The sequence below is a fragment of the Episyrphus balteatus genome, chromosome 1 (assembly GCF_945859705.1).
Source record: "Episyrphus balteatus chromosome 1, idEpiBalt1.1, whole genome shotgun sequence".
Lineage (NCBI taxonomy): Eukaryota > Metazoa > Arthropoda > Insecta > Diptera > Syrphidae > Episyrphus > Episyrphus balteatus.
Window position 1 is genome coordinate 26,388,785 of NC_079134.1, and position 576,716 is coordinate 26,965,500.

At 30.0% G+C, this 576,716-nt stretch overlaps 20 protein-coding genes, 3 long non-coding RNA genes and 1 other non-coding gene across 29 annotated transcripts; 10 read left to right on the forward strand and 14 right to left on the reverse strand.

Moving 5' to 3' along the window:
• Window positions 1–42,244: 42,244 nt before the first annotated feature.
• LOC129907570 (cingulin) lies at window positions 42,245–60,654 on the reverse strand. The gene is made up of 5 exons (XM_055983849.1): window positions 59,427–60,654; window positions 53,272–53,489; window positions 48,721–48,865; window positions 47,668–48,561; window positions 42,245–44,802 (listed from the first exon to the last, which is right to left on the reverse strand). The coding sequence occupies exons 1-5, from the start codon at window positions 60,261–60,263 to the stop codon at window positions 42,745–42,747; spliced, it is 4,152 nt and encodes a 1,383-aa protein (XP_055839824.1). The 5' UTR covers window positions 60,264–60,654; the 3' UTR covers window positions 42,245–42,744.
• Window positions 60,655–74,105: 13,451 nt separating this feature from the next.
• LOC129907575 (uncharacterized) lies at window positions 74,106–82,819 on the reverse strand. The gene is made up of 3 exons (XM_055983856.1): window positions 81,970–82,819; window positions 74,733–75,216; window positions 74,106–74,673 (listed from the first exon to the last, which is right to left on the reverse strand). Exons 1-3 carry the CDS (start codon window positions 82,699–82,701, stop codon window positions 74,135–74,137), a joined length of 1,755 nt encoding a protein of 584 aa, XP_055839831.1. The 5' UTR covers window positions 82,702–82,819; the 3' UTR covers window positions 74,106–74,134.
• Window positions 82,820–83,342: 523 nt separating this feature from the next.
• LOC129907582 (uncharacterized) lies at window positions 83,343–84,837 on the forward strand. 2 transcript variants are annotated; one of them, XR_008771086.1, is made up of 5 exons: window positions 83,343–83,502; window positions 83,661–84,036; window positions 84,092–84,199; window positions 84,261–84,468; window positions 84,521–84,837. It is a non-coding gene; the product is annotated as an uncharacterized LOC129907582 (long non-coding RNA). The 2 variants fall into 2 exon arrangements; XR_008771087.1 differs by lacking the exon at window positions 83,343–83,502 and having other exon boundaries at window positions 83,609–84,036.
• Window positions 84,838–86,029: 1,192 nt separating this feature from the next.
• LOC129907583 (uncharacterized) lies at window positions 86,030–87,101 on the reverse strand. Its single transcript, XR_008771088.1, has 4 exons — window positions 86,929–87,101; window positions 86,625–86,865; window positions 86,406–86,557; window positions 86,030–86,341 (listed from the first exon to the last, which is right to left on the reverse strand). It is a non-coding gene; the product is annotated as an uncharacterized LOC129907583 (long non-coding RNA).
• A 2,320-nt stretch (window positions 87,102–89,421) lies between these two features.
• On the forward strand, window positions 89,422–108,468 carry LOC129909668 (DNA-dependent protein kinase catalytic subunit-like). Its single transcript, XM_055986774.1, has 9 exons — window positions 89,422–89,604; window positions 89,672–89,853; window positions 89,912–90,217; window positions 93,156–93,965; window positions 95,552–98,616; window positions 99,279–101,113; window positions 101,177–103,966; window positions 105,647–108,110; window positions 108,171–108,468. The coding sequence occupies exons 1-9, from the start codon at window positions 89,475–89,477 to the stop codon at window positions 108,349–108,351; spliced, it is 11,763 nt and encodes a 3,920-aa protein (XP_055842749.1). The 5' UTR covers window positions 89,422–89,474; the 3' UTR covers window positions 108,352–108,468.
• A 1,612-nt stretch (window positions 108,469–110,080) lies between these two features.
• LOC129907571 (DNA-directed RNA polymerase I subunit RPA2) lies at window positions 110,081–115,449 on the reverse strand. Its single transcript, XM_055983850.1, has 5 exons — window positions 115,283–115,449; window positions 113,717–115,213; window positions 113,195–113,652; window positions 111,111–111,518; window positions 110,081–111,049 (listed from the first exon to the last, which is right to left on the reverse strand). Exons 1-5 carry the CDS (start codon window positions 115,349–115,351, stop codon window positions 110,119–110,121), a joined length of 3,363 nt encoding a protein of 1,120 aa, XP_055839825.1. The 5' UTR covers window positions 115,352–115,449; the 3' UTR covers window positions 110,081–110,118.
• A 2,890-nt stretch (window positions 115,450–118,339) lies between these two features.
• LOC129907573 (AP-2 complex subunit alpha) lies at window positions 118,340–141,937 on the reverse strand. Of its 2 annotated transcripts, none has more exons than XM_055983851.1 (11): window positions 141,641–141,937; window positions 136,377–136,559; window positions 123,848–124,059; window positions 123,589–123,782; window positions 122,860–123,523; window positions 122,606–122,793; window positions 121,922–122,542; window positions 121,557–121,851; window positions 121,194–121,477; window positions 120,918–121,128; window positions 118,340–119,549 (listed from the first exon to the last, which is right to left on the reverse strand). In XM_055983851.1, the coding sequence occupies exons 2-11, from the start codon at window positions 136,438–136,440 to the stop codon at window positions 119,472–119,474; spliced, it is 2,811 nt and encodes a 936-aa protein (XP_055839826.1). In that variant the 5' UTR covers window positions 136,441–136,559; window positions 141,641–141,937; the 3' UTR covers window positions 118,340–119,471. The 2 variants fall into 2 exon arrangements, with proteins under 2 accessions (XP_055839826.1, XP_055839827.1); XM_055983852.1 differs by having other exon boundaries at window positions 120,924–121,128; window positions 141,641–141,936.
• On the forward strand, window positions 137,098–141,433 carry LOC129907584 (uncharacterized). The gene is made up of 2 exons (XR_008771089.1): window positions 137,098–137,389; window positions 141,276–141,433. It is a non-coding gene; the product is annotated as an uncharacterized LOC129907584 (long non-coding RNA).
• Window positions 141,938–144,964: 3,027 nt separating the features above from the next.
• LOC129907579 (ribonuclease H2 subunit A) lies at window positions 144,965–146,098 on the forward strand. The gene has a single exon (XM_055983860.1). The coding sequence runs from the start codon at window positions 145,085–145,087 to the stop codon at window positions 146,042–146,044; it is 960 nt and encodes a 319-aa protein (XP_055839835.1). The 5' UTR covers window positions 144,965–145,084; the 3' UTR covers window positions 146,045–146,098.
• A 3,593-nt stretch (window positions 146,099–149,691) lies between these two features.
• On the reverse strand, window positions 149,692–155,112 carry LOC129907576 (F-box-like/WD repeat-containing protein TBL1XR1). Its single transcript, XM_055983857.1, has 4 exons — window positions 154,917–155,112; window positions 154,011–154,846; window positions 150,423–150,767; window positions 149,692–150,361 (listed from the first exon to the last, which is right to left on the reverse strand). The coding sequence occupies exons 1-4, from the start codon at window positions 154,972–154,974 to the stop codon at window positions 149,861–149,863; spliced, it is 1,740 nt and encodes a 579-aa protein (XP_055839832.1). The 5' UTR covers window positions 154,975–155,112; the 3' UTR covers window positions 149,692–149,860.
• A 6,015-nt stretch (window positions 155,113–161,127) lies between these two features.
• Window positions 161,128–161,838, forward strand: LOC129907581 (60S acidic ribosomal protein P1). Its single transcript, XM_055983862.1, has 2 exons — window positions 161,128–161,298; window positions 161,464–161,838. Exons 1-2 carry the CDS (start codon window positions 161,227–161,229, stop codon window positions 161,728–161,730), a joined length of 339 nt encoding a protein of 112 aa, XP_055839837.1. The 5' UTR covers window positions 161,128–161,226; the 3' UTR covers window positions 161,731–161,838.
• Window positions 161,839–161,849: 11 nt separating this feature from the next.
• Window positions 161,850–162,401, reverse strand: LOC129907580 (uncharacterized). The gene has a single exon (XM_055983861.1). It carries the CDS (start codon window positions 162,278–162,280, stop codon window positions 161,873–161,875), a length of 408 nt encoding a protein of 135 aa, XP_055839836.1. The 5' UTR covers window positions 162,281–162,401; the 3' UTR covers window positions 161,850–161,872.
• A 2,616-nt stretch (window positions 162,402–165,017) lies between these two features.
• On the forward strand, window positions 165,018–348,019 carry LOC129907574 (putative uncharacterized protein DDB_G0286901). 3 transcript variants are annotated; one of them, XM_055983855.1, is made up of 7 exons: window positions 166,022–166,132; window positions 250,757–251,957; window positions 335,517–336,484; window positions 342,653–343,447; window positions 346,761–346,973; window positions 347,044–347,408; window positions 347,473–348,019. In XM_055983855.1, the coding sequence occupies exons 3-7, from the start codon at window positions 335,557–335,559 to the stop codon at window positions 347,509–347,511; spliced, it is 2,340 nt and encodes a 779-aa protein (XP_055839830.1). In that variant the 5' UTR covers window positions 166,022–166,132; window positions 250,757–251,957; window positions 335,517–335,556; the 3' UTR covers window positions 347,512–348,019. The 3 variants fall into 3 exon arrangements, with proteins under 3 accessions (XP_055839828.1, XP_055839829.1, XP_055839830.1); XM_055983853.1 differs by lacking the exon at window positions 250,757–251,957 and having other exon boundaries at window positions 165,018–166,132; XM_055983854.1 differs by lacking the exon at window positions 250,757–251,957 and having other exon boundaries at window positions 165,018–166,132; window positions 346,761–346,964.
• Window positions 241,905–241,976, reverse strand: Trnad-guc (transfer RNA aspartic acid (anticodon GUC)). The gene has a single exon. It is a non-coding gene; the product is annotated as a tRNA-Asp (tRNA).
• An 8,649-nt stretch (window positions 348,020–356,668) lies between the features above and the next one.
• LOC129907585 (cytoplasmic protein NCK1) lies at window positions 356,669–419,949 on the reverse strand. Of its 2 annotated transcripts, none has more exons than XM_055983864.1 (6): window positions 419,407–419,949; window positions 367,927–368,577; window positions 367,262–367,466; window positions 360,602–360,947; window positions 357,807–358,232; window positions 356,669–357,737 (listed from the first exon to the last, which is right to left on the reverse strand). In XM_055983864.1, exons 2-6 carry the CDS (start codon window positions 368,357–368,359, stop codon window positions 357,528–357,530), a joined length of 1,620 nt encoding a protein of 539 aa, XP_055839839.1. In that variant the 5' UTR covers window positions 368,360–368,577; window positions 419,407–419,949; the 3' UTR covers window positions 356,669–357,527. The 2 variants fall into 2 exon arrangements, with proteins under 2 accessions (XP_055839839.1, XP_055839838.1); XM_055983863.1 differs by having other exon boundaries at window positions 367,927–368,749.
• Window positions 419,950–425,461: 5,512 nt separating this feature from the next.
• Window positions 425,462–427,102, forward strand: LOC129907587 (RCC1-like G exchanging factor-like protein). Its single transcript, XM_055983865.1, has 2 exons — window positions 425,462–425,720; window positions 425,784–427,102. Exons 1-2 carry the CDS (start codon window positions 425,582–425,584, stop codon window positions 427,049–427,051), a joined length of 1,407 nt encoding a protein of 468 aa, XP_055839840.1. The 5' UTR covers window positions 425,462–425,581; the 3' UTR covers window positions 427,052–427,102.
• A 1,549-nt stretch (window positions 427,103–428,651) lies between these two features.
• On the reverse strand, window positions 428,652–429,715 carry LOC129907589 (uncharacterized). Its single transcript, XM_055983867.1, has one exon. The coding sequence runs from the start codon at window positions 429,599–429,601 to the stop codon at window positions 428,786–428,788; it is 816 nt and encodes a 271-aa protein (XP_055839842.1). The 5' UTR covers window positions 429,602–429,715; the 3' UTR covers window positions 428,652–428,785.
• A 1,312-nt stretch (window positions 429,716–431,027) lies between these two features.
• On the reverse strand, window positions 431,028–444,683 carry LOC129907588 (integral membrane protein 2B). The gene is made up of 3 exons (XM_055983866.1): window positions 444,397–444,683; window positions 432,550–433,255; window positions 431,028–431,159 (listed from the first exon to the last, which is right to left on the reverse strand). Exons 1-3 carry the CDS (start codon window positions 444,505–444,507, stop codon window positions 431,029–431,031), a joined length of 948 nt encoding a protein of 315 aa, XP_055839841.1. The 5' UTR covers window positions 444,508–444,683; the 3' UTR covers window position 431,028.
• Window positions 444,684–449,764: 5,081 nt separating this feature from the next.
• LOC129907590 (post-GPI attachment to proteins factor 2-like) lies at window positions 449,765–451,359 on the forward strand. The gene is made up of 2 exons (XM_055983868.1): window positions 449,765–450,671; window positions 450,749–451,359. Exons 1-2 carry the CDS (start codon window positions 450,041–450,043, stop codon window positions 450,883–450,885), a joined length of 768 nt encoding a protein of 255 aa, XP_055839843.1. The 5' UTR covers window positions 449,765–450,040; the 3' UTR covers window positions 450,886–451,359.
• Window positions 451,360–455,509: 4,150 nt separating this feature from the next.
• Window positions 455,510–456,617, reverse strand: LOC129907591 (peroxisome assembly protein 12). Its single transcript, XM_055983869.1, has one exon. It carries the CDS (start codon window positions 456,518–456,520, stop codon window positions 455,648–455,650), a length of 873 nt encoding a protein of 290 aa, XP_055839844.1. The 5' UTR covers window positions 456,521–456,617; the 3' UTR covers window positions 455,510–455,647.
• A 3,209-nt stretch (window positions 456,618–459,826) lies between these two features.
• On the reverse strand, window positions 459,827–460,934 carry LOC129907592 (post-GPI attachment to proteins factor 2-like). Its single transcript, XM_055983870.1, has 2 exons — window positions 460,130–460,934; window positions 459,827–460,049 (listed from the first exon to the last, which is right to left on the reverse strand). Exons 1-2 carry the CDS (start codon window positions 460,758–460,760, stop codon window positions 459,904–459,906), a joined length of 777 nt encoding a protein of 258 aa, XP_055839845.1. The 5' UTR covers window positions 460,761–460,934; the 3' UTR covers window positions 459,827–459,903.
• Window positions 460,935–462,232: 1,298 nt separating this feature from the next.
• LOC129907593 (uncharacterized) lies at window positions 462,233–468,485 on the forward strand. Its single transcript, XM_055983871.1, has 7 exons — window positions 462,233–462,602; window positions 462,656–462,844; window positions 465,436–465,588; window positions 465,644–466,481; window positions 466,550–466,689; window positions 467,878–467,980; window positions 468,053–468,485. Exons 1-7 carry the CDS (start codon window positions 462,372–462,374, stop codon window positions 468,433–468,435), a joined length of 2,037 nt encoding a protein of 678 aa, XP_055839846.1. The 5' UTR covers window positions 462,233–462,371; the 3' UTR covers window positions 468,436–468,485.
• LOC129907594 (probable ATP-dependent RNA helicase DDX28) lies at window positions 468,464–470,285 on the reverse strand. The gene is made up of 2 exons (XM_055983872.1): window positions 469,284–470,285; window positions 468,464–469,226 (listed from the first exon to the last, which is right to left on the reverse strand). The coding sequence occupies exons 1-2, from the start codon at window positions 470,103–470,105 to the stop codon at window positions 468,507–468,509; spliced, it is 1,542 nt and encodes a 513-aa protein (XP_055839847.1). The 5' UTR covers window positions 470,106–470,285; the 3' UTR covers window positions 468,464–468,506.
• A 43,897-nt stretch (window positions 470,286–514,182) lies between these two features.
• Window positions 514,183–519,423, forward strand: LOC129909765 (uncharacterized). The gene has a single exon (XM_055986867.1). It carries the CDS (start codon window positions 514,183–514,185, stop codon window positions 519,421–519,423), a length of 5,241 nt encoding a protein of 1,746 aa, XP_055842842.1.
• The last annotated feature ends 57,293 nt before the right edge of the window (window positions 519,424–576,716 follow it).

Sequence of the window (576,716 nt, forward strand, 5' to 3'; positions counted from 1 at the left end):
TTGTTGATATTTTATTATCATTTTTTCATATCAATTTCTCATTTCAAATGATTAAAAAATATTAAATAAAAAATTCTTAATGTGTTATAATTTAAAGGCGCTTTGTGTTTTTTCGAAGTAAAATGTATGATTTACAGAGAAAATTTGATCGGCAATAAGATTTTACTTCACATAGTTTGGGAGAAAATAACAAAACAATTATATCACCTATAATAGAGAAAATAATATTACCACTATTTTGTAAGGAATATTCACCTTCAGTAATGTTTTGAAAAAAGAAAGAAAATACTTAAAATAATTAAAATAATAAAAAAGAAAAAGAAAGAAATAGGTTTCATTATAATAAACTAAAACGTAAAATCTAGTCAACATTGATATTTTAATTGTCAAAGTGAAATTTTCACTATCCACTTAAACTTAAAAAAATGTCAAAATGATATTTTAATTGTCAAAGTGAAATTTTCACTATCCCATCTGAAATTAAAAAATGTCAAAATGATATGATAAAATATCAAAATTGATATTTTAATTGTTGGACGACTTTTGTCACTGAAAAATGTTAATTTGATAGCTGTTATTATCAAATTTTTTTTTCGGTGTACAATTAATTTTTATATTTCATTTTTTCTCTCAATAAATGCCTTTTTATGCCTTTTTGGGAGTTTTATTTTGCCTTTTTTTTAAGTTTTTAGGTCCACAAGATCCTATCCCTGATCATTACACGGTGTTACAAAAATGAGGTTTTAAAATATACGCGGGCGGAGACCTATCAGGTTTTGTAGAGCTAGTCGCACTGAATACGAAACGGTATTTGAAAATCCCCTAACACCCCCAAAATCTGGAGTTACGGGCAAAAAACGGTTTTTTGGACCTTCACCCATTGAAAAAATTCTAGCTTCGACAATTTTTTACCCATTTTCGATTTTTTTACAGTTTCTGATAAAAGATAAATATACCTTTTTAACAATGTATAAAACATGTAACTCGGTTAAACCACTTAGAATTTATAAGATGTCAAAGTTCAAAAATTCAATTTTTTTTGTCATTTGCCCAACTTCGGCATCAATTTAAAGTATATGTTTTCAAGACAACATGCTATTTAAAAAATATATTCTAAAACTATATCTATTTCCCAATTGATCGAGGTATTTTTTATGAAAATCACTTCAAAATTGGCTTAGAAAAAAAAATTTTTCGATTTCAACCCAGATACAGAAATTGGAACTTTTAGGTATAGAACAAAAATGTTGTTTCGGCACGTAGTAGGATAAGTTGGGCGCCAGGATTTGATGAAGGGTTTTTGTAGAGGAGCTCAATACAAACATTTTTTTTCTTTAAGAGGGGGGTCTATCTCCCCCGTTTAGGTGGGAGGGGCATTTTTCTAAAAAAAAATTATCAAAATAAAAAAAAATTATTAAAAAACAACGGCAACACTTACAGTAATAAATGATACCATTTCCAAAAGGCAAAATTGTGCATTTGATTCTAATTTTTAAATCAATATAATATTCCCAATAGTTTTTGAAATAAGAGATTTCAAAGTTAAAAATAGGGGAAAATATTTTTTTTAAAACTCATTTTATACTATTTTTGTCCAGACTGTGAATTTTAGTTAATAAATTACTTAAACAGAAAACTGCCTCAATTAATTCCTTATCGAACCGTGAAAACTATATGTTTCTATGTCTTCTAGTTTTTGAGAAAATTGAAAAATTATTTTATCAGATTTTTCTTTTTTCAAAATATTTTTTGTTTTTATTTGTTTTTATTTTTCAATTTTCTCAAAAACTAGAAGACATAGAAACATATAGTTTTCACGGTTCGATAAGGAATCAATTGAGGCAGTTTTCTGTTTAAGTAATTTATTTACTAAAATTCACAGTCTGGACAAAAATAATATAAAATGAGTTTAAAAAAAAAAAATTTTCCCCTATTTTTAACTTTGAAATCTCTTATTTCAAAAACTATTGGGAATATTATATTGATTTAAAAATTAGAATCAAATGCACAATTTTGCCTTTTGGAAATGGTATCATTTATTACTGTAAGTGTTGCCGTTGTTTTTTAATAATTTTTTTTTATTTTGATAATTTTTTTTTAGAAAAATGCCCCTCCCACCTAAACAGAGGGAGATAGACCCCCCTTCCAAAGAAAAAAAATGTTTGTATTGAGCTCCTCTACAAAAAACCTTCATCAAATCCTGGCGCACAACTTATCCTACTACGTGCCGAAACAACATTTTTGTTCTATACCTAAAAGTTCCAATTTCTGTATCTGGGTTGAAATCGAAAAATTTTTTTTTCTAAGCCAATTTTGAAGTGATTTTCATAAAAAATACCTCGATCAATTGGGAAATAGATATAGTTTTAGAATATATTTTTTAAATAGCATGTTGTCTTGAAAACATATACTTTAAATTGATGCCGAAGTTGGGCAAATGACAAAAAAAATTGAATTTTTGAACTTTGACATCTTATAAATTCTAAGTGGTTTAACCGAGTTACATGTTTTATACATTGTTAAAAAGGTATATTTATCTTTTATCAGAAACTGTAAAAAAATCGAAAATGGGTAAAAAATTGTCGAAGCTAGAATTTTTTCAATGGGTGAAGGTCCAAAAAACCGTTTTTTGCCCGTAACTCCAGATTTTGGGGGTGTTAGGGGATTTTCAAATACCGTTTCGTATTCAGTGCGACTAGCTCTACAAAACCTGATAGGTCTCCGCCCGCGTATATTTTGAGTGTTACACCGTGTTATTAACGGTACTTGCCATAGAACCGTTTTTTATTTAAATCCGATTTGCTCCGAAACTGCTTATTAGATTTCAACGAAACTTTTTGTAAAAAAGCATTTATATAATTTTAATATAAACAAAAAATAAAATTTCAAAAAAATAATTTTTGGATTTTTAAAAAAAAATTTGAATTTTTTTTTTTTTGAAAAATCAAATTTTCGAAAACGGGACATTGAATTTTTTTGAAATTTTGTTTTAAGATGTTGATTAGAGATTTCTACAAAATGGCATACCAATTTTATTTTAAAACCTTTTTTCCAAAAAATAAATTTATAAAAAATAAGTTTTTTTAAAAAACGGCTCTAACGATTTTGAAATTTTTTTTTTCTAAAAATGCATCTTAATATATCAATCAAAACTGCATACTTGTTTTGGAGAGCAATTTGATTTCAGATTTTGTTTTACTTTTTTTTTAAAAGAATATTATGTTTTTTTTTTTATTTTATTTTTTTATTTTGTGCCTGTCATTTCCCAAATTTATATATGAAAAGTCTTAAAAATTTAAGCTACTTGAACTCTAAGAGCAAGTTCGTGCGACCCAGTCGTGCATTTTCTTTTTTTTTTAAGTTTTATAATATTAATCGCCAATATTCTGCGCCAACTTCTTGGATTACGAGTACTTCTTTCACAATCCAAATATTTTGAATTCCAGAAGCGCAAAGAACTTTCATTGATTTAAGACAAAATTGTTTTAAACGAATTCCCTTTACCAACATAAAAGAATAACAGCGATAATAAGCACTTCTATATAGTTTCAATTAAAACCTCTTGTTGTTATAAAATTCCATTGAATTCCAATCGAATACCGAAAATAAAATTGAATGTCTTTCACTCTTATACATGAAACCATTAGATATCTAATCATCAACTTTTTTAAACAAATTCACAGGAATTCTGCAGCATCACATTGCAACACTAAGGCAGTCGTTTATAATTGATTTTTCTACTGAATTGCAATTAAGTTCGTGAAGCTGTAATGTCACCTACAAAAATAAAAGGTTTTTTACCGATAAAATCAGACAAATAAAAGAAATTATCATATAATAAACCGTCGATATAGTACAATACCCAAGTCTTTAACAATCACAAAGCCATTAAGGGCTAATTAATATCTATCTTCATTTTACTTTACCACTAAATTTCGACCCTAAATGTAAATACCAAGGTTTTTAAACTTTTTATCTACACATACCTCATATGTTTTATATCTCGACTTATAGAATTTTGACACAATGAACCGTAAAGCAAAAACCACTAGGTACGCCAAAGGAATGTTCTGAATTCTTGCAAAAGTTCCAAAGTGTTTTATTTTCCGTCGTTTGTGGTTTTTTTTTTTTTTTTTGTTAAGACAAAAGCGTCCAGAAGCAAATTATGGCTTTCAACTCTTATAGAACATTTCAAACCCAAATAAACATCTAAATCCACTCCACCGGGGTATGAAAATTCTCCAGAATTTTGTGTTTCGTTTGTACATTTTTTGTGGACACCGCCACCTGCCATGGTCACTATATACATAATACATTTTTGGACAAACACACACACACAAATGAGTTCATTCATATAAGTATAAAACTTTTTGGACAAATTTTGGTTGTGTTGAAGAAGACCGCACTTTGTCGGATGTTAATATTCGTATGTTAGGTAGGTACCCTCGTACATATACGAATGGAGCGTGCGGTCGCATAATTTAAAGGACTGCTGGAGCAATGAAATGCCATTTAATTTCATCCTGCATGATATTCATTAAATTCTGTTCTATATACGATTAGGATAGGAGAGTGTACCTGCACTGGCGTAATGAGAAAGTGGCTATATTATATGTTTGTGTATAGTGTTTGCGAAGCTATTTAGTGCCACAATGATCAACCAACTGGAAATGCAAGGACACACCGCATATTTTCGGTTGAAGAAACCACTTGACATGGTTTTCCATTTTATATACATACATTATACAACAATTATACCAAGCTTTATAGTGTTGCTATGTTGATATTCTTGTTGGCAAAAACTTTATATACTCTATCTAAAACTAAAATTCCTAAAATGTATATAAAGCTAGGGATAGCCAATTAATTAATTTAAATTTTCTGGCGGAGCGGAATATTGCATTTTGATAGTGATGCAATATTTTCATTGCAAGCCTCCAAATGAAATATTAAATTTTAATTATTTTGAAATTTATGCTTGGGTGTCGAAAAAGGTTTCGGTAATTTGGATCAGTGGAGAATACCAGACGATTCAAAGAGTCGACAATGATACTTCAAAAAGAAGGTCAAAATACCTACTTAAAAATAAAAATTGGTAGTACCAAAACTGTTTCAAGAGATAATGATCTATAAAAGAAAGAAAGATAATTGAATTTCCAATCAGAAAAGTCAATTGAAATTTTTTGTACGGCTAGTCGTCCTCGAGATATTGAGAGACTTGAGATTTTCAAAATGGCGGGAGCGATTTAACTGAAATTAATACTGCGATATACTAATTTTGCTGACGTCATAACTTTTTCAAATTTTTCCCTCCTAGAGATAAAGAGATATTAAAGTATGCCATTCAATTTAATTTCTTTTTTTGAGATGAATTTTTAGAAAAAAATCCTAATAGCTAGTTAGAAATGTTTTTTTTTTATATATTTTTTGGGAGCGGGTCATAATTCTGCTTGTAAAAATTCTGTACCACAAAATTCTGTGGGGTCAAAATACTGTAATACCATAATTCTGTACGTCATTATACTGTAAATACAAAATTCTGTACGTCAAAATACTGTATGAACAAAATACTGACATGCAAAATTCTGTTTTGTAAAATTCTGTACGGCAAAATACTGTGTATCAAAATTCTGTAAAAATGCTGTAAAAAAATATCGTTCTGATAATGTAAAAAAGTGCGCGCGCACTTTTTTACGTTATCAAAACGATATTTTTTTACAGCATTTTTACAGAATTTTGATTTACAGAATTTTGATGTACAGAATTTTGAAATACAGTATTTTGACCAACCAGAATTTTGCTATACAGAATTTTGTTCCTACAGCATTTTGTACATACAGAATTTTGACATACAGTATTTTGGCATACAGTATTTTGAATACAGAATTTTGCAACATACAGAATTTCGAACCCAACCCATTTTTTTTAAGTAAATAATTTTGTTGAAAAAAAAATTAAATTAAATTGGTATGTCGATTTGTTCCAATCTACTAATCAACATCTAGACCCAAACTTCAAAAAAACTTCGATGTAAAATTAAAAAAAAAAAAGGATCCTGTAGAGATTCCAAAGTTTGATTCTATTAAAATTTTATGATTTATACAGGGTGTCCCAAAAGTTAACGTCGAAACGAAAACGGTAGATAGGGTAGGTGGTGACAGTTATCAGAAAAATAATAAAAAAAATCGCAGCCATATATTTTGGGAGTTATGGGCATTTGAAAAAAAGTTGAAAGTTTTTTTTACACTACGGCTCATTGAATTAGAGTCATGTAAAATTTTTTAGTACTAAGTTGGGTAAAAAAGTAATATTTTCTTTAAAACTGATGCAGCTGAGTTAAAATTTTTGAATGCATTTGATAGAAGGGTTATTCAAGGTTCCGTAACAAAAGAAAAAAATGAGAAAAATTATGATTTGTAGTCACGGCACATGAAAAACCGTCACAGGGTGACCATTTTTTCGACTTTTTTTCAAATGCCCATAACTCCCAAAATATATGGCTGCGATTTTTTTTATTATTTTTCTGATAACTGTCACCACCTACCCTATCTACCGTTTTCGTTTCAACGTTAACTTTTGGGACACCCTGTATTTACAACCATTCTTTTGTAGAAAAAATGTCTTTGAAATTGAATGAGTCATTCGGGAGAAAATTAAATTAACACAAAGAGGTTGTCTGTAAAGCCGGTTTACGGACTATGATTTTAGGTGATAACGTCGTAAGAAAACAGGTTGTGTGCTTTTAAAATGAGTCAATTGAAGCGTTTATTTATATCAAACAATCATAATTTACAAGAAAAAGCTAAAAAAAAATTACCTTTTTTTTTTCTCATTATATTAATTTTTTTATTTTAAAAGCTTACGAAAAAAATTATACCATTAAAAAGCCAAATATTTCTTCTAAATAATAAAACCATTTTTAAATTTTTACAATGCACAAAAAGTATTAAAATAGTTTATTAAAAACAATCATTTCTTATGAAAAAAGTGAAAAAATCATTTCCATCACCCAAAAATTCATTTTCTTTGAAACAACCTATAATAAATTTTATACCACCTGAAAGCTTATTGCTTCAGCTCTAAATATACAGGGTGTCCCACAGTCACCGCCCCAAATGAAAACCATAGATTCCTGAGGTCATTTTAAGTCGAAAAACTTAAGAGGCAATTTTCTCGTTTTCGTCCCGTTTTCGAGTTACCACGGTTTTTATGATTTTTGCTCTCTTGTCCTTTAACTGGCCTTATCTTTGCCAAACTACGTTTGATTTGAAAGATTTTTTTTACAACCAATCAGGAATTCATTACAGTTTAAGTTTGTCTCAAAACTTTTTTTTCTGCGGATAACCGTTTCTCCGCCATTTTGCATCAAACACAATTTTCTTCGTTTTTTAAGTTGTTGTTTACACTTTCATATCAATTAAGTAAAAAAAACACGTTAATAAGTATTAATTTTTTGTGCTTTTTATTAAAGCCCAGTTTATTTCCATAAAAAAAAATAAGTTTCATTTCATAAAAAAGGCTACTGAAAGTAATTAAAAAAAAATGAAAAAACTGAGTGAATAAAAAAAAATTATTTTTAAATAAAAAATTTATTTAAATGAATTAAAAACTTTTTCTGAGCTATTGTGGTTAAGAAAAGAACAAATAGACAAAGCTCAGAAAAAGTTTTAATTCATTTAAATTATTTTTTTATTTAAAAATAATTTTTTTTTATTCACTCAGTTTGTTTATTTTTTTTTTTTATTACTTTCAGTAGCCTTTTTTATGAAATAAAACTTATTTTTTTTATGGAAATAAACTGGGCTTTAATAAAAAGCACAAAAAAGTAATACTTATAAACGTGTTTTTTTTACTTAATTGATATGAAAGTGTAAACAACAACTTAAAAAACGAAGAAAATTGTGTTTGATGCAAAATGGCGGAGAAACGGTTATCCGCAGAAAAAAAAGTTTTGAGACAAACTTAAACTGTAATGAATTCCTGATTGGTTGTAAAAAAAATCTTTCAAATCAAACGTAGTTTGGCAAAGATAAGGCCAGTTAAAGGACAAGAGAGCAAAAATCATAAAAACCGTGGTAACTCGAAAACGGGACGAAAACGAGAAAATTGCCTCTTAAGTTTTTCGACTTAAAATGACCTCAGGAATCTATGGTTTTCATTTGGGGCGGTGACTGTGGGACACCCTGTATATATCGATCATGTCTATTAGGCATCTTCACTTCAAATAGAGCTAGAATTTTTTGAGCTCGATCAATTTTCATCAAAAAAAGCAAAAAAAAACACATAATTTTATGTTCTCATGCTATTGAATCAATTTTTTTTTAAACAACCTAAAAAAAATTGTATATCATGTAAAAGCTTATAATTTCACCTTTCATAAGAAGTTTCAATCTTATTTCTGCGATGCCTGGAAAAAAAGTTAGAATTTTTGAAAGCTAACCATGTCGAAATTCGGTACGGTACTTCCCACACTGGTCGCTGTTCATGATCAACAGATCTGCACAGGTGTTTTGGGGCATTTCGAAAGTTTTTTAATTTAACATTTTGTAGCTTGTAGTGAATGAACAGTTATGTGTGATATACCAAATGAAAGGTAACATCATCAGGATGCTCAATAAAGTTAAATCAAGTTTGTATTTGCTTTAGATCAAAAGATAGAACCTGTTGAATAATAAAACTTTATTTTACCGTTATCTCAAAATTGTGACTACGAAATTGATTGAAATTTTGCACAGATAAAGTCGTGTTTATTGTATAATATAATATAAATTTCATTTATTAATCTGTTGAAGAAAAAGATAAAAATAAAAAAACCGTTAAAAAAGGGCAAAAAACTTGGGACAAAAAAACTTGTTTTTCCAGTTATTCGGTCAAAAACCATTTTGTAATACCAATTTTATGCACATGTATGCGCACAGTCATAGACTACATGTTCTATAAGCTTGAGATTTTTTGAATGCTACAAAAAATTAAAAAAAAAAAAAAAAACTCACCTAAAAGTACCCCAAAATAAGTAGGTGTTTTTCAAAAATTCATATTTCAAAACGCAGAGACTTAAAAAAAAATCCGTATCAGATCCCAAATTTTTTTTATTATCTTTCGAATGACGTTTTTCAAATTGTCAAAAAAAAAATTCCCCTACCTATAATCACTACTTTGCCAAAGGTCTGCCTCATGTTTTAGTTTTAGAAAACCATTAATGGCTTGGTTTCGAAATTTTTTAGAAGTTTTTCAATACCATTGTTAATCTTGCAATAAATTTATCTATTGATTACAAAAAACTCAACTCTTTACATTGTCGCGTTTAGAAAATAGCCAGTTTTTTAAATTTTGTTTTATCCCTATTTACCCTATTAAAAGATAGAATTTTTTAAAATCCTTCAAATGTATTTAACTTTAGATTATTATCTTTTAAATAAGCTATAGAAGATTGTTGTATCTCTAATAGTTTATTTTTAATTTTGAATTGAAATTTTTGCCGCACTGCTTAAAATTTCAAGTGGAACGTTAGAAAACGGCGTCACTTTTTCGTGGTGGCTGCCATGGTTCATCGATTTATAAGACGTTATCAAGTCAAAAAAAAAACTCTAATCAAATGATAAACCTTATTTAGAAACTAATATTTGAATTTTTTTTTTTTATATCGTTGGAGTCATTTTTGTAAAATTGATATATTACACTGGTTAACAAAATTAAACTTTTTTTTTGTTGCCGAAACAAAACTATACTTTTCTTGAGGTTTTCGGTGTGCTGAAGTCGAATCCGAAGTCAAAAAAAATTAATCAGAAACAAATATATTTAAATATTACCGTTAGAACATGCAGTACTTCGGACCTTATTCTTTTATATAAGGAAAATTGTTTGAGCATATTTAGTAACGGTTTTTAAAAGAACAATTTTCCACCTTTTTAAATCTGTTTAAATCTTTCTGATTTTTTTTTTACTGCCCGAGATATCCTCAGTTGTTTAGTATTTTTATAAACTTTATAACGTCATTATCTCCTTTATGATGTGTGAAGCCAAACCCACTTACTTCATTTTATGATATCTCGGGCAATACAAAAGATATTGAAAAGATTTAAACAGGTATCGAAAGATGGAAAACAGTTCTTATAGAAACCGTTATTAAATAAACGATTTTCCTTATACAAAAGAATAAGGTCCGAAGAACTGAAAAAAAAAAACATTTTTTTGCATTTTCTAACGGTAATATCTCAAAAACGGGAGCTGATTAATTGTTTCTGACTTCGGATTCGAGTTCAGCACACCGAAAACCTTTGGAAAAGTGTATTTTTGTTTCGGCAACAAAACCTTTGTAAACCAGTGTTATAGGCGTTATTTTTGGTCCAAAAAGTTTATTTCAAAAACTGTTCCTGAGTCTCAGAAAAACACTACATATGTATCTGGTCACCCTAAGTATGTATCTGGTTTGAAGTGAATCAATCCATCCGTTAAATTAATAACATACAGTCGGACTTGCGAGACTCATTTCTGTATAGCATATTCTTTATCATTGCAATATCATGTTGCATAACATGCATAACTTGATATACAGGATGTCCCAAAAGTAATGTTCCAAATGAAATATGCTAAAAGACAAACTTAAGGGCTTTCAGAATAACTTGTTCACACCAATTCTTTATGGTTCTCAATTAAATGCTGTTTTTGTGATAACCTTTTAAAAAACTTTAAACTATAGGATTTTGCCTCCCCTGACAAAAATTGATTTCTACTTTTTTATATTTCTTTTACATTGATAAATTCTTGGGAAAAATGAGTTTATTAAAACATTTTTTTAATTTCGTACGCCATTTTGATACAAATTAACAATTAATTAATTAATAACTTTTACTTTAGAACAGCACCCAGAAAAAATTATCGAATGGTTGTACACGTGTTTATTTTTTTCCCTGTTAATGTAGTTTAAAAAAAAAAAAAATTCAAGCTTAAAAGTAGAACTTAGAACGAAAGATATTGATTTTGGATGAACAAGTAACCAAATTCTGGTCTTTTAGCCTATTTTATTTGTACCATTACTTTTGAGACACCCTGTACACTGGACAGTGTGCAGTACCAATGTATCAAGAAAAAAGTGTATCTCCGAAGCGATTCGGATCCAATGATGAAGTGAACTGAAAGGGTAGTAAATTAATATTTTTAAAAAGTCTTATAGTCTGTTACTTTCGGGAAGGAATTCTACAATGTGTGCAGGAATTATTATAAATCAAATGAACAAGACATATTCTTGTAGGAAATAAAAATAAATTGCTGTACAAAAAATCCTCTACCTGCCTACTCTACATTTTTAAATAATCTTAGCCATTTGAAAGATATTCGAGGTCAAGTTTGAAAAATTTATAAAACATTTAAATTTTTCATTATTGTCAAATGAGCCAAGAGAAATATTATTAAACGTTCTACAAAAATGGTACAAAGTATTAAATCGTTTGTTTTAACCGTTTGGAAGATTAAAGTACCCAAATACTAATGCATACTGATTTTACTCAGTCATAAAAAAAACTATCGTTAGAAAAAAAAAACAAATTTTTAATGTTTTTTTGAAACTTTTGACCTCGATTTGAAGTATTGAAGTTTTTGAGATACCAAGCAATCCATTTTTCTGTGTCTATTAATCGATTATTTTCTTGACCCAGTCTAAATAACAATGTTTTGTTTTTGTCTATTTTAATTACTTTCTCTTTTTAATGTTAAATTTCTAGATAAGGTATATAATAACAACATTTAGGTCAAATCAAGCATAAGAAAGGTAATCATTTTCTCCATATTTCTGCTTTAACCTACATTCAAACAATTAAAAGATTTATAAAGGCCCCCAATTAATGTTTTATAAATCAATTACATCACAACTATTTCCTTGTCCTTTAGACTTAAATAACTTATAACAGTTGAATAAAATGAGAATATTGTGTGTAAATTGAAGAAAGTAATTTAATTTTAATTTTTTTATTTTATCCTTTACTTTCCATCATCATCAACTCTTGTTTAAATATCATAAAATTGTTTCTTTTTAGAAATATAACTTATTTAATTATAAAACTATATAACTTTGTCTATCCTTTATAAAAAGGTAAATAAAGTTCAGTATAAAATGAATGCAAAATATGAAATCCCAGAATAAACTTTTCATAAATAATATAATTCCAATTAAGATTCATTCTTTGTTCAAAGGACATCATCATAAATAAATTGTCTCTCATCATCATCACAATTGGAATGGCAATTATGCAGTTCTTGAAATTCCATTTTTCAATTAAATGCATATTTTACACAAATTAAATGATTTTCTTGTTGTGTTTTATGATTCAAAATTGAAAAATTTATTAAATTGTTTTGTGGGAAGGATATACCTATTATATTTGTGTGATTGAAGAATTTTTAAAAATAAAAACAGTTATTTCTTGAAAATCGAATAAATACCATCAACAATTTTAATTAATTAGTTTGTGGTTAAAATTCCTTAAAAAAAAAAAAAAAAAACTTTTCTATATGCAACAACCACAAGGATCTTCAACTCGTTCATCCAAGTAAATTTTAAAATACATCACAAGATACTTCTCAAAACATCCTTACACACATAAGGACCTAGGAATTTAATCAGGAAATAGCAGTGAACACTACAAAAAAAAAAAAAAAAAAACAACCAAAATCCTTCATCTTCTCATCTTTAACATCTGTACTCCATGTCTAATTGCTCATTAGTAACACTTCACTGAAAATCTTAATTTCTGTGCCACTTCATCTAATTGCGGCATACTTACGACTACGATTATACTCATCATAAATCTTACCCGCAGCAGTAAAATGCACTAATTGCTTTTGATGGAAAAACTTCATAAACTCATATAAACAAATTCAGCCTCAGAGAGAGAGAGAGACTCCTATAGCATTCCTATAGCATGCTTCATAACATAATAATAATCTTTCATTGTCAGAGTGAGAGAGGAGGATGAACTCTGACTCTGGATATTATTAAATATGACGAAAACCGACAACCGACAACATTTTTAATGCCAAGTACCATCAATATGGATCTCAATTTACTGATATTGCAACCAATAACCATCATATCATTTAAATGAATGACTTTCTGCCCTCGAAGCCCGAAATCGATTGCTTTATTGCCATTGCCATTGAACCGGGGATATATAGAAAAAAGATGAAAAAAAAAAAACAACATTGCGCTTATTTGATTTTATATTTTTTTTTTGCCTTCGATGCCTATAAAAATCAGAGGATTACACATCCTCCTCTGGAATTTCTGGTCAATCTATGTGTAAGTATTTTTCGAGTATATAGGACAGACAGAGAGAGAGAGTTGGTGGATATGTTGAACGTAACAAGGATTTTATGTAATATCCATTGAACTCAGAGGAACGAACCTCAGCTCACACAATTTAGCCAGGGTTAGAGAGGATCTGTTTTCTATATTTTTTTTGTCCTGTCTTCCTGTCGATTTTTTTTTTTTTTATTCTGTCCATTGTATAAGCTGTCGATAAAATCGTGTATATTGGTACATCGTTTTTTTTTTTATATATATTTTTCTTACCCCCGAGTGTTTAATCAACATTTTCGATATGAATAAACACAATTCCATTGTTCTCTGGCTATATAATAGAACAGAAGAACCATCTATGATTTTATTTCATAGATATGGTGTCGCTTCTAAGCGTGATTTTAATGAAAAAGACTAAATCGATGTGTTTTTTTTTTTTTTTTTTTTAAGCAAACAGCAAAAAAAAAACAAAAAAAACTATGATTTTTCAGAGTTAGTTTGTGTGTGTATCTTGAAAGTATGAGAATTTAAACCTTGCCTTTTGGGGGCCAATTGGTTATTCTATTTAGAAAATATGAAAGAAAATTCAACAAATTGGATACAGATTAGGAAAGTAAATAGGTTATTGCGTTACATGACGGCCTTAAGCTTGGATATTTTTTTTTTATCTTCAAAATAAGATCAATAAGTGTATTCGATTTTTAAATTACATATTTTTATATCTTTTGAGTTAAGCTTGATGAAGCGTGTAGAAAAAAGTAATTCTCCAAATTTGATATTTTTACTAGAAATATATATTTTACACTGGTCTGCAAGGAAATCCTTCTTTTAATAAAACTATACTTTTCTAAAGGATTTTTGTATGCTAATTCCGAAGTCAGAATTGGCCTAGCACTTAGCGTTGGAAAATCTCAAAAACCCATTTTTTTTGCTATTTTCGAAGAAATATCTTGGCATAATGTAATCTTTTTTAATTAAAATTGTCAGGGTTTATGAAAGAACTTATTTTTTTCTTTCAAATTCAGTTTCAATCTTCTCAATATCTCTTTTCTTCTCCAAGATATCTCAATTTAAATAAGTTTATTAGGTTTGGCATATCTTACCATAAAGAAACTGATCTCTTAAAATTCATATATCTTTCTCTGGATTTTAGTGTGCTTATTTTGAATCCGAACTCAAAAAATTTCGGTCGGCTCTGGTTTTTGAGATATAGTAGTTTTTTTTTATATTTGATTTTGGAGATCCTTTAATGCGAATACCTCAAAATATTAACGTGATACAATTTTTTTGACTTCGGATTCTAACTCAGCACATCAAAAACTATAAGAAAAGTATACTTTTGTTTCTAGGAGAAACAAATCTGATGCTTGATAAGGCAGTTTATCGAATGGTTTATTACAATTTCTAAATAGAAAAATAGCAGAGATCAGAAATAAATCTCAACCTTTTGAAAAGTTCCTTAATAACTCTTATTTGTCGCCATTTTCAATAAAGGTCATAAAATAAACTTTATTTTTAAAAAAGAAAAATTTCGGTCAAGGTCTGAGAGAAACCTTTATTTTGTATTTTTTTATGTTTCGGTCAACCAGTGAGATTTATCGCTGAGAGAAAAAAATAAATCTCATTTGCAAATGTATCAATTCCTAGAGACATGGGAGTGGTGCCATATGAAAGCTTATATTCTCAGCTACCCGATAGTGGTATAATCCGGTTTCTCGATTTTTTTTTCAAAAATTCCGAGAAAATCGCGTGTAAAAGTTGGGGTAAAATTTTTTTTCGAAAAATCCCCGAATCTTTGAACGCTCCTGGAAGCTAAACCGCTTGAGAGCAATTTTTGGGAGTGATGTCAAATGATAGCTTGTGTCATGGGCCTACGCTTTGCACATTGTCAGATTTTAAAAAAATCATCTTCCATGTTAAACCGCCACATCATGCCTATTTTTCAGAATCGGCTTAACTTTTTTTTACCTTAAAGTTCTCCCGGTTTGAGAACGCGTGCACCTACAGGAATGAGAGTTGTACCCAAATGTAGGTTAGAGTTCCCGCTATCTTTTGGCATCAAAAAAAATTTTCCGAGATATAGCCGCTTGAAGTTGGGCGGGCGAAAACGCTTCTGGAAGCTGAACGCTTTGACTTAGATATTAGAACATCGGTCTTCTGAAATATTCGAAATTGCATTGGTTGCGCTTGCCGTCCCAGCGACTCAAATCACAGTGGAAAACACATTTGCGTCTTTAGATTTTACTTTAAACGAAAAGAGATATAATCTTGGGTCTAAAAAACTTTGAGAGTCTATTTAGTTCATACATTATTTAATACATGAACTTAGAAAAACCATCCTTTTCATACTTATTTTTGCAATATAAAGACATTCTTGACATATTCGACATTTTATTTTGAATTGACCATTTTTTATTTATTTTCAGCGAAAACGGTTGTAAAAATCTCAACCATTGAGAGATATTTAAAAGAATAAAAAATAAATCTCAACCGATAACCTTTATTTTTGATATTTTAAAATAAATCTTAACTGAAACTGACTGTTATTTCTGGTCTCTGAAAAATAGTACATATATAAAATTACAAAATACGTAAAAATTTTGTTTAATGTACATATTTTATTATAGTTTTCTTCACATATTTGACTTTTTCAATATAATGGGCGTTGATATTTTACATTTTCCTTAATTAAGGTGTTTTAGTATCTTAAAATGTGTTTAAACTTTTCTTAATAAATGCAAATTTACTTTTATATGACAGATCATGTTATGAGAAATAAGTTCCCAAATATGAAAAATAGTTTTATTTTTGTACAAGGTTAACCGAATCTAAAAGGGTCATTTTCTACAACCTACTCATATTTTTAAAAAATCATTTTAAAAAAAATGGTACGTGCTAGAATTTTTTTAAAACCAGATCTAGATTCAGAAAAGTCAAATCTTTCATAATTTCAAAAAGTTATTTGAAGGGGAAAAAAAAAATTAAATTTTGCAGACCAGTGTTATTTGACTGATTTAATTTCATTTTCCTGATTTTTTCTAAATTCTAATAAAAAATAATTAGTTAGATAATATAGTTACAATATTATTAGTAGGACCATGGTTAATGCATTGGACTGTCATGCCAGAGGTTTCGGTAAAAAAAAAAAATCTTTAAGCTCTACCATGAAATTTTAGAATCTAAAAGCTGTTATTAAAGATGAAGGTTGACAGGATGTTTTTTTTTTTCTATCAAACTGAGTGTATATTGGAGTCTTCGACTGTACATTAGGGTGGACCAAAAAATTCATTTTTTCATTATTTTAATTTGCTCTACCGATAACTTGTTTTCTCGACACAAAATAATGCTACCCTAATTTTTTCAGAATTATTTTCTCAGACCAACTCGAGATCGTACTTATGGTTCCACGAAATTTTATTTTGAAAACTATCCATATTTTTTTGTTGTGATGTTGTTGTTGCAGCGCCTTATAATATTGAATATTGGATATGTTTTTTGATGGTGGCAAAAATATCGAAAACAGCCCAAAAAATTATAATCTGATAAAAAAGAATTTTTTTTATTTTTCAATTTTCTCAAAAACTAGGAAGCATTCAAACATATGGACCTCAGTATTTGATAAGGAATCAATTGTGACACTTTATTTTATCAGCCATTTTTTGTATTGCAATCCACAATCTGGACAAAAATAGTATTTAATGTGTTTTTTTTAAATTTTTTTCCCAATTTTTTTACTTTTAAATCGATTATTTCAAAAACAATTGATTGAAATAACTACATTTCAAAATTAGAATAAAGTGTACAGTTCTAGCTTTTGAAAAACTGTAAGTTTTGCCATTGTTTTTTAATATTTTTTTTTATTATTTAAAGTAATTTTTTAGAAAATTGTCATTCCCGCCTAAACGGAGCCAGATAGACCACCCCTCCCATAGTAAAAAATGATCGTATTTAACTCCTCTACAAAATACCGTTATCAAATCTCGGCGCCCAAGATATAGTACCCTCTCCCATTTTTCCTTCACTTGTTTTGGTACGATCTTTTTTAAAAATTATTGTTCTTTTATCAATTTAAGAACAATTGAGCAATATAAAAGCACGGTTTTTATAGTAAATTTGATGAGGAGTACGATAAAAATAATTTAAACCGTTATAAAAAACAGTAAAACATAGTTTTAAGGCTTTTTTCCCAGCATTTATCAGTAATTTCGACTTCTAACGCCTGGGAATCAGTCAAAAAAATTTTTTTTTGAAAAAAGAAAAATTGAAGTAAGTAGATCTATTGAAACTCAATACTTTTTACTCAAACAGCTTTTTGATTAAAAAATTATCTAAGCTATAAAAAAAAATAAAAACTAAAAGAGCGAAAAATTCTGAAAAAATTAGGGTAGCATTATTTTGTGTCGAGAAAACAAGTTATCGGTAGAGCAAATTAAGATAATGAAAAAATGATTTTTTTGGTCCACCCTACTGTACATTGAATTAAACTCTATCTCGAAAAAAAATATCCTAATCAGGTCATTCAAGTTGTAAATCCAACGATTTGCCGGTAACTGTGGCGGACCCTAGGGGGGGGCATTGGGGGGTCGAAACTACCTAAATCAATTTTAGCCTTGCAGGTACGAGCAAAAGAGAGGGGCTTTGTGGGCTACTACAACCCTAGTAGAATTGAACCTACGTTTAATCATGAAAAGACTAAAAAGTAAAAAATAAAATATATACATAGTTTAAAAAAACTAATAATACGCTTTTATAACTCACTAAAAACTAAACAATAATATAATTAACTTATTGAAAATGGTAAGATCAAGAAGCGTAGAGCGCATTTTTGTTGCCTTTTCTTTTAAAAAGATTGACCAAAGCGCTCGATGCTTTTTGATGTCAAAAAATTGCAGTTTTATAGGAGTCCCTATCCAACAAAAATATACAAAAAATTAATAAGAATTCACCTTTTGAATAACAAAATTCTCCATTAGCTGGGCTACTTGAAGGTTGCAAAAAATTATTCAATTTCGACAAAATCCCACAGAAATCCTACTTACTGAAAATGTATTAACACAACGATACATCGTTTTTATACTAACTAGTAGTAAAATGTATTATAATTTTTCATAAAAATGAAAACTTCATAAGATTTTGCCAATAAAACAAATCAATACAATTTGGGTCACTGTGGTGTATGAGTGACGTTTTTTTATATGGATTATAGTATATTATGTATTATTGGTTGTTAAAAACTTGAACTCGAGATTTCAGTTAATTGAAAAAAATACGAAATTACGATGAAAAGTAATCTCAGCATCAGTGTATTTTTTTGTTTGTATTTAAATTTGCTTAAATAAAATCAGTTAATTTCTGTAAGTATGAAAGTTTCAAGGAATTAAGTTAACCCATTAAGAACTAAAACCTTGATTGAAATTTCAAGTCAAAGGATAAAGTTTTTAATTTCTGTTACTTTTATTTTCAATAAAATGTAACTTAAAAACTTGACCATCATAAAAAATAAAAAAAAAAAAAACAGAAGTTAAACCAGATTTATAACCAAACATTGGCCATCGAAGAATCCTTGACCAAAACAAACCCAAATCAAACAACCGACCATCTGACTTCACTTTAAAATGCCAAATCCTTAACAACCAATTGAAAATTCCCTCAATGATATTAAGTGGCCGACGTTTCCTTTTTTTTTTTTTAATACTTTTATATGTATATATTGTATGTATGTATAAAAAGGCTAATTTAGCAAGAGTAAAGAGTAAATTGTTCAAAGGTTTCATTTGGCTGAACGCTCTTCTGCATCCTTAAAGACTAATTCAACTTTGTACACCTCAAGTACACAAAACTTGAATGTAGGTCAGTTGAATGTTGAAATTCAATGGTTTGGTTACTCTTGTAGAGCTTGTAAGCGTTGTCGTTCGTTGTCGTTCTCTGTGATTGTGGTTGTTGTTGTTGTTTTTTGTCATTGTCCTTAAACTTAATCTACTTCATGTAATAAAAAAAAGTCTATACTTTTTCTTCTTCTTCTTTCGTTTCTATTTAAAGGTTTGTTGTAAAGGACATCACCCACACTTAACCCATATGCCAATAATAATAAAAAAGTAAAAATAAAAAATAAAGTAACAAAACAAAAAGAAAGAAAGAAAAAAAAAAACAAAGTTGGAATTGCCTATAAAAGTTTTCCCATTTAAACTTGACCGAGTTGCATGAAATTGGTTCTCTTCAATGTAGGTTTTCTTTCGTTCTCGGCAGCCAGGATCTTGGGTTAAACTCAACATCTCGTGATGTGAAACAATATTATTCCAAAAGCACTTATCTTGATGGTTGCAATTTGAGTGACACAAAACACAATGAAGGGGAAATTGCAATTGAGTATACTGGAACACTCAGAGCGAGCTCCATCCACTAAGACATTTGGTGATTTTACTTGCATTAAAGTGTGTCCTTAATATCGCATAGTTAAACTCGAGTATGTTTGTATGTGTGTGTGTGTGGATGTGGGTGAATAGCATATATTGCATATATGTGGAAGCTTAGAGACAGGACATGAATGCTATTATGCAGTGCATGAAGTCATTTGCAGATGACTACAAATAAAATTGAATTGAATACTACCCCTTGGGGGACTACACCGACCGGATCCTTTGTTGTGTTAGGAAATGTGTTAATGGTTCAATATGTTAACTTTGCGTTTCATATTATAAAATGGGGGAGATGCCTTGGTTATTTAACTGGGAGAATAAAGATGTCATTTGTTTTTGAATTGAATGTTATGGAAGAGGATATTATGATGATGAGACATTGTTTTTATTTTTATTATCATGCATAAGAAGGATAGACGATTTAGTTAAATTAAATTGTCGTAATACTTTTTTCAAAATAAAGTAGATGACTTGCTTATTTTTTCCTCATGCTCTCTTCACTGATTGAAAAGCCACCATAAAACTACGTAAAATCAATTAACACCACATTGATTTAACTATTATTTGGAATGATTTTGCGTTGAAGGTGAACATTTTAAAATCAACGTTGAAAAAAAGGTTAATTTTTGATGGTTTCGTATCTTAAAGTCACATATGTAAATCAAAGTAGTTCATCTTTGAAACAACGATGTTTCAACTTCAATTTATTTTTTCCCTCAGTGTTGAACTGCATTAAATGACCTATTCGATATGAAGGTTATATATGAATTCGGAAGAATTGTAAGCATTTACTTGAATGAATTCAGTATTAACTTAAAATAGGTAGGAATTTGCTACCAAGTCAAAATTTTTTTCACCGACTTTAAAGAAGGAGGAGGTATTGAATTCGTCTGTTTTTTTTTTTTTTTTTTTTGCGTTTGTTACCTCATAACTTTAAACTGTGTGAACCAATTTTGAAAAATTGAAAAATTGGTGGCTGCAATGTGGTCCCATTTCAATTTCGTTGAGTTTTAGCCATGGGAAATATTAGAAAAACCATAAAACCCTGTTTTGAACAATGAAAGTCGGTTTTGTTTTTTGATAAAAATGATTTTATTATTAATGCATACGAAACGAAGTAAATTCTGAAAATCGGAGATATTGCTTAAATTTAAGTTTTAACTTTTTTGTTTAATATCATCAGTAAATACTTGTGTTTTATGCATTGCAATCATCAACATAATTGAATCATTTATTTGCAAAACATGATAAGTCCACTTTTTTTCAAAATTCGTTTTTTTGACTAAATTTGTACTCCAGGGACAACCACGTCTGTCTTTAAAATATGAAGTATCTACTCCATCTATATCCGATTTTACAGCTCCGCGAAATATTTTTTTAGTATCGAAAACAGAATAAGTCCCGGACTTATTATCTTTTGAAAATAAACAACAGCTTCTTTATGTGTAAATGCTATATTAGGCTACTGGCTGAAAATCTTAAGTTTAAAGCTACTTTAAAGTTAAATAAGCAGTCCGGACATTGTATTTTATTCTCAAATACAATTGTTTGATAGATTGGAGCTAAAAGCAAAATTGCATATCCATTTAAAAACTAATTTCACATCCGTTTATTTTCAAAGTATGATAAGTCCAAAAGCGTTTTTATTTTTTATCTTTTGAGCTATCGATCCAAAAATTAAAAACGAAACGGTTTTTTTGTAGCTAGGCAAGAGTTCTATAGAATATATTTTTTATAAATTTTTCTACTCATATTAAAAGAAAATAGAACGTTTTTTTCTTCTCCTGAAAAATTTAAAATCATGGACTTATCATGTTTTGCAAATAAATGATTCAATTAAAATCCAGTTACAAAGGCTATTATCTTGTTATGTTATGAAAATCGGTTTAGAATTGACTGAGGACATATTAAATTTTTGTTTTGTACCCAAATCTTCGAATTTCCGCATAATTTAAAACTGTTCAATTGTTTTTTAGTCAATTATCAGCCGATTTTCATAAAAAAGTACTTTTTTGAATTTAATGAACATAAAGTTCAAGGAAAAAAGGAAATTTAGTACCGCGAGGGTCAGAAAAATAAATTCAAGTGTTTTTAAGATTGGAATCGACGCAGGAATTGACACTATGTAGCAGAATGAAAATTTCTTAAATTCCACCTGTTGGCTTTTTTTATACAGCATTTAAATTTTTAAACTAAATAGTAGCACAAATACATATCTCAGATTATTTTTGACTGCTAATTCAAATGAACTAAACTGAATTGGGCCCTTATTAGCGGTACGTGTGAAACTTTGTTCTTCTGTGTCGATTAAGATTTCCTTTTTAATGGCATAGCTAATTTCAAAAAAAAATAAAATGCACGACTATGTCGCACGAACTTGCTCTTAGAGTTAAAGTTGCTTAAATTTGTAAGACTTTTTATATAGAAATTTGGAAAAAAAACAAAATTCGTTTTTGAAAAAAAAATAAAATAAAATCTGAAATTAAATTGCCCTCCAAAACAAGTATGCAGTTTTGATTGATATATTAACATGCATTTTTAAAAAAAAAAATTTTCAAAATCGTTAGAGCCGTTTTTTAAAAAACTAATTTTTTATAAATATTTTTTTGGAAAAAAAGTTTTAAAATAAAATTAGTATGCCATTTGGTAGAAATCACTAATCAACATCTAAAAACAAAATTTCAAAAAAGTTCAATGTCCCGTTTTCGAAAATTTGATTTTTCAAAAAAAAATTTTCAAATTTTTTTTAAAAATCCAAAAATTATTTTTTTTTAAATTTTATTTTTGGCTTATATTTAAATTATATAAATGCTTCTTCACAAAAAGTTTCGTTGAAATCGAATAAGCAGTTTCGGAGATAATCGGATTTGAAAAAAACGGTTCTATGGCAGGTACCGTTAATAATGATTTTCAAAAAAAAATTTTCTATTGAAAGATAGACTTTAGCTTAAAACTAACATTTGAATTTTTTAAACAAAATCGTTAGAGCCGTTTTCGAGATATTTCAATTTTACTAAAATCGGTATATGACAAGTACCGTTATTTTTGGTCCAAAAAAATTAATTCCAAAAACCCCTCTGGAGAGTCGCCAAATAACGCTACATACCAAGTTTGACATTAATCGGTCCATCCGTTTAGGCTGTAGCTCCTTATACAGACAGACTGACAGAATGACAGACTGACAGACTGACAGACTGACAGACTGACAGACTGACAGACTGACAGACTGACAGACTGACAGACTGACAGACTGACAGACTGACAGACTGACAGACTGACAGACTGACAGACTGACAGACTGACAGACTGACAGACTGACAGACTGACAGACTGACAGACTGACAGACTGACAGACTGACAGACTGACAGACTGACAGACTGACAGACTGACAGACTGACAGACTGACAGACTGACAGACTGACAGACTGACAGACTGACAGACTGACAGACTGACAGACTGACAGACTGAAAGACTGACAGACTGACAGACTGACAGACTGACAGACTGACAGACTGACAGACTGACAGACTGACAGACTGACAGACTGACAGACTGACAGACTGACAGACTGACAGACTGACAGACTGACAGACTGACAGACTGACAGACTGACAGACTGACAGACTGACAGACTGACAGACTGACAGACTGACAGACTGACAGACTGACAGACTGACAGACTGACAGACTGACAGACTGACAGACTGACAGACTGATAGACTGACAGACTGACAGACTGACAGACTGACAGACTGACAGACTGACAGACTGACAGACTGACAGACTGACAGACTGACAGACTGACAGACTGACAGACTGACAGACTGACAGACTGACAGACTGACAGACTGACAGACTGACAGACTGACAGACCGACAGACTGACAGACTGACAGACTGACAGACTGACAGACTGACAGACTGACAGACTGACAGACTGACAGACTGACAGACTGACAGACTGACAGACTGACAGACTGACAGACTGACAGACTGACAGACTGACAGACTGACAGACTGACAGACTGACAGACTGACAGACTGACAGACTGACAGACTGACAGACTGACAGACTGACAGACTGACAGACTGACAGACTGACAGACTGACAGACTGACAGACTGACAGACTGACAGACTGACAGACTGACAGACTGACAGACTGACAGACTGACAGACTGACAGACTGACAGACTGACAGACTGACAGACTGACAGACTGACAGACTGACAGACTGACAGACTGACAGACTGACAGACTGACAGACTGACAGACTGACAGACTGACAGACTGACAGACTGACAGACTGACAGACTGACAGACTGACAGACTGACAGACTGACAGACTGACAGACTGACAGACTGACAGACTGACAGACTGACAGACTGACAGACTGACAGACTGACAGACTGACAGACTGACAGACTGACAGACTGACAGACTGACAGACTGACAGACTGACAGACTGACAGACTGACAGACTGACAGACTGACAGACTGACAGACTGACAGACTGACAGACTGACAGACTGACAGACTGACAGACAGACAGACGGACTTCCGGGACCCACTTTTTTGGCATTGTCTACCATCGTAATGTCATTTAAAAATGTTATCACAACTTTTTTTTTTTTGTACGAATGCATAACTTGATATATAGTACCTATATCGCAAGTAAAAATTAATACAAAATGTAATTTATAACAAAAAAAACTTCTTCAAAAAATTCTTTGAAATTCAATTAGAATTGGTGCCAAAACAATTAAAAAAAAATCATGTGTGTAATTAAAACGTGGTAGAAGTGAAACCCTAAAAACACATTTTTCTTGAAAAAAAAAATTGAAAAAATCTATTTCTTTTTTCTTTCATCACCTTTAAATGCTTTTTTTTTTATATGACAAACCTATAATAAATAACACTGGTCTGCAAAATTTATCTTTTTTTTTTCTCCTTCAAATCATTTTTTGAAATTATGAAAGATTTGACTTTCCTGAATCTAAATCTAATTTCAGAAAAATTCTAGCATGTACAATTTTTTTTAAACGATTTTTTAAAAATATGAGTAGATTGTAGAAAATAACCCTTTTAGATTCGGTTGACCTTGTACAAAAATAAAACTATTACACTGGTTAACAAAATTAAATTTTTGTTTTGTTGCCGAAACAAAAATATACTTTTCTGAAGGTTTTCGGTGTGCTGCGCTCGAATCCGAAGTAAAAAAAAATTGATCAGCTCTCGTTTTTGAAATATTACCGTTACAGTATGCAGTACTTCGGACATTATTCTTTTATATAAGGAAAATTGTTTGAGCATATTTAGTAACGGTTTTTATAAGAACTATTTATCACCTTTTTAAATCTGTTTAAATCTTTCCGATATCTTTTTTACTGCCCGAGATATCCTCAGTTGTTTGGTATTTTTATAAATTTTATAACGTCGTTATCTCCTTTATGATATATGAAGAAAAACCCACTTACTTAATTTAAAGATATCTCGGACAATACAAAAGATATTGAAAAGATTTAAACAGGTATCGAAAGATGGAAAACAGTTCTTATAGAAACCGTTACTAAATATTCTCAAACAATTTTCCTTATACAAAAGAATAAGGTGCGAAGAAATAAAAAAAAACGTTTGTTTGCATTTTCTAACGGTAATATCTCAAAAACGGGAGCTGATTAGTTGTTTCTGACTTCGGATTCGAGTTCAACACACTGAAAACCTTCAGAAAAGTATATTTTTGTTTCGACAACAAAACCCTTGTTAACCAGTGTTATTCATATTAAGCTCTTATTTGTAGGACTTATTTCTTATAACATGATCTGTCATATATGACACCAAATTTGCATTTATTAAGAAAAGTTTAAACACATTTTCAGATATTAATTGACAAAAACAGCAAAAATATCAAAATCCTGTAGTTTTTAGTAAATCCCACATGAAAAAAAAAACACTTTAATTAAGGAAAATGTAAAATATCAACGCCCATTATATTTAAAAAGTCAAATATGTAAAGAAACCCATAATAAAATACATTAAACAAAATTTGTATGTGTTTTGTAATTTTATATACATACTATTTTTCTATACTATAAATAGAAAGAAAGGTAGGCCTAAAAACTCCTGGTACAAGCAAATGCAAAACCACCAGCATTCAGTTGGCCTTAGAAATGGAACAATACAAAACCGGGAGGCTTGCCGCCGATTTCTGAGGTCAACCCGGCGAACCCCATAGGCGGATCACTAGTGTGAAGCAGTTACGTGGGATAGTTATGATCCCCTCGACATCGAGATCATAACAGCGCCGAGAAAAAGGAAGAAGAAGAAGACTATTTTTCTATTTAGAAATTCTTATATGTAATAAACCATTCGATAAACTGCCTTGTCAAGCTTTAGATTTGTTTCTCCTAGAAACTAAAGTATACTTTTCTTATAGTTTTTGATGTGCTGAGTTATAATCCGAAGTCAAAAAAATTCTATCACGTCATAATTTTGAGATATCCACATTAAAAGATCACAAAATCAAGTTTTTTTTTTTAAATCTCAAAAAAAAACTACTATGTCTCAAAAACCAGAGCCGACCGAAATTTTTTGAGTTCGGGTTCAAAATCAGCACACTAAAATCCATTAGAAAAGTATACTTTTGTTCTAGGAAGAAAGATATATGAATTTTAATAGATCAGTTTCTTTATGGTAAGATACGCCAAACCTACTAAACTTATACTTAAGTGGAGATATCTCGGAGAAGAAAAGAGATATTGAGAAGATTGAAACTGAATTTGAAAGAAAAAAATAAGTTCTTTTATAAACCCGAACAAATTTAATTGAAAAAGATTACATTACCTATGCCAAAATATTTCTTCGAAAACAGCAAAAAAAATGGGTTTTTGAGATTTTCTAACGGGAATATCTTAAAAAAACGTCTGACTTCGGAATCAGCATACAAAAATCCTTTAGAAAAGTTTAGTTTTATTAAAAGGAGGATTTCCTTGCAGACAGCAGACCAGTGTAATTTATAAACATTATCCCCTCAATCAAATTGTAAGTTCGTTGTGCCTTTATAGTCCAGTATACACCTTCGTTACGGCGGCGTAGTAATGAATGTGAAAAAAGTTTTTTCGCATATATCTCGCGATCTGTTGCTCGAAGGTCAATAGAGGTCTATAGAAAAATTGTTTGTCATAAAATTATCTACAAATATTGCCATATGCATTTTTCTGTAACACATGAATTTTTCCGCAGATAAAACCTAAAATTACTGTACTGTAAGTACATTATTTACCTACTTTCTTAATTCAGTTCTATAGAATCTTTTCCTACTTTTTAAAATTATGGATTCTAAATTCTAATTTAAACCATTAGACCTTTGATGTTTCAAATTTGATTTTAAATTATTTCTCTGAAAACCTCAATTCAATACCCCACATCCATAAACAAACAAAACCAAAAACCGTGTAATCGTATTTAACCTAAATAAAATCATTTTATCGATATCCTTTTATAACGCTTAAAATATTTCCCAGTTTAAAGTCTGCCCTAATATTGAAGATGTTTTTTTTTTGCTTTTTTTTATAAAAAAAAACATCTCTTTCCCAGAAATAAAAGCCAGATGCAATGTTTGATATTCCCGGAGTTTATGTTTACCTATAATCGAGATATAGTCCTCTTTTGCTTCGATGTTATGAGTTTAAAGCATGTTTCCTTTATTGTAGGAGAAAAGGATACATTTTCATTAGGCTTCCTACATGACACTATATATACCTTATATCTTTATATGTATGAACCTTTAGCAGAGTGCATGCGTTGCTTTTGGTTCATGTAGCAGGAAGCAACCATGTCGCCCTAATGATGTTTCCATACCCTACACCAAGGAGCAGGAGCATATAGGAAAATCTAGTTAAAGGACGTTGTCAACCATTTCACAAGCACGGTGTGAACCATTTTGTGTTATCGAAGATTCGAGAGATTATATGAGTGCAAGTATTGGTTTGATATTTTATATGCAAGAGTGCCAGTGCAATGTGTGCGTTAAAGGATTTTATTAGTGCGGCCTTTGCAGGAATTATTTTTTAAAAAATAGGTACAACAATGTTAAAGTCTAAGTAGTTATGAAAAACTGTTTACTGAAACTTTGGCTTATAAAAGCTTTCGTATATTTAAATCGACATCAAGTAGACACGTGTGAAAATTTTTCACTCACATCACTTCAGTATATTAACGAGGTTAATTTTATTTTTTACTTGCGATATAGGTTATGCATTCGTACAAAAAAAAAAGTTGATATTTTTCCATAACATTACGATAGAGAATGCCAAAAAAGTGGGTCCCGGAAGTCCGTCTGCTGTCTGTCTGCCTGTATAAGCTACAGCCTAAACGGATGGACCGATTAATGTCAAACTTGGTATGTAGCGTTATTTGGCGACTCTCCAGAGGGAATTAAGTTTTTTGGACCAAAAATAACGGTACTTGTCATATACCGATTTTAGTAAAATTGAAATATCTCGAAAACGGCTCCAACGATTTTGTTTAAAAAATTCAAATGTTAGTTTTAAGCTAAGGTCTATCTTCAAATGAAATTTTTTTTTTAGAAATCATTATTAACGGTACTTGCCATAGAACCGTTTTTTTTTTTTCAAATCCGATTATCTCCGAAATTGCTTATTCGATTTAAACGAAACTTTTTGTGAGGAAGCATTTATACAATTTAAATATAAACCAAAAAATTATTTTTGGATTTTTAAAAAAATTTTGAAAATTTTTTTTTGAAAAATCAAATTTTCGAAAACTGGACATTGAATTTTTTTGAAATTTTGTTTTAAGATGTTGATTAGTGATTTCTACAAAATGGCATACCAATTTTATTTTAAAACATTTTTTCCAAAAAATTATTTATAAAAAATTAGTTTTTTAAAAAACGGCTCTAACGGTTTTGAAATTTTTTTTTCTAAAAATGCATCTTAATATATCAATCAAAACTGCATACTTGTTTTGGAGGGCAATTTGATTTCGGATTTTATTTTATTGTTTTAAAAAACGAATTTTATTTTTTTTTCCAAATTTCTAATAAAAAAGTCTTAAAAATTTAAGCAACTTTAACTCTAAGAGCAAGTTCGTGCGACCCAGTCGTGCATTTTATTTTTTATTATTTTCATGCAGCATAAGCATAATTTATTTCGAGCTTAAAATATGAAAATACGAACATGTATATGAATGTCTGTATGTGTGTGTAAATTTAAATGTGAAATTAAAAAAAATATCTTTAACTTTGATAAATTCATTATGACGCGAGTTGAGTAAATATTATTTTCTGTATTTTAAATAGTCCTGGCAAGAGTATTTTAAGCAGCAATAATATTGATGGATGTTAATTATTCATACAAAAGTGATGTCAAGTGTATCAAAAGATTTTTTTTATTTTTGCTTGTTGTTTTTAACATCGATTTGTATTTATTCTTTGTTTGCATTTTTTTCGTTGGTACAACAAATAAATACACATTCAATCATGCATAAAGTAGATATATTGCATTTCCCATTAAATACTACATATTTCAGTAATTTCGAATATCTCCAATATATACACAGATTTTTATGAAGCTTAATGCGTTGATAGCATCCCAATAACATATCTACTCTTCAACATATTAAAACTAGGAATGCCTTGAATATTGATTTTATGACATTATGAAATGGTAAAATTTTCTTGATGATGTCCTTTTGGATGGCATTATTATGGCTTAAACCATTGGAATATATGTTCTTCACCTATACGAAATATCTATCACAAAAATGCAGTGTTTTAAAGCAGAAAAAAAAAACACAAAAAAGGGCTAATATTGTTAATTTAGAAGTTTAATGTCAAAAACCTTATGATACTTTTATTGGTAACAAAAAAACCATGAAATGATGCAAGAAGTGCAAGAAAATGCTTTACCAACTCACTGTTGAAAATAAGAGTGATAAAATGTAACAAAAGCTAAAGTCCGAAAAAAAATAAAAAAAAAAAAAAGAGTGTGTGTACACATGTACACGCGACTGAAGTTATACTTCTCATTCAATATATGTAAATGAATTTCATTTGATATTTTTAATTTCTATTATGAAGTAATTAATCTACACTTAGTTTTTTTACATTTTTATCAAGTGAACAATAAATTAATTCTTTCATCCTCCTTGCATCCATGTAGTTTTCAATTTATTCTGTGAAATTTACTCATGTTGTGCGGTTCAGAACGTACGGTATATGGTTAACGAAAGTAAATGAATTGCACATAAAATGTGCGATATGATAATTTTATGAGAATTGTGTGTGCTTCAGCACTAGTAGTAGCAATATGGAACTTGCAGGGTTGCTACAAAGCTCAAAAGTTAGCTGAGCTCAGCTCACAGCTCAGCTCAAATTTTGAGATAGCTCACTTTTGAGCTATGTACCATAGCTCAGCTCATTTGAGCTGAGCTGAAAGTGAGCTGAGCTGATGGTTGAGCTGATGGTTGAGCTGAGCTGTTGGGTGAGCTGAGCTGTAGGTGAGCTGAGCTGTCGGTGAGCTGAGCTGTTGGGTGAGCTAAGGTAAAGTGAGCTGAGCTGTGATGGGTGAGGGGATACATTGATTTTTATTTGGAAAGTATAATGAAATATGAAGATATTTTAAACTTTTATAAAACACCATAGCTTAAGATGTTTGGTTCTAGTTATTAATGGAATTATTTTTACACATGGATATTTTTATAAATAAAACAGATAATTTTTCGTGATCTTTTTTCTTGGTTTTTTTAATAGTAAATATATTTCTATTTTTTTAGTAAAATATTTCTTTTTTTATCATAAAAAAAAAATCCGGTACAATCCGGTCTTTCGACTTTTTTAAAAATTCCGAGAAAATCGCGTTTGAAAGTTGGGGTAAATTTTTTTTTTCGAAAAATCCCCGAATCTTTAAACGCTCCTGGAAGCTAAACCGCTTGAGAGCAATTTTTAGGAGTGATGCCAAATGATAGCTTGTGTCATGGGCCTACGCTTTGCACATTATCAGATTTTTAAAAAATCGCCTTCCATGTTAAACCACCACATCATGCCCTTTTTTACAGAATCGTGCCTATTTTTCTTTACTTTTAAGTTCTCCCGGTTTGAGAACGCGTGGACCTACAGGGATGGGAGTTGTACCCAAATGTTGGTTAGAGTCCCCGCTTCCTTTTGGCATTAAAAATTTTATTTTCATTTTCTTCAAAATTCCGCGATATAGGCGTTCGAACGCTTTGATCTAGAGACAGGGGAGTGGTGCCATATGAAAGCTTATATTCTCAGTTACCCGATAGGGGTATAATCCGCTTTTTCGATTTATTTCAAAATTCCGAGAAAATCGCCTTTGAATGTTGGGGTAAAATTTTTTTTCGAAAAATTCCCGAATCTTTGAACGCTCCTAGAAGCTAAACCGCTTGAGAGCAATTTTTGGGAGTGATGCCAAATGATAGCTTGTGTCATGGGCCTACGCTTTGCACATTATCAGATTTTTAAAAAATCGCCTTCCATGTTAAACCGCCACATCATGCCTTTTTATCAGAATCGTGCCTAATTTTTTTTTACTTTTAAGTTCTCCCGGTTTGAGAACGCGTGGACCTACAGGAATGAGAGTTGTACCCAAATGTAGGTTAGAGTCACCGCTACCTTTTGGCATCAAAATTTTGTTTTTTTCATTTTCTTCAAAATTCCTAGATATAGGCGTTGGAAGTTGGGGGCGCTCACTTTCAGCTCAGCTCACTTTTAGCTCAGCTCATTTGAGCTGGTACCTAGCTCAAAAGTGAGCTAGCTCAAATTTGAGCTGAGCTGTGAGCTGAGCTGAAATGTGAGCTTTTTGCAACCCTGGCAACTTGAGTAGGTAAATATTATTATTGATGACTAGCAAAAGAATAAAGTCTTTGAATTTTTCAAATCGGTTCATTAATGCCTGAGAAATGACCAATTATTTATAACCCTCTCTCTCTCTCTTTTTGTCTTTTATTATAACAATTGATCATATCTCAGGTATAACGTTTAAGCTGAGTAATGGAATAGTTTTTTTTTTTAAATTAACTCGTAAAATATGAGTCATATAGAAAAATTTATTAACATAAAAGTTATAGAAAATAAAATTTTTTACAAGTTTTACCCATATCATTTTTGTCAAAAATCAAAAATGGCCGAGTTATTCACTAAAACTTGTTTTTCCTGAAATCCAAGATGGCGTCTTTGGCTCAAGTTAGATTTTCCCGAAAAACTGGTTTTAAGTCGTCCGTCTTATAAAAAAAATTCACGATACAATTTTTACAATTGAGGTTTTAATCAAAACCAACATTACGATGATGGAGAATTCCAAAAAAGTGGGTCTCACAATTCCGTCCGTGCGTCTGTGCGGTTGTGCGTCCATCTGTACACATTTCCACAGCCTAAACGGGTGGACGGATTTTCTTCAAAGGTTGGTTTTTTTTTTGTTTTTTATATTTCGCTTAGAAAGTGTACCTCCCATACAAATTTTTCAATTCAAACCAAATAACTCGAAAACGGCTGAAACACTGAGCCAAAAAACAACGTAAAATCAATCTAAACCACTTTGAATCAATGGAAAATCACTACATTTTTAGCCTAAAGTGGAAAATGATTGAATCAAAGTAGCACACTTTAAATCAAAGTTGTTCACACATTAAATCAAAGTTGTTCATACATTAAATCAAAGTTGTTCACACATTAAAAAAATAAAAAAAGTAAAACTGGCAACCGCTGGGGATCGAACCTGCTATACCTGGGTTGACAAGCTTGTGCTTTACCACTGTGCCATCTCACTTATAAAAATTGATGTGACAAACTGTAAGTTAAGCATAGGACGACTTTTTAGAAAATTAATGAATATATTTTTCACCATTGATTCAATGTAGAACGGTTTAAAAATTACTATGCGTTTTTTCTCTGGGTGAACGATTTTGATTAAACTTTGCCGACGTAATATTCAAAGCAATTACAATAAAACTGCATTTTTAGTTTATCTCAAAAAAGTCAAAAAAGTGTACCTACCTCAATTTTACAAATTGTACCAAATTACTCGAAAACGGCTCTAACGATTTTGATTAAAATTTTCTGACGTAATATTCAAAGCAATTGCAATAAAACTGCATTTTTTTTTTTTTTTTTTCAAAATGTCGGCTCTTCCCCAACATCAACAAAATTTCTTTAAATTTATATAGAGGCAGCTCTTAAAATCTACAAGTAAAGTAAAATAAAAGTGTTTTAAACTGCAAGAGCAAGTACGTGCGACCCCAGTCGTGCATTTTATTGCCATTTGAAATGTTTGGCCATAGTTAGCTCATTCAAAATCTGATCCAAAAGCTTTTTCCTGGAGAAAACACGTCAGCCTACAAATAAATTTAGTGGAAAGTCTACAAATTTGTACCAAACCAAAGCAAAGAAAAACTGCATTTTTTTGTATAACTATAAAATCTACAGTTTTCCAAGACATTAAAAAAAAGCGACAAGTGATGTAAGTGTTTTTTAGCATTTAAGTAGGGTTGCCGTGCACTTGTCTGCATTTGCGAGGTGGCACCCGACATTTTTTAGATAAAAGGGAGTATTATCTAAAATATGATGTATAGTTTAGCTTTCTAGTGCATAAAAAGTTATACTGTTTTGTTTAAAGAAGATTTTTGTCAGTGTTGTTTTCAGTTGAATGGGGTTGCCATATTTGTAGGGTTACGTTCTTTATATTATTTTATTATTTTTTTTCTACTATTTTGACTTTCGTTTGGCATTTCAAAAATTCTTTTGTCCTGCCAAACAACAAAGATATGAATTTATTAATTATGTGACAATTTTTCCTTTAAAATATGGTTGCCACATGGAAGTTCCCATTTTAGAAGTGGCAACAATATTTTTTTTATTTTCAGTGTCAACTTATTTTTCATTTGACACTAATTTTAACCTCTAACCTTATGAACTAAGTAACTCGACGGTCGCCTCTCCGACTATTACAAATTTGTTTATAATGAATTACCCCACATATAAACAGAATCTCGAAAACAGCCAAAATGTTGTTTTTTATCATTTTATAACGGTAATATATCAAAAACGAAGGCAAATAAAATTTTTCTGACTTCAGATTCGAGCTCAGCACATCAAAAATCTCTATAAATGTATGGCAAAAAAAAGTTCAATTTTGTTGACCAGTGTTATCATTTTTAAAATTACGAAATGACTCCCCTGGCAATTTTTTTCAAATTTGAAATATGTGTGTATTGGCCTTATGGTTCCTTGAAAAGGTGTAACAAGGCCAAGTGTTAAAACTTGTAGTTGTGTAGAGATCCGCACAGTTGTGCCTTTGATCATTTTTTGCTTGCTGTCAACTTTTTTTTTACTCAAAATGGTATTATTTAATTGATAAGAAAAAGTGCTCAGACTTAGATCAAGGTAAACTGTTCATATTATTTAAAAAAAAAATCAAAAATTTTGAAAGCAAAACCGTAAAAAAAAATAATTTTAATATGATTGATACATAATATAAAAGGTGAAATAAGCTTTCAGATGATATAAAATTTATCATAGGTTTTCGTTTAAAAGATATATTTAATGGTGTTAGAAGAGAAAAAAAATTGATGTTTTTGCTTTTTTTGATGAAAAGTGATTGGGTTCAAAAAATTTTAGCTCTTTTTGTGGATGTTGTATTGACATGGTGGATATAAGCATTTTGAGCTGAAAGAATAAGCTTTCAGATGATATAAAATTTACTATAGGTTGTCATATAAAAAACATGGATTTAAAGGTGATAGAATAAAAAAAAAAGGGTAAATTTTTTTCGATTTTTTTTTTTTTTTTTTTGTAAGAAAAATGATTTTTTAAAGTTTCACTTCTACCACGTGTAAATTGCAGACATGATTTTTTTTTTCAAATTAAGAAACAATTTTGAGAATTTTTCTTCCTCGTCCAAACAACAACGGCAGTTGGTTTTGTGTGGTATATCCAGCTTTTCCGCATATTCTCCTATCGGCCAATGTTCAGTGCACACAGCAACAATCCTCCCTATATGTCTTTTATTGGTCTGGATTGAGAATCATTTGTTCTGGATTTAACTAATTTTTTTTTTCGACTTCTGAGGGTATTTCCCGATGTTTATACCTACCATTCTTCTCCCTAACGACAGTGAAAATAAAAACATTTCAATCTTTTTATTTGAGTAAAACTTGACCTACATTCACCTGATACAACACAACCTCTTAGGCTATTACTATGATCGAAACCATAAAACATCCATAAGTTCATGTATAAAATATTGATTCTTTAAAAAAAAAAATGGTATATAGTAACCTTTTAGGAGCAAATAACTTCGTTTAGCTGGCAGTCATGTTCCACAAAATTTACACCTACATTTTAATGCCTCCATAAAATTTAATCTTACTATATAGCTTGCAGGGCTACAAAATACCTAGAAAAGAAAGGACTTTTCATGGCATCAGTTTCAGGCATCATGTTAAAAATAAAAAAAAGTCAATCCTTTCCTTTTACTATCGCGCGAACAAGGATTTTGTGTGGGTAGCTTGTACCTGGTGCTTGTATATGCATTTCCTGCCTGCAATTCAGAACTGAATAAAATTTACAAAAAAAAAAAAAAATTGAAAAAATAAAAATAAAATCCTTATTTGGAACAGTCACACTATATTGAATCGCAAATAATCATGCTGTTTCGTGTTTACCACTCAATGATTGTGCAGTTTCCATGAAAATTGCATCTGGCTGCGGCAAAAATATGGAAATGGGAAAATCCAGATGTCATCTGGATCTGCTTTGCTATGGTTTTGCTATCGTTTGGGTGAATGTATGCGTTTTCGAAATCTCCTTCAAGCTATTTAAAATGCAATGTTCATCCGGTCTTCAAGTGAATTCACAAGTGCCGATGCGATGTCGATTGTCGAGTTTTGTAGGTCTGTATTATAGTCTCTCAATTCCAACAACCAACCAACACACAGAAGAGACGAGAACAAAATGAAAAAGCTGAATTTTGCTAAAGCATATCACTTTCAGTTGACCGCACTTTTTCATAGTCATCATCGTTTTCTTTTCTTTTTTTTTTTAGATTTTTTTTTTTTTTATTATTTTATGTTTTTGTGTTGAAAAGGATTGAGATGGATTTTTCATGAGAAAATATTGATAGCATCTCGAGGGTTCTTTAGAAAGAGATTTGTACCAGAAAAGATCGCTATCGATTGAAGAAGATTTAGTTCAAAAGGAAACAAATACCATGGCTAGATTTTGATAGATACAAACATATACCAAGCATTATTTTTATATTACAATTGAATGGTTTTTGATTTTATTAAGTTATGGTTTTTGTGTTGAGATTTTTTGAAATAACGACAATTGATTTGTATTTAGTTTTAATATAGGTTCCTTAAAACGGGGTCACTCTGATAGGGAATCGCACCTATTATTCAAGATAATTTGAGAAAAAAAAAATAATAAGTTGTGACGTCAGCTAAATTTGAATACAGTATTGAAAAGGGGTTTATCTTGAGTACAAATGTCATTTTGCGTATTGTTTGGTATTGCGCGCCATTTTGAAAAACGCATTAGTCAAAAATATCTCGAAAGATATCCCCTCAAGTTTTTCTGTCCGACCAGTCGTTCTCGAGATATTGAAACTAATGCGTTTTTTCAAAATGGCGGACGCCCCACAAAACCAAACAATACGCGAACTGAGATTTGTACTCAGGATAAGCCAGTTTTCAATACTTCATTCAAATTTAGCTGACGTCACAACTTTTTTCGGATCCCCTGATGCATTTGAGTCCTCAACCTCATTGACTGAACTATATACCAAACCCGACTTTTGTACTAACAGAGTAAAAAATTCCTTGAATTGAATTGAATCGAAGAAATTGTATTTTTGTTTTGAAAAACTATTTTTTTTGCAAAATGGTAAATGAATTTTTATGAGACTTTATTTTTATGCGTAGATTAATATTGCCTTTTTCTTAGGGTACCAAATTCTTTTTTGAAACATTATTAATTTTTTCATATATAAAAAACCATTTTTTTTTTAAACGGCTGTAACTATTTTCAAAAAACAAGAATTCAAAAAATTCTTTGTTAAACAAGACATTATACAATGGTATACTTTGTTTCGAGGTCAAAACAAACTACAAAGATTTTTTTTTTTATATTTTTTGTTTGACAAGTTTTAATTAAATTTCTTATAAAATTAAATTTAAAATACTCTTTCATAATATTTTCAAAAAGCTTTAATATTTTAAGCAATTTTCATAGCAAGTTTGTGCAACCCAGTCTTGCACTTTTTACTTGCTTTGTAGGGCAAGTATTGGTTTCGTGTAGAAAAAAAAATTTGAGGTTTTAATCAAAACCAACATTACGATAATGGAGAAGATCAAAAAAGTGGTTTTCGTCATGCCGTCCGTCGGTCTGTGCGTCTGTGCGTCCATCTGTACATCGAGCTGGGGCCTAAACGGATGGATGGATTTGCTTGAAACTTGGTACAGATGACTTTTACGTAATTCCCTAGGTCCGTTTTTTTTATTTTTTTAATATCTAAGTTTTAACGCATATCTCCCATATAACGTTTTCTCGAAAACGGCTCTAACGATTTTGATTAAATTTAGTGTACGTAATACTCTTACTGATTCTAACAAAACTGCTTTTTTAGTTTTTCTCAAAAAATGCGGAGAACGGAAATATGGCGTTGCCGTTTTTCAAAAATTGACATATTTTTAAAGTTCATAAATTTCATCAAAGCATAAGTCAATATTATTCGAAATTTATAGACATAATTTTGAACTGGCGAATGTAAAAAAAAAATTAAAAAGAAGTTTTTGAAAAAAATTTTTTAAAAGGTTTTTGAAAAAAATAAATTTAAATGTAATTTTTTTAACTTTAATTTTTTTTTTGTATTTTTTCTCGACACTAAACAAAATCTTAAATTTCCAATAGATATTTAAGATAACGATACTTTGAACTACAAGAGCAAGTACGTGCGACCCAGTCGTGCATTTTATTTGTATTTCTTTTTATCACATTTCAAAGAAAAAAGAGGTTGTCTGTAGAGCCGGTTTACGGACGATGATTTTACGTGATAACGTCGTAAAAAAACAGGTTGTGTGCTTTTAAAATGAGCCATTTGAAGGGTTTATTTATTTCAAACAATCATAATTTACAAGAAAAAGCTAAAAAAATACCTTTTTTCTTTTCTCATAATATTAATTTTTTTTATTTTAAAAGCTCACAAAATAAATTATACCATTAAAAAGCCAAATATTTCTTCTAAATAATAAATTCATTTTTAAATGTTTACAATGAGCAAAAAGTATTAAAATAATTTATTTAAAACAATCATTTTCATCAAAAAAAAGCTAAGAAAACATGTAAATTTATCTGCTCACACTAATAAATCCATTTTTTTAACAATCTAAAAAATGTTTACACCATCTGAGAGCTTATTGTCTTATAGCTAAAAATATATGTGCCCATGATTATGAAAGTGGACTAAGTCACTTTTTGCATTGTTTGAAGAAAAACTTACATAATAATTTTCTTATAACGATTTAATTATATTTCTTTTATGAAATCACTAGAGGAGCAATAAAGAAGTTTATTTACTGCAATTTAGCTTTCAAATAAACTTTACCCCTTGAATAATAATTTATTTTTAGGATAGATTTGATGCCATTTTTAGGAGTGACTTAGTCCACTTTCATAATTAAAGGCACATATATATAGATCAAGTCTATGAGACATCTACAAAAAGAGCTAGAATTTTTTTTAACTCGATGGAATTTCATCAAAAAAAGCAAAAAAACATTTATTTTTATGTTCTCATGCTATTAAATTAATTTTTTCCCTAACAACCTATAAAAAATTGTATACTATGTGAAAGCTTATTGTTTCACCTTTTAAATGACGTATCAATCTCATTTCAAAGATGGCTACAAGCGAAGTTAGAATTTTTTAAAGTCAACCATGTGGAATTTCCAGACTGAGATTACGGTACTTCCCACACTGGTGGCTGTTCATGGCGCAACAGATCTCCACGGTGCGGGGAACTAAGTCCACGGGAACTAAGTCCACTGAGGTAGTTAGTTCCCACTCAGTGGGTACCAAAACCCCTTTAGTAAAGTGGAGTAAGTTCCCATGCTAGGTGGGAATCTCATTCCGGAAAAAAACGTGTAGTTTTCGTTCCCTTTGAATGTTAACTTAATTCCCATTTCACCAAGATGAAGTTAAATAAGAAGAAATAGAGTCGCTAGTTTTTAATTTGACTTTTTATCGAATCTTGAAAATCAGCAGTTCATTTTTAAATTCAGTTTTCAAGAAACTGAAAAGAGTGTAACACCCACGGAACTAGCCCCGTGGATGTTAGTTCCATTTAATTTGGAATTAACATCCACGGGACAAGGCACAGTTAAGTTAAAAAAGTGTTGTTATTGGAGCCTTCCTGGCAACTTTACATACCCTAAGCGGAGCAACGAAGTTACCCGAGGGGGACAGAGGACCCTAAAAGGGATTTAAAATACTGAGAACCCGTGAAGCGAGCCAGGCAAGGTTTCGGTAAGTTAAAAAGATGCCGACATTGGCGACTTTAAATATCCTAAGTGGACCACTCACGCAAGTTCGTTCCTCTGCTTAGGTAATGTTAGATCGCCAGGCAGACGCAAATGGTTGTATGTTAGTGAAGTGTTATAATTTGGCAAACGGGAAGCGGAAAAACATTTGCTAACATGAGAATCTATTTGATTTGTACAACCCAAACGCGAAGCGGAAAAAAAATTTTCGCCCGAATTTTTATTTTCACACCTCAAAATTGATTCTCCCCTGGGCAAAAATTTTTTTCCGCTTCGCGTTTGGGTTGCACAAATCAAATAGATTCTCATGTTAGCAAATGTTTTTCCGCTTCACCCTGTTATCAACTCAAAAAGAATACATACCTATCAAAAATATTTTCGAAAAGACTTTCACCTTCCATGATCTTATTTTGTCACGATGCAATTTCGACTAACCATTAAGTTTGCAAACTTCTTTTTTGTTTTTCAATATCTTGTAATTGTATTTTGCATTGGACTAGGTACTAACAAAAAAAAATAAATCAAGACCGGTTCTACTATTTCGGTTCTACTATTTCATCAGTAGTGGTCATACTAACTTGTCTCTTTAGGTACATACCTACTTATACGCAAAAATTAAAAAAAAAGTGGGAAATGAGTCCCGAAATGGTTTTTTTTTTTTTGGGGCTTATGTCTCAGTAGTGAGGGACATATCTAATTCCCGAATTGGATTCTAGTAAAGTGGACCATAAATTCCAAAAAAAATCGGAACTTATGCCCCTGCGCGTTTTTTTTTTTACTAAAAAGTACTTTTACGAAAAATCACGCTTATTTGATTACTTTCGTTATTCGTTATTAAATCGTTGTTGAAAATAAATTCTCTTTTAATTTTTTTGAGTGTGTACTAGGTTCCCATTAGAGAATGGAATTCAATCCCACCTTGAATGGGAATGAAAACCACTTTACTAAAGTGTATTTCGTTCCCACTAAATGAGAACGAAGTCCCTCAGTGGACTTAGTTCCCGTGGACTTAGTTCCCTGCACCGATCTCCACTGGTGGTATGATGTTTTTCGCAAGTTTATTGATTTAACATTGTGTGGCTTGTAGTTAGTCTAGCGTTATGTGTGATATACCAATTGAAAGGTAATTGTATCAGGATGCTCATAAATGTTTAATCAAATTTCTATCTGCTCTTGGTAAAAAGTTATAACCAGTTGAATTCTTAAATTTTATTTTACCTTTTATCTCAAAATTGTGTTCACGAAAATGATTGAAATTTCGCACACATATAGTCGTAGTCATGGTCTATCATTACTGCATATATAATGTTCCTCTATCTATTAAAGAAAAAAATGTAAAAATAAAAAACGATGAAAATCGGTTAAAAACGGCCAAAAACCCCGTTTTTTTAAAACTTATTTTTCTCCGTATTCAGTCAAAACTCTTTTAACGATTCCCACAATTTTTGCACTTGTATGCGCATTTATCAGCCCTACATGTCCCATATAACTTGAGATTTTTTGAACGCTCCAAAAAAAAGCTAATAATCAAAAACTACCCAAAAATACCCCTAAAAAAGTAGGTATTTTTCAAAAATTCATATTTCGAAACGCAGAGTGTTGGAAAAAAATCCGTTTGAGGCCCCTAATTTTTTTTTTTCCTTCATCTTTCACCTGGCACCTTTAGAATTGTCAAAAAAAAATTACCCCTACCCATAATCAACATTTTGTCATACCCACAACACCTGATCAACGTTCAAACAAAACGTTATAGCTCAGTTCCAGATTTTTTTAGAATTTTTTATTAAATTCAGTTATCCTTAAATCAGTCTCCTCTATCTATAACAAAAAAAATCAACTCTCTGCGACCACGCGTTTAGATTTTAGCCCAAATTTCATCTTTCCGTTTTACCCCTGTTTACCCTATTAAATGACGGAATTTTTAAAAATCCTTCATTTGGATTAGGCTTTAGATTATTATCTTTCAAATAAGCTTTGGGAGATTTTTGTATCTCTAATAGTTTATTTTTAATTTTGAATTTAAATTTTTTGCCGCACTGCGAAAGTGCGAGAGTGTAACGCTAGAAAATGGCGTCACTTTTTTGTGGTGGCTGCCATGGTTCATCGATTTATAAGACGTTATCACGTCAAAAAAAGATACACATAATTTAAATATGTTTTATTAAACAGAAATTTGTTTGTAATGATTATTTTTTTTTTTTTAATTAATAAATATCTTTTCTTTTTTTTAATTTTGTAGGTCAAAGTCAACAAGATCTTTTGTTTACACAAAAGGTTGTTACCCTTAAAAATACTTTAAATAAAAATATTTTATACCTTTAAAAAATATGAACGATTTTAGGATATTTATTATTTTAAAAACAATAAATTCAGAATTTCAGTTTGATCCATTTTTTTTTTCAATTTTTTTTTTTTTTAATTTTACTTAATTTTTTTAACACTTTAAAAAAAATTTATTTATAATGTTTTCACTTTGTGTTTTTACACTACAAGCTTTTTAAACATAAAAACAAAATATATAATTATTTTTTGTATTTTCTCAAGTAAATATAATATAATAAGTGCATCCACTGTTTTGTATTAAACCTGCTCTTGTAATTAACTTTTCTGAAATTTCTCACTTAGTTTATGAGTTTATTTTGTAAAATATTCTTTTCACACTAATCTTACAAAACCCAATCAATATTTCATCGCCTTTAGCTACCTTAACCATTAAATTTATATTTTTTTATTATTATTAAATCGCAATTTTATTTTAATTAAGAAGCAAGAAAAATGCACATTTAATCAAAAAGAAAAAAAAAACACCAACAATCCGCAATAAAATAAAGTTTTTCCAGACGAACAAAATCGGTTGATTGGGTTTCCTTTGATTTTCTTTTTCATTTTTTCTAAAAATAAAAAAAAATACGAAAGTGAAGAAAAACACGAAGTATAGAAGAAAAAAATCATTACAAAATCCTCTCATTTTCTCAGGAAAACCAACTCCAGCAGCCAGCAGACTCATCTATACCTTTTTCTCCAATCCATTGCTTCTTACTACTCTTCAAAGAACATTAAATTACCGAAGCAACTAAAATCCAAAATAAAAAATAAAAAAACACGTAAAAAGATTGAAAGAAAACAACACTACAAACAATATACTACAAAGGGATGCGAATCAATTTTAGAAAAAAAAGGAGCCGCTTTGTAATGACTATTGCGAAAAGGAGTAAAAAACACGTAAACTTGGGCAGCCAGGTAAACAAAAAAATTGAATAAGAAAAAAAAACTAACTTTTCTAAATGAACACACTTTATTGAAACAAAATGAAGTAGCATTCCTTAATCCTATGAAGAAAATAAAGTTCGATTAAATGTTTTTCTTTGTTTGTTTGTTTTTTTTTTTTTTTATAAAATATAACAGAGTCATTCCTGAAAGAAGTTTAATTAAAATAGAAGAGTATTTTTTTTTTTTTAGTTTTTTGTCTCATTGGATGAATCCTTAGCCTCACTTTCACTGGGGAAGGGTAAATTCTTCAAACGCCTAACCATTTCCTCAAGGCTCTCGGAAGCTGTATCAGTTTTTGTTACTGCAACTCGCTTTCTTCCTGTTGAAGCACACAGTTTTGAAGTTGGCTGAGATTTTGGTGTTTGGTCAATATCCTTTTGGGAGCTTGAAACTTTCGGAACTGCACCTTGAGACTCAGCTATCTGACTTGGAGTTTGTGTTATCACAACTCTTTCGGTAATTTCTTCCGAAACAATGCTGGTACAAGCTACATTTTTAAGAGTAGGTGGTATCGAGGGCCCAGCTAAGTCTTCAGGGTTTTCAACCTTGTCATGTTCCAGAGAAGCTCTAATGTTCTTATTCTTTTCCCGCTCACTGATTCTATCGATCATCTGTGATCCACGATCTGAAGCTTTTGAAAGTTTGGCCAACAATTGTTGACCTTCTTCTTCGAGAATTCTTAATCGTTCCTCCCTGTTGGTTGACATTTTAGCAACATTCTCAAGGCGGGTTTCAATTTTGTCAGCAGCAGTTGTCTCACGCTCTTCACTGCCATATTTTTCATGAAGAGCATCAAGTTTTGTATTAAAAGTAGTACCACGTTCAGAGTTTTTGGATAGTTTTGATAGAAGAAGCTTACTTTCTTCTTCCAGTCTTTTTAAACGTTCAGCACGTCTAGCTGTGTAATCTTGTTCGGTTTCAGTAAGTAATTTGGAATCATTTCTTTGACTAGTGCAAGGTTCATCGGTTTCTGTTGAAACTTGATCTTCTTCTGTTAGAAGTAATGAAGCAGCTTCTTCACCTTCTGCAGACAAAACTTCTTCTGGAAGAGCAACTTCTTCCGTGTTACTTTCAAAGCTTCCCTCTCGACTTAAAGCTCTCCTTGAATGAATCCTCTCAATAGACGAACGAAGAGAATTTCCCTTATCTGAAGTTCTCTTAATTCTAGTCATTAATTGACGACTTTCTTCTTCTAAACGTTCTAATCTTTCTGATCTCTTTCTTGTGTATTCTTCTTCGCGGGCTGTCAAACGAGCATGCCCACTCTTGTTATTTGCGATTTCGGGAGCAGAACTTGCTCTCTTCATGCGCTCTTTTGCCTGATTGTCCATAAATTCATCCATTGTTATTGGATATTGTGTTGGAGCAATTTCATCTTGGAAACAACAAAGTTGAACTTCTAGTCGTTCACGATTATCAGAGGTTTCAATGACAGCAGCTATAAGAGATTTGCATTGTTCTTCAAGTCGATGAATTCGAGTAGTTCTGTCGCTCTCTTCACCGTCTGGAGTCTCGTCGATATCTTCGTTCTCTTCAGTTAAGAGTCCACGTTTTTTGCTTCGTGATGTTCTAGGGCCTTTCTTGGGTATAGCTCCATTACTACCTGAGGCAGATGATGAAGTCGATGATGATGATGGTTCATCATCAAATAAAAGCAAACTATCATCTTTAGGCCAGGTTACAGCTGGTGGTGCACTATTCCATCTTAACTCTTCATTGCTATAGAATTCTGACCTTTCCGGGGAAGTACTTTGCATACGTTGAATAGTTTTCTTAATTTCAAATACATCAGCCCAGTTTTTAACAAGGGAACCTTCCTTCTTCACAACATTATCATCTTCATCTGACCCAGGGCCATCACTATAACCACTCTCTGCTGAATTATGAGCATCTTCTAGTTTTCTCTTAGCAAATTCTCTTCTCAAATCATCACATTGTAATTGACTTTCATCGTTCTTTGCACGTGCTGCAGCCCATTTTCGTCGACAATATTCTAATTCGTCTTTTAATTCACTAAGAAGACGTCTCTTTTGTTGCAATTGATAGCGAAGAATTTGTTCTTGAGTATGGAGTTGACGATGTTGACGTTGCATTTTCCCAACTAAATGCCAAGTCTTTTGTAGTTCCAAACTGACAGCACTCAATCTTTTTTCTTGTTCGTTTAAGCGGAAATCTAAATGACAGTTGAGAGTTCTTAGTCGATTTGTTTCCTTAACCAGAGATTTCTTCTCAAGGATGAGGTCCTATAAAAAAAAAAAAGAATTATATAAATGTTAAGTTGTTTTTGGGGGAATCATGAAAAGTGTACATTTTGGAACTTTCTTAATGAGCCTAGAATTTTCAGAAAAATTTCGGTCCAATGGAAATGTGTTCAACCTCTAAGATTTCAAGAAAGTATGACTCTTCTTCTTATTCAGCACCTAATCTTTAAGAATGTATGCAATTGGATGGATTTTTGTTGCTGAATATCTGCCTTACGTTAAATTTAAATAAAACTGTCTTTTTAGTTCTAGAATCTCATATAAAAGTACTACTTCTTCTGATTCAGCACCAATCTATTAAGAAGTAGATCAATATGTCATTCAACAAGGGCTATTCAGCTGAATTTTGAGAAAAAAAAATTAAACAATTTTTTTAGTATTTTAGTACCTATTTGGTATTCAGCTTTTAATTAGAATATCCAAATGGGAAGTATTCATCTTAAATTCTTACTCAGCGCATCACATAAACTGTTATATCTAAGAACAAATTATTTAAAGATACAAGTTGTTATATTTCGCATTCAACTCAATAACAAGAATCAAAATTTTTTTCAAACTGAGGAGCATTCAGCTAGACCTTATAAAATGTTCCTTCTGTTCTTGGTCTCTCAGAACAGATTATTCAGATGGAATTCAATTTATCTTCATTGGAAGATATATTCAATTTGTATTGCTTCTTTACTAAATATTCTTTTATTCAGCACACCCAAAGAAGGGACAAATCTGATTCAGTTGAATTTGAGTAGTGAGCCAAAAGTTATAATCAGACGGAAATAGTTTTTCATCTTATTCAGCACTCAAGTTTTAAGAATGGAATTAGGAATTCCTCCCCATTTGCAGGAATCTTAAGCTGGATCTCTTTAAATCTTTACAAATAGTTATTCTTCTTATTCTGTGCCCAGTAACATACAAAATTTTGTTCAATGGCCAGATATTTTAAAAAGAATGACAAGTTTTTTTTTCTTATTCAGCAACTAGATCTTTAACTGTGTTAAAATAACAAAATTTTCATTTAGGTACATCTATTGAAGACCGTTGTAGATTTGTTTGCTAAATTTAATCTGATGGCTCAGTAAAACTAAAGCAAGATTTGAGAGTATTCAGACAATATTTTAAATAATTCAGCTCGAGAATTCTTACAACAAAAAAATTTAGAACTCAACCAATTTGAGACTATTCAGCTGGATATTCCAATAACAAACTGTTAATGTGGATATTTAGAGAAAAAAAAAAGTAGTTTTTTTTACTCAATTACGCCCTTAAAGCTATTATCCAATAATAGCGAATTTTCAGATGGAATTTGTTTTTATCTTATTCGGCACCAGTCATAATTTACTGGCGATTATTCAGCTGAATATTTAAAAGAAATAGAGGCAAAACTGTTATTCAAGCAGAACGAGACATTTGAGGCACTAAAACAAAATAGACCTAGAATTGTCAGAACGAAATGGTGTATTCAGCACCTAATCGATAGATGGAACGAGTTTCTTTTCAATTGGAAAGAATTTTTTAAGATAAGCTTTGCGAGGGAAAAGCAGTAGTTTTTCTTCTTTCTCAACGCCCAACCCCAAATGAAAGCAAGAGATTTTTCAGCTGAAACTTGTTTCATAAGATGTTACCATCTCGTAATTGTGCTGAATAAGTATTTTAACAGGATATAAACGGGATATCTAAGAAAAGAAAAAAGTAGGCTTTTTTTCTAATTCAGTGCACTGCACATCCTTTAAGAAAAAAAAAAGATTGAAAAAAATATTCAGCTAAATCTTTTGATAACAGACTTTTCAGCTAGATCTTTAAAGCAGAAATTATTCTTATTATTCAATATTTAAATAAACGTTATATTGAATTTAAGGTTAATAATTGAAGATTTTAAATTTTCGAGAAACAAAAAATATTATCTAATACAATACTAGGTACTCAATAGACAAAGTTCTTAGCCAATAACTGCTGAATCTTTTAAGAATACAGACGCCAGTTAGAGGATTTGGAAATAATTTTTTTTTTCTTATTCAGCAGCTCTTAGAAAAAACTAACCTTTAATCGAGTACTTTTCGTTGTACCTTTTTCGTTGTAAATTACAACTTGATTGCTGTATATGTTTTTAACTTTAAATGTGAAAGTTTCCTTAGATACATATATAATACCTATGTATATTTTTAAAAGATGAAGTGTTTTCTTTTTCAGCACTGAAAACTTTAAAAAGTTATGAGTTCTCATCTTGTTGAATATCATACAGCAAATCATTCTTGTTTTATAAGATGTTATAGGTAGTATCCCTGCTGAATATGTGTTAAACAGTATTTTTGATGATACCAGGAGTTATAGAGTATTCAAAAAAATCTTGCTGTCTCATTAAACTTATAAGTTTCGTTGCTGAATATGTATTTTACCTTAAATGGGTAATTTTTCATACATGGTTTGGTCCCAGTACCAAATCTTAACAACCTTTAAAAGTCTACTCCTCAGTTAAATTAAAGCCCTAGCTGCCATTTTGATGACTTTTTTTAACCATTGTCATGTGCTGAATATAATTTCCCAATTATAACAAACCTTTAATTAGCTTTAATAATCTTCTTATAACTCACACCACTTCCATGCACCAAATTTAATTGAAAACTTTAAATTCTCCCTAGGCAATGCAATGATGTCTAACGCAAAAAACTACTCCAACTAAGTGTTTTCGCAATAAAAACCCCCCAACTATAAATCACCTATACTACCATCATCAACCTCCATAATAAACCCTATCCTCTACGTTAACTGTATATATAAGTATAGTTTCCGTAAAATAGATTATAAAATATTTCATTTTGTATGGAATGCATAATATATAAAATATGTACCCACCTTAAGCTTTATATAAGTTTTGCTAACACTCAATTCAGCCTTTGGTCCATTAGGGGTTTGCACCGATTTAAAGCAGTCCTCGCTTTGGCCGTTCTCTTTGAATTGAACTCTCTCGATTTTATGATGACTTAGGAGCTCCATCAACACTTTCCAAACTTTTGGTAGGTTGCCGATGATTTCTTCTGCGGATGCAACTTTTGCTATAACTCTCGGCTGATTGTGGTCGAGATTTCCTCCTCCTTCTTCTTGTTGCTTCTGGTGATGCTCCTGTTGTTGTTGTTGTTGTTGTTTTTGTTGGAATCGCTGTTGCACGTTCTCATGTAAGGATTCATCGTTGTTGGTGGTCGCGGTGGTGTTGTTTGTGGCTTCATGACCGCCTCTGGCCGTTTGTTCAACATTTCCTTTAGAGGAAATGTTGGCTTCAGTAGTTGGCATCCCGCAGACAGTAGTTGGCGCTAAGGATAACGATGGAACAGCGGATGCTGATGAGGGATGTGGTGCTTGAACGGAAGCTGCTTCTGATGCTGATGCTGTGGCGGTAAGGCCACTACAATATTTTGTTATATCACGACGAGAGTTCTCCTCGTGGTCTTCTTTTTCTTCATCATTATGGTTGGTTTGGCCTGTAGCAGAAGCTGAAGCAGCAGCAGCAGCAGCATCATGAGAAGCATTGAAAGAGGAGGATGATTGGATTTCAGAGGGTTTTACGTTGTTGGCCACAGACGCTTGCTGCACAAGTTCAAACAGTAGCTTTGGCAGGGTGGCACCATCGAAATTCGCCTCCTTTGTGGCCATATCGTTGAGTAGGGTTCGATTCTCCTCTAGCATTGTTGTGAGTCGATCGATATCTAGATTATTTGTTCCATTAAAACCCATTAGCATTTGGCTAAAGAGCTGCAAAAACATGCGAGAAACCAAAAAAAGAGAGAAAGAGATGGAGAGATGGTTGAAAATTTATTTTCTTTTATTTGGACGTACAACGAGTATTATTTCAGCCCGCGGTTATTTACTGTTTTAAAGCTTTTGCAGAATGAATTTCGACTTTATATTTACCTTATTAACTGCGCCCATTTCTTCCTTGAGGGTTTTGTTTTCAAATCTATGCTCATTGCATTGTTCTCTTGAGGCCCGTAATTCTTCGGCAGCATTTTCTAGTTCCGTTTCAAGTCCAGCACAACGTTCTTCGGCATGTTTAGTTCTGGAAAATTGAATAAAAGATTTTTCGATATGATTACTTTTCTGGGGAAGTATGAGGAAGTGTGTATATACAAATTTTGTGTTTCAAGAGCACACACACTCTGGTTAAACCAAGAATCAACAGAGGAAATTATTTAATAGATTCCGACAAGAGGCCTTTGGGAGGTTTCAATTTTTCGGTTAGTAAAAATGAGTCTAGAGATACTTTTTTGTTTTGTGAGTTATGTAAATAAAGCTATTGTAATTGTTTACGACCCGCAAAATGTTACAAGTTCATATCGTTTTTTACATTAAACCATACAATTATGTTAATAAAATTAAATATACATCTGAGTTTCCTGAATTTGATTAATAAATTTCATAAAAACGCCCAGTGGAAGCAGCAGCACCTCGATGAAAAAGCGTTTTAATATTCTACTTGATTCAAATTCAAGCGGAGGATTTGGTAAAATAATGATACAATCAGTCAATATTTTTTTTTGATCCAAAAAATAGTAAAAATGATAGATTTTCCAATTCCTAGCATCATTTTGAACGAAAAATGTTTGAATTTGGAGAACTATATTTTGTATTAAGTGGGCCTGCTAGGCGGGAATTTCTTGAACTACTCTTAAAAAGTTTCAAACACGCCAATGAAGACAACCCCAAAAATTCAATAATAGGCATTTTTGAAAAGCAGATACATTGAAAAAGTAGGCATGGCAGTGGTCGGTTTCTGAAAAAAACTTCTTCTTAAGTATTTAACTCTCCTTTTAAAACAAACCAATAATTCCATCACATTCAAAAATGTTTTTTTTTTTAGAAACAAATCTAGGTATTACAAATGAGGCCGTGGCAGGAGGGTGCATTTTGTACTTTTTTTCGAAAAAGAAATGCTTGCTCTAAAGAAAAAACTTGAAAAATTGCCCCAGCTGTTTTCGAGTTTATAGAGCACAGACAAAATATGGTTATACAAAAATATTAAAATTAAATTATTATTAAAATTCGGTGAATTGGGGGTAAAAGTGTCAAAAATACCTTCTGACCATTTTTATTCTTCTTATTTCTGTAATTTGGCGCTATTAAGATCTCGTTGTCGAGGGGATCATTACTCTCCCACGTAACTGCTTCATTTTCTGAACTTTTTTTAATAATAGCTGCCAAATATACAAAAAAGAATCTTTAAAATAGGTCGAGCTGTTTCAAAGGAGTATACGACCACAATCACCGTGACAAGAAGTCTGTGGAATACATCAAATGCGAAATTTTGTATACCTTAGATTAATCTAACAAAAGTGATCGATTTTATATTTTTACTTGCTTGGTTTCGAGTCGAAAAAAATAAAATGGACGACTGGGTAGCACGAACTTGCTCTTAGGGTTAAAGTTGCTAAAATTTTAAGGGTTTTGAAATAGAAATTTAGAAAATTAAAAACAAAAATGAAGAAAATAGTTTTTCAAGGTAAAAAAAAAAACAACATCTGAAATCAAATCTATCTCCAAAATAAGTATGCAATTTCTTTTATTAAGATGTATTTTTAGAAAAAAACATTTCAAAATCGTTAGAGCCGTTTTTCAAAAAACTAATTTTTTAAAATAATTTAAAAAAAAAAAAAAATTTAAAAATAAAATTGGTAGGCCATTGTCAAGAAATTACTCAGCAATATACATATAAAACTAAGATTTCAAAAAAAAATTCAATGTTCCATTTTCGATAATAGCTGCGTTCCTTTGGAAATATTTATCTACTTTTTAGTACTTAAAACTACTTTGATCTACTTTGCTATACTGAAAAAGTAGTTCAAAGGAGCTTTAAGTACTAAAAAGTAGATAAATATTTCCAAAGGAACGCAGCTAATTTGATTTTCAAAAAAAATTTTTTTTAATTTTTTTAAAAAATCCAAAAATTATTTTTTTCAAAATTTTATTTCTGATTAATATTAAAATTATATAAATGCTCGAATTTTCTAAAACGGGACATTGATTGTTTTTGAAATTTTGGTTTTAGGTGTTTATTAATAAAATTGGCAAAAAATGGCATACCAAACTTTTTTTTTCAAAAAATTATTTATATGTACCTATGTAAAAAATTATTTTTTTTTAAACAGGGTCTAACGATTTTGAAACTTTTTTTTATCTAAAAATGCATCTCTATAAAAGAAATTAAACTGCATACTCTTTTTTGAGCTCAATTTGATTTAAGATGTTTTTTTTTTTTTCATTTGAATAACGAATATTATGTTGTTTTTTTTTTAATTTAATGTATATATTTTATTTACCTACAATTACCAAATTTGTATTAACAATATTTAAGTAATTTAAATTCTAAGAACAATAATAGTACGTGCGTAACAGTCGTGCATTTTATTTTATTTTTTTAAGATGCTCGTCAGTGATACCAGTCCAAAATTTGTCAAAATCGGTCAACTCATCGATTCATCGAATCATGTCAGAATTCATTCCCAATGGGAAATGTGCAAGAATTTCGATCAGGATTTCATCAGTTCGTATTTATAAGTTAACACTTATGAAAACTCTTTAGTTTAGTTGGTTAAATTGGCTCTATTGGCCAAAAGTCTTTTCGATCGGGTACACTTGAGAATAATACGTATATGAATTGTGTTCCATGGTATATTTCAATTGTAACGGGTGTGACACAGTTACTTAATTTTTTGTTCCCTATTTATAGCTTTAACACATAACGTATTTAGTTGTTAATATATTTTTTTTAATTAAGTCACAATATCTTGAGATTGGTTGTAACGCAGAAGACGTTAGAAAAACTAATCAATCTATTTCGGTGGTTTTTATTACCCATATTGTAGATTTTTTAATATTAAAGGCCTTGGATTTCGTATTTAATATGAAATAAGATTTTATTACGTTTGCAAGAAGCATGCATATGTATTTCAAGAAAAATTTTTATAAAGAGGAGTGTTTTTATAAGAATTCAAAATTGTAACGGGTGTGACATTTTTTTTTTTGTAACGAATGTGACTGTATGAAAAACATATTTATACAATAATATGCAAAAATGTAAATATTAAAGACTTTCACCATCATTTAAGATTTCTGTTTAATTATTTTACTTCTGGAAGTCTAGGATCTGGTGTGCTTTAATGCATTTTCTTATAACTTTGAAGACCTGGTGCATTTCGGACTTTTTTATTTGTAACGAACCAAAAAAATTTAACAAAGTATAAAAAGTGACCTTGTCAATATGACATTCTAAAATGTTCACCAGCTCTTCACTGTAAGATCCTGAGAGTTTGAGAATAATTTTGAAATATTGCATTTATGCAAAATTGTAACTAAGCTATTTTTCTTCCTCGGTACTACCTTCATATAATTTTAAGATTTTATATTTTAATGTCTGTTAAATTAACTAACTTCATTAATTTGAAATCAAATTATACTAAAAACTTTTGTTTTTGAGGGCATACAATAATTTTACAATGCGCATTGTACAAATCAACAACAACAACAAAAGGAATAAATTATGGTTTCCAACTGTTTGTATTCTTTATTATTATGAATGTCAAGTGCAATTAAAGTCTCAAGTAATTTAAAATGAAAATTAATCCAACATCTCAAAAAATCTTTCAAACCATGTTTTTATTTGTCTGCAAAAATATACAAAACAATGCTCTTTTAATTGGTTAATTGAAATTTCAATATTAAACAATACAAGAATGCATTTCATTATAAATGCTCTTGTCACTTGTAAAAATTCTCATTTAATTTTCAAAAACGACAAGAAATCTTTTGTCTTGCAATTTCTCTTCCGTCAATTGCGAAGTCAAAGTACTACCTCACTTGTTATTTTTAAAGCACATGACTCAGATGTAAGATAAATTCTCTCATAAGGAAAACAGACTTACAGTGTGACAGATTTGTATTAAAATTCTAAGAAGAATTTTTGTAGAAAATTTTATAAATAAATAAAAATAAAAGCTCACAAGTACAAAAAGTATACAACAAAATTCAAAGAAATTCATTTAATGTACGAGGAAATTGACGAAGACTGGCAAATTTATTAGAAACAACATCACAACACAAAGATGTCACGAGATGTCTATTGATTTTGTTGTGATTTTAAATTTTTTTTTTTTCTCATTAAATTGACCTTTCAAATGTGCGAGTTGAATTTTTCATATCCAGATTGTGGATTAATTTATTGTACAGTGAGTCACCTTGTCTTTGGTACATTTGGTCAAAAAAATCATTAAATCTAAATATTTAAATTGTATGTCCTAATGTCAAAGAATTGATATTTTCTATCAACTGCAAGCAATTGCAGAAAAGTGCACACCATTTTCGACAAACTCTTTTGTTAACTTAAAGTTTTGAAATTTGTTTCATTGACTAACTGTATTTTAAAAATAAAATTTTTAATTCTTCTTTAATATAAATTTATTTTATACTTACTTTCCTTTCTCAACATCAAGTTCATCCTTCTTTATTGCTATCTGGCGTTCAAGATTTTCTCTCTCAGCAGCTGCAACTCGTGCCCTTTCTTCGTATAATTGACGTAATGTCCTCATATTGGCTAGCTGTCTATCGTATTCTTGGCGTAAATTGTCTGACATTATTTTAAGTTCACGTTCAGCTAATGAATCTTCAATTTCACTAAGTTTGTCTTTTAGCTGCCGGAAATTAATGCAAAGATAAAAACAAAAATAATTATGATACAAAATTTGGATTTCAAATATTTTGAAAATTTGAAAAATATTAAATAAAATTGGCAAAATTTCAAAATTTTGTTATGGTTTTCTTTTTTGGTGTTGAATGCATTTTTAATAATTAGGTCAAAATTATTATGACATCGAGGCCTATGAACTATGTATATTTTTATCATATATGATTAATGGTTGATGAGGAATAATAATGATATTCATTTGGACATTAGACCACTTGTATCAGAAAATGTGCCAAAAATTTCACGATGTTATGATTAATCAAAAAAAAAAAATTGCAATAAAACTTGTCAAATTCCAAAAATTTCTCATCTCATTCTAAGTCCCAAAATACAAATCATACCTTATTATATACGGAAAAAATCTTGCCCTTAGAATGTGTCAAAATAATAATTTTGAAAACATCAACCTTTTAATTTTTCTTTCACACACACCCGGTATATGGAGTACCTTTTGACCAATATGTTGTGTCTAAACAGTTTGCCAAAATAGTTACAAAATAAAAAGTTAATACTGAGAAAAGAAAATGGTTTCTTTTGAGCAATTCATTTCTTTATTGTTGCAAAGCTCTCGAAAGATGTTTTGTTTTTATTTCTTTCTAAATATATTTTATTTTGTTGCTGAATAATCCCAAAAAAAAAATAAAATCAACAAATAGGTATACTATGGTGTTCGAACTTCAAGCCATTCAACATTAATTTGTGATTAGGTATCGTACTTTTATCATCCGCAATTTCCGGATACTTAGGCATTTTTTCGACAACAAAACGCTTTCCCAACCCCTTACTTATCTATTTGAACGCAACCAATGCCTAGCAGCTTTTTTTGTCGGATGTCTTATGTTGAAGGAACTTAGTTCAATGGCAAATTTCCAATAATTTTTAACTGTCACTTACACCAAAAATCTATGGCAAGCTCTCGGTATCTATAATAACAATGGTCTGCAAGCTTTAAAAATGGATTTTCGCGTACTACTTCCGAATCCGAGGCAATTTTATTTCTATGATAAGTTTTTTGAGATAGGTACATTTTTGCGTTGTAACAAATAAGAAAATGGAGTACTTAGATAAAACCAAACTATGTATGCAGCAGTAAATTATGTAAAATTTGGAACAAATTAGGAGAAATTGAATTGAGATTTTAAAAAAAAATTCTCATCGATTTGACATTTTTTATAAAAAATAATAGATAAAAGTCAACTTTAAACCGTTTTTACTAAAAATAAAACAAATAAAGTAATTCTCTTTTTAAATATTGGAATGTTCAAATGACATATTGCAAATAGCATGTTACAAGTGGTATATTGCATTCGACATGTGGCATGCTGCATGTGGCAAGGGGTAAGTGACATGTGGCACTGGGAGTTTTTGCAAGTGTAGAATTTGTTATAAGATTCTCTTCATGCGATAATAGCTCATATTGTCCTTGTACACAAGATAGGCATTAGGTAAATGGTCACCTGTTAACCTTTAATCAATCAAAATCACTGATGGAAACCGAAAGAAGTTTTACTACTTTAATAAACATAAAAAACAAAATTTTAGAATAACCTCTTCCATCTATAATTAAAAAAAAAAGATCTATTATAAAAAAAGATAATTAAATTATGCCATTTAATTTTCTTACACCTTATGTAACTCACTTCATAAGTATGAAACCTAGTTTGTTAGTTAAATATTTCGGTTGAAAACACCGATAGAATTTTTAGAAAACAAAAAATTAATTAATGATTTAAGTTTAAAAAAAATTATTTTTTGTACATTTCTAAAAAAATGTCAAATAATTTTGAAAAAAAAAATTGCTAGGTATGCCATTAAAAAAAAAATAATTAATTGACTCATAAAAACAAGTAAATCAATAAATTGCATCTACCCGTTTTCAAAACACCAACATTAATTTTTTTTTTTAATCCAAAAATATTTTTTGAATAAATTCTATCTTTTTATTTTAAGGTTCCTTATATACAATTTTTTGTTAAAATCTGTTAAATCGTTTTCGAGGAAGTCAGAAATTTAATAGACTCAAAAATTTCAATCAAAATCGTAAGTGCGTTTTTTTTTTAGATAATGAAGGTTTGTTTTTATTTTGATTTTTTGATTTGTTTACTTTAGTACGGAATTATTAAAATAGGCATTTAAAAAAAAAGTTTGATTTAGGGATAAGAACCAATGACAAAAAAAGTCTATAAAAAAAAGTTGGGTGGAAGGGTGTTTTTTCCAGTACAAGAGGTAGGGGGTGAAGGTCAAAAATATACTGAAAAAAAATTGTTTGTAGAATATCATCATATGACACATGTTTTTAAGGTATTTTTTGATGCTGAATCTAATGACATGAAAATAAAGTCAATACGATTGCTCTAAAAAAAGTTATTGCCGATTAAAAACAAGGGTAGTTTTGTTTGGTATAAGAATTAAGAATCCATAAAGTGTACAAAAATTTCTTCAGTTAAAGGGTGTTTTTTTTTTAAAGATATAATGAAATTCGGAATTAGTACCCCAAAAACTGGGAAAAAATTGTTACACCAATGAAAATTGGTACAAATGTTTGATTTATAACAGAAACAAAGAATCTAAGTAGTGTATAAAAATATTTTAGGTGAAAGGGTGTTTTTTTGGGGGAAATAAGGGAAATCCGCGATAAGTCCGATAAAATCAATGGTATAAAAGTTACCCTTACGAAATTTATTGAAAATGTTGTCTTTCCCATGAGAATTACGAATAAAGTAAAACTATATTTTTTTTTTTTGTGTGAAAAAGTGTTTTTTTTTAGGTGTAGAGAAAATATGGGTATATTTGAAAAAGTGTGCAATAGGTACTAGAGTAATATTAATGGTACGCTATTGAAATTCAGCAATTATGTTGCTTTGAATATAAGAAACAAGAATCTAAAGTGTCTATAAAAATATCATGGTGAAAAGGGTGTTTTTTTTTTTTTTAGTGAAAACCAAAAATGATGGGTCACCCTAATGAAATTTGGTGAAAACATTGAATTTGGGATAGAAAGCAAGAATAAAGAGTTTTCATAAAAAAATTTAGGTGAAAGGGTGTTTTTTCGAAGAGACAGTAAAATCTGTAATTGGTCCCAAAAAGCCAATGACTCATTTTATTTTTGGTTTTGAAAACAAATTAAACGTTTATACTTAAGTTCTTAGACGTTCTACACGAATCATTGGCTTTTTGGGACCAATTACAGATTTTACTGTCTCTTCGAAAAAACACCCTTTCACCTAAATTTTTTTTATGAAAACTCTTTGTTCTTGCTGTCTATCCCAAATTCAATTTTTATAGACACTTTAGATTCTTGTTTATTATTATATTTTACCTGTTAAAGTCAAAAAACAAGCACCCTTGTTTTTAATTTTTTTATAGACTTTTTTGTCCTTGGTTCTCATCCCAAAAACAAACTTTTTGCCCTGAGTGTAACAATGTTTTTTTTATTTCTTGATTTTATGTACCTACTATTTTACCTGTACTATACAGGGTGTCCCAAAAGTTAACGTCGAAACGAAAACGGTAGATAGGGTAGGTGGTGACAGTTATTAGAAAAATAATAAAAAAAATCGCAGCTATATATTTTGGGAGTTATGGGCTTTTGAAAAAAGTCGAAAAAATGGTCACCCTGTGACGGTTTTTCATGTGCCGTGACTACAAATCTTAATTTTTCTCATTTTACGGAACCTTGAATAACCCTGCTATCAAATGCATTCGAAAATTTTAACTCAGCTGTATCAGTTTTAAAGAAAATATTACTTTTTTACCCAACTTAGTACTAACAAATTTTACATGACTCTAATTCAATGAGCCGTAGTGTAAAAAAAAATGCAATACGATGTTTCGGCAAGTTGCCTTAAAAGTTGGTGTGTTTAATTCTCTTTTCAAAATGGTATAACATTGTTGAAAATATTCCATAAATAACCGAGATAAAATTTATTTTCTTAAAAAATCCGACTTTTTTATTATTTATTTTTTCCATATTATTTAAGTTTTGTACCCTTTCAGAACCTTTCAGAATACAAAAACTTAAATAATATGGACAAATTACCTAATAAATAAGTCGTATTTCTTAAGAAAATAAATTTTATCTCGGTTATTTATGGAATATTCTTAACAATGTTATAGTATTTTAAAAAGAGAATTGAACACACCAACTTTTAAGGTAACTTGCCAAAACATCGTAGTGCATTTTTTTTACACTACGGCTCATTGAATTAGAGTCATGTAAAATTTTTTAGTACTTAGTTGGTCAAAAAAGTATTATTTTCTTTAAAACTGATGCAGCTGAGTTAAAATTTTTGAATGCATTTGGTAGCAGGGTTATTCAACAAAAGAAAAAAATGAGCAAAGTTAAGATTTGTAGTCACGGCACATGAAAAACCGTCAGTGAGACCATTTTTTCGACTTTTTTTCAAATGCCCATAACTCACAAAATATATGGGTGCGATTTTTTTAAATTATTTTTCTGATAACTGTCACCACCTACCCTATCTACCGTTTTCTTTTCAACGTTAACTTTTGGGACACCCTGTAAAGTTTTATTTAATTTCAACTTGTTCAAATTAAAAATTAAAATTAATGATCATCCTCACTTCAATAAAAATCATTCATAAATCAAAACAAAAACTATTTTTCCTTTTACTATCCTCAGACAAATTTCTAAATGTATAGGTTGGAAATCAATATCATTTTACTCAGTTTACCCGGTTGAGCGTATTTTTATAAAAAAAAAACAAAAAAAAGTTAATTATATTGTTTAAAAATCTTCACTAGATTTAATAAAAATGAAATAAAAACGCTTTCGATTTAGAAATTTAAGTAAAATTCTTTTTAGATTCGTCAATAAATACTACTATAACAGTGTCTTATCGGATAATGAAGTTTCAGTTTAAAAAATTAATTGATAGCTATTTTAAGTTTAGGTAATTTTTTTCTAAGCTTATTCATGGCTTCTCAGAATTTTGTATAATGCACAAATTTTAAATGGGCTCTTCACATTATTATTATCAACACCGCAATCTATAGCAAATCGGCCCGAAATATGTACTTTTAATTTTTAAAATTAGCTTGGTTTTTATTAGTGTTCCACCAAACCATTTTCACAATATCCACAGTCAATATTCATTGATTAATGTGAAAAAAAAAAATCATGAAGTTCCTTCGAGTTTGATTTATTTGAGTACAAAATTTTCAACCAAAATGCAGAAATAATGTTTTCATTGTATTAAAATGTACTTAAAAATGTGTACACAATAATGTTTTTCTATTAGGTAAATGGTTTCTAATAAACAATCAATTAATGACGGTTTATAAAAGAACCACACTTCATAAGCAACAAAGCAATTTTTCTTTAAAAACCAGCAAGTCAGTAAATTTTTTTTTTTAAATTGCCATAACTATGTTTATTTTGCGTAGAAAATATCTTAACAAAGAAAATCGAAAAATTTCTTTGTTCAAAAGACAAATAAGGAAATAATACGTGTCGGTAAAAACATAAAAAAATTCGTAATTTATATTGCGTTTCATCTATACCAAAATTGTCAACAAACTTAATTCACATACATATTTTCACTGTCGCACTACGTCAAAGCTGTTTTACTAAATTTCAGAAAAAGAAAGCACACAACAAAAAAAGAGTGCATTCGAAAATATTGCAGACCTTCAAAATGAATTTTCTGCGCAAAACTAGACCGAAAGTGACACATACAAAAAGAAAATGGGCTACTATAAGTTCATTTGCTTCAATAAACTATTTGGTTCAAGATCATACAGTGGCAACCCTGATACTAAATCATTGAAATTTGTTCAAAAAGAGAGAATATGCTACTGAACTTGACACTATGTGATATGAAGGTGTATGAATGACATACAATTCACATTATTTTCGGCTCACCTGAATAACTTGTTCCTCTTTCATTGCAATCATTTGCTTGCAACACGTCACAACTTCCTTCAACGAAACTACCTGCTTCCTAGTCACTCCCAACTCCGTTTGCAATGACAAATTCTCTGCATTTGCCATTTGAAGAGCTAATTGTGCTTCGGCAAGTTGCACCTTAGGATTTGTACTTTCCGAAACAACTTCATCGTCTGATATTTTCTGAGCATATTGAGCATATGCACGATCACTTTCTTCCATTTCTTTCTTCTTAACCTCTTCCGAAGTGGTGACAGTTGGTTGAACTTCTTCGGTAGTAGTTCCTTCTGCACTTCGGGAACGCCTCTCTTCAGCCAATTGTCTGCGCAACGATTGAAGCTCCTCTCGGAGATCATTAACCGCTGTCTGTCTAGCCATTCGTTTTGTTTGTAATTCTTCTTTGAATTCTTCCAACGATTGTTCTTTTCGAACATTCGCATCGATTTCCTGTTCGATTTCGTCACTTTTTTTCATTACCACTAAATTTTCACTTGCAGCACTACCACTTTCACTTGGAAAGTCACTGGAGGATTCTTCCATTGTTGAAGGAGGAGGAGATTTACTCCTTCTTTGAGACATTTTTCTTTGTTCACTAGGTTTGGATACAATTTGACTATTGTCATGGATAACGGAACTTGTACTAGCACCACTACTATCTACTTCATTACTAACTACATTAAGGAGTAAATTTTGATTTTCTATTTCCCACCACCAAGGATCTTCACTAGAATCCTGGCTCAATTCCTGTTGACTGTTTTCACTGGTATTAGGCTCTCCTTCGTCCATGGGGAGTGACGACTCAGAACTGCCCATGCTCTTCGAACCTCACTGGGATTTTATATAAACTCACGCACAGCAAAGCACCAGAAAACAGAGATGCGATGTGACGCAGAATTTCTTGAACAAAAAAAAAAAAATATGAAAAACCGCAGAAACCAAACTGCGACTTTAATGCGCTCGTTGTTCTTCTCAAGAACTCTTAAGAATTGAATCTCGCGAAACAAAGAAGTTAAAGGTTGTAGTGTGATGAATTTACACACTGTATATTCGAGTGTATGTGTGGGATTTTTATCGATGTGTGGGTAAAAATATTCGCACAATGGTTCTTAAGTTAAAAAATAAAAAATTTCTTTTTTCCGTCTTACATGTTAACAAAAGTTAACTTTAAAGATATTGTATCTCTTTTTTTGGTGTTTAAATTTTGCACTTTTTGGAATTTTTATATAAAAATTTTGATTTTATATAAAAGAGAGAAAATGTTGTAATTTTTTTTTTTTTTTTTTTTGCTTTTTTGCTTTTTTGAAAATAAATTTCCTATAAAACACGGAAAGGAAAACTTTTAATCAAAAAATTTAGTGCAACTAGTCGGAAAACTCGTGAAAAACTGATCTATTTTTAAAAATGTTCTCTTGCCTTTGGGTTAAATTTTGTTGGCAGTTTTTTGCTTTTCTTCGAGAAGAAAAAATATCTTTTTTTTTTCATTTCATTCTTTTTTTGTTGTTGTTCATTTCTGTGTTCTATGCGCACGTAGTTCATAGGTAAAATTGTGCTTTAAAAAAATATATACTTAAATCCGAATAGACGAGGAGTATTTTTATATCTTTTTGTAGAGATAAATCGGTTTTTTTTTAGGAACAAAATTTCTCAGCACAAGAGAGAGAGAAAGAGAGTGAGTAAATCTCCTCTCCTCCCCAGTCCCCACACTCAACACAAGCACTTTTTAAAATTTTAAATTTTTATACACAAATATGCGCTGCACTTGGATTGCAAGTTTAAGATCGAATGAATTTATTATTATTTCAATGCAGTTTAATACCTCTACTCGTTATATTCGTACTTGAGAGAAGGCCTTTTGGTTCGTTCGACGACTTATTACTTGTTTTGACCGTTTTTGTAAAAAAAGTTGACATCTGTTTGTGGTAGATGGCATATTTCCGTGATTACTTGCTGATTTGCTGATTCAGTTACAAAGCTTAAAGCTAGGTGTGCTATATAATAATGCCACTGACCATATAGTCTTGTACACCTTGATTGGATGAAATCATGAGAAATAATAAAATTAATTGTGATGCATTTGTGATTGTTTTATAATCATATAGTTTGCAATAAAAGTTATGAGGATAGATTTAGATGTTAGATAATTGTTTGGGATTTGGTTTAATTGTTTTTTTTTTTTACTGAGAGGGTGTATTTTTATTGCGTTTTTGTTTTTTTAATTAAATGAAGTCATTTTCAATGTGAAAATATGATTTAAATGGGTAAATGTTGTAATTGAAGTTATTAATTTTCAAGATTTGTTTTTTACTAATGTAAAGAAAAACAGAAAAAACAAATAATTAAAACCAAAACTGCATAAACTTTAACTATTAAAATAGTTTATTGTGACTTTTTAAAAAGTCAGATGTAGGGAGGACTATGGGATCATAGTCGATTTATTTAGAATCGTTTTGTATACAGAGTGTCCCAAAAGTAATGGTTCAAAAAAAAAAATGCTGATAGGTCAAAATAAGGGCTCGCGGAATTTGGTAGCTTGCTCTCCATGTTCATAGTTGATTTTTGTTTTTTTTACAATTTTTTCACTGAAACATTAGTTAATAATTTGGAAAAATTAATAATTAATAACACTGGTTACCAAAATTAAACTTTTTTTTGTTGCCGAAACAAAAATATACTTTTCTGAAGGTTTTCGGTGTGCTGAACTCGAATCCGAAGTCAAAAAAAAATTAATCAGCTCCCGTTTTTGAAATATTATCGTTAGAAAATGCAGTATTTCGGGCCTTATTCTTTTATATAAGGAAAATTGTTTGAGCATATTTAGTAACGGTTTTTATAAGGACTAGTTTCCACCTTTTTAAATCTGTTAAATCTTTCCAATATCATTTTTACTGCCCGAGTTATCCTCAGTTGTTTGGCATATTTTATAAATTTTACAACGTCATTATCTCCTTTATGATATATGAAGCCAAACACACTTACTTCATTTTAAGATATCTCAGGCAATACAAACGATACTGAAAAGATTTAAACAGGTATCGAAAGATGAAAAACTTCTTATAGAAACTGTTACTAAATATGTTCTAACAATTTTCCTTATACACGGTTAAAAATTCTGGATTATTTTTTAATACAGATTAAAGCAATTTTCAATACAAAAAATATTACATTTTAATACTTCCAAAATATTAAAATTATTTTTAATCTTTTTTGTATTAGATTTTAATATTTAAGTACTAAATTTATTTTTTGTAATACAAAAATTATTAGAAAATAACCTCCGTGGGTTAAATTCTAATCTTGTATTGAATTTTAATACCACTGTATTAGATTTTAATATTTTTGTATTAGATTTTAATATAATTGTAAAAATGTAATACAAATTTATTAAAATTTTTTTTGTTTTAATTTATAAAATATCATTTGAAAAAATTATAAATTAAAAATAAACAAATTTTCTTCGTGTTTCTTCGCGGAAAATGGTGAATAATTTTTAAAAAATTAGTGGTGTGCTTGGTTTTTTGGTTTTTGTGCGTTTTTCGTCGGTAATTAAAATAATTACGGTAGCTGACATTGGTCGCCAAATTGATTTTTTCCATGTTTTGACAATTTGGCGACCAATGTCATTTCGGAATATATTACCTTTTTATGTGTAAACTGTGGACGCTAGCAGCCATTAAAAAAAAATCCATTGTTTGAGACACCTTTTCTAAAAAAAAAATTAAATCAAAAACTGTGAATTTGTACTAATTGGAAGGCGCTTTGTGATTTTTCGAAGCAAAATGCAAACATTGCAGATGAATTTTGATCGGCAGTAAGATTTTACATGCCACAGTTTGTGAAACAGATAAAATAATATCACCTTTAATATATTATTTATGATATTTATTTTCAGTAATGAATTTATGAAAAGAATACATATATTATTAATTTTAAATACATTTGGTATTGAATTGAAATATTTTTGTATTGACTTTTAATAAAATTCTTATTAGAAATTAATATAAAAAGATTAAATTTTAATACGCAATACTTAAAATTTAATACATTTTGTGTTAAATTCTAATATAAATTGTATTATGTTTTAATACAGCTATATTAAATTTTAATACATTTTGTATTAACTAAAAAATTTAATATTTGTCATGTATTAAATTTTAATACATTTCTGGTGTAGACCTACATATATGTAACCCAAAAAATATTAAAAAATACTCCAGAATTTTTAACCGTGTACAAAAGAATAAGGTCCGAAGAACTAAAAAAAAACGGTTTTTTTGCATTTTCTAACGGTAATATATTAGTTGTTTCTGACTTCGGATTCGAGTTCAGCACACCGAAAACCTTCAGAAAAGTATACAGAAGCCTTGTAAACCAGTGTAATAATAATTGATTATAATAATAATATGTCTTACTTTAATTTGGAGCAACACCCTGAAAAAAATTGTATGGTTTAACACTGGTTTTCCTTGAAAATAGAGACTTTTATTTCAAAAGAATCAAAAGAACACCAGCTTTAATTCTTTTTAAATAAAAGTCTCTATTTTTGTACCACACAACTTCAAACTTGTACTTGCACTCACACATATGCTTCTAAAAATAGTTATGTGTAACTATATAAAATAGTTACTTTTAACCATTTTGCTGTGGCATGTGACTATTATAATATTTATTTCTAACTATAAACATAATAGTTAAAAATAACTATTTTAATAGTTACGTAATTACTACGGAATAGCCAATTTTAACTATTTTAAAAGTTGTTTTGAACTATTTTGTTTTAGCATGTGTCGAATATGATTGTGATTTTTAACTATTTTGTAATTATTTTCTGTTCAAAAATTGTTTTTCGAAAAATTTCATTGAACTTTATAACTTTATGACTATGCAAATATTAACAAATAACATTTTTTTCTGGGTGCGTTAGTTTTTTAAACAAACAAAATGTAAATGTTCACATTATTTGTAAGAAATTTTTCATCATTTCTGAAATAATTTTGCGTTGCAAACGAATTACTTATGTAGTTGTAGGTATTTAGAAAAATGTTGTAATATTTAAGAAGACAAAAATAGTCACTTAAACGCGTTACCAAAGGTATATCACTCAGTTTCTCGAAAAAGTGGGCACGAAATGTGATCAAATTATGCAGGCTTTTTTACATTTTCCAATAGAAAATCACTATTTACAAACGGCAACTCTTGATGCAAGTTGCAAGAAAAGATTCTTTATTATATACCATTATGGCTAGAAATTTAATTCATGGCGTATAAGTAATCTAAAAGCATTTTTATATCATAAGCTTGCCAACTATAGAAAAATTCCACATGAACGTGATGGAAAAACAAGCCCACAGAAAACAATATAAATCTCTAATAGTGACGATGACGATATCCCCTCGTGATTTCTAAAATAAATTAACATTTTAAGCAAGCTTCATTAAACAATATTCGATTTTAAAATTAATTTAAAGAAAATGCATCAATTCTTTACTTTTGCAACCACAAATCGCAGGTAACATGAGCTACTAAATTGATGTAACGTGAGTTACCTAAATAGTGTCAAATTTTTCCTCGAAATATTGAACAAATATTTGGTACTGTCACTAATTTTAAAAGCTTGTAATTTTGTATGTATGGAATCTTCAAAAATTTAGGTTATCAATTTTACAGAAAAATTTCATACTGTGGGGCTCTTAAAACTCGTGTCTGATTTATGAAACGTGAGTTACCCACAGAGTTTTAATTTTTCTTATATAACGAGTATAAAAGTAAAAGGAATGCTTCATTCGTGTACAGTATTTTCGTTTCAATTTATATTGAAATTGATAAAAAAATATTTATTTATGTATTGGAAAATTTTTCTGAATGTAACGTAAGTTACCATGGAATTGCCCAAACGACCGCTGTTGATTTTTTTATTCGCCAAAAAATGCCTTTGGGAATAAATTTCAAACTTATAAATTCAAAGTTTTTTTTTTTAACTCATTTACATTTTTATAATCTCATTTACAGATCAATTTATTATAAAGTAAGTTTTGTTTAACGGCAACTTTTGGAAACTCTCTTAATTAGTTCTTGGAATTACCAATTTCTATCGTATACCAATTTTGGAAAATTTAAATTTTCCCAAAAACGGTTCATACAATTTGGATAAATACATACATTATGTACATATATTAATACGCACTTTTTTAAATGGAGCATATAATCGAACTTTTTCCCAAATCACCAATTTCAAAGGATTTTTACAACAGCTTTTAGGTAGTCTTGTTAAAAATAAAAAAAAATGCGTTTTTCAGTGGCTTCCCGAATTGTGTTTTCCTATTTTCAAATAAAAAAAATCTCAGAATCAGTTCAGAAAAAAAAACCCTCACTCTACTCAATATACATAGAGCATAGAAATTATATTTAAATATAAATTTAATTTTTATTTATCTTCTATCAATTTTTTAAGCCTAGATTTTAACCAGTCACTGTGGCGTATGCGTGATATTTTTTTTTCAATTTAAGCTTTAACATTACGAAATTGTGATCCTGTACTTTGATGAAACTAATAGATGAGATCTATTTTTGCAAAACATTTATTAAGTTTTAAACAATTGAACAATAAGGGATTTCTTTAATTGGTATTTCTTGTTCCACTCTTCCCATCATGTGTTCACTGTTGACAGAAAAATAAATTGTTCACAGAAATAGAAAAATTAATGATTGCGCTTGAACTACTTTTGTTATATTATTTTACTCAATCTTTTTCTTTTGGAAATAAAAACTCATGTATGGTTTTTGAAATGTGCTTCCCCATTTGTCCTTAAAAATTAACACAAAGAAAAGATCATCAACTTGGATCAGTGAACTTCAGAAAAAACTTGACGATGTAAAAGCTGTGTGAATGGCCGAGTTATTTAGAAAGATTCATTTTCCACTTTATTGTTTTTTTTTTTATATTTTTTCAGCTGAAACAGCCCATCTGCCAGGATAGCACAATGCACGAACCCAGCTGATGGTGCTTTCAACGCATAAACACAAAGACTTTGTATAGTCATAGAGGAACAGTACGGCGGCGGCGGATGTGCGCTTTGGCCCTTTCATGTGTATGACAACATTTTTTAGTTTATCTTTAAAATTGATGACTAAAATAGATCCACAAATTTCATTTATAGATTCAAAAAATAAACAAAAAAAAATAAAATTTTAAAAACTGCTCACGATAATTTTTTGTTTTATTTCAAACGGCCTAGACCAAAGCAGACACAAAATAAAAGAAACATAATGTTTACTCGCCGTATCGTGTCGATGAATTTTAAACAAAATTTGCGTGTGCCAGTTTTTTTTTCTTGTGGACTTTTAGTTCTATAGACTTTTTTTTAGTCAAAAATACTCTCTTATTCATGACTATGGCTATTTCACAAGAATCGGTTCATTTTGTGGCATCAGGTGCATATTGTATTTAATATTTTATTAAAAATAAACAAATGATGTTATGTTTTGTTTTCGTGGGAAAAGTTTGGTTTTATTTATTATTTTTTGCTGTTAAGTGATATTTTTACTGATTGAGTCAACTCCAAAAAGGTGGTTTTTCAATTTTATTAAATTTGGCTCGTATAAAAAATGTATGGTTAAATAATATTCAAAAACAATAAAATAATAAACAGAATGAATTTTAAGTTAATGCTTGTAAACGCTGTACATACTTTAATAGTTTTTGTAATGTCGAAATTTTGTTCCAAAAAAGGAATGCCTCTGTGGTTTGCATATTGGACACATAAAATTCATTTTTTAGCGTTGCCATTTTGCCTATTTTTCTTTTGATGTATGGCCAAAGAGATCATTTCACTAATTAATATTTTTATTAGGTCACTAGGGCGTATACGTAACATTTAATTTATAATTATCTTGAAAATCTTACTCATTAAGACAGATTTGTTTTATAACAAAGTAGAGATTTGCAATGAGTTTTAATTTTAATACAGGCTATAATGAATAATAAACTGGTAAGCTTAAATAAAAGAAAAAGTTTTGATTCAAATATCTTTATTGGTTTTTACCATTAAAACTCTTAATCTAAACAAACCAATAACCTGAACTGATGCAGAAATAGAGCTGGCAGCTACTGGGAGGTCCATGTTTAGCGATTACAAACATTTAAGGCTGCCAACTTGCATCAAAACCGATTTTTAAAGAAAAAGTGCATTAACAGTGTGGATTAACAGTATGGAACCAAAAAAATGTTTGGCGTTCTAATACTTCATCATTCCCTGAAACGAAAACATGGATTTGTTTCCGTCCTCTCTCCTCTTAAGCAGTAACTCTACACAGAGAAAACATAACGCAAGGGATAAATTTACTTCTAGTATATTAAGGCCGTGTGTGAATTGCGTTAAATAGTTAACCCCGTGTAAAATTTTTGACACTATTGAGGTTAATAAAAAAAATTTCAGCTGTATGGATTATTGTTTAAAATTTTGTCTGCCTTTTTTCCTCCATGATACTCCTTTTTAATAAAAATAAAACAAAACAAAACCATCTGCAAAAAAAAATTTAACCCAAATTTAACCAGGTCCCAGAGCCCAATAATTTTTTAACAGCTGAAAATTTTGTATTCATCTCAATAGTGTCAAAAATTTTACACGGTGTTAACTATTTAAGCAATTCACACACGGCCTTAATCATAAATTAATGTTATAAATATGTATAATGTAGGTACCAGAAATAAAGTTAAATATACGAGAAGTAAGTAAAGTGTTATTTTTTCTCTGTGTACAGAGCGTCAAACAAAGAATTCAAAATTTTAAGGTGAATATTTTTTGTTCCATCACCTTTTCCATAATATTGAAAAAAATCGATTTGAAAATTTGAGGAGACTTATTAAGGACAACAAAATGCAAAAAAAAAAAAAAACTTGTATAAAATTTTTGTAAAGAACCTCTGAATTCGCGTCTTATTTGACTGTATTATATAAGTCAGATTTCGATTGTATAGTTAAAAAAATCATTCAATTAATTTAATACAACTAAATTGTCATACAAACTTCTGGCGTTTTTCCTAGGAAAAAAGGGCAACATTTTCTAGAATATGTTTTAAAAAATTCCTGCCTTTTTTTCTAGAAATAATATTCATGTTTTTGAAAAATTACCAGAAAAGTTTTTTTAAGATTTTATTAACATATTTTAATGTAGTATTTTTTTATATTTTGGTAATTTTTGTATAGGTATTGTAACGGCCGGAAATTGCGCCTCATTCCACAGTTCAAAATTTTAGCGATTAGACAAAATCTTGTTAAAAACTTTCATATTGGAGACTTTAAGACAGCAGAGTGCACATCCTAAAGATCTCAAAACTAGACAGAGATACGACTATTTGAAAATCGATATACATTTTGTATTTTTACTGTATCCTTTAATTTTTTTTTTTTTTTTTTTTTTGTTTTTACGTTACCACATACAAGTTTTTCATTAAAAAGTGGAATCCCAATTTGTTTCCTTTTCAGTATCAATTTTCTTTTAAACCTTTTACCTTATGAACAAAGCAAGTTCCTGACTTTTTGTATTGTTTGGCCCGACTCAGCAGCTACTTCGTATCTCCTTTCGAATAATCTTTCCAATTTTTTAAGCCTAATTTTTACCAAAATTTCTGATTGGTAGAACTTTAAAAAATTGTACCTGCCACAAAAAAATCTAAATAGACTCTTATCTTGTTTTTCGTTAATCTCCTACTCTGTGTGAGAAGTCAGTCTCTAGTTTTATATGGTACACTAGGGCGTATGCGTAACATAAAAACCGAGAATTTCCTATAAATGAAAATAAAAATGAAAGTAAAGTAAAAACTGGAATTTTAATTACTGTTAGAAAAAAAACCGAACAACTTTTTACAAGTGTTTAGTTCTTTGTTATCCCAGTATCTATGCTTTTCCAGTCAGTTTTTCAACAAACAAAAATCCTAATATCCTAATATTCAAATTGGATACCAAAATCACCCAGTTTCAAAAACGAATGTGAGTGTGAAAAAAATACAAAAACAACCTTGGATGAATTTTCATTTACCTTAAACATTTCGTCTCTACCTGTACCATACGCTTCATTAAACATTCTACCTGCCTAAAGCGACACAAGTTCTAACCCTTACCCTATGTCAAGATTGACACACTCTAACAGGTGTGAATGTATTAACTTTCAACCCCAGTTGAAACTCTCTATCCACATTTCTTATATTAAAGATGTTTCTTTCATCACTTCACCTCATCTCATATTTCAATCATTTCTTCAACTTTCAAGTTCAAAACTTTTCTTAACCTAGTTCAACCAGCTGTAGCTGACTCTGAGATAGGTATACTTAATTCACCGCATTGCTTTTAATATTTCACCCCAAACAAAACAACTCTATCAAATCCATACAACACTGTGTGAGCTGAGCTAGAAGATACTAAATCAGGCAAATTACGCCCCTGCTTGCGGCATAAGTGCATTTTCGTGTCCTGTTTTTTCTGTTCTTTTTCGTTTTTTTTTTTTTTTTGTAATTTTGTTTTGTATATCTTAACAAAGCTATCCGTAAAGGTTGGTAGGTACCCAAAGCACTTTTGCCGAAAATAAATTACTCCAAGCTACATAAATTATTCAGCACATTGTGGCTAAGTAACAAATAAGGCTTCAAAAGAGTCCTTACAGCCAACTGCAACACTATTGTGTTATAAGTTTTGCACTTTCATTGCACTGCACACAGCTCTAAGAAAAAGGCAATCCTAGTTCACTAGAAAGTTTATTAAAAAAAAATGAACAATCTACAGGGTATTAGAAAGAAAATGTACCCAAATAAAATGTTGCTTCTAAGAAGCTTTACAAATGCTATTTTTGCTTCTGTAAAGCTTTTTAGAAGCAAAGTTTTTTTTTCATCGAAAATTATGAAGAAAAAACTATCAAATTCGAAAAAATGAGCTGAGAAGTTTCTGGTATTGTTGTTTTATTTAAAAAAGGGCTCCAAGTCCTGAAGAATACAAAAAATGGTTTAAGCCTTTATCTGAGGAAATATGTACCTACTTCAAATTAATGAATTTTTTCATTCTTAAATAGTTTTAAGAATTTCAAGAAAAAAACTTTACCTAGCGACTCATTTCTAATGTTTTTTACTTTAAAAAAACACCCTGTAAATGTTCACCTGTTCCTTAACTAACAAAGATATACAAATACACACACCGACACAACACCACCCATCTGAGATAGGACATTTATACATAAATCATCGCGAACGAGAAAGTATTGTTTGCCAAGTTAGTTAGACTTAGATGTTTTAGCACTTATTCGGTTGCTCTTTTAGTCGTTTTGTGTGAGCGCGAAAAGTTGCTCCTCCAGAATTTCATATAAAGAGTTGAGTATTTGCTCTTACTGTGTGCAAGCAAGATGTTGCAAACAAACGTACCTATACGAACACTAGGTACGATACGAGTAAAGAAAGAGCGGAACAAAGTTTTGGGCCAATGCAATGGATGGTGGTGGTCTGAAATTATTTTCTATTATAAAATACAGGATGGGTTTTCAGAAGTCAGTGTAAGTACACATTAGAGTTGTTGGCAAAGTGTGACGTGGCAGACTAATAAGGATCAAATACTTTGTAAAGTTTACAAATCTAGGTTATACCTCTCTTCTCAACAAAAAGACAAAAAAAAAAAAAAAAAAAAAAGAAATAAACTTTGCATTGTTCTGAAAATCGTGTGAAGATAAAATTGTAAAGTCTCTGAGTCACGACTTACAAATAAGTTCGAACAATTAAATGAGGTGTGTGCGATTGATAAAATGTAATTCAAACAGTCGAGTCTGGGTGCATCCCATTTAGACAACTTATACAATGCGATTGTATAAGTTAATTTTGTAAAAAGGAAGAGACTTTATTGTCAAAGTTAATGGTATTGAAAAACAAGATTTACGTTATTCATTCAGTCAGTATTGGATTAGGTTCACTTTTAAAATGATTAAAGGGTTTAAAGATTCTTTATTTCGTCATTAGGTTTTCTTTGTGAGTTATAGTTTTGACGGTTGGGTGTTGTTGGAATTGGGTTTTTAGTATGAATACAATAATAATGCACTCAAGGCGTTAAAGTAGGTACCCTTTCAATAATGAACACATTACGGGCGCGCCCGGGCGTTAAGAAAATAGAGAGGGTTTCAGTATATCCTACCAGTTACCAGTATACCTACAATAGTTTTGTAGTTTTGAGTTTTAAATTGAGGAAAAAAAAGAGGGGGATAACACGTTCCACATCCTCTGTATTTGAAAATTGAACTCGAAGTTAATTTGAATTGAAAAAGTAACGTATCAACGTGTGATATGGAACGTTACTATGGTGTTTTAGTTCATAACCTAAAATTTTATTACTCGACAATTTGTTGTTTCTATAAGAAACTCAGATGGGTGCATCTCTGCTCCTGCGCCTGCGCCCATCTATTTAACGAGCTAGGTCTTAAACGAATTGGTACAGATGATTTTTATGTGATTTCTACGACGCCTTTTTTTCAAATATGTATGCATTGTATTGCAATTTTCTTGAAAACGGTTTTAACGTTTTTGATTAAATTTTGTGTGCGTAATAGTCTTGGAGCCCCCGAACACGACAGGTTTTCTATGGGCCGATAGTTTAGTAGAAATCTTGGTCAGTATGAACGGTAAAATAGCGACCAGTAAATGAGTTTGTTTTACTACTTGATTGCCTGCAAATTTAATAAACTTAATAATCGGCAAACTACTAAATCAGAATAGAGCTTTATGAGTGTGTGCACACTACCTCTACTATTAGTCGGCATTAGGGCTGTTAAAGTAACTAAAAAATGAGTACCCGCATGTATACGTTACTTTTCGCATGTTTGGCACATTAAGTAAGTTAAGTGCATTTGCTATGATAAGTGCAATTTTTTTTTTTGTTTGAAAAACAAAACCAATTTTTTAAGTCTAGGCTACATTTTATGGCCATAAACATTAAAATTTGTTGTTATAAGAGTTTGAAGGTAGTTATATCGATTTTTTTCGTGATTTTTTTTTTAATCAAACGTGAAAACTTTTTTGAATTGTTTCCTAATTTTTCGGCAAAGCTTTGATAATTTTACGTTTATATTATTATAACAGAAATCTTATTACAATTCTTTAAAGACTTTTATTTGAAAAGTAGATCGTGCAGATCTCGGAATATTAACACTTCAATACAACCATGTCGAACAATTTTTCATTTATTTTTTCTATTGAGACTCGACATACTTTTTCTTATTCGGCCTTATCGCGAATTCCATATGTATCGAAAATTTTCTACTATTCCCGAAAAAATAATCACAAAATCCGGTCGTAGTGACGATGAAATTTTTCATTACGAACGGATTCCGTGATTGTTTTTTCTGAAATCGCTGCAGCTATTTATTCACTTTAATTTCGTATCAAAAACATAAATCTGAAACAACTGCTTCATATTTAGGAATAAGCAGATTAATACTCAAAAAGTTGTCTATTTGCTCAGTGTGCGCATAAACAGCTTAGACCGACTAAATCATCGGACCATAGAAAGTCTCGGACACTCAAAATGCTAGCTGCAAAACTTCAATTTTTCGCAAAAATGTCGGTAACGGAAATATGGTGTTGGGACATTTTTGCGAAAACTGACATATTTTTTAGTTAATCTAATAAATTTCATCAACGGGTAAACTAATTTTCTTTAAAATGTATGCACAGATATTTTTTATAATTTAAAAGAATAATTATGTAATCAAATTTTGAAATTTTCGTGCTACCCAATCGTGTATAATTTTTTTTATTTAAAATGAAAATTTTTCTAGCGCCTCAAGACGGTGAAACAACCTATTTTGGATTAGGGCCTCAACCAACTAGCTTCTCTAGCCAGCCCTATCCTTAGACAGCTGCTTTTAGTTTCGCAAACGCCATGTTAATTGAGTATTTGGAAAATTTGTTCTACTGACCTTTTTTTTAAATAATTTCCCTATAGAGTTAGGTCGAGTTTGGGTTATGTTTTATTTCTAGATACTTTTTACGAAAACAGATAATGTATTTTTGAACTTGCTAATAATATTTTAATAGTATTGTTGCACTTAAAAAAAAGTTAATCTTGAGTTAAAAACTTAATAAAAAAAACGAAATAGATTCTTATTGTTGATGGTATAAGCTTTTGTTTATTAATTCTTTTATCTATTGGCACGGCACCAAAACCACCATTTTCTGAGTTAGGGATAAAGAGAAGGCCCCGATTTTTGTATGGGCCACCATTGATGTCTCTTTTCTGCATTTAGGATTGAAATCTCAGTCGTTTTGAAGGAAATCACAGCCAGACGGTCACCTAACGGCTAAAAGTTTATAACTAGGGGCAAAATGTAAAACGATTTAGTAAAATTTTAAAGCCGTTTTAGTTAATTTTTAAATTTAAAAACCAATTGCTTTTTAACTTAGTAACTTACTAATATGGCTTAAGCATTTTATTAAATCGGTTAGAATGTTGCGCCTTAAGCCGGAATCCTAAGATTCATTATTCATTATTGATTTTAATATATTCATATTTGATTTCCTCCAGTCTTAAGAAATTCTTTTAAAGCCAAAACTAGAAATTTCCAATCTATTCCGTAAAGAAAAAATTACAGAATTACAGAATATAAATATATTTATGTAATAAAAAACTATCAATGAATTTTTTAAAGAATTATGACTTTTTTTTAATCTATATCAAGATCTATAACTTCCTCCACTGGTGGAGGGTTTATTTCTCGAACTTCAATTGATGATCCCTTCTGAGCGACTTGTGGTGTTTTTGTATGAACAACAACTGTTTCAGCAACTTGTTTCGTATCAATTACAATTAATTCAGGCATTTGTAAATTAGATAATGCACAACAACACCTCACTGTATACTCCGAATATGCTTCTCCATTCAAATTAACTGCCTGTGGATTGAATAGAATCCGAAAATTATCTCTTAATATATCAAGAACTTTGTCTTCTGAATTCTTGGCGAATTGTTTAATTTGTTGTATTTGTTCGTCGTCTTTTTGTTTATCATCAAACATTTCCTTTACCGATAGGAAAATATGATTTTCAGTGATTTTATCAAAAAATCCAGAATTTTGAATGATATCTTCATCAGAAACACTACTTCCAAATCCTTGAGATACAAAGATTATTTCACCAGCTGGTGTAAAAGCAATCAAGTATTTTATTTTGTGTTTCAATAATGTAACTTCTGTTTTTGCTGAACCTGAAAAGAATAAAAATAAATAAAATATAATTAAACTAAAAATGGGCAGAGAAACTTACTTAAATTTTTAATGATTATTTCTAAGAAATGTATTAAAATGATACATTTTTCACCCATAATTTCCTTAAAACAATTCGGAGTGCTAGCTAATAATGCTTCATCATCTGGCCATTTAACAAGAGGTCCAATTTTTACATTCATTGTCAATAGATTTTCACGATACAATCTTGACAATAATACTGCTGACTCTCCGAACACGTAGGATAAATACGATATTGGAAGATCCAATCGTAGTTTCATTAAAGTTACAACAAAAGAATCGAATTTTGTTAGTTTTGTTTTGGTTTGTGAATTCAAGTCCTCTTTAACAACGTCAAACAATCTTTGCAAAACTGCAAAATTTGGTAATCCAGTTAAATTTTTAACTTTTACGTCATCAGTTTTAAGGCCTTCAAAGGAAATATCATGCAAACGAAGTTTAATTTTGAGTCTATTTATATCAAGAGTAAAGGTTCTAACTTGTAGTTCGTAGTTGTTGCATGTCTGAAAAAAAAATTAAATGAAATTAAATTTAAGTCAAATAATTAATACATAATGTACTTGCAAAATACATGATACAGTTGAAAAAATAAAAATGCAAGTAAAGGAGCATAAGTTATGGAACAAAAATTTGCTTTGTATCCACATTTTTGGTGTGGATGTACTGACTTTGTTGTTTTTTCGTCTTTGAAAGAAAAATACAGAATTCTAACGTCAACACCAGAGGCACCATCTTTCAAAAGTCCGTCCCGCTGCTTGGATATGTCGATAATATTGACATAAAGGCGCTTTTTTGCGCATCGAAGCGGAAGCGGCCAAAATTCGTTTAATGGTCAATGAGGGCAACACCATGTTTATGCTGTCCTCAAAAAAAGGCACTCGATGTATAAACGTAACCATAGACAAACATAACTTCGAGAAAGTTAACAACTTCATCTACTTAGGCTCCGGCCTGTTAAGTTTTCGACAACAACCCAGAGAATTTTTGCAATAGAGGAAGACCAAGACCATTTAACGGACTTCATACTTAAAAAGCGTACTCGAAACGGAGTCGATCGTAATTCTTTGCCCACTTTTTTGCAAATCCGAACTATGAGTTCGCTTTGTTTACTATAAGTCTAATATGTTCGGTTAATTCTTAGTTTAAATCGAATTGGACTCGACAGATCTTGTGCTGCAATATACAATAATTGAGAGAAAGTAATTGTTTGACTACGTCGAAAGAAATACCGTTTTTTCAACACAAAAACTTTCATCATTAGCTTGTAGAAAGATGCGGTCATGATAAGTTTGTAGGGCTTAAAAAATCTTCATATCACCGGCAAATATGAGAACTTTAGTTGAACTTATGCTTGAAGCGACATCATTTATAGAAAGTATAGCTTCCCTGAGTCAGAAAGACAGTTTCTGAATTTAACTAGATAGAATATTAATTCACTGGAGGTATAATTCACTCTTGGCTATAAAAATGGCGGAAAACCAAAAGCCTTTAGCTTGAAAGAAATAACTCTATGACAATTTTCAATTTTGTTTTTATTGAACTTCTATGACTTGATGGATCAAAAGAGAGTTTTATTTCGAGAATTATATTGTTTAAGACATATAGCTCAGCTAAAAAAGTTCAACTTAATCCATTTAATTAATATAATATGATACAGTAAGGCGCTCGTACTTATACTTAAAGAATCAAGTTCCTTAGTGGGAAAACTATTTCAAAATAATAAAGAAAAAATTCCCCAAATTTTGTAGATTTTTATTTTGACACTAGATGGCGCCGCAACAGAGTAAAAGTGTTTTCTTCTTTTTTTTTTAGATAAAGGATTAAATTAAAAATGTTTCATGAGATTCTTTTCCACGTTAAACACCGTTTTCTAAAAGGTATAAACCATTTTTCTAGGACCAGGGCCCCTGTTCTGTAACTTTTATGGCTGGCGATAAAATGTTTCAATGACTTTAAAATCTATTTTATCTCACCAAAATAAAAGAAATTTGATTCAAAATCTTAATTTCTTAGCTTATAAATTCTGAATTTGAAAGAAATTTTGCTTTATGCAATAAAAGAGACAAAAAAAAACGTTTATCGCCAGTGATAAAGTTACAGAACAGGGGCCCAGGGGTTTAGTTGGACATGCATGTTTTTTTATATGAAATAGCATGAAAATAAAACCCAAAAAAAAGCAAGCATGTCCTGACTAAACAAAATATTTTTTAAAATTTATTTTAAGTCTTTTTTCAAAAATTGCCCCTCCCGCCTAAACGGGGGGAGATGGACCCCCTGACATGGTGAAAAATGATTGCATTGAACTCGTATACAAAAATATATCAAATCTCGGCGCGAAAGTTATCGTACATGTGCTCATAGCAGATTTCCACTCACCTGACAAGGACTTGTACTGGCCAGAACTGCCTGTAATTGCACATTCCTTCGTAAAATCGTTTAGACAAACATTATATGAATTTCGACTTTACAGAACAAAGTTTAATTTAATACAGGTTTACTATACACCTTTTGGTAAGTCTGACAGTGGTAGGTACTTGTGCTCATTGAAAAAGTCTGGCCATTTTTTTTAACTTCTCAATGAGTAAATTCAATTGTATAAAAATTTCAACCTTACATGAAGGACTTTTTTTTTAATTTTTTTTTTTAACACTTTCAAGGTTATACAGACAATATGTTATTCGGATGGTTCACTTGCTCTTGGACTACAAAGCCAGTCGTTGGGCTGGAAACTCTATAATGAACACAATAACAATTTCAGAGGGAAATACATAGATTAACAGTGCTAGCAGCATTAAAATGATGAACTGAGAAAAACCAACTAAGCATTCCACTGTGTCCCCCTCTTTAATAAAAAGAACCGAACTGAACCAACCAATTTTACTTTGAATGTACAAGCAGCTCAAACAGTGTAAGATTTTTAAACCAACACAGCGACAGAAACATTACATCAACTAACGACTTTACAGTGAAACTAAAAATTTCGTCGTTGAACAAAGTTTTAGTAAGAATTTAGACACGAGTTACCTAACAGAATGAAACAGACACCAGAAATAGCAGTCAACCTTTATTTTCAATCGGTTTCTCTCTGAGAGTTACCACATTACTTTAAATAGTTTCGGTTAAGGTTTGAGATTTAATTTTAAAAATCAAAAATAAAGGTTATCGGTTGAGATTTATTTTTTAAATATCTCTCAATGGTTGAGATTTTTACAAAAAAATAAATGGAAAAGGTCAACCTTTAACCGTTTTCGCTGAAAATAAATCAATAATGGTCAATTCAAAGGCAAATCTCGAATATGTCAAGAATTTCTTTATATTGCAAAAATTAATATGAAAAGGATGTTTTTTATAAGTTTATGTATTAAATAATGTATGAACTAAATTGATGCCTTTTGGCAACAAAAAAATTAAAAACATTTTTTTGATGCCAAAAGGAAACGGGGACTCTAACCTACATTTGGGTACCACTCCCGTCCCTGTAGGTACACGAGTTCTCAAACCGGGAGAACTTGAAGGTAAAAAGAAAGTTAATAGCCCAGGGAAATTAGTAATTTAAATCGCATTTTTCGCGGGACAAAATTTTTTTCATGGAATGTGTTCGGGTGGTTGTCCTTATCATAAAAGTCAATTTGTTGGGAAAATTGGAGGTTGGGAACAGCCGCCATCTTGGAAAAGAGATTGGTAGCGTTTTTATTGAATAGCTCCATTGTTATTCATTTTAACAGAAAATGACAAAGGTAGGACTTATTAACAATAAAATTATCTAAACAATGATATACAAAACAATTCCGTGAGTTGATTAAATAAAATTTTATAGTTGGTCAAAGTGCGGGTTTGTATCGCAAGGTTGGGACAAAATGACATTTTTTCATATATCTGACGAACTTTTGATTTGTTTGGATAATTCTTCAAGAATGAATTATAGTACTTATAATTACCTATAAAATGAGCCCACAATTGTTATTGTAACCATCGTATTGTAGAAGTAATCTAACTCCGAAACTCTCCATGTACTAGTCAAAAGTGAGAAAAAAGCTAGTTTTTTGCTAGTAGGCCGAGAAAATTTTGGGAGTAGAGGTATAACCAAAATATAAGTACGCAGTTTTGCTGCCATACTCGTGTTAATGTCGATTTCAAAGGTCTGACAACTCTAATTTTGGGCTTTATACGGTTTTTGGGGGGTTAAATAACGTAAGTTTTCCAGCTAACGTGAATGGGCTAAATTTATACTATTTGAAATTATAAATATAAAAGCTGATGCTCTATTATTTTTCCTAAATCTGGACACCTTAATCTCGGCTATGGGGTTAATAGAACTCACGATATAAGCTTTTTTAACTAACCATATCAGGCTTTTCAATTCAAATAAACAAACAAAAATCGAAACAAAAAAGCCTCTAAAACATAATCGTATAAACGGCTTATATCTTGAGTTCTATTGGTCACATCCTCAAGATTGGGGTGTCTAGATTTAGGAAAAATAATAGGGAATCAGCTTGTATATTTATAATTTCAAATAGTATAAATTTAGCCCATTCACGTTAACTGGAAAACTTACGTTATTTAACCCCCCAAAACCCGTATAAAGCCCAAAATTAGAGTTGTCAGACCTTTGAAATCGACATTAACACGAGTATGGCAGCAAAACTGCGTACTTATATTTTGGTTATACCTCTACTCCCAAAATTTTCTCGGCCTACTAGCAAAAAACTAGCTTTTTTCTCACTTTTGACTAGTACATGGAGAGTTTCGGAGTTAGATTACTTCTACAATACGATGGTGACAATAACGATTGTGGGCTCATTTTATAGGTAATTATAAGTACTATAATTCATTCTTGAAGAATTATCCAAACAAATCAAAAGTTCGTCAGATATATGAAAAAATGTCATTTTGTCCCAACCTTGCGATACAAACCCGCACTTTGACCAACTATAAAATTTTATTTAATCAACTCACGGAATTGTTTTGTATATCATTGTTTAGATAATTTTATTGTTAATAAGTCCTACCTTTGTCATTTTCTGTTAAAATGAATAACAATGGAGCTATTCAATAAAAACGCTACCAATCTCTTTTCCAAGATGGCGGCTGTTCCCAACCTCCAATTTTCCCAACAAATTGACTTTTATGATAAGGACAACCACCCGAACACATTCCATGAAAAAAATTTTGTCCCGCGAAAAATGCGATTTCATGCCCATATTTTGACTAATTGCCCTGAGCTATAAGGCCGATTCGGAAAAAATAGGCATGATGTGGCGGTTTAACATGGAAGATGATATTTTAAAAATCTGACAATCTGCAAAGCGTAGGCTTATAACACAAGCTATCATTTGGCATCACTACCAAAAATTGCTCTCAAGCGGTTTAGCTTCCAGTAGCCTTCAAAGATTCGGGGATTTTTTGAAAAAAAATTTTAACCCAACTTTCAAAAGCGATTTTCTCGGAATTTTGAAAAAAAAAATCCAAAAACCCGATTATACCACTATCGGGTAGCTGAGTTATTGGAAAAATAAATTTATGATAAATATCTCAAAACCTTGATAGTAATGGATAGTCAATGTAATAAATGGATTTTTGAACTTAATTTCCGTTTGCGTCTTCTGATTTGGACTTACAAAAAGCAATATATTTCGGAGATATATATATTTTTGAACTTAATTGAAAATTAGTTTTTTAGACTTTATAGCGAGAATAATGATGTGTGTAGCTCAAAAACTAGACGTGATAGAATAAATCTGTAAACAGTTTTGAATTCAGCACACAAAAGTCAGTTAAAATCACCTAACAAAGTTCTTGCTCCCGACTTTTTTTGTTTTTTTTTTTTGCCGATCAGTGTAATTTTAGCTTTGAATTTTTCCATGGTTTAAATTGTTTTATTTTTATAAAATTTTATGTTTAGTAATTGCACATATTTCAACTTTAACTTTGCATGAAAAAATATACATAACTAAATTCAAAAAGATGTTACAGAGCACCTTAGTAAGGAATTTCCTTGCAAAATCATGTTATCACAATGGACCAATAAGTGTTCTAAGTGTGTCAGTCGTTTTCCTGACAGCCATTTCTACATATCCTAACCTACATAAATGTATGGAAAATGCATATAAAGTTGAAGTTTTAGAAGAGATTACAAAAAAAGTTGAACAAAAAAGGCAAGGTCACGTTGTGATATTTGAAGAGAAACATTATGAGGCAACGTCTTCATGAATCAGAAGTTCATACTGGAGTGCTGGCTATTAGTGAAGACCCAAAAACATACCATAAGGTAGTCAGGTCGTGTGATCGTGAACAGTCCAAGCTAGGTATTGACGAAGTTTTACTATCAAAAGTAATCAAAAGTGGCATTTGGTTGAGAAAAACAATTGATAAAGAGATACCTAATTGATAATAGATGAATTTCAAAAATAAAACAGAATCTAAAAGCTTCAAATAGTTAGTACAAAGTTTATCTCAGGAATTTGGAAATTCAGATCTATCAGTGTGATACGCATGAAATTTATTCAGTTTGAAGTGAAGAAAGATTTCTTGAATGGTGTTTTAGAAGAAGATGTCAACATGAGTCAACCAATTGGATAGAATGATGGCAGTAAGAGTGTGCAACTTACTAAGCAACACGTTGTTGGAATAAAAAGTCACGTCGTTCATAATTAAATTTGTGTTCAAGGCATGCAAATAAGACAATTGAACAAAAAGAAGCTATATAGTCTGAAATTCAACTACAAAAAGAGTTTGAATAAATTCATCGAGTTTTAATTATTCAAATCAAATCGTTCAAAGATATTATTATTATTATTATTTATTATAACTTTACAATAAATGTACAGTATAATGTATATACATAGCCTTTAGCTGCCGAGACTTGAGGCTGGAGATAAAATGAATATGTTGATAAAAAATTGGCAAAATAATCCGTGAGGGCGGTCAAAGATAACATTCGTCTATTCATCTGTATTCATCTGCATCAACAAAGATTTTCAAGATAAATACCGAAAGGCTTCAATATGTCCAATAGCAATGCTTGGAAGACAATACACAAAATCTTAGTGATTTTGAAATGGAAGGAGCTGTGAAGCAATCTAAAATTTGATATGGTATTTAATTTAATTTGTTTCGCAGTTGGAAATATGAGTCTGCAAAGTCGTTATTTTGAACGAGGATGTTGTCTACTATCATGGTTAAACGAAGTCTGCTTAAGTTCCAATAAAGCCCTTCCTAATCAATACAAATAAATAAATCTAATAAATACTTACATTTTTGTATTTCTCTTCATCCTCTTTTTCTTTTAATCTTAACCGATAAATGATATCTTCTTTATTTAACAATTCCAATTTGAGTTTTTCCAATGAAACTTCATTTTGTATCGAATTTCGATTATGAAGATAAGTTACTCGATTTATGCCACCCACAAAGGAACCACCTTTAATTGGACTCGGTGGTGTTCCCGCTTTCGATGGGTTTAAAATCATTGTATGAACTTTAGCCTGTTGAGCTTGATTTCGAGCTGTATTCAACGAACGAACTTCTGGCATACTTGTAACTGGAACATATTCCATATTTGGTTCATCATAATCATTACAATTGCCATCAAAACTTTCTGAATCACTAATTTCTAATGATTCGTCGGCATACAAATTAACAGGTTGAACTTTAACTTTTTCCTTTCGTTTGAGTTTCCTGACTTCTTGAACGCAAATTGTATTTTCTCCATTTCCCAATAATTGAGAAGGTACCCAATCGGGATCGGTTTCTTGTGTTAATTTAGCTGGAAAGCCTTTAACAAAATGTCGATAACAAACAGTTTGTCGATTGAGTACTTTTGTATTTGGTTTTGTTATGCGAAGTGCTTTTACCCAAGCATCTCGTCGTTTTTTGGAAAGTTCGCGTAATTTGATTGAGGTGTAATAAGTCGATGGGAATGAAAAACTACGACATTTTGAACTAGTTGTTGTTTTGTTGGGACAATCAACTACACAGCAAACCATAATTTCTTTTGTTTATTTATTTATTTGAATTTTTGTAGAAAAAAAAAAGCGCAAATTGGAAAAAATTTTAACTTCCTTTTTTTGTTTATTTTGATTTTTGGAGATGCATAAAAAAATAACAAAATTTTGTGTTGACAGCTTTTGTCAAAAATCCATGCTTACATTTGAAACGGAATGGAATTGAAATAGACTAAATAAAGGTGCAAACACAAATAAAATTGTTTTTCTTTTGTTCGTATTTGATTCGCTTTTTTGTCGCAGAAAGAACTTTATTTTTTCAAACCCCCAAAATGATCAAATGAAGATTTTTGTTCACTGTTGTGGGAAATTAGATTTTGGTCAATGTTGTTAGTTTTTGTTTTCATTGTAAGTCGTCGTTGGTGTGGGAAATCACTGACTTTTTTTTTTTTTTTTTGTATGAAAAATTAAATCCAAAACTTGAACGTTGATGTTAGTGCCTGGTTACACAGTGTTGTGCCCAATCAAGTTCCAATTCACATTTTCTAGGAACACACGTCAAAAAGAAGAAAATCCTCACCCCTCTTGCCTACAAACTGACTGGTTAGGCGATTGAAAAATCACCGTGTAGCCCGGCACTTAGTGCGTGGCTACACGGTGATTTTTCAATCGCCTAAGGGCCAGTTGTACAAACGTGGTTCATCCTCGGATCAACGTTTGAACTCGGTTCAACTCATTTGCAGTGTTGTACAATCGAGGTTCAGGTCTTAACCCACTGCTGAACCAAGATCAAAAGTTACCCACCGATATTGGTGGGTTAGCAGTGGTTCAGCCATGGATCAGGTGATTATTAGTGGAAAAAATATTGCTTTCTCACTTTAATCTGAATTTTCTGACAGTTCAGATAATAGGTGGTGGAAATTAATATGGTTTTCCAAATTGATTGGGGTGTTTTTTTTTTATTTACTTCAAGAATTTTTGTTTATTTCTTTTTGTTTCAGAACAAGGATTAATTTTGTGAAACAAAATCCAAAATTACTAAATTATAGAGAAAACAAAAACCTCTGAATATATTTGTTATAATTAAGAACAATGTGCCTGTCGATAAAATTGCTGATGATAATACAAAATTGTTGCAGCAATGTTTTCTTTATTTTGGATAAAGTTTGTTGAAGAGGCCAAAACTTAAATTTTCAAACAATCAAGACATTTACTTCATCTTTTTTCATCAAACAATCTTCTTGAAAATATTCATCTCTAATCCCGATCTTGTTGGCAACATGATACTTAAAATACATATGTTCATTCAGAGGACGAAGACGAGCGTTTCCAATATAAATAATTCGGTCTCCTGACTTATCTTTGGAAGCAGAGAAGGTAATAATTGTCTTCAAATCATCCCCTCATGTAATTAATTTTATATTTTTGTTAGATGGATTGAATTTAAAATTGCACAAAAGCATAAATTCTTTGGCTTGTTGAATGTTGTGTGACATCTTAACCCACCTGGCGTTTGGTTTTTTATTTTCTTTGGACATCTGTAAGTAAAAATTATTCCAAATAGTCTATAAACATTCACATTTAAAAAAGATTTTTTTTAGAACTGCAGTAGAAGACGTTCGATCTTAATCAGTCTACCATTGGGAAATATTGATATGACTAGTCTTGATATTCCAAGAAAAGCTTATATGGGAGCATTAAAACAGGATCCTCTCACCGAAGAATTGTCCCTACAACATCCAATGCGATTGACTTTGCAGCTGGATATTTCATTGTCTACCAATCAAGCTGAAGCTTTACAAAATTTTGGTAAGTAACTCGCATAATAAAAAGTTTAGATTTAATTTTTTCTGTTTCACAGGTTCAGATTAATTGCTACTGATATCCCCGTAACTGTTCAGGCGGTACTTATTGCAATCTTCCCATAGGCATATGAAAAACTAGCTCACGCAATCAATACGAACGTCACAGAAATTGTAATGATGGTCTTAGAGAATTTGCTGCCAAATTTGTACCAGAAATGTCCGATGCTTTGTTGTTTTTTGGCATCATCTTCTGGGACTTAAGTTTCTGATTCATAAAATTAAATCAAAGTGCTTTTATTCACAGTACCTGGAGTTTGGTATTAATGAATAAATAAAAACAAAATAATGAAAACACAAAGTTGAAAAACATATTGTTTTTTTTTTATATACATGTGTACATATGTAATATTCATCCAGGGCTGCACATACACATATTCTGAAATTTTGAAAAAAAAGCGAAGGATTCTTTGCCAAGGGGCAGCAATCGCAATTCGATGGTGGTGTAAGTTAAGCAAATATGATTACTCATTGATTACTTTAAAATTATTTTATTTTGTTTTCAAATCTTTACCATTTCCAATATTTTTTAAAATATAAACTAAATACATATTTGACTTTGATAATGAGTTCTTAAAGCTATTACACGTTTGTTGTTAAAGTCAACAGCTTCAATTCCAGAAAATCTAAAATAATCGACAGCGTTTTCTTGTGTTGATATGCATTCATCCATGAAAGACACTTTATTAGGACCTGGGTTAAAGAAGACAAACGAAAGAAATTCGCCACTGGTTTAAAGGTTGCTGTTTTGCCATCTGGTCGATCTTGTTTTCTTTGTGTGACAAATCCGATGACGATTGGTTCTAGATGCATTTCATTTGCCCGGGAGATGCCCTACATAATCAAACAACTTGGCCTTAATTAAATTGTTGTTTTATTTAAATAAAGATTAAAGTTACCTATAAAAAGTGATTGCAAAATGGATTTAAGTTTCGGTTTTCTCAGTGAGGCTCTCAATATCATCGCTTTTTTGGTAATTTGCTAAATTACCTCATTTGGGGTGTAGTGAAAACACGCTATAAATTAAATAAAAGTGAAATGTTCGGATAGGAATGTTGTTCCTCAACATACCTATTTTGAAAACCATCTGGCTTACCAAACATTATCGTGTTTGAGGTATTCACTTTATATGAATAAGAGCATTCACTTATTTAGTGACTAAGTAGTCAACTCGTTAAGCCTTAACTAAATTGGCCAGCTTTTGCAAAAGTAAAAATATTTTGTTTCCCGCTATTGTATTTATAAAAAATTACACAATTCTCCATAATATCTTTTCTTTATATTTAAACAACGAAGAACCATTTGCTGAAACGAAACTTTAATATTTTAGTAGGTAGAACATAAAATCTTATTTTTTACTTTTTCCTCTGCGTAAACTGTCACAAAAGGTTTCATGTAGAACATAAATCCTTAAGTTTCGTTTTAGCAAACGGCTCTTAATTACTTTATACTTTGTCCGACAAAACAAAACACAAAACATTTGGAAAAAATTTTTTTTATTTATCACTGGAAAGTACAAAATTCTCATTAAAAAGTATTCAGGTCATATACATATATAAAATATTTGTTACTGTGTGTTAAGCATGGTTATATTCGAGAAAATATGAATTTCGGATAAATCGAAATACAAAAGATAAAACTTAGATTAAAAGTTTCATTTACCTTCTTTTTCTTAAATCTAACCGAGCATCAAGTTTTGTTGTTATAAAAATTATTAATTTAACTTATGGGTATTTGGTAGAAGAATCATGATGTGGTCTAAGTAAAGGCTGTTCATCTGGTATAAAACGAACGACGAAATTCATCAACGATCTTGGTGACTAAGTAACGAAAAGTTAAAATAATTATACAAACTTAAAAAAAAACAAATTTCTCTATACATACGTTATGGAAATATCCAATAAAAGTATTTTCTTGCAACGGACGCAATAATAGTTCGAGAAACCTCAGCCAAAGAGCATGCAAACCGACTTGCTTCATTTGAATATCACGAGTTGGCACAGCTTCGTATCGTAACATCATTCCAATCGAGAATCCTTAAATAATATTAAATCATATTCTTTAATTTAAACAATTAAGGTAAATTGCTGGATAAACATTTACCTTATTGCTGCCATCAGACCACTTTTCAAAGTTCTCCTTGATGGCAACCATATCTTGACAAAATCTTTCTGTTCCAACTCTAAGGCAGAATACATCAGAGCATGGCATATATTCTGGATGAATGTAACGCTGTTCCCAATCTTTTTGGTTTGTAAATAATGTATAAAAGTCAGACAGCTTGTTGTGTCAACAGGTGTGGGCACTGTGATGATTCCTGAGTCTTATCATGATTTTCACCCAACTAAAGAAAAATATGGTAACCCATTTAATACCAAATCTTAATTGAAAGAACATAGTTATTTACCTGTGTCTTGTAGATACAATATGCTTCTTTTTCATTAGCCAACGCTGATCGGAAATCACCCATGCAACTTGGGGTTTTGCATTCAGATGATATGTGATTCTCAGCAACATGAATTGATTTTGCTCCATAATATTTAAGGTTTAGAGATAGAGCATGTTCGATGAAGCGAAAGGATAGTTTATGTTCCCCAACTGCATGCAAGATTAAACTTGTGTTGCTCTATTAATAAAAAAAAAAAGTGCGATTTCTGGATGATCTTCTCCACAAATCAAAAGAAGCAAATAATCTTGCTTTGTAAAGCAACTTCAGTAATGTGCTGATTTGTCCATTTGCAAAGCAATAAAGAGTCAAGTGTGTCTAAAAACGAAAATATGAATTTTAAAAATATTTTCAAAAGAAAAAAGAACAAAACTTACGTATACTAAAATAGTGGATGGATGATCAATGCCATTAACTCGTTCGCTCATGATCACCGATCTTTGTTGAATGGCCAATACTTCTTGTGAATCTCCTAAGATGTAACTCTATCCAGCCAACATCCTTAGGCATTGTCCATTTTTGAAGTGTATTGCTCCAAAGACAACAAATTTTCAACAAATTTAATGCCTTTAAATAATCCATTTATGCTTCTTGATAAATGCAGGAATTTGCCCACCCAGTTTCCAGTTTTGGTATTTTTTGTTTATGGACGAAAATAATGACAATCGACAGTGACACTAGGTATATATATAGTAAAATTTTCTTGTACATAAACCTGAACTGGGGTTCAGCTGACTCTCACTTGATCCACAACTGTACAACCCACTCAAAGTTGAACCTGGTTCAAGAGTTAACTCGAGTTCAGCTGATCCGTGGGTTAACTCTCAATTTGTACAACTGGCCCTAAGCAGTGAGTTTGTAGGCAAGAGGGATGAGGAGTGAAGGGGGAAGATGCTCACGAAGGGAACTGAATTTTCGGAGGGCAGTACAAGCCTAAGTACGCAGCTGAAGCGAAACGAAAAATTTTGAAGTCTCCAAAGTCGTTAACATGTTCGCTTAACGAAAAAATACCATCGGGTATTATAGTAAAGTAAAATAATAAAAATACAAATTAAAAAAAATTTAAGAAAAAAATTATAAAAGGGGTATTCACGATCTGGTGCAACAAGCCTAGTAAAAATGTAAAATTTTATTTTTTTACAATAGATCGTGAACGCCCCTCTTCTTATCTATAGTAAATATTGAAGCATGAATGAAATCCATGATGTTTTTTTTTCCTCCACCGTTGCTTCTTCTTTTTTTCAACTTTTTATAATTTAATTCTTTGTTTTGTTCGGGTTAATTAATTTTAACTAATTATAATTAGTTTAATTTAGTTTCTTTTGATGTAAAATAATTATTTTACATCAAAAGAAACTAAATTACGGGACATGAGTAACGACAACCCTTATAAACAGAATAAAAAAGATAAACTGTTTATCATGGGCGACGCGACGGTGAGCTGCCATCTGTCAAAAATAATTTTACTCCATTGTATTTTTATTTTGCAATAGGGTTAGGGTATTGCAAAAGTGCAAGACCATTGTAAAATTTCAATCCATATATTATTTTGTTGTTGTAGTGTTGTAAGATTTTACACTTTTGCACTTTTGCAATGATACTAGACCAGTTGCATCGGATCGTGAATACCCCTAAAATAAGTTTGCAAAAACAAAACAAATTTAATTTAGTTCAATGCAGTTTTATTGCAATTGCTTTGAATATTACGTCTCCAAAGTTTAATCAATTTACAGTCCTATTTTGGCAAACCTCACAAGTTATGAGGACCTCACAAGGTGAGCTGAATTTGATTATGCGAGGTTTTCGCGTCACAAAAACTTTCGAATTTGTGATCTGCTCTGAAGGAGGTCACAACTCACAAGTTGGATTTTTGCTAGTAAGAAGTTTGTGAGAAATAAATCCTCACAAAATCGAGCTATGATCGCCTTGTGAGGTTTTTGTGACTTGTGAGGTTTGCCAGAATAGGGCTGTTAACTTGAAAAAATTGTATCTGAGGTTCACTTTCTGAGCGAGATAAAAAAAAACAAAAACAACTTTCAGAAATCTATAAAAATCATCTTTACCAAATTTGAAGAAAATCCGTCCACCTGTTTAGGCTGTGGAAATGTGAACAGATGGACGCACAGACTGACGGACGGATTGCTTAAACCACTTTTCGGACTTCTCCATCATCGTAATGTTGGTTTTGATTAAAACCTACCTCAAATTTTTTTTCGACACGAAACTAATACTACACCATAGAGCAATTGAAAATGCAAAAAAAGTATTTAAAAAGTAGTTCCTGGGAGTAGATCATATAATATTGCCACCCCTACTCACCACTACCACATTCTGTTCTCAGCTTTATACATCTCATCCACATTCATCTTTTCAAAAAGCATCTCGATGACATATTTACCCGGCAACTTGTTGACATTTCTTGTATTATTTTTGTTGATGCAAAAAATTTTGTGATGAAATTACTTTTTAAAAAATTCACTTTTAAATAATTAATAAACAAAAAAATCATGTCAACAAAATCATTACAATTGGAAAGAATTAAAGAGCTTTTAAATTCACAAAATCCACTTGCAGCAAAAGAATACATCGATGATATTGTTAATTTTTTTGATGCTCCATTAACTAAAGTTGAACTTGGTAAAAACTAATCAAATAATTAAGTTGTTTTTGCATATAAATATATTTATTTAAAATACTTATTTAGATTTGGCTTTGGAAAAACTATTCAGCACCAAGTTCGGTACAATTTTCTTTCTGAAAAATTCCCTCAAAGCCAACAAACTCTTTCACGAAAGCAACGTAAACATTTTTACACTTTGGTACAATTTGCTAACAAAAAATGTTACGAATGCAAATTTTGTTCCCTATTCGAACAACATTATTCAGGTAAGGTCAATGTTTCAAAACTCAATCTTATTTTCATAAACTTGCAACAAAATTTTAGTGTTGCATTCAATTCATTGCCTCGAGCATTGCGCCATCAGCAAAAGAGCGCGAAAGAGCCACCATGGTTCTGCAGGTTCTTTTCGAAAATAAGTTAGTTGATGACGATCTGGCAACTGAGGTTCTAGAACGATCTCTCAATATCTTTAATCTTAAAAAACCTCCGGAAATGTTTGCCCAACAAGTTTTCAAACTCCTTGGTATTATAGCTCGATACTATCCGGCAAGTGTTTCGGATGAACAAGCACAACGCATAAAAATTGAGTGTTTTAAAACGCTGGACGCTAACATGGTTAGCCAAGATGTTGTAAGTTAAACAGTTTATGTCTTTAGTGGAGTGCCGTAAAGCATAAAATTTGTAAAATCTAGGAATCCAGGGAAAGTCAATGAATCTGTATAACGAGTGTTGTATTCTGCATTACTATAAACTCAAATAACAAAGTTGATTATTTTGGAGTTATATATTTGGGAACTATGTTTTTATGGAAATAAATAGGAAAGGTGTAAAAAATATGCTAACTTAATCAAAAAATCCAAGAATAGCATAAAAAGGGTTTACTACTTTGGTACTTTTTGGTCTTTGTTTTAATTTTTTTAATTTGTTAAAAATATTAATTTACAAAAAAGTCTAAACCATTGCAACAAAATTCGTAAAAATAGGAATTTTGCCATATTTCGACAAATCTCAAAACGGATTTGCGACCCAAAATCCTTACCCAATTTGAACAATTTTTTTTCCTACTTAATATTTAGCTAATATAAGAGTTGTCCTAAACTATTAAGCTATTTAAACTTTTTTCAAGCTTTAGAGCCGATGCGCGGGCTGAAGATATTAACTGATTTTGATTATTTTGTTAACCCCTTCTTAGTCTCCACCATTCGCAACTTTTCCGCGCTAATACGATTTAAAATTCGAAAAAAAAAAACCAAAAACGACAAACTAATTTTTTTATAATTATAATAATTTTTTGGAACAAAATTTTAAAATAAAATTGGTATGCCATTTTGTAAAATGAAAATTTCAAAAAAATTAAATTTTCGGTTTTCGAAAATTTGATTTTTCAATTTCAAGTTTTTTTTTTTTTTAATCCAAAAATAATATTAATATGTATTTTCAAAATTTTATTTTTGGCTTATAAATAAATCGTCGCTTTCAAGACAAAGTGGCATAAGTCGGAATTTGCTATTTTTCAGGAGAGAAATTTAAAGTTTTTTGAATCATTAAAAAATGATTTTCGTTGTCAATAAAAAACAAAACTTAAAAGTTTTATAAACTGAAAAATTGCATTTTTTTGCTATGAGATAGTATACTAAGTTTTATAGAAAACGCAATATTAAAAAAAAAATAGTTTGAAGCTATGCCGTTTGTCGAAAAAATAGAACATTTTTCGAAATTGTTTTTTTCTGACTCTATGGAAAAAGTGCCGTTATTAATAGACAAAACTAAAAATATTATATTATTTTAAGTCAATTTTATTTATTTAATAACGAAAAAGGTACAAAAAATACGATTTTTCTACCATATACGAAAAACATAAACAAAAACTAATTTAAATTCATCTTTTTAACTCAGTTATAGAACCGGACTTACGAACAGTATAATGCGACAAGAAAGCCAAAATGATGAAAAAATCTTACCGGGTTGCTCTTTTTTTATGTGACATTTTCTTAGTTGTGTCGTTTTCTTCTAAAACACAAAACCATTACACAGAAAAATTGAGTTTTTTTTATCAGTTCTGTGCTATAAACTCAAAATTGACAAATTTCGACTTATGCAACTTTGCCTTGAAAGTGACGAAAAGTTTTTTTTTACAAAAAGTTTCGTTGAAATCAAATAAGTAGTTTCGAAGAAAATCGAATAAAAAAAAAAACTGTTCTATGGTAGGTACCGTTAATAATGATTTTCAAAAAAAGTTTTTTTTCATTAAAAGATAGACCCTGTCATAAAACTTACATTTGAATTTTGTTAACAAAATCGTTGGAGCTGTTTTTGAGAAATTCCAACTTTACTAAAATCGGTATATGACAAGTACCGTTATTTTTGGTCCAAAAATATCAATTCCAAAAACCCCTCTGGAAAGTCTCATAAAAATACTACATACATAGTGTGATTTTAATCGGTCTATCCGTTTAGGATGTAGCTCCTTATACAGACAGACGGACTTTCGGGACCCACTTTTGGCATTCTCTATCATCGCAATGTCATATCTGATTGTTATCTCAATTTTTTTTTAGTACGAACGCATAACTTGAAATATAGTACTTATATACTTATATATATACTTATAGTACCGCTCTCGATTACAACAATTTTTAACCACAATTTACTGAAAAATTAGTACCGCTGAGTCATTCCATATGAAAACGTCCAATCGGAATTGTTGTCTCATTTTAAATTTTGCCCAAACTTTGGACTGTAAGGAAGTAAATCTATGGTGATTTAATTTTAGGTTGTGTCGCTTCCCCGCTACTTGCGTTCGAACTTTTGAAAAATGTCATTTATATTTTATTATCTTTTTATTTGAAACAACATTTTAAAGCTTATAAATAATAGATTTTGAGTAAATATTAAAAAATCATGTATTATTTATCCCTGAATTAGAAACAATTTTTGAAAACCTGATAATTTTACTAATTTTTTGTGGTTTTTTACTGACTCCAAAACTGGCTATAACTACCAAATATTAAATTAAAATATTGTTTAATAAAATAAACTTTAAATTTATGCGATGGATTTAATCCTTATGCAAAAGTTTTAAGCTCAAGGTATTGAGTTCTTGAAAAACACCCATTTTTATGCTATGATTTCTCACGGTTTGAATAAACAAAAAATATGTAATTGCATTTAGTTCTTATCTTTTCAACTATTAGTGCTGAGAATCAAAGTTGTATTGTTCGCATATATTCGTTTGTTAAAAAAAAAAACACGAAAAACGCTTAGAAAGGCAAAATAAACTCCTATTAAATGATATGATTTACTATGTTAGACTTCAGATAGAAACAAGAAATTCACATCCAACTTAGTACTAATCCTTAACTATAAACTAATAATTATTCATAAAAATTATTAAAATTTAGGAGCGGTCAAAGAAATTTGTTTTAAAATTTTTCTATATACTATTAAAAACACATTTCCAAAGTTTATATAAAGATTCATTGACTTTCTCTTGATTCCGAGGTATAAATATTACGGCACTCCACTACTTTAGGAATCTCAGTTTTCAAAGTCTCTTTTTTTTTCTTAGATCCGCTATAGAGCCCTCACCGGTGCCATGGAATGCCTTAATGACTACCTTTACAATTTTGCCCCATCACCAGAGTCTGAACCTGAAACATGTGATCGAATTTACATGTCCACTAAAACTCTATCCATTCTTCCAGATGACATAGCCCAAAAAACTGCATTTCGTGCTGGCTTAGACATCTTTACCCATCACTCGACACTATTTTCCAAACAGATTTACCGTGACTTTAAGTTTTGGCATGAATGCCTTGGAAAATGGCTAGGATCTGGTATTTATGATGAACGTCGACGTGGAGTCTATGGATCTTATGCATTTCATAAAATTATTGCGGAAGAGCTTAAGACAGACGGAGTCAATTGCAAAAATACATTAGAATTCGTGTTGAATGAATTTCGTAAAACTTTGGAGTCACCCGACTCAAAGCCCGCAGAAACTCGAATTGCTATTCGTGGATTTGGTTCAATGTCGTTGCTGTGTAAACAATACCTGCCGACAATGTTGGAAGATATGATATCATTGGTTGTGCAGAAATGTGATTTAATACTTATGGCTGATGATACAGCAATGAGAGATTTATTGGATCACTTTCCTGATTATATTCATGCTCTATCAACTGTTATTAAAGAAATTCAAAATCCACAAATTTCGGATATTTTGGCGGAGAATTTGAAAAATATTATGATTCGATTGATACGTGATTTTCATTATTTGCCACAACTTTATTGTGGTAATGTTGCGAATTCGATTTGTAATGCATTTAATGCATTGTATTTGGCAGATGTGACGCTACTGGAGAGATTGCTAAATAAGGTAAGTTAGTTTTCAATATTTTTATATCCACTCAAAAATCGTTCCACAATAGAAATACTTTTCAATTAACATTTTAAGAAATTAAAAATGCTCAAAGACCAGATTATGGTCCTTCAGAATTTATTAGTTATTGATCCAGTTGTTGCTTATTGTTTATTTGTTCTCGTTGACGAACGAGCCATTTGTAATTAGATTTTGCATTTAAATGTTCTTAAAATATATGGCATTTTCTTTACTCCTTTGAGTTATAGAAAACTAAAAGAGATAATTATTTTTGAATTTACCTTTGACAGGTCACTAGAAAACGTTTTGGAATTTTTCCAAATTCTGTAAGATTCTTCTTTTCTGAGCAACCTCTTTTACGACGAAGTTTCGCGTTTTATACCTGGCTTTATTAGATTAAATCCTTCTAATGGATATTTTCTCTCTGAAAAATATCAAGAAAATGCATGAACTTTTCTGCAGAAAATATTCTGAGTACATCGATGTCGTGAAGTATGATTTATAAAAAAAAGTACTATAACTGGACCTCATTGTTTTTGCCTTGCCTTGCTGTTTCAATTATTACACTGATTTACAAGGGTTTTGTTTCCAAAACAAAAATATACTTTTCTGAAGGTTTTTGGTGTGCTGAACTCGAATCAGACAGAACTTATCAGCTCCCGTTTTTTAAATATTACCGTTAGAAAATGGAAAATGACATAAAATAAATGATAAAATAATGACGTTATAAAATGTCAATGGTACATATAATATGCCAAACAACTGAGGATATGTCAGGCAGTAAAAAAGATATTGGAAAGATTTAAACAGGTCTTGAAAGGTAGAAAATAGTCCTTTTAGAAACCGTTACTAAAAATGCTCAAACATTTTTCCTTATATAAAAGAATAAGGTCCGAAGTATTGCATTTTCTAACAACAATATTTCAAAAAAAAGAGCTGGTTACATAAAAAAAAAAATTTAATTTTGTTAACCAGTGTTATTTAAATACCAATTTGCAGTTTAAGAAGGAGGTCACTGTGGTGTATGTGTAACTTTTTTTTTATTGAATAATCGTAACGACTGATGCAAATTATTCTATTCTTAAGCAACTAATCCGAGTTGAACTTTGATGTACATCTTCTTTTCAAATGATGAATCGGTCATGCCATGTTATACATATAGCACCATAGAAGAGTTGTAACTGTAATATTGGATTTTAATTTCTGACTTTTGCTGCCTTAAGCCTTTGGATGTATATGGAGCATATTTGTATGCAATTTTTAAACCTGGTAAATTCTGACCTTCCATGAAAATAAAAAAATAACATAGAATTTTCAACATTGTCAGTTTGAGAATATTTACGTTATTTTATTTATAGGTCACTTATTATCTTCAAAATTATTTTAATTCTTTTAAATTTGGCCAACCTTAGTTCTTACAATCCATTTCTTACTTCAAAGTACTATGAAGCAAATCTTATCAAAATCAAAAAGATGAATTTTAATCAGATGAATGCTTTGCGTCGTCCCTTCTCATAAGTCTTTTTTTTTTTGTTTTTTGTTTACATTTTTAAACAATTACATATTTTCTTTTTTTTATATAGGTTATTTTCGAAGGCGTTGTTTGGACATGCTCACATAAACACACATTCGACGCAAATGCCGATTGGTCTGAAAACATCGATTGGAAGGATAACATAACTTACAAATCTTTCAGTATTCTTTGGGAAGCTATCTTAGATGAATCATCTGCATCTCGATCGTATGACAAATCAATAATTGTCGATCGAATTTTCGATCATTTAATGTTAACCCTTTTCAAAATTCTTGAAAAACTTGATCTTCGAACGAAAAAACGTGTCTACATAGATGAAGATGGTAAAGATCAAGAACTTCATTTTTGCGATCCAAATTTTGATCTTTCCCCCATCAAACCTAAAGATTTTCATATATTCATAAATCTTGTCGACTTTTATAGAGATCTTTGGCCAAAATTCCAACGACAATACACATTGAATTGGATTGAAAAATTTTGTGAAAGAATGGTCAAATTTGCCTTACGTTATCCTCTCATTAGTGGATTTTTGAAACTTTTAGAAGTTGGTCTCAAATCAGCTGATCAACTGAGAGTTTTTGCTGATAATTTAACACCAAGCTTGGAAGTAACTCTTGCACATGCCTTCAAGATAATGATTATAAAATGCCAAAGAGTATCAGGAGAACTACAAATTGCAACAATTGAACTTGTTCTTCAATATCCTGTAAAATTTTATCGAAAATCTTTACTCGATATGATTCCAGTTTTCGAAACAGCATTTAATTTGGGCAAGTCTATGGCTTGGTTGGCTAATCTGGCAATTACTTGTTTAGAAAAAATTTCCAAATTCAATGACAGTGAGGATTTGAAAACGCTCTATGAGAAAGTTCTACCTTTATTGGATTCTTATCTGCAAGGCCAAAGCAACATTGAGTATTTAAGCATTAGAGAAGGTCGTGGTGGAAATAAAATACGTAAAACAGGAAAATCAAATAAAACCCATATCGAGTTTTATGACATTCAGGCAAAAATTGTATCACTTTTGGGTACGTTACATCCCGAAGCTGCTGCTGTACTCGTAAATAATTCAGCGAAAAATGAAAATCTTGTCAAATGGGATTCGCAAAAGTGTGTCCATTTAAATTTAAAACTTCCCGATATGAGTCTGACGATTCAGTTAGATGCTTTGGTTCCTCGTATCTGTCATCTTGCATTGACCTCTACCGATCGGCAGACGAAAATTGCTGCATGTGAGCTGGTTCATGCTTTAGTCTTGTATCTAATCGGAGCCCGAGGTCATCGGGGTCAAATATGGAAAGAACTTTGCAGTAAGGTCTTGGAACTAGGATGTGACGGTGATGCAACAGTGCAACAAATATTCGAACCATTGCTCATGCAAGTGATGCATTTTATGTCAAAATACGAAAACCTTGATAGAGGCGTCGAAGAAATAATGGATGCATTGATGGATGGGATTTCAAGTAAATCCAACTTTGGTTTGCGTGATTTATCAGCTTCTTGTTTGCGAGAATTCGTTGAATGGAGTATTAAACAAACCACACCACAGCAACTGGCAGCATCTCCCGTAAGCATTGAAATCATTCTAGGACGATTGAAGATGTACAGCTTCGATTCGGATGCTAGTAAAAGAGTTGGTGCCGCTCTAGCATTTAATAACCTCTACCGTCGACTGAGAGAAGAAGAGTCCATATGCGATATATTCTTTGTGGAGCTTTTGCATACGTTTTGTGTGAATTTTAAACTTAGCGAGGAACTTACCACAATGCCACCAAATGATGATACAAACCCAGATTTAGAAATGATCTCAGATTCCTTGGATCATATTTTGAGAGTACTTTCAGAACGAAGTTATTTGTTCGAAAAAGAATCGAGCAAACGTAGAGTTCCGAGTGCTCTTAAGTCAGGCACTCTCAGGGACATTTTGAAGTTTCTCATTTTTGAAGCTGGTTCCAAAAAAATATTCTATCGTCGCAAATGTATAAAACTTGCACATTCCTTGGCTCCAAGAATCACAGGATTAGGCAGTGTTTGGGATTTCTTTCAAACCGATTCGTTTAGTGATGATAACCTGCGAACAATTTGTGAAGGATCGGTGGATGTTTTTGGTATCAGAGCTCGACCTGATATAAGTTTTTTGGAACTCCTAAGAAATGAGAACCCAGTAAAAAGTCTATACAATTGGTTGGAATATTTATTGGGATCACTCGAATGTTACATTTGGCTTCTCAGAGAAAAAGCAATCTACAAAGGCAAACATTTCTTTCGAGGAACTAATATTTTATGCGCAATTGAATGCTTCTTGGATAAAATCTTATGGAAACCAATTACTGATATAATTGAAAATCCATCGTCCTCTAACATTACGGAAATATCAAATAACATGGATGTTTTGAAGTGCCTTATAGTGATACATATTGTTGATTTCCTAATTGAATTTCTGCAATCCGAGTGTGCTTTAGAAGAAGGGGATGCTTTTTGGACCCCAAAAATAAATCAACTTCTACAGGATTTGGTTCTACAGCTTATCTATGAACCTAAAAGTCTCCATTTAGATTTTCGTTTAGAAAAAATATTCTCACAACTCGATAATCGAGTGCAAAAATTCTGTAAGCAAATTCAAACAAATTGTCCCAATACGCAACTGTTCAGTCAAATCAATCAGGAAATGTTTGTCACTCTTGTTCGCCAGTTGGACAGTCTTTCACAAGAAATGAGTAATATGTTCAAAATTGGTGGTGCCTTTGCTACAAAACCATCTTATGTAAGTGGAATTTTGCACATTCTGAAGATAACAAATTTTGAAGAAATGGATTCTAGTAATTTGCAAACTCTTATTGGAATTTGTGATCGAATTATGAAACTACTATTTGATGGGATAAAGCGTTCAAGTTTTGGCAAAGAGGTTGCTGTTACGTTAACAGAAAATATTAAATCTTTTGCAAATAGTTTGATGCGTATTGCTTTTGGGGTGAAAGACTATTCCCAGGATATTGTTGAATTTTTACTAAATGATGTGGAATTGTATACAGCAAATCTGGATTCAAAAATTAAACACGGGCAATTGTACTTTGAACTGTATGAAAAAGTTATTTATCATGAAGTTGCTTTGGGGTAAGTTTTAAACTATCTTTGAAATACTTAATATCTTTATAAAGTTCTGTTACTACTAAAAAAAAATAGACTCCATTTAAAATTATTATTTTCGATAGTACTTTAGGCCTGCTCAAAAACTTTGTTGTTTCCACATACTTATCTGGTAAAAAATAAACCAATGTAAAAACTCGTAAGTAAACCGCTCCAATCCGCTTTCCGTTTTTTTTCTTTCAGGTGATTCTTTTTTTCAACTTGAATGAAAAATGAAGTAGTTCAGAATGATAAACCGTTGAACGACAAAAAAAAAAGTTAAAAAAATTATTGGTCTTGAGATTCGAACTCTAAACCTCTGGTGCAAAAGACAAATTGTTCAAAGGGTTAACATCCTGAACTGCTGACTCTTGAGTTGAGTTCATATGACTTAGCCTTTGATGGCGATCTATATTACACTGCTAACAGGTTAAGGCGGTACGGCAACTTGAGTCACGCTTTTTCGTGTTCACGCTTTTTTAATTTTTAAAAACTTTAATTGAATTGAGCGAGCCTAAACGTTAACAACTTCTATTTAAAATCTACTAAAGTGGTGGTTAAAACTTCATAAAGGTTCTATTTTCAAAACATTCTACTTTTTTTTTATTCTATAAAAAATACGACTAAAACTAAACTCTATTAACTTTCAGTTTCTTTGAAAAGTGTTTCGGTCTTTTCCCAACCATTAATGATGATCAACAATCTTACCTTCTGAGAATACTAACAGGAATTCTCGAATATAAAAGCAAATCCACTCGAAGCACTAGCACATCGTTTAGAAATATAATTGATACATGCATTCAAAATTTGCAAATTCTTATTGAAAATTATGCTCAGAAACAAGAAGAATTTTATTTTATTGAATTCTTGAGAGTCCTTGCATCGATTGCAAGTAATGATCCAATGGATATAAATGAACAAGTTCCAGCTTTGGGTCAATTCATAATTACAAAACTATCTTCAACACAATTGAATTTGGAGAAAAAATGCAAAATAATAACAATTCTTCCTCTCATGGTGGGTGTTAATGATTTTGAAAAAGCAGACTTAATGGCTGCATTGGAACATCTTCAGTGTCAACATTTTCCATTACGATCAACTGAGTTTGCTAAAAACAGCTTACAGGAGACAAGTCTTAAATTTGCCTTTGTAACACTTCTCAATGCTTTGGTGGGTTCAAAATCATATGTTTTATTGGAATTCCTCTTTAAATGTACTGCCTCAGATGAGACTCATTTAATGGAAGACATAATCCGAAAAGAACTTAAATCATTTACAATATGTTTGAGTGATGATCAGCAAGTCGAGGTATTAAAACGAACTCTTACGACTGTCCTCAACGAATCCTATGAGCCAACAATTCGAACAACTATCTATCGACGGTTTTTATTAAATATATTCATAAACTGCTCTGAAGAAGCACTTCTAGTCTTCTTTAAGGAGAAAATTAAACTTATAAATATGCTTGTCGAATCAAATTATAGAGTCGGCACGTCTGGAAGAGCCGTTGAACAGGCATTGGCTAATCGTATCATCGGTTATGGTCTAATAGAACATTTCTTCGGAACCGTTCGGAAAGAACTTTATTGGAGTGTTACATGTCCAATTGCAATTGAATTGCTAGGCAAACAACCAAACTCAGGTGGAGAACTTGTTGGAACTTTCACAAAAAAGGCCTTCTATGTAAGAACTGAAGTATTTTCAACTGAAAACAAAGAAGTTCTTGAACTCTTCCGGCAATACCAGTCTTCAGCGTATTGTGCTCTATGTTCCTTAGTCAGCAACACTCAGACAGAATTAAAATTCTATTCAAAATTTTTATTTGAAGAAAATTCAAGAAAAAATGAACTTATTTGGGCTAGACTAGTTGACTGTTCATCAAACAAACACTATGCCTTTTCTGGTCAAGAAATGGAAGAATATGCAAAAATTAAAAAACGTTTTGTTTCCATACGTAAACTTGATGTTAGACCTTCGGTCAAATTAAATCAAATCACCTCATCGAGACGTCTACAAACACAAAATATTATGGAATCAAGTTTAAGTCAAGATGTTAGAGGAATCGATATGACTTCCTATTCAGTTCGACCATATGCTGAAGCTTTGAAGCGACAGGAATTCAGATCTGCTGAAATTCAATCGGTTCGATTGGAAAATCATGATGTCAATAAACATGAAGTCATGGCCATGCTATGTGGTGTCATTAAATTTATGTATTCAAATAATATTACACCTGTAATAGCAGATACAAGTATTAAGCGATCTTATCCTTGGGTTCAAGCAATTGCAAATAGCATTGGAAGTTGTGAGAGTCACAAGAATATTCGAGTATTTCTTGCACAAGTTGTTGATAATTGTAATGAAGTTTTTCAACAATTTGCTCATGTGCTTTTTAAACCGATTCTAAGGATGCTTGTGGATGAGTGTGCTGGAAGTACATTGAATTTTTTCATCACCGATATGATTGCTATGCTTGTCACTTGGTGTAAGTTGATTTTTTTGTTACGTATACGCCCGAGTGTTTGATACATTTCTTTTCTACTTTTAGCCTCTAAAAACTTGCATCAACCTCATGCCGCTGATGAAGTCTCCCTCGTCCAAGAACTTCTCAAGTTTGTTATGAAAAATGCTTGGAGTGAAACTCGGGAAATTCTAAAGTTCAACTTGGAAATTGTACAAACCATGTTGTCTGTGTGGAAAGATGTCATTACTGTGCCAACTAATCTCCTTCTCGACATGATTACTCGAACTCAACGAAATGATTCGGATGCCAATGAATGTGGAATTGTTTTCTTGGGAATGATTCTATCAAATGATCTTGTTCCATGGACAGATTTTAACAAAGTTCTCTACATTAATGCAATTTTAACAAATATTGATAATCTTAAACCAAATGTCTATCAACCAGCTGCATATTCCTTAGGAGCTGCACTTGGTGCTTTATCAAAGTCCAACGATCAAGATAGTGCAGATAATCTTTTTAAAGAAATTCAAAATCGTTTGCATTCACTAAATAATAAAAAAGATCGAAAATGTGAAAAACGTTTTACCGATATTCTCTACAATATACATAAAACAAGTCCTCATATTGTTGATCGATTGCGAGAAGTGATATGCTTTAAAATACCTACAGCAATTGGAACAACTAAACGGAGCTATCTTGAAATGATTTTATCTAGAATTGAATCATTCGAAGAAGATGATGTTTATAATACGATTATAGGAATTGGAATCAAGGATCTACTAAAACAACCTGACTTTCAGCTACTTGCCTTACATATTCTTAATCGGGTACTACCGATGATTAAAAACCATGATATAACAGTGCTCTTTGAACTTGTTGAGGATTCATTGCAGTTGCAACGTATTGATTGTCGAGATATTGGCTACGAAATTTGTATATATGCTGCTCAAAATTTCAGCACTGACCTTCGGAAAAAGGCAATAAAGTTAATTCTTAGAGGACTGAGTGATCCAGAAGTCGATATTCAAAAACGAATCTATCAATTTTGGTCGAAGGAAGCTCAAATCTCTTCAAATCTAACCGAACGTATTCTGTTTCTTCTACAGAACTATGCTCTCGATGGAGAAAGAAATTTCCTTGGTCTTTGTACTCAACTTATCCTTGATCCAGCAATTGAATGTCCCGAATCGAAAAAGCAGATATTTCAATTCGAAGATGATCGAGACTCGAAATTACATGAATATCACATCAGCACAAAACTAAGAAGTCGTGCTACTTACACTCTTCCACCAATGTTTGCAGAGTCTACACAAGCTCGGCCAAGTCTATTCAAAGCTACACAATTATGCAGTTTGGTTAGGAATACAAATGCCGAGTATGTTTTCGAACCAACTCAAGACCCAATCGTTGTGACTCAACCAAATGAGAAATTCACACTTCAGAGTCAAAATTCAATGCCATTTCAAATAGGAACTCAAGTCCTGAATCGAAGATCACAACTTGTGGGAGTGAAGAATCTGAGAGAAGATTCGGCAAGTGCACTTCGACGACGTAGGTTCCTCAAAGATAAAGACAAAGAACAAAGAGATAAAGTTTTGAGAGTGGTTAGTGTGAGACAGAAGAATGTTGAAGCGACAAATCGCAAAGCGATTGAGAATGATGTGGGTTTGTATCGTCGATATCGATTTGGTGAATATCCAGATTTACTTATCAACAATCTTGCATTTCTGCTTCCCCTCCAAGCACTGGCAAGAAGGGATATTCAAGTTGCGCAACAATTATTTGTAGCAAGTTTGACTGGGATACTTGAAGCAAGGGAATGTAATTCAGCTGAATTTCTCCAAAAAATCGATGAAATCTTTAAACAAATTTTAATTGATTCCACCACTTGTGATTCGACAATCTTTTCTGCGTTGCTAGAAGTTAGTTTAGTTAAACCGGGAGCCTTTAATCTACCACCAGATCAGGTGGCTAGAGTTGCAAAAGAATCGAAAAATTTAACCCTTGGAGCGTTGTATTTGGAAAATCGTCTAATTTCCGATTGGGAACATGAAATCGCAGAGACTTTGGAACCTGCTCATTGGTTACAATTGGCAGATATTTATAGTTCTCTCAAAGAATACGAAGTGGTTTCGTCAATATTTGCTGATAAACTTCGTACAGATCCAAGATTAGCAACTGCAATTGAACTGAGAGCAAACGGTCGATCAGATGAGGCACAAACATTACTTGTTGAGGTTATTGGTAGGAATGTTCATATGGAGCACTATTATGCCTATAATTGTTACTATGAATGTTCAATCGAATTGAGCGATTGGTCACATGTAACTGAAGCTATTAACAATGAAATCGATGATCTAGAAGAACTCTGGACAGATAAATATAATTTGAATTTTCTCTTACCTAAATTGATGCATGCAAAAATTCAATTACTCCTTGAAGGTGATGCAGAGAGTAAAGCATTTTTGCGTACCATTTCTCAGTGGATGTCGATATCACAGAAAGCAAATCATATGAAAAATGAATTCTGTGAAGAACTTATGATGTTGTCGATTGTTACTAAAGATTATCGTCAATGTCGGGTGCTGTATGAGAATTATTTGAAAAAGTTTCTGCGAGAATGGAGTATTACCGGATCGTTCTGCACTAAAACAAAGTTGGATAGTTTACTTGGTGCACAAAGAGTGGCAGAGATTGATTTGTATGCTCAAAAATTTTTAAATGGTTTTGATGAATACTGCAGTGACGAAGTATGTAAAAGATGGAATTCATGCAATATTGACCCAACTGAATCTTTACGTATGTGGAATACAATAGTGGGATATAGAAAGTATATTGCAGCACTGGCTTCGAAGACAATGCAGGATGAACAGAGTAAGTATATTAATTTAAATGAATGAATTCGTTAAAGGGATGTAGTGTGTAGTACTTAGCTTGCAGTTAACTATGCGGAAACTTAGTAGTATTATTCTTATTAAAGCAGAACGAGATAACTTCTTCCACAATTTTTCATACCCCCTTGGCTTGACGTTAAACAACTTATGAGCTGAAGTTTTGATCATCGCGTGTTTATTTGCTTAACAAGTCCCAACTGTTATAAGCATTAAATTCGTAAGTACTTGATCCCTGACCTTGCAACTAACAGTTCGCTCAATCTTTTTCGCCAGATGTTTTGCCGCTTCTCATAAATCGTATTAAGAACTTCTTCGAACACCCAAATAGAGTTTTCATCTCCATGAAAAAGCACCCATATTTCTACAACCTACAACAGAATTAGGTTGATGATTGTTTTATGAAGAGCTTCGTTGTTTCTTCGACAGAGGGATAAGTTCATTTATTCTTTGTCTGGTTTGCCTTTTTGAAATGTTCCCAACCTAACCTATTTTAGGTCTTTGAATAATAGATTCAAAAGATTTTTGCCCGGTTTTTCTAAAATGATATTCGTTGGATATACGATTTGGCTAGCAAACCCTTGTTTCTTAATTGTGTTACTTTCTAAGTACTGCATAGTTATAAGTTATAACATTACGGATTCCACTATTGTCCGGTTCAATCTAGCTTAGTCTTTGATCTCAGTCCAAAAATTGGAGAACATCCCGGACGTAGCCCTTGCCTTGACAATACAGCTGTTGATTTGCATACCGTCTGATTTTGCATACCGTAAAGACAATACTCTCAAGATATTGGACAATTTGTGTTGAGAAATATTTATTTTAGATTATGACTATTGACTTATGACTTATTGGTTTTAAGCTCCACGATTTCTGCACCTCTGATGTCATTTGATGGATATCCATGATCTTAAGAGAGATGTTTCAGATTAGATATCAGAGTCAATTGAATTTCTCCGTTTCCTGTCAAGGCTGTTCGTAGTATAACGTTTATAACCATTACAAAATTGCTGACTCTACATTGAACTTAAAATTCATCTTTTATGCAAAACGTTGGGAAACTGTTCGCTGATCCAGGCTGTTTCTTTGAGTGGTTTGAGTGATTCGCTCAAATTCACTGGCGCTACTTGTAACAGTTCTTGGGGAACGCCGCCGTCAAGTCCTCCTACCCTAGTTTTCTTCTGTTCTACAGTGTTTTGATCGGGGTGCAGATGATATCTTCTCTACTAGGATGCGGTACGAAATCAGGAATTGTTATTTCGGTGAACCGTTTTTGTCTTCATGCTAAAGTAGATTCCAGCTCGGTGCTCTCCCCTCCTTGGCAGCTGTTATCCGAGCTGTCGATTCTTGCCCACATGGCATATTTTTACTGTCAGCACCTGATATGAAAGCATTTTTTCAAAGCACTCCAATTCAAGCAATCTTAAGGTAGTTGCCTTAGCATTAGCATTTAAATCTCCCAAGAATATGTAAACGTCGTTCTTTGAATGTTTTATATTGCACTTTCAAAAAAGCTGTCACCTTGGCCCCTGGTTACAAAAAGAGAAGAGTGGTTTTATTTGTATTATATCTACCTTGGAGAGGTGTGTTTAAGACGGAGATTAGCAGAACCGGTTTTACCTTTGTTTTCCTTGTTTTTTAATTTGTTTTTAACTCGTTTTAGTTGAAGGACCACAAAGAGATTTAAATAGATCAGTTTACCATATGCAAACCAACCTCTTCAATGCCGCCGATCATCAGAAAAACTTTGCTCTAGCACAGAGAGTTTTTGATCGCCTGATGCCTCGACGATCAGAACCAATCGAATTGATAACTCATGAGCTAAGTAGGATAAAAAATATTTTCCTACAAACACATCGAACACCAGATTGTGTCGGTTATATTGAAACTTCTTGGAAAGCAATAACAAATGTCTTAAACAAGCCTCTTATTTCAAACTATCCTGATAAACATATTGAAGCTTTAGATTTGAATACAAAAATTGCAATTCAAACCATCGAAAAGCTCGAAAAAGGTAGATTCAATGAAACGGAAGTTATAACCTTGAAACGAATAACAAATAATAAATCAAATGATCTTAAATTTGATTTTATTGAACTTGCTATGGAATCACTTAAGACTAAAGTAGGCGTAGCTAATACCTCTCCAACAATCGATTCAAAAATTCTAGCTGATAGCAATTATAGCTTGGCACAATTTTCTTATGATATCTTGAACAAAATCGACTCAAGTAAAAAACCGGAGTTTGAGGAGATATTCCTAGAATCTGTGTTAGAAGCTATGAAATATGGTTCCAAAGAAGCCTGCCAACTATTTCCATGTGTCCTTCAGCTATCATCAATTGAAAGTGGTGTACTTCGGGATCGTTTTGGAGAGTGCTCGGCTGATGTTCCTGTGTGGACTTATTTAGTCTGGATCCCGCAGATCTTATCACGATTTCAACTGAATGAACCCTGCTACTTAGATCATATTGTACTGAAAATTGCTGATAAACATCCTGAAGCATTGCGTTTTCCATTTTCAACTTGGTATAAGCAAGCCAAGATCAATTTCAGTTTATCAAGACTTGAAGGAGGACATTACAATGATCGCAGTGTCATTCGTCAGATTATGAACAGCCTTCAGCATGACCTTTGTGATAAATTTTTGAAAAGCTTTAGATACCTTGCTGTCCCTGAAGCCTTTCTCCTGTCTGAACTCGAAAGCTTTGATAGAGATATTCGATCTATATCAAACATAAGCGATACCCAGTTTTCAAAAATCACTGAAAACCTCCTAAAGGATGTATATTGCGAAGAAGAAGGCCTCCAAGGAGTTGCATATCGAAGATTGTTAAAATACAAATCCGAACTTGAAAGTATTAAAAATATGTCAGTAAGTTGTGATGAGAGTCGCATTCGAAAGAAGTTGAATGATATAGTTCGAGTTTTGCGAAAGCAACTTAGATCACTCGAAACCACTCTTCGTTTGGAAACAATTTGTCCCTGGTTGGCTAACTATCAATGGTGTGGCGAAGAAGAATGCACAACACTGCCCGGACAAGAGAGTAACCTAGAAGTATTGGAAAGTGTAAAGATTGTAAGATTTGGTGGTAAAGTTCAAGCTCTTGTCTCAAAGAGTTATCCATTGCGAATATCAATTCATGGTAGCAATGGACACATTTATGATTTTCTTGTTAAACATGGAGAAGATCTAAAACAAGATCAACGAATTCAACAGATTCTCAAATTAATGTCACAGAAGTTGATTGAAGATCAAAAATGTCAGTCCTACAATTTGTTTATTCGAACTTATCAGGTGATTCCGATCGATAGAAATTGTGGAATACTAAGTTGGGTTAAGGACACAGTCTCATTGAATGATTTCGTTATAAATTGCTTCGAAAAACGATGCAGTCAAAGTCGAAATATCATTGAAGGATTAATGGAAAGCTATTTGGAATTTATTGGAAAATCTCAACTCCCATCATATGCTGCTACTATGATGTATGGAATATATGGATTGGCCGCAAGTAAATACACCAGGGAAGACTTGATTAAGAATCTAAGATCTCTGGAAAATATTGTAGATTATGATATAGTTAAGAAAGCTTTAATGGATTTAGCTTTAACTCCAGGAAGTTTCTTTGCATTACGGAATAATTTTGCTACTTCAATGTCTGCCATGAATATAGCCCACTGGATTTTGGGAATTGGTGATCGGCATTTGAAAAATACTCTAATTGGTATTAAAGATGGTTCTATGACAGGAATTGATTTTGGGCTAACTTTTGGTTCTGGTACACGTGATCAAAAGGTGCCAGAGTTGGTGCCTTTCAGATTGACTTCACATCTTGTGAATTCTATGGCCCCAATGGGCACATCTGGATTAATTTTTAAATGCATGGTTCATTCATTGAGAGTTTTTCGAAGTGTAGATCGTTTATTAATGGCTTATATGGAAGTATTTATACGTGAACCATCTGTCAATTGGTTGGATATAGCAATGAAGAAAATCAACGAAGACGATGATTCGGTTTTGAGTGAATGGGAGCCAAAAGACCGCATTGATATTGCCAGATGTAAATTACAAGGTTATAATCCAATGTATCTTTTTGAAAGAGAACTTAATGCTGGAGTTGTAGCTACGTAAGTTTAAAATTTGTTTTTCATTATTGGCTAATATTTATAATTGTGTTTTAATTCTAGAAATGTCGAGTACCTTGAAGGATACATGAAGATTTTGCGAGGTCATAGTCAATTTAATATACGTTCAAGACTACCCAAAGATAAATTGTCAGTTGAAGACCAAGTTAAATGTTTAATTGATCAAGCTACTGATCCAGCTGTGTTAGGAATATCCTATGTGGGATTTTCGCCTTGGATTTAAAGGATTATTTTATTGTTTCGTTTGTTTATATATTTTATATTATCTTGTTTATTTTTATATCAAGAGTAATTTTTAATTCGCTTGTTCGTAAAATGTAAAAAAAAAAAAAAAACAAATCTATAAAAATAAAAACTTACACATAACAAAAATGAGTAAAAATCTGTCGTTAAAGAACATAGACTATTTTGAAAGTTTTCATTCAAAATAGTTTCTAAAAAATGGAACAGCCAAATACTTCTTGTTTGTAAACCAACAAAATTTTTATTTAAGAAAATGTTGCCCTAAATGTCGGCTCTTCCCCAACATCAAAAAAATGTCTTTTAAATTTATAAAGAGACAGCTCTCAAAATCTAAAAGTAAACTAACATAAAAGTGTTTTGCAACAGCGAGGGTAAGTACTTGCGACCCAGTCGTGCATTTTAATTTTCAAATTCTTCTTCGAAACTCAGAATTGCCGCACAGTTGCTCAATTTTATAAAAGTCGTTGCAATAATTATATTTACTGGGTTAAGGATTATTGGAAGCTTCAAAAGCAGAAGAAAATTTTAAAATCGGTCGAAGTACTCAGCTGATACAGGTAGTCAAACTCTCCTTATTTTTAGAATTGAATCATTTATTTGCAAAACATGATAAGTCCACTTTTTTTCAAAATTCGTTTTTTTGACTAAATTTGTACTCCAGGGATAACCACGTCTGTCTTTAAAATATGAAGTATCTACTCCATCTATATCCGATTTTACAGCTACGCGAAATATTTTTTTAGCATTAAAAACAGAATAAGTCCCGGACTTATCATCTTTTGAAAATAAACAACAGCTTCTTTTTGTGTAAATGGTTTATTAGATTAATGGCTGAAAATCTTAAGTTAAAAGCTACTTTAAAGTTAAATAAGCAATCTGGACATTGTATTTTATTCTCAAATACAATTGTTTGATAGACTGGGACTAAAAGCAAAATTGCATATCCATTTAAAAACTAATTTCACATCCGTTTATTTTCAAAGTATGATAAGTCCAAAAGCGTTTTTATTTTTTATCTTTTGAGCTATCGCTTCAAAAATTAAAAACGAAACGGTATTTTGTAGTTAGGCAAGAGTTCTACAGAATATATTTTTTATAAATTTTTCTACGCACATCAAAAGAAAATAGAACGTTTTTTTCTTCTCCTGAAAAATTTAAAATCATGGACTTATCATGTTTTGCAAATAAATGATTCAATTAAAGAATGCATTTTTTGTATGAAAATTATCAGCTTTTTTTTGTATGATAGATCAGGTAGTTTTTCTGATTTGTAACTGAGGATCCCATCAAATATGATGACGCACACGCATAAGCCATTTTTGTGGATCTGAGACATATAAAAGAAAAACACCGCATACTAAGACGGCCCTTACAGAAACAGCGTCAATACCCTGGTAAGGCCATTTCCCTTGCCCAAAAACCATGTTGAGATAACAGTCAATTCTGCTATAGTCAATCTTCAAGATATGAGTCACAGCCAGACGAATATTGAAAAGCAGTCTTTCTTCATTTCATTTTTTCCGACTAAAGACGCTTTGATTTGTAAAGAGCAGTTTTCCACCTCTTTCAAAGTGCAGCAGGAGTAAAGACAAAGAATATGAATATAAGCCTGGCACTCCTAGAATACTAATAACCATTTATTGGAAATTTTAACTGTGAAGTATAAATCTCCAAAAGCATAAAGAAAACTTATTGGTTATTTTTTTTTTTTTAATAATAATAAAAACATTTCTATTTACACTTCTTCTTAAATATGCGTCAATTTAAATCTAGCATTAATATTAACCGAAGTCAATTCACTCACTAAATATTTATACGAAAATGGTAATTCTATATTACCAACGCCTTTGCCATCTCCACAAAGTCTACACGTTTCCGGCGAAACTTCCAATCCATTCTCTGCTTTCTTTGAAACCCTTTTCATTGGTGCCAAAATACTACCACATTTGTCACATACCAAAGCATTTGATTTATCAGAATTATGAAATAGACGATCTTGTAACAAAAATGCACATCCATGTGATATCAAAGCATCACGTTCCATCTCACCAAAACGAACACCACCACCACGTTTTCGACCCTTAATTGGTTGCTGTGTAACTGCATCCACTGCACCAGTTGAACGAACTTGCCACTTATCAAACACCATGTGACGCAAACGTTGATAATGTACAACTCCAAAGAAAATATCGGCAGTAATTTCACGTCCATCAATGCCACTGTACAAACGTTCTGTACCATAATAATTGTAACCACCCATTTCTAACAATTTACCAAAGTAATCGATAGCTGTGTGCTTTTCTGTGAATCTAAATGGTGTCGCATCATGTACAAGTCCATGCAAGGCTGCACTTTTTCCAGCCATTGTTTCGACCATCATAGCAATTGTCATACGAGATGGGAAACCATGAGGATTAAATACAATATCCGGAATAAGACCAGTCTCTGAAAAGGGTAAATCTTCAGCGGGGTATTTTTGTGAGCAGATACCCTTTTGTCCGGCACGAGAGGCAAATTTGTCACCGATATTTGGTGGACGTGGAACTCGAATTGTTATGCAAATCGTTCGCGGGGCATTTGTTTTGAAATTACCACAAAACCGAACACTATCGATGACACAGTCTTCTTTTTCATCATTGTAACCGATTTTGTATTTGAATTCTTCCGTGTCAAAGAAACTGTAAATATGAAAACATTTCTTTATTAAGTTGATTTTACTATGAATAAGAAAGAACTTACGAATATAAAATATCTTCATGGGTTAATTTTGTACCAGCTTGAGGTAATCCATCATTATCTAGATATGAGGCTAAAGTCTCATTATTTGGATCTCGAGCAAAGTAAGAGGTACCCTTTAGTTCGATAAATTTGGATTTAATAATACTTCCATATGCAAAGCCTCTTTCATGAGCGGACTTGTTTATTATCATGGCATCTTCCATGTCATAGCCAGTGTATGAGATTACAGCTACAATAGCGTTGGTTCCCATTGCAAAGTCATCCAATCCAATGTTATCGTGATGAACTGGTCGGAAAAGAGGTGTTCCTGGAGTTTGGAGACGATACAACTTATTGGCTGCCTGTTTGGGCCAGTTGAGACATGGAGTTCCCATAGTTTGTTTACCCATCTGACATTGATACATGTTTCTGCAAAGTACAAATTCAGGTAAGCAAATAAAACAAATTGATCATACAGAAGGTAGAAATGGAGGTAGGAATAAATGGCAAAGACAAGCTACCTTGCTCGATTAACAGAATTTTCGCGGATTGCGCCGTTTTGATTTCAGTACTCGTGTTAACCTTTGGATTCTTTAACATTAATTTACAGAAGTTAAGTTTCAAAAAAGAATTTAGAGAATTATTGGCAAGACTAGGACAATGAATCCTTAAAAAGAACATGTAAGAAAATGCAAAACATCGTCCTGGAGAAATTTCTGTTACAAAATCGAACTCTTCAAAAGACTAGATTAAGAAAAATTCTCTCAATAAACCCTTTAATGCCCAGTGCCTTGAAAACAAATAGTGGAGTCTGGACCAACTACTGTGAAGAATCACTCAATCTACTAGATTGGTGTTTACTTTCTAGGTAGCTCAAATATTAAAGTTAAGACTAAACCAAAAGTCAACAAACTATCTCGAGAGAAGCCTTTCAACGCGTTCTAACAATATAAATACGATGAAGCAAATGACATATGAGGGGGGAAAAGGTTATTTTTCTCAAAAGCGCCTCCAACGATTTGATTAAAAAATAAAATCCATCTGAAATGAAATTAAGCTCCAAAACACTTTGAAAGTTGATGCGCTCTATTAAGTTTTTAAGAACAAAACATTTTTCAAAATCATGAAAGCTGTTTTTTAACAAAAACTAATTTTTTATAAACAAATAATTTTTTAGAAAAAAGTTTTAAAATTAAATTGGTATGCCATTTTGTAGAAATCACTAATCAACATCCAAAACCAAAATTTCAAAAAAAATCAATATCCCGTTTTCGAAAATTTTAAAAAATTCCAATTTTTTTAAAAAAATTCAAAATTTTATTTCTGATTTGTATTAAAATTATGTAAATGCTTTTGTATAAAAAAAATTCGTTGAGATTGAAATAGTAGTTTGTTAGAAAATCAGATTTGAAAATAACGGTTTTATTAATGATTTTCGAAAAAAATTTTGTTCATGAGAAACAAACATTTGAATTGAAAAATTGTTGGAACTGTTTTCGAGGAAATTAAATTTTTCAAAAAACGTTACCTATGTAAATGATGGGTACCAAAAAAAATTAATTCCAAAAATCCCTCTGGAGAGTCTATAAACAGAGCTAAATACCAAGTTTGATGTCAATCGGTCCGTCCGTTTAGGATGTAGCTCCTTATACATACATACAGACTGACAGACAGACTGACTTCCGGGACCCACTTTTTTGCATTCTCTATTTGTACGAAGGCATAACTTAATATATAGTAAAATTGTACTGTTGAAAATAAAATCCAACTTTAAAAATAAAAAAAGGCACACCAACGGAATGCCTCAGCCTAGTCCAGACTATTATTAGAGCCCTTAGAAAATACATTTCAATAAATTGGCCAAAGTCTTAGAAAACCCATTTGAAAAACATTCTGAAATTCATTGTGAGTTCAGGATAATAATTCAAGATAAATATTTCAACTAATCGCCTACAATTTTCAAACTCTTCTTCTTCTTCACTAGAATCCTGAAAAGCCCAAAAGATCCTTTCAGATAAGATTTTCCCTTATCACAACACAATTTAAATACTTTTTAAAAACTGTGAGTGCTATGTGAGAATGGATATAATCTAATTTATAATTACCTAGGTGATTGATTTAAATCAGGCATTGGAATCAAATTAGCCAAATTACTCATAAAATCAGTTTTTGCCAATTCCAAATGTGTTGTTACTCCCGGATATGATTCCTTTTCATCTACAGCAATTTCCATATAAACCTGCTCCAACGAACCAATATATTCAACTTTTCCCAATGCCAAATTCTTAACAGGCCTCATCATTCGTGCTGGTCCAGCAAATAAAAACAATCCTGGAAATTGTCCTTTGTTTTTGGGTGGGATATAAGCAATTTCCAACATCTCTGGTAGTGTACCATCGATTTTTAAATATCTCAGCTTATCTACGATTTTTGTTGCATCAACTTGACGAATGTTTCCGAGGCATTTGCCTTCAAGAAAAACAACCAAAAGTTTTGCAGATGCATCAAAACAAGGTGATTCTAATGGTAGCATTCCAAGATCAACCAGAATCTTGGGAATTACCTGAAAATAAAAACAATTGAGTTAATTAAAATATAATCTTAGAATCGACTATCAAAGTATTTACATCGACTTTATCTTTTGGTGGTGTCGTTGATATCTTACACATAATAGTCAAATGATTAAGTAAACCACATGGAGTTCCATCCGGTGTATGCACCGGGCAAATAAATCCCCACGCATCGGGCAACAACTGACGAGCTTCAGTTGTTCTCATCGTTGTAAAATACGAACCACGATGTACAGCTCGAAAATGAGACATATAACGCATTCGATTGATATTCTCTGCCATTATAGCCAAACCGTTGTTTTGCATCAAACCCATTCCACTGCGCGATGACGCATTTCCAGTCGCTAAAAACGATTCCATTCCCCTTTGGACATTGACTTGTCGAAAAGATGCCGTAAGAATTTGTGCTGTTATTAAACTACCAGAATTTTCTAGTCTTTTTTCAATGTTTCTCTTAACATAAAGCATCCAAGTAGTAAGACGCTCTGTTAGAACTTTTTGATACAAATGTCCCGACAGCAAGACTTCTTGCATCATAACAGAATCAACATTTTCAACCTTGAAATTACCCTGAACACATTGAAATAACTTTTGTACCATAAATACAAGAATATTGAATTTATCTTCAAAGCTATCCAAATGTATGAGAACACGTTGACTGAGAATAAAGTCAGTGATCTCTGAAGCTCGTGTCCATTCGGGTAATTCCCAAAATTTGCTTCGGAAAATCTCCCCAAGATAATCTTTACATTCGATATGCGAATGAATTCCTTCAGAGTGTACTTCTCTAAGCATTGTTTGTATACATGATTTGTAGTATTGATCATTTTCATAACCACGAATGAGACGAGTGTAGATCTCTTCGTCAGTATAGTCTACCAAAGCTTTCAAGATCAAACAAACTGGCACATATGACATTGCTTTATTTTGGGAGAACATAAACTTAGCTGTTCCATTGTTAAGGAAATGCAGAACATTGACATAGGCTATTTCATCGCAACGAACTGTTCGGATATAAGCTCCAATATCAGAGAAGCCTTGACCACGATCCTTCCATGTGGAACGTTTAACAACAATTGGATAGTTTCTTCGCGACATCATTAACATACGAATGATTTTCTCATTTCCTTTGACTACAAAATAACCACCAAATTCGGAATCATGTTCGCCATGTTCAACCATTTCTTTGGGACTTAAATTCCCTAAATTACAAGCTTTTGACTTGAGCATTATTGGAAGATGTCCTAAATCGACATCAATGGCAGAATTGTCACCGCCATTTATAGAATAACCCATTTTAGCAGTGCAAGCAGCCGAATAGGTATCATGTCTTTGACGTGATTCGGTTGGATAAATCTTACGATCTTTCACATCGATATAATCGAATGGAACTCTTGGTTTGGATATGATTAAATCTTCTAACCAATAGCATAGTTTTTCACCGGCTTTTGATTTTAAGTGGACTGGTACCATGTGCTTGATGACGTTCTTTAGGCCAAATGTTAGCATTTCATTGAATGAATCAAGATGTGGAGCAGCTAGATTTTCCAAGTGCTGTAACAGAGGAGTGAGATTTGTTTTTTTTTCTCTTTGATTTGATTAGGTTTGATGGATGTTTGTTACCTCATTTAATTTAGGTGGATATTGTTTAAATTCCGGTCGGGAATTTGTTAAAGTTGGATAATCTTTCATTGTTATTGTTTAAATTAGAAAAATAAAATGAGAAACAGAAATTCACGACTTTACTAGTTTAAAAAGTCGAAAAAAATGACAAGCACGTGTGTTTATGTCGGTGAACTGTGATGCGTTCTTTTATTCGACAATGTTAACTATTGTTACAAAGTGTAACATCGTGACGTCACAACATCGTTCCTAAATCCATTGTTGAAGTGTCAAATAGTTACATTTTGTTACTTTTTCCAACTCAGCTCCTGGACTTGAGTTTCAATGTTAATCTGTCAAACACAACTAAATGGGGAAGAGAGGGGATGATGTGAGAAGAGAATTTCTTGTTTGTTTTCATATTTGAAATTATTTAATGCATATTTTTGTTTCAATTTGCTTAGAATTCAATTAAAAAGAATTATTTCAGTACCAAATTAATTCTTTCATAAAATTAATCTCCAAAAAATTTCATTTGACAGATCAACAAAATGTAACATTAAGTCGTTCCTAAATCAAAGTTGACATTTTGTAACAAAATCTAACAAAAACAAATACAACGATTTTTTTGACATAACAACAATAGTTAACATTGTTCAATAAAAGAACGGACCACTGTCAGTTGTCAATGAGGTGCGATTGTTTTTATTTTCAAGTGGATGAAATTGCATTGCTCTAAGCTCTATTCACAATAGATGTTTTTTTTTTTCAAGAGTGATAAAGAATTTGAACTAAAATAACGGTATTGTTTATAAAGGGTGCCCCACAATCAGCACCACATATGAAAACCATGGGTTTTTGAGTTAAATCCAAGTGAAGTAATTTTCACATTTTCACTTAGTTCTTGAGTTATAACGATTTTTGTATATTTTTTTTTCAGGGTTGTTTTCGTTAAATAGCTCTATTTTTTCCTAACTGACTTTATTTTAACAAAATAACGATTCAAACTTGACTCACAAACTCGCTGGAATCAGAGAAAATTTCATTACAATCTCGACTTTTAACAAGTCGATTTTTGCCGTGCGGCGAAGCTTTTCGAATCGTGTGAACGTAAGCCGCAGTTGACTAAAGTGACAATCCGCATAGAAAAATCCTACTTCAGTTAAGCCTTGCGACATATCGTGCGGCTAAGATCGACTCGTAAAAAGTCGGCATAACGCTAGATCTGATAAGCTAAAATAAAACTTAACATGCGTGGTTTAAGCATGGTAACTTTCACCTTGCATTTAATGGAAGAGAGTTTTCGTTTTTATGAAATTACGTAGGAGAGGTAAGCGGGAGTGTTCAACATAGATTTCGAGGATAAAAGCTCTCTCACATTAAACCACCATTTTGGAAAAAGATGTGTGAACAGTTTTTCATCGATATCTTGGAAACATCTTTTTTTCCTATTAAATAAAAAATAAAATAGTTAATCCCTACATAAAAATAAATGAACATTTCCGAGAACAAAATTTTACAGGGCCATATCTTTTGGTCTTAAACTTTTATTGAAAATAACATGCAATAGATTTGAAAGATAGTTTCATCGGCAACATACCTGTCTATTCAGTTTTCAAATTTCTTCTTTCTTGAGCCTCTGCACTGAAACACTGCCAAAAACGTTTATGAAAAATTGATTTTACAAAAAAAAATTGAAACTCTTTTGAAAAATCGAAAAGAATTAAAACACATAAAAAATATTCAACAAATAGTTGTGTTTTAAGGCTTTGGGAAGACCTTCAGTATTCGGCCCTATCGAGGAAACAGTGTCCGTTTTGTCAGCGGACTTTTGGAGAAAATTTTGTTTGTATAGATTACCAACTCCCGAAATGATGGGAAGACAAAATCTCCGAACGACAAGTCGTTAATGATAACGGGGGCTATCTTGAATAAAATGTTCCCTTTGAATTGTTCCTTCGTTCCAAACATTAACATGGATACGAAAGTAATCATTAAAGTTTCCCTCAAAATTTATTGGTATCGGCAATTAAACTAAATTCTCCTGGGGGTCTATTACATAATACGAAACGAGCGGCAAGTAAACGATTTTGCTAGGATTCTAGGATTCTCGAAAAACAATTTGTATTAAATTTTTCATTAAACACCCATTCCGTGATTGTTTTTTCGGGAATTGTAGCAAATTCCCCATACATGGAATTCGTGAGTAAACGATAGTTACGACAAAAAAACGATTATGTAAAACTAGAAAGTCGTTTGGCCAAAGTAACGGCAGACGCAACAATATTATTACACCTAAACGAAAGTCAAACGATAGGCAAATAGGAGTCGTAAAGATTAATGAGAATCGTTCAAATAAAACGATAATCTTATTAAATAATCGCGTTTGAACGATAACGAAGAACTTTCAACGAAGATCGTTTTACAAAATAGGGCCTCTGGAGATTCACAAAAGATCCCAATATGGTGGAAAGGGCTCAATATATGTAAACAAACTTATTTTGACGACATCAAGTTGTCGATGAGTATCGCAGGGGTAGTGCTTTAAGTACACTCCAGTTCAGTTAATAAGGTCTACTTAAATTTGTTTTAGGTACAATCCGGGTCGGTCTGTTATGTCAAATTCCTTTTAAAAAAAATCGAATTAAAATCGATCTCAATGCGTTTTACGTGTCGTTAATATTGGGCCGAGCATACTTTACTGAACGAAAAATCGATTTCAGGTCGAATTTATTTTTGAAAGGAATTCGACATTAAATATGCTGAAAATTCTTTATTCGAAAGAAAACACTTCATCAACAGATTATTCAATAATGTTTCCCTTTATTTCAATTAAATTGTATTTATAATCGCTTTCAAGTTAATTTTTTTTGTTTTCTTTTCTTTTTTATTCTCATATTTTATTTATATAATTACATCTTCTGTCTATAATACACTCTGGAAAAGTGCAATTGATTTACCAAATCTTTTATATGCTTTCAAGCATATACCTACTTTCATTTTAATAAGTTTCACCATAATGTGGTTTGTATGTGTATATAGTGTAGTCACGTTTTAAAATTCTAAAATTAATATTGATTATTTGTTTGTTTTTTTTTTATTAATAAACTTTGTAATTACAATATGTATATTTTTCTTATGTTATATTAATAACCTTTTTTTTGTATAAGATTTATGTCTTATTTTGTGTTGTTGTTGGTTGGTTGTTGAGAAGAAATGTCCATAAATTTGTAATACTATTCAATAAAATGTCATTTTTTTTCCTTTCAATAAGTATAATATTTATGAGAATACGTAGAACTTTCGACACGTATTATTAATAAATAATTATATTATTTTTTTTTTATTTTTCTCTCAAAATATATATATATTTTTATAACATAGTTAACGCATGATTTTCGTTTTTTTTTTTTAATTTTCTTTGAAAAATTCATAATAAAAAGAAACAACTTAAAGTTTGCTTAAAATAGTAACGTTTAACGAGTTTTATTTTTATTTTTTTAATTTTTTTTTCTAAATAACTCTATTGCAGTGAATAATACAGTAGAATGTAATAATAGCGAAATAATACATTAATAGTGTAATATTAAAAATGTTTTTTTATCAATATGAAATTTTGTTTAACAAGAATGAGACTTTTTTTATTACTTTATATATATATTTTTTTTATATTAATTTATAATATAGTATATTATCAATAAAACATAACATTTTTTTTTTTTGCTACAACGTTTATTACTAAATATATTTATATATATGGTAATTATATTATATATCTATTTGTTTCATATTTTTTTTTTTATAATTTCATCAGTTTATACTTCTTTCTATTATTTTATATACCATACCTCGTTTTTTTCTTTTTTTTTATATAGTAAATTGTATTATCTAGAATAATCATAATAATTCCTATGCAAAGTTTATTGTTACAATGTAACAGATTAATGTTTACTTTTTCTTTTAAAAAATAAAATGGAATTTTGTTTTGTTTTTTAGAGTGACCATGGATCAGAGGAAAATATGGCTTGAAGAAGTGCTGTATAATAAGAGAGAAGTGTGTAGGGGGAAAGATGTTTTCCTTAGCATTTTTGCTGTGTTCGAGAGAATTGTATTATGTTGGTTTTTTTTTTTTGCTTTTTTTTCATTTCAATTATAATTGTATTATGAAACTTTTTAGTTTAAATTTTGATCTAAATTCAACAGAAAATTCTTAAAATTGGTCAGCGAGAAGATCGCAGATTTCGCGGGTAACGGTGTCCTTGCTGGCTCGGATGGTTAATCGGAACATCTGAAAGAAAAATCATTTTTTTATAAATAACAGCTTATTGTAAAGAAATTTAAGAATTCAATACAAATTAAGAGTAGCAATACAGAATTTAGGAGGATGATTATTCTTTTGGATTTGAATTTTCTATTGACAGATTGTTATTTGGGTGTGAAAGAAGTAGGGATCAACTTGGCGACAACCTTTTCTACACAGAAAATAAGTTTATTTACGGCTTAAATTTTGATTCCATGAAGTACAAAAGTTGGCTTCAGACATGAACAAAATAGAATGGAAGCGTGTTGACTTTTTCTAAGGTCAATCTGGCGGAAAGAGTTGCTCTAAGATGTTTTTTTTTTTTTCAAAGTTTGGGTCGCGACTCACTGGAGGTCGCCAAGAACTCCTTAGGGGGTCGCGGTCACAAGACAAAGATTCATACAACAAATGTGTGTATGTGCAAAAATAAAATATATAAAATATAAAATTTCTCGGTGCGACATTATGTACATATGGGCTTTTTTTAAAAAATATTGAAATCTTGAATTAATCTTTGATACTTTTTTAAATGATTAAATTGTTATCCTGTTTCTTTTCTCTTTTTGATGTCCAATATTGGAAAAAATGTGATTTCAAATAGATTTGAAGTGGAGGAGGGTACTATCAACTTAATGTTAAAAAATCAAAAGCAATAATAAAATTAATGGTGAATTAATGGTCGCGAAAAAGTTTGAAAAACACTGCTCTTAAGTTATGTTTTTGATACCTAATGAAAGGGAATAAAAAACTTATTCTTTCTCCATCTGAAACTGGCACTGAAACTTCTATTCGAGGTATTGTAAAACTTTTTGACCAACACATTTTGGAGGATGCAATAAGAGCAAGACGTATAGAAAGACGGTGTCTGAGGGAAAAACGTCATACGTTAAGAAGTATGTTGAGAAAAAATCTAAATAAATTGATAACACGCCGTTCTCAATATCTAGAGATCAAAAACCTTGGAGCTTAAGAAATGCACTTCTTGAAGGTTAGTCCAACGAGTTTATTCAAGAACAAATTTGATAAGTGCATAGTATATTCACGTAATAGATATTTGAGGATATTTAAAATTGGTTGGCTAATATGCACTTACAAACTAATAAAACATTGAATACCAATAATGTGAGTGTACATGTTTTGAGTACAGACAAAAATGATTCAAATAAGGTCGAAAAATTATTAAAATTATTAAAATAGATGAAGTGCAACAATGTTTTTCTAATACGCAAAATACAGTTAAAAAAAAAAACAATAATTTGAGTGTATATTAGTGGCAGTTGAATAAAATATAAAATTCTAATTGTTAAAAGCATTTTTGATATATTAAAATAATTTATTAAATAAAACACAACTCACACTAACCTGCGCTTGTTTATTCGGTTCGAGTCGTAATAAACATCCAACCTGTTGTGTTTGTGTATGAATAATGCCCGCACAAACCATATTATCAGGATTTGGATCCACACTAGTTAGTAATTGCATACCAAAGCCCATCAGTTTATTTCTAGCTCCTTGCAAATCTAAAGGAATTTGTGCCTTAAAGACTTTTTGTGCCCTCTGTTGTTCTCTATTAAATTTAAAGTAAACAAAATGTAATTAATATGAATATACACCAAGATATTGTAAAATTACCCTCCTAAATTTTTCCATCGAGCAAAGAAAGATTCTGCATTCATTTCTGTTGGTTCAAAGAATTTATTTACAGTCAAGGGCAATTGAACACTGAATTTTTGTTGTACACCATTGTAACGGAATGTCACTTCGATGGTAGGCGCATCGCAATAGTCTTCTATGCATTCGGCTGTTAAAAGTTGTTGAATCTGTGCACCAGCTTCGAGAGTTGGTTCGACGGGCTTCATTTGAACGTTAAGCTTGAGCGCATTCTCCGCCGACCATTGCAACACAGGTGTAAAGTTCTATAAAAAAAAAAAAAAACAAAAACAATAGTAAATTATAATCGTGTTCAATTTCTTGAAGTATGAGAGGGCAACTTACGGTTAATGGAATTTGAGTCTTATTGCCATAGAACAAACCAAGGCGACCAAGATTCTGTCGGAACTCACTCTTGACACCAATCTGTATCAAGTCGTTCTCATAGAGGACACCATTGTTCTTGAAAAGGAACTTCTTAGAATTGTAAATCGCTGTACTGTTTGTTGTTGCATTTGATCCATAGATATCGCCTAATACATCAATGAGGGTGCCACCAGTTGAGTTGTTATTGGTTGTTGCTGATGGTGGTGTACTTAATCCAAGGAGGTCTGCATTTGCATTTGTGTTATTGGTCACCCTGTGTGCAAAATATACAAAAAACAATAAATTATCTCTTTTGTTTTAAAATCTTAATCATATATGCATACTTATGATTAACATGTACATTGTTAAGAGTTGCTGGTGCTGGGCTCTTTGATTCTCGAATTTCATTCTCCGGCACACGACCTGGTTTCTTCTTTTTGAGCACATTCAGAATTGAACTTTCCCGTTCGGGGAATGATGGCATCTCTTCGAGTACAGTGGCCAGAACATCGGTGGACGCAACAATACTCAACTGAAGGTATTCACTAGCTCGTTGCTGCAACTCAGCATCAGCCGAACGCAAATTACTATGCTGACGGAATACCTCTTGTATGTTAGTACGAATCTCAGGGAATAGATTTATAAACTTAATATATGTGGAGAGGAGTAGAGCTCGAGTCATTGGCGAACATAAATGATATTTTGAGTGAAGAAGTTTAAACTGAACTAAGGGCGCTGAACGTGAATCACCAGCAATTAAATTGCCAAATTCACCTAATATATAACCACCAACTTTGACCATGTTTTCGTGACATGCTGGTGCTTGTAGAGCTTCGAACACCGTTTTGGCAGCATATCCCTGTACTTCTTCACGATTGATAACAATCTGAATTACACGATACCAAACTTCTTCGGATACATAATCACCAGCTATGCGAATGAGATTTAGAATCACATCAACGTACCTGCAGCAAATAAAGATGGGAATGGGATTAGATTAAGTAAAAGAGGGTAAACCTTAAACATACCATGTGTAATCTGTGGCATACTTTTCGGCTAAAATAGCCACCTTGAGCACCATTTCTTCACGAATAGAATAATCAGCAGTTTCCAAATAGTTGAGCATTTCTTGGACAATTTCTTCTGCATTGGTACGATCACACATAGCATAAAGCAAATCAACAGCCTGTTGACGAACTGAGACATCCTTTTCCATCTACAAAAACAACACAAAAAAAACCATTACATTCTATTGTGGACTTAACATCTTCTTTGAAACCACCTTCATTGATAAAATAACAACTTCCTGATGCTTCTTAACCTCTTCGTGTGAAAACTCTGATGTTGCTAGATGACACATTGATTCCAATGCTAAATATCGTAAATTTGTTTCGCGATTGCTCAAAAACTGTCCCAACTGGTTGCAAGCCCGAACCAATAGATTTGGTTCACTATCGCTATGTATGATCAAATTGATTGCCTCGAAGAGAACAGCATTTTTAGCATTGGAATGTTGTACCTTCTTGCTCTTTGGTGGTTCTTGGGCCTTATTCAAGATTGTTTCGAGGGTTTCACTTAGACGTGCACGAACTCCGGGCTCTTCAGTCACTGGATTATAATTTTGCAATAAGCGCAAAAGCTTTACTGACAACCATGGAGCTGGTACAAAATAATAAGTGTAATCTTGGAGATCAGTGTAGCTTGCAGTGACAATGCGTGATAGACGTGAAACGGCCAAATTAACACATCCCTTATATTCGTCGGGATTTCGCTTGACAAGTGCATCGATCAACGATGTTGCCGCTGTCACAACGCCCATATGTTGATCGTTAAGTAAATGAATGATTCGTGAAGTCCATTCACCGCCGGGAATGATATCGGGACTTGATCTGAACAGACGCAATAAGCAAAGAGCTGCTGATTGCTTCACAACATCCATTGTATCTCTACAAAGTAAAGGAAGAAAGATTATTAAGAAAATAATAAACAAATTATGATATTTGAAACTCACCCTGATACCAAAAGTTTTGGAATTTCATTTGAAAACGATTCAGCCATATCTCGACTGCCAATATTGGCGATGCATTGTAATGCCAGATTAACGTGAACTGGATTTCTAGATTGTAAATCGTTTTTAATGGATTGAATGATCAAACGAATAAGATCGCTATTTGTATTGACGAGAACAGAAATAAACAGATATCCCTGTAAATAGAAAAAGTGTTTATAATTTCAATTGAGACGGAAGAGAAGTTAGATGTTTAACTTACAATCTGTTTTTCTGAGTATTTATTCGACGACAACAAATTAACGGCTTCCATGTGCCCAAAATCGATGTCATGACCAAGTAGGAAAATAAATAGCAACTTGCAGACATACTTCTTTTTCTGATAACCATCGAGGGTTTTGTCGCCTTTGAATTTGCTTCTTATGTTAGCGAGTTCCTTGTTTATTCGCTTTACTTCGGCTTCTTTGCTTTTACCTGAAAAAAAGGCAAAACACATTTTTTTATTTAGTTTTAGTTTTTTTTTTAATAAATTCTATCTTTATATTCTCTGAAAGTTTTTGATATTAATAGCCTCGGATATAAAATTGCGATAACAATGTAGCTTCCGGACGTCTATAAAAACACAGAGATAACAAGGTTGTAATCATGAAGTGATTAAACGTGTAAAAAATAAACTTTTCTTATCCCACTCCATTAAAAAATAGGAACAAATATTATTTAAGCTTGCAAACAATATTTTTTACCTAGCAAGTAAAATAGTTTTATTGATAAGAGAGTTAAATATGAAAGAACAAAACAAATTTCTTTGAAAATTCTACAGTTTTGTAAATGTGTAAAATTAAAATAATGTATTTTCGAAGAAATTGATGGTAAATATGCTTTCTACGGAGGAAACTCTATCATCAAATATTACGCGACAAATGACAATGAGTTACATAATTAAAAAAGAACAGAAAATTAAGAAGAAATAAAATGCACGATTGGTTTGCTCGAACTTTCCCTTAGAGTTCAAGTTGCTAAAATCTTTAAAACTTTTATATAGAAATTTAGAAAATATATATAATAAAATGCACGGTCGTACGTACTTTTATTTTAAAGCTATGAACAAAAATTAGGGAAAATTATAATTTAATTTAGGGTCAATTTTTCAATAGTCAGATAAACCTCAGATAGAGCTTATTCCTAGGAATAAATGTTTTTTTTTTATATTGTTATTTATTAATCTGATAGTCTAACTGACGATTTAAAAATCAGGGCTAAATAAAGGAATTTCACCATAATGTAAAAAAAAACCATTTTAAATGACTTTGATCACAAAACAAATAATGTTTTCAAAAAATTGATTTTTCAAAAAAAAAAATATATTTTTTAAAAATCCTTAAATGTGTTATTGAAAATTGCCTAAAATTTTAATATTACAATTTCTTAAACGCTATTGTATAAAAATTTTCGTTGAAATCGGGCTTAGTCATATACGAGATATAAAGAAGACAAAAAAAAAGCGTTCTATCGCAGATACCATTAATATATGCAGGTTCAAAAAATATTTTTTTTTTATTTAAAAAGTTGAATCTTATTTGCAACATTACACACAAAAATTTTAATCAAAATCGTTAGAGCCATTTTTGAACGGCAGGTTATACGGTTATACGGCAGGTACCGTAAGTTTTAGTAAAAAAAAAATCGATTTCCCCTCTAGGGAATCACCAAAAACTGTTACCTATCAAGTTTTAAGAAAATAGCTTTACTAGTTTAGACTACCTATAGCTCCAGGTTCATACAGACGGACAGACAGACAGAATTGTCGGACCCATTTTTTGGCTTTCTCCATCATGGTAATGTCATGTCTGATTGTTATGTCGAGTTCGATTTTTTTTTCGAAACCTAAACTTTCCCTATAGTACTTCTTATGTATGTATATCGCAATATATGTATGTATGTACATACATACCATGGTATAAAAAGACAAGGTATGATCATTAGAGCCGCCATCTTACAAAATGGGGTAATAGTGTTTTGACGTTTGGCATTTGGCAAAGTCAAAAGCAACAACAATTTCCAAGACAAATTTGTTTACAACAACAATTTCAATGGGCTGGGCTGTCAAAACCTTAAGTAGCCATCTTTTTTTCTTTCATTTGACAGTTCTCGATACTGAGTTTTTTCTAATGATCATACCTTCTCTTCTTATACCATGCATACATACAAACATTAAAAATAATTTATTGAAAAAAAAAAAAATAAATAATTAAAATAAAATAAAATTGTTGTCATTTTTTAGAAATTAAATAAAACCATTGAATAATTATATATAGAAGTGACACCGATAGTTTCTAGCGCCACAGAATTTTATTATTTTCGGCAATCAGATGTACTAAAAAATGTCCAGAAAGAATGGGGCTTGTCCTAGAAAATTATATTTCCAAAATTTTGTTTTTAAAAAAGGAAATTTCACTAATACAAACATTAGAAAACAAATATCAAATAAAAATAAAACGTATCGACATGTCGACATCCTAAATTAGAAAAAAAAAATTAGGAAATTTTACTCACACATAAAACATAAAACAAATATCAAACAAAAATAAATCTTATCGACACATCGACATCCTATAAATGAAAAAAGAAAATATGGAAATTTTACTCACACATACAAAATTACACAAATATCAAACAAAAATATTGAAAAGTTATTTGACATTATAAATGTATCCATAGTAACTCGAAACTAAAAACAAAACATTTTTATTAACGACGAGAATTTGAACAAAATTAAATAATTATTGTTGTATATCCTAGGCACGTTATAGCTTATAGGGCATGAAAGTTACACTTATTTCAATAGTCCTATTAGCGTAGGTGACAAGGTGATTGCTCTTTACTTTTGCTCTTTGAGTTCGTATCCCCACAGAGATTGCTATTTTTTTATATTATATTTTTTTTGGCAATATTATATAATGCGTAACAACTAGCGCCTTTTTTTGCTGAATCGAAACTCCACCTAATAACTTTACTTCATGACAAATAAATTTGTGCCAAAGAAATCTGAATAAGAAGTTTTATTCACCAAAACTTATAATTAGTAAATTTTATTTTCTACGGGCCTTACCAATAATCAAATTTAAGGCTGACTTAAATATTTAACTGAATTATATATATTTCACCCTACCAATAAACAATTTAATACTCAGGTACAAGGCTAACGCTCGGCTAAATTTAATAGTTGAGTTTCATAACGAGTGCAGCTTTTAACCTGAGTTGTTTTTATACACTAGTCCAAAAAGTTAAAGGAACAAAGCAGAATTCGTGATAGCTCCAACAAGTACCTATTCAATTTGATTTCTTCTACTAAGAAAGATTTGTAGAAAAAAAATTTCAAAATCGTTGGAACCTTATAAATAAATTAAAACAAAAAAAAAATCAAAAATAAAATTGGTATGCAATTTCTTAGAAATCACTATTCAACATTCAAAACTAAAATGTCAAAAAAAATTAATTTCCGGTTTTCCAAAATTTGATTTTTCAAAAAAAAGTGTTCAATTTTTTTTATCCAAAAACTATTATTTTTCCAAATTGTCTTACTGTTTTATATTTAAACTATATAAATATTTAAACTATATAAAAGTTCTTTAAAATTGAATTGGCAGTTTGGCAGAAAATCAGATTTGAAAAAAACGGTTCTACGGTAGGTTAATAATAATTTTAAAAAATTTCCATGATTGCCCAAAAACTATTTTATAATTTTTTTAAACAAAATTACTGGCACCGTTTTCGAGATATGGCAGGTATCGTTATTTCTGGTAAAAAAAATTAGTTCTAAAAACCCCTTTGGAGAGTCTCCAAAAAATACTTCATACCAAGTTTGATGTTAATCGGTAGATCCGTTTAGCTATAGACAGACAGACTGACAGATGAACAAAAAAATCTACTATTAGTATTCTCCAATGGAACAGGGCTATAGTAATGCAATGTCTGATTGTTATCTCAACTTTTTTTTTGTGAAAATGCATAGCTTGACTATATAGTATCATGACAAAATAAAGAGCATGTAAAAGCTACATTCTTCTAGTTTTAGGATATTAGAACCAAATATTTTATTTCAAATGGTGAAATAGGAAAATCATTGGAACTATCCAAAACCACATTTTCATACATTTGCGATCAAAATAGACCTTTTTACAGTTTTTTTTTTTTTCAAATAAACTCAAATTCTTGTGAGTTTATTTCAACATTTTATTAATTATTATCGTTTAAATTTTAGATTAAAAAAAATTAAAAACAGAGAAAAGTATCCAAAAATGGTACGAAAAGATTTTTTTTCCAAAATTTAACATTTTGTAAAAACTGCAAATTTGAACAAAGCCGTAAATCCAAAGTTCTTGTTCGCATACATAAATCATTTTAAGCAAATAATCGAGATAGTTTCGTATTGTATTAAAATATTTGAAATATGCATTAAAATACTTTAAAATAATGTATAATATGGCCATATTGTATGAACTTGATCCTTACCTACTCTTGCATATGGGGTTTAAGAAAATAGTAATTATATGCTACAGTGCATGCAGACAACATTTAAATAATGTGAACTACACCTAGATATTATTACAAAAAGCACCCTAGTCAAAATTAAATAAACTCTCTATAGTTGAAGAAAAATCTTCTTGTCGTTAATAAAAACAGAAAAACAAAATCCTTTCAAATATACATAAGAATCAAACATTCAAAAATAAATGTTCAATTCAAAATATTACAAAAATTAAAAATAAATTCAATTTGAATATTACAGAAACAAAAATAAACAAACACACTTCTAACACAAAACAAAACTAATACAAATACACCAAATATAAATAATATAGTAGTTGTGGTTACTTAGTAACCAAAAGTCCTTTTAAGGAATTTTTCGGCCATCGAATACACAATCCTAAAACGATTGTGGCGCCACTCTTGTAACGATTGTAGCGCCACCCCTCAAACAAAGCGGATGTTTTTTCCGGTGTCACTTCTATATATAATTATTCAATGATAAAACTAAAATTTAAAAAAAAATCAATGTCCCATTTTCGAAAATTTGTTTTTTTTTTAATCCAAAAATTTTTTTTCAGATTTTTTTTTAACATAAATACATAAATGCTTTTCTATAAGAAAATTCTTTGAAATTTGAATAAGTAGTTTGGTAATGTAGGTACAAGTTACTACTACAAAAAAATGTTTGTTTACCAAATTGTACCATATTTGGAAAAAACATAAACTAAAACACTTATCTCGAAATAAAATGTTACGGGAACCCTGTTCAAATGCAAAAAAAATAATTCAACATTATTATTTCTTTTAAAATTCATTATATGTATTTAGTCGAGTAAAATTTTAAAATTTTCATCAAATTATAGGTCTTTTTTATCTAAAATAACCTTGTCTATTTGATGGTACTAGACCACTTGTGACAAGTTATAGACTTCAACTCTTACCTATAATAAAAATAATTTATGAATTATTTTTGGAGTTCTTTTTTTAAGCGGGAATTGTTTAAAAGAAAAAGAAAAAAAAAAACCTAACAAAGCAAAATATTGTCTCCTCTTCATAATACGACAAAATAAATTAAATTACAGAAATAGAACTAAATTGTTTAATTCGATAAATGCAAATCCAAACACAATAGGTGGCTCTCCTCTCTACACAAAGTAACTCATGTGGAATTATTGTTCAAATACGAATAAAGTGACAACTGTTGGTTAGTTTGAAGTGGCGCTCGACATGGTGTGGCCAATAAAAATAGAAAAATCCCTTAAAGAATGGGATTAAGATGATTTATATTTCAACATCGGATGTAACCATTATAGGCCGTTCATGATAAAATTACACTGTGTTGTCCTGTCGACTTAAGGAGACAAATTGACTGGGGTAGTATGAAATAATGTTGTTAAATTTACCAACATTTCTTTTGTCCTTATTCTTTAATTCATAATCTTATTTGAAATTCAGTTAAAATATTAAATTGAAACAAAAATGCTTTTATTTTTGAGTAAAATTCTTTTTTTGAGTGGAGTCTGAGTCGGAATCTTCCTATCGCTTCCGAAAACTGTTTATCTATCTGATCTATTGGAGGAACCTTTTAAAAGCTATATTTTTAGCCTGTAAATCTTTGACACTAATGAAATAAAAAATTGAAGGTAAAAACTAAACAAGATGTTGTTTTTTTTTATGATAAAAATTTGCAAAATAAAACAAGATTACAACAAAAGCTATTAGAGAAATCTTATACTCATAATTAAATGTGGGTTAAAGTGCGTGAAATTGAAACGCCCCCAACTAAGTGACTATATTTATAGAAATTGTACTAGCGTCTATGAAAAAATATCCCAACACCATTTATCAGATTAGCGATTAAATTCAATCAGAGGTTGCATCAGTAATCTGACCCAGGCGATAGTGACTAGAATACAAATAGCTTAATTGGTGGTTACAATTTTTTAGTTAGACGGCGGTATTATTTGTCTGAAAGAAAGTTAAATGAACTGATTTTTTTTTTCAAACTCACAGTTTCTGAACTTAGTTTTTTTTACTTCGGACTAACGTATTTAAGGCCAAGGATTCGTAAAAATCGAATATTAAACGATTTACAGATTTTGCGGTATTTGTTTTATGTTTTTACTTTGAAAATTAAATTTATGTTAAGATTATAGAAAATACGAAAAAGTTGAAATTTGTATCTGTCTTTCAGTCAATAGGTCAAATACAAATTCGGAAAAATGGAGTTTGCGATAAAAATAACACTTGACCTTATTACTTTATTTTGAGGTTAAAACAATCCTTAATACTTTTTTATATTTTTTTAAAATTAATATATATAAAATTAAATTAGAATTATTTTATTATTCTATAAAAAGTTTTAACGAAAAGAGTGAAAAAATTGACCCCTTGTAACTCAAGAGCGTAAAATTTTAAATTTATAATGTCATACGACTTGTTATAATAAAACACGTATATTTTTTTTAAATTCAATATCTTCATTATTTACCTACTTAGTTATTTCGAAATTTACGGAGTGAAAAAATAATATATTTTTGTATATAAATGCAAAAATTCAAACAAAACACTATCTAATATTTATTTTTAGGCACTTTCCTAAAATTCAAAAATTAAACCCTGTTAGTTTATCAAAAAAACTATTTTTCCGAACTTCGTAATTTTTACACTAATTTGATTATTTTCAAAAAAACCGAACATTCAACATTAACTGCCAATTAAAAACTATTGGTGCCATTTATTAGAAATATGGTATACTATTTCGATAAAGCAATATTAAAAAAAAAAATATATTGTTTGTCCATTGTATAGCTTTTGTGGGATCTTTGTTGGTATGTAACAGAAATGTCACATGGGGCTACAAGTGATTAAGTATTTTAAAAAAAAACATTACGGTTTTTTTTTATCAATTTTCAATATTTATCGATAACAGGTCGAATAGTAATTTAGATTTTTGTGTTCGATAAATTGTTTATGAAATAGGTAACACCATCTGAACATTTCTAAAGGTAGGTAAAGATTCGAGATGAAGAAGTTACTAAACTCTCACAAGCGATTATAGATGTTCTTTTACTATTTTTGGTTTAGACATTTAGGACATCCTGTATACAAAATAACAGTAGTTTGAATTTCTTGTTAAATTCAATTTTTCAATTCTTTTTTTGAGTAAAACCCTGAAAAATTTAAATTTGAAAATTTCAGGAAGACCCAAATAAAATATTGGGAAGAAAATATAAAAGAATACATCAAGAAAAACAGCCGTTCAAATGGGGCACAATTATCTTCCCAATTTTTGTTCGGTTTATTTAGAAAGTTTTTTTTTTGTTTATTTTAAATTGTAAAAATATGTAAACACATTAAAAAGTTCATAGTCTTAAAAGCCAACACTCTAATAGATGTAAAACCATACATTTTAAATTGTTACATTAAACTGAAAAAAGAAAAAAATTAGCACTCAATCTTGAGTCAACCAACAATAAAAACGAAAGTAAGAAAAAAAAACTAAAAGGATAGCCCATTTTAATTGTATTAACACCCTTTTTAGAGTAAAGCACTCAATGATTCTGATTATTCACACAACATAATTCTCTACAAAAAGCAACACGCACAAAGCCTTGTAAAGAGCAGTGTTTTTTGTTTTGCTTTTATGCTTCTAGCACATCATGACACTATTCTTCTGTAGATACATAGGTTAGGGAGGTATGTATACAGTTTATATCCTGTGCACCATGTAGATATTAATAGGTGAAGATTCTACATAATTGACACAGTAGCTTGTTTTGTTGTGTTGAAGTTTTTTTTTTGCATAACAGTGACGAGCAAAAGTGAGTATACAATTTTATATTCAGTCTATAAATGTTTATTCTTAATGATGTGGTTAACTCTCGGAGGATTTTTTTTTAAACTACATAGTTCTTTAATAATTTGTGAGATATGTATATTACTCATTCACAAATTTCCGATTGGATTCCAATCTGGTCTCTGAGCTTAGCTTTGTAGTCAGAAACGTACAACAATTGCAGACAATTTTGCATCTCCATGTTTTTGTATAAAAATTATCTTGTTTTCACACAATTGCGTTGATAAATGAATAAATAAATGATCATACGAAAAACAACCGTACATCATTAGGCCACATTTACCGAGTTTATATGTCTGGTTGACTAGACCCTTTTGAATTTATTTGTGAGGCTGATAACAAAACTACATATTCCTTTTCATCAGACTAGAAATGATTTATTTTAGTTTCGTCCGACCAAATGGCACTTTCCCAGTGTATTTAGTACATACTAATTGTTAAACAAGTCGTCAAGCCATACAAATGTGAATGAAACTTCCTGGAGAAAAAATTGGAGAGTTTTGCACCACTACGGGTAAAGTAGTTCACAATGTACGGGAATCTCTTTCACACAGAAAATAATTTTGATAAAAATGTAAAATTACAAATTATACAGCAACTTCTGCTCGACACTGTACTTAACATTAAATTTTTTTGAGGTTTTTATTTTTATTTAAGACAAACAAGATATAGACATGTGTGCCTTTTAAAAATTCAAAAAGCTATGCCAGGTACTTATTCTTCTGCTAAGTTCTTATAAAAAGTAAGCAACTAGGAATTTAATACAAACAAAAGTGATATCTGGTTTTGAGAATATGTATTTTAAATTTTCAAATATTCTTTTTTGAAATTTTATCAAAATGAACAAAAAAGGACACATTTGAAAACTAATATGTCTTTGTGATTCTTAAGAAGACGTTAATTCGAAAAATCTAGTGACTGCCTACAATTTTCAACATTCAATTTCCTGAGGGCACCCAAATGAATCAATCGAATTAATCAAATTAAGGCAGCAAAGCCATATTAAGTTAAGGGGGGAAAACCCTCTGGAATTTTTTTATTTTTGCATTATTAATTTTTTGCCTAAAAAAATCATTTATCAACCGAAGAAACTATTTTTGTGGTATTAGCCTTAAATGAAGCCTCAAAAGTCCCCAGATGGTCCTGAAACCCATGGGTTCCGAGCCTACCACAGTACAAAAATGAAAACTTTAAACGAATTTTTCTCGAAACACGTTTTTTTCGCGCCGTGCAACGTAACTCAAAAACTAATGAAGCTATCGACTTGAAATAAAATGCAAATTACTCGTTAACTCGTTGGTCATTGCATAAACCTAAAAGTTTAATATAATTTTCACAATAAATATTTTTTTTAACAATTTGTTTATAAAAAAAACATTGTGTTTTTTCGTTTTTTTGGTCTCTAATTTTTATTTTACACTTGTTTTTGCTAAATTTAGGTTCATGCAATGCGTATAAATATATTTTAATGGAAAAAGAATTCTCTTTTGATTATAAATAATTTACTGGACCTGGGCATTGCACGGCGCAAATGCGAGGCATCAACTTTAAACAGCTGTAGAGCCGCCATTTTGTTTTATTATTACTTCAAAAAAAAATTGTGTTAACACTTCATGATTTCAATAATATCATGTGTTTCTCCAAACTTTAATTAATGCTTTCAGTTTTCAAAAAAAAATCTTGAAAAACCCGTCGTCCAGAGGGATTTCCCCCCTTAATGAATAAAAAGAACGGTTTATGTAAATAAATATATTTTTATCTAGTGGTCATAAATACTGATACAAGCTAAATAATTTAAGTTAGCATTGAAAAATGTCTCCATTAAGTTGTAACTGCTCCTCAATTGATACTTCACTCTTTAAGATTATAGGAAATATACAACTTCTTATGTACGGGTCACTGTGACGTATGCGTAACATTTTTTTCGATAGAAAATTTAAATAGTTAATAGGTATGTTCGTTGTTTTCCCGCTCCAGGGCACTCTGAGTCATGTCAACCAATTGTCAAAAAAATCAGAGTTTCTCAGGTTTTATTTTACATCGAACACCACAGAGCTTTAGTTTCATCAGCTGATTTCTGTTTTGACATTTTTTCTTTATTTAGTTTCATATTTCATGAATTTCGTGAAAAATCTCATATTTACCACACAAATTTTGTATGCACAAACGACAAATCACTTTTCGCACTCCAAACAATGACAACAGCTGATTTGAGTTTGATAACTTTGAATTCCGCGCACTGACAAAATACCCAGAATTGTTCATGGTGCGTTCAGAGCGAACAGCGAGCACAGAGGAAATAACTCTGGTTGAAAAAGGAGCTACCTACAAAAAACGCTTGACGTCGAATTCGGAGCGACCCAGAGTGCCCTAGAGCTCACAACGAACAAACCTAATATGTACTGTACATCCTAAGTTATCAGTACATCATACCAACTGATCTTTTGGAATCAAACAAGCACAAACGCCCTCTATAAGTGTTGCGTTTTGTAATTTTTTATTCACACATCCAACATTTCGACCCTCAATTTCTTAATAGATTTATTGCATTCATTTGAACATTATGAAAACATTACTCCAATCGAATGCATCTCTGTTTATAAACTGGAAACAACTCCCTAAAAACTTTTGGGAAACCACTATTGACGATTGGAGTGCACAGTTTCGGCATCCAGAAATGTTTACAGAAACTTAAATCACCAATTTAATTCATAAATAAAATACTTTAGGAATGAATACTCAGTTGTCAGGAGAGCTATTCACAGTTTCGCATTAAGTCATACTTTAATTAAACGAATAATCAAACATCCCCCACTCATGTTTGGTTATTTTGCTTTATCAGAAAAAAGATTATGTCTTTTCTATATATTGAAAATCACGAAACCCAGGATCAATAAAAAAGGGTTTGGGAACGTTTTCATTATACGAATTCGGAATTGGTTCTTGAGGCTTCATTCCGCAATGAAAAAAATTAAGTATTGGACCGGTCTGTTAATTCTCTTCTTTTTGAGTTTCTAAAGGGAAAAGTTGCAGACAACCTTAAACAGTCCAAAATCAGCTGATATCAAACTGGATGCTCAAAACTACAATTAAATCATGTCTAAAAAGTATGTTTTGTTTTCTATTATGTAGTTCATTTTGATTGATCATTTTCTTGCATTTTTCACTAACTACAAAAGAAAGCACTACATTGCTAAATTCATTAGAAATGAATAGCATTTAATTTAATTTTAATTTCATTCGTTTTCACCACCAAAACTTGCGCAAGGTTTAACTCTATTAAGATCTGTCACTGTTCTGATCAAAAAGTGTTTCATTTAAAATTGTCATTTGTTCAAGAAAATTTTTCCCCATAAGAATTAATGGTAGCGTATTTACTTTAACTCTTTATATCTCCGAATTTACATTTTTCGACTTGTTCACTTCAGCTTTTAGCCTCCATTATGTATTTTTTTCCCCAATTTGAAATCAGATAATTTTGAGCATATTAACAAAATCAAATTTTGGATATGCTCTAAACTTTTTACCAGAACCAAAAAAATAAATTCTCTAAACATAAGACATTGCAACACTTTAATAAATCAATCTTTACAAAAACAAAATTTAATTATCTCATCAACGATCAACCTAACATTGCATTCGTTTTCTTCTAATCTCCTTTCTAAATATTTACTTTTTCGCACGTACATAAATAATTATATGCAAGCTAAATGCAAGTTGACATTAAAAAACAACAAATTAACACAAAATGATAAACATGTTTAAAAAAAAAATAAAATCCAGAAATAGACTTCATTGTTATATTCCCATTACTCAAGATTCAAGTTTCTATTCGATTCATTTTTTTAAATTTCGATTATACCAACAACATTAATAAATAATCAATGGACGAAAAAAATTAAGATACTAACAATGATTGACATGATTTCGATAAAAAAATTATGAAAACGATGAAAAACACCCCTAAATAAAAATGGTAATTAAAATGTCGATAAGTTATTTACAATTTAATCTACGTGGACGTCTGTATCGATGTTCATTGTCGCGTCGTGTTTGTGCTAGACTCATATACAAACAAGATGATTTTCCAAGACCCAACCATTCTTCCAATTAATAAATTCATAAGTTCATAACACAGTCTAGCAGCCACAAACAAATATAAAAAATAAAAACAGAAAACAGAAAACAGAAAACAAAATATAGGGAGAGGAAGTTTCTTTAATTTTCCCTCATGGAGGTACCTATTAAAATTGAGAAAGAAATGAAGTTTCTTTGACCCTGCCCCCATCCAATGGAGCAATCAAAAATATTGTACAATGACATTCACTCTTCTTGTTATCAATCAATTAGACATGAATATATTTTTAAATAGTTCATAAATATATTGTTATTGTATACTTACAATTTCGTATGTCCGATATGAAGACAGCGAGTCCTCGCATTCCATCACCTCTTACGGGCGCCATTGTAGATGATTTTTTTCCTCGTAGATTCACGTTTAGATTTTATTTTAAATATTTTACTTTTAACTTTAAATGTTTTTTTAAATACCTAACACAAGTGTATAGGTTCTATAAAAAAACACCTGCAAAAAAAAAAGGAAAAAGAATTTATGTTGAGAATTATTTATTGTTGTAGGCTTTAACAGATCGTTGAATTGACGAATGGACATTGGTTTGGATGAGAAAGTGTAATCCACAATATTGCTCAGTTCTCATCGGATTGGATACAGAAGATTTACAAGGAGTTTTTTCTATTTTTATGGATGTTAGTCCATAAATTAATGCATACTCTAGTCAAGTTATGTACAGCAGTTTACAACAAAGTTACTGCAATGCACACACAGTGCATAGCACTGCTGCACTGAGATTTGTCTTCGCTTTTTGTATTTTTTTAGCACAATCGGTGACTTTTTAACGACATGATGACCCGTAGCTATAAGATGAAGCATTCTCTATTCATTTGAAATGTACAAGTACGTATACAGATATAAAACCCATGATGTACAGCGACTCAAAAAAAGACAATTTAAATTGAGACTTTTTTTGTAGGCCACAAAAAAAAATCGTTGAATAAAAGGCGTTTACAACAAAATCTCATATCACCAGATGGTTGTGTGTGAATTGAAAATTTTTTTTTTATCCACATTCATTGAATTTTAGTTCGCATCATCTCTCGAAAGAAATGAAAAAAATAAAAAACACATATAGATGAATGACATAAAATAGTAAAACTCTATATAACCAACCACCAATACGACGAATAGGGATTACAACGGAGATGAGGAAAATAAAACCAATAAGCACCAAGTAGTAACTAGGAATTATTACGTAATAAAGTTGAGCATTAAAAGAAATGAGGCCGATAAGCTCTCAGGACTGTGTTATTCATAGTACAGAAGTCAGACATTGTATGGTAAGTGATAAAATGTTGGCAATGTTTTTATGAATAATTTTTAATGACTCTTAAAGTGTTAAAGATTTCGAATTGTAAAACAAAATAAAATAGCAGCTTAATTTAGTCTTTAAGAAATAAATTTAAAATGCCGTCTTCATGCTTAATAAACTATTGATTAACGATAAATGTGGAAAAGAGAAATGGTTCTCTTTATGGATGAAAGTTAAATACTAGTTTTTAAAATTTCTTATAAGAATGTTCCAATCAAAATTTCGATCACGCCAAGCATATACATACCTATAAAAATAACCAAGAGCACAACATTAAAGAAATAGCTAAAAAGCGATGAACTAAAATTAACCCATCTTTTTGCACCAGTGTCTCTTTCAAGCTAGTGTTTTGGCAAACACATGGATTTAAAACAAATAGAAAATTGTAACTTGATGCCTGGGTTCAAAAAAAATAAAAACAAGTAGTTTTCAGAGTGTATATTTCCTTTCGAATCTACATATAAGTAAGTCTGTCCTGAAAGATTTATATTTAATTTTAAAAAATTGGGTTTCTTTCCAGCAGCTTATGTTTTTAAAATATTTGGAGACGTGTTCATACTATTTTTAAAATAGTTTATTAAAATTTTAGCTTTAGAGTGGGTTCTGACTTGAAATCGAGAAGAGAATTTTCTTTTTCAGAAGCGTTCGTTCTGTCTTTTTTGTGCAAATAAATCACTTTCAGAAGACTTCTGGTGGTTTCCGGACGGTTCTGAACGTTCAGTCGAAAACGACATAAAAGAATAATCCTGAATGTCAAAAGTAATAGAACGTTTCAATACTAATTCCCCAATCATGAGCTTGAAGCGAAATGAGACACCAAAACCACTTTCTACTTTTTGCACACAACGTGCTCTTGACATTTAAATATCTGTAGAATGTGAAACATGAAAAACTTAAGCAATTGTTTTGTACGCGTGGCAGAATATGTCTTCAAAGCAATAACGGAAACAATATTCGGACTATAGTGCATCTCAGTACAAAATTCTTTTTGGGTAAGAATTTAAAATTCTTTACGAGCATAATTCCAAATGTAATCGTTAAGCTCTGTATAAATATGTAGGTACATGTTTAGAGCTCAATTACAGGATAAAGGATTTGTCTAAAATACAGTATGTATATGTGGTTCATTATGCATATCAAATATTATCACAAGAACAAGGCGACCTTCAATTTTTTGTCGAGTTTCGCATCACATCAAGGAGCGATGCACTTTTTGATTGGTTCTCAAGAATGGAGGCGACCTTCGATTTTCGACTTCACGGCAAAGATCGATTCTCTTTTTTATAACACTGATATTTTTGAAATAATTATTATTGATTCGTGACAGTCTATTGCTTTAACCAAGAGTTTCTACAGAAAAAGATACAAGTTATTTTGAATGAGATAGCGTAACGAAATTGTTTTGCGGTTTTTTTCTGGGTTCTTTTTTTAACCGAACCAAGAAGCCGGTTTTAGATAACCCGATTAACGATTTTTTTGTTCTTCAAAAAAGTTTGCAAAATTGTAAAAGGAATTACTGAACTTGTATTTAACAATTATGTCCTTTATTTCGTTAATTTAGAATATCGCAATATCATATTCATTATATAAGGTGGCGCTCATAGACCAGGATAGATATCGGCCTCAATCAACAAGCCTCTCTGGGCAGCTCGTTTCCAAGCTAGTGATCTTCAATGGCCCACATTAAGTTCGTTGAGGTTGTTCTGCACCCGTATTGCGATATCCCATTTTCGAACATATGGGTCACATTGTAGTTTTACAAAACAATATTTTCAAAAATCTTATTTTTAAGGATAACTTACGGTATAATAAAATTGAGCCCATAAGTGAAAAAGTACAAAAGTGAATCTATATTTTCAAACTTATTTTTTGATAGATTTTTCGACACGTTTCGATTTTGGTAAATAAAAAACTGCACATGTGAAAAATAAATTTAACGTTAGTAAAATAAAATACGAAGCAATTCGATTAAATATAAGTTTATTTATCTTTATTATTTGGTCTTAACCCGACCTCGTCAAAAACACAACTGACTCTTCTTCTCTCTATGTAGTATCAACATCTACCTCTTTTCTTTAGTGTTACCATACTGCTTGTTTAAATAAAATATATTTTTTTTTTTTTTGCCAAATGTATTCGATGTAGTTAGCTGGTTAAATACAATAGTGCAAGTGTAGCTGTAGCTTCTAGTACTGTCAAAATTTTACTGAGGTAAACCCTACAAAAGTTGGCGGCACCTGAGCAAATACACCATTGTATTCAGCCAGTAAGGCTAAAAATTTTTCTTTAAGAGTTTTTCAACTTCTTTTTTCAATTTACTTGTTTTCGGTTTTTGACAAAAGCCTTAAGAACGAAGCGGAAAAAACCCGGAACCGGCTTAAACTGATCGGTTTTCCCATCTCTAAATTCGATGGAGAAATTGAATTGAAACTGGTGGACAAAAAATAAAATGCTGCTTCAACCAATACCTTTTATGATTTCTGTTCTCTCTATCATAAAATTAATACCTTTAGGGTTTTTAAACCTCTGTTTTCTTTACTTTTAGAAAAGTTAACTTCAGATCTGATTCCGAATTACTTTCTATTTCTCTTCATTTCTACTAATTCACAATTGGTCAGACATAGTATATTGCTCTGTAAAATTATCATCTTGGTTAATAATTGCCTGAATATCTTATCCAACTTATAGCCTAATTTGTTTATACTTTTTTGTTGGTTCATTTGAATAAAACCACAGAATTTATTAAAAAGAATAGATAAGTTCAGAATTATCGTCTTCATCTTGAAAGTAATTCAAACCTGCCAACAATGCAATATGCAATTGTTTACTTTGATAGTATAGATACCTATATACTTTTTTTCAAAATACCAGAAAATATTCGTAGTAGGTACCTGGAAAGATTCTTAAATCGATTTAACTATCAGAACAAAAAATAAAAAAAACCATAAATCATATTCATCCTCGACATGCAGCACAATATTTTATATTTTCAGAATTATCATGTTGATAGGTATACTGTATACTAACGATACCTAATCCATGACCTTTGTCAAATCCACGCACATTCAAATTTCAAGTTGTTTTTTTTTTTCAAATGTGATAGGTCTTTGTATATGTACTTTTTTTCATGATACGTGTTTCTATTCGTCAGCCTTTTATTTGTTTTAGCTCCGGCTTATTCCAAAACGAACATTATTTGTTTGAGTCACTGTTTTTTTTTTTTTTTTGCTAAAATTAATAAAAAAAAAACTGAAATAACAACAACTTGACTTGCCGAGGAGAAGACCAAGACGACAACGACAAGTCGACAAATAGAAGTGATATAAAAATGCTTTTTATACTGATTTTTTTTCTTATTCTTATTTTTTTTTTTTTTTTTTTCTTTACTTGACCTTTTACTTTGTGGTTTTTTTTATTTCTTTTTATTTCTTTACAGATATTTATTTTTTTTTTGGCAAAACAAAGTAAAAGATGAGTTAATCAACCAAAACAATAAAAACAATATATTTTTTTGCTCAAAAGGAAAAAAATATATATAAAATCATCACCACCTCCCCTTTTTTTTTGATAATCTCAGGAAATGGTTCCCCTTTTTTTTTTTTTTGTTGGATTTATCGCAACTTTTTTTTTTATTAACAACACAACCACAAAATCCAAAACCATTTTTATTACTACATAACTCCCTTGATATTTAAGTTAAGTAAGAAAAAAAAGGAAAAAACTAATTGAAAGACCCCGAAAGTGCAGATTCATAAAATTCATAGAAAATAAGAAATTCCCTCTCATTCCGCCCCCACTTTTCTTTTTCTATAACATTTTTTAAGTCAGTTTTTTTTTCTTTTATTTTCTAATAGGAGTTGGTACTCTTCTCAGAGGAGCAATGATTTTTTGTCGTTTTTTTTTCTGTGTTTTCATGACGATGATGACTCCACAAATCCACAATCCAAATCCAATCCGATGTTGTGCAAACTTTAAATTGAAAAAAAAAGTATTCCAGTGTTTTTTTTTTCTTGGTAATAATAATTTATAATTTATTTGAAACACCACCGGCTTTTTTGCGACTATGCACGTCACTTAATAAAATATAATAAAAAAGAAAAAAAATTTATGTATAAATCATTTTTTGCTTTTGCTGGTTCGCCCCGTTAATTATTCAGAATTCAGATTCACACACTGCAGTGCGGAGAAAATCAATTTTTTTTTTATTTGTGTTACTCACTTGCGAGAGAGATTTAAAATTGCTTTTATATTACAATTTATATTTGTATTTGTAAAACTACACGGTTTACAAATTTTATTTGCAAATTAACGAAGTATTTTTAGTTTTAATTGATAACACTTTCTTGTTTTTTGGGGGAAGAAAATATTGAAGATAATTTTTTTTTATTGATTTTTATATAGCCACTGAAATATAATTTTTCTTTTTTTTTTTTTTGTTAAAATTCTTCTCTCGCGGCGAATGAAAAAATATAACCAACGACGACGACGAAATCGGACCAACTCGCCCAACTTTCGTTTTTGACACTCCTTTGCTAGCTAGTGTCACTTTTTTTGATGATTTTCTTATCTTTTTCTTTTGAGATGAATATATAGTAGTTGTTGTCTCTTTCTTTTATTTATCAGTTCTCTTTTTTTTTTTGTATGTCAAGGGGAGGATTTTGGCTGTGAAAAAGTTTTATATTTTGTTTGAATAGATGGACTTCAAAATTATAAAATGGTCAGTAAAATATATGTTTTAGATTTTAATGTTTATTGAGGTTGTGTTTTTTCAGTTTATTGAATAAACAAATTTTTAAATAAAAAAAAAATAAGGAAAAAGCCGAAGAAAGAGACAAATAATGTAATTCGCCCTACGATTTCGTTGTAGGTACATTTAAAATAAAAATTTTTTTGTTGGTGTAATGGTCGGTGCATAAACAAAAAATACCAAGACTGGAAACTCGGCGGTCAACTGACGTTTGCCTACAAGCTGCGAGATGTGGTGAATGTCGTGAACCTATCGTTGTGTTCGTGTCAAATGTGTGGTGAATGTCGTGAATCTATAAATGTGTGCGTGTTAACGTCATTTACCAACGTGGTGGCTTTCACATATATTCACAGACAGCACTGTACACAAAAGGGTTTCGGGGGGAAAGACGTACGAAAATTTCCAGTCTTGGTATTTTTTGTTTATGGGTCGGTGCACATTAGTTGAAAATAAGGATTTTGCATTGGTGATTTTTAAAATATGGAAATGAACCACTACAGGTGAACAAAAGAAGAGGAGTTTCTATGTGAAAAAGAGTATACCTACAAAATATTTTTAAAAGCAATTTTACAGGGGGGTCATTCCGTAATTTTGAAAACGATAATCGAATCGATGATAATCGTTTTACAGTTTGACAATCTTTAAAGCTATTTTAAGTCAATTCTGATTTAATATTTCCTAAATAGTTTATATAAATAAAAGTTTTCGTATCCTTAGAAGTCGTATTAGTCTAGGTGATTTATTAGTTGCCTCTTACCTCGGGTGTCTGAGGTTCGATTCCCGAAATTGAAATTGTTTTTATTTTTTTATTTTCTCAATAATCGTCAATAAATAAACGATAGCTAAATAGGTATCGTTTTTGGAGAATTTATTCGTTTTTGGATGCAATATTTGATTTTTTTTAAAGTGTTTAGGAATTTATTCCAATCACCGATTAAATTGCAAACTCCACTAACAAAAAAAAAATATTAGGTGTGTTTTTTATTACCACCGGTCTTAACTGGATAAAAAAACGCCTTGGGGTTTACCGAGAAAAATTGGCAGCACTGCATATTAAATGTTCCGAAATCAGCTGACACAAAAAAATATAGAGTTGTCATATTTTTCGCTTTTGGGTTTTCTTGTGTGTTTTTGAAAAAAAAAAGTTTAACTAATGGCGTTTTCGATTGGCAGTCCGGAAGCGTCCGGAATCATTCTGAAAAAATTTTATTCACACAAAACTGTCAGTTTTGTACGAATAAAACGCTTTCAGAATGATTCCGGACGCTTCCGGACTGCCAATCGAAAACGCCATAACTATTAAATAAATATTTAAAATAATAATTGTCATTCCAAACATCAGTTTTGATGTTTTTAAACAAATTCTAAACAATTTACGAACAAGTTAATTTGGTAGCACAGATTTAAATCTGTTGAAAAAGTTAAGCCCAGAGAATTCTCCGGGCTAAACAACTAAGCCCAAGGGGCTAAAGTGTTGTTGCATTTAACATGTGAATTGCTTAGCCCCGACTGCGTTTTTTTTGTCCAGTTAAGACCGGTGGTAATAAAAAACACCCCTATTAACTGTTTTAGTGCCTGGCTACACTAAGCGGTGGCTACACACTGTTGTGCCCAATCACGTTCCACTTTTACATTTTCTAGGAACAAATGTCAAAAAGAGGAAAAATTTAGCAATATGGAACTGTATACTGCTCTCAGAAAATTCAGTTCCCTTCGTGAGCATCTTCCCCCTTCACTCTTCATCCCTCTTGCCTACAAACTCATTGCTTAGGCGATTGAAAAATCACCGTGTAGCCAGGCACTTTCAAATGTCAATCAGCTGGCACGAAAAATGAATTTGAATCAAAAAAAAAAACAAATAAATACAATTTAAACAAAAAATAATTGTTCCATTGTAAATTTTCTTTTCGAAAACAAATTCTTTGAGTCATTTATAATCGATTGTGTTTCAAATCGAATTCAAACATCACAAAATATCTATTTGAAATTTTTTTCTGATTTATTTTCCTGATCGCTATAACCGCCCCTTATCAGGGCGGGTTTTGTCCCTACAAACAATTTCGTTCCTATAAAGCTTTACAGAAGCAACGATAGCACCTATAAAGCTTTATAGCAGTAAAATTGTTAGTCGGGGTTTCTGGTAAATCAACCATGATGATACATTTTTGCATGGCTATACTGTGATTTTTCAATCGATTGGGCTTTTAAGCCAGACGTCTGTTTCAAAAATGAAAACAAAAATTTAAAAAAAATTTTGACAGTTCAATTCTGAGCAAGATTTCAAGGCGCAATTTGATTTGATCGAATTTCGAATGTAAATGAAAGTTGTGAAGTTTTGGAAAATCAAAACCCAAACACGATCGAATTGGTTAAAAATACTTTATTTATGTTGTTTAACACGTCACAGCACGGAAAGCTATTAATTTTATTATTTTTATAAGAGAAATTTACTCGACCGCCTTTTTGCAATGAAAATCGCATTTATTTTGTTTTCCTCAGAATTGCTTCGATTTGATTGGTTGGTTTTGTCTTGTTCTTCTTGAATGAACTGTCAAATTAGAAAAGACAAAGACAGATTACTTAAAAGCCCAATTGAAAAATCAAGTGCGGTCGTTACACGTGTTGTCCCAATCACATTCCACGAATGCCATAATTCGACCCCAGTACTTGCAATTAGAAAAAAATCGAATGAAAATTGCAGGTACAGTTTGGAAAGTTGAAATATGTTTGCCATTAGTGTACATTTTTATTCGCCATCTACTTTCTTTTTTTATTTCCCCTTAACTTTGACAGTTCACTTTCGCAAATATAAACAAATCCAATGCAGCTAAAAGGTTATTGAATTGCATTTTGGCGGTAAACATTAAAAATTTAATTGAAATATTTTAGTTTTGTTTGTTAATTTCTTCTAAAACTATGGAAGATTTAAAAATAACTTCCCTCGCAACCTTAGGACCTTTTATAGCATCCAAAAACAATGCAAAAAATACAGTTTTTATATCAGATATTCCACAAATTTGCAAAGACGAACCATGCGTGTTGGGAGTTGATGAAGCTGGACGTGGTCCAGTTCTTGGACCAATGGTCTATGGAATCTCCTTTTGTCCCATTTCGAAAAAAGAAGCACTCGTCGAATTAGGCTGTGCTGATTCCAAACAATTGACTGAAGAAAAGCGCGATGTAATTTTTGATGATATGAATACCAAAGAATTTGCAAACTCCTGCATTGGCTGGGCAGTAGAAATAATATCACCCAATGTCATTAGCAATAGCATGTATCGGCGTGCCAAGTGTTCACTCAATGAAGTGTCCATGAATTCAGCCATCGGGCTAATTCATAAAGCAATCGATGCTGGTGTCAACATTGCTGAAGTCTATGTCGATACTGTTGGCCCGCCAGAAAAATATCAAGATAAATTAAAGAAAATATTCCCCGATTTCGAGATTACTGTAGCAAAAAAAGCTGATTCAACTTATCCCATAGTATCAGCAGCTAGTATATGTGCTAAAGTAACAAGAGATCATGCATTGAAAGTTTGGACTTTCCCCGAAGGTCTTAAGTTGACTTCAAAAGATTTTGGAAGTGGCTATCCGGGTGATCCAGTTACAAAGAAATTCCTTTCGGAAAATATTGATATTGTATTTGGATATCCTCGTTTAGTTAGATTCAGTTGGTCAACAGCTGAGAATGCATTGGAAGGAAATTCAATTAATGTTAAGTTTGACGACCCGGATAGTAATAAACCTACCAAATATGGTGGAGGTGGTGAACCGATTACGAAATTTTTCAAAGGTTCCACTAAGAATGGAGAAGTTAAGAGAGAACCATGTAGATTTTTTAAGGAACGATTTTTGGATGTTGTTACGGAATTTTAACTATGATGTTACTTATTATGTTTTTTGAATAAAGTTTTGTCTATGATATTGAAATTTGCATTTTTACTTTGTTTTTCTCTAAAATATTGATTCCCAAGGAAGTTTTGTTTAAATTTATTTCTTCGTCGTAAATTGTTTTATACAGAATTTATTTACTTATGTCGTTTTCGATTGGTTTCACTCAAGGATTCACTCATTCTGAAATCCAATAAAACAGTTTGAATCGTTTCCACTCAATTCTAAAAGTTTGTATCGGTGTTAGTGAATAATCAAATAAAAAAATTTAATTTTGTACGAGAAAATTTTGTTTGACATTTATTTTCTATGTATAAGTAATTTTGAGTCGATTCTGATTTGAAATCAAGAAGAGAATTTTACTTCTGAGAAGCGTTTAAGCTGTCATGTTTTTGTGAATAAAACGCTTTCAGAAGGCTTCTGAATGCTTCCGGACGCTTCCGGACGGCCAATCGAAAACGACATTAATATTAAGTCATCATATCTAAACTTCGTATTAAATAAAAATATTTGCCGCAGACGATGTTGCTGCAATGTTTTTCTACATTGGTCAACAAGGCTTTTGTTACAGAAACCAAAATAAATACCTTTTTATAGGTTTTTTGTGTGCTGATCTCGAATCCGAAGCTAGAAAAATTCTATCACATCCCGTTTTTGAGATATTCCTTTTAGAAAATCGAATATGCCACTTTTTGCCAGTTTTCGAGGTTATTTCTGGTTATTTTTTTTTAATTAAATTTGTAACGGTTTCTAAAATTACTAAATTGTATCTTTCTAGATCCGTTTAAATATTTTTTCTTCTTTGAAAAATATAAATATTAAAAGTTGAAATCAACGTGTTTGATATATCTCATGTTCATTTGCTTTTAATAGGAAATCTCGAAAATTTCTTTACCAATCGCTTTTAAATTTTGACACAACGTTTCATTTATACATCCTTGTAATTTCTTACATTGTTTTTAATAAGAAAAAAGTTAAATTTTTCTGACTAGTAAATTTTCAGTATATACATTATGTTGTCTGCCTATAATTGCCTTTTATAAAAACTTAACTCTTTCAACCTCAAGGGTGAAACTCTCGGCCCACATGTTGCAAAAAAACTAAATTTTGCATGACAACGCTTCTTTCGATAAGAAAATATTAATTCAAAACTTTTGGTGATGTCCCATGGTGTTCGGAAAACCAGAACTTAAGCTTTTTTAATACCCTTCTTTTAGATTTGAAAAAATCAGCCTTCCTATATTTCGTTCCACAAAATGCCTGTTTTTTCCTAACTTTCCTGTACAAATCCTGATTGAGCTACTTCCTAACATTAATTTCAAAACTTTGGGTTTCAGCAGGATGACAGGTGGTTGTACTTGTTATAGTTTCTATGAACTATTAACTTTCATATCCCATCAAAAGACGACTCTTCAAACTAAAATCATTTATGATTCTTTTTTGAAACATTATATTTGTTTTATTTTTAAAGTTGAAAAATGAATTGTTTTATAGTTGAACGTTTGTCTACCTTGGGCTATTGCATTTTTTTTTTCAATAATTGAAAAATCCTTTAACACTTGTGGTTTTGTTTATGCTCGGGTCTCAAAAGAATATATAGGTACATCACTTTTCCGTATACTACTCTGCAAATGTTCACTTAAAAGTCTAAAAAATGTGCGTCTAAATGGCGGTTAAAAATAAATTAAAACAAATAGATCTTATTAAAGTTTCTAAAACAGGCTGAAGCAACGCTTTGTCATCCAAAGATAGAAGATTTTTAAATACAATTTGACTTGATGGATAATATGGACAACCAGCTTTTTCCAGCTAATAAAATTACAATCAGTATGCAAATTGCTGAAGGCAACTTTACAAAACTTAAAAATTATAGTTTCAACATACTGGAAGAATATTACTGTGGGAGTTGTGTTTTTTTTAATTTCATTTTTAAAATAGTTGCAAAAATCCCAAGAAATTATTTTGCTTACGTTTATCTGTACTGGAATTAATTGCCCCATTTTATAAAAATTCACCTGCAGAATTTACTACACAACCTAAAAATTCCGAGGAACTTATATTTGTAAAAATTTGTCTGCAATAATTCTCATGTGAGTACTGGGCCCCTACTATTAAATTTGTGCTACTTTCGCATATGTTAGAAATTTATTTCAATTGTACATCCTACTCGAGCTGAATACCCAATGTCGAATTCCTTAAAAAAAATTATTTGAAATCAATTTTTTGTTTAGTGAATCATACTCGGCACAATGTTTACGACACGTAAATCGCATCAAGATCAATTTTAATTCTATTCTATTTTTACTTGCTCAATAGGGCAAGTATTGGTTTCGTGTCAAAAAAAATTTCGAGGTTTTAATCAAAACTAACATTACAATGATGGAGAAGTCCAAAAAAGTGGGTTTCGTCATGACGTCCGTCGGTCTGTGCGTCGGTGCGTCCATCTGTACAAGTAGCTACAGCCTAAACGGGTGAACGAATTTTCTTGAAATTTGGTATAGATGTTTTTTTCGTAATTTCCAAGGTTGTTTTTTTTTTTGTTTTTTAATATCTCGCTTAGAACGTATAGCTCCCATACAAAATTTTTGAGTTATTGCACTTTTCTCGAAAACGGCTCTAACAATTTTGATTACATTTAACACACATATTGCTGTACAATGTTCCAACAAAACTGCGTTTTTAGTTTTTCTCTAAAAATACGGATAATAGAAATATGGTATTTCCTTTTTTTTTAATCACTAATGTCGGCTCTTCCCTTAAATCTTTAATTAGTTATTGCAATTTTCTCGAAAACGGCTCTAACGATTTTGATTAATTTATGCATACGTAATATTTAAAGCAATTGCAATCAAACTGCATTTTTTGTTTTTCTCAAAAAAGTCAAATAACAAAAAAAAAATTTATTTAACAAATTTTAGTTTCCGTGTCGGCTCTTCCTCTACACATAAACCAAATTTCTTAAAAATATACACATATAGAGACAGCTCTTATAATCTACAAGTAGACTAACATAAAAGTGCTTTGAACTGCAAGAGCAAGACGTGCGACCCCAGTCGTGCATTTTATTTTTGAAAGGAACTCGACATAAAATTAATAACACGAATCTAAATCCTCCAAATAAAACCCAATAAAGGATTTGAAATGACTGGAGCTATTTAATTTTCTTTTTTTTTTTCAGAATTACAGAATTACAAGGACCCGACAAAAGTTCAAGAGTTTCTTTGTCATTACGAAACACATCTTATGTGAGCTAATCGGATAGTAGAAGGTCCTTCGCTTTTATACTAAATAATTAATAATTGTGTAGAATACAAGTTTTTATGACTTTGAAGTTTGCGAGCTCGTTGCGTCACAAAAAAATATATTTTTGCTTTATTTACTGGTTTTCCAGTGTCATATCAAACCTGCCATGAACCAAATCATTCAACCCGAATGATTCGTCGTCATTGTCATTGAAAATATACTACCTCGTCTATCAAACAAAATGTAACAAAACGTTACAATGCATGTTTGTTCAACTAGAAACAAATCTATTTAAAGACCGTTGACTTCTACACAAGCCACACCAAGTGACTACAAACAAACCATGTCTCATCTTACACCGATACAAAAAAATTAAAACAATCATCAAATAATCCGAATCTCTAAATAATTGTTCATATAATTATATACCTTTAAGCACTTTATATAGCTTTCACAAAAAAAAATTATGTTGATTTGTCAATTTCATGCAAAAAATAGACTCCTCTCCCGCTTTCTCTAATCCTATTGCAGTTATTCGCTGCTACTGCTTGTTGTATCTCAAAATCTCCTCAAATCAAGAACAAAGACACTGCCATCAGAAGCACTGGCACCAACTTTTGTGCCATTCGAATTCCAACAGACTTCAAATATTCCCCCAGTTCCTTTGTAACTGTGAACCAATTGTCCTGTTTGTGTGCTCCAAATGTGAACACACTTGTCAAAACTACCAGACGCCAGATGCTTTCCATCGGGACTGAAAGCAACTGAATAAACGGGTTCCGTGTGTTTGGTTAGAGTGTGAATGCATGCACCACGCTCTACATCCCACAAACGAACAGTCGAATCGAATGATGCCGAGGCAAGTATCAGATTTGTATTCGGGTTTTGAGTGCCCGGTCCAGTGGGTGACCATTTTATCGTATAGATTTCCTTGGAATGAGCCTGCAAGTCGTGCACGCATGTATCGTTTTTCATTGACCAAATTTTCAATGTCATGTCGTCAGAACATGATGCCAAAAGTTGACCCTGAGGATCCCATTTAATGGCATTCACTTCGTTCTAGAAGAAGAAAAAAATGTGTTAAATTAGAGAATCGATAGATTGGGACTGTTTGGCCTACCGTATGTCCCTGGAAGGACTTAATTGGCTTCTCAACTCCCAGCTTGCAAACGTGAATACGTTGATCAGTACTACAGGATGCAAATGACAAATTCGTTTGCCAATCAACATCCAAAGCGGGTGCATTGTGGAATGAAAATTGCTGAGTGCACTGGCCAGTTGCTGCGTCCCAGATGATTGTGGTTTTGTCGACACCCGCCGAAAGGATGTAGTTTCCTCGTTTGTTCCATTTTAAGGCAAATATTGGACCTTTATGTTGTCCCAGTGTTGAAGCTAGAACACCAGCTGTTGTCCAGATACGAGCATAACCATCATAGCTTCCAGTGGCCAACAGAGTTCCCTCACACTGCAAGGAAAACAAGAAAAGTTTTTCTTCATTATTATTTCATTTATTTCAAGAATAAAATTGATATTGACGAATTAAGATTAATATTTTTTAGAGCAGCGGAAAAGCTATAAAATGCTAATAGGCCTGAACTTTTTTTGGAACACGGATAATCTATAAGTTTTTCCACTTCTCTGGAAATTCACCACTATGTATATAAGCAAAAATTGAAGATGTGAATCAAGTAGTAGTTTATGATTGGAAAAATAGGCCTTAAGAATTTTGGTGAAATACAATCAGTACCGATCGAATGAGATTTCACAGATTTAATTGAATTTAAAATTTCAGAAGGCAAGTAAAAAATACTTTGACGAGTTTTTGAGCTGGAGTGGAGAGGAATCAGCGTAATTAGCATCACTTTATGACGCAAGGAACATTTATTTTTGCTTTTGTCTTCCATAACGCAAATTTGTCCTAGACTTTCCCAGAGTTCTTTAGAGCTCAGTGATGGATCAGTTTCTGAAGTAAGTAAAAACTTTTACAATTACGTATAGTTGAATTTTGTTTTTTACGCACATACATATGTATATTGCCCCAGTTTAAATGTAAATTCGTTTTGTGTTTATCTTGAAAAACAAAGTGTGATCAATAAGGTTAAAAATAAGTTTTAAAAAGCTAATATCAGGTTTTCATAGCTAAAATTTCAATTGGATCTATAGCTGAACGTTCTAATAAGATTATTTCCATTAACGCGAAATTGGAATGAGCAAAAAATAAAGTCATGAAGAAACTCAAAAGTAGGTATAATTCATTACCTAAAACTTTTCCTCTAGACCTGGTCAAAAACATATCAAGTAGAGACGGATTCAAGTTAGATTTGAAGCATGTTGGCCACACATTATTGACCACTGAAAGATGCTTTTTATCACATATTTGTTAAGAAATTTACATTGAAATCATCTCCTGCCAATTATAGTATTTAAGTTTGGATTGAGAATCAATAAAGTTTCTTGAAGTTCTAGCAGATTTCCCTCTTTAAAAATTTTATTTATAAAAATAATAGGTGCAGTTAGTATGATTTTGTTTGGAATAAGTTCTTTTTTGCCTACATCTTCATAGCCGATTGCTACATTCGCATGAAAAAATAAAATGAACGACTGTGTCGCACGTACTTGCTCTTGTAGTAGAGTTGGGCACTTTAGTTCATTTGAGTGATCGATCATTTTAGTTCAAATCACGCTACTGAACTAGTTCAGAACTAGTTCATTTTAGTTAAATTTATTTTAATCACTCCGGTTTTGTTAGAATTAAAAAACAAAATGTAAAATTGACGCATTCTACATAATAAAACAAATACAACCTTAAAATAACAGATATGTACAATGTACATATATTATTTTCTATAAAAATTATTAGTTTCGTTCATATACTTGTCGAGCTTTCTGGTTCCTGACGAAAGTCTAGAAGAAGTACGTTTTGCTTTCATTATATCGAAATCATAGTAATGCAAGGACCAAGATGATACTTTTTTTTTGTTCTTGCTCAGAAATAAGAAAAAGTGGTGCTTGAAGAAGAAACGCTGATACTGGCACAAGCGACCTTTTGTTTTACATCTAAATCTTGAGGTAGAGCAGAAGAACTGATTTCGCTCAACAGAGAACTGGATGCAATTTCATATGCACTTTGGTTTCTGCACCCCTTCTTTAAACGTCGTCGTAAAAGACAAGGAGACAAGGAAAAATTCCCTATACAGATGGGACTTCCTTTCACTTAAAAAATATATAAATAAAATGATAATGCAAGGTGAGCGCAAGCTGTTGCTGTTTAGTTTGTTGAAACAAATATTTTTCGCTATTCGCGACCTAAATTGAACTAAGTAAGTGAACTAAGTTCACTAGTTCACCAAGATGAACTAGTTTATTGAACTAGTTCGTTCGCGAACTACACAAGCCTATCTTGTAGTCTAAAGTATCGTTATCTTTAATATCTATAAATTTGAAGTTTAAGATTTTGTTAAGTTTTGAGTAAAAAAAAATCGAAAGTTAAAAAAATTTAATTTTTAATTTTCTTTTTTAAATATGTTCTTTAAAACTTTTTTTTTTAATTTTACACTTCAAAATGATAAAAAATACCTGTCTATTGTTTTTGGATAAAATTGGCTTATACTTGGATGCAATTATATGAACCTAAAAAATATGTAAACAAAGTGAAAAAAATAATGAAAATTATTTTTATTTTTAAGCGGAGTGATTGAATATAATTCAATTAAAAAGTTAATAACTTTTTATTATTAAAAAGTTAAAGTGACCTCAACTCCATATGCGTTTCGCCCAGGTATGACAGTGGGCTCATCAGTTAGATGCTGTCATACCCTTACTAAGACGCAAAATTTTGCGGCTTTTTGGAAATAAGTATATGTATTTTAAAATAACTTTTCGTTAAGCTGTCTTTTAAGTTTGAACGTCACAATTTAAAAAGATTTGGTGATTTTAAAAAAGCATAATGTAATTTTTTAAGTGAAAAATCGTGGATAAATAATAAATTCAAAGTTTGCTTAACTTGCCAAAAATTACCATTTGGTTATTTAAAAATCATATTACTGAAGTATCTTCAACTATTTTCTGTTTTAAATTGTTTAAAACATTATTTAAGAATAAAATAAATTCCGGGAGCCACAAGTCAAATTCTACAAATTTCAAAATATTTTTAAATTTTTTGTATTTTTCTGTAAAATGTTTGAAACTTTCCATTCACCTAGTTCCTATGGTCTTCGGACTATCTTCCCATTTTACAATTTTCACCAAAGAAACAGTTTTTAATGCACGAATATTCGTCAAAAGCATCAGCAATAATGAACAGCTTTTAAAATAATGAACATTTGTATGTTTTTGAATACAAAATAATTCATAATGAACATTTACTTAAAATATAAATGAAAAACTTTGATGCAGGCTACAGGTCAATTAGTATTGACCTGTAGCCTGCATCAAAGTTTTTCATATATATACTATTTGAAGAGGTCACTACAAAAATTCCTATAATTTACTTAAAATAATGAACAGTTCATTATTATAAAATCAACGGATGGTCACCGTACCTATAGAGCAAGTAATCATGAAAAATAAAAGCTTGTACGGGGCCTCCAATGACATGTTTTTGCATGGGTATGTGAACCTACATAATGTAACAAACCAAAAACTTTATATTATATCAAAGTATATCAATAAAATAACTTTTACTTCTATAAAACCACGCCAAACTTACATTCCAATCGAGTGAAGTGACATCCTTATTACTGGGAACTTCAGCTCCACCTTTTTGTATGCAATGTCGCAAGACTAATTGATTTGGAGTCGTCGGTGTGCCGGACATATCCCAGATCCTTGCAGTGCTATCTCCAGATCCACTAGCCAACAAATCTCGGCTTGGATTCCAAGCACAAATGAATACTTCGCTCTCATGACCACGCAAAACAGTCGCCTTGGAAGCTGGAATTTCAATACTCTGATCGACTTCCATCGACTCGGCAGTTCCTTGGGTTGTTTGTTGTTGTTGGGATTGCTGTTGTTGTTGCTGCTGTTGTTGTTGAGCTTGCTGCTGTTGTTGAGCTTGCTGTTGTTGTTGTTGTTGTTGCTGAGTCTGTTGTTGCTGCTGTTGTTGCTGGGCTGCTTGTTGTTGTTGGGTTGTTGTAGTTTGCGTCGTGACCGGAGTCGAAGAAGTCACTGTCGGTGTGGAGGTTGTAGCTGTGGTTGTTGTAGTCGCTGTCGCTTCTTGTTCGGCGCCATTCGCAGCTGCCGTTTCCGACGATGGAGTTGTTTCCATTTTAATCGTTGGTTCCACTTTGACTGGTTCATTTTTGACTTCAGGTTTGACTGGTGGTTTGGGTGTTTTTATTTCCGGCATAACAGCATCGATTAAACTGAGACCTTCGATGGGGCGGGAGACGTCACCGGAATCGCCGACACTCCATTCGATTTCTGTATACATTAGACCTTTTTGGAGGATTGTTAACAAGGCAGCTGGCGGTACGAGTGCTCCATTGATATTACTTTGGGAAATGTGTGATTCTACTCCGAATGTAAATGCTGAATGATGGAAGCCTGAGAAAAATTTATAATGCAGGTGAGTTTGTGGCACACAGAAAAAAAAAGTAGAGTGGACAAGATTTACCTGATTCTTGAAGATAGCGATAAACGAGGAAGTTTACTTCATCGCTGGAGAAACTCATATTGAATAAATTTTTTAACTATGGTTTGTAATTTGTTTTGAAATTTATTTTATTCACAATTTTATTATAAAAAAAGATGTTAAATAATTAATAAAATAAAAAGCTTTTTTCTTTGTACGTCTATTCGCTGTTTTTTAACCGGGGTGTCATTTTATGAAGTTTGTGTGGAGGTAGTAGATTTTTATTGAAGTGAATCGATACTAACTTCAGGTTAAATAAAAACAAAATTCTAGTACAAAAAACTATATTTGAGACTGCCATCTGCTGGTGAGACTTAAGAAGTAGTACACACTTCAACTTTTTTTGTTCGTTGCGATTTTTGAGAAATCCCCCAACACGCGACAATTTTTTTTTTCAAATAAAGGCTTGGCCACACCGGAGGGTATGCGGTAGCGGTACGGGTAGCGGTAACGATATTTGTATGAAAAAAGTTCCACATCTGAACGTTGATATGTCAGTTTGGAATTTTGTTCATACAAGTACCGTTACCTCTACCCGTACCGCTACCGCATACCCTCCGGTGTGGCCAAGCCTTAAAGGCTTGGCCACACCGAAGGGTATGCGGTAGCGGTACGGGTAGCGGTGACGATATTTGTATGAAAAAAATTCCACATCTGAACGTTGATATGTCAGTTTGAAATTTTGTTCATACAAGTACCGTTACCTCTACCCATACCGCTACCGCGTACCCTCCGGTGTGGCCAAGCCTTAAAGGCTTGACACACCGAAGGGGCGGCTACATGCGGTAGCGGTACGGGTAGTTGTACGAAAAATATTTCACACCTAAACGGTGTTGTTCCAGTTTGGAATTTTTTTCATACAATTACCCGTACCGCTATACCGCATGTATCCTTCGGTGTGGTCAAGCTTTAAAGGCTTGGCCACACCGGAGGGTACGCGGTAGCGGTACGGGTAGCGGCAACGATATTTGTATTAAAAAAATTCCACACCCGAACGTTGATGTGTCAGTTTGGAATTTTGTCCATACAAATACCCGTACCGTTACCTGTACCTCTACCGCGTACCCTCTGGTGTGGCCAAGCCTTAAAAAGGCTATTGGCGTTTGTTTGAGAAAGCATTAAATATTCGCAAATCCAAAATAACGCTCATTGAGTGGCGGACTGCCACCAAGTAGGTACGAAGTTCGATTCCTGGGTGTGGTAAAATAAATTATAAACTTTTAAAATTATTATCAATAGATATACTTAAAACTAATGGAATAATATATAAAATTCATGATTTAAGATAAAATAAAAAACAGTTAAAAAAGAATTCTTTTTTGTAGTTGTTTTTTTAATTTCGATAAGACATGTATTAAAGAGCTATACAAGCTCTTCCGAAGCTATCTGTCAAATCTCAAAGCTTCGGTAGAGCTTCGGTAAAGCTTCGTTTAAACTTCTTATAGAGGGTCAAACTTGTATAACGTTCTCCTTTTTCCATGCCCAACAACCTTACTAAAGTTTAAAAGAAGCTGAAATGTAGCTTTTGTAATACCTTAACCGAAGCTGAAATGTTAGTTGGGATTTGGGGTTCAGATTCGAAGCTGTGGAAATGTCGATTTTCAGATTTGGAATTTTTTCATATAAAAACGGTGATGCTGATGTTTTAGTCAGTCGTTAGCCGTTGTTGCGGTGTCGCTTTAATCCTAAAGAAAGCTCTAATTTAAACTTCATATATGATTAAATAACGAAACCAGAGTTTAACCATTGCTGAACCATGTATAATTTGGTAAAATTAGTGACTTAAAAACTTGAATTTAAGTAGAACAACATTTTTGTTAAACTGGACATTATAGAACGATTTCTCAAGATCAACGCTTTGTTTAATTTTATAAGTGTCATATGAACAAAGGTATGGTGCAGCATTCAGACGTGGTGCCTTATTCAAACGTGATGCAGCTTTCAATAGGTTCATCCAATCTATTTTTTGGTTTCTATAAAAAGAAGGTCTACCCTACTAACAATTTTGCTTCTATATAATGCTTTACAGAAGCAACAATTGCATCTCTGTAAAGCTTTATAGAGCCAAAATTGTTTGTCGGGTAGTCTTATACAAATCACCATGTCGCCCTATCGCAATGTCCCCATGTTGCTATGTCGCCATGTAGCTATGTCGCCATGTCGCCTTGATGCCATATCGACATGTAGCTATTTCGCCACTCAGCATTTCGCCTCGCACCTTGTCGCCTTGTCACTATCTCGCTTTATTTATTTTAATTATGGAATTTTTAATTATGGAAGAAAATTGATTTTAGAGCGAATCATAGCATCGTGGTTCAGTCTACCCAAGTAACAATTTAGCTTTCATAAGGGTCAATGCAAGCTATTTTTTGACTTGTTTAAGAAGAAGGACAAGTCTTATGCAAATCATTTTGGCGCACATTACCGAATTTCCCCAAAACCTTCCTCCGCAGGCAATCCACAAGCTAATAGCTTGTGACGAACAGCGTAAAACGACCTTATGCAGGCCTTTTTACAAAACAATGAAACATTTTAGGGAAGCTATAGCTTCGCTAAGGAAACTATCATTTGCATTGGATGTTATAATAAGGCCTTATAGAGGTTGTTATAAAGCCATAACTACATTGGCTCAAAAAGTGAAAAAGTACAAAAGTGAAAATTTTCAAACGCATTTTTGTATGGTTTTTCGGGCTAGAAAATTAAAATAAATGATGCAGAATGCTTATTTTTCCGCCCAAAAATCAATTTTTAAACTCTTTTTTACAAAAAAATCTCGCTAGCGAGAAAAAAAATGTTTTCACTTTTGTACTTTTTCAAAAAGTGGTGAATGTAGTTAAAGGCTTAACTACATTCAACTTCAAAAAGTACAAAAGTGAAAAAATGTTTTGTCTTTCACCAACACACTGCGAAATTCTATCTTTCATCTCAGAAAAACAAAAGTGAAAGTTAAAACGTTTTTAACTTTTACTTTTTCACTTTTTGAAAACACCAACACATACAAACCAACATCTTAAGAAAATGATTGCTAGATGGCGTTGTACAGAATAATTTTCAATGAACATGCCTTTTTTTGACAGATGATTTGTTGTAAACAAAAAAATATTTTTAACAAAAATTTATAAATTCGAAACAAACAAAATCTTTCAAAAGGTTTAAATTTCTGATTTGATGTACAAAAAATATCATTTCTCTAGCTTTGGAAGCTGTAGCCCAGCCACATAACTTAATACAATCGGTAGTTGATATAATACAATAAATGGAAACAAATGAATAAAACCCGAATCACATGTTTTTATTTTAAAATTTTTCTTTTGCCAAACAAATATACATAATTGCTTACTTCACTATAGTTTCTTTTTTTGTTTCATTGCTTTTCCACCGACTGAGGAGACGGTCTCCATGAAAAGATTTACTAGCTCCAAAAAGAAAATTCTCTCGGGCAGCGCAACACACCACCAATCACAATCTCATACACCAATGATAATCTATCCTTAAAGCTTATTATACTGGACCACTATCACCCAACAAAAGATGTTTATTCCGTTATTTATGTTTGAATGAATGGCGCAATAACAAAATCCAATTATAATTGGAAAGCACCATGTCGTGATGCTTCTCGGGAAAACGAGGACTCTTTGGTTTGGTTGTTGATTTCTTTCCCAGTGACGGCGATAAGCTATATGAAGAACGAAAATGAATGTATACAGTTTAATGTTGTAGTTTCTTTATGCATGTATGTTTAAAAGAAATTAGAAAATTAAAACAATAAAATCTTAAGAAATAAAACAATCAGTAGTACTCACATCTTGACCGCAAGACAAAAACAAATAACTGCACAATTTTTTTTTTCACTAATGACAGATAATCTTAAAGTTTTAAACACAATTTTGGTACTCATTTTCGTATGAAGATGTCGCTCGTAGTATGTGTGTATTTTTCACTTTTTCACTTTTTGAAATCAAAAAGTGAATGTAGTTAAGCCTTAAGGCTTAACTACATTCACTTTTTGATTTCAAAAAGTGAAAAAGTGAAAAATACACACATACTACTAGTTACATCTTCATACGAAAATGAGTATCAAAATTGTGTTTAAAACTTTAAGATTATCTGTCATTTGTAAAAAAAAAAAAAATTGTCCAATGTGCAGTTTGTTTTTGTCTTGCGGTCTTTCGAGTATTAACAATTTTTGTTTTATTTCTTAAGATTTTATTATTTTTATTTAATAATTTCTTTTATATATGTATGCATAAAGTAACTTCATCATTCAACTATGTGTATTCATTTCCGTAGTTCATCTAGCTCATCGCTGTCACTGGGATAGAAAACAACAACCAAACCAAAGAGTCTCCGCTTTTCCGAGAAGCATCACGAAATGGTGTTTTCCAACTTTAATTGGATTTTGTTTGCGCTATTCATGCAAACATAAATTTTGGAAATAAACACCATGATGGTGATAATGTGGTCCATTATGATAAGCTTTAAGGATAGATTATTATTGGAGTAGTGTTGCGGTGCCCGAGAGAATTTTCTAATTGGAGGTTAGCATCGAGCTTATACCATCTCCTCAGTCGTTGGAAAAGCAACAAATCAAAAAAGAAACAAAAGTGAAATAAGAAATTATTATGCATCCTTTTTTGGCCAAAGAACAATTTTAAATTAAAAACATGTGTTTTGGGTTTCATTTATTGTATTATACTGATTGTATCAAGTTATGTGGCATAGCTACAGCTTCCAAGGCTATTGAAATGATATATTTGTACATCAAATCACAAAGGAAAAACCTTTTGAAATTACAACAAACCTTTTGAAAGATTATGTTGGATTGGACTTTGTTTCGAATTTATAAATTTTTGTTGAAATTTTTTTTTGTCTACAACAAATCATCTGTCAAAAAAAGGCATGTTCATTGAAAATTATCCTTTGCAACGCCATCTAGCAATCATTTTTTTAAGTTGTTGGTTTACATGTGTTGGTGTTTTCAAAAAGTGAAAAAGTAAAAGTTAAAAATGTTTTAACTTTCACTTTTGTTTTTCTGAGATGAAAGATAGAATTTTGCAGTGTGTTGGTGAAGGACAAAACATTTTTTCACTTTTGTACTTTTTGAAGTTGAATGTAGTTAAGCCTTTAAGCCTTAAGATGTTGAATTTATGAATAAAAAAAAAAGATTTTAATGAATTTTTTTTTTCTTTTAATTTTTTTTCTATTTTGTTTTATCTTCTTTTTTGGCCATGTCAATATGCTTTTCCTGTCGTTCTGAAATGGGAAGAATTTTATTTTAATTGAAAAAGAACACTTTTTTTTTTAATTTCACAAATGGCCCCGCCAGGAATCGATCCCACGTACCTCTGCATACCAAGCCAGCACCTTACCAGTAGACCATACTCGAATATTAAAAATGAGTGGCAAAAAGGGAGCTAATTGAAACCTCACATAAAAATGCAATGTTTTTTTCTAAAGTTTTACAAACATTGCATATCTGCAGGATAAAAGCTTTGCATACCTATTGGTGAAAAACATTGCATACTTGAGAGATGAAAACATTGCATACTTACAAGAACCTCTTGGAACAGGTCTTATGAAAGACTTCTGTCACTTGAAAATAGAAGGCTTCTTTAGAACGGTTCAAACAGGTCTTATAAAGGTCTTCTTTAACTTCTATTTACAAGGCTTATTCTAAACACTTCCAGATAGCCTTAAGGAGACCTTCTTTTTTTCCAAAATGGATGATTTGCGTAAGTAAGCCTTAAACTAAACTTATACAAACTATAGCTTGCCGAATCGAAGAAAATGGACCTTATGCAAGTAAAATTGTTACTTGGGTAGGTTCCGGAATTTATGTGCTGATTAGCTGTGGTTCAACTATGGTACACGGAATTTGCTATTTTAAACATTTATGCACCTTGAACCAGTGCTAAACTTCAGCTTGACTAAGGATTTCAGAAGATACAAAATGCTGAATAACGGATTAAATATATTTTATACAAATGAGATAATTTCGCAAATTGGGTTAGTTCAAATTAAATTTTTTTTTGGTACTAGCGCTTCATTTGGTTTCAACCTTAATGATATCACAAAACATCACACCCAGATGTCGCTCAACATCCTTTTTTGGAAAACACATTTCAACCAAATCCAACTTCACTGCGCAACATTTGACGTTTCACCATTTCCTCCTTTCTTTTCGTTTTAGCATCTCGCGAAGTGTGCTTGTTCTCGAATTGAGCTAAGGCCAATTTTATTAAAATTTTTGGCAACTTGCACTAAAATAAAAACAACAAAAAACTAAACCAACATGTCCACCAAAGCTGAACTCGCTTGCGTCTACTCATCCCTCATCTTGGTCGATGATGATGTTGCCGTTACCGTAAGTTACAAAAGTCTTGTCATAAAATTTCTGGTCTAAGTTTTCTAATCTCGATATATCTAAATCAAAACTAGCAATCCGATTCAATTTCGATATTAAAGTAGATGTTTTAATATGTGGCATTCTGTTTCTAATAATATTTTTGTATTTGATTTTATTTAAAAGGCGGAAAAAATCAACACCATCTTGAAGGCCGCCAATGTTGACATTGAGCCATACTGGCCAGGTCTTTTCGCCAAGGCTTTGGAGGGAATCAACATCAAGGATTTGATCACCAACATCGGATCCGGAGTTGGAGCCGCCCCAGCTGCTGGTGGTGCTGCTGCCGATGCTGGTGCAGCTGCTGCCCCAGCTGAAGCCAAGAAGGAAGAGAAGAAGGAGGAAGAACCAGAGGAGTCTGACGACGACATGGGTTTCGGTCTTTTCGATTAAAAACTTCCACCACCCTCACCTCTGTGACGTTGACTTTTATGCTTTGTACACGTTTTAATGTACAAAAATGTGAAATAAACAAATTTTTACAGAAAAGATAAAAAAAAAATGAAACTGCGTTTTAGTTTTTTTGTTTATAAATTTATTTGGAAACAATTATTTCATTTAATACTGAAGATATTTCACGTAGAACTTTCCCGTTGATTTCTTTCAAGCCAATGCTGATGATGAGTTCGGTTGGACACTTGCCCAGATTCGATTTGTTTACCAAAAATTGGATAGCGCTGCGGGCTTCGTCGGTATCGGTGCCAAATGTATTGGTGATTGTTATTGGAACTGATGGATCATCGTAGTTTGGTGGTGGCACAGGAACAGAGCAATCACCTTGCTTTTGGTCGAACTGCACTGAGAAGATGTTGCACATTTTCTCGTACTGAGTTATGAGGAGAAACCATTTGTTGACGAATCGCTGCAGCACAAATTCAGTACGGATTCCGTTTATTTTGGCGCATAATTGAGCATCGAAACCTTTGGTAGTTGTTTTACACATTTTGTTGTTTGTTAATTAAGTTATTTTAGTATTTTTAGTTGGATTTTTGTTAATATTTTTATTTAAATTTTGTGAAATAAAAGATTTGTTTTATTTTTGCCGCAGTTTGATGATTTGACAGATTTTTTTGATTTTAAGAAATGTCAAAAAATGCTCGATAGAGATGTAAAATTCTTAAATATCGAGGTTATCGATTGATTTCTTGCCAATAAATTTTCGCAAAATTTTAATCCCAAGAATTTTCAGTTCAGAATTTTAATGAAGGGGTTAAGCCTGGTACGCTGCTCGAGCTAAATTTTAGCCGAGATAAAATTCCAATACAAGTTATCGATAATTTGTATGGGATCCATTTCAGATAAAATTTTTCGATAATTTGTATGGAAGCTAAAATTTAGCGCGAGCTGCGTACCAGGCTTTAATTGTATTAAAATCCAAAGGTGATATCAGAATAATTGACACGCCACCTAGCACTTGGCGCGGAACTCTCAAAGTGATAGATATTTTTTTGATTTGACGCTCACATATCATAAGAAAAAACAATAAAACATCAGGGGATATCTTTAAGACATCGCAAAATGGAAAAGTTTACCAAACACGTTTCTTTTTTAAAGCCTGGTACGCAGTTAAGCTTGGTACGCTGCTTGCGTTAAATTTTAGCCAAGATTAAATTCCCATACAAGTTATCGATAATTTGTATGGGATCCATTTTAGCTCAAATTTAGCTAAAATTTTTCGATAATTTGTAGGGGAATTTTATCTCGGCTAAAATTTAGCGCGAGCTGCGTACCAGGCTATACGATAATTTGTATGGGATTCATTTTAGCTCGGCTAAAATTTTTCGATAATTTGTAGGGGAATTTTATCTCTGCTAAAATTTAGCGCGAGCTGCGTACCAGGCTTTAAGCCTGGTACGCTGCTCGCGCTAAATTTTAGCGAAGATAAATTTCCCATACAAGTTATCGATAATTTGTATGGGATCCATTTTAGCTCAGCTAAAATTTTTCGATAATTTGTATGGGAGCTAAAATTTAGCGCGAGCAGCGTACCAGGCTTTAGAGCTAAATTTTAGCAGAGATAAAATTCCCATACAAGTTATCGATAATTTGTATGGGATTCATTTTAGCTCGGCTAAAATTTTTCGATAATTTGTATGGGAGCTAAAAATTAGCACGATCTGCACACTAGGCTTTTATCGATATTTTGTATGGGAGCTAAAATTAAAATGGGATCTGCGTATCTGATATAATTAATAATATTATTATTTTTTTTTTTTTACCGTAAATTGTTTTGATTTTTTTGTTAATATTTTCATTCTTCTAATTGTTATAAAACAGAAATAAACAAATTTCTTCTTGTTTGGAATTGAGCTGGTTATAATTTCTACATTTTTGTCGTTTTTTCACTCAATTTTATTTGGATTTGCAAAGGAGAACAAATAATATCACAATTTCATTCAGTTTTTGTATCATTTATCGATAGCTTCATACAAAATTTTTGTATTTTTCATACAATTTATCGATAACTATCAATCATTTGAATTCGTTAAACAAATTTAATCCTAATTAAATTTAGAATGAAAAACAAAACAAAAACTGTGATTTTCCGTCCATTTCAATTCCCTAGAATCTAAAAAATTAAAATTAAAAAAAAATAAATTGTTTCAAAAAGTAACACAGTTTAAAACAACACCTTAACTTTACGGCGAATTAATCAACCAATCTTCGCCCTCTCTTTTACTCCTCTCATTCGTTGCACTTTGCACAAAGAACAAAAAAAAAACAAATACCCCGTTTGTATGACCGATTTAAAGATCGAATTGAAACTGAATCGAAATTTCGATCCAGGTATATGGAAGTACCAGATCGAGGAATCGAATTGAAATAGAATCGAAAACACAATTTTTCTTTTAAATATATTTGCAGTAAAATAGAAAAATCTAACCAAAAACAAAGTGCAAGTAAAACTAGATATCATAATACATACATACAGTAAAATTTTCAAATAAGAAGACAATCACACACAATTTCCACCATAAATTATATCTCGAGTATTCAATTCGTTTGGTATATATGCATATTTTCGATTCGATTCAGCTCCCCCAGTCGGATCGGATCGACAAATCCGGATTCAATTCGATTCAGGTATATATAGACCTAAATCCTGATTCAATTCGGATTCAAATCGCCATACAAACGGGGTAAAAGAAAAGGGGGGTTCACATTGACCAACTTACCGGACAGACCGGTTGTCATTTGGCCTGATGGCCGAATTATATTTTTCGTTCACACTCTTCAGACAATTTTCGTCAAAACCCATTTTTCAGCTTATTTTTAATATATCTTTACCCTATTCTGCTCTCAAATAAGAGAGAATGGATTATCACTGTCTGCCGGACAGACATGTCGTTTAATTGACTAACATGTCGGTCCGACCACCAAAAAATCAAAATTTTTTGAAAACCATCCGGCAAACCGGACAGGCTGTCGGATGGGTGTTCACATTATCAAAACAGCATCAGATCAGACCAAATGGCGGCTGGTCTGTCCGGTAAGTTGGTCAATGTGAACCCCCCTAAACAACAAAAAAAAACAAGTAAATTTCAATTTTTTCCACTTGCTCCTTCACCTCATTTATCACATTCTTCATTTTGACATTTTCCTTCTCATAGCGAACTTTTCTTTTACACAAATTCTCTTTTACCTACATCTTCTTTGCCTCTAACATCAAGCAAAAAAATTTTTTCCACCAACAGTCGAGCGAAATACGGTGATTCCGAGAGACGTCAATTTTCTCCAAATTTCTCGGGACGTACTAAAAACAACAAAAAAAAATTTCACTTTTTATTATTTTTTTTTCATTATAAAATAAAATATATAAAATAATTTATTGTGAACGAAGAAGAAAAAAAAAAATAAATGATTATCAATTCTTCTCTTATAAAATCAATTCAATTTGTTTCATTCTCTTGCGTAGCCGAAAAAAAATATTAAAAAATTATTACAAAAAAAAGAAAAATCACGAAAAGAATTTCTTTTTAAATGATTCATTTTATGTTTGTGGTGTAGTTTTGCTTCGTCGTTTCGTTGTCCGTCGTCCTCTCTTCTTCTGCTCCCCTGAATCTTTGTCTCTCTTTTTTTTTTATTTGGCATTTTTGTGTTGTTGTTAAGAAAAAGGAAAAAAAAAGTTTCTTTTTTACCTACTTTTTCTCGTTATGCGTTTTTGGTTTCCACAAAATCAATTCTTTTGTTTAAAATAAGAAAAAAATACTCCTCTCAAAAAAGGAACTCTGTTTTGTGCTTGCTTACAAAAAGTGTCAAGTGTTTCCTGTCTGCTTCTTGTTTGGTGACAAGTTATAGTTTCCCCGAGCGAGTGGAATGCAATAGAAAGTCCAAGTACCTTTTTTTCCTAAACGACTTGCAAACATACCAAAAGCCAAACCAAAATCCAAACTAGTAAGTCTCTAAAAAGCTGAATTATAACCAAACTTACGCGAAAAAAGTACAGTGAGTTATAAAAAAGGGGAAAAATTGCACTCGAAAGAAAATACATCAAATTCCAACGCATTGCTGTTGCAACAACTGCAACAACACCATCCGTATCCGTAACGCAACAAAAACAACAACAAAAACTAAAAATTACGTCCACCATTAGCAACAACAACAAAATTAGCGACCAAACAACAATGGCTGTTGTCCGCAAGAAACAAGACGACAAGTATTTGAAGGTCCTGCGGGAGCTAGTGGCCAGCGGAAGCGGCGGCAATCGCCAATGCTTTGACTGTGGACAAAAAGGTCCAACTTACGTCAATATGACCATTGGATCGTTTGTCTGCACTCGCTGTTCCGGAGTACTGTAAGTTTACACACATTTCTTTCCACTTCATAGCCTTTTTTTTTTTACTCTCGATAAAGGTTGATCCTTTTTTTTTTTTTGTTATGTAAAAGTTTAAAGTCTCGAAGGATTCCTTCTTAATGTATTAAGGGAAAAGGGTTTTCTATTCTTTTTGTGTTTGTCTAAGGGAGAATGAGCCCTCTACTGCAGAGGTTGATAGTTAGAGGAAGAACACTTGTTGCTTATTTCAAATTCACAGGGAGGCCGAGGAGGCATGTAAATATTTTATCAGAAAAACTAAAAGAGGTATAGAGCGAGCACTTTTGTGTGTTTGTTTTATGTGTTGCATAGCTAGCTAAAGCGAACGACAAGCGCATTAGAAGAATCAGCTTGGAAATCGGAAGCCGAAGCTAGTACTACTACACTACCAACCACCAAGTAATGTAGTTTTTTTTATGATACTTGGTTTTGTACGCACGATAATTTTTGTTATCGCACATAAGGTGACACCATTAAAAATAAAACTACATTTGTTTTAGTTTTGTTTGAATAAGTTAAAGCGTAGTTGATAGTTTTTTGTTTTTTTTTCTTCATTTGTTATGTTGAAAAAGGCATAAAAAAAGCTGCTATCAGAGTTTGCTTGGGTTTAGGTGAGAGATTTTTTTTTATTGAGAATCGTGTTGAGGTCAAACATAATTATTTAAGATGGATTGAGTATCGCTGAAAGAAAATTGTCTTTTTTTAAATATTCACATCACTTACCTATCTATTTTTACTTGCTGTATAGGTACGGTGACCATAATTCTAGGAGTGAAACACGGGGCAGATAAAAAATTCGTTTGCATCGTTTTGAAAATATTGACTAAAAAGAATTATATTTTTTAAAATGACTTTTCATAATTATTCCCAATTTTGAGGTCTAGATTTCTCAAATGGATTTAATGGAACATTTTCGTTGAAATCATTTAAGTCGTTTACAAGGAAGTCAAAATAAAAAAAAAAAAAAAACGGTTTTGTAGTAAGTACTGTTAAAAATATGTAACTTCTTTATCAAAATCGTGACAGCTGATTTTTAACATTTTAATTTTATTTAAAACGATTTTGAAGTTGTGTAATCATTAATTCGACTTTAACATGCCATTAAAAGTTTTGAAAGGAGAATGGGCAATTTTGTATGGATCTTGGACGTTCCGCGGCCAAGAACGATTTTGTTATTTTTTGATGTAGTTAAGTCTTACATACATTGTGCAGAAGTTTTATCCTTCTAACGTTCTTCACAAACCGATAAAATGCATTTTTGCATTTAAAAGTTAATGCAAATTGTCTCAATGTTAAAAATTGAACGTGTATTTTAAGTGCAAGACATGATAATCTGTCATTTTCCCTGAGCCTGAAGACCTTTATCTTGGATATCCAACCAATAGAACCCAAAATATTGGCTTTTTAAAACATCAATTTCGAGTCTATTTTAAGACTTTTTTCTTAATTTTTTATTTGTTTTTTCCTTTTGAAAACTCAAAAACAAAATCTTTAAGTGGTTGGCTTAAAAAGCTTATATTTTAAGTTCAATTGGTGGGATATTCAAGATTGAGGTTTTAAATCATAGAAAAAATGACATAAAGTCATATTTCATAATTTAATTAAAATAGTAATTCAATTTGCCCTTCGCATATTGCTCGATGCATTAACAACACTAATATTGCAATATCTTCGATTCCAAATGCAATACAACGAAACGGCCATAGTAAAAATTATTCCTACGTTATAGTTCTTTCATTTGATACCAATTTCATTACTGGCCGCCAAACGTCCAATATGCCCATTCTCCTTTAGCTGGGTTCCTTACTTTTTCATATGTGGTTCATTATTCGAAAAAAAAAATTTTTTCTAGAGAAGCTTTTTAAGCTAATGGTTTTATCACGGTTTATCTTACAATGTAATTAAAAATTTGAATAAAAAAATCAGGGAATTCGCAAGTACGGGATAGTCACGGGACAAATTACAAAATACGAGACACTTATACATCCCGGGTTTCTTAAATAAAAACCCGGGACAAGCTGTAGAAATACGGGACAGTCTCGGGCAAACCGGGACGGATGGTCACCGTATGTATAGGGCAAGTATTAGTTTCGTATCGATACAAAAATTAAGGTTTTAATCAAAACCAACATTACGATGATGGAGAAGTCCGAAAAAGTGGGTCTCGCAATTCCTTCCGTCCATCTGTACACATTTCCACAGCCTAAACAAGTGGACGGATTCTGTTCAAATTTAGTAGGTACAGAATTCCGAAAGTTGTTTTTTTTTTTATATCTCACTTAGAAAGTATACCTCCCATACGAATTTTTCATGTTACACCAAATAACTTGAAAACGGCTCTAAAGATTTTGAATAAATTTTGCAGACGTAATATTCAAAGCGAATGCAATAAAACTGCACTTTTATTTTTCCAAAAAAAGTTAAATAAAAAATATTTTTCTTTTCATCAAATTTTTTTAAAATTTATATAAAGCCAGCTCATAAAATCTACAAAGTAAACTAACTTAAAGTGCTTTGAACTGCAATAGCAAGTAGGTACCTACCTACCTGCGATCCAGTCGTTCATTTTATTTAGTTTCAATTTGTGATAGCTAATAGCTAGGAGACTATCTGATCTTGATCAATTTTCTTCATTTTTTTTTAACTTTTAAAATACTATAGTATCGGAAAAAAAATGATATTTTTATAAGTTTCATTGCGTTTTAATCCTTTTGCAAACTTTTCACGAGCGGACGATAAACCGCACGGCAAAAGTTGCGTAGGAGCCTATAAAGGGCCCTTTCTCGTAAAAAAAAATTAAAAGAATTTCATATTAATAAAAAAAATAAAATGTAATCAAAAAGTGATATGTTAAAAACAAAAACATTTTTGCTTTTTGAGTTTTTTTTTTTTTTAGTTTGTGTATCTTTTGAGAGCGTTATTTCAGGCCTTCTCTAAAGAATTGATAGTTTCATGTTTTGGCCCAAAAAGTACCCAAACAGAACTATAAACAAATTGTCAAGGCTAGACTTGGGCGATATTGCAAAAATATCGATGATTTTTAAAACTCAAAAATCTTGACAAAAAATTTTGATATTTTCTAATTACACACCAAAACGAAAAAATAATGATTGAACTAGTAATTACATTGTATAAGGAATGTTTTGAGCTAAGAAATAAAAGTTGAAGTCCATATTTTAGTAAAAAAAACTAAAAGATAAAAATGCGCGTACAAACCAATGTGTTTTACAAAAAAGTCTTATTAAACTAGTATTTAGATTGGAAAAGCAAATTTTCTGATGAAAAACATGTTTACATATTCCATAGATTGAAGAACCATTATAATCATTCTCTTTCAGTGTTACCGTTATTTAATTTCGTAGTTCTAAGCTTAAGGCTACTTGAAAAATTGAGAAAACCCTCACAAATCCTACATTTTTTAAACTAAATATTAACTTTTATACTGATATTAAATTTTTTGTTGGTCGTACTACTCATAATGCAATAGCTCATGCAATAATTTTAAAATGTTGGTTATTGCAATAAAAAATAAAAAATAATTAATAGGTGGTTTCATGGTGAAACCACTAGGAAGCAAAGGGTTAAATAGCCTAGTTAAAATGAAAAAAAAAAAATAATTACAAAAACCTAAATGTTAATTTAAAACAAAGTAATTTTACGACTAAATTAATACCGACGTTACAAAAAATCATCAAAATCCTAGCTGTTCGAACCAGTTCCGGGACAATTTGCTTTAGTAACTCCACTTAATCCTTTCATGAAATTTCACTCCTCGACCTGGTTTTTTTAAAGTTTTAACAAGTAAGTCAGTACATACATATAATGACATAAACTTGTTTTTTTTCTATTTAAGCCTGGTACGCTGTTCGCGCTAAGTTTTAGCCGAGATAAAATTGCCGTACAAGTTATCGATAATTTGTATGGGATAGATTTTAGCTCGGCTAAAATTTTTCGATAATTTGTAGGGGAGCTAAAATTTAGCGCGAGCTGCATACCAGGCTTTATTAACCCTCTGTCGGCACACGGGTGCGAATTTGGCAGGACAAAAATAAAAAAATTACGATTTTTCAAAAAAGTGGTCACAAAAAAGTCTCTTTATAAGGGTGAAAATATTTTTTTTCGGAATTGTGAATACAATATTCAAATTCCTCGGAATATTCTACATCAATTTCAAACTTGATTGTTTATAATATATTATGACCGAAAAAAGTTCTAGCGAAATGAAAAAGTATAGACCAAATTCGCACCCGTGTGCCTATCACGTCACAAAAAAGAGGTGTGCCTACAGAGGGTTAAGGATCTTTTTAAAACTTTGAAAATAAAAATAAAATACAATCAACCCCCTCTAAGTCGAACTTTCACGGGACTCAAAAATGGTTTCGAGTTAGAGGGAAATTCGAGTTAGATGGATTTATTTAATATTTTTTCTTCAAAATTGTTCATTAAAAATGGTGAAAAAGTTCGACTTAGAGGAAAATTCGACTTAGAGGGAGTTCGACTTAGAGGGAGTCAACTGTAATTTGGGACACTTATAGAACCAAGTAGAAAATAGCTTAATTACGTTGATTTTATGTTATTGACGGTTACTTTCTATTGATTAAGCCTTGTTACATCATTGCGTTTCTGCAAAGTTCAATTAACTTTTAAAGTTCAACAGAATTTTAAGTAAAATATGTATCTACTTCAAAGCTACCTGTAAATAATCGGTATTTTGTATTGAAAAAAATTGTATTTGTATGTTTTTACATTCAATGCAGATATAATTCCGGAAATTGACCTGTAAGCATGTCTAACATTAAAATTTGTGCTGACATTATTTGAAATATGTAAGTATATTACATCACTGCGTTTCTGCAAAGAGTATTAAACGTTTTTATGAATTTCAAAGGAAATAAATTGTTGTATGACCTTGTACGTGTACAACATACTATGTAGTATTAAGCACGGAAACGTTTCTTTTCAGCGACAAAACTCACTAGAGGAAACATTCTTGAATAAAAGTTATATTTTATTTATTTTAATATAAAAAGTATTCTCACGGAGCATTTAAAATGAGAATCTTTTATATCATTTTTTTTATTTTCCATCATTACACATCCTTCGGAAGTAAAATGTAACTTGTTTTTATTCTTTCCTTATGGGAATCAATCTATCATAGAATTTAAGAGTGTTTTGTATTGGTTCTTACTTCGTATTTTAAATTTTTATGAGTTTAAGACAACAATTGATATTAATGTTTGCGAATATAGAACTAGGGTAGGATCTTCCATCTTCGTATTGGATTGTATATACAAAAATAGAAAAGATTACTACCTAATAAATGCAACTTCCACACCTACAACAAAAATAAATATAAAATAAAAAAACTACTTCACGCCTATATCAATAAACGATATCTACTTTTTTTTATATAGGTACTTATTTGTTTACCTGCCCCCTTTTAAATCTTAATCTATACAAAAAAAATCAAATAAATCAATTCCAAAGAATCAATCACGTGTCGCAACAACAACAACAACAACCACAACACCGTTTTCATCTGAAATTCACAAAAGATCACGTTTGTCAGCATTAATTTGAAAAAGTTACGTGATCTTTTATCAACTCAACTCAAAACAACACACGAGCCGCATTCAATATTCAACGACTTACTGCTAAATGGCCGTTGATAAACCTACCACACTACTGAACTACTCCTCAAAATGAAAAAAATACTAAACAAAAAAAACTAGGACAAAGTGCCCTAGTTAAAGTCCCAGCTGAACATATCAAGAGACACCTTCAAGTTAATTTTTAATGCTGACAAAAACTATATATACTCTCTGATGAGTTCGAGTTGTTGTGCTGACCTAGTTGCAGTCAGTCAAACAGAGAGAAATTGCTTCGGTCACTTTTGTGCAGGCCAGGTATCATTTTTCTGTATAGCCCCAAATAACGCAGTCTGATGGATTTGCATCTACTAGTACGATAAATATGCCTTTGGTACGCGTCGGATAAGATTTCTGAATTTCTTCAATGACCATGACTTTGAACTGACTCGACGACGCACTGAAGTGTGCCGATGGTTCTTTCATTTTTGCTTGGCTGCTGCCTACACTCACTCATAAATTAGTATGCAAAAACGTATCTTCAACTTTCAAAACGAAAAAAAGCAAAAAATCACCCAAAGCAAAAGCTCAACGATATGATGATTATGATGATGATGATGATGATGGGTGTTCTACTTTGAACAGCTCTATCTATGAGTAATGAAGGGAGAGAGTGTTGAAAGATTCATTAGATGGCCAAAGAAACAAAAGAAGTCTTTATGACGATCAATGACGTTTGGACGAAGACGTCGAAGTCGACGTCAAGAAGACATAGACACTGAAAATGTTTCTTTTTTTGTTTGTTTAAAAATTCAAAGAAAGAAAAAAATGATATATTCATGTAAACATCCCCGGGTTATTCCTATTTATTATTTGACTTTGCAGTGAAAGCAGTCGTATTGTGTAATCTGGAAATTTAACAAACAAATGTGTAACTCTTGACTCTCGACTCGACTCCCGATTCCGAGCAGGAAACAATGCTCTGGTTCAACTTCAACATTTAAAACAAACAAAACGGGTGATGCAGTACCAGGCCAGTGCTGATGGTGTTTTTACTAAAGAGTTTCTCTTTCTCTTTTTGGGTTTGTTTTTTTTTTTTTAATTTTTTTTAGGAAAACAAAAAAAAACTGATATTTGTTGGAGTGGAAATGTTATAAAGTTTTGTAATTATAAAGCATGCAATGAGGTGTTACTCACAAAAGTGGCTAAAGCTATTTCTTCTTCTCGTTTTGTATGTTCCATTTGCTTTTTTAATAATTTAATTGCTTTTATAAGGTTTTCATTTTATATGGGTGGTCTTTTTGAAGAGTATTACAAAGTAAAAGTTAGTTTTGATGAAAGTTAGAATTTTTAATGGGGCGCAGTTTATAACATTTCGATCAAATGAGTCTATAGGCTCAACTTAAAAATATTAAATAGAACCCTCTAAGAAAATTTAGTTAATTAAACAAATTTCAATTAATTTGACTTTAGAGGGTCCCATATTAGAGAATGACACATAGTCTATAACCAGAAGGTGAGCAATGCACTGCTAACGATGATGGAACATCTGTCATATTATGATCAATATTTTAGATACCTTCCTTATTAAAAGTCTACGGGCAGGTATGAGAAATCCTAAAGGGTTTCATGATCCATAACTAATAATCGTCTATGAGTATAAGAGGTCCGTGAAGCCAAAACTGCGACCTCAAAAATTTTGAACTAATTTAGTCTTATTCATTTGTCCACCTTTTTTCAAAAAAAAAATTAGAGGAAGTTCTTTTTTTTTTTACAGGAATTATAAAAAGGAAAAATCGTCTAAAGCGCTCAAATTTTGAGAGAGACGTATAAAATTAATTGCAAGATTGTTACATACAAAAAAGTTACGCATACACCATAGTGACTTCCTTAGTTACCTTTAATTAAATCAGTGAATGAATAGTTTGATGTTTTTTGACCATTCACTAACTATGAAAATTATGAATGTGGGGCTTTCACAAGACTGCATTAATTGTTTTCCTTTTCAGCTCGTAAAGAAATATCTTAAATTATAAATATTAAAAACATAAAAAATTGGCTTAGATCTCTATTTTGTATCTATGCAATTAAAAGTTATTCTTATTATTGTTATTATAACCTACGCCTTAAATTTAAGTGCTAAAATGTTCGTAAACAAATTTTTTTGAGGACTTTTGATTTTTTCAGTTCACATGTTTTTTTTTTTTTGAATAGGTATCTTTATTATATGAAATGTATAATATCAAAACGCGTATGGCTGCAAAACTGCGTACCTATATTTAAGCTATACCTCTACTCCCAAAAATTAGCAAAAAACTAGCTTTTTTCTCAATTTTGACTAGTACATGAGGAGTTTCGGAGTTAGATTACTTCTGCAATACGATGGTTACAATAATGATTGTGGGCTCATTTTATAGATAATTATAAGTACTATAATTCATTTTTAAAGAATTATCTAAACAAATCTAAAGTTCGTCAGATATATGAACAAATGTCATTTTGCCCCAACCTTGCGATACAAACCCGCACTTTGATAAAATTTTATTTAATCAACTTACGGAATTATTTTGTATATCATTTTTTAGATAACTTTATTCTAAATAAGTCTTACCTTTGTCATTTTTTGTTAAAATGAATAACAATGGATAACGATACCAATCTCTTTTCCAAAATGGCGGCTGCTCCCAACCTCCAATTATCCCAACAAATTGACTTTTATGATAAGGACAACCACCCGAACACGTTCCATGAAAAAAATGTTGTCCCTATTTTTATATGGTAAATTTGAAGAATTATAATATACTGAATTATATATCGTGGACACAAAGCCAAAACCACGAATCTGCAAAATTGTAGTTTTGAGAAAAACGGCTCCAAAGTTTTGGAAATTCATGCAAACTTATGGAAACTCATACAACGGATAGTTGATAGTTTTGGCCTGCTTAGCAACGCATAGAGGATTTGGGTTGACGCAGTGCATAGAGGGACCGATAACAATTTAAATGATGCATTAAAGTGAAAATGTCCTAAAATGCAGATTCGCGGTTTTGGCTCTGTGCCGACGATATCAGCACTGAAAATAATAAATTTCGTAAAATTACGAAAATCGTTTCATACACTACATTTTCGTTGGCCCAACGAAACTTTCGTTGGCTCAACGAAAATATGTAATTTTTCGTAATATGAAAACCTTCATCAATTAATGAAAACTTTTTCTCCCTTTTTAGTGTCAAAAAAATCAAATTTAATGAAAAGATTCATCAATTAACGAAAAATTTCATACTCATTTTAAAGAATAAAATAAGTTGAGTTGAAAATAAAAAATATTTGTGTATTGACCAGGGTGTCTCACGATAAGTCAAGATAAGCACGAAAGGCCAATTTATTAAAAAATTCAAAATATGTTTTTTTATGGTTACAAATTTTCAGCGGAGTTTCTGAATTTCAGGTTTTTTTTATTCCAAAATTAAATGAATAAAAAGAATGAAAAATTTCGTAGGTTAACGAAAAAATTCGTAACTCTACGAAAAGAATGCAAGTATAATCTACTAAAAAAATAATTAATACAACGAAAAGTTTTGTAAGCTAACGAATAATTTTTCGTAATTTAATTAAAATATTCATAAAATTTACGAAAAAAATCGTTAGCTAACGAAAGTTCCTTTCATAAATTAATCAAAAAATACGTTAACTAACGAAAAATATCACCGTGGTTAGTTAAGTTTTACTTTAATCGATGAAAAAAATCGTTAAGTGATGTAAAAATTCATTAAATCTCGATCAAAAATTTTTATGAAAAATTTCATTAAAATACTAAAGTTTTCGTTGATTGATGAAGTTCTTCATTAACGTATGAATGCCATTTCGTTGAGCCAGTTAAATTTTTCATCTGCTGAAAATTAATTAAATTTTCGTTGGCTCAACGAATTTTTTTCGTTGTATTTACGTAAGGATTTGGTTCAGTGAGAAAATGCATAAAACATCTGAAAATATAAATTATCATATACTATAAACTTCCGCTATTCTGAGAAATGCACCAGTCTATCTGTGACTTTACTCCCAGTAAGAAAAGAAAAAAATACAAAATATAATCAAACTGTTATACAATCGAACTAATTCATATAAAACAAAATCAATGATCATACTCTCCCTTCTCCATTATGACTGAATCTTTAATTAGAAAAATAATACTAAAAACGCAAATATGAATGCAGCTTTTTCATTAATAAATATTCTCTCTAAATTAATTTAGAAAATAAACAGAGTTATGTATTAAAAAAAAAAAAAAATAAAAACAAAAGTAAGTAAAATAACCTTAAAATGATATTTTTGTGCTTTTAAGTGTTTAAACAATATTTAATCTTTTTTAACTTGATTTGTTTGCTTCAAATAATTGTTTTCATATTCTATACAAACACAAATTTCCGGGGAATCTTTTTTTTTCAAAATAGATACCAACACACAAAAAAAAAATTCGTTTGAATTAAGCGCTAAACAAAAATTTCCATTTAAATAAGATTTTGTTATGACAACAAAAGAAGAGAGAACACACAAAGTTCAAGGTGAGAGCGCGTTTCTATAACAAATAACAAAAATTCATAGTGGGTAGGTTAGGTATAGTTCTTCTTAGATTTTTGGTATTTGGAATTCCCAAAAAAAAAATGTCACATCATATTAAAGATCAAATTGTGAAATAAAAGTAAATTTAATCTATGACTCAAGAAACAAGTTTTTTTTTTTTGTTTTGTCCAGATGATCAATTTATTTCGATTCGCAATGAAACAATAAAAAAACAATGAGAAATAGCTAAAAATAAATATTGAACTTAATAACCAGTAGTTCTTTTTTTTTTTTGTTATGTAGAAATAATGAAATAAAATTAAAACACTCCTCTTCGATTTTTGACCCAAATCCCAAAATCACTAAACAAAAAAAAAATATAATTAACTCGCAAAAATGTATGTCCATTAAAATTTCAGAGAATTTGCTCAAGGTCAAAGACAAAAAAAAAACAGAGAACGTATGGAAATTCATTTATGAAAACTGTTTCCAGCATCAATTAATTTGTGTATGTTTTTGTCATTTTTAATTATAAAACAATCGTTTTCAATTCATATTTTTAATTGAAATCGAACTGAGTTTTGATTAGATTGGATATGGATAAATTTATTAAATAAATTCCAATTATAAAATGAAATATAATTCATGACGAGTGACATGCACTTTTGTTTTGAATCTAATGACTTTATGACAACATTAATGTTTTATTTTTTAAGAATTATGGGTTTCTGCTTTAGATTCCACAGAAATTTGAATTTTTGAAATAAGTACTTTGAATTTTTCAGTACAAATTTTGTTTTTTGAATATCTCCTAAACGTAGGGTGGACAAACGAGAAAAATTCTTGTAGAAAATAGATTGTTCCACAAAAAAGGTCTTATTAACTTTTTTCATTAATCTAACCATTCTAAATATATTCGAGGTCAAAGTTAAAAAAATTATAAAAACATTTCTAACTTTTCAAAATTTTCTAATTCACATTATTTTCAAATTAGCAATATATATTCTTGTAGGGGCTTAAACGTTCTATTAAAAATTCCTTGGAATCAAATTGATTGCTTTTACTCAGCGAATTAGAAAATTTTGAAAAGTAAAAAATGTTTTTATAATTTTTTTTAAATTTGACCTCGAATATCTTTAGAATGGTTAGATTAACGAAAAAAGTTAATATGACCTTATTTGTGGAGCAATCTATTTCCTACAAGAATATGTCTTGCGCGTTTGATTATTATAATTTTTCAATTTGTTACAAAATTAAGAACAAAAAACGATTTATTAAAGATTTTCTCGATTTTTGGACCTCAAATATCTATTAAACGGTTAGATAAACGAAAAAAGTATACAAGACCTTTTTTGTAGAGCGTTCAATTTCCTACAAGAATATGTAAAAAATTAGCTAAAAAATTCTGACTTCACGGAGCTCTTGCTTTCCGACCGGCGAACTAAAGTTTAGTTAAGTTGTGAACGATATTTTTCAAAATCTCAAGCTCAAATAAAATACCATTAAAAGTTCGTTATATTGCTAAAAACGCAAAATTCTAAATCTTTTTTGCCAAATTGTAAAATTTAAGTGTCCTAAGTGCTTTACTTATCTTCAAAAAAACTTCTATACACAACAGTCCATTGACCGAAATCACATAAAATGAAAAAAAAAAAAAAAAAAACTGATCTTTATTATATTTGTGACAAGCTTGCAAAATAAATTTTGAAAAAAATAACCAGCCATGACACCGGTTGTGTGAATAGCTGGGCAGTCGTATTACCGCTGGCTGTTCCGTTGACCCGTAAAAACCACGACCGGCAAATGGCACAGTATATAGGTATTCTATGGCCGCGCCATTCAAGTGAATCATTTTATTGCGATGTGAATAATTCATTAGATAGTTGTTTATTTTTTTTTTATTTCATTTCCAATAAAAAACAAAAAAAAAAAACAAAAAAAATTGCCTCTGAAAAATTCCAGATTTTCAAGAATCTCGACCTTTTTTTTTTCCTCAGTTTTTTATTGTTGTTGTCTGTCCGTTTGTCTGCCTTTTTCACAGTGAGGTAGTGCTATTATTTGTATCTGTCTGAATGCGCAGAAATACCTCCAAGTATACGTCACTAGTTTTGGTTTTCTTGATCGAGCATTCGGCTTACTTACCGGCGACGACGAAGCGACGCGACGTTTATCTGATTTTTTTTTTATATTGCGTATTTTTTTTTTGTCTGATCGAAAACAAAAATTATAGATTTATATTTTTGCTGATTGTGTTTTTATATTTTTTTTTGTTGAATTTATTATTTGTTTTTGAAATCTTTGCAGGCAAAAAACCGTCAGAGTTGAGGTTTGTTTTTTTGCTTAATTCAGTGTGAATGAGTCATATCGTGAGTATCTTACTGTGCTCACGATCTTGAGGTTTTTTCTTTACCTATATTTTTCATCTGAATTTTTTTTAACATATATGCAGATAATCGGGTTTAAGTTTCCGATTTGGAAGCATTACTATAGCTCTTTTGATGTACAATAGTTGCATATCGTGCAGAGTAAAAAAAAAGAGTAAAAATAACTTTGCGCCCCCACACACAAAAACTATAAAACGCTTGTGTGTGTGGTTGTGGGTTTTTATGGATTCCTTGAGCAAACACACAATGCGCCTATTGGAATATATTTTCTTCCTATAAGCTTCTGGCCATCAGATTATACTTAAATCTTTTTTGTTGGATTTTTTTTTCTATCTATGTTCCATGCCATTCACTTTTGTTGTTGTTTTTATTACTAGACTACAGAAGGGATCACAAAAAAATAGTCGACCTCCATGAATATCGCATGCAACGAATACGACGGAGGAGGTGAATGACAGCAAAACGTGCAATTTTCCATTCTGTCTGTGTGAAATATGTCAATGGGTTTAGGAAATCTATTTTTTTTCCTGTATATAGGTATTTCGCTATTTTTGGGGAGGTAAAATTCAAATAAAACATTATTTTCAGTTACATTTCAATTTGAAGCTTGATGCAAAAAAAAAATAAATAAATAAAATGGAAATAGTAGTGTGGGAGTGGGAAGTCAGTTCATTTTTTGTATGAAAAACTATTCGAATTTTGTTACATGTCAGATAGTGAAATAAATATTCAAATTAGTGAAGGAAATTGTAATACACGAAGGATTAAAAGGTTATTGGTAAAATAAACTTTGACAGTTTTTGTTTTTAAAATTTTCAAAATAGATGAAGTGCAATGAAGCGCATTACCTATGTTGGAGTTGTCAATATAATGATTGAATGAAATGGACAGAGAAATAAATAAAACAATTTGTCAACATTTAATTAATTTTCATATCCTAAAAAGACTATATAAATTTTTTCTTCAATTTAATTAATAATATAAATTTATATTCATTTTAAACAAAATAAATGAGATAAAAGGCAAAAAAATTAAAGAGAAAAGCCCTATAATTTACTTAAGAGTTCTTATACTCCAGTCAAAGCGTCATTTGACCTTGCGCACAGTGGCACCGTCAGTTTTTATTTCATGGATCGATAGGGGTATATTTAAAAGGCTTAAACCCAATTTCTCACCACCTGATCATTCTTTTTAGCGGAGTTATTCACAAAAATGCATTTTTTTTTGGGATATTTTACTTCTAAGCTTATATCTTTGCTCCAGATTGTCGTAGACCAAAAAATAAACATACATTCTCTTCCTTATAATATTTTCTATCGTTGTATGTAATTTCATTGTATTTGAGTGAGTAAATACAAAATGGCAGCCATTTAAAGTCAAATTCTTGTTGTTAAAAAACACATTTTTGTCATTTTTTCCAAAAAAAGCTTTTATCATGATTGACATTTTTCTAACCTAATAAGTAGTATTAAGTCAAAGACGTTTTTTTGTTAAGCAAACTCTTGCCTTATTATTTTGTAAACGGTGCAAGTATTGGCTAACAAAATAGCCGAGAAATTAATATTTTAAAAAAGTTCCAAATGCCCAACGAAAAACATGAGACAAATCCTTTTATAACAAGAAACAATGAAAATAACCCCTATCACGGAAAACTATTATTTGACTTATAAACAAGGGAATTTTTTTTAAATTTTCTTACGGATGATGCTTTCTTAAAATTATAATAACTCGGCTCCCGTGGGTTGACTTTGTAAAATTTTATTAACATAGCAGCACCATGGCTACTTGATAAGTTTTAACTCAAAATATTGTAAATAGATTTGACAATATATCGTCGGCGTAAAGCAAAATTGTTCTAAATCCATCCACTTTTTACCGAAAATGAGTTAATGATGCAGTTTTACTAATTTGAGGGTGCTCTTTCCGAATTCGAAAACCATTTTTGTCAAATAAAATTTCATTCCGCAGATATTATAATTTAATGGGACAAAGAACAATAAAAACAGGGAAGTAGCCTTTTGAAAATGAGCCCGAGTATTCTTGATTGTTCTAAGTCCCATCATATTTTGTTCTAAGTCCTCTTTTTTATTTAAGGAAAAAACGTACTTGTATAGGAATTGTTCTATGTCCAATTTTGGGTTTTTAGTTTAGAAAAATATTTAAAAAAAAGTATGCACCTGCTAATGAGGTAAACTTGTATGGTTTATTCAAGAGAAAAGAACAAACTTTATAAAAAACATAACTTGAATGGCAAACGAGCTGAAATTGTCACTTTAAACCAATTTGAAACTTAAAAACTTAGAACAATTTTGCTTTACGGCGACGATACAAAAATCAGAACCATGATTTCCATTAACATTAAGAATAAAACATAAAACTTTGGGATCAAAGACGTCTCCACTGTTTCAAGTTTACAGGCTGCAACTCTCCACTCTTATGCAGCGAGCAAGCTCTGAACAAAATAGCCTGAGAAAAGATTATTCAACGACAAACAGCGAACCACGACTGACGTACCTATAAGACGTGAAACGACAGTGTTTTTTTCTATTTCTTTTTTCTAATTATTTTTGAAATATTATTTTATGTTTAAATTTTTTAAATTATAGTTCGAGTCTTTTCTATTGATTTCTTATCCCACCTAAATTTAATTTTCAATACCACAGTATTAATTTGACAAGCCTACATGTTGTTTGGTTAAATTTGTAATGTTAATTTAACATGATAATAGTCGGCTTAGAGTGTAAACCTGCTAACTCCACTTTTGGGCAAAATTGAGTTTAATATGCAGTTTAAAAGGTCTAAGGAAGGCGCATCGTCTGACATCAAAATTTTCGTTCAACTCCACTTATAAGTCAGCCAAATTGCGTGATGAGTAAAACAGCTAACTCCATTATTCCCAAAGAATTTCTGCTATATCCATCAAAACTTCTTAAATCAACAGCTATCTCATTAATAAATAAGAAATAAGAGTAACTATTCTCATAATATGTAAGAACAACTGCATTCTTGATTACATGGTTGACATTCAAATCACCTGAAGTTAACATGAGGCTGAGAGAGATGATGAAAAAACCCTAATGCAAAAAAGTCCGTCTGAATAAGAACCGCAGTATGTAGGTACCCAGTTCCATTCTGTATTTGACACTGATACTTGTTAAAATGAAGTACACATTATTATTTTATACTCTTCTTGGTTTCAATTAGCCCTATTTTGGGTTTTACATAGACCGGACAAATTTTGTTCTTTCCTCGAAGGGAATTAACGTTTTGCATTAATTTTTTTTAAAATTTTTTTTCCAAATTTTGATTTTGAAAATTAATTTGTCAAAAACTATTACAAAAAACAGCTTTTAACAAGAAAATAGACGAGGTTTTTGGATAACAAAAAACTGATTTGTAATATTTATTTTTCCAAATTAAGTCATTTTTTTTAGAAAATTTGCCGTCCTGTCTATATGGCTGGGAAATACCACCCCCCACTCCTCTATGAATATTTTCTTGGCACATTCCTCCTGAATTACCCTGTTTTTACAAGAAAATAAAAAAATCTATTGGTAAACAATTCATAACATTGTTTTTATTTTTGTAGGAAACCCTGCTAAATCCAATATTTTTTGCATTACTAACAGAAGAAAACCTGCTAACTCAAAAAAATACTAAAAAGATACGAAACTACTACTTTTTTTGAATCTGCTTTCGTATAGAAATGAAGAGCACTACTCAACACACAAAATGGCATTTTGGATTTTTCTTATAAATTGATAAAAACCATTTTAAGAATATTTCACATTAACTTATAATACTTACTAATATTAATTGCAAGTAAAAATGCATGCATTGTATAGACATATGTATATATATGGATAACCATGAAAAAACTTGTAAAAGTTTAGAAAAAAAAACTCAACATTGCGCAATAAAAACTAATAACATGATTAATGGTTAATCTTACAAGATTTGTTTCGTAGGTGTCTGTAGATACTTACTTTATTGTGTAAACTCCCACACATAAATCTTTCGTATACATTCAATCAATTTATGCATTTAAACTGTTCGATGGATTTGAAACTTGCTTAACTTTCAAAACATTTTTTATTTTATTTTAAACTTGGGCATTATAAAATGAAACCATCCCCAGAAACTAGTTTAATCGATTTGCAAAACGGAAAAAAGCCTAGTCTAGTCAAAATTATTATAACTTGTACCTATTTCCCCAACTTATATAAAATGCTCTATAGTTCAGTTTTAAAATCAAATTTCCTCATTCGTTACATGGCGGAAGCAAGATTTAACTCCCATTACACATCCGTCAAATAACTTACAAGTTTTTTTTTTCTCTATAAAATTACTACCTACATATAACAATTTGGTAACTGTAACAAGCATTACACATTGAAACTTCAAACTTTGAAGAAATAAATAATCTAAAAAAAAAATTAAACATTAAAATAAATTAAAGATAATAGGTAATGATGCGGGTCTATACAAGTTCAAAAACCTCACTTACTATAGCTTTCGTATCTATATCGCTACGTTCCCCGAAAATAAAAACAACCAAGACACACATTTTAACAGATACCAGTGTTAACCGGCATAGTCCATACACATTTTGTATATATGACCATTAACCGCTATATCAGAGAAATAATGAAGTCAATCGACTGCAACACTGTGTAATCAGAAAAATCCACTCATACTATTGCCTAGAGAGAGAGAGATAGGGAGAGAGAGAAGCTAGAGCATATTCAATTAATGAAATTGGGAGCAACAGACTGTGATCCCGTGGACGGGGACGCGACACCAAGAATCTCGTATGAAAAATGAGGTTAGAGGTGGTTCATTTGCATTCCGTTGTAAGTCGTATAAATACGAGATACGACGACGCGACGGACGGCGACGTTTTTATTCATATGAAAACACAGAATCGGCTTTGGCATCCAAAAGATATATACATTGTGAAGATATTTTCATTCAAGATGCTGCCCGGACAACAACCGACCCCCGGCCGGTCCCGACCGGATCCCGGAGAATAGAGTAGAAATAGCAACGTAAGGAAATGATCGTTCTCTCTAGATAAGTCGGACATTGTTTGTATTGTATATTGTAAAAGAAGACTTAGGAATTCCATCTCAGATGGAAGATGGAAGTACATAGTGTAAGTTTCCTTAGCGCATATTTCTACTGTGTACTCGCGTACATACACTCGTTATTTTATACTGCTAGTGAATGGTTAATCATGTTGAACGACGTCATGCTTCTGGAGAATGTCATTGCTATTCCCTTAGAACATTTGTTTTCATATACAAAACAGTCAGACAAACAAACAAACAGACGATGACAAAGTATTCGAATATATTTGAAGAAGAATGAAGAGAATAAGACGCGATGCACAATTATTGGAATGTCAAGCTCTGATGGTTGATTGATTTCTTCGATTTTCATTTCTGATGAGATATCTCTCTGGCTGCGAAATGGTTTGCGGAAGTTATTTTGTTTTGATGAATTTGTTTTTAGCTCTGAAGTATTGATTGTTGCATGATTGCGCGTTCAACAATCACGCATTCGACCTATCTCTCTCTCTTTCCTTTTCGCTTGATTCAAGTTTATAAGTTTATTGTCAACAATGTTTAACGTGGATATAATAAGTTTATATACGACAATGAGTTAAAATACTCTTGAAAATTAGATTGTGAGGTTTTTTTTTGTTATATTTCTTTAAAGTATCTTTAATTTGCAAACAGGGTCGCCATTTGGAGGAACAAATTTAAAAAAAAAAATGTGTGTCAGTGTCATGTTGTTTAAAAGGTTAGATCACTATGCGTTGAAATTTTAATTTAATTCACACTTAACGTAAATGGAAATCAGCGTGATGGGAACTGAAAGAATTTCATTATACGGCAGCTATTTCGTTTTCCATATATATATTTTTTTTTTAAGTACCGTGAATACAGGAAAACATGGTGTAATTTTCTACGGCGCAGTGGCCTATCTTCACAAAAGGATTTATGTATGAGTTATTATTAATTGTTTTTTCGACGTAATACAATTTTTTACAAATTTTTTGATGGATTTTATACTATTACTATTAACTATATACTTCTTAAGTCCGGAAGGCCGGGCTAATAAGCCCGTTATTGATTTCTAAGAGCGTACGTTAGACGCCATCGTGTACAATTTCAAGAAATTTCTGCTCAAGCCCCGACTTCTTTTCGTCTCTCGTGCTCCAGCATGAATTCCTCAGTCTTCTTACTCGGAAACACTTGTTAACCAAAAATATTTGTATAGACTCTTTTTATTCTTAATTCTGTTGAAAAGTGAAACACTCATTCCAAATTGTATCCCTATACCGTTATTTACAAGGATATGTCGTTGTTTTCCGTTTTTTAGGGACAAAAATACTAAAAAGATACGAAAAGGTACAAAATTTCAATTAATTTCATATTAAAAATTCGGGGATAACGGTAAAAAGATGTTCTTTTCCAACACACGTTATATCTTTTGATCTAGTGCACACACAAATTTGATTTAACTTTAATACGCATGCTGATAACATAACCTTTTATTTGATATATCACACATAACGTTACGTGTTCTACAAGTTACACAATCTTAAATTGAAAAAAAAATTAAAAATACCTCAAAACACCTGTGGAGATCTGTTGGCGATGACCAGCTACCAGTGTAAGAAGTACCGTAATCTCAGTCTGGAAATTCGACATGGTTGGCTTTAAAAAATTCTAACTTCTCTTGTAGACATCTTTGAAATAAGATTTATATATCATTATACAAGGTGAAACAATAAGCTTTCACATGGTATAAAATTTTGTATAGGTTGTCAAACAAAAAAATTGATTTAATAGCATGAGAACATAAAAATAAATGTTTTTTTTGCTTTTTGGATGAAATTTCATCGAGTTTAAAAAATTCTAGCTCTTTTTGTAGATGTCTCATAGACCTGATCGACATATATATTTTGAGCTAAGACAACAAGCTTTCAGATGATGTAAAATTTATATAGGTTGTCATATAAAAAACATGGATTTGAAGGTGATAGAATAAAAATAGGTAGATTTTTTCTATTTTATTTTTTTTTTTTTGCAAGAAAAATGATTTTTTAAGGTTTCACTTCAACCACGTGTGAATTGCACACATGATTTTTTTTTTTTTCAATTTTGTCCAGCTAGAATGACAAATTTTTACACTGTCCCTTTAACCGACACAACGTGTAAATTGTTAGTTCAATCCAAGAAAATATAAAAATACAGAAAAGTAGCAATATCTAGGTATTTACCAAATGGTAAAAAAATATCGCTTAAAAGTTGGATATTGCATTTCATCTGGGCTGTGCATGGAATTTCTAAAGAAAAAGATCTAAAGATGCTTCCCATCATCATTACATTTACAACACTCCATCGAGGCCATGCGCAACAGAATTATTAAATATGAAGAAGTTTCTTCTTCTTTTTTTTGTTATTGCTTAACGTCTATGAACATATTATACAGCTGCCAGTTGGACAAGCTTCAAATGCCGGTTTCTTATATTTTTCTTTGGTATTTCGTTATAGCTACCATTACCAGTAAGATGGTTTAACTAATTTCATAGCCACTTAGTATATGTGAGTATGAGAGGTGTTTTTTTTTATTTTTGTAGAATTATTTTATAGACGTGTAAATTATTATTAAGGACTTTTTGTTGTCTACTTCATTAAATCGATTTTCCAAAAGGAATTATTGATTTTCACATTGAATTCTTGACTTGTTATGTGAATAAAAAAAAAAAAGAAATCAAAGAACTTGGGATAAATTGTATGTCAGTTAACTTGTCTGCTTATTATTTCACAGTCTACGGTTGAGATTCATTTCTCAGTCCTATTTTGTTTCATGTATCATGTAGTACAGTGGGACGAAATGTTCTGCGATGGTAGAAGACCAAGGTTTTGAACAAGTTCAAAAAAATTGTTAGATCTGCATAGGTAAAGCATTTTTTTGTACGACCGACGACAACGATTACAACAACGACTACGTTGACAACGACGCCAGAAATTATGTTCTCCCAAAAAATACTACAATTTTCAATTAGTTTAATTTCTTATCTACAAGATTATTTAGGTAATTAATTTTTAAAACAAACAAGTCTATAAATCAAATGCAAATAAATGCATGTTATTATCACAGCAAAAAAATTCCTATATGCACATGCATGTAACCAAGGGCGGATCCAGGATTTTTTTCTGGGGGGGGCACAAGGGACGGATTGGCAAAAAAATCAGCAATAACAGTTAGAAATAAAGTGAAGTATCATACGACTGACTGACAAGCAGCGAATTTTAACGACGCACAGTGCGGTATTTTAGTCTAAAACCTGGCCAAACATATTTGGGCACATTTTCCACATCAAATAGGTACCAAATTACAAAAAAAATATTCGGAAGGAAAAATTTCATTTTCTTGGTACAGTAAAAGCCACTTAAGTGCTTACCCACTTACCTCCCGATTAGCCGGGAAAAAAAAAATATTAAAAATCATAAAATGCACGTATAAGCCTGTACTATAACTTTTCTTAAAGTTCGTTATTTATTTTATTTTTTGAGTCAAGTTGTTTCATTAAGGCCCATTTGCTGAAACGAAACTTAAATAGTTAAGTAAAACCTAAAGAGCTAAGTTTCACATAACGGTTTGCTCGAATTTAAAACTAACATAACTTAGCGGGAAGAAATTTTAGAACATAAGCAGTTAGTGTTCTACTTAAGTATTTTTATTAAATAAAAAAGAAAAGAATGCGGCTTAAGAAATGGATGTACATATGTAGTCAAAAATTACATCAATTATCAATTTAATAGAAATTTTTTCACTTTCATTAGCATTTACCATCTACAGATGGAAAAACTTTCAACACAAATTTTTGAAACACTGTTTACTTTTTGTTATCATAATTTTCATTCTTAGTTTTGTCAAACGCACACATTTAAAAATTAAGTTCTTTCAAATGAATATTTTTCAAAATTAAATTTAACATATATTTTTGGTCACTTTCACTGTTGAATCTTTTTTTTTCTGTAATAAAAAGACACACACTTTCTTAGCAACAAATTTGTTGCATTCTAACTGCTTAATTTTCTCAAAAACAATTTCTATCGATTTGACATTTGGATTTGAAGTTCTCAGCGATTTATATCATGAAAGAAAATCATTGCTGAGTTCCATATAAATATTTTTTAGCAACGTAGAATAAAATAAGAAGAACTTAAGAACTATGTTGGACCTATGTATTTAGGATTCAAATTTATGACCCGTATTAGGAAATGGGCCTAAATAGTTTTTGAGAAATTAAGTTTTAAAGATGAAATGTAGAAAAAAATGTTTTCGTTTTTTAATTGATTTTGTATAAAATTTTGCAATATTATGGACATATTTATACCATTTTTTAATGACCTCGTAGTTTTTAGTCAAATACTTGAGACTTCATTCTAATAAAAAATATTAAAGTTCCTAAGATTAAAAAAAAAAACTGAAACATAGGTAGGTACTTTTTTTCTGGGAAAAGTTTTGTTGTTTTTATTTGCAATACATTTTTTTATATCTCAAGAATATTGTGTTCAAATTGTAGGTCTATTGGAGCCAAATTGACCAAGTTATGAGTATTTTAATACTTCGCTTACGAACGTTTTAGTCCAGGGTTCAAAACTTTAAATCGTTCTCCCCACAACTAATGTTTTCAAGCCGGTGCCCTTTATAACTTCAAAACTACTGCACCGATTCTTTTGAAATTTGTGGCGGGTTGCGCTATTTTAAAAACACTAACGTAAGAAAAAAATAACGAAAAAAGTGCAAATTTTTTAAGTGTGTATTTCAACCGCTTCGTATGGAAAAATAGAGTTGCATATACAATTAAATTTTTTTTAGAATACAATTCATACCTTAATTGTCAATGTCCATATCAAAATTTTTCACCAAAATCACTTTGAAGTTAAAAAAAAAACACTTAGAAAATTCACTTTTTTTTAAATCGAAAAAAAATTCGTGTTTACCCAACAAATAGTGGGTTATTTATTTGTGAGGTGGATCAGCAAACAATAAAATTCGCATTTTCAGCCAGAAATAGACAAGAGTTTCACTTAAGTTCTTTCTGTTATTATTCATATATTTTAACAACTCTTATAATTTGATTTGCTTTAAGTATGAACCAGTTCTGGGGGGGGCACGTGCCCCCGTGCCCCCCCCCCCTGGATCCGCCGGTGCATGTAACTGCATAAGAATTATCTTCAAAACAAAAAAGCCGAACAAATCTAAAGACTTTTTGATCTCCTGGTTAAAAGTTTATTTGTTTTTTTAAGATAACCTCTAAAAATGTTACGAGAAATCGATTTTGTAATACATGTAATTCGATGTGTTGTTAAAGAATTTTATGACCATTTCCTACTAAATAATTAGTCCAGTGCATTATAATTTGACCCAGCAGTTTGTACCACCCCCAAATTTTTTTTGCTCATTTGATAGAGCATTGGCTGAATATCATTACCCTGATTTTTTGCACTCGCGAAATTCACCTTTCGGCCGCCATCTTGGATTTAAGTTTTTGTTGAATATCTCGATTTCTATTTATTCTAAATAAAAGTTGTGAATACCTACAAGAAACGTAGGATAGGAAATTAAATTTCGCGTCTTTTATGTTAAATACTCTTTTTCGATATTCTGAATATTAAAAAAGTAACAAGCCAAAAAAGTAAAAAAAAACCGAAAAAAATGACAATTTTAAAGTTTTGAGCACTTTTTATCAAAATTATGAAAAAACCTTCCGAGAAAGATTATTCAACTTAAAATTCTCTACAACTCCGCTATACAACTTTTTTTTGTATCGCTATAATTAATAAAGTTATTAATACTTTTTTGTTAAAAAATACCCCTTTTTTACGAAATGAAGACTCTTAAATATAAAAAAATTGCAGGTCCTGAATTTTCTCTTATAACACAAAGCTATAAAATACTCACTAATCATTTAAAATTCAAGATTTGGTAAAAAAAAATTTAAGAAAAAAGTAAAGATATAAAACACAAACAAAAAAGAGCATTTTTAACAAAAAAAAATTTTAAAAACTTTTGTATTTATAGCGATAGAAAAAAAATTTTATAGCAGAGTTGTAGAGAATTTTAAGGTGAATAATCTTACTTCGGAAGGTTTTTTAATAATTTTGATAAAAAGTGCTCAAAACTTTTTTTCGGTTTTTAAAAAATTTTTTTGGTTTGTAACTTTTTTAATATTCAGAATATCGAAAAAGTCTACTTAACATAAAAGACGCAAATTTTAATTTCCTACGTTTCTTGTATACACAACTTTTATGTTGGATAAATAAAAAACGAGATATTCAACAAAAACTTAAATCCAAGATGGCGGCCAAAAGGTGAATCAGGGTAATGATATTCATCCAATGCTCTACCGAATGAGCAAAAAAAATTTGGGGATGGTACAAACTGCTGGGTCGCCCATATATGAACATCATAAATGCACTGGACTAAATCGTTAAATATACATTTAATGATTTAAAGATTCAAATCGTGTCTTTTATTTTAAACAATACAGATTCATGTAGTGATATAGAAATTTGTTTAGTCTCATTGACACTATTATATTTTGTAAATTCTATTATTATTGTTTTAAGACTTAATATTTAAGATTATTTAATAGGTATGCTCTTATTAATTAATTGTGTTTTTCTCTCTTTACAGGTAAGTCTGAAATTGATTTAACTATTTTTTTCAAAAAGTAGTGAGTACACCAAATATTAATATTAAAAGAAGAACGATTATGTCAAAAAAAAAAATAACTGGCCTGGCCTATAAGCTGTATACAATTTAATGGATCTATAATAAACAGAATAACTGTTTAATTAGCAATTAAAAATTTAATCAAGATTTGTCTTATATTCTGCAATAAAAAAAAAATAAATATAATATTAATAAACTGTTTGCTTACAGTTTTAAAACTTAAATGTGTAAGAAATATTGTTGTCAAAAATATAGGTCAAAAAGTCATTTGTCAGTACCAAAGATAAACTAATGTATGATAAATTAATAAGATTTTTGAATAATTTTCACTAGTTTTAATTACTTTCAAATTTTTCTTGAAAATCGGTTATTAATTCACTAGCTTGGCGGAATAAGGTTAAATCACAAATTCAAATGTCATTACCATGGATGTTAGTACTTCGATGAACAAAAACCGAAACAACAAAAATTATCGGATCGATCGAATAATAAAAAAACTGAAAAAATTACAGATATAGACAAAATGAAATCCTGAAACCTAAACTGCCGTACTCAAAAATGATTTTAAGCAACTTATAGTAGGAAAATTATAATTTTTAGTTTACACAAACTAAACAGTATTTTGCTTCCTCCGCTCATTATTGATTTTTGTTTTTTACAATTCTTTCATTAAAACATTGAATAATAATAAGAAATAATTAATTAATCAAAATTTTTTTTTATTCCATACGCCATTTTGCTGCAAATTAAAATTAACAGTTCCTTATTTTATAAAAACTCAATTTCTTACTTTTATTTCAGAGCAACACCCTGAAAAAAAAAATTGTATAGTGTGACTCTGGTTCATTATTTTGAAAACTTACCGTGTTATTGCAGTTTTCAAAAATGTATAAAACTTTCCAAAGTTGAAGTTAGAACTAAAGATATTACAGTTTAAAAGCACCAAAACAGGGCTTTTCAGAGAAAAATAACAAAGAAAAATAAACACATTTTCGGGACTGTTGTTTGTTTATTTCTTTTTGAATAAAAGCCTCGATTTTTGTTTGTTATTTTGCTCTGAAAACCTCTGTTTTTTTTTTGCATTCAAACTGTAATATCTTTCGTTCTAATTTCAACTTTGGAAATTTTAATACATTTTTGAAAACTGTAATAACACGGCAAGTTTTCAAAATAATAAACCAGAGTCACACCATAAAAATTTTTTTCAGGCTGTTGCTCTGAAATAAAAGTAAGAAATTGAATTTTTATAAAACATGGAACTGTTAATTAATTTGCAGCAAAATAGCGGAGGCAGCAAAATACTGTTGCGAAGTCGGGATTTTTCGAAATTTCACAAAAACTGCAATAAATCGAAAACCGTAAGGATTTGGGATGAACAAGCTACCAAATTCTGAGAGCCCTCAAGTTGGCCTATCAGCATATTTCGTTTGATCCATTACTTTTGGGACACCCTGTATATTGTTCAAACTTCCCAAATGCGTATCTAATTTTTTTTTTATTTTTAGAGTTAGTAATAAATGCATTTTTCTATTCAAGAATACAGCGGAGTAAAAGCTTTGTGCTCATCTTCATTGACTATTTTGAGCCACTTGGAATTGAAAATGCGCTGTTTTTAGTTAACATATAAATGAGGAATTGTTTTAGGATGTCAAATATGCCTTTAACTCAATTTTGGATTTTTGGCTCATGCGCCCTTTTTGCTTAGTACGGCAGTATAACAGTTAGCAGTAAGAACGTAGTAGAAATAAATATAAAAAAAAAAAAACAAAAGAATAAGAAAAAAAATCGTATCGCAGTGTCAGTGATTGGAAATTTTCTAGTTTCGTTTTAAGATTTTGTTTTACCAAAGCTTGAAGTAACTACTCCCTGAACACTTGTAGTGTTCCCTCCTCTTGCGTTGATTTATTTTAGTTAAATGTCTCTATTCTTATCATTGATTTGAGTTTATTATTTATTTTCAAAATATGTTTGACGAACACTTAATCGTTTGCGTATTTTTTGTAAAAAAAAATTCATAAAGCTGTTTTTTTGTATTGATTCCAAAATTCCAATTTTAATAAAAAACCTACTTGAGTACACAAATTTTTTGTTTATGTTTTTCATCGTCTATTGTGAGTTTTTTTCTTTTCCTATCATTAACTTCCAAGTATTTTAATGCTCTATTTTTGCTATCTTATTTTTTTTTACAAAACAATTTCAAGAATTTTGACAAAGTTGTCTGTCCAGTGTCTAGCTAACGAGCAGCTTATCAACAAAAATTTAAGTAGCCATAGAAATTCATGAAGGCAGTTAATAAGTTGTCAATTGCAAACCTCATTATCGTTGTTTTTTATTTCGATAATTTGTTTGGCATATGTTTAACTTATCTTCATGAAAAGTTGCGCTATCTTTTAAGCTTCTTTGCTTTTTTATGATAAAAAAGTGTCAACAAAAATACAATACCGACTTGATACACCACTTAAGTTGTATAATCTATATTATTTATTATTTTATTATTGTCTACTCTTGCTTATTTTTATGGAAAATAGAAACTTCTTTTGAAATTTTAGTAAACGTTTCTTAAAAAGAGTGGCAACTATTTAAAATAAAACTTAAGCAGAATTTTCGTCCAGAAATGGCTAGGTATATGAATTTTGAGAGATCAAATTCATGAAAATTAAAATGTGGGCAATTTGTATTTAAATTTGTATGTAAAGCATACAGCAGGTTTCGAATAAACTTACGAACAGATCAATTGAAGCACGAAATAGCTATAAATTCCATTCCATGCGAAAATGTGATTTAAAAAAATATTCATATTCAAAAATAAAAGCCCTTAAAAGACAATTTTTTCCCGATACAAAAAAAAATCATCTGTGCAATACACACGTGGCAGAAGTGAAACCTTAAAAAATCATTTTGCTTGAATAAAATCGAATCCTTTAAATCCATTTTTTTATATGACAACCTATAATAAATTTTATATTATATGAAAGGCTATTATTTAAGCTTTAAATATTTTCTTCAATCATGTCTGTCCGGCACCTACAAAAAGTGCTAGAGCCTTTTGAAGCCAATCAATTTTCATCCAAAAAAGCAAGGAAATCATTTTTTTTCTTCCATCACCTTAAAGTCGATTATTTTATATGACAACCTATAATACATTTAATATCATCTGAAAGTTTATTGTTTAGGTTTTACTATGATGTTTCAATTATATTTGTACGGCATTTAGAAAAAAAGTTACAATTTTTTAAAGCCAACAATGTTGAAATTTCAATATGGCAACAGATCTCCATGGGTGTTTTGAGGTATTTTTCTAATATATCAAATGAAAGGTCAGCATAAGTATCAATTTTGTAGGTGCTGTAGATCATAAGATATAAGGTGTTTTGAAAAAGAACATCTTTTCACCGTTATCTCAGGATTGTGAATATGAAATGAATTGAAATTTTGTGCAAATATGGTCCTGTTTATTAGATACCTATCTGCAGTATAAATTTTATTCATATATCAATTAAAACAAAAAAGATACCTAATCAATAAATTTTTAATGTCGCTTTTTCGTTTCATCTTGTTTCAAATCACTACGATACTAAAGAAGTTTTCACTTAAAAAAAACTACACAAAACCTTTTTTGAACAGAAAAAAATATGATTTTCTTTAATACAAAAGCATTTATAAAGCATACAAAATTTATTTTTATACGAGTTTTTTTTTTTTTGAAAAATCAATTTTTTGAAATCCAGTTGAAAGTTGATCAACTTTAGATTTTGAACTGAGGATTTCAGGAAGAAGATATTGAATAAAACAAATTTTCAACTTGAGTTTCAACTGCCAATTTGAAGACAACTCTAAAGTTAGTTAGCTTTAGATTTTTGTTCAAGTTGAGAGCTAGTGAATAAAATCGCCCTTAGTCTTCGAATTTTTAAAGGCTTCTAACGATTTTGAAACTTTTTTCTCTAAAAATGCAAATTGCTTAATTTTTTTTAACTGTTATATTATCAAACTTTCATATAAAATGTTCTAAATTATAGTTAATTTCAACTTGAAGAGCAAATTCATGTGACTTAGTCTTACATTTTATTTCTGTTGCTTTCAAAGTCATTCTGTTTTTTGAATAAGATCAAAGATCATAATGTTAAGTATACAAAACCAATTGTTATTTAAAATCACAAAAATAATTGAAGAAATAAGTTAGTAACCCATCAACTATCAAATTAAGGGTGGATAACGTCGCAAGAAAACAGGTTGTTTGCTTTGAAAATGAGCCAATTGTAGCGTTTATTTATTTCAAACAATCATAATTTACAAGAAAAAGCTAACAAAAATTACCTTTTTTCTTTTCTCATTATATTAATTTTTTTTATATTAAAAGCTTACAAAAAAAAATTATACCATTAAAAATGCAAATATTTCTTCTAAATAATAAAACCATTTTTAAATTTTTACAATGCGCAAAAAGTATTAAAATAATTTATTAAAAACAATAATTTCTTATGAAAAAAGTGAAAAAATCAATCACCCAAAAATTAATTTTTTTGATACAACAACCTATAATAAATTTTATACCACCAGAAAGCTTATTGCTTCAGCTCAAAATAATAAATCGATCATGTCTATTAGGCATCTACAAAAAGAGCTAGAATTTTTTGAACTCGATCAAAAAAAAAATTCATCAAAAAAAGCAAAAAAAAAAACATATAATTTTATGTTCTCACGCTATTGAATCAATTTTTTTTAGACAACCTACAAAAAATTTTATATCATGTAAAAGCTTATAATTTCACCTTTCATATGACGTTTTAATCTTATTTCTGCGATGCCTAGAAAAAAAGTTAGAATTTTTTGAAGCCAACCATGTCGAAATTCCAAACTGAGATTACGGTACTTCCCACACTGGTGGCTGTTCATGATCAACAGATCTCCACAGGTGTTTTGAGGTATTTCGCAAGTTTTTTAATTTAACATTGTGTAGCTTTTAGCTTGTACAGTTATGTGTGATATACCAAATGAAAGGTATCAACATCAGGATGCTCAATAAAGTTAAATCAAATTTGTATATGCTTTAGATCAAAAGATAGAACCTGTTGAGTAATAAAACTTTATTTTACCGTTATCTCAAAATTGTAACTACAAAATTGATTGAAATTGCACAGATATAGTCCTGTCTATTATCTATCTACAATATCAATTTTATTTATTTACCTGTTGAAGAAAAAAAAGATAAAAATAAAAAACGGTTAAAAAAGGTCAAAAAACTTGGGACAAAAAAACTTGTTTTTCCCGTTATTCGATCAAAAACCATTTTGAAATACCAATTTTTTGCACATGTATGCGCACAGTCATATACTACATGTTCTATAAGCTTGAGATTTTTTGAATGCCACACAAAGTTTAAAAAATCAAAAACTCACCCAAAAATACCCCAAAATAAGTAGGTGTTTTTAAAAAAATCATATTTCAAAACGCAGAGACTTAAAAAAAAAATCCGTATTAGACCCCTAACTTAATAAAATAATAAAAAATTATCTTTCGAATGACGTTTTTCAAATTGTCAAAAAAAAATTCCTCTACCCATACCTAATCACTACTTTGTCAAAGGTCTACCTCATGTTTTAGTTTTAGAAAACCAGCTTGGTTTTGAAATTTTTTAGAATTTTTTCAATACTATGTCAGTCTTGCAATAAATTTATTTATTGATAAAAAAAAATTCAACTCTCTACATTGTCGCGTTTAGAAAATAGAAAATTTTTTGAAATTTTGTTTTACCCCTATTTACCCTATTAAAAGATAGAATTATTTAAAATCCTTCAAATGTATTTAACTTTAGGTTATTATCTTTCAAATAAGTTATAGAAGATTTTTGTGTCTCTAATAGTTTATTTTTAATTTTGAACGGGAGAAAATGGCGTCACTTTTTTGTGGTGGCTGCCATGGTTCATCGATTTATAAGACGTTATCACGTCAAAAAAAAAAAATTGCATATCCAATCGAACTCTCAGTGTGCTAGTTAAAACTTAGATAATAAAAAAACAAGATAATAGGGTCTCACTTATTTCAATCAATAGATTGTACCTAATGCTTTCTAGAAAGATTATTTTAATGCAGCGACACATGCAAAGTAATTTATATTTAGTAAGTATATATTTTTGGATATAATATACCTAATAAATAAGCAAGTGTTTAAATAGCAAATAATTATAAGTGAAGTATGCGATACAACAGATAATTATAGATGCTTTATTAATTTTAATTTTGTTCACGTAATTTTATCTATTATGTGAGTTCAATAGATGATCCACCTTTTGTATCATTAAACGTAGGAATTTTTCATCATGATGTCACTTTTTCTTATGAAAGGATTCTATTTTATATATTTTTGGGTAAAGCCAAACATTTATAGAAAATAAGGATTTACATGAAAAAAAAGGAGCAAGAAAGTGATATCGAAGTTCTTGTTAAGACAATATCGAATTTTCTACAAAAATTCTTTGTAAATTTTTCTTGCAAATTTAGAGTTAAACAAATTTAAAAATTTTAAATCATTGATTACGGTGGGGATCTAAAATCTAATGTTTTTTTTTAGGAAAAAATCTGAATTTCAAATAACTCGTTACTGAGAAAAAAAATAAAACATTTTTTTTTCAAAAAGAAAAAAATAGGCCACAACAAAACAAACCTACATAAAACCAATATCGGTCAAGTGCTATATGAATCCATAGCAAATTGTATGTATATGATGCATCACATTCACACCCCTGAAATTCTATTTCAAAGCAATTAAATTGCCTGATGGATGGAACCTTTCCATCATACATATATCCACCATAGCCTTCACACTACCTACTAGACTTTATAACAGAAATAAAAATGATTGCATTGGTGTTCGTGTTCATCTCCTTTTTATTATTTTTTTTATTTATTTTTTAATTGGAATATGTCTACCAGTTTTGTTTTTTTTTTTTATTGTTTGTGATGAATTTCATTTTCGGGTTTCATACAAATCATTCAACGCAAAAAAAAAATACATGTTATTTATTTGTTTTAATTCAACATACCTAAACAAAAACGACGCAATTAAATGACATGTTGTTTTGCATGACATTTAAGAGAGTAAGTGGAAACAAAATCAATGTATCAAGAGGGCCAGAATACAATTAAGATCGATAAATTAAATATTTTGTTTTTATTTAAAATTTGTAAACATTGTGCACAATTTAAATCACATTAAAATAATAAAAATGAAAAACAAATGGAACCAGTTCAAATTTGCAGAAAACCACATAACAAGTTTGATATACAAAATACGAGTATCATTTCTTGTTTAGCTGTCAAAAAAAATCCCCACAAATTTTGAGTTATTTTTTGACGTCAAACTTTTAGTTTTAATCAATTATATAACAAGATAAACATGTATGTTAATCATAGAAAATACTTGGTACTCTAGTTTTTTTTTTTTTTGGCAAGGATTTAACTTTGAGCAAATTCGAATAAAACTGTCGTCATTTCCATATTAAGTTGATAAAATTAAAAGTTCAGTAACACTACCAAAATTAGATTCTATTTTCGAGAACAAAATTCGTGAGAGAATTTTAAGTTTTTTTTAGATAAAGTACCTATGAATTAAGAGTAAAAGTTTAATAACAACTTTTAAGATCGAATTGACTATGTTAATTTTTTTCCGATTTTAAAAAATACTCATTTGAAAAACAAGTACTTTCGGAATATGAATAAGTTTAAAAGTCGCAATAACAGCTGCGTTCCTTTGGAAATATTTAACTACTTTTTAGTACTTAAAGCTGCTTTGAACTACTTTTTCAGTATAGCAAAGTAGTTTTAAGTACTAAAAAGTAGATAAATATTTCCAAAGGAACTTATCGCTTTTATCAAAAAAAAAAAAACATGCAATCTTTCTTGAAAAGAATACTTTTTGTCTATGAAGTTGTTTTGCATCAGCTATTCAATTCATTTAAAAAAATTAAAACAAAAAATATTTTTTGACTTTTTACGAATAAGTGATAGTAATGATACCTTAAAAGAATTAGTAAAAGTTTGTTTATGAATGATCTTTGTCCTTTGGTTGTTTTGCCTGCATCAATACACTTCGACTTAAAAAATTGGTAAGAAATTCTATGGAAAATAAAGTAGATTTGAAGGAAATATTCGGTCAACAAGTGCTGTTTAGATGACTAAATTGTTCAATGTTATTTTTCGTTGAATAAGTTTTTTTTTGAAGCAAAAGGCTAACAAAACATTTCGATAAGTATATACTCTGTCCAACAAAGACTGTTAATATAATTTAGATAGGACCTTTGCATCTCATATTGGTTAATGCAAACTGCATACCTATACGTCTATGATTATATAAAAGCTCATATAATGATAATAATACATTGATAATGATTGAAACAGTACCAGCGTTACCACTTTTACTAAAATATGGTATTTACAAATTTGGAGAACAAAGAAAAATGGATTTATAGAATTTCCCATTAAGCCTGTACTGACAATGTCTAATTCGTGTGTCCACCTTTTGTTCATGTTTTTCCACTCAAAAATTTCGTTTGTCCACCCTTCAAAATACAATTTTAGAGCAAGTACCTCGAGCTATAGCCTAAGCTAATAGATCGATTTTCTTCAAACTCGGTAGTTAATAGTCATATAACGGAAATAGAAAAGTTAATATTTTTCAAAAACGGAACGATTTTGATTAATATTTTTGTGTAGGGTAAAAGCGGGTGAGATGTCATACCTTTTTTGTTTTTGTCATATTTTACAAAGTAAACCACATTTCATATTTCTAACAATGCAAAAATGTTCTATATTCAATACCCAACGTATTATTTGGTTAACAGAATTTTATATTTTAAATTTATATTTTTTAATTAATATAGAAAAAAAGTTTAAAAAAACCATCTCCCCCTATATAGGGTGGGTGAGATGACGCATGAGTTTGTTTTAGGTTTCTATTGCCAAATTCATTGCACAAATGGTTGAACGATGTGAAGGAGTCAAGCAGCAATGCATGCCATATAATAGATTGCAACTAGTCGTCTTTTTTTATAAAATTTGAACTTGTCTGAATTACGAATTTTTCTCGAAACACGTTTTTTTTCGCGCCGTGCAACGTAACTCAAAAACTAATGAAGCTATCGACTTGAAATAAAGTGGAAATTACTCGTTAACTCATTGGTCATTGCATGAACCAAAAAGTTCAATATAATTTTCATAATAAATATTTTTTTTACAATTTGTTTATAAAAAAACATTGTGTTTTTTCGTTTTTTAGTCTCTAATTTTTATTTACACTTTTTTTTTTGCTAAATTTAGATTCATGCAGTGCGTATAAATATATTTTAATGGAACAAAATTTCTCTTTTGATTATAAATAATTTACTTGACCTGGTCAATGCACGGCGCAAACGCGAGGCATCAACTTTAAACGGCTGTAGAGCCGCCATTTTGTTTTTTTATTACTTCAAAAAAATTGAGTTAACACTTCATGATGTCAATAATATCATGTATTTTTCCAAATTTTAATTAATGCTTTCAGTTTTCCAAAAAAAATTCTTGAAAAACTCGTCATCCAGAGGAATTTCCCCCCTTAAAGAAAGCTAAAAATATTTTTCATACATTTTTAGAGCAATAAATGTAAAAGATATTTAAAGTGCGCCATCTCACCCGCTTTTTCCCTATAGTGTAAAAAATAAAAGCTTCCTTTGGAAATAAAAAAAAAATATTTTTTGCACCTTTATTAACGGTACCTGCCATAGAATGAATGAATTTCTCGTAAACAAAGAAACAGATTTCGATCAAAATTTTTATATAAAAACGTTAAAAATTAAAATTTTTTATATAATGATTGTTCATTATATAAAAAATTTTAATTTTTTTTCAAAAAACTAATTTTTGGTTTTTTTAAAAATATTTAAAAAAAAAAACGGCTCCAACGATTTTCAAATTTTTTTTTTTCTAAAAATTCCTTTCTATGCAAGAAATCAATTTGCATACTTGGTTTTGTGTAAAAGTTCCTTTAAATCGGCGTTTAATTAATTATAAAAACAGATTTTTTTTACACTAGGTACTTATGAAATTCCTTAAAAATAACAAAATTTAAATTTTTTTCTATTTTTACTTGCGATATAGGTACTATATGTATATCAAGTTATGCATTCGTACAAAAAAAAAAGTTGAGATAGCATTTTTCCATGACATTACGATGGTAGAAAATGCCAAAAAAGTGGGTCCCGGAAGTCCGTCTGTCTGTCCGTCTGTCAGTCTGTCTGTCTGTAAACGAAGCTAAAGCCTAAACGGATGGACCGATTGATGTCAAACTTGGTATGTAACATTATTTGGCGACTCTACAGAGGGGTTTTTGGAATTAATTTTTTTGGAGCAAAAATAATGGTACTTGTCATATACCGATTTTAGTAAAATTGAAATTTCTCAAAAACAGCTCCAACGATTTTGTTTAAAAAATTTAAATATAAGTTTAAAGACAAGGTCTATCTTTTAATAAAAACTTTTTTTTTGAAAATCATTATTAACGGTACCTGCCATACAACCGTTTTTTTCAAATCTGATTATCTCCGAAAGTGCTTATTCGATTTCAACGAAACTTTTTGTAAAGAAGCATTTATATGATTCAAGTATAAGCCAAAAATAAAATATCGAAAAAAATAATTTTTTGATTTTTAAAAATAATTTTTGGATTTTTAAAAAAATTTGAATTTTTTTTTTTTGAAAAATCAAATTTTCAAAAACCGGACATTGAATTTTTTTGAAATTTTGGTTTTAGATGTTGATTAATGATTTCTACAAAACAGCATACCAATTTTATTTTAAAACTTTTTTTCAAAAAAATTATTTATAAAAAATTAGTTTTTTTAAAAACGGCTCTAACGATTTTGAAAATTTTTTGTCTAAAAATGCATCTTAAAATATCAATCAAAACTGCATACTTGTTTTGAAGGGCAATCTGATTTCAGATTTTATTTTATTTTTTTAAAAAACGAATTTTATTTTTTTTTTTAACAAATTTCTATATAAAAAGTTTTAAAAATTTAAGCAACTTTAACTTTAAGAGCAAGTTCGTGCGACCCAGTCGTGCATTTTATTTTTCGGTAAAATCATAACATAAGAGTTACTTTTATCATAAAAGCAAGTACTTGCGACTCCAGTCGTGCATTTTATTTGTTATGGTGTATTGGTTAATACTTATTACTAGAACCTGGACGTGTTTTGCAACTTTGTGTTGTCTACCGTTTATATTGTTTCAGGATTGTTTTTGTTTTTTTTTTAAGTTTAAAACAAATGATTTGAAAATGCATTTTTGGACAAATACTTGACAAAATATCGTAGATACCATCATTTTAAAAATCACATCAGAAAAAAAAACTCTTGGGCACATATTGTGACTATTAATTCTCGTCAGATTAAAATCACTATCGGACACAAATTTCAAAAAAAAAAAAAAAAAAATACTCTTTTTAAGGGAAATTATTTTCGTTTTACAGGCAATTTAATTTCACTGATGGAATGAACAAAAAAAAAACTGTCTGGGCGTGAAGAGACTTTAATCCACATCAGCCATGGCTTATGTATATAAAAGGAACAAATGCGCTTATGATGGTCATCCACACCATATACGTACATATACCAGCAGCAACCTTGAATAAAATTGCATATAAAATCCATTTAATCGATTTTGTATTGCCCTACAAGAAGCATCCCTACATCATAGAGAGAATAAAAAAAAAATAAATAAACTTTACATTCACTATTTATTTTATTAGCCCTTAAGCGTTGCACACTAAAACCCAAACTTATATAGATCTTTCTCTCCAACATCCGTTCATCTGCCGGTTTTGGTTCGTCCATCCGACAAGAGAAACCTTCATCGTCATCGTCGTCGCTTAGTCGTGTAGTTCCAAACTAAGGGCACAGACTTGGTTTATTTTTATAATTTTTTCCATATTGCATAAAGCTCTAAATTTACTACCCCCCTTTTCGTGTCGGTCACCCTCCTTCCTTCTATATAGCAACCCTTACCATCATAAACGAACATTCAGTTGCTAAGTAGACGTAGCATAAAATCCATTTTTTTTTCGACCTACAACTAGTTCAACCTATAAGGAAGGTATGGTCGTCAGTCTATACAATAGATATACGACTATACTCTACTTAACGTCAAACCATTAAAAGGTTGCCCCCAAAGCCACCACCTTCTGCCATTGTAAGGCTTCTAATTGCCAACTAGCAGTTCACTATCCCAACCATAGAATGATAGGGATTCACTTCTATTGCTGCGAGTGCAGCAAGTAAAACTCTAGTCCGTCGGTCGTCGTCGGAAACAAGACTAACCGTAAACGTATTTTTGAAATTACTTAAAGGATCTCACGGGTCGTGTTTCTATAAGAGTTTTTTGTGTGTGTGTTTAGATGTGTTAGTTTGTAAATGGTATTATACCTCTCTATATCGAACAAAAGCAACAAGGATTCTAGCTAGGATATATTTTTATCGAAGCAAATTTTATGTTTCCTCTCTCGCACTCTCTTTTGATATGGGGCTCTGATGGGTTACCCCGTATTTAAGCCTTGTTAAGTGGTTGTGCTACCATAAAAAATAATTGTATTTTATACTCGAAACTCTCGTATATGTGAACCTAATAATTTTCGTGTGCAACACTTTGTGAGAGATAATGTAAGTTTCTTGTTGTTGTTTTTTTTTAAGTTGTTGATGTGGGTGTTTTAATATAATTGAACTATATGAGCAACACGAGTATCTCTATTTGAACAAGGATAACAACTTTTTTTATTACTTGGTTTGGATGTGCGACCTTTAAGTTGCTCACATTTGTCAATTATGTAGTTTTATATTTTATATAAATAGATACATATTGAATTAAATATTTAAATATAAGGATTTGAAAGACATTATTTTTTTAAATTATTATTTTCGAAGTAAGAATATTACAAATCCCAGAAAAAAAAATCGTTCCCCCTTTTCCTGTCCATCAGATAATTGTATTTTTATTCACGCGTCAGTTTTTAAATGTTTTCAATACACTGTCCAACACATAAAAATTTTCAAGACCGTTGTTTATCATTTCTTACTGGTGCTGATTCCGAAATCAACATTACTTTTTTTTCTAGCAGCTCTAGTTTTTAAATTATTCTACATGAAAAGGCATAGAAATACATACATAGGTACAATTTTTTGTTTTTTAATTTTTTTTTTTAATTTTTTTTTTTTTAATTTTTTTTTTTAATTTTTTTTTTTTTTAATTTTTTTTTTAATTTTTTTTTTTTAATTTTTTTTTTATTTTCGAATTACATTCGAAATAAATTTTTCCAGCAAAACTTTAAAAACGCTTGTTATAATAAAATCTAAAAAAAATAGTATGTGAAAAATGATAATATCTACAAAAATAGAGCTCCTAGAAAGCAACCAATGTGATTTGTAGGCTTAGTGAACCCAAATGCATTAGGTTCGATAAAAAGTGTTCTGAAAAATGTCAACAAACAGTTAAAACAACCATAACTTTAAAATTAGTACGAAATTACCCCCAAAATGTGGAAAAACAAAATATTTCAAAAAATAGAGCTCCAAGATATAAATGAATGTGATTTTTCGGTTGACTGACCCCAAATACATTTAGTTTAATATAAATTTTCTGGAAAATTTTAATAAACGCTCAAAATAAAGAAAACTTCAAAATTAGTATGAATATTCCTATTCCCCCAAATATGAAAAATTAAATATTTCAACTAGAGCTGCTAGTAAGAAACCAATATGATTTTTGAGCTTACTGAACCCAAATCTATAAAATTTGATATAAATCTTTCTGGAAAATTTTAAAAAGTTGAAAGTTGTTGGCCAGTGTAATTTTTTCAATATTTCTGCTATAAACATATAACTTTTGTAAGGGTCAAAATGTTTGACGAGCAACCTTCCAAAAACTTCTCTTGTCTATTTTATTCGCTAACGATGTATCAACGATTCTTAAAACATCAACCATCTTGCAGTTTCAACTACTCCACTTAGGCTACTTTGTGGAAAGAAAGGTTATTGAAAATCTATATTATGTAACTTTTCAATAACAACACTTACTGAAACAGTAGAGAAAGTTTTAATTTATATCATACGTTTTCGATTATTTACGATCTCAAATTGTCACGTCTTCCATTAGTCGACCTAAAAGTTTTCCCTGCGAAAAGTTTCATCATCCACGTAAACAACCTTAAAACTTAAATACGTAATCTAGATTTTCACTATTTCATGTAGATGTAAATGTAGGTGAAGAATTTTTAAATCTCTATTCATCTCGCTCGGATAGTTTTATAATAAATGTTTACATTAACTTTGATTTGGAAATGATATTCTTCAGAATTCAGTTAAATTTTTTAACACCATTATAGAATAAAAGGATCTAAATATTAATCAACAAAATTTTGAGACAAGTCTAGGATGTTTATAAAACGTCTTTTTTTTGGTAATGAAACGAAAAAAAGTAAAACATAAGCCGTGTTTTATTCCAACTTAGCTGAGTAAATTTTGTATACTGTAAATAGCAGTAAACGATTGCTTTTATTTTTTTTTAGTAGGTAATCCTTTGCTGTTGGAGGGTCTTTTGACCCTTCTGTAAGCCTAACAAATAAATACTTTTGTTCATACTTAGCAATGGTTTGTTGTTGTTTACCGTACAAAAATTTAATAAACTATGTACTGAGTTACTAATAAAACACGGCTATAAAAAATATAAAAAAGAAGGAATTATGAATTTTACAACGTCTTTATTAGGTCTTTATACATGTTTGGATAAAAAACACAATAAGCAAAACATATATTTATGTTTATTACTTGCCTTTTTTAAGAAACTATTGGTTTTGTGCAAATAAAAAGTTCTAGTTTAATCCAAACCAGCATTACGATTGAAGAAACTTAAAAAATTATTTTTCGTCATGTCTCGTATGTGCGCAATTGGCATACATTAAAATTTGTCATTGATGATGTTTTTTCGAATTCTGATTTTTTTTCTGCTTTTTAGTATTTCCAACGGAGAACTTCAGTATAGCGTTTTCTAGGTATTGCGATTTTTTCGAAAAAGGGTCTAACGATTTTGATACTACAAAGTGAGGGTCTATTTTTTGACGGAAATAGTATTTTTTTTTTCGGAAACCATAGAAGAGTTTGTCTTTATTTTTTTTACTTTATCTTAAAAAAAAGTACCAAATTTTGTATATGATTGAAAAAAAAAAATACTAAAGAGTTTAGTATGCGATTTTGTGTCAATTATTACATTCATCAATATCTTATTTTAAAATTTTTTTTTGTAACAAAATTTCATTTAAAATTTACATCAAAATTACCTAAAAGCTTTTCTACAGACACAAATATTTGAAATTGAACTATTCGTTTAAATGGCTTAAACGATTTTGATTTTATTGTCTTTTTAATTATTCACTAAAGATATCATTCTTTCCTTTGAAAGTTTAAGCAACTTTAGTTTAGTTCTAACAAATAATTTATGTTGCACATAAACTCTTTATCACTACTTTTTACGTTTCGATTCGGCAAACGGCTCGAAGTGGTGCATTTAATTTGATATTATAGGTATTTTGATTTTAAGTACTAGCTGTGTGTGATTTTTAAAGGATCTCAGTTTAATATAAAGAGAAACAAAACCGCACTTTTTTCAAATGCAACGTAACAGTTCAATAAAATTTAAATTTTTTTTTTTTAGACAAACTACTATCCTTATTTTCTACGAAAAACATTATATATCATTAAGAAAAAAGTTTTACCAGTTGTGTACTTAAAAAATTCATTGTACAGAGCAGAAAACACTTTGCAACGCAAATGTAATAATTTTGTGGCATTTCAAACATCCTATTGATGCTAAACTTAACTCAACTTAAGCTGGGGAAAACAAAAATTACATCTACAAAATTGATAATTTAATGAAAATATTGTCATTTCTTTATATAGTTTTGTATGATCTTGAAAATTTTCGTTTCATAAATGTTTTTTTTTTTACGATCATAAAATATTTTTTAAATGGGCTTGCAATTTACTTCACTTAAAAAACTTTGCGTAATTATTATCCAAAATATCATGAAACAATCTATAAAGTCTTAACCAAGTGAAATTGAATGAGGCTCCAAATCAATTGTTGGATGTGAATGAATAAACAACAAAATGAAAAAGAATGACAGCAACATAGATCTTCTTCCAAAATGCTATTGACCAAGATTTGATTCTTGCTCTAAAACAAAATCTTTTAAAGAATTTCAAAAATTAATTTTGAATTTAAAAAAAATTAGTGTTTTTTGTTACAAGAAAATAAATTGCATACTTAGTTTGGAAATCAAATTTTAGGTTTTTAATTTTATGTTAAAAAACTCATAAAATTAAATAAAAAACCTACAGCTACTCTCAGTTTTTGTACATTTACAAAAAATGTTACTAAAGAAACACAATTTCAGATCAAAGTTTAAATATAAAAATATAAAGCATAGGTATTTTTATAAAAGTTCTGCTATCAAGCGGAACTTTTGCTTCAGAATTTCATTAAAAAAATTCTCTGTTCAAGGTTTTTGGTGATTGAAAGAACAAAAAAAATCCTGTGTGCAATTCACACGTGGTTGAAGTGAAACCTTAAAAATAATTAAAAAAAAATCGAAAAAATATAACTTTTTTTTATTCCACCACTTTTTACTTGCGATATAGGTACTATATATCAAGTTATGCATTCGTAAAAAAAAAAAAGTTGAGATAACATTTTTCCATGACATTACGATGGTAGACAATGCCAAAAAAGTGGGTCCCGGAAGTCCGTCTGTCTGTCTGTCAGTCTGTCAGTCTGTCAGTCTGTCAGTCTGTCAGTCTGTCAGTCTGTCAGTCTGTCAGTCTGTCAGTCTGTCAGTCTGTCAGTCTGTCAGTCTGTCAGTCTGTCATTCTGTCAGTCTGTCAGTCTGTCAGTCTGTCAGTCTGTCAGTCTGTCAGTCTGTCAGTCTGTCTGTCAGTCTGTCTGTCTGTCTGTCTGTCTGTCTGTATAAGGAGCTACAGCCTAAACGGATGGACCGATTGATGTCAAACCTGGTATGCAGCGTTATTTGGCGACTCTCCAGAGGGGTTTTTGGAATTAATTTTTTTGGACCAAAAATAACGGTACTTGTCATATACCGATTTTAGTAAAATTGAAATATCTCAAAAACGGCTCTAACGATTTTGTTTAAAAAATTCGAATGTTAGTTTAAAGTTAAGGTCTATCTTCTAATGAAAAAATTTTTTTTGAAAATCATTATTAACGGTACCTGCCATAGAACCGTTTTTTCAAATCCGATTATCTCCAAAACTGCTTATTCGATTTCAACGAAACTTTTTGTGAAGAAGCATTTATATAATTTAAATATAAGCCAAAAATAAAATTTTGAAAAAAATAATTTTTGGATTTTTAAAAAAATTTTGAAAATTTTTTTTTGAAAAATCAAATTTTCGAAAACGGGACATTTAATTTTTTTGAAATTTTGTTTTTAGATGTTGATTAGTGATTTCTACAAAATGGCATACCAATTTTATTTTTAAACTTTTTTTCCAAAAAATTATTTATAAAAAATTAGTTTTTTAAAAAACGGCTCTAACGATTTTGAAAAATTTTTTTCTAAAAATGCATGTTAATATATCAATCAAAACTGCATACTTGTTTTGGAGGGCAATTTAATTTCAGATATTATTTTATTTAAAAAAAAAAAACGAATTTTATTTTTTTTTCCAAATTTTTATATAAAAATTCTTAAAAATTTAAGCAACTTTAACTCTAAGAGCAAGTTCGTGCGACCCCAGTCGTGCATTTTATTTTATATGACAACCTACAATAAATTTTATACCATCTGAAAGCTTATTGTTTCAGCTCAAAATATTTATATCGACCATGTCTATTAGGGTGGGTCAAAAAAATCGAAATTCTTTTTTTTGATTTGGTACTCCGAAAAATCGATTGCTAGACACCTCTAGAATATACACACCAAATATGAGCTCTTTATATTAATGGGAAGGTCCTCCGCTTTTCAATTTTCCATTTTTACATCAAGCTTCTACTAAAAAAAAATAATTTTTTTATTAATTGACTTTTTAGCAAATTTCTTTTCAGATTCTTGTAGGAAATTGAACGCTCTACAAAAAAGCCTCATACACTTTTTTCGTTTATCTAACCGTTGAATAGATATTTGAGGTAAAAAAATCGAGAAAATCTTTAAAAATTCGTTTTTTGGTCTTAATTTTGTAACAAACTGAAAAATTATAATCATCAAACGCGAAAGACATATTCTTGTTGGAAATTGACTGCTCCACAAAAAAGGTCTTGTTAACTTTTTTCATTAATCTAACCATTCTAAAGATATTCGAGGTCAAAGTTAAAAAAAATTATGAAAACATTTTATATTTTAAAAAATTTTCCAGTTCACTGAAAATTCATTATTTTCAATTTAGCAAGACGTATTCTTGAAGAAACTTAAACGTTCTACAAAAAATTCCTTGGCATCAAATTGATTGCTTTAACCGTTTAGAAGATATTCGTATCCAAATCGCAATGCATACGGGTCATAAGAAAACTATTAAAGTCAGTGAGCATTGGTTTAGATACAAATATCTTCTAAACGGTTAAAGCAATCAATTTGATTCCAAGGAATTTTTTGTAGAACGTTTAAGCCCCTACAAGAATACGTCTTACTAATTTGAAAATAATGAAGTTTCAGTGAATTGGAATTTTTTTTTAAATATAAAAAGTTTTTATATTTTTTTTTTAACTTTGACCTCTAATATCTTTAGAATGGTTAGATTAATGAAAAAAGTTAACAAGACCTTTTTTGTGGAGCAGTCGATTTCCAACAAGAATATGTCTTGCGCGTTTGATCATTATAATTTTTCAGTTTGTTACAAAATTAAGACCAAAAAACGAATTTTTAAAGATTTTCTCGATTTTTGTATCTCAAATATCTATTTAACGGTTAGATAAACGAAAAAAGTGTATAAGGCCTTTTTTGTAGAGCGTTCAATTTCCTACAAGAATCTGAAAAGAAATTTGCTAAAAAGTCAATTAATAAAAAAAATATTTTTTTTTAGTAGAAGCTTGATGTAAAAATGGAAAATTGAAAAGCGGAGGACCTTCCCATTAATATAAAGAGCTCATATTTGGTTTGTATATTCTAGAGGTGTCTAGCAATCGATTTTTCGGAGTACCAAATCAAAAAAAAGAATTTCGATTTTTTTGACCCACCCTAATGTCTATACAACATCTACAAAAAGAGCTAGAATTTTTGTAACTCAATTAGTTTTCATAAAAAAAGCAAAACAATCAAAGTCTTTTCTCTTCTAACGCCATTAAATCCATTTTTTAAAAGACAACCTATAATAAATTTCACCTTTTATATGACACTTCAATCATATTTCTACCATGCCCACAAAAAAAGTAAGAATTTTTTAAAGCCAACCATGTCTAAATTTCAAACTGAGATTATGGTACTTCCTCTACTGCTGGCTGGTCATCGGCAACAAATGTTCACAGGTGTTTTGAAGTATTTTTCAAGTTTTTCAATTAAAGATAATATAACTTGTAGAGCACGTACCGCTATGTGTGATATATTAAATGAAAATATTATCAGCATGCGTATTAAAGTTAAATAAATTTGTTATGTGCACTAGATCAAAAGATATAACGTGTTTACAAAAAGAACATCTTTTCACCATTATCTCAGAATTTTGAATATGAAATTAATTGAAATTTTGAACAATCATAATTTATTTAATAACCTATCTACTGTATACATTTCATTCATCTATCATCTTGTTTCAAATCACTACGATACTAAAGAAGTTTTCACTTCAAAAACGAAAAAAACTGCAACTCCATTGAAAAATTGATGCATTTACTACTGACGCCACACAACATCCGATAACAAAGCGCCAATATAAAACGAATTATCTTCAATGTTTTAATTTTTTTTTTTACAAAGAGAAACAACAACAAATAACTTCCAATAACAAATATTTTTTATATTTTCTACTATCAAGGCGTAAATATTTAAATAAATCACAACAATATACGCGCTCTTAACTCATTAGCATTCAGGAATAAGAAAAATTATATATAAACATAAATCATTTAAAATTTAATCGAAGCACATTGTACGATGCTGTATAGTTGGTTGGTTGGTTGGTTGGTGACTGCGTCTGATAAAGAAAATGCTCCTTAATTCATCAAGTACACAGTCATTATCATTTTCGTAAGGCGCCAAATGATAATTATTCTGTTTGTTTTTTGTTTCTGCCTCCTATTAAGTATCAATTGCAGGCAATTCAAAATAATGACAAATGTCAGACAGTGAGTTTTATGTCAAAAGGGTTAAGGTAATGCAAAAAAAAAAAAAAAATGATAAGAATTTTCCAAGATTGTTTCATATATTTTTACTAGATATTTATAAAAATGGGAACATAAGGAAGTTTCGTTTATATTTGTTTATTTTTTTTTTTTTTAATTAATTGTAATCGTGACATGCATAACAAAAAAATATAATAGTTCAATTTGAGAAGTAAGCAATCGCATATTCATAAATATAGATAAGATTTCCAACAAAACAGAGCCAAATGTTGTTCAATTGACTGGTACGTACCAATCACTACAAGCAATTAGCATTTTAGTCATTTGTTTAATCAATTAGCTGCGAATGTGAGCTTCCTTATGAGCGCGACAACAAACAAAGCAAACAAAACAATTTGTTTTATTTTTCTGGTCATAGATACAGAAATGCAAATATTAGTTTTATTTGAATATTTATCACACTCTGAATCATTTGATTGGTGTCACAATATGTTTACATTTTTTTTTTGTTCAGTAAAAAATCGTCACATAAAGTCGAGTAAATATATAAATTCTCAAGTATGTAATTTAATTTAATGTTCACTTTCAATAAAATAGCCCGAAAAAGGTTATGAAAGTTTGTGAAGTTGTAAAAATTAGGACTCAATCAATTGATTTGCTGTGTATATTTATCATTTTTTATTTAAAATGATCCATGTGTCGTTGGGTTTTGATAGGGAAAGGGAAAACATCAATCAAAACAGAAATTGACATCATAAAAATTCACCTTCAATCTTGGCAAACAGCGAAAGTATTTTCTTTTACACTGTTTGAGAAAGTTAATACAAAGAACTTGAATTGTTTATTCAAAATTCATTAATCCTTTTTTGTTGAAGCCGAAAGAAAAGAAAAACGGAAACAGTTATTCGTTTAGTATTCTGTTCACATAAAGTATTAAACTTGAAATAAAATGTATTCATAACAAATAGATAGACAACAATAGGCTAATCAGCTTTAAGGTACATTTTCATTATAAAGTACTAATTACACGGTGTAACACTCAAAATATACGCGGGCGGAGACCTATCAGGTTTTGTAGAGCTAGTCGCACTGAATACGAAACGGTATTTGAAAATCCCCTAACACCCCCAAAATCTGGAGTTACGGGCAAAAAACGGTTTTTTGGACCTTCACCCATTGAAAAAATTCTAGCTTCGACAATTTTTTACCCATTTTCGATTTTTTTACAGTTTCTGATAGAAGATAAATATACCTTTTCAACAATTCTTTGGGAGGGGGGTCTATCTCTCCCCGTTTAGGTGGGAGGGGCATTTTTCTAAAAAAAAATTATCAAAATAAAAAAAAAATATTAAAAAACAATGGCAACACTTGTAGTAATAAATGATTTCCGAAAGGAAAAATTGTACATTTGATTCATATTTTTAAATCAATATAATATAACCAATAGTTTTTGAAATAATCGATTTCAAAGTTAAAAATTGGCGAAAAATTTTTTTTTAAAACTCATTTTATACTATTTTTGTCCAGACTGTGAATTTTAGTAAAAAAATTACTCACACAGAAAACTGCCTCAATTGATTCCTTAAAGAACAGTGAAAACTATATGTTTCTATGTCTTCTAGTTTTTGAGAAAATTGAGAAAGTTTCTATCAGAAACTGTAAAAAAATCGAAAATGGGTAAAAAATTGCCGAAGCTAGAATTTTTTTGAATGGGTGAAGGTCCAAAAAACCGTTTTATGCCCGTAACTCCAGATTTTCGGGGTGTTAGGGGATTTTCAAATACCGTTTCGTATTCAGTGCGACTAGCTCTACAAAACCTGATAGGTCTCCGCCCGCGTATATTTTGAAACCTCATTTTTGTAACACCGTGTTATTATCTCCAAAACATTTCTTGTTTCTTATTTGCAGTATAACTCAAGAAAAGTTTTTTTTTTTTTGTAAATGATGTAAATTGTCGTTGAAATGTTATAACAAAAATACCGCATTTCCTTATAAATTCCAAACAATTTTCCTGCATCAGAATTTTGAATAAAAATTCACATGACCATGCCATAAGGATGTCCTGTCGTCCCTGTCACGTTCAATGTCATTTACCTATTACGAGTATCTTGCGGTAATGCACTCTCCCGAGGTTAAGCAATCTAAAGTTAAAACATTGAAAAGATTTGACCTTAAATTTGAAATCGTGTTTTTCTTTCCTTTCTTGCTTTTCAATAATTATGATAATTGTGCCCTAAACCTTGTCTGGCGCCTCAACATAATCACAAATAATCCTTTTTCATCGCAATCAACATCATTTGTCTTTAATTTTTGTAGGCCAAATTCCATCACAGAAAACTTTTGCCTATCCTTAAAGCAAAAAAAAAAAAAAAATTAAATGAACAGAATAAGAAAAGAAAATCAATATAGAAAAATCCTCGTCCTCGTATAAAACTCTCTGCCACCATAACTATGTATATCAGAAGAGAACTTTGTATAGTTATGGGTTACATCACACGGCTCATAGCATATTGTAACGCCGCAAGAAAACATATCCGCAAATGCTGTTTCTCCTTCGCTGCTGCTTGTCAGTGGGTTTATTTCTTCTAAGTGTCATCTCAGATAGATGAGAAAAAAATAAAAAAAACCTAGTATAAAACAAAACCAACAAATCACTTCCCCATCACTAGAACGAAGACAAAAAAAAAAATAAAATAAAAGATCCCTTAAAAAAGTTTTGTAAACTTATTACATATACAGCTCTAAGCTGAAAATTCTTAATTCAACTTGTTGGTCGCACTGTCTTGTTCATGAATTTAGAGTTTAAACAATTTATTTTTCGATATGATAAAATAAAAGAAGACAAAATTACCAACAATTTATAACTTAGGTACTCAATTTTTTGTGAGACTTATCGCTTCTGCTCAGTAAAGCGTTTAAAAATGTATATATAAAAATCAACAACTTTTGAAAAACAGGCGGAATACTTTCGAGATACTGATACTTTTAACAATTAAAAAATCCTTTTGCTTCAGCTAAAAGGACATAGTCTTACACCAAAAAAAATTTGATAATAAGTCGTCCAACAATTAAAATATCAATTTTGATATTGTATCATTTCATTTTGACATTTTTTAATTTTATAGGTGGATAATGAAAATTTCACTTTGACAAATAAAATATCATTTTGACATTTTTTTAAGTTCAAGCGGATAGTGAAAATTTAACTTTGACAATTAAAATATCAATGTTGACTAGATTTTACGTTTTAGTTTATTATAATTAAACCTATTTCTTTCTTTTTCTTTTTTATTATTTTTTTTATTTTAAGTACCTACCTCTTTTTCTTTCTTTTTTCAAAACATTACTGAAAGTGAATATTCTTTACAAAATAGTGGTGATATTATTTTTTCTATTATACATACAATGGTCGGAAAAAGTATTTTGACAAAATGTAAATTTTTCTAACAAGCACGTCAGAAACTGACAGACATATTAAGGATCCGATTTATAAAAAATTGTGCAAAACGGCGGAGCTTAACATTGAAATTAGTGCATCTTCTGTTGCAAGTCATAATTTCGGTGTGTCTGTTAAAAAATCTGTGGAGAACTGAATTTATCGTGGGAAACTAAAAATTACCAATTATGAAAACACAAAAATATAATTATACTATTAAAAATTTACCACAAATGGACAAAAAATGAAAAAAATAGACGTATTTTGAAGAATTCACTTTAAATCGCGGATGGACTCCAAAAAGTCTGGATTTGGAAATGCCATTCTTTCATCAAAAATTTTGTTAGCTAAAGTACCCTTTGCATTGAGCTCGAAGAAGACAATTTTGCCATATTTATGGGAAGATAATGCAGTATTCATCTCATAAAAGAAAAATCGAAAAAAAATTGAATTCTCAAAGGGATATGTTGATGTGCTTTTCTCTTCTGGTACAAACTTGACCAAATTTTTACGGAGCTTTAACAGTTCCTTTGCGTTTCTAGAATCATTGAGATAACATTTTGTGGGAATGTGGTCCATAAAACTTTGTTTTTGAATGAAAGAAGCATACCAATATGTTCCTTTGAGAATTCAATATTTTTTTTCGATTTTTCTTTTATGAGATAAATACTGCATTATCTTCGAGCTCAATGTAAAGGGTACTTTAGCTAACAAAGTTTTTGATGAAAGAATGTTAATTTGATATTTAAAAAATGTTAAATTGATATTGTTTTTTTTTTTCGGTGTAGGTACTATTGTTTTTTAAGGAAACTGTTTAAATAAAAAAAATATCCGATGTTCATATTGACGAGTTCTCTGTACACAAAATCGAAAATTTGATTGATTCCCTCGATGCATAGGCATATGTCCACAACCACAACACATAAATCCATAATGAATTATGCCCGTTTTCCACTCATTATTATTTATTAAAAAAATGTTTTAAATGGGACATAACTTCACACATTTTTTGTGAACTTGTGTCTTATTAAGTTGGGACATAAGTTCATAATCGAACTATGGAGTTATGTCCCATTCAAGTCAACATTATGAAATGTGTCTTCGTTGATTTCCTCAGTGCAACGAGTTTGAAAATTTGATGTCCGGGCATTTTTTAAATCAAACTAACATTTAACTAAAGTTTTTTTTTCGCATTTACCAATTGAAATAATAGACAAGCATCTAGGAATATACATGTTTCGGTTAGAAAAGTTTACCTTTATTTTTTATTGCATCTAATATATTCAAAAACAGCGTTCCCGGACATGTCCATAACTCAAAAACTCATATTCTGACTATTAAAACACATTAAAGTCAATTATATAAGTATTTCTTATCTTAACACCACTTACATATATTATATGATATTGCATAATATAGATTTATCATTCCACACCAATTTGTATGGATAAATATATTATATGTATGTTATAAGCTTGTTTTAGTTTCATTTTTTAATAGCGTACATCAATTACCTGTCATTCCGGGAACGCTTGTTTTCGGGTATATTTAGAGTAAAATTTATTTATTTTTTGATATTAGGCGTGTTTTTTCAACAACTCAGTACATATCTACTCATTTTTTTATTTTATTCGAAAAACAATAAAAACAAATACTTACTTTTATTATTGTTTTGCGAATAAATTGAAAAATGAGTAGCTACTGAGTATTAGAAAAAACACGCTTATTATGATCATAAATCGAGGAAACTACAATATAATCTCAAAAATATTTCGTTTTACTTTGTGACATACAAAATAAAAATAAATTAAGGTCAAAACGTCATTTCCGCAAACGCTCTAAAAATCTGAATAAATAATGTGGTTTTACACACATAATTCTGCATTTTGTTGGGTATTTTTAATCAATATCCTATCTTAGTATGGCTGTAATATACCTACACTTTTATCAAAAAAAAGCTACAAAAAAAAAAACAAAAGAAAAAATTACTTATGGCCTAAGTATTTCGGACGTGCATAAAGGGATTTTTTTTAGAAATTGGTCTCTGAACCAAGATATAAAGTTATATTTGATTTATTTAAGACCTACCATCTTAAGACCTACTATCTTAATTTGATAGTACTTCTAGACATCTAAAGTCGTTTTGAAGAGATCACCATCATTTCGAGAAACATTTTTCTAGTACCAACTAATTTTTGGGATTTGCGGTAAATTGAAAAATATACATTTTTGTGCTCTAAAATCTCAAACTCTCAACCATTCTTGTGTGTGTGTGCCTCTAAAAAAATAGTTTTGCTTTAGGTGATGTGGGTGATCATTTCAACCAAGACCTTTGGCGACATACATAATTCATAACAATAGTCATAGAGTAGTACACCACTTTAAATGCGGTTCAAAATGTTTGAGAACTTTGGACCTGTTCAAAAGATCGTTCTTTGAAATGTTTGAGAAAAAGTGTCAACAGAAAATTTAGTTCATTCTATCGTCACGCACAGACAAGATTGTCTCGTTTGAAAAAAATTTTTAAAGTAATTTTACATTTTTAACTCCTTATTTTGTGTAGAAAAGTACAGACCAGCAAAGTCTACTAAAAAATTGTATGAAGTTTAAAAATGTTATGATGTTTACTAACTATTGCAATCATACACTTATTGTTCGTAATGTTAATATCAAATGTCACACCCGTAACATTATTTCAAAGAATATTTTCGATAATTTCTCATTGTTTTGTATCTGATTATATTATATTATATAAATAAGCATTTGGAAAAATATTAACATACTTAAAATGCAACATTTTGTGCTGTATGCAAATTTGATTTTCTATTCAATTATGAGGTGATTTGTAAAGTGACGCCCGTAACGCATCTAAATTGAATACCTTTCTATCGAAACAGAATCGAGTTTATTTTTAATGAATTTATATACACACAATAAACTCCATGTATCCAATTTGAGTTCTATTGATATTGAACAATGACCGAATAATTAATAAAATTATAAATAAAAATGTCACACCCGTAACAACGAAAATCCCATTATTTGACTTCATAATCCCTAATATGTATTTTCTATATAAGTTCGAACTAAAATTTTTGTATGAATCAATAAATTGTCTTTAAATTCCTATAATAAAGCAAGTTGAAATTACTAGAACCATTCTTTGTCCCTTTTTTTCCTGTCACCATAACATTGTGTATGTATTTTATATACATACATATTCCTCGCCTATGGGCAGATCTATAAAAAGATATATTTTCTTCCTTGTTTTAGTTTTTTGTTTTTATTTATTTACATTTTGTTGGTATATTACATGGGAACAGGCCAAACAATTAGTCAGGATATAGGTTTATTTTCTTTTTTTTGCATTTTTGCTTCTTGGCAGTGACATCTCTCAAATCAACTAAATGAAAGAAGCCAAATTGCCCTAAAGAGACATGTCAAAGCTTTTATTTTCGTCGTCCACCCGCAAAATTCCATATCTCATTTATTGTTTTGTATTATTAAATGTATCTACTATAAATTTTCTTTTATAATTTATGATAGTTTTTCAAATATATTTTCATATTGCACAATTTAAACTTTGCCAAAATTATATATTGACTTGAAGAAAAGAAAGAAAAAAAAAAAAGTTATAATTGGAAATCTTAGTCATCACGAGTTTGGCATTGACTTTTAATGGAAATATCTTTTGTATATATGTATTAGACTGATTCAAAAAAAAATTTTTTTTTTTTTGTTCAAAGCATTGTTGAAAATATTGTTGGAAATGACGAAAAAAAAATACTGTAAAAGTTTCAGCCCTTAATGTAAACATTTAGTACCGCCGCATCGCAATTTTCTATTTCCCATACGATTTGTATGGGAAAGATTGTGTATTTGTGTTTAGAATTTTGTATCTTTTTAATGGTTCATCCAAAAGGCTTGACAAAATCATTTTCTTTTATAAAATTGTCCGCTCTACAAAAAAGCTCTTATTAATTTTTTTGTTTTACCCCCGCGTTTCGAAGTTATTCAACTTTAAAATATAAAAAGTAATTTTTTCTCATTTTTTTCCGATTTTTTGACGAAATTATTATTTTTTTCATAAAATTTGGCAAAACTTTCGAATATTTGTATTCTATGTTGTGTTTTGGTTTCACAGATCCTTTTATATAACTCACAAACCCCTAAAACTATCATATTAGATTACTTCAATAAATTCGAATTATTCATTTTTTCAACTAAAAATTATTTTAATTAATTTTTCGCGTCCGTTTTTTTTAAATTTCATAAATGCAATCTTGTAGAGCGTTCAATTTTATACAAGAAAATGATTAAATCTAGCCTTTTTGATGAACCATTAAAAAGATACAAAATTCTAAACACAAATACATAATCTTTCCCATACAAATCGTATGGGAAATAGAAAATTGCGATGCGGCGGTACTAAATGTTAACATTAAGGGCTGAAACTTTTACAGTATTTTTTTGTCGTCATTTCCAACAATATTTTCAACAATGCTTTGAACAAAAGAAAAAAAAAATTTTTTTGAATCAGTCTAATATGTATGATTTTTGACCTAACCTTTTTTGATTTTTTTTTGTTTTTCCTTAATTGATATATTGCCAAAGGAATTGTGTTTTGTTTTGTCTGACTTTTCATATCGTTTGTTGATTGCTTACTCTTGAGAATTATAATGAATTATTATTGTTTCAATTTGAATTGAGTTTGTGGAGTGTGGTGCACTTGGAATAATGACACCCAGGACATTTACACAAAAAGTGATGATGTGTTTTTTAAGTTCAAATTTATATTTATTACAAGACTCACAGACGGTATTTTTTTTATTCACACAATTTACGTAAATTGTTATCTTTTCTTCATCAAAAAAGTTCAAGTGTTGTAAGTTTAGGGCTGTCAGAATTTGTTTAACTTGTTTATTCCAATTCCTTACGGTTTTCGATTAAATTAATTTTCGCAGTTCTCGAGAGAAAGAAAGAAAATGGCTCAAAAAGACCAAAAACAGTAGATTTTGAAAGTCCATATTTTATCCAATAGCCGTATTCAATTTTTTGAAAGATAAAGTGTTTTTTTCCTCCGTTACATGTAGATAGACTTTTTAGTAAAAACATCAAAAATGTCATTTTTTAAATAGTTTTTCTTAAATTTTTTACAATATTTAAATTTAAAAATTTTTTAAAAGGAAATACATCGATAGGAAATTTAATTATCTACAAAAAATTACTTAATAAAAATTTTCAAATTCGGCTTCCTTTTTAAGTTACAGCCAAAAACACAAAAAGTAACAAAAAGAGTCGAAAATATTGACCGTTTCAAAAATTGTCATATAGTTTGTTGCTTATTTATTCAGCTTTTTTTGTACAGATTGATCGTTTATTACTCAAGATATAGCCTGAATACTAAGTATGCTGGGACAAAAATGATAAAAAAACTTTGAAAATATATATATATGAAAAGTATATTGGCATTTGGTGTCAAAAATTTTTTATATTTTTATAAACTAGTGTAATTTACTTTCCAGAACCAGGAAGACTACGCCCACTTTGGGTTAAAGGATCTTACGTTGAAAAAATAAATTGATTAAAACTAAGAAAACAAAAAATTATAGAAACGTACAAAAATAATTGTATTCGGATTTGTATTTCCAACTTAAAGTTAAAAAAAGAAAGTTCATCAGAATTACTAAAGACTAAAATTAGGTTTTCCCTTTTTTCATTCTTAAAGAAATACAAAACACAAATTAATTGAAACAAAGAAACTCACTAAACCGAAGAATCAAATATCTGAGTATTTTGTTTCACCCTTTTATGTGTTTTTGTTTTGTAAATTCATAATAACTATACTTATAAGATTTACTTTTGTAAGTAAACTTTTTCAATTCAATTTAAACAAAAAAAAAATCTCCCCCGAAAACAAAAGAACTACTTATTTTTACCATCACCACACCACATTGCCTTTTCAAATGAACCCTTTTTGGGGTATTTATTTTTTTTTTTGCTTCTTTTTTATTAAGAAAAAATAAGAAACCTTTGAATTCACTCAATGAACACCTGAAATCGTAGTCAATCGGTGTTGTATTTATATACAACAAAATTACAAAAAAAAACAGAAGAAAAATACAAACACTTCATGGTCACTTATTTTAATTAAAAGAAACCCCACAAAGGAATCAACTTTTACCTTTTTTTTTAAAGAAGAAAAGTCAAACAAAACAAAAAAATAAATATAAAACCTTTGAAGTTGAGGAAAGAATAAACAAAAAAAATATAACAAAATTAAGTCAGTTTTTCGCAAGTGAAGCGTATCTAGACAGAGATACATACATACAATACTCTCTACATGCCGTCATTTAAGTGATTTTTCTATATTTAATAAAGAAAGGCCAAGGAATTAAGAACATTTTTTTAAATATAAAAATAAAAAAATATAAAAATATAAAAATATAAAAAATATAAAAATATAAAAATATAAAAATATAAAAATATATAAAAATATAAAAATATGAAAATATAAAAATATAAAAATATAAAAATGTAAAAATATAAAAATATAAAAATATAAAAATATAAAAATATAAAAATATAAAAATATAAAAATATAAAAATATAAAAATATAAAAATATTAAAATATTAAAATATAAAAATATAAAAATACAAAAATATAAAAATATAAAAATATAAAAATATAAAAATATAGAAATATAGAAATATAAAAATATAAAAACATAAAAATATAAAAATATAAAAATATAAAAATATAAAAATATAAAAATATAAAAATATAAAAATATAAAAATATAAAAATATAAAAATATAAAAATATAAAAATATAAAAATATAAAAATATAAAAATATAAAAATATAAAAATATAAAAATATAAAAATATAAAAATATAAAAATATAAAAATATAAAAATATAAAAATAAAAAAAAATATAAAAATTTAGTATTACTTTGTTGTTTGAATGTATTGTGATTCTAAGCAAACATAAAGCTCTTAAAGGCAATAACTAAAAGCAATATTCGCTAGCCTCTTATATAAATCACCTTCCCACTTGATTACCAGGTATGGACTTTTAATAGTTCAACTAGCTTTGTTGGTAAAACCGGGGGTTCGAGAAGTGCTTCGAGTCTTCGGCACATAACGGAAATCAATAGAGTGAAAACTATAATACTTTGCTGTATTTTTTGTTGTATGCTACTCTCCAGTCTTGTATCCTTTTATGTTCGCCATCAAGGACTACCCCCCAATACCAACATTCAGACTAGAAACACAACAAAACACAACAAAACACCTAACCGACAAGGTTCATAAAATTCAACGTCCGTTTCGACCTCGGCCTGCCGTTATAGTAGTTCTATAGAAACAAGTACATACATATATACGAAAGAAAAAAAATATAAAAACAATAACACAAGGATTATGTGAGCACGAACTGTTGTTTCCTTTATATTTTTCCGACTCAGTATTTTTTTTTGTTTTTACTTAATTTTTTTTTTATTGAAAGGATATTGTCACCTGGAATTTGTTGTAGGTAGGTGTTTGTGTAGTATTCTTTTGTGAAAATTATGCTATAAAAAATGGAGAATTCACAAGTGTAACTGTATACATACAAGAAATTAAATAAGGTATTAATGTACCATAGAAATGTGTGTGTGTGATAGGATAGAGAAAGGGAAGTTGAAGAGAAAGAGAGTTCATTAATAAAGGACACAAATGCCAGCTGGTTGTCAATATAGTTCTTAATTAACAAATTTCGTGCGCACAAATTCACTGATTTCTAATTAAACTGTGTATAGTAACATACAAGGAGGGGGTGGCTGGGACCCCCTTCCAATACTTGTTCGTGTCTCATTATTGAAGCTTAGTTAGATACTTTCTTTATGAACAGGTGAAGACATTTTTTTTTTTGTCTTTATTCTGTGTTGTTTATGTAGGGTAAAGGTGTGCGTGGGTAGAATGTCAATTTGTTAGGTAATTTCTTATATGAAAATGTTTAAAAATAATTGAAGTGAAATGTATTCTTGTTTTCATAGAAAATTTTGTCTTGAAGTTTATTTTTTAATTAAAACACATAGAAGTCAAATAAAGGTATGTACATTTAAGTCAAAATTAGCCATTTTTTTAAACTGTAAGCAAAGCTAAGTAGGTATGTTCAGTTCGACTTAACTTTTTAAAGTTAATTTTTTTTTTAAATCCTTAGGACGAACAGTTGTTTTCATCCCCAGGCATTTTTGTGTTTCCAGCAACTTTGCATTAACGTTTAAATGCTTACTAGTCAAATTTGCACGTAACTAAGCTCAGCGCTCAGTCGCCTTAGTCAATCGGATAGACTATTACCAAAGCCGTTTTATGGGGCCAAATAATGAAATAATAATTACCAGAAAACGAGTGATGAGGAAGTTTAGAATTAACGGTGTTAGATTGCAAAAGATGAATGGAAGTGGGCGTTAGAAGGGAAAAAAAAGATGGGAGTGAAAAACGGTTTTTGTTATCGATTTTTGGCAAAAGTACCATTCTTATCGAAAGAATTGTATGTTAAAGAGGATACATAATTGTCAAAAACTATTTTTTTTTATCTTTTCAAAATGGTTTAGGTTTGAATAAAATTTTGTGAATTTGTTAATTTTGTTGTTGTTAAGAATGGTTGGGTTTAAATAAATAAGTCAAGAGTACCTAAGTCGAGAATAAGCTAGTATGTTGGTTTAATCAAAATATTAATTTTTCGATTTACATTTTTTTTTTAAGAAATAACCTAATTTTCAAAAAAAAAAAGTTGATGACATTTTTTTTGATAAATTTAGCTGTTGTCAAAAACGAAAAAAAAAAAACTTTAGAACTTTGTTTCTAAGGTACAATGGTCTTGCAAATACTTTATCAAATTACCTATAACCTTAAAATAATGTAGGGTAAGGTGGTACAAGAGTGCGCACTTTAGACAAAACACCAAATAAAACAATAACAAAATGAATTTAACTTCTTTTTTTAAATATGGTTTTTAGTTTATAATCACAAATATCTTTTATTTCTTTACTAAATTAACATTTTTACAACACAAAAACCTAATAATTTTCTTTTCTCATTCTTTTCAGGTAAGTTTCAATTTTTCTCATTTTTCTGCTTTAAAATTTAATGCATCAGAGTTTCTTGAAAAAGAAAAAAAACAAATTCAGTTGTTAAAAATGATTGCTCTACTGATTTGCAAGAATGTATAAATATGGGAATATTTATAAACTCCGTGATAATTAGCTAAATTGTACAAAGTAAAAAAAAAAAAAATTAATACCTAATATAGACAACCTGGAACATAATAATAATTATTTTGAATGACACAATATACACAACACAACGGAACCGGTTGGTTAGGTTTTTCCATGAATTTCCACTCATTTGAGTTAATTATGTCATTCACTTTAACATTTGAGTGAAAATTATACTGTGTGAAGGAAATTATTATTATAGGTAGTCAATATGTCATCCATTTAATTATTACTATCTACAATATAGTATATAAATACATTTTTATATACAAAAAAATGCCAATAAAAAAGTAATTTTTTCTGACACGATATATTAATTAAAAAAAGATTTATGATGATAAATGTTTAACATTTAAAAATTGTAAAGAACAAAGTAATAATTAAATCAAAGTGTAAAATATATTTATTGTTGATTTATCAGAAAAATATTAAGTTTATTTTTTTATTCTGTTTTTCCTTTTACTGAAAAAAAAGAAAAATTACAGTTTGTTTCTTTTAATATTTTTTTGTCAGACAAAGAACCCATAAACCGTTAATAAGTTCCTCTGGAAAAAAAAAGTTCTTATTAAAAATCGATTATTTTATCACGCTGAGTTCTGATGTGCGATGAAAGGAAAAATCCCACAATCGATTAATCTGTGTGAACAGTTAGGTACCTTACAATCTATCTACATGCATTATTCGTCTACCTATATCGATAGTTTTACATATATCTACATCAACATTATTTAAATCAATGTAAAACAAAACAAAAAAAAAAGAAAACAAAGAATTACAAAGTCAGATGATAATAGTTAAGACGATTAGACTTAATGATGACAATCTGACAAGCATCATCGACACAGGGCTTGACATTAAGACAAGAAAATAAAACAAAAACAAAAAAAAAAAAGGTCGCTTATTTTATGAGAACTCTAATATAATTTCTCATCTGGAATTTCCAACTGATGAAATAAGTAACTTCTAGCTTAATCGAGTTCTAAGGAGTGTTGAGTTATTATTTAAAAAAAAAGTAGGTAATGTTTGTATACGAGAATAATTATACAGTAGTCCCTCGATAATGTGAACTAATTAAAACAAGGCGTTTTCGGATTTTAGAGGGATTCACATTACTGGAACTTTTTCCAATTCTAACTAAACTGATTAAAACAATATTTATAAGCAATGAATGTAGCACAAAATATTTTTTTGAAGCTCAGTTTAAGAATTTATTAAAAAAAATTTCAAAGATAAATAAAAAATCAAAAAATAAAATTAATTACGAGTACACTCCATTTCATAACTTCAAAAAAAAAGTCATCGCATTCAATATTTCTTAAGATTTATCTAGACCAATAACAGTTGTCCATTATCCAGCATTATAAAAAAATTGCGTGCACGAACAAGAAAAAGAAATTCACATGACAGAGTCTAAAAATTTTCAAAATTCACATTATAGAGATGACAATGAAAATTTTTGGCGATTCACATTTTAGAGAAATTCGCATTATCGGTAATTCACATTATCGAGGGACTACTGTATATTGATGGCTGGCTGCATTCGGGTTAAATAAAATAACTTTTATATTGTAGGGTGTGTTGTGTGCAAATGTATCATGATGTTAATTTAGTTTTGTAAGACTGTAAGAGAGTTTGTTTTAAAAGATAAATAAAATAATTAAAATTTAATAAGTTACTTTTAATTGGTCGGCTTTTCATTCAAAATTATTTAAATATTAATGGAAAACGATCTCACAAATTAAAGGCTTTGTAGATGATAAAACACAAATATGAATTAGGTACACCTGTGAGAATATAAATTTAGTTTATAAACGAGGTAATAATAATTATTTAAATTGTCTTCAAACAAGTTAGTTCCAAAGCGCCCGTTATATGAAGCGATTTTGAAAAAATCTGAAGCTCTAACATGATAAAGCTCATTTCATAAATGCTCGATGTTTTTCGGAATTAACCGAAATATGTACGAATTCACTTTTAACAGAAATCGATTTTTTTTATTTTATACTTTATTTTATTTAATCGACTGCTTTGAGAAAATCTTTAAAAATTCGTTTTTTGTTCTTAATTTTGTAACGAATTGAAAAACTATAATAATCAAACGGGCAAGACATATTCTATTAGAAAACAGGTTGCTCAACATATTGCCTTTTAATTCATCCTTCTTAATAGTATATTTTCGAATTTTTATAATAACGACGATTAGTAGACCAGTGCCAATCCGGTTTTCAGAAGGCAAAAGTTGAACAAATTATTAGCAGCATAAGGGTGGTGGGAAAATTTAGGATAAATGGTATATGAAAGGGGAAAAATAAATTGCCCACAAAAAAATTGGCGGAAAGGGGGTGGGTGGGCGAAAAAGTGTGGTGGGTGTCAAAAATCATGGTTTTTTACGATTTCTGTCAAAACTAGACGTCCCATCGAAAAAAGTCAAATGCAAAAGTTGTAGGTAGTATAAATGTCTACAACTTTTTCTCAAACAATTTTTTTCTATAACCTCAAAAATATTGAAAAAAATGCAAAAATACGATTTTTTTATTTTTTATTTTTATCTTTTACAAAAATGTTTTAAATTTGACGAAACTTGATTAAAAACTACTTTGTTATGTTTTCTATCTATAAAAAATGTTTTTTGAGCAAAAAGTGAATTTTTGGATTTTTGACGAATTTAATTTGAAAAAATAGCCTATTTTTCAATCAAAAAAGTTACCGAAAAAATTTTTGATTTTTAAATAGTTTGGAATGAAATTATTTAGATTAAAACCTTTTATTTAAGATTGTGTGGAAAAACTATACTTCTGTTTTAGAAAATATTGAGAAAAATTGAAAAAGACAAAAAAACGATTTTTAAGATTGATTTTTCCGTAAATGACAGTAATATTGGCGAGAAATAATTTTCCATAGAAACTAAATTATACTTTTCTAATGGCTTTTGACCTTCTTAATTTGAATCTAGTATTAGAATAGCTCTAACGTGAAAAGTTTTTGAGATATTGAATTTTTAACGTCCAAAACACTATTTTTGTGATGTTTCTGAATGATAATATCTCAAAAACGTGATGTGATAGAATTTTTCTGACTTCGGATTCGAGCTCAGCGCACAAAAAAACATTAGAAAAATTAACTTTGATTTCTATAAAAAAACTTTTTGGCTAGTGAATTCGAACAAGGCATTCGATTTTGTCTGCTCTGTTCGAATTCACTAGTCAAAAAGTTTTTTTTATAGAAATCAAAGTATATTTTTCTAATGGTTTTTTGTGCGCTGAGCTCGAATCCAAAGTCAGAAAAATTCTATCACATCACGTTTTTGAGATATTATCATTCAGAAACATCACAAAAATAGTGTTTTGGACGTTAAAAATTCAATATCTCAAAAACTTTTCACGTTAGAGCTATTCTAATACTAGATTCAAATTAAGAAGGTCAAAAGCCATTAGAAAAGTATAATTTAGTTTCTATGGAAAATTATTTCTCGCCAATATTACTGTCATTTACGGAAAAATCAATCTTAAAAATCGTTTTTTTGTCTTTTTCAATTTTTCTCAATATTTTCTAAAACAGAAGTATAGTTTTTCCACACAATCTTAAATAAAAGGTTTTAATCTAAATAATTTCATTCCAAACTATTTAAAAATCAAAAATTTTTTCGGTAACTTTTTTGATTGAAAAATAGGCTATTTTTTCAAATTAAATTCGTCAAAAATCCAAAAATTCACTTTTTGCTCAAAAAACATTTTTTATAGATAGAAAACATAACAAAGTAGTTTTTAACCAAGTTTTGTCAAATTTAAAACATTTTTGTAAAATATAAAAATAAAAAATAAAAAAATCGTATTTTTGCATTTTTTTCAATATTTTTGAGGTTATAGAAAAAAATTGTTTGAGAAAAAGTTGTAGACATTTATACTACCTACAACTTTTGCATTTGACTTTTTTCGATGGGACGTCTAGTTTTGACAGAAATCGTAAAAAACCATGATTTTTGACACCCACCCCACTTTTTCGCCCACCCACCCCCTTTCCGCCAATTTTTTTGTGGGCAATTTATTTTTCCCCTTTCATATACCATTTATCCTTAATTTTCCCACCACCCTTATGCTGCTAATAATTTTTTTATTTTCAAAAATTACTGACACTGGTCTATAGAGTAAATGCAATGGAATCGTTTTTTATATTTTTGCTCTCAGCTTAAAGTTTAAGGTTAAAACAATTTAATGAGATCGAAATTATTTCAGCAAAAGTACTGCAACTTTGTATGGCATTTGTTTTTTTTTAAAGCCAAAAGTGCAGTATAAATATCGAACTTCCGGCCTATTTATTAGGAAATACAGAAGCTCTGCGACTTCTATGGTTATTTGTAAATTTATTCAACAGATATCATGAAAATAGGAATAACTTTCATATTTGTAAAATTTGGAACGACTTTTTATGAACATTATTTTTAAATAAATAAAAACCATACAAAATCTATTATGAAGAACATTTGGCCACCTACATAACTTTATAGTAACTTTTTAAGTTTTTCTTAAAAAAAAAATGTCACGCATACGCCACAGTGATCCTCATATTCTTTGATTTTTTACTTAAAAACTTTTCAACAGAAAGCTTAAACCAATTTTCAATGATATGTTGAGACCAAATTATTTCTTGTTCCTCCCATAGAAAGATTTTTTTGTATACTTATTTAATCCGATGATTTCGTGTAATTTTTTTTTATATAAGTAAAATACAAAAAAAAAACTTTTTGTGATATAAATTAAATTTTTGATTTGAAAACTCATGTTTTATTTTTGTGCTTTAATTAATTGAATACTTTTCAATGACATGAATAATTTTTTTTATTTTTGAAAAATTAAATACTTAAACAATACATTTTCAATATTATTAAATTTTTACCTAAAGGTGTAATGATAACTTTAAGTTCCCAAAATTATTTTTTATATTTTATTTAGTTAACAGAAATAACTGAACAAAAAAAAATTCTTGACTGGTTTTCATAAATGTATTATTATTCATTGCCTAATAAAGTTCTCACCATCTGATGGGTATTACATATACATAAAACCAAATTTGCATAGTATTTTTGATGATGCAAATGAAAATGCAATATTTATTTACTGTTGGAGTGTATGTTTGTGAGAAATGAGTTTTTGGGGACATATTACAATCATATATCAAAAAGTTTATTCGGAAAAGAGCAATTGAAATGCGATATGGTGGTTTCGGTTATTACACATATGAGTTGCAATAAAGTTGTGCAGTGAGTTTGGTAAATTAATAGGATAAGGGTGACAAATTTTTAATAAATTGTTCTCAGAATTATTTATTATTTAAGCTCAACACTCTCTTCAAACACTTTATCATTGAAGTGTTATTAAGAACGATTTTTCTACTCCAAGTGCCATTTTTCAGTGCTGAATTTAACTCTCATTATCTCAAGAATTCATAAAAGCTAAAAGCAAATATTTTTTTATACAATTTAATACGTTTTCTATATTTATTGTATCGAAGGTGAAAAGACTAATCTCCTCTACTTAAAAGATTCTTTGTGACGAAGGTAATGTTTTGTTTTCATTAAATTTAACCCTGAAGGCCCAATTTTAAATACAAAATTATTAAAAATTTAAATACACAATATTTATCAATTTTCAATATGAATTTATCTAACCCACTGTACACATAACCATTATAATCATAAATCCTTAAACCAACATTTTGTGACTATATGAATTTTACTCCGCAGGGTTTCCGCATAAGAGGATTACTCTTATTTTTGGTTGAAAATTATAAGTAAAACAACAAATTTGAATTTAATCTTCTGATATAGTAAAACCAAACAGCTATCTATGTTTGAATGTGTTCATTTCTATATCTATTTCGATGTTGTTTATGTGATGTGGGTAAAAAGCAAACATTACAAATGGGAATATAAATTTTTAATTAAAAGTTCAAACTTATATTATAGGATTTATTAACTCACAAAACAAAAATGCAAAGAAGAATATTATGGGTATTTTAAAATTACTCTAGGTTAGAGTTCATCAGTATTTGATGGGGATTTTAAAACATTTTTTGTGGTAGATTGAATTATTATTTATTAATTTTCGACCAGATCAGAAATGTACTGTGTAAATAAAGTTTTAAATTACATATTTAATTTTTTTTATGGAAATTCAAACTAGGAACAAGGTCCATATAAATATCTCTATGCTAAAAATGTTTGAAAAGCATGAATATTAAAAAAAAAGTGTAGTTTTGAGCTGTGTCACTTTGCAAATGATGAAAATAATAACGTTGAATGAATGCTAGGAATTTATAGTGTACAGTAGGGTGTCCGTTATTTCCCAAAGTGATGTTTTCGATAGAGACACCCCCTAGATCGAAAGCTTAGGGCCTAAATAAGGGGGATTTAGCAAAAATTCCCGTTAAAATTTTTTTTTATATTTTCGAGAAAAATAAATTTAAACCTATAAAAACGGCAAAAATTTCAAGTAAAAATTTAAAAAAATTAAAATTTTTGATTTATACACAGATTTTTGAATGCAATATTAAAGAAGAATTAAAAACCAATAAAACTGCATCAAAAATTGTGTGATAGCAGGTGTACTTTAAGAGTAATAAAATAAAACGTAAAAGCAAAAACTACGAAAACAGCTAATAGTTTCAAAAACCGAAATAAAATATAAAAAAAATTTTTAACGGGAAATTTTGAATGAGATCTTTTAAAGTAACTGTTTTCCAACCAGAATTATCAAACATTTAAAAAAAATATGATTTAACTCGAGAGAAAAAAATTTTATGTATGAGTTAAAAATTTCCCATACAAATTTGTATGGGGAAAGTATGACCCTAGAGGCACGGGTTAATGACCTCAAAAAAATTTTTTTTTGCTAAATTTCCCTTATTTAGGCCCTAAACTTTCGATCTAGGGGGTGTCTCCTCCGAAAACATCACTTTGGGAAATAACGGACACCCTAGTGTACAGTGTACAGTGTACACTAAGAGGAAAAAATATTTTAAATATTTAAAAATGTTTTTTCGATTGACTATTAAAATAGTCACACTATTTGTGTGAAATAGGCCACGGTGATCTTGAAGACGCGGCAGGTTTTACAAAAATGGGCCCCAAAAGTAATAGCTGTGTTTTTTTGGCATTGCTATCCGTATCCGCAGTTGGCGTTTACATGCATTACAAAAACAACACGCAGCTGCCGATAGGAATAGAAGCTAAACAAAGCTGCGGATAGAAATTTGATGAAGTGTTTAAATTTATATTTTCCTTTCTCTTGGTGCGTGCATATGAATTTTTGGTCAATGTTGATATTTGGGAAATCCTACTGCGGATAGCTTTGCCAAAAAAACACCCCTAATGATGTAGGATTTTTTTTTAGAAAATTGCCCCTCCCGCCAAAACGGGGGGAGATAGACCCCCCTCTCATAGTCAACAATGATTGTATTTAACCCCTGTACAAAATCTCATTAATAATTCTTTGTTCTTAAGTTATCGTACTTTCCTTTCAAATGTTTCTGTTTTACTTGAGTAAAACTAAAAATGCGAAAAAAAGATAGATTCAAATGGCCATACTTCGGTTAATTTTCAATGAAAAAGTTTAGTGAGCAAAGCATTTTGAAGGAAATTTAATTTTTATACTTTAGAGCAATGTTTATGTCCATCTCAACCCAAAAAAATATGCAACTAAAAAAGCAAAAAAAAAACTAAAAAAAAAACGAATTTTTTGATATTTTTTCATCATTGTTTCGGCTGTTTTGGTATGGAATTTTTTTTTAAATTTTAAAAAACATTATTCTAATAGGGAATTTAATTCTCTACGAAAAGTTTTAAATGCAATGTATCAAAATTTTGCTCGGCTTACGAGATATATTGAAAAAACCAAAAAAGGGGCTTTTGCACTCTTATCTTCAATTTCCACCCTCTCATTTAATAGCACTCCGCGGTTTTATCTTCTCTTATAACCCATTGAACGATTCCTGCAATAAAAACCCGTGAACGTCTTAGTTCCTTTCTGAATGACATAGTCAATAGCCTAGGAGGAAAAAAAAATTCTGGAGATGCGATACATTTTTCCTCCAATCTCAAAAACTAAAATACTAAATTAAACTTAAACAACATTATACCATCTAATAGATTGAATAAATACCCCTGATGAAGTAAGGAAGCACTTACGAAACGTTGGGAAAATAATGGGATAAATTTGTTTTTATTCGCATTTCCTTTATGTGGACCAAAACAGCCTAACAACAGTGGAATAATTACATTAAAAAATTGGTCAAATTTAACAAATAATAAAATACTTATAAACATGTGGTTTTTTGTTTTCGACTAGAAATTTATAAGACCATTGAATTACGAAAAAAATTGTACCCTTTATAAATTTTTTTTTTTCTAAAATTATGTTTTTGAAATTAAATTTCTCAGAAAATATTTGCTCAACCAACTTAAATTAAAGACTTAGATCAAGAACATTATTATAGCTTTCGAAAAACATATACAACATCAAAATGTCTTTTTTCGATGTTTTTTAACAATTTGTTCCCCATTCTAAGTCAAAATGCCCTCCCGTGTATACAAAAATGCTTATAACTCAAAAAAGGGATCAGGTACGAAGTTTACATATTTAGAATCCTGAAATCAGTCCAAACAATCCTGCATCATTACTTTTGGGGTCCATTTTTGTAAAACCTGCCACGTCTTCAAGATAATCCGTGAGGCCTAAGTGTCAAATATACTTGTTTTATACTTTAATATTTACCTGGTTTTTGTTTAGTTTTAGTACTTCGTCGATGAACAAAAAATTAAAAAAAAAAAAGAAAAAAGATTTTAAAAATAAATAAAAATATGAAGATATAAAAATATAAAAAAATAAAAATATAAAAAAATAAAAATATATTTTAAAATAAAAAATTAATAAAAAAAGGAAGATATAAAAATATAAAAAACAAAAATAAAAAAAAAAATATTAAAAAATTTACAAAAACTATGAAAATTGTTAAAAATAGAAAAAAATGAATGCAAACATAAAATTAGTAAAAAAATAAAAAAATGTAAAAAATATGAAAAATAATAAAAAATAATTTATTTTTCAATTAAAAAAAATGAACAAAAAAAGAATTAAAAGGAAGTAAAAAAAAAACAAAATAAAACCAAAACCAAAACCAAAAAACCTAAAACAAGAAAATACTATTAAAATTAAAATAAAGTAGAATAAAAAGAAATTACAATAATAAATACAAATTAATTATGCGTAAAAAATTACGCGCTGGAACTGTATGAGTCTCAATAAAATTAATTTTAATAAATACAAAAGAAAATATTAAAAAAATATTTAGGTAAATACATAATAATAAAACATTTTTTTTTATTCTTTTTTTTTATAAATTCGCGTTTTGAATTATATTTTAATAAGTTATAAAGAAACTTGATCTTTTATAAAAAGAAAAAAATAAATAGCTTTCTAAGAAACAAGTAGTTTTAGTTTTTTCTCTAAACTACAAAATTTTTTCGCTTTTGGTTCTCTGTTTTAGACTTAAAACTAATAACAGCACTGAATTTTGAAAATTTAATTAGTATCTACTTAATTACATAAAATTTTGAAAAAATTGTGTCCAAATTTTTGTTTGCAACTTTTTTTTTCAAAATTTTGACTTTGAAAATATGTAAGTTTATCAAAAACTGTTTCTTAAAACAGCAACAAAATAAAAAAAAGGTTATTGGCTTTACAAAAAGGTATAGCGCGTCATTGTTAATTTTTAATATTTTTTTTTTTTTCAAATTAAGTCAAGTTTTTAGAAAATTGGAGTGGAATAGAACCTCCCCCCCTCCCATACGACTTTTTTTCTAATCTTGACCCAACCTACACTCTTAGGTTTTTGGCATATTCACGCTGTATATTCTGACTGTTCTATTTTTTCTTCTACGACAAAAAAAAATCAAACTCATAAATCTCCGATCAATACTAACTTTTTTGAGTTTTTTTTTCCAAATTCCATCTAATCACTATTCAGTTATTTCCTACTTAGTAACCACCACCCATATAAACAGTTCCCACTAAAAGCAAATTAACGCAAAAAACAAAAACCTTTTGTGGGGCGGCATTCTCATCGTGTGATGCAATGGAATGCATTTCAAATCCATTCAAAATTCCGCCCTGCTCCCATGACAGGGTACACAGAACACTGCACAATTGCGTTGCGCGTTTATCGTAATTAGACGCTTTGTGTATTGATACATCTCTGTCCTTGGAATACTTTTTTGAAGAGTGAGTGGGGGGGGGGGGGGGGGGGTTGGTATTTTTACGTAAATGTCATTTAAAAGGAAAATCGCTTGAGTGCGTTTTTGGAATTTTTCGTGTTTGTTTTTTTTTTTTATAACTGACACGACTAGAATAGTTACTATCATAGTTGTTGGTGTGTGTAAAACAAAAAATAAAATCAATAATCCCAAAACTATGAACATGTACAAAATCGAAATTTATATAGTGTTCATATTTTTTTTTGTATGAATAAATTTCTGATTATAAATTTAATTATGTGAAAAGGCCAAGGCTTTGCGCAATTGAATTCCACACCACACAAAAGCGATTAACAGCATCACGAACTTGGCGCTCGCTGCACCCTTTCTATACAAATAAAAATATATAGTATATCTACATCTACAGCAACAACAAAGTGTCTCGTTCAAATATTCAAAGTGAGACACAAAGATTTTGCGCGCTCTAAAAATAACACCCATAATTATGGTGACCGTTTTTCTTTTTAATTTAAAAAAATAATAAATCTGTCGCAGTTTTTGAAATAATGCACAGAGAAAAATATGACCCGCTAAAAACTAACAGATTGCCATATTGTTTTACCGTCCATACATTTCATAAGGAAATCTTATTAAAATCAACGATTAATAAGGTTTTTTTAAGGAGATTTCTTATTATTTTTATAGAGAAAATCTTATTAAAATTTGACTGAAAAGTTGATTTTTTTTTGCAACTTAGCACTAAAACAAAAATCGCGATCAATATATTCATGGCAGGTTGGTTCAGGTGGTAAGGTGGGCGACTAATGATTTGAAGTCTCCAGTTCGATTCCCAGCCTGGTCATCGTTTTTTTTTAATTTTTTGTAGATTTTAAAACAATAAGGAAAACCCGATTGTTTTAATAAGGTTTCCTTCTTGGATGAAAACCATAGAGAAATCTTATTGTTTTTGTTCTATTTTATGTGGTCTATTTTTCTCTGTGTGTTCAGACAGTTTTTCAAAACAACGATTAAGAAATGTATGTCTTTCGGAAAAGAAAGGTTCTTCTGGAAAGATTAACATTAAACAACTTTTTGGTTAATGGGCTTAAAAGAATTTACCTATTGTAAAAAAACAAGTGGCCTTCGGATGCTGCCTTGCGGTACACCATGAAGTTTTAAACTAAAGGAGTGATTTAGGCTTCCAGGTTACTATCAAACTTTGCTCAAGAAAGCTTAAAAAGGCAATATCTGAGTATAAATTGAAAGTCAAATTGATTCATCAAAATTTGAGTCAATTTAAGTTGTGTCTTATCTCGAAGTGAATGAAGATGAATTTACTGGGATAAATTGTCCCATGTTGTAATGAGTGGATCTACGTTGACAACTAAATTTATTTCTCTGAACTCATCTCAACTCGAAGTAAAATTCAACGGACTCGGTACACCTTCCCTCGGAAAAAACGGAATTTTGAGAGGAGTGTTATACAAATTCGATTACCTTGTAGCCTACAATGTAGAAAAAATTCAGTTTGAGTTAGATGAAGTAACTTGTCGCGAGTAAAACTGAGTCTAACTGCTATGGATCAACTTAACATAACTCATCATGAAAGGACTTTTCCCAACTATCTCTACTTACAACTTAGGATTGATCTTAAATTTGAGTTATAAAATTTTGAGTTATAGGTAATATTAGAATTTATGTATTTCGCTTGCCAATACGTGAAAGTGTAGTTGAGTTGTCTGAATTGAATTTTCCTTTTTATTCGAATTGGTTTGACTTTTCCTTAGAGTAAATGTCAAGATTAAAATGATTTTTCCGGAATTGGGTTTAAATGAGTAGATCTGCTTTTGATTCGTATGAAAACCTCAAAAGTCTTATTTCTGGATATTCCTTTAAATGCACTGAATACCAAAAACTCATTGAAATGTATCCCTATTTCAATCGTAGTTTGTTTATCTGCAATCATTCTAAAAGTTAAGACAATATGTTTCTGCGTTTAAGAGCTATGCGATGGCTTGTACCAAAAGTCGATCTTTTGAGTCAGATATTTTCGGACTCACAAATTAAGGTGAATCTCGGTAGTTATTACATAATGTAAATGTCAAATAATAATATTTTCTTCCAAACGAAAAAACTATAAATAATTTTAAAAATCTAAAAAAAAAAAACGATGAAGAAGAAAATGGTAATAAATCATTCCATTGCATAAAAGTACCCATTTTAATTTTCTAATTAATTTTAATTTCAGAAAAAATTAAATTTTTGAATGAAAAAAAAAAGAATGATTGAGTATTTTTTGTTGACATTTTAGTGTTCATGTATTAGTGCTTCTGATTTTAAATCGAGAAGAAAATTTCTCTTCTGAGAAGCGTTCTAGCTGTCATTTTCATGCCAAAAAAAAACGGGTTCAAAAGGCTTCTGAATGCTTCCGAACGCTTCTGGACGTCCAATCGAAAACGACATAAGATTGAGATAATTTTTGGACAACTGAAAACTCTTACATATATCAGCAGAAGAAAGTTGTAGAAAAACAGATCCAATCGAAAACGACATAAGATTGAGATAATTTTTGGACAACTGAAAACTCTTACATATATCAGCAGAAGAAAGTTGTAGAAAAACAGATTTTGGCCTTGATACGTGTTGATTTATTGTTGTCGTACAAGATCCGGCCACATACCGACCTTCCATTTTAAGTGGCACGTTCAAATTTTCTAGAAGGCAATATATGAGGCGTTTAAAATAATAATGGAATAAGAGCGATCCCGCTCTTGAGGCAAAAAAAAATTGATTTAAAAAAGTGATTTAACTCTTTCAGTTTTCAAACCACCTTTTCAATTTTTTTTACATTTTTTTTCCATGCTATCTGGCGGATTCCTTTTTTGCATTTCCCGTTTGTATGCTTTTCAACTTAGTTCATGTTAATTTGTATTTTTTTCCCCGAATGCAGTACTAAAAGAGTAGCAGTTCCCACATTTTGCAGAAGGGAAAAACCTTCTTTGAAGTATTGCACAAAAACTACAGCTATTTTTATTTATTTCTTATATTGAAATTCATTTTTAAATTCTAAAATGTGTAAAAATAAAATAAAAAAATAACGATTTAAAAAAAAAACTATGTATTTGTATTTTTCTAATCAAATAACCATTAAAAATATAATTATAAACGAAAATTGTAAATTTTATCTTTCACTAAAAAGTGTGACTGAAAATGTTTAAATAGGAAAAAAAAAAAAAATTAAAAACGCTAACAATAACATTAATAAGTTTTTAGAAAAGTGCCTCATATGTATCTTAAGTTTTTTTCTTATTTATCTTTGGGGAAATTTATGAAAACTTTTCGGAACTTGAACCATAAAGTTAAGGCCATTTGCTGAAGCTTAACCTATATAGAGCATAAACTCTAATTCTCTACATTAGTAGAAAAAAAAAAAAAAAACACAAATGGTCACACCACACGACCAAAGATGCATTCAAACAGCATCATCATATAGCTTGAATTAAAATCTATTGCGCGTTTTATTTTTAAGTTAAAATAAAATAGAAAATTTATTTCAACTGCGATTTATTTTTGGCTTTATAACAAATCCGTCAACGATGCCGCAAAAACTATAAACTATCAACCACAACAACAACAACAACGACTATGAGGAGAGCTTTATTTGTTGTACTTTGAACAGACACTATATGCACACTCTGCCTGATAGTGCATACCTACGGTATATGCCTCCTCTGTTGTCTACTGCCTTGAACTCCTTTTGCTTTTGGGGTGAGACTAGAAATAAACATGGAGTAGGTACCGTTTGCAGTTATGTTGTGCTAATTTATATATTTTTTTGTTTTTGTTTCAATTCAAAGTTTCTTATAAGGCGCCAATGATATCAGGACCAAAGAGTGTCTGTCGTCTCTGGGTAAAGTCTGATGGTCGTCTCTTTAAAGCAAAGTGTAAAGAAAAAGGTATATTCTCCTTTGTTTTGCAAGTTGCAAATTGCAACCCTCTTCGCTCTAAAAGAGGAAGCAAAAATAAAAATACGAGGACAGACTTATGAGATTGTGGGGTGGTTCAGTTTTGATTATTTATCGCCATTAGTCGGGTGCGGAAGACAATATTTTGTTTAAACATTTTTCATTTTTTTTTCTATTTTTAAACAAAATCATAAATACCTCGTCGTAGTAAAGACTAGTACTACTTACTCATAAAGACGTGGAATTTTTAATTGCTTTTATTTTTTTTTTAAAGAGGGTGGGTGATTATAATATATCTCACAAGAAAATATGTATTTTTAGTTTGTTCTATGAGGTGTGAAATTTAATTGACCTTGATATTGTAAATATTTTTAAAAATTATTTTTATTCGTAAAAATATCTACCTACATTTATTTCAAGTGGAAAAATGTGTTTCATTCAATGAAAATGGGGGAACTTCTGTAAAATTTAAATTTGTTTACACACGCAGAAGGCAACAAACTTTTGAATAAAATAAGAAGTAATATACACAAAAATGAAAGAGGAATTTAAAAAAAATCAATAAAAACAAAACTGATTGATAATAATAATTATACTTAGATCTTCGAGGTCATTTGAGTAATGAACAAATTTTAAATTTGTGTTTTTTTTTTTTCAAGGATTGAAGCAGGTGTTTGTAAGTAGGTACCTATTAACATAAAAGTTACCTACGTATTTTTTTTTGATTCAGTTCGTTAAATTAACGTACACAACGCACTAACCATACATGCGTTTTTTTTACGTAGTTCAAGGCTTGATATTGAAAATATTAACCTAATAATTCACGCTGCAAAAAAAATTAAACCACATTTTTCGTTTATAAAGTAACTTCATGTAATATGAAGCAAAGGGATATTGTAGATCAGTGTTTGCCAACCTTTTTTGTGATATGCATGCCCCAACAGAATCTTTCAAAAACCTTTATGTCCCCCTAACATTATGTGTTGGAAAAATTTAACACCTGCAGAAATGATGTTACAAAAATAAGTAAATACAATACGTTTGAAAAAATATATAAACATTTGATTAATATGTTAAGTGAAATAACAGATCATAACATTGACATGAACGTCAGAACAGAAAAAAACCAAATATTTCACAGTTTTCACAAAAGCAAGCACCTTCAGATAATCTTCGTCCTGAAATGTTCAAAACAGGGGGTCATTGACGCTCCGTTGTTAAAACTTTTTTTTTTTTAATTAATGTTGTCACTAGTTAACTTTAAAATGACCCAGAGCGAAATTTGATCGATCGCCTTTTTGTTAATTATTGGCAAATCGCCTTAAAAAAAACATGGATGTATTAAAGATGTTCCCAAAATGATTGTTCCCAAAATGATTGCCGAAACAATTTTTTTTTACCTATACTAAAAATTTGTGATTTTTTTTTTTTAATTACTTTGGCAAACTCGGGCACACTGATAATATATAGGTTAGACCATGTTGTGTTGTGTTGCGCTATTTTAAAAACACTAATGTTAAAAAAAAAAAACAACGAAAAAAGTGAAAATTTTCCGTATTTTCAATTTCAATTCCGTATTTATTATTTCCGTATGTAAAAATAGAGTTGCATATACGATTATTTCTTTTTTTAGAATACCATAAATACCTTGATTGTCAATATTCATATCAAATTTTTTTTATCAAAATAGACAGAAATCTTTTAACGTAGGGTTCTTTCAATTCTTTGGTTTCATCAGTGTCTTTTTTGTTTTTGAGTCTTATCGATCATTATTGTCAATGTTTATAAAAATATTAACAAATTGATCCGCAAAACGAATATCTTCTAAACGGTTAAAGCAATCAATTTGATGCCATGCAATTTTTTGTAGAACGTTTAAGCCCCTACAATAATACATCTTGTTAATTTGAAAATAATGAAGTTTCAGTGAATTGGAAAATTTTTAAAAGTAAAAATTGTTTTTATAATTTTTTTTAACTTTGACCTCGAATATCTTTAGAATGGTTAGATTAATGAAAAAAGTTAACAACACCTTTTTTGTGGAGCAATCTGTTTCCTACAACAATATGTCATGCGCGTTTGATTATTATAATTTTTCAATTTATTACAAAATTAAGAACAAAAAACGAATTTTTAAAGATTTTCTCGATTTTTGGACCTCAAATATCTACTAAACGGTTAGATAATTGAAAAAAGTGTATAAGGTCTTTTTTGTAGAGCGTTCAATTTTCTACAAGAATATGTAAACAAATTTGCTGACAAATTAGCGTGAATTTCTCAATTCGAGTAAAAGATGGGAAAAAGTATCTAACACTATAAAAGTTTTAAAACTAGCATTATTTTAAAAACCTTAGATTAAACTGTATTGCCTGACCCTAATAAGTTATTTATTGTGTCTATTTACACTTTAATATTTGAAATTTTAAGTTATTGATTTTTTTTCAGGTATAATGTTTATTATGTTGTATAAATACGTTTTTCATTTAATGTCACACCCGTTAAAAAGAAATCTACTCATTTATTTTGTACCATTGAAAAATTAATACAAAGCAGAATTTTTTGTAAAAAAAATTCAGAAATTTGTTTTTTTTTTTTTTTCATTCAATGTTTCCAAATAATATCATCGCACTTATGAATCTTTCTTCTTGGTTCACAAAATATTTGTGAGTAAACACCACCACTTCCACCCTTTGCGTCACTTTTGCTCTAATTACCTAGGTACCTAAAGTAATTTTTCATTTCATTTAAGCTACCTCATATCTACCTCTCAACCTCACAAAGTCAACAAACATTCATCAAATTTTCAACTTCAGGTTTTTTTTTTTTTTATTTTTGTGAAACAAAAAAATCTACCAAACAATCCAAACTGGAAAAATCTGATAAGTTTGTTGAGCAAACTATGCGTACAATGTAGGCACCAGGGTTCGGACTTGAGTTTCAAAATTTCGAAGCAAATTTGAAAAAAAAGTGAAGTAGATCCCAAATTTCGGAAGTAGATTTCAAAATTAAACTTTCAAACCATTTATTTACAAAAAATTATTCTAAAAAAATTATTTTTCAACAAAATTATTTTTCTTTACTTTTTTTATTATAATCTTTTCCAAAAAACCTTTCTAATCTAGTGGTTGTAACGGTGCTTTGGGGTAAAACGGTTAATTCAGCATAATCTTACAAATTTTTGATCAGGAATTCTCCAAAATCAGTCAAAATTACTTTGATAAACTTTATTTATATCTCTAATTCGAAGAATAATTGACCTCCATTCATCATTTGAGATTTAAGTTGAGCTTTATTTCTCAATGCCTCGACCAGATTTAAAATTGAAGTTAAATCCCTTTCTCTAAATTTATTATTTGAAAAATATTTTTCAATCAAGAAATAGAAGTAGATCCTGAAAAAGAGAAGTAGGGAAGTAGATTTTATTTTTTTCCCAAAATCGAAGTAAATCTACTTCGATCGAAGTAAAGTCCGAACCCTGGTAGGCACCTATTCCTTTTGTATTCATGATCACTCTGTGTGTGACTGATCATAATAAAATACACCAAACAACAAACACACACACTCACTACAATTTCAAATTCTATTTCATTTTAAACAAAATAAAAACAACAACAAAAAACATGTTGATATTTTTATTTTTCTTCATTCACTTCACATTGAGTTTCTCCCGAAATATCAATAAGGTAATGTGAATTGATACGATCAAATTGTCATTTAGTAGGAGTAATAACTGACGGTTTTTACTTTTATTATAAGCCAAGTGATGATCATGGATTATGAATTTTTCTTGATTCTAAAATCGCCCACGGCGCTGATGGGGTTGCTCCTATCTAGTGTTAGTGGAATGACTGATGGTGACCAAAAAAAAATAATTAAATTTCAATTTTGAATTAAATTTTGTTCTTGAATGACGATTGAGTGCTTTGTAGTACTTTAATTTGTTGTTCTCTTAATTAAATATTTAACATTTTTGTTACTTTTATGTTCAATTAGATAGGAAATATTGGGCTTTTTCTTCCTTCTTATGATAATTAGAAAATGTTCGAACAAAATTCCTAAGAAATTAGAACTTCTTGATAATTTAAGTTTTTGTTAAATTTAATTTTATTAACAAAGAATTTTTTTTTCATTATTCCATTTAAATTTTGTTGACAGAAAAAAAAAAAAAAAATTATTTCATCGAATCTCCCCGACGGGGAATTGAACCCCGGTCTCCCGCGTGACAGGCGGGGATACTGACCACTATACTATCGAGGATGTTGAAATTATCTCTACATTATTAAATAAAAATTTACAAATTTTGTTTGAAAGAATTTTGTTTTCTATTGTTCTGTTCTGTAATCTAATGAATGAGATGAGAATAAATAATATAGATACACTGATTCTGATTGTGTTCACTATATTATTAATAAAGAAACTGCTTTTGTTTAAACAAATTTGCTGGGTGTTGTTTTATTTGAAAATTATTGCATTTAAAATTTTTTTAAATTTTTTTTTTGTGTTGGGGGTAATAAATGATTTTTTTTTTCATGCATTTGATCACCATTAAAAATTTTAAAAATATTTATTGCAAATAAAATATTTTATGTAGTTAACATTTAAATTAAAAAAAAAATTTGCATTTTTTATTTGCAATAACATTTTTTTAATGCAAAATATTTTTATTTGCAAACAATTTTCTTTTGATGGAATTTCTGTTATTTGTAATAAATATTTTTGAATTGGAACGCAAATGCATTAAAGAGATAAGTTGCTTTGTTTCCGTAATAGGGTAGAGTTGCCTATTTTCCGCCGTCTCCAGTTTCCGGCCACCTTTCCAAAAATTGTTATAACTAGGGATTTAATAGGGTTTATTCCAAAATTTTGCTCTTATACTATTCTCTTATTTGTTAGAACAGCATAAGAGTGAAAATTTGGAATAAACCTCTTCGAAATCACGATTTTATATAACGATTTTTCGAAAGGTGGCCGGAAACTAGAGACGGCCGAAAATAGGCAACTCTACCCTACCTACTTCCTCTTTTGGTAAAAGTTGATTAGAAGTTGATTAAGCTTTCAAAATAAAAATTCAAAAAAGAATATTTTTATTTAATTGTATATGATAAAGGTAAAGTAGTGCAAAAAATCAGTAAAAGAAAAAATTGTTACTCTCATGAAACTTGGTAAAAATCTTGTTTTAGAATAGAAATCAAGCATCAAAAGAGTATAAAAAAAACTTAAGTGAAAAGTGTTTTTTTTTTTTGCGGAAGACGGGAAAGTGAAAAATTGTTTCTGAAATGTAATGTTCAGGTACCTAACACATATTTTTAAGTTATTCTTTAACGCTGAATCGTGTACCTACCTGTCATAAAAAAAACGATTCTATGATAGTTAACAACATTGGTTAAAAAATGATATTTTTTTTGCCAAAGCCTACGGAATTTTTTTCATTTGGAATTTCAATTGTATATAAGAAATTTTTAGAATTTGGAATTCGAACTGACTTAATTTGCGAAATTATCAAATTTGGAATAAAAACATGCTATTAATAGAGATCTTTCTTTCCGAAAAGAAAGGGCAAGTGAAGTTTTTAACGATAATTTCTAGCCACTACACAAGGCAGTTTTCCTAGGGAACAATTATTTAGTAGCACGGGCTTAATTAATCAACCTCTGTATAACCGACTTGATGCAGAGAACATGGTGGTATTACTTTTTATTAAGTCTAATGCACGTCTTTTTAATTTCTCTCAGTAAACACTTATAATAAAAATGTTATTTATACATGTATCATTATTTTAATTCATTTATATTAATTTTTATATAAGATCCACATCTGCATCTGCAGATGTTAACTTTCAAAAATCCGCATCCGCAACATCTCAAGTAGGTACCTAACCTACCTTTGAATATCGGAAGTAAAAATGAAAATAGTCTCTTTTGTCTATGTGGACGACACATTATAATTTATTACAAATAATTTTTATTTGCTATTCACAAGTCAAATAACAAAAAAAAAGTAAAAAAATATACAAGTAAAAATGTTTTTATTATTATTTTTCAAAGCATTCAAAGGATAAAGTATATGTCAAATCAAGAATTTACGACCCTTTTCTATAATTTTCGTTTCGTTTGGCGTAAGCTAACATTTTAAGCAAAAATATGCCACCAAATTTGTTGTCATTAGCAAAATTTGTTTCTCATAATGAGTGACATTTTGCAAATTACTAAATATCATGCTTGGGTTTCAGGTTATGAGGTTGACAAAAACATAATACATGCATAGCTACATATTAAATTGATTTATTTGGAAAGAAAATTTATTTTCTCATTTTTTATTTTTTATGAAAAAAAGTTAATCGATTTCTGTGTGGGGCAGGTTCATGCCAAATAAAATTAAAGTTTTAAGAAAGCAAATATACCAAATTCAAAACATCATCATGAACTTTAAAAAAAAAGTCTCTTATTTTATATTCGCTATAGTGGTTTCCAGTAGAAATACCATCGTTAAAAATTTCAATAAAATTATACTAAAAATAAAAGTTTTTCAATAGAAAAAAATGTTCCACATACGCCACGGTGACCCATATTAATAATACATAGTTTGTTTCTTTAACAATCATTTTTATTTATTTTTTTTTTCAATTTTGATTTAAAAGATAATGATAATTAAGTTATAAAATAATTTTCTTTGATATTACTTCGGTTACTTCAATAATATGACTTCACCTCATATGTTTAATTTCAATGACAAAATTGTTGCAAAAGATTTAAACCAAAGTTATTACAATTTAAATATAATAAAATGCACGACTGGGTCGCACGAACTTGCTCTTAGAGTTAAAGTTGCTTAAATTTTTAAGACTTTTTATATAGAAATTTGGAAAAAAATTCGATTTTTAAAAAAATAAAATAAAATCTGAAATCAAATTGCCCTCCAAAACAAGTATGCAGTTTTGATTGATATATTAAGGTGCATTTTTAGAAAAAAAAAATTCAAAATCGTTAGAGCCGTTTTTTTAAATTCTAATTTTTTATAAATAATTTTTTGGAAAAAAAGTTTTAAGATAAAATTGGTATGCCATTTTGTAGAAATCACTAATCAACATCAAAAAACAAAATTTCAAAAAAATTCAATGTCCCGTTTTCGAAAATTTGATTTTTCAAAAAAAAAAAAAAAATGTTCAAATTTTTTTTAAAAATCCAAAAATTATTTTTTTGGAAGTTAAATCGAATAAGCAGTTTCGGAGATAATCGGATTTGAAAAAAAAACCCGGTTATAATAATTAATATGTAATAATTTTCAAAAAAAAAAATTTTTCATTAAAAGATATACCTTATCTTAAAAATAACACTTGAATTTTTTAGACAAAATCGTTGGAGCCGTTTTCGAGATATTTCAATTTTACTAAAATCGGTATATGACCGTTATTTTTGGTCCAAAAAATTTATTCCAAAAACCCCTCTGGAGAGTCGCCAAATAACGCTACATACCAAGTTTTACATTAATCGTTCCATCCGTTTAGGCTCTAGCCTACACAGACAGACAGACAGACAGACAGACAGACAGACAGACAGACAGACAGACAGGTAGACAGATAGACAGATAGACAGATATATGTATAGTACATATATCGCAAGTAAAAAAATTAAATGCGGCTTGTTAGTGGGAGCACAATTTTTCAACCCAAATACAAATTGGTTGACTCACTGTGAAATTCGTTTATATATTTTTATTATTTTCTCCAAAAAATTGTAAAAATTTAAGGTAAAGCACGTGATTTTAATGTACCCTGTATATTTCAGCAGGGTTCAGTAAACATCTTTAACTAAAGCTGCACCACTGACCTCCCATTTATCGTCTAGACATTGTACACTTAGGTGATAAAAAAAAACAATGAAATATCTACTCATAGTTCTATTTTTATTTTATTCCAATAATTTGAATGCAGACAAAAAAGTAAGAACAAAAAAAAAAATAATAAATTACCAATAACAAGCTTACAATAATAATAATAATGGACGAAAGGTTATTGTTCGACATTTTTATTTCCTCTTTATTTTTTTTTTTTTTGTTAAGGCGTAAAATCGTAATTTATGAAATATACCGTAATACCTTATTCAATTTGCAACTTTATTACTCCTTTGTTCGTTATATTGTTTTCATTTGTATCGAATTGTAAATTATTTTTATTGTTAAATTGATGGCTTTTGTTTATTTCAAAAAATAAAAAAAGAAATAAGTCAACATTGATGTGTACATGAGTTACACAAGCAACAGCAACTCAGGAACAACATCTGTGGAAATAAATTCGTCACACTTTGAGAATTCTAATTTCCGCATAGAATTTGCAATGCATATGAGAATAACAAGTGGTTTCTATTTTTATTTTATTTTTTTTTTTGATAATTTAGTTCCTATTTCATTTAAACGTTTTATCTTTATTTTTATCTTCCCGTTATTAGACCAAACAATTATATGGTTAACCTTTTTTTTCCGGTTCGAAACCAGATAAACCCAAAGGAAATCATTGTTGTTTAATTCACATCATCAAATTGTGCCCTAACCCATATTTAGTTCATAAAACATTTAACCAAAATCAGAGTTTAGCAATTTTCTGTGAGAAGAAGACATATATACAAAAGAATGATGAACCCTTGAAAGAACCCAAAATAATTCTTATCACATCATAAAAGCCTTTTAACATTAACATTCCCAAAGGTCTAATTTTGTAGGGATCATTTATTTAAACCCTTGAAGTTGTCGCCCCTACCAAATCTCAATCTAGACACGTATCTCGGAATCCTATCTTTATGCGAATCAAAATATTTGGCACCCTTTAAAGGATGTTTATGACTTCCTTTTTTTTTAACAGTGCGATAGCAAAAGACATTAAAAACAATAAAATGGTAATTCCCCACTCAATTCTCCAAGCCAAAAAGGCCGAAAATAATACTAAATAAAAAAATAAATAAAAAAACAACAACAACTCAATTTGTAATTACATAAGCTTGTTAGTTTTTGTAGACAGTAAATATGAATTAGTAGTAGTTGTAGGTTGGAGGTGGTGTTTGGTATGGGGATAGTTAAAAGGAACATAACTACCCACCTCATTTACCACCCCCGATTGACTGCCATAATAAAATAGACCAACAACAACAACAATAACAACAAAAAGCAGAAGCACGACGTCCATGAGTGTCTCTACTCCATCACAAATTGTTTTTGTTATGTGGGTTCTATGGATGTTTTTTTTTTTTGCGGGGTACTAAATCAGGATTTTTATTACCACCAACAACAACAACTTCTGTATACCACTTTATTCTTGGAGATATGTACTACATATAAGGTTTAAAGGCACTTACTTTGCAATGTGCGTAGGATGATCTCAATGACATGACGATGACGTGGGTACAAACAAATTAAAGCAAATATTTTATGGATTTAGGTTTTATTAGACCCGAAGAGGCAAGCAGGAGGCATTGAAATGTCCATAAAAGAATGACATAAGAACCCTAGATCCTATAGAAAGGGATAAAAATAGAATAATATGTTGCAATATTATGAGATAAGTTTTTTTTTCTCTTTTTTTTTAATATACTTATAATGTTAAGTGCGTTTTATTGGTAACCTATAAATAGCTTAAATAAGAATGCCAATCAAACACAGTGTTCAATTGGTATTTATTTTATCAACAACGACCTTATTGATGTAAATTAATTTTTTAACACAATAACGGCTTTATAAAAGAAGGTTCATAATTTTAACCTTAAATGTTTTAACCTTAATTTAAAAATCATTTTTTTAATGCATTTATTTTTCATTACATATTAAAAAAAAAAATATTTAATGCAAATGAAAACAAAATTTGCATTGACAAAAAAATATTTATTGCCACTGAAAAAAAATTTCATTGAAAATAAAATTTGTATTGCTATTGAAAAATATTTGCATTAAAAAAAAAAAAATAATTATTACAACTAAAAATATTTGGCATTAAAAAAATGTATGTAGAAAATAATGAACTGAAAAATATTTGCATTGAAAATAAAATTTTCAATGCAAATAAAAATATTTTGCATTAGGTTCAATGTTATAATTGACATAGCTAATATATTATTTATGATCAAATAGTCAAAATTGTAAGAAATTCGACAAATATTAAAAAAAAGAATATTGCACACATTTTGTACCTATTGATTTTTTTTTCAATTCATAAATTTTTTTATTTGCAATAAATTTTACAGTAACATTTTTTTTAATGCAAACAATTTGCAAATATATTTTTCAGTTGCAATAAATATTTTTTTTAATGAAAAATTTTTTTTTTGTTTGCAATAAATTTTTTTTTTGTAATAGGCGAAAAATATTGATTTGTACATAATACCATGAAGAGAATGTCGATTTTTAATACGTAGTATACTGTAAAAATTTTGTGGTAGTTCCTATGAAAATTTGGGTTACAACCGAGAATCTGCATTTTTTGACATTTTCACCTAAAGTCCATTTAACTTGTTATCGTTCTCTCTATTTACTGCGTCGACCTCAATCCTCCATCTGTTGCCTACCAGCCTAAACTGTTAATGTCCGTTGCACGAGTTTACATAAGTTTGCATGAATTTCCAAAACTTTGAAGCAGTTTTTCTCAAAACTACAATTTAGCAATTTCGTGATTTTGGATTTGTGCCCGATATGAGGCAACACCAAAATTGTATTTAAATTTAATACTTTAACAGCCTTATTCAATAGAATCCACTAAACGGGTGAATAGTTATGCAATGCATAAGGATTTATGTAGTCACTATTTAACTTTGCATAAATTCTTATTCATAAAAAAAATTATCGATTCATTATAGTTATATAATGAGTTTATTTAAAAAAAAATTACACAAAAGAGGAATTTTTTACATTTAGAACATCAAAAGCTTTTAGCTTATAATTTGTATTAACATATTGTATATATTGGAAATTTTGTCAGTAATTCATACCTTTAACTTCAAAAAAACACATAGCGCATTCAAATTAGTACAAATTCACAAAGAGGGTTACCAAATTTACTTTTTTTGGAACAAAATTTTTATTGAAAGTACTTTATCAGGTTACGGTAACCCTCAAATCATAAACAACAATTTTTTTTCTTTTTGAAAATGACTTGACGAAATTACTTTCTTTATACTTTTCCTGTAGCTCTGGTTTTTGAGATCTACTAAAGTATTGAACTGAACCGCACCAAAAAAACTTTTTCTAATAGAATTTGAAGCGTTTACTTATTTCAAACAATCATATTTTTTTTTTTTTTTTTTAGAGAAAAAGCTAAACAAAAATACCTTTTTTATTTTCTCATTATATTAATTTTTTTTATTTTAAAAGCTTACAAAAAAAATTATGCAATTTAAAAGCCAAGTATTTCGTCTTAAGAATAAAAACATTTTTAATTTTTACAATACGCAAAAAGTATAAAAATAATTTATTGAAAACAATCATTTTCATCAAAAAAAAACATTTATTTTTATGTTCCCATGCTATTAAATGAATTTTTTACCTAACAACCTATACCATGTGAAAGCTTATTATTTCACCTTTCATATGACGTATCAATCTCATTTCAAAGTTGCCTACAAGAGAAGTTAGAATTTTTTAAAGTCAACCATGTCGAATTTCCACTGGTGTTTTGAGGTTTTTCGCAAGTTTTTTGAATTAACATTGTGTAGCTTGTAGTTAGTCTATCGTTATGTGTGATATACCAAATGAAAGGTAATTGTATAAGGATGCTCATAAAAGTAATAAATAAAATTAAAATAATAAAATTTCTATCAGCTCTTGGTCAAAAGTTATAACCTGTTGAATTCTAAAATTTTATTTTACCGTTATCTAAAAATTGTGTCTACGAAAAAAAGATTGAAACTTCGCACACATATAGTCGTGGTCATGGTCTATCATTACTCCATATACTTTATTCCTGTATCTATTAAAGAAAAAAAGATAAAAATAAAAAACAATGAAAATCGGTTAAAAATGGTCAAAAAACGTGTTTTTTTAAAACTTGCTTCTTCCGTTATTCAGTCAAAACTCACTAAACGATTCCAATTTTTTGCACATGTATGCATAAAGCCAAAACCTACATTACCTTTAAGTTTTGCACGCTCCAAGAAAAAGCTAAAAATCAAAAACTACCCAAAAATACCCCTTAAAAACAAGGTGTTTTTCAAAAATTCATATTTCGAAACGCAAAGTCTTGGAAAAAAATCCGTAGTAGACCCCTGATTTTTTTTGCCCTCATCTTTCACCTGGCACCTTTAGAATTGTCAAAAATAATTTTCCATAAACAAAATCATCATTTTGTCATACCCACAACACCTGATCAACGTTCAAACAAAACGTTATAGAGGAGTTCCAGAATTTTTTAGAATTTTTTCTTAAATGCAGTTATTCTTAAATTAGTCTCATCTATCTATAGCAAAAAAAATCAACTCTCTACAACTTCGCGTTTAGATTTTAGCCCAAATTTCATCTTTCCGTTTTACCTTTGTTTACCCTATGAAATCAAGGAATTTTTAAAAACTCTTCTAATGTATTCAACTTAAGATTATTATTTTTCAAATAAGCTATAAAAGATTTTTGTATCTCTAATAGTCTATTTTTAATTTTTAATTGAAATTTTTGCCGCACTGCAAAACGTTAGAAAATGGCATCACTTTTTTTTATGGTGGCTGCCATGGTTCATCGATTTATAAGACGTTATCACGTCAAAAACTGATTTTTGAAATATTAAAACAAAAATAATAAAGTTACAACTTTCAAAAAACATGTAATATCTTGGCTCTAAAAAAAAAAAAACTCAGGTTCTATAATTATTGTAGATACACTAATTCGACTTTGATTGACTTTAAACTTGTAGAAAAGGTCAAAACTAATTTTGTTTTAAAATTTACAACCTCTTTCAAGTATTCCTTTTTTGTTCTAATTCCTCCTTATACTAATTTATTTTTATTTTATTTCATAAAATGTTTATATCAAATTTCTAACCACACGATTTTTTTTCGTTTTTCTCTTTTTAGGTAAGTTTCATTTCAACCATATATTTTACCTTAGAAACAGTAAGTACTATTATTATCTTGTGTTATTCAGAGCTTGGTTCAAAATTGCAAACCACAAATTCACATGAGCATAAAACATACGTGTCGTCGCAGTCTACATACGTTCTCTTAGTTAAAATATTACCCCATTATTTTTAAGGACTTGTCTCGTCTGCTCCTTAAAACAACACTTAATTATATCCTCGCAGGAAGTCGAAAGTTTTCTTATATGGTTTAATGGCTGTGCATAATATTTTCTGCACCAGAGTAGAAATTAGAAAGTACTTTTGCGTATATATTTAGTTATTTCGTATATAGCTCGTCATCATCCAACCTCTGCTCTTATAAAATACAGCCCCTTTTTTTTTACCGTATATAAATGCTAAAGCTGAAGCTTCATAATAATTAATTCCGGTTGTAGATTTTCTAAATCCGCCTCTAACATATACCTACTGGAGGTTTAGTGGTAGAAAATAATGATGGTTTCTGTGGTATGGTATATGGCGGGTGCCGCACCGCCCGATGCACATGCGGTAGACATCCGTCGTCTACTAAAAGTTTATCATATCAGGGGCGGTAAGTGTCACAGTCGCACGTCTATAATACTCGTAAGTCTTCATTAATTTGATATAGAAGCGTTGAAACTGCTTTGCTAGTAGCGCGTCTAACGTTAACCATCGCAACTCTACGTTTTTCTAACTGAAAATTGCATCTAAACTCTAAGATCACTGTTTTTTTGTGGGTAATTTTGAGTGAAAATCATTTTAACTTGGTTATAAACATTCGTCGTCGTCGTCTCGGTCTTGGTCGTTTGTGGTTTGAGACTCATTGTGCCCGTGATACTTAAAGTCTATCTTGAAGTTTCTCTAGAAAAAATCAAGTTGCAGTTTATTTTCATTTCTAAGTGCATTGTTTAGTTAGGTTTTTTGTTCGTATTTTTTTTTTTGCGTCATTTACGTGAAGTGTCAGCACCTATACACCAACCTACAAAAATAAAAAAAATAATTAAGTGGAAAACTATAGTTTCTTTTATTTCTAATAGCGAATGTGATACTTTTAAACGTAAATAAAACAAAAAAAAAGATACAATTGTAGCTTGTATTTACCACCTCGTCGTTATATGAGGTTAAGAGGATTAAATTTCTTTGTCATCCATCAAGCTTCAGAGAGAAACACTTTGTGGGTATGATTGTTTTAAGTTTTTAAATTTTTTGTGTGATGTCAAATGAAGGACATTTTTTTTTTTGTATTATGAAAAAGCTTTGCGAGTTATTGTTTGGACGACAACGACGATGAATAAATGAATTGTTCTTGTATAGTTTTGAAAAGTTGGAAGAAACAAGACCTCTTTTCGAAAAAAACATTTTTGAAAAGGAATGCGGAATTTTTGGTTCGTGGAGCGCAAAACATAAAAAAAAAAAAAAAAAGAACAAAACAATAATAGTTCTCTTTTAATTGTAAATTAACAAAAAAAATACCACACAAATTAATGTTGGGGGAGTTTCAATTGTATGTTTTGTTTTTGAATTGAAGGGGGCGTAGAGGTGTTTTATAAGCTTAGATGGTTTGAAATGTTGACGGTTTAGCCTTGGAATTACTACATACAGCTTTTGGTCAGTTAATTAGTAACGCGGTCTTTACACAAAATAGTTTATGTGAAATGTGAACAAAAGACTTAAAATATGTTGTTTTTCTTGTTATATAGAAGGACAAGGCATGGTTTTTGTTTCTTTAAAAAAATGAATGCTACTTAATTCGAAAAGAAGCTTAAGTTACTTTTTAATAAAATTGGATTCATTTGCTTTTCTGACCAAAAATATTAGGATTTCTAATACTGCAATAAAAAGTTGACAATAGCTATGTATTTTTGCCTTCAATATGTAAGGATGTTTTATTAATGAAAAATAAGATGATGCATTTAAATAAAAAAAAAAAAAAAATAAATAAATACGTTTCACGCTTAAAGGCTTGAACACACCGAAAAGTATGCAGTAACGGTTCGGGTAACGGAACGGGTACATGTATGAAAAAAATTCCACACCAGATTATTGATATTTCAGTTTGGAATTTTTTTCATAAAATTACCCGTACCGCTACCGCATATACCATGAAACTTAAAGTTTCATGAATATTGAAAAAAAATCTGTTTGGATTTTTGGTAACTGATACTTTAATTATAGCTTCTAGCAAAAGAAAACTCCAAAATCTTCAAACAAAATTGTTTATTAAATTATATTATTTTCGAGATGTAAAGAGGCTCAAAAGTACATGTAGCCAAAAACCGTATATTCACCGATGCGATCCTCAAATTTCAACTCAACAATGCAAATCATCAATGCGTAACATTTTTTTCAATGGGCAAACTTAAACAGTCCTAACAAAAATTTACCACCGCTGTCCAAAGTGTATAACAAATAGATTTTTTTTTATAAAAGTTTTAAAATGATCTTCATAACAAAAAATGTCATTCTAATGACGTCTTTCAAGAACAGAGATCAATTTTTTTTGGAAACGGATGAAATGAATTTTATTGAAACTTTGCTTTTATGTGTCGATTATTATTTCCTTTTTAATGGCATACAAAATAATTATATGAGAAATTTTTTAAAATTTTGTATGTATGTAGGTACGACAAAATATTTGATTTTAAAAGTGACTCTTATTGTAGGTATTTTTATTCAATTAAATTCACTATATTCTTTTATAAATTTTACTCAAATTTTTGTATTGTAATATTGCCACTTTTTTATATGAAAGATGCAAAAAGAATAAAATTTGTTTTAAAAGTAGGTACTTAAACATTTTAAATGGGCTCGAGTTCCTAAAACCAAGCATGAAAAGTGTGTTACTTGAAAAAAAAAAAAATTAAAAAAAATCAAAATCATTTAAAATTACGTGTTTTGTAATGTCATAGGCTTTTATTTCATTTTTAAATAAAGCTGTTTTAAGACACAAGTTTTGAAAAATTAGTTTTCAAGCTCAAAATTTTGAAAAAAATAAAAATAGAAACAAAAAAATTTAATTTCAAAATTTTATTTATTTTCAAAATTATTTGTAGTTTAGTACTAATTTTGATTCCAAAATTCAATGATCTTATTAGTTTTTAAACAAAAACTTAAATCCGTATGCAAAAATTCTTGTCGTTTTCGAGAAATTAAAAAGGAACCAAAACCATTTTTGTGGAAGAAAAATTGCTTTGATTTTTTAGTGGCTGGAATTGTTGGTAAAATAATTTGTGCAATATTAACACTTGCAGCCGTGACAAACGAAAAAGGCTTAATGAAACCCGTCGCATTTTCAAAATTTCTTTTTATTCAAATTTATAATTGATAAAATGTCAGAAGAATTTCAAATTCCGTCACGATAACGAAACAAATTCTGCAGAGAAAACCTCGATGAAGTGAAAACAACTAAGAAGTTCCTGTAACGGTTCGATTCAATTTTTTCTGAAGGACAAAAATTCGAGATTAAAAAGTTCTGCTTTTGTAGCTAAAGATCCCATTAAAGAAATCATATTTTGACCAGTTGAGAATGGAAATCTTTTGGTACCAATAATACAAAAACACTAAATACATAGATTGGCCCCTCTTTCGTTGTCTATCGACGTTACTTCCATATTTTTGCTGACAATAGTTTCTGAGAATACTGATTTATTTTCAATAACTCTCTTGATGTCCTTGATTGTATCAGATCTATATTTAAAAGCTTATAGTCTTTTCTAGAACTGTGGTGAAGTCTCCAAATTTTCGTTGATCTAATTTCGTATCCATTTTTTTTCGAATTCTGAATTCTTTCAGAAGATTTCCATTACAGTTATTACAGTGACTTCTCAAAGCGTGATGAAAACTTCGCAGAACTGATTTATTCCTATACTTAAAAATGTTTTAGTCCTTGAAATACAAAAAAAAAACTGAAAAAAAAAATAATTTTTCTATAAACATTTTTATTTGCAAAGTTAGTTTGGCTTAAAGTAATTTTTTTTAATAGTTTATTTTTTTTTTCGAAAAAACCACATAACTTTAAATTTCCATGCATAAGCCTACCTAATTTAATTAAAAAGTTTCTTGAAAAACTCCTCCAAGCATAACAAAACCATGAATTTCCATTTAAATGTGAGAAATAAAATTACCCCATAAACACATCATTGTTTCACTTCTAAGGCTGTCAAGAATGCAAAAAAGAACCTCCTTCATACACATGTATGTTACACATGTAACATACTTCCATTACTTTTTTTTTATGGTGAACCTTTTGTTCTATATATTCAAAGACGTTACCATTATAAGTCTGTGTCTGAAAACCAGAGAATATTATGCGTATAATAAGTAGGACTTTTGTCTTTTCAAAACCTCAAACCATGATGTGTGTTTTTTTTTATGTGACAGATGTATGTCACATACCATTTGACGCATTTAAAGCACAAATCTATGTCAAGTGGTGTGTACTCCTCCTATAAGAGAAGTATTATAGGAGTAGTATAGGGTACCTTTGTACTTAAATCAAATCTTTGTCTCCCCCAAAAAAAAAAAAAGTATACATGCCCTAACCTTATTCAAAACGATTCTATATTGTGTGTGGGATTGTTGTTTGTTATAGGTATCATGACATGACTTGACGTTGACTTTGCTTGAGTGTTTTCTTTGTTTGTTGCTAACAAAGATAGATGAAACCTACATAAAAAGAACGAATGACTTGTCGTCTTGTGGTACATTTTTGCTCCCATCCATCAGTCATATAGTTAAAAGACTCTCTCGTGTAGAACAGAATTTTTGGTGATAGATTTTTTTCAAGAGAAAAAATCTGTCTGTTTTTTTTTTTGGGCTTCAAAAAGGTGTATGGACTCAAATTATCACCCTACTCTTTCCCTCTCTGTCTCAATTTAGAAGATAAATTTATGTGACAATTTAAGTACACAAACTGCCATTTCCCAAAAAAAAAAAAATAAACATGACGTCGAAAAAATTGCTCGTTCATTTAATCCATCTAAATCCGTACTCTCGCACATGAGATATATCTATACGACGGTATGTCTCTCAACACCACAACCACAAATGGCCCAAAGTCACTGGGTCAAGTCTATAAATAGTCACAAAACTAAAGCAAACTATATTAACCAACCAACCAACCAACCGTTCCGTTTGTATCTTTTTTTTTTGTTTTTGTGTACAAACGAGAATACTATGTATCTTTATTATTAAATGTTCGGCCTTTCTCGCGAGACCGAGTATCTTCTATAATATGTTCTATAGCTGAGCTGTATATCTAGCTATTAGTGCTTGATGTCAGTTGCCGTTCTTAAAAGAAGATAAATTAATGATAGACCATGAGTGAACGTACAAAATACTAGCTTAGACAGAGGCACTATAAAATTAATCTTTTCAAATCATTACAATCATAACTTGTTTTCTGATGTTTAGAAGAAAAAACACAAAAAAAAAAAATTACTGGAAAGGAAAAGAGAAATTTTTTCTTCTTGGAATTTTTTTTTTTTTGGGGGGGAAGGTCTTATCAAAGTGATAGGTTTGGGCTTTCCCTGAATTAAATTGCACGATAAGCTTTTTCTATACAAACTCTAATGATGCATATACATATGTATAATTATAAATTTCTCGAACGATAAATTTTATTCATTTGCAGTAATAACTCATGTGGTTTGAGCAGGAGCGGATCTAGTCGAGTTGAGGTCTTAAGGCTTCTTTGGAAAAATAATGATACCTATTGATTTTTTCCAAAACTTTCTCAGATTGCTAACAAATTTCGACATCTAAGAAAACAAAAAATAACAAAAATTTCACAAAAAGTTTGAGCTTTTTAATTTTTTTTTTTGGCAAAACGAAATTATTTTTTATATTATAATTTTTTTTTTTTCAAAGTCTGAAATTCCATTGGAATTGAATAAGAATTTGAACTTAAGATTTTCGCAATTTTTTTGCAATTAACCATTATTTTGGAATTAAAATATTATTTCACATATTGTTGTCGATAAACAGTATATACATATAGTAGAGTAACTAAAGCAAATTATTAGGGAACCCTGCCGAACAGCTCTGATTTTGACGATTTTTTTTTTTCAAACGTAGGTAATTAAAAATACTTTAAAGTCTATAGATTAAAAATTGCCGGTGTTGCCGTATTGTTTTTTAAAATTAAAATTAATTTTTTTTTAACAAAACCATTTTTTGCTTAAATTTCATAAAACAAATGATAGCAAAAGATTCTCTAGGTAATTTAAGGAAAATATATAAAAGGCAGTAAGGGACAATCTTCCATCGTTTAAGCGATAAATGCAATTTTCTAACATTCTGACCTCAAACACAAAAAAAATATTTTGAAAACAACGCCAACACCTACAATATTTTAAAATACATTTTTAAAAAGCCAGAAGCTCATTCTTATCTCTTAAATTTAAATCCACTAAATTTAATCAAGACTTTTTGAAAAAATGGTCCTCAAACTAAGAATTAAAAAAAAAAATGTTATTAGAAAAATTTAAAATGACTTTTTTCCAAACTTTTTCTAATAAAATATGAATTTATTTAAAAAAAATGTTATCAGTTGAATTTCGAAGCAAAAAAGGTAAAATATATCACACTTTTGAAAAAAAAAAAATGAAAAATTACTTCAATTTCAATGTTTTTTTTTTTATTAAAACTGAATTTTTGCATTGAAATAATTAATTTTCTCAAAGACTGTGGTAAATAGGAACTTTAAATTTTTGCTATTTAACTTTCACCAGTAAGGGTTTTTAAATGAATAAAAAATAATTTTATGTTTAGATGTTGAACTTTAAAAAAAAAACAAGTTACATTTCTTTTCAAAACTTTTATTAAAAAAAGTTCTTCGAAAATGAAATACTTTTTATTTTTTTTCAAAAACCGTAAAACATATTGACATTTCCTTTTATAATTTAAAATCATAATAAATGCGGTCAAAAAAATTTGAAAATAAATGCATTTTATATTACGACCAAGTTTAAAAAACGACATGTTAAAATTTTTTCAATAATTTTTTTTTTTTTTCAAAAATCTGAGTTCAATTACCATTCTTTCAAAAGCCGTTCATTCAATTAACTTAATTTTAATTTTACATATATGACTAAGCTTCTAGCTTTTAAAAAATGTATATTTGAATATTGTAGGTGTTGCCGCTGTGTTCAAATATTTTTTTTTGTGTTTGAAGTCAATTAATAAGAAAATTGCATCTATCGCTTGAACTATGGAAGATTGTCCCTCACTCCCATATATTTTTTTTCCTTGAATTTCCTAGACAATCTTTTGGCATCAATTAATTTATGAAAAAAATTTGTTTTTGTTCACAAAAATCTTCAATTAAATTTAAAAAATCAAAACGGCAACACCGGCAATTTTTAATCTATAGACTTTAAAGTATTTTTAATTACCGACGTTTGAAAAAAAAGATCATCAAAATCTAAGCTGTTCGGCCGGGTTCCCTAATATTGCCAATTTTTGAGCTTTAGTTACTCCACTAATATAGTTGTTCAATAAACAGTATTTTTGCATATTTAAACGAAATTAAGGACACCACAGAATAATACGCCTCTAGAAAACAGGTTTTCATAACCAGAAAAAATGTCAAAGCTTTAACTATTTTGTTAAAAAAAATTGATGACTTTTTTTAAATAAAAAAAAAAAGAAAACTAAGCTATTCTATAAATTATTTGCTATATTTATACTCAGATTAAAAAAAAAATTTTTTTATGCATTGGTTTTCCATTAAAAATTAAAAAAAAATATTTATTTCAAATTAAAAAAATTTGTATTAAAAAAATATTTATTAAAACTGAAATAAACTTACAAAAAAAAAATATTAGCATTAAAATAAATATTTATTGCAAATAAAAAAAAATGCTTTAAAAAAAAAAATGTTATTACAACTTAAAAATATTTGAAAAATTCTTGCATTGATTTTTTTTTTTCAATGCAAAAAATTTTTTATTTGCGAAAATGTTTTTTAAAATGCAATATTATTTAAATGTGCATTGAATATTTTTTTTAATATACGTCGAATTTCTTACAATTTTGACTATTTGGCCATGCAAATATTTTTCAGTTGCGATAACATTTTTGTAATACCTAAATATTTTTTTTGTATGCAATTTTTTTCCAGTGGCAATAAATATTTGTTTTTAATTTCAAATGCATTGTTTTTGAAATTATATTTTTACTACGCTGCTTATTATCACCAACATCGTTATTTGTTAGTTTTTAATATTATTTTTTTTTTTTTTGAAAGTTGCACAAGCATCAATTTATTACCTTTGTTACATTCTAAAACAAATCATACAATCTTAGAACTTCTTGAAAAACTAATTTTTCATACCCTCACCAAAAAAAATGCTTATCCTCAAATTAAAGATATCTTCAAGACATGGATTCTTTATAATGTTTGAAGCCAAAAATGTGAAAACGCATTTTTTTTATTTAAAAGAGAAAAATGAGGTTATAATTTTTTAATTAAGTTATTGGTTTAACTTTTTTTGGCACTGTCACAATAGTCCAGTCAAATTAGAGAATCTCTTAGACAAAACTTGCATAGAGCTGAATATTAGTTTAGACGTTTGATCCATCATCAAAAAAATGTATTCCAAGAATTTCCAAAAATCATGTGCTAAATGTCGAAAGTACCGTTTTTATTTTATTAGACTCTCAATCGATGAATTTTTTAAAAAATTGTTTCAATATTTGTTACAACATCAGCGTTAGAAATTTTCCAAAGTTTAAACTGGGTCACTGTGGCGTATGTGGAATATTTTTAAACAAATATTTTGTTTGTTAGAAAAATTGTTATTAAAGTATGAAACCAACTTATCTTTGCGAATACTTTTCTATTCATTAATTATAAAGTTGTGAGATGAAATATTGCATAAGAAGTGCTTTTATTTAGGGATATTTCTTTATTTGAGGTACATTGTTTGAAAAATTTTTAGGTTTTGTGCCTTTTAGTTTCACCGGGTAATATTCTTTCCTATGCAAAAGTTAGCATAGTTAAAATATTTTCTAAAGCACTCAAACCTTAATGAACTTTTTTTTATTAAAACATATTTGCAAAATTCAATCCGATTATATGGAATTAATTTTTCTTTGTCAATTAAGAAAAAAAAAAATAAGTCTCAATTAGAAAGAACTCGCACAATCGGCCTCAAAGTATATGGTTAAAACTTTAATCCGTCACCGTTTCGACCGAGACTCATACATATTTCGAACGGATCTCCCTGGTTGAAAGTATCTTAAGCATTTATGTGCGAATATAGAAGCCATACAACAAAATGCAACAAAAAAGCCTACAAACAAACCAATCTAATCAAGCGTAGGTAGATAGAGATACCACCGATATACATTTATCGTTGGATGTGGTCTTTCTCGTTGTCGTCGTGCCTCGTGCTTAGTGCAAAAGTAAATAATTAATGACGTGATCACGAAGTTTTAGTTTTTTTTTTTTATTTCTTATTTTCTTGTTAACTTGTTTTGCTATTTGCAAAGAGTTTAATAATATTATATGCAGTTTTGTGCCTGTCGGCTTCTATAATCTTAAACTGTTAGTTACTATCTTTCTCTACACTAACTATCAAATGCTGGTTAAAATACAACTTTCTTTATTTAAAATATATTACATTCGCCAGCAGCCTCAGGAGGAGAGTTATGATTACGCTCTGTGTGTAAATGTGCATCAGTGAAAAAAAAACTTGCTAGAGCACCTTTCTTTATACAAAAGTTGGCATTATACACTTCTATGAGTGACTATGTTGATGATGATGATGGTGTATTGACTTCAAAATATGCAAATTAAAAATGTAACTGTAGATTGTTGGTGTTTTGTATTTTCAAACTTTTCATATTTATTGTCAAGAAAATAATTACTTTGAGTTGACTTGAGTTGAGATTGATATAGTTGAAGACTGTCAACTTTTGTCATGTTCATTGTCGGCTTAGGAGAAATGACTTAAGTATATTACTGTCAGCTATCAGATATTCTCTGATTCTCAAATGTGATTAGTTCAAAATTATTGCACTTTTCTCTGGTAAAAATGCATCCTTGATGATGAACTCATAGATATGCTGATGGAAAGTATTCTAAAAATTAGAAAGTATACAAAATATAATTCAGGATGGAGGTTTTTGTAAAATAGGGAAAAAGAATTAATAAAAATATTTTTTGAGAAAGAGTGATTTTTTCGGATTTATAACAGCTGACATAAATTACGTTAATTTTTTAACTTGGTAAAAACGTTTCGTTTGTTTTAATAAAATCACCGTTTAAAAAGAAAACAAAACACCGTTTCACTCGAGATAATTTTGTAGACTCTATAGATTCTTAGTTCTTATAACAAAAGTAAATTTTTTATCAAGTTAAAAAATAAATTAGTACCTTCTACATAAAATTTGACACAACTGAAACTAAAATTCAATGGAAATTGGTAAAAAAGTTTCTTTTACGACAGAAACTAAAAATCTAAGCTGTCTATGAAAATATTTAAGACTCAGGATATTTTTATAATGCATTTATTTTCCATTACTAATTAAACAAATATTTATTGCAAATAAAAAAAATTTGCATTAAAAAAAAATTTGCATCAAAAAAAAAAATTTATTCCATCTAAAAATATTTGCATTAAAAAAAATGTATTGCAAATAAAAAAATGTTTTTGCAACTGAAAAATATACGCATTGAAAATCAGGGTTGTAAAATAATAATTACAAAAAAAAGTGCAAAGAAAAAAAAAAAATTTGCATTAAAAAAAATTTTAATTGCAAGAGAAAAAAATATTCATGAAAAAAAATTATTGCAACTGAAAAGTATTTGAATTAAAAAAAATTTATTACAAATAAAAAAAATTAAAATTGAAGGCTTCAGCGGAAAAACTGCACATGTCCACTTTTTGTCAAAAATAAACTAATTTATTGAGCACTATCTGACGACATCCTTACTTTTATAAAACAAATTTAAGCCTTTCTGAAAAAATAAATAAATTGTGTAAATTGTAGTTGCATGGAGAACAAAATTTTTAAATGCGTTTTTCTCGAAATGAGTTGGAATGGACTTGTGCTGTTTTTCCCCTGGTACCTTCAATTATTTAAAAAAAAAACAAATGTTTTTGTGACTAAAAAATATTTGCATTGAAAATCAGGGTTTAAAAATATCAATTGAAAAAAAAAAAATGCATTTGAAATCAAAAAAAAAAAAATATTTATTGCAAATAAAAAATTTTGATTAAAGAAAAGTGTTATTGCAACTCAAAAATATTTGCATTGAAAGTAAAATTTTAATTGCAAATGAAAAAGTATTTAGCAAATAAAAATATTATTGCAAATAATCATATTTCTGCATTAAAAAAAAAATTCAATGCAAAATGTGTGATTTAAATATCTTTTTTTTATAATATTTTTCGAATTTCTTACAATTTCGAAGATTTGACCATACATTAGCCATTTCAACTATATGTACTGTTTAAGGTATGGTCAAATAGCCAAAATTGTAAGAAATGCGACGAATATTAAAAAAAAAAATATTTAATGCACAGATTTAGCATTGATTTTTTTTTCAATGCAGAAATTTTTTTTTAATGCAAAATTTTTTCAATGCAAATATTTGTCAGTTGCAGTAGCATTTTTGTTAATGCATTTTTTTTTCAATGCTAATATTTTCCAGTTGCAGCAAAATTTTTGTTTTAAATTAAAAAATTTAAACTTGTAATGCAATTTTTTTTTTCAGTTGATATTTTTACGACCCTGTTAAGGTTAACGGGTGCTTTTTTCGGAAATAAATACAATACATAGTGAGCCTGAACAAGTTTAAGGTTGACCTAAAATGACAACAAAAACTAAAGATGAGGCATTGTTCCTGAAGGCCTCAGCAATAATAATCCGTTTTTCCCAAAATCGGATTAGCTTCCTTTTTCGAGATACCTCCCGTAAACCTGTTTTTATCGAAAAAAATTCGTATCAACGCAAGGCTCGAGTACTCGATAACTTAGGCGCCGAGAATTGAAAACGGTTTTTAGTAGAGGTATTCAATACAATCATTTTTGGTTTTGGGAGGGAGGGTCTATGTCCCCCCTCTTAGGCGGGAGGGGCAGTTTTCTAAAAAATCAAACAAAAAATTATTAAAAAAAACAATGGCAACACTTACAGTTATGAATGATACCTTTTTTTAAAGCTAAAATTGAACACTTAATTAAAGTTTTTAGACCAAGGTATTTTAAACAGTTGTTTTCGAAATAATCGATTTCAAAGTCAAAAATTGTGAAAAAGAAGTTTAAAAAAATACATTGAATACTATTTTTGTCAAGACTTAGGGTTTCATTACGGGATAAATTGAGAAAATAAACTACCTCAATAATATCCTTATCAAATACTGAAAATCACATGTTTCTATGCCTTCTAGTTTTTGAGAAAATTGAAAAATAGGAAAACTACTTTCTTTATCTTATTTTTATTTTCTTGGCTATTTTGCTTTGCCAATATCAAAAATCAAAAATTAAAAAGTACTGTGCTTAATCTACTTCGATTCCATGAATTTGTTTTATTTCCATTTAAAAATGGATCTTAAAAATAAAATTTCTTAGTACCAGTGTGGTACCAGAACGCTCATTAGTGAGCCTGATAAAGAAAGTAGTTTTCCTATTTTTCAATTTTCTCACAAAACTAGAAGGCATAGAAACATGTGGTTTTCAGTATTTGATAAGGAATTTATTGAGGTAGTTTACTTTATCAATTTATCCCGTAATGAAACCCAAAGTCTTGACAAAAATAGTATTCAATGTATTTTTTTAAACTTCTTTTTCACAATTGTTGAATTTGAAATCGATTATTTCGAAAACAACTGTTTAAAATAACTTGGTTTAAAAACTATAGTTAAGTGTACAATTCTAGCTTTTGAAAAAGGTATCATTCATAACTGTTAGTGTTGCCATTGTTTTTTAATAATTTTTTATTTGATTTTTTAGAAAATTGCCCCTCCCGCCTAAAGGGGGGGACATAGACCCTCCCTCCCAAACCAAAAAATGATTGTATTGAATACCTCTACTAAAAACCGTTTTAAATTGTCGGCGCCTAAGTTATCGTACTCGAGCCTTGAGTTGATATGAATTTTTCTCGAAAAAAACACGTTTACGGGGGGTATCTCAAAAAAGGAAGCTAATCCGATTTTGGGAAAAACGGATTATTATTGCTGAGGCCTTCAGGAACAAAGCCTCATCTTTAGTTTTTGTCGTCATTTTAGGTCAACCTTAAACTTGTTCAGGCTCACTGTGAATATGCGAAAAGTCAGATAAAATCAGTATAAATAAAATGCACGACTGGGTCGCACGTACTTGCTCTTGTAGTTCACAGTATCTTTATCTTAAATATCTATTATAAATTTAAGATTTTGTTTAGTGTCGAGAAAAAAAAAAATCAAAAAAAAAAAATCGAAAGTTTAAAAATTAAATTCAAATTTTTTTTTTCAAAAATGTTTTTAAAAATATTTTTTTTTTATATTTTATACTTCAAAATGATGTCTGTAAATTTTTAATAAAATTGACTTATGGTGTGATGAAATTTATGAACTTAAAAAATATGTCAATTTTTGAAAAACGGCAACGCCATATTTGCGTTCTCCGGATTTTTTGAGAAAAACTAAAAACGCAGTTTTCTTAGAATCAATAAGTCTATTATTGATCAAAATCGTTAGAGCCGTTTTCGAGAAAGTTGCAATACCTCGAAAACGTTGTATGGGAGATATGCGTTAAAAAAGCGATATTAAAAAAATAAAAAAAACGGGTCTAGGAAATAGCGTAAAAAGCATCTGTACCAAGTTTCAAGCAAATCCATCCATCCGTTTAGGCCCTAGCTCGATGTACAGATGGACGCACAGACGCACAGACCGACGGACGGCATGCATGACGAAAACCACTTTTTTGATATTCTCCATCATCGTAATGTTGGTTTTGATTAAAACCTCAATTTTTTTTCCACACGAAACCAATACTTGCCCTATAGAGCAAGTAAAAAGGTTTAAAAGGTACCCATACGAAATTTATTAAAAATGTTGTCTTTGCCATGGGAATTTCAAATCAAAGAAGTACATACATATATCTTTTTAGTTATTTCAAAGGGTGTTTCAAAAAAAAAACTTTTACCGAAAGGCACAAAACCCGAATAAAAAGTATATTGACTTATGTTTCACTAAAAATGTTTCCTCAGTCGCTATAATCTGCCTCAGGAAAACCACACATAAAAAGCCAAAAAAATCCACCGAGGTCACTGATTTCTAATGGTGAAGAAATCGTCACATTTTGTGAATGTGAATACCAGTTCAAATTAACCAATGGCACAAAAGCATTATTTTTCTTCAACTAATTGCGAAAATTCTACATAATATATGTACTTCCTGTAAATGTATTAAAAAATGTGGTAATATCTTAACTAAAGATCAATATCTTTTCTAACAAAACAAAAGCCAAAGCCGGATGTCATGTTTTACAAAAAATAAAATAAAAAAAAAACTTCCATTTCTTATCGTAAACTTTACTTAAATTCTTCAAAATGACGAATACAACAGCAAGAAAATTAAAAAAAAAAAAAATCTCAGCATATCGTCAGCCATCCATATACGCAAAAGTCCATTATCTTATCCAAGGTGCATCAAATATTTTCCAATCGTTGAACATAATACTAAATATACATAAATATATCTATCTAGCTAAACTTTTCTGCATAGCAACTTAAGCCAAACCATCAACCAAACAAAATAAAAAAAAAACCGGCATAATGCAAGAAACCAACAAGCCGGTATAAAATAATAACTCACAAAACATCCATCAAACCATTCACCGAAGCAAGACCAAACTTCACGCTATATGCCACAAGCAAGAGTCAAATGGCAAGGCAACGCAAAAGCAAAAGCATTGTTGATAAAAATAAAAAAAAAAAAAAAATTCTATGAAAATAAAATTTGTTCATTATACATACATCTACCTACATTATATTTATTTATTTATATTCCACCAACACAATAAAAGGGTATGTTGGGGAGGGCAGAAGTAGGTTATTTTTTTTTTACAAACAAAATTATTCTAACAATAAACTGTATCTATTGTCAAAGAAAATTCTTCAACACACACAATAAAAGTCACTCGAGTGCATTCGACAAAGAACCAAAAGTACAGTGGAATAGAATATTTTATTAAGTTGGACATAAATTTAAATTAATACTTTAAGGTGGGAAACTTTCGATTTCATTCATGAGTCGAATAATTTTCAAAAATATACTAATTCGAGTGCAAAGCCTGCGAAATTATTGGCGGATTAAAAATTTAGAATTTATTTAAAAGAAACGTTAAAATAGCATAGTGAAAGGTCAAGAGCTATCCATGGATAACAGAGAGGTCCGAAAAACGCTTTTTTCGAATTTCGAATCGTAATAGCGCGAAAAGTTGGGAATGGTGTGAGGACTAAAAAAGGGTTTAAAAAATAGTCAAAATCAGTTTCGGTGCGCATCGGCTCTGAAGTATGAAAAAATTAAAAAAAAATGGTATTTTTACAAACAAAATTTTACCACCCTAACATATTTTTTTTTTTTAACATAATAGCTTTAGAAAACTCTTATATGAGCTAAATATTAAGTGGCGCATGTATTTCAAAATTTTTATCTTTTTTATAAACTATTTGTAAAATTATTATTTTTATCAAATAAGAATTAAAAATGAAGTTGACACAATCAGTGAAAGTCATGAAGTCGCTGAAGGTATAAAAATCTTTCCGTCAAGAACGCTTTGGCTATTTATTATTCTCTTTGCCGCACAGTGGTGCCTTGGTTGCTTTTTGGCTTTAAAAATCATTTTCATGGCCATTTCTTGATGAAATTAAAAAGTCATGAAATTTAGTACACTGAAGTATATAAAAATGATTTTTGAAGCCAAAACATATCGATTTTTTTTTTCAATTCAAATGTCAATTGTGTTCCACCTCAAGATATGAAAAATTATTTTTTGGGGATATTACAGATTTTAATTGTCCGACTACAAAATTTGTTTTTTGTATATTTCCACGGATGGTGGAGTTCAAGTTTCTTAGATTTCGTTCATGAAATGATAAAGTATGCATTTTATTTATTTAGAAGAATCTTCAGAAGAAACATTTTCAAAATCGTAAAAACTGACTTTTTTGAATTTTTATAAATATTTTTTTTTTTTAATTTTTATAAATATTTTTTTTAAATTTTTATAAATTTTTTTTTTTTTAATTTTGTAATAATAGAAATGTTTTTTTTTTTTTTTTATTTATACATATTAAAGTTAGATATAAATTTATTGTAGACAATTTTGTATCAAAATATTTTGAGCCATTTTTGAGTGGATATTTTTTATATAGGCTATTAAAAAAACCATTAACAGTTGTTTTTCTTAATAATTAAAGAAAAAACAACTGTCAAAATTCCATTATAGGCAGTTGGAAAGCTGTACAGAAAACCATGTTTTTTTATTAAAGGATTATACCTTCTTTGAGGTCAAAAAACACCAAAGGCAGGACAAAAACAAAAAGAATTTTGAGAAATTAATGATTTTACGAGTTCAAAATCGGTTTTTGAAGCTAGAAGCTCCTATATTTTTGCACGGCGGGCTTTCTACAATAACGCTTAGGGTGTCAAGTCCTTCCTAAGTAAGGAAAATTTAAGAATAAACAGGCTTGGTAATTTTGAATAACGCAAATAACGCAATTGGGGGATTCTTAGGCGAAAAGCTGCAGAAAACGTTAATCCAACTGGTGGAAAAGCTTAGTGCTAAGTGGCTGAATCATTATACAAGCACGGAATAGCAACTCATTTATGTATGTAAAAAGAGAGTTTCCGAAAGAATAAAAGCATTTTTGCAACAAAAGGAAAACATTACGAAATGTTGAAAAAAGGGGTGGTCTCCTCTATTGTCATCAATTTTTTTGACTTTACCTCTTTTAAAAAAAAATTTAATAATTGCATAATGTTTAACACACCCGTAATAATAAATTAACAGAAAAAAAAAAAAAATAAGTTATTTTTTAGCGTTCTAGTTTTAAAATTTTTACACAAGTCGGTATCGTTTGTTACAATATTAAAAAAAAAAATAACTTTTCTTATACTTCTTTTATGTTTCTAAACTTTCGTTGACAAATGGTTTAAATTTTGATCGATTAAAAAAAAATTGAAAATAAATGAACTTTATAAAAAGTAATTTTTTTGTTTACGAAAAAGTCGATTTTTCTTCATTTGGCAAACTTCTGAGTTAAAATGTATTATTAACTTTTAAATAAACTTTATTCCTTATCTTTTAACAATCTAACCGTTAAACTTTGTGAAAAAAAAAACGACTATGATATCGCTAAAGAAAAGTGAAGTTTTTGATTTTTTAGTGAAAAATTGGCAACCAAGTGCAATCAAAGCAAAATACCGATTTTACCGAAGCAATATTGTAGTTTTAACTAGAGCAAACCATCAATCTTACTTAAGCAACTAGTCAGTTTTACCAGCCCAATTTTTTTTATGTTAACTGAGAAAAGGGCAGTGTGAACTGAAAGTCATTAAATCAAAAAATCCTTTTTTAAATAATTTTTTGTATTGTATTTTGTCAAACACTGCCATACAAATTGTTCCACTGTACTCGATTATGACTTGCGTTGAGCTTCCTGTGTATACGCTGCTGTGCTTGGGTGACACTTGCTTTGATAGAACATAAGTCGTACTATCTGACTCCGAATGTCACATTTAGAAAGAGAATATCCATCTATTTATGGTTTTGGTTGTCGGTCGTCGTCAATGGATGCATCCAACAACAATATAGAAGATTTATTCTTATGCATGTGTAAGAGTACATTTTTTTTTCACTTTCATCGCATTCAAAAAAAATGTTTATGGAAATTTTCCACACCACTTGCACCAAAAATCTCAGTACCTACAATGCGGGGGTGATGCATGATATATGCTAGCTCAGGGCGGTTTCTCATCAGTACACATCTTCGCATCATGATGGCGATATGGGGGATGAATGATTCCGTGAAATTAAATTTAATATTTTTAGAGAGAGGTGGTGTGGATGGGGTTTTTTGAGTTCGGATGTAACCAGCACCTATATATAATTCTCTCCGACCCTTTGATAGCTCTGTATGGTTCCGTTACAAATTTAATTACTTTGACAAAGACGATGACTTTATAATATACAACAACGACGACTATATACAGTTTCAGAGTGAAAAATGAAAAAGGGGTCAGCGCCATTTGCTAATGCGGCAGAACAAAGTAGGCCGGACTACTCTGGTCTGGTCAGTTGTTGTTACTGTTCTTACAGGATGACGACGATAAAAACAGATATATACAAAGTCATGCATGTAGAATTAATTATGGCCGACTTTGTGGCACAAAAATGCCATAGGGTAAACCTCCTATAGAGTTTTACGTCCAGCCGCCAAACAACGCTCACGACGAACGACGCGAGGCACATCACACAGTGTGATATAATTATATCCATCACGATAGGTGACAATTGAATAAATTGAATGACGCCAATCCCCCCAAATGATTCTTAGAAAATAAGACTTTTTATAAATATAAATGATGATGATGATTATGATGAACAGACTAAAAGCTTCAATACCAATTAATTAGAAGAAGAAGAAAAATGCTACCATTCAGTTTCGAGAGATTAACAAATGAGAAAAAAAAATAATTGATGTCCCTGAAATGAAATCAAAAGAAAAGAAGTTCTAATTATCAAGAAGTTAAGCTCCACAATAATTGTTTAAGAAGAGGGAATTCTTGTTAAGAATGCACAGTTGATAGTAATCACAGTTAAACTTACAGTAATTGGTCCCTTAGTGATTACAAGAACAAAAAAAAAAAGAAGAAGAAATACGAAGAAATCTTTCTTCTTTAAAGAATTATATTGTATATCCTCTTAAAAGATATACTTTAATAATAAAATAGTAGAAATTAAAAAGAAATAGTTAGAAAATGATATAAAATGAAACTACAGAAGACTGTTAGTTTAGAGGTAATTTTGCTTGTAAAATGGCAAATATTATCAATTTACTTTCTAAGTAATTAATTAATGTACTCTTAATGTCCATTGGATTAAAGATTTTATACTCTATTTACTATAAAAGTTCAAAGAAGGTTTCTAAGATGCTTATTAAATTTTCAAGAACATGAGAGAACTTAAATGACGATGGATTCTAACAAAATATCTACTAAAAGACACTAAATGAAAATTGTCTTTGACAGTAATCGTGACCGGGATATTTCCATTGAAATGGAACTTTGATAGGGACTTTTGAATAAAATTTTCAACAAAGAAGCATTTCTTCATGTTTTCTTTAAAAAATCAACAAAAAATGTCAATTTTTGCAGGAAGTGTATTTTAACCAAAACGTGGTGTTACTTAATAGTTGAACATAAAACCGAGCCCTTCGGAATCCGAACTTGTGATCTGTGACACCTGACTTTCCTTATAATAAAATACCTACTGTATGAAGAAATGTATAGTTTCATAAAATGACCATGAATGGAATACCATTTTGTACCGAACAATAAAATTGGTTGACGATTTATTTTCTTTCCGAATTCCTTCACGATTATCAAAACATATCTGACGGTCCTCAAGAAAGTCTGTTTGGAGGCAGTAGGTAGTTTAAAAACCAAAATGTCAACTTGAGTAAACGTTGTCTTTCAAATTGCATAATTTGTTTTGAGGTCAAAACCTTTTTAAACAATATTTGCGCTATTAGAAGTTATTTTTTTTTTTAATATTTCGACGGTTAAGGTGAAAAACATAATTCCATTTTTAAACTCCTACGCCGAAAAAAAATTGATAATAACAGCTATTAAATTAACATTTTTAAGTGACAAAATTCGTCCAACAATAAAAATATAAATTTTTATATGATTATCGTATCAATTGATAAATAAATAATAAAGTATCAACAAAAAAATATTAATTCAAAAATGTGATATTTAAATATCATTCTTATAATACAAATATTGTTAAGATATTTTAATTATTATAAAAAACATTTTCCAGCATTTTTTGCTGATATTTAGAAAATGTTTGTTTGATATTTAAAAAAATTTAAATTGATATTGGTTTTTTTTCGATGATAAGTATTAAAAATAAAATATTTCTAAACATTTTAATCAATCCAAAACAATAGACTGATTAAAAAAAAAATATTTTTTTGTTTACCTATGGTTATGTCAAAAATATTGTTGGGAATGAAGAAAAAAAAAAATACTGTAAAAGCTACATTCCCTGATATTAATATTAAGTAAAAAATAATTTTTATTTGGAAAAATGAATAATTCGAATTTATTGAAAAATTCTTATTTAATAGTATTAGAAGTTTGACAGTTAAATAAAAGGATTTTTGAAACCAAAAAACAACAGAATTCGAAAAGTTTGCCAATTTTTTTTTGAAAAACCTTATAATTTCGTCAAAAAAACTGAAAGAAAAATGAAGAAAAAATTACATTTTATATTTTAAAGTTGAATAACTTCGAAACGGGGTGGTTTATCAAAAAAAATTAATAAGAGCTTTTTTGTAGAGCGTTCAGCCTTATTGATGAACCATTAAAAAGTTATAAAATTCCAAACTCAAAAACATAATCTCCCAGTAAATCATGTATGGGAAAAAGAAATATGCGATGCGGCAGTACTTAATATTAAGGGCAGTAACTTTTACTGTATTTTTTTTTCGTCATTTCCAACAATATTTTCGACATAGGTAACTATGAACAAAAAAAAAATTTTTTTTTGAATCAGTCTACAAAACAATATATTGTTATTTTTTAATCTCCAGATTTGAAAGCTTTTTGTATCAATTTTTGAAATAATTTGTACGTGGAGTTAACAGCTGCATTATATACCTATATTTTTATTAAAAAAAAACCGCTCTTACGATTTTCTAAATTTTTATTGTTATGCAATAAATTTATGGCATACTTATTTATTTTAGGGGTTAAAACCACTTAGAGATGGTAAACAAAATTCTTATAAAATTAAATTAAAAATATATTTGAAAAAATTGAAAGTTATTTCTATCCTTATTTCTTAATATTTCAAATCCTAAGTGGGCTTTGCTTAGGATTTGAAATTTTAAAAAAACTTATTTAGATTACTAAGCAATTTTTTTGATATGAGCAAAATTGTACGACCCAGCGGTGCTTATATTTTTTAGTAAAACATTTTAAAATACATAAAGTATCAAAACACTTACATTTATGTTGGACGCTAAACAAAAAATTCATAAAACATAGCCCTTAGGTGATTTTTCAAAGCTGATATGAAAATTATTTTTTTTTCTCATTTCAATTTTAATCTCGATTTAGGGCAAGTTTAGAATTCGTAAAAAATTGAACTCTAGATAACAATCAAACATGAAATTTTGTTTTTGTTTATGTTTATGATAATAGAGAATGCTAAAAAAGTGGGTCTCGATTCTGGGTGATTCTGTCTGTCTATCTCTGCAGCCCAAACTACTAAAAAGATTTGCGTCAAACTTGGTATTTAAGAGTTTAAGGCGATTCCCTAGAGGGAAAGTGAAATTTCTTTAGGACCAAAATTAACGGTACTTGCCATGTGCCCAAAATGGAAAAGTTTGTTTTTCTCAAAAACGCTTCTAACGATTTTGATTTAAAAAAGTCCTACTTTGAAATTAAAAAAAAAAAAATATTTTTGAACCTTTATTAACGGTGCGCCATGGAACCGTTTTCTTGACTTTGGACTTTCTCATAAACGACTTAACCGATTTCAACGAAAATTTTTGTATAAGGACCTTTTTTAATGTTAAAATTAAAAAAACATTGTTTTTGGATTTTTAAAAAAGTTTCAATTTTTTTTTAAATCAGGTTTTTGAAAACAGGTTTACCTATTTTTTTTTCTTTGAAATTTTGTTTTTATGTGTTCAATATTGATTTTTTAAAAAGAGCATACCAAAATTTTTTTTAAATTTTTAATAAGGTATTAAAAACTATTAAAAAAAAACGGTTCCTACAATTTTCAAAAGGAAAAAAATTATAAAAATTCTTTGCTATACAAGAAATTAAATGGCATAGGTATGGAGATTAAAACTATTTTCTAAAGTGTTTTCGTAATTTTAGACAATTTTTAATCTTATTTTACATTTCAAATTAAAATTTTTATTTTACTAATGCTATTAAAAACTTTAACATTCTAAGCAACTTTTACCATAAGAGCAAGTACGTGCGATTCAGTCGGTAAATTTTATTTTTATTTTAGTTTAGATTTAGATAGAAAAATCTATTTATTTAAAACTTAAAAAATTAGTTTTTATTTATTAATTTAACTTTTTTTCTTTTTGTTACAGGTAAGTTTATGATTTATTCTTCCATTAGTGAGTACACACCTAAAAATTTATATAAATATAAGAAGTTGCATTGGGCAGACAAAAAAACTTCATTTTTTTATTAAAAACAAGAAATTTATAACCACCACTTTATTCTTGAAAATATTTTATAATGTCTTTGACTATAAAACAAGAGCTTGTTTCAAAGAATGTTTCGCCTTTGTTTGACTAAAAAGTCAAAAAAGCTTGTTTATAAACATTAAAATGATTTCCGTTTTTTCTAGGTGGTAACTCAAATATTATTGAAAACAATTCCGTTAACATTTCCTCCATATTTTCAAAACTGTAAAAAAAATTATATAAAATTATTGAAAATAGTGAAATCAACCAATATTAATGGTCGAAAAATACAATACCTAAGTATTGACACGTTACGTTTACATCTCAAAAACTTAGGCTTAAAGACTAAAGCTCTAGACTTATTTTCTTTCCAACCAAGATAAAATTTAAAAATGACTTTTTGTAGAACTAAAAAGTCATAATTCTATTTCACAATATTCCTAGAAGTTAACACTAGAAAAATCAATTAACTAACCACACTTATTTAAAAAAAAAACTGCTGCGTATGTTACTCACCACCTCCTCTTCAATCTACTTTTATTTTCGTTTCGTTCAATGTAAATCGAAATTTAATTGACCTTCACACTCGAACTGGTTAACTTCCAAATTGAGTATATATTCACAAGTATCGCAAGAATACAAGAATCAAAATACAAGTGAAAGTATTGATTGACCTCTAAAACCAACAAAAAAAAAAAATACATATTTATTTTAAGCCGCAGCGCACAAAAAAACATGCGGCATTGAGGGTGAAAGTGAAATTTCGCCTATACTCCGCGGTTGCTATTGCCGCACCAACTTCAGCTTTATGCACCAAACTTTAATTGCAAGATAAATTTGGTACTTGAAATTCAAAAACAATAACGCGCTCTAACGATGCCATAAATATTGAAGCAAAAGTATATGTATATATACGGCAAACGGCAATACGGCTGCTTCGACGACGATACAACTTTGAAAGCAATTTCAAAACGGGTAAAGAAAAACCAACTTGAGTCATAAAATACAATATACACAAGTTGGTCGTTGGAGGCCAACACTGTTTCCACCGTCACCATCGCCGCCCGCCGTTGCCGTATAAATGACTCACTGTGTAATCGAAACCGCATGGAATCATAAAGTCTTCTCATCATCATCATCATTGTTGGCCGTGGCCATATTCAGGTTGTATTATACAAATACAAACCGCAAATAGAAGCAACAGTGAAATAAAATCTCTTGACAAACTATAAAACAGCAAAGAACAATTCAAAAATGCATTTGAATTGTTTTTCGCGCGCCACTCGCCGCCACCACACCGCCATCGTCGTCGTCGTCGTTGCTCACATAAAACACAAACTCTTCCTTTTTAGGTCAAGCACTTTGGATTTTTGTAGAGTTAGTTGTGTGACAAAGAAGATTGTAGGTACGACATGGTCTTTGTAAAGCGATTCAAAAACCAAAAACCGAAACGCCAAACACACCATTTTGACATTTAACAACAAACAAAAAAGGCACAAATTTGTGTTATAGAAGAAAAAGCCGGCTAAATGGGAAAGAGAAAAAGAGAGACCTCTTGTCATTAGCATATTCATGTACTTTTTTTTGTTGTTTGTTTATTATTTTCCACAAGGAATTGTTGTATATCTCGCGCGCACTTTAAGTTTTGTTGTATCTTGAATAATAAATGGAATTTTAAAAGATACTTTGGTTCTATTGTTTAGAAAAAAATAAAGAAACATTAAACGCGAATTGGTGTGGCGGCGCTTACACAACCCACAACAACAACTAAAACAACAAAAGAGAATAATTTTTACTGAAACAACGATATTATACACGAATCATTGAGGAAATATCAAAAGGTTATGTTGTGACATTCGTTGTTTTGTTGAAGTAGGAAAAGATTGTCAAAGCATAGAAATTAAATAGTACCTAATGGAGTAAAGTTTTTATGATATTAAGAGATATACAAACATGGTTTTATTTGCTGTTTAGAACTAATTTAATGGTGCACTGGGGTGTATGAGTAACATTTTTTTTTTCATATACGATTTACAGAAATTTTAGTACCTTGAAATTTTGAAAATTAAATTTTTAATTTCGAAAACGTTTTAGAAATAAAATAAACTCAATAAAACGTGATACTTAGAACCAGGATTTGAAAAGTTGTATGTAGGTATCCTTGAATTTGGAAATTCATATCTGAGAAGTTGTTACTTTAATGCAAAGTGCATTAGAAAAACAATTCAAAGAAATGGGTTTGGTACATGTCTTGGTGGCGTAATTTTATACTCTTAGTAGCTGCAAATTAAAGGAAGAAGGAATCATTGTAATTGAAGCCATGGCAAGGATCGAATAGTCAAGAATACAAACTAACATTTACATTTTGACTCTCTCCAATTAGTCTGTAAGAAAATGTAGAAATATAGCCAAGACTATTAGTTCCGTTCATTTACGTTGCGACGATTCGAATTTTCATTTTACTCTTTGGTATATCGAGGGACATTATTTTTTCCTTTGCGTAAGGTTACCACAGCATCTTTCATTAATCTAAATTTCAAAGTATTTAATGAACCATTGAGACTCTTTTTAACACTTGCCATTGTACTAATGTAATTGGCCGTCAAGACTAGAGGAAACTTTTATCTAGACTTAATTCAAACTTAATAATGATAAGTTGGGTTGAGTTCTCGAATAATTTAATCCTAGAATAAAAGATTTTTAATAAAAAAATTAAAAACTAGAAAAATTTGAATTATAAAATAAAATACTAAGAGCCAATTTTTCAATCTTCTAATAAACAGTCAGTTAACTGTTCGACGAATAAAGTTATTAGGCTCATAAACAATCAGATAAAAACATTGAATTTTTCAATCAACAATAATTTATTCTACAAAATAACAAAAAAAAAATTGTCAAATTCAAAAATATTTAAAATCAAACGTCATTTTTATTCATGATTGTTTTTTTTTTCTTGTGTTCCACTGTATTTTTTTTCAAAATTCTTTCAAAACAGCTTTGACAACTGACACAATATTTTTGTTGAGATTATTTCTTAGAATAATTTTTATTCGTCTCTGAAAGAAGCAGATAGTTTTATTTTTAGGAATAAGCTATATCTGCTTGTTGAAAAATTGATTTTTTCTCTATCCTTAGGAATAAGTACTAACTGACTGTTTAACTGACTATTGAAAAATTGGCCCTAAGTAAGATTTTTCATATTGCCTTGGCTTTGGTCTCATTAGATTAAACATGAGTTTTACCCTAATTTAAACAATAAGGATAGATAAACTAAAGAAAAATCAAAAGTTTTCAGAAAAAGTTATATTTTGAAAAAAAAAAAAACATTTCATACCATTTTTGGATATTTTTCGTTATTTTGAAAATTTTAAATTTTTCTTTAGTTAATCTAAAATTTTAACGATATTTATCAATATAATATTCCAAATAAACCCAAAAGAATTAAATGCATCATTTACAAAAAAAAAAAAAAAAAAAAATTAATAATAATGAAATAGCGCTAAATTGTCTAAAAATCCGTAAAAAAGTTTATTTTGGCAGATTTTCTAAATTCATCTGAAATATCAGAAAACATTTTTTTCTAAAATTCGATTTATTTTTTTGTATATTTGAATTGAATTTTCTGTTAGTGATTCGTTGTTGAGAAATTGATAGTTGAAGTTAAAAGTATGATTTTTAGTTCGATGACTAATATTGCAGCCTTGAAGTTTAATAAATCGTGTAGTAGTAAGTGAGTTTTGGTTATTGACCTTCGAAATAGACTTTCTAAAAATAATTATCATTTATCAGAAAAAGTTTGTCCTCTTTTTTAAGTAGGAAAATAAAAAAAAATAAAAATGTGATATTTCTAATGATTGTGCGCCATTTGAAAAAAAAAAAAAAATAAAAATATTACAGACTAAAATCAAGAAAAATGTAGCTTTTGCAGCTTTTTGCTTAATAATAATACGATAATTTTTCAGAGATACAGCCTATCGAATATTACTAAAATAATCACGAATTTTCTTTAATCCTTCAATTTTTTGAGCTAGTGTATTTTTTAACCGGTTACTTAGAACTTTGGAATGTAACTGACATGTCACAAATTCCTCGTAAAAATTGCTACAAGTGATTTAGGCTATTCATTAATACATCAATATTCTGTAAAAATGAGTGACCTACACTTTGCTGCTAAATTTGGAACGTTACCATTATAATATATATGGCCTTTGAAACAAACATTTCTGCACAAGAAATACTTTTCGTGTTTGACGATTTGAAAACCTTTCGCCATTAAGGCACTTCAAAGCGAGGTTATAACTCTAATTGCCTATTTTGTGAAATGTGAACACATAAAGTGTTCTTTAACTGAAAAAAAATCCGTGATGTAGTTCCTGTTCCTTTTGTCAACAATGCTTTTAGATATGTGACGTTTAATTTTTCAAGAATTGATTGGGCACTTTTTCTTACAGCCTGGTAAAACTATCAATTATAGTTTTTCTTCTCACCTTCTTCGTAGTTTACGACTTAAAATATCATTAAAGTCCAAAAAACCAAACCAAACTACCACAAAAACCATCTCAATAAATCACTGTTAAACTTTTAAAGTCTTAAATATTGATCGATTTTAAAACAACTCGCAATGGAACCAATTCATTCTCATTTGTATAAGTATGCCATTCACAGCTGCCTTCTGCATCATCATCATAATCTTGATTAATGATGATAATTACAATTGCCATGTTCGTTGTTGGGGTTAGAATACTATACCCCACTGCATAGCAACCGTATAACCATTAGAACCACCTTTATATTTGGCCTGATGTAAAATGCTCACTCTAACCACCAGAGTAATTAAAATCAAATGTAACCGAATGACTTTTGGGAATTATATTACACATTTATGCAAGAGCCTTTCACTAATTAGGATATTCATCGAATTCCCTGGAAATTATCCAATCCTCTACTACTCCCTTAACACCGACGATGATGGCGTCGACGAACGTCAATGCATCATTTTATATGGTTTTGGATGAAGTATTACTGTGAATGAAATTCTATGAGCGATGCGCGCGATGTTTTTGAAAACTGGCGCCATCATGTCCTCAATTTGCATCTCGCACTCCTTCATATCGTCCCCAAACCCCTTATTGCATTATTCGGGGTCAAAATCGAGCAAAAAAATATCAAAATTTCAACATTGGTGGCGGTTATGGGGGAAAATCTTATTCTCTCATTGCATTTCATTAATGAAATTGTGTTGACTGTGAAATATTGAAAAGTTGAAGAAGAAAAAAAAAATACACAGAAAAGAGGTGAGAAATATGGAAGAATACAGAAACAGATAGATGATATTCCCATAAGTCATGTTGAGAATGAAAAATGAATTATTAATTCCCCTGCGTTTTACCATTCGAAATCATTCCGAATCATTTCATTCTCTCATTTACTTTTTTCCGATATTTATGTGGAGATTGTGAAATCATAATTCATATGAAATTATAATGAAACAGCTATTTTTCTGCTTCGAAATTGCATTATAAATGTTATCGAAAAGCTTTATAGGAAGTTTACTTTCTTCTTACTTCTTCTATACTGCTTCCAGTTTATAAAAAGTTATTAAGTGAAATAATGTTTAATGACCTCGAACTAATGGTTTGGGTCAATGTCAGAACAAATAATGACTCTATGAATATTAAAAGTTCAACACTTTTTGTGTGTTGTTGCTGGTTTTTTTTTCGTCTTAATGATCGAAAAAGTTTAATCGTTTTTTTTAGAGAGAAAAAAAAGAGTTCTTGCAGCGTAATGAGATTTTTATTGATTGTGCTGGAGGATTTGTTTGATTTTTGAATGAAATGAGGTTTTTTCATTAAAGAAAAAAATATGCATGAGTTATACACAATAATACTGAAAATTGTTTACCTCAATATTCTTAAAGTTTAAATTAGGACTTAATACTCTTAAAAGACTGATTTTCCTAATCGGTTGCAACACTTGGTCTTGGATTTCAACCTGTTATAGTATTAATTAGTGATGGGAACTATAGAATGATTTGAACTATCAATAGTTAGTAACTCAATGATTTGAATTATCGACTAGTTCATTCATTCATTCGAATAAAAACTATCGAATAAAAAACTATTCGAATGAAAAAACTATCGTATAAGAATGCTATTTGAATGAAAAAATTATCGTATACAAAATCTATTCGAATGAAAAAAAACTATCGAATAAAAAAAACTATTCGAATGAAAAAACTATCCTATAAAAAATCTCTTCGAATGAAAAAACTATCGAATAAAAAAAAATATTCGAATGAAAAAACTATCGAATAAAATAAATATTCGAATAAAAAAACTATAAGAATGCTATTTGAATGAAAAAATTATCGTATACAAAATCTATTCGAATGAAAAAAACTATCGAATAAAAAAAACTATTCGAATGAAAAAACTATCGAATAAAAAAAAATATTCGAATGAAAAAACTATCGTATAAAAATGCTATTTGAATGAAAAAATTATCGTATACAAAATCTATTCGAATGAAAAAACTATCGAATAAAAAAACTATACGGATGAAAAAACTATCGAATAAAAAAAAATTTAATTGAAAAAACTATCGAATAAAAAAAAAATATTCGAATGAAAAAATTATCGTATAAGAATGCTATTTGAATGAAAAAATTATCGTATACAAAATCTATTCGAATGAAAAAACTATCGAATAAAAAAACTATTCGGATGAAAAAACTATCGAATAAAAAAAAAATTTAATTGAAAAAACTATCGAATAAAAAAAAAATTTAATTGAAAAAACTATCGAATAAAAAAAAAATATTCGAATGAAAAAACTATAGTATAAAAATGCTTTTTGAATGAAAAAATTATCGTATACAAAATCAATTCGAATGAAAAAAACTATGGAATATAAAAAATCTATTCGAATGAAAAAACTATCGTATAAAAAATCTATTCGAATTAAAAATACTATTTGAATGATAAGCCTATCGTATAAAAGATCTATTCGAATGAAAAAATATCGAATAAAAAAAACTATCCTATAAAAAATCTATTTGAATGAAAAACCTATCGAATAAAAAAAAATATTCGAATGAAAAAACTATCGAATCAACAAAAATATTCGAATGAAAAAACTATCGTATAAGAATGCTATTTGAATGAAAAAATTATCGTATACAAAATCTATTCGAATGAAAAAAACTATCGAATAAAAAAACTATTCGGATGAAAAAACTATCGAATAAAAAAAATATTCAATTGAAAAAACTATCGAATAAAAAAAAAATATTCGAATGAAAAAACTATCGTATAAAAATGCTATTTGAATGAAAAAATTATCGTATACAAAATCTATTCGAATGAAAAAACTATCGAATAAAAAAACTATTCGGATGAAAAAACTATCGAATAAAAAAAATATTTGAATGAAAAAACTATCGAATAAAAAAAATATTCGAATGAAAAAACTATCGTATAAAAATGCTATTTGAATGAAAAAATTATCGTATACAAAATCTATTCGAATGAAAAAACTATCGAATAAAAAAATTATTTGGATGAAAAAACTATCGAATAAAAAAAAATTTAATTGAAAAAACTATCGAATAAAAAAAAAAATATTCGAATGAAAAAACTATCGTATAAAAATGCTTTTTGAATGAAAAAATTATCGTATACAAAATCTATTCGAATGAAAAAACTATCGAATAAAAAAACTATTCGGATGAAAAAACTATCGAATAAAAAAAATATTTGAATGAAAAAACTATCGAATAAACAAAAATATTCGAATGAAAAAACTATCGAATAAAAAAAAAATATTCGAATGAAAAAACTATCGTATAAAAATGCTATTTGAATGAAAAAATTATCGTATACAAAATCTATTCGAATGAAAAAACTATTCGGATGAAAAAACTATCGAATAAAAAAAATATTTGAATGAAAAAACTATCGAATAAAAAAAATATTCGAATGAAAAAACTATCGTATAAAAATGCTATTTGAATGAAAAAATTATCGTATACAAAATCTATTCGAATGAAAAAACTATCGAATAAAAAAACTATTCGGATGAAAAAACTATCGAATAAAAAAAAAATTTAATTGAAAATTTAATTTATATTCGATAGTTTCCATCACTAGTAGTAATGCGAGAGTTGCGTTTCACAATCCACATGCTTCTATTCTGAGTAAAAGTTGTTTATTTCACGAATTTCAAGTTCTCTAATTTTGTCCTTGGGATCTCATTCTCAGAAATTAGAAATTTGAATGTAAGGTTAAAACTTTAATATGAATCAACCATGTCTCTCCTTAGTTTCGAAAATTAAGTAAATTCTCTGATGACACACGCCTCCATGCCACATAACTTTTCTACTTGCAAAAGTAAAAAATATAATAAAATTCTCAACTAAAAGCAAATATTTCAGTCACATTTTTTTTGCTTTTTTTTGCTGAAAGCTAAATTAAATTCAAAAAGTAAATAAAACCTCATTACCTCCAGTTCATATCAAATGTATAGGTATAAATGAATTTACCCAAACCCGCGCGTATACTGACTCTGGTATGCCTTCTGATGTGCATATATTTATATAAAATTCACACTGCTGAACACAGTTTGTTGTAGGTCACTGTCTAATTAGCACGCATTTGCAGATTACTATATAACACTAATTGGCCGCACATGTGTGTAATTTGCATATATTTGTAATTTCGAAATAATTGCTATCATTGCAGCCTTTCATCCTTTGACTTACAATTAAAAGCATTTGTGCAAAAAACCAAACATCGACCTTTTTTACCTTTTAAAAAAATTATGATAACCTCATGAAACAATGCAAAAGGTTTTTGAGGTAGGTTTCACAATATGTCGACTTATTTACCCTAATTCTAAATTCTGTCAGTGACGACGAAATAAAAAGTCCTTGACAGAAGGAAAAATAAAAAACTACACAACATTTCCTTCATTTCTTCCTTTCCTTCCTTCCTTTGCTCTTTTAAATAGCTTTGTAAATTACAGGTCATTTGACTTAAAAGTAGACTCTCTTTCTTTTTCTTCATCACAGAAAAATAAAACCCTCAAATAAATTAGCAAAGAAAAAAAAAAAAAATAAAAAGTGCGACGAAATATCATCTCACAGGGAAAAAAAAAAGTCTTCTATAATCGTTTTTCTTTATTTTTGTCAGCCGCTGAGCTGGCTGGAGGGAGCTCCTTGTGCGTTTATTTCGGATGAATTGCCACCGCAAGCTTTTATCCCAGAGAACAAGCACTTCATTATCCTCAAGTACGCTAAGAATTTTACGATTAATTCAGCAATTAGGGAAAATAAATTTTCTGCTAACAAAAAGAAAAAAAAAAAAATTAAGAGAAAGGAAAAAAAAAAAATTGTTTTTTGAAGAGATTTGATTTCGTTTGGTTTGGATAAGAAAGTGATTAATACGTGAAGGGAAAAATTAAATTTTGCTCCTCCAGTTTAGCTTCCGAGTACATTACCTATCTTTATAGGTATATCATCTCTCAACGCACGATTTCCATTAGGGGAATTAATTTTAGGTCCAGATATTTATTCGAATAAATTTGGCGTAACGATGTGATTAGGATTCAGCGCACACACCACCTGGGTACTGAAGTTTTTTTTTTTGTATTTTTGTTGGTAAAAAAAAGAAAAAAATCAAAATAAAATTAGTTTCCATAATCCTCCTTATTTATAACGATGGAAACATTTTTCAACTTTTCCTTTAGTAGATCCTATCGAAGAAAATTACGAACATCCGTTTTTTGATTCGTGTCCTAAAAATATTTTGTGTTTCTGGTAGTTTGTTGTCTGGTAAATTTTTTTTTCAAAAATCTTTAGGCGGACTTATTTTATTGAAGATGAGAACTATTTTTTTTTTTTAAAGCTTGTTTTCTTGATTGAAAAGTTTTGGGCGTATTTCTGAAATAACCGCTGGCATGGCTGGCAACCAGCTTGGGCTTTAGTCAAAAAGATATATGAATTTTGGCCAAGTTGTTATAGATTCCTTATGCAAAAATACATTCATGAAAGAAACAGTGACCTCTCAACGAAATTATACGTAAGATTTTTGAATGAAAATGACGGTTTAACAACTCTTTACCCAAGTGAACATGTTAAGATTGTCTGAAGGCCAGAAAAATTAAATATCGACAAATTTTTTTTCGCAGAAGGCCGACAGAAGACTCTGTTTTTTTTTTTTTTTAATGTTTTAAGGGGAAAAATGGCCTTTTTTTTAAGAAAGGACATAAATTCCCAATTTTAGATTAGTATAACAAAAAAACTTTGAAAAATATATAAAGCAAGTTGCAAATTATTTAAAGAAACTTTGGATATACCTCTGCAGTGTGCCCTGCCCAAATAGTAGAATAAACGGGACGCAGCATGTCTTCCCTGGGTATGGGGAGATTGCTAGACACCTCTAGAATATACATCACACTAAATATGAGCTCTTTATATTAATGGGAAGATCCTCCGCTTCGCAATTTTCCATTTTTACATTAAGCTTCTGTAAAAAAAAAATCATATTTTTATTAATTGATTTTTTAGCAAATTTTTTTTACATATTCTTGTAGGAAATTGAACGCTCTACAAAAAAGGTCTTAAATACTTTTTTCGTTTATCTAACCGTTTAATAGATATTTGAGGTCCAAAAATCGAGAAAATCTTTAAAAATTCGTTTTTTGTTCTTAATTTTGTTAAAAATTGAAAAATTATAATAATCAAAGGCGCAAGACATATTTTAGTAGAAAATCGATTGCTCCACAAGAAAAATTCTTGGTAATTTTTTTTTTAATCTAACCATTTGAAAGATATTCGAGTTCAAAGTTAAAGAAAATGAAAATTATAAAAACATTTTTTACTTTTAAAAATTTTCTAATTTACTGAAAATTCATTATTTTTAAATAAGCGAGATGTATTCTTATAGGGGCTTAAACGTTCTACAAAGAAGTTCTGGACATCAAATTGATTGCTTTAACCGTTTAGAAGATATAGGATATATTCTAGAGGTGTCTAGTAATCGATTTTTCGGAGGACCAATTCAAAAAAAAAAAAAAGAATTTCGTTTTTTTTACCCACTCTGGCAATATTATTGTTCATTAAAACATCATAGAATTAACTTTTAAAAGACCTTAAAACCTCATAACAAAAAGTCTCACATCAAAACCAAACTCTTCGAAAGATTTTCCATTCATATATTTCCAGCACAAATTGAACAAGAGGCTTCATTAAAAAGTTCTTACAATAATAACCTTACATTTCGTTAGGGATAAAGTTTACCTTAGCTTGCAGTAAAATGTGAGAAAAATTATCATAATTTTTTTGATTCCGGTACAGAGCTGATTTATCGTTTTGAAATTATGTACATATTTCCTCTCGCTACGTGCCAGATGGACTATTAAATAAATATTTGAAAAAATATTGCAAATAAAATAAACCCAAAAAATATTCATCTTGTATCAATTTCAATCACTTCTTTGGCACGAAATGTACCTACCTACCTAAAAAAAAAAATAAAAATTTACAACATATCCCTTTACCTTCATCAAAAACGAAAAAAAAAGTCGATTAAAAATTATTATTATCCTTCCAACGTTCGCATAAGTATTACCTCCTTAGCCGCACAATGCCCCCGTTTTTTTCCAATTTTTACCTGGTAAGTATTTTGTCTGAGATATATAAGTGCTCTTGTGGCATTATGCCAATAACTTGCCACTTGACCGGCAGTCAGTAGCCCATCTTCAGGCCTCCAGGCCCCTTCTTTTAAAGTCAAATCCCACTTAAAAAGGCGGGTGGTACTGGTTAGTGAAAAAAGAAACAAAAACAATTCAATCGATACAAACTGCTCTCCTCGAAAGTATCTCAAGGATGTTGATGACAACCTTCGAACTGTTTGGCCTGCCAAGCTTATACCATGTTATTCTTTGTAGGGTTAATAACATCTGTTCCCAATAAATGAAAAGTGCGGTATAAACCTTTTTTTTTAACTTTATTTCCCTTTCTTGTTTGAGAAAACGATATCCGATAAAAAAAAAAAAAAAAAAAAAGACAAAAACCATGAACTAACAGCTAGAAATCCTTCATTGACGTCATACTATGCTATAAGACTGCTCTCTCCATCGTCGTCGTCGTGGTCTCTAAAAGGTCAACTATTAAAAATGAAGATCGAAGAAACACTCAAGAAATGTTATTCCCCTCTCTCAGTCAGTCTATAGGTACTCAACGACGACGACGATGATGGTGTGGAATACGTGTTGGCTATAATTTCCGGTTGAGGGAATTTATTATCTGCATTCTTCTCTTCTTCGGTAGCCTCATGGCTGGATGGGTTAAAAAAAAAAAGACGTTCAAGTTCGTTCTATACTGCTGGACTGCATCTGATATGATGGTTGTCTGGTTGTCTGTTCGTCTGCCATATCGTTTCTTCGTCAGCTCAGCAGGACAACAAGCTACGACGACAACGGGAAGAGAGGTCGAATGAGTATGGTGGAACGGATGTAGTAAAGCAAGGAAGAGTCTACACTACCCTACACAAGAACAAAAAAAAAAAAAAGAAGAAAATAATTAACTCAAGTTGTGGAATTTTTCGTTTCGTGTTGTGTGTATTTATTTTTTGTTTTTTTGGCATGTGCGTCGATTTTCTGGACTAAAGAACATCTGAAACAAAAAATAGCAGTTGTTTGAAGTTCACCTGTCAATCATTAAATTTCCAGACTTCCACACAAAACTAAAGGAGAAATGATTTATCTCTCTCTCAAAAAAAACGATACTGAATGTAGGGCGGATTTAAGGGCGTTGTTTTGGGCAATTTCCGTAATTTAAATCATTTTTTAAAGAGCTTTTTTGGGCGAAATTCTGGTTTAAAATTTTTGCTTCTGACGATGATGGTGAAGATGATTGAATCAGATAGTTTCGTTTAAGTTTTTATGATTTGGTTTTAATTAGTCTGTACTTGAAGAATAAATCGTTGAACTTGGAAAGGTTTTAATATTTAATTAGTTGAATGTTGAAATATCTGCTGAAAGTGATATAAATGATAAAAACAGTTTTTTTTTGTACTTTGCTAGCGACTTTCAAGTATACTTTAAATTAGCAATAAAAGAATGCTTGAAAGTGCTCCAGCAATCGAAAACAACAAACTTAAATATTCGGAATTTAGCCTTCTTAACTGATGGCAAATGTGATACTTACCGGCAACCTCTGTTATTTATCCAGAACAACCTGACTCTGCTGGGGTCCTTTTTAATAACTTCTAATCTAAACTCAAATCAGGAGATAGAAAATATATTTCAATGTAAACACACAAAAAAAAACAGTTTTTGAAGTATATTTGAGGTTAAAAATGTCATAAATTTAAAAAAAACTACAATGTTAATTGTACTGAAAGATTAAAGTACAAGGAACCGCTGTTGAGTTTAAAATAAATCACGTCTTATCCACACATATTCTTCAAAAACTGTTTTTTTTTTTTGTCATGTGGGCCGGACTGTTAGGCCCCCTGTGCAAACAGCTTTAAGCCGTAACAACATTGGCTAGAAAAGTGAAAATTTTCAAACGCTTTTTTGTATAGTTTTCCGTACTGTTTTGCAGAAATTTTAAGCAACCGAGATCCAAATGAAATGCTAAAACCACGATTTTGCAGCTCGATTAGTTTCTACAAAATCAGGAATGCAAGCAATTCATCTCGGTCCAGGTTACTTCAAAATCGGCAAAAATTTTAAATTTTTGCATTTTTTTCGTAATTTGAAAGCTAACTTGTATTTATTAAACCTTAAGGTTAGAAACACACATGCGATTTCGGTCGTGCGATTTTTCAGTCGCAAATTAGATGACAACGATTTCAATGAATGTAGACACAATTTTCAAATTTTTAATCGCGGGAAGCATGTGTGTTCACAGGCATTCAAATCCTTGTGATCCATTTTTGCTACTGAATAATCGCACGTTCAAAATCGCATGTGTGTTTCTAGCCTAAATATTTCAAAAAGAGCTGAGCTACAAAATTGGACATGAGATTTTTGACATAAGATATAGAATATCCAAACAAAGATAGAAAAAAAAATTAGCCTATTAGCACTCATTCCAAGATTAACCAGGATGTTTTTTAGTGCATATCCCAAAATTTCCCCTTTTTTCAAAAAATACCAATTTTTCATAGATATGAATGTTTTTTTCATTGCGCATTTTTTTGATTCCTAATAATAATGGATATGAAAACCTTCATGCAAAATTTGGTTCCTCTACCATAACTTTTATAGGTTTTTCGGTAGTAAGTTTGCAACTGTTATAATAATATGGGTTGACAGATGAAAAACTGGTATAATTTTTTTCAGAGACGTCAGATTGTCTTGATTTTAGACATTTTTTTGGCATCAGCATTAAAAAATACCTCGAAGACATGTATCATATGTGTATAATAATACCATTGACTTTATTCGCGCTTTGACCTTGAAAATCGTGACTCGCGGACATTAGATTTTTCTAGACTTTTGAGGTATGTTATAGAATGCCAAAACAAAGACACACATGTACAAAAAATGGCCCTGTTATATGGATACAGCTGATACAGCGGTAGCTACGGCCCTGCTGAAAATCCATTAAATTGAATAATTTTCATATATTTTATACTTTAAGCTGAAAGTTTGATTCCTAATTAACATTTCTGATTAAAATAAAAAGGTGGTGATCCTTGTAACTTAACCTTTAAAACAGCGTTACATAATTTTGGAAGTAGATTTTGAGGTTACCCTACACGGAGAAAACAGACCACATAGAATTAAGCGGATCGCACCTTAATCTAAGAGGATTTCTGTATGGTTTTTTGCTAAGATGACTTTCACCTTAAATAAAGGTGACAAGTCACATTTATTTCTTGAATGCGCAAAAAAAAAAAAAAAACTGGCAACCACCGGGGATCGAACCTACAACTGTTAAGTTACTAGGCAAGTGTTTTTTTTTTTTTTCAAATCATTTTTATTTTTCATCATCTTAAAACTATCTTAAAGCTAGACAAAAATTCATAAAAACTAGCCTACTTTTCAATTACTTACAACTAACTTACTGGCCCTATACGGGCAGTCTAAGTTATACTTCATTTTTCTTAATACTAATGCCTTTCGGCCTTAAAACTAATTTAATGCAAATATTTATTTCATGGTTTTATTTTTTCCAAGAAATAATTTATAAAAAAACTTGGATTCTGATCATTTTTTTTATTTTAAAACTTACACTAGGTAAGTGTCTTACCACTGTGCTATCTCACTGTTGAAAATGAGTATGATAAACTGCAACCAAAGGTAAAGTGTGACTATAATTTTAAAATTTTTATTCTTGGTCGGTTTTTTTAAGATGAACATTCACATTAAAATAAGATTAAGTTCATATTAAATTTAACTGAGTTTAAGTTGAATCACCTTATTTTAAGCGGATATCACCATATTTTAAGGTGGTGAAATTTAATGTGCGCATCATCTTATTTTAAGGTGATACTTTTTTCTCCGTGTACTTTATAGGAAAATTATGCTCTTCTAATGAACTGTTTTAAACGCATGATTCACCATTCTTGAGATTAAGGATGAAACTATTTATCAAAATTTGTATTACAGCGAAAAATGTATTTTTAAACCTATTGAGTGAAAAAATGTTCGGACTGTTACGTTACGTCGCACATGTAATCTTAGGTCATGTCAGGAGTTTAATTAAGCAAGGAAAATGACTCAAATTGTTTTTTTTTGTTTTTTTTTTTTGTTTTACAATACTTAATAATAATATGGCCTTCTTGCGATAAGAGCTTCAAGAACTTTCAACAAAAAAGCAAATGTAGGGTTAGGTGGTATAAGAGTGCGCATTTTAGACAAAATACCAAATAAAACAATAACAAAAAGAATTTAACTACTTTTTTTATATATAGTTTTTGGTTTATAATCAAAGCAACGAAAAAAAACTTAAAACTGGTAACAAAAATGTATTAATTCAAAAGTTATAAACAAAATACCACATTAGGAAATTTGCGCACTCTTATACATCCTATTGTGTAAGAGTGCGCGGCTTAGTTTGTAAGAGTGCGCAGCTGCGCACAGGTGTAAGTTCCCACAAAAGTCGCAAATAAAGTTGCCTATCTTTAAATAAACAGAGTATTTTTCAACCCATCACTCCTTGCATGAGGAACAATCAATTTAGTCTTCGATTAATGGTTCCGAGAAAATTTCAATATTTCCTAGTTACTCTCATTCGCTTGTTTTTTGTAAAACTTTTATTTGGTTTCTTTTTGGTTGGAATTGCTTTTTCTAGCTGCTGTTTGCTGGTATATGGACAAATGCCAGTTATTTTGCAGCCTTGGATAGCATTTACTGCTCTTATAACCCGCGCACTCTTATACATCATCATGGTGCGCACTCTTACACGCTCAGACATGTAATCGAAGAATATATATATATTTCACAATGCACTTTATGACCAATCGTACGTGTTCCTTAAATGTTTCTTTTTGTCGACTTTTCAATGTCCCATACTTTGTTTATTGTTATTTTTTGTTGTTAAGCGGAAAATTTAATTTGTTTGGCAAGAAAAATTGGAAAAAAAGTGCTAAAAAACTTAAACTTAACTAGCACCTCTGTTTACAAACACATTTGCATGAAATTTTGACAGCAGATCAAACTCATTTAGATCTTTCCAAAATAATTCAGTCTTATATTCCCTTTCAAACCGTAGAAAATGGCCTTGCGCACTCTTATCAACCGCGCACTCTTATACCATCCTACCCTACCTACATACTTTAGGAACGAACAAAACTATTTTTTGTCGCTTTGATAAATGCTTGTATGTATTACTTTAAAAAAAGATTAGGTATTTTGAGTTGGAAATCGAAATCAAAAATACTTTATCACGATTTTTTATCGAGAAACTTTAAAAGAAAAATATCAACAACCGTGATTTTGGAAAAAAATCTAATGATTTTTTTATCAGGAGCATGTTAATTTTACTATCTTATAGAAAAATAAAATTATTTTCCTTCCAAGTTTGTTTAAACTCTCTTCAAAGTTCTATTCATCTATGAGATACAATACATAGTAGTAACATGAAATTTGTGAGTTTATTTTTTTACATTATTTTGAATAATTCGGTGTCCGAAAAATGCTTACAACTATCAAAATGATAAATACGTCTTTGAAAAGGTAAATGTTATCATTAAAGAGATAAATTTGATTGTTCAGATGTAAAATATCAGAAATTTTACGCAAACAAATGTTTCCGCGATATTTTTGTGCATACCTATATTACCTACCTATCTATATGAAAAAAGACTGTAGCGTTACAAAATATTTTCTGCAAATAATCATAAACCCGACAAATTTTAAATAAAACTTTTATCTTCGTGGTTTAGTTGTTCGCGTTTTAGTTCTGTCTCCAACAGAATCTTAAATCTTAAAGAACGCTATAATTTGTCATGCGTTATGTCTGACAATGTTCTGATTTCAAATTTAACTTACTAAAATGATACTTTTTTGTTTTTTTTTTTGTTTACAATATGCATTTTCTTTTTTAAATTGTAAATTAATTCTTTAAATATTTATTTATTTACTTATCATATTCTTATTAATTACTATTTATCTACTGACTGATTTATTTATTTATTTTTTAATCTATTTATTTAATCATTTATTTAATTATTTATTTATTTATTATTTATTTATTTATTTATTTATTTATTTATTTATTTATTTATTTATTTATTTACTTATTTATTTATTTATTTATTTATTTATTTATTTATTTATTTATTTATTTATTTATTTATTTATTTATTTATTTATTTATTTATTTATTTATTTATTTATTTATTTATTTATTTATTTATTTATTTATTTATTTATTAATATATTTATTTACATATTCATATTTTTGTTTTGTGTTTTTTCTTTAATTTATTTATTGATTTATTCTTTTGTTTTTTTGTTTTTCTATTTATTCGTTTGTTATCTATTATTTATTTATTTATTTATTCATGCGTTTGTTTATTTATTAATCTACGTTTAGTTATAACTCCTTTAAGACTGATAATCTTAGTTTATATACATGTAAAAGTTAATTTTGAAAACTCATTGTTGGTCTTGAAATTTAAGCCACCTCTTCTCCATCTTTAACAAATTTTCCTATCTTTAGTATCCATTTTTTTGTATTACTATTTTAATTATAACTTCTTTTGTAATTATTATTATTATTTTTTTCTCTTTAATGAAGGTTTTTACAAGTAGCTTTTCCTTCAAACATAATTAAATAAATCACTAACTTGTTCAAAAAAATAAACTTGGCAGCAGTTAGGTAGCTTATACAGGGTGTCCCAAAAGTAATGGATCAAACGAAGTATGCTGATAGGGGGTCTTAAGGGCTCTCAGAATTTGGTAACTTGTTCATCCCAAATCCTTACGGTTTTCGATTTAATGCATTTTTTGTGAAATTTCGAAAAATCCTGACTTTGCAACAGTATTTTGCTTCCACCGCTCATAATTGATTTTTGTTTTTTACAATTCTTTCACTAAAACATTGCCTAATAATAAGAAATAATTAATTAATCAAAATATTTTTTATTTCATACGCCATTTTGCTGCAAATTAATTAACAGTTCCATGTTTTATAAAAACTCGATTTCTTTCTTTTATTTCAGAGCAACACCCTGAAAAAAATTTGTATGGTGTGGTACTGGTTTATTATTTTGAAAACTTGCCGTGTTATTGCAGTTTTCAAAAATGTATAAAAGTTTCCAAAGTTGAAGTTAGAACTGAAGATATTACAATTTAAAAGCAACAAAACAGGGCTTTTCAGAGAAAAATAACAAAGAAAAATAAACACATTTTCTCGACTGTTGTTTGTTTATTTCTTTTTGAACAAAAGCCTCGATTTTTGTTTGTTATTTTGCTCTGAAAACGTCTGTTTTTTTGCATTCAAATTCTAATATCTTTCGTTCTAATTTCAACTTTGGAAATTTTTATACATTTTTGAAAACTGCAATATCACGGAAAGTTTTCAAAATAATAAACCAGTACCACACCATACAAATTTTTTTTAGGGTGTTGCTCTGAAATAAAAGAAAGAAATCGAGTTTTTATAAAACATGGAACTGTTAATTAATTTGCAGCAAAATGACGTATGAAATAAAAAATATTTTGATTAATTAACTATTTCTTATTATTAGGCAATGTTTTAGTGAAAGTATTGTAAAAAACAAAAATCAATTATGAGCGTTGGAAGCAAAATACTGTTGCAAAGTCGGGATTTTTCGAAATTTCACAAAAACTGCATTAAATCGAAAACCGTAAGGATTTGGGATGAACAAGTTACCAAATTCTGAGAGCCCTTAAGATCCCTTATCAGCATACTTCGTTTGATCCATTACTTTTGGGACACCCTGTATACCAATCTCTGTAAATTGTGCAATATAGTTTTAAGAAAAAATAATGTAAATTTTGCTACAATAAAACAATATATATATATATATATATTAAAATATTTTGTGAATACGATCTGATAGAAAATGTCTGTCTTCTGATTTAAATCCAGACCAAGATAATCTATCGAAAATTAGTAAATTTATTTCAAAAATAAATTTCTTTGTAGACCATTGTAGTAGAAACTAAGTTTTACTTCATCTTTAAAACCTGCTGATTACATTTAATTTCCATCTGTCTTCAATGTCTTCGATTATGGACTTATTTACGAGAATACCTACTGCTAGTAATACATTTCCTCCTTATTAGTACAAAAATAGCATTACTCAATGTATCACATTCATACAATTAATTAACAAAAAGGCCGTCATTACAAAATAATCCAACACATTAGACTTGCTAAGGAAACGGTCTTGTTTTTTTTTTCTTCTTTTTCAATTTATTTATACCTACTATTTTTTTGTTTTGGAGTTGTTTTTTTTTTTTTTGTCTCTCGTAATTTATATTTTTTTCCTGTGTTTTATTTTGCGTCTTCCTTAGACAAGGCGCCGTAGTAGACACTAATTTTGCACCACTCATGCCATATGACGATAACTGTGGATTAGTCAACGTTTTTATTATTGTTTTTTTTTTTTTTGCACTCGGAATAAGTTGAGTAACATGAGCGTCATATGGCGATGTCTCTGCTTTGCACAAAACAAAACAAAAATAAAAAACTAAACTAAAGAAACAAGAAAAGATACAAATCGTCGAAAATCTGTTTTAAGTTTCAGTAAGATGATGACTATTTACACTTATCTCTATCAAAACAATTTTTTTTGTTTATTTAATAAAATTCAATGAAAATTAAAATAAATATTTAATTTAATTCTTTGTTAAACAATCACAATAGTTATGATTATTTTTTTGTATTTATTTTATTTCATTGCAAAATTTATTTCTGGTCAAATATGAAAACCATTTCCGATCCCACATTTTTTTTTTTTCATTTTTCCTTGTTTCATTAACAGGATTTTCTAGTTGAAAAAAAAAAAAATAAATAAAATACAAAAATGGAAGAATGAATTTCAAATATTTCCTACGGAAGTGGTCCAGAAAAATGAAAACAAAAAGAAAAAAAATTCCTTTATTATTGTGTTTTATGTGGTTAACATTTTGAAGCGCTCTACCACGCTGTTGCGGGGGTAGAGCAAATGGAAAAAACAACATTAATTGAGTTTATTATATGAGAAAAACTCCGAGAAAGTAGCAAGTGAGGAATAAAGAGGCGTGATGGCGAGCTGGAAATGTGTATAGTTATGAGGTTTTTTGTCTGAAAACTATGAAAAAAGGATAATAAATGTGCTTTGTTAAAAATATTGTTGCATATTTATGAGAAACTCTGTATTTTATGGGAAAGCAAAAGCAAAAGCTAGCGAGAAACTTATGTCCAATAAGGGAAATGTTAACAAGAAATGTGTTTATGCGTGGTAAACACAATATTCTTGCACTTCCTTAATCAGGATTAAAATGATAATGAATGTTTTTTTTTTTTATTTTTATTTTTTCAAGATAATTTAAAATTTTAGCAAAGCTTTTAGCTTAAGAAGTCATTGTTTTAAGTTGTTGTGTTAATATTCTGTTCAAATTTAAAGATTTAGCTCTTTATATTTTGATAAAATATGAGTATTAAGAGATTATAGAAAAATTTAAAAGAAAAGGAAGTTATTTATTGAAATAATTTGCACAAACTTACTCTTATACTATGGTAAACCTGAAATGATTACAGAATTAATTAAATTAAATTTTATAAGAAGCAAGTTGAAATAACTTGAAATTAGTTTAAAAGTACCTACCTTTTAAAATTTTGCAAAAAAAAACATTTGAAATAATTTTGTTGTTTCTGTAGAAGAAAACTGTGTATTTGAATCCTGTAATTTTTTGCAAAGTAGCTTGTAGATTAACTAATATAAATGAATGGAACATTGTTCTATTTACCTATATATTTAAAAAAATCCAACAATGTCTTTTCCTTTATCTTTGTTTTTTAACTTTGTTGTTGATTCAATTTTCTTTTGAAATATTACCTTTGTTCGTTTATTATCTGTTCAACGTTTACTGCGGTCTTTCGACAGAATAAATAAACAAAGTTGCAATTGTCAAATTTGTGATATATTTATAATTTGAAAACTGATACTGCACAATGGTAGGGGCGGATCCAGGATTAACGACCCACAGTGCAGTATTTTGGTCTTAAACCTGGCCAAAAATATTTTGGCATATTTTCCACATCAAATTTAGAAATTTAGAAGAAAAAAAATGTCTACGTTTTTTAATTGATTTTGTATAAAATTTTGCAATATCATGGACATATTTATACCATTATTAGTAGTTTTTAGTCAAATACTAAAATCTTTATTCTAATAAATATTAAAGTTATAAAAGAATAATAAAAAAAAAAACTGAAACATACTTTTTCCCCGGGAAACCCAGTTTTTTTTTTTTTGCATTAAAATTTTTTTATATCTCAAGAATATTGTGTTCAAATTGTAGGTCTATTGGAGCCAAATGGACCAAGTTATGGGTATTTTAATACTTCGTTTACGAAAGTTTTAGTCCAGAGTTCATAACTTTAAATCGTTCTTCCCACAACTAATGTTTTCAAGGCCGGTGTCCTTCATAACTTCAAAACTAATGCACGGATTCTTTTGAAATTTGGAACACTATTTTTTTTTTACATATTTTTAAAGGTATCCCTGAAGAAATTTTCTCAATAACATAATATTTATAAAAATCTATAAGTAAGGGTCGCTTTTGAATAGTTTTTTTCAAGGGGTCTTTATTTTCGGGGTACAATTTTGGGCAGACTTTTGAAATGCAAGTTTGTTCTACATATCCAGCAGTTCAATAATATATAGGCAATGTTGTGGAGTGTTACGCTATTTTAAAAACACTAATGTTAAAAAAAAAAACAACGAAAAAAGTGCAAATTTTAAGTGTGAACTTCAACCCCTCCGTATGAAAAAATAGAGTTGCATATACATTTAATTTTTTTTTTAGAATACCATTCATACCTTGATTGTCGATGTCCATATCAAAATTTTTCACCAAAATCTCTTTGAAGTTAAAAAAAAAAACACCTAGAAAATTCACTTTTTTTTAAATCGAAAAAACATTCGTGTTTACCCATCAACAAATAGTCGTTTATTTATTTGTGAGGTGGAGCTTTTCATGGGAAAGGGATGCAACAAACAATATAATTCGCATTTTCAGCCAGAAATAGACAAGAGTTTCACTCAAGTTCTTTCTGTTATTATTCATATATTTTAACAACTCTTATAATTTGATTTGCTTTAAGTATGAACCCCCTGGATCCGCCGTTGCAATGGTGTGTAGTCACACCCACAATAACAAATTAATAATACTGGTATTTCTTACCATTTCAAATTTCATAACATTTTACATAATATTTTGACAATTAAATACCAGACATTTAAAAAGTCACTCCCTTAGTTTAGTTGATTATTTCCTTAACTAATTCAAACTAATTCAAAAAATTCTTGGAACATTTTCTTGAATTTTGTCTTGTATACAAGCATCTATCCACTACCAAACTCGATTAGTTGTGAGTCTCAAAATATAAGTTTTTTTTAGACAGTTTTAAAACGATGAATGATGATATATTTTAACATTAAAAATGAGAATTTTCGAAAGAACACTTTTTCGTTTGAATTACATTTTTATCCTATTTTACCTAAATAATGTTATTCATTATATCTAATAATCAAAAAAAAAACTTTAACTTAAAAATTTGTTTTTCTCTTTTTATTTTCAGGTAAGTTCCCAAGTCAATCTAGTTTTGAGTAAGAATTATAATTAAAAATAATATTTTCATAAATATTCAAAAAATCAATGAGTTGATAATTTTTTTTATCTTTTATGTTTGCTAATACCAACAATACACAATCTGTTTCAGCTATAAAGTTCAAAGGTAAGCGTAAGCTTTTCCATCTGTCCTACTCTACAGGTCTCTTCCGAGTGGATAGAGAACAGCATTTGTCCAGCCTATCCCTAAAAAAGGCGAATCTTCCTCACCCTCAAACTACCGACCGATCGCACTTACGTCCCTTCTTTCCAAGGTCATGGAAACGTTGATTAACTTTCAACTTAAGAAATATCTTGAGGAACGGAAGCTTCTTAATGACCGGCAGTACGGCTTTCGTAGCAACAGGTCCACTGGTGATCTGATAGTTTATCTCACTGAGCAGTGGAACAAATCTTTACATCGTTTTGGAGAAAGTAAGATTGTTGCACTTAATATTTCAAAGGCATTTGATAGAGTTTGGCATCAAGCTCTTCTTTCGAAAATGCGTGCTTTTGGCGTCGATGAATCTCTTCTTCGTTGGATTAGAAATTACCTTTCGAACCGTTCAATACAAGTCGTATTGGATGGATTCAAGTCTGAAACCCACAAAATAAATGCTGGTGTGCCACAGGGCTCCGTTCTGTCTCCGACTCTCTTTCTCATTTTTATAAATGATCTCCTGTCTGAAACTTCTAATCCACTCAACTGTTTTGCAGATGATAGTACCCTCAGTTTTTCATATTCGTTTCCTGATTCTCGCCCAAGTTCTTCGGAAGTGGATCTTGAACGGCTAAATATGATAAACTCATTAAATTCTGATCTTAATAGCATTGTCCAATGGGGAATAAGAAATCGCGTAGAATTTAATGCTTCCAAAACTCAATGCTGCTTACTATCATTAAAGCGGAACATGTCTCCCATGCCACTATCCATGAGTGGTACTTGCATCGAAGAAACCGAAAAGCTTTCCATCCTCGGTATGTGCATTACAAACCACCTCCTGTGGAATGAACACATATTTGACATCGCTAAATCCGCTGCGAAATGTTTAGGTTTCCTCCGAAGATGCAAGAAATTTTTCTCCCCGTCTGATCTAGCAATTATTTATAAGGCGTACATTTGTCCAAAGCTTGAATATAACTCCCACATCTGGGCAGGTGCTCCAATAACCTCGTTGAGTTTCTTGGATAGAATACAAAATAGAGCTATAAAAATGATAGGTGATAGATCAATAACTGATACAATTACGTCTCTCGAGCACCGTCGTAACGTCTCATGTCTCACGTTGTTCTATCGTTATTTTTATAAGCAGTGCTCCGATGAAAAAGCTAGTTGCATTCCTCCCCTGAAACAATTCATCCGTAATACTCGCGCTTCAAGGAATGCTCATCAGTTTACCCTAGAGTCCAACTTCGGACGTACCGTCAAATACAGAGATTCTTTCTTCAGCCGCACTACACGAATGTGGAACGCGTTACCCGCCTCTGTTTTCCCATCCCATTTCAAAACTCAGAACTTCAAAACTAATGTTCATCGGTATCTCCTTTCAAACCCCTCCCTATTTTCCTAATGCTCGCACTGTGTTCACCATATTAAGGGTACATTAATCCCTTTAGTGCGCGCTTATTATAAAAAAAAAAGGTGCAATTTTGGATGCAAAAATGATATCTCCTTTGAATGAGTTGAGATATTTTTTAAAATATTATTTTCTGTTTCCAACATTTGCAATTTACATAAAGAATCATTTACAAATTCAAGACTTATGCAGTGTTAAAGCGTTCGAGGCAAATAAGAAATACTAAGAATTTATTCTTTGACTTTTTCCGACATTAAACCATAATTATAAGGAATATCTTGAGATGAGTTCATTTTCATTTTATTTCGATTTGAAATTAGGTTTTTACGAAGAAATTATAATAGATCAAACACAAGATGAATCATCAATACAAATTACATAGTTCTTTGAGTGTTCAAAAGTGTTTATAAATAAACCCATAAGGGTTTGTCTTCTTCTTTAACAGATCTCATCAAAACTATTACGAAATTGTTTCTTCATGCAAATAGAATTCCAATGCAAATATAAATTTATATCCAGAGCACGAGAACGAAAACTGCATCACCATCAGGTAATTTTGTATAATTTATTATTCTCGCTTTGGGCGCTTTCTGTGCTGACTGGATTTTGAGTCTACACATCAAGAAACACATCGAAAAGGAATATTAATGTTGTTTCTGGTTATGTTGATGATGACGAAGTCGAAGTACACGACAACGACGACGCACGCCAACACATGAAACACCCAAAGACTTTGACTTCCCCTCACGATTCTGATGCAAGGAAACCTTTCTCAAAGCAAAGATTCAGTTCTAGAAGAAAAAGTTCAAACTTAAAACCCATAACTGAGTCGTATTAACTTACTTTAATAGTTGTTTAAAGGGTCTAGATTTTTTGCGTTAACCTACAACTTTTTGCCACTAAGTTTAAAAAAAAGCTCAAAAAATGCTAACATGCAAACAGACACATGCAAATCGACATGTTGACAAATAATAATCTAGTGAATTTAACCTTGTTTAAGTTAATTTTTGTACGAATCCAAAACTATCCTCCTCAAGTAAAAATTGAGTTTCCTTTTGAATGTGATCGAGTCGAAACACAAAACGTAATTACTATCAAATTGGACATCGAGTGGGTATTGAACATTTTGTTCTGGATAAATCAATGCCACAATGGAACAAAGACGCACTGATGATTAGGCGTTTTTGAATATATTTTTGCTTCGCAGTCTTAAGAAGTATCTACATATCAAATATATCTCTGAACAATTTAAACATCAAAGACAATTCGTTCTCAATTGAGATTTAAATTTGCAAGAAATTAGCTTTAAGTTTTGGAATTGCAATTTATTGCCGGTGAAATAAGGAGGACAGCAAAAAAAAAAACCAGTCGATGTATAAGTGGTGATTTTAATGACAGTCGATAAAGGTAAACAAAGGTTTTACTGCTGAATTGGTAGCCAAGATCTAGTGACCTTAACTCTCCGAAGTGTAAAAAAAAAACCATTGCACTGGGACAATTTTTAGAGGACCTCCAGAATTAGATAACAAAAAAATGGAGTCTCAATTACTTAAAAATAATGCGTTGTTATTGCACTTGATTTTCCATATGTACTAACTATTGAGACTACAAGGCTTGGAAATCTCAAACATATGTACAATTTAAAGATCTTTCCAAAAATACCAATTTCTAATTTTATAAATTTCGATAGCTTCATTAGGTTTTGAGTTACGTTGCACGACGAGGCAAAAAATTCGTTTCGAGAAAAAATGCGCTTAAATTGTTCGTTACCTAGTGCATTAGATTTGTAGTGCATGGGTTTGAAGACTATCTAGGAACTCTTGATGCTTCATATACCTAGCGCTAAAACCACTGAAAATAGTTTTTTAGATGATAAAGAATTTTTTTAAATGCAAAAAGTTCCAGAGGGATTTCCCTCCTTAACGCGGAAAAATAATGAAGATTAAATTTAGTTATTTTTTCTTAATGATTAATTTACCTATAGGTAGATAAGTATTTAGTTCATTTATGAGTTTAAGCTTTTTTAATAAAAGTTGCAAAAAAACTATTTTTTGACAAAACGAAACAACACAGATTCATCCTTAAAACTGAATTTCAATTGTTTTTATCGTTTTTTTTTTTCTCAAAAAACATAGACTTTTCTATAGCCTAACAAAACCAATCCTTAAAAATGAAGCATTAGCTTTTAAAGCCTGAACATGTCATAACTGGTTTAACTCAAGGTGAGGTCCAATCTATCTTCCTTTATCTCTTTATTTTAAGAGATCTTTTCCATTTCGAAGAAGCTTAATGACTCTACCTGACCTCGAGTTAGCTTGAAAGTAAGTTTCGCGTAGAAATCGATCCAGAACAATGTCTTGTCAGATTTAGCATCTGTTGTACTTTTCCTTCGATCTATCTCTTCAATACTTTCCATAGAGCTTAACAGCCAATCCCGAAAAAGTGCTTCAAATTTCTTATCTCCTTGTCCCGTTGTGTTTGGGCAGGAATTTTGTCTCCCATCCAAGCTTTCCGTTCGTATTCAATTAAAAATATGCCAGTTCTGTGAATAGGCTTGTGCTTTTTCGCCAATTCCGGTGCTGAAATTTGGATAGCTAAAAAAGTACTTCAATAGAATCGCTACTCGTAAATTTCATCATGAGCACGGCAAGAAAACATTACCTTCATGCTTCAATCCTATCTTGGGCATTTTAAGATCTTTGTCTCTGCTTTTCTTTTAAAAAGATGTTATTAGCCAGTTCTTTCTTTTTACCTTGGGAATGTCTTTTCTCATCTTTTTTTGTTTTTGTTTTAGCATAACCACCGGGGAACAGCTCAAGAATTCTTCAGTTCCTTTCACTGATTCCTCCCTTTGATGGGTTGAATATATAATTAAGTCTTCTTTCTTGCCTACTTTCAGTTTATCTCCATCTTTCCCTCTCAAAAAAAAACTCCCTCTTGAGGCTTATTAAGGTATTTACGACATTTGAAAGTGTTTGCGAAGAAATTCTTTAGTTTCATAGGTTCCAAGGCTATGCAATCTTATTGGCCTCCCTTTTACTTTATTGAAAGCCCTCTCGGGAAAGCACATTTCTTATGCCCTTTTAATTTTTCAAATAAGCCAAATTTTGCCTACCTATACTATAAAAAATCACAGCTCTACTTAAAACTCTGATAAAGCTATAACTTTCTTTCATAAAGTTTAAAATTATAGACAAATTATAATGCCAAAACTTTTACTTCTACTGAGACCACAAATCATAATCATCGTCCTCTCTCCTTTATTTCTATAGACCCTTAGGCTTATAGACCTGTTGTCATATAAAAGCCACCCTCGCTACGGATGACAATGTGCGCCCGCCATTAATTTCCAACTTTAACATCCATCCATTATCCAAAAATTTCAATGCATTTTCAATTAGTATAGGATTTCCTGCTCTCATTTGTATTTGGCACTCTCTTTTGCTATATGCGCACTGACCCGTTTCCAAATTCTTTTCGTGAACGTACATATTCTCCTTCAAGCAAAATAGCTCGTCCAAAAGTCGTTATCCTAACAAAAATATTTTCGTGTATATGCAGTTTTTGGGGATAAAGTTTACTCAATACTCAATGCCTTAAACCTACAAAAACCAACAACGGGCTTGTGAAAATAGCTTTTCGTGCTGCAAGCTGCCAACACCACACACTTAACACTCTACAGTCATGAATATTGTTTAGTATTATACAACAATAGAAAGGAATTGCACACTACTGTGATGGGGATGATGATTATAATAGCCTTGAGGAAGGAGTGAAGAAAGTTTTTAGAGTGAGGGTGGAGTAATTACTTTTCCCACAGCAGCGTAGCCCTTTCATCGGCTTCGCTCGATATCACCTAGATAAACTTTAAAAGTTTCTTGTTCTCTAAATATGGTGGTAATAAATCTGTAGCTAAAGTTTTCTCATATAATTCTTTTTGGCTGTCGTCGTCACAAAAAGGACTGTCATATATTTTAGTTTCAAAATATGTAAGAATGCATTAGTAATTTAAATTTTTGGTATTCGATTTGAGGCCGAAAATTACATTTACGAGCTTATAGAACTTAGGAGACTTAGGTCTTAGAATCAAATCATAGGATAAGGTTTAGAGATGTGCTAAAGAGCGGTTTTTAAAGAGCAGTGATAGCAATGAGCATCATATAAAAATAGCAGCTATTAATAGCTGCTATTTAATCACTCTTTAAATAGCAGTTATCTAGTAAGGTTAGGTTTTCGGAAGAAAAGATGATTTCTTGTTGTCAATTTTCGAGATGCACTCTATAGCCTATAAGGGTTGTGACTTTTTGATGGAAACCTTTATCATTTGAAGGCTTTGATAAATTTCAAAGAAACTTGATACTTATTCGTAATTGTTAAAAAAGTGATTTTGACTTTCATCGTCCAAAATATTAGGTGTAGCCCTCTTGGGCGGAAACGGGCTTGTTATCACTATTGTGACATGTGACCTTCAAATGTTTTTCTTATCCTCTGATAAAATTTCCGAACATCATTCCGGTAATATAATACCATCCATCTAATTCCTCGATCGCTCATTTTTCATTTTGCCTGTTTTTCGTTGTAGAAGATGTTGTTTCCCGTTCTCTTTCGTTTTCAACCAGCACCTTGTATAATGCGGTGCTATTTTGCCGCTCCACACTGTGGCCCTAATTGTCTTTTTTGGTTTCAAAAATCATAACTTTTCTAAGACTGAATATGTATTTTAGAGTGAAAAATAAAATACGGATCGTTTCAGAACTTTCTGTTAATTTATAACAAGTCTTAGTTAAATCGATGAAAATTTTTTATTCGATTTTCAAAAAATTCATCGAATTACAGTTTTTCAAAAACAGTTAATCAAAAAACAGTTCTTTGAATGATAATTTTTTGACTGAGATTTATTGGAATGACAATCTATCTGCGTAAAAATCATTGACAGGATTGTTTGTTCAAGAATTGTCATTCGAAGAATTTCTATTCGAAGAATTGTTTTCCAATATAATCATTTTGCGAAATTGCTATTTAAAATATTGTTTTTAAAAGTTTTTTTTTCGATTAATTGGTATTCGAAAAATTGTTTTTTTTTTTCAAAAAATTGAAGAATTGTCATTCGAAAAATTTTCATTAGAAAAATTGCTTCCTATTTGATGAATTGTTTTTAAATACAATAATTTTTCGAAGAAATGTCGTTCAAAGCATTGTTTTCCAAGAATTGTAATTCGAATAACTGCTTTCGATAAATTTTCCGGCGACCTTAAATATTTATGGTTTTTAAAGATACTTTTGTTCTAATAGCTCTGCTGTTTCCTTGGTTTACTCTCCAAATTTTACAGCATTCACTGAATCCCTGTAATTAAATCAAGTGTATTAGTTTTTAAATAAGGTCCATCTTTAAATGAAAAAAGTTTTTTTTTTTCAAAAATCCTTACTAACGGTACCTCCCATAGAACCGTTTTTTTAAATTCAAATTATCTTCCAAATTACTAGTTCAATTTTAACGAATTTTTGTATGCAAAAACATTAATATTGCCTAAATATAAATCAAAAACAAAGTTTTGAAAAAAAAAATAATTTCTGGATTTAAAAAAAAAATTATTTGAAAAATTAAATTTTCAAATTTTGGCTTTACGCGTTAGTTAAAAGTTTCTACAAAATGGCATACCAAATTTATTTTTAAGTTTTTTTTTTCAAAAATTCAAAAATTTATAAAAAATTACTTTTTTAAAAAAAGGCTCAAACGACTTTAAAATTTTTTTTTTCTAAAAATGCATCTTTATAAAAGAAATTAAACTGCATACTTTTTTTTGGAGCTTAATTTCAGTAAAAGAGTTGGTTATTATATTTGAAGATCGAATTTTAAATTTTTTTCTATAAATTTACTAAATTCGTATATAAAAAGTTTTTAGTGCTAGGAGCAAGTTCGTGCGACCCAGTCATGCATTTTATTTTCTAACCCACCGAAAAAAGATCTCGATAAGTGCTTTTTTTGTTTTTTTTTTTTTTTTCAGGAATTGATAGAAAACCTCCACGATTTCAGCTTCCCTCTCCACCCTTGATCTCATTTGATGGAGATCCATGATCCTGAGAGAGGGAAAAAACGAAAATGTTCAAATCACTCGAAGCTAATATTTTAATTTAATTTGTAATATCCTAATTTTTTAATAATAAAATATAAATATCTTATATAATCAAAAAATATTAAGTGAAACCCGTGCAGAAATTTTGTTTATTAACCTGTGTAATTTTTCTTTAATGATTAAGAACAACTTGAATAACTTTAATTGCATTTATTATTTGCTTAATATATTAGTACAATAAAATTGTTATAATTTTTTAACTACACAATAAACACTAATCAGTTGTTAAAATCATGTTTTTTTTAACGACTTAATAAAGTATCTAGGTATTATCTATCTGTTAAAGTACTTGAACTGTTATAAATAGTTTTTTATATTTTGTATTCTATACAACGTGAATTAAAACTAGTTTCTTTGTCCATAATTGTTTTTTCGTTTGATTATACTCACCACCATTTAGAAAATACAAAAATAAACAAACAGGTTTAGCAGTTAAAAAAAAGAATAAATTTTATTTTCACACTTTTAAATAAACAAAAAAAGTGTTATACAAAAATATAATAATCTAATTACGAGTATGATTGAGGTCCATGATACATTTCCTCCAATTTTATTCTCTCTCGATCATTATTCATCGAATCATCAATAAATTCAACAAAAGGAATATCAATCAATTGATAAGGTCTATTTTCTATTTTAGTATCAATTATCCATAATTTCATTGCAATAACATTAGCATTAAAAGATACATTTAGTATATTTCTATAAACATTTAATTGACGAACATAATTTTGTAATTTTGGATCTCTAAAACCAAATATTTCCCCATTATCCGTATCAAAAGTACTTATGCCGGCTCTTTTCCAACTAAAAATTACCACATTTTTATTAGCATCTTCAAAAATCGTATTAATTCTACCATAAATATTAAGAACTTCATCTCGAATATTCACTTCAGAACCGTAGAATTTAAGAGTTTTAAGATAATCATTAGTTTCTACAAATCTTTTGAATTCAGCTTTTTCATGTTGTAATAATGGATTATTGTTTATTATTTGACCACTGCGAAAATATTCAAATATCATTTGTTGCATTTCAAGAGTTAATTCACAAGCTTTTTGTTTAAGTTCTTCCCAAACTTTTCGTATTAGTTCTTTAGTTGTCTCATGATCGGTATATTCTGGTATATGAGCGTATCTAGGATCACCAATATAGCTTCTTCTTTGTACCATTAAATCGAGTTCTTCTTCAAAATCATTTGCATAAATTGGAAAACTATGATCAAGAAAATCAGAAACACTCATGTTTTTTTCTATTTTTAAGGAAATAAATTGTTTGACAGAATTTTAAGTCTTTTCTGATAGAAATGCTTTACACAACTGAATGTGTTGCATTTTATAAGGCTGTTTAAAAGCTTCAATTTTATAAAAAAGATTAATTTATAAACATGGTGGGTGAAATACACTTCGTTTCAACTGAATTGGGTCAGAAAAGAAAAATTGAAAAAATTGATCATGCTTTTAAAAGTTTGTTTTGTGCCTTTTCTGCCGTTTTTTATGAATTTAAGGCAGACAAAAGTTTATGGAGAACGAAAAACGTCACTTTCGTACACGGAGCCAAATTGACTTTGCTCTTAAATTAAGCGAAAATCCACTTGATTTAAGATGAAAAACTTTTTAATTTTATGATAATATGAAGATTTTCATCTTAATTTAGGTGGGTTTCAGCTTAATTAAAGACGAAAGCAAAACAGAAAAAAAAACAAAAAAACCGTGCAGAAATCCGCTTAATTTTACCTAAATTTAGGCGGATTTCTTCACGTTTTTATTCACCAAGATGACTTTCATCTTAAATTAACCGAAAATTCACTGAATTTAAGATGAAAACCTTCTTATTTTCATTTTAAATTAAATGGATTTCCGCTTAATTTGAGAGGAAAGTCATTTTGACAAAAAACCGTGTAGAAATGCGCTAAATTTAAGGTGATCTTTTTTCTCTGTGTACTAATAGATAGTATCTTTCTTAGTCCTTTATAACACGGGGAACTAATAAATAAAGCTATATTTCTTGCGAAAAAAAAAACAAAACGATTAATTAAAAAGTGTATGCCTATTCAGTTGATGAGTAGTGTGTAGAAAAAATTTCAATCTATTTGTGTTAGTATATTGCAAGTTTGTAAAATAATAAAAAAAAAAGACTCAGTTTTGCGTCTTATCTTTGAACTTGAGATTTATTTTTGGTTAAGAATATCCGCTGGGGGTTTCCCGCCTTTTTCGGTCTTTGTCTTCAGAGCATCTATATATATTTTTTTTTTTTGTTATTTTGTATAATGATAATTAATTATTTTGAGAGCTCTTCTCTGCTTGTTGTAGAATATCAATTGATCCAATACAATCATGTGCATCGTTTCACGTATAGAAAAATTGCAAAAGCACACAACTTAAACATTCAAGCATTCAAAAACCACTAAAGCAAAAAACTTGACATAGAGTGAAGTGCAATCAATTAAAAGTTATTATATTTTGTTTATTAGAAAGCTCAGTAGGTTTATTTTGGTTTGATTCGAATTATTCTTAAATTAATGATGGAAGTTATACAGGGTGTCCTGAAATAAGATATTGAATATTTAAAGAGTGATTTTTGGTTATAGGTATTCTAAAAAAAAAATTGTTTTACTGCAGGGTTGTAAAAAATTATTTTATCTTTATGAATTTGCTCTCCTTTACAAATTAAAAAAAAAAATATTACAAATCAAAAAACATCAAAAAAAATGTGTTGCATTGAAAAAAAAAAAAAAATCAATGCAAAATGTGTGCATTAAATAATTTTTTTTTAATACTCGTCGAATTTCTTACAATTTTGACTAGTTGACCATAAATATACTTTTCAACTATAATATTGAAGATAATATAAGGTCAAAAAGTCAAATTTGTAAGAAATTCGACGAGTATTAAGAAAAAACATTTAATGCACACATTTTGCATTGATTTTTTTTTTTTTTTTTCAATGCAACACATTTTTTTTATTACAATAAAAATTTATTTTAAATGTAAATTTTTTTTCATTTTGGAATAAATATTTTTTTAATGCAATTTTTTTAGTTGCAATATATTTTTTTTTTTTTTTGTCGATACAAATATTTTTTCAGATGGAATACATATTTTGAATGCAAACATATTTCAGTTACAATAAATATTTTTTTTTTCAATTCAAATTATTTTTTTTATTTGAAAAATATATGAACCTTCGACAATAAATATATGAACCTTCGAAATAAAAATAAAAATAAAAAGAAAGGTAGGCCTAAAAACTCCTGGTACAAGCAAATGCAAAAACACCAGCATTCAGTTGGCCTCAGAAACGGAACAATACAAAACCGGGAGGCTTGCCGCGGATTTCTGAGGTCAACCCGGCGAACCCCACAGGCGGATCACTAGTGTGAAGCAGTAACGTGGGAAGGTTATGATCCCCTCGACATCGAGATCATAACAACGCACATAGGGGTATTTGCAAATTTTACCCGGAAAAAATTATTTTTCCGGTTTATCTTCATCAACAAGGTAAAAGCTTGTATTTAGTACTGGAATAAAGTGTTTTAAGTGTTGATTTCAATGAAAACATTTTTCTTCCTAAACCACTTTTTTTCAAACAAAAAAGTGTCAAGAATGGATCCCAATGGTTTGTTATGGAGTTTATAAATGGAGTTCTATTAATGGTATCGCCAAGATAAAGGTCTTAAAATTTAGGAAAAATCATAAGAATTCAGGTTCTGTAATTCAAGAAGTTGAATCTTTAAAAAAAACTTAAAATATGGATGCTGAATACAAGGTAGCCATTTTTAAACACCTAAAACCTTTAAGAAGGGCAAAAGTGTCGAAGTTGCACTTAGTTGCACTTGTTTTTTACAGATTCAATTAGATAAGAGTTTAACCTTTAGAAAACATTCAATTTTAGCACACAATAATGTGAAATTGTATAACTTATCTCCTTACCAACACAGAAATTTACGTTTTTTACGATTAATTTGTATTAAGATTCAACATATCACTTTTTTATTTATAAAGTAATACAACATTAAGATACAACATCTAGTAGACAGTTTCGTATCTCCTTATCAATATTCCATAAAAACTTTTTTCTACATCCACTTCAAAAAAAAAAAGTACTTACTTAAGCACAGTCGCTAAATTACAAAAAAAAATTAATTTTATCTTTGGGCTGAAAACTTTGAACTCTAGACCGCTGCTGTTAATCACCTGAAGTGATAATCAATTTTAAAACTATAAGAAAATGCTAAGCAAAATATCTACTTTTAGTAGGATGTTGATTTTTCACGTTTGGATCAGTTTAAAATTTCGTGTTTTGTCCGCCTAAATTGACTAAATACCCCTATGTGCAACGCCGAGAAAAAGGAAGAAGAAGAAGATGAACCTTCGACAAAATAGCTCTCATAATTTTTTTAAGAAACCGATCGGAAAAATTAGTAAATTAATAAAAAAAAATAATTTTTAGTTGAAAAAAAAATTGCATTTATAGAAAAATTCTAGAAATAAAGTATTAAAAGTTTAACATTTAAACACCAGGATCTGTCAAACAAAAAAAAAAAAAAATAGAATTATTAAAAAATCGAATTTGCTAAAATTTGTTTTGAAAATAATTTCTTCAAAAATTTGAAAAAATGAGAAAAATTACATTTTATATTTTACAGTTAAATGATTTAAAAACGTGGCGGTTCAAAAAACACATTAATAAGAGCTTTTTTCAAGAGCATTCAATTTTATACAAGAAAATGATTTACTCTAGCCTTTTTGATGAACCATTAAAAATTTATAAGATTCTAAACTCAAAAATACAAACAAATGGGAACTTGAAATTTGCGATGCGGCAGTACTTAATATTAATATTAAGGGTTGTTACTTTTACAGGAAAAATAATCTCATTAATTGTAGCTAATTAAATGCTAATTTGTTGCGCTCCACCCAGTCATTTTTTATTTCAACTTAAAATTTCAGAAGTGCACTTCTCGTTCAATTTTTTAAATTTTTTCTTTTGGCATTAATTGTAGTTTTTGAATAGGTACATTGTTTTTGATACAAACCCCAATTTTGTTTAAAAAAGATAGCTCAAAAGTAACCTTTCAAAATCCAAAAAAATGCTAAATTCAAAATGTTTTTTTTGCAGAAATTTGAAATATCATAGACTTAAACGAAACTCAAAAACCTCAATTTTGTAGCTCGATTAATTTTCTTGTTATTCAATAATCCGCAAAAATAAGATAAAATTTTCAAAAAAGTTGAATTTTAAAATTTTTTTCATTTCTAGAAATTGTAGCTTTGCAAAACAAAATTTGTTGCACAAAAATTAAATTTTGTAGCTCTTCTCAGTCATTTTCTATTCCAATTTGAAGTTTAAAAAACACTAAAATTAATATAAATATATTACCATTTGGAAGAAAGAATAGATTTTATTTTCACAGTTTGATAAAATTTAGTTAGAAGAATGTGAAAAAAAAAAATTGTTACACAAAAAAAATATAATTATGTATGTATTATCATTGAACAGGATGATATTTATACTCCATTTTTACTTGTTGTGCCCTGTTTTAAATATTATCAACAGTAGGAATATCAATGAAACGGTAAGGTGTATTTGGTTGTTTAGTGTCAATTATAAATAACTTCATTCCAGAAACAACGTTTCCATTCGATTGAACTATTTCTCTATAAAGATTTAATTGGCGCACATAATTTTGTAACTTTGGATCTTTAAAATAAAATCTTTCCTCATCATCGGTGTCAAAGGTATCTATGCCTGATCGTTTCCAACTGAAAAGAACCCAGTTGTTATTTTTGTCTAAAAAGACAGTGTTAATTATTCCTGGTAAACCAGTAGATGAATGTTTGACATGAACTTCAGTGCCATACAATTCCAGAGTTTGGAAATATTTATGATAAGCTTCAACAAATCTTTGGAATTCAGATTTTTCATCCTGCAACAATGGATTGTCGTTTATAATTAGACCACTGTGAAAATATTCAAATATCATTTGTTGCATTTCAATTGTTAAATCGCGAGCTCCTTCTTTCATCTCATTCCAAATTTTTCGAATTAGATTTTTCACTTCCTCAGGATCGCCATCGGCTGGTATATGATCGTATTTAGGATCATTACAATAGCTCCTGCTTTCTACCATTGCTTCGAGTTCTTCTTCTAAGTCCTTTTCATAGCCTGGATAATTATTTTTAAGATATTCGGTAACATTCATATTTCTATATGAACAAAAAAACTGATTGCCCGAACTTTAACGTCTTTCACGATAGAACTGCTTTTCACAACTGATTGCGTTGCATTTCTTTAGACATTGAGGAATGCATTAATTCTATAAAATTTTATATTAAATTAAAGAAGTTCGGCCAACTGTGTACTTAAATTTATAAAAAAGGCAATATAGACTTATTATCTAAAAAAATAAACAAGACTTTAAAGCGTTTTATTGGCTTTTTTTATCAATTTAAAATTTTATATAATGTAAACAATTAAGATTAAATACACTTCCTGTTAGAAATTGCAGATATGTATAACAAGTAAAAAAAGCAACGATAAGTACCTACTGCATTTTATATTTGAGCTTTATATATGTCAAGAATGTATATTTTTTAATTTTTAGTCATTAACCTACTTCGACATTTAGAAATTAAGGGGTTATATCTAGTTGTAAGTGCGAAAAAACGTTCTTTTTTATGGATTTTTTGTGATTTTTTTTTAATTTTATAAACATAAAGAATACAACATGTACATATAGCAAATGTTATGTATTAAAAGAATTCGATGTGTATTTAAAAAAAATTATGGGTTGCGTTATTTTTGTAGTAGATCTCCTAGACGACCTCCAAAAAAAGGTGTCTGGCGATGAGCAAAATATCTCTAATCCAAATCACTTAAAATTAAAAAATCCAAAAGATTCATTTCCAGGATAGACGAATGCAGGGAATGAACGAAGGAATATGCAAAATTTTGATTTTTTGACGAAATGGGGGCTTTCCAAAGAAAAAAAAATCGTTTTTGTTCACGAAAACTTACACTTTAAAGTGCCTTAAAAAATCGAATTATTGTCAAAATGTATGTTTTTTTTTTTTCAAAATTACAACTAGGCATAACCCCGTAATATAAGTAGTGTAAAATGTTGTTTTCAAGTACCTACAAAAATATAAAAAATCAAACAACAAACAATTAAATATTTACTTTTACACACTTTCCGAAAGTCCAAAAAGAAAACCTTGGAAGTTAAGAGAGAAAAAATATACATATTTTCTGAATTTCTTATTTTTGTAGGTGTACAGTTCTCTTATTTCTGTATTTATTGAAATATGTCATTATTCATTTAAAGCTAAATTGAAAGTAGTTTATTTTGATTTTATATAAATGACATTAAAATATTTTTAGATTTCTACATTTGCTTATTACAAGCCAAGTGTATAAATTGTTCAGATAATACAGTAGACATGGGTACATATTTGTAAAATAAATCACTGGCCAAAAATGTTCAACTTTTTAAAATTTTCCAAAAGGATTTATATCTAATTTTATAGATTTAGGTTCAGTAAACTCAAAAATCATATTAGTTTCTCTCTAACAGCTCTAGTTTTTGAAATATTTAAATTTTCATATTTTTTATATTTAGAGGGTTAGTAAACCTAAAAATCAAATTTATTTATTTGTAGGAGCTCTATTTATTTTTTTTTTAATTTTTAAGTTTCCACACTTTGGGGGTACTTTCGTACTTATTTTAAAGTGATGCTTATTTTTACTGTTTGTTAACATCTTTCAGAAATTTTTTTCCGAATTTAATACATTTGGGTTCACTTAGCCTTAAAATCACACTGGTTGCTTTCTAGAAACTCTATTTTTTTAAGATATTTTAATTTTTCACATTTTGGGAGCAATTTGATACTATTTTCTTAGATTTTAATATTAGGTACAAGCGTTTTTAAAGTTTTGCTAGAAAATTTGATTTCGAATGTAATGTATTTCGGTTCAGTAAGTAAAATAAAAATACAAAAAAAAAATTTATAAAAAAAAAAATTACAACAAAATTTTTTTTTATGAATTTCTATGCCTTCTCATGTATGAATAGTTTTAAAACTAGAGCTACTAAAAAAAAAAAAAACTAATGTTGTTTTCGGAATCAGCACCCTAAATTTAGTAAGAAATGATAAACAACGGTCTGGCAAATTTGTGTGAATGTGAGAGCAAAAAATATTCACCTAATAATTTAAATTATTTTATGTCTCATATTTTACGCTCTTTTAGTTACTGCTTTAGAAGATAGATGGCGGCATGGTTCCCACCTTAGTTTAAACATTAAAACTGTAATCAAAACATCAAACATTAAATGCAATTATGTAGATTAGTTTTTTTACCCTTTTTTTAAATGAATTCAATTTTTGTTGGCCAGAGAGTGAAGATGTCTTGGACGCTCTAGGGAAGCAATTTATATTTTTATATATAAACCTTAGATTTCAAGGAACAAAAAATGTCTTGAAAACCTTATTTGACTGGACTTTTGTTGCAGTAAATCAATTTTACGTGAGAAAATTAATATATCAAAATGCAAACGCCAATCACATTTTTCATAGCGTTATGTATTTTTTTTTTGATACCATAATATACTGCGTACACTCATGACAGGAAACGAAGGAATTTAATGGAATTTAATCTAAAGCATGTATATTTCTTGGTCGATGTGTTTTTACTTTCTCACAGGATCATGGATTTTCATCAAATGACGTCAAGTGTGAAAAGGGAAGCAAAAATTATAAAACTGAAAATTAAAACGGGAAAAACAAAGACGATTAACATAGAATTCAATAAATCTTAAAATTTTTCTTATGCGAAATTTCTAATAAAAAAAAACCAATCATCAATAAAATTTAATTATAATTTTCTTATTTTATTTTAACGAACAAACTTTATTGGATTATTGCATCAGTATAGCAAAAGTAATGCAATTTCTATCCTTTATATTGAAATACTCATCTGCATAGTTTACGATGCACAAGTGCATTTAGTTTGAAATAGCTTTTTGCAATCTTTATAATGAATAAATCCTGAGATATAGATAAAGGACAATAGATTTTATACATCCCATAGTAACCCTTTTTTTTTCCTACAACCATTTTCTGCCACAAACTATTTTGTCCCTTTTACATTGTGGTTTACCACATTTTGTCTTCTGAATACAATAAAAAAAAAAAACAATAAAAAAATATATTCAGTCTTCAATTGTTATAAAAGAAGAAGAAGAAATAAATGTTACGACATACAGCCAACCATCTAGCAAAGAGAAGCTTATTTCTAATGAAGTTTTACTATCTTTTTGTTGATAGCTTCTTAAATTGTAATGTAACTTATATATTATATCTTTCTCCTTGTGTGGTCTTATTCACTTTCAATAAAAAAAAAGAACTAAAATCTTCGATGAAAACAAAAAAAAAAAAAAATAAGAAGAAAAATATAATCTTCTAAGAAACCGAAAGAAGAAGAAAAAATAACATGTCATCATCATCATCCTTTGAAAAAATACTTCCAGGATTGTAGAAGAAGCAAACAAAAAAAAAAAAAAAAATAAATCCCAAAGATACCCAACGCAGTCAGTAAACTCTTTGGAATTGAGTTTTTATCTTGTTAAAGTGGGTGAAACCGATACGCAATTTATGGGTGGCAATAAACTCCGGACATGGATAAGTAGGAAATATTACAAACAAAAAATAAAAAAAAGGCAAACTGAAACCACTGGATAGTGGTATGAAGGATTTTCCTTTGGGACAAATAGTGAGACGAAAAAGTGTTTTTTGAAAGCATGATTAACTTTTTTGGATATCATAACAAAGATATTTTTGAGAAAACGAAATAAATGTTAAGTTTTTGAAGATTAACTTTTCTTAGCGCATTGAAAAAAGATTTTAGTAAGCTTCGGTTTTGATTTTCAAAAAGGACCATAAAAAACATGGTTAATTTTTTGTATTAAAACCAGTCTGATTAAATTTGCGGTCTATGATTCCGAAGAAATTTTTCCATGAGCAATAAAATAAAAATAAATAAACTTGGTCCAATCTGGCTACCTTGAGGAACTCCTAGCAAAATCAATATTTTGCTGGATATACATGGTCTACTAACTACAACCTTTGTTTTTGGTTTTAAATATAATTTTATTTACTGGTACTCCAATCCGAAGCCCATCAGGCACAGAAAGAAGTTGTTTTACAATACCATGATTTCTATAAATTACACTAGATTCCTGAAGGATGTTTCTTTGGGATCAGTTACAGCATTGCGGTCTTGCATGAACTTAAAATTTAAACATAATAATATTTATTTTATTTGAAGGTAGGAACGAGTTTAAAAAAAAAAGTTACTCATACGCCCCAGTGGCTCTCTATGTTAAACAGCAAGTGTACTTGCTCTTTTTAAAGTTATTTGCTAATTTTAATTTAAAGTGCCTTCTTATATTTAAAACATAAGGTTTTCGTCAAGGTTATAACATAGCTATAGTCAAAAGTAAATACAAAATGCCAACTTTCGCCAAAAAAAAAAAACAGCGGTCTTGAAATTTTAAGAGAAACTATAATTGCATTTTTATTGCTTTTAATACAACTTGTAGAGAATTAAATCAAAATTTTTGGAGCCGTTGTCGAAAAAATTTCAATAGTTTTAAATTATAAGAGGTATCAGTTCTTGGCGAGATTTTTAAAATCTAAAAAAAAAATAATTTAATTGACAAAATATGCCGAAAAATAAAGTTTCAAGTACAAAATTATTTTTTAGAAATCTTCAAGTGACAGAATCTTAACTCAATTAAAGATATGTTTATCAGTTTTTGACAAATCCCTCCCTGTACAAAATCCGAACGAAAAAAGGGAATTACCTCGAAAGAATTTCAGAGACATACATTTCTCAACATTTGTAATCTTCTTTTTTAAAAAGAAATTCTACCTTTTCCGTTCTAGTGAAGGAGCAACTGTACAAAGGTTTAAAGGGTTAATCGTTGACCAGAGATGAAAGAAGATTTATATCATTGACCTGGAATGCAATGTGTAATCTTGATGAAAATATTTAGTAAGAGAAAAGACGATGACGTCGAAAAGAACAAGCTAAATAGCGGGTGGTACAAAGTACAAATTTCTTAAACATACCTTTTTTAAGCCTCTTTGGATTAATAACATTTTTTTTTTGCGAATGAATGAAATATGATGCTTATACTGACTGAAAGCTTGTGCCATATAATATTTTGGCAGAAAAAAAAGAAAGAAAGGATATTCTGCAGCTGCATATGGTTGGATTATATTATGGCTGACATGATGCAAAGTGGTTGTCTTTATTTATTTATCATCTCTTGTTAATAATTATTTTTTGGTTGACTTAAGGTTAGAGAGAAAGTTTTTGGATAATAAATTGAAGAAATAAAATTAATGGAATATGAATGACAACAAGATATGAAATGAAGACGGTAATGGAAAATTTAAATCAATTGTCATTAATTCATTGGCCTATATTGATTTTGGGGAAATGTTTTTTTTTGTGACTTTAGTAATAAATAATTTTTTGTAATGTAAAAGAACTTAAATAACTATCAATATTTCTTTAATAATTTTTTAATGCATTAATCATAAGAAAACAAATTAAGTAACTCGTTTTTTTTTTCTTTCTATTTTCAGGTAAGTTTCCAAGTCAATCATGTATTGAGTAAGAATAATAATATTTTACAAAATTTGGGGAAGATCAATACTAATTTTTAGAATTTAGAAGTCATGAAATTTACAAATTGCAAGAGGTAGCAACAAATCATCGACTTTAGTTGTTAATTTTTTTACCAACATTTGAGTACAAAAATTTAAAATGTTATCAAATGTATTAATTTCAAAAACAACACATACAAATTTAATCAACATTTTTAAAATATAAGAAAATTTGAATTAAAAACTAATTCCTTTGCACCTAAATTATAACTTTATCTGGGTAAAAAATTAAATTAATCACTCTTTTTTTTATTTTTTAGACCAAGAAAATTTAATTTTAACCAAACTGTATTAAAAACGAAAATGGAAGCCATTTTTAAAGAAGAAAAACTTTTTTTTTTGTGTTTGGATTTAGGGTTATAAAACTATTTTGGTTTAGAAAAATGCATTTAATTTTTTCGGATAAAATCTGAATTTGCACTATTTTAAAGGCGCTTTTGTTTTTTCGAAGTAAAATTTATGCATTTCACCAAAAAAATAAAAGAGATAATAATATCACCATTATTATATTTATGATGAGATATCACTTTCAGAAAGAAAGAAGAAGTAAGAATAAAAAAAACGCTCTTAAAATAATACAAAAGTAATGAACGAAATATAATTATAATAAACTTAAATTTAGGAAAACTTCATTGATTTTGAATAAAAAAAATTAAGTTTCAATAAATTTATTATAAGATTTTTTAAAGCTTAAAATATAATTTTTACGTATTGCTTTTTCGAAATAGTACAACATATTTCTAATAATGTTGAAAGTTTCTTTTTTTTTAAATAAGTAATTCAGAAAAAAAAAATATTTCCTGCATTAGATTTTAGGAAAGTGCTTAAAATTAAATATAAGATAGTTTTTTGTTTGAATTTTTGCATTCATATATGTACAAAAATAATTTATTTGAACTTTTTTTTTAAGTCCGTAAATCTCGAAATAACTAAGTTATTTCGATGTTTTAAGAAAACGCTTACTTCGGTATACCTTTACTTATGTTAATGTTAATAACTCCGTTAGTACTTATGATAAAAATTTCATTTACATCTTGATTTTTAGAAGAAATGCTATTCTTTGTACTTGCATTTAAAAAATGTAATTATCTTTTTTTATTGCTCAGATATTAATTTTTGAATGGAATTATTTTTTTCTTACCCATGATAATTTTTCCGATTTTCTTCGATAAATGTGTTATAAACGTAGTGTTTTATAAATTTATTCTTATGAAGAAAACAAGTTTGCCTGAAAACTTATAGATTTTATGATATTTAAGAAAACATGCACCAGGTAAAATCTCTAAAAAAATGTGTTTTTTTGCTTTCGTGAAAAATGGGTAAGAATTAAGAATTTATTTTTGTAGTTTAAGTTTATTTCTATATACAGGGTGGCTGATGAAAGCCGCTACCAAAAAAAACTTTAATAACTTTTTTTCTACTAAGTGAATCTGGTTAATTTTTTTTTTATTTTACAGATTGGTTTTTAGATTTAACAAAAATGCATAATAAAATATGGATAATGTTTTCGTAGAATTCCTACGAAAATTTTCCGATAAGCTCATATGCACGATTTTACCATTCCGTTAAAATCCCAAATCGCTTGCACTTACTGCATCCGACTTTTTCTTTTGAGTTTATTGTAAACAGGAAGGCCGCAAAGCAAAATCAACAAATTTGAATGAAAGAAAACAATCCAATCGAGAAATATTTGCATTTATTCCTGTCTCAAATCTTCAAAAAACAACTTTTTTTAAGGCACCCCACATGCATTAACGACCAGGGGAGGCATTTAAAATCCATTTATTTTTTAAACTAATAAAGCTATATTTAATAAAATTGAATGCGCTTTAACATGAATAAAAGAAAAATAAATTTCATACACTGAAAAAAAAGTTATTTGAATTTTTTAATGTAGCGATATTCATCAGCCACCCTGTACAACAATTATTTAAAGTGTGCTCCTTGATTTTGTGTGCTTGATAGAGCCCGTTTCTTTTGGATTTTATTGGGAATATTAATTTATTCTAAAAATTAAGACATTAATGAAGTTTTTATCATAAGTATTAACGGAGTTATTAACATTAACATCAGTAAAAACTTTGCAGATAGAGAATTAATGTAGAAAAATTTTTTTCTTACAATATACCCAAGTATCATCCCTTCTTATCTCATCCCGAGACACCCTGTAGAGCTTATATTATGAATACGTTTCATTTTAAAACTTAAAATTTAGCACGAAAATTATGACCAAGTGTCACCATCAAATCTGTAAAATTCTCTATGATTTACATGTTCTTCCACTAAAACTACTTAAATTCACTTCTTAACCACCTTCAAAGCCTTCTCTTTTTTATAACAAAATAAAAACAAACAAAAACTGACCCCCTTGAAAAGCGTATATAGTAATTAACACGCCCCATTTAAAATTTCACGCTAACATGCTTTTGAATTTGAAAGTCAATCTTCAACTGCAAAAAACTTCTTCATTCACTATAGAGAACCCTATACTCCCGTGCACTTCTAACAGCACGAGACAAGGTCGTTCATAGTTTTTTTTTCGTTTTTTATTTCTAAAGGAATTCACACAAAAGATACAAAAACAAAAAAAGCTATCTTCTCTCTCAAAAAGAAAAACCAACAAAAATAATAGAAAAGAAAGAAGACGAAGCAAAAAAAAAAAAAAACCATCAAACTATGCCAAGAACACAATGTCCATATCATAGTCGTTGTCGTTGTCGTCGTCATTGAATCTCAACTCAATTCTCAGGTAAAACACATACACTCTTATAATATTTTTGAAATGCATGAATGAAAGCCATCATCATCAAGTCTTCTCAGGTGCAGTGAAAAGCATCACCACACATAATACAGACTTATTCTTTTGTATTCGTTTGCTACAGCTTCAACTCGACCTGGCATTTTTAAAGACTTACGTTGCATTGGGCGTCGGTCGTCATCATCATCCTAGTTGTGTCGTTCCAAATGCGTCCGTCAAAACCAAAAGGGAAATAGGCATAAATACAGAGCCTTTCATTGAAGTTAGTGCATCCCAACCAAGACCGACAACAACTATATACAACTATGACTCTCCACCACGTTTTGTTATCATCTTTTTTTTTTTCCATGGAGGCTATAAATAGTGAATGTGCGCAATGGAAACGCTCCACATGGGAACTGTGTCAAGCTCAATCAGCATAAATTCTATCCCCAGTCTAGTTGCAAGTTGCAAACTATTGCTGCACTCTGTATAAAACCTAACCAACACCCAATTCAACCCAACAGCTCCAAACGTCCCTCGCGATTCAAAAATAAAGTTGCATATTTGAGAAACGTGTGCAGCAGCTCTACCAGCCTCTCTAGATGACTCTTTGGAGCACAAATAATCCTACACACATCAGCATCATCATCATGATGATGGAGGAGTAGGTATAGGTACTTTGAGTCGCACAAGCTTTATAGTCACTTTACTACCGGACTGTGAAGTTAAGTCGTTCCTGGTACACCTTGTAGGCAAAAAGAAAAAAAAAAACTAGAACTCACTTATCTTGCTTTTCCTTTACCTCCTTCTTTAAAACTGGGATACAACTACTTTTGGTCTTGCGTGTGCCTGGAAAATTGAATCTTTTCCGGTTCTTATTTGTGCTCCGTTAATTTAAAAAAAAAAAAAATAAAAGAAAAAAACCTTTTCAATTTTCTTTCTTTTTAATTTGAATAATTAAAAAAGCATTTTTGCCAAGTCAGCTGCCAGCTTTCTCACACCTGTCGTGTTGTCGTCGTCGTCGTCTACTGGACGACTTTTTACACAAACACCCTTTTTTCAACAGTTGTTGGCGCTGTTTTTGTTAGTGCGGTAATACGGAGGAAATGTCTAGAAGTTGTTCTTCGAGGAGTCCCAATTACTGGCCACTTTGGGAAATGGTGTTTTTATGCTAAGTGCCTCCGAAACATCCGAATAAGAAGAATGTACGAAAACAACGAAAACTTACATTTAATTTGCTCTGGGTTTCAAATTAAAAGTTTCCTCGCACTCTTTTGGTCCATCTGTTTTGGATTTTGAGTTAACCAGTCAACTTATACAGATACAGCTAACCCATACTACATTCCTATTAGAGAGCTGTATTGATATAGAAACTTAACGAAACAATTAACGACTTAGATTTTGTCTGTGGTAGACATTTTGTGTCTGGATATTAAAAATTCTTAATCACGAACAACAGTTAATTGGTCAAATTAATTGGCTTTTACTTTATTTGTGATTCTTTTCTTATTTTTAATTTGTAATTTTGGGTTTTCCAAAAGAGAGAGAAAGAGAAGAAATAAATATGCAAATTGTTTGGATTGTTTTTTGGATATCTTTGTGGAATTTTCATTTCTGATAAGTAGAGCGGAATAATAAGATTTTATATTTTTGTGAAAGAGAAAATTAAAAGGATTTTCTTTTTGATAATGTTTGTCTTTAAGAAAATTAAAAGTTACCGCACAATTTAGATCTTTAAGAGGAGATTTTTCAGCAGCATGATAACTCTGAGTTAAATTATGTGAAGCTAAACTAATTTATTTGAAATTAATAAACTCTTAAAAGTCACTATGTACAAAAAATAATTCTGAAAAGGAAAACATTTAATCGTAGATTTATTTTTTCATATAATGGTAGTTTCGGGAAAACCGAGGTTTAGCCATACCCGCCATCTTGGATTTAACGAAAAACAAGTTTACGTGAATAACACGGTCAATTTTAATATATTTAATAAAAATGATTGCGGCAAAACTTGTAAAAAAATGTATTTTCTACAACTTTTAATTTAATAATTTTTTCTGTATGATCCATATTTTCCGAGTTAGTTTGAAAATACTTTTCCCAAATTCTGCTTACATGTTCTTTCTTTGAGTATTGATTTTAAGTTATTTTCTTTGAGTATTGATTATTAGTGTTGAAAAAATCTAGCTGCGTACTTGTTTTTGCGAATTTCTGACATATGAGAAAAATTGAGTAAATATTATAACAGTTTTGTCTGAGATATGATGGCACCCAGAGCTTTCTCAGGTAAATTCAGTTGAACAAGCTTGAAAAAATATTTTTGTTTCGTTTCTTTTTTGGATAATGAACACTCTGCTAGCGAATATTTAAAGATGTTTGAAGTAGAAAATTTGAACCATTCACATTGCAAAAGATCAAGGAAAAAAAATAATTTTTTCATATAAAATATTTGTTTTTCTTAACAACTTCAACCGATTTGAGCGGGCCAAAGACGAACGATATTGTAATTTTTTTTACATTGTATCATTAAATCTCAGACCCTAATACAACTTTTGACCACTATTACATTTGAAAATTAGAGTACTTTTTTTCCATACAAAAGTGACACACCCTAATGTATATATTTATTATGCTCAAAATGATGGGAACATTTCAGACTACCCAAAGCATTCCTTTAAATTATACACTATTTTATTGGGGCGTAAATGGTGTTGAAAGTCAAATTTTCCCTCAGTCAGTAACGTTGATTCTTGGTCCAGTTTGCTTTTTGACAAAAGGTAAGGAACGTCTCATAGACATTAATTTTTTTGTGATGAATTTTCACTTATTGGAACGAACTTTTTGCACTTTTCATATGATCTGCTACCTGCATTCTTTTAAATTATATAAATTAGGCATTTTGATCTTTTAGTTTTTTTATGCAATTAATAAAACAAATTAATACATTTTAAAATTTGTTCCCGACGCGACGTTTCGGTGGTAACTTTCCAACTTCTTTAGGGGTTATTTTTTATTGGACTTATAACTAGAGATCAGAAATAAATCTCAACCTTTTGAAAGGGGCCTTAATAACCCTTATTTGTCGCCATTATTTTCAATAAAGGTCATAAAATAACCTTTATTTTAAAAAAACAAAAATTTCGGTCAAGATCTGAGAGAAACCTTTATTTTTTATTTTTTCATGTTTCGGTCAACCAGAGAGATTTATCGCTGAGAGAAAAAAAATAAATCTCATCTTCAAATGTATCAATTCCTAGAGACATAAGAGTGGTGCCATTTGAAAGCTTATATTCTCAGCTACCCGATATTGGTATAATCGGGTTTTTGGATTTTTTTCAAACTTTTTTTTCGAAAAATCCCCGAATCTTTGAACGCTCCTGGAAGCTAAACCGCTTGAGAGCAGTTTTTGGGAGTGATGCCAAATGATAGCTTGTGTCATGGGCCTACGCTTTGCACATTGTCAGATTTTTAAAAAATCATCTTCCATGTTAAACCGCCACATCATGGCTATTTTTTCAGAATCGAGCTTAACTTTTTTTGTTACCTTTAAGTTCTCCCGGTTTGAGAACGCGTGCACCTACAGGGATGGGAGTTGTACCCAGATGTAAGTTAAAGTCCCCGCTACCTTTTGGCATCAAAAATTTGTTTTTCATTTTTTTCAAAATTCTGAGTTTGAAGTTGGGCGGGCGAAAACGCTTCTGGAAGCTGAACGCTTTGACCTAGATATTAGAACATCGGTCTCCTGAAATATTCGAAATTGCATTCGTTGTGCTTGTCTTCCCAGCGACTCAAATCACAGTGGAAAACACATTTTTGTCTTTAGATTTTACTTTAAACGAAAAGAGATATAATCTTGGGTCTAAAGAACTTTGAGAGTCTATTTAGTTCATACATTATTTGATACATAAACTTAGAAAAAACATCCTTTTCATATTTATTTTTGCAATATAAAGACATTCTTGACATTTTCCTTTGAATTGACCATTTTTGATTTATTTTCAGCGAAAATGATTAAAGGTTGACCTTTTCCATTTATTTTTTTCAACCATTGAGAGATATTTAAAAAAAAAACAAAAAATAAATCTCAACCGATAACCTTTATTTTTGATTTTTAAAAATAAATCTCAAACCTTAACCGAAACTATTTAAAGTAATGCGGTAAATCTCAGAGAAAAACCGATTGAAAATGAAGGTTGACTGTTATTTCTGGTCTCTGCTGAAAAAAAGTTGTTTTTGGTGTTTTTTTTTAGTATTTGAGTTAAGTTTTCGAGTACTTGCTCATATCTATTGATATTGGTGACCTTGGCTTCAGGTCAAATGAAACAAATATCTTCTTTTTGTCACTTAGGAAGATATTTGTTTCATTTGACCTGAAGCCCGTTCACCAAAAACTTATGTACTTGCTCATATTTAAGAGATGGCTTCCTCCGACATTAGTTTAAAATAGGGTTGCCAAATAAAAGTTCCTATTTTAAAAATGGCAACCAAATTTTTTCATATTCTGTATCAACCTTATGAGTTAAGCAACTTGACCCTCTGTCGTTTCTTGGACTATTGAGACCTAAATAAAAATATTTCATTATATCTGCAATTAATATATTATTTATTTATTATTAATGTACCTATTTCTTTACTTAATTTGCGTTTTTAAAGACTAGTTCAAACAAGACAACTTAAGTGCACTTGTTGAACTTTCTAAAAGCAAAGATGGGCAACTTATAATTACTATGGTCACTTCCCCAAACTACCAAAAACTATACAACTTCCCAACCATGAATAAATTAATAACAAGAAGACTCTATTTGAGTACAATAATGAAAACCATTCAAAGACATTCATGCATAATTAAGTTTTTGCTTTAAATTATGTCTATGAAAAAAAAAAAAAACGAACTCATTTTATGAACTAAAAATGAAAAAATAAGGGGGATGAGATACATTATAGACTTGAAGGATAAAGTTTTCTGGTGAAAATTAAAAAAAAATAAAATTACGTTATAATAGTGTTCTACTACTACAATTTATGTATATTCTGGCTTAAATTTATTAGTTTCTTGTGTTATTTCACATTTTTAATTCAAGTGTGTTTTTATAGTAGAAACAAGAAGGGGAAACATTCATTCCAAGTAATCACAAAATCAACACTTTTCATAGAATTCCCCGAAAAGCTTTTGAAAAGACTGATTAAAACACTACATTTGCTTAGGTACGTAAACATAGTAGGTACTTAGTTTGAATTTAATTTAAAAAAAACAGCAATCTTTGAAGTACAACAGCTTTTGCTTGTTTTTCATTAAAAATACAAAAAAAAAATGGAAACTTATATGAAAAGACGTAAATTTAATCAACAAAAGTGTACGGAATACCTTCACCTTCAAAGCGAAAAAAAAGGATTTATGGTTGTTGAATAATTTAATTTGATACCTACTCGTTTTGTTTTTCTTCTTAAACTCAATTAAGTAATTAGAATAAGATTTTTAAGAATTTCAACTAAAAAAAAGTAATTTTGAAACTTTATTGGAACGAAAAAATGTCAAAACATGTTTAAATTATAAAAGGTTTGACTTGAAGAGTAATTTTTTTTGGTAAATTGAGTATTCTCCAGGGATGGCATTATTTTTTGAAGTGACCCGTGCTAAATATGTGCAAGAAATTTTTTTTTCAAAAAATCACTCTTTCGTGTTTTTCAATATAATCACTGAGTTTGTATAATCCTGTTGGATGACTCAATCAAAAAAGAACTTTCATTCAAGCCCTAAAGCTTATGTACTTAAAAATGACATAACGAAAATAGACACGATTCGGTGAAAATACAAACGGAACATGTAATAAATTTAATTTCATTGAAGGTAATGGAGGTTTTCAATGGCGGCACGTTCCATGTTATCGAAGAAATAAAAAAACAAAAAGGGTTTCCACTAACACAGAAGAAAAGTTAAAATCAACCAACAACGAGTTTATAGAGAACGAATATATAAAAATGCATTTCACGTTGTCGCGATAAGGGAAATTAAATTACCCTCTTGACGAAGAGCAAGCAACATTCGGTGAATATTCAATGGATTAAAAATAATGTCTGCTGGATTATTTTGTTGTACTGTTGTATAACGGTACTTTTTTTTTTTTAGTCTTTCTTTAACGGTGGTGGTAGTATATCGTTTGCTCGTTTGTATAAAGAAGCGATTCGATTTAAGAGTTCTTTGATCTTTTACTTGAATTTAAAATTTAAAAAAAAAACGGAAAGAAGATGCAAAAGGTGATTGTGGGCGAGGAATTGTTTCCTTTCACCCTTGACTTGTATACAATTTCTGTCAAACTATAAATATTTATTTAGCATACTCCTTGTGCATTCTGAATGAATCTGAATGGAATATGTGTGTGTTCGATTGGATCACGTACAATTCCATGAGAAGTTTATATTTTGCAGAATTTTGTTTTTTTTTTTTGTTTTTTTTTTTTTGAATTTGGCAAAGAAGTGAAGACTAAATTACGACATTATTTACGTGAAGGACACAATTGATCTTCTTTAACAAGAATACCTTGGAGATAATTCAAGATTTTTGGTGATTTTTTTTGAAGAGTTGTATCTCTATCAAAAAATGTCGTAATCAAGGCAAAATAAAAAGTTTCTAGTTTTTTAACTTTTTGGGGATAAATTGGCTCCTACGTTACGACAATAATTAATGATTTCGTCCATAAAATGGCTAATTTCGTTCGATGATTTGTCGGGTTTCACTGTTGATTTAACAGGTTCGCTGGTTGTCGCAGATTCCAGTTGATATGGCCGATTGGGGAGTGGATTTGCTGGATTCGTCGCTTGATTTGACGAACTCTTTCGTAAATGTACCCAGTTCGCCTATTGCATTTCCACATACTAGTAAGGCTAGGCGCACACATGCGATTTTAGTCGCGCGATTATTCAGTCGCAAAAATGGATCACAAGGATTTCAATGACTGTGAACACACATGCTTCCCGCGACTAAAAATTTGAAAATTGTGTCTACAGTCATTGAAATTCTTATCATCTAATTTGCGACTGAATAATCGCGCGATCGAAATCGCATGTGTGCGCCTAGCCTTAGTCTTTTGAACAGCTCTCTTCGTCCATTGATTTGCCTGTAGATGTGGCCTGTTCCGATGTTGATTTCCCGGATCTGTGTGTTGATTTTCCGGTTTCGCTGATAGTTCGCAAATTGATTTGAGAAATTCGTCTGTTAAGTTGCTGTAGGTTCGCCAGTGGATACGCAAGATTCGCCGAAGAATTCAAAACTAGAAAACTTTCAAAACTAACACGGCTGTTCTGATTTCCATTCGAATTCTATTTTCTCCCGTTTTCGAATTTTATCTGCTCCGAATTCCGTATTCGAAAAATTTTTGCAATCCGCAGGTGTTTCGAAAAACGAACGGATCTAAATTCCGACAAATGTTTGATGTTTTCAATTCTACCGGAAAACAATATTCTCCAACAAAAAAGTCGAATGGAAATCGGAACAACCGTTTTCAATCCGTACGGATTCAATTTTCGTTTCCGTTTTCAAATTCGAACGAATATTACAAGAGGCAAGTTTAGACAAGTTTTTTTTGGATGTAGTTTAAGATAATTAAAAATTAATTATAGAAATTACCTATAACTAAAGTTTTTCTCTAGTAACGTCCAGTAGAAACTAACACGTTCAACCATTGCATCTTCAAAGTAGGCAAATTGTTGCAAATAAAAACTTGTCAGTTTCTCGAGCTCCTGCTAATGCATGCCTTAATGTAGCACACACATTAGCTTATTAACACAAGACATTGAAAGTAAATTGCTGAACCAATTTATTACCGACATTTGCTGACTAGTTGCGCCAAAAAAATAAACAAAAGTTAGAAAGCCATTAGTAGACTTAAAGACACCGTATCAGTAGACTATATGCCAAGACTTAAATGCTTAATGAACAAAAACAAGCTCTGAATAGAAATATTTCGATATTTTAGGCCTTCGTTTACTGAGTTTGAAAATAAATACCTACTATCATCCTTTTCCTCAATTTTGATACCTACGTAAAATTGAGAAATTGGAAGCCATTTGAAATTGTTGTCAGCTTTCAAACTGCTATTTCTCTTACAAAATTCGCTATATTATCTACCGTAAAATTGAAAAACTAAAATGGGAAAAAGTGTTTAAAGCTTTGTTTTTCAACCTCCTTGTACAAACATTGCCCAAGCTGAAAAATACTGATTTCCAACCAACTTTATCTACCAAATTAAAACACTGGTTAACTGATGGACAAGACTTTAGCCTTGACCCCAAAGTTCAGTCCATTCTAGATATTCCTTCTCATCAAAGTTCAAACTCTTTTAAGAATTCATATCCAATAAAATTGGAACACTTTGACAATAAATTTTGATTGAAGATCTGTCACTAACCAAGAAAGTACATGTCTGTAAACTTCAATTACCAACATTCCCTGCAGAAATCATCAATTCATGACATAATGTTGTAACACACCTTTATAAGTTGTAATCTCTAAATCGATAGTTACCAATTTTTCTTTCGAAACCGTATTTAGGTAAAGTTTAGAACAAAACTTTATTTCCAACATCACATCGTAACATACTTTTTACCATCTGCTAATGTCTACACAAGTATACTTCACACAAAGTTCTTAATGCTTTTCGAATAACTATACGACTTGAGGGGAGAGATGATATAGAAAAGTTTATTAATCACACATCATCCATGAGTTAAAAGTTTTTTAGTTTTATAATTTTTAAACACATGAAGTGCCAGAAGCACTCATAATGTCAAAAGTGTCAAAACAAAGTTAGAAATGCATCCATGTGCACACAAAATACTCTGATGCGAATATCCTTATTTTCTATATATAAAATAGTAAATACAAAAGACATGTTCACGTATTTACAACATCTAAAGAGTGTACGTAAAACACCTTTAAAATTAACCAACTTATAGGAGAGAAGTTTTAGAAACAACAAAAAAATAAGAAAAAAAATACAACCAAAGTTCTTTTGAAATTCATGTCACTAACAACAGTATTAGGTATCAAAGGACTTTTTCTTCTTCTTCTTCTTCTGCTCATATACTTGTTGTCACCTGCCTTATTTCTCTAGACATTTTCTAACCTGTCACGAAATATATATCCTCTTGCAATATTTTCTTCCTTCACTTATACCGTATTATAAAGTCAGTGCTTGTAAATTCTCTTCAAATCCCTATACACAGATACAAAGGATATTCTTTTTTTTTATATGAAAACTTACACCTTTTTTTTTGTGTTTCGTAGGGATTATGCTACTGCAGTATATTTTCTAGGATTTTCTTTTTTTTTGTGATAAAGTTTTATTGTGACCTATTTTTTTAGATCTGTATCAAGTGGCTTTATCTTAACATAAATTTTGCGTTAGATATTCGTATCTAGGTGCATTACACTGGTGCGCATCAGTTAATCCAATCAGCATGAATCTTAATGAAAATGTAAATCAGGTAAAAATGAACCTTTAACACAGGGAAGTGAAAAGTAAATTCCAGTGACGTATTAGTTGATAGGGAGGTGTTTTAAGTAAAAAGGGCTCCTATTGTGCTTTTTTATTGAAAAATCGGAATCAAAGTAAGAGTTTTTTATTTGTTTTTCGTTTGTCTGTTACAAATCATCAGAAGTGGGATATTCCAAAACTATGTTGCAAAAGTAAGGTAAGTTTAGAGCAATAACTCATTTTAAAAACTTTCGACTTCGACAAGTATTAACTCGAAATAGGCCTTCGTTTTCAAAATTTACCACATTAGCCATTACGCCACAGAGTTTATAGAATTGTCTTAACTAAGTTCCTCAGTTTCTTCGTATTAGGAAATTCTTTCCAAAAAAAATTGCAAATAACTACGCTGTTTTAGAATTTGAAATGGAAAGCTTCGACTAAAAACTAGTTAAGAATCTATTCTACGCTTAATATCTTGTAAATTAAACGCAGCTTATATGACTAAATAATAAATTACGCCTATTGCTTTCTAAAATAAATTGCACGACTGGGTCGCACGAACTTGCTCTTTGAGTTCAAGTTGCTTAAATTTTTAAGACTTTTTATATAGAAATTTCGAAAAAAATAAAATTCGTTTTTTAAAAAAATTATATTAAAATCTGAAATTAAATTGCCCTCCAAAACAAGTATGCAGTTTTGATATTGGTATATTAACATGCATTTTTAGAAAAAAAATTTTCAAAATCGTTAGAGCCGTTTTTTAAAAAACTAATTTTTTATAAATAATTTTTTGGAAAAAAAGTTTTAAAATAAAATTGGTATGCCATTTTGTAGAAATCACTAATCAACACCTAAAACCTTAATTTCAAAAAAATTCAATGTCCCGTTTTCGAAAATTTGATTTTTCAAAATTTTTTTAAAAATCCAAAAATTATTTTTTTCAAAATTTTATTTTTGGCTTATATTTAAATTATATAAATGCTTCTTCACAAAAAGTTTCGTTGAAATCGAATAAGCCGTTTCGGAAACAATAAGATTTGAAAAAAACGGTTCTATGGCAGGTACCGTTAATAATAATTTTCAAAAAAAAAATTTTTCATCGGAAGATAGACCTTAGCTTAAGACTAACATTTGAATTTTTTAAACGAAATCGTTAGAGCCGTTTTCGAGATATTTCAATTTTACTAAAATCGGTATATGACAAGTACCGTTATTTTTGGTCCAAAAAAATTAATTGCAAAAACCCCTCTGGAGAGTCGCCAAATAACGCTACATACCAAGTTTGACATTAATCGGTCCATCCGTTTAGGCTGTAGCTCCTTATACAGACAGACAGACAGACTGACAGACAGACTGACTGACTGACAGACAGACAGACAGACAGACAGACAGACGGACTTCCGGGACCCACTTTTTTGGCATTGTCTACCATCGTAATGTCATGGAAAAATGTTATCTCAACTTTTTTTTTTTTACGAATGCATAACTTGATATATCGCAAGTAAAAAGGTCTGTGATCTGTGAAAAAGTCGCATAATTGGCAGATTTACTAAGTACGTAATGCTGCAAGCTGGATAGAGAAAGATTTTCATTTTGATTCAAGACACACCTTTCAGTGAAAATTGATCTTAGGCGATTCGGTAAAATTTTGTCCATAATAAGAAGAGAATTAGAGTGGTTCAATACTTTCATCTGTAACAGAAAGAGTTTCATGGTGGAAACGAAATTCGTTGACGAATGATCAATCTTGATGCCTTTCTCACTTTTTGTGAAAAAAGAGGTTGTCTGTAAAGCCGGTTTACGGGATAACATCGTCAGAAAATAGGTTGTGTGCTTTTGTTTAAAACAATCATAATTTAGAAGAAAAAGTTAAGAAAAATACTTTTTTTATTTTCTCATTAAATTATTTTTTCTATTTTAATAGCTTACAAAAAAAATTATGCATTTTAAAAGCCAAGTATTTTTTCTTAAGAATAAAACCATTTTTAAATTTTTACAATGCGCTGAAAGTATAAAAATAATTTATTGAAAACAATCATTTTCATCAAAAAAAGCAAAGAAAATATGAATTTTTATCTTCTCACGTCATTATTTACATTTTTTTCCCTAATAACCTATACAAAATTTTATACCATCTGAAAGCTTATTGTCTTAGCTCAAAATATATATATCGATCAGGTCTATGAGACATCTACAAAAAGAGCTAGAATTTTTTGAACTCGATCAAATTTCATTAAAAAAAACATGTATTTTTATGTTCTCTCGCTATGGAATCAATTTTTTTGTTTGACAACCTATACAAAATATATACCATGTGAAAGCTTATTATTTCACCTTTCATATGGCGTATCAATCTCATTTCAAAGATAAGTTAGAATTTTTTAAAGTCAACCATATCGAATTTCCAGACTGAGATTACGTTATACTTCCCACACTGGTGGCTGTTCGGGGGGCAACAGATCTCCATTGGTGTTTTGAGGGTTTTCGCAAGTTTCTTGATTTTACATTGTGTAGCTTGTAGTTAGTCTACCGTTATGTGTTATATACCAAATGAAAGGTAATTGTATCAGGATGCTCATAATAGTTTAATAAAATTTTTATCAGATCTTCATCAAAAGTTATAACCTGTTGAATTCTAAAATTTTATTTTACCTTTATCTCAAAATTGTGTTTACGAAAATGATTGAAACTTCGCACACATATAGTCGTAGTCATGGTCTATCATTACTCACTTTATTCCTGTATCTATTAAAGAAAAAAAGATAAAAATAAAAAACGATGAAAATTGGTTAAAAACGGTAAAAAAAAAACGTGTTTTTTAAAACTTGTTTCTTCCGTTATTCAGTCAAAACTCACTAAACGATTCCAAATTTTTGCACATGTATGCATAAGGCCAAAACCTAAGTTTAAGTTTGAAATTTTTTGAACGCTCCAAAAAAAAAAGCTAAAAATAAAAAATTACCCAAAAATACCCCTAAAAAAACAAGGTGTTTTTCAAAAATTCATATTTCGAAACGCAGAGTGTTGAAAAAAAATCCGTATCAGAAGCCTAATTTGTTTTCCTCATCTTTCACCTGGCATCTTTAGAATTGTCAAAAAAAAATTTCCTTTACCCAAAATCATCATTTTGTCTTAAATGCAGTTATTCTTAAATTAATCTCATCTATCTATAGCAAAATCAACTCTCTACAACTTCTCGTTTAGATCTTAGCCCAAATTTCAACTTTCCGTTTTACCCCTGTTTTGTGGTGGCACTTTTTTGTGGTGGCTGCCATGGTTCATCGATTTATAAGACGTTATCACGTCAAAAAAAATATGTAAACAGAATGGGTTCCACAACATATTACATAATATTTTACAATTTTTTTATTCGTGAAGTAAACAAAAAACAATGCGTTTCACAATATCGCACGATCCATAAGTTAGTTGCAAAACTCGTTCCACAAAATTTCACTGTAGAACGTAGAACGTGCTCATGTAAATAATTTCCATGAATATCTCGTTTATACTTGTCTTCTAGGTTTCGTTAATCCAAGAATATTCTACATTTCATATTTCCATTTTTGAACATGTTATTTAACGTTTTTGAAAGAATACTTACGTTCCACAATGTGTGAAGCGAAAAAAAAATGTATGGCATGTTTATAAAGAACTTGAAATTTTACATGCACAAAACGTAAATATAATAGAAGCTGTGGAATGCAATGCTAAAATGTCCACCCAAACGATTCTGTATGAAAAGTTTACAAATAATAGCTTTGTCCTTGTTTTTTAAAGAATTGTAAGCGAAAGTGTTACTAATTGCACTGCAAATTCTTAGTGTGAAATTGGAAAATGTACTTGCCAATGAAGCTACTTTTAGAAGGAGGGCATTTTTCGAATATTTCCAAAACTGACTCTGTTCTGTAACGTGAAACGAAATCGAAAATATACGACAAAAATTAAGAAACAATGTCTCTGTGAAATAATGGATAGTTAAACACATTCAACATTATCTAAAGACAATGGGTCATATGCATAAAAAATAGTAAATGCTTTTACTTGAAAAATTGTAAAGTATGAACGTTTTTTATCCACATTTTGTGTATATCAAACCTAGTTTATTACTTATTAATTTCATATTGCTAGTATTTTTTATGCATACGGGTAAATGTAACAATTTCTGAGCACTCGTCGATAGGAAAAAAGAAGTTCCTCAAATTTTAATCAGATTTAAAAGCTTTGAGATGTATCTAAAAATTCTTGGCGTAACATGGTTAGAAACGGATTTAATGCTACGTTACATATTGTTAAATCTGTTCATTTGTTAACACAAGAAACCTGATTTTTTGGCTTGAAAAATAAAAATAATCTTGAAAGGTTGTGAATTCCTATTTCTTTGCATTTATCTACTGAATTTTTGTTACTACACCACTGCACTGCCAGTAAAAGTTTCCTCTTTATTGTAAAACTCTTAAAAGAACAATAAAAAAAAAAAACAGTTTTACCTTACACATACCACCAACAATAAAACATAAAACAAAAGTAATCCGCTTTTAAGGAATTGCGCCACACGAAAGCAGTGTATACTTTAGAATACAACACAATTTTCTTTCAGCCAAACTCATTCACTCATTCATTCACCTGTTTTTGTAGATTTTCTCCCCCCACACAGATATACAATACAAAATACAAAAGAAATTCCAAGTAAAATGCAATTTAAATTCATTTCCATCACGTTATCTATCTGGCATATAGATTACAATATGCTTGCCAAGTTCTTCTATCTACCTTCACAGGGTGTTTTTTGTGTATAACATACTATTTATTTGAAGGAGAAATACAAAGCTCATGGCATATTAAGTAACTTAAGTGAAATAATTGTTATTTTGACTATTTTGTTTTCAAAATGTCTTTGATATTGAAATGGTTAATCAGATTTGAAAACAGGGTGTTTTATTCGTCGAATCTTATAAAGTTATGCCTTAAATGATTAAATTAATAAAGTAAAGAAAAACGAACAGTGTTAGAGTTCTATGTGGCTGTCATTGAGGCTGAGTAACATGATTGATTTGTCACACGTGTCACATGTCACTCGTGTAACATGTGTAAACACGTCATTAGTGTTGTAATTAAATTTCTAATTTGAATTCCGTTTCGAATCAATATTTGTCGAGGAAATATCAAATCGTAAATATCTTATAAAAATAAAAAGAAAAATGTTAACCATTTGGGAAAAAGTTGTCTGGATTTGGATGTCAAAAACCTGATACACCCTGTAAACCTTTACTGGATTTAGACATGAAAATTGGAATACCTTTTGAAAGAAGGAAAAAAAATGTTCCATATGGCTTTGCTCTTTGGCAATCCTACTGCAATTGTTTTTCAGTTATTTTGTTTTTAATGTGAGTTAAGTTAAATTAAGGGCCATAAAAAAAGAGGGAAAAACAAAAAAAAACACTAGGTTTGTAGTTTAAAAAAGTTTTGTAGTAAAATCGTTCATCCGTTGTTTTGCACGAGAGTGAAATTATTGCATTTAATGCAAATGAGGATTTTTTTTTGTTTTTTTAATATTTGGGGTAAATTCTACTCAAAACTTATTTATTATCCACAAGGTAAGGACTGTTTGCTTTTTTTTTATTACCTGTGGCAAAAAAAATCATAGAAAGTTTTGAATGTGGAGAAAAAAATAAAACAAAAAAACAATAAAAGTTTTATTTTCCTGTGAAATTTAAAATGTCAACTTTAATGTTCAATTTTTTTTTGCATTTTAATGCAAAATAAAAATAAAGACAACAAAATTCAGAGGTAGGTTATGCTAGATCACGATATGATTAACAAGCACACCACAAGCAAAGTGTTAGCTCAATTAGATGAAACGTGAGATTTGTTACGGCATAATTATATGTGTACTTCGTATAGTAGGAATAAGATTGTGTTTGTAGTCAAATTAAACAGACAATTATTCGCGAGTTGGAATGACATTTAAATTAGATAACAATACTGAATGACATTTTGGTATTATTACATAGCAAAAGGGCAATATGGCAAGTGATTTCGAGAAAACAATGCAAGACTTTCCTTTTTTCCATTTGCCTTTGACAGACTTTGAATGACTTTTGGATGTTCGATGACATCTGGCTGTTTTAACAATGACTCCTGAGTCATGACTCTTTTCGAAATTTAACGAATAAGAAAAACCTTCATCAGGCGCTGCATTTCGAAAAGCGCCATCACTGTGGACTGACGAAATAATTTTCTTAACGGTTTTTTTTTGTACTCAATTTTCAATTTTTAATTTTTGAATAAATCCTAGGAAACTGTTGTCTGAAAATAAATTGGCATTTAGTGAGTGAATCAAAATTTGAAAGAAGGTGTTACTCAAGATTTATAATTCTTTTCGAAACTCAGCGAGTTCGAAAGGATATTCGCGACAAAGAAAATTTTTTCGAACATGGAATTTTTTTTCTACATGATACGCAAAAATAGACATGGCTAATTTTCTGAGCTTCGAATCTACTCGATGAAGAAAGTTAATAAGCTTTCTCATTCGAACTTATACTATATTGAAAAAAAAGAAAAATACTTCACTGTTGTAGCACGATTATCAAAAGCCGATAAAGCAAAATTCGAACTTCAAACGTTTATGGAATGAATTTTACAACTTATACATTTCAGTTTTTATGTATGTCAAATTGCCGAAATTAAAAAAACTTTTGTTTGATCTGCTTAGGCGCAGTGAAGCTTGATTCGAACTGGTTTCGAAAATCTGTTTTCTTATACATATTTAAACTTCGAATTTATATTAAATGCATGTTTTAGTTTAACACTTAATTTTTTAAATTCGAAAATTCAGTTTCTATGTTCGAAACGCCAGCAGCAAAAGTTCGAGAAAAACATTGTTGTACCTTGACAGTGTGACAAAGAGCGTGAATCTCCCAACTGAAAAGTTTTTTCTGGCTCGAAAATGTATTCGAAAACCTTTAGAAATTTGGAAAACTAATTTTACCTTAAGAAATGCAATTCCGAAACTAGTTGAATTAAAGCACAAGGACTGAAAATAAATGCAACGAGTGCAAAAAAGAACACTTGAAATTGTTGTGATTAACATAATTCGAATTAAGAAAACCTAACGAATGTCATCCTAGTTAAACCGCAATGAAAGTAATTTCGAAACTTTTTCGAATAAAGACTGAAACTTATTTTGTATGGCCTTATAGTTGATGGAAATGAAATTTTGTACGTTATTCACAATATTTATTCAATTTTCCATCGAATTTTCGAAATCGAAATTTATATGCACTCAATACCAATATTTGAAAAACCTTAAAATGTTCCCCTTTTTATAATTTCAGACGAGGTCTAACACCACCACATCGTGTCAAATCCATATCGATGGCCACTTTCACTCCAGACGAAATTGAATTCCTTAAATCACATGGCAACGAGACATGCGCCAAAACTTGGTTAGGTTTGTGGGATCCCAAGCGAGCAGTGCACCAAGATCAGCGTGAATTGATGATAGACAAATACGAGCGTAAACGTTACTTCTTGGAGCCAGCTAGTCCGCTCAAGTCGCTGCCGAATGCAGCGAAATTGACACCATCTTCGAATAATAATAACTCCTCCTCCTCCTTGGCCACGCACAGTAACAATAATATTAATAATAATTTAAATAATAACAATACTGGTCTTAGCAGCAATGGAGGAGTAGGAAACATACAAGCTATGAACCAAAAAAATACCGCCCTGGATAATGGTTTCCAGAATATCTCCCTTACACCACCATCGTCACGATCTAATGGCAATGGCAATATTAATGGTTATGGTCCGTCGGCCATCAGTCGGCCAAATCATCAACAACAGCAGCAACCACAACAACAAAATGGTCATCATCACTATGACGCATTCTCGAACGGTTTAAATGGCTTGAGTAGTCTAACAAATGGCAATACGAAATTGAGCTTCAATGGTTCATCGTCAACTGCGAATTCGGAGACTAGCAGCTGTAATAGCAATGGATTTACACCCGAATCAGACTTTGTGGCTGATTTTAGTTCGGCGACTATATTCGATGCAACGTCAACTAATTCGGTGGGTTCATCGGGATCGGGAGGTTCTTCTTCGAATGGATATGCAAAGATTCAGTCAATTAATGCAGCGGCGCACATGATGAATGGCAATGCTGTTGGCCCACTTATGAATGGAAATGGCAAAGTGCAAAATGGTAATGGCGGTGGCGGTGGGGGATTTGCGACGCCAACAAATGGCAATTCGGAGAATTTTGCTGATTTCGATCATGCTCCGATCTTTAATGCAGCTGGTGAGTAATTTAGATGAGTAGGAGTTTGGTTTTGATTTTGCTTTAGATTTAGTTTTTTTTTTTATTATTTTTTTGTGTGGTCAGATTATTCTTTCTTCTAAATTTTATTTTGGAAAAATTAAGATGAGCAAAGATATAATTTCTACACGGGGGTTATTTATTATTCTGAGAAAAATTTGTTCCAAAAAATTGTTTTCACATTCACTTTCAAACACAAAGAGTAATTTACGTTGACTGATTGATTTAGTACCAAATTCAACTATCATTTATACGATTTGATTAAAATAAGTTCATATTTTTTATTGTCTCTTGTAAAGTGCTTCATTTTTGTTGATCTTTCCACTTCAAGAATTCACTTTTACACATTAGTTCAAATATATTTATTAAAGTGAGAGTTTTTCAGTTGGCTTATTTTATTTGTTTTTTTTTTAAACAAAAATAAAAATTTTGCTCGAAATTTACAAGTACATTTTTAAGTGGTTTTATCTTTGTGGTTAAATAATTGAATTAAGTGGCCACCTCAAAGTTATACCTAAGATAGCGATATTTCTCAAGTAGCAACTCAAATACAGTTAAAAAAAATGTTGGTTGTAAACAATTATCCTGCTCATATTAAGAACAGAGAATATGTTAACATGCTTGATGTTATTTTAAGCTTACAGTCTACTTATCTAGTCGTTAAATTCTGGTGATAATTATGTAAACAAATAAAATGCAAGACTAGATCGCACGTACTGGCTTTAGTGGTTCAAAGTATTTTTATCTTAATTATGTATTGGAAATTTAAGATTTTGTTAAGTTTCGAGGAAAAAAAATCGAAGGTTAAAAAGTTAAAATTTTCATATTTTTTTTCCAGAAAAATCTGTCTGTAAATTTTGAATAAAATTTGCTCATTCTGAAATTTTTTTACAACAATCTCGATAATTTAGGCTTGAAAATGTGATAGTTGAATTACAAATATTACAATTTTTTCGTTAAACATTTTGAATCCGAAGAGTTTTAAGACTTTCCAAACAAAAACGGTATGTTATTCGTTTGCTTTAGTTTAGCGTTTATCTTTCAATTAACCCCTCCTTTCTAAAAAAAAAATACACCGTGCTTCGGTTGAAAAGTTGGCCTAAAACATTTCTGTATTGTTTTCCGCTATTGGAGCTTAAAATGAACTTAAAATGAAAAATAAAAGCTTTTTTCATTTAAAACACTGGTAACTTTTGAATTAAAAGTCTTTCTAAATAGATAGTTGTTTCAAAAAATGTAAGAGTAACTTTCTAATCTAGTACATTTTTCTTTTGTATTTTGGAAGCAAACAAAATTTACCACTTTGATCGGAAGAATGTATTGAACTGGAAAAATGCAAGAAAAAGGTTTGAGAAATGATATTCCTAAAAATGTTGTTGAATATCGTCAACAATAAATTGACCTTGTCAATCAGTAGACCCTCAATTTTTTCAACAAAATGGTCATGACCCCGCTGTTGAAATCCATCCATGCGTTTAGGCCCTAGCTCGATGTACAGATGGACGGCATGACGAAAACAACTTTTTTGATCTTCTCCATCATCGTAACGTTGGTTTTGATTAAAACCTCTAGTTTTTTTTCTACACGAAACCAATTCTTGCCCTATAGAGCAAGTAAAAAATTTTCTCAATTTGTATTAAAAATTGATTAAAAAATTTGCCTTCTTTCATTTTCCTGTTCGATTTCAGTTTTCTGTTCTTCTGTAAGGCATATATTGAACGAATTAAAAAAATTAAGCTTTACATTCTAAGATATGTACAACTGCTTTTTTTTCATTAATGTCATCTGTATATTTAAAACTAAAATATTAAATTAATAGCATTCCAAATATATATAAACAATTTGCGAAACATAACAGTGTTTCCACGAGATTCCGTTCCGAAGTTCGATCAGTAAAAACCTAGCACACAACATTTAAAATAAATTAATATAGTATTAATACGACAAAAATAGTTGAAAAAACGTTGTGAATTGGAAAGAAGTTCCTTTTTTTATAATGAATTTTATTATCATTAAAAATGTTTATCGACCACTTTTTTCTTCTTCAGAATTACAAAAAAACAAGATTGGATTTTAATCGTTTTTTTTTTTTTTTGAAAAGTACATATTTGCTTAATTTTTAATAACTCTCTTAAAAACATGAATTTTATCTGGAGATTTTTCTTAAATTGATCACGCAAGAAGGAACTGTAAATTTCAAAGTTCAAAGTACCCTTACTCGGCCAATAGATTCAGAGAAAAGAAACTACTTATGCATGGAAAAGTTTTATACCAGTATTTTTGATTTTTATTTATTTTCAATTCGAAAAATCAAAACCTCCAAAATTTGAGGTTCGACTAAAAAACGGGTTTTTAGACCTTCATTAATTTCATTTCAAAGAGTCTACCTTTGTCAAATTTTCACCAATTTTAGACATTTTGAATATTTTGGAAAAGAGACATGTACTTAACAATGTAGGTACCTATTAAACGTGTGGTTTGGTTAAGCCAAGACTTTATAATCTTTCTAAACAATTTCTAAAATTCCATTTTTGTATTGAATCATATTCAACATCAATAAATATATGGTGCGTTAGTTCTCGTAAATGGCAAATGGAAGTTTTATGCAGAAAAGTCCAAATTTTGTACTAAAAAAATCAATTTTTTATTTTTACTAAATTGTTGAAAATTATGGGTTTAGGATTTGAAATATTTCTAATGTAGTATAGCTTTTAAACCAAGATTATATTTTTCCATTTTTTTGGGTAAGTTATAGAAATGTAAAAAAAGTGCACTGAGGCGTATGTGTAACCTTTTTGCACTTGAAATTTCTTTCAATAACAATTTTTCCTTCAATTACTATTTTAGAAAAAGTCAAAAATGAAAAAAATTTAGAAATAAAGAGTTTCAACATAAATTAAGAATTTTAGGCTCAATTTAGTCTCCCTCTTCATAGACAAAGTTAAGTATGACAGTCGTTTTCTTGGAAAAAAATTTAACCTAAGCTAACATTTCAAAAATGTGCATAATATTCATTATTTTATTCCATTTTGCTTGAAATGTTTCTATTGAAATTTATCAACTTTCCCCTTAAAAGAATGGATTATATTGTTTTAAAAGCTATTCGAACATATCCAATATCAAGACATAATTTCGTCCAGCTGTTGAAAAACTTTTCAAAAATTCACATAAACCTGTATAATCAAAAGCATTCATATTCCAAAGAGTTATCATTCGAATCGATATTTTCAACTGAACTGAAATGGTATGTGGTTACCGTATAAATCTTTTAATGTTAATAAAACGGTCAGTTATCGATTAAACTTTATCGAACTGGCATCAATTTATGAATGGATAAAAGTTTTCTTCGGGTTACCTCCTGATCTATTTGAGTTAGCTTTCATTTATCCTAACAAAAAAAAAAAAAAAATAAACTCTAACCCAATAAATGATTTCAAATGGAAAACTAAAGTACTTTTCAAACAAAACTACAATAAGAAGAGAAGATAAAGTTTTTAAAGAATTCAAAAGTTTCTTTTTTTTTTTGTTTAACAACTAAAAAATCATAATGTTGACAAGTAAAGAGTCGAGCTAAAGTACATTGTGTGTCTTTTAGCAACACCACCATCAACCGACAAAGTTCCATTTGCAAGAAAAAAAAATTAAAATAGAAGAAAAACTTCAATTCAAGAAAAAAAAACCTTTTAGATTTGATGGGAAAAACTTTTCTCCTTTTCTCACTGAGAGATAAAGAAAGAGCATGTGTTTTTAACAGATAAAGACAGATAAAGAGAGATTAAAAAGTGGAATATTCTTTTTTTTTATTATAAGTTGCATGTTGTTTTCAAATAAAAACAAACAAATAAAAAAAAATCCAAAATCCAAAAGTTCTTTTCACAACAAAAGAATTATCTTGGTTTTTAATTCCAATTCATTAATTTTTATTTTAACACATTCATTAAATAAAAATAAAAATTCAAAGTTATGGAAAAAAAAAGAAATGTCATTCTATTCAGACTGGTGCGGTATTGCAAATTATCATTTCATTTTTCCGTAATATTTTATTCAAAAACTTTCAATTCGTATGTTTGGGGGAGTTTGTTTTTTTTTTTTTTTTTGTGAAAGATTTTCCTTGTCGATTTAATGAAAATCAAATGCAAATCAAGTTTGGTTTTTTATGTTCAGTTTTTTTTTTTAATTCAAAAATGAACAATGAAAATCTGTTGGCATGCTAGAAAAGACAAAGTGACATTAAATTTTGCATACCTTAAAAAAATATATTTAAATCGTTTAAACAAAAAAAAAACTCACAAAAACCTATTTTTAAAAAATTGTTAATTAAAAATAGCAAAAAAAATTACTCGGACGAAGACCTATCACGTTTATAAAGCTTGTCCCACTGTCTACGAAATGGTTATTTAAAAATTTATCAACATCCCCAAAACTTGGATGCAGGCACAAAAAACCGTTTTTCCGATCATTAGGCATTGCAAAAATTCTAGGGTCGTCAATTTTGAACCGATTTTAGTTGTCTTGTACCTTTTTTTTATCTGTCAATTCTCAGCTTTTTCTCTTTTTCTCGTAAATGACTCAAGACTCAACCGATTTTCAAGAAATTATATATATAGAAGCCGTAATATAAGATTAAAAATTTTCGAAAAACCCATTTTATGGTTGTGTTTTTTTTTTTTTTTTTTTGAAAAATTTGTCAAAATTTTAGAAATGGGAAAATACAGAACTAAATGAGTTTATTGACCTTCCAAATGAAAAAGAGTGTTCTTTGAAGAAGAATGAAAAGTTAAATTTATTAACTTAAGTTTAATTTCGGAGCAAGGGAAGCATATTTTATTGACTGAATCTTAAAAATCTGCATCTTAAAATCAAGAGTTGATTTTAAAAGTACTTTGAAATCATTTCTAACTTTTCATTTCTCTCGAAAAAAAAACACCCTTTCATTTCAGATATTTGTATAAACTCTTTTATGTCGTGGTTATCATATTAACTGCAAAATTTTTACTGAAATTCACAAGTTTTAGAGAGAAAGCGACTGCCATACAGTTATTAAGGGCATTTCTAACTGTTTTGAAAAAATCTATGACGTCACGTTTTTGAGATATAACAAGTTCAAATTGAATTTTTATCTTCGAAACGTGACGTCATAGATTTTATTCGACTTCATATTTGAATTAAGAATATTAAAATCTTTTAGAAAAATATATTTTGGTTTACCGAAAAAATAAATTCTCATCAGTTTTATTTTCTATATCATGTTTTTTAATATTTACTTTAAAACATAGTTGGCAACCTTATAATTCCAAAATATTCAACATTTTTATGAAAAATAAATAGGAGAGATGTCAAAATTGTGTAATAAGATAGCGTAATAAGAGGTCTAAAAAGGGTTTTTTTATTACTAATAAGACACTTTTTGGACTTTTTTTCAAAATTTTTGATATTTTTTTTACCTAAATCTAAGATCTAAAATGTTTTTGACATGAACTAAGCCAAATTTCCAGCTTATGTCTTAAAAAAATAAAATCTATTTTATTCTAGCCGCCATTTTGAATAAAAAAAGTTGTCAGTTTTTTCGCATTTTTGATACTATTTTCATCAAGAAATGGCCGTGCAAATAAATTTTGACGCCAAAAAGCACCAAAGGCACCACCAACGTGCGGTGGCGGTGAGTGGGCGGAATTCCATTTTTCTCGATTTATATCAATTCCTTTAGAATTTAGATGATAGCCAAAAGTATTCAGAGCCAAAAGTATTCAGCTTGAAATTTTGAACATTTTATAGAATTCGACGCTATGCATTTAATGCTAATACTGATCTGTTCAAAAATTGCAGCAGGCTATTCTCATTGCATAATAATACTGTCGTTCGGTTTAATCTAACGATTGGTTTACATACTCAATTTATTCATCTTAGCTTAAACAGTCTCCTTTTATTTTTGATTCGAAAGACAGGTCTTGAAACCACCATAGAAATTGAACTTTGGCTACGAGGCAAGAATTTTCTTATACAATGAATATCCGTTTAAAATTCTTCATACCTGCGTTATAAGTCAATTTTTTGTTTTAGTTTGGTTTTTGTTTTTTGTAGTGCTTTTTTATCTCGTTCTAATTTTCTTTCAACTTCTCAAAATTCTGATTGTTTTCAATAATATTTCAGAATTCAATAGTAAAACAACAACTAATATTGCCAACAACCTACAACAACAACAACTTAAAACCAACAACAACCGCAACAACAATAATTATCTTTTTTTCGCACCAACACCTAATCAACAACAACAATTACTTCAGCAACAACAACAACAACAAAAACAAACAAATTTCTATTCAAATACAATGTTCGAAATAAGTAACGACTTCAATTCAATATCACTCTTTAGTGGCAATAGTTCCCAAGATAATGACGACCTCACTAGAAATAGTAGTTTAGGTAAAAATATTTTCAACAAATGTTCCAACAACACTAGTTCCATGGCCTATAATCCCTATAATACCAACAACAATAATGGAAATGCACCAAACAGCAGTCTCAGCAGTACCAGTTACACCTGTAATAACCCTTATAATGGCCAACAACAAAAATTCACCCCCCTGGCAATGGCAGCCCATGCAACGGCCATGGCTGTCCTTGGTCACAATAGCAGCAGTCTCAATAGCATCAACAGTCCTTTCGGTATTCAATCGAGTGAATGGGGAGAACCAGATACGTGGCAACAGCAGCAACATCAGGACTCGTCGATAACAGCATCTCAACAACAGCAGCAGCAGCAATGGCCAGGATTGTCAAGTGTCTCGAATAACAACGTTAACAATAACAATGCGACGATGTCGTCGTACAATCATCCCCTGGCGATAAGTGTTGTCGGTGGTGGTGGTGGTGGTGGTGTTGGTAGTGCCTCAATTGAGGCTGATTCCGATCCAAGCCATCAACGTTCGAATCGAAATAGTTGGAGTAAGTTTTTGTTGTCTCTCTGATGATGGTTTTTTTTGCTTGCTTGCCTGCCTGCCTTCCTTTCGTATATTTTTAGACCTACCTCTGGTGTTTTTCTACCCAAAATGATTCCTGAATTCTTTTGTTGTTTTTGTATTGAGTTTTGTGTTTGCATTTAATTTGCAAGTTTTTTTGCTGCATTTTGTGCGGGCATTTTAATTTGATTTCATTCCTATTTTGATGTTACGATAGTATTTGCCTGCCTTCATCTTTTGTGTTATGGAAATTTCTTTCACACAAAAGATTTGGCATTTTTTGTGTTTTGAGTTGCTTACTTTTGAAGTTATGTTAAAGTAATTTTGCATTTATTTTGTTTTTTTTTTTAATTTATTTTTTTTTTTGTTTTAAGCTTTTTTTGATGTTTTGTTTTAAAAGTCAATCGTTTTATGTTAAATGAATGAATATTGCTATAATTTTTTTTGAGTTTTAACTTTTTGAATGACAAACTTACAAGTTAATATTGAATAGCTTCGTTAAAATGTGAGAAGAAACGCTTCAGTTCTAATATTTCCAAAGTATTTTTGAAAACGTCATAATCATCCAAATCAACTTTCAAAAATCTTCCAAGAAAACTGAAGCATTCATTTGTCAATATTTGCATTAATATTTTTGGCAACCTAAGTTACATGAAGTCTTGCAAACTAAGGAATAGTTGTGAGACATAAAACACTAAGATTTTACTTTTAATCAGCTTGTCAAAAAATGTATTTAGGTCACCTCATTCGAACTTCAGCAATAAAATTCATCATCAAAAAATCTCTAAAAATTTCCAATCTGAAAAAAAAAACGTTAAAGTTTAGTATCAGAATGGATTTAGAATTCTTAATCTCGAAATAAGAAAAAACAGAAAAGTCTCAAAGAACAAAATTAATGTTCAAATTATTTAACTAATGCAGACATTTAAAAAAAAATATTTTTATGAAACCAACCAAAACCAACCGGGCTACTTTTAAAATTATCTTCTTAATGATAATATATAAAATTATACTTTGCGGTGTTTTTCAGAAAACATTATAGTTTAAGAATGAGGTCAAAATTATTTAAGAAACTCCTCCATTTTTTTAAGCAAATTCAAAAATAGTAAGTTTTGACTTTTTATACTTAAAAAAAAATATTTTTTTTTTTCAAAATAAAAATCTAAGAAAAAACCTAAATGTAATTTTGAAGAGAAATAGTCTACAATTTTGTTACAAACCACTTTTCGACACGGTAACATGCAAAAAAGCGTTATTTTTGACTTCTTACAATTAAAAAAAAAAGTATTTTCCAAGCAACTGCTTCTAGACTAAGATACATATATTGATAAATCGTTTTGTAACAATAAGTGAATAGGTTTTATTGTTTATTGTTTAATAGATATTTTTAACTTTTAACCTTAAAAAAACTTTTTTTTATTATTGAGATTTTTTGGGTCTTTTGGCAAGTCATTCTGATTATGAATCTGTACTAATTTAAGCTCTATGCAAATTTTGTCCAAGATATTCTCTATTTGGACTTAACACTACCTCTCAAAATTTAGTTAAGTTAACTGAATCCATACATGCAACGTTCTTTAATTCACATCCGGCCAAAAAACTAAATGACGTTGATTATTACATCATACAAAAATGTCCACAGTTTATTCAAATTAAGAATCTTACGGTCAATTTCTTGACAAAGTTTTAGCCCTTGAAACTCGGTTATAGGAAAAATTAGAATTCAATTTGTTTCTAATACGCCTTAACACTCGAATTTAGAACTTTGTTTGAGTTAAAACTTTGTTATTTTTAGACCCTCAATATATGGGGTTTGGCTTGTTAGAACTCGGTTTAACTATGATCTCATATCTTCATCCAATAAAAAATCTTATGTTTTGTATTTTATGTGTGTTTTTGTAAAAAAAAAAAAAAACTAAAAAAATAGCTAGAACTTGGTTTTCAGAAAACGAGGACTAAATTTCTTAAAACTCTTAGTTTTAGATCGAACTCTAAGGATGTGAAGGAATCCCCGGGTTCTAAATATTTTTTAAATTGAGATCTAAGGAAAAACCGAGAACTAAAAATAACAATTTCAAAATGATTTTAGAACTTTATCAAGAAGTTAGTCATTAGTTTATCAAAATGAAAAATGTTCGTTTATTACGGAAACGTGAAGGAATTCATCTATACACTTGACCAAAGTTCCTTCTTCTTAACCGCGATGCTCTACACATTAAATTGTCCATTTTATTCTCTTAATGGCTTCATAACACTAATATTGAACATATTTACGTGATATAATTTTTATAATTTTGCTTCCCCTTATGCTGAAGTACTTACCTTAAGTCACAGGTGTACGTTGAGCTGCGGAGGCCCCAAGGCAAAACAAGTGTTGTCTCTAAATCAAGTGAGATAGACAAAAGGCTTCTTGGAGGTCTAGTTTCTGAGATTTTTCCAGTCGACATCTTTTGACCAAAGTCCCGAATTTGGTTTTTAATTAAAGATATAAGTTCATAATCAACAGGTCTATGAATTCAGGTAAAAAAATTACAATTCTATTTTTTTAGGTTTTTCGAAAAAATCCAAAAAAAAATAAATTTTCAAAAATTTACTCCAAAGCCAAAGAGTGAGGCATCAAAAGAAAGGTCTCTTTAATATCTGTTCACAATTGAAAACCAAAATTTTCTTGGAGGTCTGGTTCTTCAGATATTTCCAACCAAACATTTATTTTTTCTGTATCTTTCTATATCTATCTCTTGACCAAAATCTCGAAATAAGTTTTGAATTAAAATATAACGTCATAATTATACGACTTTGCCTTTAGTAATGAGTTATAAATGGCTAATTCGCCACAAAAATTGAAACCCTTTTCAGTAAAATTAAGAAAGCTTTTGTTGCCTAATGTGTTCAGTGTACACTACAGGTTTTATAATAATAATAATAAAGAATGCCCATTTTAGGTACAAACTAGCATAATTAGGAGTTGTATCTCACAACAGAAAAAAACTCCTTCCGTTCCTCGTTCATTGGTACGGAAAACGTTGGATCACTGCGGTGTATACGTGTTATTTTTGTACTAAATATTTTTTTATTTTTTCTTTTTTTGAAGTTTGAACTAAAATATTTAATAGTTTTTTTTATTTTTGAGAAATAATGTTGTTTTGATAAATTTTACTTTTTTGTTTCTAGCACAAATGCAATAAGATATAATTTTTGCATTTTTTTATAAAGAGTATTTTTGGCTATTTAAATACTTTAATGCTTCTTAGAAAAATTTTATTTTAAAAAAGTGTGTAATGTTTTCATTTTTGTTCAAGGTCTTCCAATATCAAATTCAACAACAAGTAATTCCCTCTCCTCATCGAGTGCCACATTCAATTCAAGTTCATCATTAGCTGCATCTCCACCAGCGGATAGATATGCAGCCTTAAAGGATCTCGATGAACAACTGCGTGAGAGTAAAGCAGTAGCAGCTGCTGCAGCAGCAGCTGTAGCTACATCTGTTGTTGATTCTTTTGGAGGTACACAAAGTAAGAAGTTTTTTTTAAGTCTTTTTATAAATAGTATTTAATTTATCCTTTTTTGTGTGTGTTATTATAGACAACCCCAATGCCAATCCTTTCAAGACTGTTGTCAATTCACATCAAACACCACAAATTGCCAATCCCTTTCAAGCAAATCCATCACAACAAAATCAAGGAACGACGAATCTTTTCGGTGGTCTGCCACCACAAAATCAACAACAACAACAACATAATGGTCTTACAAATGGTTTTATTGGTGGAATTCCAGTTCAACAACAACAACAACAACAGGCTTTCTATAATTATGCAAATGGATTTGGAGTTGTACCACAAACAACAAATCTCTATTCAGCTGGTCCGAATGGTTGTGGTTTTGGTTTTGGAACTATGCAACAACCAATTTCAAATGGTGGTGGAGCAGCTTTTAATAATCCTTTTGCTGTAAGTAAATAAGTTACATTAAATAAAAAACTGTTTAAAAAAATATCCCCTTTTTTTATTTTAGGCAACTGGAACTCTTAATTCGAACAATCCATTTTTATGAAATACTATTCAAGGCAAATCATCACAAATATAAATACACTTAGTTTTTAACATTTTACTAAAATTGTAAAATGATTAATTATAAAAAAAAATTGACTAAAAATAATGAAAATGAAAATATAATAAGAATAACAATAAACTTAAACAAAAAAAAATGAAGAAAAACAGCTGCTGAATAGTGATTATAGGCTTGGTCCGAATAAACAGAACTTTTATTATCCAAAAAAAGGAAAAAAAAAAAAAAACAAACAAAAGCGTTTCGAACATAAAAATATTTACTTTTTCTGGCCTTCAGCTTAGAGTTATTTCGAAATAATTATATTGTTTTCGGTTTCAGAAAATATGTATGTACCATAACAATTTTTATTTTTTAATAAAAGAAATCGAAAAAACATAAACAAAAAACATTGTAAATCTAAAAAAACGTAAAACACAAAATCGTTTCAAATTGAAACATTCAATTAGATATTTAAAAAAAAAAATAATATCACCGTTTGCGACATTGAATAGAGGTTTTTTTAAAAGTTTTGTTATTTTACACTTTTTATATTAATCCCGACTTCTCTATACATATTTTGTTAAACATTAATATTAAATTTGTTACAATTTCTTTTTTTTTTTAATTAAATTCTAAAACCAAACATATTTTTTTTTCTAATTTAAAAACTTTAAACCTCTATTCATAAAAGCAACTCTTTTTTTAAATATAAATGACTCGTATTCGAATTAAAAAAAAAATTAATTACAACGTAAATTTAATAACATTCGTTCTTAACTAAAAAAAAAATAAAAACAAATAACAAAATTAAACGAAAACATAAAAAATTTCTCTGTAATTTTGTTTTGTATATTGTGATAGAGTAAATTAATTGTATTAAAAATTTTTATCTTGTTTCATGATTATATAATAAATAAATATAGCTTTTAAAACAAAATATAAAAAAAATAATATTTACAGAAAAATTAAATTAAATCGCAAAAAATAGAAATAAATTTTATATTACATTTAACAAAAAAAAAAACATAACAAAAATTGTATCAATATAATGAAAAAACAACAAAAAAAAGAAAAAAATTTGTAGGTTTACATTTTTTCATATAAAAAAAAAACAATATTTAGATATACATACATATTAAAAAAAATTATATATATATAAATATGATAAAATTATAAATATAAATTGTTATTAAATAAAAAACACACACACAGATTGTAGAAAAAATATTATTATGAGCGCATGATCGTTGATTGTTAAAAATGTCTAAATTATCTAAATATTATATTGATAAATACAATTTTATTATAAAAACAAAAAATCTTAACAAAAATAATAAAAAGATAAAGCAAAGGTATAATAGAATAGATAAAATTATATGTATTTTTAAATCGATCAAAAACCTAGCCCAATGAATTTTTTTAATTTTTAACTAAGCAAATAACCAGTCAATACGTCCTTTCTTACTTTCTTTGGCACTTCAAAAGCAGGATACAACTGCATTATTAAGATAATTTTTTTTAGCTAAGATAAGAAACTCAGAAAATATAGTTAGGTAAATTTAATTAGAAAATGTACATCAGTTTTTCAATTGATATTGAAGTCATTTGATTGAAATCTTGTTTTGTAGCGCTGCTTTTTTCTATTTGTCCGCCTTAAAAGATCGCCAACTCATGTATAAAGTTTTAATGACATTTTATTATTCACCCTTAAGGACAAGGTTTCACTTAAGAGTATTTCCAATAACTTTCTTTGAAGTCAATATATTTTTTTTTTTTCTTAAATAAATTTCCTTGGAGTATAACCTCAAAACTTTCTTGTAAATTACACAAGCCTATAAAATCTTGGTGCCGAGACTAAACTATACTTTTTTCCAAAGGTTTTCGGTGTGCTTAACTTGAATCCGAAGTCAGAATTCTACTACGTACCGTAAACATAAAAAATCGTTCCTGTCGTTTGAAGGAGTTACCAGACATGAGATTTTTTGTAATGTTTTTTTTTTCTATTTACTAGTTTTCTTTTCCAAAATCTTTCGGAGAGTAAACTTTTTTGTTGGATTGGGGCCGGTGATAAACGAACTTTGTAGACGTACATTCGTTAATCGCAACATAACCAATTTATGTAATTAAAGTAAATGGTTAGAGATCACGAAGTCCTCTTGCTGAAATAAATTTGTTGGAATCAAGCGCTTGTTAAAAGACTTTTCGTCCACACATTTCTAGTTCCTTCTTGGTTCCTAAACACATCCTATTTCTTATGGTCAGTTTGGAACCTATGCGAATTTATACATACTAATTTAAGTTTGGTACTCCTAAATATATTCATCTCAAACATAGCTCGCTACCGTATTTGAACTTGTTCTGAAAACGTTATTATAGATTTCTTTTTCATATCAATAATTAATAGCTATTTCTAAAGTATTCAGATTTGATATACATTTTGTTGTTATATAATGGATAAAAAATTATCTAGGAGTGTTTCTCTTGCTGCAAACATTGTAATGAAAAGTTTCCCAAGGAATTTATATATGAAGAAAAGAATTACCCTACCTTGCTGTAAAAAAATAAGTCGGTTTGGTACTCCAAATTTTTTACAATAATTGTAAATTTCTATTTGTTTTGCTACAATAAAGTTTCCCCAATTTTTTTTTTTAATAAAGAAAAACATAAGTAAAATACTGTGATGTCAAGAATTGTAACAATGTTAATTTTTTTATCCTAAACAAAATCCTGCGTTACCTGCTTCAAATAAACTGTTTCTATATTATATAACTGAGTTCAAATGTGAATGTTTGAAAAAAAAAAAGAAATGCCTACAATTCTTTTGATTTTGTTAAATAAAAAATTTAAATTTATGCTTGTGGCCTTATTACATAAACTTTTAAAACAAAACAAAAATATATATAAAAAAAACAAAAGACTTAACAAAGATTTATATAAAATATTAAGAATGTTTCATTCAATTATGTTTTCAAAAAAAAAAAGTCGATAAAAAATAGGTTTATGAATATATAATATATATTTATTTTGCTGCGATTAGTAAATATATTTTATGATTCAACAGAAAAAAAAATAATATTATTATATTTTTATATACGCATATAAAATAATTGTTATATCGGGCAAAGAAATCATACTTAGATACATACAATAGATAAATATCTATAAAGTAAAACATCAAAAAAATAAGTTTATTAATTATTTGATTTTGAGTTTTATATACATAAATAAATTTAAGTTTCACTGTACATAACTATTTAATCCAAAAGTTAATAATTTTATGTGTCAATGAACAAAGATTAAAGGGAAATAAAAATAATTTTAATTTTATTTTTTTTTATCATGAAAACAAAACAAAAAAATATACTAAATTTTATATTCTTTTATTATATTTATTCAATTTATTTTATTGTTTATATGAAGAAATCCTAACACATATAATTTTAGTTATTTTTTTTTATTTTATAATCTCATCTAAAAAAAAAGGACAACTAATGTTTAAATTTTTACTAACACAAGAAATTAAGGTACATTTTTCTAGCTCCTTTTTATACATAGAGAGTTTAAATTAAATATTTACTAAATTTTGTTAGTTAATTTTTTTATTCCCCCAAAAAAATATGAAGAAGGAAATAAAAATCACACAAAATGATGATGTATAAATTTAATCCACATTCAATACTAACTCGAAATGGATGTTTATATTAAAAAACAAAAAAAAAAAAACCTACATATTTTCTCGTAATTATAAAAAGGATATTGAAATAAATGACAAGAAAACAATTTTTTTATATTAGATAATCGTTGTGTTATTGCAAAGCTGGAAAGAAATTTATAAAAAGATGTAATGATAAACAAAAAAAAATATTCATTATTAAAAGTTTTAATAATAAAACTAATTATTTATAAAATAAGAGGAGATAACAACTGTTATAAATATAAATATTATATATAAAATAATAATTATTAATATTGTGAGTAAAAATCAAAAAAAGATAAAACAAATTACACATACATACATAAATATATATATATTATAGTTAATAATACAAAAACAATTAATTGAGTTATAATTATGTATGATAAAATATATTGTTCGAATGATAACTTCGTTTATTTAAAAATATATTTAAAAAATAAGAAGTATTAATACAAAGAGTTTGTTTTATTTCATTTTTGGAACTAAAAGGTTGAAAGAAATTATCAAACAAAAATTGTGCTTCATAAAACATGATTTAGGCTTCAAACATTGAATGAGTAAAATTAGTAACATCCAAACACCTTTTGGTGATTTCATAAACGTCTACCTAACTTAGGCCTGCGTTAGTCGTGTTCATAATCTCAGATTTGCGATCGTACTAACTTAGTCCATCTGCAATACCTGCTGTTCAAAAACGTGGGTGCAAAACTCACGATGAAATTAATTTGGCTCTTGATTCGATGTTTTTATTGGGCCATATTCATAGTCATATTTTAGGTCTTACAGTTTTTCTTAGAAGAGACAAAGTCAGAACTTATGAAAAAACTATGAATATGGTCGGTCCATTCAGCCCTATTCTGCTGTTCCCGTGAATCTCAGATCCGATTCACACATTCGGTTCACTTTAACTCTACCTTGCCATCCTGCTATCCATCGGGTAAACTGCATTATCATCCCTCAATTTGACGTCCAGGTGAACGTCAAATTAAAAAAAAAATGGCGACGAAGTAAATTGAAAGGAAAAAAAAATTTTTTGTTTGTGTTTATTTGCATAGAAAAAATAAAAGCAGCCGATTAAATGTTAAGAAATAATTAAAAATTTATGAAAAGTGGCATTTTGCTTAATTTCAACGATGGTGAATTTATTTTTACAAACAAAAGTGACAGATCCGCAACTTTTTTTAAGCGGATTGCAAATGTATGGAGCAAGTTCATTCACGTGATTAGTGGAATACTGAACAACATTACCGATATTACCGACGTGAGTTTGGATTCCCCCCGATGAATAGCAGAATGGTAATTGGTGAATATTTAGCGATTTTTCCCCCCGATGGATAGCAGAATAGGGCTGATTGTTAATAAACTTTAATATTGTAAAAAAAATGGGAAGCAAAAAAGTTAGATAATTACGGTCGGTGGTGCAAAAAATGATTCTTTTTTCAACTTTCGACACAAAATAGGATTTTAATGACACAGTAAATTTTGAAATCGTGTTTTTTGAGATAATGAGTTAAAATTAAATTTTTCGTATAAGGGTTGCTCAAAAAATGTTCTACAATTACTTTTGAAATTCAAATTTTTAGATACTTTTCACGGAACGTATTACTTTTTGTCGACAGAGTCGTACATAACAGTAAGGCAGCCGAGGCAGTGCAGTTTATATAAATAAATTATAACTCAGAGAAGATCTTATTTTTTAATTTATGAATAGAGCTTAAAGAGAATTTTCTTTTGATGTCTCAACCAGGGATGGGACTTTTTGAAAAAAATGTCGAAGTAGATTTGAACAAATAACGCAGTAGATTTTTATATTTGTATAAAATTTCATAAAAATTAACAAAAACTCAACATTTATTTCTTTTTAAGAAAATATAACAAAAAAAGAACAAAAGACAAATGTATGCATTGACTGCAATCAGAAATACGATCAAACAAAAATAATATGTTCATAACATTTTAACATGAGATTCACGTGAACCCGAAACATTTTTGTTCGCATAGAAATTAAAAATATATTGTAATTTTCCCCCGAATGGAATTTATATTTTCGGCAAAACTAGTTCCTTGTGCGTCACTAAAATTTTAGTTAGAAAAGACCTGTCGACCTCACTCATTACCTGAAAAAAAAGTTCAAACTACGGGGAGTTTTCTGAACGTGAACAACTTTCCGCACGGAACTTATAATAGTGTAAAAGTAAAATTGAAAAACTGAATTTTTTCGGGTGAAATCTTGTTCACATGAAAATCGCTGATTTATTTTAAAACAAAAAGTGCAGTAGATTTTATTTAAAGGCAGTAGATATGTTTCTTGAAAAAAAAATGCAGATCTACTGCAATTGCAGCAAAGTCCCATCCCTGGTCTCAACTGATGAATTTGGAGAAAGTTTTTTAAAATTAATTAATTAATCTGAGAAAAATAAATTTATATTTTACTTACTTAAATGCATATATGCTTGTTCACATATTTGTTTCGAAAATTTGGTCCGCAGATATCCGTCTCCATATGTAAGAAATAAGTATGTTTGATTGCAAATAACTCAGCAACAAGACCTCCAAGGAACTTTTGGTATTGAATTATGAATAGAGCTTGAGGATATCTTTCTCTTGATCAATCTTCATCTCACGATGAATTTGGAGGAAATTTTTTAAAATTGATTTTTTTTACAAGGTGTAGGGGTAGAGTACCCCCTAACCCTTGGATATTTTTCGAAAACTGAAAAAAAAAAAAATAAATTTGTATTTTTTTACCTAAATTGTGAGTTCATATCTGCAAGCCAAAACATATTTCGAGACTGGTTCGTCGATATCTGCCCCCTTAGAAAGAAAAAATGCAAAAAAAATCAGTTTTTTTTTATTTCTCATTCGATAAATTTGGAAGGAATTTTTTTTCTTCAAGAGGTACCTCTTGAATTTTTTCGAAAACGAAAATCCAATAAACCCACTTGTAACTTTTTTCGAGTAAATGATATAACGTGAAGTAATTAGTTTCAACATATGTAATTTCAAGAAAGAACTAACCTAACTTATCTATTAATCTTGTGCCCATGTAAAAAAAATATTGTACCACATAAGTTCGATATAAATAATATACTTAGAACTACAACACTTGCACCGGAAACGATATCCATACATACAAGTGTTTATTCTAACACTAACTTCAACCTAAGATATTTCAGAGAAAAAAAAAAAAGAGACAGCCCAAAGTTTTAAGCAGTTAGTTCATTATTAATAGTTTGAAATAATGTAGACTATATAATAGTAGCATAACTTCGAAAATATTTAAAAATCGGTTTATGAAATGGAAATATCTCAAAAATGTTACGTAATAGAATATTACTGACTGGCTCAAGTAAAAATACCATGTTGATCAGTATTAGTTGATAATTGTCTTGAAAAATGTAAAATTTGGTTCATATTTAAATATCACAAAGTATCTTCAAACTATTTGTAAATATAAAACGCATCCATAGAAGTAAGAGTTATATTAAGGTAAGAGAAAAAGTTAAGAAATATGAAAAAAATCAATATTTAGTTAAAAATGTTGTAATGCAGCGAAAACACACAATCTCATAGAACTGGCTATAATGCGCTTATGCGTGGTTCATGCATTAATAAACCCAAGGGTATACGTAAATTTCCCAGAATTAAACGAAAACAACAAGAATACAAGGGACTTGGCAGAAACATTTTAATATTCACTTAATAAAAAAGATTTGTGTTCACTATATTTTCGGAAACATGACAAAAGCAGTTCGTGCCCATTATACTTGGACTTTTAACCGTAATAGCTTTTCTCTAATGTAAATTACAAACAAGAGAGTTGAGATTTTAACGAAAATATTACTAAAAACGACGAAAATTGGACGATATTATCAGTATTTTGAAATAACCGAACTAATTAAGATCACTTTCATAAAAACTCAAAAACCAGATCCACGTTTTTAAAACATTTGCCAACACTGAATTCAGCACATATTTAGAATCTTAAGTTAATCGTGCACTAAAAAACTGCCGCTGGGGAACTTTGATGTAATTTGTTTTGTAGTGTTTATTAGTCTAAAGTTCACTTAGGGCAAATTTTGCACCGAAAAACTTGTCTCAAGAAATCTGTGAGAGTAAAATTTTTTTTTGAAATTTTACACGCGAAACTTAACCTAACTCTTATCCCAAATTCCTTTCGTTTTGGATATTTGGTAGGAATCCGAAATGATGAATTCATCCAAAAAATCACCCTTTACATCAAGCACTAAATGGACCATAAACAAATTTGAATTGCATTGAATACACCTCAGTTTAAGTTAGAAAACAACTATATGCCTCAATGGACCATATTCAACTCTCTTATGGTAAAATCTTCAAGTGTATAAAAATACAGTCAAATAAAATAAAACCACAAAAAATATATTCTTTCGTATTTTTACAAAAAATCTTTATTTATTGAATTATTAAATATTTCTAACTTATGATGTACATATTATTTTTTTTTTTCTTCTTTCTTACAAAAAGACTTTTTTTTGTATAATCATTATTTTAATTATATTTTTTTTATTATTATTTTGTTTTTTTTTCTTTAACTAAACTATAAATGATACAAAAAAAATTATTTTCTTTTTTGTTTTGTTTTTTTTTTTTAAAGTAAAAGAAGATTAGAAAAATTATTATAAACTATATCTTTTTACACAGAATTCAATAATAAATTTTTATAATATAATTAATATATTTATATTTATATATATACTAGTATGTATACTAAATTTATCTTTTTGTTGTTGTTTAATTTGTGAATGTAGAATTGGTTTTTTATATTTTTTTTTTTTTTTGTAAATGAATTAATGATGTTAAAATAATTCATTTACTTAAGAACTGATATATAAGAGATTTTTTTTTGTATTTTTAAATTAAATAAAATAGATTTCTTTTTTATTAATTTTTTTTTTCTTTAAGCACAAATAAAATTTGTTATTTATTATTCTTTTTGTCTCTCTTATTTTTGTATAGTAATAATAATAATAAATATTCTTATGAAAAAAAATATGAAACAAGTGAGTTTTTGTTTGTTTTTTTTTTTTTTAGTTTATAAGTCTATATATTTGTTTTTTGTATTTATTTTAATAGATATTATAATTTATATGCATATGTCTTAATATCATTTTTTCTTTTTTCTTCCATTTAAAACTTTCTTTTGCTTAATTTATCTGTAATAATTGTTCTTCGAGTTTTACTTTGTGTTTTTTTCTTCATTTTAAATAAAAATTTTTAATTGAAAATTAATAAAAAAAGCTTCGCATTTACAAAAGAATTTAAATTGTATGTATTTTATTTTTAAACAAAAGCAAGGAATTTAGTTTGTTTATCTTCTGAGTGCTTATTTATTTTTTTTTTGTTTCATTTAAGAATTTTCTTTTTCTTTATTATTATTATTTTCTATAATATATAATTCATATTTATATTTTTTTTATGAAATGATATTTATAATTTTTTGTTTTTGTTCCTAATTGAAATGTAAAGCAATTTGTATTAGCAAAAAATTTACAAAAATATTATTTACTTTGCATTAGAGTATAATGTGTTGTTTATGTGTTTTTTTTTTATTTCACTTCTTCCCGCTGTTCGATTTATTTTTACGAATAATTGTATATTATTTATATATGTATAAAAGATCACACTACGAATTAATGGGGAAAGGAAGGGGGCGATGAGAAATAAAATAAAATTTGTATTTCACTCTGATTTAAGGGGGGGAAGGATTCTTCTTCAAATTCATCACTACTACTCTCAATTTGTCGATGTTTTTTCTATGTTTTCTATGTTTTTTTTTTCTTTCTTAAAGAGATTACTTTCACGTTACATTTATACAGCACAGCGCTCTTCCACAACTTAAGTCTTAAATTTAAATGTTTGAGAATTAATATTTTGTTCACGAAATTAATTATTTTAATTAAAAATAAGTCCTTATACTAAAATATAAATTAAATTATTATTTTCTAAAATAAAATGTGTATGTTCTAGTATTTTCTGGTTTCTTGTTTTTTTTTTGTTGAGGATTGATGGCCATTTTTCGTGGTGACGACGACGACGATGATGAGTGGGTGATCTTTATACTTAGACAAAAAAAAAAGAAGGGAGGATAAAGATAGAGAGACGACAGAGAGAAATAGAGAGTTCGCGAGAATGAAATACGTTTTTTTTGTTTTCCTTACTTTTTTTTCTTGTTCATTGTTGTAATTTATAATTAGATATTATGTGGTAATTAGTTTGATGTGGATAATTTTTTTTTTATTTATTTTTTACTCGTTCATCTTTATCATTATTTTTTTTAAGTTTACGTTCCATTAGCTTTAGGCAATGGCCGTACTAGATAAAGTTTTTCTCCTTGCTTGTTTGTGTAGATGGGTGCTCTTTGGTAGTGATCGACTAATTGGTCTAGGGTGTGGAATTTACGCTGACCAATACAATACATGCCATTTTCAACATGCACACGAAAGTGTTTGTTACGGCCTGGCGCTTTAAGGGAAACCGAATAGTCACCCATCTGCAAACAAAAAAAAAAACATTCATTATCACATTATTATTCTCAAAAACAAATTATTATTGTACTTACATTAGTCTCGCTATCTCGTATAAGGAAATCGCCATCATGACCATGTTGATTTAATACAGTGTCACATTGACTGCGCGTTATAGCGCCATAGTACCAAGATTTACCAGCTAAATTGGGTCGTTCCATTGGTGGCATTGGCGGTGATGATTGTGGCGGCATATTATTAGGCATACCATCATTTCGTCGATCAATTGAATCACCGCCGCTACTACCGCCACCAGCACCATTATTACCACGATACGGCGTAGCTAAATAATCACTAAGCTCTTGTAAATAATTGCGTGGAACTAAACCAATTTGACCAGCATTGTTGCGTGCTTTATACCAATCGGGATCGGAAGACGGTCGATCGACAATTTCTAAACGATCGCCTTTTTCAAATGATAATTCTTGATCGTTATTTGATGTAAAACTATAGAGAGCAACCTGTAACAAAAAAAAAATTACCATTTAATAATTATGTTTTATGTTTATTTTTGTAATATTTGGTATTTCGAATAAAGAAATAAAGATTTATTGGGCTGTCTTTCAATTCGCTACAGATTTATTATATATTTTTGTTTTAATGCCTGAATAAAGTAAAATAACTACTTAGAATAAACGAGAAAGAGGGCGATTGATGGGACTTTAGCAGAAATCTTTGGGCGATCTAAAACCAGGCTCACCATTAAAAAGGAAAAGGTCTCTTTCACAGCTAATGGTGGAGAACGAAAGCTGAGTGCCTAAATTAGCTGAGTGCCTAAAACCAAAATTCAAGGTAAATTGGCAACACTTAAGTGAAGATTCTACATCCCTTCAATATGAAATATGGGAGAAGTTTTGAAGGAAATGAATACTTGGTAATATCGATTGTGGTCGATACAATTGAGCGCTGGTATTATTTAATTGATGATTTTCAATGGAGAATTGTCAACTAAACCACATTTAGTACCTACTACCTCATGGTGATGTATCCAGCAAGGAAAAAACTGTTGGAAAAAATACAAAAAGTGTGAAGCGGGAGCAACAAGGCTTTATAGAGCCAGTATGGAAGCAGTAAGCTTCGGTTATAGAACAATTTAAAATCGGGAGGCTTACCATCGGTTTCTAAGGTCAATCAAAGATGTCGAGATCGAGACAAAATAAAAGACAACAAAATTGAAATTAGTATAGAGCTGAAAGGAAAGGCTTCTAAAATTAAAGAAAAAAAAAAAAGGCACTGGCCTGAGTTCTTGAATTGAACGAAATGAAAAACAGACCTTTAAAAAAACTTGTCCACAATGCAATGCCTTAAAAACCAAAGTCAGTAAGGTTTAACAGGCATTATTATTACTTGTCATAACTATTACTTGGTAACTATAAACGAGAACACTTAAAATACTGCATTTTTTAAAGTAGGAACAAGTTTAAAAGTTTATCCTATTTTCGTGACCTTTTATTAATAAAAATTATGATCCTAAGTGGATCAAATTTTTTTTTTTTTTTCAAGTTTAAAAGTTTTCAAAGGCCACTGCACGACATTTTAACATTCGAGATCCTAAACTTGATTATTCTTTCAAGGAAGCAGAGCTGCAATAGAAAAACCTACAGCTCAAAATGGGAACGCATTAGGTCTATTTAATTCCTACATTCAAGACAAATTCTTCGCACTTATTAAAGTTAGATTTTGATTCGATAAGTGATACAATAACGGTGAAAAAGAGTAGACGAGAAAACTGTATTCCACTTTGAAGTAACCTTGAAGTGAATGATGAACTCTTTTACGCGGAAGAACCACCATGGTCAATTAGAAGTTGAGCAGTAAGTTTGTATTACTAATTAACTCTAACGAGTTACTAACTAATTCGTACAAAGTGATTCGACACAGGAAGAATTTTCTATTTGAAATTAACGGTAGCTTCAGTAATTTTAAGTTCTGTCGTACTATTATGTGAGTAAAGTAGCTGCTTGAATGTTGGCGGAATTCCAGTGTTTCAGCATATAAACCAGATTTATATGCGTAACTAAATATAGCTAATTACACACTGGGCTGGCTCGTTAACTTGTTGATTGAGTTCATTTTGAATCCCTGATCGTAAGCCCCACGAAATGTAATGTTGTAAAACAATATGGACCTAATTTACCATTTACGATTTAGTTGCGTAGGACATGTTGAGACGATAAACATCAATGTTCCAATTATGTAAGTATTCAAAATTACACTAATCGATGCGAACAAGCATTTCAGTTCAATTAGTCTTGTAAGGCTCAAACAAAAATTAGTCAAGTCAAAATAACGAATGATCGTCACCATTTGGAAGATTGATCAACAGGAAGTAAATTCTATTTTCAGTGTTGTTGTGTTGAGCCTTAAATACTGTGGTTTGACAAAAAAACCATTAGTTTAGGCTCAGAATTTCGAAAAAAAAATGCTAAACGATTAAAACCGGCCCTGTCCAATTTTTCGATCAAATAAGTTTTCATTATTTTAGGGTTGTCTGAAGCAACAAACAATTTCAAAAAAAAACTGAGGATAACTCAATCCAAAAACGGACTCTGTATCAACAATATACATTGAAGGAAAATGTATTCAAAACTTTCATTGAGCATTTTGATAGAAATTTGGCTTACACTATGTATTAATATACATTAAATGTACTCTAACTGCAGGAATCATGGTAGTAACTAGTAAATATTCGCAAATGAATTATGTTACTTTAAAAATACTCCTAGTAGTTCTAACAAGTGACTACGTTGAAAGAAATGCTATCTAGAAAAAATAAAAAAAAAATATGTATTCAAATAAAATAAATTAAATTGTAATCACTTTTTCTTACCACAATATCAAGAACATTCTCAGCCATCGCGTACGTATGTATTTCACCATCATTATCACAATCTTCGGTTGTATAATTACTGGGAAACCATCCAACTGCATTGCCACTCTGTCCTCGCCACCATCCATCGTTAGATTTTTCCAAAATCAAAATTCGTGTACCCTTTGTCAATGACAGTTCGTCAGCCTGTTGCGCTTGATAATTGTATTTAACAATTGCCGTGCCAATAGCCTCTGATGGATCGGGTGGTAGTCTTCTTGACATTGTTGGACTTTCGATTTGTCGTGAGGGCGAACAATTAGGAAGAGTTTTTGAGCCGGAACCTTTTTTCACTTTTTTCTTTATGCTGTAAACAACAATAAGTTGGATAGATTTAGTATTATGTTAAATCATTTGGAAATTATTGTAAAAATGTAAAACAAAGCATAAACAGTAATAAAATTGATGAGGGTTTTATGGGCTATAATTTTTAAACAATTGATATAGTATGCATATTAGTATTTAAATAACGACTAATGAGTATGATGAGCAAGCTCGTTGTTTATTTTAAAGATTTTTTACAGCGATTATTAAATACAAATTTGATTGTGATGAATGAACTTGACTGATAGCACAAAAAATGTTGATGAATGGGGAAAATACATTTAACATGATTGTATGAACTATGTTATGATAAGCTAAAAAATAAATAAAATTTGTTTTTCAGCAAGCTACAAAACAAATTATCTTAAAAGTAATAAATGTTTTCATTTTCTTTCAAAATAGATATATTCAGCCTTATTGCGATTTACAACTATCAATCGATAGTTGATAAAAATTAAATTTTAATACCTTATTACTTAATTAAAAAAGAGTTTTGAAAGCAGAGAAAGGTCCTAGCCGTTATTAAAGAAATCTAATTACAAAATTCCATGAAAAAGTTGACCAGTTTTCCTATAATTTTGGTTTAAAAACCCCAAATTTCAGTATTTATCAACAATTGATTGATAGTACAATACGGGTGATTGTTATTTTTTTATTTTCAATTTAAACTAATTAAATGTTTAGTTCGGTCATAGACCTTTTGGAATGATACCAAATTCATTTAAATATTTCTTTTGAATGCCAGTGACTATTAAATTGGTATTAATCGTCTAACTTAAAAAATGGATTATGTTAATGACAAAATTAATCATAATTTAGCGGTTGTAACGTTATAAGCTATGTCAATAAAATACAATGGAATAAATATTTTTCTATTGTTATGATAATATTATTTAATTATATTTTGCTAAGCATTCGACACTTAAAAAAATATCAAACTTTGTTAAACCAAGCACAAAGATTTTTATTTTCTAAAATATAGTTCACTCAAGTTAAGTTCAACTGTTAAATTAAATCTTCACTAATAAAGTGAAGATTTAATTTGCTTCCTGACAGTTCGATGCTATCAGTAGTCTTATCAACAAATGTACTTAAGGTAAGTTCATTGCAAAGGCTAACATATTGCAAAAGCACTTTCACTTGAGAAATGCAGTGTTGTTACAACTGTATTGACTTAATTAGATAAGAAAATATTATTTCAACTTATTATTTTCATTATGGCGAATGCAAATAACTTATTGACCAATTCATAATTTAAGTTAATTAGTATGTATTGGAAATGTAAAATTATTTTCATGTCTTTGTGAGGAAGGAATCAGGATGGTAATTTCTAGGGTAGCAAATTAGCTAAAACGCATCATTTGCAGAACAAATAAAGCCAAATCAAAGAGTAGGTAATAAGATATTGTTTCAAAATTTTCTTAGGGAAACAATATTCTTCTGGAGACTTGGACCTCATGGGTTACTTGGAGTTTCATAAACAATAATAATAATAATAATCGCAATAACGATAATCGAAAACTTGATCGTTTTTGATTTGCTCTCCGTAACTCAATCCTATCGTCTCGTTTGTCATCATGAAATTGCATACTTTAGGGTGCTTATTGAAGAACTTTTGGTTTAGAAAAATAAAATTACCAAAAAGAAAATATGTTTTATATTGGCAGATGGAGGTGTAAAAGAATTTATAATTATAAATATAAAATTGCAATTTTTTTTATTCATCTTTAATCGTTCATAGAGTATTTTTATTGTAGATTTTATTTTATTTGTGGTTATTAACATGAACAGTTTCTATAAATTTGAAAAAAAAGATTAATTTTGTTTACAAATTTACTCAGGACGGTATCGTCCAATGTTCGTCTAAGCACAATCGTTTTCTTGATGATAATCGAGTTACGGAAAGCAAAAAAACGATATCGTTTACGATGGAAGTGATTATTGAAGTTGCGGAAATCAAACCATATCATCGAAACGATATCGTTTTTCGATAATCGAGTTACGGAATGCTCCCAGGTAATATTTCTACATCGTAAATCATAGTTTTTGTATTAATTTTCTTCTAAATACATATCAATAGTCTCAAAGATTCTGTAAGTGTGAAAGAGATGTAGTTATTTTTCTCTTTCCCACTTTTTGATTTTAAGCGCATTTGCTAGATATAGTAACCTGGGCACTAATGTACCCAGGTTACTGGGCAGTGGGCAGTCCCTGTGTAACCCATCCACCAAAATTACTGATTATTGTGAAGTTTTCTTTCCTTCTAAAATAATTAGAATAATTCGTATTTTGGTTTGTAGGTTCACAATTTTTTTAAAATATTTTAGGACGATAACAAAAACCTGAAATTTAGTGTTAGGTACCATGGAATAGTTAGAAAAAGAAGTTCGTGGAAATGTTACTTCTACAAATTTCAATCGAGCAACGCCGCATTGATATAAATTTTAAGCAAAAATGTTTTTTATATTCAAATGAGTCGCAGTGTAAGGTAAACTTATGTCGAATTCCTTTTAACAAAAAAAAAAAAAAAATCGAATAAAAATCGATCTCAATGCGTTTTACGTGTTGTCAACAATGTTTCGAGCAATTCGACATAAAATAGCATAACAGTTGTTTATACCGATAAAAAATGTCTACTTTTTGTAAAAAATGGGTTTAATTGGAATCGGTAGAAATTTAATTAAAATCAGCAGCTTCTGCGAAGTCTACTTTACAGATTCGCATATAATTATTTTTATATTCAACTCTTAGAATGAAAAATTCGTTCTCAATCGGAGACTAGCAAACACAGTCACTGGAATCATATTCTCCTTATTTATCCGAATGTGAATGAACACAGGTCGTCTTTTCGTGAGACTTCGAAGTCCGGTCAGTACAAATTTTTCATATACTCCAACAAAATCTTTGTAGGAATTACTTATGTATAATGAAAATGAGTTGCGATAAATGATTTGGAACATTTTAAAACTATTGAACAAAAAGGGTTTCAAAATCAGTTTGGCTTTGATTATCGTGTTTAAAAAAAATCGCTTTGACTTATCAACTGAAGATTGCTTAAATTATGTAAGCTTTTGAGTAATGAACAGCATTGAGAAGTCGAAAGAGATTAAATACTGAATGGAATCGACTGTGCTGATAATTGACAGTTATAAAGCACAAATCGACACTTTTGTTCGATTACAAATTGACAATCGCTTTGCCCACTAACACCTATTTATTAAGATGTTCATTTCATATGTATTTCAGCAGTTTCCTTGAATTCAAGTGATTATTGTGGAAAAAAGTCAAAATCAATAAAAAAGTGTACAAATAATTGCGCCGTTGAGTCGAAAATATTTTTCTAAAATCATAATTTTGCTATCGTATGGACTAGGGTGGCTTAAACATCGATAGTCGGACGTTTCGATAGTATCGATGTTTTCAAAAAAAACTATCGATACTATCGATAGTATCGATAGTTTTTTTTTTAATAAAATTCACCTTATCAAAACCACAAAAAAAAAAAAACAAACAAAAAATGATATTTTAACTTCAAAAACGTTTATGAATATTCCTTGCTAGATGCTTACATTTCCTAATTGTCTAAATACCCAGATGGATTCAATAAATCATAGTCCCAGTAAAAAAGAGACTTATAGCCCTATTCTGGAAAACCTCACAAGTTATGAGGACCTCACAAGGTCAGGTGAACTTGATTTTGTGAAGTTTTCGAGTCACAAAAACTTTCGAATTTGTGATCTGCTCTGAAGGAGGTCACAACTCATAAGTTGGATTTTTGCTTGTTAGGCCCATTTGCTGAAACGAAACTTAAATATTTAAGTGAATCGTAAAGCCCTAAGTTCTACATTGCGATTTGCACGAACTTCAAACTAGGTCATAAATTCCTCTAAGTTAAACATAACTTAGGGGGAAGAAATAGTAGATCATAAGTAGTTTACGTTCTACTTAAGCATATTTATTTGAGAAAAAAGAGAGAATATAGCTCAAAAAATGATGCGTTGGTACCAAAATGGACAAAAATTAAGTATAGCAATATGAGTTGACTTACTTTTATAAATCCTAACCATCTGCAAACGCAAAAAATTCTCTGAAAATTTTTTTGAGAGAATGTTCAATCTTTTGTTGTTTTTTTTTCAACACTTATTTTGACACACACATACGTTCACAAAACACAAACACATTCACTAAAATTATTCCATTTATTAATTAAAACGCAAGTTTTACTGGGCTTTCACTATTTTTAATTTTTTCCATTAATTTAAAGGCGTTCTTAACAATTTGTATTGCTACAATTTCTCAAAAACAAATAAAAACTAACTGACGTTTATATCGATTTGACAAATTAATTTGAAGTTCTCAGGGATTTCTCGCATGAAAGTCAATCAGTGCTAGGTTGAACATAAAATTTTTTTAGAAACTTAGAATAAACTAAGTAAAACATAAGAGCTATGTTCGGCCTAGCTAAGATCAAAATTTACGACTAGTTTCAGCAAATGGGCCTTAGAAGTTTGTGAGTTATGATCACCTTGTGAGGTTTTTGTGACTTGTGAGGTTTGCCAGAATAGGGCTGTTATTTTCGGTATTTTTTCATTTAAGCCTGTGCCCATGTTCTGTAACTTTTATCACTGGCGATAAAATATTTGAATGGCTTTAAAATCCATTTAATCTCATCAAAATGAAAGAAATTTTGTTCCAGATCATAATTTCTTAATTCATACATTCTGAATTTGAAAGAAATTTTGCTTTATTTATGGAAGAAAATGGATTTTAGAGACATTGAAAAACGTTTATCGCCAGTGATAAAGTTACAGAACAGGGGCCCTGGTACGCTGCTGATGCGAAACGAAAAATTTTCAAGTCTTCAAAGTCGACAACGAAAATGCTAACGAAAAAATATCATCGTGTATTCTGTCAAAGTCAAAATAAAAAAATTCAAAATTTATTTAAAATCAAGAAAAATCAACAGAAAATAATTTTTAAAGCAAGAAATAAATGAATTAAAGGTGAAAAACCGTCAACATTGTTTTGGACCCAACAAAAATGCACAGGAAAGTAACAAGTTAATGGCAAATGAGCGAAAACTCTCCAATTTTTCGCTTGAGCTGGGAACTGAAAAACGTAAAGCAAAACGAAATTTTTAGTTCAAGATTTCGTTAACGAAATTTTTTTATGGAAAATTTTGTTTCGCATCAGCAGTGTACTAGGCTTCAACGAAGAAAGAACACGACTCATTTTTATTTCATATGTATAAAAACAAAACTAAAACTTAAAATATGTAAGTCAAAGCTATTTATTCATATTTTATAATAAAAAAAAAACTAAAAAAAAAATAAAAATAGGCACTGCTATTTATTCTTCATATAACAAAAATTATAAAAATAAATTATTCAAATAACAAAAATACTTATGTAGTTTCAAAACAACACAAAATAAATATTAAAGATAAGTATCAAAAACAACATACTAAAATTCACAGCTATACATGTTTTACAATTTTTTTTAACAAAAATAGACGTTTACATCGGGTTTTCATTCGAAGATTTTTGTGACGATTTAGTGTTGTTTACTTGTGACGATTTTTGTTTTGCATTTTGATTAATTTTTGGTAGTGAGTTTTATAAATATACAAGTGTGAGTTTGAATGTCATTTGAAATTAAACAAAGGTGAAGGTGTACGAAGAAAAACAATCGATAGTTTTTTGACACTATCGATTTACGCGATAGTTTTTCACTATCGATACTATCGATAGACTATCGATGTTTAAGCAACCCTAGTATGGACCTTGAAAAGCTTTATTCGTCTAACATATTTTCTTGAGAATTTTCAAGAGCTTGAAATTATTCGAATATTGTTTATACTTAACCAGATAAACCTAAATCTTATGACAAAGTATTTCATTTTGATTGTGTTTTCTCTTAAAATAAATGATTATTTATATAGCTTTTAAAGAAGTCACCTTAACGTGACCACTTCTTTTAAGATAAAGGAAAGGGTAAACTTGCAAATTAGGGTATATGTCTATTTAGAAAAGGGTCTACCTACGTAACTTATTCTAATATGTATAGGGTGGATCTAAGTGTGTTAACATAACCAAAAAATAAATAAAATCATAATAAAGCAAGCAACTGAAAATTTAAATAAACTAAAATGAAAAAAATAATACACACAAAAATTAAATGAAATCGGATCAATATTATCTACAAGGTCTACATTAAAATTAAATAGTTTGTTTTTTGATTAAGATATATACAATATGATGTTTAATATGAATTTTTGTTTAACTCATTTTTACTCACCTATCAAATAGCGATGGTTTTTCCTTTTTCACATAATTACTAGGGACATAGCCAGATTGATTTCTATTATTTTGCACCCGCCACCAATGTTTGGAATCATCCAATAGCAGGTAGCGTTCATTTTTCCTTAAGTCTAATTCTTGTGCTCCTTGAGCTCCATAATCGTATTTGGCTACTACGTAGCAAACGTCTTCCTGTGATTTTCCTGCGAATTGAAAAAAAAAACCGGGTCATTTTTGATTTGAACTTATTTTTGTATATTTCATTTTTTGAGCTTTTTTGTTTGTCATAAGTTTACGCTAAGCAAATAATCCACATTACGAGTATCAAAAAACAACAAAAATCCACATACGATCCACATCACATCAAATATTGTGGATTGTATATATGAATTGTGCTTGTGACCAGAAAAACCATGGAATTCTTCGAGCTTAATTACTGCCTCATGTGAATTGAAATGTTTAACGTTTTAACCAATGACAAAACAAAGCTTTTAGTTAGATGAGGTGGGATGCATGCAAGGATGACATGTTGGACCCAATTTGTTTTGTTTTCCTCATTTCTATTGGGACTACGTATGAGGGTTTTTTTGATTTTTGCATATTTTTTGTGTAGGTACATGTGAATGTGTTATGGAATTGATTGGAAGAAGAATGAAGAATTACCGTGTTTCATGTTGCCCGCCATCGATTGTGAACCACAGCCGAGGTTGCCACCACCAATGCAATCGCCTCCGTTCGAATTCGAATTTGTATTGCTGCTGAATGTGACACTTTTGTGCGTGCTACAATTGGACGCGGACGATAAGTTACGATGGTGATGCTGTTGCTGGTGATGGTGTGGTGCCGGAGAGCCGGGTGGCGGTGGCACTGGATAGTTTTGTTGCTGATACGCTGAGGGCTGATATTGTGTAGATGCTGGTGTAGATGCTTGAGAGTGCTGCTGTTGCTGATGCCATGAACCAGTTACACCAGCACCGCCACTTGGCAAATAGTGATTGCGATTTGTTAGCGCTGCTGGAACGTTTGAATTCGTTATTGCTGCTGTTGAGGAGGAATCGGGGATATTGCGTGCAAATCGTTGGGGATGCTCCAACATTCCAGCTATAGAAAAAGTTGGGGTTAGATTTTTTTTTGCTTTTTCTACTTTGGTGGTTGTTGCTTTTTTTTTGTATATGAAAAGCAGCTTCCGCCCTCTTGGAAAAGTACACTGTACTTTTTTTTTAGTTTTGTGGAATTTATTTTTTTCTCTTATTTTTTCAATCCTTTATTGTTGTTGTTGTAAAATCCCTATTGGATAGCATTCATGGCCGATTGCTGCGAGACAAGAGTAAATAATTGTTATGTTGATTAAAACTTTGCCTCTGGATTTGATGTGCTTAGGTTTCAATAAAAGTGGTCGACGACGATGATGCAGATGCAAATGATGATGATGATGATGATGTTGATGATGTGAAGACTTGCATATACAATCCATGGAAAATCATTTCTAAAAGAGAATTCAAGAGAGGAGAAAAGAAAAAACAAAAATTCAAAAATAAAATAAAAGCCAAATAAAATAAAGCACAACATCGAGATAGCGCAATTGTTTCGCAACAAAAACCAAAAAAAAAAAAAAGAAAACTTAAATTGTTTAGAATAAAGCCTTGTTTTTTTTATTTTCAAGGAAAATAAAACAAAAGTTTATATTGTTGTGAGCCTGACTCTTTTTATGGAAGTTTTTTTTTATTTTTTTTTGCAATGTTGCTGTTGTATTTAAAGTAAAATGTATGTTTATATATGTTTAATTCATAAAATTAAGAGAAAAAAAAATAGAAATGTTGTTTTACTTTTTTTTTTGTAATGTATTCACTTGGCGCAAAATTATGTCAAGAGGGCAAGAGAAAATTGTATTTTTTTTATTTTTTTTGGTTAGTGTTTTTGTAGGGTAGAATTTTTATAGTTTTTGCATCTCAAGTGCTGTTGAAAGTTCTTTAATATTGAAATTTAGTATAAAATGAGATAATGGTTGATGACTCTTTAAGTTTAACATAGTTTTTGAAAGACCTAGGGGAAAATTGATTTGGAAAATTTCATTCATTTACACACACACAATGTCACTCTTAATATTCCGAGAAAAAAAGTTCAGACATGAAATACAATGCAATTATAAACTAATTAAAAATCAATTCAACAGTTTATAACTAGTTTGCAGCCGAATCGCAACATCCTTATAAAGTTTTTTGCTACTTCTGTTCTTTAAATCTTTAAAGAAATCCTTAAAAACGCGCATTTTCAAGCACATAGTGGCCTAACCCCTTAATATGTTTCGATTAAAAAAACAAATTAAATTGAAACAAATTTGTTCTCAAATGAAAAACGGAAAAAATATTCCGTTCAATTACTTTCTAAATTACTTTAGTAAATTTTTAGTAAATTCTGCTCCAAGTTAAATTTATAGAAACTTCCATTTATTGCCGGTATGCAATAAAATAGAAACATAAAGGATTGCTTTTACAAAAACATTAATGTCACTTTGATTTTTTATAAGCAAATTAATCACAAGAAAATTATTAGAAATTAAAGCATTCAAGTCTTTCTGTGTGAATTTTCTTTCTTACAGGTAAAATGTTGAACGAGCTGTTATGACACTCATTTAAAAGATCAGAAAATGATCATACAAAAATCAATTAGGCAGTTAATTTCTTTAAGTTTTTCTATAGAAAAATAAATATTACGCATACGCCATAGTGTCCGAAAATTCTTTAGGTTTTTTCATTTAAATGACTTCAAACACCTAAAATCGCTTTAAAAAAAAAACTCATCATATTTTAAAAAAACCCTTTTGAATTTTAATTTTTATAACACTATCCCAAAAAAAAATAAAGAAACACAAAAAAAAATTGTGATTTGTGATTTTTGATAAGCCGTATCTCAGTGATAAATGATCGTATAATGATAAAATAAATAAATGTGAAAGGTACATTCTTTTTTTTTAATTTTCATATTTCAGTTAGTAATCGCGCAATCATTAAAAATATCCCAAAACCAAAATTTTCAAAAGTGATCTATTTTTATTTTCCTTCACAAGTGAATGGGAAAATTGTCCATTTAGTCGAAATCGCACTTTGTGGCATTTAGTTTATTTAACTTGAAAACCCATTCCATATTCTGACGATAACTAATTTAGTTATTTTTTTTTTTTCTTCAGAATTATGTATGATATTATTTCAATTTTCTTAAGACTACAAAACTAAACGCAAAACCCTTAATAAATCCTTTTTTAAAACAAAAGAAAATATACCTATGTAGCTTCACGTATAGCTTTGTCAACACCTTAAGTATAAATTTTATCTTTAATTTCCAGACTCATGTGTTGCATTTTATAGGAGCCTCCTGCACCAACATAAATACCACGAAACAAAATATAGTTTTAAGGAATTCAATGGTTCACCAACTTTATACACCAAATTATTTTATATGAAGAAATCCACTACAAACTGTATGTTGGTTTTTGAAATAACTTAGAGACTAATTGTGCAAACTTTAATTAGCTTCTCTTGAATGTGTGTATGCGAGTGCTTTTTAGTTTTCATTTTCAGCTCATTTAATTTGCTCTTTCATCTGTGTTGTATAAACTTTTCAAAAACTTAAAAACTATCACAAACACACATCAAAAACACTTCTTCTGCAGAACCCAACTCATATTTTCCTATGAAAATAAACAAAACAAAAAAAAAAAATGTAATTCAACAACTTTAGTTAAAAAATTTTCAAGTGACTTTGCAGTTTCTCCTAAAAAGAAGGATTCCATCCACAAAGTTGTGCTTTCAAAAGTTTCTCTCATAATTTTCTTCAACATTATTTAATTATACAAAGATGCAAAGATAACACAAATGAAGAAGAAAACGTCAACGACGACTAAGTAAGTTCTTCCATCGAATGTCATGTCATATTCATTAGGTATTTTAAATGAAATTCAAAAATATTCCTGCTGACTGTCACCAAATACCCGAGTTGAGGGTTTGGGGAATCCCTTTGGCGCCTGGTAAGCTTAGATTTTTCCCAAACCATCACAAACAGACCAAAAAGTGAAGAAGGAGTAGAAAAAAAAATCAATTTTCCTTCTTCGGATTTCAGTTTTTCCATACACATTTGCATCCATCCATGCATGTTACTGTAAAGCAGAGGAGCGAGTGAAAATGTATTTAAAATTCTTGGCTCGGTTGCAAGAATTTTCCAACGTTTTCAATACACCCTGAGATCCATCCAAAGTGTTATTCTATGGGTTTTTATTTTTCTGTCTTCTTTATATTTTTTGTTTGTTCCCGAGTCTTCTCTTGGAGTTCAGTGTCAAAAAGATTAGTATGGCTATGTAAGATAATGCCAAGTAGCGCCAGCGAAGCATGCAACCTCTGGATGATGGTGGTGGAGTAAAGTGGGAGGTAAATATGGTGTGTGGATTCCAAGTTCTTTAATTTTAGAAATTCCACCACACACTTTCTCTCTCTTGAGTCTTGTGCATTTTGTCGATTTACTATCGGTTCTCTGGCATTTGGCAGCTATAAAGCTAGAAAAACATGACACCAAACCGAATAGACCCCCTCCTTCGTTTTTGTTTTTCTTTCATGCTTGTATAGTTTCAATGTTTCAAGCATTGTTTTTTTTTTTTTTATTTTTTTTTAAAGAAAAAATGAGTGATTGATGAGTGGACACACCGGTGAAACTATCTTTTGATGTGACATTTCAATTTATTGCGTTAATAACAAACGGCTCAGTGATTTTATGATTTAGAAATTTAAGAAATAAAGAGAAAAAAATATTAGGTATGATAATTATTTTATAAAATTGTTTAGGTATCTAATAATATTTTGTCTGACATGGGATTCAAATAAGACAAGCAAGACGGAAGAAACATTAATATTTTAAAAGGGTGTGAAAAACTAGAAAAAGGTTAGGTCACGGTCATAACAAATTAAGTTCCTTACATGCCTTACGTGACTGAACCTATTTTTTTGCTTTAAAATTATGACATTTGGTTTGTTAAATGAGACAAAAAGGTAAGATCGCTTAAACAAGGTACCAGTCAGCGTTACAGCTAAGCGCTATTTGGGTCTAAGCGACGACTTTTTATAAAAAGCGACCTTTTCAGCATTTCATAAAAGCGACTTTTTTTCTACTCCAAAAAAGAAGTTGTATGAACTCTGAGCTCAAACACTTCAATGGAATTTGGAACAATTACTCAGTTAACTTGTATTCATAAAATTGTTGAGAAAAAGAAAAATAAGAATATAATGTTAATGTCATTTTAAAAATCGTTCAGCAACATTATTAAGTTGAATAACGTTTGTGGCAGAAACCGAAAACTTCCAAATGGAGTTAATTGTGAAATTATTTCTAACTTTTACTATTTTTTAAGAAAGCAAAATACAGCGTATTTAAGAAAATAAGTTAAACACGGTATGGGTAACTTCTAACTTCGCTTTCATTTTTGGAAACACTATTAGGTACATATAAGTGACCGCACAAGTTGTGAATATTTTAAACTAGCATTTGAATAAAACTGTTTTGATTCTTGTTTATTTTCGTTTGTCTTTAAAAATCCTGGCATTTATACTTTAAGTGGGTAGTTTACTGGCATGTTTGACTAGCCGTGTTTTAAAGACAATCGCTAACGTAGGTTTAAAAGCATTTTATACTGTTGGAAACTACAAACGACTGTTTCATTTAATATTAGTAATTGTTTGTTGTTGAAGGTTAAATAAATTATAAGTAAATTTGTCAGAAAAAATTTACTCTGCACCCCCATAATAAAGTATAATACTTTTGTTTATTGCTAGCAATCGATTGTTGTTATTGACCTGTAGCAGTTGTAAACACTTGACACAAAATAACTTTGCTTTAAATTACTTTGAATTAACTTAGCAACATTTTGTTTTTTTCTATGGGCACGTTCAGGAAATATTAGGGACTAGATATTTAGACAACGTCATTTTCTGAATGGAAATTTGAGTAAATTGACTAAATTAGTTTGGATATAATGTTATTGTCAAATTTCGAAATTTAATTAAGACCGCATGGGGCAACACCGAATTTAACTTTACTTTATTAAATTAATAATATTAATTGTAACCGATAATGCACTTTTAACTCGTTTTTCACACACAAAAATTCAATTTTGCTAAAGAAATTCTGTAATTACAAACAATCAGCTGTCATGTTGCCAAAAAAAACTTTTCTAAATTTTTAGGTAAAATTTTTTAATATTTTGAAAATTTACTATTCAAAATTCTAAACTCAAATAAAAAACATTTTTTTTTAAATAAATAAAATATAATTTTAAATTGAAAATGATTTGTTTGGCTATTATTTATTATCATTGTGTGTTGTTATTTAACTATACAACCTCATACCCCATCAAAATTTTAATAAAAAAAAATTCACATTTATGTACTTATAAATGCGGCTTATGTTAAAGAAAAAAATATTTTGAGTTAATAATAGCTGTGTTTTATTTTTCTCGTGATCCGGATCAGATCATTTATTTATTTGCGAAACAATAGCAAAACAAAATCCTGCTTTTGTTGTAAGGCTAATAAAAAAACAATGATCTGATCCGGATCACGAGGAAAATAAAACACAGCTAATAATAATATTAACTCGTGTTCTTGGGGGTCTTTATAAATTCGAAAAATGAAGACCTTTTTAAGTTTCTAAACTTATTATTTGTTGTTGTTGGTAAAAACCTTGTTTCAAGAGAAAAGACAGTTGAGCGACTTTTTTTAATTTTTCTGATTTCCGAAATTTTGAAAGCGACTATTTTAGCGACCTTTCAAAAATTTTTAACGGTGACTCTGGTACCAGTTAAACTTTGAATTCGTTTCAATTTAACATTGTATGTCCTTTTTTTATACTAAGCCCCAACACAAAAAACTTGTTAGTTTTTGTATCACATAGTTCAGAAATGTGTCAAAGCTAAAGAAACACTACACTATTTATTTATTTATTTTTTTTTTGACTGAAAACTTCTATTTTGTTTACTTTTTCGCTTTGTAAAAACTCTGTTTTATTTAATTCAAATTGTAATATCATTCTTTTTAAGTCCAACTTTGAAAACTTTTATACTCTAATGAAAAGTAAAAAAAAAAAAAAAAAAACTAATCGGAATCTAAAATTAGATCTGTTTCTGAAAGCATATGGGAATGCACAATATTTTTTTTCTTTTCATTTTTTCTGATAAATGCCGCTTTAATAACTAAGTGTTTTTTTATTCCCCATTGCAAAGTCACTCCTCAATAATAAAATTGTACACAAGTTTCTATTTTCATCTTGTGGGACCTTCTATAGAATAATCCCACTCTCATTAAAACACCCAGCTAAACTTTGTTAAGAGTTTATAATTGTATTTTTTCCTAGAAGATATTATACGTATTTATTTATTTTTATTATTTTTTATTTTTTTGTTAGAAAGTGATGAGTTAAACTAATTCTTAGAATTGACATTTATTTGACAAAAGCTAGAACACATAAATGATGATGGACTTGACATTTATGTTTTTTTATTTAGCATTTAAACTTGTTCAACCTGCTTTTAAAAATAAAATAAAGTAGCATGATACACATATTGCAAATAATTTCCGAGTTATTTTGTTTTTAATTTTTAAGGTCAATAACCTCAGAAATTTCATTTGTGTTGGGCAATATATTATACTCATCTAAACAATGCAGTAATTAAATTTGGTTTGTTTAGGTTGTGTTGTTGGTTGTGTTTGTCAAAGTTGCTTATTTTAATAACAATTTTTAGTTTTTAAGATTTTACGGGACTATTTGAAAAAAAAAAGAAAAATGATTTTCTTTAGATAAAAATTTCGAGAAAACATAACTAAAATATGACTTTTTCTCAAAAAAAAATATTTAAAAGACAAACAAAAACTAATCAAAACCTTAAACGACATTTTATCGTCACGGGTGGGACACTTGTACAATTAATTTATGGTTTCGCTTTCAAACTGGAATCTATATCAAATAGTAGAAATCGTTAATTAAAGAAGCTCAGTAAAGAAAAATATGATGTCAAATTCAATTATTTTTCCAAGTAGACGGGTTTTTTTTACAATCACGGGTGGGACAAAAAAAATTATTTTCACAAAATCATTGCTTATTTATTTGAAATTGGAAATCCTTGATGTTTCTAACACAAATCATTCGAAGCCTCTATAACAAGAACGTCATTAATGCCACGGGTCGGACAACATTTGAATATAACTTAAAATTTGTATTAAAAAAATGTTTTTTTTTTTTGCGCAATTTTTATTGATTTGGGATTTAAACATAACTCACAATTTAGGTATGTAGTAACTTTTCATAGCGTTAAAAAAATTCTATAAAAAGTAATTTATGGCTATGTAAAATTTAAACCATTTCAAAAGCATAATATTGAATTAGGCAATATTTCCCATTAAATTTAAACAAAGTCTAAAACTCAAATGAAGTTTACAAATAAATCAAAATATTGCATTTTCATGTCAAGGAAAAGTGAAAATTTCACTTAAAAAAAAATTTTTCTCATGTAGTAACATTATTGGCAAAGAAAAATAAAAGAAAAGCTTAAATTTTTTCTCTCCGCATATAAAGACCGGAAAACTTGAAAGAAATGCTAATGTTAACGTATATTATATAATGCCAATGAAAAATTTACCTCCCAGTCTTTGTATAGAGATACTCTGTTTTAGAGATAGATACATCGTCTCAAGGCGAACAAATTATCACAAACTTTAAATATTTTACCAGCCATTAGAGTCATAAATTATTTCTCAAAGCATCTATTGTGCGTTTGTGAGAAGAGACCTCATTTTCTTTATAACTCTTCTGGTTGGGTGTAATTTTTTTTTTTTTTATTATTTCAAACATTTTATAGCATTTTCATGTTTTTCAAGGAAATGAATGGCACTTTTTCATTTATTCAACCGCACATAAATTGCTCCTCCCCCCTCCCCTGCTCAACATACTTTTGGTCTTTTTTTTTCATCATTTCTGGCACTGGCACTGGCATCATACAAAAAATATATGTATGAATGTATATAATATACTCGTACTTTTCCATGCGTTGGAGTTGCTCTCGTTTGCCACTTAAAAAAGAAGAAAAATAAAATTAAAAAAAAAAACTGAATCAGGTCACCATATGTCATTAGGGTTTTTGCCATCTTTAAAGCAACTATGCTAGTCATTCGACCTCCTCAATGCTATATATGCGAATGTTTATACACACCACACTTACACAGTGGGGTTCACTTGGTTATTTATTTTAGATTTTTTTTTTTTCATTTCTTCTACGAAAACCGCAAAATCTAATAAAACTCAGTTACATATTTTCTTAGAAAAACCAATGTTTAAAATCGATATTGAAATTAAGTATTGAAAATATAAACAAACAAAAATTGTATTTTTAAAATTCAGTAGGTGTATTCATGCAACGGTATAAACTCTGGGGAAACCTGGTAAAATGGTAAATATTGTAAACAAACAGGTCTAACCCATATACAATTTTGACAGATTTACCACTTAGACAGGTTTACTACCGTTTCATGAATAACCCTAGTATTTCTTTAATACAATTTATCTATTTTTTTTAGCTGAACAGTTATTTTCAATAAAGTAAGTGAACAGCACCAAAAACTAACAACTTTCTATAATGGATGCATTCATTTGAAACGTCACTCACTAGATTTGACATTGCAAGGAATATTTTCGGCGAAATGTATTAGCTAGGTGTTTTCTTCTTTTTTTTTTTCTTTCAAAAAATAAATTCGTTCAAATTCAACGAAATAGCATATAATGACAGTAAAGTTCACAAACAGAACTAAAAAAAAAAAAAATCATGCGTGCAATTCACACGTGGTAGAAGTGAAACCTTAAAAAATCATTTTTCTTGCAAAAAAAAAAAAAAATAGAAAAAATCTACCTATTTTTATTCAATCACCTTCAAATCCATGTTTTTTATATGACAGCCTATATAAATTTTAATTAATTTCTCCTTTTGTGACCTATAGCCCACGGAAAAAGTAATATGTATATATAAATTTTATATTATCTTATTGTCTAAGCTCAAAATATATATATCGATCAGGACTATGAGACATCTACAAAAAGAGCTAGAATTTTTTGAACTCGATAAATTTCCATAAAAAAAAAAGCGAAAAAACACGTATTTTTACCTTCTCACGCTATTAAATGCATTTTTTACCTAACAACCTATAAAAATTTGTACACCATCTGAAAGCTTATTGTCTTAGCTCAAAATATATATACCGATCAAGTCTATGAGACATCTACAAAGAGAGGTAGAATTTTTTAAACTAGATGAAATTTCATCAAAAAAGCAAAAAAACATTTATTTTTATGTTCTCATGCTATTATAAATCAATTTTTTTGTTTGACAACCTATACAAAATTTTATACCATGTGAAAGTTTATTGTTTCACCTTGTATAATGATGCCTAAATCTTATTTCAAAGATGTCTACAAGAGAAGTTAGAATTTTTTAAAGTCAACCATGTCGAATTTCCAGACTGAGATCGCCAACAGATCTCCACAGGTGTTTTGAGGTATTTTTAAATTTAAGATTGTGTAACTTGTAGAGCACGTAACGTTATGTGTGATATATCAAATAGAAGGTTATGTTATCAGCATGCGTATTAAAGTTAAATCAAATTTGTATGTGCACTAGATCAAAAGATATAACGTGTGTTGGAAAAGAACATCTTTTTACCGTTATCTCCGAATTTTGAATATGAAATTAATTGAAATTTTGTACAATTATAATTTATTTAATTATACCTATTTACAGTACAAAATTCATTCATCTATCTATTAAAACAAAAAACTTATAACAAGTTGAAATCGTGTCGCGTTTTCGTTTCATCTTGTTTCAAATCACTACGATACTAAAGAAGTTTTCATTCAAAAATCTTCCTTATTAATCATTTACCTTAAGTTGTTAAACAAAATAAAATGCACGACTGGGTCGCACGAACTTGCTCTTGGAGTTAAAATTGCTTAAATTTTTAAGACTTTTTATATAGAAATTTGGAAAAAAAAAAATTCGTTTAAAAAAAAAATAAAATAAAATCTGAAATTGAATTGCCCTCCAAAACAAGTATGCATATATTAACGTGTATTTTTAGAAAAAAAATTTTCAAAATCGTTAGAGCCGTTTTTTAAAAAAACAATTTTTTATAAATAATTTTTTGGAAAAAAAGTTTGAAAATAATATTGGTATGCCATTTTGTAGAAATCAGTAATCAACATCTAAAAACAAAATTTCAAAAAAATTCAATGTCCCGTTTTCGAAAATTTGATTTTTCAAAAAAAATTTTTTTTTAAAAATCCAAAAATTATTTTTTTCAAAATTTTATTTTTGGCTTATACTTAAATTATATAAATGCTTCTTCACAAAAAGTTTCGTTGAAATCGAATAAGCAGTTTCTGAAATAATCGGTTCTATGGCAGGTACCGTTAATAATGATTTTCCAAAAAAAATTTTTTCATTAGAAGATAGACCTTAGCTTAAAACTAACATTTGAATTTTTTAAACAAAATCGTTGGAGCCGTTTTCGAGATATTTCAATTTTACTAAAATCGGTATATGACAAGTACCGTTATTATTGGTCCAAAAAAATTAATTCCAAAAACCCCTCTAGAGAGTCGCCAAATAACGCTACATACCAAGTTTGACATCAATCGGTCCATCCGTTTAGGCTGTAGTTCCTTATACAGACAGACAGACAGACTGACAGACTGACAGACTGACAGACTGACAGACTGACAGACTGACAGACTGACAGACTGACAGACTGACAGACTGACAGACTGACAGACTGACAGACTGACAGACTGACAGACTGACAGACTGACAGACTGACAGACTGACAGACAGACAGACAGACGGACTTCCGGGACCCACTTTTTTGGCATTGTCTACCATCGTAATGTCATGGAAAAATGTTATCTCAACTTTTTTTTTTGTACGAATGCATAACTTGATATATAGTACCTATATCGCAAGTAAAAAGTAAACAAACAGTACAAAAAAAGTCTGTACACAATAATTTAGATCAATTTATATATTTACATTTAAGCTGTCAAACAAAATCATCTCCAATTAAGGTGGAAACAAATTAAATTGCGCGATTTCGTGCTGAAAACTTTGGGCGATGAACACACTTCACAGATTTATTTTATTGCGTAATTTGCATTGCAATAAAATTCAATTACTGGATTTTTTTTGTCTTCTTTTTTTTCAAAAGTGCATCTAACCATGTGAACCGCGCTGTATGTACTCGATACATGTACGAGTTGGTATGCGTTTTTTTTTTTTTTTGTATTTATTTTCTTTCTTTCTTTTGATATGAAACGGCTGACCCAGTAAATAAACTCAGGGGTGGGTGAACCTTTAAGCTAAAACTTATAAAAACTTAACATGTCCACCAAGGCGTATAATTAAAAAAAAAAAAAAGACAAAAATGTATGAGTACTGATGATGATGATGAAAAAGGGGAGAGGTACATTTATATACAAATTTTCACAAATTGCATCCTGCGGGCGAAATGAAAATAAAAATGGGAGAGATTTGCTTTTCCTCTTTTTAATTGGCAGGGGCAAACATAACCAACCAATAAAAAAAAACTTCTCCTCTCGGGTCGGGTGGTAGACCTAAATATAAAATATAATTATCCCATTCTATGGGGAGTCGGGGCAAAACGGTGGCAATGGCGGTGATGGTGCGGTGCAGCATCATTTTTGATGTGATGACAAAATTCTACCTCGGGGCAAACGGGCGGGCGTTCGCCTCGCCTGCTGAGTAGCGCCTGCCACCGCCGTGTTTTGCTCGTGTGTAATTACCCCTTAATCCTGTTGAGATTACCTCCACTCATGTCGGCGAAATTGTCATCAAAAACCATGCAGACGACCGAAGCAAGGCGAACGAAATGTGTATTGGGGCATATAAAACAAAAAAACTTTGTTGACATTTGCCATGACGATGTGACGACGACACGATGACAAACTGAAGAAAAAGAGTCATAATCAAACAAAATTAAATAAACGAACAGGGAAAGCTATGAGTGATGCTGTCCCCCGGTTTGAGTGATGGACGAAGTGTGGAGTTGGTGGGGAGGTGTCAAGGTGGAGAAGATTTTATTTAAAAAGTTGTAGATTTCAGCTTTCAGATGCATCTGTAGCAAGATTTTTGGGAGAAAATCGTCGTTTAGTTTCGGTTAGATATATTTTTTGTGTAGGTATGTTCGACTTTTTAGATGGACAGACAGAAATAGAAAATGCGAGTGGGTGCTTGATCACTTCAAAAAGAAATTAAATTTTTGTGGAGCATTAGATTTATGTTGTTTTTTTTTTTTCTTTCTTGTTGTTGTTGTTGTTGAGGGTACCTAAAATTTTGATTGCTTGTAGATTGAATCGTTCATTTGCTTCGGTTGAATTGGAACTAATCTGTATAAAGAGACGAGATGTCAATTGCAAGATTTGATATGATTGCATGATGCAAAAAAGCCACAAAATATATTTATGGAAAGTGCTGAACTGTAAAAACTTTAAATGGGGGACATGCTATTGAAGCATTTTACGAGTATGTACTATTTTTGTTATTAGAAAAAGGAAAACATAAAATGTTAACGATGCATAATTTTGTATACACTTTCGGAATTTTCACCCAGATTTATGTAGAAATAAATCATTAAAATTTGCTGATTACGGAATGCAAAATTTCTAAAGAACATAAAAGACTTCGATTCAAACAAATTTTATACTTTTCAATGTTTGAACCGTCTTTTACATTACACTGGTCAACAAAATTTAACTTTTTTTTTGCCACAAGAACCAAAATATACTTTTCTAGTATTTTTTGGTTTGCTGAATCCGAATCTGAAGTGAGAAAAATTTGATTGGCCTTCGTTTTTGAATTATTACCGTTAGAAAAAGTCAAAAAACCTAATTTTGGCTGTTTTCGAGGTTCTATTTTTATGTGGGGTAATTCATTATAAACAAATTTGTAACGGTTGTTATAAATTTTAAAATTTTCCCGATATCTCTTTTATTGCTCGAGATATCTTATTTTATTGCTCGAGATGTCTTAAGTTTCATTTAATAAGTCAAAGAGAAACTAAACTTAATCTAAAGTTTAAGTCACTGGTCACAGAATTTTTGCCACACGAAAACCAAAATATACTTTTCTGAAGGTTTTTGATTTGCTGAACTCAAATCCGCAATCGGAAAAATTCTATTAGCCTCCGTTCTTGAAATATAACCGTTATAAAAAAAAACCCTTTTTTGCATTTTATAACGGTAATATTTTAAGAACGAAGGCTAATAAAATTTTTCTGATTGTGGATTCGAGTTCAGCAACCCAAAAACCTTCAGAAAAGTATATTTTGGTTCTTGTGGCAAAAAAAGTTTAATTTGGTTGGTTGGTGTTGTTTCTGATTCAAAGACCACTATTTAAATTTTAAATATCCCGGGCAATAAAAGAGATATCGGAAAGATTTAAACATTTTTTGAAAGAATAAAACTAGCTCTTATAGGCACCGTTACAAATTTATTCACAATTAATTACTCTACATAAAAACATAACCTCGAAAACAGCCAAAATTACGTTTTTTGACATTTTCTAACGGTAATATTTCAAAAACGAAGGCCAATCAAATTTTTCTGACTTCAGATTCGGATTCAGCACCCTAAAAACTACTAGAAAAGTATATTTTGGTTCTTGTGGCAAAAACCTTGTCGACCAGTGTTATTTAATCTTGAAGGCTTTTTTAAACACATTTTTTTGAAATGACTCACAAAAAAAAAAAATGTGCACTTTAAGAAAGCACATTTTGTGTATATTTAGTTGCATTCTTAAATACATGAATTAAAACATCCTTACTCAACAATCATTATGTATTTTGAGTTAATTAATAGATGAAATCATAAAAATTGAATATAATATTAAGTTCTTTTTAGTTAAGTTGGATTTGGTCAATATAACAAATGGTGTAAAAAAAAAAAATATGAAATTACGAAAATTAGTGTATTTTCATTTTTGTAACATTTTACACAAGAAATTTAGTTTTCCAATAATAACGTCTTATAAATCGATGAACACCGGCTGCACGCACAAAAAAGTGTCTTGTTTTGCCCGAGCCTGAGCTTGCAAACGAGCGAGGAACAAGCGATAGATAGGATCGATAGACCCAAGCTTTGGCTTGTGGGTCACAAGAAGAGTGGAAGAGAGATAAATGTGTCACAAGTTGTGACACATTTATCTCTCTTCCACTCCATCGGCCGATGTGTCCGAGTGGAAGAGAGACAGCGTTAAAGTTATCACATAAAATTATCGTCCGTAAACCGACTTTACAGGCAACTTTTTTTCACTGATAATTTCAAGAAGTAACATATCACAAATCGTGTAAAAATAACATTTATGAAAGCTGTTTACAGTTTAGAAGATAGAAATAATTGCTTGCAACTAAAGTTACAAAACTGCGAGAATGAGTTTTTTTTACCAAGTAAGGGAATTTTGGTCTAGCTTTTGTTTTGACAATTTTGGAATTCTTAGTTTAAAAGTGGCGTAAGAAAAGTATTATGTAAGTTATGCCCGGTTAGAAATAAAAGTTACAAAATTAATCTAAGATTTGATTTTTTTCACTTCGACACAGACAAATAGATTTTTGTTTAAAGCTATGATTACACGGTCAACGAAATCGGTCAACGCGTTGACTCTCTGACGTCAAGAAAAAATCCATATTCTCTCTGCCATCTCACCGTAAACGTTCACAATGTCAATGCTTCAAAAACATTGACTATCACACGATTGACACTATTGCGTCAATATTGTCCTAAATTACGTTGACGCGCAGGTGTGTCAACGTGACGTTTACTTAGCAGTGTCAAAACTATGTTGATCACACTGTTTGACACAAAGCAAAAATTTAAATTTTCCAAAAATATTTTGAAAAAAAAAGCGGAGAAAATGAGATTTGAAAAAAGTTCTCATAGAAAAATTAAACAAAAATTAGTTTGACATGGTTGCATTGAAATGTAAAAATTTCGAGATATACGCAATGCACTTTTAAGATGAAAGTCTTAAATGATTGCTGATAAGATTGTTGAACGAATATAAATGTAAAATTACCAAAGTTTTGTCGAAAAATTAGAAAAAAAAATTAAAAAAGTTTCGACATTTAATTTAAAAAAAATCGAATAAAAATCAATATGGCCACCTTCAAACGCTTATAGCATAGGAACGCCGCACAGTGGGAAAAAAGTGGAAAAAACTCATTGGTGTGATAGCTGGATTTTTTTATATGTTGGAAGTTTTTCTTACAGTAATTATGTTGTAGAATCAGGATGTGAAAGCATTTCTTTCAAAAAAAATTTCTAGATTTAGAAATTTGTATTCAAAGTTGAAAAATTATGATAACTGATGTAAAAACGAGTATTTTTTAAATGGTATAAAATCAGTTAAATTTTGACTTTTCAAAAAATTTTTTTTTGTAAATATATTAAAAATAAACAGTTTAACAATATCAGTTACAAGTTTAGCAGAAAAAAAATTTTTCGATTTTTCATTTTAAGAATACTTATAATTTTCCGGAATTTTGAGTTCAAAAATTGTTTTAACTACTTCCTCTGTTTGCCTCTGTGGGCGGACTCATATCATATGATAGTGTTGAATATCAGCAACATTTGGCACCAAAAATCTCATCCTAGTTCGTCCTAATAAACTTTTTAGAGCAATTTGAAGCTAAGCAAATGTGAAAAACGTATTTTCTAAAAAAGCAGATTATAATAAAAAATGGAAAGATTTTTTTAAAAATCATATGTTTTAATATGTATTTTGATCCGATGAATTCAAATCTGACGTTAGTTTGAAAATACCTACATATTAAAAAAAAATCGAAAAATACATAAAAAATGGACCGTTTTCAACGTTTTGTGCAATTTATTTAAAATTTTCTGGGGTTTACGAATATTAGATTCACAGCCGTTTGCTGAATCGAAACCTAAGCATTTATGTTCTAAATAAACTCTTATGTGGTAGTTTACGCAGAGGAAAAAGTAGAGAATAGGAGCTTATGTTCAACTTAAATTATTTAAGTTTCGTTTCAGCAAATGGCCCTCAGAGCACAAAAAAACTAAAATAAAGATATGACTAAAATTAAAACCTACAAATTGTTTCTTAAATTTCTTCCTAAGTCTTAAACAATAATTAAGCTTGCAAGAAAATCTTATTTTGGTTCCCTTGCTTTTAATAATCTTGCCTGAAAATTTCATTAAAATCGGTTCAGTGGTTAAGGTTTTATTGAGTTTTTTCCAGTTCCCCATACAACGTGAATAACGGTTTCTATTAGAACTATTTTTCTTCTTTCAAGACCTGTTTAAATCTTTTCGATATCTTTTTTATTTCCCGAGATATCTTAAAATGTAGTAAGTGGGTTCGGCTTCATATATTTATAAAGGAGATAATGACGGTATAATTTATATGGTAGATATACCATGCCAAACAACTCAAGATATCTCAGGCAGTAAAAAAGATATCGAAAAGATTTAAACAGGTCTTGAAAGAAGGAAATGAGTTATTATATAAACCGTTACTAAATATGTTGAGACAATTTTACTTATATAAAAGAATAAGGTCCGAAATAGTCATGAAAAAACTTTTTTTGCATTTTCTAACGGTAATATTTCAAAAACAGGAGCTGATTAATTTTTTATGACTTCGGATTCGATTTCAAAACATTCAAAACCTTCAGAAAAGTATATTTTGGTTACTGCAAGTCACGTTTTCTTCGTTACATTTCATACAAAAGTACTAGTTTTCGACTTTTTTCACTTTAGTGGGCGGGGCAGTGGGCGGAAATTACTGGTGTTGATTTATCTTCTTATTTCCTATTATTCCTGAAAATTTCATCAAAAACGGTATAGTAGTTTAGATTTTACGGAGTTTTTTCCACTCTCCCATACAAGGTTCCCCACTGTGCGCCGCACCCAATGTTAATGGTTATGGTCTTAAAATGTAGTTTGGAATATACAAATGGTTTTTGGTTTTTTGCAAAAAAAAAAAATTTTTGCATCCAACATGGATGCAATGACCATACCGAAAAGTTTTTTTTTGTAAAAAAAATAACAAAAAGGTGAAATGAGAACCGCCCACCCTCCAAAACGGTACTCCATTCAAAAAATCGCCCTACATAATATTTTCCCCATCCAACTTTCATCACATTTATATACAAAAAACAATGTCAATCTGAAACGATGACACGCTATTAAATTCTGCCGCGTCAACGCTGGGACAGGGTCATTGCGATGACACCCAGTCCTAAAACCCTGTCAACACGTCCCAATGGCAATGACAGAAAGATTACACGGTCATCGAAAATAGTCAATGCGTTGACCCAAAAATGTGTGTCAACGCGAGTGTCATCGTACCCGTCAATGCAATGACAGCAGTTTTCGTTGACGATCACACGACGTGACACTCTTGGGACAGATTGTGACGTCATTTTTACGTCAGAGAGTCAGCGTTGACCCATTTCGTTGACCGTGTAATCATAGGTTAACTCCTCCTTACAACATTTAATAAATAAATCAATTTGTTTTCTTGTTTTTCTACCAAATGAGTTTCCGCTTTTTAAGACGACCTTTGAAATTAGACCTTTTTTAATAAAAAAAAAAAAAAAAAAAAACATTTTCTAATACATATTTCGATTTTATAACACAGTTTTTAAATAATTTTTGTATAAATTTCAAATGTTTTTGTATTAATTGAATGCAAAAAAAAATATGTATAAGAATTTTGAATTAAAAACTTATTCCTGAGAACCGAAATTATAACTTATTTTTGGTGAGAATTTAAATTTAATATTCGTCCTCCTTTTTTTGAAGTGAAAAATATTTAATTTAAACCAAACTGTATTAAACACGTAAAATTTCTGGTGTAAAGTTTCAGGGTTACCGTTACCTTGAAAAGTACAATTAAAAGTATTTTGTTCTTAGAAAATGAATTTACCATATTTACCCTTTTTCTGATAAAATTTTAAAATAAAACATCTCAATTTGTACTAATTTGAAAGCGCTTTCTACTTTTTTTATGTAACCCAAATTTCGTAAAAACTACCCCAAAATATTTAACAGTGTAGTTATGAACATCCTTGAGGCCAAAAGTACTATTTTTGCATATTATGGACTAACTTACTTTTCCTGAACACAACGTAGCTTATGAATCTGTTAAGTATAAGAAGTATTTTCACACTAGTAATGTCAATTTAATCTGTCTATGCAGCTAGACGACTAGCTTACGATATTTAAGTGGGTATGTCAAACTATCCTCAAAATGACACCTACTGATATGTTTCTATGTTAAAAGTGACTGTCATGACGTTTATAAATCCAACCCTTAAAAATATTAACTATACGACCATGTTTTTTGTTTTTTTTTTTTTTTTTTTTCAAGGAAGTAATGTCGTAGACATTTTAAGCTAATCAAATCCAATGCTATTTTACATCTTTTCTTGTCATAATATGAGCAAAAAAACACGTTAAAACAATAACTACAAAACTGCCAATCTTTTTTGTATTATGTCTTGCTAATAGCCAGCCATGCGACAACTTCTAGAAAAGAAAACTGTTTTTCAATGTCAATGTACACTTCACAAGTTTATAATCGTTTCTAAGAGGATTGCCATCCAGCCAGAAGAAGAAGAAGAAAAAGAAGACTCTCAATGTAAGAAAAATCAAAAACTGTGTACATGTTTAGAGTACACATGTTACATGAGCTCTTTAATATAAGTGGAAAAGCCTTCCACTTGCCCGTTATAACGACAGACAAGTAGTTAGACAATTAAAAAAAAAAAAAAAGAGCAAAAAAAAAAAAACTGTCAATGCCATTGACTCAATGAGTTTTTCCTTTCAATTCAAAACCCGAGCACACAACACAAAAGTGGTTGCAAAATAAATTCTTGAAAAAAAAAAAAAAAAAAACACCCAACATATAGGTAATTACAGCCTCACACGTCACATTACAACGTTTTATAAAAATAGTTTCCCCTGAGTGTGCTTTTGCAAGTTACCTTACGATTCCCTTCCCGTCCACAATTAGAGACTTTCGATCGATCATAAGAGTTGTAGCCTAGCTAAATAAAAATGAATGAATGAAAAATATATAACTTTCACTTGGCATGAAAACCGTGAGTTTTGCACATAGCGTGCCATCAAACTACGCTAATTACCACACTTTGATGGTTGTTATCATTAAAACGTCGATAAAATTTAAAAAAAAAACCGTCAACACGAAGTAAGAGTAATGACGGTGTAAAAGAGTCTTCTTCGTTTTTTTTTTTGCAAAAACATCCATAAACCAGCTGAATATAGATACTTTCTTATCTCTTTTTTTTTGCGTTTTCATTGAGGTACTATTAACCGAAAACAATTAAAAATTAATCGCTATGACATATTTTATATGCGTTAATTATTGCCTGATGACAGCGCACCATATGGAGACGGGGAGCGATTTAATTTTAAATTTCCCGTCAAGGCCGTATACATTTATGATTAGGTTTGACAGTTTGTTTACTTTTAAGCGTTATTTTTTGCCTTGTAGCTTAATTAACTTCCCAAATGCAGTTTGTTGGGGTATACACTGGACCCAAATAACCTAAAAGTTGAACTAATTCTCAATTAGATTTTTTGGTTGGAATCTCAAGAAAATGACCTACTGTGTGATAGTCCAACACAACATCCATTTACTCAAGAAGTACTTAATTGAGTTACTAGGAATTCACAAAGTGGATAAGCTATTAAGCGATTAATTTTGTAAACACTTGTTGAAAGCTATAATTTGATATTTATTGACGTGTTATTTGACAGGTGGTTAGTTATAAAGTTGCCACTTGAAGTATTTAAAAAAAATACTTCTTCCTGTTGTTTTTTTTTTTTTTTTTCATTTTTGATAGACAAATTGGACCACTGTATCTCACTGCACCCCAACATCATTTTTATAGCAGTCAATGAAATCAACACTCGGTGTGGAAAATAGAAAACGATCGATTGTTTATGTTAATTTTTTCAAAAATTTATTTTAAGAAATGACAAAAAAAAAAAAGAAAACATAATAAATCGATATGATTTCAAAAACAAAAAGAGAAAAGTGCTTCTACCAATATCTATTAATATTTTTCCCACATGAAACATATAAAAAAAAAATTATTTGAAAAATACGTGAGATAATCGTTGTGGATTGATCAATATGTATAAAAACGAGAATAACACACCAAATATGTTGTACAGATTTATTATTATGACTACAAGGTGTTATGGATATTATTACGTGTTAGTTCACAACTTCACAACAGAATGTAAACAAATTCACTTTGGAAGGAAATGTCTAGTGCAGAACAAATTAAGTGTTGGAGTGTTGTTTTGTTTTATTCCGATTTTTGATTGTTGGAAAAAAAGTATGTACTTTTATAGAAAAATGACACTTTAAAGATCTAGAATGCGAACATATTGAATAATGTATTAACTGAAGATGGTTTCATGGAGAGATAAATACAATATTAAAGACTGTGTTATTAGCCAATAAGTTTGTCAAATTCGTTTTGCTGTCAACTAAGAATCAAAATCTCATATATGCCAACCAGGGAAAGGATTTTGATGACCTACAAAATTCAAAAAAAGCAACAAAAAAAAAATCAAATAAAAAGCAAAAAGAGGCATTTACTAAACAAAAGAAAAACCCGCTTTTTAAAGTTTTCAGGAAACAGCCTTCTGCGGTTGTGTCTAAGAAGCGTTTTAAATGAGCTTAAAAACTTCTCTAACTGAGCAGAAACCTAATTTAATTTAAAATTGTCGATGTTATTCACTTCAATGTTTTCGGGAAGTCTGGAGTTGTTGTCGCCATTACCTAATTACAGAATTTATTTGTTCAACTATTTTTAGTCTGTGATTAAAGTTGAAAACAGTAGTGAATTTTCAATAATTCATTTTCGTTGATATTCTTTAAAAAGGCCAATACTTGACCAATCGGTGTCCTTTTAAAAAAAATAAAAGTGAATATGTACAATTACAAAAAAAAACTTTGAAAAAAAAAGGCAAAAAAAGCCAAATTAATAAAAGACAAAGTTAGGAAAAGCCGTTGCCTCATGATAACATTCTATCTGTTCTGTTACTTTTGTTTTATCCGAAGAAAATATGTACTAGATTTTTTTAATTGTTGGCAGTTCAACGCTTGTATACCTTTGAGTTTGAGTAAAAACCAAGGTTAATAAGTTTTCCAAAAGTTTTTGGTTTCAATTAATTTTTAGCTTTTCTTAGCTTAAGGCTGCGCAACGCAAACATAAATCCATTGCAATGGAATTTTTTTCAAAAATTAGAAATATATTAAATTTTAAAGATTAGCTTGATTTAGGGCCAATTTTTCAATACTCAGATAAACCTCAGTTAGAGCTTATTCATAGGAATAAAAGTTTTTTTATATTGACATTTGGCAGTTTTTATTCTTCTGATAGTCTAACTGACGATTGAAAAATCAGGGCTTAAAAGAATAATTTTACTATACCTACATATTTAAATTGAAAAAAATGCAAGGAAAAAAACTTGAAACAATATTTAAAAAAAAAAATGCGTATACGCCACAGTGAACATAAGAATTATTTTTTTTTCTTTCAGTCCAAGGTTTATTAACGGGCTTCAACTTTTGTCAAAGAAATAGTTTTAAGCAAAAATTTATATTCTATAAATGTTTAAAAAAAAATTGCTGAAATACAAAAAAAAAAAAAAAAAAATTAAATTTTAGAATTTTGTTGTCATTAAAAAAATTATTTGAGCAATATTAATAAATTAATACACATATTAGTGGAGTAACTAAAGCTCAAAAATTGGCAATATTAGGGAACCCGGCCGAACAGCTTAGATTTTGATGATCTTTTTTTTCAAACGTCAGTAATTAAAAATACTTTAAAGTCTATAGATTAAAAATTGCCGGTGTTGCCGTTTTGATTTTTTAAATTTAATTGAAGATTTTTGTGAACAAAAACAAATTTTTTTCAAAATTTTTTTTTAAATTTCATAAATTAATTGATGCCAAAAGATTGTCTAGGAAATTCAAGGAAAAAAAATATATGGGAGTGAGAGACAATCTTCCATAGTTCAAGCGATAGATGCAATTTTCTTATTAATTGACTTCAAACACAAAAAAAAATATTTGAACACAACGGCAACACCTACAATATTCAAATATACATTTTTTTTAAATCTAGAATCTTAATCATATATGTTAAAATTAAAATTAAGTTAATTGAATGAACGGCTTTTGCAAGAATGGTAATTGAACCCAGATTTTTGAAAAAAAAAATTATTGAAAAAATTTTAACATATCATTTTTTAAACTTGGTCGTAATATAAAATGCATTTATTTTCAAATTTTTTTGGCCGCATTTATTATGATTTCAAATTATAAAAGGAAATGTCAATATGTATTACGGTTTATGAAAAAAATTAAAAAGTATTTCATTTTCGAAGAACTTTAATAAAAGTTTTGAAAAAAAATGTAACTTATTTTTTTTTTAAAGTTCAACATCTAAACATAAAATTATTTTTTATTCATTTAATAACCCTTACTGTTGAAAGTTAAATAGAAAAAATTTAAAGTTCCTATTTACCACAGTCTTTGAGAAAATTAATTATTTCAAAATTCAGTTTTAATAAAAAAAAAAACCATTGAAATTGAAGTAATTTTTCATTTTTTTTTTTTTTTTAAGTCTGATATATTTTACCTTTTTTGCTTCGAAATTCAACTGATAATATTTATGGCCAAAAATTTTTTTAAATAAATTCATATTTTATTAGAAAAAGTTTGGAAAAATGTCATTTAAAATTTTTCTAATAACATTTTTTTTTTATTTCTGAGTTTGAGGACCATTTTTTCAAAAAGTCTTGATCAAATTTAGTGGATTTAAATTTAAGAGATAAGAATGAACTTCTGGCTTTTTAAAAATGTATTTTAAAATATTGTAGGTGTTGCCGTTGTTTTCAAAATATTTTTTTTGTGTTTGAGGTCAGAATGTTAGAAAATTGCATTTATCGCTTAAACGATGGAAGATTGTCCCTTACTGCCTTTTATATATTTTCCTTAAATTACCTAGAGAATCTTTTGCTATCATTTGTTTTATGAAATTTAAGCAAAAAAAATGGTTTTGTTAAAAAAAATTTAATTTTAATTTTAAAAAACAATACGGCCACACCGGCAATTTTTAATCTATAGACTTTAAAGTATTTTTAATTACCTACGTTTGAAAAAAAAAAAAAATCGTCAAAATCAGAGCTGTTCGGCCGGGTTCCCTAATAATTTGATTTATAGTTACTCTACTAATAAAGAGAATTCGAATGGAATAATCACAAATATAAAATTTCAATCTTCTTAGGACTGAATTATTAAAATTCATGGCCTACTTATTTAAAATTTTTACTTTTCTGCAATTACTTTCATGATTAAATTGTCTTAAAGTTTTGATACAAAATGCAAAACTATACATTTTTTTCTTCAATGCCCCATGGAAAGATAAATTCAATTGTCATTTAAATAAATTATACAACATCTGAGCACATCTACATATTTATATCAAGTACCACTACTTTTGTTATCACGTATTTATAAACACAAAACTTTTGCTTCTACTTCATTTCTTCTTTATTTCCTTAATCAAACACACAAACGACAACCAATTTGAAATGTGTCATAATTCTTCGATAGTTTTCTCTAAGGGGGTTTCATTTTATCTATAGGGAAAAAAATATATACATAATTTAAACCAAACATTTCCATCTGTGTTTCCAGTGAGACAAAGACCCCAAAAGACGTCATTCATTTTCCTCCTCATTTTCAATAGAATAGAAGAGTTTTTCTAGGTCATCTATCAGAAATGTGATATTTTGTAACACTGGCAGATTATAATATAAAAACTATAAACACAAATGATGTCTGCAGCAGCCACAGCAGCATAGTTTTCTCTCTTCACTGTCATGGGACAAGAGTAAACCTTCTGGACATTTAATAGAATGTATATTTATATATCAAGGAAGGATGTGTCTTTGGACAGTATATTGTTTTAATTTGAAGTACATTAAGTTAAAGTTTACTTTTTAGAGTGCTTAATATTGTTTTGCAGTAGTAGCACTTTGGAAGAGGAAAGATACATCACAATTTATAGTAATAGAATAGTGTATTTTGTAGTAGTTTTCTGAGTTAATGTGATAGAAATGAAGGGAACTAAACACGAAATACTCGTAAAAGAGGAATTTAAAAGCTCTAGAGATGATATGGGGTGGAACAACATCACTTGACAAGTCCCGTCATCGTCGTAGTCGGCATGATGATGAGAGTCGCTGGATAAGCAGACAAAAATATGCTTACTAGTTTATTTTCTTGTTGTTGTTGTTGGTTTAGGTTTAGGAACTGAAAATGATTATGCGAAAATAGACCGATTTTGTGTGTACAAGAGGCGGAACAATTTTTTATCTTTACTTCACATATGTATGCGAGGGACACATTTTATAGAGCATAGAGTAGTGGATCGAAGTTTTAATGTTTGTTGGAGCAATTTAAATCTTGATTTTGGTGGCATAAATATTTGTTTTTGAGGGAAAGTTAGTTAAGTTTTCAGAGAAGTCATAAGCTACAACTCATCATTACCTTAATTTTGATAAACCCTGTCGACTGACTCTGTAGAGAAAGAACGTTTTTTCAAATCCGGTATTTCCGCTATTTTTTTTTTGCAGATTAATTGTTTGTTTTTTTCACAAGTTTTTGACCTCTAATTTAAATAAATTTCCGAATACCTAAATTTTGGTAATGTTAAACCTAAAAAACCAGAGAGCTTTTTTCGATGGCTTAAAAAAAATGTGTTAAAAATAACTTAATCTTGGTTAAAATCTACTTAGTTCTCGTTGCTAAAATCAACGTACTCGGTTAAAAATTTTGGTGTAGACTGTACGAAAATTTGGGTTACAACACCAAAAATTTATTTAAATTAATATATACTTTGAATGTAATTACATTTTTATGCCTAATACATACAAAATTTATTGAAATAAATTATTTTTTTTTTTTTTTGTATTAAAATTCAAGGAAGTTTTCTTGTATTTAAAGTTTCAGTTTATTATAATACTATTTCTTTCTTTTTTTTACTATTTTTTATTAATTTAAGTATTTTCGTTCTTACTTTTTTAAAATGAAAAAAAAAAAAAAAAAATTTCTGAAAGTTGTTAGGTACTCATCATACATGTAATAAGGCAGCCGGGCTAGATGGAATCCCAGCTGAATTTTATAAAAACTCATCCCCGTCTTTCCTAAATCTTCTTCTTGATTTTTTTAATAAGCTTCTTGAAAAAGAAGAAATACCTCAGTCATTTTTGATGTCACAAATTTGTCCAATTTTTAAAAAAGGAGATCCAAGCTCACCAGCAAACTATAGGGGCATTTCGATTCTTCCTTGTTTGAGAAAAATATTTACTCAAATTCTATACTGCAGGCTTATGAAGTGGGTAGAAGAAAACAAATTGCTAAGCACTTTCCAAGCTGGTTTTCGCTCTGGTCTTTCAACTGTGGATCAAATCTTCGCACTCTCCAATATAGCAAAACGTTTCATCGATAACAAACAAAAACTTTATGTCTTTTTCATTGATTTTAGGGCAGCATTTGATACTATCAACCGGAATTCACTTATTTATAAATTATCAAATTTAGGTATATCGACGAAATTTTTAAGACTCTATAAACTTCTCCTCACTAATACTTGCGCTACTGTGTCAAACGGGAGCTCCATATCCAGCTTCTTTAACACTGATTGCGGTGTGCCCCAAGGTTGCCCCTTAAGCCCGATTATGTTCGCCCTTTTCATTGACGATATCTCCCGTGATCTTCCTGGGGGTGTTAGGTTCGGAAGTCTACTTATTAAGGTACTACTTTATGCGGATGACCTTGTTGTTTTGTCGGATAACCCCACCACATTACAATTACAAATTAATAGACTTAAAAACTTTTGTGATAAATGGGACCTGAATATAAACACCTCAAAATCAAAAATTATGATTTTTGAAAGCACCCGTCGAAGGAGAAACCCGCTAGAAGCATGGTCATTGGATCGTGAACCTATAGAGGTGGTTAACCAATTTAAGTATTTAGGTGTCCTTTTTTGTAGCAATCTAGATTTCCGGCCCCATGTTAAGGAAAAATGCTTATCGGCAAAAACTGCAATAAATCTTATATGGAACAAAATCTTCTGCAATAAGTACATAGGCATCTCAGCAAAATTTAGAGTTTTTGAAGCTACTATAAACTCATGCTTATGCTATGCCAGTCAAGTTTTTGGTTACCAAGATCTCGATGAGGTAGTGCAACGCTTCTTTTTTAAACGAATATTCAAACTTCTAAATTATACACCAACTTACGCTATACATGTGGAATCAGGTATCCCTCCGATTTTTCTCAAAATCTTAAATTTAATGCCGATAAAGGTCAAATGAAAATCTTCATAAGCAAATGATGGATTTCGCATTCCGAAGGAATTTATCGCCGTTTAGAGAATAGTATGAAATAGCAAATGCACACGGATTTAATCTAAACCTTAGTACAACTACTCTTGCTAATTGGTTTTATGAATGTATTGCATTGGTTGATGATTCATTGTATCTCAATTTCTTGAATAGGGCTCGAACCTCTCCAAGCAGATTGGTCTATAAGCAACTTAATCACACACTAATAGTAATCTTTCTGCAAATCAAATAGGTACTTTGTTTAAAGCAAGAACTGATATGCTAAATCTGAATTACAAACCTCACAGAAATGATAATCCCAGGTGTAACCTCTGCAATCGAAATGAAATCGAAGATGTCAACCACTTCTTAGCCGTTTGTCCAATTCTACAAGAACTTCGAAGACTTTATTTTTCCAAAAGCTTTCTCAATCACCAGGAAGCGAAACAAATTTTAAACGGAGAGTAGGGTTGGAAGGACCTTTACAATTGAATCATTTATTTGCAAAACATGATAAGTCCATGATTTTAAATTTTTCAGGAGAAGAAAAAAACGTTCTATTTTCTTTTGATATGCGTAGAAAAATTTATAAAAATTATATTCTGTAGAACTCTTGCCTAGCTACAAAATACCGTTTCGTTTTTAATTTTTGGAGCGATAGCTCAAAAGATAAAAAATAAAAACGCTTTTGGACTTATCATACTTTGAAAATAAACGGATGTGAAATTAGTTTTTAAATGGATATGGAATTTTGCTTTTGGCCCCAGTCTATCAAACAATTGTATTTGAGAATAAAATACAATGTCCGGACTGCTTATTTAACTTTAAAGTAGCTTTAAACTTAAGATTTTCAGCCATTAATCTAATATACCATTTACTCAAAAAGAAGCTGTTGTTTATTTTCAAAAGATGATAAGTCCGGGACTTATTCTGTTTTTGATACTAAAAAAATATTTCGCGTAGCTGTAAAATCGGATATAGATGGAGTAGATACTTCATATTTTAAAGACAGACGTGGTTATCCCTGGAGTACAAATTTAGTCAAAAAAACGAATTTTGAAAAAAAGTGGACTTATCATGTTTTGCAAATAAATGATTCAATTTTATTGATCATGCCTTAGATTACCGAAACAGTTTTTTAGAGTAAATTTAAATTTTTAAATATATGTATATTTATGTATCTTTATTTAAGATGTAACGAGGAAATGTATATTATAAACTTGGATATTATGCTTATTTAAATTCAATCTATTTATTCAATTGTCTACATAATCTATTTATAAATTTAGTATATCTAATCTTAAACTTTCTTTTTTTATTCTCGATAAATGTCAATTTTCAGGCAGACGGCAAATATATTTTTTGCTATGCTAATGTTCTTATATAATTTTTCAAATGTATTTCGAGTTTTGATCAAATAAAGAATTTGTAATAATAATAATAATAATAATAAATACGTGTAATAATGGTGATAGTATTATCTTTTTTATTTTTATTTTTTTCACAAACTATTTGAAGTGAAATCTTATTGCCGATTAAATTTTGTCAGTAATTCATGCATTTTACTTCGATAAAACACAAAGCGCCTTCAAAAAAGTGCAAATTCAGTTTTTTATTTTCTATCGTTTTATATAAGCTGCGTTCCTTTGGAAATATTTATCTACTTTTTAGTACTTAAAGCTGCTTTGAACTACTTTTTCAGTATAGCAAAAGTAGTTCAAAGTAATTTTAAGTACTAAAAAGTAGATAAATATTTCCAAAGGAACGCAGCTTAGTTTCTTTTTTTTTTTATTGGCTTCCATTTTCGTTAACATTTGATTAAAATTTGATTTTCTTGTACTTATTGAAAAAAAAAGAAGACGAGTATTTAATTTTTATTCTTAACCAGATAAAGTTATAATTTAGGTGCAAAGGAATTAGTTTTAAGTTAAAATTTATCTAATACATATGTATTTCAATACTTATGATTACATTTTGATGTTTTGTATTTGAAACTAACACATATGTATTAATTTTTTGTATTTGAAATAAATAAAATAAATTTGAAAACTTTATAATAAAATCGCAATATTAAAAACTAATAATTTTTGTTTTGAAAAAGGTCTAATTTCAAAGGTTGTATTTAACACTACGACAGACGTGTAGTTGCCTCGATTAAATTTAATTAAATTAATTATTTAAAACTTCCATTTAAGAAGGTTAATTTAACCGATCAACTTGTTATATTGATCGAAAAGCTCGGTATAAATTTGAGGTTTAAGTAACAATTTTGAATAACCGAATCGACTCGTGTAATTTTAGCCGGGTTAGTTTGCAGGTGCTATATTAGCAAACGTCCTCTGTTAATTTTACACGAATTTAACGTAATTTTTAACCGATCATATTTCTCCGTGTAGTTTTTAAAGTCCGATAAATGTTCCATATCCCTTTACAAAGATACTGAATTTCTAGAAGTTTCACTGAAGTAACTTTTTAAGTGACATAACCTCAAACATACACAAAAACAGACAATTTATTTAATGACATGCCCTAAAGACATCCTCATTAATTTCCATCCCCCCGTGATAATCTATTTTTATTTTTATTTTATTTCGTAATTTAAATGTTAATAATCATAAAACTAATTGAAAACATCCACATAGTGGCAAAAAGATTCCAAAAAAGTATCCAAATAATTCGGTTTTAATTTATTCACCTGGAATTGTTGCCAAAAATCATCAGCAAATTAAAAAAAAAAAAATAAGTAAAAAACAAAACAAAACACGGAGGATTAATTTTAGCTTTTCATTTGTAAAAAAGTTCCTTGTTAATCTGACTTCTTTTGGGTCTTTAAGTTTTAAAGAGAAAGAGAGAGAGAGTAGAGGGTGAGAGAAAGAAGATTTTCCATTCAGCAAAAACATTTATGTATGTATCAGCTTGAAAAAAAGGATACACCCGGTTTTATATTATTTTATTTTCTTGGCATTGCGCCCTAAATGCCGCTAGGCAGTTGATTGCAGTAAAAAAAAAACTTTGTCTTGTATTTGTATGCAAGTTATTTTTGTGTTTTGTTTGAAGAAACAAAAAAAAATGAAAAAATAAATCAATTTTTCAACCGCACTAGATAATAACTGAGGAAATATTAAAAATACATGAAACATGATAAATAAATTCTCATCTTGAAATTCAGTTTTCAGTGAAATTCATATTCTCACAATCAGTGATGTCTCTGTGGTATTTAATACAAATTGTATTATATTATTATATTGAGTAAGTTGGAGTAATGTGGACTATGCAGGTAACAAAGGCGCCTTCCATATACAAGAGTACAAAAATCAAGATCATAATTTTTTCCATGGTAATTCACGTTACATTCAGAAATATGTCCAGTAAATAAATTGATTTTTTTTTTTGTCAATTTTAATATAAATTCGAAAATACTGTCCATGACTGTAGCATAACTATTACTTTCATAATTAAATAAAACATTTTTTTATTTTAAGCACTTGCTAAGAAAAAAATATAAGTCTTTTGGTAACTCACGTTACAATAATCGAACACGATTTTTAAGAATGAATTTTTTCTGTGAAATTTAGAATCTCTTGTTTTTAATGAAGATTCCATACCTACACAAAAAATTACAAGCTTTTAAAATTAGTGACAAAATCAAACATTTTTTCAATATTTTGAGGAAAAATTTAAAAATATCTAGTTAATTCACGTTACATTAATTTGGTAACTCATGTTATTTGCGATTTATAAGTAATTTTTAAATCGAATATTGTGTACCGAAGCTTGATTAAATGTTAATTTATTTTAGCAATCATACGGGGATATTGTCATCGTCACTATTAGATTCATCTTGTTTTCTGTGGACCTGTTTTTCCGTCACGTTCATGTGAAATTCTTTTGTAGTTGGCAAGCTTATGCTTTAAAAATGCTTTTAGAATATTTTTACTCCCTGAATTTAATGTCTTGCTATAAAAGTATATAATAAAGAATATTTTCTTACAACTTGCATAAAGAGTTTATTTTTAAAAAAAATCTCAAACACGCCACACAGGCCTACGAATTTTAATTTTTCGAGTAATTAAAAAAAAAAAAACAAGATTTCTTCGCATTTAAAGCAGGTACCCAAGCGTTGTTTCTAGTAAATACTCTTAGTGTCAATGTTAAGGAAATTTTCAAAAAAAAATATTTTGGAAACATTATTTTTTTGAAAACAGAACAAAAAAAAAATGATGAATTTTTTTTTATTAACAATAACATTTTCTTTTAATGCAAAATATTTTTGGTTGCAATAAAAATAAAAGGAGATATTTTTACTTGCTCTATAGGGCAAGTATTGGTTTCGTGTCGAAAAAAAAATTTGAGGTTTTAATCAAAACCAACATTACGATGATGGAGATTTCAAAAAAAGTGGGTCTCGCAATTCCGTCCGTGCGTCTGTACGTCTGTGCGGTTGTGCGTCCATCTGTACACATTTCCACAGCCTAAACGGGTGGACGGATTTTCTTCAAATTTAATACAGATGATTTTTATGGAATTCTGAAAGTTGGTTTTTTTTTTGTTTTTTTATATCTCGTTTAGAACGTATACCTCCCATACAAAAAAAAAAATACGATATTGCGAATTTATCGAAAACGGCTCTAACGATTTTGATTAAACTTTGTAAACGTAATATTTAAAGCAGTGGAAATAAAACTGCATTTTTATTTTTTCTCAAAAAAGTCAAACAACAAAAAAAAAAAAAATTGATCAATTTTTTTTAAAATTAAGAGCCAGCTTTTAAAATCTACAAGTAGACTAACATAAAAGTGCTTTGAACTGCAAGAGCAAGTACGTGCGACCTCAGTCGTGCATTTTATTTTTAATTGCAAATGGATTTTATGAATGCATATTTTTAAAACCATGATTCCAATACAGTTTCGTGACATGATTGACCCTCCGATACTTTCAAAAACTGGCATAAAACAAAATTTGAACAGTGCGCTTTGTGTTGCCTTGCAAAGTCATAATCTTAGTTTTCAAACAAAAGAAACAAATATTTGAATACTCTTATATAAAGAAGAAAACTATCCGCCAAAACTGTTAAAAATATAGTTTTGGGAAATTTAGTTTTCGATACTTGATAAAGTTTTGTTCGGGATTTCTGCGTATCACATCACTGGATGACAATTGAAGTCTAGAGTTTTGCCCCCTTTTACAGAAACATAAAACATAGGAATAAAGCTTTCCGAACCTTTATTTTCAAAAATTAGTTAACTTAAGAAAAGTACGCACAATTGTTATACAAAAAAATAGTGAAACGGTTTTGAGTTTTGTTTATTTTATTTTAATAAACAATTTAATTATAATAATTTTTGTTGGCTTCTTAAAGAATTTAGCATTTAAAAAGGTTAAAGTTTAAGTTTTGACCACTTTGATATCATGGACGGGTCAAGGAAAAAATTCAGCATTCCTTTACATTGACACAAAACTACTATATTTTTGATCAAATAAAGATTTCTGTGTCTGTTAATTGGTATCCAATCGTGCAGATCACCCAATTTTACAGTACTCGAAATATTTTTATATATATTCCAACATACAAATTATTCATAACTTTTTCTTTCCTTATTTTTATTCGTCTTAACAGACACTACTCCTTCTAATACAATCTATTACTTTTTTTTTTTTTTTTTAAGTCGTAATAATACTTTTTTTTGCTGTTGTTAAAGTGCGATAGCAAGTCAGCACTCTGCCAATGGTTATGCCATCAGCACCGCCGCATTCCAATTCAAAAGAACTCCTCCATTGAGTCACGAGACTTCTTATACTCATCGAATAGAGCCGGCAGGCAAGGCAGTGACGATGACGGTGAGTCTTCTTTTGTTATGGACTACATAATATGCAAATTGGGTACTTCAAAAACAAGGGTTGGGTGTAGTTGTGGAGAGTGGAGTATGGTGGAAGCAGTTGTGGTGGTGGTTTTCCTAATTTTTTTTGTTTCCTTCAGTTTATTTTGATGCGGAAAAGAAAAACTTTGGACCGCGACTATTAAGTAAAAATAAACAATTTGTAAGGAAGTACATTTTCCATGCGTCGCCGCGTGCCTTCACTCACTACCGTCTGTTGTCGGGCGTTGTCTGGGAATGAGGGATAGAGAGGAAGCAAACAATTAGAGTCTCCACCACTGAACTGTGATGGTGGTGATGATGATGGGAATTCTACGTCTCCCCTTTTAAGTATATTCAAGTTTTATTAGGGTGGAAACAAAAACATAAGCTTCTGCAGAGTAAACATTTCGAATAATTTTTTTGATAATAAAAATTGTGTTGTTGTGGGTTCTTGGGTAAATGGTTAATAAAACTTGTAAATCTACTTATAGATTTGTAAATGTCGCATGGATGATAAATTATATTTTCAAAGGAGATAGATTGATTACGTAAGTTTATTTTTATGGCTCAGATAAATTTTTCATAACCGGGTTAATAAACTAGGTAATTTGGTGAAATATCTTTAATATGTATCAGTAAACAATGACAACAATTGTTTTATTTGGTTGTAAATGAAATTATACCCTAAAATGTATGAATGAATTGGCTTTATTTTACGGTACCTGTAGAGAGTACACAAATATTTATAGATTCTATCCTTTCATCCTTAGACATAAACCTGAAAATAATTAATATAAAGGAACAAGAGAAAGGAGCACAATTAAGTTAGTTTTTTTTTTATAGTTTTCAAAACTTCGAAAACCTGTGGGCTTGCTAAAAGTAAGTCATTAGCTTTGGACCTAACTTTTCTAACTAAATAATGGATCATTTGTTTGTTGAGACCGTTGGGTGAGTTTCTACTGTACTTCTTGATTTTTCAATGAGTCTCACAAAAATTACGACAGAATTGTAAAAAAAAAAAAAAATATTCAAATAAAAAATGCAATTTGAAAAAGTTGTGACATAAAATTCCTGAGGCACTAAAATCACAATATGATGAAAAAAAAAAGAAAATTATTGGAAAACACCAATCTTTAAATCATCAATTCATTTATCATCATTTTTGTTTTTCTATATATAAAAATTGAAAAATGATGTGGGCTCTTGGGCATTTATTTGAATTAAAATTGATTGTTTTACTGACATAATTATTGTTCTTTCTTCTCATTTCAATCAATAAACAATTTCAGTTTATTGAAGATAAATAAAAAAATATAATGCACAGAAACAGACATGTGTTTATTGCTTAAAGAGTTATTTTTTTTTTATTAAGAAAGCAATTTATAGGATATTTTAAATTATTCACTTATATATGATTTTCAAAAAGGGTATAAACTATTAAATAATTGGTAAAATAGAATAATATTATTTCAAACTGTAACTTTGAAATTTAAGAAATAATGTGCCAGAAATCGGCATCAGTAGAGAAAATACTTTGTATGTTATTAGAAAAAAAAAAAATAAAATATTTGTTGAGTTTGACCAATTTTGTAATGTAAATATTCCAGACAATAAAGTAACTTAACTTATCTGCCAAATTTGATTGAGCTTATTTTATTTTTTTTTTTTTTTGAAAAAGATACGGTTTTGTATCTCATTTAGGAAGATGCATTGATACATTTATTAGTAGATTTTTGGTACTAAATATTTTATTTCGCAGTTAAATTAACTTAATCATTGGAACTGTTCAAAAACTAAAATTTTCCAATTTATATTTTTGTTTTATTTTATTTTTCTCTTAAGAAAGTGGGAATTTTTGTCTTTATTTTTAGAAAGGCTATTTATTAAGCTTCAAGATTCTTTTTGTTTCAAACTTCTACGAATACCATAATCTTGACTTTGACTATCAACAACGAATTACTTTATAGAACATTGAAGAATAAAAACTTCATTCAATTCCTTACAAAGAAATTCAGTTTACTTCGTTAAAAAAAATATTTTCTTACATTTTAGAACAATTTAGAAAAAAATGTAATGCAATTTATAACTATGGGTGATAAGATTAAAATAAGGCTTAATTATTGAAGCTTAATATACCTGTAATTCTGAGATTTATTCATGAAACAGGGTTTCTATTCTGAGATGAAATAAAACACCACATTTTTACAGATGTAAATGACTTACTTTTAATCACTTTTTGTATGAGCAACATCAAATTTGTTTGAGTTTATTTGAACATTTTATTAATAAATATCTTTTAAATTCTAGAAACCAAGAAAAATCAAACATTTTCAAAAAAACGGAAAAGTATTCAAAAATGGTATGAAAACATTTTTTTTTTTTTTTTCAAAATTTAACTTTTTTTAAAAACTTTTAACTACACTGAGGGAAAAAATGAAAACCACGTTGATTCAACTTTTTTTCGGAATGATTTTAGGTTGAAGACGAAAATTTTAAAATCAAAGTAGAACATCGTTAGTTCAAAGTGGTTTGCCGTTATAAAACATCTTTAAATCAAAGTTGTTTTAACTTTGAAAAAAAAGCATCAATTTATTAAAAAAAAAATGAAAAAATTGGCAGCCGCTGGGGATTGAACCTACAACTCTTTGGTATCTAGGCGAATGCTTTACCATCTCACTGTTGAAAAAAGAAGATTGAAAAAATGCAGCTGAAGTCCGACAAAAATAAGAAAATTTCTTACGTTGTTTCAATTTAATTTTAAAAGTGTTTCATGTTATTTTTTTCAACATTAAATCAACGTTGAACATATTACATTTTACGTTGCGGTTTTTCCCTCAGTGTAGAATAATGTAGCTTTTACATGCTGTTTGTATTGTCATGATTCGATCATTTTTTTCTGAGATACAGACTATGTAAAATACTAAACAAAATCACGAATTTTGTTTGTTTCTTTAATTTTCAGTAAAATTGCCATGTTATTAAAATCAACAATTGGAATTCTATTGATATTGAGTAAAAGCTAAATAATTCATAAAATTATGAGTCAAACTGTCACACCCGTAACAATTGAAAAGCCCAAATGCGTCTTTATGGAAGAATAATTAAACGCATACATTTTTTTTTTTTTTCAATCTGAAAACTATTTAGGGTGTTATTTTAGCGAATTTCATGATTCTTTTTAAATTGTCTATAAAACTGTGTACATTTCCATCTACATAAAAATAATGTGCATTTACAAAATGTTTGAATACAAATATTTCATATATTCTAAACTTTAAAAATAAGAACAAGTGAGTTTCCATAACCCAATTGTTCTTTTTATAGAATATTAAATTCTTTTGACTAAACATTAAAAAATATTGGTCTCTTTAAATCAAAGAGAACACAAAAAATGCCCATGACATTTGATAACATTTTTTTTTGAAAGCTACACAAATTTTTCACATTTGAATAATTTTTTTTTTTACATTTTTAATATTTTGTTCGATGCAGTTAACAAAGTTTGCTTAATTTAAAGATCTTTTCAAGTAACTTTACTGAATACGGAAATCACTTACAAAAGTATTAACAAACAATACATCACTAAGCAAAAAAAAAAAAAAACTAAAGTATATTCTTCAAGTATTTTATTCGTCATTAGATTAGTATAACCATTATGTTCTCCCTCTTGACCCATCAAAACTCAACTTCTCAACTCTATACACAAATTGGTTCAAACTCGTAAAACGTTTGCAAACGGCCTTGACCAAATCGCACTTTCTCATTAGTTTTTTTTTTTTTTTTGCATAAGTTGGCACGAAAAAATTATTATTTTTTATTATTATATTTTTAGTGAAACTGCACACACTCGTGCCCATAATAGAATAAATGCTTGCCGCCTATTGTGTTTGTTGGCTGCTCCATATGCATTGCATTGAAAGCTTAAGGAATAATGCTGTGCTGTTGCTGGAGCAAAAGTGCACTTTCAATGAGTTGTTTTTTTATTGTTGTTGTTTGGTTTAGTTTTGTTTTTTTGCCTTTATGTTGCCCAACATTATAGTATTTCGTTAAGGAAAAAATCATGATTTAAGTGGGCGTGTTCGAGGAGTACAATTGACGGTAATTTACCACTCAGTATTACAGCAACTTACTACTAACTTCTGTTTGAGCGATAAGCAGCCAGCATTCATTGCAGAATTGATTTAGGTACCAATTTTCTTGGTAAACTGTTTTTTATTCCACAGTATATTGATAATGTGATAAGAATTTTTCGGGGCGTGGATTTGTAAATTAATTGCATGACAGCACTAAGCTCCTTTGGGGGCGGCAAAATTCAACTCCGATTACATCAGACAAACAAAATTTGTTTATGAATAACCAAATGGTTAATATATTAATGTTTCATTCATTGTTTATCATCAAAATCTGCATGCTTCTTGAGGTGAAAGTGAATATTAAAACAAAGATTTGTCCACTCAACTCAATTTCCCCTAAAACAAACATACTAAAACGCTGCAAAAATTCGACCTTAACCTCTTCAATTCCAAATATGTACACAGAGAGTTTTGGTTTGCTGAAAAGACTTTTTTTTTTGTTTTTATTTGAAGGCCAAACTTTATATGGTTTTGGATTATGACAGCAGCGGGCACTAACGCAACGTGCCTATGCCAATGAGTCACGGCTTTTTGATAGTAGAGAATAGTTCACACATGATATAGTTTGGCATGACCACGACTTCTGGTTTTGTCAAATTGTGTACACAAACAAACGAGTTTATATCTATGAGTATTATTATTATATGAGTGAAATTGAAACTGAAATGTGGCGTGTGGGGGATTATTTGAAGGGGAATGTGTTTGCGATTTTTTTATATATTCTTTTTCTTTTATAAATAAATTATAAATCTTATTTAGGCTCAGTGTCACGAATGTGTATACAAGCTGAACGTGAACGACTAAATTAAATTCTATTGCTTCTTCTCTATCTTCGTTTTGTTGACTAGAATTTTGCGTGTCATGACGATGAAGAATAAGAATCAAAGTGGGTTAAGTTGGTTAGTATAGCAGTTAAGTAATAAGAATATACAAAAAAAGAATTAAGTTTAATTTTATTAGGAAATGGGTTTACTTGAGCTTTGATTGAGTGAGTTGATTTTATCACTTAGATTAACAGCACATAAATGTTTTATTCAATTAAAAGAATAATGGCTTAGAAAAGAGACTAAGCGATTTTTTTATTCAACTTTGTCTTTTTTCAACTATGATTCATTTGAAAAAGGAGTTAACATTTTATTTATAGGTATAATGAATTTAAGTAAAGATAATTCAGAACAACATTGGTTCGAACTTTTATGTATACCGAAATTTTGGTTTGTGTTTTTCAAGTAAAAAAAGTAATCTTTGTTAATTTTTATATAAAAGGTACTTTTATCAATGGAAAATGGCTGAAACTTGAACTGAACTTAAGATGTAGGTACCAATCTAATTTTTTTACTGTTTCCTGATTTAAATTATTTATACTCGTATTTTTATTCTGCGCCAACTATTTTTATCACTGGCGATAAAATAGTTTAACTAAAATTCAAAATCCACTTTATTTCATAAAAATAAAAAAAAAAGATTCTTTTAAAATCATATTTTCTTAATCCATAAATTCTGAATTTGAAAGACATTTAGCTTTATTTATGGAAGAAAATGGATTTTAGAGACGTTGAAAAACGTTTATCGCAAGTGTTAAAGTTACAAAAGAGGGGTCCAGATAACAAATTTTCAAAATCTTACAACGACTATGATTTAATAACAGGAAAATTTTTGACTTTTTGTAAAAGATAAATATTAATACTTGTCTAGGCTATTCAATAGATTCAGATGAATAGTTTTGCGTTGCATAAGGATTAATTTGGGTACTATACAACTATAATTACATTGACCTTCTTTAAAAAATAAAATACATGTATCCATTATAAAATCATATAGACATTGTTTAACGCTAGATTTAGATTGTGAAGGGTCCTATTCCTAAGGAGGGCATAAAATTATTCTTCTTTTGAAATTTTAAAATTTAATAAACATGAACACTTAGTCGAAGATTATAATTTTTTAATGGAATTGTTTCAATTTTCAGGTTTTGAGTGGTTCTTATAAAACTTGTGTTTTACAAACAAATCTGCTGGACAAAAATGTTTGGTAAAACCTGAGTTTTGGTGGAGGTTTTAAAAATTTTTTTTGCGAAAACCGCGTTTTAGCTCAGTGGGAAAAGGCTATAACTCTAAAACGCTTTTAGCTTATAATGTCTCTATAAAACGTTGCAAAATGTATGCATAAGGTTATCACGTAAAATCTTATAAATATTACCGTTAGTTTTTAAAATTTATCAAAATACATAAATCTAAAAATAAATAAAATTCACAAAAATCTTTACGTTAATTAAACAAAATTCCGAAGTTATTATTCTTAACAAATTGTTGAAGTCGTTGTTTGAGAAATATTAAAAAAAAAAAAAACATTAGGTTGAGAAACAATAGGGGTATTCACGATTCGGTACAAATGGTCTTGTATCAAAGCAAAAAAGTAACATTTTCTTACAATAAAACAAATAAATAACAGACTACAATTTTGTTTACACTTTTGCACTTTTGCTATACCCTAAACCTACTGCAACTAAAAAATACAATGGTGTAAAATTTGTCTGTTGTTTCAATTTAAATACATTTTCTTAGCTGATTGTTATCTTTTTGAGAATGGCGAGGAATGTAAAAGGATATGTATGATTTTGGTACTTTACATATTTATAAAAACTATGATGGTACAAAGTCTCAGTTTTGTAATTTATCATGAGTTTTGTGTTTTATTTTTTTAATTTTTGACTTTCATTTGAAGCATCTTTTTTTGCTATACCTTTAGTTTTGGCCCTATAAATACTTTATGAAATGAGGTGTTACCTATGAGAAGATGCTTTAACTTTTGCAAAAACATAGCGGCAAATATAAATTCAACTTTGATAATTGTGAACTTAACGGACATTAAATACAGGTCAACAAGACACTGATCAAAAAGCTACATAAGAACTGATTTGCAAGTCTGCTCATTCAAATTCAATTCAATTTCAGTTTTCAATTTCTTTTAAATTATTTTTTAAGTAAAAAATTTCTTTAATATCGTAGTGATTTGAAACAAGATGAAACGAAAACGCGACACGAACATTCAACTTGTTATAGCTTTTTGTTTTAATAGATAGATGAATGAAATTTGTACTGTAGATAGGTAATTAAATAAATTATAATTGTACAAAATTTATATATATATTATATTATATATATATTATATTATATTATGCCCCGCCCACTTTCCCCTCCCAACCGACGCGCGAGGAGGACCTTTTAATTATTTTTTTATTATAATAAATAATTGTACTATTATAATCTGATTTTGTTTTAGCTTTGTATGTATTATATGAGTATTGAATTGAGTTTTTTGGTAAAAAAATAAATAAGAGGTTTAAGAGTGTAAGAGCTTTGTTTTGGCTAAAAAGCCATTTTGTTCATTAATGTTTTATTAGTTCTCATACGTTGTCTGATTTTAAATATTTTATCACTTCTATTTTAAAATTGTGTAAAGTATTTAATGATTTAATTTTACTTGGTAGATTATTATTAACTGTCAATTAATTTCATATTCAAAATTCGGAGATAACGGTAAAAAGATGTTCTTTTCCAACACACATTATATCTTTTGATCTAGTGCACATACAAATTTGGTTTAACTTTAATACGCATGCTGATAACATAACCTTTTATTTGATATAGCACACATAACGTTACGTGCTCTACAAGTTACACAATCTTAAATTGAAAAAATTGAAAAATACCTCAAAACACCTGTGGAGATCTGTTGGCGATGACCAGCTACCAGTGTAGGAAATACCGTGATCTCAGTCTGGAAATTCGACATGGTTGACTTTAAAAAATTCTAACTTCTCTTGTAGATATCTTTGAAATAAGATTTACGCATCATTATACAAGGTGAAACAATAAGCTTTCACATGGTATAAATTTTTTTATAGGTTGTCAAACAAAAAAATTGATTTAATAGCATGAGAACATAAAAATAAATGTTTTTTTTGCTTTTTGGATGAAATTTCATCGAGTATCGAGTTTAAAAATTCTAGCTCTTTTTGTAGATGTCTCATAGACCTGATCGATATATATATTTTGAGCTAAGACAATAAGCTTTCAGATGGTGTAAAAATGTGTATAGGTTGTTAGGGAAAAAAATGGATTTAATAGTGTGAGAAGATAAAAATACGTGTTTTTTCGCTTTTTTTGATGGAAATTGATCGAGGTCAAAAAATTCTAGCTCTTTTTGTAGATGTCTCATAGACTTGATCGATATATGTATATATTTTGAGCTAAGACAATAAGCTTTCAGATGGTGTAAAAATGTGTATAGGTTGTTAGGGAAAAAAATGGATTTAATAGTGTGAGAAGATAAAAATACGTGTTTTTTCGCTTTTTTTGATGGAAATTGATCGAGGTCAAAAAATTCTAGCTCTTTTTGTAGATGTCTCATAGACTTGATCGATATATGTATATATTTTGAGCTAAGACAATAAGATATAAAATTTATCTAGGTTGTCATATAAAAAACATGGATTTGAAGGTGATACAATAAAAATAGGTAGATTTTTTCTATTTTTTTTTTTGCAGGAAAAATTATTTTTTAAGGTTTCACTTCTACCACGTGTAAATTGCACACATGATTTTTTTTTTTTTTATTAATGATCTACAAAATTCTTTCTTCCATTATACCTACTCATTTTTTAAATTTTTTTCGAAATTTCCATGTAATAACAGAAGACGGGTTTTGAAGGGATATCCTCTTGAAACTCATTGAAATGGTTAAAATAAAAAAAAAAACTGTAAGGTTTCGGATCTTAAAATTAACCAATTTTTACTTCTAGTTTAAAATATGAAAAAAAAGCATACAAGAATTTATGTGATGAATTCGCACTTAAATGGGTGTTTAACTCTGTTCTTTGGGTTCTTATAAATGTACTAGTAAGTTTTATGCTTTCATTTGAAATACATTCCATTGTTGTTGACTCTAAATCAAGCACCATACAAATTTGGACAATATCATTTTTTTTTATATAAATGATGTTTATTAAAATGACTTGTATTCAATGACGATGTCATCAAATCTTTTGAATACAAATTCACGCTTATAACACGCTTAATTCAAAGGATGTTGAAAAACATGTTCGTACTTCGTCATAAAGAAGAATCCCTTATGTGTGTACAAAATGTAACATGTCTTGTATATTACAATAAAGGCAAAAATTTTATTAGAAACTATGTCGCAACTTCAAATTAACCACAAAACTTGTAAAAACTCCCTTATGTCTCTGAAAACGTAATAGAAAACAAAAACAATATCAAAAAAAAAAAAACCCTAACAGCTGTTATTATAATATCTATTTCAACAAAATATCATTTAACCAAAAAGACCCTATTGCTCTTTTCTTCTTCTTCTTTTTTGCCTTCAAAGAGTGTGACTGTGTGGTGTAACTATACAGCGCACTTCTTTATTATAATAAAAACAACTTTATTATCATAATTGACTTTTATTTCGATGTCTTTTTTTTCTTATTCTTTTTCATCTTCTTCGTCGTCATCATTTTCTTGTTGAGTTTATCGCGTTCACTCTTTCAAGTGTCTAAGTTGGACACCAATTTATGACAGTTGCTGATGATGATGATGGTGGTTTTGTTATTTTTCTTCTTCTTATTCTGCCTATCCATATGTTACGCACGCACTAACCTCACCCTAGGTCAACTATCATCATCAATTCAAACTTTATCATATATAACCAACAACAACAACAACACAGTTGAATGGCTTTTCATTATAAAAGTATTAAATAACTTTTACAATTTTTTTTAGTTTGTTTTGTATTAAAACTACAAAAAAAAACCTTTTTAACAATAAATTGCTTCTTATTGAAAAATTGTTGTTGTATTTAAAACTCATCAAGAGAAACGTAAGGTATACAAACTATTTCTGACAGAATAGAGTAACCACAAACAACCACCCGCACTCGCAGCAATTGGAACGAACTTTGAGCTATACGGCGTTTATAATGGATTTACAAACAAACAAACAAAGATTGGAAAGGAAATAGCCCTTTCCAATCGAAATAAAAGCAACTAGGTTAATCAATCAGAAGTTTTTATCTTATGACTGCAATAAAAAAAAAGGGGGGCAGTGGGTGATGTGGATGCAGAAAGGGGAGAATGGGGGTAGTTTGTGTGGATTCATCCTGATACACTCTGGTGGTGTGCGGTTGTAGTTTAAAGATAACAATTTTCTCTCTCGTTTTCTCTCTTTCTTTTTAAATAATATAACATCAATTCCTCTCTTTCTTTCACTCTTACACACACACACACTAAAACTCTCTCACACACATTTATATAGGTACAATCTTTTGTGAAAAATTAGAACTTTGATTAGATTTTGAATTTCAATGAGGAAGAAATGCATATCAGTTAGGGAACAATAGTTTAAAAAGGGGGACTTTTACCCCCTCGCCCGCTACTTATTGTGACGTTATAACAAAAAACCGATGACGTTGGTATGAAGGATTCTAACTAGTTTTACATACATGATGGGAGAGGAACGAAGACAGAGAGCACACATAGATTCACACACCACACGATATATTATATCCTCATCCGCATCCGTATCCCCTCCCCGTATCCTCGTTTCCGTATCCGTATCCACCTTAACCAATTCACATTGTTCAGTTCAGTTCGTCGGTTCAATAAAATCAAAATGGTCATTGAACTTAATTTGGGAAGAAGAGAGCTGCTACTGAGAGCCATACACAGAATGGATTTATAAGCTCCCCTCTCCCCCCCCTTTACACCCCTTCTCATGATAATGATGGACAAAATGATAGAAGTGGAATTAAAGTCCTTTTTTTTTGGTACAACAGTTTGCCGATAATAAAATTTATGTTTTGTATTTAATTTTTTAGCAAAATCAAAAAAAAATTCAAAAATACAAAAACAAAATTGGAAAAAAAAAACTATTGTCACGACTTGTTTTACCGTAAGCTATTAAGGTATGGTTCCGGTATTGTATGACAGTCGAATCAGCGGCAGCAAGCACACAGACACAGATTCCAATTGGGCAGATGGAAGGTAGTAGAAATATAAAAAATTCTATCTACACACCAGAAATTCACTTCTCACTCTGTGCACGTTCCCGAAACAACCAACAACGAAAAAAAAAAGAAAAATACAACAACAACAAAAAAAAGAAGAACAAGAATTGGAATTCGATTTTATTCTTCTGGATTTCTCTCGTCGGTTTTTTTTTTTTTTTATTATTTTTTGTTCCCGTTTGTTCCTGACTGTGGAACTTTTTTTCTTTTTTTTGTTAAATTTTCTTCATATGCAGAAAAAAATCCACTCACTTAAATTTTTAAGAATACCGGAAAAAGAAGACACATTTCTTTTAATGGTTTTCTCCAACACATTTATATCACGTTTCACACAATATCGATAAATCCTTATTTGGTCAAGTTGGGAGGTTTTTGTTTGTTTCTTTCCTTTTTTTTTTTGTATTTTAAATTCCAATTGAAAGTTGGGAGAAAAAAAATCTCAAATTTTGTCGGCTAGTATCCTTTTTAAATAATTAACTTGCATGCAGCAGCAAAGCACAAAAGTGGCCAAAGTTCTCTATGTTAGCTCTAAGAACTGCTGGTACAACGTTTTGCTGCTACTGCTACTTGCTGGTTGCTGCAAAAAAAAAAAAAAAAATAGGGGTGGTGGCCGGAATGTGCTGTGCAATATGTGTGAAAGACAGATAGAGATGGAAACTTTTGTGATAAAAGAGGAGTTGACTCACTTCGTTTTGCAATATGAAGAGAGCAAAGCAGCAGCACGAGTATAAAAGCAAGGACTCCCTGTTTTGTATAGTTATAGCCTGTGTCGTCTATGTTGCCATAGTCCTTTGCACATACAATATACAAAAACAACAACAACAACAGGAGGAGGAAAAAAATCCACCCTCTATACTCTACTCTACAAACTCCTGTGTGTTTTTCCTCTCTCAGTTTTCACACCCGCAGAGCAGAGTTCGGGAGAATATTTTGAATATTTCTTTGATGATTGTTTGTTGTCTCTTTCTAACAATTTTTCCCTAAAATTCAATATGAAGATTGGAGGAAAAAAGTTTTTCCAGCACTTTCTTGCAAAAGAAGTATGATAAAAAAGGAAAATCCTGCGCACAATAGAGAGAATAATGTTCTGTTCGTTCGGTTTTGTCCGTAACAATCTGTGCCAAAGCAGTAAAAGGGTGCACCAATATATTTTTGTTCGTCCTTTTGAATTATGACTGACATTGAAGTAGTGAATAATAAAAAAGGAATTGGTTGCTTTTGTTGGATTTTTCTCTTCTTTTTTTTTTTTTTTGTTCCTTGTTATAATTTATTTTTAAGAACGAACTTTTTTGATGAAGTTGTTGTAATAAAGTGCATTATTTATGCACACACATGGAACTGATGATAGAAAGGGAGTTAAATTACATAACTTTGGTAATAAAAAAATATCAATATCAGTACTATTAGGGGTTTGTTCGGATAAAAATTTTGTCAGAATTTTGTTTGAAGATAAGGAAAATGGTATTTTTGGTACTTTAAGGTATTGTAACGGGTGGGATAAAAACATTCACTCCTGGATTATACTACACCTAAGCTCTATTTTGATACATCTTTTCACTACCTTACAATAAAGCAATATAAAATATAATGCGTGTGATTTTCTAATGTCTTGTTCGAGTGATAGATCTTTTTTCAACAATTAGTGGTTAAGGGCTAAAATAAATTAAGTCTAAGAAATTCGGTTATATTTTTGTACATGTATTACAATGTTGCGTTGGCACTCGAGTCCTGAAAGTTAGATTATTTTTTTTTTTATTTAGCTGGGAGTTCAAATCCCGATGATTCAATATATTAGGCCAAGTTCATAGTAGCAGAGTTATACCCAAAACTTTATACTGGATCCTCTATGTTAATTATTTTTAGCATATAGTCAAAATTATTATTATTTTGTGTTCCGTGGTCGTCGCACAAACTGCCGAGACTCTATATCACCATAAAGAATCAATTTGCTCTCATCAGTCCAGAGAGAGGTTTTAATATACAGGTTTGGGTATACTTCTGCTACTATGGACATGGCCTAATATATTGGATCAAAACTATAATTAATCAGATCTGGCACCTGGATAGTTTGCAAAACATTATGCTGCTATTACGCCGACATCAAAATGAAGTTTAAATGGGTCTTCCAACAGGAGCAGGTTTGGCGATCTATAACACCTTAAAGATCTCATGGACTTTACGACTTCCTTTTCTCAAATAATATACCGTTTAATTCAAATTTGTTCGCCCTTCTTTTATTTAAATTTAATAGAAAAATAAAATCACTGCTATTATTTTGCTCGCTTAAATTTGAGGTTTATTTTGTTTTTTTGGTTATTTTTTTTTATTAGAAATAAATTGAATTCCATTTTTATTAAAAATTCAATTTTATTGAATTTTAACGAGTTTTACTTAAAAAAAATTTCGAAAATCAAAGCTCTTTTTATGTTTAATACTTAATTTAAAATATTTTTCAAAGCGCTGCTATTTTTTGCTCGCAGCTGTACATACCTTTAACATAGAAAAGGGGGGGAAGTTATCAAAAAAAAAAGTAAATGGAAGACTTGTAGCTCTAGGTTTTGTTTCACAGTTTTTATTTCCCAGAAAAAATTTTTAAAAAAATTAAGAACGAATTTTGTACTTTACTCTTTTTAAATAGTGTGCCAAATAAGATATTCAGTACTATTTTGGATGAAAACTCCCCGAGTCTATTTTGACAATACCATTCTATATAAATGATAACGCATCCAGCACGACTGTTTAGTTCTTTTCAGGTGCCTCCTTCCCGTTATTATGTTTTGTCCAATAGCGAAGGTTATAACCGATAAAATGAGCTGTGTTTCCGTTTTGTCTTGGTCATTGTTTTTGCAAATTTCGCTAAGAATGCACATAGTTTCATACTAATTAGGAGGTAATTTGATAAGAATTGATTGTCTATAGTGCGGCTGGGTTATCTGACGTAATGGCAATAATTGTTTCTTTCAAGATTTTATTTTTCAAATATAGGTACATTTGGGGACTGTTGGATAGATAAAGCCACAACATTTTTCGCTTTCATACCTCACTTTATTCTCCAAAAACTAAGTACCTACTTTATGCACTCCTGCTCAAAATTAACGCATATTTTTTTCTACCGTAGTTATACACCGTATTTTTTTTTAAATGGCTTTAAAATTCTTTGGTGTATTTTTTTAATGTTTGCTTATTGTTTTGCAAGTCAAAAATGATTTTAAATTATTTCTTTTTGTTTTTAAGAATTTTTTTTAATGGAAGCAATTTCTTTCCAATAATTCTATTTAATACTTGGTATTGTCTCCTCTAGCGCATATGATAACTTGGAGTCGTCTGTTCATTCCACTAATTAACTTTTCAAGGTTTTGTTGTAACACTTCTTTTACTGCAGTTTTCAGTTGATTAAGACTGCTTTGAGGTGGATTTCGGTCGCGAATGCATCTTTTCATTATTTCCTAGACATGTTCTATTGAATTCAAATCCGGATTTCTGTATGGTCAATCCAAAGCTGACATATTCAAATCAAAACAAACCAGCATGCATTATCGTACATCAGACTAAACTGCGGACCAAATCTAGAGGTTCGAGGATATCAGCCAAGTATCTTTGGGTACTTAACCTTGGTCTAGGAGAGCTCACTAACTCCGTACGTGTTGTAAAGCTGATTTTACTTAATGAACATTTATCATTCTTCTCTAAAAGGTTTGCGGGTTGACAGACAGACTTTAGAAAATCTCTCCCAAAATCTTCTCCAACACCCAGGGTTATAACCGATAAAATGCGTTGTGGTTCCTATCTATGTATCTGCATCATTTTGTGTTTGTTTGCAAGGTAAGGTGGGCCTACCCACAGAGAACTTATTCTCTTAAGGGCCCAACCCATAGAATCCGCGTCTGTTCCGTCGAAGTTTTCAATTGACAGCTTTCAATTGACACTTTCTTATGGGAAGCGACCCATAAGCGACGGATCGGACGGAGACGGACGGATTCGACGGGAAGAAGTAGCCCAACTTTCTACTTTTTCATCCGTCGTATCCTTTGACATTGGTTGTCAACAATAGATCAGTTCGATTTTTTGTTTCTGAGTGCACACCGGGCAATTTCAGAACTAAAAACTGTGTTCTTTTCTTCTCCGATTTTATCAATTGTGAACTTTAAGGGCCAGTTGTACAAACGTGGTTCAGCCTCGGATCAGGAATTTAACCCACCAATTTCGGCGGATTAGCTGCGGGTCAACTTCGGTTCAAGCATGGATGTGGCTATTTTTACATATGTGGACCTTGCACCAGTGCTAAACCGGAACCTTACCACCGATTTCAGAAGATAAAAGTTGCTGAACCACGGATTAAATATTGGTACAACTGGCCCTAATTGTATATTTGTGAAGAAAATGTAATAAAAGTAACATTTAATGATAATATCTAATAAATTATATCAATTAAATACTCAAATTCTGTTGTAGAGTTCAATTTTACTATGCCAAAGTCATACCTACAACTCATAATTTGTTATAAAAAATTGTTTTTAACTGAAGAGCAAGTACCTACAGGAAATCTAGTCGTGCATTTTATTTTATTAAAAAAAAGAACAACAATAATAGTTAAAAAATTTCTTGCATCAGAACTTCCTTAGTGCACATTCAGCGATAAAATATCGAACACACCTTGGAATTTGAAGTGAGCTGTCAAAAAGCAATCCGTCATACGACGTATTCTATTTCTATTGGGCTTTTAAGCAATTTGTCTTTGTCTTTTTCCTTTCTGTTTTTTAAAGAAGTACAAGAAAAAACCAACCAATCAAATCAAATCAATTCTGAGGAAAACAAACGCATTCTGAGGAAAACATACGCCACTCTTTTCCTCAGAATTGAAATGTCAAAAGTTTTTTTTCTGTTTTTTTTTCTTCGACACTGACGTTTGGCTTAAAAGCCCAATCCTATCCTTCAACTTCAACGGGTGGATTGACAGAACGGACGCAACGGATTCTATGAGTTGGGGCCTTTAGTGCGCTATTGTCATCTGAGGTAATGGTAATAAATGTTTCTTCCAAAATTTTAGTCTGCGAATTTACTTTAAGGGACTAATGGATAAATAAAGTTTCGACACTTTACGCTTTTATATCGTACTTTATTCTCCAAATCTAATCTTCATCAAAGATTCGAATCTGTATTAAAAACAACCGATTCTCTCAAACCTTACATTCTTCATATGAAGATCTGTTCTTTCAAGTGTCTTTCGGTTTTACATTAATAGAAAGTTTTCACTTGTTAACTTGGAATTCTGATGAAATAAACTTAGGCTATTATTTATAATCGTTGTGTAACTTTAAACAACTGCTTAAATTTGGAAAATGGAAATGGTAACGGAGTTACGAATAACAGAGTTACGGGCGACAGAGTTACGGCCGTCAAAGTTACGCGAAACCGAAGTTACGAAAAACTAGAGTTACGAATTCTAAAGTTATGTTAAGCTATGACATGTGATTTTTGGGTTGGCAACAATCGCGAGGAACGATATGGAATTATGGAAACATAAATAAAAGAATATCGATACGTAGGTGCAATATTAGTTGGACAAATAAGAAGTAAATTTCAATTATGTCCCCCAAACTTACATAAGTAGACTTATGTTTTTTTTTTATTTCAACGTTTTTGCGATCTTCTCACAAAAACAAAACCATATATGTATTGTATATCTATACCTATCCAATCAAAATTTTACAAGATTAATTAACATCCATTTTCGCTTTACTCATTTAGTTCTGACCAATGAGAAAAATGTTAATCTCTTGTTTGTATTTCCATAATTCCATATCGTTCCTCGCAATCGTTGCCAACCCAAAAATCACATGTCATAGCTTAACATAACTTTAGAATTCGTAACTCTAGTTTTTCGTAACTTCGGTTTCGCGTAACTTTGACGGCCGTAACTCTGTCGCCCGTAACTCTGGTATTCGTAACTTCGTCGGTTTCCCTTGGAAAATGTGTTCAAAAACCTTGTTTGTAGTTGTCCTATAGCGGTCAAACTTGTGTCTAAGTATAGATTGTCTTAACTTTGAATAGTGTGATACTTATTTTTATTAAATGAAGCATATTTCCCACAGTTTGAAAAAAGTAAAGCAGTGTTTAAGTAGGCAAAAATCTAATAAATATGCCTGTTATCAGCCATATTTATAAAAGCATCTTAAAGGTTGTTTAACTTTAAACCACCTCTAAATAGCTCTTAAGTACAAAATATGTATTTATAAAGAATTATAACACATTTAAGCAACGTTGCTTAACGATTGCTTAACTTAAACGCCGTTCACCACGTTTAGAGCTTGCTTAGAGCCATTTTAAGAATGATTTGACCACATATGAATTATTACTAAGATCGTGCTTGAATTTTAAATTGAAATTAAAGAATTGAAAAATATTAATAAAAAAAAAAATTAAAATGATTAGTAAAAATCAACTCCTTCTTCTGGCCTTGATCTGCGCATTTTATTTAAGAACCCGACGTAAGCAAAATCATCGTCAACGAAATAATCAGTGTTTTTTTTTTGCAGTCAAATTTAAGAATATTTGTTTGCAAATACATACTTACAAAATGTCAAAAACCACGTGATGTTTCTAAAATTTTGTACTAGATTAGTTAATTTCCCCTCGTTTTGTGACACAACTATCGTTTAGTTAATCATCTGTGAGAATTCGATTATAAATACAAATTTAAGCAACGTTGCTTAAAGACGTATTAAATATTTAAGCAAGCTTAACTAAACAACCTTTGAGAGCCAATTTAAGCAAATCTAATAAACATGGCCGGATACTAATGACAAGCCGGATGCCGGTATCTCCAGTAAAGGCACCCTATTTTTTGATTTCTCATTTTTAAACTAAGAAATCCATGATTATTCATTAAGTCAATTTCTATTAGTCATACCAACTCACTTACTCCAAAAATAAAAACAATAACAACTTTACTCAAAACTCAGTTAGTAACTTTATTTATTTAAACAAATCGTTGTTAGCTTGCAACCATCCCTCACAAACAAACCAAGTGGTTTTCTGATAAAAAAAAAAAAGAAAAATATCCTTGCGATTTCCGGATCGCCCTGTATATTGCCTGTGTCCATTCGACCATCATCAACGTGAATGGGAGAGAATGGAGTTTCCGACTTCAACTTTTGGAGTATCCATGACATTTTTTTCTTTTTTTTTATTTACATCCAACAACTAAAACTGAGTCGAGTTGAGTTGGAGCAAGAGTATCCACCAAAACCAAGTCCTTCACTTTTTCGTGCTCCTTTCTCCCTCCCTCTGCACCTGCTTGCACCCTCTCTGAATTTTCCTCGCGCACGACTCTACAACAAAAACAACTCTCAACACACACACACAAACAAACAAACTCTCATACACACACACACACACACACTTATACAAATTTGTAAGGGATGAAAATTCATGTATTTATGGTTTTTGAATTTTCCTTTTTTTTCTTTTATTTTTTTTTTGATTAAAGTTGAAACAACAAAAATTTTTTCTGTGTATGTACCTACCGGAGAAATTCATGAAAAAGTCTTCTTCGGCTTCGACGACTAGAAAAGTGACGGCCCCAGCCCTTAAAAAAAATCTGCAAAAAAAAAAACCCGAAGAAAGCAACAACAACAAAAAAACACTACAATTAAATCCTTTTTTGATTCTAATTTTTCTTATATTTTCTATTGGAAGTTTTATTCTATTGGTACATTATTTATGTATTTTTTTTATTGCACCACCCGTAGTGCAAAAAAATATATAAGAAAAGTATTTTTTTTTCTTTCTTTTTCTCTTGTTGGTTTTTTTTTTTTCTTCGTTTATTGAATTATCACTTTGCACTTTAGTTTTCACTTCACTTGATTTTCAACTCGTTAAAGATGTTAATTTATTTTTTTTTTATTTAATTGATTTTTTTGGGTGGTTTTCTGAGAGATGAATTTAATTTAATTTTTGTTGCGGAAAATTGATTTTTTTTTTTGTTGAAGTTGAAGACCGACAAGAAAGCCAACAGACCGACAGAGGCGACACTTCGCTCAACTTTGTCGTTTCGTTCGCCATATGTGTGTTACTTTTTTGGCAAAGGCAGGCAGGCAGGCAAGTTGTCTCGTTCTTTTTTTGTGTGTGGATTGGTGTTGTCTCTTTTTGTTTTAAAAATCATTTGCGGCGAATTGGGTTTTTTTTTTTGGTGCAATACATCATACATGTATATCGAACGAGAATCGAATGAGTTAAGTTGGTTGGGGTTGCGAAAGTGGGGATGTGTTAACAAAATAAGGAAAATTGTTGTAGAGACAAAAGGTGTGTTTTTATTACCACCGGTCATAACTGGACAAAAAAAAAACGCAGTCGGGGATAAGCAATTTATATGTTGAATGCAACATTACTTTAGCCCCATGGGCTTAGTTGTTTAGCCCGGAGAGTTCTCTGGGCTTAACTTTTTCAACAGATTTTAATCTGTGCTACCAAATTAACTTGTTCGTAAATTGTTTAGAATTTGTTTAAAAACATCAAAACTGATGTTTGGAATGACAATTATTATTTTAAATATTTATTTAATAGTTAGTTAAATTTTTTTTTTCAAAAACACACAAGAAAACCCAAAAGCGAAAAATATGACAACTTTATATTTGTTTGTGTCAGCTGATCTCTGAACATTTAAGGCTTGGCCACACTGGAGGGTATGCGGTAGCGGTACGGGTAGCGGTGAGGGTACTTGTATGAAAAAAATTCCAAACTGACACATCCACGTTCAGGTGTGGAATTTTTTTAGTACAAATATCAGGTGTGTTTTTTTGTTTATCTATATAGATTTTGTGCAAAAAACCACATCGAGATTTTTGAAATCGAAACAATTTACTTGTTAAAAACAACAAAAACTTTATCTGTATAGATTTTTGAAAAATCCAGATAATTATCCAGATTTTTTTTTTCTCTCGATAAAAACAGTAGTGCCAAGGTACTTTATTTGTTGTGTTCATACAAAAATATCTGAAAATATTAACAAAAAAAAAAAAGCGGAGAAAACGAGGTTTGAAAAAAACTCTCATAGAAAAAAATAATCAAAAATTTGTTTGACATGGTTGCATTGAAATGTTAATATCTCGAGATATACGCAATGCACTTTTCAGATAAAAGTCTTAAATGGATCCTGATAAGATTGTTGAACAGATATGTATATAAAATTACCAAAGTTTTTTCGAGAAATTAGAAATAAAAATAAAAAAGTTTTACATTTGATTTTTAAAAAATCGAAAAAAAAATTCAATATGGCTACCTTCAAACAAGAACGACGCAACTAATGTTAATGGTCATGGTCTTAAAATGTAGCTAAGGATATACAGATAATTTTTGGTTTTTTGTAAAAAAAAAAAATTTTTTGAATCCAACATGGATGCCATGGCCATATGAAAATTTTTGTTTCCATCTAACATGGATGTAATGGCCTTCCCACTTCGGAGTTAAAATAAAAAAAAAAAACAAAAGCAACATTTTTGACAGACATCTGCCAAAGTATATGTACAGTTGTGCCAAATGTTTGCATGGATTTCAAAAATCCCGATGTCGTTTTTTTGCACAAAATCTATATAGATAAACAAAAAAACACACCTATCGTTACCGCTATACCGCATACCCTCCGGTGTGGCCAAGCCTTTAAAGGCTTGGCCACATCGGAGGGTATGCGATAGCGGTACGGGTAGCGGTAACGATATTTGTATGAAAAAAATTCCACATCTGAACGTTGATATGTCAGTTTGGAATTTTTTTCATATAAGTACCGTTACCTCTACCCGTACCGCTACCGCATACCCTCCGGTGTGGCCAAGCCTTAAGGCTTGGCCACACCGGAGGGTATGCGGTATAGCGGTAACGATATTTGTACTAAAAAAATTCCACACCTGAACGTTGATGTGTCAGTTTGGAATTTTTTTCATACAAGTACCGTTACCTCTACCCGTACCCCTACCGCATACCCTCGGGTGTGGCCAAACCTTTACAGTCTCATTTATTAGATTTCACTAAACAGCTCTAAATAGCTTCATAGTTATACAATGCATAAGGTTTTATGTAGCCTTTATGCAACGTTACATAAATTTTCATTTATAAAACATTTTCCTATCCATTATAGTCATGCTAGGTTTGTGTCCAAATAAGGTCCAATTTATTCACACTCCATTAAATTTAAAGTCTCCATTAAAAAAGGGAAATTTTAAAATTTGTATGCGATTTGACAGTTTTCAATTTTTTAATGGAGATTTTAAATGTAATGGAGAGTGAATAAATTAGGCCTAAGTACTAAAACTGGAAAATTGGTATTTTTAATCACGACAAACAACTCCATCTGTCGATGAAATAACTCCATCTGCTCCGAAAATAAACAATAAATTAAAACAAAACAAACAAAAAAAGAAAAACGTGAGCGAAAGTTCTCGATGTTATACCTATGAGGAAGAAAATCTCTAAAAAAAAAACAACACATTTCCTCATTTATTTCACTAGATAACAAATTTTTCACATGCAAATATTTGTAATCCAAAAAAAGTACACCAATAAAATAGATATACATAGGTACATCGAACATGAATCAATTTCTATAGGGGTATTCACGATCCGATGCAACTGGTCTAGTATCATTGCAAAAGTGCAAAAGTGTAAAATCTTACAACACTACAACAACAAAATATATGGATTGAAATTTTACAATGGTCTTGCACTTTTGCTATACCCTAACCCTATTGCAAAATAAAAATACAATGATGTAAATTTTTTTTGACAGATGGCAGCTCGCCGTCGCGTGTCGCCCATGATGAATAGTTTATTTTTTTTATTCTTATTCTTTTTTATTTTGTTTCTTTTGATGTAATTTGTGAAAATAAATTAACCCGAACACAACAAATAATGAAATTATAAAAAAATTGAAAAAAAAGAAGAAGAATCGGTGGAAAGACAACTCCGTAAAAAAAAAGAGTGAAGCTGATATAAATCATATCATGGATTCCATTCAATATTTACTATAGATAAGAAGAGGTGCGTTCACGATCTATTGTAAAAAAATAAAATTTTACACTTTTACTAGGCCTGTTGCACCAGATCGTGAATACCCCTTATGTAAAAAAAACAACACGCAAAATGAAAAAGAATAGAGAATACACCACAAAAGAAGCCTAGTACGCAGATCGCGCTAAAATTTATCTTTCATACAAATTTCCTCCAAAGATAAATTTTAGCGAGGATTTTTATCCAGGTAGTACGCAGTTCACGCGCTAAATTCGAATTGTCATCTACTACTTTTGCAAAAAGTCTCCACTCAATTTAGCTGGCGAAATAATGCTCAGCGCATTTTTTCACAGATAAATTTTGACATTTTTGTGGTCGTTGTTGTTGCTGCAAGGAATAAAAGGCAAAAAAAACCTTGGAATATATAAAAGAAGAGGAACAAAACAAAATGAGACCGTAAAAAAGGTATTCTGCAGGTAAAAAAAATATGTAATGTTATATTGAATGTAAAGCCCAGTACGCAGATCGCGCTAAACTAAATTTTATCTCGACAATTTTTATCTCTACACGCGTTCGCTAAAAGCCAAGATAAATTTAAATTTAAAAAATAACGGCTGAATCACAGTTTCATTTCATTATACCTGCTTACATTCAATATTAAATACATATTTTTTTTACCTGCAGAATACCTTTTTTACGGTCTCATTTTGTTTTGTTCCTCTTCTTTTATATATTCCAAGGTTTTTTTTGCCTTTTATTCCTTGCAGCAACAACAACGACCACAAAAATGTCAAAATTTATCTGTGAAAAAATGCGCTGAGCATTATTTCGCCAGCTAAATTGAGTGGAGACTTTTTGCAAAAGTAGTAGATGAGAATTCGAATTTAGCGCGTGAACTGCGTACTACCTGGATAAAAATCCTCGCTAAAATTTATCTTTGGAGGAAATTTGTATGAAAGATAAATTTTAGCGTGATCTGCGTACTAGGCTTAAGCTGGTATAAGTAAATAAAACTGTGATTCAGCCGTTATTTTTAAATTTAAATTTATCTTGGCTTTTAGCGAACGCGTGTAGAGATAAAAATTGTCGAGATAAAATTTAGTTTAGCGCGATCTCCGTACTGGGCTTAGTTAGGAAAAAATTTCAAAAAAACACAATTTCTTATTTTTTGTTTTTATTCATTTCAAATTAATCAAATCAAATGCCAAAAATGAGTTCTTCAATTAAAAGAAAAATATACAAATGATTGCTGTTTTTTTTCTTTTTATGATGTGATTTTCAAATGACATTTGAGTAAAAAATATTCTTATTCAGGCTCTAAACAACCTTAAAACGCGTTTAGCTTATACAACTTCTATGCAACGTTGCATAAATTTTATTAATTTTCTGTTTAAAAACATTATAAAGAGTGTATACCAACGACCACAAAAATGTCAAAATTTATCTGTGAAAAAATGCGCTGAGCATTATTTCACCAGCTAAATTGAGTGGAGACTTTTTGCAAAAGTAGTAGATGACAATTCGAATTTAGCGCGTGAACTGCGTACTACCTGGCTAAAAATCCTCGCTAAAATTTATCTTTGGAGGAAATTTGTATGAAAGATAAATTTTAGCGTGATCTGCGTACTAGGCTTTAGTATGCAGAGTGCTGCTAATTTTTCTCGCTAAGCCCCGAGGCGTTTTTTTAACCAGTTAAGCCCGGTGGTAATAAAAAACAGACCTAAAAACGCTATTCCACGCACAACGAATTTTTAAGTTTGTTAAAAATGAACAGGGTCAACGTTTTTTGTCATTGGTTTAAAGAAGGGTCTAGACTAGACTAGGTATATCAACATGTTTCAAATACATCCGAAATAGACATAGTAAATAGTAAAACCTTTAAGGCTTGGCCACACCAGAATTTATGCGGTGTAGTGGTAGGAATAGCGGTGACGGTACTTGTATAAAAAAAATTCCAAACTGACACATCAACGTTCATGTGGATAGATTTTTTTCTCTAAAAACAATTTTGCTTCTATAAAGCCTTAGAGGTGCTACAATTGCTTCTGTGCAGCCTTATAAAAGCAAAATTGTTTTTAGGGTCATGTGTATACCCTAGCACAAATAAGGTCAATTACAGCCATATTATTCACTTGTTTAAAAAATACATCTGGATGTAAAGAAATTGAAATGTCAAAAATAAACCAAATCCATAATATTGACTATCACACAGAGAAAAAAATAGTCATTTTTAACTATTTTTATAGTTAAAATCGGGATAACTATTTTGGATTTGGATTTATTTTTGACTTTTGACAATTTTACGTCCAGATGTATTTTTTAAACTAGTGAAAAAAAAATGCCTTTTAGAATTTTAAATAAAAAAAATATCCTCTACGATTCGACATTCGAAATGAGATAATTTGCAAAATTATCGATCGAGTAAATGGGACGAAAATTTTACTATTTAAGTACTGAACGAATTCAATTTCATTCATTCATCCATCAAAACTTTTTATTCAAACTGTACTTATTTTACAGCAGTTTTTCTTGCACCTTTTGCACTACAAAACCATCAGCTGTCATTGTAATTGTTTTGGTTATTTTTTTTTCATAACACCTTTTCCTCAACACAAAACTGAAACTTAAGGAAATGTTCAACTAATTTAATTAAACCCATTTTTTAACACACAAAAGAAACCAAAAAAAAAAACCACCAGTATGTTGAAAAATTTAACAAGAATACAAATCGAACCAGCAATGATTAAAACTTTTAAAAGTAAACATCTAACGCTAGTTCATAAATATACCACAAAAGCAAAACGTTCTGTCTTGTTACAAGACAAATCAAATATTAAAAGTAAATAAATATAATAAAACCTCATAAATATCAAATAAAAATATTCATAAATTCTTCCTTTAGTTTATGAACCAAAAATCTCGGCAGAGAATAAATTGCGTATTTATGTGTGGGGCTTTCAAGAAACTGGAGCCTTAGGGCTGCAAACTTCTGTGAAAAAGGCACAAGAACGTTACACACAAGTTGTCCATCATCCAACGCGACTACAATTCTCTGAAAATACAACTGTCACTGATATTGTAGCTGGATATGGCTTCTCTGCGTTCGCTGTGAAACGAAGCGATGGCGAAACACTTTTCGGAACTGGTCTAAACACTGACAGTCAATTGGGACTGCAGAAAAAAGGTTACGGAGCAGCTACAAAGAATCTAGATCTATTAATCTATCCAGCAGCAATACGTCTTCCAAAACTAGCTGATGAAACAGATGACGATATGTCTGTCCAATGCATGTCCGCAGGACGTGCTCATTTAGTCGTATTGACAAAAAATGGAACAATCTTTTGTTTGGGAAACAATTCTTATGGCCAATGTGGTCGGCATATTGTCGATGACGAGGTCTACAAGGGAAGTAATACAATCCATCGAATAGAAAAGTCTAATTTCACTGAAGAAGGGGATGAAGTTGTTTCTGTTCAATGTGGACAGGATCACACTTTATTCCTTACCAGGGAGGGAAAAGTCTACTCCTGCGGCTGGGGAGCTGATGGACAGACAGGAAGAGGCAATTACATTACCTCGGGTACAATTGAACAAGTCAAAGGGGACATTCTCAATGAGAGAATTATCAAAATTGCCTGCTCTTCGGACTGTGTTCTGGCATTGAACGATAAAGGTGAAGTCTTTGGATGGGGAAACTCAGAATATGGCCAGCTTGATGATTCTGACGATGCTCCAACTCAAGTAAACTCTCCCCAAGCATTAACCCTTACCAAAGGAATTGGTGCTATTAAAGACATTGCTTCAGGAGGTTCCTTCTGCATGGTTCTCAATGAAGAAGGACTTGTTTTTACTTGGGGTTATGGTATATTAGGATTTGGTCCATATGTCGAACAGACAAGTAAACCACAACAACTTTTGCCACCTTTGTTTGGAAAGAATGATTTTAGTGATAATACCCATGTAGTTTCTATTAATTGTGGTGTCTTTCATATGGGAGCTATCAATTCGGAAGGTGATCTTTTTATTTGGGGCAAAAATCGATTTGGTTGCCTTGGATTGGGTCATAATAAGGATCAGTTTTTCCCATTTAAGACAGCAATTAATGCTAAAGTGCAGAAAGTTGCATTTGGTGTTGATCATACATTAGCATTATGTCGTCCGTTTATGTAGAAAAAAAAGCAAAGTGATAATAAAATGAATAGTTGTTGAATAAAGTTGGTTTTTTTCTTTGTTTTGGTATTACTATTGAATTGTTTTTTGTTTTATTGATTTTTGAATCACATTTATGCCAAAGACAATTCAATCGATATTGTTTGACTTTGAATTATGTTAATCTAAATCGAATGGAAAAAGATAACGAGGAAATAAGTTTTTTTTCAGGAGGATATTCGGTGGTTCAAAGAAGAATATTTTAAAAAAACATTAATTCGAAGAATAAGAAAGAAATTACTTCGAGTTAATAAAAAAATAATGGTTAGTTGGCACATAGAATGGTGAAGGTAGAATAAATAATTTAGATGGTGTTAATATCACTGCGATATAAAATACTTATTCAGCCTTATTCTTAATGAAAATTCTCCTTGAATTGAATTCGGGAGAAGGGCGCGGAACATATTAAAAAGCGTATCCAGTTTGTAAAAGACCACATAAACTGGCCAACGAAGTAATGGCGTAACATATTGTTTACTGATGAGAGCAAATTTGTCCTCTTTGGTGTTACTGGATCTCCACAATACGTCCGACGTCCACCCAATACGGAATATGTTCCAAAGTATACGACAAAAACAGTTAAACATGGAGGGTCAAAAATTTTAGTATTTTAACATATTTCTTTGTTAACAGCGGAACTTTTCGTTGACTTCAAGCGTACAAATTAGTCTCTAACAGTCGCCTACGAATGTTCACTTCACTGCAATCCAGGCTAAAGGCCTTCTGGATTTGAAACGGCGATGCAGAAGGCTCAACTTTGCTCATCTGGACAATACGCCTGTCATCTACGACGGTCTTTTTTCTTTTTCTACCGCGCGTTTCGGGTCTTTTGTTGAGTTTATTGCATTGGCTACCATTGTAGGGGACCATCCTAATATAACCTTGAATTTCCAAGTAGGTTTTCCCTTCTTCAAGCAGCTTTCGTATAAGTTTCCGTTATCCGAATTGCATTGTTTTGCTCTTCGAACTTTAAATAGATTAAAACCGAAACAAATCGTTTTTTGTTGAAAAATTGTTCAAATTATATGAGTACTTACTTTTAAAGCAAAAATAAATATTCTAAGTTATAAACCGCTTTTAAATTCTTCAAAAATAACTTTAACTACTATTATTTTGAACAGGCCAAATTAGAAAGAACAACCAAAGTTCAATGAAAAATTATTTAGCACCTTCTTTTTCATTTTAAAACTACGATACATTTATTAGTAATTGACCGTTACAAACTTTGACATCAAAGATATTAAATTTTTAACCGTAGAAGCACCGTAAATATAAAAAATGTTATTTTGTTGCAGGCACTACTATTATTTTGAACACAGCTGTAAATAAAAGGATACGTTTTTGAGTTTGAATTTCACCCTTAATCCGGGAGAGGAAGGAAGTCATATAAAAATCTAAAAAATTGGGGATAGGGAAACTGTTTCTAAACATTTCCAACCGGATGGTGGCTTTCCAACTGCATGTTCTAAATAAGAACCACCCTAATGTACATGCACATTGATAAAGCCTATCTCAAAATGATTTGAGAAAAAAGTACGTATACGCCCAGGTGTACACCTAGTTAGTTATTTAAATCAATTTATTTTGAAGGAATATTTTTACAAAAGAATCACAGTTACGTCCACGGATGTAAATCTAGAAAAGTCCGCAATATACAAGATTATTTTTATAAAGTTATTTATAATAAGTAATTTGTCATTTATTTAAACGATGAGATAAAACTGCACAACCTCTTGAACTTTTCAAACGATTTTGATAAATGTTTTTCTTTGCTGCCTTCAGTGCTCTCATCTTGATAACTAGATCTTTTTCATTATTTTTTGGCAATTGTTCCTCTTGATCATCCGCAAAATTCTTATAATCGCTGTTGTTAGCCAAAAATAATGCTTGAAATATTAAATCGGCAAAAACTACAGCTAGTTTCTTGTAAACTGTAAGATCTCTTGTTTGTCGATCGTTTGGAACTTTCAAAGCCATAATCATATTACAAACTAATGCATTTTGAAGACGCTGACAACTTTCGGTTTCAGAACTTGCTGGTAATATAACTGAAGCTTTTTTCGAAACGATTTTAGCAAACTTATGGACAATTGCATTCATTAGTTGATTTTCGCATTGTTTTTGTAATTTCGTAAGTGTCTCATGATATTTGATTTGTTGTTGTTTCTTGTCGTTCTCCTGCTGAGCTTGTTTCTTTCGGTGATTTCGAATAAATTTTTCTAAATTTTCTATTGTCATTGGTGTATGTTTTTGAACTATTGCGGCAATTCGATCTGATCGCTCTTTGGGTTTTAAATTATCCTTGTGTTCGGAATATGTTCCAACAAAGTATTTCTTTGGTGCTTTCGATAGGGATTCCGTGCGATCCGATCCTTTTGGAGGTTGAGTGGGCCTATAAGCCATTTGTTGAACATATTCATTCAATTTTTCAAGCTGTTTTGCTGCTTCAGTATCCATCTCTTTGTTGGTGTTAGTTTTTTCCACCTCTTCATTATTTTCATCATCTTCCATTATGAATTTATAAAAATGAAATTTTTAAAATATAAAAACAAAAATCAAATGAATAGATTTTCATTTGAAAAGTTAGGTTTATGAAATAAAACACAACGCCATCTATTTTATCAATGAACCTGACACAGTATCCGGAATAGAGAAAAGAGAAAATAACAGGAAAAAGTTTTGCTTAGAATGGTACTATTCTAACTGATGTGCTCAACATTTGTGCCATGACTCATAAAAAGTATGTTTTGTAAATATGTAGATATTGTTTGTTTGATTAATAAATTGATAAACGACCAAATTATTATCCATTAGGTTTTTATATAATATATTTTTAATCAAAACTCTTACACAAATATATATATAATAGTATTAATACAAAAAATGATACATTTTTTCTTTCTTTTTTGTTTTAAGAAGAAGAAAAAATTTTAAACAAAAATCTTTTTTTTTCTTTCTTTGTATTGGACAACGTAGTACATAAAAAGATTTCGATAAGATATTACTCTACTATCCAAACTAACACAGATAAATTATTTAGGAATATAAAAATTCAAGACCAAAATAGAGTGCACATTTAAAAAGTTTTGAATATTTTTTTTCTAAAAATACAAAAACAAAACAATAAAAAACTACAATTACAAGATCATAAATTTAATTAATAAATTTTGTTCTTTAAGGCCTAAGAATATTGTTTTTGTTAATAAACCAAACAATATAGAAAATAAAACAAACCAATAACTTTATTTTTTTTTATAATTTTAATTTGTTTTTTTTTTTTTTTTTAATAAACATTAGGTACCATTAATTTGTAGATTAACAAGTTTATAATTTGAAATAAAATATTTCTTATTTATTTTATAATTTTTTTTCCATTGATAATGACTGTTTAGTTAGTAAATACAATTTTAGTTTTTGTTTGTTTTTCATTAATTTTTTTTATGTAATTGATGTTTGTTTTAAAAATATAAATGTTTACACAAATAATGTCTACAAAAATAGTTTTATTTTAGTATATTAAATTGTATTTTTTTAATTTTTTTCATTAGATATTATTATTGTTGTGTGTGTGGTAACTTGTTTTTAAAAATTTAGTATTATAGCAGGAATGATTGATTATGTTTTTATTTTTTTGTTTGCTTAGTTAATTTGAAATTTAATTAAAAAAAAAAATAAAATAGTTTTAAGTAAAATTAAAAACAAAAAGGGGGATTTTAACAGAAAAAGAATCTATTGTAAGTTTATTGGTTTGAAAATATTAAATTAATTTTTTTTTTATTTTGTAATATTTATGTAATTGAAGTTTATGTATTTTTTAACTGTAAAATAAAAATTTTAAAATATTCTACTTCTTAAACATCTATATAAAATATATTTTTATTTTGTTTTTAGCAAAAATGAATTTTGCAGATAGCAATAGCACCAATGTTGCTAAAAAATTACTTTTTTTGTTTCGCCTCGTAGCCTTCAATGTCATCAATATTCATTAAATTGAAATAGACAATTTTCTTGCCAGAGAATTCAGCGAATTTTCCTGAATCCGACAAAAGTCTGGCTTCACGTTTAAACACTGAAAATAAAAATTTGATGGTTAATATTTACTTTTTTTATAAATCTAAATTAAAAAAAAAAATTATTTCAAATGCTTGTTCAATAAAATGAAATACACAAAATAGCTTTATATGAAGGGACTGATGTTGATGTTTTTCATGTCATGGAAAAAATTATCTCGCCTGAATTCCACAATCGTGGAATTTCAAACAAAGTTTATACAAGTCAATGTGAAAATGAACGAAGTTAATTAAAATTTCAGTAACAAATTTAGATCTCTTTGGTATGATAGTTGCTCCGTAGATGGTAAGAGATGATGTTTAGAATAATAAATTCTCTTGTCTCGAAGGCCTTAGGTAGAATTTCTAGTAAAATGTATAAAGATCAACAACCCGCTCTGTAGGCCATACAGATGAACAGGACAATATCATAGTGATATCTGATAAACTAATGGCAAATGTTTTATACCAAGACAGAAAGGATCTGGATTTGAAAATAGGAAATAAGAAATAATCGCATTGGGCTTAATTCGAAGAATACTTGGGGTGAGGCAGTAATTCATATCTCAACAATTCGTGTAATGTAGCTATTGCGACTGCGGAGTTGTGCATTGTTGTCGTGTGTCTTGCGGTTTGAATTCTACGTTCTTTGGACGTCCAACCCATCTTTTGCCATCTGATCCCACTAATTTGACTTTATTTTCGTCGGGCCACAGAAAATAACGCCATTTTTTTTTTTTCAATTTCTAGGCCACTAAAATTGTTTAAATGATTTTTGGCAAAATGGATTCGGTTTTTGGCGATGCTTTTTAGTAAGGAGTCGAACTTCCCTGGGGTTTCTTTCGCAGAGATGCTGTTCTTCTAGTATTGTTTTGAGCGTTGTCTCACTTATGGGCAAGTTAAGCTGTAATTTATGTGCGAATATGACTTAAAAATGTTCTTTTTGGGAAAACCGTTTTTTTTTCTTTGAAGACGTGTTTTTGTGAAGTTTTTCGCGGTGTGCCATTTAAGCATGTTTTACAATACAAAAGTTTTTAATCTACCAAAAGTTTTGGCAACTTCCTGATTTTCCTTCTCTTGTCCGTTCATACATCAATTCTCTCATAGTTGAAGAACAATGGACTACACCCATTTTGATATTTTTCCAAACTTGTTTTTTGCTTCACTAATATGAAATGATCGCACAACAGTATTCAGCTTAAAATATTATTTAACATTTGAAAAAAAAAATAGTGCTTATCAGCACACGAAATTTTTCAGGTACTACGCGAACTTCCCTTGTACGGAAAAAATCAATTGAAAGTGTTGAATTTTAAGTTGAGTAGGAGGCGAACAAAGAGGTACAAGCTACAAGACACTGATCTTAATAACAGCTAAAATAGAATAATATAAAAATAAATTTAAACTCACCTCCAGAAATGTATCTTTCCAAAAGGTACACTTTCATATCATAGCACTCGTTTGCAATTCTTTGTGAGATCAAAGTCATATCGGTTAATTCGGGTGTAACAACACGCATATTCATGCGTATGCGATCAGTATCGATATTATAATAGCCAGCTCCCATTTTTTGCATTAAATCAAAGAAATTCTTTGGTGGCAAAGTTGTTTCTCTATCCAATGGCATAACAAAGCACCTATTTGCTGAAGTATCAATTATAGCTGATTGATTTTCCTTGAAATCATGCATAAAGCGTCCACGACGACCATCCTTAAAATCGGGTACATCGATTTTAGAATAGCTCTCATCATCGGTTAAATCAAGTTCGATGTCTTCACGGAAAAAGTCATCATTAGGCAAAAACTCACTCAATGAATATGATTCGTTTGAAATGGGGAATAGGTTGCGAAGATCACTCATTTGAATTAATTCTGGATGAGCATACAATCGAGCAATGGACATATTTTGTCTTGGATAATATGGGATGTCACATGTGCCGCGATAATGAAGGCTTCGCTGAGCTGGTGCATACATTCCATAAATGGCTACACCACCAAGAATACCAACAAGCATTACAGCCAATGCAGAAAGGAACAGGAAAATTGTCGTCGATGCTGAGATGTGGCGACGATTAAAAACCATAGATTCGGCATCAGGTTCTCCATTTAATGGTGCCTGAAAAAAAAAATTAATATAATGTTAATACTATAATTATTCAAAAGGTTGATCAATCATCTTTTTCATGAACTGTATTCTAGGAACAAATATATAGAACGAGTCACAAAAACATATAGAACGAGTCCCAAAAAAACATATAGAAAGGAAGAGAATTAACTATAAATTTGGATATGTTCATTTACTTAAATATTTAATATTTCTGGTCAATAATAAGAAGTTAAAAAAATGCAACTAAATAGCAGGAACAGCTCCCAGTTTGCTTTTTTGATTAAAATATTAACCTAAAATGCCCATCAATGCACAACTTTTGTGTATAGGATTCAAAGAGTTAAGCTCCGTTTTGTTAGCCCCTAGTTTAGCTCAATCTATAAAACAATTTTTTTCTCGTCCAACAGCAGCGGCTGTTAAAAAATTACAAATTCTCTCAAAGAGGTAATTTCCAATAAGAAAATCTGTTCGTCTTTTTAAAATTCATCTTATCGATTTTTCATGCATACGTGGAAAATGAAACATGAAACAAGCTTTTAGAAACCATACAACGTCTCTAAATAAATAAGTGTGTGAAAAAACCCTGCATCTGGTCCAACAATAACGCAAATTTAAATTGAATAGATCTAAAGCAAATTATTTGCAACCAAAATTTAAATAAATAAATAAAAATTCTCAAAACAAAGCCACAAAATATACAAACATACGTGACTTGAAGAATATCGTGCTTTTGTTTAAACAACTTTGATGTTGATTGTCAATTTTGTATACAGATACAATTAAATTTGTCTTTGATGTCAAAACAATCAATATTACCTGCGTTTAATCTAGAACAATCTTCTTAACTATGAGGACATACATTTAATTAAAAATCTATCTTCAAAAGTAAGAACACCTGTGACTAAGAAAAACTACCAAGTGTAAGTTAATCATCATGTAAAGGTCGCTTGGTACTTGTGGGAGTAAAACAAATTTCTTTTGATTAAACGAAAACAAAAAAGAATATAAACAAACCCAGTAGAGATATAATACTATAAATAAAAATTAAGTTAATTATCTTTATTGCAGTTCGTAGTTACTCACCCCTTTTTGAAAACATTTTTTTTTTATTCTAGAACATTACAAAAAAGATAAGACTCTTGTATATTGCACATTTAATAGTCATATGTACACTGCAGATCAATTGAATAGGGCTAATTTTTCAAAAAAGTTTTTTTGAAAAACGTTTATTTTGTGCATGAGCATAAATGAATCGTTTATTTTTAAAACATAATAAGTCCATTTGCTCATAAAAAGTATTTGACAACATATTTTTAGTATTTAACAAGTTTGATCTTTTATTTTAATGCAAATATTATCCTTATATATCAAAGGGTCAACTAATGAAGATTTAAATACATAAGAATAAATAAAATAATTCTTTGTATGGGTTTATCAAAAAATATTCAAAATGGACTTATCCTGTTTTGAAAATAAACAATTCAAATGTTTATCAAATTGGGCTCATTTAACAATAAGAGATTTAACTAAGAGTAGACACCAAAAAATAAAATAGGTTTAAATTATTACATTTCTTGGTCGTAAAGACCAATTAAAAACTATGAACTAAAAAGAAAATGCCAATCACTTCGAAAAATTTGAATGCTCATATTCACTTCAACTTCTTTCAAACTCTGTTCATCATATAAACATAAAAGTTTTGTTCGTTGTTCCTCACTCCATAACGCTCCGCGTGATGTCAATCAACTGTCCAAAAAGTCAGAGTTGCTCGGATTTTCATTTTACTTCAAATACGCTTAATGTTTCGTTTTGACATTTATTTAATTTTTTTTACAGAGAAAATAACTCTGGGTGAAAAAAAAGCTACAAAAACCGCTTCAGGGCGAGTTCGAATCTACTCAATGTGCCCTAGAGCGCACAACGAACAAACCTAATGAAATCTCATCCTCCCATTAATGATGGGTTGCTCTCCTATCTCAGACAAAAGATTAGGTCCTTTTTATAATATGGTAAACACTATTGCGCCGAACCAAAACCAAACGTTCTGATTCTACAATTTCGGTATTGGTTTTGGAGGCACCAAGCCACCAAGGCCTCTGAACTAAAATAAAAGGAATTAGAACGCACTCATAAGCATATAGTTTTGCGACATTGAGCGAATACTTTGAGCTATTCAATTACCAAGCATTGTCCTCTGGAGTTTTCCTAGAAGAGTTGAAAATTTTCAAGAAAGAGTGCTTATTCAACCCAGAAATGTATCGAAGAATAAATAAATGCAATCAACATGTTCATTTATTCAAAACAAATTAAATTTGTATATTTAATTTTAAACTACTAAAGGGGAAAATGGATAAAAAAAAAACTGTACAAAAAAGGAATCTCACGTGTCATACCAACGTTATTTGTTCATTTTGACATTAAATTAATCATGAATTCCCTTGCTTAACAAATTCTATTTATCTCGGTTATCTAGTTATTTGACATGGAAATATAAATAATTATTTTGATTATATTTTTATAAGATACAAAATGCTAACACTTAATTTATTAGGGTGGCTAAAAAAACAACTTTAAATCCGAAACAATAATTCTTTCATACAATTTAATTCGTCTGTAAAATAAAAAAAAAAAACATTTTATTTATTAAGGGGGGAAATCCCTCTGGACGACACCTTTTTCAATATTTTTTTATGAAAAACTGAAAGCACTTATTGATATTTGGAAAAAGACAAGATATTACTGACATTATTAAGTATTGAAAAAAATTTTTTTGAAATGAAAAAAATAACAAAATGGTGGCTCTGGAGCCTTTCAAAGTTGACGCCTCTAGTTTACGCCGTGCAATGCACAGGTCCAGGAAATCATCTTAAATCAAAAAGGGAATTTTTTTCCGTTAGATGATATTAGTACGCATAGCATGAACCTAAATTTATTTTTTTTAAATGAAAAATAAAAATTAGAAATCAAAAAAACGAAAAAAACCATGTTTTTTTTTACAAAGAAGTAGTTAAAAAAATATTTACTGTACAAATTTTATTCAACTTTTAGGTTCATGTTGTGGCCAATAAGTTAAGGAGTAATTTGCTTCAAATTTCAAGTCGATAGCTTCATTAGTTTTTGAGTTACATTGCACGGCGCGGAAAAAAACTAGTTTCGAAAAAAATGCGTTTAAAGTTTTCGTTTTCGTACTATGGTAGGTTCGGAGCGCATTGGTTTCGGCACTATCTAGGCACTTTTGAGGCTTCATTTAAGGCTAAGACCACTGAAAATAGTTTCTTCGGTTGATAAATAAATTTATTACGCAAAAAAAAAATAATGCAAAAATAAAAAATTCCAGAGGGATTTCCCCCCTTAATATACGAGTATGAAGAATAATTTATTTTTGTGTTATCTATATTTTTATTATTGTCTGTTTCAATCAATTAATTACACTTCCTCTTTTACTCAATTTCATCATAATATGCACTTTGTTCTTTCACATTATATCGCGGTTGTAAAATGATAAACAGCCTATTAGTATGTTATTCTTAAATTGTCACATATCTACTTAGTTTATTGATAAGAAAAATATATGAGACAAAAATAGCTGGAAAGATCACGTAAATTGCAAAACTGTTGCTTTTGTTCAGTAAATAAAAAAATTTAATTTATTAATAGCAGAGAATGTAAAAAAATTCTTGGAAAATAATGAATGATTCAACGCATATGAAATATTTTTCATGTAGAATCACATAAAAAAGTAGATTTCGCAAATAATTACCGCACCCTACCCTAATCTAGTTCAAACCATTCTTTTTTTGTGCGACGAATTCATATCCTTAAAAATGCAAAACAAAAAAGTTAAAACCAATCTGCATCCCAAAATTTTATATGTATATTAGATTTTGATTTTCAATTGTCATTTTTACGGCGAACCCCACAGGCGGATCACTAGTGTAAAGCAGTAACGTGGGAAGGTTATGATCCCCTCGACATCGAAGTTATGAAACAGCGCCGAGAAAAAGGAAGAAGAAAGAAGATTTTTACTTGCTCTATAGGGCAAGTATTGGTTTCGTGTAGAAAAAAAAATCGAGGTTTTAATCAAAACCAACATTACGATGATGGAGAAGATCAAAAAAGTGGTTTTCGTCATGCCGTCCGTCGGTCTGTGCGTCCATCTGTACATGGAGCTAGGGCCTAAACGGATGGATGGATTTGGTTGAAACTTGGTACAGATGATTTTTACGTAATTCCCTAGGACCGTTTTTTTTATTTTTTTTAATATCTCCAATTTAACGCATATCTCCCATATAACGTTTTCGAGGTATTTCAAATTTCTCAAAAACGGCTCTAACGATTTCGTTTAAATTTGGTGTGCGCAGTACTCTTATTGATTCTAACAAAACTGCATTTTTAGTTTTTCTCAAAAAATGCCGAGAGCGGAAATATGGCGTTGCCGTTTTTAAAAAATTGACATGTTTTTTAAGTTCATATATTTCATCAAAGCATAAGTCAATTTTTTCAAAATTTACAGACATCATAGGTATTGAAGTGTAAAATGTAAAAAAAAATTTAAAAAAAAGTTTTCAAAAAATATTTAAAAAATTGAATTTTTTTAACTTTCGATTTTTTTTTTTTTTGTTTTTATTTTTTTTTTCTCCACAAAATCTTAAATTTCCAATAGATATTTAAGATAAAGATGCTTTGAACTACAAGAGCAAGTACGTGCGACCCAGTCGTGCATTTTATTAAATTTGCATATTTAATAAACTTATATGTATACATAAATTTTATTTATTAAAAAAACAATAATTCGAAGTTAACAGTGTTTTATTTTACTTTCACTAACCAGCCACTTAAAATTGCGATTCGCTGAAATAATACGTTTGAAACGAATCACTTAGTATTATTCGTTAATTGTATAAACAAAATGATTCATTTAACTGATTGCCTCTAGTTTTAATAATATCTGCTGTGAGACGCATTGTCAATTTGTTACGGTTGAGAATGCTGATAATATTAGTTGCAATGTTTTTTCAAATAAAATTAATTGCAATAAATTCAATTATATTTTCAGTTTGGAATGCTGCTTTGCGTTCTATAATTGTTATATAGTTGAATTTTTGAGGGCTTACATCAGCAAAAAGGACCAATTCTACCATATTTCTACATTACCCAGCGATAAACTAAAAACATAGAACAAAATTGAATACTTTTTGATTTGATCCTTTATTCAGCTATTATTTACACTATTTAGCCGTGATTTTTCAATCGTCAGTAGACTTACTCCAGTCAAAGCGTCATTTGACCTTGCGCACAGAGGCACTGTCAGTTTTTATTTCATGGATCGATAGAGGTATATTTAGAAGGCTTAAATCCAATATCTCACAACCTTATCATTCTTTTTAGCGGAGTTATTCAGAAAAATACATTTTTTGGGATATTTTACTTCTAAGCAAATATCTTTGCTCCAGTTTGTCGTAGACCAAAAAATAAACATACATTCTCTTCCTTATAATATTTTTAATCGTTGTATGTAATTTCATTGTATTGAAGTGAGTTACTACAAAATGGCAGCCAGTTAAAGTCAAATTCTAGTTGTTAAAAAACACATTTTCGTTTTTATTTCGAAAAAAGCTAATTATGATCAACATTTTTCTAACCCATTTTGTAGCCCAATTGTTCCCATCAAACAGCTGATTGAGAAATGTCAACTAACTTTGAAGCCGAAATTTTTACACTAAGTCCGAGGGGAAATTTTAACTTTAAATGTTTAGTTGTATTCAGCCAATCAGAATGAGTTGACTACGTAACGTAGTCACTAGATTCGTGTCTCTTAGTTAAAAAAAAAACTTATATAGAGAAAAAAACTTATCGAATGCTGAGCGTCATCACTTAACGACCGCATGGCAACAACAGTAGGATTTTATATGTTCATTGCCTAAAGTGGTTAAAGGTTTAAAATATAGGCAAGTTTATATAAATCTGTTGGCTATTCTATGTTCAAGAAAAAGTTTATTTTTCTGACAACGATTTCAACCTAACCCGGATTAACCTTAGTAATGTTTTAGAGTTATAAAACGAAACATATTGTGGAAACTAGAATAATTTTAAACAAACTGACGGTCAACAGCTAGGATAAAAACATTTGATGTTTTAAAACACATATTCAGTACAAAATTATGTCAAACTAGAACAGTTCCGAACAGAAAAACCTCATTGAACAGCACATTAATTAGATCTTATCTAAATTCAGAAAGCGGTACTACGAATTAATAAGTCTAAAACACGTCTAATGGTTTGAAAATATTTTGGAATTTTAAATATTTTGTTTTGGTTTTTAATGATAATAATTAAAAAAAAAAATTAAAATAGAAAAAAATAATCAAACCATATTCTGAAAAAAATATATGTGTATTAGGGTGGGTCAAAAAAATCGAAATTCTTTTTTTTGATTTGGTACTCCGAAAAATCGATTGCTAGACCCCTCTAGAATATACACACCAAATATGAGCTCTTTATCTTAATGGGAAGGTCCTCCGCTTTTCAATTTTCCATTTTTACATCAAGCTTCTACTAAAAAAAAATAATTTTTTTATTAATTGACATTTTAGCAAATTTCTTTTCATATTCTTGTAGGAAATTGAACGCTCTACAAAAAAAGCCCTATACACTTTTTTCGTTTATCTAACCGTTGAATAGATATTTGAGGTCCAAAAATCGAGAAAATCTTCAAAAATTCGTTTTTTGTTCTTAATTTTGTAACAAATTGAAAAATTATAATAAACAAACGCGCAAGACATATTCTTATTGGAAATTGATTGCTCCACAAAAAAGGTGTTGTTAACTTTTTTCATTAATCTAACCATTCTAAAGATATTCGAGGTCAAAGTTAAAAAAAATTATAAAAACATTTTATATTTTAAAAAAATTTCCAATTCACTGAAACTTCATTATTTTCAAATTAGAAAGATATATTCTTGTAGGGGCTTAAACGTTCTACAAAAAAGTTAGAAGATATTCGTATCCAAATCGCAATGCATACGGGTCATAAGAAAACTATTAAAATCATAGAGCATTGGTTTGGATACGAATATCTTCTAAACGGTTAAAGCAATCAATTTGATTCCAAGGAATTTTTTGTAGAACGTTTAAGCCCCTACAAGAATATATCTAGCTAATTTGAAAATAATGAAGTTTTAGTGAATTGGAATTTTTTTTAAAATATAAAATGTTTTAAATTTGAATAAGTAAAAAATTTTTACTTAAATAAAATGTTTTTATAATTTTTTTTAACTTTGACCTCGAATATCTTTAGAATGGTTAGATTAATGAAAAAAGTTAACAACACCTTTTTTGTGGAGCAATCAATTTCCAATAAGAATATGTCTTGCGCGTTTGATTATTATAATTTTTCAATTTGTTACAAAATTAAGAACAAAAAACGAATTTTTGAAGATTTTCTCGATTTTTGGACCTCAAATATCTATTCAACGGTTAGATAAACGAAAAAAGTGTATAAGGCTTTTTTTGTAGAGCGTTCAATTTCCTACAAGAATATGAAAAGAAATTTGCTAAAATGTCAATTAATAAAAAAATTATTTTTTTTTAGTAGAAGCTTGATGTAAAAATGGAAAATTGAAAAGCGGAGGACCTTCCCATTAAGATAAAGAGCTCATATTTGGTGTGAATATTCTAGAGGGGTCTAGCAATCGATTTTTCGGAGTACCAAATCAAAAAAAATAATTTCGATTTTTTTTTGACCCACCCTAATGTGTATTGAGCTTAGAAAAAATGCAGCAAAAACATAAATGTATTACATAAAAAGAATATTTTTAATTAATCGTAGTCTTGTGATTATGTCTCGCATTATTTTATCATGATTCTTGGGCAAACTCGAGGTAGATTTTATGACCCTTTGTTTCCAAATGGTAATTATACTAACTTGTACATAAATGGCTTCACAATTTTGTGCTGAAAGTTGGAAGATGGATATAAAAAAAAACTGCAACATCTCTTAAAAAAAATGAAATCCATTCCTTCTATTCCGATATACCGATTTTAAGGTACCAAAAAATAGTACCGAGTCCTAACCAATACTCGATAGCAATTTGAAAACTCTATAGCTTAGAAATTGTGTTAAAAAATCACTTGGCACCGATTTGAGTAGGTACTAACGATTGGTATAATAACCAGGTACTAGCTGATTTTGAAGAGCTAGCTAATACCGAGTCCTTAACACGGTTGCCGTTTTGATAGAATCCTACCAACTTTGGTAGGTTTTTTCGGCTTTGGTAGGTTTAAACTCGATTTGGTAGGTTTTTTTAAGTCCCCTTTAAAATACTTACTATTTTATAGTTTTTAGAATAACTATTATACGCTTTATTTTCAAGTCAGTCAATTACATTAATTTAATTTCTTTCTTATAGATTACAAAATCTGTTTCTAAAAGTTGCAACTTCAATGCATTAGCAAGAAAAAATAATATAGCTTCAAAACTTCAATTAAAAGTTCATCCAGATAACGTCAGAATTTGACCAAAATTTTGCATCTAACCGATGAACCTTGTGGTACCAAAACTCCGCTTAAAAAACTTCAGATCTTTAAAATACCAATTTTTAGTTTTGAAATGATAAAATCAACGAAATTTTCTGAAGAATTTTCAAAAACTAGAAATCAACCTTTTTTTCTTCGTTTTGCTTCATTTTTATTCTCTGCAATTCTAGCAAAAATGTACATACTTTAAATGTAGTTACCGTTTTCAAATTTTGAATCATTTTATCAGTTAAAAACAAAAATTCGAGATTTGGTAGGTTTTTGTATAATTTCGTAGGATTTTTGGGTAATTTTGGTAGGAATTTTTTTTCACCAGTGGCAACCGTGGTCCTAAATAGATAGTACCTACTTGGTCCGCTCTAAGAGAGGAATTCTGAGTCGTCACTCAAGTAAAAATTTTTCTCAAGCACAATTCCGTGATGAATTTTCTAAGTTATTGCTCAAGCATTGACTTTAAAATTTCCTCAGTTGGAATTCATAAGCTAAAAGTAAAGAAACCCTTAGGTTTTCTTAACATAACGAGCAGCTAAAGTGGGCCAAACGCTAGAGCAAAAGTTCACTTGAGTAAAATTTTTACTTGAGTGACGACTCTGAATTCCACTCTTAGAACCTGAGTGAAGAAATGAGTTGATACCGATTGTAGTACTAATGTCGTTTTCGATTGGTTTCACTCAAGGATTCACTCATTTTAAAATCCAATAAAACAGTTTGAATACATTCCACTCAATTTTGTTTTTTTGTCCTTGTGTAAAATTTCAAATGTCAAATATTTTTAGTATTTTTTTTTTTATTGCAAACGAAAAACATTGAAAAATTATAATTTTGAAGACTACGCTGAAGAAGATGATGATATCAATTGTTCCATTTATTTATTAATCCGTTTTTGTTTTGTAATTAATTTCAATTTCAAAAAATAATAAAGTCTTGAATGAAAAACCAAAAATTTTGACGGAGTTTTTTTTTTGACATGTGAGTGTTCATGTATTAGTGCTTCTTGAGTGGGTTCTGAATTGAAATCGAGAAGAGAATTTCTCTTCTGAGAAGCGTTCTAGCTGTCATTTCAAAGCCAATAAAACGGTTTCAGAAGGCTTCTGAATGATTCCGGACGCTTCCGGAGAGCCAATCGAAAACGACATAAATTTAGGACTAAGATCGGTATTGGCGATAGGACTCTGTGAAGAAAACGGCCGTAATAGGTTTGAGATCTTTCAATTCTACTGGGTTATCTAGTTAAAAAATAGTTAGCACTATCAGCTTATAGATTTTATTATTTTCGTTAGTCAATTATTTATTATTCCAAGCCAAATATTTCCTCTTATTAAAAAATAAAAAAAAATCTGTAAAACCAATTTGACAATTATAATTTCTTCATTTTCCTTTGAGAAAATTTCTATTTAATTATGAATTTTTATCAACTCTATCTCTTTTTTTTGCAATCCTATTATCTGAAGGTCTGTTTTTCTCTATTTAAAAAAAAATTCTCTTCAATATAAACTAACTTATGTTATCAGTAATTGTTATTATAGCTAATTACTCTTTTAAAATATCACAGTTAAAACAATTATATAAAAAAAAAGAGTTATAAATGCAGCATGTTAATGTCATTTAAAAAAAAAAAAAAAAAACTAATTCCACAAACTATACATGCACATTATTTGTAAAATACATTTCTATTTGTAACTGATAAATGACTATTCAAGCAAAATAGAAAACAAAAAATAAAAAAATTTTGTAATCTTCTTGCATCTAATTGCAGTTGACGCCATAGTCAACTTTGTTCGCTGTCGCCACAGAAATCATTATTTTTTTATATTTTTTTTTACATTGTGGTTTTGCATGGTTGCGCATTATTGCTGCTGGTGACGATAAAGTTTTGATTTGGTTTCAAATCCTTGAATTGAGTGAGCATTGACTTGTGTAGTCTGACCAAATGCAATGTAATTTAATTAGCCAGGAGTTTAATGGGTTTTTGTTCAAGGCAGTTGAGGGGGTGATTGGACAAAAATAAAGAGAGCAGAATAAGAAGTATTCTTTTAACTAAAAATCGATTCTAAATAAAAAAACAAATAATTCTGCAAGTTATATTTTAATTTGTTTATTTGTAACAAATAAAACAAGAAAAAAAAATACCAAAGCAAAGTCAGTGTAAATGTAGATATGACATAGATAAAATAATGGAAACTCTGCTTTTTTTTTGTTGGTTTAGTTTTGCAACAATTAAGTTTTCTATCTCTACTTTGTAATAAAAAAGAAAGAAGAAACGCGATTAAAAAATATGTAGGAAAGGTATAAAACCTTTTAAAGTGAAGAGGGGAAGAATATGATTGGACACTTTTCATTATGTCCAATCAAAAAAATTGTATAGAATTGTGTATATTTATGTATTTTTGTAATACACAGGACAGGGCGAAATAAATCTATTTCAAGGTGAACTGAGAGAAAAAAAATCAATATTTCAACTTTTGCAGTATCGAAAAAAATGACAAACACTCAAAATGCCTCATAAAAATGTGTTTACTTACAAAAGTAAAAAAAAAAAAACTATATTTAAATTATTTAAATAAATGCAATTACAAAAGAATATTTTTTTATATAAAATCATGATTTGGACTTACCAAAGGCGCACTTGGTAAGGGTTGGCCATCGCTGGCAACAACCAATCCACCCAATGGCAGGGGAACTTTTTCAGATTTCTTTTCATTTGACGGTTTTGTTAGGATCGTCATTTTTTTATGTTTTTTTTTTTTTTGTTCTTTATTCAAAGAATTTGTATTCTTTAAACACCAAATTAATTTAAATTAGATAATTTGTATTAATTGCTTTTTAATTGTGAAATTAGATAAAAAATGAAAAATTTTTTCTGACGAGCTGTTGCGTGAGAGAAAACAAATTCGATATTGAAGAGATGAATTTTTTTTTATGGAATTGCAACACCAAGGATGAATAGTTTTTTGTTTCGTGTGATAAAATTGTAAATGAATTCGATTATCGATTCTCGATATGGAAATGAAATGAATAGGATGAAACTGCAATAATGTTAAGGTGGAAACAGAATGGAGCGTTACTACAAAACTCTATAAGACGGTGGCTACACAGTGTTGTGCCCAATAACGTTTCAATTTACATTTTGTAGGAACAAACGTCAAAAAGAGGATAAAGGCATAACTACATACACCACTTTTTGAAAAAGTACAAAAGTGAAAAGATTTTTATTCTAGCTATCGCAATTGTTTTTTGATAAAGAGTGTACAAATCGTTTTTTAGACCAAAAAATAAGCTTTCTGCATCATTTATTTTAATTGTTCATCGCGAAAAACTATGCGGAAATGCGTTTGAAAATTTTCACTTTCGTACTTTTTCACTTTTTGAGCCAATGTAGTTAAGGCTTAATCCTCACCCCTCTTGCCAACAAACTGACTAGTTAGCCGATTGAAAAATCACCATGTCACCTGGCATTAAAACACAAGATAGTGGATCCCTCCCAACTAACGCTTTTATAACGAAGATGGGAAGCTTCTCGCCATGATTAATTTCACACCTAAAAGACTCATATAACCCTCATTAGGATAAAAAAGCGACCTTTTTTCACTCCTATTAAACCTATGAGAACTACAATGTAAAGGCTTGGCCACACTGGAGGGTATGCGGTAGCGGTGAGGGTACTTGTATGAAAAAAATTCAAAACTGACACATCAACGTTCGGGTGTGGAATTTTTTTAGTAAAAATATCGTTACCGCATACCCTCCGGTGTGGCCAAGCCTTAAGACTCCTGTTAAGTTTCTCATCAATAGCCGAAAGTGGTATTCGATCCTTAAGTGTGCGAAGAAGTACACTGTAAAGCTTTAACTACATTGGCTCAAAAAGTGAAAAAGTACAAAAGTGAACATTTTCAAACGCATTTTTGTATAGTTTTTCGGCCTGCAAAATTAAAACAAATGCTGCAGAAAGCTTATTTTTTGGTCTAATTAACAATTTGTATACTCTTTTTCACAAAACAATTGCGCTAGACAGAAAAAAAATATTTTCACTTTTGTACTTTCTCAAAAAGTGGTGTATGTAGTTAAGCCTTAAGACTTCTGTAAATTTTCTCATCATCAAACAAAATTGGTGGAGGAGAAATAAAAAGTGAGGGAGGAGGTATAAAATTAGGGGAAACAAAAGGAGGAGAAATAAAAAGAAATTAAATTGTGTTGTATTTATATTGACTTTTATTTTAATGTTAACTTAATTTTATAAACCAAGTTTATCCGAGGAGCTAGGTTGATACTAATAGTAGGTGTGTTTTTTGTTTATCCATATAGATTTTGTGCAAAAAAACGACATCGGGATTTTTGAAATCCGTCCAAATGTTTGGCACCACTGTACTTACACTTTGGGAGCTGTCTGTCAAAAATGTGCCGTGCTCATGTTTTTTTTTTAACTCCGTAGTAGTATGGCCATTACATCCATGATGGATTCAAACATTTTTTTTTTCACATTCGTATGGCCAATGCATCCATGTTGGATTAAAAAAAAAAGCGTTTGAAGGTAGCCATATTAAATTTTTTTCGATTTTTTTTAAATCAAACGTGGAAACTTTTTTATTTTTATTTATTTATTTGGTAATTTTATATACCTATATTTGTTCAACAATCTTATCAGAATCCATTTATTCGAAATATTTTCATTTCAATGCATCCATATCAAACAAATTTATGAACATTTTTTTCTATAAAGCTTTTTTCAAACCTCATTTTCTCCGCTTTTTTTTTTTGTTAATATTTTCAGATATTTCTGTATGAACACAACAATTAAACTACCTTGGCACTACTGTTTTTATCGAGAGAAAGTAAAATCTGGATAATTAACTGGATTTTTCAAAAATCTATACAGATAAAGTTTTTGTTGTTTTTAACACGTACCTAAATTGTTTTGATTTCAAATATCTCGATGTCGTTTTTTTGCACAAAATCTATATAGATAACCAAAAAAACCCACCTATTATTATATTCTCTACGGTATGGTATCACGAATTGTGGTTCCTGATTAAACCAGAACCAAAATTGGCGGATGAAGTCGGAAGCTACTGTCAATTGTTGTTGTTTTCTTTGTATTTTCGATAAGTTTTCATCCGTCGAGTGCGGTTGCGAGCTCTGTTCCCCTCCGTTTCATCCGACGCATCCGACAATTATAAGGGGTATTCACGATCTGGTGCAACAGGCCTAGTAAAAATGTAAAATTTTACTTTTTTACAATAGATCGTGAACGCCCCTTTTCTTATCTATAGTAAATATTGAAGCATGAATGAAATCCATGATGTTTTTTTTAACAGGGCTCCTCCACTGTTGCTTCTTCTTTTTTTCCATTTTTTATAATTTAATTCTTTGTTTTGTTCGGGTTAATTAATTTTCACAAATTATTTTACATCAAAAGAAACTAAATTACGGGACATGAGTACCGACAAACCGACAACCATAATAAACAGAATAAAAAAGACAAACTGTTTATCATGGGCGACGCGACGGTGAGCTGCCATCTGTCAAAAATAATTTTACTCTATTGTATTTTTATTTTGCAATAGGTCTAGGGTATAGCAAAAGTGCAAGACTGTTGTAAAATTTTAATCCGTATATTTTGTTGTTGTAGTGTTGTAAGATTTTACACTTTTGCACTTTTGCAATGATACAAGACCAGTTGCATCGGATCGTGAATACCCCTATAGTTCTGGCTTTAAAGTATCTCTTTTCCCCAATGCTTAGGTATAATTAAAGCTTAACTACATACACCACTTTTTGAAAAAGTACAAAAGTGAAAATATTTTTTTTCTGGCTAACGCAATTTTTTTGTGAAAAAGAGTATACAAATTGTTTTTTAGGCCAAAAAATAAGCTTTCTGCATCATTTGTTTAAATTTTCCAGCCCGAAAAACTACTCAAAAATGCTTTTGAAAATTTTCACTTTTGTACTTTTTCACTTTTTGAGCCAATGTAGTTAAGATTTTACAACGGCCACTTTTGGCAAAAAGTCGAAAAGTGAAAATTTTCAAACTCATTTTGTGACAGTTTTTCCGACCACAAATTTAAAAATAATGATGCAGAAAGCTTTTTTTTAGGTTTAAAAAACAATTTGTGTAGTTTTTTCCAAAAACAAATAGCACTAGAAAGAAATTAAAAAAAAAAAATACTTTTGTAAAATTCCCACTTCCCTTCAAGCAAGAAAACGGAGTCCAGAAAAGACAGTCCGACCTCCGACCGAGAAAAGCGGGGTTGCACTCACACACTTGCAACTTTTTGTGTATGAACACAAAGTCGAACGAGAATCGTGGTGGAAAGTGAGAAATGGAAAAAAAAGTGAAACAGACATAGCCAACAAGAGCAAAAGCGTCATTTTGTTATGTTTCGTTGAAGTGTATAGTCGCGTCGCGTCGTGTCTCGTGTCGTTGTTATTATAATATTAGTATAATTATAAACAATATCAAATTATAAACAATATGGAAACAAAAAAAGGTATGTTGTATATATCGCTCAAAGTGTTTGGGTTAAAATGTTTTTCTTCTTGTTATGTAGATGTAATCTCTAATGATGAAGAAAAATCTAGAAGGTGAAACATGCGATTGGGTATCTAAAAAAACACCAAACACCAACAACAGCAGCAGCATCAAATGAAAAAAAATGTATTGTATTTTATATTGTATTTATTGTAAAAATTTCGTTTGCCAAAATAAAATAAAAAATAAAACAGTTTCAGTGAAAAAAAAAATAAATCTTGTTCTTTTTTTGGTCGCAAATGCGAAATGTCATCCCTTTCTTATTCCTCTTTCTGGTAGGTTTTCGCTGCTCCGGCACAGGTCCGCCTTCGGCTCCGTTTTCTCGGAATGGAGATTTTCACCACACCAATACATATGCCATCGACTTCGCGGTGATTATAATTTCCATACTAATTTGAGCCGCCTTCGGACCAGTTTCTGATCCGAAGTCGGACTCAGCTCCGCCTCAGGCGGAGCGGATTCGGACCGAGGTCGGACCTGTTTGCTTGAAGGGTTTTTCACTTTTTACGTCATTCCCTTCAAGCAAACAAGTCCGACCTCGGTCCGAATCCGCTCCGCCTCTGGCGGAGCTGAGTCCGACTTCGGATCAGAAACTGGTCCGAAGGCGGCTCAAATTAGTATGGAAATTATAATCACCGCGAAGTCGATTGCATATGTATTGGTGTGGTGAAAATCTCCATTCCGAGAAAACGGAGCCGAAGGCGGACCTGAGTCGGAGCAGCGAAAACCTACCAGAAAGAGGAATAAAAAAAAGGATGACGTTTCGCATTTGCGACCAAAAAAAGAACAAGATTTATTTTTTTTTCACTGAAACTGTTTTATTTTTTATTTTATTTTGGCAAACGAAATTTTCACAATATATACAATATATTTTTTTCATTTTATTTCATTTGATGCTGCTGCTGTTGTTGGTGTTTTTTTTTTAGATACCCCATCGCATGTTTCACCTTCTGGATTTTTCTTAGAGATTACATCTACAACACAAGCAGAAACAACACTTTAATCCAAACACTTTGAGCGATATATACAACATACCTTTTTTGTTTTCCATATTGTTTATAATTTAATATAATTGTTTATAGTTAATAATCTAACATTATACAAACAACGACACGAGACACGACGCGACCAAACACTTCAACAAAAAATAACATAATGACGCTTTGGCTCTTGTTGGCCTTGTCTTTCTTTTCATTTTCTCATTTTTCACCACGATTCTCGTTCGACTTTTGTGTTCATACACAAAAAGTTGTAAGTGTGTGAGTGCAACCCCGATTTTCGCGGTCTGAGGTCGGAGTTTCTTTGTTGAACTCAGTTTTCTTGCTTGAAGGGTTGTAGTTATGGCTTTTCTCTACTATAAAAAAAAATGTTCAAAACAAACAAACTTTTCAAAATCCCTTTCCATCTCCTCCGAGTCTCGTACTGCACCTTCTTTTTCAACTGTCAGTCACGTTGCAAAAAAAAAAAATAAATAAAATGAAAAAAAAAGAAGAAAACTGCAGCTGCTGTGTAATTAGTTCAACGTTTTCTTCTTCCAGCGCGACCGACGACAAGACATGATAATTAATCTCTTGTTTACACAACAATACAATTAATAATACAAAAAAAAACGAAATCTGTGCACTATAATGTGATTTATTCAATGAAATAAACAATAAATTCCTCTTAGCTTTTAGCAAAGAAAGCATCTACTATCTCAACTCAACCTCCCCCCGCCGTTGTCGTTCACTGTGATGCTCCCTTTATATGAACGTGTCGGCGGCCCAAAACCCCGAATCCAATTTGCATTCGGCCGCTTCGCAATCTACACCGTCTGCTTGCCACTGCTCAGTTTTATATTCTGCGTAATCTGGTCGGTTCTGTTCTTCTTCGAACGCTCCACCTTCACCCATTGTGATGTACCCAATTACCTTCCGTCCATATCTGCAGCAATTGGCAGCTACCAGCCACAACGATTCGTCTGGCAGTTGGCCATTTGCATTCATCTCCTACCGAGATTAGGCGTAGCCAAAATGTACGTTGAGTATTATCATGAAATTATTCGTTTTAAGTTTATGCCATTGGCGCATTTTGCCTGCCTGCTAAATGTAATAGAAAATTTTGCTCTACTCGGCTTATCGATGTGGACTTCGAGCGATAGCTATGAAACGCACAAATTCTGTTTTATTTTATTTATTGCAACGAGCGAGATTTACATGCTGATTTCGTATTTTCTTAATAAACTTGGCAAAAAGATGTCAACGCAAACGAGGCAAGAGGAATTGGCTTTGAGGGCGAAAGGTAGTTTGTTTTTAATCAATATAATCGCTTTTGCCATGGCTGGGTATTTCTTTGTGCGGCACAATAAATTCTGTGAACCAGGAGGTAAGTCATCAATTTAAACTGTCTACCATCGATTTTTATTCATTGATTTTTTTTTCATTTTTCCCTTTTATTACCAGTCTATACGTACTTTGCCTTCTTTGAGTATATTGTAGTGCTGACAAATATGGGCTATCACATGACAGCGTATTGGGACTTTTACGGACGCAGTCTCTCATTCGATTGGGAGAATGGGCTTTACTTTACACGGTCATAGACCAAAAAAAAACATTATAGTGCATTTTACTTAATTTTTATTAGAAATTCTACAAAACAAACATAGTTTGTAGCCAAAACCAAAAAAAAAAACAAAACAATTCTTCTTATTTTACTAATAGTGGAGTAACTTAAACAAATTATTAGGGAACCCGGCCGAATAGGTCCGATTTTGATGATCTTTTTTTTTCAAACGTCGGTATTTAAAAATAGGTACTTTAACCTATAGGTTAACTCTTTCCGGGGTAATGGTATCAAAAATGTACCACCTTTTTTAGCATTTTTTTAAGCTTGTCCATTGGTATTAAATGAATACCACATTTTTTTCTTGGAGATATTGGTTTCAACTTACATAGAAATGTGATATTAATTAAATACCATTGCACATTGCTTGACAAAAATGCTAAAATTATTGATACGATTTTCATACCACTGCCCCGGAAAGAGTTAAAAATTGCCGATATTGACGTATTGTTTTTTTTTTTTTTTAATTAATATTAAATTTTTTTAAACCAAATTTTTTGTTATCTAGTAATTCGTATAGAATTATATTTTGAATTTCTGTGCGAGTTTTATAACTAATTATAATTATGATAAAACAAATCACTTCTTATCCTCGTGATAGCTATCACCTGAAGATGAAGAGTTAACTTTTCGAAAACGTTTGTAAAAATAAAAACAACTATTGTACTAGGATAAGAAGTGATTTGTTTTATTATACACCTAACCAATTTTTTTGCTTAAATTTCATAAATAAAATGGTACCAAAACATTCTCTAGGTAATTTAAGGAAAAAAAAATATATGGAAGTAAGGGACAATCTTCCATCGTTTAAGCCTAGTACGCAGCTGAAGCAAAACGACAAATTTTGAAGTCTCCAAAGTCAACAGCGGACATGGAAATGAAAAAATACCATCGGGTATTATAGCAAAGTAAAAATAATAAAAATTCAAAAAAAAAACACCAGGGCCCTATTTCATAAAACTACAAGACTAATAATTATTTGTGAATTTACTTGTAGCTTGTAAATTATCAGTAAATTTCTGTTTCATAAAGAATTTTAATAGACTAATAATTACAAGTAAGTAGACTAGTAGCTACAAGTGAAATTTACAAGTGCGGCGAATATTTCTGTTTCATAAAACTATTTGTAAAATTTTTATTAGTGATAGACTTGTAGCTACAAGCGATTTTTTTACAAGAGTAGAAAGACTAATAAAAACAAAATATGATGGCTAATTTTGGTACCTTTGGGTTTTAAATGTAATTCATGTGTAACGTTGTATCACTAAAATGGATCTTAAATTATCAAGCATTATAATCAAGAATTTACAACAATTTTTGGGTGCCATGGAAAGAAAAAAATATACTAGTTTTGTTGTCCCTTTAAGGAGCGTTAATGGACGTCGTTTGGCAGTTAAAGTGCAATAAAAATGCAGTCTTTTAAATTTTTATGATATCAAAAATTAGTTGGCACTAAAATCAATCTTCCATTCCTAGTTACAAAAAGTCTTGCCTTTTAAATCATTATGCATTCATCTTCCTGCAATATGCACTCAAAATAGAAGCTTTTGATTGTAAGTAATTGCGGTTTAAGGATATAAAGGAAACGACTTGAATTTAACTTTTTGATATAGTAAGAAGGATTTGTATTGGTGCCGGGCATTTGTATGGTACTTAAAAAAAATTGCATTATTATAGCATTGAATTTTCATATGCTCTTGCTGTAGGGATTTCAACATTCATACACACAATTCGATAGTTTCATTAGTTTAAATTTTTCGTTACCTACTGCATTAGATTTGGAGCGCATGGGTTTGAAGACTATCTAGGAACTTTTGATGCTTAATATAACGCTAAGACCACTAAAATATATTTTTAGATGGTAAAGAATTTTTTAAACAAAAAGTGCAAAAAGTTCCCGAGGCATTTCCACCCAATAACGCGGAAAAGTAATGAATATTAAACTTGGTTATTTATCCTTAAAGATTAATTTTCTTAGAGATAAATATTTACTTCATTTATGAGTTTAGGCTTTTTTGACCAAAGTTGCAAAAGATGATTTGTTTTGCCAAGTAATATTTAGTGCATCAATGTTTTAGTTCCAAGGAATTTCACAACATTTTGCAATTCAAAAATCGAACACAACAACACTGATTCATCTTTAAAGCTCGATTTCATTTGTTTGTAGCTTTTTTCTCAAGAAACATAGACTTTTCTATAGCCTAATATTTAAACTAAATGTTAAGACCATAATCTACCAAAAACCAATCTTTAAAAATCAAGCTTTTAGCTTATAAAGCCAATAATTTTTATTATATTTCACAAATATTCCTCATAATATTTCGTCTCTCGCTGCTGCTACAAAAAGTTCGAATATTTGTTTATTATTTGTTTATTTTTGTTACCCTAGTTACACTTGTAGTTTTTTAGAAGCAAAATAGTTTGAATTCGCCAGACTACAAATGAATGAAATTTTTTATGAAACAGAAAACTACAACTCCATATTTTATTTGTGCTTGTAACTACAAGTCTACAAGTACAACACTAATAGTTTTATGAAATAGGGCCCAGAAAATAAGTTTTAAAGCAAAAACAAAACAAATTTAATTTCGTTCAAGATTTCGTTAAACAAATTTTGTATGGAAAATTTCTTTTCGTTTCAGCTGCGTACTAGGCTTTAAGCAATAAATACAATTTTTTCACAAACTGACTTCAAACACAAAAAAAAAAAAATTGAACAGATCGGCAACACCTATAATATTTAAAAACACATTTTTAAAAAGCTAGACGATCATTCTGTTAAATTTAAAGCATGAAATATGGATAATTGTCTTGGATATTAATTGGATTTATGTGATGAGGATGAAGAAAATTCGCTTGAACCCAAACGATGGCTTAATTTTGTTAAACCAAACCATCGTTGGTTTGAAATTATTTGAACGGGTGTGGAGTAGATAAAGCTCAAGACTAATTTAATTTTATGCCTAACATGTGTTTAAAATGTATGATGTGAAATGTTCAACTGCTCATTAAATAAGGCTTTTATGCATTTGTATCAATGCGAATTTCTATTGCCGATTTTGTGGGTGTATCCCTTTTGTATGCTACAGAGCGTTAGGTAGGCCATTGTCAATTGTCACATCTATTAGAACAACTACTCCAATAAAAAAAAAATACGGTTGCCGTTGCTGTGCTGCATAATATTTTCATCTTATGGTCAGCCTTTATCATAAATTGCATTCGTGATGTGATCGACTGTTGCAATTACTTTTCTCCTGGCTCGTTGTTTTACTTTCCGATAGCATGTAACGCATATTTAATTTTAGAGAACTGATGCACATATATATCACTCTTAAAAGTATCTACATATATTCTATTATACGCGCTTCTTCATCATTTTAAACAAGAAAACAAAAATCAAATCTCTTTTATTTAAAAAATTATTAGATTCTGACAGATCTATTTTCAAAATAAATAAAAAATCCTTGGGATTTTTTTAAAACAGTTTTAAATTTAAAGTTTTCATTGACAACAAAGAATTTAACTAAAGAAGAGTGAATAAAATGAATATTTAATGGAGTCTCCTTAATGGCGTAAATAGTTTAATAACGCTTTTAACTAAAACGACAAAATCTAATATTTAATGGAGGCTCAATAAATTGGCCCTAAATTTAAAAAGAGTTTTCGAAAAAATGATTCTCAAATTCAGAACTTTGAAAAAAAAACATTTGAATGACTTTTTTTCAAACTTTTTCATAATAAGTTTTGAAAAAAAAAAAATTAAAAAACAACTTCAATTTCATTAGATTTTTTTGATAAATGCAGAAATAAATAAATTGAAATAATTGATTTTCTCTAAGACTTTGACAAATAAGACCTTCAAACTTTTGTTATTTAGGCCTGGTACGCAGGACGAGCTAAATTTTAGCCGAGATATGGAATAGTTTTTAACTCATTTAACTAATTTTTTTCAATAATTTGTCTGGGAGCTAAAATTTAGCTCGATCTGCATACTAGGCTTTAACCTTTAACAATTAGGGCTGTTGAATGAAGAAAAACCAACTTTATATGTATTTGAAAAAAAAAAAACAAGTTGAAATTTTTTTCAAAAACTTCTTTTAAAAAAAGTTCTTCGCAAATGAAATACTTTTTAATTTTTTTCATAAACTATAATACATATTAACATTTTCTTTTTTGAAAAATAATATTTCATAACGAGAAAAATTTAAAAACGACATTTTAAAATTTTTTCAGTAAATTTTTTTTTTTTCAAAATTCTGAGTCCGAGGATCAGTTTTACAAAAACACTTCATTCAATTTACTTAATTTTAATTTTGCAAATAGGAATAAGTTTTAAGCTTTTATTACAATGTATATTTTAATATTGTAGGTGTTGCCGTTGTGTTCAAATATTTTTTTTTTTTGTGTTTGAAGTCAAAAATTGAATTTATTGATTTTGTTCCTTCAATTTCGTAGACAATCTTTTGGCATTAATTAATTTATGAAATTTAAGCAACATTTTTGAAAACAAAATTTTTGTTCATAAAAATCTTATATACAACTTAAAAAAAACAATACGACTTTTAACTTATAGAGGTAAAAGTAAGTCCAATCCAAAATCAGATATATATATCTGAAAAAGACTTATGTTGTTATGACCAAACTCCATAGATTTTTAATAACCAACGTTTGAAAAAAAAATCATCAAAATCAGAGGTGTTCAGTCGGGTTCCCTAATATTGCCTTTTTTTCTTACAAAACTAATTTTCATAGATCCTAACTAGATCTTCAATGCCAATGGGATATCCAGAGACGGGACACTTCTTTCTCTGTTTTAGATGATTGGCTATGCATTTCCAGCAAAAGACATAGCCGGACACTGCACACGCTGTTGGATTGGAGATCTTCATCAAGCAAATGGGACACATTCCATTTGGATTCTGGTGCTCGTTTAATTTGGATTTTCTAATGGCATCGGGATTTTGAAGACCACCAATATTTTGGCGCTGTTTGTTTGAATACCACCATTGGATGAATTGCAGAAAGAATGCCATTACCTCGAGGAGTTTTAAAATCATGTAAGAAGCCTTGTCTTCCCGAGGTGGATCTTTTGGGTAGCGCAATGTCAATCCAAGAAAACGTAGAATCGGGGAATGGCTTACTGAATACTTGGCAAGGTATAGGAATGTATTGACAGCCTTGGCAGCATTGTAAGCATGGAAGGCCTTAATTAGATACTCTTCCCACTCGGTGCTTTCGTGTTGTGTACTTCGTTGTCTTAGTTTCCTTTCAAAGTATGGCAGTAAAGTGAGTAGCGAAGCCGATAGGAATTTCTTTCGATTTGAGATTAAATCTCCATTTAAGGCAGATGTTCGTTGTAGACCATAGAAACTCTCACCAAATGAGCCACCTCTTTGTTTGAGGTAGAAATATTGAAGTGCAAATGTTATGACGGGAGAGAGGTCTTCAGAGAAGGCAGTTTCATTGATTCTTATGTTTAATTTCAATCCAAAGTAATCGAAGATTTTTGAAAAGGCAGGGTAGATTAGATTGTCAAGTACTTCGGATGCTGAAACTTCGAATATTGATGGTGTGTGTTGTAGATTTGGAGCAAAGTTTGCTCCTTCAGCCATTTTTTATAGATAGTTTTTGAAAAATTTGAGGATTGAATATTTGTTTCAAGGTGATAAGTTGGTTTCATGAAAAACAAATAAAATATACTACTGTCAAAAACAGCTGATGAAATGTCATTTTCTTGTATGAAGGTTAAATCGAGAATTGTGAATTCGATGCTCGAAAAACAGGTTGATATCGATTTATGCAAGTGAAAGTACAGTAGAGTCTAGCATTGTTGTCCCATTATTTTTAAAATTAAAAAATGGTTCTTTAATAGACTTTACTTAATAAAATTATTTAAAGTCCGGAGATTGGCTTATTGATATTTTATTTCAGCAAACAACTTTATCGACATTTATTTGACGCTATATGCCTTCAAAGAGTGATAAAAATACACTGGCTTGGAGCGCAAAAAAAAAACAAAAGAAAATTCGCAGTATTTTGTTAATTTAAGCATTAAGTTGATTTGATGGAAGAAGTTGCAATACTCCGCATGTTTGAATAAGAACTGGTCTAAGCTTTAAGATTGAAGGGGTGATGAAAAAATGGCGAATAGACATTTTTTTTTAACAAAAGTCGAAACGCTGGAAACGGCCCATTTGTTCAACAAAAGCTGGGAAATCAGTATCATCCTTGCAAAAGCGTCAACCATTTCGAAACACAGGAACCGTTTTGATTTCCCTTAAAATGGTGATTAATGGAATGATTTGTTATAGGTATCGTCCCAAGTTTCACATGAGTACCTAGATCGAAAAAGATGAATATATCTATTAGGGTACCTCGAAAACTCGATTGCTAGACACCTCTAGAATATACTCACCAAATATGAGCTCTTTATCTTAATAGGAAGGTCCTCCGCTTTTCAATTTACCATTTTTACATCAAGCTTCTACTAAAAATAATATTTTTTTATTAATTGAATTTTTAGCCAATTTTTTTTACATATTCTTGTAGAAAATTGAACGCTCTACAAAAAAGGTTATATACACTTTTTGAATTATCTAACCGTTTAGTAGATATTTGAGGTCCAAAAAGCGAGAAAATCTTTAAAAATTCGTTTTTTGTTCTTAATTTTGTAACAAATTGAAAAATTATAATAATCAAACGCGCATGATATATTATTGTAGGAAACAGATTGCTCCACAAAAAAGGTCTTTTTAACTTTTTTTATTAATCTAACCATTTGAAAGATATTCGAGGTCAAAGTTAAACAAAAAAATAAAAACTTTTTTTACTTTTCAAAATTTTCTAATTCACTGAAAAGTCATTATTATTAAATTAGACCTTCCCATTAAGATAAAGAGCTCATATTTGGTGAGTATATTCTAGAGGTGTCTAGCAATCGAGTTTTCGAAGTACCAAATCAAAAAAACTAATTTCCATTTTTTTGACCCACCCTAATCTATGGCTTCAAACCATAAGCGACTAAGCCGAAATAGAAAATTATGAAGTTAGACTCGCCAAAAAGCTAAGCATTTTTTGATTTGCTGTACTATCACCACAATTTTTTCTTAACTCGACTTAGGTGGTTTTAGCCCATCGTTTTTTCGTAGCGATTAAATCAAGCGAGTGTAAATTTAACTCAAGAAGGCCCAATCATAGTTTTCCTTGCTTGACAATAGTTCAAAATGAAGATACAGTACGTAGTATGTGGAATCCCCCACAGCAAACCTGCTTAGAAAAAGCCAAATCACTAATAAAGGTTTTAAAAGGGCTATACCAACAAGCCACAGAAACGTGGTGCTGATGATACTTAAGACCCGACTATAATTGTCATCTGCGAGGGAGCGAAAACTCACATTTATAGTGAGCCTTAATGCAGATTAAGTTAAAAGAAAAAAGCTTTCAAACCTTGGTAAAAAAAATTCTTAGACAATATGGTCACGCCTCGAAATTGAATACAAAAAAGTTGAAGAAAGAAGCAGGGAAATGCACGCATGGCCACGCATGGGTGGTGGAATAAATTATAAGCTTTGACGAGACACGAATAATTGCAAAACCTCTTCAAAATAACCGCTCAAAGAGGTGGAAATACTCAAGAGATTCATTTGCTTAGTTTTATACAATTACTTATTCACAGATGAAGACAATGAGCCATATTTAAAAAGATGGGCCAAGCTCTTTACTCACTTTTCAGAACATATTTTAAGATCGACAAATTACACTATCAGTAAACCGCTTGAATTCATCTTTTTGCATACCACACAATATTTCCAATACCTTCAACTTACTTAAGCGAAGCATCCTTAAAAACCTTTCGGAGAAATTAGTGAGTGGGTTAAAGGTTAAATGCTTCAAAAAGGGAAGCGCTGTTCGCCCAGATGAAACGAAATGACTTATGATTCTTATCCCCAAGCTGATAAGAGGTGATCTAATTTCAAATCAATGGATTGCAAGTTTTCTTCCACCAATTGGCAAAGTGAACGGTTATATGCTTCGCTGTGATAATAATTATCATTTGTATAAAATAATGTTCAAGTACGAACGCGAAATAAGAAGAATAAAAACATCAAGTACTAGCAAATGCAAAAAACTGGCATTTAGTTTGCTCAATCCCTAAAAAATCACACGCACCACTAGTGCTAGAGGTTGTGATCTTTTCGACATCGAGATCAAAACAACGTCGAATAAAGGATGAACTAATCAAAAGCTGACATAATCACCCTCTGAACAAACTTATATGCTTAGGTAAAAACAGGTGCAGTACATATTTGAAATGGAGCTGAATAATACTTGCGACACACTGCTAGTATTTAACTATCGCCTGATACTAGCATGGTATTGTCTGACTTATTATATAACTTTAAACTATGGTACCTAAACTAAAAGTGTGTCACAAGTATAAGATTACAAGTTACAGCTTCTTCATTGATGTTTTTTTGAAGATCACAATCGCTTTAACATGCAACATCCAAATATTCGCGAATTTGTGTCCATAAAATATCGAAGAGTTGGAAATAGATACAATTTCTAGATACCTAACACGATTATGTTAAAGACGGCACTACACCTAAAATGAACACCAAATATATAAAAGATCTAAACACCCTAGGTTAATTTCAATTTAAAACCCAGTTGGGTCTAAGATCGCAAATCATTAGCAACAAACATATGGTAGATAGTTAATCTCTATATATAACTTGTTCCACATTAAACGTTTCTGTGCTAGTAGTTCCATGCAATGCCAGGAATTACCCCCCAAAAACACTCAATGCAACGATAGCCTTAGAATACATTTTCAAAAGGATTTAGAAGATAGTTTAACACTAGTCATACATAAAATTCAAGACAGAACCTCTTAATAACAAAGAAAGGAAAAAGTATTATCAAATAAAAGAGTAGATATATTAACAAAATATATTAAACTATGTTTCGTCTATTAACTAAAATTAAGTACAAACTAACTAATCTTAGATCTCGTGCATGAGAGGCCATTTTTCCAGTCAAATGTGAGAGTTCGTCCATAGAAGTCCCAATAGGCAGTCATGTGGTAGCACATATTAATCAACACAACAGTGTATTCAAAGAATGCAAAAAGTGTGTAAACTAAAATAAAAATTTTAAACCAACAGTTAATCTACTAAATACTTGAAGATTTCAAAAAATGCATGCTCATCATCACTTACCTCCAGGTTCACAATAATCATTGTGCCGTCTAAAACAATACCCAGCCAACACAAAAGCGATAAGATTGATAACAAACAAATTCCCCTTTGTTCGTCGAGCTAAACGCTCTTGAATGTTAAGCCTTTTTATGCGTTTTCCGTCTTCATTTAAAAAGTATGAGATAAGCATATAAACCTCGCTAGTTGCAATGAAAATAAGGAAACAAATCTTATGCAATTTATAGCTTTGACTCGAAGTCCACAATGATAACCCGAGCAAAGCGAAGTTTTCGAAAACATTTAGAAAACAAGCAAAATGAGCCATGGCCAAATATTCATTTGTTATGGCTTCTTTGTAATATTCGGCATACATTTTGGCAACATAAAGCCGAGGCAGGAAATGCAAACAAATGGCTAATTGCCAGACAAATCGCTGTGGTTGATATCTGCCAATTGCAGCTGAAACGGACGGAAGGTAGTTCAATACTTCACAGTGAGTGTATGTTGATTCTTCAAAAAAGAACAACACGGAGCAGAATACACAAAATAGAAAACTAAAGAATGGCAAGCCAACTATTAGAACGGCAAAGTAACCAAATGGCAGAGTTATAATTGGCTTGCAGGCCTTGTTGGACCTGTCGACGGATATCATGATGCACTTGCACTGAATTGATTGACTTTTATCAAATCAATTAATTTAATATTGGTTAGGAAATCATTCAAGTTTGTTTAATTAACCGTATTTAGAAGAGAATTGCCTGTTTCCAAAAGGTACTTATGTGGTGTCTCGGTGTGGGAGTATAAAACCACTTGCTGTCCTATTTTGAATTTTCGTATACGAGTCTTGATTGAGTTTTTGACAGAAGGGTATTTCGAGAGTCGAGCTACTTTTTTTTTTATTTGGGTTTGTTTGTAAATTTTATCTAATCGGATTTAGTTCTGTTTATTTATTTTATATTAAAAAAAAAAAACGAGAAATTAATAGCCTGTGCCCATGTTCTGTAACTTTTATCACTGGCGATAAAATATTTGAATGACTTTAAAATCCATTAAATCTCATCAAAATAAAAGAAATTTTGTTCCAGATCATAATTTATTAATTCATAAATTCTGAATTTGAAAGAAATTTTGCTTTATTTATGGAGGATAGTGAATTTTAGAGACGTTGAAAAACGTTTATCGCCAGTGATAAAGTTACAGAACAGGGGCCCTGGGGTCGAATTACGGCACACGATTACGATCATACGTTAACGTTTTGACTATTTCTGTCTCTATTTAATTATTAGAAAACGATAGGGACACATAGCAACCATTCGTTAACGAACGTATGCCGTAATTCGACCCCTGTTTTCACTAGATAAAAAGATAATTTCGCACCTTAGGACAGTTCGAATTTCAAATTAATTTTTTTTTTATACGATTTGATATTCGAAATGAGATAACTTGCGAGGTATGGAGTATTCTTGAAAAGGAGTAAACTCTTGGTAAACCTAGTGTTAAAGTGTGGTTAATGTGTCAAAATTTTGTAAGTTTGACCAAGTTTATCCAGAGTTTACACCGTTTCATGACTACCCCTAGTATCTCATTTAGGCTCATAAGTGAAAACAGGCTTTTAAAGGCTTTTACGCAGCTGAAGCGAAATGAAATTTTCCGTGCAAAAATTCGGTAACGAAATATTGTTTATTTGCTTCCCTGATGCAAATTCGTTTTTTGAGATTGCTAATTGACATTTGAAACAAAATGAAACAAATCGTTCCTCTAAAGTGTTTCATTTTCTTGTTCCACTACAAACAAAAATTTTTTTTCGTGTCTGTGTATTTCAATCAGGAAAACAAGAGAGTAGGTAAACTTTGTATGCGCCAACTGACATAAGTTTTCCTGATCGCTATAAACAACTATCAGGGCAGGAAAAAATATTCAATTTCATACTGCTTTTTCTTTCTTGGGATCGCTATAACCGGGCCCGAACAAACGTCATTTTGGGACGTAAAATTTTGATAAATATTTAAAAGGGCTTTATGTAATTGGCCATTAGTTCTGTTAGTGGCAGTCTCTTTTTTTTTTCCATCCCAAAAAAAAATGCAAATCAAACAGATCGTAAATGCAAATGTCATTTCATCTTGTTTTTTTTTGTTGACAACAACAAATTTTCATATAAAAAAATTGTTGTGTATTTTCGCTTCATTCATTGCAAATATTTGTTATTTATTTATCGAAATTATTTTTATTTATTACAAATGCATTCAATATAAAAACAACACAAATGAATCCAGATAAGAAAAAATCCAGTTCCGGTGAATCAACACCAAAAAGTTCACACAGCAAATCAATGAAATCCTCAAAATCTTCATCGAAATCACGAACGAAATCATCCAAATCGGAAAGTAGTAGTAGCAAATCGAATACAAATGGCCAAACTCCAACAAGTTCAACATCTCATACTCCTGATCCACCAAGTACACCAACATCAACTATTGATTCATCTAAAGATAAAGTGAGTATGATTAAAATAAAATAAATTTAAATTAATTCATTTGCGCCAAACAGAGTCATCATAAAGGCTATGCTGCCTTTGGCTCAAGAACAATCAAAATCATTTGGGAACAACACAATACCAGTGATACGGATATGAATGTCGATTTGCTGCCAAATGTCGCCGAACATGAAACCCTGAATCCTGATTTATTGCCAATTCTGGCCGAAGATGTATCTTATAAGATGTGGGAGTTAATTAAGGTAGGTTGAGTTATAGTTTTTGAGAAGCAATATTAACTCTATTTGATTGCTTTTGTCAAACCATTCCAATTCGAAAATCATTTGAAAGTTATAAAACTGCACCATGGTTTAATGATGAAGTTAAGAATTTAAAAAAAATAAAAGCAATAAAGCTTGGACAAAATATAGTACATCCCGAGCTTATGGTGATTTTATGGTTTATTCTGAACTGAAAACTATGTTTATTGACTATTCCAAGGAATTGTGTACCTAAAAATTATAAACGTCGGCTTAGCGCAGTGTTTTCCATCCTTTTTTAGAGATGTCCCACCGAAAGCTTTCCAAAATCCTCATGTCCGCTGACATAAGTGCCCAAAAGAAAATTTAACACTCAAATGTTAAAAAAAAAAACAAATGTATTTATGATATGTAAAATATTCATAAGAATTCTCTCGCAATGGTACGTAAAGGGAGAATTATTTTCTTTCTTAATTGTATGTTTGCCATTTTTTCAAATAGATATGTATGTATAAAAAAGGAACAAAAAATTTCCCTTTCTTGCGATTTTTGAATTCAAAGTTTTGGGTACTTTTGCACAACTTTCCTTTCTCTCAGCAAATTTTCCTCGCTCTCTTACATTTGAAAGCCTTCATATTTTTGAGCAGTAAGAACCCAAACTGATTTAATATTTGAGGGCAAATATCATTCAATGAACTGAATTTAATAACAGTTGACACAATGAATTCTTAATCCTAAGTGCGTTTAGAAGTGTGGAAACAAAAGCATATTTTAGACATAAATTTGAATTGCCCCCTATTAAATCAAATTGGCGCCCTGACCCTGAGGGGCGTAGGCCCCACGTTGACAAACACTGGCTTAGAGTGTGAACCTGCTAACTCCACTTTTGGGAGAATTTAAGTTAGGTATGCAATTTGAAAGGCCTAGAAAAGGCACATCGTCGGAAATCAAAATTTTAGTTCAATTCCACTTATAAGTAGCCAAACTGCCGGATGAGTAAAACAGCTGAATCCATTATTGCCAAAGAAAACCTGCTAACTCCATCAAAACTTCTTCAATCAACAGTTATCTCATTAACCCTCTGTAGGCACACCTCTTTTTTGCGAATTTGGTTTATACTTTTTCATATTGGTCTCATTTCATTTCGGTCTCACTATTTTATAAAGAATCATAAATGAAATTGATGTAGAAATTTCCGAGAATTTCGAATATTTTATTCACAATTCCAAAAAAATATATTTTCACCCTTATAAGACACTTTTTTGTGACCACTTTTTATTTTTGTCCTGCCTAATTCGCACCCGTGTGCCGACAGAGGGTTAATAAATAGGAAATATGAGTATTCTCTAAACATGTAAGACAAACTGCATTCTTGATTGCATGGTTGACCTTCAAATCACCTGATGAGAGAGAGGTGATGAAACAAAATCTAATGCAATATAAGTCCAGTTACATCCGAAGGTCATTAACATTTTCCACTAAACTGGACCAATATTAAAGTTTTAAAAGAACTGATTCGAGCTGTTAAAAAATTGAGATTTTAAAGCCCTAAGAGCCAGATCTAGAGCTATTCGGAAGCGGGCACTCCAGCCATAGTAAGAAAATTCGCAGGTCAGTTTTCAGGATTTATCAATGAAAAAAAGATTTATTCAAGGTTAAACCTATACTGTGTCACTTTTGGAAAATAAATTAGTTCTCAATTACATAAAGTTAAAACAAAAATTGTTTGAATTTTTTTTTTAATTTTTTATCATAATTTTGATTTTTAAATTTAATGTTTCAAAAACTATTTCATAAAACAGAATTAAACAAAAGAATAAATAGAAGGCTTTTGAATTTACAAAAAGGTACACCACGTTATCGTAGGTGTAACCGTTCATTTTTAATATTTTTTTTCCAAATTAAGTACATTTTTTTTAGAAAGTTACCCTCCCCCCTCCCATACGAGCATGTACTTTCTTGACACATTCCTCCTGAATCACTGAATCAATTTATTTTTGTAGGAAAACCTGCAAAATCCAATATTTGTTTGCATTACTAACAGAAAAAATCCTGCTAACTCACAAAAATATTAAAAATATACGGAACTACGCGTCTTTTTGAATCTGCTTTACGTATAGAAATGAAGTATATTCAACATAAACAAATGGTATTTTGGATTTTTCTTTTAAAATGACAAGAACCATTTTGAGATGTTTATTTTCTCCTATAAAATTTACTTTAATGGAGTTAGCAGGTTTACACTCTAAGCCGACGTATATATCTAAAATTCAAAATGAGTTAAAACATGACCCTAAAAACTTATGGTCTTTTGTGAATAATAAACGGAATGTTGACGGTTATCCTAACTCTATGTGCTTCAATAAGAATTCAAGTCATGATTCACGAGAAATTTCAAATATGTTTGGTAATCTAATCTAATCTAAAAGACGCATTTTTTTTTTAAGTAAAAAATTCAAACAAAGTTTCTTTAATGTACAATTTAAATGTATGTAATATTGTATTTATAGTTTTTTGTATATAAATTTAATGTTAAGAAGTAACGTTAGTATTTAACGAATTAAATAAATAGATAGGTTTTCTCTTGAATCTAGAATATTAGAACATATTCCATGCATTCGGGTGGGACTGTTACAAGTGATCTTGTAAACGAAGTGCTCAAGGATTCCGATTGCCCTCCAGTTCTTGGGCCAATGGACACTGAATGGGATCGAATTGATTATGATGGTAGTTTCTTCTTCAATTCGGTAAGTTGGAAACATAGTCTTTCCTTAAAACAGGGTTCTCATTGTAGTTTCTTAGGACAAAGTAATAGAATTGCGTAATGAGTATCAAAAAGATGTACAAATCACAATGCCGATGGGTCCTCCGTTCATGAGCACCTGGCCTATCCAAGGTGGCCACAGAGAATTGATGCACTCTTTTATGCAGAGTATATTTCTTATCACACTTGGCGGTAGTGAGCAGGATTTTGATTCTGTTCGCCAGTATATCTATGCGGCTCCTTTTATTGGAGGCTGTTATCGAGTGCTACTCGTTAAAATGATTCAAACACTTGCTTTTAAGCAAACGAACCACGTCAAACTGCGTTGTTGGCGTTTGATGCAAACTCTAGCTCAACATCCCACCTGCCGAGATGTCTATTGCAGAGAAGATTTCTTCCATTTGGCTGAGATTTTCATATGCCAACTTTTAGACACGTATGATGTCTCGAAGTCGATTATGAAGACAGAGATGAAGTATTCTCCAATGGAAACAGATGAACCAACATCACAGCTCATAAAGATAGAAGATATCAAAGAAGAGGAATTAGTTGATTTAGATGAGGAGCGACCGAATATTACACCTCCATCAGATGTGAAAGAAGAATTTGTCCCAGTTGAAGAGGAACTTCCTCAATCAGATCGGATTTATCGACTGGAAAAAGATGACGATAATGAATCTACAGCTGATCAAATGGAAGGCATTGAATTCTCTCCATATATTGCGGATAAAGTTGATTTAGAATTGGTTGATGATCTGTGTGAAACAATTGGATTAATTGGAGCGATAAATGAATTTTTCAATACAGAATGCATGCATCTAATATTGAGAAGATTGGAGAGCTTTTTTGATAAAAAGAAGATATTTTCATCAAGTGGTAAAAATTATTTTTGTTTTCTTTATCTTGGAAGAATATAATTTGTTTTTTTTTTTTTTTTATTATAGATTACGAGTTCATAAGTCGAGCGATTCGAGGTTTATTTGCATTGGGTGAATATGCTTTTCGGGAATTTATACCTTACATGAAGATGATGAATATATTAAAAAATGACGATATTCCACATTCATTGCGATGTGAATTTGCGGTAAGTTTTTACAATTTTTTAAAGTTTTATTTGAATTATTTTAATAGGATAGCGATAAAGCATTCATACAAAAAAATAGCATACTTATTCTAGTTTAATGTCTTTAAATTTGTCGATGAGCATCCACTGCATACTTACTTCTTCCTATATTTCCTTTGAACCATGATACGCATTTAAATAAGAGACTTGCACATCAGGTATTCTATTCTATTCCAGCAAATTGCCGATAGCAAAAACTTTCGTGTAAAACTTTTCATGACAATTTTCGTTCCCATGATTATGATAGCTCTTTAAAATTCACTTTGCAATGTCTCTTATTATTTTTATCAGCGCCTTTTTTGCTCTTGTGTTGCCCGAACAAATGATTAAACTAAATTATACTACAACTTGAAATGGTACATTTAAATATGTTTATTTTTGATTTAGCTATACAATTTAAATAAAATAAGTAAATCGTCACTAGGAAGGGTTCAAAGTCGCGACTGCAACAAAATCCGCCCTACCTATTGATCTTTTACTTACATTGTATATCTAATGACGCTAAAAATAAAAAATAAATAAGAAAAAGAATACAATGACAAAAATGCAAAGAGGAATTTAAATTCGAAGCTATCGCGGGTGAAACACGTTTACAAGGCTACCGAAAATAAGTAACGGTAAGGAATACAATAACAAAATATTATTTTCTTGTATACAAACTACCTAACATGTGTCACCTCACCACATGTCTAACAAGTAAGAGCCTGTATTAACAGCCATGATATTTGCAGTTCGTACCGACTCTTTTGCATTAAAGCCTTTCAAAGCACAAAAAAACAATTGTTTCTGTTAAATTTGGCCTCAGTTTTGCTTGTTTTAATTAAATACAGTTATTTTACTCGTTATTATTACAAAAAATAACAAATATTGTCTGCTTCACACTAGTGATCTACCTGTGAGGTTCGCCGGGTTGACCTCAGAAATCGGCGGCAAGCCTCCCGGTTTTGTATTGTTCCATTTCAAAGGCCAAATGAATGCTGGTGTTTTGCATTTGCTTGTACCAGGAGTTTTTAGGCCTACTTTTCTTTTTATTTCGTAGTTAATATTGAATTTTTCCATTCACATCTCTTGGAGGCCCCTCTATGAAGATAACTTTTAAAGTATCAAATTTAAACCAATTACGTGTCTTACTTTCTACTTTATTTCTAGCGCTGTGCAATATTTCTACGCGGACATGATGATATTTTTCTTTACGAATGGTTAAATGAATTATGCTCCTACAGACTTTTACCTTTTATGACTCATTACGCACGTAAGTAAAAAAAAAAACTTTTACTTAAAAAAAGAAAACTACTGAAATAAAATTTATCTTTGTCTTCCCCAGAATATCATCAAAAACTCATTCGATATCGTCATCTAAAACGTCGTGCTGCAACTTTTAAAATCATACCCAAAGTATCAGCAAAACGTATTATAATTGCTTCATCCTGTTCACCTGCCCCAAATAAAATAAACTCTCTGGAAAAATTCTTCCCAAATCTTGAGATTCCAGCCAAATCGAATTCACCAATTCGATTTAAGTTCAGTTCTGGGGGTCGACAAATTCCTCTAAAAGTCAAACCAGCCACTAATGGCACCGAAACAAATGGCATCAAAAGTTTCGACTTGACGAGAGACATCATTATTGCTAAAAGAAAACTCTTCAAACCTCTAACGGATGAAAAAAAATTTGTCCATTTAAGTAATTATCATCTTTTAAGAATCTAATATAGGAATATTCGTTGGTTTGAAAGAAAAAAGAGTGTTTTTGTATTAAATTTAGTTTTTATTTTCTATCACTAAAATGCTGGTTCATCGACTCCAAGCTTCTTCATTTCTCTAACTATCCGGCTTTGAATAAGATTTGATATATTCGCATTAACATTTGGCAGAACGCTTCCCGTCCTCGCTGCATGTTCGATTTTCTGCACCAAACTGATTTCTCGTTGGCTAGATACAAAATTTGTTACTAAACATTTGTGTTGACTCCCAACACGACCTATCCTCCCACACCGATGAATATAGTCGGACACATGCAAGGGGAAGTCAAAATTAACAACTTGCCTAGCACGAGTTGTATCCAGACCACGACTACCAACATCTGTTGTCGACAGAACATCGACATGACCCTGCTGAAATTGCTCAAATCTACCAATTCGAATTTTCATCAACATGTCTCCATTCAAATTAATACAATTCACTCCATTATTGTTGAGAAACATGGACACATAGTCACTGGTTGAGGATTTATTACCAAATACTATAACTGGACGCTTCTTAGCCAACTCAGATTTAACCAAAGTCAGAATATTAGCCGGTCGATCGGATTTATTCATTCTGAGGAATTTATGTGTTATGTGCGGCATGAGGCGATGCAAATTCGGACTAACCACTTGATGGAGTGTAGATGTGTCGATGATGTTTTGCAAGATTTGATCAGTGTTTGTGGGCATTGTGGCTGAAGCGAGAATCAATTGACTGCCTACAACTTTATCGTCTTGAAGGTGATTCTTATGGAACTGGAAAGACAATCAAATTCTAGAAATTGGAGACATCTAAATGGGATTCTCACTTACCGGGAATCTTTTAAGGAAGAAGCATAATTTGTCAGAGAAAGTATCATCGAGTAAAGTATCAGCTTCATCGAGAACAACATGACGGACTTTATCCATTCGATAGATGCCAGTTGTGACCAATTTACTTATAGCTCCCATACTACCGACCAGAATATCGACTTCCTCAAATTCTGGGTTTATCATTTTCTGTTTTGTATTCCCACCAAGAATACATTTGACATTAATGCCAGTTGATTTACACAACTTACTAGCTACTTCGGCAATTTGTAGAGCCAATTCTCTTCCCGGAGTTAATATCAACACGAGAGGAGTATTTAACTGTCGCTCTACAAATCGATACTTTTGTTCGAGAATTTGTTGCACAATTGGCATCAAATAAGCGAGTGTCTTGCCACAGCCAGTTTCTGCAGCAATCAATACATGTTCGCTATCACTAATAATCGGAATAGCATCCGATTGAATTTTAGTTAGCTGAGTGATTTCCAATTCGGAATTCAAGTTTTGTATTAAATCTTCTGATAGTTTAAGTTCTTTGATATCTTGCATTTGGCTTAAAATATCATCTTCATTAACTGAAGGATTAATAATAAAGTAATCACCTTTTGATTTACGATGCATCCAACCATTAGAAGCAAGTGGAATTGTACCAAATTTAGCTTCAATCAAGTGTTTTCCAAAGGGAACATTTAATTCGGGTTTCTTGCATTCGATTAGGGGGATTTTTCTGGTTTTTGTTGATTTATTGGATTTGACAGCAGGCGAGGCTGCTGCATATGTTCGTGTAGAAGGATTTCGAGTTAAATTTGATATATTTCGTAGCATTTTAATAAATTTTTATTTATTAATTCTAAAAAAAATATCCTAGATAGGACTGGAAAATTTATGATGCACTTCACGGTTTTGACGTTTTGAGGTTATATTTTGATTTGCGAAATGTCAAATTTAAAACGAGACTCGATAATGGTGGTCGTTTCAGGGTGTAGAAAATAAAGGTTTGTTTCCTTCGTTTAATAGTTTGATGATAGATTCTAAAAAATAATAATGAATTATGAAGAGCTATATTAATATTAGGTGCGATTTTTTATTATACCCGGGCTAAACTGAAAAAAAAAAACATTCGATGGCCAAGGTGTTGTTGCATTTAACATGTAAATGGCTAAAGACTAGTACTCAGCTGAAGCGAATCGAAATTTTCCATACAAAATCTCGTTAACGAAATCTTGCTTTTAAACTTATTTTCTGATGTTTTTTCTTGAATTTTTTTATTTGTATTTTTATAAAAAAAACCTTGTAGGTATATTATAAAAAAAAATCATCTGTAAAAATTTCAAGAAAATCCTTGCACCCATTTAAGCCTGGTACGCTGAGATAAAATTCCCATACAAGTTATCGTTAATTTGTATGGGATCCATTTTAGCTCGGCTAAAAATTTTCGATAATTTGTATGGGAGCTAAAATTTAGCGCGAGCAGCGTACCAGGCTTTAGGCTGAAAGTTCATGTACAGATGGACTCACGCACGAAAACCATTTTTTTGGATTTCTCCTATTTGTAGTGTATGTTTTGATTAAAAACTAGACATTTTGTTTTGACACAAAAGCGATACCCAACTAACATTTCAGCTTCGGTTAAGGTATTACAAAAGCTACATTTCAGCTTCTTTTAAACTTTAGTAAGGTTGTTGGGCATGGAAAAAGGAGAACGTTGTAAAAGTTTAACCCTCTATAAGGATCTTATTTGACACATAGCTTCGGAAGAGCTTGTATAGCTCTTTAATACATGTCTTATCGAAATTAAAAAAAAAACTACAAAAACAAAAACAAAAAAGAATTCTCTTTTAACTGGTTTTTATTTGATTTTAAATCATGAATTTTATCTTTTGATCTGAAATTATATATATTTTTCCCTTAGTTTTTAGTATATCTATTGATAATAATTTTAAAAGTATATAATTTTTTTACCACACCCAGGAATCGAACTTCGTATCTTCTTGGTGGCAGTCCGCCACTCTACTCACTCGGCCATCCTAGTATATTCATTAATGAAGTCAAAAACTTAATCAGTTCAAATAGCAGAAATGTCAAAACAAAAAATGTCCGAGCTAAATTATTCAATGTCAAAACCAAAAAGTGTCCCAGCTAGATTATTCAATATCAAAACCAAAAATCAAGTAGGTACTAAACTTGGTAATTTCTGTAAAGCTTCTATAAATTCATTAAGCAGGCTTTTCCGAAAACAAGCTTTTTTCGTTTAAGTTTCTTTAACAGTATTTAAACAACTTATTAGAAGTTGTTAAACAAGTTTAACCTTCTATAAGCAATTAAATTCTGAAGCAAGCTCAATACAAGCTGTATAAAAAGTAGTACCTGCGAGATCTCCCTTTAAAGAAGCTGTTGTGCTAGTTGGAAAACCAATATTTGCCCGATGGTATTTTTTCGTTAACATAATGTTCGCTGTTGACTTTGGAGACTTCAAAATTTTTTGTTTCACTTCAGCTGCGTACTAGGCTTAAAACAAAAACAAACAAAAAGTAATCCTTGTTTCTATTGGGTTCAACAAGAAGTGATAAACAGATGGCTTTTGTACGTCGTCGGTAGGGAGAAAAATAAGAGATGGAACATGAGTTTGAAAATAAACCTTATGATCCAAATCATTTTATTTTTTTTTCATATTTTTTTATTTGAGATATTGGATGGATTTTTAGAAATGTACACACAAAAATATTAGGTGTATTCATGAAACGGTGTAAACTTTACCACGTCAAAAAATGGAAAAATATGCTTTGACTAAAATGACTATATTGAAACTCTATCGTATGAATAAAAAGCATCAGAACTTTTAAAATCTTAAAAATAAAATTTTGAAAAAAGAAAGAAAGAATTAAATTTTACCTTCTGCTACCCCTTTGACCTTTTGAATCCATGTACGTGTATTAAGTTCATTTTTCTTGATTTATTAGCAACAAAATAGTACGTAAATTTCTACAAAATGATGAAATGTTAAGTTTTTCACACATTTTCTTAACGTATTTGCAGCCCAACTAGCACAACAGCTTCTATAAATTGAGATCTCACAGGTACTACTTTTTATACAGCTTGTATTGAGCTTGCTTCAGATTTTAATTGCTTATAGAAGTTTGAACTTGTTTAATAACTTCTAATAAGTTGTTTAACAACTGTTAAAGAAACTTAAACGAAAAAAGTTTGTTTTCGGAAAAGCCTGCTTAGTGAGTTTATAAGAGCTTTACCGAAATTTCCAAGTTTAGTATTTGATTTTTGGTTTTGATATTGAATAATCTAGGTCGGACACTTTTTGGTTTTGACATTGAATAATTTAGCTCAGACATTTTTTTTGACATTTCTGCTATTTGAACTGATTAAGTTTTTGATTTCATTAATGAATATACTAGGATGGCCAAGTGGGTTGAGTGGCGGACTGCCACCAAGTAGGTACGAAGTTCGATTCCTGGGTGTGGTAAAAAAATTATATACTTTTAAAATTATTATCAATAGATATACTTAAAAATAATATATATAATTTCAGGTCAAAAGATAAAATTCATGATTTAAAATAAAATAAAAACCAGTTAAAAAAGAATTCTTTTTTGTTTTTGTAGTTGTTTTTTTAATTTCGATAAGACATGTATTAAAGAGCTATACAAGCTCTTCCGAAGCTATCTGTCAAATCTCAAAGCTTCGGTAGAGCTTCGGTAAAGCTTCTTTTAAACTTCTTATAGAGGGTCAAACTTGTATAGCGTTCTCCTTTTTCCATGCCCAACAACCTTACTAAAGTTTAAAAGAAGCTGAAATATAGCTTTTGTAATACCTTAACCGAAGCTGAAATGTTAGTTGGGAGGAAGTCATAAACGGTTTTCATTGACCATCAGGGGCGGATCCAGGATTTTTTTCTGGGGGGGGGGGGGGGGGGGGGCACAAGGGATGGATTGGCAAAAAAAAAACAGCAATAACAGTTAGAAATAAAGTGAAGTATCATACGACTGACTAACAAGCAGAAAATTTTAACGACCCACAGTGGTCTAAAACCTGGCCAAAAATATTTAGGCACATTTCCGACATCAAATAGGTACCAAATGACCAAAAAGTTATTCGGAAGGAAAAATTTTCATTTTCTTGTTACAGTAAAAGCCACTTAAGTGCTTACCCACTTACCCCTGGATTAGCCGGGAGAAAGAAAATATAAAAATCAGAGCATGCACTTACTTTCCTGTGCTATATTAAAGTAAGTAATCTATTCTTTATTTAATTTTTTTACTTAAGTTGTTTCATCAAATAGTTTTTGAGAAATTAAGTTTTAAAGATGAAATTTTGAAAAAAAATGTTTACGTTTTCTAATTGATTTTGTATAAAATTTTGCAATATTATGGACATAATTATACCATTAGTTAATGACCTAGTAGTTTTTAGTCAAATACTAAAGACTTCATTCTAATAAATATTAAAGTTCCTAAGAATAACAAAAAAAACTGAATCATACTTTTTTGCTGGGAAACCCAGTTTTGTTTTTTTTATTTGCATCAACCTTTTGTAACCCAAGGTCGTAAATTAATAAGTCAATCGATTGGCCTTTATCTTTAATAAAACACGTATTTTTTTTTAAATTCAATAAAATCATTATTTACTTAGTTATTTCGATATTTATGGAGTAAAAAAAAATTTTAAATAATTTATTTTTATATAAAAATGTAAAAATTCAAGCAAAAAAAAATAAAACCCCGTGGGTTTACTAATAAAAACTTTTTTCTGAATTTCGTAGTTTTTACACAAATTAGCTTATTTTCAAAAAAAGCCCAACTTTCAACATTAACTGTCAATTAAAAACTATTGATGTTATTTATTAGAAATTTGAAGTACTATCTCGATAAAGCAATACTTAGGCCCAATTTATTCACTCTCCATTATTTTTAAAGGCTCCATTAAAAATTATAAAACTGTCAAATCGCATACAAATTTTAAAATTTCCCTTTTTTAATGGCGACTTTAAATTTAATGGAGTGTGAATAAATTGGACCTTAAAGATTATATTAGAAGCTTCAAAAGAGAAAAAAATAGTTCGTAGAGCTTTTATGCAATCTTCTTCGGTTTGTTACAGAAATGTCACATGAGGCTATAAGGGGTTAAATTGTTTTATATCTCAAGAATATTGTGTTCAAATTGTAGGTCTCTTGGAGCCAAATTGACCAAGTTATAAGTATTTTAATACTTCCCTTAGGAACGTTTTAGTCTTTTAGTCCAGAGTTCAAAACTTTAAATTGTTATCCCCATAACTAATATTTTCAATGCCGGTGATCCTTATAACTTCAAAACAAAAATAAAATAATATTTATAAAAATCTATAAGTAAGGGTCGCTTTTAAGAAGTTTTTTTCAAAGGGTCTTTATTTTCGGGGTGCAAACTTGGACAAACTTCTGAAATGCAAGTTTGTTCTACATATCTAGCAGTTCTATAATATATAGTTTATGCAATGTTGTGGCGTGTTCCGCTATTTAAAACAAAACTAATGTTAAAAAAAAACAACGAGAAAAGTGCAAATTTTTTAACCCCTCCGTATGAAAAAATAGAGTTGCATTTGCATATACAATTATTTTTTTTTTAGAATATCATTCAATGTCATTCGATGTCCATATCAAAATTTTTCACCAAAATCACTTTGAAAATTCACTTTTTTTTAAATCGAAAAAAAAAAATTCGTGTGTACCCAACAAATAGCCATTTATTTATTTGTGAGGTGGAGCTTTTCATGGGAAAGGGATGCAACAAACAATAAAATTCGCATTTTCAGCCAGAAATAGACAAGAGTTTCACTCAAGTTATTTCTGTTACTATTCATATATTTTAAAAACTCTTAAAGTTTGATTTCCTTTAAGTATGAACTTTAAGTTCTGGGGGGGGCACGTGCCCCCGTGCCAGCCCCCTGGATCCGCCTATGTTGACCATTATTACAATTCATTAAATTTCATATTCAAACATATCTTTTACTTTATTGAATTTTGTATAATATGAATGAAACTCAATTGGTTTATCTAAAAAATGGTCCTAACTTTCTAAATTGAAATCGTGCAAGTATCCAACGCAAACAATATGTCTATTGAAATGATGAAGGTTCTAATTCTTCGCTATCAAATTTGACTGTGAATAGAAATAACTTGATTAAATAAAACTTTTATCATTCAACATTCAATTTTTTTGTTATCAGTTCACAAAAAACAAAAGGTGAGCTAACCATACACATATTTTAAACCCCTTTAAAAGCTACTTGCACTCAATATTAAACCAACCCCAATGAATAACTTTTCATAGGCCACTTAAAGGGCTTTAGAAATATACTTATTAAATATAAAATTTGCATAGAAATTATATTTTGTTTTGCTTGGTCATTCAACTTCCAATATTTTGAATATATTTTTCAAAGTCCAAACAAGTAAACAATTTCAAAGCATATCAAAATAATAATCAAAAATGTATTCTGAAATTCCATAACAATAAGTTTTTATATGCAAAACATTCAATCTATAAGAAAAGGCGTGAGTGGGTGAGTGTTATTGTGTTTTTCATTAAAATTGATTATCCTAAATTCAAAAAGGGTAGTTTTTTATAGATTTAAAATTCACTCAGTATAAAAAAAAAAATGCTTTGCATCTTCATTCTAATCAGGAACGATCTTCGAAACAATTTTTCAACCCTCTCTCTTCTATTCTTTGACAAGGAGTTTGTATTCAAACATTTCAAAATCCCCATCATCCTTAAATTGAAAATAATAAATATTTCTTTTTTATGTAAATCAGAATTCAGAGAGTTGATGTGAGTAATGTATGTTTGAATAGGAAACTGGCCAAAGAAAACTATTTAGAGTAGATGATGACTTCATACATTTTTATTTGAACAATGTTAGAATGACGATGCGATGATAATTTTTATGTTGATGAAGACTTGGATTAGGTCAATGAGAACTTTTAAAAATGGATATTGCGTATTATTTGTGATATTTTAAATTCATATTTGATTAGAAAGGTCTTTCATTCTTGCATATTAGAATATTTAATGAAAAGTAAGAATGACCAAGGAAAACCGTTGTTTGTGTCTAAGGAGAATGTGTATTATAAAACGTAAAACTTCATGATTTTGGATTTGTAAATATGTACATATAAACTTCTAAAGTTTTTATTTAATTTCTACTCAAACTCCAATAGTTTTTTCTCGAAACTAAGTTTTTCGCGTTAAGATAAGTCCAATACTGATGACGATAATGTAGGTTGTCATATATGCTATCATTTTAAACCCAAGACTTAAAGATCGAAGGAGTATTTAAACTACAAAATATTTTCTTGTTAAGTTGGGTCACTGTGGTGTATGTGTATCTTTTTTTTTTTTTTTAATTTTAATTAGAAAAACTGTTTTAATAAAATATTTTACGATGGAAAATTAATCGTACAGTACCAAGCGTAGCTTTTATTCCAGGTGTGCTTTAATGAGTTTCAGCTCGATTTTTCGCACTTGAAAAACGTGATATTATTATTTTTAGCAAATATTTTAATTTATTACATTTAACAAACTTTTATGTTCACTTTAAAACCACACAATTTGCGGCGCGACAAAAGTTGACCAGAACTTTATTATAGAGATTACGTGTGGTTAACGTTGACATGAATTGATTTAAGCCTAAAATGTTCGCCGTACGGCATAAATCTTGAAAAGTGCGCATTCATTTTGACATTTTTTTCTCGCACAGGAACAATTTAAAGCCTAGTATATGGGCCAAAATACTATTTAGTTTCTAAAAAGTTGTCCCTTTGATTGGATTTCATTTTTCTTAAAGAAAAAAACCTAAATTTTGATTGAATTGTTTGCAAATCACGGTAGGTAACATTGTGGTTTATCTTGGTAACGCAGTGGTATTTAAAGTTTTAAGGCTGATTTTTGGTAACACAATGAAATAAACTATTTAGAATATTTAATTGAAAATAATTTTTCTGTGATTTAAATTCATAGGAGACTTACGTTGTTCCTATGGTTTCAAATAGGAATATCAGAGTGCTAATAAAACTGAAATTTTCAGTAAAGTAACGCAGTTGTTTGTTTTTGATCACTTTGTGTTAAAAATGTCATAAATATAGAAATATCATTCCAATGTTTGTTGCAAATGTTATTTTATAATAGATTAAATTATAACCATTGTATGTCAACTAAAATATATGAAAATATATTGATAAAAATTTCCATATTTTTTTTTCAAAATTCACTGCCCTAATTAGGAATCAAAAAGTATTTTGGTCCATATATTTGTGAATGTTCAAATGTTCACTTCACCAGAAGTAAGTACTTGACTTAAGTTCATCACCAAAAAAATAATATCATATAGGGAAGGAAAAATTGTGGCAGACAATCCCCGAAAAAAGGCACGCCGACTAGAGATAGCTCTTCTTTTAGCTATTTTTGTGAATTTAAGTCCTAAAAAGTACGCAAGTAGCTTGTTTAGATACGGGATATAGAAACCAAGCCATAGACCTTCTCTTCTAGAAGTTCATTGGACAAATTTTCTCCTCGTGGATCCCAAAAGGAATCCACTCAAGATCGACTGCTTGGGACAGAAGATATTTCCACAATTTGTACAAAATTAAATTGAAAAAAATAAAGAATCTTAATAATAATATTGACATTTATTCTTACTAAATAAAACATTGTGAATAGTGAATAATTGAATAAAAAACTGAATAATAAATAATAATAGTTTTTAACAATAAAGATACAAAGAAAATAAGAACTTCTTATAAACCGACTCAAATTAAAACCACTTTAAAAATCTTTAACACAAATATTTTTCTACTTTTGTTTCCATTGTACTTACCAAAAACCATATAATAATTTTCCCATAAGCCCCCTTATCCATATTTGAATCTCCATTCAAAATCCCTTAATAGATATGACGCTTATATCCTGAATATATTTCCACTTAACAAAAAAAATTAACTTCTCCGTCTATAGCACAGGGTCATTGTTTTTCATTATCTACTTTAAACTAAATTTCTGAAAGTAATTTGGCAAAACTACACTATCATTCATGGTCTTTGCGACAAAATAAGTTCACCCAACCAAAATAATCTTCAAAGCAGAACCCACATATATAATATAGTTCAAGTATTCATGCTATTCTGCACCAAAGTCCTTCTCATCCATAATGAAGTCGACTTCCTTATTTCTATTTATCTAATAAGAAAAAGGAGAGGGTTTTTTTTTTCTTTTCTATTTGTCGTGTGCATTCAGTAGTTATTCTCTTTATGTCCATTTTGCCACAGCTTTGAACGCAGAAAAAAAAGTTAAAAAAAATTAAAAAAAAAGAACTTTCTCCACTAAAATGAACACAATTCTCAACCCTCGAACTCAATTGCTCATAGACGATAACCTTGGTTTGCATTCGCAGCTACCCAACTCAGTTTTTCCAGCAGCCAGTGTGATGGACTTGGACGTTGTATTCGTAACGATGTAAATAATAAGCTTGTGCATGATCCACGAGGAGTGCTCTAGAGCTTGAATTTTCCTTAATTTATACCTCCTCATGGTTTTTCTTTTACACAATTTTCTTAGTTTCATAGCTTGAAGTTTATTGCGTTGTGTTTCTTCTCCTCACCTCCACTGACTATGAACTGCAGACGGACAGAAACAAAAATTAAGTTTTCAGGTTCATAATTGAATTTACAATGGAGAATTGATTTTTGCATAATCATGCTATAGAAAAAATTAACATTGAGACGAGCACAACAGGACAAACAAAATAATAAAAAAAAAGAAACTTTCGACAAGACAACAAAGGACGAAGGACTAAAACAACAACAACAAAACCATCAAAGGAAAAAATAAAAAGAAAAAAAAAAAAAAAAAAAAAACACTTTGGTTGACACCGACCATCATCATGGATCTATGTCGTCAATCTTTTGAGAACGTGACAAGATTTCAACTTGGATAGATTCGATGTCCTTTCGAAGGATCTTATGTGGGTGCGGGTAATAAGTGGGTGTATGATTGCAGGATAAATCCAAGTCCCAATTAATATTGCATTACACTTGACACACTGCACTTTCGCTATTGGATGATGCTGTATAGACACAAGGACATCTTTGCGCTTCTTCCTGAAGCAGCAGTTGCAGCAGCTGCTGCTGCTGCTGCTGACAGGCGAGAAACCATTTCAATTGTTGCAGCTTTAATTGAACATTGAGGTAAAATAACACTCTTGCACACATGAGACGACATGAGGTTTTCAATAATGTTCCACACAATCGTACAAACCATAGTTTAACACAAGATTGACATTGAGAATGACAATTGGCCATCAGTAAAAGGAAAACCAGAGAGGAGGACATATTGATTTTGGAATTGGAGAGGGCTTATAAATGTATAATGCGAGAGAGAGGACGTTTTAGTCAACACTATCGTTAATCATTTGCCAATGTTCATTTTGTGTTAGTTCAATTGATTTGAATCCTTTGGATGTTTGCTGTGAAAATATGTTGTCACAAGGAGAAATTTATTCCTAATGGGTTGATGGAATTTGATGAATTATGACGAATGTCATTAAGGATGTGATCAATTTTGAGTGGTATTATTCATTCTAAAGTAATTGTATTTATTTGAAGGTTGTCATTGGATACCTACTCAATTACATTTTAGGTGCTAGCTTCAGATATTTAAAAATTCCAATTTTACAATTTTAGTTCCCCTTTAGTCCAAAACGTAAGTATCTATTCACTGGCCTACAATTTTCAACTTTTTAAAATTTTCCAGAAAGATTTATATCAAATTTTATAGATTTGGGTTCAGTAAGCTCAAAAATTAAATTGTTTTTTTTTAGCAGCTCTAGTTTTTGAAATATTTAATTTTATATATTTGGTTAAATATTCATACTAATTTTTAAGTTTTTCTTATTTTGAGCGTTTATTAAAATTTTCCAGAAAAATTCATATTAAACTCAATATATTTGGGATCAGTAAACCTAAAAATCACATTCTTTTTTTCCAGGAGCTCTATTTTTTGAAATATTTTAGTTTTCCATATTTTGGGGGCAGTGGCGTGCTTTGAGTCGCCGGGGCCCCGGGGCAAGACTAAATTTTAGGGCCCCTTTGATATTTGGGGGCCCCTTAGATACCAAAAAGTACGTATACACCATACATTTTTTTGTATGGCTTATTTATTTTTAGGTTTATTTTAATGTTTTAATTAGTTCGTAATGCACTTTGCTATACTTACTTAAATTTTCTATCATAAAAGTAGTAAATACTTGTACTAGGGCCCCCAAAATTAAATATTTAGAGACCCCTAAAAAAACAATTTTTTTTAACTTAGAATTGATAGTTCTTGGGGCCTCTGTTCTGAAGTAATATGTACACTTTTGATTTTCCATCATCAAACATAGTGTATTTCTTTTGGGGCCCGTGAAAAATTATTTTGGGGCCTCAAAATTAAGTGCTTAGGGGCCCCTAAAATATAGTTTAATTTTTTTGGAGCCAAGAATTAATAGGTATTGGGGCCTCTGCTCTGAAGTAATATTCGGAATGCCACCAATAACGTAATGTTTTTATTTTGGGCCCTGATGTATTTATGTTGGGGCCCCTGAATTGATATTTAATTTTCCATTTGATTGTTTTGAACCACTGAAGTAATAGCTTTTGAGGATCCTCAAATAATATTTGTCATGCCATCAGAAAATTTGATGAATATTTTTGGGCACCTTAGTAATAGATTTTGGGGCCCCCCAAATTAATATTTGATTCCCTCTCAACTAACGGGGTTCCTGAAAAATTATTTTTTGGGACCCTTGATATAAAATTTTTGGAGCCGCGAAGTCATATTTTTTGGGGCTCCTAAAGTAATATTTAGTAATCCATCAATAAATGTAATTTAATTTAAAAAACAATTTTTTTAATTTAATTTTTTTAGACGCCCTGAAGTAAAGGCTTTTGGGGCCCCTGGCCTGAAGTTGTTTTTTGCTTTTTTGGGGCCCTTTATGTATTAGGTATTTGTGGTTGCAAGGATTTTTCAAGTAATATTTTTTGGGGCCCTAAGATAAAATTATATTTTTTCTTTTAAAAAAGCAGTTTATTTTTTTGGGGCCCCTGGGGTAGCCTTTTTATTAAATCAATATATATTATGTGGCTATCAATGCATTATACATTACACTGAATGACATAATTTTCCTCCCTTGTATCTGAAGTGATTCAAATAAATTTGTATTTACTTCGTAATTCAATTTATGCTAACAGTTTCCTTCTCTGCATTGTCTCCAGTGGGGGCCCTTGGGTCGGTCGGGGGCCCCGGGGCGCCGCCCCGCTTGCCCCAAGGGACTGTACGCCGAATGTATTTTATTTCGGTTCAGTAAGTAAAATAAAAAAAAAAACATTTTTAAAATAGAAAAAATTTAACAATTTAACAAAAAAAAAAAATTTATGAATTTCTATGCTTTTTTATGTATGAATAATTTAAAAACTAGAGCTGCTAGAAAAGAACTAATGTTATTTTTGGAATGAGCACCCTAAATTTAGTAAGAAATGATAAACAACGGTCTGGAAAATGTTTGTGTGTTGGGCAGTTTTATGGTTTCATATCAGTCAAAAAGAGATTTTTAACGAATCTGAAAACCAAAATTTCAATGATGGAGAAGTTCTAAAATGGGTTAAGTAATGTTAATGGATGTAAGTAATTTCAGGTACCGTTTTTTTTAATTAATAAAGTATACAAAAATTACCCTCTCTAGAATTTTTTGTTCAATCCAAACGCTGTAGAATATTTCTTTGACATCCACAAATCTTATGAAGAAGAAAAAAGCACGCATACACCACAGTGACCTAGCAATTTAATTTGAAAATGCCAAACGTTATGCAAATTGTTGTTGTAGTAATAAACTCATCATCCTTACTCGATAAACTATGATAAATAGCCGATTCTAAGCGAAAATCCTGACGATAACTATGCCCGAGAACACTGTTGATTCTCTCTGTTGGAGATGTTGAAAAAATACAACATTCACTTCTCTCGGGACCCTGAACCCTGATTTCGAACGTTCAACGTTATCACTTTTCGTCTAAAAGACCTTCCACTCTATTTGAAAGTTAAGAAAATACTTTACACATATTTTTCTACTGTCGTCGATTTATTCGATTATAAATTATATGCATAGGTATACATAAATATATTCGATAAATCGAAATGCAACTCAAACTTCAACTTCCGTTAAGTTACCTATAAATAGATATAAAGAAAAAAAAAAAATACATCAAAACAAAATACATATAAAATTTTTCCCACATAATTTCCTTTCTCGTCATCTTTTGCTCATTTCCTATGAGTGTGCTCCTGAAGTATTTTCCACTTATCTTTTATAAAGAAAAATATCCGCTTATACTTCACTCGACCTGAAAAAACAATAACAACAACAACAACAACAAAACTCTCTGCACAGATTGATGAGCCCTGTCTTTTTCCTTTCACATAATCCACCTCATATCCTGCTTGAAGTTTGACAGCAAATTCACTCAACTCATTTCCAATGCATGGATATATAGAGATACAATTTATGTGAACACAATACTCGTATGAGTAGAGAGTATCAGCTTGAAACGAAATAATGTATTCGATAAATAAGTTCAAGCATCAACCAGGATATGGACTCGACGAATACTTCATTGTTGTTGGCAGCAACAAAAGCACGACAACGCACGATGACGACGTCGACGGGTAGGTAGGGTATGATAATACAATGGAATAAATTTTTAGATTTGACTTTCAGATTTTCGAGGATACTTTTTTTTTTTTGAAAAAAAGTGACAAAAGTCCTCTTGAATTACAAATTTACGAGTCGCTTAAAAACGCATAATGTGTGTCTACAGAATAGGCGGATTTTGATAGACATAACATCGTATTCACACGTTTTATGGTAAATTTATGGATCCTTTTTGAATGAATTTTTAGGAGAAAGAAAGTCATTTTGTATTGTTTTTTTTTTTTTTCTTTCTGAGCTAGTATTTATTTTTGTATTTCCATATTTTTATGCACAAATCACAAAATGATAGAATATCATCCTTCATGGAGTCACGGTTTAAGGATTTACAACACACAATGTTTCTCTAGTCCGAAAAAAGAAAATGAAACCGAAAATAATTCGAGTCGCATAAACTTTAAAAGAAAAAAATTATTTTTATTCAAGATGAAAATTTAATATCTTTTTAAAGACAAAATATTTTAAATGTTTTGTGCTTTCAATTATTTACGAAACACAAGTAACACAGGATTGTTTATAGAAGAAGTTAGGAATTGTTAAGCACTTCAGTCATTATTTAAGTTCAAAGTTTTAATATTAATTGATCAGTTGTAATTAATTATTATAAATATTGAGAATTTTTAATTTGGGCTTTTTTGATCTTTGATTTTTTTAAGCAATTATTGGATTAGTCTCTTAATTACTTTAAAAATTCAAAGATCATAAAAGCCTAAATTAAAAATTACTCATGTTTTAAGTTGATGTTAAGGAATTAAAAAGCTTAACTGATTTTTAAAATTTTTATAAATCGGAATAACAATTTACTAATTATGAAATAGTTTGGCTTTTCTTTAGAAACAAATAAGAAAAAAAAAGATTTGTTTTCGCTAGTATTTGATGATATCAAATTTGCTTTTAATGATGGCCATCTAAGATTTTTGGCGAATCTAGATTTTTCGACGCAGTATATCATGCCACCCAATTTAAAATAAATATTTTTTTCAATATATTTATTTCAATAGGTTCAACAATTAACGCCAAGATTTTTAAATTATTTAGAGCATATTTTTTGCAGGTTAGTGTTTAAATCGGTAACACTGGTCTGCAAAATTTAACTTTTTTTTTCTCCTTCAAATCATTTTTTTTTAAACTATGAAAAATTTGACTTTCCTGAATCTAAATCAGGAGTCAGAAAAATTCTAGCACGTACCATTTTTTTTTTAAATGATTTTTGAAAAATATGAGTAGTTTGTAGAAAATAACCCTTTTAGATTCGGTTGACCTAGTACAAAAATAAAACTAATATTCGTATTCACCTCAAATTTGGGGGAATTATTGACACCAAATATGTATTAATTAATTAAAATTTACACACATTTTAAGACACTAATTGACAACAACAGCAAAAATATCGAAATCCTGCAGTTTTTAGTAAATCCCACATGAAAAAAAAACACCTTAATTACTTAATTAAGGAAAATGTAAAATCTCAAAGCCCGTTATATATAAAAAGTCAAAACTATAATAAAATACATTAAAACAAATTTATACGTGTTTTGTAATTTTATATACTATTTTTCTATTTAGAAATATCTTATCTGTGATAAACCATTCGATACACTGCCTTTTAAAGCTTCAAATTTGTTTCTCCTAGGAACAAAAGTATACTTTTCTCACGGTTTTTGATGTGTTGAGTTCGAATCCGAAGTCAAAAAAAATCTAGCACGTCAGGATTTTGAGAAAATCTAAAAAAAAGCTACTTCCTATACCTCAAAATTTTTTTAAAATCGGATTCAAAATCAGCATGCTAAAATCTATTAGAAAAGTATAATTTTGTTCTTGGGAGAAAGAAATATGAATTTAAAATGATCAGTTTCTTTATGGTACATAAGATATGCCAAACCTACTTAACTTACTTAAATTTAAATATCTCGGATAAGAAAAGAGATATTGAGAAGATTGAAACTGAATTTGAAAGAAAAGTTTAGTTGAAAAAGTTTACATTAAGCCAAAATATTGCTTCGAAAACAGAAAAAAAATGGGTTTTCTATATCTTATATATAAAAATAAGTTCGTTAAGTGTGTGTGGCCGATAAACTCGCGTTTGGCTGGTCCGATTTTGGTAATTTTTTGTTTGTTTGAAAGGTATTAATATGTAGATGGTTTGTATCAAAAAAATAATACCTTTTCTCCCACTTTCACATAGCTGTCAATTTGTACGAGTGAAAAAACACTCTTGCTTTTTAAAAAGTTTAACTAAGCTTTATTTGTAAAAAAATATATTAAGACAGGCTTTCAAAATAATTATTATTGTTTATAGTCTGATGATGCCTGTCAACGTTTGAATTTGCTTGAAGCAGACTCAACGCTTCCTGGTGCATCTGTTTTGTCTTCGCCACATCATATTGTTCTCAGTAAATATAATCACATCTAATCCTTCAAATTCACTCGAACTTTAGCATAATTTCCGTGATTAGGATTAGATACACCGAATGCGCCGTGTGACATTAAATCCACATTTGGATTACACAAATGAAAAAATGTATAATCAAGTTGTGATCTTTATTGAGGACACGTGTTTTGTTTGATGATTGCGAATAAAGCATTGGCACAATTAGGATTGGTTGCCCCAAATCGTGAAGAGCAAGATGTTCTTGATCAAGAAATACTACGCGGAAGGCAATACAATTGCGTAGAATTAAGAATATTTGTGCAAACCAATTCCCGAAGTATGACACTATTATGCAAGGTGTCATCATTCAGAGTTGTAGTTTGTATTTCTTAGATGCACCCGATGGTACGGGAAATTGCAGGCATGTTATTAGATGGTGGCCGTACAGCACACTCGGTTCTTAAATTGACTTTGAATATGCAGGTTAATGAAACACCTACAGTACCTTGCCATATTATTAGGGCCAAGCGAAAAAATACAATTTTTTGGTTCATGTTGCTGAATTTTCAAAGTTTTTGTCGAAATATCTTGAATTTTATTTGTCCCATTCACTTGAACTTATCATGTAGATACGGATTGACTTAAAAAAAGTCAAAGAATTCATACTTTTTGATACAAAATAACGTACAATAGGGGATAAGCTCTAAAAGACGTTTCCTATGGAATTCGCGCCCGGATAATTACAAGACCGGTCCAATAGTTAACTTTTTTGTACCGAGGAATAACGTGACATGCTTAATTTTAATGGCAAGGATCGCATTTTGCATAAACATAGAAGCTCTGATCGTCTGAATAGTACGTAATTTTCTAAGATTTGGAGTAGTTTTTTTTTTTTTTGTATAAGACCATACAAGTACGTTAATCAAATAAAAAAACATCCTCTGATCATTATTGGCTGTGCTGCTATTTCAGGGAAAGGATGAGGTTCTTTTTATATTGTGGAAAACGCCATAGCTCCAGACCAAAACAAAAGGAGCTTGGGAACGTTTTGATTCTACGATTTCAGAATAGGCTCGAGACTCGAAGCATCTATATCTATGCAAGACTGGGTCCTTGCCATAAAGTTAAGAATGTCACGTTATTCCTCGATATACAAATTCAAGTATTGGACCGGTCTGATAATTCTCCCGGCATGAATTCCATAGGAAACGTCTTTTGGAGCTTATACCCTTATGTACGTTATTTTGTATCAAAAAGTATGAATTCTTTGACTTTTTTTTAAGGCAATCCGTATCTACATGATAAGCGCAGGTAAATGGGATAAAAATAAAATGCACGACTGGGTCGCACGTACTTGCTCTTGTAGTTCAAAGCATCTTTATCTTAAATATCTATTGGAAATTTAAGATTTTGTGAAGAAAAAAAAAAATAAAAACAAAAAAAAAATCGAAAGTTAAAAAAATTCAATTTTTTAAAAATTTTTTGAAAAACTTTTTTTTTAAATTTTTTTTTACATTTTACACTTCAATACCTATGATGTCTGTAAATTTTGAAAAAAATTGACTTATGCTTTGATGAAATATATGGACTTAAAAAACATGTCAATTTTTGAAAAACGGCAACGCCATATTTCCGCTCTTGGCATTTTTTGAGAAAAACTAAAAACGCAGTTTTGTTGGAATCAATAAGAGTACTGCGCACACCAAATTTAAACGAAATCGTTAGAGCCGTTTTCGAGAAATTTGAAATACCTCGAAAACGTTATATGGGAGATATGCGTTAAATTGGAGATATTAAAAAAATAAAAAAAATAGACCTAGGGAATTACGTAAAAATCATCTGTACCAAGTTTCAAGCAAATCCATCCATTCGTTTAGGCCCTAGCTCGATGTACAGATGGACGCACAGACGCACAGACGCACAGACGCACACACGCACAGACCGACGGACGGCATGACGAAAACCACTTTTTTGATCTTCTTCATCATCGTAATGTTGGTTTTGATTAAAACCTCGATTTTTTTTTTCTACACGAAACCAATACTTGCCCTATAGAGCAAGTAAAAATTAAAGACATTTCGACAAAAACTTTAAAAATTCAAAAAATTATATTTTTTCGCTTGGGCCTAATAATATGGCAAGGCTTTTTGATACATTATAGTCCTGGTATATCCAATGGATTCAAAAACTCCGTTTGGCAATTTGATTTATTGCTTTCATTTGTGATAGGGTCAACCGATTTGTAGGCAAAACATTGTGAATTTATATAGTTTAAAATTGTTGCATTGATTTCAGAAACATTTTTATTTGTACCAGCCATTATTGCACGTTCACTCAGCCAAGTATGATTTTTGTAATTTGTCTTTATACTTGGAAATACACTTTAAATCAAGTCATTTTTTGAATTTACATTGAAAAAATTGTTTTGAAGTGTAATTCGGCCTTCCGAATCAAGTGCCGCTAATTCCATTAACAATGTCCAATAACGGCATAAATTACAATAAATTGGTTAATGTTCATTACAATAAACCAGTTTTTTCGGTTTAAATGTATTTTCAAGCAGGTTCTATTTTTTTAAAAAGTACACTCAGCGAAGCGGGTGGGGGTTAGCTAGTAATCTATATTTTCTAACGGGAATATCTAAAAAACGTAACGTGCTAGGCCAATTTTGACTTCAGATTCGGAATCTAGGAATCTAAAATCCTTTAGAAAAGTAGAGTTTTATTAAAAGAAGGATTTCCTTGCAGACCAGTGTAATCAATTTGCAAATCGCATGGAGTTTCATCAGTAGCTAAACACAGATTTGATGGTGTCTTCTCTTTAATACAAAAAACAACAATATAAAACAAAACATTACCTAAAACACTACCTTGTGGTACCCCACCCCAGTCACTATTTCTGAAAGTTAGTTTGAAAAAAAGCTCTTCATAGAGAAAAAAAATGCTCTTAAAAATAGAAAATATGCACCAAAACCACACAATTTTATAAAATATCAATGTTTCTTTAAAATAATAAAAACATTTACAGTAACGTATTGCCCAAAATCCGATCCCTAATTATGATAAATAAAGATGTGTAATAAAAAACGTTATTTATACTTTCTATTTGGCGTCATTACAAAAGTAAAATTACACTTTTTAAATTTTCGAGTTAAGTTTAAAAATTATTAAATTGCAAATTATAACTACTCATGAATTTATAAAATTAATGGCTCTTTATTTACCTATATACTCCATTTCTTACGAATCAATAATATGAAAGTAACACCTGCTGATTTAAGAAGAAGATATAACAAAATATAATAAAATGTTCAAATATATAGGAACATTAAAGTCACGCAAAACATGACTATACAAACAGCAACAAATATCGATCAAATCTTAAACCATGAAGTTATTCAAAAATTCAATACAAACAAACTCATTGAAGCATTTTACCTTAAATAAATATTTCTTCAAATTTGTAGGATTTATATTTTTCAAAAGAAACCATGTTCTCTGTTAGCTTATAACATTTACCTTAATCTTGCCAAAGATGTTATGATATGAAAAGACGAAAAAAAAACATGTGTACATATTTCATAACAAACATTCATAAATATGTCCTTATATCGTTTTCGCATATCTTTCCACTCCCTTAATATTTGATTTATTAATTTAATCTACGAAAAAAACACGCATGACGTCCAACTTATTTGAACTTGTAAATATTTTCCTCCTGTTTATTCTCCATGTTATTAATACATCTTTTGTTCTTTTTTTTTCAATTGATTTATACGAAAGAAAAAAACTTTTGACACAATATAAACATAATAGATACGTGAGATTCTTTTTGAAACATCCTCAAAACAAAGAAATATATTCTTTTTCAAGGTAACATACAAGAATTAGAGTATATGGAAACAGTATCATTTATGAAAATTGTAGGGATCACGTATTCAAAACAGGTGTACCTGACGTTTGTCAAAAGAGAAAATATAAAACTTTAACCCATTCGGATGTTGTTTATGTTTACATGGTAAATCAACAGAAATCGTTTAAGGATTACCAAAACATACATAAAGGATGAAGGATGTCTATGAGTGGAATATAAGACCTCTCACACCTGAAGGGATATAGAATAGAATATAATTCAAATTCAACTACATTTTGAATTAATATTATACCGGGAATAAGTCCCTATGTCAATTCAATTCAAGTTTTGCCAACTTTGAATCTTATTCAATTATATTCTCTATACTCCTGGTGGTTTTGATGCTGAAACAGACAGTTAACTGTTTCTGAGACACACAGAATATGAAATGTACAATTAGCAATCACACACACAAACACAAGAAAACAAACATACCATATAAAACACACAAACATTTATTCATTTTGTGGAATTTATACTTTAACAACCCACATAATGGGCCTGAGAGTATATTAAACAGGATTCTCAAACTCACTCCTCCAGGTTGGAGGAGTTCGCATGCAGTGTGTGGTTAATGTTAACAATCCAATTACTGTATTTAACATTGTTATTCGAGTTACGGTGATGAGTTTATTATTTCAACAACAAATTGCAATGAAATCCGTTTAATGTTTGACATTTTCAAATTAAATTGTTTGAGACACTGTGGTGTATGAGTGATTTTTTTTGTGTTGTCTTCATACATTTTCTATAATGAAATAATGATTTTCTTTTTTTTTTGTGGTTAGATTTTAATTTAATTTTTGAAAATTGTTAGGATAATGATAAGGGGAAAACATTATAAACTTTGGTTAGCTTGGTAAGAGTTTGGAATGTTTTAACTTAATTATATTGATATCTGTGAAGGTTGGTTTGATGAGAGGATATATATAATTGAATTATGAAAAAAGATTTAGGTTTGTGGTTTTGATGGAAATTTTATACGCATATCGATAGTGAAGTTGACTGTGATTTAATTTGAAAAAAAAAATGACTGTTTAAAATTTAACGAAGAAGATAAGAAAATTTAAAGAGCTGAGCCTGTTAGAAGTTTGGTATAGATTGCAATTTCATGTCAACTGATTCATTCAAATTTAATCATTAATTACGGCAAATAGGGGTAATATGACATGGTTTAAGAAGTTTAATGCATAAACGGTAAATTGTGGGGAGTTGATTTTTTTTCTTGTAATCGATGGATAACCTTGAAAAAGTTATGAGTTATGAACGGATTTAAAAACACGTTTGACAAATTGGTTATTATAGGTAGGCAAAATTTATAGGGAAATTTGAGCTGTGTCCCCTTATTATATGGGTGTGAGGGACAGTCTACCATCGTTTAAGCGATAGATGCAATTTTCTCATAAATTGACTTCAAACACAAAAAAAAAAAATATTTGAACACAACGGCAACACCTACAATATTTAAATACACATTTTTAAAAAGCTAGAAGCTTATTCATTTTTTGTAAAATTAAAATTAAGTAAATTGAATGATGGGCTTCTGAAGACTCAGATTTTGAAAAAAAAAAAAAAATTATTGAAAAAATTTTAACATGTCGTTTTTAAAACTTTTTCGTCATATAAAATGAATTTATTTTTCAATTTTTTCAGCCACATTTATTATGATTTGAAATTAAAAAAGTAAATGTCAATATGTATTACGGTTTCTGAAAAATATTAAAAAGTATATCATTTTCGAATAACTTTTTGAAAAATATTTAACTTTTTTTTTTTTTAAGTTCAGTTAAGTTATTTTTTATTCATTAAATAGGCCTTATTGTTGAAAGTAAAACAGCAAAGGTTTGAAGTTCTTATTTGATAAAGTCTTTGAGAAAATCAATTATTTCAATGCAAATATTCAGTTTTTATCAATAAAATCCAATGAAATTGAAGTCATTTTTATATTTTTTTTTTTTCAAAACTGGAATATTTATTAATTTTTCTCTTGGGAGTTCAACTGATAATATTTATTGCCAAAATTTTTTTAAAAATAAATTCATATTTTACTACGAAAAAGTTTGAAAAAAAGCCATTTACAATTTTTTAATAACGTTTTTTTTCCAAAATTCTGAGTTGACTAGTGGATTTAATTAGAAATGAGATTCTGTCTTTTTGAAAACATGTTTTTAAATATTGTAGGTGCTGCCGTTGTGTTCAAAACATTGTTTTGTATTTGAAATCATTTGCATTTATCGCTTAAACGATAGAAGATTGTCCCTTACTCCCTTATATTTTTGTTCCTCAAATTACCTTGAGAATCTTTTGGTATCATTTATTTTATGAAATTTAAGCAAAAAAAAATAGTTTCGTTAAAAAAATTTAATTGGAATTTTAAAAAACAACATCGGAAATTTTTAATCTATATTTTTAATTACCGACGTTTGAAAAATAAAATGCACGACTGGGTCGCATGAACTTGCTCTTAGAGTTAAAGTTGCTTAAATTTTTAAGACTTTTTATATAGAAATTTGAAAAAAAAAAATAAAATTCGTTTAAAAAAAAAATAAAATAAAATCTGAAATTAAATTGATCTCCAAAACAAGTATGCAGTTTCGATTGATATATTAACATGCATTTTTAGAAAAAAAAACTTCAAAATCGTTAGAGCCGTTTTTTAAAAAACTAATTTTTTATAAATAATAATTTTTTGGAAAAAAAGTTTTAAAATAAAATTGGTATGCCATTTTGTAGAAATCACTAATCAACATCTAAAAACAAAATTTCAAAAAAATTCAATGTCCCGTTTTCAAAAATTTGATTTTTCAAAAAAAATTTTCAAAATTTTTTAAAAATCCAAAAATTATTTTTTTAAAAAATTTTATTTTTTATAATTGAATCGTTTATTTTCAAAACATGATAAGTCCACTTTTTTTCAAAATTCGTTTTTTTAACTGAATTTGTTCTTGGGGGATAACTGCACCTGCCTTCAAAATATGAAGCATCTACTCAGTCTATATTCGATTTTACAGCTAAGCGAAAAAAATTTTTATTGTCAAAACATCATAAAAGTGCCGGACTTATCATCTTTTGAAAATAAACAGCAACTTTTTTATGAGTTATTGACTACACATAGAGAAGCTGACTACTGACTCAAAATCTTAAGTTGAAAGCGTCTTTCAAGTAAAATAACTACTCGAAACATTATATTCTATTCCCAAATGCAATTATTGTTTGATAGACTGAGGCTTTACAAAAATTGTATATTCATTTTAAAACTAATTTCACATTCGTTTATTTTCAAAGTATGATAAGTCCAAAATCGTTTTTATTTTTTATCTTTTAAACAATCGGTCCAAAAAGTAAATACCAAACGATATTCTGTAGCTAGGTAAAAGTTCTACAAAATATATTTTTTATACATTTTACTACATTTAACATAAGAAAATAGAACGTTCTTTTCTTCTCCTGAAAAATTTGAAATCATGGACTTATCATGTTTTGAAAATAAATGATTCAATTATGTAAATGATTCTTCACAAAAAGTTTCGTTGAAAACGAATTAACAGTTTCGGATGTAATCGGATTTGAAAAAAAACGGTTCTATGGCAGGTACCGTTAATAATGATTTTCAAAAAAAATTTTTTTTTTAAAAGATAGATCTTAGCTTAAAACAAACATTTACCGTTATTTTTGGTCCAAAAAAATTAATTCCAAAAACCCCTCTGGAGAGTCGCCAAATAACGCTATATACCAAGTTTGACATTAATCGGTCCATCCGTTTAGGCTGTAGCTCCTTATACAGACAGACAGACAGACAGACAGACAGACAGACTGACAGACAGACGAACTTCCGTTACCCACTTTTTTGGCATTGTCTACCATCTTAATGTCATGGAAAAGTGTTATCTTAACTTTTTTTTTGTACGAATACATAAGTTAATATATAGTACCTATATCGCAAGTAAATAAATTGCACGACTGGGGTCGCACCTACTTGCTCTTATGCTTAAAGTAACTATAATGTTAAAGCTTTTTATTCAAGAAATTTAAAATTTGATATTTTGAAGAAATTTCATAAGTAGTATAAAAAAATTGAATCTGTTTTTATAATTAATTAAAAGACCGTTTTAAATTATCTTAAAAATAAAAACGAATATGCCATTTTATTTCTTGTATATAAAGGTATTTTTAGAAAAAAATGTTCGAAAATTGTAGGAGCCGTTTTTTAAAAAAATAATTTTTTATATATAAAAAATGTTTAACATTTTTCAAGAAAAAAGTTGGTATGCCATTTTGAAGAAATAATTAATTTACACATAAAAACAAAATTTCAAAATTTTTCATTGATCCGTTTTCAAAAAATTGATTTTTCAAAAAAAAATTTTGAAATATTTTTTAAAAAACCAAAAATGCGTTTTTTGAAAATTTTCTAAAAGTTTAATATTATCTTTACTTAAACACTTTTGTATAAAAATTTTCATTTAAATCGGGTTAATGTTGTACGAGATATTCAGAAACGAAAAAAACCGTTCTATGACAGGTACCGTTAATAACGGTACAAAAAATATTTTTTTTATTTCAAAAGTTGGCTCTTATGTGTAATACTACACACAAAAATTTTAATCAAAATCGTTAGAGCCGTTTTTGAAAAAAATTAACTTTTCTATTTCCGTTATATGGCAGGTACCGTTAGTTTTGGTCATAAAAAAAAAATTTCAATTTCCCCTCTAGGGAATCACCAAAAACTGCTAACTACCAAGTTTGAAGAAAATCACTTCACTCGTTTAGGCTGCAGCTCCAGATAGAGACAGACACACAGACAGACAGACAGACAGACAGACAGACAGACAGACAGACAGACAGACAGACAGACAGACAGACAGACAGACAGACAGACAGACAGACAGACAGAATTGCCGGACCCACTTTTTTGGCATTCTCCATCATCGTAGTGTCATGTAAAATTGTTATCTCGAGTTCGATTTTTTTTACGAATCCTAAACTTGCCCTATAGTACCTATATCGCAAGTAAAAAATCGTATTTGGGCCGGGTTCCCTAATAATTCGCTTTAGTTACTCCACTATTAGGGGTATATTTGAGTAATTTTTAATATTTGGAATTATTCGAAAGCTATAAATAAATATATAATTTTTTCTTTACTTTGTACTTCAGTCACCATATAAAAGTGCTTAAATAAGTTGTTTTTAATGAGTTCTTCTTTCTTCTCTTTTGCAAAAAAAAAAAATGGGAATTCTGAGAGCATTAATAAAAATGATTAAAAAATGTCGGCTTCCTAAAAAGTGTGTCAGTGATTTCTTTTTTTTATTGCAACCAGTAAAAAGAATATCAATTCAAACATCAAAAATATCATTAACATGTCATATCACATAACATGTCATCCCTCATGTCAATAACTTTTAACAATGAATTCAAAAGACAGATATTCCAACAATCAATAACGTTGTCAATTAGATTGATTAAACTAAATTTTACCTTTGAATGTTTCTTCATCCATAATTAATTCTTCAAAAATCTCTGTAACTGAAATAAACCATTATATTAAATTTCACTTCCAAAAACCCCACACAAAATATCAATAGACGCCATTCATCATTATAAACCATAAAACAGAAATGAAAATTAAAAGGATGTTTACTGTTAACTTGAGAAAAGATAAAGAAAAGAAAAAAAAAATAAAAGGATAAGGAGTAATCCCTCAAGCATATTATTCCTTTTTTCTAACCCAATCAGCGAAAGCTGTATTTTCCTTTGATTTTATTTTGTTTCCCTTTTCCTTAATGGAAATCTAATTCCTTCTTCTTCTTCCAGAGAGGATTCTCCTTCAAAACACATCATATGATTGAATTTTCCCAAATGAATTTCAAGTTGTAAACTTCTCTTGCAGAAATCAATTCAAATGGCAGGTTCTTCAAAAAATCTGTTTCCTTCAAAAGTATAAAACCGAAAATCTTTTCAAAATCAATTTCCAATTTAAATTCCCCTATGACAGCATTGATTTTGGTTTTTTGTTAAAAAAATTTTCCATTAGTCTTGTGCAAAAGCAATGTGTGTCAGTTAAATGTGATCCTTTTCACACTCAGGACTCAGCTCATCCTTATGACCAATCTCCTTTCTGGTTCACGACGAATATATGTGCAATTAATTATTAATGGGGATCAAATTGTATTCATATCATATGTTTATTTGTTTGTATTTATTCGTGTGTATGTGTGTTTATTTTATTTTTTAAAAGGAATTTATATTTCACTCACTGCGTTTCCTTACCCGTATGTATACATACATCGAAACATTGAAGAAGGAAGAAAATCCCTTTTGGGATATGTCCTCTTAAGGGATCAAGCAAATAAATTGAATAAAGTGCGAATATTGGAAATGTAAATTTCACGAAAGTACTCTTTTACTTCATTTGCCTCTTTGTGTACATACAAACGACGATGACGACAAGGAATCCCAATCATGTGCGGTTGCAAATGAGATCTGAATTGATTGATTCATCAGTTGATGGGTGTGTGTTTGTTGGGTACTTATCCTTAATTAACCAATTTAAATCCGTTAATTGCTTTCCTTTTGGATTTTATTTAAATCAGTCTAAATGGTGTTGATTGAGCTAAGTTGAATTTATTTGAATTAGCTGAATTTTAAATTGTGTCTTAGGTTATATTGAAAACATCCAATAGGACTATTAGGAGTTAAAACGTTAAGGTTTCGAATTTTTAATTTGCACGCATGTATTTTGTACAAAAGTGTTTTTATTTTAAGATCGTACAGACGTACATACGAGTATGTAAATGTGGATAAGAGGATTTTTTGTCTTGATCCCTTCAAAATAAATTATCATTTATGCTAGTTGAAGCGAAAAAAATTTGTTGAACTTGAATTATTGTAAGTCAAATAATCATGAGTGAAAATAGATTTATTAAAATATGAATAGGGAATTTAAAATTTAAAAAACACGTTTAGGGTTTTTTGAGTTTTATTTTAAATCTGTGAGTGCAACTAATGGGGTTCTACATGCTACATCTTAAGCCCCTGGAGAGATTATTTTCAAACATAGATGTTAAAAGGATAGGATGAATCACTAGGGGCAGGGGGGATATTAATTTTATTTTTTATAAAAACGACTTTAACGATTCTGACTTGTGTGTAATGCAACAAATAAGGTCGTATACTTTTGTGCGGAAAAATATTTTTGAATTCTTATTAATGGAACAACCCAAAGAACATTTTTTTTATTTCTGAATTCCTCGCAAACGATTTAGCCGAATTCAATTCAAAATTTAACAAAGAAGCGTTTAAGTAAACCAAATATTAAAGAAATACAACATTAAAAAAAAATATAATTTGGAATTGCCTGTCTTTATACTAAGTTTCCAGTACTAAAAATATAGTTTTCAGATCAATAACTTTGGACTACATCGCATGAATTTCAAAAATATACGAAATTATTGGAAATTTAATGGTCTACAACGTTTTACTGTTAAAAAATTATGTAACTTTTACCGGGAATGATAAAAACTTAAAAAAAACTGAGAAACTAAAAAATAAAAGGACATAACCTCAAAAGTGTTGTCCTCGCTGAAAAACAGTGAATGCACAAAAAAAGATATTTATATTACCTACATTTTTAGTTGAGTAACTTATTCAATCAAGCCAATAGCTTGGAAGATATAGACATATTCGAGTTTTTCAAAATGGCGGATTTCGCCAGGGGGTTGGCGTCCCGAAAATAAGGACTTAAGTTTTTTCAATACCCGCTTCTTTCAGATTTGAAAAAATCAGCCGTTCTGTGATTTTTAGAACTTGCGGATATGAGATTTTTTTTAGATTTTTGACTTAAGTCATAGAATATCCAAACAAAGATAGAAACAAAAAAATTAGCCTATTAGCACTTATTCCAAGATTGTACCAGGATGATTTTTAGTGCATATCATAAAATTTCCCCTTTTCTCAAAAAATACCATTTTGTCATAGATATGAATGTTTTTTGCATTGCATTGTTTTGATTCTCAATGATAATGGATATAAAAACCTTCATGCAAAATTTGATTCCTCTACCATAACTTTTAAGGGTTTTTCGGTAGTAAGTTTGCAACTGTTATAATAATGTGGGTCGACAGATGAAAAACATGTATAACTTTTTTTTAGATTATCTTGATTTTAGATTTTTTGGCATCAGCATTAAAAAATACCTCGAAGTCATGTATCATATGTGTATATAGTACCATTGTCCATTATTGCTTATTTTGAAAATCTCCATTTTGCGCTTTGAGCGCGACTTGCGGAAATGAGATTTTTCTAGACTTTTGAGGTATGTTATAGAATGCAAAAAAAAAAAGATATTGAGCAAAAAAAATTCTATTAGCATTCATTCCGAGGATTACCCCTTATTTCAACTTATTTGAATGTATTAAAATAGAAAATTAAAATAAAATTGAATTATTTTAAATCCCAAATTATGTACATATATTTTTTGAAAATGTTGTATTATTTTAAAAGTCCTAGAAAATTTTTAAATTTTAAATATTTACATAATAAATGTAAATTATTTTTCATTCATTTCAATTTAAAAAAATTATTGAAGAAAGGTTTATTTAACATAAAGTCAAGCCACATAAAAACAAAAAATAAAGGTCTTTTTAGAACAAAGTAGTTTTGTTTTTTTTTTTTCAATTTCTCGAAAGCGACAAAACATTTTCGTATGTAGTTTTCTGTTTTTGTCAAAAAAAAAAACAAAAAACAAAACAAAATTAGTAAAAATTAAGAAAAAAAATAGTTCGAAATTCATGTTTGGAAATGTTTTTCAAAATTTTGAGTTTGAAATAAAATTATTCAAAAACTATTAATTTAAAAAAAGGTATACCACGCCATTGTAGGTAAATATTACACTTTTACATATCAAGTTTTCTTCTAATATTAAATTAAAGATTTATTGAGACTTACATATTTGATTATTAAATTAAAGAAACATACTTATTTTTAGACTTGAAAATCTTAAGCTAAAACTACATCAAAACACAAAGTGAAAACGTACAAAAAAGTTTTCAAATTCTTATAAAAATGTAGTACACTTATATCTAAAACTTTTAAATGTCACATCATTATCATTATCATTATATAGTTTTATTTTTAAAAATTTTTAAATTAAAGGAACAAGAATATTCGTAATTTTTGTGATTTTCGGAATGTGTCTCAGTGAAAAATTAGTGTACCTGTAGTTATAAAACAAAAAGCAAATATGAAAGCTACATCCTTTTAGTTTTACGATTTAGATACCAAATATTTGTTCTCAAAGGTTGTAACCGCAAAATCGTTATGAATATTGAAAAACCAAAGTTTTCAATTTTATTTTTGTTTTCATAAAATTATTATTTACCAAGCTTTAAGTTTAATATTACATATATGGCTTTTCTATGTACAATTTTTTTAGACTCCAATATCAGTCATCAAACCAAACCGTAAAACCCGGATCACTTTGAGAAAATTCAACGATATTAACATTTAAAACTTTCATTTAATTCTCTACAAAAAAAAATAATGTTTACACAACGTAAAATGTAATATGTTCAACGTTGATTTAATGTTGAAAAAACTAGCATGAAACATCTTTAAATTAAAATTGAAACACCGTAAGAATTTTTTTTTATTTTTGTCGGATTTCAGCTTTTGTTGCATTTTATCACACTAATTTCCAACAGTGAGATAGCACGTTGGTAAATCATTCGCCTGGAGACCCAAGAGTTTTAGGTTCGATCCCCAGCGGCTACCAATTTTTTTTTTTTTTTTTTTTAATAAATTGATGCTTTTTTTTTCAAAGTCGAAACAACTTTGATTTAAAGATGTTATATGACTTTAAACTTACTATTTTCTACTTTGATTTTAAAATTTTAGTCTTCAACGCAAAATCATTCCGAAAAATAGTTGAATCAACGTCGTTTTCGTTGATTTTAGGTTGTTTTTTCCCTCAGTGTACTTTGTGAAGAAATTATTTTTCTTGCTTTGGAGAATAATTAAGAAATGCTATCGAAATAGGCCTTTCCACGGTTTTTTGGAAAACTTACCGCTATTTTATAACTATGGACGATAACATTAAAATGAGGCTTAATATACCTCAAATAAGTCTGCAAATCAACAGATTTATTCATCAATCAGTTTCTCTGCTTTTTATTTTATCATTATACTATCTTTTTTCACTGAGATACAGCTTATCGAAAAAAAAATCACGAGTTTTTTGTTTGTTTTTTTTTTTTTTTACTTACTTTTTAGGCCAGAGTATTAAAGGCCTTATTAAGAGGATGTGTAATCTTTGCAACAGAAGGTAGAAGAGAACTAGAAGATAGTTACCATTTTATTGCAGTTTTCCTAATTTCGGAAAATATACATCAATTTCCCAGAAAGAAATTCGTCTGTTCTTAGTCTTTTAATGGCGCCCGGGGTCGGTCTAAAATAGTACAAATTTTGCAAATTATTAAAATTGTAAATGATTTGAAAATTCACCCAACAAAAAAAAAATAAAAACGTTATTTATACATTCATGTACTAAGATGTTCTTACAGATTCAACACTGATAAGATAGTTGATGAACTTACATATAAATGTAAAAGTACTCCTTAATAATGTATATTTTCTTTTTGTCATAATCCAAAATAAACTTAAAATTACTAAAAGGTAAAGGTTCAGTAGTTAAAACTAAGAAACTAAAATTTAATTCTTTTAATTAATTCTTCAGAATAACTATCCCATCCTCATGAATGCGAATGGAATTACTTTAAAACCCAATTTTCATTACAAAAAAAATTGTTTCATTTAGTTTTATATTTCAATTTACAAGAAGAAATGAGATTTCAAGGAATCAGAGAGCTTTAATTGTATTGTTCTTGTGTACATACTTTCTCTCTCTCAAAACAATTCCATTGTATTCTTTCTAAATGAAAACTCCTCAAACATTTAACCAATTTGTAAAAGTCTTTAGTTCAGTTTTATTTGGCTAAAAAACTAGTAACTGTACTTGAATAGAGTTGGTATACCAAGAAGTGGACAATTCTCATGGAGTGCATTTCTGTATACTTGTATAGTATTTCGAGGAAAATTGTTTTGTAAATTCAAATATCTCCCTGCAGGAAGTGAAAGAAGTCATGGACGCACCCTTTTATTGTAATATCAAAACCGTTAAGCAATTTTCCTTCTTTCCAACACAACCCAAAAGGCATTTATTCTTGATTTTTGTAACACCACCAACCGCTGGCTGGGGTGGTCCTGGTCACCCGAGCCATTTAAATGCATTTTGAAAATTTTGTTTAATCTCAAATAGTTTCTACATACACACAAGAGTGTAAATGTGTTAATGTCTATGAGTGTCCGGTCTTTTGTTATATTTATGCTCGACAGGAAGTCATCCACATGTCAGCATATTTTGGTTTAGATGCACACGAGACCATTGGAATTGACCATGTAATAACCATTGCTTTGTGGCTACAGAGAAATGTCAAGCATCACAAAGGTGGTAAATTCTGTTTTAGACAGAAAAATAATAATCATGAAATGGCTCTATTCCCAACATTAACTTTTGTTATGTGTGATGTGAATTGAAGTGAAAATTATTTTAAATATACCTACGAGTATACAATATATGTACATGCATAAATAAAAGATGCTATTTAAAGTAGCTATTAACTTTTGTCTCCCCCACTTCTTTATGGCCACAGGATTATTGTTCGAATGTTGAGAGTTTATTTTAATTATGATAAATTATAAATGTCCGTTTAAATAGGACATTACAGAAAAGATTAAAAACATCTTTTACTGTCACAAAACGATATTAAAGCTAAAAATATCACATCATTATTCATATTAATCTCAATTACATTTGACATGTTGTGAGTTGTGACACATTAACTACATATTTCTGAAGTCTATCAAAAGCAAACCAGAAATAATGTTATTACTTGAAAGTTTTCGTTTTTGAGTGATAGAGGTAGAGTTTTATCGTTGGTTTATGTTATATGTAGGTTGTAAATATTGACATTTGATGCATTCATTATTCTTTCGAAAAATCAGATAAATAGAATTAAAAGTGAGAAGTCAAATAGGATTGAGAATCCTTGAATATATATATATGTTTATGTTTTAAGTTGCCTTTTTGAACACTTTTTTATCTAATCTAGTTTTCGGCTTCTGTGTTTTTTTTTTAGAAAAATTACAGCTTTTTTACATTTAAATACACTGTTAAATAATAAAACAAAATTTTAAAATATTTTTCTCGTGACCTAATACGTTTTGTTGGGCATATTGAATATACTAAAACTGGAAACTTGGTTTTTTCTATAATCTGGATTTAGTGACAAAAACGGTTTTTTAGAGCGAATATTCGTGGACCGCTGTCTGTGAGAATATAAGCTTTGCAGATATTCAGGGAGACTACTGTGAAGACGAACAGAGTTCTTGAAAACAACCGATGAGTTTTAAAGTTCTCTATATTTTAAAACAATAGTTCTGCACATTATTTAAAAAAAAAAATGTTTTTAACTTTCAAATAAATTTCTCAGCACGTAATTCAATTAACAGACAAGAGTTTTAGAGATTCCTGATAGGTATAAATAATTTTAAAAAGAGTTCTGCTAAATTTAAAAGTTATAACCAAATAATTTTTTTTAATTTTTTGAGAAATTTTAACAAAAAAAGTTCTGATTAAAGTTCCAAATAGCAAAGAAAGAGTTCAAACATTGTTCTGAGAAAACTGTTCGAGGACTCAATATTTAAATTGTTATTAACAAATTCAATCCGAACGAAACTAGAAAGGACAATGGTAATTTTGGCCCTGAAACCAATAACGGAGAGTCTTATGTCATTGAAAATTTTTGTGGAGATCAATTGTTTGTATGGTGACGAACTCACCTTTTTCGCTGTGGGAAAAAAATTATAGGGTAAGAAAGAGCAATGGTCAGACAAACGGCCATCGAGTTACTAAGCTCACAAGTTTTGTGGTTCACTTTGGTGTCAAATGAGAGATAAGTTGATGGACAAAATGAAAAAATTAGGATTACCGCTTTTAAAATTGGAACTTCTATGTGATTTATTAACAATTATTACGCATACGAGTATATTGAATTTAAGTTTAATAATTTCCATTGTTAGTATTTAAGTTTATTTCTAATGTAAGTAGTTCATTTTTTTTTCAACTAAATTTCTTGATTTTTGTATTAAATTTGAAAAGATATGTATCAAGATATGTTGTAAAAAAATTGAACCTTTTTTCTTTGTTCAACAATTATTATAATAAATCGACTAACGTAAATTGGTCTTCTGTGCCAGTGTGGATATCCTGGTTATTATATCCGATTCCATTTGATACCTCAACTCTTAAGGTTTATGATAGTAGCTTCATCTTATCATGTAAAGGTAAATCACTGTGGCGTATACGTAACATTTTTTTTTTTCAAATCAAAATAATTGATCATTTGTGATCATATCCTGGTATCTTGAAATATGTTCATGGCATGGTAGTTCAAAATCAGATCATCTAAGGTGTGTTAAGCTGACAGAGAAGAACTTGAATGCTTTTATGCAGGAAGAGCCAATTTTTTGAAAATATTACCCAGAACAAGAATTTTTTTAACTTACTTAAATTTAAAATAATTGTTTTTTTTTTTTCAATAATCCTCTCACAATTATGATTATTATTTGATACTTTTAATTTTATTTAGAAAGTGTTAAAATATAAAAATAAATTTATAAATTATATACCTATAAAGTAACTATGTGATTAATTCTATATCTCTTTTATAAAGTATTTTCTTTTTCATTCCATTCCATTAGTTCTATTGTTTTTTTTTTTTTGCAATCCATTTAACCATCAGACAGTATGCCAATTAAATCACAAATGTATCAAAATCTCGACTGATTTATTAATATTCTGCTATGATCCTAATGCGAAATTATTATACACCCGACATACCTTTTCCATTATTTATAAATGCCCGACAAAACAAACCCCAATAAACGATAGGATTTTACATCTCAGCCACCTGTTCGATAGGATCGGAAACATGATTTATATTCCTCTGTTCCTTCCAACAAGTAGGACTCACGTCAAAAATATCTATATACGTCCAATATCCTGCATCCAAATTATTATTGATAAAAGGTTAGTCCAGGGAAAAAAATATATATATCCTTCCAAAGGATATCAACGAACATTTTGTGTGTGAGCTAAAATAAAAAAAAAAAAATATTAATCGAGGGGAATATAACAGAACTATTAGCAGCATTATGTTTCATCAATATTCACAACCAACAAGTATCCGAATAAATTGTCATTAAAACCATAACAAAAAAAAAGGCAGAAAAACTGAAACTGAGAAAAAGGATAACCTTTCAAAAATAAAATACCAAAACCAACCAAACCGAAAAAATATCAAAGAAACAAAGAAAAAAAAAAAGAAAAGGAAAAAAGGATACATTGTATTTAATATTCATCAAAGCAAATAGCCTTTATTCAGTTGAATGAAAGAGGAAAAGATGAAATTAGTGCCCATAATAAATGAGTTTTAAATTACTCTCTTGATTTATGCACAGAGTTATGAAACGAATATACCTATTGAATTTTAATTGGTGTTTTGGAGCGTGAATTTATGTATATATACTGGTTGGTACCTACTGGTATTTGTTTTTTTTTTTTTTTTTTTTTTATTATTCTTTTCATCCAATTATGAACAAAGAATTGACTTTCATTCAAAATAAGGGGTAGATTTTTTGGGGGAAATTTTAAGGAATTTTACTACCTTTATAATAAAGAGAACATAATATCAATCTTGGTTATTAAAGGTTTCAGGTGGTCTTCTCAATTATTATTGGTAATCAAATTTATTGATACCAAAAATATTATTGATTACTTCTTCATTCAAAATACAAATTGATGTATGATGAAATAATTCCAATTACGTTTAAAAGTCTTAGAGCTATACGTATAGTGTAAGGAATTATAGGAATAATAGTTAAAGGATATTTGAATGGTCAGTATAGCTACATTTCTCAAAATTGTATTATGAGTTTTATTGATTGAGTGATTCTCTCCTTCCTCTCCACCCATTCAAGTTCAATGGGATATACTGAAATCCAAACCATTCCTTCATGTTTTGCCGTATATTGCACAATTTATTACGTAAATACTCAATAGCTCGAAAAGAAGCTGAGAGTTGAACTAAATGGTTTTCAACGTAAAGCCGGATAAAAAGCTTTTTTAAACCTCTTTTCTGTTTTCGAATTGGTTAACATTGAACTTATTTTACTTTGATTAAGTTTTTTGAACTGCAGTTGTCATCATTTTATACGTTAAAGCGGTAATTGCTATCGATACAGCTGAGTTGCATTCAAACTTATAGTAGGTATAGGTTGATTTATTTGCTTCAAGTCAAGCCTCATACCATTACAATCACTTCAGAGCCTTAGTAGGTATTCATAAAAGTTGAAACATCAAACAAAAAACTCTGAAAATGAAGTACAAAATAGCTGTATGTGTAGTGTATAGCACTTCTAGATTTAATTACAGCTTCTTTCTTATACATTTTGTATTGACTTGGTGAGTTGCTTTTTCCTAGAAAATTCCCTCCCACTTGTCTACCACTGCTATTTCAAGGTTATTTACTATTGATGGTGCTAAATTTTTGGCTTTAATCCTTTCCTTAAGCTCGTCTTAAATGTTTGATGATATTTAAGTCAGCGATGGTTACTTCATCCGGGCAATACAACCGTCCGTAAGGAATTTGGAAGAAGTTCTTCTTTTTCAGCTTAAGACACCTTAGATGATCTGATTTCGAACTACCATACCATGAACATATTTCAAGATACCAGGATATGATAACAAATGATCAATTATTTTGAGTTGACAAAAAAAATGTTACGTATACGCCAAAGTGAATTACCTTTACATGATAAGATGAAGCTACCATCATAAACCTTAAGAGTTGAGGTATGAAATGGAATCAGATATAACAACCAGGATATCCACACGGGCACAGAAGACCAATTTACGTTTGTCGATTTATTATAATAAAATTGTTGAACAAAGAAAAAAGGCTCAAATTTTTTCATCATAGGGTAGGATGGTATAAGAGTGCGTGGTTGATAAGAGTGCTCAAGGCCATTTTCTACAGTTTGAAAGGGAATATAAGACTGAATGCAATTATTTTGGAAAGATCTAAATGAGTTTGATCTGCTGTCAAAATTTCATGCAAATGTGTTTGTTAACAGAGGTGCTAGCTAAGTTTAAGTTTCTTAGCACTTTTTTTTCCAATTTTTCTTGCCAAACAAATTAAATTTTCCGCTTAACAACAAAAAATAACAATAAACAAAGTATGGGACATTGAAAAGTCGACAAAAAGAAACATTTAAGGAACACGTAAGATTGGTCATAAAGTGCATTGTGAAATACATATATATTCTTCGATTACATGTCTGGACGTGTAAGAGTGCGCACCATGATGATGTATAAGAGTGCGCGGGTTAAAAGAGCAGTAAATGCTATCCAAGGCTTCAAAATAACTGGCATTTGTCCATATACCAGCAAACAGCAGCTAGAAAAAGCAATTCCAACCAAAAAGAAACCAAATACAAGTTTTACAAAAAACAAGCGAATGAAAGTAACTAGGAAATATTGAAATTTTCTCGGAACCATTAATCGAAGTCTAAATTGATTGTTTCTCATGCAAGGAGTGATGGGTTGAAAAATACTCTGTTTATTTAAAGATAGGCAATTTTATTTGCGATTTTTGTGCGAACTTACACCTGTGCGCAGCTGCGCACTCTTACAAACTAAGAAGCGCACTCTTACACAATAGGATGTATAAGAGTGCGCAAATTTCTTAATGTGGTATTTTGTTCATAACTTTTGAATTAATACATTTTTGTTACCAGTTTTAAGTTTTTTCGTTGCTTTGATTATAAACTAAAAACTTTATATAAAAAAAGTAGTTAAATTCTTTTTGTTATTGTTTTATTTGGTATTTTGTCTAAAATGCGCACTCTTATACCACCTTACCCTATATCTTAATGTCTTTTCACATTGAATACAAAAATATTGGCTTTCAACTCAAGAAATTAAGTTAAAAAAAAAAAAAAAAAAAATTAACAAAACTATCATAACAAATTTATCATTTCAAACTATCAAACATATCTTAATATGATATTTTTGAAGGTTGGAGATTTTTGAAGCTAGGGCATTTTTAATGGAAACACGCTGTCTTCATTGGCGATAAATTTACTCTCCACATTTTGTTTCTGGCATGCATCACAGATGGCATTGAGTTCAAGAGTCTAGTGATGTTTTAATTTTTTTAATGTAAGAAACAGGGGCGTACACTCCCTTGGGGCAAGCGGGGCGGTGCCCCGGGGCCCCCGACTGACCCCAGGGCCCCCCTGGGGACAATGCAGAGAAGGAAACTGTTCGCATAAATTGAGTTACGAAGTAACAAGGGAGACAAATTATGTCATTCAGTGTAATGTATAATGCATTGGCAGCCACACAATATATGTATATTGATTTTAAAAAAAGTTACCCCAGGGGCCCCAAAAAAAAAATAAACTGCTTTTTTAAAAGAAAAATTATAATTTTATCTAAGGGCCCCAAAAAATATTACTTGAAAAATCTTTGCCACCACAAATAATACATTAGGGGCCCCAAAAAAAGCAAAAAAATATTATTTGAGGATCTTCAAAAGTGGTTCAAAACAATCAAATGGAAAATTAAATATAAATTCAGGGGCCCCAACATAAATACATCAGGGTCCAAAATAAAAACATTACGTTATTGGTGGCATTCCGAATATAACTTCAGAACAGAGGCCCCAATACCTATTAATTCTTGGCTCCAACAAAATTATATTATATTTTAGGGGCCTCTAAGCACTTAATTTTGAGGCTCTAAAAATAATTTTTCAGGGGCCCCAAAATAAAAACAATTATGTCTGATGATGGAAAATAAAATATGTATTTATTACTTCAGTACAGAGGCCCCAAGAACTACCAATTCTAAGCTAAAAAAAATTTATTTTAGGGGTCTCTAAATATTTAATTTTAGGGGCCCCTAGTACAAGTGTTTACTACTTTTATGAGAGACATTTTAAGTAAGTATAGCAAAGTGCATTACGAAAATATTAAAACATTAAAATAAACCTAAAAAATAAGCCATACAAAAAAAACGTATGGCGTATACGTAATTTTTTTTGTAACTAAGGGGCCCCCAAATATCAAAGGGTAAGAAAAGAGAGGAATTTTTCAGGCCCAGATAATCAAAAACAGAACATCCATCAAAATTCGTCAATTCGACCTCGAGATATGATCACGAAAACTGTGAAAATGTTAACTGTTTCGAAAGCTTGAGTTCCAGTGTTGAAGTTCAGCTTCTTTATAAATTGTTTAAGTTGGATCTTGTTTTGATCGGAAAGATCTCTACTCTAATTTGCTATCGAGTCTCCTTCGCAAACTGTTCTTTTTTCTCGTTGATCTTAGTGTGTGTGTATTTTCTGTAAAATTTCCCGCAAAATGCCTGGCGTGTAAACTAAAGTGGTAATCACAACTTTCCTCATCACACACTATACGAAATTAATTTCACTAAGTTGAAAACCTAGCTATATAAATTCCTGCAACTTGTGAAGTGAAAGTAAAAGTTAATTCACCCAACTAAATTTCTCCCCTCACCTTCAATTTATTTATAAATTTTCAATTAAAACAATTATCTTCCTCTCTCTCTCCTATACAGGGTGTCCCACAGTCACCGCCCCAAATGAAAACCATGGATTCCTGAGGTCATTTTAAGTCGAAAAACTTAAGAGGTAATTTTCTCGTTTTCGTCCCGTTTTCGAGTTACCACGGTTTTTATGATTTTTTCTCTTTTGTCCTTTAACTGGCCTTATCTTTGCCAAACTACGTTTGATTTGAAAGATTTTTTTTTGCAACCAATCAAGAATTTATTGCAGTTTAAGTTTGTCTCAAAACTTTTTTTTCTGCGGACAACCGTTTCTCCACAACTTTGCATCAAACACAACTTTTTTCGTTTTTTAAGTTGTTTTTTACACTTTCATATCATTTAAGTCAAAAAAACACGTTAATGAGTATAAATTTTTTGTGCATTTTATTAAAGCCCAGTTTATTTTCATAAAAAAAAATAAGTTTTATTTCATAAAAAAGGCTACTGAAAGTAATTAAAAAAAATAAACAAACTGAGTGAATGAAAAAAAAAAATAATTTTTAAATAAAAAATTAATTTAAATGAATTAAAAACTTTTTCTGAGCAATTGTGGTTAAGAAAAGAACAAATAGATAAAGCTCAGAAAAAGTTTTAATTCATTTAAATTAATTTTGTATTGAAAAATTATTTTTTTTTTTAATTCACTCAGTTTGTTTATTTTTTTTAATTACTTTCAGTAGCCTTTTTTATGAAATAAAACCTATTTTTTTTATGAAAATAAACTGGGGTTTAATATAATGCACAAAAAATTAATACTCATTAACGTGTTTTTTTGACTTAAATAATATGAAAGTGTAAAAAACAACTTAAAAAACGAAGAAAGTTGTGTTTGATGCAAAATTGTGGAGAAACGGTTGTCCGCAGAAAAAAAGTTTTGAGACAAACTTAAACTGCAATAAATTCTTGATTGGTTGCAAAAAAAATCTTTCAAATCAAACGTAGTTTGGCAAAGATAAGGCCAATTAAAGGACAAAAGAGAAAAAATCATAAAAACCGTGGTAACTCGAAAACGGGACGAAAACGAGAAAATTACCTCTTAAGTTTTTCGACTTAAAATGACCTCAGGAATCCATGGTTTTCATTTGGGGCGGTGACTGTGGGACACCCTGTATAGTTCAATTAAAAGTTAGACTACCTTTTTATACTTGAACATTTAATCAATCGAATTAAAAAAAAAAGTACCTAGGTACCCCAATAAAACAACAACAAAAAAAAAGGGAAACTTTTTGAACACACTTTTAAGTCGCCTGCCTCCATCCTTGTTTTTTTCTTTTATTAGTGCAGGAAATTGCTGCTGTGGTTAAGAGTTTAAATGTTTGAAAAGCTTTGTGTATGTGCATCCAATTAAAATGAAGAAGTTTTCCTAAATCAAATTTGATGTAGCTGCCATACCCTAAAGGGGTTGTTGGTTATGGAGGAAATGCTAAGATAATTTACTCTACTTGAATGCACACACAATTTGTACATTGAGCAATAGGGAGAGAGGTTTTCTACCGGTTCACCTGAACTTTGCCAGAGTTATGACACTTTGATGTAAAAGTGGCAAAAAAAGACATTCAAGGTTAGGTACAAAAAAAAGATGAGTTTTTAAGTATTTTATATTCAAATAAATTCTAATGAAAAGAGGATTATCTGAAAATTTTGTTCATAAAACCGGAACTTCCAGCTCTAAGAAATAAACAAATTTTGCTAAAATCGAAGCTTAAATATTTACATATCAAAGAAACTTAAGTAAATCCTTTCTAAATTTAGCATTAGAATTTGTATAATATCTCATTGAAATACAATCCTTTAAAAGCTATTACCTTTTATTGCTTTTACATACAAAAAAAGTCCCTAACATTTTGACGAATACCTTTTCATTAAGTCAGTTACTTTACCTCATCATATCCCAAAAGATCACTTTCTACCACTTAATCAGCATATTAAATGTGACACATAGCATCGCAGAGGTCCTTTCGTAGGAGTTAAGATCCAGGACATGTAACATATAGCCCACATTACCCTCAAAACACGACCTTTTGTTGTATATACCTTTTATACCAATCAACAAAAGGTAAATTGCCAAATGCCCAATTTCCTAACCTTATTTTTTATCAACTTTTGGATTGAATGTCCCTTTTCTTATACATTTCCAATTTCATTTTTGAATTCAAATCATTCTCTGTCTCTCTTTCTATTTTATATCCATTTCGTCTTTTGTTCATAATGCCTGAGGGAGTATTAAATTTAATTTGAAAATAAATTAAGTTGTAATTCTAGTTTTGGCAGGAATAAATTATAGTTACACTGGGAACTAGAGTCAAACACTCACTCTCACACACACATTACAACACTCAGTTTAATTATTGAAGAATAGCAACAATGTCCTTTCGATAAATTATATCTCCTCTTGATAGTTACCCTAGTATAGTTGTGGGATTTCTATTTTGTGTGTGTAAGCTTGGTGTTGGTAAAGACAGAAAATCATTGAGAATTTATGTCGGAAGCTTACACAAACACATACATATATAATATAATAATATAAGTTTACCTCAGCATCTTCATCAAATTTGTTGAATGTGTGTTTTTTTGGGTTGACGCAGATTTGTATTGTGGTATAAAGTAAATTTATTTGTTGACACAGGAAGTTTGATGTTTTTAACCATAATTGGATTGTATAAGACCCAAACACGTTGAAAATGTAGTAGATAAATGTTAAGCTAGCAATCTTTTGGTGTTTCAATTTAATATTTCTAATGTATTAGTTCGAGCTATGACAGAGCATCCAATGACCGAAAAATAAAGTTAAATAAGAAACAATTTGAAATATTGATGTGTTGTGTGTAGTCATTTTTAAGCTATCTGGTGCCGTATTGTTTAGAAAATTTGAAATTGAGAGAAACTTTACATTATGTACATTTGAAATGAAGGTCAACTTAGGAGTACCACAAGAGAGTCACTTTGGACCCTTGTTTTCTGGTTTCCTAAGAAAAAACTTTTTGTTTGATGTTCGCAGTTTACAGTCAATTTTTCCGTTCTGTTGAGCAATTTAATAATTGTATCTTTCTTCAAGTCGAGCTTCACAACTGTTTTTCAAGAGAAAAAATTTCAATCTAATTGTTCAATTCAGAACGTTCTACCGGGGGGAAGCAAACGACTACGTGAAAAACGTACTCCGTTTTTAGGGAGAATTGCGTACTCCGTTTTACGGAAAATTGCGGAACGCAAATTCTCCCTATTCTCGAACACACCCACGTTTCGTTTCCTCCCGGTCCGAATTAAAAATTGAACATTGCAGCCAACCTTAACCAATAAAAAACCATTCAATCACATTCATTCTCGCATCCATTCAATTCAAAGTTGTCATTCTTTCCATATTCAACGTCAACCAGCCATCACCACACCAAGTACGCAAGTAGTACCTACTACAGAAAAGAAAATTAAAAAAGGGAAAACTTTAAACTAAAGAAAATTCTAACAATTTATAAGTAATAGATTAAAGTTAAATATTATCAAATAAATAAAATTAAAGAAAAAGAAAAGTAAACGTTTTTAACACAACATAAGGAAAAAGGAAAAGAACAAAAAAAAAGGTACGGCTCCGCCCCAACATTTGGTCCATTCGACCGGAGCGCCATATTGGGAAATCGAACCTCGTGTGTGAAGCACGATTATTTTCCAAAATTTACCGAAGCGCTATATTGGTCAAGTAAACTTGGTGTGGGGTTTACACTTTTTCGACATCGAATTATTTCGAATCAATCCAATCGAATTGTGTGGCCATTGATTCGACTACATCGCTAGCTACATGTGAGGTGCACACTTTTTTCAAGTCATTGAATGCAGCATTTTCGAATTCAGTGAACCCGATCAGCAGTGCATGTACACGGCGATTCTTCACCATTGCAGTGTGCACCAACCAAGAGTGCGCTTTTTGAGCGAGTCTCATCAAATTGACTTGCTATTGCCATTCTTCACCAGCTTCTTCTTCATCGTCTTGCATCATCATCAGCATCTTCGTCGTCATCAGCTTCTCCATCATCATCAGCATCTTCGTCGTCATCAGCTTCTCCATCATCATCAGCATTAAAGTCATCACAAGAGTCCTCATCAAAGTATTCATCAAAGTCGTCATCAGATTCACCATATATACGTCATCAGTTGCAGCCATCATACATTTGAGTTTGTACAGGTACATTTACAATATTTTACCATATGCTTGAGATTTTTATATTATAAAATAAATTTCATTGAAAGTATTTTGTGCGAAAATTCAGTGCGCTTATTAATACGGTAAAAGGGATATATGTATATTAACGGTAAAAATTGGTACGTTATATACATATATATATATACAGCTGTGTTCAAAATAATAGTAGTGCATGGAACAAAATAACATTTTTTATATTTACGGTGCTTCTACGGTTAAAAATTTAATTTCTTTGATGTCAAAGTTTGTAACGGTCAATGACTGATAAATGTATCGTAGTTTTAAGATGAAAAAGAAGGTGCCAAATAATTTGTCATTGACCTTTGGTTGTTCTTTCTAATTTGACCTGTTCAAAATAATAGTAGTGAAAGTAATTTTTGAAGAATTTAAAAGCGTTTTATAACTTAGAATATTTATTTTTGGTTTAAAAGTAAGTACTCATATAATTTGAACAATTTTTCAACAAAAAACGATTTGTTTCGGTTTTAATCTATTTAAAGTTCGAAGAGCAAAACATTGCAGTTCGGTTAACGGAAACTTTTACGAAAGCTGCTTGAAGAATGGAAAACCTACTTGGAAATTCAAGGTTATATTAGGATGCTCCCTTACAATGGTAGCCAATGCAATAAACTCAACGAAAGACCCGAAAAGCGCGGTAGAAAAAGAAAAAAAACCGTCGTAGATGACAGGCGTATTGTCCAGATGAGCTAAGTTGAGCCTTCTGCATCGTCGTTTCAAATCCAGAAGGCTTTAAGCCTGGATTGCAGTGCAGTGAACATTCGGAGGTGACTGTTAGAGGCTAATTTGTACGGTTGAAGTCCACGAAAAGTTCCGCTGTTAACAAAGAAATATGTTAAAATACTAAAATTTTGGACCCTTCATGTTTTACTATTTTCGTCGTATACTTTGGAACATATTCCGTATTGGGTGGACGTCGGACGTATTGTGGAGATCCAGTACCACCAAAGAGGACAAATTTGCTCTCATCAGTAAACAATATGTTACGCCATTACTTCGTTGGCCAGTTTATGTGGTATTTACAAACTGGATACGCTTTTTAATATGTTCCGCGGAACTTTTCGTGGACTTCAAGCGCAAAAATTAGTCTCTAACAGTCGCCTCTGAATGGTCACTGCACTGCAATCCAGGCTTAAAGCCGTCTGGATTCGAAACGACGATGCCGAAGGTTCAAATTTGCTCATCTAGACAATACGCCTGTCGTCTACGACGGTCTTTTTTCTTTTTCTACCGCGCGTTTCGGGTCTTTTGTTGAGTTTATTGTATTGGCTACCATTGTAGGGGACCATCCTAATATAACCTTGAATTTCCAAGTAGGTTTTTCCTTCTTCAAGCAGCTTTCGTATAAGTTCCCGTTATCCGAACTGCAGTGTTTTGCTCTTCGAACTTTAAATAGATTAAAACCGAAACAAATCGTTTTTTGTTGAAAAATTGTTCAAATTATATGAGTACTTACTTTTAAAGCAAACATAAATATTCTAAGGTATAAACCGCTTTTAAATTCTTCAAAAATAACTTTAACTACTATTATTTTGAACAGGCCAAATTAGAAAGAACAACCAAAGGTCAATGAAAAATTATTTAGCACCTTCTTTTTCATTTTAAAACTACGATACATTTATTAGTAATTGACCGTTACAAACTTTGACATCAAAGAAATTAAATTTTTAACCGTAGAAGCACCGTAAATATAAAAAAATGTTATTTTGTTGCAGGCACTACTATTATTTTGAACACAACTGTATATTGTGTGGGGTATTTACAAACGGTAAAAATTGGTACGTTTTAAATACAGTAAGAAGCGGTAAAATTGATACGCTTGGGTGGTAGGCATTTTTCTTTGTTGAGTAGATTATCACGCGGTTTTTGCTTTTTCATTTGAAATGAGTTTGGAGGCTTTAATTTTGGCATGCGATGAGCTCGTTGATTTACATGCGTCATTTAAAGGAAAATCTGCTAGAGAACTAAAAAAATCGGCTTTTGAAGCTTATCGGGTTGAACTTCAAGCACTTTGGCTTGATGTTAAGAAAGCATACAGTGAATATATAAGTGCGGCGGCCGCTGATGACGTTCTCATCGCGTCACTCCCTGAGGTTAAGGCAAAATATAGAAACTCTTCGGACACATATATTGAATTTCTCAGTGATATTTTGGAGGCGACGCGGCCCCAAGAGGTTAGTTTAAAATCGAATAACGAAAAGAGTGATAATGTCGAATTAAAGCATCATATGCATCTTCCGCCGTGTGAAACGGAAATATTTAGTGGCAATTTTCTCAAATGGCCAGCATTTAGAGACATGTTTACGGCACTTTACATTCGACACGCAAGGTTAAGTCCCGTTCAAAAACTTTTTCACTTGCGTGCTCGAACTAAAGATCATGCCTTAAGCATAGTCTCTAAATTTGAGATAACAGATGATAATTTCGAGGCTGCTTGGGCAGCTCTCAAAGAACACTACGAAAATAAAAGGGTTTTAGTGAATAATCATCTAAGTATTTTGCTTGGTCAGGTGCGCATAACGGTTGAATCGGCAGATGCATTAAAGGAATTGCAGAGCAATATTAATGAAGCTATTATAGCTTTAGAGTCGTATGGTATTGAGGTGAAAAAGTGGGATGCGTTGGTTACATACGTTTGTGCGTCTCGTCTCCCACCACAGACTTTATCCCTTTGGGAAGAATCACTTGCGAATCCAAAGGAAATTCAATCATGGGAAAAAATGAACATTTTTATCACAAATAGGTACCGGGTCCTAGATAACGTTTCAGACATGAACAAAGAAGATAAAGTTTTGAAAAATTCGGGTTCAAAACAGCAATCTTCAAGTTCATTTCCACGTGTTCGAACACATCACGCTCAAGTTAGTTCGCAATGTAAAGTTTGTAAGGGGACTCATGCACTTCGTGTATGCCCAGATTTTTTGAAAATGAGCGTTTCTCAAAGGAGAAACACTATTCGGAAATTAAAATATTGCTATAATTGTCTAGCATTCAGTCACTTGGTAACCGCCTGCCAGAGTGAAAGTACATGTTTTCACTGTAAGGGAAAACATCACTCATTGCTACATTTTGACAAATCTCCTTCGGGGAGCTTTACTCCACAAATACAGTCCACTCATTCAACTTCAGCTGCAAGTCAAAATGCCCAACAACATACTGTACCAAGGGACAGTTCAAATTTCAAGCTTTCAAATACGGAAGAAAGCCCCAATGTTTCGGCAAAAGCATTTTTTGCCAAAACTAAACGCACAACTCTTTTAGCTACTGCGATGATTCGGATTCATCACCATCACACTGATTTTGAGTGGAGGGCGCTTATTGATCCGGGTTCGGAAATCTCATTTATTTCCGAAGAAGTTCAAAGAAAGTTAAAATTGCCCGTTCAATCGGTTATGGCAACGGTTGCAGGCGTTAATTCCTCGGTAACGGCAACTTCAAACAAAATGTGCTCATTCACTCTCAGATCGAAATTCGATAAACAATTTTCACTTTCCGCTCGGGCACTTGTCCTTAAAACGGTTTCGGACAGTTTGCCTTCCATATCCATTGATATTGAAAATACTCAAAATTTGTTTGACTTTCCCTTAGCGGACCCTTGTTTCAATCAAAGTGGAAAGATTGATTTACTGATCGGTGCAGATTTATACCCACTTATTATTCGCGATGGATTAAAATTTAATGTTTTTCAAAGAATTATGGCTCAGAACACAGTTTTCGGATGGGTATTGCTGGGTCCTTTGGAACCACCCATTTCTCAAAATAATATCGAATATACTCGATCGCTGTCTTTTTTTAATGAGGTAACGGTGGATGAAGAAATCCAAAGATTTTGGAAACTTGAGGAGCTTCCACAAATCTTATTTTTAACGGCCGCAGAACAATTCTGCGAAAATCTTTTCGAAAAAACAACGTACCGAGATAAAACGGGTCGGTTTGTTGTAAGGCTACCGTTTAAAGACGATTCCTTTCAAAGTCCAGGGTTAGGAAATTCGTATGAAATTGCAAAACGTCAATTTCTACGAAATGAAAAGCGTCTTTTATATAGTCCCATACTTAAAAATGAGTACGATTTGGTGCTCTCGGAATATATTGATTTAGGGCATATGAAACCAAGTGATTCCGCGGATAAGGTTTGCGAAAACGGCACATCATATGTTATGCCACATCATGCAGTGATTAAACCGGAAAGCCTAACAACAAAAGTTCGCGTTGTTTTCAACGCATCATGTTCCTCTTCAAACGGGAAGAGTTTAAACGATTTGTTGTATCCAGGCCCGGCACTTCAAACGGATATAACACTCTTGATGTTAAATTGGCGGCTTTATAAGTACGTGTTCAACAGTGATGTCGAAAAAATGTATCGACAGATAAAAATATATCCCGATCAAACGCCTTTTCAAAAAATTTTGTTTCGTCAGAACCCGAAAGATGATCTAAGCGTTTTTGAAATGTTAACACTAACATTTGGTGTTTCCTGCTCCCCATATTTAGCAATTCGTTCTTTGCATCAGTTGGCTAAGGAAGTAAATCGGTCTCATCCTCTAGCATCAAAAATTCTTTTAAACGAGTTGTTTGTAGATGACGTTCTTTCAGGGGCTCATGACATTTCCACTGCGGTAGAAGCTCAATTCGAATTAATTGAGGTATTAAAGTCTGCCGGTTTCAATTTAAGAAAGTGGACATCGAACGCGAAGGAGTTACTGAGTCCTCTGCCTAAAGGTTCACTTCTTAACGAAGATTTCCTAACTATTGATGATAAAAGTTCTGTAAAAATGCTTGGCATAAAATGGAAAGCTACTTTAGATACATTTTCGTTTTCGGTACAATCAATACCACAATCTAACTCTTTCTCAAAACGCTCAGTTCTATCCGTCATTGCAAAATTGTATGATCCTATAGGGTGGTTGGCCCCTATTGTGATCACAGCAAAAATACTGATGCAACAAATTTGGAAGGATAAAACTGAATGGGATAGTTGTCTTCTTCCCACCACCGAACAGAGTTGGAAAGTATTTGTGGCAAGTTTGCCCGAGGTTGCAAATGTAAGCATACCACGATGGGTGGAATACACTCCGCACGCTGTTTCACAGATCCACGGATTCTGTGACGCGTCCGAAAAGGCTTATGCGGCATGTATTTATTTACGAGTGCAACAACAAGATAGAATTACCTCCCATCTCTTGTGGGCGAAATCGAAGGTAGCGCCAGTAAATACTATCTCGTTACCAAGGCTAGAGTTGCAAGGGGCAGTTCTTCTATCTAAAATGATCAGTTTATTATCAACAGCTCTTCAAATTCAAAATGTTTCATTAGTTAAGTTGTGGACGGATTCCACTATAGTCTTAGCCTGGCTTCAAAAACAACTATGTTCATGGCAAACGTTTGTGGCAAACCGAACAGCAGAAATTTTGAAAAATACGGCGGTGACGGATTGGTCGCATGTAGTTTCGGGTGAAAACCCAGCTGATCTAGCCACGAGAGGAGTATCCCCTGTGGATTTAAGAGAAAGCTCTTTGTGGTGGAATGGTCCCCACTGGTTATTGAAACCTCAATCAATTTGGCCACAAACCAAGCTTGAACCAGTTGATGAGTCAAATCTAGAAGTGAAAAAGGTAAAGTCGTTTAAACAACAGGTCGTACAGGACTTCGAGGAAGATTTAGCTAAATTTTCGAACTGGCCTAAGGCTGTGTGCGTATTTGCTTACATGGAGCGGTTTCATCACTCTTTTAAAAGGCATGGAGGTACAAAATATTCTTCTCCGGAACTTTCATATGAAGAATTTAATTTAGCCAAACAAACGTTAATTGTCTTCACACAACAAAAATATTTCAAAAAAGAATATGGTGATTTAATACAGGGAAAACATTTAGAGTCGAAAAGTTGGTTAGGAAAGTTCAATCCCTTTATTGATGACAAGGGTGTCATGCGTGCGAATGGGAGATTAGCTTTGTCAACTTTATCGTATAACGAAAAATTCCCCATACTTCTTCCCATAAAATGTCTTTTTGTTCAACTTTATATACAATACATTCACGAGCTTTCACTACATGGTGAAATTCAAATCATGATGCGCATGATAAGATCGGAATATTGGATTCCGCAGGTTAAAAATCTGGTAAAAAAGTGTATTATAAAGTGTACAGTTTGTACTCGGTACAAAAAACATGTTCAAACCCAATTGATGGGTGCGTTACCTAAAGAAAGAACGGTTTTAGGTCGCCCTTTTACGAATACTGGAGTGGATTTTGCGGGTCCGTTTCTCATTAAGACGTATTATGGTCGAAAATGTCGTTTAGACAAGGGGTACGTTTGTATTTTTGTATGTTTTGCAACGCGTGCCATACACTTAGAACTTGTTAGTGAGCTAACGACTCAAGCATTTCTTGCGTCATTTACTCGTTTCATTTCTCGACGGGGAACTCCAGAACAAATGTTCTCAGATCACGGCACGAACTTCGTGGGTGCATCCAAAGTTCTTTTATCTAATTTCCACAAATCACTTTTACATTGCCCTAGTGCAGTTGCTCACAAATTAAAATGGAATTTTATCCCTCCAGGGTCACCCCACATGGGTGGATTGTGGGAAGCGGGGGTCAAGAGTTTCAAAGGGCATTTCAGGAAGGTAGCAGGTAATGAAAAATTCACATTCGAAGAATTTACTACCTTGCTTACCCGAATTGAATGCACTTTGAACTCGCGACCCTTGTCACCGATGTCTGAAGATGTGTCAGATATCGTCCCACTGACCCCTGGTCATTTCCTCACTGGAGGAGTGTTAAATGGTTTGCCCGAACCGTCATATTCAGATCAATCGTTAAGTATTATAAATCGGTGGAGAAAGTTGCAAATTCTTCATCATCAACTAAGCGCACGTTGGAAAGAGGAATATTTAAAGGAACTCCATAAACGGTATAAATGGAAGTATCCCGAAAGAAATGTTCAAATTGACGATCTCGTCATTATACGAAATGAAAATTTGCCCCCAAACGAGTGGCGCCTTGGGAGAGTCATCAACGTGCACGCCGGACATGATAACAAAATTCGCGTCGCGGAAATTCGAACCGAAAAGGGAATAATCACGCGCTCGATTGCCAAAATTTGCATCCTTCTACCTCAAAAGTAAAGTGAAAAACGATTTTTTCTTAAATATAGATGAATTTGAGTATAATGAAAACAAATTCGTAAAAGAGATAAAGGAAAATTGCTTACCATTCGTAAAAAAAAAAAAAAAAAACAAAAACAAAAATATATGAATTTATATAGGGAAGGTATGGTAAGGAGCTCGAATTTTCGCATCTATATATACATTTATTATAATTTTTAGTTATTGCCTGCCGAAATTTCAAGCATAGGGATAAAATTTGTATCTCGTACTTTTAATTTTGCAAATTAAAATTCTTGTATCATTCCAAATTTACTAATTTCTTTATTAAAATTGAATTAAGTCATAAAAGTAAATAATTTAACTCTTCATCATTTGTTCTGGTGTGTTGGTGGTTTGTTTTAGCTAATTTTATAGTTGCAAGGTTGCAAGGCGGGCGGTAATGTTCAATTCAGAACGTTCTACCGGGGGGAAGCAAACGACTACGTGAAAAACGTACTCCGTTTTTAGGGAGAATTGCGTACTCCGTTTTACGGAAAATTGCGGAACGCAAATTCTCCCTATTCTCGAACACACCCACGTTTCGTTTCCTCCCGGTCCGAATTAAAAATTGAACATTGCAGCCAACCTTAACCAATAAAAAACCATTCAATCACATTCATTCTCGCATCCATTCAATTCAAAGTTGTCATTCTTTCCATATTCAACGTCAACCAGCCATCACCACACCAAGTACGCAAGTAGTACCTACTACAGAAAAGAAAATTAAAAAAGGGAAAACTTTAAACTAAAGAAAATTCTAACAATTTATAAGTAATAGATTAAAGTTAAATATTATCAAATAAATAAAATTAAAGAAAAAGAAAAGTAAACGTTTTTAACACAACATAAGGAAAAAGGAAAAGAACAAAAAAAAAGGTACGGCTCCGCCCCAACACTAATAAAATGCAAAAGGAAAATGGCGCCCAATATAGTAGAATATCCCGCATAGGACGACCTACCCTCATCCTGGTTCTCCAATGAAACCAGTTGGCCTTAAATATTCGTCTAAAAACTAAAAAAAAATTAACTTTGACTTGACAGGATATCGCTAGGCAACCCATGCGCAAACTTGTTCCTTAGACACTACCTTTCGGAAAATATAACTCTCAACTGTTATAACCGTGAGGGAAGGTCGTCCTATGCGGGATCTTAGACTAATAGACTAAATTCTCAATGAATACATTTTTCCTCCCATTATCTCCAAATCGCTAAAAACCTTCACCTACCCAATTATATTGGTTTTTAACAAACTACACTCCGAAAAATTCGAATGATATTTCCGTAGGTGTTGCACATTGGTGATAAATGAAAGATAAGTTGATACTGAAAATGAAAAAATAGGTGTGCTTTGTAGGTTACCTATATAAATAGTACTCTTTTGTTCAAAAAAAATTTTTATTAAATAGGGTTGCCATTTTTACTTGCGATATAGGTACTATACAGGGTGTCCGGTAGAAAATGGATAAGCCTGAAATGGCTGATAGGTGCACTTTTGACTGTTCTGCAACCGAATAGAAAAGGTTTCTATCGCAACCAGTTTAGAAAATATTAGCTTTTTTTCGTTCAGTGTACTTTAAATTTCATCATCTTACGTTTTCTTTAACCACAACCACGAATGAATGAATTTTATAAATTTCTTATTTTTATAATTTTCTACAGTAATTGGCTCACTACTACATTGGTACCAAAGTGCAAAAAAAGCCTATTAATTTAATAAATTATTTTAACTGTAAAATCTTAAGTTTTTCATATTCCTGCCACAAATGCATGGATTCCATCAGTTTTTTTAATCAGTCAAATTTTACAATATTTCTTCTTACACATAACTATTAAAAAAGCTTTACAACTGTTGAATAATGGCTATAAAAAAATAATTTAACTTTTTTTAATGCAAAGTAGAAAAAGAAAATATTCCAAATTTCTATATAAAAAGTCTTAAAAAAAGTCTTTACATTATTTTGTTAATTTTTTGGCATTTAAAAAATTTTCTTATTGGATCGAGCTTCAAAGATATGATAAAATTAGTTATGTAACATTTTTTCCTTTAAAATAGAGTTGCCACATAGAAGATCCCAATTTAGAAGTGGAAAGTCTGTTTTTTTTTTTTTTTATTTGCAGTATCAACTTATCTTTCATTTGATATTAATTTTAGGCTCAAAACTTCTAAGCTTAGTAACTCGGAAGCTAACACCGCTCTTATACTAATTCAAATTGGCTGCTGCAATTAGAGGACAAAAGATCATGGGAAGATTCTGCAGCAATACTTAGGAAGCAACAGGTTAGCACACAATCTAGCAGAGCAGGAAGGATTGCCTAGAAAACAAGCCATCATTCATCGTATGCGTATCGAAAATTGCTTTTTACACAAACGTACGGTGGTGCCTCTAGTGGTTTTAAGCGTCAAAAATATTTTCATGACGAAATAATTATTTTTTCCGTTAAACTATTCAAATCCAAAGTCGAAAAAAATCTATGTCCATGTTAATCCATACTACTCAGATTAATTGAATATTACCATGGTTTTTAATATTAATTTTGAAAACAATGTTTGGCAACCATATAACCCCCAAAATATTAAATTTTTTGTATGAGAAATAAATAAGAGATATGTCAACATAGTGCTAATAAAAAAAAAAATCGGCTATTGAGTTCCTAACTTGCTAGTCTTTTGTGGTATCACAATGGATCCATAAGGGTCTAAGTCGTACCTTGCCTGACAACCACTACAACTTAACCTAGTCTAAATTTTGGGACTTTGTGTTCAAAATGCTTGATTTTTACTTGCTCTATAGGGCAAGTATTGGTTTTGTGTCGAAACAAAAAATTGAGGTTTTAATCAAAACCAACATTACGATGATGGAGAATTCCCAAAAAGTGGGTCCCGCAATTCCGTCCGTGCGTTTGTGCGTCCATCTGTACACCTTTCCACAGCCTAAACAGGTGGATGGATTTTCTTCAAATTTGGTACAGATGATTTTTATGGAATTCTAAAAGTTGGGTTTTTTTTTGTTTTTTTATATCTCGTTTAGAACGTATACCTCCCATACGAAAAAATACGATATTACGAATTTCTCGAAAACGGCTCTAACGATTTTGCTTAAACTTTGTATACGTAATATTTAAAGCAGTGGCAATAAAACTGCATTTTTATTTTTTCTCAAAAAAGTCAAATAACAAAAAAAAATTTTTTTTTCATTTAACAAAATTTTGTCGGCTCTTCCCCAATATCAAATTTTTTTTAAATTTAGATCCAGCTTTTTAAATCTACAAGTAGACTAACATAAAAGTGCTTTGAACTGCAAGAGCAAGTACGTGCGACCCCAGTCGTGCATTTTATTTTTCATTGAAATTGATCAAGATCTAACACTTTTTCGACATGAATTTAGCCAAATTTCTAGCTTATATACTCTTTATTTTGGAACCGCCATTTTAAATAAAAAAAAGTTGGCAGTTTTTTCGTATTCGTCATACTAATATCTTTCAGTGTACTAGTGACTTTTCGTCAAATGACCAAATGATTTTCATGGGTCTTTTTACCTACTGGCCTAATGGGTGGAGGATATCTATGGAGTGCTAAAGAACAGAGTTGCAAACCCGAAAACCAAGTGTGATCAAGGGGAGCGAGTCAAAATTCTGACTTCAAAATTTTGGTTTTCAAAATTCTGCTTTTGATTTCTGCATAACAATGCATAGCAAAAATAACATAAGCATTTAAGCAGTACATTTTGCGAGAAGAAGATTTTACAGAACTCTGAAAAAAAAAAATAAAAAAACCCTTTTTTTAATTTTTTGCAGAATTTGGGAAACAGAATTATGAAAAGCAGAATTTTGAAAAACAAAATTTCGAAAAGCTGAATTTTTAAAGCAGGATTTTGAAAAAGGAATTTGTACCCCAACCCGTGTGTAGTTTGGATGTGATTTTCTGTTTCGATACCAGGTGATTTTCAGTTATAGAAAGCTTTAGGAATATGCTGGACGTTTTAAGGATAATGCCTGTTGAATAAACGAACACGCCTCAAATGGCTCTTAAGTTCCAATGAACAATATAAGTTTTCCATAAATGGGCTCCCTAGACCCCCAGGATATCACTTTCGATCTTCATCGATCTACGATGGTAAATTTGAAAACTTAATTAAATATCTATCTACCTATCTAAATATTAATTTATATTAATGCAACGAATTTCATGTATGACCTACAAAAACTAAAATTTAATTCGTTCAAGAAGAACCCTCAAGAAAATCCTTTTTAAATAAGATCCAATCTTAAGAAATATTCATCACAAAAGTTTTAAATTTCTTCTTCTATTATAATTTTCCCTCCGCAAGTAGAAGATACCAAAAAGCTTCTACTCAATTTATCTTTCTCAAGTGTAACAAATTCTTTTGGTTATAAGATTTTACTTTATTACAATCCACACTTACCGACCCGCCCGCTTCATTGTATACTTTACCGTCTACCACAAAGTCGTATAATCTCATATTTTGAAACACAATGTGCTTTCTTACACTAGCTATATGGCTCCGCATTCAGCAGATCCCAATTCAATGCAACAGGCAACAACAGCAGCTGATGGCTTTTATAATGCGCTTCTAATAGGAATTTGCTCGTGTTGCGTAAAATTTAATTTACGGCAAAAACCACCTTCGTATACGAAGTCATGTCCTTTTCAACAAAAGATAAAGCATTCATGCAGCATAAATATGAATATAGGAGCGTCGTATATGTAAACCTTACTATACAGACTCCAAGAGAGTCCTGAATATACCCCAACTGGATTTTATTCATCATGAACTGAACATTGCAAAAGCAACAAGCTATTGTGTTGTGTATGTTATTTATCTTCTACAGTATATTTCGTGCCATCGTCATTTTCGAATGAAGGGAGTTGAGATGGTACATATAGTGTGTTTGGTATATTCAAGCTATTGGAAGTATGCTAAGAACTTTTTGTCGGGCGGCCGTGGTTGTGTCGAATTTATAGAGATTTTAAGGATTTTACTCTGTTATTTCGTTGAAATGTGATTTTAATGGGAAAACAATTTTTGTCCTCTATAGCTCCTTGGTCGCATGTCCTGCCAGGTAACCAGGTATAGTTCTGCATATTTTTTTAGTGGAATAAAGGGTAAAGCGGGGTCTTATGTTATCAAGGAAAAAAGCAGTCGAGAAAATCCGTCCATCTCACTTATCATTAATATATTTTTCCATCTATAGCACAATTTTTCAACGAGAAGAAATTCCGAAATTAAAATTGAACAACGATCTTATCAGGTCCATAAAAATCTAAAAAAGAACCAACGCCGAAAAATTTAATTTAATTTTTTAAATCTTATGGTTTAAGAACAACAAAGCTTAGAAAACTTAAAATCAAGGGGCACGGTAGTGCCCAGCCAAGTTCTCTAGCAACTTTGGCACTACAACCTTATTTACAGGAAACAACTCAGGCCATTTTCGACCCCCCTCTAACTTCCACACCAAAGATGCTAGAAATTTCAAACTCACTACATTTGTTGAGCTCGTAAAAACCAAACTCCTCACAAAATTTCAGCCTCCTACGATGAGTAGTTTCTGAGATATAGGGCTTCAAAAATCGCAAAAACCGTAACTGACTCACTGACTCACTGACTCACTGACTCACTGACTCACTGACTCACTGACTCACTGACTCACTGACAGATCATCAAAATTATGGAGAACTTCCCGATATCGTAGAAACTTGAAATTTTACACGGTGATAGGACTTGTGGTGTATACAAAGGAAAAAATCGAAAATTTGAGATTTTCAATTCAGGGGGCGTGGCATCCGCCCATTTCCGCTGAATTTTCATCATATATTATAGAGCACTTCTGATTATCGTAGAATCTTGAAATTTGGTAGAATAGTAGAGCTGGTAGTTAATACAAAGAAAAAAATTTAAAACTTGAGAATTTCAGCCAGGGGGCGTGGCAACCGCCCATTTCCGCTGAATTTTCATAAATTATTATAGAGCACTTCTGAATGTCGTAGAATCTTGAAATTTGGTAGAATAGTAGAGCTAGTAGTTTATACAAAGGAAAAAATTTAAAACTTGAGAATTTCAGCCAGGGGGCGTGGCAACCGCCCATTTCCGCTGAATTTTCATAAATTATTATAGAGCACTTCTGATTGTCGTAGAATCTTGAAATTTGGTAGAATAGTAGAGCTGGTAGTTTATACAAAGGAAAAAATTTAAAATTTGAGAATTTCAGCCAGGGGGCGTGGCAACCGCCCATTTCCGCTGAATTTTCATAAATTATTATAGAGCACTTCTGATTATCGTAGAATCTTGAAATTTGGTAGAATAGGAGAGCTGGTAGTTCATACAAAGGAAAAAATTTAAAACTTGAGAATTTCAGCCAGGGGGCGTGGCAACCGCCCATTTCCGCTGAGTTTTCATAAATTATTATAGAGCACTTCTGATTGTCGTAGAATCTTGAAATTTGGTAGAATAGTAGAGCTGGTAGTTTATACAAAGGAATAAATTTAAAATTTGAGAATTTCAGCCAGAGCAACCGCCCATTTCCGCTGAATTTTCATAAATTATTATAGAGCACTTCTGATTGTCGTAGAATCTTGAAATTTGGTAGAATAGGAGAGCTGGTAGTTCATACAAAGGAAAAAATTTAAAACTTGAGAATTTCAGCCAGGGGGCGTGGCAACCGCCCATTTCCGCTGAGTTTTCATAAATTATTATAGAGCACTTCTGATTGTCGTAGAATCTTGAAATTTGGTAGAATAGTAGAGCTGGTAGTTTATACAAAGGAATAAATTTAAAATTTGAGAATTTCAGCCAGAGCAACCGCCCATTTCCGCTGAATTTTCATAAATTATTATAGAGCACTTCTGATTGTCGTAGAATCTTGAAATTTGGTAGAATAGGAGAGCTGGTAGTTCATACAAAGGAAAAAATTTAAAACTTGAGAATTTCAGCCAGGAGGCGTGGCAACCGCCCATTTCCGCTGAGTTTTCATAAATTATTATAGAGCACTTCTGATTGTCGTAGAATCTTGAAATTTGGTAGAATGGTAGAGCTGGTAGTTTATACAAAGGAAAAAATTTTAAATTTGAGAATTTCAGCCAGGGGGCGTGGCAACCGGCATTCCCGCTGAATTTTCATCAAATATTATAGAGCACTTCTGATTGTCGTAGAATCTTGAAATTTGGTAGAATGGTGGAGCTGGTAGTTTACACAAAGGAAAAAATTTGCAGTTTGAGAATTTCAGGCAGGGGGCGTGGCAACCACCCATTTTCACTGAATTTTCATCAAATATAGAGATTTTATATTCTACAGCCATACCTTGCAAAAAGTAGTGAAATCACAACAAAAACATTACTGTTAAAAAAAGAGCCAAGTTCTCTTATATTGAAATTATGCTGGCACAAAAAGTACTGAGATGTAAAAGTGTACCAAGTTCTAAAGTTTGGGTTCAAATTCGTATCAATAAAATTTTGATTGTTTACTTGGCAATTTTTGAAATAACTTTAAAAATCGATAATTAAGAAAAATTGTCAAGAGAACAATCAAAATTTTATTGATACGAATTTGAACCCAAACTTTAGAACTTGGTACACTTTTACATCTCAGTACTTTTTGTGCCAGCATAATTTCAATATAAGAGAACTTGGCTCTTTTTTTAACAGTAATGTTTTTGTTGTGATCGCTTTTTCAAAGTCTCAAATACTATTCTTAATTTAGATATAGCTATTTAAAAAATAACTGCAAAATAACTTAAAAAAGTTAGAGCGCGTCTGAATTTTTTTTAAAAGAAAATTTTGGTTCATTTAAGCAAATAAAAGGTTAAAAAAAAAATGATTAAAAACAAAAAATTCTTAAAAAAATATAAAAACTGATTTTTTTCGAAAATTTTTCTTAATTTTGAAATTAAGACTACTAAAACGTGTTTGTACAAATTTTTGCGTTTTCAACGGTTAAGTGAATAACGAGAAAGTCATCGAAAAATACTTTTTCTATACCTTCCAAAAATAGGATTAATATACCATATTACATTTTTTTAAATCCAAAAACAAACTTTTTCGTATTGCTCATATATGACAAGTAACTTTAATTTTGGTCCTAAAATTTTCCCATAACGAGCTTTACGCTATTTTATCGTAAGCAACAAGAGAGTTTACAGAAAAAATATCTATTTTTACTTGCTATACAAGTTCCATAGAACGTTTTTTTTTTTTTTTTTTAATTTAAATTATCTCCCAAATTACGGGTTCAATATTAACGAATTTTTGTATGCAAAAACATTTATATTGCCAAAATATAAATCACAACAAAAACATTACTGTTAAAAAAAGAGCCAAGTTCTCCTATGTTGAAATTATGCTGGCACAAAAAGTACTGAGATGTAAAAGTGTACCAAGTTCTAAAGTTTGGGTTCAAATTCGTATCAATAAAATTTTGATTGTTCTCTTGACAATTTTTCTTAATTATCGATTTTTAAAGTTATTTCAAAAATTGCCAAGTAAACAATCAAAATTTTATTGATACGAATTTGAACCCAAACTTTAGAACACTTTTACATCTCAGTACCTACTTTTTGTGCCAGCATAATTTCAACATAGGAGAACTTGGCTCTTTTTTTAACAGTAATGTTTTTGTTGTGATTTCACTACTTTTTGCAAGGTATGGCTGTAGAATTGAAAATCTCTATATTTGATGAAAATTCAGTGAAAATGGGAGCGGTTGCCACGCCCCCTGGCTGAAATTCTCAAATTTTAAATTTTTTCCTTTGTATAAACTACCATCTCTACCATTCTACCAAATTTCAAGATTCTACGATAATCAGAAGTGCTCTATAATATTTTATGAAAATTCAGCGAAAATGGGCGGTTGCCACGCCCCCTGGCTGAAATTCTCAAATTTTAAATTTTTTCCTTTGTATAAACTACCAGCTCTACCGTTCTACCAAATTTCAACATTCTACGATAATCAGAAGTGCTCTATAATATCTTATGAAAATTCAGCGAAAATGGGCGGTTGCCACGCCCCCTGGCTGAAATTCTCAAATTTTAAATTTTTACTTTGTATAAACTACCAGCTCTACCGTTCTACCAAATTTCAACATTCTACGATAATCAGAAGTGCTCTATAATATTTTATGAAAATTCAGCGGAAATGGGCGGTTGCTCTGGCTGAAATTCTCAAATTTTAAATTTTTTCGTTTGTATAAACTACCAGCTCTACCGTTCTACCAAATTTTAAGATTCTACGATAATCAGAAGTGCTCTATAATATTTGATGAAAATTCAGCGGAAATGGGCGGATGCCACGCCCTCTGAATTGAAATTCTCAAATTTTCGATTTTTTCCTTTGTATACACCACAAGTCCTATCACCGTGTAAAATTTCAAGTTTCTACGATATCGGGAAGTTCTCCATAATTTTGATGATCTGTCAGTGAGTCAGTGAATCAGTGAGTCAGTGAGTCAGTGAGTCAGTGAGTCAGTTACGGTTTTTGCTATTTTTGAAGCCCTATATCTCAGAAACTACTCATCTTAGGAGGCTGAAATTTTGTGAGGTGTTTGGTTTTGACCAGCTCAACAAATGTAGCGAGTTTGAAATTTCTAGCATCTTTGGTGTGGAAGTTAGAGGGGGGTCGAAAACGGCCTGAGTTGTTTCCTGTAAATAAGGGTGTAGTGCCAAAGTTGCTAGAGAACTTGGCTGGGCACTACCGTGCCCCTTGATCAAAATTTTGAAAAATATAATTTTTGGATTTTTAAAAAAAACTTTGATTTCTTTTTTTTTTTGAAAAATCAAATTTTCGAAAACGTGACATTGAATTTTTTTGAAATTTTGGTTTAACATGTTGATTAAAAGTTTCTACAAAATGGCATACCAAATTTATTTTCCATTTTTTTTTACGAATTTGAATTTTTTTTTTTCAAAAACGCATCTTTATAAAAGCAATTAAACTGCATACTTTCTTTGGAGCTCAATTTCATTGAAAGGGTTGTTTTTTATATTTGAAGAACGAATTTAAAGTTTTTTTTATTCATTTATCAAATTTGTATATAAAAAGTTTGTGCGGCCCAGTCATGCATTTTTCTTTGTTTTTAAATTTATTTTAGGCACTTTTGGTTTGTAAATAAAATTTTTTATTTTTTATTCTAGTCCATAATTTTTTTTGGCGCTTACGATAAATATTGGGAAAAGGCTCGATATATAAAATTCTTAATTTATTAATTGCATAATTGTATAAGTGAATAAATGAATAACAGAGATCAACTGTATTTATAAAATTGTCAATGTTTAAATTTGTTTTATTACATAACTTAGAGGGTCACTGGGGTGTATGTGGAACATTTTTTTGTTGAAAAATCTTAGCGGATAATGTAGTGATTTTCACTACAAATATACTTCAATACACTGAAGGAAAAAATAAATTGAAGTTGAAACATCGTTGTTTCAAAGATGAACTACTTTGATTTATGTGACTTTAAGATACGAAACCATAAAAAATTAACCTTTTTTTCACGTTGATTTTAAAATGTTCATCATCATTCCGAATAATAGTTAAATCAATGTGGTTTTCATTGATTTTACGTAGTTATATGGTGGTTTTTCCCTCAGTGTAGTTAAAGTTGAATTTGTAATGCAAATTTATAAAAATAATTTAGGTACTATTGAGTTCTACTTACATTAATTTTTTTTCGGTCCGAGCATTGATTTTTTTGGTATTCGATAACAAAATTGCATATTTTGAATGATAAAAATATTAACGGGTGGTTAAAAGTGGTTATTTAAATGCCAACTTACAGTGCTGCTGCAGGCTTAATCTTTACAAAAATTTTTGGGTCCGCGAAATTAGGACCCAGGAAATAAGGCCCCAATAAAAAAAATGAAATAAGACCCCAAAAAATACACACAAAACAACAACAACGAAATTTCTCAAATTTTGGGGTGTTATTTCATTTTTGAGGGCCTTGTTTCACTATGTTTTTGGGGGCTTAATTTAATTACGAAATAAGACCCCCATGAAATTAAACCCCAACACTTATTTTGGGGCTTACTTTCATTTTATTTTAAAAACAATGTGAGGCTTTATTTCATTTTTCATAATCATAAATTTACATAAAAATGCTACCTATACCTACTAAATTATCTTTCAAAAAAACTGTTGTAAAATTCCGCTTATCAAGGACCCAGAACTGGCAAAGAACCGCATATTCTGGACTCTCTGTTGATTTGCAGCAACATCTTTATACTGAAAAGCATTAGTAAATAACAGAATAGCTGAAAAAATCGCGCGATTTTTAAGCTATTCTGTTACTCGCTAATGCTTTTCAATGTAAAGATATTGCTGCAAACCAACAGGATGTAACAGAAAAGCTGCAAGAAATTGAAAGGCATTCGTTTGCATCTGCAAGAAATCGCGCGATTTCTTGCAGCTATTCTGTTACTCCCTGATGGTTTGCAGTACGATGTTTACATTGGAAAGCATTAGAAAGTAACAGAATAGCTGAAAAATCTCTCGCTTTTTTTCAGCTATTATGTTACTTTCTAATGCTTTTCAATGTAAACATCGTGCTGCACTGCAAACAAATGCCTTTCAATGTAAAGATCGTGCAGAAAACCATCAGGGATCATTGAAAAAAGCATTAATAATTAACAGAATAACCGAAAAAAAAAAACACAACAACAGTTTAAAACAACCTTGAGGAACAATTTTAAAATTTCCGTCCATAAAGATGGTTCTATTACCAAAAATAAATTAATTATGAAAAAGAAAAATTGAGGTCTTATTTCATTTTTCTAAAAAAGTTCAAAACAAGTTGGGGCTTTATTTCATTTATGTTTGGATCATTTTTTCATTTCGATGGGGCATTGTTTCACTGGGGCATATTTTCATTATGAAAAAATACCCCAATTTGGGGCCTTATTAAATTTTTTTCTTTTGGGGCCTTATTTCCTGGGGCCTAATTTCGCGGAGCCAAATTTTTAATTTGTAAAATTTTATATTAATATCAGGGGTCGAACTACGGCATACGTACGTTACATATTGACGCTTTATATGTCTCTATCATTTTCTTCTAATTAAATAGAGAGATCAATAGTCCAAACGCTAACGAACGTATGCCGTAGTTCGACCCCAGATCTTAATACAACTAACAGAAAAAAAGGAAAATAACTTTAACTTGTATTGAGTGCTTATATTTTGTAAGGAGCCCGATGTAAAAATTTGTGTCTCTGAGTCCAAATAGAAAATATGAGTTTTTTTTTTTATGAATCCACAACTAACCCTAATGTTAGTTCGTACATAGATTGCAAGCAAAAATTTCAGCTTCTATTCTTCCTTCCAACCACAACAATTCGGGATATAAGTTCATTACACACACGAGAAAGGTTAAAGTTGTTGTAGAAAAAATACCAAACATTTTTTCTTAATTTTTCAAAAAAAAAAGACCATTATAAAAAAAAGCTTCGCTTCTGTTTGATAATATGTGGGCGTATCATTAACAGAAATATAGCATTCCTGACCTTTTCACACGTTGAACAAGAAAAAAAAAAAATTAGTAAAAACAAATTGATCTCATGAGAACATGTCCATACGATGTCCTGATGGATATAAATATAAATATACCTACACCTAAATATTATTCATTCTAGTATAATATAAAATGATAGAAAGCTTGTGTAGTGTAGCTTGTAGTGTTTTGGGATTTTAAAATCCCATGTCTATCGTTAGGAAAATAAAATTAACACAAACACAATCCTCTTTTAGTTGATTGCTGTTGCAGTTCTGCTATGTTTTTATGATTATGTGATACATCATCATAGAATAAGGTAGGTTGTTATAAAGAATATAATTTGATGTCCTTTTTGCTAAAAAATTGTTGAAAAGTTTTAATGGATATGGGATTATGTAGGTGAAAAACATTTAAGTTTGTTTCTAAGATGCATTTTTATTTTTCAAAACCATTTCGAGAGGCTGATAATTTGTGAATGCGGATCAAATATTTTTTGACTTGGCCTAAAATCAGTATTCTCGGAATTTAAAATGAAAATAATTTTAAAGTCTTTGAATGCTATTGTCTCTTGCGAATAAATAAATTTGAGAAGACTTAAGCTCAAAGAAATCAAGAAAACATAAAAGTAGGTCATGGGAAATGGGAATTGCCAAACTTTTAAAGGCTCAGCAACATTAGCATTTTGTTTAAATTTGCAAGAATTTGTTTGATTTCATGATAATTAGTCGACTAGGGTGTCTGAGATAAAAACAAAAAAGTTGATATAAACCGAAAGTTTGAAAAAAAAACGTACGAAATGACTCCAACCTCACCCAAGATTGTCTGGAAAGTTTTTCCTTTACAAGGTCTTTCAGATAACACCTTAATTGCCTATATTCAATTTACTACTTTTGAACAAGTTTTTTTTTTCTTTCTTTTTTCTTGTACATAATCAATGGAAAACTTTGAAGTTGAGGTGATAAATACAATTTAATATGATTTTTTATCAAAGAAAGACCTATAAATAAGTCTAAAAAATTGAAAAATTTTGTTGAAATTAATTTTTCAAACTTAAATTCAGTTTCTTTTTTTGGGATGGAAAGTTCGTTCGTTAATAATATTCTTTTATTGAGTTTGGAAAATTAATCAAAATTTTATAAAGCAGACAAGTTGTATATTAGGCACGAGGCCATGGCCAAGATAATAATAATCATTTTGCCCGATGGCAATTTTCAAGTTGAAAGTAATTTTAAAGTCGAAGACTGGGTACCTTGCGAATTTATATCTCTAATGAATTTATGCCACCCTCTGAAAGTCAGGGTGTCATTTGAATAATTTCATAATTTCGTTTTCTTTTTCTTTTTTTTTTTGATAATTTTATATTCTTTATCCAATATTTGAAATAAAAATACACCGATAGAAAATTGAATTAAAAGATTCGATCAATTTCGATTCAATCAATGACGTAGTTTGGCGATGTCAATGTCGATTTTATATCATTAGTTATTTGTAAGATGTATTGAAATGATGCGAACTTTTTGCATAAATAATATAATAAAATAATAATAAAAGATGAAGTATTTCTTATAAAACAAATCACATTCGAGATTTGAATTAAATCTTAGATCAAAGAAAGAATTGTTAAAAAAATGACATTCAAAGACAGTATAATGCTTTTGAATAATCTTTATTTTATTAGGTTATAGTCACTTATAACAGACAATTAAAATAATTGAACATTTTACTTTGACTAAGAGTTTCTAACAGTTTCAAAAAAAAAAAAAAAATTACTCGCGCAACTTTTAACTCGCGTGGTTTTGGATTGGAGTTAGTGAATTTTTCTCTAAATTAAGTCTGAAGTTAGTGGAAAAAATTGAAATGATTAATTTGGCTGGCATCTTAATTTAGAGATTCTTATGAACAACATTAACTTTTTATAGCTACAACAGTTTTATGGTAAAAATTTTCAAAAAATTGTTTTTTTTTTTTAATATTTTTTTTTAATATTTTAGTTTTAACTTTTAACGCAAAAACGTTTTATTTTATTTTTTTTTTAGTTTTGCATAACTTTAATTAAGTTGCTTACGAAAAAATCTAAAATCGAGAAAGCGGCTCTATGGCAGGTACCGTTAATAAGGGTTCAAAAAATATTTGTTTGTAAATTGCTTCTGTAAACACAAAAAATTTTAATCAAATTCGTTAGAGCCATTTTTAAGGCTCTAAAAAATCTCATAAATAACAAGTTTGAAGAAAATAGCTACATACACAGAGAAAAATGAGTCAGTTAAAATCTTAAATTCAATCTACTTAAAACAATCAGATTTCTAATTAAACTAAATGAAATCCATTCTAATTAAATACATTTTTAAATCAAAATGAAATTCATTTCATTATGATAAGAATTTTAGATATTAAAAAAAAAAAAAAAAAAAAAATCAAGTGCGGTTAAGATTGAAATGATTTGAAATTAAAAGAATAAACAAAAGAAAAGATTCTTCACTATCATTTTTTTTAATATGTCTTCTTCTGATCCTCTCCCTGGACTTATTGATGAAAACGAACTTTCTGATTTTTGCAACTTGAAAAAAAAAAGAAAAGCAGTAGAAAGATAAAATGCATTCATTTGTGGTTGCGGTGAACGAGTGAACTTAAGATGAGAAAATTAAAAGTACAGTAAGTAAAATCGGTAGGAATAATTTTTTTAATTTTTTTTTATAGATATAAGTGTAGCGCTATCAGTTATTTCAGGCTCACATTTTTTACCGCACAGCTTGTATAAAATACGAAACCAAATCAGTTCATTGTAAAAAAAAGGCATTTTTAAGATCGCGCATAATTTTAGCTCCCAGAAGAAATTAGACGAGCTAAAATGTATCCCATACAAAATATCGATAACTTGTATGGGAATTTTAGCTCGGCTAAAATTTTTAGCAATAAAATATAAACTTGTCTATAAAAAATGTTTGGCAATATTTTTTGTTAGTTTAATTCAGAAGAAAAAAATCCTTAAATTTCAAAACAAAAAAATTACTTCATTTTCATTAAATTATCTTGATGAAAATATAATTTTTGTATTAAAATATGTATATGATTTTTTCTAAGACTAAGAAATCATTCATTTAACTTTCAAAAATAAAGGCTATTGTATGTAACTTTATATTTAATAGAACTTTAAGAAAAATTAAATTAAATTTTTTTTTCAAAAATTTTTAAAATAAAAAGTTCTTCAAAATTAAAAACTTTTCTGAATTCAACAATAACTATGGCCAGGAATTTTTGAAAGGTAAATTAATATTTTGATACAAAAAATTTTGAAAAATAGGTATAATTTTGTTAGTTACATTTTTTTTTTAATTTACTTGATTTTAATTTTTCATATGAATAAACTTGTAAATAGGTCTATCTTAATATTTTAAGTGTTGCCGTTGTGATAAAATATTGCTTTTAAATTTGAAGTCACTTTCTGGAAAATTGCTTCTATCACATAAATGATACTTTTTTTAGTATTTTATCCTAATAATAAAATATCCTCAAGTAACGATAGGCTATTTGATATCGTAGGCAAATAATTTGGTATATTTTACAATGTGAAAAACATCATAACACAGGACCAACACAAAAAAAAGCTTGGGAACGTTTTGACTCTACGAATTTGAAATTAGTTTTTATAACTTCTATATTTATGCGAAATGGGGTCCTTGCCATGAATATTGAGTATCACGGTATTCCTCACTGCAAAAATAATATTATTTGACGGGTTTGGCAATTTACAACCATCCAAAATTTGCTGCTGAAAAAGTTTTATGCTGAGTGGAAAATGTAAAAGCCAATTCTTCTTTCCACAAATATTTCAAAAAAGTTAGCAGTAAGATGTATAATTTCAAATGTGTTAATACAGATACACCATACCATAATGACCTATCTCGACAATAGTTTGTGTTAGTTATTTCGTGTTGATTTTAATTTTCTCCGTACTGTGTGGTTCCATGAACCCAAAGAACTAACTAACACATGCTCGAAGCCGGTAATCTACTAATATGGTGGAATTATTTGTACACAAGTTTTCAAATGTGCCGAATGAGCTGAAATATTTTGGCCGGATCCTAAAAAGCACCATTTTTAATATTCCACTCTTCTAAAATCAATTAATTTTATTTCAGATTTTGATTTTTTTTGGCAGTGTAAAATCTCAAAAAAAAGATTAGGTGCTTAACTTAATAGAATTCTTATTACTTTTCGTCCTTTTAACCAGAAAAAAACCCAAAGCCGAAGGGATTGTCGTTCCTTTCTTTTTTTATTCATAAAAATAACCCAATTGAAATAAGAAATTGCTTTAAGTTCTTTTTTTCGTTTGTTCTTACGGAATGATATGGCTTCAATTATACTTAACGATTTTTCAACAAATGAAGAAATTAAAACCATAAATATAAGGGATTTCTTTTGTCTGGGGCAACAGGAATTCTTTATTTTTGTTTTTCTTTTTTATAGAGAGTATCCTCTCGAAGAAGAAAATTTCTATAATTGCCTTCAATTTAAATTGAAATCAGCATACCAAGACCAACTTTTGTATTTGTTAAGACATCCTTATAGCCGCATAAACATCTGTGTGGATAAATATTGAATCTTTTTCTTATAATTTATTTGGGAATAATGAACAAAAGTCAACAATTTCTCAAAAAATAAATAGAAAATTGTTTATTTATTATCAACAAAAAAATCAAAGACGTACACAAAAGTTGTGAAAAGTAGGTAAAAAGCTATACCTTAGGACAAAAAGTAAATAAAAAAAAAAAATATTTTACCTTAACAAAATACTTCTGTCAACATTTTTCTTCCTTCCTTCTTTGGGAAATAGAATTTTTTTTTTCATATTTTTCATGGTATCCGTTTCTTAATTATATGCCGCTTACTTCCTTTGTGTAATCTTTGTTCCTTGGCCAAGATATGCGAGTTAAACAATTCAACATGAGGCTTGTGGTTGTTGTTGTCAACCATCAAAACCGACAAAGACGACGTGAATAGGAATGTTTTTTAACACCCATGCGACACTATAGCTACCACAATCCTGGAAAATCCTTGTTTTCGTGTCGTATATGTTTGCCTTCTACGTGATATTTTTCGTTGAGGGAATAAGTCGGACGTATTTCTACACCATTAGGAGGGTTGATGATGTAGAATCAAGGATTTAAGATGTCCACTAAAGAGTCACGTAATAAGCATTACGGTGGCACTTTCTTCCAGAAAGAAAAGAAACGAAGATATCTGCCGCAACAGAACCACCACCACAACCACCATCATCATTATAACTGTGGGGATTCCGTTGTCAATTAGGCTGAGTAGACTATTAACTGGATTTTTGAAATGTTACAAAAATATTCTCACAATCTCTAGAATATAATATAAATTTTAGTCTAAGAGGGATGGTTTTTTTTTTCATTGTAAATTGTTGGCAAATTTAATTGAAAAGTTCCAAAAAAGGGAAGAGGACGTGTCAAATGGGCCAGGCTTAAATAGTCATCTCCTATGAGGTTTGGGTGATGTCCGAAATAAGAAAGATAAATTCTGAAATCTTAAGTCTGATGAAAAGGTTTTTTTTTTTTTATTAATGAACTTAAATTTAAGTTTAAACAAGGTGTTAAAATTCAAGAATAAGATGGGTAGATTTGATGATATTATGGTAAGAGGATTTAAGCTACCAGTTATATTCATTTTATTTTTTTTTATAAATATTTGAGCAGGAACTTTTTAGTGTTGCTTACACATAAACATTAATTTTAAAGCTGTCAATTTTTCAATAATTCATTTTGTTGGATTGAAATTGAATTTATTCAACACCTTAAGAATAAGGATAATTACTCAAAATATATTGCAGGCTCGATTCTATATTTGAGTAGAGCGTTTTGGACTTTTCTTTAAAATCATGATTTATGCGTAGTGGTCTTCTGAACATATTAAATTTCTTACAGGGGAAATTTAATTTTTAATGACAATTTTTGTACAAAAATATTTTAGTCACCTTTAGCCAAAATAAAGAAATTTTTTTCAAAAAATTATTTCATTTTTCATTTTTTTATTTTTTACTTGCGATATAGGTACTATAGGGCAAGTTTAGGATTCCTAAAAAAAATCGAACTCGAGATAACAATTTTATATGACATTACGATGATGGAGAATGCCAAAAAAGTGGGTCCGGCAATTCTGTCTGTCTGTCTGTCTGTCTGTCTGTAAGAACCTCGAGCTACAGCCTAAACTACTGAAGCGATTTTCTTCAAACTTGGTAGTTAACAGTTTTGGGTGATTCCCTAGAGGAGAAATTGAATTTTTTTTTTAGGGCCAAAACTAACGGTACCTGTCATATAACGGAAACAGAAAAGTTGATTTATTTCAAAAACGGCTCTAACGATTTTGATTAAAATTTTTATGATTACTGTTATTAATAAGAGCCGCCTTTGATAATACAAAAAATATATTTTTTGTACCGTTATTAACGGTACCTGCCATAGAACGGTTTTTTGGATTTATGCATTTCTCATAAACGACAAAACAGATTTCGACCAAATTTTTAATACAGAAACGTTTAAACAATCATTATTTAAAAAAAATTTTAATTTTTCAAAAAACACATTTTTGGATTTTTAAAAAATATTTGAAAAATCAATTTTTTGGAAACGGGTTGGTGAAAAATTTTGAAATTTCGTTTTTATGTGTAAATTAATTATTTATTCAAAATTGCATATAAATTTTTTTTTTGACAAATGTTAGGAAATTTTAATATATAAAAAATTAATTTTTTAAAAAACGGCTCTAACGATTTTCGAAATTTTTTTTCTAAAAATTCCTTTTTATACTAGAAATAAAATGGCATACTTAGTTTTTTGTAAAAGAGCATTTAAAACGGTATTTAATTATTTATAAAAATAGATTTTTTTTTTCAGTGAAAATATCAAATTTTAATTTTTCCCTTATTTTGTTCAATTGAAAACTTTAACATTAGAGTAACTTTTACCATAAGAGCAAGTACGTGCGACCCCAGTCGTGCAATTTTTTTTTTTTTTTTTAATTTTTGATAATTTTTACTTTTTTACAAAACGGTTACAACAAATTTTAACAATTTTTACAAATTCAATTTACTTGGTTTGGGTGTTAAAACCATTTTAAAGATGTTTTTGTAATTTTAAAACCAAATTTTTCATTATTTTGTACGTGTTAATTAAATTTCAATTTTTTTTTAACAAAACTTGGTAAAATAAATAGTAGCAAGACAGCAAAGATGTACATTTTTGAAAAAAAAAGTTTCCAAAATATGATAAAGAAAATTGTTCGTTATGGCCTAAAATTTTGTCGCCCAACGAATTATTTTCTAATATTGTTTTTCTTTAGATAACTCAGAAAATTCGTTGGTCGCTCTCATATGCACAGTGCTTTATTGTAAATTATTGAAACCAACTCACGGACTTAAGATATACTGTAAAATATTGGAAATCCATTTCTTGAGACAATGCTTTAAACACTTTTTTTTTTTTTTTTAAGTTCAAAAATAATTGTTGAAATTAAAACCAAACAAAAAAAAAACGAAAAAAAATTGACTCCAAACTCTCGAAATATTTAATTAAGAAGTCCAAAAATTTGACATTGAAAAGAAAATACTAGGAACTAACTTTCAAAAAATTCAATTTTCGAAGATCAAAAAGCCCATTTTTGAATTTTTTTCAAAAACATTTGTGAACAAATCGGGAATAATCTGAAATAACTTTCAAAAATAATATGTTCACCAAATAACTCATACTTCGTCTTCACATGTTCACGAGTCAAGTAAAATGTCGTTAGAAAAAAAAAAAAAACATATAAACTGGATTTCTTTTTAATTGATTTACATTGCCTATGCAACTGTCACTTCAATATTTAAAAGAAAACATTTTTTCAAATAATTTTTTATCTCTACAATTTTTTATCTCTACATTCTTTAAGTAAACGATAAAATTTTATATATATTTATTTATTTATTTCTTTCTATCGAGCTTAAACTCTATTAGAATATAACAATAATATATACATAACAACAATAAAATAATAGAATAAAATATTCATTGTCAACAATTACATTGGATTTTTTTTCATTAAAATATCACTAGCATTAACACTTTTTTGAACAAAAATCTACTTAAATGTAGGTCGATTATGTCACAAATTGAATTAAATAATATGCAGGAGCTAAGAAACTGGATCATTTTTGCCGTAGTTTGTATAGAAACGAGGCACATAAAAAAACATATTTTTCCCTCTTAAGGGCCTTAAAGGAGCAAAAATTGGATAGAGGGCAAGTAAAGCAGAACAATCTATATGAGAACATAAAACATCTCTTGCCAACATTATAAGATATTGTTTACGCCGCGTTTCAAGAGTTTGCAAACCTAATAAAAGGCATCTCTGATCATAAGAAGGCATAACATCATCAACCCAATTTAGCTTTTTTAGGGCATACCTCGTGAATTTACGCTGTACCGCCTCAATTCTATTAATACTGACATCGTAAGTTGGATTCCAAATACAACAGGCGTACTCAAGATTTGATCTCACTAAAGTATTATACAGAGTTTTTAAAGTAAGCGGGTCCTTAAAATCATTTGAGTTCCTTTTCAGAAAACCTAATAATTTATTACCTTTCGAAACTATATAGTCATAATGATATTTAAAATTTAATTTTTCGTCCATTATTACCCCTAGATCTTTGATCTTCTCAACTTTCTCAAGTTCATAGTTTTTTATTTTATAAACATATTGTATGGGTCGAAGAGATCTTGTGAAGGACATAAATTTGCACTTTGAAATATTTAGATGTAAACAGTTTGTTTCACACCATTTGGATACTTCATTTATATCTTGTTGCAGGAGGTCACAGTCGTAGGAAGATTTAATGACTCTGAAAATCTTAAAATCATCCGCAAACAAAAGATTACCAGAATGTTTCACCCAAGAAGGAAGGTCATTTATAAAAAGATTAAAGAACAAAGGTCCAAGATGACTTCCTTGAGGAACACCAGATAAGTTCTTAATTTCCTTCGATACATTGTTACCAATCTTAACACACTGTGTTCGATTAGTGAGATATTGTTCAAACCACCTTAAGATTTCATTTTCAAATCCCAATGCTTTTAATTTGTCTAACAAGATAATATGTTGTACTCGGTCAAAAGCTTTCGAAAAGTCAGTGTAGATTGCATCTACTTGACCACCTCGCTCCATTCCCTTTATACAAAAATTCGAGAAGAGAGATAAGTTTGTAGTAGTTGACCTACTACTAACAAATCCGTGTTGGTTTTCGGAGATTCCTCGTTTTATATTTTCATAAATACGTTTTTTAACTATAGCTTCAAAAATCTTAGGAATAACTTGCAACTTAGAAATAGGTCTGTAGTTAACAATGTCTTATATAGTTAAATTTATATCGCTTGTCACAAACAATTCAATTCTGCCAATCAAATTCTTCAAAAACTTATTAAAACCCACTTGCAAATATCTCTATTAAACCTCAATATCCTATTATTCCCAATAAAAACCACTGTCAAGCACATGCACCAAAAAAACCACAAAATTTTAGTATATTTTTTTTTTATATTTTTCCAAACAACCGGAAATTACCTTCATTTTCTCTTTCCCACTCACATCCTTAAATAAATAGAAAAAATAGGCAAAGAAACAAAAACAAAAAAAATCCAAATCACACATTTCTTCGTTAAAGGCGATGATGTGAGGCTGATATAATCTGAGTTCCATTGAATATTATCTTTTTTTTTATGAATGATTCATATTCGACAAAAAAGAAAATCTCCAAAATTGGAAGAAAAGGAAAATCGACTTAAAGCTTATAATCGATAGATACGTTTCCCAAAAATCCCCCATTCGGACAATAGATACCAACTGGTACATTGTGGAACACAAACAAAATGTGAAAAAAAATCCAAACAAAAAACACGTCGAAACGAGAGGCATATGTGTGATTTGGCCATGTCCAGCCTAATATCTTCTTCCAAAATCGATTTTATGCCAATTTTAAAAATTCAGGATTCGTATATCTTTGGAGACTGGAGATGGGGATTCCTGTGATAAAGTATTTTAAAATTCCTTAAAAAAGAAAAACAAAAACAGAAAAATCACAACAAAAGAGAAAAAAAAAGATAAAACAAAGGTGCCAAATGTCAGGAACTAGCAAATAAGTGCTTACCCCTTTGGGAATTGATCGATGAATTAAAGTTCTTCGAACCAAAAATAAATTCAAATAAATCCTTCGAATCACAGGGAGAAGGGTTGAGTATAGGTTGAAATGTTTTATTGCCTCAAGTTTTATATTTTTATTTATTGCAAAGTGGCTCCACTAAGAGAAATAGACAAACCTTCACATAAAGATGCAACCCGTAGGGAACTTCTTACACAGATGCTGTGAAAGTGAAATGTTTAATAAAGGCAATTCCTTTACTGTGCGCGCTGCCATCCACCACCACCGCCAGACACACCATTTTGAAACAAAATTCTGCCAGATAAATTAATCTGGTTCGTTTTTCGTTGCAATTTTGCTGTGAGATTACATCATACTTATATACAAGATGGAATGAGGGTTTTCAATTAGAATTTACTTCAAATGACATTCGGTGTAAGCTTTGTAAGAAAATATGAAACTATCTTTCTACTGTTTGGGTGCGTTGTTAAGTGGCGCCCGGGAGATGTGCAGCAATGTGGGCGAACAATGAATTATAGAGCCCGTATTCTATGTGAAATTCAGGAGTTACAGATTGTTGGCGTCCTACAGAATACAGTTTTGACAAACGGTATCCTATGCATATCCTATCCTGGTTAACATAACTCTCTCTGAGATTAAATTCACATCAAAAGTCCTTGTGTAAATATAAGAATGCAGAATGAATGTCAAAGGTTCAAAGAGAGGACTTTGACATGCAAAATACTCTTCACACTGCTACCACACACTTTCATAGATATAATTGATAATGTATGACAACGACGACGACGCACAGTGGAGCGACCCATATGGCAATGTTGGAAACAATTGAAACAATTGAAATTGAATGGAAACAATTTTGTTAGTTTTCCGTTATATAACATTCCTATGCATCAAAACCACACTCATTTTATCTTTGTGCATGATTTCTCACTCTAAAACGACCACTTGAAGTTGCCACATTAGTTGTATTTAAATTGTGTTGTAAAAAAATTAACAAAAAGGTTAAATGTTCAACTAGCTGCCATTTTTGTTTAAATAACAGTATAATTCTGATTAAACATGGAATCGAAAGATTCGGTTGTATATTTTATCATTTAAATAAAAAAAAATTTAAATCAATGAATTATTTTGCTCTATTTTGTATTAAATGTAGAGTGTTTAAAATTGTTAGTTGGAAATTAAGTTATTTTCTAAAAACTTTAGCTTAAAGTTAGTTTCCACACACTTCCACATGGAGATTTTAGTATTTTCATATGCCTTGACTTATTATCTGTGGAATTCTAAAAAGAAAGGGTGCTCATATGTGCTCCATTTTTTGTTTTAGTTTTTTAAAGTACATCCTCAGTATATTTTAAAAGGCTTACTTTTTGATCCAGGTTTATTAGGAAGGTTCTTATTTTTGAGATATATATAATTTTTTGCTCCCATAATCCCATATGGTTGAAAAAAAAAATAATAATTTACATTCCTCAATTAAAGTTCCTGACTTAATTCTAACCCGTTTTTCCAAGGAACTGAAGTTTCTAATGGGAACAGTATGGTATTTTAGTCCTAGCCTTGAATAGTAAACTTTAAAATCTAGCGTAATATTGCATACTTTACACTATAAACAAATAGATTATCTCACTTCCACATTAATTTCATCCATCAAAAAATTTAAAATAAAAAACGTTGAAAAAATAGTCAAAAACTTTGGGGCAAAATGTATATTTTATTCGGTGAAAATCATTTTAGAAATAGAAATTTTTGCACACTAACATAAATCAATCTCACCTATAAGAACTATAAGTTTCAGATTTTTTTGCAAGCTTTCAAGAAATCCTAAAAAAACAAAAAATACCACTCAAAAATACTCCTACAAAATAGCTGTTTTTCAAAAATTCACGTTCTACCACAAACCGTTGTAAAAAAATAATTTTTTTCTTACCATGTCATTTTACCCCTATTTACCCTATCTAATGATTGAATTTTTAGAAGTCCTTTCTCAGTGTTCACTTTAAGGATATAAACTTTTAAATAAACTTCAATATAAGTTCAAGTGACCTCAACTCCAAAAATTTATAAAGCGTTTCGCCCAGGTACGACAGTGGTCACTTGAACTTATATTGAATTATATTCAATCACTCCACTTAAAATAAAAATAATTTTAATAATTTTTTATTATTTTTGTTATTTTTTCTTCGTTATTCATTTAAATAAACTATATTAAATTTTGTCTTTTGGCGTCATATGAAATAAGATGAAACTCCAATCAATACTACATAGCTAACCGCAAGTGGAACGTGAGGCATAGTCATCCTTTTTCGTATTTGCACCCGTGCTGCAAATACGAAAAAGGATGATTTATAACATTTTACCACGTCACAAATATAATTCAGCCAACTAAATTTCGCAAATGAATTAATTCCAACTTTTGGGGTATCTTGCCCCATTGTGCGACGGAAGGAAATGACGACATATTGCCTTTGAGACAAGATCCGCTTTATCAGAGAGAGAGAGAGATGATAAAGTTGTGGCATTGTCTGCATACATTTTTGATCAACCAACCGAGCTTCAAATTGATATACAAAATTCGGTTACAAAAAAGGATTTAAATGAATAAATCAGGAAAGGTAAAATTTTAAATTACAAACCTTCCTTTTTTTGTAAGTGGCGCTTAAAGTGGTAAAAAAGTTGGTTATACATTTTATTTGTGTTCTTGTTGTGTGTGTACAATTCTCAAATATTAGTTTGAATTTTACCTTGAGCTATAGCGGAAAAGGGCATAGGAACTTTAGTTTTAAGTAGAATAAACATTCATTTGTTGAATGGGATTTTGAATAAAATTTTTCGTTTTTTAAATTAATTGCTTAGACAGGAAAAAGTTTTAATTGGATTCGGTGGTGGTGGAGTTTTCGAATACATATATAGCAAGGGCATTTGGATTGTAATCGTATAATTGAAGGATTTATTGTAAGTCAAAATAAAAACAAAATAAAGGAAAGCTAAACTGGATGGATTTTTAATTTGTATTTAGTCTGTTTATGTGTGTACTACAAAGTGAAAGAAACACCAACTTGTTGAATTATTTATTGATTTAAAATATTTAAATTGAGTTTTAGAAATATGCTATGGAAATTACTGTTGTCCTGTGTTTGTTTTCAATGATACATTTTTTTTATATACATATATATATGTGCTAACTTGTTAAATTTTAACATAAAATCACCCAAATTAGAATGCTTATGCAGTAAAATTATCTATTAAAAGAGCTCCTAACTAATTCTGTAAGATGATACGAGTTAAAGCTTTTACGGGTCAAAGTTCACTTGTTTCTAATGTGATGAGATTTAATTGCATTTAGAGATTTTTTTTAATCGTTATTAACGTTCTTACTTTTTCGTGATCGTCTTGACCGGTTCTAACGATTACAAAAAATACATGCTACCAAATACATTATTAGCAAGTCAAAGTATTTTAAAAATGTATTTTCATAATATTTTAAAATTGAATATTATGTTTATTTTTACATTTCTTTTCCAATATAACATACAAATAAAATTATTCTTAAACAATTGTTTCTGTATCTTTGATCACAGTACAGGTAAAATAGGCATTTATAAAAAAAAAAATTGTTACACTCATGAAACTTGTCAAAAAGTTTGCTTTTGGGATAAGAACCAAGTACAAAAAAAGTCTATAAAAAAAAGTTGGGTGGAAGGGTGTTTTTTCGCGGACAAGAGGGAGGGGGTGAAGGTAAAAAATATACTGAAAAAAATTGTTTGTTGAATATCATCATATGACACATGTTTTCAAGGTATTTTTTGATGCTGAATCTAATGACATAAAAATAAAGTCAATACGATTGCTCTAAGAAAAGTTATTGCCGATTGAAAACAAGGGTGCTTGTTCTTTGACTTCAACAAGTAAAATATAACCGAAACCAATGTGAAAAACATGCTACACTGACAAAATTTGGGATGAAGGTTTAAAATAAAACAGGGACAAAGGATTCATAAAGTTGTTAAAAATATTTTGGGTGAAAGGGTGTTTTTTTGATAGGTTAAGTTGTGTGTGAGAAAGGTATCATAACAGCTAACTTATATTTTATTATTTTTAAAACTTGGTTGGTATAAGAATCAAGAATCTATAAAAAGTAAAAAATTATTTTGAGTGAAAGGGTGTTTTTTTCAAGAAGTGATGAAATTCGGAATTAGTACCACAAAAACTGGGAAAAAATTGTTACACCAATGGAATGGAAATTGGTTAAAAATGTTTCATTTATAACAGAAAGCAAGAACTCAAAAAGTCTATACAAATATTTTAGGTTAAAGGGTGTTTTTTTGGGAAATATGGAAAAATCCGCGATAAGTCCGATAAAATCAATAGTATAAATGGTACCCTTACGAAATTCATTAAATATGTTCTCTTTCCCATGGGAGTTACGAATAATGTAAGTCTATAAATTTTTTTTTATGTGAAAGGGTTTTTTTTTTCGAAGTAAAGAAAATATGGGTATATTTGAAAAAGTGTGTATTACTAGAGTAATATTAGTGGCACCCTATTGAAATTTAGCGATTATGTTACTTTTAAGATAAGAAACAAGAATATAAAGTGTCTATAAAAATATCATGGTGATTAGGGTGTTTTTTTGAGTGAAAACAAAAATGATGGGTCACCCTAATGAGATTTGGTAAAAACATTGATTTTGGGATAGAAAGCAAGAATAAAGAGTTTTCATAAAAAAATTTTTGGTGAAATTGTGTTTTTTCGAAGAGACAGTAAAATCTGTAATTGGTCCCAAAAAGCCAAACACTTTTTTGTATAGACTTTTTATGTACTTGGTTCTTATCCCAAAAGCAAACTTTTTGTCAAGTTTCATGAGTGTAACAATTTTTTTTTTATTTATTGATTTTATGTGCTATTTTACCTGTACTATCATATGAAATACCTAGGTGGAATTTTTTTTGCCATGCAAGAAAAAAGTTTTTTGGTATTTCTTATTTTTATCTTTGTAAACCTGTAGTTTAGTCTAGTAAACTTTGATTCTGGCACAGGAATACAATATCTGATAACATTATTTTGGATCCTGAGCTTAATTTTTACTAGATCAGCATCGATACTAAAAACCTTCTGGAAGAAAATTCTAAAGACGTTTAAAAAAGGACACTCTGACTCTTACACCGAAAAAAAAACCAATATCAATTTAACATTTTTCAAATATCAAATTAACATTTTTTAAATATCAGCCAAAAATGCTCTATAAAATGTGTTTAATGATATTTAAAATGTTAAAACAATATTTTTATTATCAGGATGATATTTAAATGTCACATTTTAGAAATTTTTTTTGATAATTTATTATCATTTTTTCATATCAATTTCTCATTCCAAATTATTGAAAAAAATAAAATAAAAAATTGTTAATGTGTACTAATTTAAAGGCGCTTTGTGTTTTTCGAAGTAAAATGTATGATTTACTGAGAAAATTTGATCGGCAATAAGATTTTACTTCACATAGTTTGGGAGAAAATAACAAAACAATTATATCACCTATAATAGAAAAATAATATCACCACTATTTTGTAAAGAATATTCACTTAAAATAATAATAAATAAATACTTAAAATAATAAAAATAATAAAAAAGAAAAAGAAAGAAATAGGTTTCATTATAATAAACTAAAACGTAAAATCTAGTCAACACTGATATTTTAATTGTCAAAGTGAAATTTCCACTATCCACTTAAACTTTAAAAAATGTCAAAATGATATTTTTATTGTGAAAGTGTAATTTTTACTATCCAACTAAAATTAAAAAAATGTCAAAATGATATGATAAAATATCAAAATTAATATTTTAATTGTTGGATGACTTTTGTCACTGAAAAATGTTAATTTGATAGTTGTTATTATCAAATTTTTTTTTCGGTGTACCTTCAGTCTATATAATTTATCTGCTCCACATATATAAATTCTTAATATGAAAAACATTTTTATTTTTTTTTCTTCCTCAACCAGTCTTTATGTTTTAAGGTTCATGTGGGACAGTTGAATAAAGAATCCAACTTTCTTATTATTTATGAGATTCAAAATTATATTCCTTACAAAAATTATAATAATTTCATTAAAACCCAAACCATACTCATATTCTAAGAACTTCTTGTGTTTTTTTGTCTTCACATCTAACTGCATGTACGTTTTTGACATCCTTATGGAATTCAAAAATGCTCAAGTAATAGAACTTTAAATATTCTTCCTCTTCTTCTGAGCTTTATGTTCATTTAAGTCTCAAGTTTTTTTTCGTAGTTACTCTGAATTAAGTTAAGCAAGAGCACTTTTGACTTAACGCTTATGAAGAAATGATAGATAGATATGCATAAACATATTCCAACAGGTATGTTTATGTCTAGTGTCTATTCTATATGTTTCTTATTTTTGCTTGTTAAAGTTTTTTAAAAGAACTCAAAATAACTCATAAACATTTAAGAATTAAATTTTTACTGACTTTGTAGGACTTTAGGTAATCCTCCAGCAATACAGCTCGTCAATTTTTTTCATAATTACTTGTTTTCGAAATAAAAATAGAAGACACAGGATAGCAGTCACTTGAAAAGCTTTCAACAACTTGTTCTATAAATAACACTTAAAAGCTATTAAATCCTTTATTAGCTCAGGGAAATTAGTCAAAATATGGGCATGAAATCGCATTTTTCGCGGGACAAAATTTTTTTCATGAAATGTGTTCGGGTGGTTGTCCTTATCATAAAAGTCAATTTGTTGGCATAATTGGAGGTTGGGAACAGCCGCCATCTTGGAAAAGAGATTGGTATCGTTTTTATTAAATAGCTCCATTGTTATTCATTTTAACAAAAAATGACAAAGGTAAGACTTATTAACAATAAAATTATCTAAGAAATGATATACAAAACAATTCCGTGAGTTGATTAAATAAAATTTTATAGTTGGTCAAAGTGCGGGTTTGTATCGCAAGGTTGGGACAAAATGACATTTTTCATATATCTGACGAACTTTTGATTTGTTTGGATAATTCTTCATGAATGAATTGTTGTATTTATAATTACCTATAAAATGAGCCCACAATCGTTATTGTCACCATCGTATTGTAGAAGTAATCTAACTCCGAATCTCTCCATGTACTAGTCAAAAGTAAGAAAAAAGCTGTTTTTTTGCTAGTAGGCCGAGAAAATTTTGGGAGTAGAGGTATAACCAAAATATAAGTACGCAGTTTTGCAGCCATACGCGTGTTAATGTCGATTTCGAAGGTCTGACAACTCTAATTTTGTGCTTTATACGGTTTTTGGGGGGTTAAATAACGTAAGTTTTCCAGTTAATGTGAATGGGCTAAATGTATACTATTTGAAATTATAAATATACAAGCTGATGCTCTATTATTTTTCCTAAATCTGGACACCTCAATCTCGGCTATGGGGTTAATAGAACTCACGATATAAGCTTTTTTAACTAACCATATCAGGCTTTTCAATTCAAATAAACAAACAAAAATCTAAACAAAAAAAAGCTTCTAAAACATAATCGTATAAACGGCTTATATATAGTTCTATTGGTCACATCCTCAAGATTGGGGTGTTCAGATTTAGGAAAAATAATAGAGCATCAGCTTGTATATTTATAATTTCAAATAGTATACATTTAACCCATTCACATTAACTGGAAAACTTACGTTATTTAACCCCCCAAAAACCGTATAAAGCACAAAATTAGAGTTGTCAGACCTTCGAAATCGACATTAACACGCGTATGGCTGCAAAACTGCGTACTTATATTTTGGTTATACCTCTACTCCCAAAATTTTCTCGGCCTACTAGCAAAAAAACAGCTTTTTTCTTACTTTTGACTAGTACATGGAGAGATTCCGAGTTAGATTACTTCTACAATACGATGGTGACAATAACGATTGTGGGCTCATTTTATAGGTAATTATAACTACAACAATTCATTCTTGAAGAATTATCCAAACAAATCAAAAGTTCGTCAGATATATGAAAAAATGTCATTTTGTCCCAACCTTGCGATACAAACCCGCACTTTGACCAACTATAAAATTTTATTTAATCAACTCACGGAATTGTTTTGTATATCATTTCTTAGATAATTTTATTGTCAATAAGTCTTACCTTTGTCATTTTTTGTTAAAATGAATAACAATGGAGCTATTCAATAAAAACGATACCAATCTCTTTTCCAAGATGGCGGCTGTTCCCAACCTCCAATCATCCCAACAAATTGACTTTTATGATAAGGACAACCACCCGAACACATTCCATGAAAAAAATTTTGTCCCGCGAAAAATGCGATTTAAATTACTAATTTCCCTGGGCTATATATTCATATTTTATTTAACCTCCCGAATTCAATGTTAACCTGTCACACAAATTACAAATAAATGTTTCCCTTTTACGATATGAGTGAGTAATGAGACAATTTACAGAAACACACACGAAAAAAAAACCCCTACCGCCAATATCAAATCCATCCTTTTTTATGGCATCAAATTTAGGTGTTTTTTTTTTCTTGTTCAACATTCATTTCGTCAATTGTGTGCCATAAAAAGTTAGCATGTGGAAACAAATCATTGGCGTTGTTCTCATTGTTCTATGCTACGGAAACGCATGTTCGTGTAACATCTAAGATTCTATTGTAGAGCCACGTTAAGTGAACATCATTCACCTAGTCAATCTGTAAGCCTTTTCCCAGAACCCAGAGGGTAGATATATTTTATAAAAAAAATAAAAAAAATCTACAGTTCAAGGAGCGTCTTACAAACACACAAATATTACACTCTAGTGGATGTATATTTTCCAGATGAGATTATCCTTAAGTGGAGTTACTCCCCTTTGAAAAATGAATTTTATCCCCCTTTGAATCTTTCTGAAGAAAGACGACGCGACGAGGCTCTATAACAATATAGGTAGATTAGCTAAGTAAGAGCTGGGTTTCAGCAGGTGGGAGGTGAAAAGAGAGAAATAAATATATCCTTAACGACACTTCATATGATTTCTTTTCATAAGTTTCTCTGTTAGCTAAGAAACCTTTCAGGCGTTCATAATCGTCACCCATATACAGGATATTTATATCCTTCGACAACACCCTCTCTGTCGAATCTTGTCTCGTTATCGTGTTCATCGGCTAGAACAACGAAAAAAACACCAGGACCAGCACATGAAAATGCAAATCGATTTTTCTTATTTTTCTCCCTCTCTCCTAACCTAAAAGCTATAGGTATGAATGAATTTAATTTAAGCAGACAGTTTCATCTATACGCACTGGAAAAATAACCAAGAAAAATAAAAATGGAAAAAGAAAATGTGTGTTTTCTCAAAGTCATATGAAGTAGGGATATACGATTTGCATTTTGAAAAGTAACGCTACAAAGGATACTTTGACTCATTTGCTGAGGGTGTGAAAATTCGATTTCAGTTTTTTGGTGTAATCAAGTTGTAAAAAAAAAAAATTATTCGTAAAAGCACTTATATTTTGTAGAAGGGATTTATCCTAAATGCTTACCGTAGCTGATTTTATTTCTTTTTTTTTTGTCATCTCAAAATATAATCAAGATTTGTAATTTATAATCTCCATTTTAGTTAAATTGGGTATGAATTTTTCAAATCACATTTGCTCAAACACTGATTGCAAACAGTTAAAATTGTTTAGGTTTGATTTTTTTTTTTGCTTAATGCTGTCAACTACAAAATATGGGTCCCTATGGTGTATACGTAACTTTTTTTTTGAATATTATACCAGTAAATAAAATTAGTAAAATATAATTACAAAAATTGCTAAGGAGAATTTTATTGTTTTATTTAATGAGTACCTCTTAGGGACTCTTAAACCACAAACTTCGAACAAAATAACCCTCAGCGTCAGTCGCCCGCCATTTTGAAAAAAAAGCTGAAAAAAACATTTTTTTTTTGATTTTCTCAGCTGTTATTGGTCGAAGAAAAATAATTTTAATTTACTTTTATAGGAAATTACATTCTCTAGAGTTTTTTGTATGACAAAATTTTTGAAAACTCTTACTAATACAAAATTATTGTCGAAAAACTGTTGGATTTTCGGATTAAAAACGAATTTTAATACGATCCAAATCATTTTTAAAACTTTTTAAAGACCATTAAATTTCCTACATTTTCGTATATTTACATTTCACATACGCCAAAACATAAAAGATAGATCACGAAAAATGTTTATTATTTATTTAAAAAATAAATTTTTAATTTATTTAAAAAAAAAATTTGTTAACAAAAACTCCAGATATTTTCAATTTACTGGACTATATGTAGTACATTGTATTTACAATATTGTATGTTCAAAAGAGTGTTATGTGTGCGCCAGAAAGATTTAAAATTTATTTCTTGTAGTTATTTAAAATATCTCACTGCGTAACTTATTAATTCAAAATAGAGGGACCCTTTGACAACAAAGAAGATCCAATTTGAAATTTTTTTCTTTCTTATGCCTGAAAACCAATATAAGATAGTTCATTCAAAATATTAAAAATCAAAAGAAATTATTTAAAATGGCGAAAATAAAATTTCACTGATAACTCGGGCGTATACGTAACATTTTTTTTTTCGTTTATAAAATTTGTTAGTTATTCCAACTCAAAAAATCATTTTGCATTATTTACTTCCGTTAAATCGCTCCTGTTTGGCCATTTGCTAAATGAACTCTTCACTTAACTACGTCAACATAATTAAAATAGCCCCACTAGTACAAATAGAAAATGCAAATATTTATAACCATCATTGTTCATTTTTTCGAATTATCCAATTTTTTTTTTCCCAATATATAACATTGACAAGAACAAAACAAAAAAATTACTTCCACCACAGAGAGTGCAAATAAAATCAAAAGACTGTAAAAACAAATTGGAAAAAATTAACAATGCCCAAGGGCGTCGTTTGTAATGGTTTGTCTGTGCGGTATAACAACTTTATTTACAAAAGCCCAAAATTCAACCCATTCCTAACTTTGTTATGTTGTATATTCACAGTTTTTTGTAATTTTTTTTTTGTTCTTGTTTTCATTGAGAATTTCAACTAAAGCCTTATACAAAATGTTTCAGATGGAAGAAAAGACAACAGAGAAAGATTGTTTCACAGAATAAATATCAATTAGTTATTATCTTCTTTAACCAAAAGCTAACCCACAAAATTGTATATGTATTGAAGTTTATGTAGGGGAAATCATGCGGGAAAATATATAGATTTGACTAAAAGAGGGTAAGGATGTTAAGGCTTCTTCATTAAATGTAAAGATATTCTTGAGAAATCTTGAAGGTTTTTGAATATTTATTAAATTCAGAAATTTTTCAAGGTTTCAAGGGAAAGTTAAAATACAAAAAAAAAAAGAAATATAAGAAAAAAAGTACTTTTTGTAATGGAATTTATTTGAAGGAAAACTGTAAAAGCCCTTATTGTCCCGAAGGTCTACTTTGGTGTGAAAAATGGCGATATTTATTGCATTCATATTACTTGTTGTTTCATACAAAAAAGTAAAGGTTCTGAAAAAAATACTGACCTTATTTATTAAGATCACATACAAAAGAAAACCAGGGATGAACATTATTTAGAAAATATAAACCGGATAATGGAAAAGTTTCAAAATTTTTTTCTTAAATTGACTTTACGAGTGGTTTAAAGTAATTTAATAAATAATAAATTGTTGAAATTAACTCAAACAAATTTAATTTTGCTCATAATCCACCATAGTTATAAAATAGCGGCACATTTTCTAAGAAACCGTAAAAAGGCCTATTTTGATAGCTTTTCTAAAATGTTCTCAAATGTAAGAAAACATTTTTTTTTAACAAAGTAAACTTAATTTATTTGTAGAGAATTAAATGAAGTTTTCAAATGTATTCTTAAATTCTCTGTAAGGTGATCCGTTGTTGAGATATTGATAGTCAAAGTCAAAACTATGGTTTTTGTTTTGTAGTCTAAAAAAAATCATAAAGCACATAAAAAGCACAGGATAAGCAAATAACTTATGTGTAAATAGTCTTTTCATTCATGAAGGTTCATATTGTGGATAATTTAGAAACACAGGTTTTGGAGCAACCAAAACTACTCGAGGTTTTAAAATTTCAACAATAACCTTGAGCATTTATCTATATTTTATTAATGAATTTGATTTGCATCAAACGGAGCAGGCAAACGCTGCAGGTGAATGTAGTCGAAATTTTGTTAATGATTTAACAATATTTTTTTTTTGTTACAAGGGATTTCAAGACGATTAGACCATCATGTGAAGCAGGGCTGTAAAAAATCATTTTATTTTAATGCATTTGTTTTCCATTAGAAATTAAAAGAAAAATAAATATTTATTGGAAATACCGCAACTGAAAAAAAATTGCATTAAAAATAAAATTTTTATTGCAAATAAAAATATTTTGCATTAAAAAAAATTTATAGCAAATAAACATTTTCTGCATTGAAAAAAATAAAAAAATTAATGCAAAATGCGTGCATTGAATTTTTTATTTTTTTTTTGATGCAGAAGATTTTTTATTTGCAATAATTTTTTTTTAATTAAAATATTTTTTTCTCATAAAAATTAAATTTTCAATGCAAATATGTATTTTTTTTTAATGCAAAATATTTTTATTTGCAATAATTATTTTTTTTATGCAATTATTTTTCAGTAGTTGCAATAGGAAAATTTTTTTAATGTAAATTTTTTTCAGTTGCAATAAATATTTTTTTTTTTTAATTTCAAATGCATTTTTTTTAAATTAATATTTTTACAATTCTGGTAAGAAGTTATGAAGGCATAAATAGTCTTTTTATAAACAAAAATTAACAAAAAAAAAACTGTAGCATAAGGAATTTTTAATTGTGAATGCAAGAATTAAAATTCCAGTTAAGCCCAAAACAATTGAGTTGTATCTGTAAACACAAACATAAACAAACCAAAACAATACGACACAAAAAGGCTCTTATCCCAAAATGGAATTAGAATGTTGCCAAAGAGATTTTTTTTCTTCCAAAAATAAAGCTGGTATCTTACGTCTTGAAAAAAAAAGCTTACGTATATAAAGATTTGCATTCGAATATCTTTTGCTTTAGGCTTTTGAGTCCTTTTTTATTGAAAGGAGTCAAAGCAAGAAATTCCTCTTCAAATAGGTAAAGGTATGTAAATAGCTTATTGTTTAAAAAGAAGAAGAGACAACAAAGTAGAAAAATCAAATCTATACAAGACTCTTTGTGTGTCCTTTCTACTATATGTGTGTGTAAGGAATGTTTTTTTCAACCTCCTCAACAGCCCACCATTATTATCTACCTTCTGAAGAAGCTTTGTGTAAATTCCAATAATCATAGCATTCTTGTAGATTTTCTATTTCTTTATCCTTATCACCTGTTTCTATTTAAATCCACAAGGACACCCAACTAACTATGCTATCAAAACAACACAATACCAAAACAAATCCTTTAACCACTTTTGAACAAAAAAATACGGAAAATTAAAGACAAAAAAAAAAACATTAAGGAACAATTTTAAAAGTGTTTTCTTCATCCGTTAGGAAAAGTGAGAAATTACGACAGAAAAACGTGCGCTCTTCCTTGTTCACCTTTTAAGTTCACCTCAATGTACCTTACCTACGTCCTTTTAAGTTGCATTTTGTAATTTTTTTTGTTATTTAACTTGGAGTCAAAGTACAACAAAACAAAAAAAATGAAATGGTGTTTTGCATTATTCTTATACCTTCATTCTTTCTGCTCGTCCTTATGTTTTATGTCAAACACAATTTAGCTTGCTTCCCCCATACCATTGTGTCTTTTAACTAAAGGTGTGCGCTTAAGTTTAAATATTTTACATTATAAAATGAAGACATCTATAATCTTGTGTATATGTCTATGTGCATATTCTTAGGAAAACCATTATGAATATAAGAAAAGTTTTTTCCTTTTGCATATACTTTTCTTGTTGTAACAACTTGTTGTATTTTTTGGCTTCTTCTTGCTTCGTTTGTCACTTTCATTGAAACTTCTTTTTTTTTTTTCTTTTATTGTTTTTATAATGCCTGGAGGTCCTTGGAGTTTTTTGATGTGGTGAAAATGGGGGGAAAATATTTATTTTTCTTATTTTTCATTTTTGCTTCTGAAAGATTTTATTGTCGTTTATAAGTTTAAGCTTTTGTCGTGTGCGGGTGGTTGAGATGTTTTGTATTGAAAAAGGAATGCGTTGGAAATCTTAAGTTGTTGGGATTTTTTTTTTTTTTAAATTGATGCATAAAAGAAAGAAATGTTTTAGCTTTAATAATGTAAAATGCGCACTGTTGCATTTTATTTTCAAAAATGGACTATTTCGTTTACTTGTTTTTATGTAAGGGAATTTTTAAATTGTTTTTTTTTTTTTTTTTTAAGATTGAAATCATTGTTGTGGAAACATAATTATGTATACATTGAATTGCTTAAAAAGAAGAAACTTATATTTTAGTTCCCGTCTAAGTAAAAACCATAGTTCTATATAAATTTTTATTATTTTTATGAAGTAGTTTTTGTATTATTTTGAAAAAAAAAAAAAAAAAAATACTTTACAGTTTTAAAGAAGAATCCAACAATTTGGTGTGCTTTTTTTTTCCAATTTCGTTTACATAAAGTTACAAAAAATCGGTTTACAACCGAGATCACTACTTATAATCGTCCTGCACAAAGATTTTACTAAAATAAATAAGAAAATGTGTTGGAAAGCAGTCAACCTGCGTCTGCTTGATCAAGACGATCAATTTTCTTATAAATTGGTTTAGAACAGTCTCTTTTATCGTTAGCTAAAGATTTTTTTATTATGAAGCTAGAAATATTCTTGAATCTAATATCTTAATCATGTTCTTAGGAGTTAATACATATCATGTTCTTTTCTATAGTTCTATAGTTTTTGAAAAATTTATTTTCAATCTCAATCTTTTGAATTTTTCGTTAGCTAATATTATTTAGGTCAGTTGCATAAAAAAATTGGCTTTATAATACAGTCAAATAAGGTGAAAAAAGGAGTAAACCTCGGAATGAATGCTAATAGAAAGTTTTTGTGCTCAATATCTTCTTTTTGGCATTCTATAACATACCTCAAAAGTCTAGAAAAATCTCATGTCCGCAAGTCTCGATTTTCAAGGTTAAATAGCGAAATGGAGATTTTCAAAATTAGCAAAAATAGACGATGGTATTATATACACATATGATGATACATGATTTCAAAGTATTTTTTAATGCTGATTCCAAAAAATCTAAAATCAAGACAATCTGAAGTCTCTGAAAAAAGTTATACCTGTTTTTCATCTGTCAACCCATATTATTATAACAGTTGCAAACTTACTACCGAAAAACCCTTAAATGTTATGATAGAGGGAGCAAATTTTGCATGAAGGTTTTCATATCCATTATCATATTCATATTTATGAAAAATTGGTATTTTTTGAGAAAAGGGGAAATTTTGGGATATTCACTAAATCGTCGCCCGAGAGTTGTTTTGTCGTAAACGCCAAAATGCACTTTTTAAACTGGATATGTAGTAATAGGTTTTAGAACGTTCTCTTTTCATTTCTGTTATCAGATTTGTCCTATCGTTTACCGTTTCTGAGATAATTAGTGTACTTTTTGTCGTATATCCACAAAATAAGCATCGGATTAGCGTTGGTTCTATGTATTTTTCAGATTTTTTTTCTTCAGTATTGGTTTGTCGTACGTCGTACAAAACAGATAGGGTAGGAAATTTCGAACTTGTTTTGTCTTACATGTATGTAGGTATATGACCCAAATAGAATATAAACAAATAAAATAAACCTACTAGAAAAGTATTTATTGAAAATAAGGACTTCATGTGCTATAAGGACAACGAATTTAAAAACTAAGGGCTCCATTAAGCTTTGCGCTACTTGAGGTTTTGCACTATTCCTAGAGGTGCAAGGAAGAAAAAAGTGCATCTGAGAGACATCTCAAATGTTGTACCTATTTAATTTTGTCATGGTTCTTGTCGTTTGTTCCTGCCGCTAGATACTTGACCTCATCCTCGGTCGCAAGTACCGCTTATACATATGTACACTTGTTGATCTTCTATCGAACACAAGATCAAGAAGTCGACCGTCGCACATAGGAGTATTTTCATCAAAAACCTGGCCATAATTATTTTTCGTGGTTTTGTTATTATTTCTGTTTAAAATGAGTATTCCTACAAGAAAATACAATATAAACCTAGTTTTTGTTATTTTTATTTTTTTAGCAAAAACTAAAAATTGATTAATGGCCTGTACTCCTCCGCCTGTCGACATTATTTTTTCAAATTTTTTTCGTCATCCCTAATACGCAATTCTCAGTTTCTTTTCTCTCTTCCCCAAACTTAATTAAGATCACCCAAAATAAAATACACTAATAACATCAGTAAATTTAATTTAAAAATAAAACACGTTGCATAAAGTAAGGAGTATTTTCTATCAGAAAGTAAAAAACTAATTTACCCTCGATTCTCTAAAGAGCACCTAAGAGCAGCCAATTTGTGTTGCATTGTGTTAAAGAATATATAAACTAACTCATAAGTTTCAATTCATTGCAGAATAACGGGGTATACTAAAGCAAAATCATTAAAGTTCAAATAATAACTTACCAAAAATATCAAGTTTTTAGATACTACTTCTAAACCCGAATTAAAATAGAAAAAAACATCTAACATTTTCAAAACTTTATTAATATCGTTAATAAATAACTGAAGAAGAATTCTCCATTTAAATTTTTTTAGATTTCTATCACAACACTTCGATATCGCATATAGAATAACACTTACCAAAATACTTCGAATTCAAATAAAAATGAGGTAGATGTAACAGTTAACTTTGAACTCATTTTTTAACAAGACACGATCGAAAAGCAAAAAAATGAGTGCAGCATATTGACACATGTTTATTTTGCACCCACTTTGCCAAACTTTTTGGTGTCAATTTTGATTTTCACAAAATCAACTTATGACCAGGTTTTTACTGCAAATACTCCTATGTGCGTCGGTCGCGGGCGCCGCTTCGTTCAAGCGCGTTGTCTTGAGCGAAGTGAAAAAAGGTCGCAGTTTTATTGTTTTATTGTTGTACACTTATTGAACTTGTCACTTCTTTCGCGCGCGCTGTCTTCAACGAAGTAAAGTGAAAAAAAGGTTGCTGTTTTATTGCTGTATACTTATTGATCTTGTATCGAACACACAAGATCAACAAGTCGACTGTAGTCGTGGGCGCCGAGCCCCTGGCGCCTCTTCGTTCACGCGCGTTGTCGTGAACGAAGCGAAAAAAGGGTTGCTGTGAGTTTTGTTATTGCACCCGCTCGCAAAAAACACCTGCTGGTCGAAAATTATTTTTTTAAGGGCCATTGTTCTTCGCTAAATTTGCGTTATTGTTTTGCAAATTGATGATACTGATGATACTTTTACACTATTTTATAAAGCGAGCGGTAGAAAAGTGGAATATAAAAGCTCATCAATATTTAAAACATATAAAAAGTCTACCATAACAACTCCTGTAAATTTGTTCAGCCAATGTCTTCAAATTACTAAAAAATCTAACGCGATAACTAAGGATAAGATTATTGATATTAAAAGCCTTTTCATATTTATGCCTAGTTCAGACCAAGAATATTATGAAGCGTTATTCAAATCAAAAAATTAGAATAAATTCTCTAGTTTGATATTTATTTAATTTACTTTTATTTATGACCATATATTAATTTATTAATTTAACCAAACTTGGTTTATTTTTATTTTATTTCTTTCATATTTCATAGCCATAGGATGACTTTTATTTTTTGTTAAGACATTTTTAAAAATTTTTTTATGTTTATGGTCATATTTTTTGGTTTTTCTTTATTTTAAATCTATTTATTTTAATAATTGAGCCTCTAAGTCAAACCAATACTACTTCTATGTAATAAGAAACTATTTTTTAAATGTTAAATTAATAAATAAAAACGAACTGTGAAAATTTTTTTATTTATTTTTTAGTATTGGAATGTTGTACGTGCGCCTACTTTGTCGTACGTGTACGGGATGGAAAAAAAAGTTGATTTTGGTGGCGTTTACGACAAACTGATTTTGGATAAAAACCTTGATAATTTGAAAACTAAAATAGATGTGACAATTTTGACAACATACATATGAAGAAGATATCGCACAAAATATTCTATTTAAAATTGAAAAAAATCTATCGGCCATTTTTTTTTTTATAAAAGCTCAAAGCTTAAAATGCGATTTCCCAAAATTCCAAAATTGGCGTATACGACAAAACAATTCTCAGGCGACGAAATAACATCCTGGTACAATCTTGGAATTAGTGCTAATAGGCTATTTTTTTTGTTTCTATCTTTGTTTGACTTGCGGACATGAGATTTTTTTTAGATTTTTCACAAAAAATACCAATTTTTCATAGGTATTAGTGTGGTCCACGTTATAAGGCAAAAAAATAAACCATATAATTCATTAGTTCCCCACCCATTATTTTGCTACAGACATCAATACCAACATATGCTGAAAGTTTTAGCCTTCAAAACTAAAAGGAAGAGGGCGCTCATCAGCTTTGGAATATTAGACTTTGTTACCCTTACCTTACCCTTAATATCTCATTATATCGTATTAGGACTTGGCTTGAGGTTGCAATTTGGATTAAACATGATAAACACGCATGTTCCCGACAACCAAGTAAATGATTTTCACGTTTCTTTGATTTTGAGTCATTAGCTCGTATTTCATTGATTAATTCTGTTTTGATAACTTTAAGCAAAAAATACTTACAGACGAATTTAAATGAACAAAAATTATTATCTGTGAAAATATCACTTAACTATTGGTTTTTTATGAAAAACTTTACCACATCATAACTTAATTCACTTGATAATCAAAACAGGAGTTAATTACTAGGCATGAGGACCCAGCTATACCAGCATCTGAGCAAAAACTTTGAGCCTGTTGAGCGCCCACTTACACTTCACCTAAAATGCTGAAATTTCACGTGTGTAATACAAAACACATATGCAACCAATTTTTGAGTGGGGAACAACGGAAATGTAAAAACCAAAAAAGTGGACCACCCTAATAGGTATGAATGTTTTTTTCATTGCATTGTTTTGATTCTTAATGATAATGGATATGAAAACCTCCATGCTAAATTTGGTCCCTCTACCATAACTTTTAAGGGTTTTTCGGTAGTAAGTTTGCAACGGTTATAATAATATGGTTTGATAGATGAAAAACAGGTATAACTTTTTTCAGAAACGTCAGATTGTCTTAATTTTAGATTTTTTGGAATCAGAATTAAAAAATACCTTGAAATCATGTATCATCATATGTGTATATAATACCATCGTCTATTTTTGCTAATTTTGAAAATCTCCATTTCGCGATTTGACCTTGAAAATCGCGACTTGCGGACATGAGGTTTTTCTAGACTTTTGAGGTATGTTATACAATGCCAAAACGATGGTATTGAGCAAAAAAAAATTTCTACTAGCATTCCCCTTATTTGACTGGATTATTAAGGATGTAAAACATTTTACCGAACTGATATTTTGACATGTTATATAATATATAATGGCTGAATATAAGTTAGTGCATACAAAGAGTTATTTTGAGAATCGTATGTGTAATTATTGAGATATTTCCATGCATAGAATAGAATAGAGAGAAAGAAAATGAACTAGTATATTGTTTTCATCGGTTCTTATAACTTATCTTACAAATTTGAGATTTTATTTGATTCAACAAAATCTTCTTTTCAAATCTAACTTAGGCCTTTTATGCGAGTCTATTAACATAATGATTTCCTAACATCTGAAGAAGAAACTAAGATCCATATTAATGTCTAAGAATCAAAGTAAATCTCAGCATAGAACTTACAGTATTTTCGATTGTAAGAAATCATTGAGTTAAATAATCACCTGCTGTTGCTTCTAATACCTTTGTTCATTGTCATGGTGGGCTTATATGGCTAACCTCAACACAATTGTTGTTTATACATAGTAAATCAATAAATCTTCTAAGCCAACTTTAATTCATAATAAATGCAAGTGATTCAAAGCCCATTCATCACAAGTGTCTAATCCTGAAAACCCACAACCCAATAATCCCTTAATTATTATCAGGATATCACAATCGCAAGTAATCTAATATTTAAAGACTTCCAACCCTTTTCAATATATCTCCCTCTCATTCTAAGTCTTAAAACCCAACAAATTGTATATTCAGCAAATAAATTCACATCCGTGCGTCATTGAACATAACCCCAAACAACATAAACATTTTAACCAAAGGTTATAATATAGACCCCCAAAGCATTTACCAAATACAAAGTACATTATTATGTTTACTTTACTGATATATAAAAATCTTTATGTATTTTGCACCAAAGAAAGCCAGCATCCGAAACACAATAGGTATCCAATTCACATTCGGGAATTGTTTATCCAGATACAATTTCCTGGGCCTACCAGTATTATGTACTTCTAAGGATTCATTATGTCAATTGGTAGGGATAGGATCGATTTCTCTGTTGCTGCTGCTGAAAAAAAAAAAAAATGGAAGGAAATCAACTCGAGTGGCAGCAAAACCCAATCACTATACAAGTGATGTTTCTAAAGTTCCAAGTTTTCCCCCTTTTTCAGCCCCACAACAATGAGATTTGCACGAGAAGATATCGGAATTAAGGTCAGTTCGACCGGTGGTGGTCGCTCCGGTGATGTGATGCCTTTGCTTTGAATAGATCTATAACCTAACTCGTATAATACTGCCCATGGGAAATTTAAGAAAAGCTGCCTTTTGCACACGAACTGGCATCATTTGAGCCTCGAATGAACTTGTATTAAAAAATAATTACATGGTCAATTGGATTTAATTGAGGCATGGATCCTTTTTTTTTTCTTTTTATTTTTTTTTTCTTATATTTTTTATAACACACACAGGATAACCTTCATCAAAATCACAATCAGACGAATTTAGACATTCAGTTGAAAAGCCGAAATACTTTGACGTCATATTTTTGGGTTTCGGCATTGTCCAAGTGTGAATACCTCTTATCTCCTATTGTTGATGGGAAGATAAGATTAAGGTAAAGGTATAAAAGAGCTGTGACAGGCAATGTCACACGAGCAGTAAATCAAAATCATAGGCTCTTTTTTAAAGAGAAAATAAAAATTATTACATTGGGTTAATCGAAGAACGAAGAGGATAGGAGCTTTATTCCGAAATCTTATTTATTAAACAAAGCCGGCGCGAAAATAATGTATAATCGAATTAAAAAACTCTTGAATTCGATTTGAAGGTTTTAAATAAAAGATGATATAGTTAAAATTGTTCGTTTACTTAATAATAATGCCCGAGATGAGCTTAATATTTGTTTGCCCATAAAATTTTTCTAAGCATCGTTCACCTCATACAAATGCAGGTTTTTGCAGTATTTTTACCAGAATAGCAAATTAAATACCGTCCTATGTTTTGAAATAAAAATGGATTAGTGACAAACAAAACCATTATCTAAGGTAAAGAAACAACATAGTTTTGTTAAAAAATAGTGTTTAAATAAGTATCACAAGAGGAGTTATATGGAGGTTTGGGAAATTCCAAGGTTGGAATTATAAAAAAAAATTCAACTTTGTTTTATGATCAAAATTTCTTACTCAAATCTTCGGCATATTTATCATTAAATGGGTTATAAACGGGCAAAACAGAAAACTGTGATAGACGAACTTTCTTCATAATGGTGAAGATGACTTAAAAATGACTATCTAGGGGTCTTGAATTTTCAATGAAATTCCTTTTCAACGCATACCTCCCATTTAATGTTTTCGAGGTGTTGCAATTTTCAAATGATTAGCCAATTTTATTCAAAATTTACTGTCAGATATTTCTTATCATTTGGAAGTGTAAAATGAAATCAAATTTTCAAAAAAAAAAACAAAAAAAAAAAATGTTTAAAAAAAATTAAAAAACTTTTAATTTGTTTTATTTACCTACATTTGTTTTACCTGAAAAATTAACCAAAATCTTTAATTTCCAATAGTTATTTAAGATGCAAATCAAAAATCCTTTTAAAAAAAAGAGGTTGTCTGTAAAGCCGGTTTACGGACAGTGATTTTACGTTGTGTGCTTTTAAAATGAGTCAATTGAAGCGTTTATTTATTTCAAACAATCATAATTTAGAAGAAAAAGCTAAACAAAATTACCTTTTTTCTTTTCTCATTATATTAATTTTTTTTATTTTAAAAGCTTACAAAAAAAATTATATCATTAAAAAGCCAAATATTTCTTCTAAAGAATAAAACCATTTTTAAATTTTTACAATGCGCAAAAAGTATTAAAATAATAATTTATTAAAAACAATCATTTCTTATGAAAAAAAGTGAAAAAATCATTTCCATCACTCAAAAATTCATTTTTTTGATAAAACCTATAATAAATTTTATACCACCTGAAATCTTATTGCTTCAGGTAAAAATATATATATCGATCATGTCTATTAGGCATCTATAAAAAGATCTAGAATTTTTTTAACTCGATCAATTTTCTTCAAAAAAAGCAAAAAAAAAAAACATATAATTTTATGTTCTCACGCTATTGAATCAATTTTTTTTAGACAAGATATAAAAAATTGTATATCATGTAAAAGTTTATAATTTCACCTTTTATATGACGTTTCAATCTTATTTCTGCGATGCCTAGAAAAAAAGTTAGAATTTTTTATAGCCAACCATGTCGAAATTCCAAACTGAGATTTCGGTACTTCCCACACTGGTGGGCTGTTCATGATCAACGGATCTCCACAGGTGTTTTGAGATATTTCGCAAGTTTTTTATTTTGACATTGTGTAGCTTGTAGTGAATGTACAGTTATGTGTTATATACCAAATGAAAGGTAACATCATCAGAATGCTCAATAAAGTTAAATCAAATTTGTATTCGCTTTAGATCAAAAGATAGAACCTGTTGAATAATAAAACTTTATTTTACCGTTATCTCAAAATTGTGACTACAAATACAAAGTTGATTGAAATATAGTCCTGTCTAATGTCTATCTTTGGTATAAATTTCATTTATGTATCTGTTGAAGAAAAAAAGATAAAAATAAAAAATGGTTAAAAAAGGTTAAAAAATTTGGGACAAAAAAACTTGTTTTTTACGTTATTCGTTCAAAAACCATTTTGAAATACCAATTTTTTGCACATATATGCCCAGAGTCATAGACTACATGTTCTACAAGCTTGAGATATTTTAAATAAAAACTCACCCAAAAATACCTCAAAATAAGTAGGTGTTTTTCAAAAATTCATATTTCGAAACGCAGAGACTTAAAAAAAGAATCCGCATCAGACCCCTAACATTTTTTTTATTATCTTTAGATTGAAGTTTTTCAAATTGTCAAAAAAAAGATTCCCCTACCTATAATCACTACTTTATCAAAGATCTACCTCATATTTTAGTTTTAGAAAACCATTAATAGCTTGGTTTTGAATTCTTTTAATACCATTGTCAGTGTTTCAATAAATGTATCTATTGATTAAAAAAAAAATTCAACTCTTTACATTGCCGCGTTTAGAAAATAGCAAATTTTTTGAAATTTTGTTTTACCCCTATTTACCCTATTAAAAGACGTTCATTTTCTATGTTTTCTTCTTTTTTTTCATACCAAGATTTAAGAAAAATGTCTTCACCTGCGTCTTTGAAAGATATAATTGGAGGTTCACCTTTTACAAAAGAATTATTTATTTCTATGATTTTAGGGAAAGAAATTTTTAGAAGTTTACCTTTTAAACAAGAAACTATTATTTCATTCTGATATTTTGCTTTGAGTTTATGCAATATCCATTTTTCAGAGGGTATGTCGCCGTCAAAATTAGCTAACAGTTCATTGAATGAAAATTGACACTCTGCTTTGTGTTCACTTATGTCGTTTTCGATTGGCTCTCCGGAAGTGTCCGGAATCACTCAGAAGCCTTCTGAAAGTGTTTTATTCACACGAATATGACAGCCAAAACGCTTCTCAGAAGAGAAATTCTCTTCTCGATTTAAAATCGGAATTCACTCAAAAAGCACTAACACATGAATATTTGAAAGTCAGATTAATCACTCAATCAATGTTTTTTTTTTATTTTTTGAAACAAATTATTGTTTTCCGAAATAAATTTTTTAATTAATTTTCAAATTTACTTAAAATATTTTGGAAGCCAACTTCACCATTAATTTCTTCAGCATTAACATTTTTGAACAATTTTAAAGATTTTTTTTGAAAGAAAAATAAATTAATATGAATATTTGACATTTGAAATTTCAAAGAGAAATACACAAACACAAAAAAAAATGAATTGAGTGGAAGCGATTTAAACTGTTTTATTGGATTTCAGAATGAGTGAATCCTTGAGTGTTTCCAATCGAAAACGACATTAGAAATATATCTATGTGTTTCATAATAGCCGAAGTTTCCTCACATTCAGGTTTTCCTATTTTTCCACCAAGAAGTTCTAATCTTCGAATGCAATTATTATGGTACTTCACGGATAGTAAATTAATGTTCCTTATGGTCGAAAGTCGGTCAAGTATTTCTTGATTTTGGGGCAAATTCTTTTTTGCAAGTTCAATTATACTTTCTTGTTTTGAAGTACTTTTAATAATGTGAACATCGCCTAAAATAATTATTTAACACTGGCTATCTATTCTATTCAAAAGTGAAAAATGTTACCCAGATAAAGTTGTTGTTTTTTTCGTCTTTGTGAAATATATGACTCACTCGCGTCTTCGCCACAAATCAAACAAAGATCATCATATTGAAAATCTGTATGTTTCCTACACGGTTCTGTTCCAACAACTTGGCTAGCTTTTCTTTTCTTAGCTTGGATTCCCTCACATATGATTTATAACAATCTGCATGCACATTTAAAGCAACATCTCTCTCCAAAATTTGATTAATCCCATCATCTCTCATCAGACTTGCATTTATAATTGTTTGGATGCATCTTTCCTTTAAAACCCTACTTGGTTTACCTTTTAAATCAATTTTGCAAAAAAGACATGTTTCCATTGTGATTTATAACAGGCTATAAAGTTCATATATTAGGTATTACAATATTACATATGCACGATGCACGTGTAAAGAAAGTTAAAATAATATTTACTTACCACGCTTCGGGTGAAGTAAAAACCTTAAATTTCTTATGAAAATTTTGCACAATCGAATTAATTTATATTTTTTTTTTGCATGGAAGATTCTTCAAAACACAATGCCCACCAATTTTTTAAAGAAATTATCACAGTGTTTTTTTCAACAAAGTCATGCATTTGATATATATATTTTAAAATCATTTATTCGACAAAAATCGTTGTTTAAGGTCATTGAAAAAAGTTTTAGAATTGGTCGCAAATGTATGTCCTATTCAACAAAAAAATTTTATGTCAATCAGACCATCCATTCGCTGCATATTGACTAAAATGCACATGCACACAATTGCAAACAAAGGCATAAGGATCCAATTTAAAAAATTTTCCTGCCTTTGATAGATTGTATTTAATCAATGCCTTGAGGTTAGTTTAATTTAAAATTTCTAAACTGACCGTTTAATACCCTTTTGCTGCATTTTAAAATCTTGCTTTGAAACAAAAAAGTCGAAAATTAAGAAAAAATACAAATTTTTGAAAGAGTATATTTGTGCCATTTTTGCACAAAAAAAATAAAACGATACATATTATCAAAGGTCTTAACCTCTACTTTATTTTATTAGAATATAGTTTGGACGTGTCTGGTTCAGGAACCAAATGCCAAGTGTTTTAGTAAAAAAAAAAAAAAACTCGTTTTTTTAAACTTTTTTTCATTGATTTTAGGTTAGAATTTTAGTCAAAACTTATTTTAAACATTTTTTTACCAATTTATTTTTGTAGATAATTTAATTTTCTATGAAAAGTGCCTTTGTACCATCTTAACATTAGGCTTGGTTCTCGAGTTATATCAAAAAAAACTAAAAACCGACCAGTGTTGCCGTTTTCTCAGAAATGCACCAACGGATTTAGTAGCACTTTTGGCTCAGACATACTTTTATGGCAAGGTATCAGATTCAGCAATAAAACCTCTTGAACGAATTTGTTCCACTCAAAAGGGTCTATTCAATAGACTACATTTACCCTATTCAAAGATGGAATTTTTTAAAATCCTTCAAATGTATTTAACTTTAGGTTTATAGAAGATTTTTGTATCTCTAATAGTTTATTTTTAATTTTTAATTGAAATTTTTGCCGCACTGCGAAAGTGCGAGAGTGGAACGTGAGAAAATGGCGTCACTTTTTTGTGGTGGCTGCCATGGTTCATCGATTTGTAAGACGTTATCACGTCAAAAATTAGTTATGTTATCCACTAAGAATTAATAAATGTCATAAATTTCTATTTCCAATATTTGAGAAAAATTTATTTAAAAAGAAAATATTTAAGACGATAAAATATAGTTTTTGAGATTATTTGAAAAGTTTTTGAAAAACAAATTCGACGTCAAAAGTATAGAAAAAATACGCGTTTTTGAATATTCAAGTATTTCAAAAACATAATGTGTCAGTTAAATTTCAACTTTCTTATTTGAAATCAGAACACAAACATTTTTTAGAAAAGTAGCTTAAGCATTAAGCTCTATTTTCTATGATGACCAATGTAATCAATAATGACTTAATTCCGTTGTTCAAAGACCAATTTATTTATTTTAAATATAAAACGCACGGCTGGGTTGCAAGGTGCTTACTCTTATGTCCCAACAAAATTAGAATGTCATTTAAAAGAAACAAATGAATCGACAAAAAAAAAAAAAATAAATTTTCATTGATCCGTTTCCAAAAATTGTTTTTCGTTACCCCAAAATTATGTAAAAAGCTGCAATAAAGAGTTTTTTTTTTAATCTATTAGGGTCGTTTCTTTTGAATTAAAAGTGTTATAATGAAAAGGAGTAGTAGGCTCGTTCCTAACCTTAAGCCAACGATCCATATAGATTATAGGATTTTACAAAAAATCGGATCTGATTCTTTCAGATTTTGACTATTTATCAGAGGATTTTCTTTTATTAACTCAAAAATTGTTAAGTTAAGCTTAATACCTACACAGAGAAAAATACACCACATAAAATAGAACAAAAACAATAAGATTTCTCTATGGTTTTCATCCAAGAAGGAAACCTTATTAAAACAATCGGGTTTTCCTTATTGTTTTAAAATCTGCAAAAAAATAAAAAAAACCATGACCAAGCTGGGAATCGAACTGGGGACTTCAAATCATTAGTCGCCCACCTTACCACCTGAACCAACCTGCCATGAAAATATTGATCGCGGTTTTTGTTCTAGTTCTAAGTTGCAAAAAAAATTAACTTTTCAGTCAAATTTTAATAAGATTTTCTCTATAAAAATAATAAGAAATCTCCTTAAAAAAACCTTATTAATCGTTGATTTTAATAAGATTTCCTTATGAAATGTATGGACGGTAAAACAATATGGCAATCTGTTAGTTTTTAGCGGGTCATATTTTTCTCTGTGTACTTATACATTTAACTTTAAATATGTATTTAACTTTAGGCAACGTTGCTTAAATTCTAATGTATATTTTTTTTTGTATACAAATCCAATTCCATTTATGTATCATATTCAAATAATAGATGCATTTTGCTTCTCTATTTTTATTTGTCCAAAATACAAACATTATCCATAGTCGTATCCTTGAATGAAAATTTCCTTCAAATTGAAATAGATTTTTTCATGCCACTGTGTCACAACAATGAATACAATTTTCCCTAAAGAAAAATGGAATCCTGTTGTTGAGTTTATAGAAGCAAGAAAAAGGTAACATGGATTTAAATAAGACGTTATACAAATGAAAGCGAGCATGCAAATGTAAAACTCGAATGAATGACTGGAACATAAAGTTTAATTTAAAATGCCAAAAATGTACAATGTACAAATACCTTGTACCAAGAGTTACAAAAAAGAAGAGAGATTGTGTGAAAGAAATAGCTTTTTTTTTTGTAAAAGAAGGTAATGGATTGTTATAAGTACATTTGAGTAGATGTTTTGTGTATGAAAGGAGAATAAAGAAATAGCAACAAAATTAAAATTGAATATAGTGCAGAATTCAAGTTTGATATTCTTGGTGCCATATGACATAAGGCAAATAATTTTCAGGGAAATAAGAAAAAGTGAACATAGAAACTAGGATAATTTTTAAAAAAACATACACTAGCTTTAAAATGTAAAATTCACCAAAGTTTAGTACTCAGCCTTATAACTGCCCTACACTGAGGGTAAAAACAACTTAAAATCAACGAAAACAATGTTGATTCAACTATTTTTCAGAATTATTTCAGCGCTACGCAGACGATAATTGAAAAATAAAAATAGAACATCGTTAATGAAGTTGTTTCATCAAGTTGAAGTTGTTGCATCAATTAAAAAAAAAAAGAAATACAAATGCACGACTGGGACGCACGAACTTGCTCTTACGGTTCAAATTGCTAGAATTTTTAGGACTTTTTATTTAGAAATTTTGTAAATGTAATTACTGTGGGTACATAAAACAAAAATAAATAATAAAAATAAACATCTGAAATCAAATTGTCCTCCAAAACAAGTATGCAATTTCATTTTATTTTATTAAGATACATTAAAAAAAAATTTAAAATCGTTATATTCCAAGCGGCGACCGTCGAGTTACTTAGCTCATAAGTTTAGAGGTTAAAATTGGTGTCAAATGAAAGATAAGTTGATACTGAAAATAACAAAATAGGGTTGCCACTTCTAAAATGGGAACTTCCATGTGTCAACCCTATTTGAAAGGAAAAATTGTCACATAACTAATACATTCATATCTTTGTTGTTTGGCCAGATAAAAAAAAATTTGAAAAGCCAAACGAAAGCCAAAATAGTAAAAAAAAATAATAAAATAATATAAAGAACGTAACCCTACAAATGTGGCAACCCCATCCAAATGAAAACAACTCTGACCAAAATCTTATTTGAACAGAACAGTATAACTTTTTATGCACTAGAAAGCTAAACTAAACACCAAATTTTAGATAATACTCTCTTCTATCTAAAAAATGTCGGGTGCCACCTCGCAAATGCAGACAAGTACTCGGCAACCCTACTCAAATGCTAAAAAACATTAAAATCACTTGTTTTTTGGCCAAAGTGTATAATATTTGATAGAGTTAAAGGCTATAAAATACTAAGTTCCTAATTTTGATATCAAGTTTTCTTAAACTATTTTATAGGAACATTTTCGTTAAAATTATTTAAGTCGTTCACGAGGAAGTCAGGAATCAAGAAAACGGTTTTATAATTGGTAGGGAAGGGTGGGGGCAGTTTTGAACACGGGGCACATTTGAACACTGTATATACAATTTTAGTTTATCAATTTTTTTTAGAAGTATTTCGATATTTGAACCCGTCAACACCATATCCATTAACGTCAATGACTTTCCTTGGTTATCTTAGCTGGTTATCAGATTTATAGGTGGAAGGTGATTTTTATAGTGGTTTTTCATTAGGTATTTCAGTTTTTTAGTTGTAAGAGTTTAAACAAAATTTGGTGCGTGATTTCAAAACGCAATACAATTTTTGTTAATGGTTAATAAGTTTTAAACTTAATCACGGTGAATTTTTAAATGAATATATTAATGTTAAATATTTATTCAACATTTTATGTCGTTGGCACAGTTGGGGCAGTTTTGAACAAGTATGATGGGGCACTTTTGAACATGTTCAAAACCGCCGCAAGCAGTTTGTATCAGACATTTTAAAGAAACTTGAATGTGTTTTATTTAATAAATCGTAATGTTCTTATAAAAAGAATAATGAAACTAGCATTTGTAGGCAAAATTAAAGAAAAAAATGGAAATATGTAGGTACAATGATACATTGAAGATTAAAAATGCCTGAATTCTTCAAGTTCTACTAGACTGATCTCGATGAGAACTCGATTATATACCGCGATATAGAAATTAAAGTCAAGCTGCCTACACCAATTAACGCTCCTGGTACATCAATAACATCCGCTTTGTTAACATTTGCATTTAATGTCTAGAAATATAGGTTGACCAAAAAATAAATCTTTTTTACTCTGAGAAGCATAAATGGTATAAATTCCATTTTTCTCAGTTACCTATGTATATTTTAAATGAATTTTTCTTGTTTTTTTTTGTTTTTCTTTTCAACTATTAAATGTATGTTTAAGGTTATTTTTTCTGAGTTTTTATTATTTTGGTTCCTTGAATATGATATAATACTCAATTTTGTTCTTATTAAAAAACTAATAAAAATTTAAGTGTTATTTATTCATTACAACGAAACTAATACTGCTGTTCAAAAGTGCTCCTTCCATGTTCAAAACTGCCCCACACATGGGGCACTTTTGAACATAAGAGCCTATGTTGGTTGAACATCAAAATTGAATATAAATATTTCGTCTTACTAACCAAATGTTATTTGAGATCGAAGTTCAATGTTACTGTTCAATGTTAGTAAACTTTACAGACCAAGAAAACGAACATACTTCGTTCAAGCAGTTGCGAAAGCAAAAAGTGTTCAAATGTGCCCCACTCTCCCCTACTTTTAATAACTTCTAAAAAAATTATAAATTTAATTTTATTTTAAATTATTCTGAAATTTTGTAATAATTTAGTTCAACATTTAATATTGTCCATTCTTTCCTCTTTCATATGTTGTTCATTATTAAAAAAAAACCTTTTCTGATGTAGCTTTTCAAACTGACAAACACAAGCTAAAACTAAATAATTGACGAAAAATTTTAAAAACCATTTGAAAAATTAGAAATTAAAGTGATAAAATGCAACAAAAATTTGAAATTTTCTTTCGTTGTTTCAATTTTTATATGTTTTCAGTTTTTTTCAACTTTAAATCAACGTTGACCATTTTACATTTTACGTTGCGTTTTTTTCCCTCAGTGTAATACCAAAAATTACTAAAAAAAAAAGTTTCACCTGTTTGAAAATCTCTTGCATGCTTGACTTCATCTAAATCATATATCCATTCTCGGTTTTATCTAATTATTTGAAACTTTTTTTTTTTAATAATCCTAATCCAATTTTGAACACCAACTTTAAAGTCGATGAAAAAAAATTCTTCCTCCTCGCTCTTATAATAGCCAATCCTATTAAATTCACAAAATGAAATATGAAACTGATGTTAACTGATTTAACTTCAAAGTTTTACTTGCGAAAACCTCTTTTTCGATGAACTCTTATATACTTTTTACTCTCTTCTTAGTTTCTCTTCTCGTTTCTGATGTCTTTCGCGCTCGAAAAAAACTTATGAACTTAATTCAGAAAAACTATTCACACTTAATCTAATTTTTTGATATCAAAAAGACTTTTTAATTCACAACTCGAGGGAAAATATATATATTTTTTTTTTATTTTCTTCTCTCATAAAACTTTCAACTTATGCAATGAATTCAAAAACTTTCACCCGAATACAGCTCAATATGTCATCGTAAATTGTGCACCGATAACTTTTTAAGCATCATAATTTATACCCTCTGGGTTTTATGGAGATGAGAAGACGGCGGCGACTGGTGGTGGTATAGTGTTCTAGAGGAGTGGTAGAAGGGTTTTGTATATAACTTTAAACCGAGTTCCATAGAATGAAGTATTTCTCGCAATAAACCACCACAACTATACACTTGAGAGGAATTTGTTGGAGCAAGGATGAAATACGAAGAACTTGTTGCATAAGTTCTGTGGTTTTGTATATAGAAATGCAAGCTATATAACGACAAGCCACAAGTTTTGTCGTCAAAATAGTTTGGGTGTAGAGGTAAAGTTGTGATGCTGGTGCCACACACTATTTTATACAAAAATTTACAATAAACAAGTCAACTTAACATCCACTTTGAGTAATCTTCTGTGACCTCAGCAAATAATTATGTTGCTTGAGTTTGCACAACTTGATTGTGTGTTGTGTAAGTCTGGCCAAATAAATGTTTTGGTTTTATTTTTTCAGAGTGTGGCCAAGAAACTTTTTAGATCTCAATATAAACCTATCACAATGAAATTATAAGAATGTTGCAGAGGAAAAGTTTGAATGGTTAAAACTTAATTTTTGAATTTAAAGTTATTTCAGTCTTGGAGTTTGTTTCAGTCGAAGAAGTTTTTAGATTTGAATTATATTAAGATTGTTGTTTGTGAATTAAGTAGATAGACCCTTAATTTGGTAGGTATTTTTTGTTGTTCGCAAGATATATGAGTTTGAATTATGAACTCGATTACTCCAAAATGCCCAATTCCTAAAATATTTTCAAAGACTATTTAATTTTACGTCTTTTTGTTAACAAACAGATGTAAAAATTTGTGAAATTTCAATTCAACTTGATCAACAAGTTTTACCAGTCCTAAACTTAGACTACGGCCATGATTCAAAATGCTTTTTGTATAAGTTTCAAGACATTTTACGTTTCTACACTTAATCATCTAAATATTTCGAATGCCATCTCTGGAATAGGAGCAAGTACTAGGGAACCCTGTATTTAAGTTCCGACATTATGAAGATAGATTAAAGCCTAAGCTTAAATTTGAACGATATGAAGAGTAAAAAAACGTAAACAAGAATTTGTTTTTGTTTTGTGGACTTTATGAAATAAATTAAATTTAATATTCTGTTTTGACCTGTAGTCCAAAATAATGCGTATCGCCAAGGGCAAAACATTTGGGCTCATCAGTAAGACACTGTTGTTCCCTTTTTATACGCAAAATTTTTAGTTGATGATTACCAACACTTATTTATTTAGCAGTGAGAACTCATTGTAAACCATATTATTTTAGATATGAAGATTAAATGGTTTTATGAATTTTTTCTTAATATTGTTGCCTCATTCAAGATCCCATTTTGAAATTGGTTGAACTATTTTTTTTATTTTTTTAGTACTACCTAATTTAAATTCCATTTGGAACCCATTTTTAGCATGAGCCTAGTAGTTCGATGATCGGCAATTGGACAAGCAAGTATTAATACATTAAATTAGATTTTGAAAACTCAAAAAAAAAAAAAACATTTTAACAAGATTTTCAAGCGCTTTTCTTATCTCAAATCAATTTATTACGGGGGTGAAGGCAAAAACGTTTAATTTTCTACAGGCTATACCATTAAGAAGACATATGTTTTCAAAATATGATCGATATCAACAATATTGATATTTGGACAATTTTTCTTAAACGTGGTGACTAAAATTTTTCCAATGGTTGGCCCTATTCAAAGATTAACCACGTTATAAGCTCATAGTTTAGGAAATATTGGTATGTCGTACTATCGGTGCTTTAATATACATATCTACTATCTCAAACATATTTTAATTAATTAATCTTAATTTTTAAAATGCATTTAACAAGCAGTTAAAAAGTACGTATACGCCACAGTAAACTTTATCTACCTGTGCTCTCTCAATTTATTTTTTAAAAGTTAACACTGCCCAACACACAAAAATTTTCCAGACCGTTGTTTATCATTTCTTACTAAATTTAGGGTGCTGATTTTAAAAATAACATTAGTTTTTTTTCTAGCAGCTCTAGTTTTGAAATTATTCATACATAAGAAGGCATAGAAATTCATACAATTTAAAAAAAAAATTTTTTTATTTAAAAATTTTTTTTTTTTGTATTTTTAGTTTACTTACTGAACCGAAATACATTACAATTAAAACAAATTTTTCCAACAAAACTTTAAAAACGCTTGTAATAATAAAATCTAAATAAAAAGTATGAAATCACCCCCAAAATGTGAAAAATGAAAATATCTAAAAAAAATAGAGCTCTAAGAAAGCAACCAATGTGATTTTTAGGCTTAGTGAACCAAAAATGCATTAGGTTTGACAAAAAATTTTCTGGAAAATGTTAACAAACAATTAAAATAAGCATAACTTTAAAATTAGTACGAAATTACCCCCAAAACCTGAAAAACTTAAATATTTCAAAAAATAGAGCTCCTAGAAATATATGAATGTGATTTTTAGGTTTACTGACCCTAAATACATTAAGTTTAATATAAATATTTCTGGAAAACTCTAATAAACGCTCAAAAAAAAGGAAAACAGAAAAATAAGTATGAATATTCCCCAAATATGAATAATTAAATATTTCAAAAACTAGAGCTTACTGAACCCAAACCTATGAAATTTGATATACCTAAATCTTTCTTGAAAATTTTAAAAAGTTGAAAATTGTTGGCCAGTGTTATATAATAAAACCAAAATGACTAGGCCCAACATTTGGCTAGGCAACCTTTTGCTAGTCGACAGTTTATCAAAAAGACTTTCATTCGAAACAAGAAATGATATTATAGATATCATATGAGGCTATACATTAGGGTGGGTAAAAAAAAAATCGAAATTCGTTTTTTTGATTTGGTACCTCGAAAACTCGATTGCTAGACACCTCTAGAATATACTCACCAAATATGAGCTCTTTATCTTAATGGGAAGGTCCTCCGCTTTTCAATTTTCCGTTTTTACATCAAGCTTGTACTAAAAAAAAATATTTTTTTATTAATTTAATTTTTAGCCAA

Excerpts from the sequence above, each read along its gene's own strand:
- LOC129907570 (XM_055983849.1), bottom strand. The coding sequence starts at position 60,263 with ATGGGCAGTTCTGAGTCGTCACTCCCCATGGACGAAGGAGAGCCTAAT. Across the intron at positions 53,490-59,426 it reads AAGAGGAACAAGTTATTCAG|CTAAAAGACAAACTTAGTGA; the intron begins GTGAGCCGAAAA and ends AATTTCCGGCAG. Across the intron at positions 48,866-53,271 it reads CTTGATGTTGAGAAAGGAAA|AACTAAACATGCCGAAGAAC; the intron begins GTAAGTATAAAA and ends TCAATTTTCCAG.
- LOC129907575 (XM_055983856.1), bottom strand. The coding sequence starts at position 82,701 with ATGGTTTGCTGTGTAGTTGATTGTCCCAACAAAACAACAACTAGTTCA. Across the intron at positions 75,217-81,969 it reads ATGAAGAGAAATACAAAAAT|ACATGCAACAACTACGAACT; the intron begins GTAAGTATTTAT and ends TTTTTTTTTCAG. Across the intron at positions 74,674-74,732 it reads AATAATCATTAAAAATTTAA|GTTCAGCAAAAACAGAAGTT; the intron begins GTAAGTTTCTCT and ends TATTCTTTTCAG.
- LOC129909668 (XM_055986774.1), top strand. The coding sequence starts at position 89,475 with ATGTCAACAAAATCATTACAATTGGAAAGAATTAAAGAGCTTTTAAAT. Across the intron at positions 89,854-89,911 it reads ATTCGAACAACATTATTCAG|TGTTGCATTCAATTCATTGC; the intron begins GTAAGGTCAATG and ends ACAAAATTTTAG. Across the intron at positions 98,617-99,278 it reads TATCATGAAGTTGCTTTGGG|TTTCTTTGAAAAGTGTTTCG; the intron begins GTAAGTTTTAAA and ends ATTAACTTTCAG.
- LOC129907571 (XM_055983850.1), bottom strand. The coding sequence starts at position 115,351 with ATGAAAGATTATCCAACTTTAACAAATTCCCGACCGGAATTTAAACAA. Across the intron at positions 113,653-113,716 it reads CACCAAAAGATAAAGTCGAT|GTAATTCCCAAGATTCTGGT; the intron begins GTAAATACTTTG and ends TTTTATTTTCAG. Across the intron at positions 111,050-111,110 it reads CATGAAGATATTTTATATTC|TTTCTTTGACACGGAAGAAT; the intron begins GTAAGTTCTTTC and ends TCATATTTACAG.
- LOC129907573 (XM_055983851.1), bottom strand. The coding sequence starts at position 136,440 with ATGGCGCCCGTAAGAGGTGATGGAATGCGAGGACTCGCTGTCTTCATA. Across the intron at positions 123,524-123,588 it reads CCAAAACTTTTGGTATCAGG|AGATACAATGGATGTTGTGA; the intron begins GTGAGTTTCAAA and ends TTTACTTTGTAG. Across the intron at positions 121,852-121,921 it reads AATGTACATGTTAATCATAA|GGTGACCAATAACACAAATG; the intron begins GTATGCATATAT and ends TTTTGCACACAG.
- LOC129907579 (XM_055983860.1), top strand. The coding sequence starts at position 145,085 with ATGGAAGATTTAAAAATAACTTCCCTCGCAACCTTAGGACCTTTTATA.
- LOC129907576 (XM_055983857.1), bottom strand. The coding sequence starts at position 154,974 with ATGAGTTTCTCCAGCGATGAAGTAAACTTCCTCGTTTATCGCTATCTT. Across the intron at positions 154,847-154,916 it reads TCGCTATCTTCAAGAATCAG|GCTTCCATCATTCAGCATTT; the intron begins GTAAATCTTGTC and ends AATTTTTCTCAG. Across the intron at positions 150,768-154,010 it reads TCACTTCACTCGATTGGAAT|TGTGAGGGAACTCTGTTGGC; the intron begins GTAAGTTTGGCG and ends TTTTCCTTGCAG.
- LOC129907581 (XM_055983862.1), top strand. The coding sequence starts at position 161,227 with ATGTCCACCAAAGCTGAACTCGCTTGCGTCTACTCATCCCTCATCTTG. Across the intron at positions 161,299-161,463 it reads ATGATGATGTTGCCGTTACC|GCGGAAAAAATCAACACCAT; the intron begins GTAAGTTACAAA and ends TTTATTTAAAAG.
- LOC129907580 (XM_055983861.1), bottom strand. The coding sequence starts at position 162,280 with ATGTGTAAAACAACTACCAAAGGTTTCGATGCTCAATTATGCGCCAAA.
- LOC129907574 (XM_055983853.1), top strand. The coding sequence starts at position 165,963 with ATGGCTGTTGTCCGCAAGAAACAAGACGACAAGTATTTGAAGGTCCTG. Across the intron at positions 336,485-342,652 it reads TCCGATCTTTAATGCAGCTG|AATTCAATAGTAAAACAACA; the intron begins GTGAGTAATTTA and ends ATAATATTTCAG. Across the intron at positions 343,448-346,760 it reads TTCGAATCGAAATAGTTGGA|GTCTTCCAATATCAAATTCA; the intron begins GTAAGTTTTTGT and ends TTTTTGTTCAAG.
- LOC129907585 (XM_055983864.1), bottom strand. The coding sequence starts at position 368,359 with ATGTTGGAGCATCCCCAACGATTTGCACGCAATATCCCCGATTCCTCC. Across the intron at positions 367,467-367,926 it reads GGCGGGCAACATGAAACACG|GAAAATCACAGGAAGACGTT; the intron begins GTAATTCTTCAT and ends TTCAATTCGCAG. Across the intron at positions 358,233-360,601 it reads AGAATGTTCTTGATATTGTG|GTTGCTCTCTATAGTTTTAC; the intron begins GTAAGAAAAAGT and ends TTTTTGTTACAG.
- LOC129907587 (XM_055983865.1), top strand. The coding sequence starts at position 425,582 with ATGTTGAAAAATTTAACAAGAATACAAATCGAACCAGCAATGATTAAA. Across the intron at positions 425,721-425,783 it reads AGACAAATCAAATATTAAAA|TTTATGAACCAAAAATCTCG; the intron begins GTAAATAAATAT and ends TTCTTCCTTTAG.
- LOC129907589 (XM_055983867.1), bottom strand. The coding sequence starts at position 429,601 with ATGGAAGATGATGAAAATAATGAAGAGGTGGAAAAAACTAACACCAAC.
- LOC129907588 (XM_055983866.1), bottom strand. The coding sequence starts at position 444,507 with ATGACGATCCTAACAAAACCGTCAAATGAAAAGAAATCTGAAAAAGTT. Across the intron at positions 433,256-444,396 it reads CCTTACCAAGTGCGCCTTTG|GCACCATTAAATGGAGAACC; the intron begins GTAAGTCCAAAT and ends TTTTTTTTTCAG. Across the intron at positions 431,160-432,549 it reads GGAAAGATACATTTCTGGAG|TGTTTAAACGTGAAGCCAGA; the intron begins GTGAGTTTAAAT and ends TTTTATTTTCAG.
- LOC129907590 (XM_055983868.1), top strand. The coding sequence starts at position 450,041 with ATGCTCCCTTTATATGAACGTGTCGGCGGCCCAAAACCCCGAATCCAA. Across the intron at positions 450,672-450,748 it reads TAAATTCTGTGAACCAGGAG|TCTATACGTACTTTGCCTTC; the intron begins GTAAGTCATCAA and ends TTTTATTACCAG.
- LOC129907591 (XM_055983869.1), bottom strand. The coding sequence starts at position 456,520 with ATGGCTGAAGGAGCAAACTTTGCTCCAAATCTACAACACACACCATCA.
- LOC129907592 (XM_055983870.1), bottom strand. The coding sequence starts at position 460,760 with ATGATATCCGTCGACAGGTCCAACAAGGCCTGCAAGCCAATTATAACT. Across the intron at positions 460,050-460,129 it reads TGATTATTGTGAACCTGGAG|TTTACACACTTTTTGCATTC; the intron begins GTAAGTGATGAT and ends TTTTTATTTTAG.
- LOC129907593 (XM_055983871.1), top strand. The coding sequence starts at position 462,372 with ATGAATCCAGATAAGAAAAAATCCAGTTCCGGTGAATCAACACCAAAA. Across the intron at positions 462,845-465,435 it reads AGATGTGGGAGTTAATTAAG|AATATTAGAACATATTCCAT; the intron begins GTAGGTTGAGTT and ends TCTTGAATCTAG. Across the intron at positions 467,981-468,052 it reads TTTTATGACTCATTACGCAC|AATATCATCAAAAACTCATT; the intron begins GTAAGTAAAAAA and ends TGTCTTCCCCAG.
- LOC129907594 (XM_055983872.1), bottom strand. The coding sequence starts at position 470,105 with ATGCTACGAAATATATCAAATTTAACTCGAAATCCTTCTACACGAACA. Across the intron at positions 469,227-469,283 it reads TCTTCCTTAAAAGATTCCCG|TTCCATAAGAATCACCTTCA; the intron begins GTAAGTGAGAAT and ends TTGTCTTTCCAG.
- LOC129909765 (XM_055986867.1), top strand. The coding sequence starts at position 514,183 with ATGAGTTTGGAGGCTTTAATTTTGGCATGCGATGAGCTCGTTGATTTA.